This window comes from Monodelphis domestica, chromosome 4, assembly GCF_027887165.1.
Source record: "Monodelphis domestica isolate mMonDom1 chromosome 4, mMonDom1.pri, whole genome shotgun sequence".
Lineage (NCBI taxonomy): Eukaryota > Metazoa > Chordata > Mammalia > Didelphimorphia > Didelphidae > Monodelphis > Monodelphis domestica.
In genome coordinates, this window is record NC_077230.1 from 209,986,611 (window position 1) to 210,563,326 (window position 576,716).

Sequence of the window (576,716 nt, forward strand, 5' to 3'; positions counted from 1 at the left end):
CTGATTTGTTTCAGAAGGAATTTCCATACTTAGACTCCCTCAATAATGAAATTACAAGTCTATGTTGTGCCTAACTCCCCAAATGTTAACCAGATATGTGAAAATGAAAAGATATCCCCCCCACTATCTCTGTCCTCAAGGAGTCTATTATCTGCTGTTTAGTTTCCTTTTAAATGTTTATAACTTTTTCTAGCCTTTTTTTACTTTTGTCTTTGTACGCACAACACTTGGCCCAGTGCCTTGTACAAAGCAGTTGCTTAATAATTGTTCATTAAATTAAATTGAGGCTTGTAGAGAGGATGACATCATTGACTAGGATCTTACTTAACCCTTAGAAAGCTGACTATGAAATTAATAAGGCACAAATACAGCATACACTGGTTATTGCTGAGTCATCTATCTTTTTGAGAATTTAAATTTCATCACATTTTGGTGCTGCCATTCAATTATTTTTAAGGTTATTAAGTGTTCTGTTTCATTAAAAACAATCATTTTAATTTTATAAAACCCAAACCCTATTGAATCCTTTTAATAATAATATCAACAATAAAAGCTAGTAATATTTCCAAAGATTTGCAAAATGATTTACACATTATCTCATTTGATTCCTGAAACAATCCTAGGAGACAGGTGCTATTATTATTCTCAGCCTTATTTTACAGATGAGAAACTGAAGCAAGAGAGGTTGAGTGATTTGCTCAAGACCACCCAACTAGCAAGTATTTGGGGCTGTATTTGAACTCTTGAAGTCTTTCTGACACTAAATCTTTTATTTTCTGAATTGTGTCACCTATTCCAAGTAGAAAAAAGAAATAATAATAACAACTAGCATTTTACACTTGATGAAACTGAGGCAAACAGAGGTTACATGACTGTGTGTCACACAGCCAGTAATTATGTGAGACTATATTTGAACAAAGATTTACCTGTCTACAAGCCTTCTATTTAGCTGCCTCAGTCTCCAGAATGAGGCATTAGACCGTTTTGTCTTTATTTGACAATTCAAGTGTGCTTTTGATTACAAATAAATTTAATTCCTTCAAGTCTCAAATTTTTTTCTGCTCCTAGTTTTCTTATGTAAATAGTTTCACCCATTAGGAGCTTAGATGAATGACAGGGTGGTTCTGGAAGAGTTTCTAAGGTCACTTCCAACACCAACATCCTATGCCTCTTTGATCTACACATAACATCTTTCCCCACCCCAACCCCTGAGACAACTAGGTAAAAATCAAAGATTAACTCCTGCAGCAACCTAACAATTGATGTTATGTTCATGAAAGAACCAAGGGCAGCCAGGTGGTACAGAGGGCAGAGTGCCAGGTCTGGAGGTCAGAAGACTCATCTTCCTGAGTTCAAATCCCACCTCAGACTCTGACTATGATCCTGGGCAAGTCATTTAACCTTGTTTGCCTCAGTTTACTCATCTATAAATTGAGCTGGAGAAGGAAATGGCAAATGACTTCAGAATATTTGCTAACAAAACCCCAAATAGGGTCATGAAGAGTATAACACAACTGAAAAATGACTGAACAATAACCAACTCTACAGAATGTAAAACTCATTGAAGACAATTATTCGTTTGCACAGTTTAAATTTATATAGCCTGCAAAAACAAAGGACTGATATTAATTTTAAAAGGTTGCCTCCAAGTTTCCTTTATATGAGAGAATTTAATAGTACTTTCTGGGATGTATCAACCATAATCAGTTACTCACTTAAAAAGCCATAGGCCACTGTTGACATTCAGTAAATGTAAATAATAACAATGAGAAATAGGGTTTGGTTGAGCTTAGAAATGAAAAGAGCATCCAGCATTTTCAGGCTCAAAAATCCTATTATGCAGATGTTGATCAAAGAGAGAATGAGCAAGATTGAGGCATACATACTAAGGTGTTTACTGTGATTTTTTTTTCTCTTTCAACTAATGTGCTAGGGTAAGAGTTTTAGATGTCACTTGGATAGACAGATTACAATAAAAAATCTTCTAAAAGATCTAGAGTCCAAAGTTTCACAGTTTATAGTAATTTCCTCAAAATTCAATCTTACATACTGAAACGAAATGATGACCATTTAAAGGCTTTTAAGAGAGGGAATATTTGTTAGGTTCTCAATTTCTCTATAATGTTCCCATCACAAAAAAAAATTATCTTTTTTCTCAATGTCATAATTTTGTGAATATGCAAGTTTAAGTTGTATGTTAATTATCTAGTTTTCTCTCCTGTATTTAAAAACATTTAAAGTTTGCTTTTTTTAAAGAATCATTTCCATAATTATAATTCAAAAGTTTTGACTGATCCCTCTAATAAAAATGAAATATTTCCATCCTAGAGAGTATAAACAGTCTTGCCTAGAAATGTACCTTGCATCTATTTTCTAGAAGGAAAACTGTTCAGAATGATCAGTTTTGGTCTCTCATCAGCATTTGAATCTTAGTTATCAATTTAGAGATGGTAGTGATTTTAAATGTCATCTAATTCAACTACTTTATTTTACAAGCAAGGAAACTGAGGACTTGATAGATTAGGTGGCTTGTCCAAAGTCACATAGGTAGTAAGCTACAGAAATGAGATTCAAACCAAGGTCCTTTGATTCTAAATCCAATGTTCTTTCCATTGCATCATGCTACCTACTCCCTGTTAGATATGTACTTATATAAATACAGATGCATGTATATATATATATATGTACATATATATATACATACATCAGAAAAATTGTGGGCTATTCTTAAGAAAGGGGAACAGTACCCAATTTTAACTAGGTTTTTAAACATAATTTTATTGCTTAAGGCTGAATTGGGTCTTTTAAGAAACATACAAGTATGATTTCTTAGAATAAAAAAAAAAGTCTCTTACAAATGTATTTTGGAAGGAATGTGTGCTTTCAGTGAAGTTTCTGAGTTTAAGGAATCATAGTAGGACTTCACAAATGGTAAATTTAAAGCTTTGCTGATCCTGAATATATTCAACAGAGTTGATATTTTTTTCTTTTGTCTCAGTTATTTTATAGTATATTAAGTTCTTTTCTTATACCAGAAAACTGGGGGTTCAGAATGGGGGAGGGAAAGGATGGATCAGGAGGAAATAGAACATGAAGTTTGAGGACTTTGAACATTGCAAAAATTACAAACAAAGTTAAAAATGCAAGGCTATATTTTATGCATGAAGCCTTTTAAAATAAATACATTTTGGCTTTTCGTTTTTGTAGCAATAACATGCCCCCCTACAAGTTCTATCCAGAGCCCTTTTCTCTGCTGGGAAATATACTTTTACTTTTGGGGACCTCATTAATACTTTTGGATTTGATTGTCTTTATACAGAGGACTCCCTAATGTGTAAATCAAATGATAATTTCTCTCCTGAGCTTCATTTCTTCATCATAGATTACCTGCTCACTGATTGCCTCTTAGACAGTTTCACCTGGATATCCTAAAGACATCTGAACCTCAACATGTTTCAAATGCAACTCATTATCTTCTCTAACTCATTCGCCTCCCCACTACCCCTTTCCAAACTCCCCTATTTCTTTTGAGAGCATCCTTGTTCTATCCTTTCAGGTTTGCAGTTCTGTTGTCATTCCTGACTCTTCTCTCTCCCTCAGCCTCCATATTCAATCCTTTGTCATATCTCAAGAACTCATGCTCAGAACATTTCTCATATATGTCCCCTTTTCATTCATATAGTCATTACCCTTTAGATCAGGTCTCTTTTACTTCTTGCCTCAACTCATTCTGAGAGGCCTCTAATTAGTGTTCTTGCCTAAAGCTTGTCCCTTTGTGTCTTCTACACAGGTGTCAAAATAACCTCCATAAAACAGAGATGTGCATATATATATATATATATCTTTCTTGACCAAGAATCTTCAAGGTCTCACGCCTCTATCCTATCCTATCCTATCCTTCATTGCCTCTAGGACAAATACAAATTCTTCCCAATGTGACTCCGACCTACCTTTCCAGATTTATTTTGCACTACTGAACTTGTTCTTTGTCATGTATCCAAACTGACTCAGTTGCTGTTTCTTGAACGGGACATTTTATTTCTTGTCTACTCTGTGTCTTGTACAGCCCAGCATGCCTAGGATATACTCTCTCATCAGCTCTGACTCTTAGTATCTAGTTCTTCCTTCACCTGTCATAGTCCACCAAAAGTCTTTCCTGAGGGTCCTCCCTGGCCCCCCAAGAGTTTAGTGCTATCTCTTGCCTTTAATTATCTTCTATTTATCTGTGTTTGTGCTGTCCCCTAGTAGAATGGAAGCTTTTTAAGGTCAGGATCTATTTTATTTTTATCATTGTATTTCTAGCACCTGGCATGGTGTTTGTATGTAGTCAGAACTTAGTCAATGTGTATTGCCTTGAACTGTATGTCTCAGAAACAAGTAGAGATTCAACTGCCCCATGCCATGCTTTGAATATTTCATTGGAGGAGGTGGCCCCAGAAATTTCCAGCAATTGGGTACATGTAGATCATCTTGACAGATGCTAATTCCAGAGGGTAACATGAGTACAAAGCACGGCATGGCCTTGGGAGGGGGTAAAAAAGCCCAAACCAAATAAGAAACACCCCATAAGAATGGATATTTGAAGATCTTGGGTAGGGTGTGTTCAACCCTTCGCTTAAGGACCTTATTGTTGACAATGTGACGGGCAGCTAGGATTTCTGGGTGGAAAAAGCTCAGGCCCACTGAATTTCCCACAACTTTAAGCCTAGTTCTTGCTCCAGGACCCCTATATTGAAGAGGACACACACACACAGAGGAAACCTGGGGTTTTGTGTCAGAAAACCTGGATTCCCATCTCATCTCTGCAGTTAACCATGTGAAATTCTGGGCAAGTCACTCATTCTTTCAGGCCTTAGCTATCAGACATGAAGGTTATTCAAGGAGATGTCTAATGCTGAAGCTTCTGAGAGGAAGGATCCCTTTCCCCCGGAGAGCTGTTCCTAATTAGCAGCAAGGCATCTGGGGAGACTTTCTTGTTCAGCAATTCTGAAACAGTCCATTTAGTTGAAAGTCATAAACTATGCAAAGGGGTGGCATTCTGTCTCTCTCCCCTTTGAAGTACCTTTGCTATGGATTTCAGCATGGGTGCCAGGGGGAAAGAGGAGGGTTTTTTCTCTTGTGGCAGCCAAGTACCTGGATTTGGAATGCTTAGCAGGCCCTGGGTCCCTTTAACTTCGGCCATAGGCCCAAGAGTCCCAACGTAGTTCCTGCTCACAATGCAAAGCATTCCAACCACTTTAGACGGCTATTTCACAGCTGCCACTCTAATGTGACAAGTGCCAGGAGACAGTGCCAGAGCTGGAGCAACACCCAAACCTGTTTTAGGCAGTCCAGTTATTTCCCTTTCATGGTATCTTTGTAATTCTCCTGTGCTGTTACTGATCCTGGTTCCTTGGAAGCCTTCTCACATTGGGAGTGATTTATATAGTTCAGGGAAATGTGACTTTTCTGCTAAGTAAATGCATTGTGTTTTCCCAGTTGAGAGATGGGATGGAAGGTAATCTCTTCTTCACACTACCAAGAAGGGAATTTCCTTGGGTTACTCAAGATTCAAATGGGTCTGTGCATGTTTGGCTTTGTTTAGAGATCGAGATTTAATTTCAGAAATGCCACGAGAGCCGAGATTTCCAATATCTTTGGGCGGTAATAAAGAAAGGATTTCACATGGCTTAAGAAGAGACCAGTTAACTGTATCTGTTTCAATTCATCAGATACATGAAGAGTTATTTCATTTGCATTAAAAGCTGAAAAGTTTCTGGACTGAAAAAAGCCTGGAAGGCACAGGAAGATATCTCCTGCCCAGTGCTTTTCCTAAACTGCAATTTGGGGAGGACAATGAGCACCGAGATGGAGTCTTTCCTTTTATGGAGGGAAGAAGAATTGGGTCCCTATCTGGCAGAGCTCGCTCATTTAGATGAAGAAGGCTCCCTCGCTTTAAATCCAATTTTCAATGTCTCTCTCCAGTGATGAAGGCTCTCCCTGTGTGCATTTCACAATCAAACTGTTATAGCCTCCCCCTAGGACAGTTTTGAAATCCTTCCTTATTCACATGGTCACAACTAGACAGCCCCGAGGCTCTGGTGGCATTGACTCTAGTTGGCTGTGTTTAGTTAGGCGGAAGAACTTCCAGCACTGGGCAGGGCAGCAACCCCTGGATCATGAGTGCCCAATTCTTGTCCACTAAATATCACATGCCCAAGCTCCCCCTCCCCGAAGGGCCACTTGCCCAGATAATTGAATCATTCACGAAGGTACTAACTGCATTTTGTGTTGTATTTTTTTTTACCCAAGTGGAGTTTTTTCTCAAAGGCATTGCTTTGAAGGGCCCTATATTTCAAAAGGATGACTATTATGTGAGAGGACTTGGCTTGTGTTTTAAATTGTTGTCTGGATGGTCCAACCAAAGAAATGGACTTTCGCGTGTTCACAAAGAGTTGTGCCATTTGTTGTCAGCAGGTCATTTATTAATAAGGGAAACAATGTCAGTGGTCCAGGCTATTTACATGGCTCAAAGGAAAAGGAACAGTTTGGGGTGGGAGTATGCAGGAGGGAACTGAGTTTCCATATTTGTTTTGAAGAAACCAGGTATTTTAATGGGAACACAGTCCTTGAGAGTGTGGGCTCCTACCTCAAACCTCCTGTCACCATCAGCGTGTTCTAAATGAACAGTAGAACAATTGTAGGAATTTGTCTCTTGATAAAAATTCCCTGGGTATCTCCCAGAGTCAAGGCTCTCTCCCCTTCCCATGCCCTTTTTACAGAAGCAACAGGAAATGCTAACAACAACAACTGAATTTCTCTTGGTCAGTTTATACAGGCACAAAATGTATGAGATCCTTACAGGTTTTTTTTTCTTTTAGACTCAAACTCCCTAATTGCCGACTGGATTGGCCCAGAGCTAGGCAGTAATGTCTATGAGCACAGACCTGGGAAAATCAGGTTCCTGTATACAGATTTCACATTAGGCTACTGAAGGACAACAAAGGACAATGGAGTGTGTGTGCGTGTGTGTGTGTGTGTGTGTGCGTGTGTGTGTGCATGTGTGTGTGATGAGAGTCAGAAAAAAAGACCAAGGGACATACATTACTGATAGGTTGGGTTAATATAAAAAAGACATACATATGTAAAATGGATTACAGAAGAAATGATTGGCACCATAGAAAGAACATGAAATTTCAAGCCAGAGAAAGTGGGTTCAAATTCCAACTGCCTGTGATACTACCTGCAAGGCAATGGTTAAGTCACTTAAGTTTTCTGAGCCTCTGACTCCCCATGGAAAATGGTGGGAGGAGGATGACTTGGACTATCTGTAAAGCTATTTGCAGACCTAAAAATCTATGGTACCCTGGAAAGGCTTCTCAATGGTTTGTCCAAGTATAGCACTTGGGCATATATGCATGGCGTGTGTGAATATGTGTCAGCATATGTGGGAATGAGCATGGGGAGCACTGACCTGGAAGATGAGCACTTTAAAGTGGTTTCTCTTCAGGAGTTGGGCATGGTTGTTCTCCAGCCTCTTCACCTGTGCACACTGGCGTTCCATGCGCTCCTTGACCTCTCGGGTGTGGGCACTGACTTTGCGGGATTTCTCCAAGAGCTTGCTGACTGTGTTGCTCGTTGAGGTCTGGTACTTGGATAGCTTGGTGAGGTCATTCTGGATGCCCTTGACGGAGCCTTCCAGGTTGATCTGCCGCTGTTCCATCTTGTGCTGATTCTCCTGCACAGTGTCCAGCATATTCACCAGCTTGTCCAGGAGGGTAAGCACCGTGACAGCGTTCACCTGGGAGGTCTCCCGGATGGACTCATCTGTGGTCATACAGTTCAGGCTGGGACTTGGAGTGGATGATGGCACTGGGCTGGCATTTGATGCCTTCTCCTGATGTAGCAGTGCCTCTGGGCCAGGGTTATCTCTAGCCTGGAACTTCTGAGCCTGCACAGCATCTTCTCCCATGATAGGAACAGTGAAATGCTTCTTCCTTGCAGATGGGGCTCCTTGCTCAGCTGGGCAGCACTTCCCTGAGAGGTAGGTGCAAAGGAAGTACCAGCTGGTTGGGCTAAGCTGCTTCTCGGAGCACTACCCTTTCAGGACTGGCAGAAGTACAAGCAGGCAACAGTTGGCTCAACTCTGATCATGGAAACTACATTCCAGCTGCTCTTAAAGCCCCTACTCCACCCAGTGGGAGGTGAAAGTTAGAGCACTCCAAAAGCTACTCAGTTTTTCAGATACACACAAACACTTCCCATCCCCTTCCTCTTTTGCACAAGTGACTTTGCCTGCTGGATTAGCTTTGATTTCCTCCCCCCGCCCCCACTCCCTCATTTATTAAGCAGAATGCCATATTTCAATCGTGACTTCATTTAAAGGCGGAGAAAAACATTTTGACTTGGCTTTGCTCCATGGGCTGCAATTGGTTGAAACCAGTAAACTTTTCACTGGCTGCTATGCTACAGATGCAACACAGAGTCTGTGTTTTTTTTTTTCCTGGATACAAATTATTGTAACGGAAAGTATTGTTTGCATTATCCCTAGAATGGACTAATGAACTTCTGGAGGGATGTTTCCTACTTAGGTGGGGGAAGAGTTTCAGGCTACTTTGAAGTTCATTTGGTTCAGGAATGTTTTCTTTGGGAACTTCCTATCTCTACGAATGACAGAGGTAACCCTGTTGAAGAGAAGACAAATAGCTCCATTCTTTTTCTTCTTCTTACAGCTAGAAGGCAAGCTGAGCTGGGGAGAGTTCAGACTTCAGTGATCTTAAAAATCAATAAGGCTGCTGTTGTGGAAATTTGCCAGTTATTATTTTGCAAAGAATAACAGTAGACTCTTGGATCATTGTGCCTTTGTGTAGGTTTATTCAGGGAAAAGACAGGTGTATTAGAAAAGGGAATAGAGGAGAAAGCATAAGACACAGAGCTAGGAAGATGGATTTGAATCTTACTTTGGGAACCCACAAGTTCCTTGACTCTGGGCCAGTCACAATTCATTGACCTTCCAGTTTCTCTCAGTCAATGGTTTGACATACGAGGGATCACTCTGTTAGTACACAAAGCATTTTGCAAATCTTAAAGCTATATGCAAATACTAGTTGATGATTCCCACACAGAATATCAGAGTGGGAAGGGATGTCAAAGACCACGTCTGACCCATACCCGAGCTAATCTCTTCCCACTACAAAATCTCACAGCATATTTTCAACTTTTGCTTGGGCATTTCCAGTGAGGGTGGCAATCTCTACCTTCCAAAGAATTCTGTTACTCTGATTGATGGCTGTAATGAGAAGTTTTCCCTTACCTCAAGCATAAATCTGCTACCTTGTACCTTCTACCCATTACTTCAAGTGTTGTCTTCTGGGACCCAATAGAACCCATCTATCCTCTCTTCCATGTGAGTGACAGCTTGTCATACATTTGAAGACAATTATCATGTTTCCCCCTAAGGCTTTTCTTCTCTAGGCTATTATATCTTCAGTTCCTTCAACAAATTTTCATATGGCATGAATGTCATGTTGCTTGATCTTTGAGGTTCTTTGTCATATTGACTGCCCTCCCCCAGATTATCAATGTCCTCTAAAAAGTATAGAACTCAGAAACAAGCATAAATCTACAGATGTGATCTGATCAGAGTTCAGAGCACAGTGGGCTTATCTGCTGATTTCTGAGCTCCCATGAGCCTTCTTGGTTGTCCTACTGCTCTGCTGATTCTCCCTGAATTTGTAGCCCTCCCAAAACCCCCATGTAATTTCAAACTCTGCCCTCCTGCCTTATATTAACTAAATCACCACTTTTATCCTCAGTGACATTTGTATAAGTACCAAACACTAAAAATAACTTATAGGCACCATTATCTTGCCTAGACACATCGCCATAAGGCATGTTTACTTTTTTTTTTTTAAGATTTGTGAGATGTCACATTATCTGAGATTCCCAGCTGCCTATCAAGTGACACACATTCTGAAATAATAATGATAGGCAATATTTACATAATGTTTCAAGGTTGACAAAGCATTTCACATTTGATGTTCACAACTCTGTTAGCTCCCATTATTATAATCCTCATAACTGAGGATCTGAGGAAACCGGGGCAGTGAAATGCTAAATGACTTGACCAAGATATTTGTAAACATCTGAGTCAAAATTCAAGCTCAAGCCTTCCTGATTCCAAGTCTATTCCTCTAGCCATTATGTCACCTAGGAATTCTTGCAACTAAACCCTGAGACTTATTTCTCCCAAACAATTGTCTCTACTTTTAAATACTTCTAAAACTCTTTGATACTTATGTTTGCTATTAATACTATTCAATATGATTCTGGCAACATTATTGACATATCACTTTCCTCATCTGTGAAAAGAGGAGTTTAGATTAAATCAGTGTTTCTTCACTTAAATTAGACTTCGCTCTCTCTTATAGGAATTTGCAACCTAGTAGAGAACTCTTAAATATTTTGTAGCCTTGAAGTCCCAAAGGAATTAATACCAAATGAAAGTGCTAATGGGTGGCAGGCGAGTGGGAGAGGTTTTTTTTGGAGGTTTTAGTGTCTTTTTCACATTCTCTCAAATCAATCCACACAGGCAGTTACCTATTTGGCCTCCACATAAAGCCAGCTCTCGGGAAATCAAATGGATGGTTAGGACAGAAATGGGGGTGAAGTCGTCTAAGTCCAATTTCTAGGCCCTTTCTCTAGATTAGTGTCTTATAAAATGTCACTGGTGAAAGGACTAAGAAAGGATAACTAGTCCCTGCTTCCCAGAAGTATCATAGTTACTTCAGTTTTTCCACTTCTTATGTATGTTTCTCTTCACCAGACCTCATATTTTGAAGAGAAAATATCAACTTCTTTGAGTTTCAGTGTCCTCATATATAAAATAAGGAGAAAGGACTAGATGTGTTCTAAGGTCCTTGCAAACTCTGAATGTATTTTCCATCTTTGTTCCTTCTTCATATGTTTTCCAATAGTAGAAAATGTACTTGTCCAATCCTAGAAAAACATTTTTTTTTTCTGATGACTTGGAAATTCCATTCAATTCATTTCAGTTCAATTCAAGAAGTATTTTATTAAACACCTTCCATGTGCTTGATAATGAGTTAAATGTTGGAGATACAAAAATGAAAATGTTCTTAAGGAGACTATTTTACTGGAAAGAAGCTTTGATGATAGGCAAATTATTCTCTTTGATGAAAGTAAAATTAAAACAAAGACAAAACCTTAAGCACCATTCATACTAAGAGGCCAGGCAGATCCTGTATTACAATATATTTTTTCATCTTCCTCAGTATCTACCATATTGCATATACTAGGCATTTAATATTTGATCAATGAATGAAAATGCTGTTTTATCATCTTATGACTAAAATTTTCCCCCCATCTGCTGTCCTAGTAACTACATCAGATCACAAAAGGAAATAAAGTCAGTTTAGTATTACTTTCTCATAATGGATTCATGCTCACACCTAGTGACCATAGCTTTCTGTTCTAAGTGAATACAGTTCATATGTTTGATATTCCAGTCAAGAATTATTGTCAGGGGTCAACATCAAGTTCACTAATTGTTTCTGAAATCCATTTTTTCCTTTTTTTTAAAATTGGGCCATTTACCCATTTCCAGTCTTCCAGTACTTCTCCAATTCTCTAATATGCATAAGATATTTCTGGAAATGGTTTAGTGAAGACATCTAGAAATTCATAACTCTGAGATACAGTCACTTGAAGAGCTGAACTTATCTCAGATAGCTTGATGTTCTCTTGCTCTCTCTTCATGTTATCTTGGGCAACCAATTGCCTCTTAACCCTATTTGTGTTATCCTTTCCCATCTGAAAATCATTCTTTCTGACACAGAAGACAGTAGTAAAACAGAAATTGACTAGCTCTGATTTTTCACTGTCATCTGTCAACATTACACCCATTTGTAAAGCTGGAAGACTTTCCTGTCTTTGTTTTTCTTATTATTCCCAATCAATCTGAGAAAGTTTTTTTCCCCCCTTTTCACAGGAGTTGTCTTATTGTGGGCTTTAGCTTTATACTAGTCTTAGAATTCTCTGCAAGTCTTCTGTATTTTTCACTAGCCATATATGTACCCTTCTAATCCTCTCTTCTATATGACCATTTAAAGTTCATTCATATGTTCAAGAATTGAAACATTCCATATTTATCCAATCGAGTTTCTTGATATGCCTCTCCTTTTAATTTCTCCAACTCATCTGCAATTTTGTGGTTTTTGAGAGTCTCCCATCACTTGAGAGCCATGTCCCATTTAATGTTTCTGGCTAAAGAATCATACTTGAAATTCTCTAAACTTTTTTGAAATTTGATTTCCTAAAATCTATCTGATCATCTTCAATATATTTCTTTGAATACTATAAAAGTTTCAAAGTTTCAAGATCATTTTCTCCTATGTCCCTGTCACTTCAACTTTATCGGAGAGTTCTTTCTTATTGGTCAGAATTAAATTCAGAGTAACAGTTTTGCCCCATGCTTTCTCTACCACCATTTCTAACTCCCAAATCAACTTATTATCTTTACTCTTTTAATGTTCCAACACATCTCATTTATCTAGAACTTTCCACCTTATCTTTATTTGTTCTTTTCCCTTATTAGAATGTAAGCTCCTTGAAGATGTGGATGATTCTGTTTGCTTCTACTTGTATCCAAGCACTGAGCATTGTACCTAAATGGAATGCATTTAATAGTCTAATAAATCTATTTTTAAATTATCTATGTAGGATAAAATTATTAGTAAATTAAGTGAAGGATTTGCAAATATTCAAATAGTGCATGTGTGTGTGCATGATACATGTATGTTTATATATTATATATATATGTAGAAGTTGATTGGAAGTACAATAATAATAAATCAATTTCTTTACCTCCAACTGCCTACCCTCCCTCTAACCCAAAAAGATGAAATTACAAAAGAGATAAGCCACAGAAATAATGTGCTAAGTAAAGTGCAAATTCATAAATACTCTAAGATACTCTTTACAATTTGGGAAGACTTTTTATTTGATGGATCTAAATTAGGATTTGTTTATCAGATAGGTTGTCAATTTATTAGATAGGTCAAAGATTAAGTGTATGCTTGTAGCTTTTAAAAAGTTAGCTTTCCACAGATTTTTTTCATGTGTTTTCATGTAACTATATATTTCCATGTATAGAGATTACAAAATGAGAATTAGATGATAGAACACAAATATATAAAATCAAAAAATTTTTTTGAATGAATAGTCAAAGGATATGAGTGGCCAATTCTCAAAAGAATTGTAAAGTACTAACAATGACATGGAATTTTCCTTCAAAACACAAATAAGAAATAAAAACTTAGATAAGAATAACTCTGAGGCTTTACTTAAAGCCTATTAGGTTAGCAAAGATGACAAAATGTAGGAATAAATGTTTGTTGGGTTGTAAAAAGACAGATTGAAAACTCTCAAGATAGAAAACAGCCCCAAGAAATAGACCAATGGAATTCTAGAGGAGATCTAAAGGAAGTGTCTAGAAGAGACCAGTGGCATTCTAGCTACAGAGGAAGAATCTTCCTTTTGAAAGGGGCTCACTCTTTGTCTTTCCTTTTATTTTGGGGGATGGGGAGTGGCTGCTATTTCCCCCTTTTCCACTTCATCACTGGTCATGGAATTTTATACTATAGTTAATCATTCAGTAGGGGACTCTGCATCCAACAAGAGGCACATGTCTAGTCAATTAAGGCAGTTCCAAGTAGTGTGACTCCTGGCAGTAGAGAAGAGAGTCATCTATGAGTCGAAGAAAGAATTAGCCTTGGTAGCTGGGAGTTAAGCTATGGGGAGGAATAGGTATAGGGAGTCTAGCTAAATTATTCCAGTAATAATATATACTAATGTGTTATTTTGTCCTTATATGTGTGCTTCATGAATTATATTCTCTAAATTTCTATCCACTATTCTATTGGCTCTTTATGGGAAATGCACTCCTGGGTATTGGAGGAATATTTTGTAGCTACTACTTTTACAGTGCCATCATAATAAATGTCTTTATTTCAAGTTAATTGTTTCTACTGGTTTTCTTTATCTACCCTTGGTGATCCCACTAGGTTCAAATATCATCTCTTTGCAGATGAATCTCAAATCTCTAAATATCCAAACTTATGTTTCCCTAGAAATCCTGTCCTGTTTCACCAACTATGAGACATTCACACCTAAATGTCCTGTTAGCATTTCAAACTCAATATATCTAAAACATGTTCCTCTCCTAAATCTATCCAATAGGAGATAGAAAATGATTCAGCAAAGAAGATTAAGAAGTAATGGGCATACAGGTGGGAGAAGAACTAAGAAAAAATTGTGTTATGGAAGTCAAGGGAGGAAAGAGTGGCTCAGGAAAAGTAAAGGGGGGAGAGGGAAGTGGTCAGAAATGTTAAAACTGCTCCGAAGGTCTAGGTGGAAAAACCATCAAAAGAAAAATATCAATTGATTTAGTAGTTTTGAGGGCCTATTAGAGAGAAACATTAGTAAAATGCTAGGATCAGATAGTCATCTAGAGAGATGAATGGGTAGTGTGCAGGTGGAAAATTTGCCACACCTGAGCTACAAATCTTCTACCTGTACAGTAGTGAGGAAATAGACTGAGTGCAAATCATTCTTTCTAGGAATTTGGTAGTGAAAGGAAGAAGAGATACAAGAATATACCTAGACTGAGTGGAAAAAGCAAATTTAAAAAAATGAAGGTGAGAGAGACATGGGCACATTGGAAGGTGAAGACAGGGATGTGTGATGTAAGAAGCAAGAGAGTGAATGATTGATGAGTCAAACTTGCAGGGAAGATGATAGGATCAAGAGTACAAGTAGAAAAATTAACCTTGAGGGGATCAAGAGTACAAGTAGAAAAATTAACCTTGAGGGAAAAAACACACACACCTTATCTTCAGTGACTAGAGCAAAGGAGAGAAGAGGTGAAGATAGAATGAGGTTTTGAGGAGTGGAGTAAGGATATGAAGGAACTCATAAGAAATGGATTCTATTTTCTTGTTAGTAGGAGGTGAGATCATCTGCTGAGAGATAGGACTGTGGGGAGTGGCATAGAACTTGAAGAGAGAGGATGAGGCTTGGAACAGCTGCTGGGGAAACATAATAGAGTCAGTCAGGGAAGAACAAAAGGATTGCTGTATGGCTGTGAAGGCCCAGATGAGATTAGATAACATGAATTTGTAGTCTACCCAGTTGGCACAGTTGGCATAACTTCCTCTGCCAGTGTTTAGCAGCATAAGAATAAGAGCTAATAAGGCAGATGGCGAGGGTGACTTAGGGATGAGAACTAGAGGGGAATGAATGGTGCTAGGGTGCCAGGGATTCAAGGTCAGAGGACAGCGAGTAGCTGAACTGACTGGGTTAAGACGGTGAAATAATAAAAATGAAGTTAAAAAAAAAACCCAGATTGGAAGATTGGAAGAATAGCAAAAGGATAAAAATTGAAGATCTCAGTGAAGGGGAAGAATAGGCATAGAATGAATGGATAAGACAGAAAGATAGAAGGCTAGGAGACGATGTTCAAAAGGTAAAATAAACTAATCAATTAGTATTTATTAAACACTTATCATTGGTCAGAAACTGTGCCAGACTAGGAACACAAAGACAAAATGAAGCAATTCCTGCCTTGAGGCAGCAACATGTACGTATGAGACAGTTAGATGGCACACGAGATAAGAGTGTTGGCCCTGGAGTCAGGAAGACTTTAGTTCAAATCTGGATTTAGACAGTTACTAGCTGTGTGACTCTGGGCAAGTCATTTAACCTTATTTGCTTCAATTTCCTCATCTATAAAATGAGCTGGAGAAGAAAATGGCAAATCACTCCAGTTTCTTTGCAAAGAAAACCTCAAGTGGGGACCTGAAGAGTTGGGCACACCTGAAGTGACTGAACAACAATAACAAAATAATATTTATGTACAAAATAAATTGTATTTTAAATAAAACATAATTTTTGAAACATATCACGAGAAGCTAGAGAGATCAGGGAAGATTTTATGTAGAAGTTGGTATTTGTTTTTGATTTTGAAAGAAACAAGGAATTATAAGAGGTGAAGGCGAGATGAAAATTTATTCTGTTTTATTCTAGACATAAGGGAAAGCCAGATTGAGGTGGCACAATTTTGAGAGATGGTGAGTTTTAGGGCATGATCACTCCTTTATATGATTCATGTGGAATACAAATATTGCTCATTAGAACTAAGGAAGCTGGTAAATTGGGATGTCAGAGGGTATAAGCATTTGAGGGCATATCAATAAATATGTTGAAGTTTCCAATTGGAATTGCATTGGGATAGAGAAAAAAAATACTGAGCCAAGTACTGAACTCCCTGGAAAAGGAAAGGAGGAGGGACATTGATGCCACTATATAATATCAGCAAAGATCTGAGTACTTGGTGAGTGGAACCCCAGGGTCAAGATTAGACTCAACTGCCACACCATCCCATGTTCTCTTTATGGCTATGTAGGGAGGAAAAGCATAGCAATAGGTGATTCTCTGCTTTAGAAAAAGTTAATGAGGATCCATAGGACACAAAGACCTCTTCTAACAGCAAATTATGGGCATGGGTGCTTCTATCTTCCAACAGGAGTGAGCCTTAGTTTCATGATTTCGTAGATAGGGAGTTTGAAGGTTAGAAAGTCAACAAAGTCTTTATAGATGTTAGTGATTATCTTCCAGCTGTTTTCCAAAAAACGATATAGTTTTATTTTGCCCCAGACTTTTTCTTGAGTAGGATCATTAAAATTGGTTAGTTGATCTATCTTTTAGGCAAGTTTCATTTGCTTCCTAGGAGGCATGAGTTTCCACAGCACATTGACATAGAAAGGAAGGATGTCAAAGAATTCCAAAAAGAATGAAACTTCTTTGATTCTGGGAATAGTTGTTTAGAGATACCTGGTTTCTGTTTTGGGGTCTTTGGTACATTTGCAAATAAGATTGTTGGGGGTGAGTACTTAGTGAGGAACTTCTCATATTAAACCCCAGAAATCTCTCCAGACTTTTCATACTCTTGAGAGGCTCCCCACTCCCCTAAAAAACCAAAGTGCCATCTACTTTCTAGGGACCCAGCTGGACTCCCAGTGGCCTGTCAGATGCTTGAGAATTTTCTTTTCCCTCTCTGACAAACTGATGCTTTTCTAACATATAGAAGAAATATTTGCCAAAAAAAGGCCAGGACTTGGTTGATTAATTGGATATGATGCTCGAGATCTTAAGAGTAGATTAAGATGTTTTTTCTCCTAATAGATCACCCTACTGTGATCCTACGATTATTAGGAGACAAAATTTATGAAATGTTAGAACACAGCAGGAGGATTATGGATCATACCGTCCAAAGTGGACTTGGAAGGCCTTCTTTCATTCATCATCCTTATTGATGTGTATTTAGATGTATATTCTACAATCACCTTGTTTGGTTCAGTAGGTTGGGAATAAGGAAGAGTATAAAACAATCTCTGATGGTGATGGTGTCAAATGCCTGATAATCAAAGCAAAACTGCAGAGTAGGCAGGAAAAAAAGGAAGAAAAGGAAAGAGAATAAAAAGGAAGGAGGAAGGGAAGCATTTATTAATCCTATGATGAGTCAAGCATTATGCTAAATGCCTTAGAAATATTATCCCATTTAATCATAACAACAATCCTGGGAAGTAGATGCTATTGTTATTTCCATTTTATAATTATAGAAACTGAGGCAGACAGAAGCTAAATGACATTCCCACAGTTACATAGCCAGTAAGTGCCTAAGGCCATATTTGAACTCAGTTCTTCCTGACTCTAGGCCTGGCACTCTGTATACGTAATTGTCATTTTCCTTTGTAACCAACCATACTGGTGTTCTGAAAAAAAAGGAGGGGAGGCAGAACAAAGGGGGGAAAGGGCAGCCAGATGGAGTCCTCTTTGATATTTGTGTTCATGAGTCCCCTTTCAAGTTTATCTGGTTTCCTATACCCGGTCTTTTGGGATATAGACATTATATATCTAAATATTAATTCCAGTCTTCTCTAATATTTTCTCTTGTGAATTATTAATGGGTTCATCTGCTACTGTTATTCTTTATGTGCTAACCTTCTATATTGTCTGGGGTTTGGGGTCTCAGGCCTGAGGAGGATAGAGTGTAGCCTCAAAGTATAGGGGCCCCAAACCTAGATTAATCAACTGATTGTGAATATAGTGGTTGATATTGAATATCCACTTCAGTTGGGAAAAAGCCACCATGGTATTTACAGTATTTGTCCAGAAGGACAGAGTTGGAGGCATACAGGTGCATGGAGAGCTCTCTGGTACAGTCGAAGATAGTCAGAAGAATTAAATGTTAGCTACTTCAATTGCCAAAATATGGAATCATACAGGATCAGAAAAAGCTTCCCAGGAATGACTGTAAACAAGAATGAGAAAATGACTTAGTAGGGAAGGGTTGTAAGTGAGGAGGCCAGTCTAGAGATATTAGCTCTAAGTTATTTCTGCTATCACAGAAGTGGCCAAGGGCTGTACAGAGACATTTTCTTCCTGGCCTGTGGTGTAAAAAGTGATAAATTTACTGGAGGTCCTGAATTACACTAGGGTCCAATGGAGCATCTAGTGGTTAGGAAATTCTAAAACAAAAGGCAAATATAGTTGACTGTTTGATTGTACCTCTAAGTAATAGAGGCTGAATCCCATCTATGGTCTCATGATTGAGGAACTTCCCTATTCCCCAAACTGTGATCAGAGTGAGCAGGAATGATACGAACAAACCAGAGAGGGGCAATAGGAGTTTGAATTGCTGGGGATGGACAGAAACAGGGTGGGTAAGTCATGGAGACTTAGGCAAGTGACATCAGAACAGAAAGCTGGTGTATGAAATGGATGGATTCAGCTGATCCTCTGAACAGCTGTGAATTCTGCAGTTTTGTGAGTCAGTTGGCTTCGATCCTTTTGCAAGGACATGAGTGTGCAACTTAATGCAAGGCTGCACCGAACTATACTTCCATCCTCAGGTTTGGGGATTTCTGTGCACATATCTTTTTGACCTACAGTGCTATGTGCTTTGCCCCTTTCATCAGATCTATTTCTTTTAAACAAGATATACTCTTCATTGCTATGTTCCAGCCATGAGTCCTATCCAATCAAATCTTGATGATACCTTTGAGATTGTATTTACCTTCTTGTGTTAACATCTCAAGTTCACTTTACTTCTTATATCCTGTGCCTTGGTATATAGAAATCTTGGGCCTGAACATTGTTTCCTACTCTATTCCTTATTATTTTCTCCTGTGAATTACTGGGCACCTCTGCTCTTGTTATTTTTTTTTTCTGGGCCATACTTCTTGTTCCCTGCATTATCTAGTTTTAAAGTTTTATCTGAGCATTTTTCTTGCTCCCTCTCAATTTTCAGTATAAAGCTCTCTTGAGAAGGTTGGCTGGTCTCCAGCCAAACAAATTCTTCCCACAGTTCTTGTGAGATATGCTCTGTGCTTATCCAAGAACCCATCATTCTGTTGTCTCAAGCCATCCTCCAGTAAACCAAATCTTGTGCTTTGACACTGTATGCATAGCAGGCTGTTCTTTCTCTTCCCATATCTCTTCTGAAGAACCAATGTTCACCTTGGAGAAGAGACAGTGTTTAGACACTGTCTTTTATCATTTTTCCTTCTGGGGCTAAGGGAGAATGCTCACATGTTACAAACCACAAATATAAAAATCAGCCCCCCCCCCCTTAAAAAAAAACAAAAGAAAACAACAACTAGAAATTCTATTTTCAAACAAAGCTATAGAATTTAATTCATCTCAGAGCATACCAATGCTAATTGTTGAGCCTAATATGTCCATATGCCAGTGCACCGAGTATAAGAAACCAAGTGGCCAAATCAAGTGAATCATGAACACTAACATCAGATAGGATCTTATCTGGCTGTTCTCATTCCTTTTGTCCTGTAGACTTTTCCTCCACAGGAAGGACCTAGGTCAAGGCAAACTTTAAAAACCACTATAATTAGAACTTATGCTAGTGGATTTTTTAAAAGTCAGTACACAACATTCAACCTATGATTCCTAGGCATTAGTGTTTTAAAGAAACTTTTATAACAATACTTTCAACATATTACGAATGTTCTTCCAGTTTTAGCTTAAATGCCATCTTCTTTTTTTTCTGCACAAAGCCTTTTATGATCTTTCTCTTTTGAAACCTATTTTAGAATTGACACCAAGTATTGCTTCCAAGGCAGAAGAACAGTATGGGCTAGACAATTGGGGTTATGTGACTTGCCCAGGGTCACACAGCTAAGTGTCTGAGACTAAATTTGAATCTAGGACCTCCTGTCTTTAGACCTGGTGCTCCGTCTACTGAGCCACTCAGCTATCAGATCCCTGTGAATCTATTTTGCCTTTCTTTGCATTTATTCTCTATATACTCATTCTGCATTTGCTTACATATGTCTTTGTTGTCACTTGCATTAGAATGTAAGCAACTTGAGGAGAGGAAAAGATTCATTCTTTGTATTCTCAAAACTCAGTACTAAGGCTGGATTAAAGAAAAGATGGATCACAGATAGCTGATAGATAGGTTGGTCGAGCATTTATTGAGTCCTTGCTATGCACAAGTCATAGAATGGAGAGAGAGATCTTAGAGGTCTCATCAATTCCAACCCCCTCATGGAACAGATAGGGATAAAAAGGCATAGCATGATGAAAAGATTGCCCTAGGATGCAGAGTCAGTGGCAGAATTGGTGCCAGAAACTCATTTTCTTTATACCTAGTCCAGGTCTTATCCTACTGTATTCCTCAGATTTCCAGTTACAATTTCTTTCTTTCTTTCTTTCTTTCTTTCTTTCTTTCTTTCTTTCTTTCTTTCTTTCTTTCTTTCTTTCTTTCTTTCTTTCTTTCTTTCTTTCTTTCTTTCTTTCTTTCTTTCTTTCTTTCTTTCTTTCTTTCTTTCTTTCTTTCTTTCTTTCTTTCTTTCTTTCTTTCTTTCTTTCTTTCTTTCTTTCTTTCTTTCTTTCTTTCTTTCTTTCTTTCTTTCTTTCTTTCTTTCTTTCTTTCTTTCTTTCTTTCTTTCTTTCTTTCTTTCTTTCTTTCTTTCTTTCTTTCTTTCTTTCTTTCTTGTTAAATATCAGTTCCAAGGCAAATGAGCAATAAGGATTTAGGCAATTGGAATAAAGTGACTTGCCCAGGATCACACAGCTAGGAAATATCCAAAACCAGATCTGAACTCAGGACCTTCTATCTCTAAGTCTGACTTTCTATCCACTGAGCCTCCTAGCTGTCCTCATTTATAGTTTTCTCAAAGTCTTTTTTTAATTTCAAAATACTGTCACTTTCTTCCTGAGATTTAGTAAGCAGGAAGAGCATGCTATGAGAGAGATAAATGAAAGGTTTTTAACTTTATTTCCTTTTCATTTCCAAACTGCTGAAATCTGGCATATGAAGAGCAAAAGAAAAAGCTCTTTTTAAGTTGAGGCATATTTGTAATTGGCAAGCTTAGTCCTGATAGCTGTTTGGTATGAAGCTAAGGACTGAAATGCTTACACACTATCCCTTTTCAGGGTCTCTGGGGGTGTGGGGGATGATCCCATCAGCCTCGCAGATGCAGGCTCTTTCTGTGACATTAGAACATTTTCCTGGGAAAGGTCTGAGAGGTCAGTCCCCATTGGCTTAATCTTCCCTTTGGAAATACACACTGGATGACAGAAATTGGCCCTTTCTGTTTGTTCTGCCTGTTCAACATATGTGAGAATATTTCCTTGGGTGGGGTTTCCACTGATGGTTCAGAGTTGGCAGAACTCTCTGCTTCCCAGTCAGGCCTTGAGTGTTTTGGGAGCATGTACAATGCTGAGACCAACATACCTGTGCATTTTTCTCTTATGATGCATGGCACACATATTTCAGCTTGTTAGTCAAGGTCAGACATCCTAACTATGCCTGCTTTTAGACCCAGAGGTCTTAGCATCTAAGATTAGCTTATTGTGATGAATAAACAACCCTTGCCTTGAAACAATAAACTCCTTTGGCAATAGCATCTGGGTCAAAAAATGCGGCCTTGTAGTAAATACTTTCCCTATCTCTCACATTTTATAGTATGTGACACAATTATATGATTCTTTGCAACTCCCAAACCAACTGTATCTAGTGCAAAGATTTAATATGATGTAGAAATGTGGGGGGTGGGAGTTCTGCAGCTGTGACTTCTTCTACTGGCTCAGCTGCTGACTTCGGGTAACTGTAGGCAAGTCATTTAACCTCTAAGTGCCCTAGATTTCCCAGCCAGAAAATGAAATTTTGGAGGCGCCTTGATGAAACATTCTGCTCAAATACAGGGAGATTTTATTATTGGATCTTCTAGAAATAGAGTTGCTAAAATTTGAAGACTAGGAAACCAAAAGTTTTTTTTTAACCCATTTTAAAGAATGTTTTGAGGAGTAAGTTGTTCTTAGAAAGGAAGTAAAAATATAAACAATAAAAATAAAAAATTTTAAGAAACATAGTAATGGCATATGGCTTTTCTCTGTTCAAGTCTGGGTTTCACCTTCTTTCTTTAGTTGCTCAAAAATAGAGAGGTTCTGCTGTTTCATTTGTAAAGTTGTTTCTTCTTTCTCACATTTTTTGCTCTGCTTCCCATTCTCCCTGACTTAAAATGAGTGATAATCAATTTATGAATTAGCTTGTATCTATCTGTCGCCCAGTGCTTTGGTCCAGGAAGGTACTTAAAGTTTGATGAACACCTGAATAAATGGATGAATGGATAGACGGATGGATGGATGAATTTCACATATTTCTTCCAGTCTTTCTTTTACCAGCATGTCAAAATCTGCTGTACTGGCATATAGAGTAATAACTACCATCTTATAATAGAGATATATACTTTGAAAGATTTGTGATTTTAAAAACACAGGTACAAAATCAGAGAGGCATGGTAGCATCGTGGGTATAGGACTCCTCTCAGAGTCAAGTTGACCAGGCTTTAAGTCTTTTTCCTTTCATTTTTCCCTCTCCTTCCATGTTTTGCTTTTAGTCATCCTCCCTACCTTCCCCCTCCCTTACATTACTCCCCCTCCCATCACCTCCCTTCTCATTCCTCTCTTATTAGAGGGCTTTTGGATCATCCCCCAACCTCTCTCCCTCCCTTGTATTACCCCCTTCCCTACCACCTCATTTCTTATTCCCTTTCAACTTCTTCATGGGCTAAGATACAATTATATATCCCAATGAATCTGGATGTTCTTCCCTCTCTGAGCCAATTCCAATGAGAGTAAGATTTAAGTGCTATTTATCACCAACTCTTCCTCCCTTCCATTGTATTGGTCTCCTCCTCCTCCCACTCTTCTTTATGTGATATATTTTATCCCATTTTACTTCTCTTTTCGCATTTCTCTTGGTATTATCCTCTTTTCACACACACACACACACACACACACACACACACACACACACACACATATATACAAAACATCCTAAATGGCTTACTATCATACCCTCTATGTATACTTCCTCTATCTACTATGATAATGATAACAGTTTTTGGGTTACAGCTATCTTTCCATAGAGGAATATAAGCCATTTGACTTTATTGAAGCTCTAAAACTTTTTTCTCTTTCTTATTTACCTTTTCATGTTTCTCTTGAATTTTGCATTTGGGGATCAAATTTTCTGTTTTAAGTCTGGTCTGTTCTTCAGGAATGATAGGAAATCTTCTATTTTGTTAAATGATCATACTTTCCCCTGAAAGAATATAGTCAGTTTTTCTGGGTAGTTGATTCTTGGTTTTAAACCCAGTTCCCTTGCCTTCCAGAATATCATATTCCAAGAATATTCATTTAATTGAATTCCTTCAACATAGAGGCTGCCAGATACTGTGTGATCCTGATTGGGTGTCTATGATATTTGAATTGATTTTTTCTTGCTGTTTGTAGTATTTTTCTTCTTGGCCAGGGAGCTTGTAAACTTGACTGTAACATTCCTGGGAATTGTCATTTGGAGATTTAGTGTAGGACATGGTCTATGCATTCTTTTAATCTCTATTTTACCTTCTTGTTCAAGAATATCAGGGTAGTTTTCTTGGGTAATTTCCTGTAGTGTGATGTTTAAGCATTTGGGGGGGCGGGGTCATGGCCTTAAATTGTCTCTCTTGGATCTATTTTTCAGGTCAGTTGTTTCTTCAATAAGGTATTTCATATTTTCTTTTATTCCCATTCTTTTGATTTTGTTTTATTGTTTTTTGACATCTCATGAAGTCATTAGTTTCTAATTGCCTAATTCTAATTTTTAAAGACTGAGTTTCTTCCATGACTTTTGGAGCCTCCTTTCCCAATTGACCCATTCTTCTTTTCAAGTCATCCTTTGATTTTTTTGCCTCATTTTCCAGTTGGTCAATTCTGGGCTTATAAAACACTTTTCTTGTTTTAATTCATGTGCCTCTGTTTCCAGATGACCCATTTTGCTTTTTTAAAGCTATTGTTTTCCTTTTCCCATTTTCCTTCAAACTGTAATATTTGATTTTTTAATTCCTTTTTGAGCTCTTCCAGAGCCTGAGTCTAATCCTTGGATTTTTTGAAGTTTTTCTTGAAGTTCTTTAAATTCCTTTGACATCTATTGGTTCTGTTCTATGTTTTTTATCCCCATAGAAGCTTTCATTTGTTGCCTTCTTTTTTAACTCATTCCTCCCCTCTACCCCCCACCCCCAGACTTTAAACTGTTGGTTTACTGGACCAGGGTGTTTGAACTGCTTTGCCCTTGAGAGAATCTTCTATCTTCTCTCTCCTTTGCTGGTATACTGGATTAGATCATTTGAGTTGATCTGCTGTGCTAATCTGCCCTGAGGCCAATTCTTCATAGTAGCCTGCTGCCTCAGAGGCTAAGGTTGCCCAATCAGATGCACCCTTCCCAAGTTCTTCCCTGCCAGCCAATGTCAGAGCTTTGGACCTCATGTGATGAATATGAGATGCTCTGTTGAAGTTGCAGCTCCTGCCCAGGATTTCCACAGTTAGCCCATGTCCAATCATCTGATCACAGTTCTCAGCATAGTAGGGTGAGATATACCATGATAATCGACTCTCTCTTTCTACCTTTTAAGTTATGTTCAGCAGGAGGCTCCTGTGGCTATGTCTTGTTGTTGGATTTGAATTTATGTCTTTTTTGAAGCACTTTTTAAAGATTGGTATGGAAGGATAATTAGAGAGGTTTCACCTTTTGCTACTCCTAAGCTGCCATCTTGACTCCACCATAAACTTCAAGTTTTGACTCATAGTGGTTGTGTGACCCCAGGAAAGTTTCTTTACTACTTAGTAATTTGGGCAATTCTGTATGATTAAAACTGTAGGACTTTTCATATCTGGGTGGTTAGAAGTTATAATTCTAGGAACATCAGTACACAGGTGCAAAGTCACAGCATCAGAATTGCAAAGGACCCCAGAGACCATTTGGTATAACTGATACCTGAACAAGCATCCTTTCTTCAACATCACTACTAATTTCCCATTGAAGATTTCTAATGAATGGAAATCTACTTGAGATAGCTTGTTTTATTTCTGGATAGTTCTGATCATTAGAAAGTTTTTTTCTCACATAAAGATGAAATCTGTTCTTTGCACCTTTTGCCCATTTTTCCTAGTTCTACCCTTTAGTGAAAGGGAAAGGGAAAGTACATTTACTTTGTAAAAGGTATGATTACCTTGTTCAGGGAGCATAAGGTATATTTGGTAAATAGCTGTATTATCCTACTGAAATATTTCCAAAGGAATAGTGTTAATTTTTTAAAAAGCAAGCCAGAGAAAAAGTAGGGAAGATATAGTTAAAGGCAAGAATATTATATTGAAGGTGAAAAATTTGGTTGGCATGTGTTGAAAGAATAATTCCTACTGACCAACACCATGTAAATGAGTTTTGGATATAATAATCTTTTAATCCTGAGCTTCTTTTCTCTTTCCTCTTTCCCTCCATTATTAGGATAAAAAGTTCCTTAAAACCCAAGATTAACTTCCTTCTTCTCTTCCTCCCTTTCTTCCTTCCTCCTTCCTTTCTCCTTCCTTCCTTCCTTCCTTCTTTCCTTCCTTTTTTCTTTCCTTCCTTTTTTCCTTCCTTCCTTCCTTCCTTCCTTAATTCTTCCTTCCTTCTTCCTGTCTTCCTTCCTTCTTCCTTCTTCCTTCCTTCCTTCCTTCCTTCCTTCCTTCCTTCCTTCCTTCCTTCCTTCCTTCCTTCCTTCCTTCCTTCCTTCCTTCCTTCCTTCCTTCCTTCCTTCCTTCCTTCCTTCCTTCCTTCCTATCATTCTTTTTTCTCCCTTTCGCTTCCTTTTCTCTCCTTTTCTCCCTTTATATTCTCAAACAGTTAAATTAGATTAAGAACACCTTTTTGTTTCATATTAATTATGGGAAGAATACCACTAGAAGTTCTAGTCTTGGCGTGGGCCCTAGATAGAATGTGAAGTCATTTTTTTTTTGCTTCTTGGGTTTCAAAGTAAAAAAAAATGGAACTAAAATTCAAGGGAGACTTTTAGGACTATAATACATATATGTTTCAGAACTAGAGGAAACCAGGTGGATGAGTGTAATGTATCCCCTGGTTTATGTATTAGGAATCTCTTCAATACTGTTAGAAAAATGCATGTAATATTCTCCAGGCTGGAGGTTTGAATCTATGAATTAGCTGAAGCAGATGTAAAATCATTCGAAGTAAGACAAGTTACTATTGACTGCAACCAGAAGAGCCTCCAATGTTGTTTGTTCTAGCAGGTGTATGGGATTCATTCAGTATGTGAAATGTACTTTTGATTTCCAATTTTAGAGGTTAAAAAAAAAAGATGTACCAGGGATTATAACCTCCTGCTTTCTTTCAGTGAGCTCCTGAATTCCATCCTCATTCCTTTTGTTGGGAGAGGTCTGAAATATTTCAGGGCACAAAAATTCAGAGGGGATGTTGATATGGAAACTATTCCAGGTCCTCATATCATATGTGGGAAGACTGATTCACCATTGTAGGTTTAGAGCTGGAAGAAATCCCAATCCCAATTACCAGTCATTTTACAGATGAAGAAAGTGAGACCCACAGAGGCTAACTGTGGTCACACAAATGACAAAGTCAGGATGATGTGGATAAGGTGTGGATGTTATGTACTTGGTTCTAACGACTCCAATGACTATCAGAGAGAAAAACTAGAATCCAATGAATGGATGTTACAAAAGAGGCAACCTTGAGTCCAGACATGCTGCAATATTTTTCTTTGCAACCCATGTCTCTTTTTCTAATCTAACCTAGGGGAATTTATTTTCCTAGGAGGTATGATGTGGTTTGGAAATCTGAGTCGAATGTTATTAATGTTGTAAGACCTGGAAGAATTTTTAGGAAACTTGTATTATATCTGTGACTTTTCCTTTTGGGGGAAAAGTGGGTGGAGGGTGAAGAAGAATTCTACACAGAGATGAGATGGAATGCAAGAGAAGCAGGGTGACAGACAGGGGCAGTTGGAATGTTTTGCTGGGAGACCAATGAACTCTGAGTTCAGTTCAGTTCTGAACTCTGCCATGAAGCAGCTCCCACTTTAGGACTGGAAAACCACCATTTCCTGAGGATTTCCCTGCCTTATCCGATGCCCACAGTGACTGTTTACTGATCCTGTCTCTGTGAATTCCAGACCTGTGTGGACTGATCAGATATTCAGCTGCCTGAAGGGCAGGCTGGGTCAGTCCCGAATCCAGAACTGCTTCATCTATGCCAGCTACACCTAAAGACACTTGCTGTTTCTTTAATTTAGCTTAGGTTAACTAGCATAGGAGAATCAAGGAGTCAGAGAGGGCTTCCTTGCCAGTCTGGGTGGTCAGCTGAGGGCTGAAAGGACCTGCCATCAGTCTGTGTTTTTAGCCTGGAGAACTCCTGTTTGACCCTCTTCCCTAACATCACCCTTGTTATCCTGGCCCAAATAAAAAGCTGTTGTTCATCATAAGCAGCCAGATCTTGAAAAGGAAGAAGAAGGAAGGCTGATGGATGGAGGTTTTATATCTGAAGGGAGAGCTTTCTCAGATCCAGGTTAAGCCCAAACTCCTGGATTGTCTGTTACTGCTCTCTTCTCAGGCAGCTTTTCTGTGCAGAAAGGGACGTTTTGGGGAGAGGCTAGACCCAGCAAACTTCCTAGCCGACTGTACCCTTCTCCCAAGGGGTTTCTATCAGTACAGGGGCAGCAATAGGTTACCCTCCAATGTGCTCTGCTCTCTGTCTCTGGGGGGATAGCCTGACAGGTCAGGTTGATCAAGTGACCTAATCACCCATCTGTATCATTGACCTCGGCTCTCCCTGCCTTCTTTCAAAGGGAAGTGGCATAGGGATGAAGAACTTTGATTTCTTTGGTATAAGGAGCTCTTTATGCAGCAGAAACTCAATCAAACAAGTCAACTTGTCTCTAACTTAACGTCTTAGAGAGTTGCCTGAGGATGCTCGTGAGTTAATTTTACTGTCCATGATCATATATAAACCTGCTTGATTCCAAGGTCCCCTTCTATACACTATATCAGTATCAATTATTATATCTATCTATCCATTGTACCAATATCACTTCTATCCACTGTAGAAATGTCAAATATTATATCAATAACCAACAAAAAGTTCATTAAGCACCTACTATGTTCCAAGCACTGTGCTAACCATTTTACAAACATTTCATTCTAAGAGGCAGATGCTATTATCTTCCCCATTTTATGGTTGAGTAAATTGAGGCAGACAGCAATTTAAGTGACTTGCCCAAGGCCATCCAGCTAATAAATGTCTGAATCTGGATTTGAATTCAGGTAATCCTAACTCCAGGGATGTATTTTATCCACTGAACCACTTAGTTTCCCCAAGGAAGATGTATTTAACACTGAATGATAAGAGAATAGAATCCAGATCTGTGTCCTGACTCCCATGTTGTGCCTGAACTACTTCCTTTTCCAGAATCACAGATCCTGTTGCAGTCACGTGTGGCCGGATTATTTGCAAAGGGCAAAGGATTCCCTGTAATTGCTTTCAGATTCTCATGTGTTGTGCTCAGTTCTGAATGTCACATTTTAGAAGGGACATTGATAACCTGGAGCTCCTCCAGCACAGGATGACTGGGACGGGAAAGGGTCTGGAAAGCACGTTATAGGAGGAACAATTGAAGGAACTGGGAATGTTAGCCTGTGTGGAAACAGCCCTCCATTTGGAGTTAGAGGACCTTTGTCTGATCCTGGCCTCTGCATTTACTACCTGAGTCAGCTGAAGGAAGTCACTTGATGTCTCTGGATCTCTTTCCTCACCTATAAAAGTGAAAGGGTCAGACTAAATATCTTTTTCCAGATTTAAAAACCTACGATCCTGGGAAAGGGGAAAAAGTAAGGAAACGAGCAAGACAGTTGTCCAGTGGAAAAGACATTAGGTTTCTTCTGCTTTCAGAGGGAAAAACTAGAATCCAATGAATGGATGTTACAAAAGAGGCTGCCTCATGTAGTATTGGAGTATGGGACCAAAAGTCAGGAAAATCCATTTCAAATTCAGTCTCTGATACTTGCTGGATGTGGGACTGCAGGTAAAATCCCTTAGCCACCCAAAGCCTCAATTTTTCCTCTCTATGAAATTGGCAAAGTGATAATGATAGTGATTATCTCATAGGTTTTTTTAAAGCATAAAATGAAATAACATATAAAGTATTTTTCAAATTTAAGGTACAATGTAAATAAATAGTTATTAGAAGGGGAGAGATTTCATTTCAAGATAGGGGAAAACTTAATAATTAGAACTGTCTCCAAAATGTATAGTTTGCCTTGTGAGGTAGTAAATAATTTGGTCACTGAAGGTGTTCAAGGAGGTGCAAGAAAATTGCCAGTCAGGGATGTCATTAAGTGGACTTACATTGAGTGTGAGACTGAGTCACCATAAACTAGAGAGTATGCAGAGGAAGAAAACCAAAAAAGTGAAGGGTCGGAAAAATAAGGAACTGTTGAAGGAACTGGGTGTGTTTAGTTTGGAAAAAAGATGGTTCAGGGCAAGGAGGAGGGGCATGCTGTTGTCCTTTAGTTGTTTTTCAGTCATTTCTGACTCTTTGGGACCCCACTTGGGGTTTTCTTGGTAAAGGTACTGAAATGGTTTCTCATTTCCTTCTTCAGCTCTTTTTATAGATGAGGAAACTGAGGCAAACAGAGTTCAGTGACTTGCCCAAGGTTGCACAGCTAGCAAGTGTCAGAGGCTGCATTTGAACTTAGGTCTTCCTCATCCAGACCTGGCAACCTATCCATTGCACTACCTGGCTCCTCTGATAGTTGTCCTCAAACCTTAAGGCACTATCATGTGGAGGAGGGATCAGACTTGTCCTGTTTGAACAGCAAAGGGCTGAACCTAGAACAATGGGGCCAAAATTAGGTTTGTTGTAAAGAAAAGCTTGTTACCAATTAGAGGGAAGTAAAAGTAGAATGGATTGCTTCAAGAGGCAATGGGATCCCCCTCCTTGGAGATTGCAAGCAGAGACAGGACAACCTTTTGTTGGCTATGTTATAATGGGGACTTCTTTTGTGTAAAGGTTTTGTCGAGATAGCCACTGAGGACCCTTCCAACTCTAAAATTCTCTAATACTGTAGTTTCATTAGAAAAAAAAATTGTTTTCATTTTTTATTGTCACTCAAAACATACTTCCATATTGGTCATATTGTAAGAGAGCACTCAGACATAACCAAAACCCCAAAATAAAACCAAAAATACATTAATGTGAAAGACAATTCAATGTTGTTGTTTTTTCCCCTCAAAGTGGATAGCATTCCCTGTCATAATTCTTTTAGGATTATCCCAGATCATTGAGTTTGCTGAGAATAACCAAGTTTTCACAGATAATCATCATCCAATATTGCTGTTATGGTGTAAAATGTTCCCCCAGTTCTGATTATTTACCTCTGCAACAGTTCCTATAGATCTTCCCAGCTTTTTCTGAAATCATCTTCCTTAGCCTCTCTTAGAGCCCAATTAATACTGTAATTTCAAAAGTAACTTCTTAGTCTTAAGATTCTATGAACCTGTCACATGGAGTGCTATGTAGGCTACTCAGCAAACACATTTGTAATATGATTGGTTGAACTAAAACGACTCTAGTTCCACATTTATGATCTGATGAATATGGGGCAAGTAAGGTAGAAATGAGAGGTTCATCAAAGGTCTTTATTTCTTTTTGCAATATAGTCGAATAAATCTAGACATCTGACCTGCCTAACTGTTCTATTTCAGGGATCTAATTAAGTTGACCACTCGTCCAGAGTCCTCTAGGACTTAGTTAATTTTGGAACAACGAATCACATAATGAGGAAACTTAAAACATCTTATAAATATCACTAGTCCCTACCATGACATTCACCAGCCTCCCTCCTGAAAAACATTTAGATTTTCTATTTAAGAAGATTAATTCATTTAGAAATGCTTCTTGATCATCTTAATATTATTTTTCTCCTCAAAAGATAATTTCCCTCTATTTCATATCCAAAATCTTCTATCTTGTATTTGAAGGCTCCATAGTTTGTTCTCTATCTACCCATCTAACTTTATTTCTCACTCCTCTCTAATACACTCACCTTACAGTATATAGCATGTGGAATTTGGAGTAAGGAAGATCCAGGTTCAGATTTTACCTTTGACGCTAGTTGGGTGCCAAATCAATGAACCTCTCTGATCTTTGGTTCTTTCATCTGTAAATAAGGATGACAGCCTTCGTAGTATCAACTTTGCAGGGTTGTTGTGAATTCAAATTAGACAATATGCATAAAGATCTTTCCCAACTTTGAAATGCTTTATAAATATATAAACTATTTTTATTACTATGATTATCTGGATAGCTTCTTTATTATTTAATAACAACAATAGTTTATGTTTTTTTTTAATATGGACAGATAAATAAATAGATGGATAGATTTTGATCTTTCTAGCCTTATAGCTAGTAAATTCTAATATAAGATTCAAACTATCTGTTTATCTATCTGTCTGTCTGTCTGTCTGTGTGTCTGCCTGTCTAACCATCCATATATCCATCTATTCATCCATCAATCTATCCCTGTATCTATCTATAGATACAGATTAAGACTTATGAAGCACTTGACATTTATTCTCTCATTTGACCCATGAACTTGTTATGATCCTTCCTCATCTGTGCTTTCACTTAGCTTACACTCATATTTCCTTCATCTAGATTATTCTTCCCTCTGCCTCCTGCTATCCAATTCCCATCCATCAAAACTTGTACTCAATTCCTACCTCCTCTCTGAAGCATTCTCGAAACTCTCCTGACCTCACTAATCCCTTTTTTTTCTGAACTTTGACAGCAATTATAGTCTATATAACACAAAGCAATGTTTAATCATATACCGTCTCTTAGCTATTCATTGTTTTGAATCCGCAGAGCTTGTTTCTCCAACTACATAATACTTTTTTAAAGGGCAGGGATCATATCTATCTAATTCGCCTCTGCACTTATGCTTTATAGAGAGAGTACATTTATTACAATGCACTCATTTTAAAGTCATGTCTGATTCTTCGTGATCCCATTTGGGGTTTTCTTGGCAAAGATACTGGAGTGGTTTACCATTTCCTTCTCTGGATCATTTTACAGAGTAGAAAACTGAAAGTGACAAGATTAAGTGACTTGCCCAGGGTCACACAGCGAGTCAATATCTGAGGCCAGATTTGAACAGAGGGAGATGAATCCTCCTTACTTCAGGCCTGATGCCCTATCTACTATGTTATCTACCTGACCCAGTGGGTATATACTAATGAATGAATAAATGAAGGAGTTGGTGAAAATAATTTATTAAGCATTTACTGCGTGCATTAGTACATTGTACTAAGCACTAGAGTTGCAAATCCAAGAGAGGAAGGGAGTCCCTGCCTCAAGAAGCTTACTTTTAGAAGATAAAGACAATGTAAAAATGGAAGCAGTAGCCGAGGAGGTGTGTTTTGTAGAGGGAAGTCAGAGGGAATGGCGATTGGGTGATTGCCACTAGTGAGTGTAAATTCTGTTAGTTTAATAAATAGTAGGTTCTCCATAAATGCTTGTTGACTGATTGAGGAGTATGTCTCAACTCAGAAAGTTCAGAATTTCTTTGCCTTTCTGTGTTCAGGTCAGACTCTGTTGAACACAAAGGGCAGTGACAAGAGTAAAAGATATAGATCTGTTAATCTGGCTGGGGCTGGTGAAGGATGTGCCCTTATTTGTACATGTAAACCCTTTCTCTGGTATGTGAGCATAAGAGCGGGTCACAGTCAGATATGGGATTGGATCCCACTTCGGGTTTGATCTCTTGCCATGTTGCTTTGCAGCCGTGTGAGAAATTTCTCCACAGGTCCCAAAGGTGTGATCTTGTGTGTTTGGATGCAAAAAAATCTCTATCTTTTCAGAGAAAAGGGGAAAATGATATTTAAGAAATGTCTACAATGGGTTGAAGTGTCTAGTTGGAAGTTATTTCCATGTTTTCATTCGAGAAACAGCCTTAGGGTGTGAGAATCCATGCTTCCTGAAGTGCTGGAAAATTAAGGTCAAATGCTGGATGTGTTTCAAAACCTGAAACAATAGCAGCAGATTTCAAAGCTGGTGTTTGTGTGTGCGTGCATATGTGTGTGTACAGAAACAGGGAGGAAAGGCAGCCTCAGAGACTTTGCTTTGAAGGATTCCAGAACGCTGAACCACAGATTGGTGCGGGAGAGAGAGATCTGTGTGTTTGGATGCAACCTGCCTTCTCAGTAAATATGAGAAGAGGAGATGCCTGCTTTGTCTTGCCCTGCATTTGAACTTGGGTGTTTTTCGGAGACTTCCCCTACCTTGGCTGTTGAACTTCCCTCTGCAGTGTGGGTTGGAAGGAAAATGATGGAAAGCAAAGAGATTTTTTTTTAAAGGGTGTGTTGGACTAGATTACATTTTTCCTGAACACTCTGAAATATCAGGATGTATGGAACATGAGTCATCAGTTTCAGCTGGAAACTTCTGTGACCTTTGCCGAGCAGGTTACATTCCTCCTGTGGGGTTTTTCTTCACACGGTGATGCATGTTACTAAGAGAAGAAATCTGAGTGAGGAGAAAACCTGGACATACCATTTTCTCTTATCATCTCTTGCATAGTTAAGATCCTGTCTTCAAGCCATACTCCAATGCAAGGATGCGACTGAGAGCTTCTTGTAGGTCTTGGAAGGCTTTGATTACAGATTTGGCAATGCCTAGCCAGTCCTTAGAACAGCACCTTGCAAATAGTAGGTGCTTAATAAATAAATGCTTATTGAGTAATTGTCCTTGGAGGACCAGTCTAGCTAAGTGTGGTGAAACTCATTATCAGAAAGCTGGCCATCAAGGGATGAAATTTTTTCAACCATAGGAATTCAGAAGAAACATTTACTTTAAAAATATTTAATTAATTATTTAAAACCTTACTTTAGAATTGATACTAAGCATCAGTTCCAAGGTAGAAGAGAGGGAAGTACTAGGCAACTTGGAATTAAGTAATGGCTAGGAAGCATCTGAGATCATTTTGAACCCAGGACCTCCTGCCTTCAGATCTGGCTCTCTGTCCACTGAACCACCTCATTGAGCCGAGAACAATTTACTTTTAATGCATAGAGTGACCATACTGATGAAATTATGGCTCCTTCAATTACTGAAGTGCCTTCTGAATCATCTCCCTTCACATGACAGATCCTGATGATGGCAATTAAGCACAGACGTGATGTACAACTCTGACCTGATGCATTTTTCCTAACCTTCTTACCATGATAGTCCTTAGAGGAGGTTCATAGTATTGTAGACTTGGAGTTAGAAGAGACATTGGCAGTGACCTGGTCCATCTGACTCATTTTAATAGAAGTGACTAACTGGTATACAGGATGAAGAAAGGCAGACTGACACTCACTAGTAGTGTGACCTTGGACAAATCATTAGACCTTCTTCAGTCCTAACTTCCTATAAGTAAAATACGGATAACAGAAACTTTCTTAGAAGGTTCTTGTAAGACTCAATCGAGTTAATATATGAAAATCAATTTGTGAACCATGAATCCTATACAAATGTTGATTATTATTACTGTGTTGTTATTTTAGATGTAGATCTGGATGGTACCTCAGAGGTTGGTTAGTCCAAAAACACTCTAATTTTATAGGTGAGGAATATATAGAGAGATTAAGTGACTTTTCTCAAGATGAAAGGTAATAAGTGGCAGATTCAGGATTTGAATTTTGATTCCAATTCTAGCACTCTTTCACTGTATCATTGGATTCATGGTGCAGAGGTCATTTAGTCATTGTATGAAAAAGTGGGTTTGGAGAAACCACTGAGAAATTAATTTTTCCTTCCTACATTCCTTCCTTTCTTTCTCCCTCCATCCCTTTCTTCCTCCACCTCTTTCTTCCTCCCTTCCTCCCTCTCTCCCTTCCTATCTTTCTTTGTTTCTCTTTCTTTGTATCTCTTTTTCCCTCTCTCTGTCTCTGTCTCTGTCTCTCTCTTTCTTGGAGGTAAACTAGTACCGAGGATGGAATGCTCGACTTGAAGTCAGGGGGACTTGGGTTTGAATCTTACCTCAGACAGGCTTTGTGACTCTAAGCCAGTTATCCTCACTGTGCCTCAATTTCCTCATCTCTAAAATGTGGATAATAATAACTATCTAACAGGACTATGGGAAATCAAAATGAAACACACAGAATGAAAAACTCAGAAATGAAACCTTAAAATACTATATGACTGAATCATCCTTTTTGATAATAGCCAGTGTTACCTCATTTATCTGACTTCACTAAGGTGCTCTACAGTAAAATTGCCAGATTGATTGCTGGTATTTGCGACTTTAGACTTCAAAACTACTCTTTTGTTTTGTTTTAAAATTTTCAGTCATTTTAGAAGGAATTCACTTGATATTTTCTTGCTTTGTAAATAAGGGGATTGAGCTAAATTTAACCTTTTCTTGATGATTTGTGGTCATCATTATAAACATCAGTGATTGCACTATTGGCTGGTTCCATAGCGATGCCCTTAAAGACAATTGATATATGTGAAAGTACATGAGTTGGCCATAGATCTTATATTTTTGAGTTATTTTTTTTCCATCTCCTTTCTTGCTGTCACCTTGTCAACTCTCATTTCTTACTCTTCTCAATGTGCCTATCTACTGAAGCCCTCCTGTCCTTTTCTGATTTGTTGTGATGTGAGAAACCAGAAAATCCAGCTTGTTGAGCCACTCCTCAGTGTCCTTTGCTAGATTATCATCTCTGTCATGCCTCTTAACTATTGATGTACTCCAGTGCTCTGTTCAGAGTCTCTTATCTTTTTTCTCTACAGTTTCCTATGATGATCTCATCAGCTCCGTTGGGTTCAGTTTTCATTTCTATGCAGATGACTGCCATAACTTCTACCTACCTACCTACCTACCTACCTACCTACCTACCTACCTACCTACCTACCTACCTACCTATCTACCTGCCTGCCTGTCTGTGTGTCTGTGTATCTATGTATCTATGTATCTATCCATCCAGCAATCCATCTACCCATCTCTGTCTCTGTCTTTGTTTCTCTCTCTCTGTGTCCCTTTCCACCTCTCCCTCTCTATCTTGTCTGCCCATCTGTCTGTCTATCTATCTATCTATCTATCTATCTATCTATCTATCTATCTATCTGTCTGTCTGTCTGTCTGTCTGTCTGTCTTCTAGACAGTTTAGGATATTTAGGTTGCTATGTGAGTTTTGAAATGATGCTATGTGGACTTAAAGAATATAATACATCCACTGCTTGACTAAGAATTCAAGTTGACTGCACTCAGTGAATCTTTTATTTACAATCATGGTCCACATTTCCATGCTATTTTCCTAGTACAAGTATAGAAAATTAGATGATAAAAGTAGTCATACAAATAGGAGAAATGGCTAATAATTCTTAAAAATACAGCTAGTAGAGAAAGATAGAAAATGGAACTTTTGTCTTTAATAGTCAAATGCGTAGGTGTTTTCCTTAAAGGGTCAATGATGAGATTTATGATCTTCACTCTGTTGGGGAGCTTCTGTGCTACTTATTGTCCATCTATAAGAAGGTGTAGAATCTAAATATCTCATCTAAGAAATTTACAGAGCTGAAATTTATCCAGAACTTAAATTGTCTGGAAGGATCATAGATTTTTTAACTGGAAGAGACATTAGAGATTATGTAGTGTATCTTTCTCTTGTTATATACAGAAAAGGAAACTGAGGCCCAAGGGGAGGACCTGATTTGCCCAACTCTATATACTTCAGAAATGTAAAGAGAATCAAGAATTTTGGTCCCCAGGAGTGTTATTCTTTTTTGACTACTAGGTCACCAGACTATACTCTCTCTCTCTCTCTCTCTCTCTCTCTCTCTCTCTCTCTCTCTCTCTCTCTCTCTCTCTCTCTCTCTCACACACACACACACACACACACACACACACACACACACACACACCACACACACTTGGAGAAGTTATAAAATTAAGCTTTTTCAAAAGTTATCATCATTTTTAACCACTTTTACTTCATGAATCACATTTTCTGCTGGATTAGAATTGGCAGAAGGGCCATAATTAGGGTAGGTTGACTGGGGATTTGTCCCAAGGTGCTGAATATAGACTGTCTAATTTAGAGAAGGCCATAACAATTGGAGTCCTTCAACAGGAATTAGCATCTCATTAAAAAGGATAATTAGTTAAAATAGGAAGCTGTGAGATAGTGATCTAGGGTGAATTTCTCTTCCTATTGCTCTCCCTCTCCAGGACCCTTCCCCAGAAGGGGAGATGTGTTCCCTGGATAATCTCTATTCCTCTTCATAATGTGTATGAGCATAATTCAGTTTGCTTTTTTCCTTTTGCTCTAAGAGTGGAATCTGTGGTACTTCCCCTCCATGAAAACACCTGCTGCTGTCTCTGAGCAGCAGAACTGGGACTAGAACCCATATCTCTGAGTACTGAATCAAGGTGCCTTCAACCACACCACATTGCCTCTCATTATGAAATATGAGGCACATAGAAACTCTCCCAGGTTTTTTCACTAAAGGCAGTAAATTAGGGGCTGGTTATGTGGAAATCTCAATTTTCTACATCATTTACTACATTGAAACAAGCAAGAAAGGGAGGCAACCATTACACAATGGAAAGGTGATTTAAAGTCAGAGAACTTGGATTCATATGAAAATAGATTTTACACATTATGATAAGGTCCTTAGTGACTGTTAAAACCAATCCCCTCATTTTTCAGATGGGGAAACTGAGGCAAAGAGAAGTTAAGTAGATTTTTTCATATTAGAGGAAAATGTTGCACCTATATCTTCCTAATTCTAAATTGAGTACTTTTTTCTACTCTACCATCTATCACAGGTTCAAATCCTAGCTTATTCTTTTGTTACTTGTGTGAACTTTGACAAAAGCATTTAACCTCATCAGGCCTCAGTTTCCTTATTTATAAAATGAGGGAATTGGACTAGTTGATGACTGAATAGTTTCCTTATTTGTAAAATGAGGGGGTTGGACTAGCTGATCACTAAATTTGAGACCCTATTAAAGCATAACTATTGATGACTCTGGTATAGAATTTCCAAATAATGTTGGGAAAAAAATCCATTTTTTTGTCTTTTTCAAGTATCAGTAGATGGCAGGAGATTCCACCAAATGCAGATAGAAGAGGCAGTGAATGATGGAATTCTCCTTAGTCCCTGGAAAATGTGATACCCTGGGTAGCACAAACTCATGTCGTTGCTTGGGGAGAAGGCATTTCTGAGTATAGGTTTGTGTTTAATTCTGAGGCTCCTGATTAACCTGGGGAGGTAACAGTTGGTATTAAAACAATAGTCAAATGTTGGAATAAATTTACTGTCTTCTGATGAGACACCTGGAGAAATGATTCATCATTCATGTTGCTAAGATTAATTGGGCATTATAATTGTGTTAAGTGGATTCACACACCATGTAGAAAACTGTAGGCTTTTCCTCCCCCCTTCTTTGAGCAAAAATAGGGAGAACGGTGATGACTTCAGGCCTGGCTAGAGAGAGGCAGCATTAGTGAGCTTTATCCAAGATTATGCAGATAAGTGCTACTGTTAGAATGATACTAATTAAACACAGCCTTGTTTTCTAGCCAGCCTGTAATAGACTCCTGGTCCCGTGAGCTGACATCGCTCAACCCAGATGTAAGGCATTTTCATTCCAGACTATTTAAACCTTCCTTATAAATTGTGGTGATTTAGACTTTCCAGCTTAGTGCTGAGTATGTGGGTCATGCATTCACAGTATAGAGATATGTAAGGATATCTCTATTATTTCCTCCTTGGAAATTTTCAAGTTGATTCAGAATTTGGGGGCCCCGAGAGTCTTATTCTTTTTTGCTTGCTTGGTCACTGGAAAGTAACATTGCTAAATATATATCGGTGTATGTGTATGGATATGGATGTGTAAATAACTATATCTATATATGTGTGTGTGTGTGAGTTTGTACCCTACACACACACACACACACACACACACACACACACACACACACACACACACACATCTAACTTGGAGAAGCAAAGAAAATGTTCAACCTTTTAAATAATATTTTTTAACCTCTCCAACTTGAAGAATCTCATTTCCTATAGGATTTCTAAGAACAAAAAGGCAATTGATATATTGATCTGCTTTGACATCCCAGGCAACAGTCTAACTAGCAAACTTCCTGTATATCTGAGTAATGACAAATCTTGAGAGCATTTACATGAGGCCCAAATCTTAAAGCTACCACTGGCAAGAGTTACTGCTGAGCTAGGAATCAGGGGGGATTTTGCCTGTAAAGCATCTTGGGTTGGTGTACTATGCCTTAGGGAGCACTTAAGACTTGGAAACGAAAATGAAAGTGGGCTTGTTTTAAAGTGAATTATCTTATTTCTTCTTTGTAGCTTCCTCACCTAGAATGTATCCCTGATGCAAAAACACATTTCTATTGTTTGTGGTCCTTCTTTTACTAGCAGTCCTCTAGGGAATGATGCAGGAGATAGTGAAAGGCTTGCTCAACTAAAAATATCTTACCAATCAGGTTGTTGTGATACTTGAGTTCCTCCCCATCAATATCAAACAATTATTGAATATTCACTAAGTTTCTACTGTGTGTCCAGGGCTGGATGACCCTGTAAGGCCCTAGGGGGACTAGGGTCTTTTGGGGGTAAATAAATATAACCTGTTAAAATGTACTATCATTGTGTGTGGGGACTTTAAGCTATTAGAACCATGACTTGAAAAGCTGGAAAGATCTTTGGGAATTATAGCAGAGTGAAATAAACAGAACTGGGAGAACATTGTACACAATAATAGCAATATTGGACAGTGATTATCTGGAAAAGCTTGGCTCCTCTCAGCAAGGCAATGCTCTGGGACAATTCTGAAAGACTTATGACAGAATGATATCTACCTCCAGAGAAAGAACTGTTGGAGTCATCTTTCACATCAGTGTATTTATGGTTTTATTCTGGGGTTTTACTTATATATGAGTGTGCTCAATGACCAATATGGAAGTGTGTTTTGCATGACAATAAAATAAAATTTAAAAAATGACTTAATAGAATTTTAGAGATTAGTTTATTAGACTAAGGAAAAGTTGGAATTATGTATCCTTTCCTAGTGGCCTAGGAATGGTCTAGATCCATGTTGGCAAACCTCTGGCATACATGCCAGAGTGTGCTGTGGGGGGCTGCTCTTCTCTCCCTCTCCACTGTGCTTAAGGATATTCCTTACTTCATCCATCCCTCTGTCCATCAGCCCAGTGGGAGCACTTCTTCCCTCCCCCTGTCTGGGGTAAAGAAGTGGTTCACATGCAGTGTAAGGGCTGCAGTTTGGGCATTCAGTCTCTAAAAGGTTTGCCATCACTGGTTTAGATGATGATAATTCCCTAGAGTGAACATCTCTAGGCAATGCAAGGGTGCTAGGACGTGATTGATTATGGGAGGAGAGGAGGAACAAGGGAGGAAAAAGAAGAAGGAAGAAAGAATGTGCACAGGTTGAAATAGGGGAGAGGAAAACTAGACACTTAGTTTGCTTAGAAATGATCCTGGCTATGACAAATTATTCCTTATTTTTCTCTCCTTTTTTGTTAACTCCATTATCATATGGGCCAACTCATTTTGGCTTTTTTTTTTCATCCATGGCTCTGCTTTGTTCTTGTAAAGCTTTATATTTAAAATAATAATTATCATAGCAAGCATTTCTATAGAACTTACTATATGCCAGGTACTATGCTAAGAGCTTTAAAAAATATTATTTTATTTGGTTTTCACAATATATCCTTGGGAGGTAGGTGCTTTTATCATTCCCATTTGACAGATAAGGAAACTGAAGCAAATCATGTTATTTAAACAACAGAGATAGCGATGATAATAGCAATGACTTGCCCAAGGTCTTAGAGCTGGTTTTAATGAAGCTGGATTTAAATCCAAGTCTTCTTCACTCCAGGCCTAGTTCTTCATCTATCACCATCACCTAGCTGCCTCTTCCATACTTGTGACTGTCTTGTTTCCTTAGTAAAATTGTAAGCTGCTTGAAAACAAAAATGGTTTCTTATCTTTCTTTTAGCTCCCTCACAGTGCCTAGCATAGTGACATAGCTACTTAATAAATGCTTCTGGAACAGAAAATTAATACTTATATAGAGTTTATTTTTCTGATTTCTTAACTTAGTTTTTTGGAAGCTTTATAGGTGGTTGAAAGCATTTCTTTGCCCTGGTTTTATGTTTTGTTTTACTTTGTTTTCTAGAAAAGTTTGTTTTTCAAAGGTGTAGTCTAATCAACATTCTGTAGAACATTAAAATAATCACTCTGGACTCCTGGCTCATTCTAGTCTCTTTTTAGATGGGATTGTTTTTTTGTTTTGTTTTGTTTTGTTTTTTCTCCATCCAGCCAGAGCCTTATACTGAGAGAGTAGCTTTTATGGTTTTGTAAGCTTTCATTCTCTGATTCCACCCCCTTGGTTTTTTCTGCTGCTCATTTTGAGTGTAGTATATTATCTCATAACTTGTAACTCTGCAATTACCCAGGACATCTGACAATTATTGCCTCTTTATTCTCCACTAATTCACCTAAGAGGGAGATATCTTGAATACCTATGTGGTGATACACACACTTTTGTGATTTATGAGAGCATAAAATTTTACTAAGTACTAAGAATTCTAATCATGACTATTTTCAAAGTGATAAAGCCTATTGGCCAGTCCTAACCTTTTTTTTTTCCCTTCAGTTTTCAGATAAGTAGAATATGAATATGTAAGGTACCAGGTTTTTACATCCTAAAATCTGATTTAGGGAATGGTGAATAAAACCGATGTTGATTTTGCTTCATTTAGAGAACAGGGACATAGATTTACTGTCCTTTTAACTTTTACTGGGTGTACAATTTTTTTTTTCAGAAGATTCCAGACTCCTAGACTCAAGGAGGGTCTCAGAGACCATCTAATTCAACTCATTTCTGAATAAGGAGCCCCACTAGTTACTCAATTTTTGATTGAATTATCTCCTCCCCTCGGTGAAGGAAACCATTAGCTTCCTAGGCAACCTTAGAATAGCTCTAATTACTAAAAAGTTTCCCCTTATATCAAAGACCAAATTTTCTTTTTGCATACTCTTTGAGGACAGATCTCTCTCTCTCTCTCTCTCTCTCTCTCTCTCTCTCTCTCTCTCTCTCTCTCTCTCTCTCTCTCTCTCTCTCTCTCTTCTCTCTCTCTCTCTCTCTCTCTTTCTCTCCCTCCCTATCCAACCATTTTTCTATTTGCATTTCTTTGTTTCCCCACTGCTTAGCACAGTAACTGTAATAGGCATTTAATAAATGCTTATTGACTTGATTTGACTTTGCAATTTTCACTTACTGTTTCTAGTTCTGCCCTCCCTCTTTTTGAGCTCAGGCCAGGGCTCTGAAGCTAGGAATGAGTGTTGGTGAGCAAGTCAAAGAAATAATGGATGGTGAACCAATTGTTGTAGGTCCTCCATTTCTCTTCTCTTACTCTGTTCCTAGAAAGAGATCAACAATCAAGGGGCTGTTTTTCTGCCTGAGCCTTCTGGCCTTTGGACTTATGAGATAGGCCAAGCAGAATAAGATCTTTTATCTCATAACTTGTAACTGCAATTACCCAGGACCTCTGACAATTATTGCCTCTTGGTTCTCTACTAATTCACCTGAAAGGGAGCTATGTTGGCCTTTCAGGGATTCCCTGTTAAGATGTGTGCTAAAAACAAAACCGTAAATATCTTTTTCATATCTATACACTTTTCTCCTTTAATTCTCATTTTTAATATTATTTGAATCTCCCAAATTTACTTACACTTTCATTTTGATTTCCAGGCAAGTGGGTTGGATGTTAAAGACTTGTGTGTGTGTGTGTGTGTGTCGTTGAGAGAGAAATCAGGAAGGGAATAGCAAGAAGCAGGAGAACATGGGATATCAATAGGTTCTTCATTTTTAGCTGCCTTTATTTCTCTTTGGTTTACAAAATATTTTAGTACATTGCATTGTTTTTCTGCCATGTGATTTCTTTAGGCAAATACTATACCCTCATCAATCTGTCTTTACTTGTGGAAATTCTGTTCATATTTGGAAGACAACATGGTGGCCCTTGAGTGAGAGGACATAGGTTAAAAACTCATATCTGGGGACAGCTGGGTAGCTCAGTGGATTGAGAGCTAGGCCTAGAGTTGGGAGATCCTAAGTTCAAATCTGGCCTTAGATACTTCCTAGCTGTGTGACCCTGGGCAAGTCACTTCACCCCCATTGCCTAGCTCTTACCACTCTTCTGTCCTGTAACCAATACATAGTATTGATTCTAAAGTAGAAGGTAAGGGTTTAAAAAAACAACAACTCATCTTTGACTTCTATTTCCTTTGAAACATTGTACAATTCATTAAAACTCCCTAAGTCTCAAATTTCTTATATTCAAAATGAAAGTGTTGGATTAGATGACTTTAGGGAGTCACTTTCACCTCTATATCTATAATTCTAGGATTTTAAGATCCATTTAAAATGCTATCTTCTCCAGGAAGACTTTCCTGATTTCCCTTTAGCCAGAAGTGTTCTCTCCTTTTTGCTTCTCTTCAGGAGTATGTGATGATCATCTGTAATCACCTAAAGAGAGTCATTTGCTAAGTTAAGTGACTTACTCAGGGCCACACAGCCAGGAAGTGTCTGAGTTCAGATTTGAACCCAAGACCTCCTGTCTCCAGGCCTGTCACTCTATCCACTGTGCTACCTAGCTCCCCTAAATTTTCAATGTAGGCATCTATACTGCAGAAATTGGCAAATGCTATGCCAGTTCTAGATTTATTGTTTTGTTGGTCTACACATAAAGTGCTAGTCAAAATGTTAATAATGCAGGTTAAATTGAAATTATGCCATGTATACAACTTTTTTTCCCCACAGAGAGCCAGTTGCTAAAGAGTTGCCAATGTGAGTCTCATTCTGAGATGTCCTATGGTATTAAAATTATGTATGTATTTTATTTTCTCTAAGAGACTGTGAACTCCTTGGGGGCAGAGATAAGGTCTTCGAGGTCTTTGTGTCTCCTCAACTCTTAGTCTGGTGTGTGCCAATAATTAAATGTTAATGCAATGAACATTTATTGATCATATAATGAGAACAAAGGTAAAGAAGGGGAGAAAGGAGGATATTTGAGGCATAGGGAATAGCTATTACAAGGATAAGAATTATTATGTACTCTTCACATATGAACAGCTCACATTTCTAGAGTCTTATAAAGTTTACAGAGTGTTTTCTTCATAAGAATGAGTTTGCTATCATAAGTACTAACTTAGTAGGGGCTTTATTATTTGTAGAATTGAACTAAATTGAGTTAAACCCTTTGCAAATTGATCAATTCAGGTGTTTAGAAGCTGAGGAAATGGGACAACTAGATGGCTCAGTGGATAGAGTGTCAGACCGGGGTTCAAATTTGGTCTCACTTTCTAGGCAAGTCACTTAATTCCCTTTGCCTAGTCTTTCCTGCCTTTGTGCCTTGGAACTAATACCTCTAAGATGTTTGCCTAGGCTTTACTGCCTTTCTGCCTTGGAACAATACTTCTAAGATAGAAGGTAAGGGTTTAAAAACAAGAGAAGCTAAAGGAATGACTCTGTAACACTTCTGACTCATCATGGAGCCATCATTAGACAATATGCCTTCCCTGATAAACGCAGTAATAGTCGTTTAATAAATGTTCATTCAATTGGATTTGACTGGATTAAACTAAATTTGTTGAAATTAATCTCTATTATGTACCTACTTCTTTTTTTCCCCCCAGACCCTTCCTTCCTTCACTTCTGAATACCTTACCAATGTTTTCATGTCCTTTCCCATGAAGCAGGCAGGGAGTCAATTAACATTTATTAAGTATCTACTATGTGCTCAACACTGCTAAGCACTGGGGATACAAGTGAAATCAATCCTCCTCCCAAGGAGCTCACAGCCTGATGGGTGAAACAACATGAAAACAACTATGTACAAATAAATACACACACACACACACACACACACACACACATGGGGGGGCTGAGAGGGAGGGAGAAGAGAGAGAGAGAGAAAGAGAGGGAGAGAGGAGAGAGAAAAAAGAGAGAGGGGGAGAGGAGAGAGAAAGAGAGAGAGAGAGAAGAAAGAGGAAAAAGAAAAAGAGAAAGAGAGGGAGAGAGGAGAGAGAGAAAAGAGAGGAAGAGAGGAGAGAAAGAGGGAGAGAGAGAATGAATTTGATTTGTAGTTTTTCTCCTTCCTCAAATTATAATAACCTTGGGCAAAAGTAATGTTTTGAGTTATTTTAGTCATTTAAAACTTGACTATGGATGAATTAATCTGATCCTATACTTTAACCCAAGCTATCATCACCTCATTAGAATTAAAAGGGATGGGCAAGTGTTGCCTATAGAAGTTATGATTTTAGCTGTTACTCAAAGGAAGTCAGGAAGCAGAGATAAGGAGGGAGAGAATTCCAGGAATAGGAGACAAACAGGGAAAAGACCTGTAGTTAGAGTGTCTAGATTCAGGAGAAGAGTTTTGTATGAAGAATAGCAGGAAGGTCAATATCATTGGATTGTAGAGTATGTGGTGGTGTAAGGTGGGTACAAGGCATTAGAAGCCTGGAAAGTTGGGGAAGGGGAGGTTATAAAGGGCTTTGAATGCCAAAGAGAAAATTCTACATTTGATACTGGAGCTAATAAAATGGATGCCATTTATTGAATAGGAGGTGACAGGATCAGAGCTGTACTTTAAGAAAATCAGTTTGACAACTGAATAAAGAATGAACTTTGATTGGGGAGAGACTTATGGCAGGGTGAGCACCAGGAGACTACTGCAATAGTTGAGGAATGAGGTGATGATAGCTTGGGTTAAAGTATAGGATCAGATTAATTCATCCATAGTCAAGTTTTAAATGACTAAAATAACTCAAAACATTACTTTTCCCCAAGGTTATTATAATTTGAGGAAGGAGAAAAACTACAAATCAAATGAATGAATCCCTAATAGAGGACTTTCAGTCAACACATCAAGAAACACTTGTTAAAAGTTTCCAGGTACTATACTAAGCCCTAGGATATCAGTATCAAAACCATGGAGACCTTCCTAAAGACTTCTCAAATCATACCTTGGTGGTAAACATCTACTTTGCCTGATTGGAAGCGAATTCCTGATTCTTCTTGCCTTTTCTAATTCTACCAGTCACTAGTGGGCTGGGATCTATCTAAATTTTAAAAGATTTTTTTTTTCTGATTAAGTAAAGGTACTCAACTTTCTTATTGAATGAGATTTTTTTCTTTGGATCCAGCAGTATCTTTTTTGACTTTCATTACAGAATCATAGATCTTGAAGATGTCAGTCTCACTTCCTCATATTATAGTTGAGGAACCTGAGACTGAAGGTGGGGGTGGGGGGGTCAAGTAACTATCCAAAATCTCACAGGTCTTTAAGGGGCAGAACTAGGCTTCCAATTCAGGTGCTTTAACTCCAAATCCACCAAAATTTCCACTACAGCTTGATACATCATTTATGTTTTCATAGGTTTGGGGAAAGTTTTTTTTTTTAATCCAAAGAGAAGAAGCAAGTCAAGCCTTTTATGGCCCCAGCACATACTTCAAAAACCTCATAAATATTTCTCAAAAGTTGAGCAAATGTGCAAATGGATAAATGTAAAGTTGCCACAGATAGCTTTTCATCCAATGCTCCCCCTCTTTTTTTTTTTAAACTCATTACAGGTTTTGAAAGTGAGAATTTTTCAGGGTAGGTGTCAATGTTAACCCCATTTATCTAGTGTGAAGTAACCTTTCTTCATTCTAAACTAACTTGAAGAAAATAATCTGTCCTCAAAGGGAAAAACATTTTTCTTTTTTGGTAAAGGAATATTTTCCTTGAGAAATATTTTATATTATTTTTTTTTTTGGTGGGGAGGGAAGATAAAATGTTGGTTTTTGTCAGGGTCAGATAACAAAAGGCAAAAGCTTCTTTCATGCAAAATCAATGTGGATGAATTATTCTGACAGGGATTTGCAGTCCTTCACTGGTCACATGATGCTCAGGATAATAAATGTTTTAAGCTTGTAGTTGCTGGTAATTTATTAGGCAGTGGGAAATAAGGGAAAAGATATGAAAAACTTAAGAGGAAAGACCTTAGAATGGTTAAGGGAAAGGCCTGGGGTTTCTTATATCCTAAAGCTTCACTATGATAAAATAGTTGGGAGAGAGGCCTATTAACATGCAAAACAGTGAATTTTCATCTATATTTAAAGTGTGTTTTCAATATTCAAAGGCTTATTCTTTTCCTTAAAAGAAACTCTAAAACCACTTTCTTTATTATGAGTGTAGCATGTGTTTTTATTTTTATTTTTAATCTCTATTTTCCTCCAAATTTAGACAATTACATTCAATATCTAGGTTTTTGTTATTTGCAGAGACCAATGTATATATATTTTTTCCAAATCTAGTAAACACTAAAGTTCATGAAAATTACTTTCTATAAATTTAAGATTTTATTCTTTTAGGTCAATGAATCACAGAATTTTAGAATTAAAATAGATCTCAGTGACTATTTAGTACAACCAGGCACTGAATAAGAATTCCCTCCACATAATACCTGACAAGTTACCATCCAACCAGGGTTGTAAGATGTCCAGTGATGTCCTATGTTTCCCTATATGATTATAAGTTCCTCAAAACACAATTTTAAAGGGAGTTCAGGGCCAAGAACCCTTCTGAGATGAAAAGTGTTGAACTTATTTGCTATGACATATAGTAATTATATAATTATTAGACATACATATACAGAAATGAGAACCCCCGTACTTATGAAACCATAGGTTCAGAAAAAAAAAACCAAAGATAGAAATAATCCATAACAATGTAGAATTATTAAAAAATGAGGGGGAAGATTGACTTCCAGATTTTTCCATCAGGTTAAAAAATGAATGAAATAAATCAGAAATTCTACCTGAAGATGGTAGACTATAAAGTGTAATTTAAAGAAAGATATATGATTCAGGGCAGAAGCAGGTTTGGGACAACTTAGGTTAAGGTACATGGATAGAGATAGACAAGTAGGTATCATTTTCAGACCTCTGAAGAAGTCACTATAGCAGGATGGTCATAGCCAGTGGAAATGTTGGAAGTAAATAGAAGCTTATATTAGATTCAGGACAATACAAATTTAGAGAAGAGGTTGGAGGATCATAGAAAGTAGCAAATATTCCTATGTTTCCATAGTTTGGGGTCTATTTTTTTTTTGTTTGGGGAGAGAATTTTTTAATGGGAATAAAGAAAAAATAGGTTTGAGTGGTGTTGAGAAAGGTATTTTTACTTGTCTTGCAACTGGATGAATGAAGGAGGGGTGAGAGACATATCAAAGATTATGCTAAGGGGCTGAGGTCAGGGAGAGATGGGATAATGGCTCTGCATATGATAGAAAGAATATTGGAGAGCATTTGAGGTAGTTTTAGGGAGGAGAAAAATATTTCTGCCTGGGCTCAATTAAATTTAAGGTAGCACTAGTACTACCAATTGAAAATGTCCCAAAATGGTAGAAGAGCTGAGATTGGTTATAAGAACTGAAATCAGACATAGAAAGAACAAGAAATTTTAATTGGCAAATAGCCTTAAAAGAAATGAATATAAAGAGTATCACTATAACCTAAAGGCATCCCTTTGAAACTTGCATTTTTTGTTTCCGATAAACTATTCATGAAATTTTTTTAGTTATAGTGACAACTATTATGAGCAGATTAAGTTACTTTAAAATAAAATTTAAAGTCAAATATCCTCTTGTATCTGTTTCTTCAGCATGGATTCCCTTGATTCCTAAATGTCATGTGCTGTCAATTTTTTTTTTAAAGAAGTATTTGAGGAGAAAGAATTTCCTTGGGAAGAAGATGGAGAAATGTGAGATAGATGATAATGAGGTTAGGCTTATTAATAGCTGGTTGAACAACTCTACCTAAAGAGTGTTGATTATTGGATCAATGCCAGCTCAAAAAGTTATATTTGGAGGTATGACACAAGTCTCTATCCTTAACTCTGTCACATTGAGAAATTTTATCAAAACGTGGATGAAGATGTGAAGTACGTGAATATCCAATTTGTGAAAAGTACAAGTCGGGGAGAGATGGCAGAATCAGATTTTATAAATCTGATGAGCTGAAAAATATTTCAATGCTAAAAATATATAATTTAATAGGCACAATACATGAAATTCATATTTAGGATTCAAAACTTAATTACACGCACATGAAAAATTTGGAAAACTTGGTTTAGATAGTAATCATGTTAAACAAAATGCTGTGGACAGCTAGGCAGACCCTGGAGGTCCTGGGTTGAACTGTGACCTCAGACATTTCCTAACTGTGTGATCCTGGGCAAATCATTTAATTCCAATTGCCTAGCTTTTACCATTCTTCTGTCTTGGAACCAATACTAGTATCTATTCTAAGACAGAGGGTAAGAGTTGAAAAAAATACCTAGGGGATTAGTTGACAAACTTAATGTGATCCAAGAAAGAGTATGAAATGAATGTTTTTGCAAAAATTTCAACCTTAGGCTACAGTAATGCAAGCATATTTATAGGGCAAGGGAGGGAATAGTCCAACTATATATACAGGCTGTGTCAAAGGAACTGTTGTGGTGATTGATTTACGGAGAACAAAGGAAAAAATCCTAGAAGGTACAAAGAATTTTGATGAGAATGATGAAGAGTCTAGAAAATATTTCATATGAGTTAATTATTGAGGGAACTGAAGGTATGAAGTCTAGAGAAGGGAAAATTCAGGGAAGGACTTAGACTCCTAGAATCATAGCTCTAATCATCTAGAACAGAGCATGGAGTACAACTATTTCAACCCCTCTTATAATATAATGGAGAGAGTGCTAGACAGGAATTTAGAAAGATCTGAAGTCAACTATAGCCTATATATATATATATAACAATTAAATTTGTCTTTGAAAACTCAAGTAGAGACTAAATAAATCATGTGTCAGGAGTGTTAGAGAAGAACTTTATTTATTGTGTATATATATATATATATATATATATATATAATCTAGACTATAGCTAAAGTAACATCAAATTCTAAGATTCTATGATTTGGAGGTAAAATGAAGTTGCTATGGTAAATATTCAACAAGAGTTCGGGTACATGTAAAGGTTTTTTTTTATTTTTTCCTATTGCCACTTTAGAATGATATAATTAATGCCAAATAATCTAGCTGAGGGCCTTGGGACTCTTGTGCTATTTAACATGATGTGAAATAGGGACCTTCAGACAGGTGTGTGCTGGAACCAGCTCAAACCAGCTTTTGAAGAACTGTGGTTGTTAAATTTTCAGTGTATTTCTACCTTGGTAGTTGACAAACTACAGAACTGGGCTTGTTTTATTGTTTTGTTGATTGTCCAGAACTCCACACTTGAGAAATGGTGAAGAGAATGTTGATAATGAAAATTAAATTTAAAAATGTGTCCTGTGTGCTTGTGTGTGTATGTGAAAAGCTGGTTGTTAAACATTTTCCAGCTCACTCCTGCAGCACTGTGGATGTGATAGGGGTCCATTGATATGGGATCAAAAAAAAATTTTTTTAATTTTAGAATCATAGATTTTGAGCTGGAAGTAATATTGGAGGCCATGTTGCCTTTCTTCAAGTCCTGGGAGCAAAAAGTTAAAAAAAATTGTTAGGAAAGAAAGATTCTTGGGAGATATTCTAAACTGATTGTTAAACTATTGAGCTACCTTGGAATTCTCAACTTTGCAGTATAGACTTCTTAAAAGGAGAGAGGGCAACCAGGGTACAACTCCAGACTTACATTCTAGTCTTTGATTCTAAATGCCAGACAACATTTCCTCCTGCATAAAATACATCCTGATTGTCATTATATCTTTCCATAAAACTTTCAACAATTTGAAAATGGTCAAATACATTCTCTCTCATGCAGACATTTAATCTATGTTAAATAACAATTGAGCAGTATATCTACCTGCATACCAAAATACATCTCCAATCCAAAAATTGAAAATAAATTAAAACAGTCCTGAAATGGGCTTAGGTTGGAAAGGAATTCAGTTTGTTTTGTTAGCTACAGACCAGAGTGAATATTTACCTACACTATGAAATATTGGACATGATTTGGCACGATCAACAATCAGAACTTAGGAAAGGCCATAGACAGAAACCACACATTTGCTGCAAATTAGAATTGAGGTCATTTGTATGGGAAATTGCCTTAGCTTTGGTTTATGTGTGTGTGCACGCTCATGTGTGTGTGTGTGTGTATATGTGTGTGTGTGTGTGTAGAGACAGAATGCTCAATCTCACTTTCAGAATTACTTGAGTCACAAAAATGTAAAGGTGTTAGTTTTGTTTCACACCAAAAAAGTCAGAAGCTATTCTGATTTCTACTGATTGGCCCTGTGTGATGTTAAGTAGGATGCTGGAAAATATTGAGATTAATCTATTTCCAAAAGCTTTCTTTGAGGTTGTACTCTTTGAGCCCCTAAGCACTCTGAAAAAACTGTTCTCAGCTCCCTATCCTCCCCACCCCAGTTGCATAATTTTCTCTGCCAAGAAGCAAGACTCCAATATTTTTCCACTCAGGAAGAAAGTAATTCTTTCACAGTGGCACAGTGGATAGGACACTGGGCCTGCAGTCAGCAAGCCCTTGCATTCAAATCAAGCCTCAGACAACTTACTAAGTCTATGACCTTGGGCAAGTAATAACCTCCACCTACCTTAGCTTCCTCAGCTGTCATTGGGGACAATGATAGCTCCCACTTCTCAAGACTGGTGTGAGAATCAAATGAGAGAATATTTGTAAAGCACTTAGCACAGTGTCTGGCACACAATATGCTTGTTTCCTTCCTCAAAGAAATTCATCCTTCCTCCTACAGTTTTATTACTAATGATAGAACTATATAGGATATAAAAAATTGTTACGGATTAAGAGGGATCCCCTCCCCACAAACACACTTTACCTCTTGTTCATCGGGTAGCTTATGTTTCTCCAATAAAAGATGGGGGCAAGGATCATAGCTAAAGATTCTTCCTAGTACTATGAAGAGTCATTCACATACCCCAAACTTGCTACTCTAAAAGGAGGTCTAGGACACTCTAACTGAAGGACATCTATGCCTTGAGATAACAACTCCTCTTTATCATCTTTTCCAGGCAGCAAGAACTGGTCATTGTATTTAAAACAAAGGTAATACAAGAGAAATTTAAAAAAAAAATACATAATGGCTCAGTGGATAGAGAGCCAGACCTGGAGACAGGAGGGCCTGGGTTCAAATTTGGGGCCAGACACTTCCTAGCTGTGTGACTCTGGACAAGTCACTAAATTCCTATTGCGTAGCCCTTATTAATCTTTTGCCTTAGATTTGATAATATGGATTCTAAGAGAGAAATAAGAGTTTAATTCTGGTGACATTTTCTTTCAAAATGTTTTTTGGGAAATGAAAGATGACTCATTGTTATTATTATCTTTCTAAATGTCACTTGCTGAGATGATAATAATCTTGTATATAACCCTTTGTAGTCCCAAACCATTGGTATTTCTTCTAATAAAAAATGAATTTTTCTTCATTTTTACAAGGCAGTTTCCTTGAAATTAGCTGATGGTGGGAAACTTCCTTTTTTTTATTGGCCCAGAAAGATACAAATACTCATAGAAACTTACTTTCCCTAGAGAAGCAAAAGCAGCAAAACGGAAAGGAATATTTATTTCCTCTTCACTTTCACCAATAATAGAATGCCAGCTTGGCCTCCATTGTTGTTTCAAGTGCGTCTTCCACATTTTACAAAGGCAGATTCCTTTATTCCTTTTTTTATTGCTCTTGATGGAGGATGAAGTTGACTCGATGGTTGCCTCATACTTTTGAAAGTATGTCACCATTGCTCTGTGATGCTCAGCCTGAAGTATATATATATGATAGAAATCCTTGCCTAGGTGACTTTAAGGACCATCCCAGCTTGGGTTAATGAATATCTATGTTAGCTGAAGGATTACAGTTAGTTTTGTTACTGTGGAATGCATATGGTTTGGAGCTGGGGAACTGGTGACTATCTGGGGGATAAGAAAGGTAATGGAGGCAGAGATATTAACACCTGGAAAGATAATGGCCTTTTCAGGGTCAATCAGGTGGCAATTGTTCTTCCCTTTGTGGGGGACATTTTCCAGATGCTCTTAACTCCAAAGTTTGTGGGTCGTTATGTGTGTATAGATCAAAATTCATCACCAGCTGCATAGGTCAAACAATGATAAAAACATTGGATGGTGGTATCAAATTACGGTAAGTATAAATGCTCTCTAATATCTGCATCAGGTCAAGGACTATCTGGGCTCATTTATCTAAAAGAGCTGTCGGCATTTAGCCTCAACCTCATTTTGCATAGGCTATTTCTGAAGTTGGGGAGCGTGGGTGAAAAATGGGTGCTATAATCTCAGTTCTGTAGCAGCTGTTTGTGGAGCTAAAAAAACAACAACCATGTTTTACCGATTCTTTTCTGTTTTTTTTTTTTAGTCCACATATACTTCCCCCTCATTTGCTTCTAGACCACCTAATCCAATAAGCATTTCCTTGCAACCAAGAAAAACAGTCAAGACAATTTTAATAAATTATTATGTACCCCTCTCAGAGTATACAACATTCCTTACCCATAGTCTCTCCACTTTTTTAGGGAAATGAGTTTTTGCACTTCTTTATTTTTTCTCTAGGGCCAAAATTGGTCTTTACCATCATACAATATTTAGTTTTGTTACAATTGTTCTCATTATTTGCATTAATGTTGTGGATTCTGTTTCCCTGGATGTGCTAACTAGATAGTAGTTCATACAAATGTTCCTTATTTCTCTGAATTCCTCATTTCTTTGTTTTTTATTTTATCCTACTCATATTCTTTGCTTTTATATCTTCTTTATTTCTAAACATATTCCTATTCTGTCTCCTACCTGTGAACCATCTTCTGTAACAAAGATTTGAAAACAAATCACAACAAAGAAAAGGAGAAGTTCAGCAAAATCAGGCAACACAAAACCATGCTGGGCAATAAATGTTTCACATCTAATGGATGTGGAAGTCCCCTGCTTTTGCAAAGAGGGGAAGAAGGGGCTGGCTAAGTCTAGTTATTAGAATTACATGGCATTCAATTTTTTTGTTCTTTTTGCTCACATTGTAATAGTCATTGAATACATTTTCTCTTTTTCTTACTTTATATTGTTTCAGTTCATATTAGCCTTTCTGAGTTTCCCTGAATTCTTCATTTCTTATGGCATGGTAGTATCTCCTTACATTCATGTGCCATGATTTGTCTAGTCATGCCCCAATCAATAGAAAGGTGCTTTGTTGCCAGTACTGTGGGAACACAAAAATTCACTTCTTATGAAAGAATATAAGAATAATATTCTGTTATATGCATATTCTAGACATAATCCAGTTAATGAGGACCCACGTTATTTCTAGTTTTTTTCTATAATTCAAAAGTACTATTCACACTATTCTGACATATATTTTATATAAAACCTCTCCGTCTTTGACTTCTTTGAGTTTCGTGTCTCACAGTGAGATTTCTAGGTCAAAGGGCATAAACAGCTTAAGGATTTCTCTCTGTTAATTCCAAATTATTCCCAAAATTACTTTACTGAGTCCTAGGTCTACCCACACTATATTAGTATGCCTCTCTTCTCATTCCTCCTCAATTACTATTTCAATTTTTGGCTGAGGTAGCAAGGTGGTTCAGTTTATAGTGTGCTGTTCTTAGATTCAGGAAGACCTGACTTAATTTCCTCTCTTAAACATTTACTAACTGGGTGACCACTAGGCAAGTCACTTAACTTGTCTGTGCCTCAGTTCTCTCATCTTTAAAATAGGAACAATAATAGATTTTCCTATCTGAGGGTTGTTGAGAGATACAAATAAGGTGACGTGTGTAAATTATTATGCAAACTACAAAGCTCTTTAAGATGCTAGTTATTATTAATTTTTAATGTTTTTAAGTCTGCTGGGGGTAAAATGTTTTAATATACATTTTTCCTATTATCAAATAGCATAGTATAGTGCTGTATTGGTGAACGTATGGAATGTGTACCAGAAGGGGTTGCTCCCCTCCCTCTCACTACTGTACTTGAGGACATTTTTCAGTTCACCCACCCTTCTGCCCCAAATCCCAATTATAGCACTTCCTCCTTACCCAGTCTGGGTAAGGGGATGGCTCACATGCTGCACAAGGATGCAGTTTGGGCACTTGGTCTCTAAAAGGTTTGCCATCACTGGTATAGTGGATAGAGAGCTAGAAACACCCAAGTTCAAGTCCCACCACTCCCACATATTGGCCTTGTGATCCTGAGCATGTCAATTAAGCTCTCAAGACTTTAGTCAACTCTAACCCTATAACTTATAGGGCAGGCACTGAACTGCATTGATAAAGTTAAGTATCTGATGCTAATGTGATAAAAAAAAAAAGCCATACCTTGAACATTTTTATATGATTAATTTGCAGTTATTTTTAAAAGTCTGCCTGTGCTGACTGTTTGGTTAGGTTGTTGTATCTCCTCCCCCTCCCCCAACCCCCCCCCCCCTCTGTGAGTGTGTTATAATGAAAAAGATGAGTTTGGGGATGAAACATATTTGATTGTGGTAATTTTGCATTATTTTACTAAATGCAGAAAGGGGAGCCAGTCACACAGAAGACTGACTCCAAGTCAAAATGTATAAAGTTCAAGAAAAAATGCATCTTTCTTTTTTAGGAGCCTTATCTTGACTGCTCTGCTTTCAAGCTGGGCATAGTGATCATTCAAAGATGGTTGCTATAGAGGATGCTGCTGCTAGTATCTCCCATTGCCTGGACTGCTTGTTGTGATGGGCTTTGGCCAGACCCTGCTGCAAACCCCAGCTAAAACCAGATCTAGCTAAGTGCCTTGAGGGTATAGGGCTGAGAAAGAATTTAACTAGAGGGCAGCAAGGGGAAGCCAAGAAAAAAAGACAAGGTTATAAAAGTTAAAATAGACATGTCTTAAGCCATGTAGGACCTATCTTGGTAACCCCCCAGGCCAATAGGGTATCCAGTATTTGGAGATAAAAGCAATTGCAAGGAGAAGGGTCTTTGTTCCTCTAACCTAGTAAGACCCCTTAGCTGCTGTGCTTGCAAGATTTGCTCTGGGGAAACAGAGAAACTTAGCAGTCTGTCTACTGACTAAAATTTTTATTGGATCTGATCATGCATTATGTATTATTGCCCTGTGTTTGACAACTAAGAATACTCCAACCAAGTATCTCCTTTAAAAATATGTATATACACACATATATATTGATAGACTTATATGTGCAACATGCATAATACACGCACACACACACATATACCCCTTTTAACATCTTGATATACCAATATTAAAGTAGATTCTTTAGCATTCTAGAATGTGTCCTTATGCTTTTCTCTCTAAACTTTTCTCTGTTTCTGAGTACAGAAAATGCAAAGAAAGACCCTGGCTAAAGGACTATTTCTTTCAGATAGTCAGTCAGTCAATACATGTTTAATAAGCAATTATTCTGTACCAGGCACTGTCCTAGGTGCTGGGAATACAAATACAATATTGAGAATGTCTTTGTCCTCAAAGAGCCAACATTCTATTGGAGACTATAACATGTGCACACATAAGTAAATGGAAGATATATCAAGAATAAATACAAAATAATTGAAGATGGGACATTGCCAACCGGTGGAATCAGGAAAGAATTCATGAAGGAGGAAATATTCATGTTGAACTATGAAGAGAGTTTAAGCATTCTAAGAGGTGAAGGTGAGGAAGGGAAGTATTCTAGGCATGGAAGAGCACGTGTTCAAAGGTGGGAGATAGATTGTCATGCCCAGGGTACAGCTTAAATGAGAAATATAGATTAGTATTGCACCTAATGAAATAATGAACTTCAGTGTTACCTTACTAGTGACAAAGGCAGGAACTTAAATCCATTGTAGGGATCTTTGTTTAATCAATAAAGAAACGAGAGACACAGAAGATTTATTTCTTCTGTTGTAACAAACACCATCATTTTTCTTAATTATCCTTGTATCCTGACTTTCCCTGCTCAAAGTTTCCTTAGAAATAAAATAAAAAAATCTCTTCTACATTATAAATAGGACAAAAGGTTTCTTATTCTATATAGACCTTTTCTAGCTTTGTTTCTTTTTCTTTATTTCTGTTACACATACACACACATAAACACATGCCATGCTCTCATGTGTCCCCCCACAACAGCAATACTTTTCTTCTATTATAATCACTTATTATCTTAATCTACCATAATCACAATATCTTAATTGAAAACTAATGAAGTCAAAGATTTCACCAGGTTTTGTAGGCTACGTTAGTGGGTAGAGGTTTCCAAATGGAGTCATCAAAGATCAAAACAACTGTTGGAAAGTAAACAAATAGATTGAACTCTTGCTCCATGGATGGTTTGCTTGCCAACTGTTATGAGCCAGTGAATATCTGGCCTATCATTTGTCATATTTATGGCAGTACATAATGCTGTAATTTCTGATGACATGGCTATTTATCTCTTGATGGTTTCTGAGCACCTGAACCTACATCTATGTTGGTACATCTGTAGGTGTCTTCTAGGTCTCATTGCTTTTCTATAGCCATGCAAATTGATAAAAGTCAAGGTTCTAATAATATATAGAACTTAAAAGACACCAATTTTTTTCATTAATTCATTCCTTTATGCATCCAACAAGCATTTAGCAAGTGTATAATAAAATGATATATGTAAAACTCATTGTATATCTTGAAACATGAGTATAATTTTATAGATGAGAAGACTAAAGCAAACAGGGTTAAGTAAGTGGCTCACTCAGGATCAACATCCAATATATGTTTGAGGTCTGATTTGAACTCAGGGAGATGAGTCTTCCCAACTATTGGCCTGAGTTTTTATTTGTGAAGATAGGATTAACTCTCCCTTTGTCTATTTTTAGCTAATCAAATAAAAAAAACTTAAAGTACCCCTACTTACTATTAAGTAAGAGAGTTCATGAGTCTCTTACTAGAGTAAGCTCCCACCTCCAAAGGCAACTGTCCCCCTACCCCTTTGGGCAGTGCTGAAGGACTGCCATTGCTTTCTGTGAAGAAGGGGGAATGACAGAAAGTGATGAAAGAATGACAGAAAGTGATGTGAAAAAAAGGAGCATAAAAAGAAGAGACCAGCATTGTCTAGAGGGATTCCTTTCCTGGTTTCTGGAAAGGTTGGTTCCAGAGATTCCTTCCTTCCTGGCCTTTGGTGGAAGTGGCTGAGATCCCTGCCTTGGCTTGGAAGAGACCTTTTCCCTGGATCCTGTGTAGGCTTACAAGGTGAATGGCTGATATTCCTGCTTTGGCTTTGGACAAGGCTGTATTGGTAGAACTCTGGCTGAATACAGCACCAGGTCCTCTGGCTGAGGATTGCTGGGAAATTCACATGGAGACAAGGGATTTAGGAAAGTCCCTGCTGAGCCTGGCTTCTCAGAAGAAAGACTGCTAGGGTTAGTATAATCTGTCTCTTTATCTACGTTTTTTCATTTTCACTCTTTCCACTTCTTTGTAAATAAAGCTGCTAAAAGTAACTTTGATTTAAGCTATATTTTTACATCAGCAACCATGATATTACTTTAGAATTCTCATATTTAGTATAAACCCTAAATTTAAAAACGTACATATTCACTATGCCACCTATCTGCCCCATAGAGGCCAAATACTGCCTCTTTATCTGTTTCTTTATTTGTTTGTTTTTTTTTTAAATTTTTGCTCATGACTCCAGCTAATTGACTGACTACCTATGATTTAAAAAAAAATTATATACCTTGCTATTTATCCCTTTAGCTTTCATCTCCTTTATCCTCCTAGAATTATGGGTTTGAGAAGGGAAATGACCAATGTTGCTCCTATTTTATATTACTGATCCATGTTCTGTTCTATCCTTTAAATGTATTCTCTCTTCTCTTTAGTGCACTCCGCTTTTAATCTTACCCCTGTATAATTCTTTCTCCCTAAAGTGGAAGCATTACATGAATTTCAGTTATAATGAATGTAAAGAGTAAAGTTTCAATACTATCCCAACTCATTTAACAATATTTCTATATCTGGATATATTTATCCTGTGAGATTTTTGTCTTTTAACAAGATATATAAATAAGAGCAATCAATCTGTAAATATTAAGTGCCTGCTATCTGCCAGCCATTAAGGATAAAATATAAATAATATAGATATATAGGGCAACGAGGTGGTTCTATTAGGATTAATTATGCCATAGGGCTAATGAGGACCATTTGGAGTCACTGGGATCTTAGCAGCTAAGGGCAGGGTAAAGAATAGTGTATACGATTTCTTTCAGGCCAGACATAATCTTTGGAAGGTTACCTGTTGGAATTCTGAGTATCCTGAGTCAGTTGGTTTTCCAACTGTTGACCTGCCCAGCAGAGGATCTCCTGGAGGTTTTTTTTTCTTAGGAGAAGGCTGGTGCTTTCTGTTCCCTGGAACACTGAAAAACCCAGTGGCAGGTGAAGGAGGAGAACAGGTTAGAGTTTCTGGAATGAGTTTGTGGGGGAAATCAACAGAAAAGAGAAAGAGAGAGGCAGTTTTTTTCTCTGTATGGTGGCTGAGAGGGCCAAGCCATTTTGAGGCCTGCTTAGGCTGAAAAGCCTAGCTAGGCCCGGAAGGGCTGGCAGTTGGCAGAGAGAGTGAATAACCAAACTGATTTAAAGCTGAAAGAGATCTAAGGAAACAGAAAGAGACTGTGTTTTTCCTCTGTGTGGCTAGAGATATTGGTAGCTAATTTTGAGGCCTGTGTAGGCCCAAAAGCCTGCTTAGACCGGAAAACCTAGCTAGGCCTGGAAGGCCTGGCAGTTAGCAGAGAAACTGATTCAAAGCTGAGAGAAATTAACAGAGATAGTGAACTTTATTATAAATAGGAGGATTATAATTTAGCATAGTGTATGAAGAATAGATCTGGGAATTAGTATAGATTAAAGAGTGATAAGAAGACTCCTGGTAACCTGAGTAAGAGCAAGTTCTTGAGAACTAGAGGGAAGTGGGTAAAAGCTTAGCCCTTGTTAGATTTAGGGATGTTAATCCTCAACCTGCGTTACCTTTTCTTACCTTTCCTCAAACTTTTTCCAATATTTATGAATTAGAGGGGTTTTTTTGTATCTGTCTTCAGAAGTTATCCATTGTGAAGGCCCAAACAGTTACATGGAGTTCCTAACACTTAACTTTCCTATATTAACATTCCTGGCTGTTCTCATTTGCAGCATTCTTGTAGATAAATAACAATGAACAGTTCAGTAGATTGAGAACCAGGCCTAGAGATGAGAGATCCTGAGTTTGAATCTGACATCAGACACTTCTCAGCTGTGTGACCCTGGGGAAACCACTTAACCTCCTTTGCCTAGTCCTTACTGCCCTTCTGCCTTGGAGCCAATACATAGTACTGATTCTAAGACAGAAGGTAAGAGTGTTGTTGCTGTTTTTTAAATAATCCCTCTGGGTTTATAAAGAGGGAGGTTACAAAAACATGTATAATATATGTAAAATAAATATAAAGAGTATAAATATAAACATACAAAGTGGTTAATATAGGAGGGCCTTCTTTTATAGGAACTCAACACATGGAAATATGTGGTGGCAATCAGAAAAAAAAAGAAAGGCTAGAAAAATACAAAATTTTAAACACATACTATTTTCTGGAGCATATAAAGTCTTGTAGCAGTTCACCAAATAACATTCATTTTTTCTATGAGAAGCATTAGTGTGAATCACTACATTGTTTTGCACCAAACATTATCTTCTGTGTCACTTTGTCAAGACTCTTGTAAGAAGTCACGTGTGTCTTTGTTTCATTAGTGCTATTTAGTTATTAATAATGGCCCCCAAATACATGAGCAGTGATGCTAGTAGCTCTGATATGCCCAAGAAAAGCCATAAAATGTCTAGATATGTTCATATCAGTAATAGTTTTTAAATAATGGGACTCACTATTTGTATGACTTTCAACTTATGCAAAGGGTCTTGGAATGTATTAGTTGTGTAAAATAAGGTCCCACTGTACAAGATAATTTGAGAGAGGTCCCTAACAGCTGGAAATCAGGAATAATTCACATAGGAGTAAGTGCTTAAGATATGTCTTAAGAGAGAGATTTTGTGAGGGAGAGACACAAGGAGTGGAGTCAATGCAAAGGCACAGAGATGGGGAATGTCATATTTGAGGAGCAGAGAGAAAGTCCGTTTGCCTAGATCACAGAGTAAAGGAGGATGATAATGGAAAATGAAAATGGAGAGAGAGGACAGAACAAGGTTTGCAAAGATCTTTAAAAAACCAAATGGGGTATTATATTTAATCCAAAGCAATGGAAAGTCACTGGAAGTGATTGAGTAGAGGATTGATAAGGTCAGATATGCTTAAGGAAAATTTGTCAGCAGTATAGAGGATAGATTGAAGTGGCAAGGGATTTGAGGCAAGGAAACCAATTAGAAGGCTGTGATGATAGCCCATGAGAGAGGTGCTACAGTCATGAACTCAAGTGGTCACTATGTAAATAGAGAGAAGAGGCCAGATATGAGAAATACTGTGCAGAAAGAAATGGTGACATTTGCCAACTGATAAAAAATGTGAAGGAAAGTGAGGGGTTAAGAGAAGAAAAAGGGAAAATTAGAAGAGGTGTTTTTTTTTTTCCTGAGCATCAACAGGTCCAGAAGAGTAATACCATCAGACCAAGCCAGCTCAGACCCCCAGGTCCCTCAAGTCACCCTTTTTCTAGGGAGGGAGGATACCTTCACAGGGGTGAGAGTGACTAAAGCCTATACTCCTAGTCCTTCCCCAACAATAACACTCCTTGTATACAATGAGCATTTTTAAAAAATCTACCACCCACTATTACTCCTATGACTAACAATTTCTCACCACCTGTTCTCCCTGTTCCTGAATTAGTCAATCACCAGCCAGCCATAAGAGAAAAGTGTCTCCTAGCTCTCCCCACTTCCTGTTTTCTCATCTCCATTCTCAACCCTTCCCTGCCCTGTTCTACCCATGCCCCTCCCCAATACTGACCACCCCTTCTATTGTACCCTCTGCTTCCCATTCTATAGTGAACGTTTCCTTTCATCCTGCATCTCTTTCTTTCATACTCCTTCCATCTACTAGCCCTCACAAGAGACCTGGCTCCCCACTGACAACATTAAATCTTTGGCCCTTCTCTCTGCTACTGGTTTATGCCTTTACCCACATCTACCTAACCCCACAAACTGGTTCTGGAAGAGAATTCAGAATATTCCTTTCTCTGCACTGCCAATTCCAAACTCTCTTTATCACCAGCACTCAATAACCTTTATTCCTTTGTGATTTATGTGATAAAAACCCCCAGGGTAAATCTATTATCAACTGGCCCCAAAATCATTCTCCTTCTTTTCTCAAGGAATTCAACATCTGAATCACTGTCTTCCTCTCTCTTCCCATTTCTTCCTTTTATACTAGAAGACACCAATATCTATACCATTGTTACCTTTTCCCTAACCTCCAAGATTCTTAGTCTCTTTAAATCCTGTGACAGACTCCTTCACTCCATCTGTTCCATTCATAGGAATGGTGACAAACTGAATCTCACCTTTACCCAGAAATGTTCCATTTCTATAATTAAAAAACTCTGGTATTCTTTTCTCTGGCTATAACCATGTATAATTCCATTTCACTCTATGCCTCATTCCTCATAAATCTTTTTTTAATCCTCCATGAGACTAATTCATGCACTCCTACCCTAGGACTTTCTCAGGACATTATTCCTGTTATGACTTAATTTCTCTCCCTTTGCAATCTTGATCATACTGTTAGGGTCAATTCTCTACCTTCAATTCCTTTGCTTCATTGTCCCACCATCATGCATCGACATGCCTTAGCCCAGGATTATTACTGTCAACGTGGAAATCTAAAGATCCCCAGTTTATTTAGTTGGAAGGTAGAAATCACAGGTTTTGACCTTGTCACAGGAGAGTTTCCGCCTCAGGGAAGGTCCCACTTCATAGGACTGGGAAAGGCTTCTGGAGACAAAAGAGCTACTTGACTTCGGATGGGGTCTACCTCTCATCTGAATGATGATGTCTATTGTCTGGTGAAGTGGGACCTTTCCTCAGGGGGAAACTCTCCTGTGACAAGGTCAAAACCTGGGGTTTCTACCTCCCAACTAAATAAACTGGGGATCTCTAGATTTCCACGTTGATAGTACCATCATCCTATTTGCCTATTGCTAAATCATTATGCCCACATGTCCACCTTCTACCCTTGCCCCCTCATCTTAGGACCTCACCTCTCCCTTAGCTGATAATATTGAAGCTATTCAATGTGAGCTCCCTCTTTTTCTCTTCTTTCATCTTGACATCATCTCCCATTCTTTCCACGTCTCTGATAATGAGGTCATTCTTCTTGTCAAGGCTAATCTTTCTACTCATCCTATCCCCTTCTATTTCTCTAGTTGATTATAACCTCAATTATCATCCTTCCTCAAATCTTCTACCTCTCTATATTTACTGATTTACTTATTATTTTCAAATATGCCCAGATATATCCCACTTTTTTTTAATGCGTTTACTGGACCCTATCAACCTCTCAGGCTATCACCTTATATCTCTCCTTCCTTTCTCAATGAAAGTCTTATAAAAAGCTTTTTAAATTCATCATTTCTACTTCATCTCATTTCCTTCTTACGTCAATTCATTCTCTTGGCACCTCTACCTCCTCAACTACCTTTCCAACCTGGTAAAACCTCTCCTCTGAGGATCATCTCTCCTCCGTGATAATTCCTTTGTTCAATCTGCCATTTCAGGCAGGACATCTACCATGCTTACACCTCCTCACTTGATTCACTCACTGAACTTCTCCATTTCCTTGTCAGCTGTTGTATCTTACTTTGGAACTAGTACCTTTTATCCCTCTACTCTCTATTTTCCAACTTCCTTTTATGTATTCTCTTCACATTAGAATGTAAGATCCTTGAGGGTAGTCAGTCATTTAGTCAATAAACATTTATTAAGCATCTACTATACACCAGGCTCTATGATAAACATCTATTACATATCAGGAACCATGCTGAGCACAAACAATATAAAGAATGTCAAAACAGTCCCTGTCCTTAGGCATCTCCTAGTCTAATTGGGGTGTGGGGGTAGAGGAGGACAAAACACAAATGGAAGCTGAAAATCTCTAGGGGAAGGAATTGTTACTGGCATAGGGGAGAGGATAAAGTCCAGAGGTGTATAAAAATCAAGAAACAGCTGATCTGAGTATAGATTGTATTATTTATATTACAAGCATTTAGCACAGCGCCTGGCACATTGTAGGTATTTAATAAATGTTCTTTCTTTCCTTTCTCTCACTCCTCATCATTTACAATCTGGCTTCTGACCTCCCTAAAATGCTTCTCTTCAAAGACACCAATGATATCTTAATTACCTAATCAGATGGTCCCATTCTTCAACCTTCTTAACCTACTTGCTATATTTGATACAGTTGATTTTCCTCTCTTTTCAGATTCTCTCGTCTCTCTAAGTTTTCATGGCAATATTTTCTCTTGGCTCTCCTTCTATATTTCTAACTTCTCCTTTGAAATTTCCTTTGCTTGTTTATCATCAATATAATTACCCTAAATAAGGATGTTACTCAAAGCTCTTTCCTAATCCTCCTCTTTACTTTCTCTCTTGGTAAATTCATCAGTCCTATCATATATATCAATAACTTTTAGATCCATATATCCTTCTCCTCAGATTCAGTCCCATGGAGCTTATGTTTCTTCCCAATCCAAGTTATTTATACTTTGAGTTGGGAATCACTTTGAATCAAGAAGGTAAAAAGCAAAACAAAATTAACCTTGCCTCTAGTAGTTTTACATCACAGAGGAATTTGAGGAGTTCTACAGTTTAGAGGGGTCTAGCAAAGTGGAATATTTCAGTTTGGCTTGGAGAATTCAAGTTTGTCAACTTCATGAGAGAGACACTTCTCCAGACTTCTTAGTGTGAGACAGAGTTTCTCTCCCTCTTTCCCCCGTCTTTCTATGTCCCATCTTCATCTCCTCCCCTTCTTTTTCTCCATCTTCCTCTTCTACTAGCCTTCTCTCTGTCTCTCTGTCTCTGTCTCTCTCTGTCTCTGTCTCCACCCCCACCCCCCACTTCTACTGACATTTCCAGAGAGAAGAGACTAGTAGAGTACAGTTCATTCAACCTGAAGGGGAGAGAGAGAGAGAGAGAGAGAGAGAGAGAGAGAGAGAGAGAGAGAGAGAGAGAAACACAAGCAAATATAGATGTTATAAGTATTAACTTGTAAGAAGCCCAGAACTATTAGATAGTCAGAAAAGCCCAAGTATTTAATCAGGATAGGAACAGGTCCAATATTCAGCTGCCACACAGAGCCAGTGCCAAATTAAAGGCACTCAATCAACATTGGGACTATGTCCACAGATCCCACCCACACTAGGGTCCCCAAACAGTTTAAGGTCTATAGTTCAATCCAAAACAGGTAGGTATGCCTGGTACTGGGGTTTCTCAAAGGGCAGGGAAGAGTAAAATTGAGGTGTCCAGATTTCATGTTCACATAAGCATGTCTCTAAAGCCAGGTTCAATATTAGGAGGAAATAAGATACTGAAAAGTCCCTAACCATTTAACAAAGGAGGAAGTTTACTGTCCCCTAATTCAGCAAGGATTTGCAACAAGGATATGGTGGCACTAAGTTTCTCTGGATTCAACTCCCCTTTTCACCACCTGGCAATGAGTCTAGTCAGTCACTGAAATACGGTGTCTAGTCACCCACTAAGTCCAAGAGGTGATAATTACAGGTGATTATACCTCTAATGTAGTCATTGATTTCTTCTTTTTCTACTGTTATCAACTCAGTATTCTCTGTCTTATCTGCCAAAATCTCCCCCTTTCTGAGAGCTACATCAAAGGAATGATCCAAAATCATTGCTTTCTTAGAGGCCTCTGTGGAAGAGCTTTTCTTCCACTGTAGCTAAATGAGAATTATTCCTAATCTTTATTCAGTGCTTTAAAATTTCCATTATGTCATCTGAGAGATCTCCTTTCTTCCACTTTCCTTCTGCTTTTGGAAAACCCTATAATAGTGAACTTCTATTGAAAGTTATGCTGACTCAGTGACCCCCATTATTCCCAGTTCTGCTTGTCAATCAGTGTTAAGGGAAACATCACCCATTCTGTAGATTTTGTACTATTTGCTATGTATGATGTACCAAGTTACCTCCTAACTGTTGACCAGCATAGACCAGCAACTGGAGAGGAACTGATATGCAATGTCCTATCCCCTTTTGCTGATACTGACCTATCCAATTGTCTTTACCTCATTATGAAAGTTATAAATAATAGCAGGCTCCATCTTGAATCCCTTGATGATCTCTAGTGATCAGCCTTTCAATGTGTTGCTACCTTGATGTATTTTTTAATAAACTCTTTTCAAATTCTCTTTTTACTGAATTTTGCCTCATTAATCAGGGTGAAAGCCCGAACAAAGAATTTTCCTTTTAACTCACCAGTGCCCTCAGGAAGGGAAGCATCTTTCAGGTCTCTGCCTACTATAATGTGACAGTATGAAGTAAAGTTCAGGTAGCCTTGGGGAAGGATAGTGAAGGAATATTGGCCTCTTTCCCAGATGAAAACAAATTGTTCTTGACTCAATCACAGCAACAGAGTAAGATGTATTGGCAAGTTTGATAGCTCCATACCACTCACCTTGGACTAGGACTACTTGGTCTGTAGCATTGAGATTTGGAGCAGCTATAGAAATAGGTGTGATGACTTTGTTCAGCTTCCTAGAGTCCATTCTAGGTACCACCTGCCTTCCTCATAGTTAACACAGGGTTTCAGTAAAGAGATCTGGTATAATAAAGTGCTCTAGCTTCCTTCATCTTCATCACTAGAGAAACTAGGGACCCAATGTTCACTACATGAAGTGGTTCAAGTAACTTCAAGTTTTCTATTTGGCCCTATTCACAGTAAAATGACTAGAGGTTGCTGAAAGGACTCACATAAGTATGGGGCCCAAAGCATCCCTACTCTCCTTTTATGTTGTGGTTTAGTTGTTTTTCAGTCATTTCCAAATCTTTGTAATCCCATTTGGGGTTTACTTAACAAACATCCTGGAGTAGTTTGCCATTTCCTTCTCCAGCTCATTTTATAGATGAGGAAACTGAGGCAAACAGGGTTTAGTGACTTGCCCATAGTTACATGCCTAGTATGTTCATTCAACCCCACCCAAGTTCCTGACTCCAGGTTCCATGCTAGATCCACTGCATCACTTCACTGCCCTTAACTTTCTAGAACCTCCAGCAATGATCCAAATGGATCAGGAACTTGGGTGGGGTTGAAGAGCACCTAGTACCCAGGTGCTTATTTTCCTGGTACACTTTTATAAGCATACATGATCTGGCCATCAATTGCTTTCTTAGTAACCCCAAGGTTCAGGAGCCACACCCAGAGCTTTCTCTTAGGGGTAGTGCCATCCTCCTCTGCCCACCTAACAGGGTCTTTCCTGGCAGATTCTGTGACCCCGTTCCTAGAGTGTCTATTTGCATCAATAGATGTATTTGCTGAAGGCACAGCTGTCCCAAAATCCTGCTTAAATTTCATCAATTGATGAGCTCACACCTATTTAGGTATGTGTTGGGCAAAGATTTGAAGCCATTCTTCACCCCAAAGGTAGGATCTAATTTGTCCCTGAGATAGACTGGGCATAAGAAGTGGTAATCCAGAGAGGAAAAACATATAAATCTAACCTATCAAACCCATTTGCTTTTGGAGATTCATCCCCTCTGTTGGAGATTCCCACGTGACAGTTGGTTGCAAGGGGAATTCATTTTTACAAGTCTAAGAGTAAATAATTACCCATGTCAGCTACCTAAAAATGGACAAAGAGCACATCCCTTATGGAGGCTTTAACAAATTTAGTTGTCTTGCTAAAAGGAGAGTCTTACAGAGCTTCCCAAGGCTATGAAAGTCTAAAGCAGGGTGCCTTTTGGCAATGGCTCCATTACCCACACCCTTGGGAGCCATTGCTCCAGGGAGTTCTGCAGTTTTTATTTGAAATTGGCCACCACTTCCTCTCAGAAGCAGAGTCTGCTTATTGTTTGTCCCCTCAGGACAGGGAAGAATGATGAGATTAGCCCAAGGCTGTCTAATCCCAGGTAGGAGTTCTGGATTTCTAGGTCCCTTGTCTTCTTTTCTTCAGTCTTGTGATTCTGAAAACTTTTGGAAATATAGTGTCAAAGGTTTTGTAAAATGGTTTAGGTTTTCTGCTCTTAGTTGTCTAGTCAGGACTACTTTCTATGTTGCCTAAAGCAAAGTTTTCTTAAATAAAAATTTCTCTTTTATCCATGGTCTTTTCAAATCATCTATTTCCTCATTCTTACAGTACAACAGTACTCTATCCCATCCTTATGCCACAATTTAGCTAGCTATTCCTCAACTGATAGGAATTATCCTCTCTTTTTTCCAGTTTTTTGTCACCTTTAAAAAAGCTGTTGGTGACCCAGGGCATAGAGTCCAGGGCCTGAAGTCAGGAAGACTCACCTTTCTGAATTCAAATCTGGCCTCAGACACTTACCCTGTAATCCTCTACATGTCACCTTTTTACCTCAGTTTTGCCTTCTGGAAAATGAGTTAGAAAAGGAAATGGCAAACCACATTTTTAAGAAAATCCCAAATACAGTCATGAAGAGCTCAGAGCTGGGCATGATGAAACAAGAAAACAACAAAAAATATTTTTTCTTATTTCTTCTATCTCTTTTGGAGATAGGTCTAGATGTGTCAAAAGTATTAGGGGGCAGCTGGGTAGCTTCGCAGATTGAGAGCCAGGTGTGACCGTGAAACTGTGGGTTCAATGACTGTGAATTGCCAGAACTGTAAAAATAATTTTAGTGTCTTGGTTTTATATCAAAAATAAGTGGTTGCCATGGAAAATATTCCCAAATATGAAATACCCAAGTCAGCTGGGTTTTATGGAGATTTTAATTAATACGAATGAAGGAATTAAGGGAAGGGAGAGAGACAGAGTAAGAGGAAATAGGAAAAGGCTAGGGCCTAGGACAAATGGCCTAGGCCTTTCTCTTTAAGAGAGAAAACTAAGTCAGTCTTTTATCCACTCACCACAAGATTTTGTCCTAAGCAAAACACCAACTAAGTTCAGAGGCCCAGCTACTCCAACTAGTCCGAGATCCAACTCACCCTAAGTTGAGAGATCCAGTTCCTTTTAAAGAGAAATTTCTCTTATGTTACCTCCCCTAAATTTTCACATCTACCAATGACAGTAGACGTTTTTCACAGGACTGAACATTCTTAATTCACATCTTCTTTTGTTAATCACCTTCCCTGAGTAGACTAAAATTTCAAACCTCTTGCTAAGCTTGCCCTTTGTAAGTTGCTTGACCTTTTAGTGATTAATTTAACCTTTATAGGTACTTAGTACCCTTTTTGTATTAGGTCTAAAAATAGACCACCTAGCTTAAGGTTTTGGCCTCACTATAAGTATGAGTTAGGGACTTTTTCATTGTTCAGTAAGGAGTTTTACAGCTTTATCTTCCCCTAAAGTATACCTAAGTATGGGTGGAGTAATGTTAAAATTCCCAATACATTCCTGATCAAGTACCTCCATTGTTTACATGGGGAATAGCCTTAACCAAATGTTCTAAGGTAGAGTCTAAGCAGTTTTAAGATTCACACAGGCCTAGAGATGGGAAGTCTTGCTTTCAAATATGACCTCAGACACTTATCTGTGTGACCCTGGGTAATTCATTTAACTCCCAACGCCTACCTAGCCCTTAGCACTTTCCTGCCTTGGAACCACTACATAGTATTGAGTCCAAGGTTTAAGGTAAGGTTTTAAAAAAAGAAGTAATATACTATTTAGTAACTTTTTGTTTATAATGCCAAATTGCTTTCCAGAATAGTTGTATCCATTCCCAAGTCCACTAAAGTTCCTTAATGTGCCCTTTTCTCTGTAGCACCTACAATATTTATAATTTCCTTTTTTGGGTCATCTTTGGTAATGTGATGTAGAATCTCATAATTTACATTTCTCTAATTAGTTGTGATTTGTAGCATTTTTCTGATACAAAGTGAAGGGAGAAGAACCAGAAGAATAATTTATACTATAGCATCTATACTAGAAAACCAAACAGCATTGAGTACTTTTATAAAATTATGATAAGCGAAATGAGTAGAATGAGGATTTATTAATTACAAATTTACAAAAAAAATTATAATAGAAAACACCTTTGAATGTTGCGAAAACTTATAACTAGTTTAATGATTAATACAATGACCATACTTGATTCTAGAGGACCAATGATGATATAGAGTAGTGATAGACTTATGATGCAGAATGAAACTATACATATATCTATATATGTGAATATCTGTCTCAATTAATACACACAAATATGTATATGTAGATATCTCATTGAATACATATGGAAATGAGTATATACACAAACATACATGCATATTTATTTATTGCTATTGTTATTGTTCAATCCTTTGACTTGTCAACTCTTTGTGACCCAATTTTTGAGATATTCTTAGCAAAGATACTGGAGTGGTTTGCCACTTCCTTCTCCATCTCATTTTCCAGATGAAGAAACTGAGGAAGGAAGAAGTTAAGTGACTTGGCTAGGGTCATGCAGCTAGTAAGAGTGTGAGGCCAGATTTGAATTCTTTTTCCTAATTCCATGTCCAGTGCTTTATCCACTGTGTAATATAGCTGCCCTACATAAACATATGTTCACTTATATTTCTATGCAGCTATTAAGTAATTTATTTTTTGCTTGATCATGCATATTTGCTTCAAAAAATTAAAATTTTCTTTATTTTTTTTCCCAGTAGACTTGGAGTGTGTGAAGATGTTAAAGTAGATTGCTCTTCATTCTTGCTTTTTTTTTTTTTAAGAGAGGTAAAAGTGATATTTACATATTATGTGCACTTTACAGGTGAGGTGACTTTATTATTAGTTTTACTTAACTTTTAATTTGTTGCAAAAGACCACTCTTAAAATGTAAATAAAGTGCAAATGTAATGTAAAACTAAAACATATCAGTAAAACTTACTGAGACAATTACAAGTCTCTTTTCTATGCTAATGAAATCATGACATAACTTGGATCACTACAACCTACTGTGATATTTTGAATGTCTTTCTCTGTCTCTCTCTCTCTCTCTTCATCCTCTATCTATCTCTTTTCCAATTACACAGAGTCAAAGGAATTTCAAATTGTAAGGGACCTCAATAGCCATTGCAATCAATCTATATTTGAAAAAAAAATTCTCTACAAAATATCTGTCACATGGCCATCCATCCTTTAAAAGTTCAGTGAGGGGGAACCCATGGCCTCTTGAGGCATCTGGTTCCACTTTGTACAGTACTAATGGTTAGAAAGTTTTTCTTTATATTGAATCTACACTTTTTTCTTTGAAACCTATACCCACTGCTGGAATTCTGATCTTTGAAGTCAAGCAGAACAAATTGAATACCATTTTTGTCTGATAACACCTCAGATTTTGAAGACAGCCATCATATTTCTCCTGAAATCTATTTTTTTATAAAATTTTTATTTAGAATATTTTTCAATGATTACATGATTCATAATCTCCCCCTTTCCTGCTTTCTCCTCCCCCTTCCCAAAGCCGACAAACAATTCCACTAGGTTGTACATGTATCATTGTTCAAAACATATTTCTATGTTATTCATATTTGCAGTAGAGTGATCTTTTAACATCTAAGTCATAATCATATCCCTATTACACTACATAATTGAGCATATATTTTTCTAATGCATTTCTGGTTTCACAGTTCTTCCTCTGGATGTGGATAGTGTTCTTTCTCACAGGTTCCTCTGGATTGTCCTGGGTCATTGCATTGCTGCTGGTAGAAAAGTCCATTATATTTGATTGTGCCATAATGTATATATCATTCTCTGTGTACAATATTCTTCTGTTCTGCTCCTTTTGCTCTGCATCAATTCCTGGAGGTTGTTGCAATTCACACGGGATTCCTCAAGTTATTATTCCTTTTAGCATAATAATATTCCATCACCAACAGATACAATTTATTCAGTCATTCCCCAATTGATGGACACCCCTTCATTTTCCAATTTTTTGCTCCACAAAGAGCACTACTATGAATATTTTTGCACAAATCTTTTTCCTTATTATCTCTTTGGGGTATCAACCCACCAGTGGTATGGCTGGATCATCGGGCAGACAGTCTTTTATTTGGAAAATTTTATTTTATTAATTAATTTAGAATATTTTTCTATGGTTACAAAATTCATGTTCTTTCCCTCCCTTCCCCCCATTCCATCCCATAGACAACACACAATTCCACTGGGTTTTACATGTGTCATTGATCAACACCGATTTCCATATTATTGATATTGCATTGGGGTGATCATTTAGAATCTATATCCCCAATCATATCCCCATCAACCCATGTGATCAAGCACTTGTTTTTCTTCTGTGTTTCTACTCCCACAGTTCTTCCTCTGAATGTGGATAGTGTTCTTTCTCATAAGTTTCTTAGAATTGTCCTGGATCATTGCATTGCTGCTAGTAGAGAAGTCCATTATATTTGATTGTACCACAGTGTATTAGTCTCTGTGTACAATGTTCTCCTGGTTCTCCTCCTTTTACTGTGCATCAATTCCTGGAGGTCATTCCAGTTCGCATGGAATTCCTCCAGTTCATTATTCCTTTGAGCACAATAGTATTCCATCACCAACAGGTACCACAATTTGTTCAGCCATTCCCCAATCAAAGGGTATCCCCTCATTTTCCAATTTTTTGCAGGCAGTCTTTTAAAGCCCTTTGGGAATAGTTCCAAATTTCTTTCCGGAGTGTGAAGAATAAATTTAACTCTCCCCTGATTGGGAAAATGAAAATAATTAAGCCTCTCCAGTTGTGAAGATTAAATTGTAACCCTTGACTATTTTCAGATTTAATCACCAAAAGTGTAAAAACCCTATATAAAGTTGAGTGGGAAGATCTGCCCATTTTTAGATTTAATCACCAAAGGTGTAAACACCCCATTCACAGTTGAGTGGGGGAGATCTGTCACCCATGTGTGCAATAGTGGGTGACAAATCAGAATTGACTGACTGCCTCCTGGGCATTCCTAAAGCAGGACTTCAACTGTGATTGGTAGACATAGAATTAGGAGAAGGCACAGGAAGTGACACAAGAGAAAGTGTCTTTAAAAGGGAGTGACAAGTTCCTGAGTGTAGTTCTATTGACGGTTCTTTCTTTCATTGGAGTGGAAGCTAGTAGAGAATCACTGACTGGACCCAAGGCATGGTGAGTGAAAAGCTAACTCCTTTAATATTGTATTTTCTGAAGATACTAGCCTCAGGAGAGACTTCTCCAGGTCCTTGGCTTTGCTGAGGCTTAAGGACTAATTCTCCCTGACCAGGTTGAGTCAGGGACTGGGAGTAAATTACTTAGTGCTTAGGCTATATATCTTACCCTATCCTCACTCTGATTTTCTTACTTTACTCTTCTTATATTTTGTAAATAAATTGTTAATAAATCTCTTTTGAATTGATGTAATTTCCTGGTGACCCTATTTTAAATAAAACCCAGTTCAACCTTTTTAAATAAATAACCTCTTTCCCCCTTTACAAATAGTTGGACCAGTTTACAACTCCACCAGCAGTGCATTAGTGTCCCAATTTTGTCACATCCCCTCCAACATTTATCACTTTCCTTTGCTTTCATATTAGCCAATATGCGGGGTGTGAAGTGATGCCTCATTTGTTTCAATTTGCATTTCTCTAATTATAAGAGATTTAGTACACTTTTTCATGTGATCATTGATAGTTTTGATTTCTTTATCTAAAAATTGCCTATTCATGTCCCTTGCCCATCAACTAGGGAATGGCTTGAATTTTATGTAAATTTGATTTAGTTCCTTATATATTTGGGAAATTAAAACTTTGTCATATAATTTTTCCTATAAAAATGTTCTCTCAGTTTGTTGCTTTCCTTCTAATTTTGGTTGCATTGGTTTTATTTGAACAAAAACTTTTAAATTTTATATAATTAAAAGTCTTTCATTTTACATTTTGCAATGTTCTCTATCTCTTCCTTCATCTTAAATTCCTTCCTTTCCCACAAGTCATTTACCCATTTTGAATTTATTTTGGTATAGTGTTTAAGATGTTGATTGAAACCTAATTCCTCCTATACTGTTTTCCAATTTTCCCAGCAGTTTTTGTCAAATAGTGAGTTCTTGTCCCAAAGTTGGGGTCTTTGGCTTTATTGAACTTATTTGAGCTTACTGAGGTCATTTACCCCTAGTCTATTCCATTGATCCACCCTTCTATCTCTTAGCCAGTACCATATTGTTTTGATGCCCACTGTTTTATAGTACAATTTAAGATCTGGTACTGCTAGGCCTCCATAATTCAATTTTTTCCCATTATTTCCCTTGATATTCTTGATCTTTTCCTGAAATCTCTTCTGCATATTATAGAATCCCATTTGTTTTAATTACTCATCATAGAGCATGAATTTTAGGTTTTTCACTATCTTGCTAACCCTTATCTTGCTTCAGTCTTTTGGCTCACAGTATCTTTAGTTGTAAGTGAATAGTTTTCATTGTGAAGAGATTTAAGTTTTCCATCTTTTCCTTTGTCCCAGGGCCATCACTTGGTAAAGATGTGAGAAGAATCAAAATAACCCAAGGTGGGTCAGCTAAAGGAAGAAAGCAAGGACCAAAATAAATTCATTAAATAGCTAGTTTCAAGGAGAGCATATAAAGCAGTCAGTTAGAAAATCTGGTTTTTCCCTTCTTGTAAATCTGCCATGCATTGTGGTTTGGGGAGTTTCTTTTGTTTTAATTTCACGATAACAAATGTGTAAAGCACTCACTTTGATATTCTTGGATGGAAAGTTGTATATCTGCTTAATCCAAAGGACTAAGGAAAAGTGATGAGACATATGGTCTTTGACCCCAGAGGATAGAACTAAGAGAAATGGGTAATACAAAGAAGTAAATTTGGGCTTGAAATAAGGAAAACCTTCCTTAAAATTATATCTATCTAGAAGTGAAGTAGACTGCCTTGAAAGATGTTTCTTCTTACTAGAGGTCTTTGAATTAAAACTGGATGGTCACAAGTATATTACAGTATATTCATATATTATTAGTATATTAGACTAACTAGTTTCTGAAGTCTCTTCCAACTCCTAAATTCCATGTTAATTTTTAATATTAATCATGTTATTCCTACTAACAAATTTATTAGACTATATCATTGCTTTAGTTCTCTCTTAGTTTTCTTTTAGTTTATAGGCAGGATAAAGTGCTGATATATAAATACTTCATTAAAATTACCATCAAATTTAGGAAATACTAAGATGTCTCATAGGATATCTAATTTACTTGCTTTGATTCTTTCTTTTCTCTCAAATAATCCAGTCCCTTCCCAGATTTGTCCTGTTCTTCACAAGCAATTTCCCATTGTTTTCTGCTTTTTATCATAGAAGCACTGAATTTTACATCCATCTTCAAATGTTTCTAATTATCTTTGAGACTTTCTTTGAATGAATGATTCTATGACTCAACAATATGACATTTTAAAAAAGGAATTAGATCATTTTGATATCAAATCAAGTAAACATAAAGAAAGCTCAGTCATCTTCACCACTTGATTAAGTTTAGATTATCAACAAAACAATAAATCAAGTCATGATTTATAGCATTTGCCGCTTTCTGAGTTATAAATGCTTACAGTGAAAATTTAACAATCAGTTGCCTGGTACTGGTTAGAACCAGTTCTAATACACCTCTCTCTCTCTAGTGCTCAACTTCCTTGTCTATAAAATGAGGAAATTGGACTATGTGATCTCTAAGGCCTTTTCCACACTTGTCCAGCCCACTCATTTTGAGTTTAAGGAATTTAAGGCCCAAAGCAGTTAAGAAAAGTAATGAGCATCAGAGGCAGGATTTGAATACAAACCCTTTGATCTCAGATAGCATTCCTGCTATTATACAGTGTAGACTGATGCTCTATATAGAGTGTAAGTTCTTTGTGGGGAGAGGTATTTTTTTTCCTCTCTAGTGCCTAGCACAATGCTTAGAACAAACAGTAGCTACTATTTAATAAATTCTGGTAGAATTTATTGGAATGCAAATTGTCCATTTCAGATGCCATTAGTACACCCTGAAATAATGACCTTTGCCTTTTGATACAAGAACTAGCACTTCAACCAAAATTTTTAATATATTCAATGGCCTAGTAGTGTGTATAAATGCTCATTGATTAGGGAAATGGCCCAGGCTTTTCCCCTCAAATTGGTTTTTCCTAGAATCAATGATGAAGTAAGAATATAAAGAAGAGAAGGGGATATACATTCAGTACATGCAATTCAGGGCAGCCTAATGCACTTTAGTCAACAGATCCTGAAGATAACTCACCATTCTTCGCTCTTACATTTTTCTTAATGGCTGAGATAAAATGGATACTGAGGCTGAATAGTGGCTTTCATTCAATTTTTAACTCATCCTGTCATGTTGTGTAATGCTGCTTTTGCTGCTAGCTGACACTGTGGGACACTGCACAATGCCATGTAAAGTGAAGAGTTAGAAATGTGACATAGCATGTCCAAAACAATACTGGCTTTTAGTAGATCGGTTATCCTTCAAAGACTGATATTTAGAATTGTCCTTTGATAATTCAATAGCTCCACATCTCTGGTAGGGATGCTGTCAATCTGAGTTACTGTTTTGTACTTATCAGCTACAATGGGACAAGATGGCATTCAAATGACTTAAGGGAAACCATCTGAGATGCATATCTGAAATTATAGTTTTTTTTTTTTCCAGAAAACCCTCGAGGAGTTTAAGAATGGCCACAGAGATGCAGTGTAACCATAGAACTCAAAAGGCAAATGACATTTGCAGATCCAGCATAATTTGGACTCTACCAATTGCCATTCTTGACTTTATTTGTATAATTAGGGACTCCTTATTTCTATTTTGATGACCTCTATTTAGAAAAAGAGTCCCTTAAATGATTAACATTTATTATTTTTTCCCCTATACTAGGTTCAGTTCTATTCAACAAGTTCAATACGTTTTAAAATAATTTCATAAGTTTCTGCTACATTTAAGGCATGAGGGTAGGTAAAGGCAAAATAAAAACTAAAGACATCGGTACTGTCTTCAGGTTCTTTATTTCAAGTAGAGGAAAAACAAATATTTTTTGAGTACATACTAGCTTACCATGCAAGGCTCTTTTGGATTCTTCTTTTCTTCCTAGAAGAACAATTTTTCTTTGGAAATTTGTTTAGAATGGAGAAAATAGCAGCTATTTTTTCTCACACTGAACAATGAAGTAATTTTCAAATAATTCCAAATCAGTGCAGGTGAAATGGTACCTTATTATATGGGTTCATGACTGAGGAGAGAGGCAGAGACAGAGGGAAAAGTATAGAAGCTGCAGTCCATGAACCAAGCATGTTTAACTCTGAAACTTCCTGCCTTTTTGATTTGGGCAAGTCACTTAAACTCCCTAGGCCTCAGTTTCCTCATCTGCAAAATAGAAGGGTGGTTCCTGAGGGCCTTTCCAGCTCTGGAATCCTATGAGTATAAAGGTGTTGTGCAGAAGCTTACTTTTAATTGGCTGATCTAAATGGCAAAGAATGGAAATAACTAGAGAAATTGAAAAGGTCTTTAAATAAACACTTATGCAGGTGCACAAAACTCCCAAGTCAATGACTGATAATTTGCCATCTAATCTTCCTGACTACCTGAACAGATGGATGCATGCATCATTTTACTGGGAGGAGTTGCTTTTATATTTTGTTTATCTTTTTCATAGAATTTGAAAATTCTATCTAGATAGTTCCTTCCTCCCCCACCTTTTCCTACCTTCCTTGTCTTTCTGGTACCAGTTTTCCCTTTGTTTTTGTTGTGATCTTGAGGATGAGATACTCAAAAGCTACTTTCCTCATACCAGATAATCATTTGCTTATTTGTAAGAATGGGAGTCTTGATTCATACTCATTTGTGTGGTCAGGTTTACCTAAATATAAGGAAAGAATTGCTTATTTAGATTTACTCAAACAAGCAGACTGCCATTCATTGTCAATCACTCAGTGATATTTATTAAGCACTTACTATGTGCCAGGCATTGTGCTAAGAACTGTAGATACAAAAAAAAAAAACAAACTACAGAGGAGCTCACTTTTTAATGGAAGAGGCAACATAGAAATCTCTCTTTTTTTTCTCTCTCTCCTTATATACATATATATGCACATAAACATACATATATGTAGCATATGAATGGTAATCTGGGGAGAGATTCACTAGGAGGTAGGAAGATGGGAAAGGCCTTATGAAGAAAGTAGGATCTAAGATGAGTCTTGAATAAGTTAGAGAACCCAAGAGATAGAGGTGAAGTGAGCCACCAAAGCTCATTGATTGAAGGGGTTGAAGGTGACATACAGAACTCTATTTTAGAAAAATCACCATAGTAGATAAGTGGAGAATGAATTCAAGTTGAAAGATACTTGAGGCAAGGAGAGCATTTAAGAAGCTATCAGAATAGTCTAGGCAAGAGGCAATGAGAACCTAAGCAAGGGACATAGTTGTGTGAATGGAGAAAAAGTGTTATAGACAAGAGATATTTGTAGGTAGAAACATGATTTAGGAACATAGTAAATAGTTGCAATTATTGAGAATTAGGAGTCAGGGGCTATACTGAAGTCGTGGATGATTGGGAAGATGGTGGTACCCTAGATAATAACAGGAAAGTTTAGAAGAGATGATTTGAGGAAAAAGACAATGAGTTCTTTTTTAGTTATACCAAATAGGAGATATCTATGATACAACTAGTTGGAGAGATCCAAAAGGCAGGTGATGATGTGTATTTATAGTTCAGATGAGACTAGAGCTCATTAACATAGAGAAAAATAAGATTGCCAACTGAGACTGTATAGAGGGAAAAGAGAAAATGGCAAGGATAGAGTCTTGGAGAATACTCACTATTATATGTATGAAAGACTAGCAAAATACTAAAATGGTATGGTCTGAGAGATGAGAGGAGGACCAATGTCATGAAAACCTAGAGAGGAGAGAGTATATGGGAGGAGTAAAATGATGGAGAGATGCCAAGAAGGTTGGTGACTGAGAATAGACAATTAGAATTGGCAGTTAAAAGATCATTGGTTGTTGAAGAGCAAGATGGTAGATTATAGGTAACCCAGCTGAACTCTCAACATTCCCTACCAACCAACTTTAGAATAACACCTCAAATTAAATTTTGGAGTATCAGAGCCAACAGAAAATTAAGTTGAGACACTTTTCCAGTCTAAGAAAATTTAGGAGGTTGGCAGGAAAAGTTTATGACATGGGGTGATAACCTGTCCAGAGACCACACATGAGGCAGCAGTAAGAATGGCTGCATCAGAAGAAGCAGCTTTGGGTGCTTTCAACCCAGAGACAGGAAGGGTTTCAAATAACTGGTTAGAAAGAGATTATAGGAGATCCTTTGCTAACACTGTATACAACTAATACTGATTGCAAACTTTATTGCACATAAGTAGTTCTAGGTCACAGTTCTGGAGAGGGATTCTGGGTGTCAGTCACAAGGGAGGAGGGACCTTTGTCTCCTTCTCAAAGCAAAGAGAAGTACTAGAAACAACAAAAATCATATTTCCAGAAGTAGCTCTGAAAATAGAAGTACAAAAATGTTTGAAGCTTGGGATGGTACCTCTCCAACTAAAGTTGAGTCAAATCGAACTTTATAAAAAAATTCAAACTCAAAGAATAGGCCTGGAAAGAAGAGGAAACAACAACAACAACAAAACATTTCACCACAAAAATACAATAGTGGCAGGAAGGACCAAGACATAAACTCAGAAGAAGACTACAATGTAAAAACAACTACAAATAAAGTCTCAAAGAAAATTGCTAATTGGACCCAAATCCAACAAGATTTCCTGTCAAAGAAAGAAATTAAATTTGATAGAGGAAAAATTAGGAAAAGAAATAGAGGGATGCAAAAAATGGTATGAAAGGAGAATTAACAACCTGGCAAAAGATATACAAAAATTACTGAAAAAACCCATCACCTTAAAAAAAAATAGCTTAAAGGTAAAAGAGGCCCAAAAATTGACTAAAAGAACTTCCTAAAAAGCAGAATAGGTCAAATGTAAAAAGAAGTACAACAATTCACTGAAGAAAATAATTTTGTAAAAATTAGAATATGGCAAGTGGAAGCTAATGACTCTGTGAGATATTAAGAAATAATAAAATAAAATCAGGAAAATTAAGAAAATGGAAAAAAAATTAAATATTATGAGAAAAATGACTGAACTGGAAAATAGATTGAGGAGAGATAATTTAAGAATTATTGGACTATCTGAAAGCTGTATTCAGTGAAATAATCTAGACATCAGACTTCAAGAAATTAACAAGGACAACTGCCCTGATATCTTAGATTTGGAGGGCAAAATAGAAATTGAAAGAATTCACAAATCATCTCCTAAAAAAGATCCCAAAATGAAAATTCTCAAGGATATTATAGCAAAATTTCAAAGCTCCCATGTCAAAGAGAAAATACTTCAAAGAGCCAAAAAGAAATAATGCAAATGTTGTCAGAATCCCATAAAATTTACTGTTTTTCAAATTAAAGGACTATCCAGAAGGCAAACAACTACAAATCATCTACTCAGAAAACTGAGTATAATCCTTCATGGGAAAAAAAATGGAAAGTTAATGAGAGTACTTTCAAGAATACCTGATGAAAATGCCAAAGCTGATTAGAAAATTTAATGTTTACATAGGACTCAAGAGAAGCATAAAAAGGTAAACAAGAAAGAGCAATCATAAGGGTCTCAATAAACTATTTATATTTCTGCATTAGATAATTAAACATATTACTCCTTGGGATAGCTGGATGGCTCAGTGGATAGAGAACCAGGCCTGGAGATGGGAGGTTCTAGGTTCATATCTGGCCTCAGACACTTCCTAGCTGAGTGACCCAAGGCAAGTCACTTAATCCCCATTGCCTAGCCCTTACCATTCTTCTGTTTTGGAACCAATACACAGTATTGACTCTAAGATGGAAGGTAAGGGTTTTAAATTTAAAAAAAGACAAAAAATCCTATATAACTCCTAAGAATCTTATTCTTATCAGGCCATTTAAAAGGAGTTTATGTAGAGAAAGAACATATCTAAATCAATAATATTGGAATAATCTCCAAAAATAATGAAGGAAGAAGAAAGAGAGATGCACTAGGAGAAAGGAGAGAGGAAAAGAAGAATAGGAAAAATTCTCATATTAGAGATGCAAAAGGAAGTGTTTTTACAGTGGAAGGAAAAATGGAAGTGGGATGGTAAGAAATATTTGAACCTCACTCTTATCAGAATTGGCTCAAAGAGGGAAGAATATATCTACATATTCAGTTGTGTATGAAAATGCACCTTACCAATAGGGAAATAGGAGGGGAAAGCAATAAGATAAATGGGAAGGGCTGGTAAAAAGAAGAACAGATCAAGGGAAATAATGGTTAGAAACAAAATAAACTGTTAAGGAGGGACAAAATAAAGAGAGAATTATAATAAGAAGTAGAATAAAAAAAGCTGGAGGGAAAAAACTCAATAATATAACTAGAAATGTGAGTGGGATAATCTCATCCATAAAATGGAAGCAAATAGCAGAATGTATTAGAATCCAAAATCCAACAATATATTGTTTATAAAAGACACACTTGAAATGGAAAGACACACTCAGAGATAAAATAAGGACTTTAGCAGAATTTAATATGCTTTGGCTGAACTGAAAAAAAAGGCAGCGGTAGCAATCATGATCTCTGACAAAGCAAAAGAAAAAAATAAACCTAATTAAAAAGGGATAATCATCAAAAATACATTTTATTTGGGGACACTAGTGCCTTGCTGGTGGAGTTGTGAATTGATCCAACCATTCTGGGTGACAATTTGGAATTATGCTCAAAAGGCTTTAAATTACTATCTGCCCTTTGATCCAGCCATACGACTGCTGGGTCTGTACCCCAAAGAGATAATAAGGAAAGACTTGTATAAAAATATTTATAGTCATGCTCTTTGTGGTGACAAAAATTGGAAAATGAGGGGGTGCCCATCAATTAGGGAATGGCTGAACAAATTGTGGTATATGTTGGTGATGGAATACTATTGCGCTAAAAGGAATAATAAAGTGGAGGAATTCCATGTGAACTGGAACGACCTCCAGGAATTGATGCAGAGTGAAAGGAACAGAACCACCAGGAGAACATTATACACAGAGACTGATACACTGTGGTACAATTGAATGTAATGGACTTCTCTACTAGCTGCAATGAATTGATCCAGGATAATTCTGAGGGACCTATGAGAAAGAATGATATCCACATTCAGAGGAAGATTTTTGGGAATAGAAACACAGAAGAAAAACATTTCCTTGATCACATGGTTCTACTATCACTCTACTGCAAATAATAATAATATGGAAATAGGTCTTGATCAATGATGCATGTAAAACCCAGTTGAATTGCTCATTGGTTATGGGAGGAGGGTGAGAGGAGGGGAGGAAAAGAATATGAATCATGTAACCATGGGAAAATATTCTAAATCAATCAAATAAATAAAAATACATTTTGCTAAATGGTGCCGCAGACAATGAAGTAATATGAAAAAAATTACAGCATTTCTCTTGATAAAGCCTCATTTAGCATATAGCACCAAGTCAAATTTATAAAAATAGGATCCATCCCTAATTTATAGATGGCAAATACATAAAAATATATATAAAACAAGCAGTTTTTAGAGGAAGAAATAAAATTTTTTCTAGTCTTCTGAAAAAAGTGTTCTAAATTGCTATTAGTTACAGAAAGGGTACCACCTCATATCTATCAGAAATGACAAACTCTAGAGGGAAAAATTGGTACACTAATGAATAGTTGGTAGAGTAGTATACTGGTCTAGCCATTTTGGGGAACAGTTTGAGATTATGGCCAGAATTTTACAAAATTGTACATATCCTTTCACCCAAAAATACTATTACCGAGTCTGTATCCCAGAAATCAAAGAAAAATGAAAAGCACCGGTATGTACGAAAACACTCGCAGCAGGTCTTTTTGGGGTAACAAATAATTGGAATTTAAGGGATATTCATCAATTGAAGAATTTCTGATCAAGTTGTGGCATGTGAATGTGAATGGCGTATTATTCTACTATGGAAAATGCTGAAAGGGTGGTTTCAGGGAAAAAACCAACCAAACAAACATGGCAAGACCTACATGAATGGATACAAAATGAAGTGAGAAGAACTGAGAGAATATTTTGCCCAGGAATAGCAGTGTTGTAATGTGAAAGTCTTGGCTACTCTGATTAATACAATAACTGTAGACAAAATTGAAGCATTCAGTATAAAAAAAAATTATGTATCTCCAGAAAGAGAACTGATGAATTATAAGTACAAATTGAGGCATAATTTTGTCACTTTGTTCTTCTTGCTTTTAAAAAATATGGTTCATATGGAAATATGTTTTGCATGATTCACACATGTATTTGAGATTATATTGTCTTTTTGGTGGCTGAGGGAGGAATAGGAAAGAGATAAAAATTTGAAACTCAAAATTTAAAAAAAAAGGAATATTCATCATACATTTAAAATATTTTTTAAAAAGAGATCATTGGCAGCTTTGGGGAGATCAATTTCAGTTGAAACATGAAGTCAGAAGAAACACTCTAGTGTGTTTAGAAAGGAGAAAAGAGAAGTAAAGGAATCTAGAATAGATGACTTCCTTAAGGACATTAGCCATGAAAAAGAGAAAAGATATATAGGACAATAGCTAGTGATGATGGTAGAATCAAGTGACATTTTTTTAAAGATGAAGGAGACCCTCATCTAGTGTGACATTAGGGAATGAGCTAGTAGTTGAGGGAGAGATTGAAGATTAAAGAATGAGGTGATAGTAGGGGCAAACTGATGGAGAAGGCAAGAGCTAAACTGAATGGGGTAATGAGAAAGGGGGTGTCTGTGGTAAATGATGTCAATATTGTTTTGGAGAACTATAATTTAAGGTACTTACCTGAGAATATGAAGAAAGAGGACTCTAAAGGAGATTTGAGGTGAAACGAAAAGGTTCAGAATAGCCGTGAGAGAGTTAGTGAATGGATGGTTATAATAGCACTCACTGTTTTATTGTTGTTTTTATTTTATTTTATATCAATTGAAAAGTATTTATTTTCTCTCTCCTATCTCCCTCTCATATACAAACAATAAAAAAGTAAAAGTAAAAAACATGAATAGGAAACCAAAATAAATTCCTGTATTATATGACTCATTGTTCTGGGGCCATTAGGTTCATCTGATAGTTGCTGTCATATTGATATTTCTTTTCCAAGTCATTGATAAAAATGTTAAATTAATCAGTTCAGTGCATATCCCTGGAGACTCCCTTCCAAGTTGACATTAATGAATCTTCTGGGACCAGCCATTCAATTAGTCCCAAACCCACTTAATTTTACTAACATATATTCTACTATTCTTCAGCTAATTCAACAAGTATTTTTAAGGGCTTAACTTGTGCAAAGCACCATGTCTGATATTATGAATATAAAGACAAAAAAAGAAAACAGCATCTGCTCACAAGGAGATTAGATTCTGATGGAGAGGTAGAGATATAGTGTGTGCACTACTAATAATACTACTAATTATAGCTAGCATTTATGAAGTGTCTACTAGGTGCCAGACAATGTGCTAATCATTTTACAAATCCTGGGAGAAAGGTGTTATTTTATCTATTTTATAGTTAAGGAAACTGAGGCAAACGGAAATTAAATGATTTGCCTGAGGCTAATGAGTGTCTGTGGCTGAATTTGAGTTCAGATCTTCCTGACTCCAGACCTGGTGTTGTATCCATTGTCATACAATTGCTAATTATAAATAACATATACAATCAATAGGAAATACTTGGTGTATGGAAAATCACTATCAAGGCAGCATGTTTTAGTGATTAGAGTGCCAGCTATGGAGTTAGGAAAACCTATATTTGAATACTGCCTGATACTTACTAGCTGTGTGACCAGAGGCAAGTCACTAAACCTCACTGAGTTTCAAGATCCTCATCTGTGAAACGAGGGTGAAGGTGAACTATATTACCTCTGATGTCCCTTCCAGCTCTAACTCAATGCCATTTTGAGCTAAAGAAGTTAGAAAAGGCCTGGTCTAGGAAGTAGTCACTGAGCTAGCTGCCCCTTAAAATTGTACTTCCAGCAGACAGATGTAGAGTAAGAATATTTCAGGAGTGGAAGACGATTTCTGCTAAGGCACAGAGTCAAGAGATGGAATGTTATCTATAAGAAGCAATGAATAGCCAATTTGCTTGAAAAATACAAGGAAAGGGGAAAGTGAAAGAAAATGTCTGGAAAAATAGGTTGAAGTTGAATTGTGAAGGGGTTTAAGTGTCAAATAGAAACTTATTTCTAGAAACAATGAAAAGGTACTAAAGCTTTTGAGCAAATGAATGATGTGGTCAAATATGTTTTATGGTAATATCAGAATAATAGAATATGGGTTGGCAAAGAAGAACTATTAGGAAAACTAGAAACTAATTAAGAAATTCATGCTATAGTCCAGGTTAAAGGAGATGGTAGCCTGGACTAGGGTCAGGACCACATGAGAGGAGACAGAAATACGAATGTAAGAGATTTAATAGAAGTAGAACCAACAAGATTTAGTGATTGATTTGGTATAATGGGGTAAGGGAAGAGTTGAGTGTGAGTGGATAAGAGGGTCAAATAAAGGGTTTTTTTTAAGCATACAGAAGATCTGGGCACAGTTGAAGGCAAAAGAGAAGGACTTAGCTAGAAAGACTTATATGAAGCGATCCAAAGTAAAGCGAAGAGAGTAGAACCAGGACAAGGTTAACTATATGTAGCAACAACAATAATGTATAGTGATCAGCTGTGAAAGACAACTATTATTAGCAATGCAAGAATATAGAACAATTCCAAGGGACCTATGACACAAAAGGCTATACACTGCCATAGAAGGAACTCCTGGAGTCTGAATGCAGATGGAAAAATATTATTCTTCATTTTATTTCCTTCATGAATTTTTCTCTAGTGTAATCCATGTGTCTTCTTTTATAACATGAGGAACATGGAACTATGTACTGCACGATAGCTCATGGACAACCTACCTCATATTACTTGCTATCTCTGGGAGAGTAGAGGAGGGATGGAGAGAGAGGGGGGTAGGGGGAGAACCCAGACCACAAAATGTCAGAAATAGTTATTAAAATTGTATCTACATGTAATCTGGAAAAAACCAAACAAACAAAAAATAAGGAACTAATAGAGAAATTAGATTCCAGAAAAGGAGAGATGATCAAAGGGAGGAGCTCATGGAGAAAACAGAAGTGGGAAGGATCAAGTATAGAAGCAGGGGAATAGGAGTGTTGGAAGGCTCAGGTAAGATAATAGTTGTAAAGTTTTTAATAAACATTAAAGTGCTATATAAAGCTGCTGCTGCTGCACAGCCTAAATAAAGTCACTAAGTGGCAGCAGTCCATTTCTAGCCCTAACTTCATTCTCCAAGCCCCCTTCCATTGCACTTTTGCTGAATTTAAGCAATATAACAGAGAAATACAAGAATATGCTAGTAAATGTTTAGTTCTGGCTCTCATAAATAAAAATAGATACAGATAACATATAGAGACATATATCTATGTGTATCTACTTAATACACACACTTTTGTTTGATATGCAGTTTAACACCAGTTTAGCCAATCAACAAAAATAATTAATCAAGCACAGTCTGTGGCTATTATAGATTGATTAATTGGCTCTTAATTGGCTCCAGGATGCCCCTGGTTGTGAGATTTAGTAATGGAAAGGAAAAGAATCATCTTTCCTTCAGAAACTGGAGCAAAGAAGAGAAAATGGGGGATAATGGCAAAAGATTTGAGTTGTAGAACTGAAGAGAAAAGGGAGCTCTTGTCAGTTAGTCTAACATCTGACATTTGAGATAAAAAAAAAACAAGGAAAGAAATGGAACTCTACATAAGTTTTTGATGGATAGAATGCTGGATCTGGAGTTAGCAAACTGTTCAAATCTAACTTCAGATACTTACTGACTGTAAACCTGGGCAAGTCACCTTATGTCTGTCTCAGTTTCTTTATTATAAAATGAGGATAATAATAGCAATTTCTTCCAAAATTATAGTAATACATGATTTTAATTGATTTGCATATTTATAATTGTTATTTTAAATTAAAAACCTTAAAAGTTTTCCTTTTAGTTTTTATTATTACTATTTTAAATGTTTACAAAACCAAATAAAACAAGCATTTACATAAAACATTACAAAACTAAACTCACAAATTGCCTATATGTTTAGCTTACTTTTCTTCATATTTACATAATAATCCTACCCATATATGTCCCAATCTCTTCCTTCCCCTTACCCCTGTGTCACATAGAATATTTTCAGGGAGGCCAACATATTCATATAAATTGTCTTTCATATTTTATCTTTCTATTCATTTTCTGGAGGCAACATTCAGTTTATTCTTCTAGCTTTAGTTCTGTGACTATGTATAATGTTTTCTTGGTTTTACTCATTTCACTGTTCATTATCTCATATAGTTCTTTTCAAAGAATTTTTTTAATAGTTTGTTCATCATTTCTTATGATACAGTAGTGTGACAAGGAAATCACTTTAAAAGACTGATATATATTAATTTAAGGTCGCCAAGGAATTCAGCTATGTAATTCCTTAATGAAAACTCAAGTCAGCAGTCAACCTTTTATGGAGTTTAATTACAAACAGGAGGAAGAAAGGTATGAGAGAGAGAGAGAGAGAGAGAGAAAGAAAGAAGGGAATAGGGCTTAAATACCCCCTCTGTTTAGGCTGGGCCAAAAGGCCCAAGCCCTTAGATAGCTGAGGCAAAGAAAAGAGATCAGTCCCTATCACCCACATGACCAAAATGGAGAAACAGTCTCAGGGGCCTCCACCTCCAGCTTCCTTCAGAGCAAGCTTCTCAGAGCACAACCTCTCAGAGCAAAACCTCTCCAACTCCCCTCAGTCTTCATACCCCTCTCTCTTTAAGGAAACCATCTAAGTTCCCTCCCCTCAGTTCTCACATCTACCAATCACTGTCCATGTCTTCCCTGTGCCAATGGTGGCTCTAACTTAACCAAAGACCGCCTAGAGGTCTGTGGCTTTGCACATGTCTGTTGAAGGTCATATTCTCAAATAATTAAACCTTGATCCTTTTGCTGCAGCCCTTCCTAAATCCTGTTACCCTGAGTAGGATGGAGATTGGAAGTTCCAAGACCTGGTTCTGTCATTCCAAGTATCTCTATTGTATCAATTCTAAAATCAATCATGACTCAAAGAACTTCCTGTTCTATGCTTAAGCATAGGTCAAAACCCTTTCCATTGTTTAGCAAAAGGTTTCTGTCCTAAAGTAGTCTTAAATAGGGAGGAGAAGGACCCTCCCATGCCAAGGGAGGGGGGGGTTCACATTCCAATAGACTATCAGTAGGAAATTTTTCAAGTATGAAATTTCCCAATGGTGAAATTTCCAACATTTATAAGTCTAAGAAATTTTAAGGTTTACAGTAGTATTCCATCAAAATCATGTACCACAGTTTGTTCAGCCATTCCCCTTTGATGGGCATCCCCTCCATTTCCAATTCTTTGGCTTTTATTTCTCTAATCAGTAGTGAATTGGAGCATTTCTTCATATACTTACATATGACTTTGATTTTGTCTCATGAAAATTGCCCATTCATATCTTTTACCCAATTATCATTTGGGGGATGGCTCTTATTCTGATAAAATTGAAATAATTCGCTATGTACTTTTGTTTGATATGAGACCTCTATCTGAGGGTGGTCATAAAATGTTTTCCCCAATTTTCTACTTTCTTTCTAACATTGGCAGCACTTATTTTATTTGTATAAAGCCTTTACATTTAAAACATTAAAAATTATCCATTTTATATTATACAATGCTCTCCATCTCTTGCTGATTCATACATTCCTCCCCTATCCATAAATCTGACTATTAGTATGTTCTGTAAATCTTGAAATTTCTCAGACTTGTGAGTGTTAAAAATTTCCCCATTGGGGAGTTCTCAGTTGGAATAGTTCCCTGCTGGGAACATTCCCCATTTTGACTGTGAGAACTCGCCAGGATCAGAAATGGGAGGACCTCTACTCCACCCGTACTTATGACTTACTGAGGGGATTAGTCGACTCAGCTGTGTTTTCTCTGGTTCAGACTTACTAAGAGGTTTTCTACTAAAGGGATTAGTTGACCCAGCAGTGTTTTTAGAATGGGTTGTCTTTTGAAAAACATCTGTAGTGATTGGTAGATGGAGGAACTTGGGGGAGGTGACATAGGAGAAAACCCCCTATATAAGAAAAAGCAGAATCTCTTGAAGAAAATCCTTTTGGAGAAAGCTCTTATGAGGATCGCTTGAAAGGAATCTTTTGAGAGAGGCTCTGGAGAAGGGAAGCTCTTTGAGGACAATCTCTAAGAAGGTCTCGCTGGAGCTCCTCTGAGGAGACTCTGTCCCTCTGGAGGCTCTGGAGAGAGGCCCTTTAAAACAGTCTCTGGCTGGATCTCTCTTTGAGGAGGACTCTGGCTGGAACTCTCTCTGGTGAAGTCAGCTGAGATGGAGCTGGCCTGGTGTCACTAGAATCCTTGCTTAGGCAGACCTTGTGGTGAGTGATAAAAGACTGACTGACTGATCTCTCTCTCTTAAGACTCAGGTCTAGACCATGTTGGCTTAAGGCCCTTCATACTTATTCCTTTCTTATTCTTTCTCTCTTTCTTTGATTACTCATTGTATTATTAATTAAATTCTCTATAAAACCCAGTTGACTTGGGCATATTCATGATTGGGAATATATTCCCTGGCAACCATTTTATATTTGATTTAAAACCCAAGACACTGTAGTGAAACATATTTTCTGTGGTCACAATTTTACTCACCCACTTTTATATCTACAACAATTTATATCTTCAACTATTTTAACTCTTACATTTTATGACCCCTACTCTTTTAACTGCCACAGTTTATGGCAGACAACTATTTTAAATATAACAGTTTATGGCATCCACCCTTTTAATTATAACAGTTCCTTGTTCTTCTAACTTTATTTATGGTATCTCCTTTTATGACTAGATCAGGCATCCATTTTGATCTTCTGAGTGAATGGTGTAAGATATTGATATATACCTAGTTTCTGCCAAACTGGTTTCTAGTAATCCCAGCAATTTCTACCAAATAGTGGTTTTTTATCCCCAAATCCTAGGTCTATGATTTTGTCAAATACCAGATTACTATAATCTTTTACTACTGTTTGTTGTATGTGTGTTCTGCTCCACTGGTCTTCCTTTCTATTTTTTCCTCTCTAAAAACAATCATTTGTTATATGGGTTGCCTTTCTAAGGTGAGATGGAAAAAAATAACACAACTTATAGATATTTTGAAAAATCCAAAAATATTACATTGTGGATTTTCTACCTCTATGAAGGGGTAGGTTGGGAAGGCCTTCTCATTTTGAGTTTTGATTTTACTTTGTAATTTTGTCATATTTACTTAGGATTTTTTTTCTGTGTAGTTGCTCTTTCTTGTGTGGAGAAGAAGTATTGGTAGGTGAGGTCCAGGGATTTAAAGCTATCAATAGGTATCTGGGTCTCAGTGAGGGCTAACAGATGGAAGGAACATGAAAGAAAATAATCCAAGCTTAAAGGAAATTTGTTCACTACTGAATGGGAAACAGCATACAATTGAAGGAGTGTTTAACATTGTAGGATAGGGCAGGGAAGAGTTGAGGATGAAAATGAGTAAATGGAAAATCAGGACATCTAGGGAACAATTTTCTCTTGTGGGGCTAGTGATTGACTAATTCAGGAATAGGGAGAACAGGTGGTGAGAAAATGTTAATTATAGGAAAAACTGGGGATGGTAGATTTTTAAAATTGCTCGTTGTCTCCAGTGATTTCTAACATTCTATTTTGTCTATAAATAGGTTAAGTGATCTTATCCTCACCCCAAACTATTTCACTTCCAGAACACAAAATTATAATTCTGTTCAGATCACAATTCTTATACTTTTTTGCCAACCTCTTGCTCATCACTCTCAGTGCCCCATCTCCCCAAACCCAAACCCATATGCCCAGTTTAACAATTCAGTTCTGGCTTCATTCCTTTTCCTTTATAATCTTGACCCTTTGAATTTCACAAAGAACAGTCCTTTCCCAAACTCTGCTCCCTTATCTCCTGCTTTTCCTACCTGTTCCATTTCAATTGAAGGTCTCTCCCATCACTTTCATCTGATGGTCCTATTCACCAAGCTTCTGACTTGAGCACTGCTGGAGGATGTCATACAACTGAGTTGGCTTGATTCACTTTAAATACTTTGTAATCTTAATTGGGTTCTCACTGTTTCAAGCCAATCCTTTATTTAACTTCTTTCCAAATCTCTAAGCAACTATTCCAAAAGTTCTCTCTCTTCAAGTTCCTAACTTTAATCCCTCGTTCATATTTGGAAACCAAAACAGAGTATAGTGTGACTCCTTCCCAAGACTAATCCTTCTACTTACGCCACTGGTTCCCTCACTTTCATTCTACTTTTAGACCTGCTTTATAGATATTTCATATTTTCTTTCATCATCAGTTTCTCCCCCTTTACTCTTTGCTTTCCCTCTGGCTACAAACATGCTCAGGGCTTTAAATAAAAATATTGTAAATTCTTCTCTACTATCCTACTATCTACTAAAATCCTGCTATTGATTGATCCTACTATCTTCTAAAAAAATTCTTTCTTACCCCTCCTCTTTCCTTCTAAAAAATAGCATTGTATACTGGCTGGCTGATTCATCATCTTCAATCTGTTTTTTTTTTTTCATTTAACTCTCCTGAAACTATTTCAAGACTTTATTTCAAGTGATCTCTTAATTCTGAAGTTCAGTGGCTTTTCTCAGGGTTTTCTTATTTGAACTTTTTATAGCATTTGACTCTGTTGACCAATCTCTCTTTTGGATTGGATTCCTCTGGTCTTTCCTTTTTTTCTCTTTCTATTGTGATATTGTTTGTAAAAGAAACATTCTGTCCTAATTATGTATGTATGTCTGACCATTTTTCCTTCAGAATCATATGTAGGTTTATATTTTAGAGCTAGCAGTGATAGGGAGCTTTAAAATTTATAGTGTTTTACAAGCCTTATTATTTTTAATTTATTTATGATTATTTTACATACAAAGGTATTATTTTTCTTGTATTTTCTATTATTATTTACAAAAATTATCTCATTTAATTCTCACAACAGAATTGGAAGGTAGTGCTATCATTATCTATATTTTACAGACAAGGAAATTGAGGCAGATAGAAGTTAAGATTTGCCCAGTGTCAAAGCTAGTAAGTATCTGAGGAGGAATTTGAACTGAAGTTTTCTGGATTCCAAACCTAGCATCCTCTCTACAAGGCAATGTCCTTCCATCAACAAGTGCTGTATTTGTCTTCCCCAAAGTTCTTTCCTTTGCCCTCCTTTCTTTTATCTTTATGTTCCCTTTCCTTAGGAGATCTATTCATTTCTTCCCTATCCGCTCAGCCCCAGTCCATTTTGTATGTGTATGTACATAGAGTAGTAGTAGTCTCTCATTAACCGAGGATGACGATTGTCTTTGTGCGCTTTCATCTGTGATGTAGATAAGTGGGCACAAAAACACTTGTGCGTGAAGGAGATTTAAGTGGAAAAGTCGGTGCACAGAGACAGTCCCACTCTCTCGGCATCGGAAGCCTGGGTCCAGTGGCACGAAAAGTCATTACACCTGGAGACTTCCTCAGCTGCATTGGATGGCCGTGTTGTCCTTTGTGCTCCAACACGCCCTAAGCTCTCCACAGTGCTTTGCTGTGTCGCCCTCTCAGCCATTGAACCTTCATATTGGTTTCTTCCCTCTGTTTGGCTGAAGCAGTCTTCACATGCTGGATGAGCAAAGCCTTAGTTCACCAGGGGTCTACTACCCGATGGCTACTTTCACAAGGTTTAGCCAGCCTGTCGAAGCCATTGCCTGGGGTGTGGCCGTCAGAGGACCTAGTTATTCTAAAATCTACATTCTGATGACCTCTTTGGGTCAAAATGTTCTCATCTGTGAAATGAGGGCACTGGGCTAGACCGGGGCATTATACTTGCTGCCCCCAAAACTGCACAGTGCAACAGGAACCAGATGAAAATGTAACTGAGAAAATTTTAACAACAATAAAAAAAAGACAAGATAGGTAATGTTAATTTGTGGTTTTCTAAGTTAATGCTACCCATAAGGATCCGTTTCATCTTGTTTGGCACCACTAGGCTAGCCTATGATTTATTGAATTTAGTACAGGGCATACTTTCTGTCTTTCTTAAAGTCTGTACTACACCATTCAAGGCTCATTGACTGTCCTGCATATCCCCAGGGGAGAGGGGAAGATAGAATGTCTCTCCTCAATGTACCAGAGTCTCACTGCTCAATATGTGTACATATATATAAACATGTAAGTATAATAAATAACATTTTATACACACATTTTAATTAGCTGGGGGCATATTGTTTTTGTACAACAAACATGGTTTTTGAAGGCAGGATTATTCTAATTTTTTTCTTTATGTTTCCATTCTCTAAAATAGTGCCTAGTATATTAAATACTTCGTAAATGTTTCTTAAATGGATTAAATTATTAAAAAAAGATCTATTTTCTTTCTAAACCTAGCTCTCATCTTGACTTTTCTAGTCTCATCAGTTGTACTCATGTTCAAGTTATTTAGGAATAATACTTCAGACAGCTTTAGTTTCCCTCTCCAATAACCCACCCCTAATATCCAGTTAATTGATACATTTTGTCAGGTCTACTGCAACAATATCAATTGTATCTATCCTCTCAACTAGACCATTTCTCCAGTCCTTCCAGAACAAAAAGAGTAGGGTGGGTAAGAAAGGAGCAGGTCAGTATTTTCTAGTTCTAAAAGTGTGTTCTTTTTGGTCAACACCTGCCTCGACATCTTTCTGGCTCTCAAAAAGAGACAGTTGCTACCTCTGTGCAGTTGTCTGCTCCCTCCTTCCTTCCAGCAGTTTCTTCTTCCTTATCTCTCTCTGGCATCATCTTAAGAGAATTTACTTTTCATATACTGTATTAATTCCTATATATTTGGGAAAATCACTGTGTATTCTTATATCTGGGATCTAGGACAGAGATTCTATCCAGCCTGATGTTTTTTTGCATTTTCTTTGTTTTTGGAAATCTCAAGGAATGTCTTTTTTTTTTTAATTTGTAAAATTGTATTTAATTAATTAATGTAGAATATGTTTCCATAGTTACATGATTACTGTTTTTCCCTCTCCTCCTCCTAACCCCCCTTCCCCACGTAGCCAACTAGCAAATCCACTGGGTTTTACATGTGTCATTGATCAAGATTTATTTCCATATTATTGATATTTGCACTAGAGTGATTGATTATAGTCTACATCCCCAATCATATCCCCATTGACCCATGTGATCAAGCAGTTGTTTTTCTTCTGTATTTCTACTCCCACAGTTCTCTCTCTGGATGTGAATGGAGTTCTTTCTCATAAATCCCTCAGAATTGTCCTGGATTGCTGCTAGTAGAGAAGTCCATTCCGTTTCATTGTACCACAGTGTATAAGTCTCTGTGTATAATGTTCTCTTGGTTCTGCTCCTTTCATTCTGCATCAATTCCTGGAGGTCATTCCAGTTTGCATGGAATTCCTTCAGTTGATTATTCCTTTGAGCACAATAGTATTCCATCACCAACAGATACTGCAATTTGTTCAGCCATTTCCCAATTGAAGGGCATCCCCTCATTTTCCAATTTTTTTTTGCCACCATAAAGAGTGTGGCTTTAAATCTTTTTGTACAAGTCTTTTTTCTAATTGTATCTTTGGGATACAAACCCAGCAGTGGCATGGCTGGATCAAAAGGTAGACAGTCTTTTAAAGCCCTTTGGGCAAAGTTCCAAATTGCCATTCAAAATGGTTGGATCAATTCACAACTCCACCAGCAATGTATTAATGTCCCAATTTTGCCACATCCCCTCCAACATTTATTACTTTCCTTTGCTGTCATTTTAGCCAATCTGCTAGGTGTGAGGTGATACCTCAGAGTAGTTTTGATTTTCATTTCTCTAATTATATGAGATTTAAAACACTTTTTCATGTGCTTATCAATAGTTTTGATTTCTTCATCTGAAAATTGCCTATTCATGTCCCTTGCCCATTTATCAATAGGAGAATGGCTTGCTTTTTTGTACAATTGATTTACCTCCTTATAAATTTGAGTAATTAGACTTTTGTTAGAGATTTTTGTTATAAAGATTTTTTCCAAATTTGTTACTTCCCTTCTAATTTTGGTTGCATTGGTTTTGTTTATACAAAACCTTTTTAATTTAATGTATTCAAAATTATTTATTTTACACCCTACACCAAGATAAATTCAGAATGGGTAAATTACTTGAATATAAAGAAAGAAACTATAAGTAAATTAGGTGAACATAGAATAGTTTACCTATCAGATCTATGAGAAAGGAAAGATTTTAAGACCAAGCAAGAGTTACAGAATGTCTTCCTTTTTTTTTTTAACAGAATTGGTTAATAGATGGAAGGGAGAAGAGTTCTTTTCCTACCTATATGATCTGTCCACCTGTGGCAATGGGGAGAGGTAGATAAGTTGATGGGTCAACTCTTAAATATATCACCAATTAAAGATGTCTTGGGATCTTCAAGGGAGGACCTGAATAATGAGCTCCTAAAAATCTACTTATTAAGCTGCCTAACCCAGCTCTGGTGATCCTTGGTTTTAAGAGAGCCATGGAGACCCATATCACTTTATCAGGTATGATGTTGGCCTAACCAAGAAATCTGATATAATCAATAAATTATATTCTTACCCAAAATCAGTCACTTTAAATAATTTAAATTATAACAATCTTGAGAAAGTGCTTAGAAATAGTCTCTTCTTTACCTTCTCCCCTCATTGACCCTATCCTTTTTTTGTTGTTGTTTTTTAGTTTCTTTGTTAAGTCTGTGTGGTAAGATTCTCCAAAAACCTTTCTCAATTTTTACCTTTTCTTGGGAAGGCCCTCATTTTTACCCATCCTTCTCCAGACAGTTTTCTGTTGTTGTTCCTAACTCAGAAGGGAGCTTCCTAGATCTTTTTTTTTTTTAATTTAGAATATTTTTCCATAGTTACATGAACCAGATCTTCTTTCTCAGCTTTCCAGAGATGGTTTGTTTGTTTTTTTAATATCTAGTGCTCAATGGGCCCTATCAACCTTCTTCTCTTGGGTGGAAATCTCACCTGGTAGAGTTTTTTATAAATATCTCATTTCATTTAGACTTATCACTCTTCTCTAGGACTATTGTTAATGGCCTTCAACTTGTCTCCCTGCTTCTAGGCTTTCCTTTCACCATTTATCTTTCATACAACTACCCAAATCATTATCCTCACTGGTTATACAAACTACCCTCAGTGGCTCCCTGTTTACAGGATAAATTACAAAGCTCTCATTTCATTATTTCTAGCTTTATATATAACCTAGCTCTAATCTACCTCTCCTGCCTTAATTGACATTGCTTCCTTTCAATTACTACATACTACATACATAGTCGAATGGACTAAACCTACCACATACTGTTCCCTATGTCATTCATAAAGTTTATTGCTCCAAGTCTAAAATGGACTCTGCATTTTTGCCTTCTGAAATGCTTCTCTTCCTTTAAGGGTAATCTTAGGTGTCAACTCCATTGTGAAACCTAAATTATGCCAGCTGAAAGTGAAAACTTCTTCAAGTCTTCCTGGAGCACTTTGGAACTCCTTTGATTTTACTTGAATTCTGCTTTATTTCATTCTTATTTGGGCCAGTTCTTGGTATAGAGTTGATGCTTAATAGATATTATTGGATTAGTTAAATTAAATTGTTTTTCTTTCAGTTATATTGTTCTTGAGTACTCTGGAGAAAAAAGTGTTAGAGATTTCCTTACAGACAAATCATAAGTATGAGGAAATGCTACCTTAATTCATGCAATCCGAAATTTAGCACTACAAGGAAATAGAGAAGTCATTTATTTCAAGCCTCACTTTATAGTTGGGAAAATTGAGGATCAGAAAAGCTTACTGACTTTCCCAGGTCACTTAACTACTAAGTGAAAAAGCTGGGATTTGAACCTTTGCTCAGAGTACCTTCCACCTTATTGTGCTTTCTCTTCTCAGTCCACACAGAACTTACTTTAAGGGACCAAGTACCCTAATGATTCCAAAGTACTGAAATGTTTGCCTAAATAGCCTAATTTAAAAGAAATAGCCTTATGTACTAGAAGAATCTGTTTTAACATATTACCCATTATAAAGTTGTTCGGTTGTTTCAGTCATATCAGACTCTGTTGCCTCATTTAGGGATTTCCTATAAAAGATATTGGAGTGGTATGTCATTTCTTTCTCCAGCTCATTTCATAGATGAGGAAACTGAGGCTGAGTTAAATGGCTTGCTCAGGGTCATACAACTAGTAAATATCAGAGGCTGTATTTTAACTCAGGTCTCCCTGATTCCTGATTGGGCACCACCTACTATCCACTCAGAATAATAGAGCCCTCAATAAAACAAAAAACATTAGCTGACATTCATATGCTGTTTTCAAATTTGTGAAGTCCCTTGCACTTTTGAATCTCACAAAAATATATTAAGTTTCTGCTATTTTTATCCTCATTTTATGGATATGGAAACTGAGGCTGAAAGTTAAATGACTTTCTCAGAATCCCACAATTATTAAACTTCTGAGACAGGATTGAGAGCCAGATCTTCCTGTGTCCAAGTTGAATATTCTTTCCACTAAATAAGGTTTTCTTTAAAAGGTTGGAATATTATTAAGTCACTAGAAAATACTACCTACTATTTTATTGATTTATGGATATTACAAGTTATTTGCAAAAAAAACCATGAAAAAATAAAGCAGAAAAAAAATTTTTCCTATTCATATCATAAAAGCCCTGCTTAGAGCTTTTAAGATATTTAGAGTTATATAAATGGCAGTAAAGTGATGTTAGTGACATCCCAAAACACCTTTCTCCTGATAAGTTGCTATTGTTTATGAGCAATTAGAACATCAGAATCTGAAGACAGATTTCCAGCTCCCTTTGAGTCTGCTCGACCTGATAAACATTTCCATGAATTTAGGGCTGTGAGAGTTTTTAATCTGACAGCTCAGTGACTGAGGTCCTCTATCCACTGAAATACAGTGAGCATTTCCTCACCCTGCCTTCCAAATATAACTTAGCCAGGATGTGGAGAGATTCTGTATTCTTCCAGAAAGTAATTCAACCTCTTCTGAGAGCCATCAGCTACTGCTGATGGTGATGTGTAGATCTGTCTCTGAGTATCTCCACTGCTGCTCTATAGACAGCCAGTAATATCCAGGGCTGAATTTTTATCTTAGAGCTTAAGAGCTCTCTAAGCCACCCCAGTTTCCTAAACCATCCCATATTTTTCAAGTTATGCTTCAATACCGTCTTTCACCGTGACTTCCTGATATGCCTCATTGCCATTTAGGTGAGTGATGTTGCAAACATCCCACAAATGTAGTTTGGGGTCTTGATAGTTGTCTAGCATTATTTCTGGTGGTATTAACTACAGAGCAGCCTCACCATATTCCCTCCATTTCTGTCTACAAATAATAAATTCTTGTCAGCCTTCTTCATTTATAGAGCCCTATTCTGACCCAGGTTAGGATGTTCACTGGTCCATGGAGAGAGGCACCATGATGTAGTTGGAGGGCTGGCTAGCTTTGGCTGAGAAAGATTTAAGTTTAAGACCAGCTTTTAATTTATCAAGCATGTGACCAAAGTGGAAGTAAGAAACTCTTAGTGTCCTTAGGTGACTCTGTAAAACTTACAGATTAATTGTCCATCTATAAGGTAAAAGGAATTTAGAATCTGCACATTTCTTACAAGGATGAATTCACAGATGAGGGTAAGACAAGGAAAAAGTTGATCCACAAACAATACAAAATGCAACTTCTGATTTAAGTCAAGTTTTACTTTAAGCTTGAAGTTATACTACACGAGAGAGATATGCCATTGAAAGTTTTAATACATATCAGATAAATGCCATATACCTGGGGGAAACTAACCAGGTCAAACACAAATATTTCCTTCGGTAATAAGCAGCTTGAGAATAATAAAAAGAATGATGAGAATAAGTAGTTGTAAATAAGTGCTTTAGGATATACAGTATTCTATGTTATCTTATTTGATCCTAACAACAACCTTGGGAGGTAGGTGTTATTATTATCCCTACTTTACAGATGAAAGAACTGTGGCAGAGGGACATTAAATGACTTGATTTGGGCCCAAACAGGTCAGAAGAATCTAAATGAGGATTTGAGAATATTTCATAATCTTATGCTAAATGGAGGAGAGCTATGAAATATCTGTAAAATAATTTTTAAAAAACTTTTTAAAAGCTTTGCACATTGTGGGCCCTGGACTTAAGCTCTCTCTGTGTTATTTTTGCTGTTAATATTTCATTAGCTCTCAGGAATTTTTAGGGAAGAAGTATGGATTAGACAGAGCACAGAAATTTGTTCATTTCTGGCCAGGAATTCTTCTTCTGGACTTGCTACTTCATTGTGTAACTTGTCTAATATAGCAATTTCATCTATTTCCTGGATTAAGCCAGAATAGAAAATTCTAATGGATCAGGGCTGTGTGGATGAACTAATTAAAGGTTTTAAAGACATTTGATTCAGAACACAGTATAAATGCGAAATAGTGTGCATTGCAAACCAAAATGCTAATTATTGAAGGCAATGCAGATGCTCTGTTTGAAGGCACCAGATGTGCAAAAGCTCAAAGTACAGTGAAACAGTTCCTCGAGACAGAGTATGAAGCTTGTGAATTGGTGGAAACTGAGTAAATGGAATCATTTCCAAAGGGTAAAAAAAATCCCTAAGTGAGTAGAGTGACAATTAGCCTCAGAAAAATGAGATTGTCAGATTCTGGAAGTTGGCCAATTGACTGAAAAGGCTAAAACAAATCTGGTTAAATAGTGAGTCCAAAATAATATTTTTTAGAGTACTGATGAGTTATATTTTTACCTATTTTTCTTATCTGTGACATTTTATGGTTCAGTACGAGCCTAGAATTCCATTCAGTACATTTGGACTTTATTCAAGGAAACACAAGCTCAAGTATGGGAACATTTTAAGAACTTTTTTTTTCCCCCAGAGTCGGCACATAATGTTAGAGCAGAAAGTGGGCAGCCAGCTTGTTCATGTTTATTCTGAGATATGAAGACTGGGCAACACGTAAGTGTTCACGGAGAAACTGAGTTGTTTTTGAGTACACTTTATCAGTGTTTGTAAGACAAACTTGGCTATGCTTCTAAATTCTCCAGCATTCTGTCATGGAAAATGGGGCATAATCAAGAAACTTCACAGATATTCATTGTTGGAAATTGTCCAAAGGCCTTTTTCTTCTTCAGGAAAAAAAAATTGCCAGTACATGGATGCATAGAGCTTAGATTATAAAGTCTGATTTCAAAGCAGAAATAATAGAAAATGAAGTTTTTTGGATGACAGCATGGTACATCCTCCACAAGTTTTTTTCCTTGCAAATATTTTGCCATTTCTTTTTTAAAGTTTCTTTATATAACATGAATACCTAGCAGATTTTCTCATATTATTTTCCTAACTCCATTCTGCCCAATCCAATTACATTCATAGTATTTTAGTATGAAGATGGCACTATTGGACTGATTTGCTTAAAAAGAGAAGACAGATCTGAAGAATGTCTGTAGACCTACAAGCACAATTCATTGTGAACTTCTTTGTTAAGATTAGTCAGCTAAGAAGAAACATAAGGAACAATGATCAAGTGCTTTTAACTTCTCTTCTCATTGTTACCTCAATATTAAAGTGGCCAGTGGAGGCTATTGAAAAGGGTGAGACGATGCTGAGTCCATGGCCAGTCATCTCCTGTCTTCAGACTTTGGTGTGTGAGGAGATGGATGCTCCACTGCAAATCTAAACCCTTTCTAGTTGAATTGCCCTGGCTTTGTATATCTTATATTTTCTAAAGAATGACTACTTACTGATTGGTTATTTTTCAAAATAGTGAACCAGTAAGTCAGAAAGGACTAAAAGAGAAAAGGCTACCTGCCATTTTCCATGAAGACTAGAACTTTTTTGTTTAAGTCTTTAGAAGTTTTGTTATAGCTGAGGAAAAAGGGGTCTCTTAGGGGAACATGCTAACCATGCCATACTATTTACTGGTACTTGAAGTTATTTCCTTCATAACTTTAGCTGACCCTTCCATGCAGATGCATTCCCCTTTGCCATCCTTCATGTTTTGTGCTAGGCATTAGAGGATGGAGAGCGGAAGGAGCAGCAGTAAAAGCAGAACAATATAAAGTTCTTGGCCTCCAGAAGCTTATCTCTAGGGGGAGACTGGTATATTTAACAACTGACTCTCTGGAAATTTAATGTGCATTATCAAAAATTTTTCTTGATTCCTTTAAGTCCAGGCAATCTCAAAAAAAAATTCCTTTGATTCATATAACATTTGCTTACTGAAAACTATCTAACTTACTAAACAATCAGCTCTCTCTAACCAGTATAAGCTGACTCCAGGAATACCTCTAATTATAACAATAAAGAAATCTAAAGGAAGTTTTTTAATTTTAGTGGGATCTTGTTTCTAGGTCAGGAAGATCTTATTTCCAGTCCTGTCTCTGAGGCTTTGTGTGACTGAGCAAATCCCATTCTGACCCTTGTCCCTTGCTACACAGGGAAATTTGGGCAAGTCATCTTCTCTTGGCCTTAGTTTTTCATCTGAAAAATGAGGAGGTTTGATTTGATCTCCTGAAGGGTATTTCTTAATTCTGGATCTATGATCCCTTGATCCTTCATGTTCCACACAGTACTGTGAACATTGTGAGTTCTTTATAAATTATTTCTAAAATGGAGTTGAATTTCCCAAAATATATTCCTGTTCTTGTTTCAACAGCACTGTTATCCTCTCATTCTAGTCCTGCTCCTATCGCAGTACCAGAAAAGTAACCATTTTCTTATCCATTTAAACATATCCACAGTCCTTTGGTTTAAAAATCTTTTCGCTATTTTTCTCACTGACTTCTGGGGGCAAAGCCAGTGAGGGTCCAATAGTTCTCAGCACCTGGCAAAGTGCAGTAAAACATTTCAACCTTCAACACCATGGCACCGAGTTTCTTTCCTCCCCAGGTGCAACTACTGCCAGCACTGCTGAGATGAAAACACACTGAGCACTACCCCATGCTCGGTGCAAAGATGCACGCTGTGCCCCTCAGAAGCAAAGGGCATTGATGGACTTGCGATTAATTTGCTTTTTGCTGGCTTCTGTTGGTGTCTCCACATAGAAATGCCTTCATTTGCATCAGCAGGGAGAGAGTCTGTGCCAGGAGACACAAGGGTCAGCTGAAGGCCAGGAATTGTTTTGAATATGCCATCTAGTTTTCTTAAGAACATGGCAATATGAATGAATATCTGACAGAAGTGCTTTCTTTGAAAATAGTCCCAGACATCACTGCCTCCAGGGGCAATATTTTGGTTGTTTTTTAAACTGGATGGCCCAGAATGGAATCCCCCCCCCAAAAAAAAAAATCTCTTGAATAGCCTGTGTGTTTCCTCAGGTGAAACCATGTAACAAAAGTATTTTGACTTTGTGAAATGACTATTACTTTGGGCCACAGATTTTCACATTTGATTAGGGCATTTGCTTCCATTTTTGTCAATCTTTGAAATGAAATATTCATTGACCTTCATATGATGTATACTTTCTTACCAGCAACTATTTATTAAGCACCGACTATGTGGAAAAGATGGTGTAAGGTACTGGGGTTACATAGCCCCCAAATGAAACCGTTTATATGTCATCACCTTTTATTGGAGGGATTCATGTAAACAGATAAGGAAAATCACAGGATATAAAAAAGTTACACAAAGATTTATGAACAAGAAAGTACATCCAACTGGAGTATTCTGAAGGAGTAAGTCAGCCCAGGGCCTCTGTAGAAGGTGTTTTGATTTGTGCTCCACGACCTAGTCTGAGCTTTTCTATGAAGAGAGCTAGGACTAAGTGATATAATTACTCTAGCCCTTTTGTGTCATTAGTAGCTATGTCTTACCCCAAAAATGGTCAAGGTTTTTAGCTCCTCAGTGACACAGGTTTTCTTACCACCAGTATCTGAAAACCAGAACCCAAAAGCTGATAGTGATATTTGAGCAGAATTTTTTTTCATTTTTTCTTTTTTTTTATTTCCAAAACTCTAAAAATTGCTATCAGTTAAAAAAAAAAAACTCAGCAAAACTTCATCTTCATGCTTGTGTTGTGACTCCAGCAGTGAGCACTGCAGTATACTCTGGAGGAAGCTGTTAGAAGCTTCCGTAATTTCTTCCTGACCCCAGCTGTTGCTCAGTTTATGTCCTGAAGCTTGAGGATGAATAGTCCTTAAAATTTCCATCCTAGTGTGGGTGCATTTTAGTTCTTCCCCACCAGGAAAAAGAGAATCGGAAAGGTGGCTATTTTGAAATGTTATTTCTCTGTAGGCAGAGAGGAACCCTTCAGATTAATAGACTGGCTAAAAGCTAAGGGGAGAAATCATTTAAAATGGTACATTAGAATGCTGTTCAACATCTCAGAAAGCCATTAAAATTTTATAGAGCTTTAAAAATTTTGTTTCCCCCTCTTTTTTTTCTTTAACATCTTGCTTCATTCATTCTACAAATATTTATTGAGTGTCTATAACGAACCAGTCACTGTTCTAAATGCTGCCTGGGGATAAAAAGATGTACATGACATGGCCTCCACTCTCAAGGAACTTTCAGGTCATTGAATCATGGACTTGGAGCTGTAAGGGACCTTTGAGATTTCAGCTGGTTTACTCCCCTAATTTTTACGGATGAGAAAAATAAGACACACTGAGGTTGTGACTTTCCCAGGATAACAAAACTGATCTCAAGGTCTTCTGACTTCAAGTCATCTTTCCACTGAAATGGTTTAGTATGTCAAATATAAAAAATTAACCATTTTCTTCAATTGAAGATAAACAGAATCATCTTAGGCTTATGAAAACTCCCTAATTTTCAAGGTTCTTGAATATTGATATATACATACTCTTATTTGATCCATACAATGACCCTGTGAGATAATTATCACCCTCCTCCCCACCCCCACCCCATGTTGTCACTGAGGCTGTGACTTTCCCAGGATAACATAGCTGATCTCAAGTTTTCTGCCACACCTCAAATAGATTGTGTTCTCTTGGTCACAGAGCCCATATAGGATGGAGCTGGGACTAGTAACAAGGTTTTCTCACTCCTAGTCTAGTGCCCTTTAGACTACCTAATGTCAGTGCCAAACATTTAATTTGAGCATTAAAATAATATTTTAAGTAGGCATTTGTTTTTCATAAGGTTATCAGTGTTTTGGGTGTAGTGGGAACAGGACATTTCCCCCTATAATGATCTTTTCTCCATTGCTTGTCAAAAATGATCACTGTGGGGTGTGGTTATACTTTGTGAGAAGAGCTCTGGAGTTAGAAGGCTTGGGCTCAAGGCATATTTCTGACACCTTCTATCTACTCCATCTCTACTTTGTAGGTGCATAGTTGTCTTCACATTGGTTTCTCCCATTAGAATGTGAGCTTTTTGTGGGAAGGGACTATTTTTTATGTTCTTATTGTTAGTGCTCAGCACAGTGTCTCATTTATAGTAAGCACTTCTTAAACATTTATTGACTGACTTAAAAAGATTTATTTCCCTGAGTCTCAGTTTCCTCATCTGTAAAATGAGGGACTTGTACTAATGAGCTTCCTGAGATCCTATCCATATTCCTATTTTTTTCAGGCTAAGGCCACTGAATTGAAGTAAAGGGGAACGGACTAGACATTCTTCTCTAAAAGGTAAAAAATTAAAATGAAAAAGGAAGCATTAAGAATAAAATTGGGAGAAGAAAGTTACTCTTTTTAAAACTCTTATCTTACATTTTAGAATAGATGTTAAGTATTGGTTCCAAGGCAGAAAAATGGTAAGGGCTAGGAATTTGGGGGTAAGTGACTTGCTTAGGGTCACATAACTAGGAAGTGTCTGAGATCATATTTGACCCCAGGACCTTCTGTCTCTAGGTCAAGTTCTCTAGCCACTGAGCCATCCCTTTGGGGAAGTTTTGAGAGAGTAGGAGATGGCATTTCCATTGGTGATAACATCAGAAAACATTTTCAAAGTTACTAATAACCACCCTTTAAAATATATACAAGAAAGACAAAGATCTTTACAGAATTTAAGGACTATTTTTGATCTTTGTGTTCTTAATATTTAGCATTGTATCTGCTACCTAATAGGACTTAATAAAGCTTATTAAAAATGAATTGAAGAGTCAATTAGGTGACTCAGTGGATAGTGCAGAAGGTCTGGGAGACAGATGATCCTATGTTTAAATATGGCTTCAGAAACTTCCTAGCTATGCGATTCTGAACAAGTTACTTAACCCTAATTGCCTAGACCTTACCACTCTTCTGCCTTGGAATTGATACTTAATGTCTATTCTAAATTGTAAGGAAAGAGTTTTTAAAAAGTGAATTAGTGGGGGCAGCTGGGTAGCTCAGTGAATTGAGAGTCAGACCTAGAGACCGGAGGTCCTAGGTTCAAATTTGGCCTCAGACACTTCCCAGCTGGGTGACCCTGGGCAAGTCACTTAACCCCCATTGCCTAGCCCTTACCACTCTTCTGCCTTGGAGCCAATACAGAGTATTGACTCCAAGACGGAAGGTAAGAGTTATAAAACAAAACAAAACAAAAGAAAAGTGAATTAGAGAGAATTTGCATGAAAGATAAAATACTGGTAATTTAAGGAAGATCAGAAAAATCTGAATCAAATTGTGTGGCTATTTTACCCCAAGAATGGAGAAAAATAGTCTGATCCTCCAAATACTCATGTGTTAGAGGCAGTTTGAAGTATTGGATGGAGAGATAGCCTTGGAGTCAAGAAGATAAGATCCAAGTCCTGCCTGAAGTATAAGCATCTCCTATCCCACCTCCTCCAAGTAATTTTTTTCTCTGGATCCACTGGAGAAGGAGATGCCAAACTACTCCAGTATTCTTACCAAGAAAACCCCATGGCTAGCTATTGGTCCATTGGGCCACAAAGAGTTGGACATACTAAACAACTAAACAACAACAAGAAGTCACTTCTAGGTATTCCCAGAGAACTTCTAACATTTTAAGCTATAGCCTAGTTATAGTGCCGCATTGATAGAGGCAGTTTTCACATTTAGTTCTCCACACTGATGAAATCAATAGTCTGGGAAAAAATACCTAAATTTTATATTTATTATCTCTTTGGTCCCCTTTATCTTGAAAGTTCTATGACTGTAATCTTAATTATTCTCTCTATAAATTCATGGATCCATGACTTAATCAAAAAAGACCTTGAGGCTGAGTTTTATGCAATACAAAGTGAAGTGGAGACATGGGAATTATCCATTAATTTGATTGTTACAGATAGCCAAACCCAATAACTCAGTCCCCCAGGTCAATCTCCTTGGCTTGCTCCCACTCCTTTTGTAAACATAGTCCAAGAGAAAAGTCATCCACCTGGTGTATAGATACTTTAAGAAGCATAGAAGGGGTGAGGGGAGAGAAAACAAACTAATCTAGAGGGTAAGAGACCTGGGGTCTGGGAACACCATTATTACAGACTATATTTAATCTTAGGAAAGTCACTTTATCAGCCTAAAATTCAGTTTCCTACTCATAAAATGAGGGTATGGGACTATACCCAAGGGGAGAAGAGATCAACAACAATCTTGTGAACTAACCTTGGCTGTACAAACAGGTATATAGAGAATCCTAATAATTCACATTAATAGAGGGCTTTATTTCTTGCTTATGGTCATGCTGAAATGCTATGGTCATTGCCAAGTAAGACCCAACCAGGTGGGCTAAAAGGAAAGATATTTATTCAATTAACTCTCTATGACAATAGTCTTCTAATGATAATGCTCCTTTGGAACACATGGAAACAAATTAACTACACAAGTAATTTCTTTGAGTTGATTCAATTTGTCTCCAAATCTAACACCAGCCTTTATAAAGTTTCCATTGGAATGTGGCACCATTTATAAAGTGGAATTAAATAGATACTAATCTTGCATCTACAAGCTTACATTCTAAGAAAGACAATGGGGATATTCTCCTTAAAAAAAAAAAGAACAAAAATTTCCACTTCCAAAAATGTTACTTTCCAAAAGATAATTTTTAAAATAATATTTTATTTTACCCCCAATTGCATGTAAAACCAAAATTTTTAACATTCATTTTAAAAAAATGTTTTGAGTTCGAAATTCTCTCCTTCCTTCCTGCCCTCTTTTCCTTCCTTCTTCCCTCCCACTTATTTCCCCTCCCCATGATGGTAGGCAATCCAATATAGATTTTAATATACAATCATGTAATACATTTTTTTCATATTAATCATTTTGTGTAAGAGATTTCATATTTTTTAAAAAAAGAGAAGTAGAAAGGAAAGTGAAATATAGTATGTTTTAGTCTGTGTTCAGACTCCATCAATTCCTTCTTGGAGGGCAAGTGGTACTTTTCATCATGAGTCTCTGGGATTGTCCTGGATCACTGAATTGCTAATAATAAGGTCATTCACCGTTGTTTGTCAAAATATATTGCTGTAACTGTGTGCACTGTTCTTGATCTACTCATTTCACTTTGCATCAGTTCATGCATTTCTTTCCAGATTTATCTGAAATCATCCTGCTTGTTATTTCTTATCCACGATTTGTTCAGCCATTCCCAATTGATGGAAAACTCCTCAATTTCTAATTCTTTGCTATTACCAAATAAGCTGCAATGAATATTTTTTGTACAAATAGGTCCTTTTCCCTTCTTTTGTATGCTCTCCCAGGAATCATTTGTAACTTAGTTACTTGGAATTCAGAATGTATTTTCCCATAGCAACTATGTAAAACAATGTTATCTGGGTTCCCAGGTCAACCCTCAAAAGCCTATTTAGCCCATAACTTTCCTCAAATATAGTACTAATATTATAATTTTAACATCTGTCTACTTTGTATGATGATGTGGAATGAGCACTTGACTAGGAATTAGAAGACATATTCTGGTCTAGATTTTGCCACTTTACTTTTCTAACCAACCTTAAACAAGTAATTTTATTTTTCTGATCTTATTTTTTCTTCTATAAAACTAGAAGATTTTTTCAAGGAACCTCTAAGGTCCCTTACATGTATAAAATTTTAAACATCTAGGACATGGATATTAGGGACATATCTCTCCCTTTAGGTGTGACAATAGACTCTGCTGGCTATTAGGAACTAATGGAGTCTCTCCATCTGCATAAAATATCTCTAGGGTAGGGTTCTTAGCCTTGTTTACGCTATGGACCCTTTTGCCAGTGTGGTGAAGCCTATGGACTCTGATAGTATTTTTACAAGCATAACATTTTAAAAATCATATATTTGCAAAGGAAACCAATTATATTAAAATACTATTACCAAAATATTTTGAAAAACAAATTCATGGAACAGAGGGTAATAACCTTTGCTCTAGTTTAATTATTCCCCAAATACTCTGAATTGGGAAATGAAATACAAAGACCCCCATTCAGGTAAGGGCAACAACTACCCCCTGTTCCCTGTTCTCATGTATGGGTTAATCCAAACAAGTATTTATAAGTCCAAGATGATCTAATGATGGAGAGATATGTTAAGGATATACATTAAGGGAATGTATAAATAAAATATATTTTTTCTGTAAATAGAGGCAGCCAAATATGTTAGATAGAGAGGTATGGATTCTGGAAGGCACTTCATCCTTATTTCTGCCTCTTATTACTCCTAACTTCAGATCAAATACTCTGTCCTCTATTAGGCTTTTCTTGGAGTTGTTAGTTCTATTTCCCTCTTAAGTTCACTTTGTACAACTTTGATCATGTGTGATTATTTCCTTGTGTACATTTTGTTGTATCTTCTCAGCAGAATATGTGACTTAAGGGATGGGATCTTTTTTTTTTTTTTTGGATCCTCAGGTTCTCACCTTGTGTATTATACATTGGGCATCTGAGCAGCACAGTGTATAGACTATTGGGCCTAGAGTCAAGAAGACTCATCTTCCCAAGTTTAAATCTGGCCTCAGATACTAGCTGTGTGACCCTGAATAAGTCACTTAATTGGTAAAATGAACTGGAAAAGGAAATAGCAAACTACTAGTCTTTTTGCCAAAAAAAAAACCCTAAGTGGTGTCACAAAGAGTTAAATATGACTGATCAACAGCAAAACTTTTAATAAATGTTAGTTATTGCCCTTGGGGTGTCTTTATCCTAGAACATCCAACTATTGGTTGGGCTTTTGAAACTGAAATAGACTAGTAAGAGCCATGCCGTCTTCCTCTTCAGATGAATTCTTCCTGGAGTCTCACTTTTTTGGAGGAGCTTGTTCAGTCTCCATTTTCCTGCTTCCAGATTTCAAAACCATGCCTCTCCATAGATACTCTCCCTTTCCCTGCACATGTTTAGCTCCTTTTGTATATTGTCTTTCCTTCTTAAAATGTAATTCTCCTTCCCTCAACACAGTGCCTAGCACATAATACATACTTAATGAATGCTTGTTTCCTTCCTTCCTTGCTGAATTGGTGAATTTCCTTCATTCTTTATAATGTTGGATTAGCACCTTCATTTGGGAGTCCATTAAGGGGTCTCTGTAGGAACATACAGGCGAAGAGCCCAATATAGAATATTCTTAATATTTAACACTCTTTGATAAATTTGGCTATCAGATTTTGATCAATTCCCACTGGAAATATGCATCTTCTCTGGGATCATCTCCACTCTCCAGAGGAAAGAAGAAAGAAAGGGAAATCATGATTAACTCACTGCCCTAGATTTCCCTGGAGGTATATTAAGAATCTTTCCTGATTCTAGCCACTTTAAAATGAGTGCCAAGTCCACTTGTGATTCCTGCCTGTACTCCCATTGTCAGGCCTAGGATATAGTTTATTTCAGCTAAGGGATATTTTCTTTTATAAAGATCAAAAGATTAACAGCAGAAAGCTAAAGACTCAGCTTTGCCTTCAGGGAACAACACTGTGGGTTTCCAATACACATGCATGTTCCCCCACCTTGCCTGGCCAGTCACCTCCAACTTGATTCAGAAATATTACTCAGCACCAGAGAGAAATGATTCATTTCTGATTCAACTTTAGCCTTGGGCCCCTTCTAAGCTAAGATTCTTAGGTGGGCCTGCTTATGTGTGAAGGATCTGTGATGTGAACTGTGAGTTGAAAATGTTCTTCAATCATTTTATTTAAGGTTCTTAAATTTAGAGAAATTCCAGTCCTGTAGGAGTCAAAGGAGCCAAAAGTAGATCCTTTTTGTCAGTCGTGTCCTAAGGGGTTTTCTGTCTTTTGAGGCTACTGTAGCAAAATGATAATAATAACAACAGTGACTGTCTATAATAAGAATAATAACATGAGACCTCTATAGAATTTTAAGGTTTGTAAAGTGATTTAAAGACTCTCTGATTTCTTATTTGTAATCTGATTTGTTCCCACTGGATGTTGTTACCTTGTGTTTCATCCTTCCCCTTGTGGGTAGAATGAAGATTATTTTATAAGTGAAAGTTAAATATCTATCGCCCTTTCTGATCATGAGCTTGGGTAATAAATACCATTAATGCTATTTAATTAATTTCAATTTAATATGCAATTATTAAATATACTGTGCTAAGTGCCAAGGATGCTGAGAAAAATAATGAAACCATCCCTGCCTTCAAGGAGCTCACATTCTATTCTAGTAAATGGCATGCACAAAGATAAGAAAAGACAGTGTATAAATGAAAAAATTTCAGGGAGAAGGGAAGGATTTATTAAGCACCTCTGTGCCAAGTATGGTGCCAAACACTTCACAAAAATTCCCTCACTAGCCACTGGGTGTTTCACAAAGGATCTAGGGGAGGAGGTGATCCTGAGAGCCAGACATTCTTATTTCTCTCACTTGCCACATTTTGGCAGCCTCTCCATCTTGCTTATATATTTTTCTAACTTTATTTTCCTTCCCAGACTCTCTCCCATTTATTCATTCCCTTTTGACAGACTGTTTAGTTCTCTGCACACCTGAGTCAAGGGAATGTTGCTAGGCATGGTGGAATTCTGAGATGCAAATTGGGTCCCAGGTGTGCCCACTGTCTTACTTGTCCCTGCAAACCTTTTCATCTTGTCCCTTGTTACCCTGGAGGATAATTACTTCAAAGACCAGTCCCAGTGCCTGGTATTTCAGTTTATCTCATTACTGCTGTCTTTGCCAAGCCAGTTGAGTGGTGCCAGAAATCAAATCAAGGTTGCTGGCAATGTTGCCTGCTTAGCATGTCCAACCTCTCTACTACCCGAGACTCTAATGTCCCCCATTGCAAACCCTGTCATCAACTTCTTTGAATTAGCTGTGCCTCCTGAAACAGCATAATGGCCATGCAACGCTGGCCTGAGAATGCGCTGTCCTGTTTTAACTGTCTGTCAAAGCTGGGGCTAATGAATTCTATTAGCATACTAGCTTACCAGCTTTGGGAACCCAGAAGGATCTAGGCAGCCAAACAGAGTTGGCAAAGCCCAGCAACAGCGCTTTGAGAGCTCCTTGGCAATTGTGGCAAGAGGGACTCCAGTAATGCAAATGTACAGACATGGGAATGTATGCAGGACTAAAAAGGTTATTTGTAACAATAGACTGCAGTAGGAGAAAATGAGATGAGAGATGACATTTTTTGGCTATGGGGCCTACCTCAGGCATTCTAAAGAATAGGACGGACTTGGGAATGCCCTACGGCACACCTGATATAATCTTATATTCTATTTTGGAAATTAGAATGTGTGGGAGGTATGTTTTTTCATTTGAATTTTTAAAGCATGATGGAATGAGATACTAATGTGCTGTTGATTCTGTTTTAGCCATGCTGGTAGAAAGAGGCAGTATGGGTTGATGGATAGAGAATTGGTCTCAAAGTCTTAAGATTTAGGTTCAGATCCTGCATCTGATGTGTTGGCTGTGTGATCTTGGGCAAGTCTCCCAACTCCTTGATGTCCTAGTCCACTTTCTAAGACTATCCATTACAGGGAAAATGCTGATCTAAGTGAGTAGAGGAAATCTCCTTATCTAGGATTCCCAATATCAAATGAAATCACAGGTGCAATCCCTTCCCCATCTTTATGGTTTAAGGAATTAATTTCTATTATTAGTAGAATTAGTAGATTAGGACTACTACTAGTAGATTACTACTAGGCTACTCATTAATACTACTAATAGTAGGTTATTACTAGTAGTAGATTAGTACTAATTAGCACTTCTAAATAGTAGTAGATTAGTACTAATCCACTAATTCTACCAATAAGCTCCTTAAACCATAAGGAAAGGGGGAGGAATTGCACCTGTGATTTCATTGATATTGGGAATCCTAGATGAGATTTCCTTTACTTATTTAGATCAGCATCTTTTCTGTAGAACAGTATAGTCTACTAATATGGGTAGCTAGTTGGTGCAGTGGATAGAGTACTGGGTCTGGAGTCAGGAAGATGCATCTTCCTGAGTTTAAATCTCAGATACTTATTAAATCTATGACCATAGGAAAGTCACTTAACTAGGCAAGTTTACCTCAGTTTTCTCATCTATAAAATAAACTGGAGAAGGAAATGGCAAACCACTCTACCATCTTTGCCAAGAAAACCCCAAATGGGTTTACAAAGAATCAGATGCAACTGAACAAGAAAATCTACAAATATTTTTTCTACTAATAGAATAGAATGCAATACAATATAATACAATACAATACAATACAATAGTAGAAAACTACTCTTTTCCTAGATAACTAAAGGCCGGATACAAAAATTACAGCATTATTTAGGGCAGACCACTAATGACTGGAGTCATTAGGAAAGAACTCTTAAAGGAAATGGTCCTTGAGTTGAGCCTTGAGGGAAACACACTGCATTTACTATGTGAAAATATGGAGGAAAGAAGTGGGATGTTATATACAGTGTGGAGCAAGTAGGCCAGTCTGACTAGAAGGTATTATAGGGAAGGATATGCAATTAATTTTGAAAGATAGTTTGAAGTCAGATTGTGAAGAGTTTTTATGCTAGAAGTAACAGGGACACGCTGAAGCTTCTTGAGCTAAGGAGTGACAAAAGCAGGATTGTACTTTAGGAATATAAATTTGGCAACTGTATATAGGATGTTTTGGAAAGGTGAATCAGAATTGTGTTAGAGCCAGCTCATAACAGCTTTCAGTTTCTTTACTATAAAAATAAGGACATTGTTATGAGAGTTAAGTCCTTAAAAATAAGGAAGGAGTCCATTGTTAAATTTTCAGTGTGAGCATGCATTCCACAGAAATTGGCAAATATTACTGATCAGGCCTCAATTTATTGTTTTGTTGATTGTCTAGAATTAAAGTGATAGAGAAAATCAGATAAAAAACTTAAAAAGTAATTCACATTCACTGTTTTTTTTCCCTTTCTGGAGGACTAATTGTTAACATTTACTAGTATACCTGTAAAAAATAGACTCAAATACAGGACTACAATCCCCACAAGCCTTTTCTCCACTTCCCCAGAATGCCTTGTAATCTCACCTGGGCCGAGATCAAGAAGGTATTTAAGCTGATTCAAAGGCTTTTGAGGGCTCTCTCTCTCTTGGTTTTTTTTGGACTTCCGTTTTGGAGCAGGCGCTACTCTTGCGTGATGTGAGGTTATTTTGTCTAGGCCTCTGGCCTAGGCACATGTTTCTTACTTGTATATTCTTTAATCTTTAACCTTTAATAAACCTCTAAAAAATATAATACTTCTTGCAGAGAGAAACTAATTTCTACCTGCCTCAGTCTCCCCATCTCCCCTAAATTTTAATTGTTACATACCCCTGGATAACAGGCTGGGGGCAGATAGACCAATAGGAAATGATTATAAATATCTAGTCAAGATATCATAAAGGCCTTGATAGGGGGTAGTTATGTGTCTAGAGAGAAGGGGAAGGATGCAAGACAGAATCTACAAGCAGTCATGAATTTCATGATAAGCATTCTACCAGGATTTCCCTTCCCCTCAAATATTCATAGAAATTGGGCACCACAGGATAACAAAATGGACCACCATTAATCACAGTCTGTGGGCACTTCTTTAGTAAAGGGACACATGGAAGAGATGTATTTATCACTGGCTCTACACTAGTGTCTAGAATCAATCCGACAGAAAGTGGTGGAGGAACTGTTGCTAGGCAACCAGGGATGATTGTTATACCCAATATTCAGTTCTTCAAGGTATGCTTAATGTGTGTAATCTTCAATTTAGTTTGAGATTAATTAAAAAATGTATGGCTTGAAATTCTTTAAGGTTAATAAACTTTTAAAGATTGCAGCATGTTATTAGCACTGAACGTGTCACAGCCACTGAGTACCAGAAAGGTTTTCTGAAATCTGTATTAACTTATGTTTGGAGCTAAAATATTCTGCCCACCAAAATAACTTCTGAATAAATTAACAAATTAAATAGCATTACTCTCGAATAAGACTTTGTGAAGAGATGAATATTTCTAAGTCGGGGATGGCAGGCACTGCGAATGTAATTATAAGGTCCATAGAGAGAAGAGTCTCTTGGTATTATTCATAGGATCAAAGATTTAGAGCTAGAAGGGACCTTAGAGGTCATAAAATCCAACATTGTTATTTTAAAGACAAAGAGACTGAGGCCAGAGATGTTATATTTTACTTGTCTAAGGTCACATGAATAGTAGGTTGCAATGTTAGAAATCGAATCTAGATCCTCATCTCTCCAAACTCAACTTATATTCCACTCTACCAAAGTCTTCCCTATTTTTCCTGCCCCTCTTCTCCCCTTCCTCTATCAGACAGTTGCCCATGGTAATGGGAATAAGATTGCTTTTTCACCCTTACTGTCAACAAATAAAATGCTGGTGACAGTTTGTTGGGCCATTGCATCCTGATATACCAAGGAAAATTGGGTTAGTTGTTACTATTATTTTGTGAAGTTTATTCCTAGAAGTAGAAAATAACGTTTCTCAAAAGAGCTAAGAAACATTTCCTAGGCTCTTTATTTTCTTTTGCTTTCTTTCTCAGTATCCTGTTATTCATCTGTTCCTTCTTTCTTAGAATTCATAATACACTATAGCTGAGTATAACTTTGCTTGTTTGGGCAGAAAGCACAATAGGTCTTTTGTTAGACCTATCTTTTAGTAGCTGAGTAAATAGTAAAGAAATTTAGAAATAGATTGGTAACTGACCATATTCCAATTTTATTCCTATGTAGAATTTAAATAAATAATGAGGATATCCTCATTTTCTTGTGTCTTATTATCACAGCTGACATTTGGATAATACTTTATGGTTTACAATGTGCTGTTCATACCGTAAGTTCATTTGATCCAAATTAGTGGGATTAGTACTATTATGTCCATCTAACAGATGAAGAAACTGAGGCTATGGGAGGTTAAATGACTTTTCTGGGTCACATAGCAAGTTATTATCTATGGCAGAAGCCTATATTTTCCTGATTTCAAGGCTGAAAAAGCTCTAGCCATTATACCAAGCAGCACTGACACAAATGGCCTAGTCAGAATATTTGTTTCATCTTTTTTTAAAAGTGAGTAAATGACAGGTTTTCCTTGTATAGATTCTGATTCTGTATGACATGTTGCTGCTGTGCTTGCCCTTAGTTCAGTAATCAGCTTTCAATCAGGCAGACTTCCAATCAGTTCAGATATTGTATCTTACTCTCTAGCCAGGTACCTTTCTTGAAAAATATAGATAAAGTGAGAGAAAGTAAGAAATTCATCTTTGACTGGCATTACAGGAATGGAAGAACAGGAGGAAGAATTCAGGTCTCTCTGTCTCTCTGTCTCTCTGTCTCTCTCTCTCTAACAAGATGGAATAGTCAGTCATTGAGCTGCCTTAAAATGCAATGGACTCCAAAGCTTTCCTTTGACATGTGAGAAAGTCGTCTGATCAGGACAAAATGGGGCACACCATGAAGCAGTAAAATATGGTTGCTGATGGTTAGAAAGTGACAGATGGGGTATAACAATCAGCCTTGATTTCAGCTAAAACTCTGAACAGCCCAGGAGGCAAATTGTAGCACCCTTTGTAAATGGTCCTAAGCCAGAAGATGAACTGCACATATTCTTAGTAGAGAAAGGGCTAAAAGTCACATATTGATCTTTTCAGTCTGGGCTGTGCTCAGTTAGAAGCAGTAATGAAAAAGAAATAAGACATATAAGCATCCTTGTCAGATGGTATGTCAACATATAGAAAGAAGTATAATGGCACTGTGGATAAAGCATTCAAATCCCATCACCATCACTTTTTAGATGTGTGATCACACAGACAAGTCATTTAACTGTTCCTAGGTTGATTCATCAAATGGAGATGATAATACATGTTGGATTTAGCAGTGCTTGGCACATAGTAAGTGCTTAATAAACATTGATTGCCTTATCTTGTGGCATTACTGTATTTAAGTGAGATGATTATGTCAATTGTTTTGCAAACTTAAAAAAAAAGGCTTATGTAAGGGGTTTATATATGAAAAGTGCACTTTGATATCCTTTGCAACTTTCCCTCTAATTATGACAACCAATTTTCTCAGTGATGGTTGTTCCTAGTCCCTAGTTCTCTACCTAACATTTTTTTAAACCTTTACTTTCCATCTTAGAATCAATACTACGTATTGGCTCCAAGGCAGAAGAGCAATAAAGGCTAGGCAATGGGGATTAAGTGACTTGCTCAGGGTCACAAAGCTGGGAAGTGTCTGAGGTCAAATTTGAACCCAGGACCTCCTGTCTCTACTTCTGGATCTCAAGCCACTGAGTTATCTTGCTGCCCTTCTACTGAACCTTTCTGTATTTCCTCTCTTGCTAAGTATCTAAAAGGTATTCTGCTACTTAGTTATTCTGTTATTAAGAGTGAAAAGTGGAGAGGTGAACAAAGAGTCTTTACTTTTATTGGTTGTGGCAGAAGAGGTTAGATTTAATGGCTTAAATGAGAATTTTGGTTTATCTCTGAATTTTATTTATCCAATTTTCCTATCTTTCATATTTTAGATCATTGACTTGTTATGGATTTATACATATGATTGATTAGGTATAAAGGAAGATGAATTTATTTGTAATTAACAAATGATCAAACTTTCAATTTTATTAGGACCTTAATGATAAGACCCTAACTTATTTAGAAGGAAACATTAGCCCAAAGACATAAAGTGATTTTATTTAAAGTCATGTGATAGTTTCAGTGGCAGAGCCAGGGTTAGAGCATCCTTCTCTAGATTCTTGGAGCAGTGTGTAATATGGATGCATGGGGAACTCACCCAATTTAGATTTTAAAAAAGAAATATATGGAAGACAGAAGCAAGTAGGGAACGCAGAGAGTGAATAAAGAGTAACATGGTCCTTTAATAAAAAGTGATTTCAGGAATGCTATAGATCAGAATGACCTGAAACTGACAAGGGAAGCTAAGGAAAACAAGAGAAAAAGAATGGTGATATTGATGATATCCATTATTTATGTAATAAATTAAGATTTATAAACACTTGATACATGCTTTCTCATACAATCTTCACAACACGTTGAGACAGGTGTTATAATTATCTCCATTTTATAGATGAGGAAACTGAGGCTGAGAAGGTCAGAGTCCCAGAACTAGTAAGTGTCCAAGGCAGGATTTCAACTCATATCTCCCTTATTCCAAGTCCAATACTGCATCCACTTCACTATCTATCTGCCACTTGAATCGAATAAGAGATAAGACCTTTGTTTAAGGTAGATAGGACAATAATACCTCACAACAGAGAGAAGTCAGAGTTATTCATTTCATATTTTGTTTCTTTTTCCACTCCAAAAGAAAATGAACTTTACCCTGAAATGACAGAAGAAAAATGATCATCAGGAAAATGGTAGCCAAGATTTATTAGGAGTTAAAAAAAAAAAAAAAAGGGAGCTCCTGGCTGTTCATGATAATTTAAGTCCCTTGGTTCAGATAAACTACATCTTTGGGTTATGAAAGACCTGGTCAATGTCATTTCCAAGCTACTGTCAGAGATATTTGAAAGGAGAAAGATCACAAGTTTTGTAAAAGGTAAATTTCCTGATTTAAAGAGAGAGAGAGAGAGAGAGAGAGAGAGAGAGAGAGAGAGAGAGAGAGAAGGAAAAGAACAGACCAAGTATTATAGGCCAACGGACTTGACTTTGACTGATTTTTTTCCTCTTGAAATCCAAAGTGTTTCATTATCTCCCCTCCCTTTTATCCTCTAACATTCATTTTCTGACTTGTTCCACTTTGAGGATGGGTATACTCCAGAGCTTGAAAATAAAACTACCTCATCCTCTTCTCAAGATGGAAGATTTGCCTTTCAACAACCTTGGTTCTGACCCTTTGTGATTTCCTAAGGACATTAGTTCCAACTGGGTTCTAATATTCTTGTTTAGACTTAGTGTAGTAATTTATGCTGGTCTCTTGGCCCACTTCTTTCCATGGATCACGTTCTTTCCTTCTTCAGCTAGGGTGAATCAGTGTCTGCTACTTTTTAAAGAGTGAAGGATGGATATTTTGGAAAGTGTCTCTGCAGTCTTAGAAATCTCTAAACTAGAGGCTCTGAGCACAAGGTACAACCATCCCCTTCCTCTTCCTCTTCACATAGTTGGACAAAATCTGTGTCTGCCTTGCAGGGCAAGTAATAATCAGAGAGTAGGTCTTCAGGCAGACCACAAAAATGAGGAGAATCTCTATTTGAGTCTAAGGTACAAGTTTATGGATTAATTTGTACCTCTCTGACAGATAGTGGAGACTGTTGGCAGCATAGTGGTACTGAGTGAGAACTTTAAAGATTAACTTCCTACACTTTTTGATCCTGATAAACTGGCCTCCTCTATGCTTCTCACACACATCTCATCTCCTCATCTGTCATCTCCATGCCTTTGTTCTGGCTGTCTTTCATGCCTGGAATTCACTCTTTCCTCACCTCCATCTCAGAATCCTCCTTTTCTCTTTTCAGTCAAGATGCAGCTCAAGTACTGCATTGTTTTTCCTCATATTTTCAACTACTAGTATTCTCCTGCTCAAATTTCTTTGTATTTAATAATTTGAACTATATTTTATATCTATTTGTATTTATTCTCATTGTATTTATTCTATACAGCCTTATAGATGTGAATATCTGCAATTCTATATAGAAATATCACAATGATTCACATTATGTCAAATATGATATTAGTTTTATTCTTGGTGTCATTTTCCTTTCCCAGTTTTTGGAAGTCTTATAAAAGGTTCTGTAAACCTTGAGGTGCTATGTAAACAGGAATCTATTATTATGATGTCCTAACATTGTTAGGCTTATCAGAATTATTAGGTTTCTAAGAGCAGCAAAGTTAATATGGGAATATTGATGTTCCACTATTTAATTGCCTCTTGAATCCATGATAAATTTTGTGATGATTAAAAACCCCGAATAAACAACATCTTTATTGATTTCTATAATTCATTTATTTGGAAATTTCTATTATCAACCACATTCGAATGATGGTTTTGACAAATAGCTATGAATTCAACCTCTCCTAGCACTGTACTATCACCTCACTCATCTGGCAAACCATTGGTGACATCCAGTCTTTTTTGTCTCTATTCTTTGCTGAATCCTTAGTTTTCTGTCTACATAACCAACTGAGTCCCCTTAGTTCTAGGGTTCTTAACCTTAGTTGCGCTCTTTGGCAGTCTGGTGAAGCCTATGGATATTTTCTCAGAATAATGTTTTTAAATACATAATAAATAGATAAAATACATGGAATTACAAATAATACTAATCATTTTGAAATGAAGGTATCATTTTTTCCCCATCCAAATTCATGGATTCCCTAAAATCATTTATAGACTAATTGAAGGTCTGTGGACCCTGGCAAAGTAAGGACCCATACTCTAGAGCATGAATGAAATAAAAACCTTCTTTTAATTCTTCTAGCAATAAGAAAGGTATTTATAAATAGACTCTGTACCTCTCATGTGGTTTATCTTGTGGAACTTCTAAATCATGAGTCCAGGTCTTACGACTATATCATCTTACTTCACCTAGTAAAATACCTTCTCAATACTTGGCTCATGGCAGAGTTATTTGGATGAAGATATAGTAGAATTCTGTTATTGTACCAACTATATTATTACTGTGGCCAGCCTATTTATTTAACTCTAAATTCAGTGTCTTCCCTGCCATCATATTGTACTGGAAAGCACGCTGGAATTTGGAGTAAGTCCAAGGTTCTGGTTCTGAGTCTTGTCTCTGCTATTTACTCTATGTGTAACCTTAAGCAAGTTTCTTCCCTCTTTGGGCTGTGGTGTCTTTATTTTTTAAATTAGAAATTTGAGGGGCAGCTGGGTAGCTCAGTGGATTGAGAGCCAGGCCTAGAGACAGGAGGTCCTAGGTTCAAATCTGACCTCAGACACTTTCCAGCTCTGTGACCCTGGGCAAGTCACTTGACCCCCTTGGCCTAGTTCTTACCACTCTTCTGCCTTGGAACCAATACACAGTATTGACTCCAAGATGGAAGGTAAGGGTTTAAAAATAAATAAATAAATAAATTAGAAATTTGACTTAGTCAGAGAATCCTATAATTATAGATTTAGAGCTAGAAGGGACCTCAGAGGTCATCTAATTCAACTTATTTTACAGATGAGGAAATATAAAGTTCCTTCCAACTCTAAATCCCATAATGCTTGTCAGGCCATTCTCCATTCACTAGAAGAGTGGGAACATGAAAATTGTTTTGAAGTATATTGGATAAAATGAAGTAGAATGAAATAAATGTCTTTTAAAATTGTTTTCTTATAAAGGATTTTGGCATATAACTTGCACAATAATTGATAAACATAAAACCTGAATAAGGGTAGAGAATATATCTTGGGGGACTAGGACCAAAATTATAGAGCAATCCAGACCTTGGAACTTCTTATTTTTTCTTTTTTTGTTTTTGTTCAAAATTTCACAGTTGGAAAGGACCACAATGACCTTCAACTCTATACTACTCCTGAACATGAATCTACTCTACAACATATACATTAAGTGTTCACCCAGCTTTGAATACTTTCACTCCAGTGAAAGAAGAGTCCCAGCCTTCTGGGGAAGACCATTCTACTTTGGTGTAGATCTCACAGTTAGGAAGTTTTTTCTAATTCTTTGCAGTTGGTACCCATAGCTTCTAATTTGCTCCTCTGGGGTCAAGCAGAATAAGCCTAATACTTCTCCCTTGTGATAGCCTTTCCAATGCTTGAAGACATCCATCATTTCTCTCATGCATCTTACCTTCTCCAGAGTAACTTGATCACCATGAAAGTATGACTAACTTTGTGGTGGTTGGTCATTTGGTATATTCTTAGTTGACCCTTATCTTCCTTAGTACTTGGGGCTGGTGATGATTACTATTGGTGCTAAGAGTTGAACTTGCCTTTCTGGACTATTTAGGAAAGATTTTAGCCTCATAATTAAATAAGAGGAAGCAGAGTCTAGGAACTCAGTTGAGAGCCAAAAATACAGGCCAAGTGTGTGGTTGTACCAGGATGCCAGACTTCCTTTGCGCATTGTGAAGCATGAAACGAAAGCCTGAACAACCATCTGCCATGAGAAAACCATGGGAAGTCTGCCTTTAACCTCACTTTTTGGTTTTGGAACTTAAAAACATGAGACCAAAAGACCCTGCAACTAATAAGAACCATATGAACAAGTTGTACCTGATGAGATTAAACGTTTGTGTGGTGTTTTAAAGATTTTTCCCAAAGAAATATTTCCAATTCACATGTGATTCCTTCCCTGTCTCTCTCCACAACTGTGCATGATTACATTTTGCAGCATAGAGAATGACAGGGGCAAAAGTGATGATGATGGAGTTAGAAAGGGAGAAAATAGGCAAGATGCTCTGATATGGACCATCCTTGTGAATTAAGTGGAGTGAGACAATGATCCATTTCACGCATCACACAGTTCTTATGGGGTCTTCACAGATAGTATTTACAGCAAAATCTTTTGAAATCATCTAGTCTAGCCCCTCATTTTACAGAGGAATAAATGGAGGCCAAGAGAGGCATCTGATCTACTCAAAACAAGGTCACAGAGCTAGTTAAGGATGCATCTCAGCCTAGAACACAATTGTTTTGCTCCATATTTTTCTCTTTCCAGAGCACCATTCTACCTCTTCTATATTTACATTATTTTTCTCCAGTGTAAAATGGAGAGAGGAACTGCCTACACTGCTTGAATCAGGAATAGATAACTAGGTTAATAGCTACTTTAGCTATTCAACTAAAGGCAATTCTTATTGCAATGATTATTATTAGTTCGGTGTGCACATAGAAGAAACAACAAATAGTTTTTGAATTGAATTTATTAGAATTTGGAGTAAATTCCATGATAAATACATACTAGAATTAATATAATCAAGATACTATAAGAAATCAATAAATGCTTCTAAAAATAAAAAAGAAAAAGATAAAACTAAAGAGACACACTAGTATTATTATATATAATGCATATTATCATGTATAACATCAATATATCAGTACTGATTATTTTCCAGCATTCATTTAATTGGAACAACAGTATTAAAGAGAATGAGTCAGAAGAAGTGGATTTGAAACTAAGTCATGCTTCTTGGGTGAGTAGTAGACTTGGAATTCCAAAGTCACTTATATGTTTTTATCCTCAGTTTCTCTTTTGTAAATGGTCTCTAAGGGTCTCAATTGGCCAATGATTTGATAACCATTAAAATGTTAATAATATTAATAGCAAGTTGGGAAGTTACTTCTCACATTTCCATCCATTTTCACATTTATGGAAACTTAGGATATAGGTTATACTATACTAGCTTTTTAATGGTAAAGATTTTGAATTTATTTATTTTACTATATTAATTGAAATAAAGCTATCGGTTCAGGTATGTGGGCATGACTCTGCAGCTTAAAATTTTTTTTAGAAAAAAATCTTCTGTCCTAGAATTTATACTAAATATTGGTTCCAAAGTAGAAGAGTGGTAAGGGTTAGACCATAGGGGTTAAGTGACTTGCCCAGGATCACACAGCTAGAAAATGTCTGAGGTCACATTTGAGCTCAGATCCTTCTGATTTCAGACTTGGCTCTCAACCATTGACCCTCCTAGCTGCTGCAGCTTAAATTCTTAGTAAATTACCTTGGATATTGAGAAGTCAACATGACTTGCCCAGAGTTAAACCCTGAGTATATATTGGAGGCAAGACTTGAACCCACTTCCTGACTCCGTGACTTATTCCCTATCTACTGTACTGAGACCCCTTGGTATCCTGCTAATGTCCATGAAGGGATATGGAAAATCCAAAACTGAATAATCCTAAGAAAACTTCCAAGTGCTGTATTGAAAAGGACCAAAGGTTCATGTAACTCATTATTTTACTTCTGTCTTAGCTAAACTTTGTTTTAATAACTTGGTAGGTTCTTAATAAATATTTCCTGAACTAATAAATCTCTGATAGCAGCACCAGGATATAGTTAATGGCAGAAAATGTTTTCCCTCTCTAACATAAAACTCAAAATGTTAGGTGTTTCCTCCAAAAGTTTTTAGGTTTCCTTTGTGATGCATTGTGAATCTGTAATCCATTATTTTGGGCAACTAGGTAGTGCAGAGGATAGAATACTGAGCCTGGAGTCAGAAAGTCTCATTTTCTTGGGTTCAAGTCTAGCCTCAGACACTTAATACTTGTGTGAACCTGGACAAGTTGTCTAACCTTGTCTTCCTCTGTTTCCACAGCTTGGAGAAGGAAATAGCAAACCACTCCAGTCTCTCTATCAAGAAAACCCCAAATAGAGTCATGAAGAGTCATACCTGACTGAAACATCTTAACAACAACACATCTATATCCATGAATTTATTTATATTTTTCTTCAGTCTCTTTTATTTCCTGACTATATCCCTTCTTAGAATTACAACTATCAAAAGTTTCCCTCTCATAATTCAAGGGGAGACCTCTTACTTTATAGTCTTGTCCATGCTTATCTCATTACATCTTTTTTGGTTTTATGCTTTAAACAAAACCTTTTTTCCATCTTCATATTTCCAGACAAAATAACTTTCTAAATCTATCCTAAAAAAAGAATTTTTTACTACTTAATATCTTAGTATAGAGGATAGATGACTGGTTTAAGAAGAAAAAAGTTTAGATTGAGGTCTTACCCCTGACACCTACTAGCTGAAGACCTAGGGTCTTTTGGGATCAAGTCTCTTGACCTTTTGTGGGCAACTCTAAGACAACTAGGTACCGAGTAGTTGTAGATCTACATTGGTGAATGGAATTCCACACCAGGAATTCCATGCTTTCTGGAAACAATAGCTCTAGAATAAGTCACAAAGCTCTTAACACTATATGACTATTCAAACTTGCTTTGCAGTTACTTTCAAGTCAATTAATTTCAATGTATAAAATATAAAAAAAGGAGCAGCTAGATAGCTCAGTGGATTGAGAGGCAGGTCTAGAGATGGCAGATTCTGGTTTCAGATTTGATCTCAGACACTTCCTAGCTGTGTGACCCTGGGCAAGTCACTTAACCCCAATTGCCTAGGCCTTACTGCTCTTCTCTAATAAGACAGAAGGCAAGAGTTTTTAAACATTACAAATTTAAATGATAAAATACTATAAAAATTTTCAGTCTTTTTTATTTCCATAAATATTTCCATTTCATTTATTTTCACTTATATTATCATAGTTATCATACTCTCTGTTTCCCTGTTTTTTTCCCACTCTGCATGATTATATAGAGTTCTTTCCAGATTTCTTTATTTACCTCATATTTATCAATCTTAATTAACTTAGAGTATTCAATTTTACTTTGGGACAGCCAGATGATATAGTAAATAGAGTGCCAATTGTGGAGACAGTAAGATCTGAGTTCAAATCTGTCCTTAGATAATTATTAGTTATCTGACCTTAGACAAGTCATTTTTTTTTTGCCTTAGTTTTCTCACCTGTAATATGAGCTGAAGAAAGAAATGGTAAATCACTCCAGTGTCTTTGTCAAGAAAACCCCAAATGCAGTCCTGAAGAGTTGGACATACCTGAAATGGCTGAACAACAACAAAATTCTACTTTATCAGAATTCTATTCTATTGTTGGATATTTGGGTTACTTCTAGGTTCATTTGCAATTATAAGTGATACAGCTACAGAATCACTGATCAACTAATTTATTTTTCATGGCATATTCCAAAAAATGAAATTATTGTCTCAGTTTCAAGTCTATCTTCTTATGAAATGTACTTCAAATGATCATCATAGTAGATAAAATGGTAATAGATAAACATAATGTCCTTTGGATTTTGATCAGTTCAGGTATGTTTTTCTTTAGATACAGTGCTCAGACCTACATGAAATAAATCCTTCTTTAAATATGCATAGAATGATGCCTTTGGCTTTATTTCCATTTGCCTTCCCAATAATGTCTATCATTTTATAGGTCTCTTTGGTCTCAGTGATATAATGGGGAACATCTTTAGATAATAATCCACGTAACTCATCCTTGCCTTTTTATTATAATAAATAACTACCATGTTACTTTATAGGTATAGTTCAGAATAAATGTTGATAGCCTTTTAATATTTCACCGACCCCTTTGACATGGTCAAGTTATCCTTCTTAGAATAATGGTTTTTAATACATAAAATAAATTACATAAGAAACCAATTATATTGAAATATTATCAAAATATTTTTAAAAGCATGGTCATGGATCCTGGGTTAAAAACTCCTGGTTTAGAATGATCATATTCCTTTATACTTACTGAAGCTCATCTACCATTTTTCTCTCCACTCAGACAGTCTTGTGCAACTCTCTCAGCAGTTTATTCTTTTCAGCTTGGCTTTCCACTTCTGAGAGGAGCTTAGTGTCATCTACAAACTTGGAGATTTCACTGTGTAGTCTTTCTTCCAGATCATGTGTAAAAATGTTAAATAATATGGGCCTGTGAAGGATGATATAGTGCCTTTAACACTTCATTGTCAAGAGATGTCCCCATCTAGCCTTACATTTTGTGATGGTATGTATCCCATTCCTATCCACAATAAAATTCCCAAGTTTTACAATGGATTTTGGTATTGAACTCTGTTAAAAGATTTTTTGAAAATTAACCACTCTAGATTTATTAAAGACCTGCTAAGTGCTATTTACTGGGTATTCAAAGTAAAAACTGAGTCTCTGTTCTCAAGAAGTTTGCATTTTATTGAGGGAGACAACACAAAGAAGGGATCAGTAGAAAGATCATTGGTTCTGGAGTGAGAGGACATGTATTCTAATCCCAGATGTCACTTATTACCTATGCATTTAGGAGCAACTTAGCCTCTTTGAACTTCAGTTTCTTTATCTGAAAAATGAGAAAAGTGAACCATATGACCTCTATGGTCCCTTCTAGCTCTCATTTATGATCCTATGTATAAACATATACAAAATGCATAGGAAATAATTTTAAGATATATTTGTGGTAGGTGGGTGCTCACAGTTGGAAGTACAGGGAAGGCTTCCCATTATAGTTTTCACTTATATAGTTTTCTGGAAAATAAAGGCTTTTAAGAGACAGAGAGGCAATGAGGGAATAAATTTCAGTATGTGGACAGTCAGCCAGTAAGCCAATCAGTTAATATTTATTAAACATTTACTCTATGCCAGGTACTCTATTAAGAGTTGGAAAATAGAGAAAGAAACCTAACTCTCTTGTGTCCTTAAAAAAATAATAAGAGAATAATAATAATAAATAATAATAAAGCCATTTTGGCTGTATTGTAGAGTGGGATAATGGGAGCAACACATAATAGGATTGGATAGGCAGGTTGAGATCAAGTTCTGAAGCACCTTAAAAGTCAAGTGGAGGAGTTTATATTTAATCATAGAAGTAATAAGAAGCCCTTATGTTTTCTGAGTAATTTTATTTTGTTTTTGAAAGTTTAAATAAATATAATAAAAAGTTCAAAACTGTTCATACCTTTTGACCAATGCTAGGATTTTATCCCTAAAACACTATAAAAAGAGAGAAAAGGCCTTTTATGCAAAATACAAAGAGCTTTTTCATCCGAAATAACAAGAGATTAGAAATAACTTTTATACAATAGAATTCCCCAACCATTTATGGAGTGCTCACTATGTATGAATCATTGTGCTAAGGATACACAGACAAAAAGAAAAAACAGCCCCTGCCTTCAATGAACTTATATTCTTCTGGTATGTTGTGTTATATTAATGTTGTCAAAATATAGCTCCATAAAAGTGATGAATATCAAGTAAATAAAAAGTAAATGTGGGAAGATATAGATCATTAATTTGGAACTAGAAGGAATCTTTGAGGTCATTGAGTCTAATGACTTCATTTCGCAGATAAGTTACCTGAGATGAGATGATGCAGAGCAAAATAAGCAGAACCAGAGCTTCTGATAAATTGACATAGATTATATATACAAGAAACAACATATACAAGAAAAGACACATTTACTTTATTTTTTCTCCTTTCAAACAAATTTTTTTTGTTAAATTCTAAATTTAATTAATTAATTTTGCATATTTGTCCATTGTTACATGATTGATATTATTTCCCTTCCCACTCCCATAGCCAACGAGCAATTCAACTGAGTTTTACCAAGACCCATTTCCATATTTTTTTAAAATTTGGTCAATTTCAAACATTATTCCTTCGATACAAAAATCATATTCTATTCCTCTCTCCCCTCCCTCCACTCTTCCCATAGCTGATGCACAATTCCACTGTGTCCTTGATCAGAACCTATTTCCATGCTGTTGATGTTTGCACTAGGATGTTCATTTTGGGTCAATATCCCCAATCATATCCCCTTCGACCCATGTAATCAAGCAGTTGTTTTTCTTCAATGTTTTCACTCCCACAGTTTTTCCCCTGAATGTGGATAGTGTTCTTTCTCATAGATCCCTCCAGGTTGTTCATGATCACTTCATTGCCACTAACGGAGAAATCCATTACATTCAGTTGTACCACAGTATATCAGTCCCTGTGTAAAATGTTCTCCTGGTTCTGCTCCTTTCACTCTGCATCAATTCCTGGAGGCCATTCCTGTTCCCATGGAATTCCTCCAGTTTATTGTTCCTTTGAGCACAATAGTATTCCATCACCAACATATACCACAATTTGTTCAGTCTTTCCCCAATTGAAGGACATGCTCTCATTTTTCATTTTTTTTGCCACCACAAAGAGCGCAGCTATGAATATTCTTGTACATGTATTTTTCCTTATTATCTCTTTGGGGTACAAACCCAGCAGTGCTATGGCTGGATCAAAGGGCAGACAGTCTTTTAGCTCCCTTTGGGCATAGTTTCAAATTGCCTTACTGAATGGTTGGATCAGTTCACAACTCCACCAGCAATGAATTAATGTCCTAACTTTGCCACATTCCCTCTAGCATTCATTACTTTCCCTTGCTGTCATGTTAGCCAATCTGCTAGGTGTGAGGTGATACCTCAGAGTTGTTTTGATTTGCATCTCTCTGATTATAAGAGATGTAGAGCACTTTTTCATGTGCTTATTAATAGTTTTGCTTTCTTTATCTGAAAATTGCCTATTCATGTCCCTTGCCCATTTATCAATTGGGGAATGGCTCGATTTTTTGTACAATTGATTTAACTCTTTGTAAATTTGAGTAATTAGACCTCTGTCAGAGGTTTTTGTTATGAAGATTATTTCCCAATTTGCTACTTCCCTTCTAATTTTGGTTGTATTGGTTTTGTTTGTACAAAACCTTTTTAATTTGATGTAATCAAAATTATTTTATATTTTGTGACTTTTTCTTAGTCTTGCTTGGTTTTAAAATCTTTCCCTTCCCAAAGGTCTTTCATGTATACTGTTCTGTGTTCACATAATTTACTTATAGTTTCCTTCTTTATGTTCAAGTCATTCACCCATTCTGAGTTTATCTTGGTGTAGGGTGTGAGGTGCTGATCCAAACCTAATCTCTCCCACACTGTCTTCCAATTTTCCCAGCAGTTTTTATCAAATATTGGATTTTTGTCCCAAATGCTGGGATCTTTGGGCTTGTTATAGACTCTTGCTGAGGTCACTTTCCCCAAGTCTATTCCACTGATCCTCCTTTCTGTGTCTTAGACAGTACCATATTTTGATGACCACTGCTTGGTACTGCAAGGCCACCTTCCTTCAAAACTTTTTTTTCATTATTTCCCTAGATATCCTTGATCTTTTGTTCTTCCAAATGAACTCTGTTATGTTTTTTTTTAATTCAGTAAAAATGTTTTTTGGTAGTTCGATGGGTATGGCACTAAATAAGAAAATAAGTTTGGGTAGGATGTTCCTTTTTACTATGGTTGCTTGTCCTACCCACGAGCAGTTAATGTTTTGCCAATTGCTCAACTTTAGTTTTAGTTGTGTGGAAAGTGTTTTGTAGTTGTGTTCATATACTTCCTGTGTTTGTCTTGGCAGATAGATTCCTAAGTATTTTATATTGTCTAGGGTGATTTTAAATGGGATTTCTCTTTCTAATTCTTGCTGCTGAGAAGTGTTGGAGATATATAGAAATGCTGATGACTTATGTGGGTTTATTTTGTATCCTGCCACTTTGCTAAAGTTGTTTATTATTTCCACTAGCTTTTTAGTTGATTCTCTAGGATTCTTTAAGTAGACCATCATATCATTCACAAAGAGTGATAGCTTGGTCTCCTCATTGCCTGTTTTAATACCTTCAATTTCTTTTTTCTTCTCTAATTGCTACTGCTAGTGTTTCTAGTACAGTGTTAAATAATAGAGGTGATAATGGGCATCCTTGTTTCACTCCTGATCTTATTGGGAATGCATCTAGTTTATCCCCATTGCAAATGATATTAGCTGATGGTTTTAGATATATACTGTTTATTATTTTTAGGAACGACCCTTCTATTCCTATGCTTTCTAGTGTTTTTAATAGGAATGGGTGTTGTATTTTATTAAAGGCTTTTTCTGCATCTATTGAGATAATTATGTGGTTCTTGTTGGTTTGCTTGTTGATGTGGTCAATTATGTGGATGGTTTTCCTAATATTGGACCATCCTTGCATTCCTGGTATAAATCCCACTTGGTCATAGTTAATAACCCTTGTGATGAGTTGCCGGAGTCTTTTTGCTAGTATCCTATTTAAGATGTTTGCATCTATGTTCTTTAAGGAGATTGGTCTATAGTTTTCTTCATAGATTATTTTTTTTTTTTAAAGAAAAGAAAAGAATGAAAGAGGAAAACAGTCAAAAGCAAAGGACTGTTGGCAGGCCTAGAAGAAAAAAACAAGAAAAACATTTTCTTTCTTGGCTGTTTGTTGATTAGTTTGTTTCAGCTTTGATACCAAGCTAAAAGTCTGATGTAATATTTCACGTCTTGTTTTGCCTTTTTTTAAAATTATTGTTTTTATTGACAGTTATAGAATTATAATAAAATTTTTTAGAGAAAGACTAAATAAATTTTATTCACCAAGTTCCCCTTGATTAAACATTTTTTTTACCTCCTTAAGAAAACTAGTAGATTATTCACATATGATTTAATCTCATACAAACCATAATTCAAAGAGTAGGCATTTACTTAACAACTATAATCTCTACTGTGTGTTGCATCAGTTTCCAAACTATGGAAGTTAGACTTACCCACTATAGTTCCCAGCATATCTGGAGCCCTTCTTATGCATGAGTCACATTGGCAATAAGCCAGTCCTTTGACACAGTGGCCGTCTATAACGACAGCTTACACATTTTGGCCAACAGTTCCATATTTCACCCTTGAGTTCCTTCAAAACTCTTGGGTGGCTGCCATCTGGGCCTGGTGATTTATTTATATTTAGTTTGTCAATTAGGTCTAGAGAAGCCTGTATATTTACCACTATTTGTTCTAATACCCCTGACCTGTCTCTCTGAAAAGAACTTGGAAGTGAGACTCTCCCTTAAGCCTTCCTCAGTCAAGACTGCAGCAAATAATCCATTGATTCGCTCTACTATTGCTTTTTCTTTTCTCAGCACATCTTTTGATTTTCTAGCTGGCTTCCTTCTTTTGTTGAATTAAATGAACCTTTTATTGTTGACCTTGCAGTCTCTCGAAAGATATCTTTTATCTTCTTTTTGGGGCTTACTTACTCCTGGTTTGCACCTGATTTACCCCATTGTAGATGTCTCAGGTTTTTATTTTCTCCTGGGTAAGCAATCCATTTTTCAAAAAAGATCTCCCCCACCTTTTTTTGAGGGCTTTGTTTATTTTACCAGTTAGAAATAAATACTTTCTTTTCTAGTGCAGGGATTTATTTAGTTATTTGGGGCTAGTATGTGGCATGAGGTTTTTGGGGACTTGCAAATTAAAAAAAATTATTTGTTTCCTTATTTTAAGCTTTTCCTACCCAAATGATTTTTTTCATAATTCTTTTTTATAAAATGGATTAAATATGGGATGGGCATTTTAAGTTTTTGTGTCTTAGAACCTGTAGCTTAATTGTGGCATATTGACTATCCTACAGTGAGTTTTCTCATGGTTATTTTTTCCCAAACAATTTTCTTTCTTTTAAAAAAAGCTTTTACCCCTTTACTGAGTATTGGAGTGAGCTCCCCTCCTCAAAGTGAAATTGTAGTTATTTGCCTTACAGAATAGTTGTGAGAATAAATCAGTTCATTCATTTACATTTGAAAAAGGGAAGCTTTAATGATGCTCTCTTTTTCACATTATTGGTAACCCACTCAATGCTTCTTGGTCTGCCCCCAATAGATTGTTGTGTTTTTTTTTGTTGTTGTTGTTTTTTTTTTGTGATAAATCGGTAAAGTCAAGCAGAACAAACCAGCACATCATCCAAGTCTAAAAATGAACGAGTGTGTCCTTTTATTCCCCCAAACCCCAGTTCTCTGCCAAGAGGCAGGAGACATCCAGGAACATTTTCCAGTTCACTAGTCAGGACCAAGTCACTTATACTTGGCTTCCGAATACATTATGTGATTTTGGTTAGCTACACTTTTACCTTCCTAATTAGACAATGCCCAGGCTGATATTAAGAACGATGTTTATTCTCAACACATTCTACTAAAGCCGTGGGGGCAGGCGGTTGGACTGGCAAATAGAGAGGATGCTTTATGCTTCCTGTGGCAAAGTATGGATAGCAGGTCAAGAAGATCTGGGCTTTAATCTACTTGTTGTGTGACCCTGGACAAGGCCCTTTATCCTCTCTGATTCCTTCTCTGTGATACGGAAATAATAATAATTCCTACCTCACAGACTTGCTGTGATGCTCAATGACACCAATAATGATATTTATTTATATATTTTGATTTTCCAGCTGGCTTCCTTATTTTGTTGAATTAAATGAACTTTTTATTGTTCTTTTGTTGATATATAGATACCTATATCTATGCATAGAGAGATATAAATTGCTTAGAGTTAGCTAGGTGATACAGTGGATGGAGCTAGACCTGGGGTCATGAAGACCTGACTCATACACTTCCTAGCTATTTGACCCTGATCCAGGCACTTAACTTCTACCTGCCTCAGGTTCCTAATCTATAAAAGGGGATAATAATTGTGCCTACCTCCCAGGGAGGTTGTGATAATAAAATGAGATTTATAAAGTGCTTTGCAAATCTTAAAGTATTATATAGAAATGATTATTATTTTCATTGTTGTTATTAAAGCATTGTGTGGTATTATCTAATATTATTAATGATAATATTGATGATAATTTATGTGCAAAAGATATCATTATAATATGTGCCACTGGAAAAAAGGTGGGCCAATTATGCAGTGAAAGTGATGTATAACAGATTTTCAATCTGAAGGCTATATTCAAAAGCATGAAATACTAAAGATCTTTGGAGTTTTTAAACTTGTGATCTAAAAACTTTTTAAATAGATAACTGTATTTTAATAGAAATGATTTTCTGCCAAAGGAATCTGTGACTCCAAAAAGGTTCTGAACTCTTGAGGAAGGCTTCTTGCAAATTGAATAGATTCTATGTGGAAGAATATATTTTTAATTTTAATAACAAATTTCCACACTAGTTTTCTGAAGTCATATGATCCAAATTGTTTCTCTCCCTTCTTCCCTCCCCCTTCCTGTAGTTGGTAAGCACAATTCAGTCTGGGTTGTATATGTGATAATTCATGCCAAACATGTTTCCATATATTAATTTTTAAGTGAATAATCATAAAACCCAAATTCCAAAACATATACTCAAATAAACAAGAGAAAAATCAGATATTTTCATATGTATTCCTACTCCAACAGTTCTTTCTCTGGAGGTGGAAAGCATTCTTTTTTATAAGTCCCTCATAATTGTTCTTGATCATTGTATTGTTATTAGTAACAAAGTCTATCACATTTAAAAATTTTTATTTTTTATAAAACCCTTACCTTCCATCTTAGAATCAGTACCATGGATTGGTTCCAAGGCAGAAGAGTGGTAAGGGCTAGGCAATGGGAGTTAAGTGACTTGCCCAGGGTCACACAGCTGGGAAGTGTCTGAGGTCAAATTTGAACCCAGGACTTCCCATCTCTAGGTCTGGCTCTCAATCCACTTAGCTACTCAGCTTCCTCCAGTCTATTACATTTGATCACTGTATGGAGGATTTATTGAACAGCATGAACACAGGATGAGAAGACACTGATGAGATGTACTAGTAGAGGTTCATGTACTAATGACATCATGGGTTCATAGAATATTGAAAGAAGAGTAGGTAATTTACACACAAACACACATAAAATAATAGACTTTTGATATAAAACTGTAAGGTGGTAATAATAATAATAGTAATAGTAGTATTTATATAGCACATTAAGGTTTACACGTATTATCTTTTTTTATCATTATGACAACCCTGAGAAGTAGATGTTATTATTATTCCCCATTTTACAGATGAGAAAATTGAGACTAAGAGAGAAGTTAAGTGGTTTTCCCAGAGCCACAAAGTCAATAAGGTTCTGAATCCAGATTGGAACTCAGGTCTTCCTTGTACCAGTGCTCTTTTCACAGTTTTACCCAGCTATCGCCAAGTATATGACATTACAGAGGGTTTTTATTAGGGGATGCATGTTTCATGCTGAAAGTATACATACCCATAAGCCCACAACTGGTTTTATGTGCCTGTGATCGTGTCTCAGCATAGCAGAATCCGAGGGAGAATTTTCTTGACAAGGAAAAAAAAAGCTGATGAATGCATTTAACTGTATTACTTTAATGTGCTCGGTCTATCTCCTCTAATTAAAATAAAATCATCTTACAACTTATGAAATGAAGATCTGGCATAATAGACTCAGAATGTGATGAAAATGTTTTCATTAAATGCAAAGATATCCTGCAAGGCATGGCATTTTATCTCAAGTCTCTAATAACATTAATATACCCTTTTAAACCCTGCAACATTTGTGACTTAATAGGAACTCCTTAAAGAATGACAGACTTGTAAAAACTGCAAGGTTACTTTAACCTGAAAGGAGTCATAGTCCTCCAGTGGTTTTGAGTAAGACGAAAACCTTCTTCCTTCATTTATGGAAGGTATAAATATACCCTTGTTTACTCCAGCTCAGGAGAGAAGGAAATTGTTTCCCCTATATTTTAGATTGCTAAATTCTAAAAACACCCCTGTGGGGGCAAAGGAAGACAAGGCTTAATGCTGTCTCCCAGGCCCTTTTGTCTCTATCGCCAATAATAGCAGCTTGGTTTACCAGCTGGCTTCCCTTCTGACCCTCAGAATATTAGAGCATCAATCAACAAACATTTATAAAATGTTCCAGGCATTGTACTAGGTATTGGGTATATGAAGACAAGAATGAACCAATCTCTGTTCCTGCCTTTGAAGCAATTATAGTCTATCTGGAAAAGATAATATGTACCCTTAGAGTTTTATTTTTAAAAAGATTCAAAATAGAAACAAGGTAATTTCGTGTGGAAGACACTAGCAATGGGGTTCTGGAAAGTGTATGTCTTGAATATAACCCCTTCTCTCCTCTGACCCTACTACAGCCTTGGTGCAGGCTTTCATCACCTCATATCTGGGTTTAATAGCCTGCTGCTGGGTCCGCTGGCCTCAAGTTTCTCTCCACTATGATCTACCTTAACTTAGTTTTTAGTGGTCTTTCTAAAGTGCCAGTTTATCAATGTCAACTCTAACCTCTGTAAACTTGAATGGCTCACTATTGCCTCCAGAATAAAAAATAAAAACCTCCATTTAGTTTTTTTTTAAACCTTTCCCTTCTGTCTTAGAATAGATACTATTGATGCCAAGGCAGAAGAGCAGTAGGGGCTAGGCAGTTAGGGTTAAATGACTTGCCCAGGGTCACACAGGATTTGAACCTAGGTCCTCCCATTTCCAGGCCTGACTCTACCCACTGAGCAACACACTGAGCCAGCTAGCTACCCCTCTGTTTATCTTTTAAAGGCCTTCAAAATCTGACCCATTCCTTTCTTTCTAGTCTTATTCTTCACTTTCCTCCACCTCCTCTGTGACCCAGTGACACTGGCTTCCTTACTTCCTCACACCTGATAATCCATTTTCCAACTCTGTGCCCAGCTGTTCCCCATTTCAAGAATTATCTTCCACTTTATCTCTCTGTCCTGGATCCCTTCCATCTCAGTTAAAATCTCCCCTTTTGCAAAAAGCCTTTTCTAGTCCACCCTAAAGCTAGGGCTTTTTATTTCAGATTACCTCCAAGTTTGTGCAGTTATTTGCATATTGTCTTTCCTGTTGGAAACTCACAAGAGTTCTTTAAAGGCAGGAGGTTTTTTTGTTTTTGTTTTTTTGTCTTTTTATCCCCAGAGCTTAGAACTGTACCTGGCACATTGTATGTGCTTAATAAATGTTTATTGAATTGGCTAGTAAAAGTTGACTTTTGATTTGAGTCTTGAAGGCAATAAGGGATTTAAAGAGATGGAGGTAAGAAGCAGTACCTTCGAGGCAAAGTGAAGCATCTAAGAGATAAAACAAGAGAATATATATATTTGTGGTGCCAGAGACTTGGAAACTAAAGAGGTGTTCATCAGCTGGGAAATGACTGAACAAATTATGATATATGAACAAAATGGAATACTTTTGTGTTGCAAGAAAAGCTGAAAGAGGAAGTTTCAGAGAAACCTGGGAAATGTATAAATAATGCCGAATGAACAAGAGCATAGTACTATAACAACAACCTTGTAGAAGCAATTTGTACAGTGATCAGCTATGATTCCAGAGGACCAATGATTAAGAATGCTAGGGAAGCTGATAGATTAAATATGCAAAATGAGCTAAACATTTTTAAAATATGACCAATGTGGGAATTTGTTTTGAAAAAAAAAGTTTCCTCTCCCTCTTTTCTCTTTCCTTTTCTTATTCCCCTTTCCATTTTCCTCTCCTTTTTTTAAATGGAGGATGAGAATTGGAAGGAGAAAATAAATGCTTATTAACTGGAAAAAATTGTAATAAGGCTAGCTTACCTATATCATATGTGAAGTATGTATTAATATAAAGTACAAATATATAATAAGATATTATAAAAGTACTAATGTATAATAAGGATAGAAAGGTATATTAGAGTCAAGATATAAGAAAATTTAAATGCCAAACATAGTAGTTTATCCTTCATCCTAGAGGTAATAGGGAGCCTCTGGAGTTTAATAAGTAAAGAAGGTATGAGGTAAGGCTTGAATATTAAGGAGATTGATCACTTTAGAAGCTGTGTAGAGGATAGTTTATAAATAAGAGACTAATACAACTGCTGGTTTTATATCCCAATGAGATGATCAGGAAAAAGACTTGTACAAGACTATTCATAACTGCACTCTTTGTGGTGTCAAAAATTGGAAAACGAGGGGATGCCCTTCAATTGGGGAATGACTGAACAAATTGGGTATGTGTTGGTGATGGAATACTATTGTGCTCAAAGGAATAATGAAGTGGAGGAATTCCATGGAGACTCGAACAACCTCCAGGAAGTGATGCAGAGTGAAAAGAGCAGAACCAGAACATTGTACACAGAGACTGATACACTATGGTACAATGGAATGTAATGGACTTCTCTACTAGCTGCAATGCAATGATCCAGAACAATTCTGAGGGACTATGAGAAAGAACGCTATCTACATTCAGAGGAAGAACTGTGGAAGTAGAAACACAGAAGAAAAACAACTGCTTAATCACATGGGTTGATGGGAATATGTTTGGGGATGTAGACTCTAGTCTAAATGATCACCCTAGTACAAATATTAATAATATAGAAATAGGTCTTGATAAATGACATATGTAAAACCCAGTGGAACTGCTCATTGGCTATGGGAGGGGAGTGAGAAGAGGGGAGGGAAAGAACATGAATCATGTAACCATGGAAAAATAGTCCAAATTAAATTAAATAAATAAACTTAAATTCTTTTTTTTTTTAAATCCTTACCTTCCATCTTGGAGTCAATACTGTGTATTGGTTCCAAGGCAGAAGAGTGGCAAGGGCTAGGCAATGGGGGTCAAGTTGACATGGGCATTGTACCCCCAGAAACCCAGGCGAACTATTATCAGGGAAACTCCCTTGCTCCCTCCTGACTCTGAACCTAGAAACATCCCATGACCCCCCTAGGGTCCTGAGATGTTTATCCTCTTTGATTGTCCTCTAGATTTAAGATGGACAAAGAGATGAATCTTTATGCCTCCAGGCAGACTCTAGTCAGATGACCACCTCACCCCACCAAATGCCTGAGGGCTTACCACCCACTCTAAGTCAGGTCTACACCAGGGCATAGCATCTGTTGCATAGTATAAAATCCGGAGAACTGACGTCTTCTGGGGGACAGCTTTTCCATCCATGCTGTCCTCATGGGGAACAGCCTTTCCATTCATGCTGTCCTCCCAGGAACTTCTCCCCCTCTTGATTACTTTCTAAATTAATAAAATTCTCTTTTTGTTTTTAAACTATGTTTTGGAGTCTTGCATTCTTGCAAAAGGTATCCTTCCCAAACCCCAGGAATACACATCTGAACCCCATAAGAAAGTGACTTGCCCAGGGTCATACAACTGGGAAGTGTCTGAGGTCACATTTGAACCCAGGACCTGCCGTCTCTAGGCCTGGCTCTCAGTCCACTGAGCTACCCAACTGTCCCCAATAAACTTAAATTCTTTAGAAAAAATAGAGGTTATTTTGACTCTAGATATGTATGTGATCCAGAGCAAGTTCATATGGGATTTTCTATCCACTTTCTTAAGGTAATATTAGGGAAAATAGAAGTTACTCCTTTATTTCTATATTTCAAACATATACAGTTTACATATCTACATTTTCCTATAGATTTTCCAGCAAAGTTAAAAAAATAATTTAACAAACTGATTTAGTGACTATTATAGGTTGGATCTAGGTGTAGGTGTAGTATGATATAATGGCAAGTGTTGGACATCCATTCAGGAATATCCTGATGTGAGTTCCCCCTCAGACATTAGCTCAGTGAGCTTGGACAAACCACTTAAGCTCTGTGTGCTTCAAGCAACTTTCCAGAACTCATCTCTGTTGATTTTTGTTGATTTATACAAAATAAATCTCAGCTCTACTCTATGTATGGGCTAGATTTCTGGGGATATAAGGACAGCAAATGTTCTTTCTTTATTCCAATTTGTCATGAATCCCAGTTTCCATTCCATTGTAGAAGACAATAATCTTTGACAGGGAATCAACTCTTTTATTTTATCTCCCTATACATTTAAAAAGTATTTGGGGAATTTACTGATCCTTTCCCCAGAAAATACAATGAAGTTGACATAGCTCTAATTCAGAAACCAAGCAGAAATCAGACTGGTACCCATTATCAGTTTCAGTGAGGTCTTATTTGCCATTTTGGACAATTTCTCTTTGACGACATTTATTGATTAATTAATGCCATTACTGTAATATATGAGAATAACACTAATAATCAGATATTTTGGGAAGGTGGGGGGAAAAGACCAGCTCTGGGCAGGTTTCTTTCATGAAAGTGTTCTGACTGGACCATGTGAAGGAAGAGAGTTGTCCCTGTATTTGCTTGTATATGAATTGACACCATCCATTGATTATTAGTGTAGGCTATTGTATAGAGCGCTGTGGGACTTATAATATTAGCTCAGTAAACATTGATGCATACCCCAAGCATTTATTAACTGCCTTCTATGTATCAAGATGAGTATGAAGTATACAAAAACAAATATGAAATGGCTTCTGGCTTTGAGGAACTTATGTTATTTGGGGACAAAATTATATGAAATAAAAGTGAATGGAAGGGTGTTTTAGGTAGATAGGAAGAATGGGACTGTGTACTAAGGACAGCTAAAAGGACTTTTTATACAGGCATTCCTCAGAGATATTGTGGGTTTGATTTGCAAGAAAGCAAATGTTGCAACAAAGTGAGTCACAACTCACAACTTTATTATGTTTGCACTATACTGTTGTTTTTTAAGGTGCGTGCAATAGTATTACATCTTAAAAAAACATTCTACCTACCTTAATTAAAAATATCTTCTTGCTTAAAAGTACTAAATATCATCTGAACCTTCAGTGAGTCAGAATCGTTTTGCTGGTGGAGGGTCTTGCCTTGATGCTTAATGGCTGCTATCCTATCAGGATAGTGACTGCTGAAAGCTGTGGCAGCTGTGGAAATTTCTTAAAATAAGACAACAATGAAGTTTGCCACATGGATGACTGTTCTTTTCACTTAAACACTTAGAGGCCATTGCTGGGTTGGTAGTTAGTCTAATTTCAATATGGGGTCTCAGGGAATAGGGAAGTCCAGTGAGAAGGAGAGCGACTGAGAAGGAGAGGTCAGGACACCTAAAATATTTAGGGATTAAGTTCACTGTCTTATGTGGGTGCTGCCAATGGTGCTCAACAATCACCATAATAGACATAATAATAATGAAAAAGTTTGAAATATTCCTGATATTATTAAGATGTGACACACACAAGATGTGAGTATGTACTGTTGGCAAAAAAAAAAAAGACTTGCAAGTCACAGGATTACCCCAAACCTTCAATTTCTAAAAACAAATCCCCCTAAAAAACAGTATGTGTGAAGTACAGTAAAGCAAAGTGAAATAAAATAAGAATCGCCTATAATTATGTTTGGTGCAAAAAATTATTTAAAGAGGGATAGGAATCCCATTTGCACAGTAGAAGAGATACCAATAGCATGACTGAGAAGATATTACTATTTAGCTTAATTTGTTTCTGTTTTATCTTTCAGCGAGATTTAGATTAGAAAATATATAACTTAAATGGTTAACAGATTGTTTAAACTCCAAATAAGAGAATATGAAAGTAAGTGACCATCTAATTACCCTCAACTAGGTTATGTTTCTATGGCTAGAAGAACTATAGTGCTCTGCAGAAAATGGCAAAATAGGAGATTCCGCAGCATTGGAGGCAAGGGGCAGTTCTGAGTTTGGAGCAAAAAGATGTGGATTCAAATCCCACCTCTGTTGCTTATTAGCTATGATCATGAGCAAGTCACAAGCTCCTTGAGCCTGAGTTTCTTCATTTATCAAATGAGGATGGGGGTTGGCCTAGATGATTTTTAAAGTCACTAAATGTTCTAATTCTATGATCTATGACTAGGGAAGAGTGAATATTATCCTAATTTTCATGAGTAGAGACAGAAAAGACAGAATTCAATGGCCCCCGGCATGGATTCCTTGTAAAGAATCACCATGTAAAGGAAAGATTTTGAGTTTTAAAGGAAAATAGTGATTACTTCAGCAAGAAGCCATGAGAGAATAATATAATTTCCCTTTTATTCACAGGGTTACTAGACTGGAATAACTGAGGAATGCTACAGATATAGTTTACTTAGATTTGAGGATAACATTTGGTACAGTCTCTCATACTATCTTTGTGGATATGATATAGATATGTGACTCCCAGAGAATAGTGAGGTCAATTGGGAATCGGTAAAAGTGGGCAGATTTAGAGTGGATGTGAAGAGTCATTTGGTTTCTCCATAAAAATGCATTAATTACTTATATGGTAGGCACTGTACTAAGCCCTGGGGATACAAAGAAAGACAGATGAAAGTCCCTCCCCATAAGGAGCTTTCAATTTACAAAAGGCCACAGAAAAGCAGTGTGGGTGTGTATGGAAAGGAGAGAAAGAAGGTATCTGCCTCAGAGCTATTGTGGAAATGTCAAAAGGAATATAGCCCAGTGGGATATGAAGAGAAGTCAGATCTCAGTTCTCTTCTGAAATGAAGGTTCTGGGAGGAGAACAGATAGATTTTTGAGTCAGAGGGAAATTTCTAGCAAAATACCTATAGACCTGTGATTGACCTGATGGTATTTAACATTTTTATCAATGATTTGGCTAAAGGCATAATTGTCAGGCTTGAAGAATTTTCTGATGGCATGGCAAGAAACAGATAATAGAATGGATTCAGAATCAAGATCCAAATAGATCTTAACAAACTAGAAAGATGACCTCAATTTGAATAGATGAAATTACACAAAGATAAATGTAAAGTTTGATCCTTGGGTTTAAACACTCAGTTTTGCAAGGAAAGGAGAGATACTATTAGAAGATGGCACATATATATAATATATGAAAAATAACTGGAGGTTTTACTGGACAACTAGCTTAGAATGAATTAACTATGTGACATGTCAGGCTGAATTAAGAGTCATAATATCCAGAACAAAGGAGGCGATAATCTTGTTTTCTTCTACCCTAACCAGAAAACATCTGGGATACTGTGCTCAGTTCTAGGTGATACATTTTTGGCAGTACATTAAGACACTGAAGTGCATCCAGATGATAAAATGCATAGAGGACCAAAGACAAATATTGATCAAAGCAACTGAAAATGCTCAATTTGGTGAAGTAAAGACTTACAGGGAGACATAATGACTATTTTTGAGCATTGGAAGGGTTGTCACATAAGATAGATTGAATTCACTTCAGTGTCTCAGAGGGCAGAAACAATTTCAATGGGTAAAAATAGTGATGAGGTAGATTTCAAATTGATATAATGAAAAAATTCCTTAGTATTATAGCTGTTCCCTCAGTTTCCCCTAGCCACACAAACCATCTTTCAAGACCCAACTCAAGTTATACCTTCATCATCTCCCAAATACTCTGGCCTGTCTTTATCTCTCCCTGTTCTGATTTTTTATGTTATTTATTTCTCTTTATTAAGATTATAGAATCACAGAATGATAGAATGAGAGTTGAAAATAGAGCTGTGTTGGAGCCAGTTTGAATGGGCTCATTAGAGCCAATTGTTAAAATTTCGATGTGAGCATTTACTAGAAATTGACAAACACTACAAATTGGGGCTTGATGTTTTTATTGATAGTCTAGACTTAATAAAACAATGGAGAAAAATATTAATAATTCAGATTAAACTTAAAAATGTCATGAGTACATCTTATTTTTAGAGAGCCAGTTGTTAAACATTTACTCGTATACTGCTGGTTAGAAGCAACTTCAGACACTGCCTAGTCCAACACAGACCAAAAAAGGAATTCCCACTGTCATATATCCATTGGGCATCATTAGCTTCTGCTTGAAGACCTTCAAAGAGGGGCAATCCACCACCCCTCCAGACAGGTTATTCAACTTTTGGAAAGCTCTAATTGTTAGGAACATTATCCTGACATCAAGCCTAAATGAGCTTTTTGCATAATGACCAGCTGCTCCTGGTTTTGCCTTTTGGGGCCAAACAGAACAATTATGATCTTTTTTCAACATGACAACCTTTCAAATACTTGACATTTATTTTCCGGTTTTATCTTCTTTGCACCAAATGAAACAGGCCCAATATCTTCAAATGATCTTTCCATAACATAATCTCAAGGACCTTCATCATTCTTGATGCCCTCACATAGACATATTTTTTCAATGTCTTTCTTAAACTGTGATGGCCAAACTAAACCCAGTGCTCCAAATCAAATCTGATGATGGTAGAGCACAGTGGCATTAGCACCTTCCTATTCTGTGGTGTGTCACACCTCTTAATACAGCTCTAGATCATATTAGCTTTGTTGGCTCCTATATCAGACTGCTAACTCACATAAAGTTTGCAGATCTTTTGTAAAACAACTGTGGTTTCACCATGCCTTGGTCACTTTATTCTTGTGAATTTGGTTTTTTATGGCCAAGTGCAAGGCTTGATATTTATTCCTACTGAATTTCATCTTATTATTTCATCTTATTATTCAACCTAATTCTCTAACCTGTCAACATCCTTTTGGATCCTGGCTGTCATCCAGTGTGTTAGTTATCCCTCTAAGCTTTGTGCAAATTTGATGAGCATACTGTCTGCGCCTTTATCCATGTCATTGAAAAATTGCTAAATGGCATAGTGCCACAGAGTCATGAGGTATACTACTGAAGACCTCCTGCCAGATGTGAACAGACTATTTGACTTCCAAACATTTCAAACACCCCAAAACACAAGGCAGATAAATAAATATGATTTCCATAAAAAGAATAAATAATGGAATAAATTGCCCCATGTCTAGAAGTTATTAAAAAAACAACACAAAAATAAGGTTAAATAGCACAGTGCCAAATATAGATATCTGAGGCACTCTATAGTAGACCTCCTGCGACCTAAATATATTGAACCATTAATAACTACAGTCTGAGTTCAGCTAGCCACTAAATTGTTAATTCATATGACTGAATTCTCATCGAATCCCTGTCTCTTCGTCTTTTCCAACTACATAACAGTATGTGAAACCTCATGAAAAACTTCGCAAAAATCTAGGTAAACTGCCACAACATAATACTTTCAGATGAGGAAATGAATGTTATGGCCTAGTTATGATGAAGTCATTCATCATTGTAATCCTCACTTCCTTATCAAGATGCTGGCCAACTACCACTTTGACAATCCATTCCAGAATTTTCCCAGAAATCAATATCAAGCCCACTGGTCTATAGTTTTTTGTTTCTCTTCTTTCCCCTGATTTGAAAATAGGACATTTACCTTTCTCTAAACATGTGTTCCCTCTCCTGTTTTCTATGGTCTTTCAAATATCACTGACAATGGCTTGGAAATCACATCAATCAGTAATTTCTAGGACAAGGATGTAGTTCACCTGGGACAGGTAATTTCAATTATTGCAAAAGCAGCCAGAAGCCCTCTCTTTTTATCTCATCATGTATTTTGGATAGTACTTCTCTGTAACATTTTTGTTCTAACATTTCTAGGGTAAAACTCATTCTCCTTTAAGAAAAAAGAAACAATATAAAAATTAGTAGCCCTGCCTCCTCTCTTTTGACTCTTATCACCTTCCATCGAACCTAAATGAATTCCCTTACCCTCCTTTGAGTCTCAATTTCTCACAATATAGCTTTAAAAAAGTCATAATTTTTTATTCTTTTTAGATGCTTTTGCATTCTTGATGTCATTTTACAACACTACACTATGCTACTATATTAATAATCTGACTTTTACCCTTATTTTCATGGTCTCTATATTTCTTTTTCATGTCTAATTTGGTTGTTGAGTTCCCTGTGTAGCCACATTGTTGTATTCAAACAAAATCCATGTTTTTTCATCCACACTAGAATTGTTTTCCTTTTTAAAAAGAAAATGTTACAAAGCACTTGTTTTTTAAATCAAATAGTTTTTTTCCCCTTCAAGATCTGCAATCTCTTCCCTACACCTACCTCTCCCACTGTGAAAGTAAGAAAAACAAAACTTGTTCCAACTGTGTATAGTCAAAAAAACCAAATTTCCACATTGGGAAGGTCTATGACTTGACCATGCATGCAGACACAAACACACACACATTTATATATACATACACATATATGTGTATGTATTAGAGTTTACCTGACCATACACATAGGTGTACACATATATGCATGTATGTATGTATAGAGCTGACCAGTATGAAAATTTGGTTTTTTTTTTACTATACATGTACAACAGGTTTTGTTTTTCTTACTTTCTCAGTGGCTAAGGTAGATGAGGGAAGAGAGTATAGATCTATCTAGCTCTTTTTGTCTCAAATTAGTTCTCTGAGTTTTCCCTGTATGCCTTCATAATGTTATTCTTGATGTCTGTCATTCTTCCTGAGCTGATTTCTCCTAAATTATTTTACTCCTTGGAATCCTATCTATCCTTTATCTGTGTCCTTTAATATCTGATTTTCTCAAAATCTAGGATGCATCTCAGATGATGTCTGGATTTTCTTTCCTTCTCTATCACAAATCCCAGGTCATAAGCCAATAATGACAAACCTATGGCACAGGTGCCAAGATGGTATGCAGAGCACTTTCTGTGGGCACATGGCCTCCCTCCTTCCCCCAAAGTTCATTACTAGAAGGGCAATGGGACTCTTGAGGAACTGCTCCCCTCCCTCTCTCGTCTACACCTCCCCACCCTTTTGCCTAGCTGCCCAATGGGAGGACTTCCTCACTCCCATGTGGGGCAAGGGAGGGGGGCTAGGTTTACCCAGCATGTGGTAGGGGGACGGGCACAGCACTCAGTCTGGGGGATGGGATAGGAGTGGGGAACAGTACTCTGTCTCTGAAAGGTTCACCATCACTGGCATAGGCTTTACTTTTCCTCCAAACTTAACCATAATTTTCAATCCAGAAACCAGTTTTTCCTCTGTTATTTACTTTATCACCATATTGCCTGAAATTTTGCCAGTTAGAGATTCTTTGCATCTCATATCCCATATTCTACCCAAACATATGTGTGTGATATGTAGGTGAGCTCTAAGGCAGGGTAGATTGTACTAATTTAGTTGCTTTTATATCATCTAGAAAATAGAACTTTTGATCTCAGGGTGAAAGAGAAAGTTTGAAGGGTAATTTTGAAATTTGGTGAAGGAAGATAATCTAAGTAGGCTACCACAGTGGAGGGTTTTGTATAATCAGAGGTTAACATAAAAAACACTGTTTTTTGAAGAGTTATATATAGAAACAGAAGTGAGAGAAAGAGTGATATAGGAGGACTCTAACAGCATACTATTTTGAAGGATCATAGACAGGGCTAGAAGACAGCTTTAAAACTATGGAGTCCAATTCCGACATTTTATAGATGAGAACAATGAGCAGAGAGAAGTTTAATGACAAGACATTAAATGTCTGAGGTAAGATTTGAACTTAGTCCTTCTTGACTTCAAGTCCAGTGCCCTCTCCAATATGTCATATTGCTTTTTGCTACATAAATAAGGAGATTGAGTTGGATAATCTCTAAGATCTCTTCCATCTCTAATGATTTACAAACTTTTTTTTAACTAATGCCCACAACAATACTGATCACCTAGAAAGTTGCTTAACTACTTGATGATTATGAAGAATCCTGTAAAGCACCCAGGTCAAAGAAATCTATACATTTATGTAGCTTAATGACATTTCTCAAATACTTTTATGGCTCCTTCAGCAAATTAGCCTGAATTTCATTATGCTTTCATTGTTTATCTCCTTTTAACGAAGATTTTATAAGTTCTTTGTAGTCACAAGGCCTGATTCTGAGGTGCAGTATTGTCTCCTCACCCTGTTGTTCTGAGCATGTCATGTAATCTTTCTGTGTCTCCTTTTTCTCATCTGTAAAGAATTGCATAAGCTTCTTCAAAAGAATATTGTTTGGAGAAACAATAAAGCATGATGTGAAGGTTAGTTGTTATTGCTTAAAAGAGTTTGCAAATTAAACATCAGTGTTGTCACCAATGGTCAAAAATGAATATAATGTAACAGTGTTAACTAATTATTCCTTAGCTATTGCCTGAAATGCTGTCAAACACTTCCTTTTCATAACTATAAACTTTTAACATTGCCTTTGGAGAAGTATTTGGATTTCACTAAAAGCTAAAAGTTACAAAATGGTGGTGATTGAAGATATATTCCTTAAGACTATATGCCTTAAATGGATTTGCTCCATTGATTTTATTGATGAACTCGAGGTATAAAAGTGAACACAAAGATAAATCAGAAAGTCCTTACTCTTAAGGAATCTATACCCCTATAGTTAGTCTGGAGCATAAATTAATATAAATTTAAATAAGCATGTATTAGAAGAATTTAAAATATTTCAATATTAGATTTTGTCCCTCAGTGAATACTCACTGAACTGAATATATGTGCTTTCAAAAGAGTGTGTATGAGTATATGGGTTGGATATCAGTTTTACTAAATTTTGCTGAATTGCTAAATTGTTGTTGATTCAATGAATCAACTAAGCATTTATTAAGAATGTTTCAGTACTAGGCAGGCATCGTGCTAAGTCCTAGGTAAACTGAGAAACAAAATGAGGAGTCCCTGTTCTCACAAAGTTTATGTTTTGTCAGAGAAAACATGTTTTTTTTTTTTTGTCATATGAACTATACATTGCTGGATTGTGGAAGAATAAAATGTTGACTCACAACATTGTCAAAGACTAAGTCCTCTCAGAAATGAATGGCAGGACTTTTAGGTAGAATTTTTTATTATACTTTGGGTCTAATTTTCTCTGTAAGATTACTAATCCAGAAAGAGGAAACATGATGAAGAGAATTTGGATGAAAGACAATAGAGGATGAAACATGTACGATATTGTCATTTGGAACATCCTGTAGATCACTTGGGGAGAAAGATGAAATAGATATTGTGAGGGATTAGATCATTGGAAAGGACCAGAGGCATGTTCAAGTAATGATGACAGAGTTGAATTATCAAGACACTTGCTAGGATATAGCTTTGCCAAAAGAAGAGAAACTAATAAATTATTGGACAATCTTACCAATAATTTCTTCATTCAAAAGATGGAGAACCAAACTAAAGGAACTGCAATTCTGAACCTTATTCTCACCAAAAAGAATTGCTGAAGCAGAAACGATGGGAACAATGCAGGGAAATAACCACTCCATCTTAGAATTTGTGATAAAGCCAAGGAGAGTCTAGGATTGATGGGCATAAACATTAAACTTAGAAGAGCAGGTTTCATAGGATAGGTAGGAGCACAGAGCCTAAATTTCTGTAGAAGTCAGTCCAGGAAGAATAGGAGACACTTAAGAATGAAATCTTGAAATATGGTAGAGAAATCATTATAGTGAGTAGGAAAAGGATGAAGTACCCTTATTTCCCTTGATCCTCCTAATAATTCTGGGAGGTAGGTGATATTAGTATACCAATTTTACAATTAAGGAAAATGAGAATACTCAATTCTATAGAATTTGGAAGCAGGGCTGATCATGGAGAATGGATACACAATGTAATGGTTTTGTAAGAATAGTTTCAGCATCACTAAGAAAATCAAAGTAAGTTGTAGCAGACAAGTTTTTCCATGGACAACAAAAATGGGTGTAATGGAAATGATAGAATGTACTGGACAATGGTAAAGGTTTTATAAGATGTATTTGATGGCAGAGAGAAGGCAGAATCAGTCCATTATATTTTAGTTTCCTCTGCCAATGAGAATTTGAACTAGAAAGAGCAGAACAATGATTTAAAAGAAAGAAAACTTTAAGGTAAATAGAGAGATAGTAAGAAATCACTTAGTTGTCATTGATGAGATTTTATTTCTAGTTCATTTCCTCCATGGAACTAAATCCCTGGGTGCCAAAATTATCCAGAAGATATGGCTGATAAGTCACAGTGATCCTTTAAGGATTAGGGAGAACAGGGAAGGAATTACAAGAGTGGAAAAAAGAAAAATTTGCTCCCAATTTTCAAAAAGGAGAAGAGTAAAATCTGACAAATAGAGGCCGGTGAATTTGACTTTTATTCCTAGCAAAATTCTGAAATAAAGAAATAGCTAAGAAACACTTATAAAAGGGAATAGTGATCTCAAAGTCAACATAGCAATATAAAAAATAGTTCATGCCACACTAACCTAATTTCCTTGATTGTATAGACTGATTAGGCTGATTGCTGAGAAGACATTGTTTCTGATATGGCTTACCTATATTTTTAGATGGCCCAGCGTGGCAACCTCATCATTTCCCACCCAGCTGATTTCCTGACTTCACCATTGTCTCCAGTAACTTATCCTCCTACAAGAATTCTTCATCTCTGAAACTCATACCCCTTCAGTACCTCTTGAGTTCATACCCTCTCCCTGACTGGAAGGTGGACATCAAAGTCCTTTCAGATCCTCCATTTAAGGAAAGGTCCCAGTGCAGCTATCTCATCATTTCCCACCCAGCTGTTGGTCTTCATTATGCCCAGAAGGTATTCTTCTCCCACTCACAATTTTCAGATGCTTTTTTATAGGTTATCTTTCTCCATTAAACTGTGAGATCCTTGAGGAAAAGGACTGATTTTTTTTAAATTCCCAGTACTTAATATAGTAGGCACATAGTAATATTATATGAATCCTTATTCTATTCTCTTCCCTCATCCTATCACCTAACATGGTTATTGACAATTATTGTTCACCTTAATTATAGTGAAGCACTTTACAAACTATCTCATACTTTTTCTATGCATAAGTTGGAAAAGAATATGATAGTAGGCCATATGTAACAGTAGAGGTAATATTTCTCTGTGATAGCAGGAAGATTCAAAATTGATTGCAGAGCAAGACCCAAAGAAGAGTCATTAATAGTTCAATGTCAACTTGGAAGTTATTTCCAATGGAATGCCTAGGGATTAGCAGTTTGGCTTTTGCCATTTAAGCTTTATCATTGCCTTCAATAAAGGTACAGATGGCATGCTTATCACAAATGTGTGAATGATACAAAAGTAGGAAGGATAGTAATTGGGTGACAGAATAAAAATCCAAGAAAACCCTCAATGGGCCAAAACACTTGTATGAATCCAAATGAAAATGAAATGAAATGAAATGTGAGAGGAACAAATATTAAGTCATTCACCTGGACTCAAAAATTTAACTTCATAAGTACAAGATGGGAGAGCTGTGTTGAATAACAGAAATGGAAAGGGATGACTAGAATATTGGAAGTTCTGAAGATAATTTCTTATCAGGATGGGATACAAAACTTGATGATATTTCAGCTGAAGAGGGAAACTGTAGGTGGAACATAACTATCTTCAAATTATTTGCTGGATTGTCGTATAGAAGAAGGCTTACACTTGCTCTTCTTGGTTCTGTAGATCAGAACTGGGATCAAGAAGTGACTGTTACAAAGCGGCAGATTTTGCCTTATATATAGGAGAAGAAATGTTTCTCAAGAGATGGAGCTATTACTAGAGAAACTTAAGAATTCCTTCTAACTCTTGGATTCTGTGATTTGGAAATTCCAATATCCATAGTTCTACATTCATAGTCTTAACTACGAAATTATATTGGAGGGGATAGTTGGCTTGGTGGATAGAGAGCCAAGCCCAGGTCTTACATTCAAATGGAGACTTAGATGCTTTCAAGCTATGTGATACTGGGCGAGTCACTTAATTCCTATTGCCAAGTCCTTTTTGCTCTTCTGCCTTATTGTTTCCAAGATGGAAATGAAAGGTTTTTAGAAAACAAAAACTATATTATAACTCAATGGAAAATATTATTCAGTATAATCTCATATTATATACATCTTTTCATCAGTATACCTAATATATGAAGCACGTGAGATCTTTGCATGCTCTTATTAGGAACTAAGCCTTTAAGTCATCTTCCAAGTTTCTTCCAAAGGATATTTAGTCTCTCAAATAATTTGCTTTAAAAATATCCCTCTGGATGAATGGGGAGGTACTTAGAGAAGAATTCCCACAGAGCAAAAATAATTAACTTGCTAAACATAATGCAGCTGTCAGTGGTGAAGTTAGGAGTTAAATCTTATTTGGACCAAGTCTATCCACTGGACTGTGGATGAATGCTCTTGTTCTCACTTTCTTTATGATCAAATTCATCTCCTGGAAACATGCTTCCTAGGGGATCTCTGACATTCTTTTGCCTTATGGCATTTAACAACTCCAGTGATATGTACCTTCTACTGAACCCCTGAGATTGTCTTCTCTAGAAGGAGCATGTAATGATGGCCAGGTTCTTTCATCCAGCTTTCCTCCCTCCCAGCTGCTTTCTCGTCTTAGTTCAAATCTCTATGAAGAGCACCACTCCCACATCATTCAGCGCAGAGTATTCTGGGGTTTCCTAAGCAGCAGGTTGGCAACCAGCAACAGATGGAGAAGCTGTGTAATCCTGATTACAGACTGGAAGAAGAGGTAGGCGCTGGGGCACATGGCCAAGTGGGCAGTCTAGAAGATGGCAGGCCAAAAGGCAGTGAGAGCTATATCTGCCAAAATGGAAAGGTTCCCTAAGATGCTGCCAGATTCTGCACCCCCAATTTCCAAATTCAACAAAACATGTTTGCCTATTCTTCTAAGGCAGGCATAGCCCTGTTCTCCCCTCAAGCCTGATTTTGCTTCTCAGGCTGAACTTCAACAAGTCTATTGTGCCTACAAGAAAGAAATCAACATAGTACAGATGGTATTTCAAATGGGTTTATTTCTGTGTCATATGCTTTGGACATAAATATCAACTCAATAACTTCCCTGTTGTAAGTGATAAGCTAAAGCAACATCAGTGGTTTTTGTTTTTTAGTCAAAGGACAGTAACAAAAATTTTAAATCCCCGTCAAAAAGCCTATATTCACTTTTTTTTTTTATCAGAAAGGCAATGCTTTTGGAGCATAATTGTTTAAAAAAGAAAAGAAAAATTACAGTTTAAAAAAAACAATGGTTATCAAAACAAAATGAAGACAAATTTCATTTTGAAAAAGGAGGATTTTCTTCATTGGTGGTATATAAAGGGAGCTTTCTGGTGGCATTTTTAAAAATAGCACATGAATACAGAATGACTTTATAATTTTTGCAGAACTAGTGATTCCCTCCACATAAACACCAAATGAATTCCAAATGATCAGCATTACCATAATGAACACAAAATGAATTAATAATGCCTGAATAGTTAAAATAAGACATCACTTTCTTGAATAAATTGTCTTTTTGTGAAGCTTTTAATTAATTCATATTGAACTCTTGTCCTGCTTGGTACTCTTACCTTTGCTTATTATTTTAATTCCCCCTCCCTCCCAGTATCTCTGGGCAATTCTTTGATTTTTAGAGTGATTCTCTTTTGGATTTGCCTTCAAAGCGCATTTTTAAACTCTTAACTCACATATTTATTTTTAAATATCAAATTGGAATACATTGAAGATGTACAACACCAGTAAAAAAGCAATGGATTAGTCATATAACAAGATATCAAATGGACATCCCATGTACTACTTTGGAAACATATTAAAAAGAACATTTGAAGTCCTCTCAGATGATGAAGATATAGATAACTCTTTAATGGATGAGGAAGTCATAAGGAGGTGTACTCTTATCTCCCCTAAAAAAAGTGAGTTCCTTGAGCCCAGGGGTGACTTCCTCTTTGCATCTGTATTCCCTGCTCTTAGCACTGAATCTGTTCACCTAAGATATTTATTAAATGTTTGTCGAATTGAATAAAAATTAATTGGTGAAGGAACTACCTACATTGAGGAAACAATGGAATCATCAAAGTAAGGGGGAGCCTTGTATTTTAAACTATTAATCTCCTCAGTAATTATCATGTTGTATTGCCACACTTCAATCATGAAGTTAACTATCAGGACAACTCACTGAATCCCAAGAGATCTTGAGTGAAATGGAATACTCATTGCACAGTGCCTCAGATTCTGATAATAGGCAATTCTTCTCTAAGCATGACACCACTAAAATGGGGCAAGTTTTCATTTCCACCTTGAAAATGACTAGAAATATGCTATAAAAGACCAAGACCAATTCCATGGAGAAAAGCTTCTCCCCTTCTGCCTTTTCAAGTGTGTGTCTCAGAATGGTCAGCAAGTCTAATCCTGCTGATTTTAGGGACTTTAATGAGCCACTGGGCAGCAGGCTGATCCTTAGATATAACATGTCGGTACTATTTAGGGCTTCATAGACTAAAACCCAAGCCTGGAAAAGCAGTATCTAATGCATGAGCATCCAGCTCCATTCACTGTGTGCACCTCAACAATTCTCCTGGGCAATGTAAACACTATCACTATTTCTGGACAATATTAAATATACCATTGCTTTGTCCCACCATTGCCCTCACTCAGCAAGCTTCTGCTATCATTGTATATGCCTGTTGAAGCTATTTCCCTGGAATAGATCACACCTTAGAAAGTGATTAGGACATGTAAGTGACTCTGAAACACGTCATAAAACAGGACAGATTGGGCTTCACACAGGATGTTTCCTTCAGTGCCAGGATCTCCTGCTGCCAAAGTGCCACATGGCATATTCTCTGGCTACAGTCACTATGTACCATTGCACTGCCTCCCTGGGACCTTTGTAAGGCTTAGAAAATCAACCATTTTGTGATCACTTTCCACCCTCAAAGAAATTTGGGTGTCCTTCCTCCTTCCCTTTTCCCACTGCATCTTGGCCAAGAGAGTACAAATGTCATGCAAACTAGGAACAAATAATCCGGGGACTAAAATTCCCTACAATGAGGAGACCACAGGGCAGCTATAGGTATGTAAAAGAGTAAGCAGTTATTCGTCAATACCCTGCCCTTATAGTTTTTCTGCAATTTCTGTTGAGAGCACTCTCTACCTAATTCTACAAAGTCTACCCCAGATATGAAAAGTATGCTGTTAATGTTCTGCTTCGGCTCCAATATGTTCAAAGTAGAGATGATTACAGTTGGCTAATCCCTTTATAGTTAGCTAAGCCTGCCCTTGCACTGATTTTGTGGGGCCTAATATAGTACTGCCGCCATGGTCTTTTTCTGGAATTGTTCATTGGACCTGGTACAGGTTTGTGTTGGACCCAATTCAGATAACAAATATAGCCCAATTAAATCTCACTAGACCTTACTTTTCTTATACCAAAGAGGCAAAGAGTAACCAAGTTTTAATAATAAATGTGCAAAGAACAAAATATAGAGATGTATACAATTAAAAACAGTTTAATCACCTGTGGTATCTTATAGGTTTTCTGCTGGAGCACAGTTTGTATCTGACAGTTCAGTGCCTTTTAACTACTAATCATTTTTATTAACCATTAAATCAGAGGGTTCCTTTTATTTGAAAATTTAAAATGGGCAGGGACTGCAATATAGAACCTCTAATTCCAGTCATTTATAGCTTCCTTTACTCACCTGACCTCTCTTATTTTTCCAGAGTAAGCTTTGCTGGTGAAATCTGAGGTCACCTATCTTTCACATTAGGAGGTCATGCTCTGGAATGGATGTTTGCATTTCCTTGCAATAATCATTTCCAATCACTATGTTTCATTTGGAAGCCACATGGCACAGTGGGTAGAGGACAAGCCTTGAAGTCAATAAGAGCAAATGAAGCTCAAGCCTCAGACTAATATACGCTGACACACATTTGACCTTGGGCAAGTCTCATTGGCCCTTACCAGTCTCTTGGATGATAAATTATGGACAAGTTGCTGATCAGCTTCACTGGAGGGCATTTCTACGTTAGGAGTTCCCTTTACTTATGAAACCGCAGGTGCAAAGCCAAAAAACTTAGCTTCATTTACAAATGACCTCTAATAAAGCAAAGCTCATTTTAAACTTGAGTTTTAGGTTTAATTTTTGCTATATTCCCCTCAAAAGGTAAAGAGTGAAAGAGAGGTAAACTGACTTTGAATAAGGAACTCAGACAGGATACTCCTCATTTCTTTTCCTTCCTAGATTTGTTGATAGGTTAGATATTTCCGTTGATACTATTAAAGACCGGAAGCTCCCTATCCAGGAATGACTCCGTCATCATCTGTTTGTGTGTTTTTATTTGGCAAAGTCACTTCTGGCAAAGATCATATATAGAACTAGGAGGGTCCTTAAACCTAGTCCAACCTTTTCAATTTACAGATGAAGAAACTGAGGCTCAAAAATGTTGTGATTTCCCAAGGTCATTCAAGAAGTAGCAGAATCAAAAATAGAACCTAAGTCTCCTGACTAAACCCAGTTCTCTTTCCACCATATCACATTGCCTTTTCTACTAGGCTGCTATGTTGCCTTGTACTCAATATAAAAAGAATCATTCAAAAATAGATCTTTGATTATGGGTGTCTTTCAAATTTAACACAACTTTGTTATGACAGGATTTTAGGAGGGTACATAGGGAAAACACATAAGGGAGAACATTTAAAAAGTAATATTTTATTGGAGGTTGAGGAAAGGGTTTTGGGGAGGAAAATAAAGGATAAGGATACCTTATCTCTTAAAAACCTTAATATTATAACTAATAATTAACAAAACTATCTGACTACAATACTATTCTAAAGGCCAGTCCATCAAAGACCCAGAAATCTTACATAAACAAGTCCTGACAGGAGGTTGTTGAGGTTCAGAGTATGACTGAGGTCTTCCTCTATATTCTCTTTAGTCCATCTAAAGGAAGTGGGAAGACTTCTTCTTTCTCTTGATAGTATATCTGCTTGTCCAAAGTCCAATGGAGTCCAGGGGAGAGAGATATGGTTTGCCTGTTACTCCAACATCAGCTGGGGTTAACTTTCTCTCTGTGTAACAGTTCCAGAACCTTCACCCTTTCAGCTCAGAAAAGATTCTCTGGGGATCTGTGTCTCATGGTCACATGAACATGCCTGTCATTCTTATTTTCTTGCATTAATTCCCATTGCAACAGTCCCTCCTTTGCACAAAGCCTAAATTGTGTTGAAAATACTATTTTGGCATTTGTGCAGAATTAATTTACTTATAGAGTACCTATACTATCTACCCAAAATAACAAACAACCTACACTCAACTATCTTAATCTAACTAATACTAGCCTATTCTAGGGATTTTAACAAGGAAAGGAAAAAGGAATTAGATAATGAACAAGTACAAATTTCAAACAAAAATAAAAGAACAACAATGTCAAAAGCAAAAGATGAAAATAACTTCCATGTAAACATCAAACTCAAATACCACTCTTATCAGCTAATACAGAACATTCTAATACTATTGTAATATATTAACATCAAACTTAGAGAAAAAATTTTGAAAATTACAATAAACACAACATTGCACAAGTTTTACACAGAAATTAAACCAAAACATTAAACTCACTTATGCAAACTACATGTAGCAATAGATGTAAGTGAGCTATGTACATAATTTACATATACGTATATAGTACACACATATAATACATACATGTATGCTGTACATATACACATATATGTCATATTTATACATGTGTTACATATATGCATGTGCTTATGTTATAATACAGTTCATTTATAATCCTATTATGCATACTATTTACATATGTTTACATATGTATTTATAATTTTGTTTGATATGTGATATCATGTTATTTGTGTTATGTAATGTATGATGTTATGTATGTTGTAATGCAAGTCAGTATCTAATTTTATCTTATCTACTTAATTTTACTTAATTCCTTATCTTCAAAATTCTTCTGTTTAAATATCTATACTAAAACTAAATATCTAAGTAGCTAAGTTTTATTAATAACTAACTAATCTATAGCTAATTATAACATTGTTAGTACTCTAACTATACATTGTTTCACTCATTTAAGTGGTAATTCAATGTAACCTAACCATGTTTATGTCTTGTTATGTTGTTACTTTTACTACGATATGTTGCTTTGCTAGTGTAATATCAATGTTACTGTTATGTTAGTGTTATGTTACTGTTGCACACAATATACTCACAACTACTTCAGATCTTTCCTTCTTTTCTCATATCATCTTGCTTGAATAATTCTTCTCCAACTCCATGGTAGTAAATATATTTATGTTCATTTGTGTGAATAAGTTATGTTGTTTTGTGTTATAATATATTACCCCACAATTTTAATCAATCATTTCATTAATCCTGTGATCTTCATTGCAAATTTTCAAAGCCTTTAAATTTATAATTTTTCAGTCTTTTAACAATGTCCATTAATTTCCTGAACTCTTCTCTTCATCTGCATTGTCCTCTTCTACCTTCTTCTGCAGGAATGGTCCCCTCCTTACTGATCTTTTTGACAACAGACTCAATTTGCCTGATGATTCTAACTTTCTACGATCTCTTCTTCATTTTCGTCTTCAATGATTTGTACATTTTCATTATTTGTACCATGTGTAATTTTATATGTGAACAATGATACCATGCTTATGTTTTGTTACTTTTACAATGGATCACCACTAGCTGTTTTGGCTTCTGGATAGCATCCAACAACTCAGTTATTATTTCTGCACGAGCAATTAGTTTTCCTGAAGCAGTAATAAAACCTCATTGTTTCCAGATCTGTCCTGTAGCATGACAAACTGAAAAAAGTATGTCTCTCATTAGACCTCTAGGTGTTATTCCTTGGTTGCATAGATCTTAAAGCAGCTACTGCTTTCGCCTCTTTATTTCCCTTCCCTAGCCTTATTCTCTGCTTCCCTAAGTTTACTTTTCAAATCCTCCACTATAGAATCTTTCTCCTCATTCCTTTATTCTGTGTCATTTGTTTAATATGTAGCTTTGCACTTAAGGTGATCCAGATCTAGCTCTTCCCAGTCTGGGTAATTGCTTTTAAAAAACTGTCTAATTTTGAGAACTGCATTTTTTACAAAAATTCGTTTGATATGAGCAATGATCCCTTCCTCCAGAGCATCCATACCAAGAAGTGTTTCTGCAGCCTCAGTTATTCTCTCAGGGAATGCTGCAGGTTCTTCTGTGTCTTTTTGTTTTATTGCCTCAAATTTGGATGAGGCATTAGGTCTTTTGGGGTCTTTCTGCTCATAACAGCTCATAACTTCAAGAATTGCCTCCCTTGCTCCTATTAATTCCTTATAAACTTGATTATCACTCATATCCACATTACAATTCTCCAGCCATGATACTAACAGAGGATCTGATTTTGTTTCCTCAATAAATTTGTTATGCTCCCTTTTTGTTAGGACCTCTTTCATCAAAAAAACAAAATCATTGTAGTCTGGGTCAAAAAGGACAATTGCCCATCTAATTTCTTTTATGAATCGATTTGGTTAGTCAATGAAGGCTGGGGTTTATTTTTTAATAGATTTGAGGTTTTCAGGGAGAAATCTTTTATGGGTCTTTACCTTATATATCTCATTTTTGGAAACCACAGATAGATCCCTGAGTGGACAGAGGGTAGCCTTCCCTGTAGCTTCTTCTTGTTGTAACCTGATTAGTTGTTTCATGTCCTCAGTTTTTGTATTATCTCCATAATAAGGTTTGTCTGTTAACTTCAACATCAGCTGGGGTTAACTCTCCATGTAACAGCTTCAGAACCTTCACGTTGTTAGCTCAGAAAAAATTCTCTGGGGTTCTGTGTCTCATGGCCACATGGGCATGCCTGTCACTCTTATTCCCTTGTGTTAATTCCCATTGCAACAACCTTATGTCATTTAAATTGATCATGAGCTGAGTCTTCTAGATCTTTATTATTAAATGGATACTCATGAAGCACACAGGCTGTCTTGTGAATCCTTGCTCCTTCTTCTTGACTGGTCCACATTCTTTTTTAATTCATACATCTCTCTGATGATGCCTTTTTTAAAAAAAAGTTATTTTTTTACATATCAATATAATTTTTAATAACCATTTTTTGATATTTTGGGATTCATGTTATCTTCTTCCCTCCCTCTCCTTTACCTTCCCCTAGACAGCAGGTAATATGCATGATATATGTTATAAATGTGTTATCATATAATACATATTTCCATGTTTGTCATGTTGTGAAAGAAAACATGCATCACACTAGAGAAAAATTCGTGAAGGAAACAAAATGGAGAATGGTATGCTTTAATTTGCATTCAGACTGTTGGTTCCTTCTATGGCCTTTTAAAAATCATTAAACCCTTGGAGTTGTCCTGGATCCTTGCACTACTCATAATGGGTAAGTCATTCACAGTTGATCATCATTCATTATTGCTATTATGGTGTGCAAATATTCTCCTGGTTCTGCAGACTTCACTTTGTATCACTTCATATGAGTCTTTTGTGATCATCTTTTCTCATAGCACAATAGTATTCCATTACATAGACCACAACTTGCTCAGCCATTCCCCAATTAGTGGACATCCCTTTAGTTTCCAGTTCTTTGCCACCACAAAAACAACTGCTATAAATATATATATATATATATATATATATTTTTGGGGGGGGTACAAGTAGGTTCTTTCCCTGTTTGGGATAAAGATCTAGAAGTGGCATTGCTGGTCATAGTTGTATGACCTTTTGGGTGTGGTTCCAGATTGCTCTCCAGAATGGTTGTGTCAGTTCATATCATAATCATCTTCCACCAATGGTATATTAGTGTCCCAATCTTTTCTATATCCCCTCCAACATTTGTAATTTTCTTTTTTTTTTCACATAGCCAGTCTGATAGTGATGAAGTGATAATGGACCTTTGCACTTGTCTTACATAATTCCTTCTTGTTAATGTGTTGTAACTTATTTCCATCATCTGCCTCTCAATTGCTCTTTGGGTAGGTTTCAGTTTGAATTCTTTTAAGACGATGAAATTCTACAAAGATCGATACAGTTTCCTCTTAAGTTTATCATTCCTAAAAATGTGGACTTTTATTGTTAGAAAAACCCAGGGTAATTAGTAGTAATGTCCAATTTCCCAAAGCTAATCTAACTAGCCTACTCTCTTGTCTGAACATTTCTGGGTCCCATTTCTTGGCCATGTAGAGTTTCTGTCAAAGATAAATGTAATGAAGGACCAGTCTGTAAGTTGTCCACCAAATTGTCTGACCAACAGTCATTTTTCATTCCCTTTTTTTCTATGCAGAAAGATAGGTCAAATTATTTTGAGTGACCCCAAATATCATTTAGAAGGCTCTGCTATATTCTGAGGTTTGTCAAAATCAGCACAATGTGACTAGAAAATCAAAATATTTGGAGAGCCTTCCCACCTCTAGAGAATATCCTTTTCATTTGGACACTGCACTGGACACCCTCCACAGTCCTCTATGACTTTTATGTCTTGCAGATTTAGGCATTATTAAAGATTAATAACCATAATGTTGATTTCAAGGAATTGGGTATGATTTTTAGATCTGCACAGGACACCACCTTATTGATGGAGAACTTAAAGGTAGCATTTTAATATAATAATAGCTTCCGTTTGTATAGGCCTTTAGGGTTAACAAAGTGCTTTACAAATATATCATTTGATCCTCACAAAAGCTCTATGAGTTAGGTGTTATTATTATAATACTCATTTTAGAGAAGAGGAAACTGAGGTAGGATGAGTTTTAACTTGCCCAGGGACTCTCCACTCTGACATGTGTCTGAGGCAAAATTTGAACTCACATCTTCCTGACTAAATCTAACACTCTTATCTACTGAGTCACCCTGCCTTACAATGCTTTTTTATAGTCGGCAAACAATAAATTCTGTAGAATCTTGTATTCCCTGAACCTTTTAGTTTAAGTATCAAAGTGAAATAAATTACCTACAAGTGTCATAGTGACATTAATTGACAGCCTTGGGGGTTGAAAAGGTGTTGACTCTCCTAAAACAGTCCTGTATGAGCAAGCCTTGAAAGACATTAAAATGAGCTGAAAGTGCCAGTTTGATAAATGACCCAGCATAATGGCAATAATTTATATCTGATCAGTTCCATGCTCCTCTATAACCCTGGGGAAGTATACTGAAAATTTTGCCTCTGACCTACTGCTTAAGCCTAATTAGAGAAAGTTATGGAGGGATGATACTTGACCACTTTTAGCAGCCTCTATTCTCAGCATAGCTTTTGGGGTTTTTTTTTTTTTTGGTTCCTTTTAGAAATAAACTACATTCAGTCCTCAAATATCTGCAATTTAAGTGGCATTTAGTCAATTATATCCATATCATCAATTTAACCACATGTAACAAGAAACACAAAAATGACCTAGTTTTGAAGAATTATAGAATCTCAGAATTAGAAAAGATGTCTGAGGCCATCTAGTCCAACCAATATCACACTAAAAATCCTTTCTATAGCATACCTGACAAATGAACATCTAAACTTTGCTCATGAGGAGGAATTCATTACTTCCCAAGGCAATCTTTTCCAGCTTTAACTATTAGGAATGTCTTTTTACATCAAGCCAATATCTGACCCTTTGCCATTTCTACTCATTCCTCCTAGTTTGTTGAGTGGGGCTAAGCAATATAAATCTAATGCCTCCTGCAGAGAACAACCCTTCAAACATTTGTAGACAGTTTTCATGTGTTCTCCCTCCTCCACATCTTCTCTTATCCTTGGTAAACTTGTCTAGTCCCTTCAACCAATCCTCCCATGGCATATCCTTTGGTGTCTTTACCATCTTGGTTTTCCTTTAATGGACACTCTTCAGGATATTAATGTCCTTCCTTCTTATAATATAGTAATAATTAAAACTAATGACAGATCTCTATCATCTCCTAGCAAATCAAGAGGCTCCCAGCCTGTCTGTACCCACAGCTCCTCACTCCTGAGCCACCTCATATATGTTTTGTCAGCAGCAGAACACTGGGTCTTTCAAGTAGTTGGATTTAGCTCATAATCATAATAGATTACAGTTATACAGTGCTTTACATTTTGCAAATTACTTTCCTGACAATAATCTTGTAAGGTAAGCTATATTATTCTCTTTTTATCGGTGAGGCAAAATGCTCATAGAGGTTTAGTAACTCCCTCTTATACACAAAAATGATTGTGCAAAGTCAGATCTCAAAATTCACATCATCCGATTTCTTGGTGCTCCTCACATGAGATCATACCACCTCTGTAGTAATGGTTCACGATTTAGAAAAGCAGGTAGTACAACTATTATTGACCTCTATTACAGGTGTGGAAATTGAAGCTTAGAAAGAGTAAGTGGTTTATTCAAACTAGTCAGTTATGCACCAAGGAGGAGAATCCATTTATCTTTAATCCCAATCCAGTAGCCCTCTGCTATGCCTGACAGCAAAGAAGGAAGGAATGGGCTGCTCTTAGATTGATCAGAACAGAGGGAGAGAATAGAGGGGTTAAGGGAGGAAGCTGAAAAAAGGGTTAAGGAAGGGAAACTATAGAATCAAGAAACTAATTTTCTTGTGTGGAGAATAAACTGTCTTTGAAGGCAATCCAAAAAAAGGACTTCCTAATGTATTTTGAAATGATGAAGCATTATTTAAATAAATATATAGTTTTTCTTTATTTTGTATTCTTTCCTTTCCTTACTCTACCTTCCAGTTAAATAAACCTTCTAGCCCTTTCCTTTAGTCATTGTTCCATCCCCTATATTTGTGCTTTTACATAAGTGGCCTACCATTATTGTTATGAACTCCGTTCTCTCCTCCTTTGAAGCACAGGTACAAACTTTTTCAGAAAGCCTTTCTTGATTCCTCTAGTTGTTAATGCTTTTTACCTCCTGGAATTCCTGTGTGTGTGTGTGTGTGTGTGTGTGTGTGTGTGTGTGTACATATATAATATGTAATTATTTACATTTACATTATATCTCCATAGTAGAATATGATCACAATACCTTGCAAATAGGAGGAGTTTAAAAAATGGTTGTTGGATTCCCAGTTCATTGAGCTGGTACATCAATGCATCTGTCTTGAACAAATACTGCAGAGGGACAATGAGCTGGGCCAGAATTGGAAAAAAAAAGGAAGAAAGTGGGCTAGATTGCATTTGGGAAATCTCAATGACCTGGAGCCTTTTTGTGAAATAAAATCCTATCTTCTTAACACTACTATTCTGCTAGTCATGTTATATGGCTGCAAATCATGTAATACCAGTCTCAGGAAAACTAGAATTGCAAGTCACCTAAAGAGCAAGGGAGAGATACATAGTGGGTATAAATAGGCTTCAGCATATGATCAACAATGAATTATCCAGGAAAAGTAGTATAAAAGATGCCATCAGAGATATGTACTACCAGAAATTGAAGTGGGCTGGTCATGTAGTATGAACTAAGGTAATAATAAATGAATTGTCTGTGTGCTCCATGGTCCCCTTATAATGTTAAAATGCCCAGAGAAAAGTATTCAGTCCACTGGGAGGACTCCTGTATAAGGAAGATTCATGGGAAGAAAGGTACAACATCACACAGGATTGAAAGGTGTGTTTTGGTGGTGATCTAGCACATTAAAGGGAGCGCCCACTACAATGAGACCAATTCTTTGAAGGCTTCAAGCCCAACTTCCCAGGTTAGCTAATATAGCTATACAAGTTTTGGTACATTTGTTAAACACAAAGTTTGTTCCAATATTTTAGAGTAACACATTGTATTTGATCTTTAAAAACGTCTGATAAGAGGAAAAACAGATTGTCACAATATTGTGGAATATTTGCAATTGCTACATTCAATACACACTGCTACATGCAATGAATTTTCTTCTGGTCAATTTTCTTTTCCTTATCGTATAATGGATCTTGCCTAAAGATTTGTACTTGGCTCTCTTTTCTTCCCATTTTCACTCTCTTCTTTAGCATTTTCTTTTAGTACCAATGCTTCAGCTCCTGTCTTTATGTAGATGACATCCAAATCCACGTCTCTAGTCCTGAACTCTCTTCTGAGGTCCAGAACTAATACTTCCATTGTAAGCAGGACATCTCCAATTATGTCTCAGTGATACCTCAAACTCACCTTATTGAAAACTAAGTTCATTAATGAATCTTTTGCCCTGAATCTATTCCTTCTTCTGACTTTACTATCTCTTTCTTAGCATTACCATTTATTGGACTTCTCATAATTATAAGCTTGATTCTTCCCATTTCCTATAATAAATAATTAGTTACCTGGTCTTCTTGATTCAACTTCCATAGTGCCTAGTACATAATAAGTAAGGGAGAAAAGGAAAGAATAAGCATTCATTAAATATGTATTCTTGCGTGCCCATTACTATTAAGTACCAGAGTAGATACTGCTATATGTGGTATATGGGTGTTCATAGAGGATTAGCATCTCTAGTGTGAGGCCTTGCTTCCCATTCACCTTTGATGTCTATCTAGAACTCAACTTTCACTTGTGGCTCCCAGTGGCTACACTTCAGCAAACATTCTTTGAAGATGAACTAAACTAGGCTGAGGGTAACTGATGACTCACAAACCCATCAGTGAATTAGGAGAGTGTCTATCCCAAGCATATAAAGACTTTCTCCAGTGGAATGGGTAGATGAAAACAATTTGGTCCAAATAACCATGAATGTGGCTGAAGACGGTGCTGTAGAATGCTTGGAGCTTGATCAAACATTGAAGATGCCAAGGTCATCCACTGCATCCAGGACCATCACTAGTCATCCTTTTGTCACTGGATTTTGGTTACTCTGGTTTACTCTCGGTTACTCTGGAAGAGAGAATGAGTCTGATAGCTTCATGTAACTCTGACTTACTTAAATTCAATTCATGGGCAAGTTAAGATGTCACTTGGTGAAGTCATTGGTCATCTTCAAAAGAAGAGGATAAACAACTATGTGCCAGGCACTGATCTAAACTAAAGAAAGACAAAAGATGGTCCTAATCTCTCATTCTGGTAACATGAATTCAAAGCAAATGGACATTTAATTAGAATAATAACATAAATAATGAATAATCATTCCTTCATATGCTATTTGGCACTATTTCCCACAGAATGCTGCGCTTTAATTGGGAAAGGGAACATTCTTCCCCAGACACCTTCGGAAATCAGCTCTGTCTCACTGCTATGTCATTCTGCTCCCAAACTTTCCCTGAAGAGTTGCTGTTCTAATGGAGGACCTCTTTCTTAACAAGATGGATACTTTTGTTCTTTTAGGCTTCCAATGTGTAAGGTTATTTCCGCTCCTTTGTTACTTGGGCTCATGTTTGCCACAGAAATGTATTCATCAGATCAAATTCTATCTTGTCCAATCATTTTGTTCCTCCTTAACAATTTTTTTTTTTGTGACTCAGGTACATTTCTTTGGCACTTAATGATAAAAGCATATATACTACCTTATAGGCATTTAGCTACACTAGAGCTGAGTACTTTACCCTTTTATTCCTTACTCTAGATTTTTGTTATCTTCCTTACAAAACTGATTATATCATTCCTTTGTTCATAAATTATCAACATTGCCTAAAGGATTAAATATAAACTCTTTAATTGATCATTTAGGACCTTCTTAGCTCTGGAGTCTATCTTATACTCTAGTTGTAGTTAAATTTATTCCTCTTCTCGTGCACTGAACTCTAAGTTGTTTTTCAATCTTAACATTCTCTTTTCTACCTCTGAACATTTGCAAATTTCTGAGCAGTCATTTATCCATTCTCCATTTCTGAAATGGATTCTCTCTCTGAAACCCTGGTGAAATAATTCCTTTTGTTTAAGGTAAAGCTTAAGGATCTTCACATTATGAAACCTTCCCTAGTTCTCTCAGTAAATAAAAAATCTCCTATTCCACCTCTCAATCTCATTTTTTTTTTACCATTCATTTACATTTATCTTTTAACATTTTATACTTATTTATTTCTTTATATATCACCACATTGGACAGAAATCTCTATAAGGGCAATTATTTTGTCATTAGTCATATTTGTATCCGCTTTCCCCTTTCATACAGGTACTTAATAAATAATCCCTTACAGTTCAATTAGTAATTATTTTTATTCATGGCTTGCCTATCTCCTTCACTTCAACCTTCCCTCTTCCCCAAGATTAGGGGTGCTCCTAGAAAGCAGAGATTCTATTATAGTTAAATTTTTGATCTCCAACTTCTATCATAATTCCTTTGATGTATGCACTTAAAAACATGTATTAAACTGAATTGAAGTTAATGTATAAAGACCTATTAATTGGGGTGGGATGGGAATTTTTGATTTTGTAGATTTGGGATCAAATTTAGGGCAGTGTGATTTTGAGTTGGACTTCTATTCAAAGCAAAGCTTTGATGCCTTTTTTTGACACTATGAAGCATCAGGCAACAGGAGAGCAAAGGCTAAAAAATTCAGTGCAAATAAAGGATAGGTAATGAATTTTAAAGTTATACCTTATGTAACATCAGGGTGCAAGATGAAGCTATGATTGTTGATGAGAAGACTGAACAAGAGAGCTGAAAGATTCTCTGTTTCAGAGGCAGCAGAATGTTCAACAACTTGATCTTTTTAATGACAACATTTGCTAGAGGGAAGTTTGCAATGAGAAAAGGAAGGCAGCAATTTCTGGATCAATTTTTCAAAAAGACATCGAGTGACCCTAAGTCTTCTCAAAATTATCCTGAAAGATGTTTGTGAAAACTCCGGAGAAGGCCTCCTGAAATTCCATGATCCTGATGAATATGTGCTTTCATTTCCTGATTCATAGAAGTAAAAACAAACAAAGCAAACAAAAAGCAGTCAAGAATCAACACACACACACACACACACACACACACACACACACACACACACACACACACACACACACATAATTCAAGATGTCCCAAAAACCTCTTTGCAGTTTTAAGCTATTACTTATAACTTTGTATAACATGCACTTTGCTATTATACTATATTTGTAGAACATCCCTCTGGGCAGTTACTCCCTTTACTCTCCTCTCCTTTATACATTAAGTATACTTTTGTAATAATAATACATTTTTATAATACTGTGCTATACTCTAACCATACCATGCAACTTTATGTCAACAAAGTTACTTTGTATTTATGATCACAATCCTTATGACTATTTAGAGACAAGTTTCCTTCTAGGACCAGCACTCAACTATGTGTTTTATCTTCCCAGGAGAATGTAAGTTTTCTAAGGTAGGGGCTATGTCACTTTATTCTCTGTATCCTCAATGTCTAGAACAGTGATGGTGAACCTTTTAGAGATGGAGTGACAGGCCCCTTCCCCACCCCACCCCCAGACGAAGTGCCATACCTCCTTTTCCCCACTGAGTGCTGAGTGTACCCTGCCTCCCCTTACCCCACACAGGTGAGGAAGGAAGCACTCCCATTGGGCTGCTGGGAAGAGGGGTGGGTGTTTTGAAAAAATGTCATTAGGTTTGGTGGAGATGGGTAGGGGAGTAGCTCTGCCAGAGTCCCTCTGCCTTTCTAGTAATTAACCCTGGGGGATGGAGGGTGGGGAGGGTGGGCAGCTGAATGTCAATGAGAGTGCTTGGCATACCATTTTTGGCATCCATGCCATAAGTTAGCTATTACTGTTCTAGAACATTGGTTGTTATATAGTAGATACTTAGTGTATGCTGATTAACTCATTTTATCTCCAGAACTGTCTTGTGAAGTAAGTGGTAAACACCTTATCATCATTATAAAGATAAAGAACTGAATTCCAGAGAAAGAAAGCCAATTGACCAAATAATTAGTAAATGATAGGTACATAGATGATTTGAACTGTGGTTTTCTGATTCTAAGTCCATTTTTCTCTATTATACAACACAGTTTCTCATATTATCATTTAATGAATTAACTTGTTTAATTCATGAAAGTTATAGAACATTTTCCACTCTATAGACATATAATGTAAATGATTTTAAGTGGTGTTTGTGGTTATTTCTATTAAAGCAAATGTCAGGGCTTGGATCAGGAACACAATGTTTTATTATCCCATTTTTCTTGTATGAAAATAGCTTAAATGTACATTTTGGCTTGTTAAGGTCTAGGAAGCTAGACATTAACCCTGGATTCCATCATCCATTGGCTGCTAGGAAGGTAGGACTCAGAATGTGTAGCTGATAGAGGATGAGATTCCACTTCTCTGGACTTCAGATCCCTTGAGAACTTCCTGATTCAGATCATTCTGTTGGAGCTCAAAGAACTGCTCAACATCTGTGGGAATTTCCTTGATCAGTACTATGAATTTGGGGACAATCCAGGTCAGATTATTTGAATATTGGAGCTTCTTCTCCTTGAAATCACAATCTCTTTTTCAGGGAAGAGGAAGGAATATATGGACTGAGACCTTGGAGACCATCTCTTTGGCACTAGCTTGGGATCAAGTAAAGTTAAAAATTTCTTTATATTTCAGGGCAACCATGAGTTGCCAGAGTGAGGGCAAAGATCACTACAACATCAAGCAATGGAAAGCCTTTTGCGGTAGCTTTGTAGGATTGTATATTTAGAGCTGGAAAGGACCTTAGAAGCAACTGAATATAACCCTCTTATTTTATAGATGATGTACTGAGACCCAGAGGACTTAAGGGACTTGCCCAAGGTCTCACAGCTGGTAAATGTTTAAGCAGGATTTGACATTTGGACTCCAAGTCCAGGGCTCTATCCATTGTTCCACCTTGCTGCCTGAGTGGCATAATGAAGTCACAATCTCATATTTATATACCAAAGCATCCTGAGGCCCAGAGCAACTATGTGTTCTTTGCCAAGTAGCAGTCAGAATCACTTTTCTTCACCCATTTTTGCATGTTTGACCTCAGCCAACTAACACTTATTAAGCACTTACTATGTGCGGAGATTATATTATATAATATATTATATTATACTACATTCCTGGGATTCCAAATACTAACTGTGTAACCCCTGGCAGGTTACTTAATCTCTGTGTCTACCTCAGTTTCTTGAATTATAAAATTGAGATGATAATAGCATCTGACTCCCAGGATTGTTATGAGGACCAAATGATGTAATTTTTTTAAAGGGCTTAGTACAGTACCTGGCACATAGTAGGAGCATAATAAAATGCTTGTTGTTTTGTTAAACAACTGTTCTTCCTGTGAAGGTATGAAGCAGTTGGATCATGCTGTACAAGGAGATATCTGTCTTTATGGTGTGCTGGCAATACCAAGTAGTCCCCTTGGGGTGTTTTAGGCCAGACTTGCAGGAGAAGCATTCTCCCATTGCCACTGAACTGAAAATGATGGAATACAGATGCTAGGCCTTATTGCCTTCAATCACTTTCTTTCTATGCCAGCCCTGTGAATCCTCTTCAGTTCCGGTTCTGGCACCCTGTCTGACAAAGGTGGGAAAAAATCCTTTGGTGTGGGTTGTGGTGGACTTTACTTTTAATTCCAAGTTAACATGCAATCTGAAGTGATGCTCAGAGAAAAATCGTCTTCCTGTATGGTAGTGAAAGGCAGGGGTGCCGAAATGTGTCTGATGTAGGATGAGAGAAGAGGCAGCCTTTAATCATTTTGTTTTCAAAGCAGCTTTGGCTAGTCCTTTGAAGACAAAATTTTCTTAGCTGCTTCTGGAAAACAGGAGCCCTAGATATCACTTCACCCTCTGCCTGTTTCCTTACTGGAGGGTTAAACTTTGCCTTGTATGCAAAGCTTCTGAAACCTGGATCTTTGCTACAAAGCCAGCCAGTTTATCCCCATCCAAATTTCAGAAGAATCAGTTTCCTTTTGCCTGGACTAGATAAAGACATTGACGATTCAGATAACACATAATCCTAGCAGAAGCAAAGAAAATGTATTGCGAAATCCAGGGACTGTGAAGTATATTTTTATGTGAGCTTGCACCAGTTATCTTTCAGGGAGAGGCATTCAGTTAAGCAAAGTAATGTGGGAAAGAAGATGCCCTTTCCTCCTTATTTCTGAGATGACTATAATTAAGCGGGGGAAGCTAATTTTATGGAAATCATGCATTACCGTAATTGGGTGCAAGTGAACATTCATGTACATCTTATTTAAAGAAGAAAAATAATGTTATTGTGTGGATGCTGCTGTAGTGAAGTCTCAATCCCGTGGGGAAAAGTCAGCTGCCTCCATTCCTGCTTAGAAGATTCACAGTCTACTCTCTGGGTTTAATTACAAATCACCCTGCTTTTCATTTCCCCATCCCCCACCGACACCCTGGCATGGATAAACTAAGCACAGTGCTCCTTGGTCTTGCCTTCCTCGGTGACATCCTCTGCCAGGAGAGTCGTTTTTCTCTCCCTACTAGACATTTCAAACCTAAACAATACTTTCCAACAGGCTCTCTCTGGTTGGCAGTTTTGACTCATATATCTTCAGGTAATCCACTAGTGGATTTGTCTTCCATAAGCAGAAGTCAAGCCCAGGGCCTTTTTTAGTAATGCATTTCACGCCTAGTCTAAGCCTTGCCCTTTATCACATTCAAGGCTGACTGAAGGCCTTTGCACCTCATCTTCTAAGCAGAACCAGATCAAATCTTATTCCCCTACCCCTTTGGTGATGGCGACCTTTTCCCAAAGGCCTGCTGCTCTAGCAAGGGGAGAAAGGAGATATGGGTGGAGCCAATGATCTGCTCCACTTTATCTGGAGAGATCTATGGGTTTTTTTTTTTAAGTTTGAATTACAGAATATCAAAGACCTAATCTACATATTTCCAGGTCAAGACTGGGTTTCACAGTCAGCTAGCTGTGCTGAATAAATTTATGCACAGGCAGAAAACCTTATTTAAGCACAGACCCAGTGTTCCCCACCCTGAACCCCTCCCACTTCCCCAAATAGCTTTGAGCTGAGCCCTGTGCCTGAGACCTGCCTGCTCTGCCCTGCCTGCTGCAGAATCAGTACACACTGCTGAAAAAACTTCAAAGCTTCCAGGGGCAAGAGGCCTCTGTGTTCTAATTGCAGCATGCTTCAGCCTCCACTCCTCCACATTCTGGTCACCTCTTCCCCTTCCATTGTTTTAGGCATAGGATGAACTAAATGCTTTCTTTTGTCATTTTTTTCCTTTTCTTTGAAATTTTATTGATGCTTCTTTGATTTTACATGGACTAATTGGCCAGTGGAGGTGAGTCCTTGAAGCCTGGGTATCAGATATTCCCTGTCTGTGTTCAGTCCAATAGACCACAGAGAAGTTTGGGATGAGCCTGTTTCTGGTCATGCCTGAACGAGGGGGTTGTATGGTGATAGGTGGCCTATGGTTGTATTCATAGTTTCAGAGCTGGGATTTAAGACCCTCTCCCAATCCTACAAACGGTTTTCTTTCTATAACCCAGCGTTATAAAATGATCTGATAAACTAGTCAACCAATTTTAAGGTATTGATGGTTTTCTGAGGTATATTCTAATTGACTTCAAAGCTGGGGAAATTGATGACTCAAGGATCACTTAGAATGAGCACAGTTCATATGAAGGGAATGAAAGCTGTAAGGCTTTCTCTTTATGGCTTTGAGTCAGACAGGAATATTTGAGCTACTTCCTTAAGAGCTGAATTGGAACAAGGTGACTTTGAGTTTATACCTGCCTCCAATTTTTTTCTTGTTGTTCTGGTTGTTGATCTGTATAGCTCCTATGCCACTAAGTATTCTAGAATGGGTGTGTTCAGGTAACTAAGTAAGTTTGAGAGAACTGGAGGTTCCATCCCAGGTCCTATTGATGGTCAAAGATGAATGACAACAGAAGCAATGGTTCCTGGAAGCAATGATTGTCAATAGCTGTGGCAGCACCACAGGAAGGCAGTCAACCAAGGACTGTGGCAGCTTCAGGCACACTGTGACTCTGGTAGAGAGAAGCAGCCTCAGTTTTTTCATCTCTAAAATGGAGATAATAATAATATTTAGATTAAGTATTTTACAGGATTGTTGTAAGGAAAGTGTTTTGCAAGTCTTAAATTGCTCAACAAACATAGAATAAAGACAAAGATTTTTACTAGATAAATGTTTAAGATTCATTTAAATTCTGTGGTTTAATGATTAACAAGACAATTTGATAAGAGTGGAGAGAGAATGGATAGGGAATAGAGTTGGAGCAAGGGATTTTCTTATTTAGAAAAGGCAGGTCATGTGATATGAAAAGGAAGTAAAGGGGAATGTTGTCTTTTAGAGGTAATAGTGAGGATACTGAATTCTTCCTTGAATAAAGGAAGGGCATATTGGAAATGAGAAGAATTGCACAGAAACTGAAGGTAAGGTAGTTAGAAATTTTTCCCTATTTGATGGTTTCATATTCCTTTAATTTCTCCCTTACCCTCATTTCTTTCTCACTTTCCCTTTCTCTTTCCTTCTATTTTTCTAAGCAAATTTTGTTATTATTTTTGTGGAGTATCCCTTCCAGAAGCTATCTCACCATCTTGGCACTCACAATTTTTCAGGTTGAATCACTAGAGGGGCAACCACTTCCAGGTTCAAAAATACCTTCTGAATACCTACTCCAGAAATGAACCCTGAATAGTATTCTTTTTTTTACATGTCAATGCAATTTTAATAACCATTTTTGTGTGTTCATCTAATTTGTCATTTCTTATGGTACCATGGTTTTTCATTACCATATAGCATAACTTGTTAAGCCATTCTCCAATTGTCTCCAATTCCCCTTCAGTTTCCAGTATTTTGCCACCACAAAAAGAACTGAAATAATGTGGGCAAGTAGATAATTTCTCCCTATCTTTGATCTCTGGGATATAATCTAGTTGTGGTATTACTGGATCAAAGTGTATGAATAGTTTTATACCCCTTTGGGCTGTCAACTAGAAAAAACACAGAACTGTTAAATAGTAAAAAATCACTCATTAATCAAGGGAAAAGGGGTTAGGGCTACTAATACGACAACAGAGCTGCTTTCCAAGACTGCACAGAGTCAAGACCCCCTGGTCACCAGCCCCTGGGAGTGCCACCGACTCAGGATGAACTCAGAGGAACAAAAGAATTTGGGGAACCTATATGCCACTCTAGATGACCTGGGGGGGTTTTAGGATTAGAGGGACAGTTGATTGACTTTACAATGGTAAGAAAGGAAAATGAAAGAGTTCCAGACAGGAATAATAGTGAGGGGCCCTACAATGGACACAAAAGGGAAAGACTCAGCCCAGGGCCAGGTCACCTTGGTCATGGACCTTAGCCTAGGGGGAAGAAACCATTGGGACAAAAGGGATGTTCAGTATTGGATGGGATTAGCTGTTCCCACCCAAACTACCAGGAAGTTCACTGTCTGGTGAAGAGGGACCTTCCCTCAGGGGAAAACCTCTCCTGTGACAAGGTCAAAACCTGGGGTCTCTACCTACACTCAAACTAAATAGACTGGGGATCTCTATATTTCCATGTTGACAGGGCATAGTTTCAAATTCATTCCAGAATGCTTGGATCAGGTCACAACTACACCAACAGTTCTTTAGTGTCCCAATTTTCCGACATCCTCTCCAAAATTTGTAATTTTGCTTTTTTTTTTTGTCAGATTGGCCAATCTGATAGGTGTGAAATGATATGTCAGAGTTGTTTTATTTTTCATTTCTTTTATTAATAGTGATTTGGAGCATTTTTCATATGACTAAGATAGTATTAATTTTTTCATCTGAGAATTGCCTTTAACTGTCAATCGGTACATGCTTTGTATTCTTATAAATCTGACTCGATTTTTTAATATATTTTAGTCCTAATAGTATTCTTACATTACATAGTCAGCCAGAAGAGGCCATTAGAGCAAGGCAAAGGCTTTTTTTCTAAGATGGTAGTAAGAACAGACATTTCCCTTATCAATCTGAAGCATACTACTTCCAAAATATACCAAGTACCAGCTTAAACATAACTTCCAGTATGCACATTGTTATGGGTGTGGAAGGATACCCTTGGGGTTCAGGAAGGATACCTTTGCATGTATGCAATGATTCCAAAACTTAGCTTAAAAACAAAAAGAGATTTATTAATTCAAAGAGTAATGTTGAGAGTGGCCAGGAGGATAGCAAGGTAGAACAGCAAGATGGGGAGCAGTTCCTTGGGAGGACAGCATGAAAGGAAAGGCTGTTTCCTATGGGGACAGCATGGGAGTAAAGGCTGTTCCTCCCCCCCACCCCAAACGAAGGACATCAGTTCTGAGGTTTTTATACCTTTTTACAACAGAACCTATGCCTTGGTGGGGACATGACTTAGAGTAGTAAGCCCTCAGGCATTTTGGTGGGGTGAGGTGGTTATCAGGCTGGGTTCTGCCTGGAGGCATGAAGGTTCATCTCTTTGTCCATCTTAAGTCTCCAGGATGTTCAAGGGTAGATGGTCATCTCAAGACCCTGGGTGGGGTCATTGGGTGTTTCCAGGTTCAGAGTCAGGGGGATGCAAAGCAGGGGTGTTTCCCAGATGACAGTCTGGGTTTCTGGGGGTACAGTGCCCATGTCACACATCAGTAGTGAAGCTTTCAGATAGAGAATAAATTTGGCTGAGGGAACTCCAGTCTCCTGGATTAGAGAGCTTTCTATTTTCTTTTCCCAAGGAGATCTCATGTTGCTTCCCTCTCAGTAAAGCATCTGTGCTGGGCAAGTTGCTCTGCTGGGATGTCTGGGCTTTTTTCCTCTCTTTAGCTCACTTACAGCTGCCAAGACTAATGTTCTCTTGAATCTACAATTGGCTCTCTTCTCTTCTGCCAAGGTCATGGTGTTTAAAGTTGCTTCCTGGTCCCCATTAGGTGACTCTGTTTCTTTCTCCACTCTCTGTTTAATGAAGTATCTCCTACTGGTTCGGTAGATCTATTGTGAACTTCCATGGCTCATAGGGGAGGGGAAGAAAGAGAAAATCCTCTTCTCACTTACTGCTCTCTGATAAAAGTTGATGGGTCACCCTGAAGAAAACTGCTTCTTCTTTTGATCCTTAACTGTGTCTAGGCCTAGCAGGCTCAGCTTTGTAAAGGGAGATATGTGTAGTAGAAGATAGAATACTGAGTCTAGAGTCAGGAAAACATGAATTCAAATCCAGCTTCAGACACTTATTAGCTATGCTGTGACTGAATAAGTCACTTAACCCTATTTTCTTACCTGCAAAATGGAAATAATAATAGCATCTGTCTCTATCTCTTAAAAATGTTGTGAGGGCATAATGAGATGATATTTGTTAAGCATTTTGTTTTACAAACCTTAGAGCACAATGTAAATGGGATTATTCTTGTTATTATTGTTATTGGCTATGAGGTATGTGGCAAATCTTTGACCTGATAACATCAATATTTCATCCTGTTTCCAATCTATTCCGTTCTAATAACACATTGCTTCATTAGCATACTAATATCATATTTTGTGTTATATGTCTGTTACTTTCTATAATTATATAAACTGAGGTGGGATAAGGGAAATAGACCTCCATCACTCTACTTACTTTGCTATAGTTTTAGTATATTATTCTTTAATTTGAATAATTTATTTTCTGGACTAGTAGCAAAAACCCCCATCAAAACCCCCAAACTCAATATCTTGGCTTCCAGACACTGACAAGGAGATCAGGATGCTAAAGATGTATATTTATTGCCTTCTGGCAAAAATCTTTCTCTATCCCACCACCCTGGTTTTCCTGGCCTGAAAATTGGTAGAAATGTTGATTCACATTAATGTTAGCATTCTGAATCCCTTGGGATTCTGGGATATAAAAAAGCAGAAGCCAAAAGAAATGCAAGAGGAAGAAGTCATGATTGGATGGTAGCCATGGATGCTGCAGAGAGGGTGCAGCAATGAGGTCTCAAGTTTAAGATTCCATATCCAAGGTGATGTTGAGAACTCATTCACAAATGGTTTCTTGTTTGGATCCTAAGGTTGCTGCAACTGATCCAGATTATCCACCTAAACCAATTTTTCATTTATTTTCATTCCTTTTTTCTAACTCTCTCTTGAGATCCTTTGAGCTTTTTATCTCTCTCCACTTTTCCCTCTTGGAATGTTTATTCTTTTTCTCAATATTTTATTTACTCTTGGGTAATAATAGTTTGCTTTGTCTTTTTAGCAAATAAAAGTCAAAGATTTTGTAAAGTAATTATTCAAAGCAGACGTTGAGAAGGAATCTTTTACTTCTCAGAAGGATTGCCTAGAAAAGTGAGGAATAATTGAGCCCCTCTAAAAGATGGGTAAAGAGAGAATAAGAGTGATTGACACCTTTATGCCTGCTCACCATCATCAGAAGAGCAACCCCACTCCTACACCTGTTAAGTTTTACAATATGCATGATAATTGCCGGAAACATGATTCAGCCTTTCCCCCTGAGAATTTCTTTTTTTTTTAATGTTATTGGCACAGGGAGTTACAAGTAAAGAACAGGGATGTAAAACTAGATTGTAACTGAATATTTTTACAAGTTATTCAGAGGTTTCACATCATTTTCTCCCTATCCTCGCTGTTCAGTCAACTTTCTCTATGGCTTTTTGAAAAGTTGTGTTCTATTTTTTTCAATCATCAAAATATTCCTTCTCACCCTTCCCCCAAGCACTGCTCCTCCATGTATATGAGAATTAAAGAAAAATAAATCATTGCAAACATGTTTGTATAGACAATCAAAACAAATTTCCTTATTGGCCATATTTTTTAAGTCTCATTTTGTATTCTTGTACTTTACCTATCAGGAAATGAGTAGCATAATTCATCATTAGACTTCTCAAATCATGGTTAGTCCTTGCACTGATAATCCTTTCAAAGCTGTTTGCCTTTTCTATATTATTGTCATTATATAAATTGTCCTGGTTCTCTTAACTTGACTCTGCATAAGTTCATACAAGTTTTGCTGAGTTTCTCTAAAACTATCTCTTTTTTTATTTCTTATGACATAACAGTATTCCATCACATTTAAATACTATAACTTGCCTATTCGCTCCTCAATTTATGGGAATCCCTTTACATTGCCATTCTTCACCATATCCAAAGAGTTATCAGTATTTTTATTCCTACTTATGAGTCTCTTATGTGTAAGACTAGTTCCTCATTCATTTTACCATCCTTCTAATTTTCCCTTTCTCCTTTTCTCTCCTATTTCCCTCTTGAGTGAAATGTATTTCTGTACCAACTCTGTGTGCACATATGTGCATGTATTCTTCCTTCCTTTTATCAGTTTAGATGATAGTGAAGTTAAAGTGTCAGCTGCTCTCTTTATCCCCTCCTCCTTTTTTTGTATGTCTTCTTGTACACCCTAATTATGTGAGATAATTTTCCCTAACCTTCCTTTCCCTCCCTGCCAGAACCCATCAAAGATAAACATCACTGGCCAGACTAGATAGCTGGCATTTTTCTGGATCTCTAATGATCAGTACTACATTAAATAAGAACTGCAATAGCTAACTTGTGTCAAATGCCCAGGAACCTCTATTCCTCCTAATTTTAAAATTATGTTTTCATTTTTAATTATCTTGTTTTATTTTATATTTAATTTTTAAAGCCCTTTTGGGAAATTGGTGGATTGAAGTCCTAAATAAGCCAACTCCCTAGTGTGATTCCTACTCCTTACCCATTGTCTTACTCCTTTGCCAGTCAAATCTAGGCCTTGCTATTAGGTTTAAGAATAAAGTGCTTAGGAGATTTTTCTATTATAGTCAACAATACCATAGAAATACATTGGTGTAGCAAGTCTATATGTCCAAGAAGTGTCACTATCAAAATATATACACTATTTTTTTAATGTATTAGTTCAGTTAAGTATGATTATTCATTGTAATAACCTTTAGGCAACTCACTTATTTTATCATTACTGAAAATATTCTTATAGATTCTCTTCTAGAATTATGATCAGAATTTGTGGGATATTTTTTGGGGGGTAAATTTTAGAGACTCATAATCTAAGAATATGAAGGAACCTTATATAATCTAAGAAAGCTCTTATCAGGTACAACTTTCTTGACAAATGATCATTCAGCTTAACAGTTTCCATTGATGAGGAATTTATTATCTCCCAAAGCACCTCATTTAATATTCAGGAAACTCTAGTTTTCAAGAGTTTTTTTCATTACACAGAATACAACTTCCACTTATTCTAGTTCTCTCCTCTGAGAAAAAACGAAACAAATCAAATCTCTCTCTTCTAAGACAATCTTTAATATGATTGAAGATTGCTTTTATGTTGCCTCTAAGAGAAAGAATTTCCTCAATTTGGTTTTAATCTTTCCAGAAATATTTTCCATTATTTGCTTGCATGTGTTTCCATCCAAACTGGTCTACTTGGGGTTCCCCAGCTGTGTCTCCTCTTTGTGCTTTGTCTAGATTGACCTTCTTGCCTGGAAGGCATTCCTTCTTCACTTTTAATTCTAGAATCTTGAGTTTACATCATGCATCAAGAGGATACCACCCATTCCAGGCCTTTCTGGAGTCCACTCTTCCCAGTTGTTAATATTTTCTCATTCTGAAGTGAACAGTAAACATTTATTATTCATTTGATATGTACCAGGCACTGTTCTAAGGGCTTGGGATTGAAAGGAAGACAAAAGCAGTCCCTAACCTCATTGAGCTAATAATCTAAGGGTGAGGGGGGCACAATGTGCAAATAATTATGTATAAACAAGCTTCCATAATTTAAAATTCACTTTTGCATGCATGCGTGTGTGTGTGTGTGTGTGTGTGTGTGTGTGTGTGTGTGTGTGTGTGTGTGTGTGTATGGACATAGCACATTCCCCAAATGCATATAAGCTCCTTAGGAGCAGGAAAGTCTATTTTTCATTTTTATCTTTATGTCTCTGTTGCTTTGCATACAACAGTTATTTTTAAAATACTATATATCCTTTAACTTGTCAATCTCTACTTTTAAATGAAATAACTAGAGCTTAACATAGTGCAGATGTGTTCGATTTAGGTCAAAGTATGGTGGGGCCATAATCTTTAACATTCTGGACAACATACTAGTAATTTATCTTAAGATCACATTAGCATTTTTTATTGTTTCCCCCCAAATCTTTAGCCTCTGAGTACTGGAGTTGATTTCTGGAAACAGACAGAAATCATTTATAGTCAAGTCAGTTGAATAAAAAAGTGATTACCTGGATAATGGTACTTTTGGCTTCAAACAATATATGATTAGATTATAAGAAGATATATACATGTGTGTGTGTGTGTGTGTGTGTGTGTGTGTGTGTGTGTGTGTGTGTGGTATGCAGTTTGTACTGTGTTCTTTAAAGAAATTTCAAAAGAGAATTTCAGGAAACATTTTGGCCAATGACAGTACTTCCTGATCATATCCAAACCATGCTATCTATATTCCAGTCTTTTCTTCATGTTGCTCTCACCATAAATTAGACCTCTATTCCAGGGACTATGGTAAGTTTTTGGTTTGACTTATGCAGTCTCTGATCCAACATGTCATTTCCCAATCATCTTCAAGCCTGTACTCTAGTGTCCTTTCACCAAAATTTGAACTCCTTTCCTTGAGAATTTGGGCTCTGAATGGTAAACTTTTTTCTCATATAGTCCCACACCCCCTGCACCATTTCATACTGACTGTACTCTAGTCTCGTCTTTGTTCTTTTCCCAGAGGAATGAAGATTTTTGTCCTGGAACCCAGACCTCTAACTAGTGAGCTTTCAACTTATCTTACAAAGTTATGAGCCTACAATACCACTTCCTGGCCATTTCCACTACATGTATTATCTTCCTTTATTAGAATAAAAGTTCCTTAAAGACCAAGACTGACTTGTTTACTTGTATTTGTATCTCCAGTGAAAAATAATCAAACCTTGCCTTAATAAATGATTTTCCTTTATTTTTCTCCCCCCTCCTTCCTTCCTTCCTCCCTTCCTCTCTCTCTCTCTCAGTTGTCAGAAACTAAAAAGGGGGAAATAGGATGGAGAGTAGTACACAGTAATTCTAATGGTGCAAACATGAAGTCTCTCTAATAAAGGCCCCATTTCTCAAATATATAGAAAAATGAGTTGAATATGTAGGAATATGCCATTCCCCAATTAACAAAGGGTCAAAAGATATGAACAGGAAGTTCTGAGACCCACTAATTGAAGCTCTCTATAGTCATGAAAAAATGCTCTAAATCACTATTGATTAGAGAAATGCAAATTAAAACAGCTAGATACCACCCCACACCTATCAAATTAGTTACTATGACAAAAAAGGAAAATGACAAAACTTGGATGGGATCTCAGAAAATGGAAATGCCATTGTACTATTGTGGAAGTTGTGAACTGATTCAACTATTGTGGAGGGTAATTTGGACCTAGGTCCAAAGGGTTATAAAACAGTGCATACCCTTTCACTCAGAAATACTATTATTAGGTTTGTATACCAAAGAGGTTAAAAATAAAAACCAAAAAGGGGAAGGACCTGTATGTATAAAAATATTTAAAGTAGCTCTTTTTGTGAAGGCAAAGAATGGGAAAGTGAGAGGATACTCATCAATTGGGAAATGTTTGAGTAAGTTGTAAGATATCATTGTAATGGAATACTATTGGGCTCTAAGAAATGATGAGCAGGAGGAGCTCAGAAAAACATGGAAAAACTTACACCAAACTAAAGCAGAGTGAAGTAAGGAGAACCAGGAGAATATTGTACACAGTGACAGGAATACTGTACAATGAACAACTATGAATAACTTAGTTATTCTCAGCAATAAGATCCGGAAGAACTCCTGATAAAAATTGCCATCTGCTTCTAGAGAAAGAACTGATGAAGCCTGAATCCAGACCAAATCAAACTTTTTTCACTTTCTTTTTAAATGTTGTTTTTTTAGTTTCCTTCCACAAAAGGATTAATATGGAAAAATGTTTTACATGATTGCACATGTAAAATCTACATCAGATTGATTACCATCTGGGGGCGGAGAGAGGAAGAGGGTTGAGAGGGAGAGAATTCAGAACTCAAAATTCTTTTAAAAATGTTTGAAACTTTTTATATGTAATTGGGGAAAGAAAAAAAATTTAAAAAATATTTTTGCCTATATGATTCATACTGTAACTTTTTGGTGCATCTTGGCAACAACAAATTGTGGTACAGGAAACATAGGAATATAATTGATAGAAAACTGGACTCTAAATCAGAAAAATCTGGATTTGAGTCCAACCTACTGGCAGAATGACCCATTGCAAATCACTTAAACTTTTTGTACTCCAAGCCAGATAGGTGTGAAACACATGAACCTTCTGTCCAAAACAGATTAAAGTGTAATTGGGAAATATTTAACATTATTTTAATTTATTTATAAAGACATGATTGAACATAGATAATGTTAATATGTGATTTTCTATTTGCCAGGATTATGAATCTCAAGTGGTAAATGCCTTAAGTGAACCTTTAAAAAATTCCACCCCACTCTCTGCTTTCAAAAAAAAAAAAAAAGCAAATATAACAACAACACAGCCAATAGTTGACTCTGGTAATGAGTATAATTTGGAGAAACTCATTGTCATTAGAAGATTAATACTATATTGATTGGAATAGAATTTTTGAAAAATCTCTGTCCACAAATGGAGTATATTTGAATAGATATGGTATCCAGCTTTCTTGAGTAGGTACCACTAGTGGATGCTTCTGGCACAATTTCACTATTGCATGTGATGGGGTTAAACATCTGAGTTAGCACAAATCTGAGCAATAATTCGTAGTAATTAGAAGCACTAGGAATAAATAATGGGTAGTAGGAAGACCAAAATGGGGGGAGAGGTGAATGACTCTTTTGACAAAGAGTAAAACCCCATTGGGTAGTCATGGTAGCTTTAACATCATGCCTCATCAACCTTAGCATCTGTCATTATCAGGAATGGAATAATATCAATAATTATATCACTTTGAGAAGTGATATAGGACCATGTTCATATGTGTTCTGTGAAACCTATTCCTGTTTTCCCTTCAAATTTCTCTTTTCTGTTGAGACACACTTCTAACTGATTATAAGGAACTTGAGGTCACAAACCCCTTTTTCCTTCTTTTTTGTATCTCCAGTGCCTAGCATGGTGCCTGGCACAAAGTAGATGCTTAACAAATGTTTATTGATTAATTATTTTTTGATTGATTGATTGATTAATATCATATTTCTGTGATCTCTATTAACTTCTCAGGGATTCATATCTTCAAGCTCTGGACTCAAATCTCATGCTATAATATCACCAGTTGTTGTTTAGTAGGTTTTTAGTCACTTCTGACAATTTGTGATCCATTTTGGGATTTTCCTGCCAAAGTTACTAGAGTGATTTGCCACATTCCTCTTTAGCTCATTTTTCAGATAAGGAAATGGAGGCAAATTGTGTTAAATGACTTGCTCAAGGTTACATAGCTAGGATGTATCTGAGGACACATTTGAACCCAGGCTCTCCTGACTCCAGGCTTGGTGTTCTATCCACTGCACCACCTAGCTGCCCATAATGCAGTTAGAATACTGACAATCATTATGTGCTTAGAGACACATGACACATTTTAAATACTTTATTGCAATAGAGGTCTTTGAAATGAGATCCCCTCCCCCTTTCATCTTTGAAGAGAATTCCTTTGAAGCACTGTTACTGAATTCTGAGTAGAAATATTCCTCATTAATTCTCAGTGTTATTTTCCTAAACACAAAACTGTCACTCCTTCCCAACTTAAAGGATAAAGACAACTTGCTAGCTATAAACTTGAGAAAGCACAAAATGACCGCTGTGTGGTTGGTTATATGATTGTTGGCTCCTAATGGACATTATTTGCCCCCTATTATTTTGTTGGGTTTTCTGAACTAAGGGTCATTCCGGGTAATAATTCAGGAGCCCAGGACACTTGTATAATACTGTGTCTTGTAGAACTTAAGAACAGATATAATCAGAATACCTTAGGTTTATTCAGTGTTTTACAGTTACACACTGCTATTTCTGCAAACAGGATCATTTTTGGTCTCCAAAACAATATTGTGCAGTGAGTGAGGCAGCAATGACTATCCTCATTTTTATAGATGAGGAAACTCAGGCTCAGAGACATCAAATGAGTTGCCAGGGTGGCATAGCTGAAATGTGGTGGAATAAGGATGTAAAGTGAGTTGTTCTAATTTGAAGTCTAGTGATCTTGCTGCTATAACAGGCTGTTCTGAGCACTGAAACTATTAAGCAAATTTAATGAAGTATGTAACGAAGTAATGAAGTGGTTCAATGGATAGAACTCCTGGCTGGGAGTCAGGAAGACCCAAGTTTAAATCCATGTGACCTTGGGCAAATAATCTAACCTTTATCTCATTTTCTTCAACTCTAAAATGGGTATAATAATAGCATCAACCCCTCAGTGCTGTTGTAAAGATACCATGCTTGGCACATAATAAGTATTTTATAATTGTTTCTTTCTTTCATGATAATAAAAGTAAATGGATTGTTTTTTTGAGATTTCCCAATTTTGTTTTCAAAATAAATATCTTGGGAGAAAGAATTTTAGTTCTGTGTTTAGTATAGCTCTTAATTTTGTGCCTAACAGGTAAATGAAATTTAAAAATCCACATCTCATGTTCTGTATCTTCATAATTAATTGTATATTATTATGTTAATTATATATATTTATTAATATATGTGAAAAGATATTTCTTGACCAAAGTGCCAGATTTTTTAAAACTCCCTAAACATAAAGGAGTGGGTAAAACCAACAGCAAAAATTTTTGGCTGTGATAACAACCTTTTTAAATGGTTCATTTTGAATGACAATCTTTAAGAGGAACTTGATTTTTCAAAAATACTTTGATTTTACTTTCATTATTAAAATAATATCCATTTCCAATTCTATGGGAGAAAATTACATTATATTCCTATTCAAAACTTTCGTGCATCTAACAACTAAAATGTCCTTTAACTATGGGAACACTTAAGAGGTGAAATGTTTTAAACCTGAGGAATATTATAATGAGAGAGGGAGACAATGAAAATCAAATATGAGATCTCTGAACTTGGGAATTAATCTGACAAAACTTGGTGAACAGTAGAATTAGCTAATGAATCTCTGAAGAGTTCTGGAGACTAAAATCAGTATTTCAGTTTTTTTCCAATGGATTAATCTGACAAATATAGATAACATGTTTAATTAGAGTATGATAAGGAATTACAGCAATTTCACAAAGTTTTCTTTACTCACAGGGTACAAATACCATGGAGACCATTTCTTTGAAAAAAAAAACAGGGAAAATAAAAAGAAGTGATTGTGCCACCCCATCAGAGGATAGAGATGATATCCTAATATAAATCATAAAACTTGCACAGAAGCAAAATAGGATTGTGTTATGGTATTTCAATTTTGGGTTTGTTGGGTGATGTATAAATCTGATAAAAATGGAATTCCTGATACATTTTTTACTTTCTTTGCCGATAATTTAATCTTTTTGAAGGTAAAAGAAGCACAAAGAGTAAATACTACTCCAAGTTTATTTCTGACCAACAAAGAAGAATTTGTTGTTGCTGTGGGGGTGGCAGAAAACTTGGAAACCCATATTATTCTTAAATTTTTAATATTGAAGGAAATGACATCATTGGGCATGTAGCATATGCTGTGAAAAAGCTGATTTCAAAAAGTTCATGAAAATGATGGGTTTTATCCTGTAGCTGGAGATTTTTGGTTAAAAAGTTATATGTGGCTTAAAAATACAATTAAGGATGATATTAAAATTTTAAAGTGGGGTGGAATGGGAACCTCTAAGGATCTAATATTTCTGTCTCAGCAACTCTCTGATAAGCTGAGATTTCGAAAGAACAGCTACAAAAGGTGAAAGGAAGGGCACATCACTAAGACAAATACAAAAAGGTAGCATGGCCCTGTAAAAATAATGCCAAGAAGGTTAAAGCCCAGAGTGATTTGAAGCATGCAGAAATGCTAAAGACCAAAAAGTAAAATAAATAAATAAATAAAGATTTAGCGTTGTTCCTACTAAGAATGGCCTCATGGAGAAAGATGAGAGAATGCTTTTTCTCTCTTCTTCCTACTCCCAAGAGAAAAGCTTTTCTATTGCTCCTTCCATCATTAATTCTAAATTTAAAGTGATCCAATACAACAGTGTGATGTAAGATATCAAGCAGATAATGAAATATTTATTATGCTTTAAATAAAGTGTAGTGGATAGATCTGTGACAAAACTGTCCAGCTTTGCTCTGTATCAGTTAGACCACATTTGGAATATCGTATCCAATTTCCAGCACTATAAGAAAGATATTGACATATTCAATCTATTTACTGAAAGGTCTTCAGGATGGATGACAGATATGGAAACCATGTAGGGGTAAAGGAAATTGGAGAGTTTTAGCTTGAAGACAAGAGGAATTAGGGGTGACATAATTGTCTTCAAATATCCGAAGGCCTGTCATATGGAAGAAGGAGTTCTGTGTTTATTTAGAGGGCTGATCTAAAAAAATATATATGTAGGAGTGTAGCTAAATTTTGGGTCAGTGTAAGAAAGAAATTTCCAACAATAAAAGTGGCTGAAAATGTAATATGCTACCTCATAAAGTGGTGAACTTCCTATCATTGAAAACGTCCAAGTAGGGTTTTATAATTATGATTAATCTTAGCTCTGGAGAGCATTCAAAAACACACTTCTTATCTTTCATTAAAAAAATGGTGGACTATGGGAGTAGAATGTCACATATACAGTTGGGTATGATCAATGTACTGATTACTTTTGCTGAATTTTTTTTTCTTTCTTTTTTAATCTTTGTTACAAGAAATGACTTCATAGGTAGTGGAGATAGGAGGGATAGATTCTCAAATGCAGATGGTCTAAATGGAAAAAAAAGAAAAAATGCAAATTGGATCTTTTTTTTTTTTTTAGAATATTCAGGTATAATTGTGGAAGAGACTTCTCAATTGAGTAGGAAGAAGCTAGAACACATATAGACATTTTCCTCTCAATTAGTCCATTATTCCCAGGTAAAATATCATTTTGAAGTGGTTCATCAATTGTTTTTGATACAAGTAATTTTCCATTCTTAAAGAAAACATTAGGGCATGGTTCTTTTGAACCCTTGGCTGCCCAGCCAACATGCATTCAGCTCTGCCTTTGGAGTGAAAACAAATAATCAAATAGTTTAATGTTCTGTTGAGGAAATAGTTTGTAGACTTAGAAAAAGAGATATCTTGCTGCACAGAAAAATAAAACTTTTCCTCACCATACTAATAAAGGATCAAGGCATGGGCACACACAATGCAATGGCAGTGACAATAGTCACATTTCTCTAAAGTGACTTGGAAGGGGGAGTGAGGGGTTAGGGAGCCAGGTGTGGGAGACAGGACATTCTGGGTTCAGATCTTGCCTCAGACACTTCCTAGCTGTGTGACCTTGGGCAATTCACTTGACCCCATTGCCTAGCCCCTACCCCTCTTCTGCCTTGGAACCAATACATAGTATTGATTCTAAGAAGGAAGATGAGGTTAAAAAAAAAGTAATTTTTGGAATTGCAGGACTTTGAGGGAGGCCTAAGTAATGCTATCTGGATTATCATCTTTATTTATATTTTAACAAATAGCTTAAACATCACTCTACACAACACATTTTTCATTGAAGTTGTTTGTATTCAAAAGATGTTGAATTAAGTACTGCTTTCTATGACTGTTCCTTGAGGAAGTGGCTATTAAGTACATGAGAATGATATTTTTCTGGACTGAGGAGAGGTCATTTGTAGGAGACAAACAAAAGAAATATTATTTGGAAGTTCCCATTAGCTTCAATTATTGAGCCCCAGGCTAAATAACAATAAAGTAAACTATCTGATCTTTTATTTACATTTTATTCCTCAAGAACTCCTACTAATATTGAAAAATAAAGCAGGAATGCCTAGTCATTTCTTCAAAACAATACTCAAACGCCAAACCCCAGTCCTCCTTCCCACTAAGACCATTCAGATGCTGATATTAAATTCTCATCCATCAGATAGAATAAGCTCAAAATATTCCCCCATTTTCATGAAGTATAACCAAAGTCTTGATTCCATTACAAATAATGGTGCAGTCTCATTCACAACGATTTTTATGAAATATTTATTTGTGAGTTTAGCTTCTATCCCCTCCACCCACCCAATGTTTCAGCTTAGATAACATTATTACCTTTTTTTTTTCTAGCTGGCAATTTGGCTCATCTAAAAGTTCTTATTTTTGCTGTCTTAAGTACCCTTGAGATCTAACTTGCTGAGGTCACCCACCCACAATGAGTTTTCTTCAGTTTCTCCTTGGCTGGGGGTTACTAAATTCTCTCTCCCAAATGAAAGCTACTCTCTCCCTCCAGTCTCCTCTTGGGTTATCAACATTTCTTCTTCCAATTTTTCTTTGATTTAATTTATATACCAGAGTGTTCCCTGCTCTAGGCATGAAACTGGAAGGCCAGAAGGGGGAAAATGATGAAAGAGAGATGCTTCAAAGATCTGAAATATTTTATCTGCACTTGATATAAAGTAAATTATTTTTCTCTTCTCCAATAACCAGAGTTTTCCTTGATCTTGGAATCATTCAAAACCTAGTCCCTGAGTCCTATAGAAACTCAAACTCTGCCACAAGAATTACAGTACAATAAAACACTAGTAATTGTACAAATTGTACTATCCCACCTCTACACAGTTATGAGATACAGCAAATTTAAGAATGCCATTTTTTCTCATCACTGAGTATTTATTATATATAACAAATACATGAAAAAGAAAAAACTATATTGTGTGATATAAATAGTTTATTTACATTACAGAAAAAACATCAAGACAATGTATACTATTTCAAATATATCCATACATAATCAAATATAGCTGTAATACATGTTTTCATTGGTGTCGATTACCACAAATGCAAGGCAACATGTGTAGATCTCTTGTCTTCATCTTTTGTCTATAATACTGAATTGTGTAGTCCGAGCTCTCTGTAGTCTGGCCATTGCGGAAACATGCGCTCTTTAAATTAACCTTGTGGACGCTCTTGTGGTGTTGTCTGAACTGTAGTGCCCCGTGTTTTGCTTCTGTCTATGGATCCTGTTGCTTCTGGGACATTTCCTGGAAAGGGAGAAAAGAGTTCATAGACACATGGTGGTTACTGTGAGCAGAAAAATCCCGACAGACCCTGAATATTTCAAGAGAAATCAGGCTGGAACCCTCTGGTCCATTGCCTCTCTTCTTTTTGCCTGTGGAGGCAGGAAATTTTTAATGGTAGATTAGGAAGAAGCCGAGGGGGCATTGAGATGATCTCCTACACTAAGCAGCATCTGGACTGCTTATTTACCAGGCGGAAAGAAGGGCTCAGCATGATCATCCCATCTTTTGAGCCTTTTTACTGATGGGCAAGATCTCTGATGACTGCCTATTTGAATATTTTACAATTTCAGCATTCTATTCTTGCTATGATGATGTTACATAAAGCCATTTAGAGGGAACCTAATCAAAATAGAGAGACATGCGCTTTGTTCATTTCACAGGCTCAAGGAAAAGTGGGATTCCTGGATATTTTTTGAGTTCTAAGGTTTCTTGGGTTTCCCGTCTGGGGACAATTATTTTATTTTATTTTTTTTTAAGTTTTGTAAATTTTTATTTAATTAATTAATTTAGAATATTTTCCCTTAGTTATAAGATTCTTGTTCTTTCCCTCCTCTTCCCTCACCTCCCTTCCCTAGCCCACGGATAATTCCACTGGGTTTACATGTGTCATTGATCAAGACTTATTTCAATATTATTGATATTTGCACTAGCGTGATAGTTTAGAGTCTACATCCCTAATCATATCCTCATCAACCCATTTGATCAAGGAGTTGTTTTTCTTCTGTGTTTTTCTTTGGGACCAGTTATTACACGTATCCACACTTTCTTAATGAAGTTAATAGTCAGTGGGATAGACTCAGAATGTCAGACCCACTATGTCTTTGCCTCCAGGTCCAACCAGAAGGCATTAGTGTAATGGGTAAATAGAATAACAATGCAAAATACAGACAAAATCATATTATAAAAAGCTCCTTTGTTGTTGTTGTTCTTGAGCTGGAATTTTCTTGTCAAAGATTCTGGAGTTGTTTGCCATTTCCTTCTCCAGGTCATTCTACAGATGGGGAAACTGAGGCAAATAGGGTTGAGTGACTTGTTCAAGTTCACATGGCTAGTAAGTGCCTGGGGACATATTTGAACTCTGGTCTTTCAGACTGAATTGTTATTAACCTACTTCCAGATCCCAGGCCTCAGTTTCCTAATTTTTATAATGAAAGTGTTTGAACAGATAACCACTAATGTCTTATCCATCTTGAAACTTCTAGGTCCCCAAGTTAAATAGGAAAATAGGCATGGGGAAAAGACCAGAGAGAAAGAAATTAAGGCAGAAGAGGAAAAAAAAATGATAAAAAGGGAAGGGAACAGTTATTATGGACCTACTATGAGCCAGGCACTACACTAAATATTTTATAAATATTAACTCATTTTATCCTCATGACAACCCTTGGAGATAGGAGATATTATTATTATTATTATTATTATTATTCACATTTTGCCATTGAGGAAACTGAGGCAAAGAGAGATTAAGTGACTTGCCCAGGGTCATAGAGCTAATAAATGTCTGTGAGGGTAGATTTGAACAAGATGGAGAAACTGATGCAAAAACAAGAGAGGAAACATGTCAGAGGAGTGTCAGAAGACTTTAGATAGTGCACTATTGATTCACAAATAAGATGTTCACAAGCCTAAAGCAGTTCTATATTCAGGTGCCACAACAGGCCAATGGACATTTCTCAGGAACAAGAGTTTCCAATTGCAGTTCTGTTTTTTCTTAATTTCTCAAGTTAAGCTTTGTCTCTCCACCCAAGAACTGGAGTGTGGTGGGGGGAAGAATGAGTAGACCTAAAATTTTAAATTACATCTTTGTTTGATTACATGAAAAAAATTATGTTTTTGAAAAGAAAAAAAGTCTTGTAGGACTTTAAACTGGAATTAGAGAAAATTTAGTTTAGAGGCTCCCAAACTTTAGGCCTAGGAATGCTGGAGTTCTAGGGAGTTATTGCAAGGGTTCAGGCACCCTTATATACATATATATGAATATATATATATCACCATATAGATCATTATACATATATATAACCTTAATATAAATCCAAGCATTGAAATCATGAATTTTACTTAATTTCAAGAAAACTGCTAACATGACCTCATGAGAAATAATCAATTCTATGTTCTCAGAACTGAAAAAAAATTACGTCTTGCCTTTGTGCTTATATGTGTCATATTATATATGTACAAATACATTTATAACATACATGCATGCCATTTTAACCAATACATTACTGAATTTATAGTAGCTGTACACCTCCAGTGAAGTAGAATGGTCATTTGTCATAAATTATCTAGATAAAGCAAAAAGTTAGTTATTATTGTTTGGAAGTGAATACTAGCTTTCATTTGTCCAAATTAATAAAGGAGAGTGGATACATCAACCACAGATGAAAATAATAATAATAATAATAATAATAATATAGATTAGGTTTTAGTTAAATTTTAAGTGAACATGAGTACTTCTCATTTTCTGGAAATTCAGGCCACTTTCCTTTTGGAAATGTAGCACCACACATAAGTAGCCTGGGAAAAACAATTAAAGTGACAAACATCCATTTCACTCCTCTGCTCAGTTTTTCCCTATTTTCTATCTCCCTCCTAAGGGTGTGAACAGCATCATTTCTTAGATTCTCAGAGTTCTTGATTATTCTAAATTAATTGTCTGATCCACATTTTCCCTAGAGGAAGGGGTTAGACAAATATAGAAATTACATTCCTTAAATGTCCTTTCCTTCTGTCTATTCCAGACTCTTGGGAACCAGAGGACAATTCATGCTTCTGTCTTAAGGAATAGAATCCAATGTTTGGCCCTAAATGTTTGGTTCCAAAGCCCAGTGGGACTCTAGGATGCCTACAGAATAAGTTGATGATGTTTAAAAACTCCCTGAAAATAAATTGTAAGTGGTCTGTAATTGCCTCAATTATCCAATTTTCCTCTGTGTATATTAACACAAATGTAATCTACGTTGTCTCTTAAAATAATTGAAATCATTCAGGGGAAAAATCATGGCTGGGTTAGACTATCAGTTCAAGATATAGCTCAGGTGCCACCTTGCTTTTGAGAACTTTTCATTCCCCAAATTTCTCCCTCTTGAAATATTCACATTGTTTTGTATTTAGTCTGTAAGTATTTACCCTATATAAACATTGTGTGGCCCCATCAGAATGTAAGTTCCTTGTCTTTTTATCCTCTTCCTTTATAGAAATTACATAGTCAAACTCCTTTATTTTGAAGTTAAACATATAATCATTTTGGTTAACACTAGCTTATTTTAATAATAATTCTCTTGTTCCATTTTGGGAAGAATGCATTTTGATTTTGATTTTCACATTTTCTTGATTTCAGGAATAGAAAAGTAACCCTTCTAGGTTATTTTGAAACAATTATTTTTATACAATCAGAGGATTTTAGTGCTGGAAGGGGCCTTAAAGATAAGCTAGTACAATATCCTAATTTTAAGCACAAGGAAATTTTATTCCCAAGAGATCAAGCAACTTGTACAAGGTCACAAGATCAGTGAAATGGCAGGACCAGGGTTAAAGCCATCCAGATCTCTTGATTCTCAAATCACTTTCCATTATACCATTATCATATGGACAATTTATATCACTAGAAGCTACTAGATTTAAAAGTCTTAGGTATCGGTAGAAAGATCATTTACATTAATGTTGAATTAAGCCTTAAATTGCTTTCTCTCTTTCAAAGTAGCAAGGAAAATGATACATATTTACAATACAAAATGAAGAAAAGTCTATTTATATGTTTCTGGAATCTCACTAGAGATCAGGTAATCTCGAATATCAGACTGTGAATTTATGTAAAAGTGATTGTAATATTGGTACTAGGCTTAGAAATATTTACTCAGATACATTTTAGGAGGATTAATATGTAAACTAAACACAATGGAGATCACCTTGTAGGACCATATCTATCAAGAAACAATAGTAATTCATTTGAATAAATATCATTATCATTTATGGATAAAAACACTAGAATGTCTTGAAGAAAGTCAGGTTTTATAGTTTTCTAACAGCTTCTTTCCCATTTTCCCTTTATTTCTTTTAATACTCAGTAGTTTTTGGTTTCTTGAGTTATCTCTACATTCTCTGCAACCCACTTTAGTATAATCCATTGACTTATTTGGCATCTAATAGTGAGAGTACAGTTGATGAAATCAACTTGGCTAGAGAGCAGCTGAAAGTTCTAGCTGATGATTTTGCTTTTAAGCCTTTAGGCCAGGGGAGGATTTATGAACCATTTTTTGTCTTTTTCAAGAGCAAATGTCACACTTGTCCTCAAACCAGATAGTACAACACAGATACTGAGATATATTATGGCTCTTATTTCTCAGAGATATGATGCTTTCTTTTATTTTCTTGTTCTTTGAAAAGAATTTTTTTGGGGAAATCTTCTGATTTATCTTTAGAACCTTACAAACTCAGTGACAGTTTAAATGAGTTTTATTTCATGAATTTGATAAAAAAAAGAAAGAAAGAAAGAAGGAAAAGAAAGAAAGAAAGAAAGGAGAGAGAGAGAGAGAAAAGATAAAAAAAAGCCTTGGCAAAAATTTGCTTGAAACTTTGCTCTGTGGCAAATAGGCTAATAGAACCCAACCAAACTTTTGCAACCGTACGTCCAAGCCTATGTTTTACAAATTAGAAAACTGAGTTGTATTATGATGACTAAGGTCTTTTAGCTAGTTAAGAAAAAGACAGGACTAGAACTCAAGCCTTTTGACAATTCAGTGTTTCAAGTAAGATAGTTGTCCTCATGTATTTGAAGAGTTCTCATAAGAAAGATTGATTTTTTTGATTCCAGAAAGCAGAACTAAGAGAAATTTAAAAAAAAAGAGCAATTTTGGATTTAATATCATGAAAAACTGACTAACAATTAGGATGACCCATAAATAGAATGGACCACCGAAAGAGAGGTTTGCCTCCATTGGAGGCCTTCCAGTAAAGGCTAGATGACCACTTTTGGGGTAAATCATAGAAGAGATTTTTATTCAGGAATGTATTCAAGTAGCCAGTTGTTGAGTTACTTCCAACTTGGATATTCTGCAATTCTGTGAAGTAGGCAGAGAAAACAATGGTACAAATAGAACTATTGTTGGGTAGCATAATGGTACCTGTTATATTCTGAATGCGAAAGTACAAATAAGTAGGGCACCTCTACTCCTAAGATGCTAAAATAACAAAGGAAGTTTTCAGGTTTGTAGGATAAATTGTCCTTGGAGGAATTGTGGGTAAATATGGACAAACACTGAATAGGTTGAAGTTTGGAAAGATTACATTCTCATTATTGGAGAATATATTTATATTGATGAAATTCAGAATTTACCAGGGTATAAAATATGTCAGAGAGAAAGCTCCTAACTGCTTGGAAAAGAAATAAAAGTAATAACTGATAAGTTTCATTTTAAATTTTATTTTAGAATACATAATAAAAGCATTATATTATTTTGTAATATATATTATACATGAAGTATAATATATTAATATATTATTTTAAATTTAAAAGGTCTCTTCATTAGTGGAGATCAATTCAAGTTCTAAGTCTTGCCCAGGAGTTAGGTATCCAAGGCCTTATTTTATAGCAAAGAAACTACAAGCCATTGGAGGACTGATATTGAAACACTAGGCAAATGAGTTGTAGCATCCAAAAAAGGACTCAAGTAATAAAGGCTATTATGACTAATGTAGAGAGAAATTTTAAGAAACGTCTATTCATTTTCTACTGTCAAAGAAAACAGTTACTGACCTTGTAATGCAGAGGACTACAACACAAATGATGGCAATCTGGATGGTTCCAATCACAGCTGCTATTAAGACATATTGAAATCGTACAGGACCAGGAACAACGTATAAAACACTGTAGTCCTTTTTTTCACAGTGTTGTCCAGTATAGCCCGCATCACACCTAGAATGAGATATATTGCCCAGTTAGCTATGGCATGAGCCAGGGTTGCTTTTGTTTTGAAATTGGGTATCCCTAACTTTCCTGGCCTGGAAGTGCAGAGACCACTCATGGGCCCCATCCCATCACTTCCTAGAAGCTTTGACTCCATTTTTCCAACCTCAGTCAGTTCACTCCTCTTTAGGCAGTCTGGTGGCCCGTTGCTCCTAGGGACTCACCATAATGGTGAAGGACACCAGAGTATATTAACCTTGTTTAGTTCAGAATGCCTGAGCTCAAAAGAATCACTCGTCTTGGCCTCCTCAGCTGGAAAAACTATCAGCAAGTGCCACCAGCATAAATACAAGGTCTCACGACACTATACAAAAGTACTTGGTAAACATGGCACTTGGTGTTTATTGTGCAGATGATTTAAACAAAATAAATGTTTGTTTCTGGAAGCATGAGGTCAATTTTTTATATCCACAGGATTGATTTCCTTAGAGAGGAGACCAGACAAAAAAATTTGTCCTTGAAGACAATATTGAAAGCCAATGGGTGCCTGGGGATGGTCGTTCTTTCCATATTTCTGTAAGTAAGCCATGAGTTTTATTTAACTAGAATTTTAATCAACCTATGTCAACATGATTGCTTGGGAAAAGGTTTGTTTCTGATGACACTAGGATATAACAAATGGGATACTTTCCTTTGTTCTTTGGATAATAAATTTCCAGTTCTATGCCCAGAATAAATGCTGAAAATACACTGAGTAGAAGAACATGAAAGGTAACTTATGTGCTTTACTGGTCATAAAGTAGTCTGCTTATTCAAAATTACTAATGCTGTGGGAGAGTTGAATATAGTATATTTTTTAAAAGGTAATGATGATACAGGCCATAAGAGTTCTGAAGAACAAACTAGGAAAATGAATGCTGATCACCTAATATAGCCTCTCACTTGGGAGCACAAGGATGACAACCCATACATTAGAAGCGGGCGGTCTGGCAACAGTATAAGGAACCTGTGTACATCAAAGCAGAATTCACTGAGGTGAACTTGCCATTGATTTTGCACCTCCTTTTTAGTGCTTCACTCTTTGAATTCTTTATAAACATAGACTAAGACCTTTCCCCTTTCTGCAATAGACATAGTTCAATAATGGCAGCTCTCCTGAAGAGTAACATAACAACCTGAATAACCTCTCAGTTATGTTCCTTTTGCCTGACTTCACTAAAAGGCAAGGGTTAGTGCATTCATTGAAGGGAAGCATGAAGGGAAGATGCTACTTGACAAGGGGTGGGGTGTGAAGGAACCCAACCAAAATTGAGAATGGCTTTCACTGGGTAGCAATCAGGAGTCTATTTCATTAAATGCCATCTGTGTCACCATTTAAATCTCAGTACATCTGATTTTCCTTTTGGTTTTTGCCATCTCCACATTGCAGACAGAGGAAGCTACCCTCAGAAATCACTAACTAGCTCCACACCAGCAGCCTCACTACTAGATTGGAAATAATAGGCATATGGCTAATTTTATACTAGAAGAATCTCAATACTTGAAAAATGATTGGACATCATTTGATTCATTTAGTTCCAGGAGGGCAACAAATACCCTTAAAAAGATAAGGAACAGAAGAAAAAAAAATACAACTTTTGTACAAAGTCATGTACAGTAAAATCTTAGGGACAAATACATCCCAGGAAGTAAGGGGTGTACATTACGATTTCTGCTTGTATTAGTAGGATTCATGTGGCTTCACCTCTGTATGTTATCTTTGAAGGATAAGTAACCTGTGTTTTGGAATATTCTAGTTGGAGGGAGGACATGATATTTGTCAGAGATTACCTATTAAAAGCAGAGTGCTGGCCCTGCATCCAAGATACTTGAAATTAATCCCCTTTTTATCTTTGGTTTACTCATTTTTAAAAGTTCAAGAGAAAAGTGTTACCTGCAAGATGGCTCTAGCATATTAATTGAATGTTCACACTTCCCATGTAGGCAGAAGCCATTGTAATGTTCAGGACAAGGAATGTAGAGTCCTCTGGCACTTTCTTCTAATTTGTTTGCATTCTCTGTGAACACAGATAACAAAACAACACCCTATAAATATGTTCTTAACATAAGATAGATAGAAAGATAGAGCAAAGAACACTAAGAAGCAAAGCTACTGGTGAGACTATTTAAAAGGACAAAAACAAAACAAAACAGGCCATTTCTAAGAAAAGGTGTGTGTGTGTGTGTGTGTGAGAGAGAGAGAGAGAGAGAGAGGAAGAGAGAGAGAGAGAGAGAGAGAAGGGAGTGGATTGAAAAAATGTTGGTTCTCCCAATTGTGTTTGGTGATGAAGCTGTGAAATTATTCAGTACTTTTCATGCTTTTATGTAATCTCCTACATCTTTAACAGCCAGTGATGTATCTATAAGTTGTCAGACAGCTTTAATTTGGCTTAAAGAGACTGTACATTGATCATAAAATAACCCATGAAAAGAGCCCATTTTTCTGCCTCTCAAAATCCCAACATAATGTCCCTAAGATTAAATTGCTTGTGATGCCTTGATACTTTCTAACTATGGGAGCTTGAAAGGCAAAGTGGGGAAGGGAGGTTACTCAATTGTTATAAATAAATGTTTCTCAAACCAAACGAAAATTTAAAATAGATGCTTTCTCTTCAGCTTATGAATTAACTGAGTGCTTTAAGGATTACTAGAATCCCTGCCCCCCATTTTTTTTAAAAAAATAAAGATGAGTCAGCAAGATTTATATAAATACACTCACATTGATATTTACATGGTATGTGGTGAAGATTAATATTGAGTTCATTTTAATGTTTGTAGTTTAGCACATATATAAATTTCTATGTAGAATTTATACTGGTGAGAAAGAAAAAAAATGTTCTGACCTAAAATGAATGATCTAAGGTATAGGCTAACTCTTTTTTAAAAAATTAAAAACATTTAAATAACTATGAAATAGATGCAATGGAGCAATTATAAGTTTTGTTTAGTCATTCATGCTTTTGTAGAGACTTGAAATTATAATTACTTTTTTCCTTCAAGTATTTAACAACAGAGTTTCACCTTTATTTCTATTACCAAATACCTTACAGAATGAGAGCAAAGTATAATAACTCTGGGATATTACATTTGTGAAGACCAAGCCCAACACAGAAGAGAATTGTATCTTTCCTCTATCTCAACAAAAAATCACTGTCCTATATCACAGTTGACAAACTGGCCAGCAGTGATTAGGTAGGTAGTGGAATAAATTAGCGTATTTCTAAAATTTCCACATATGAGGTTATAATTTTTCTATAGTGTCTACATGTAATTTCCATTAGTGTTAATGAGAGATAAGCACATTCATCAAAGGAAAGATGCCTTCCTCAGTCAGCAATTCAGGCGAATCAAGCATTGCTTGTGCTTAAGAGGATGTATGCGACATCTACACATTTAATGTCTAAGCACCATCTGCAATATTTTTATGCTCATTTTGTAAAGCATTAAGCTGTTAATTATACTTGGTAAATATATTCAATACTTTCTTGTACAGGGACTTTTGTGTACACATGGTAGCGAGTAAATTTCTAACACTCAGACCTGAATATGTGCCTTTATTGGATTTAATACAGATATATTTCCCCTGGAAATGCTATTCAATGTATGTGCGTGTGTGCACATTTGTGTGTGTGTGTGTGTGTGTGTGTGTGTGTGTGTGGTAAAGGATAGCCTGTTATCAGTGAAATATTGGATTCATCAGTGTATAAAATGCCAACTGTATAGAAAACAGGCAATACTAATAATGTAATGAAAAAAGAATGTCGAGCTAATGGGGAACAACAGCAATATAATGTAAAGTTCCAAGTCATTCCCAATAGGCATGTATCCAAACTTCTGTTTTACAGTGAAGAGCCTAGAAGCCTCTGGAGATTAGATACTGGGACATTTGGCAAATTAGTGGGACTCAAGCAAAAAAAAAAAACAATTAAGTATAAATATACACACACGCAAACATATATGCTTCCCACCCTCACATACTTGCAATGAGTACAAGCTGGAAGAACACAGTATTCTATCTCCTGGAGAAAATTTTTATTTGAAATGAAAGTTACAGAGAGGAAAAAAAAATCTGTTTTCCTGCCCTGTTATCTCCCTTTGGGATGGACGCAAATGTTTCTTCATTGGTTTCTTTTGCTTTTCAGTCTTTTTTGTGAACTCTACAACATTACAGCTGTCACTGGTAAACTGAAGCAATACACAGCAACCTAATTAACCTAGGGCACACAAACTTAATTTTTTTTGACAATCAGAATATTTTAAATAACATTTTGACAATTGTCATTTGTAATCTTACGAATATTATTTCATATGTTTTAAAGTATTACTCAGAGAAAGGGCCCATAGGCTTCACTGGATTGCTAAAGGGCCACATGACACAAAACAAGTTAAGAACCCAGACCCATGTAGTGCCAAGACCACCCTGGAAGGGCTCATGCCCATGAAACCTCCTAAGGAGCAGGCTGAAGTTGGCTGTCAGCTTATTGCTGTGCAGTCAGTGGTTACAATGGTCAAACTGTGCACAAGCTGTGGAAGGAAAGCTTTAGCAGTGGGGCCAGGTCTGCCCCATGGTTGAAGTAATGAACCAGCAATGATTGCTACTTGGATCTTCTCCTATAAGACTTCATTCACCATTTCCATTCAAAGTGAGGGTAACCATTCAGTGCTTTCACACACCTGCAGATATAGAATTTTTTAAAATAACATTTCAAGTCTTACAATATGATTTCAGTCTTCATATTTTTCAAACATATATAATTTAGTACTTTTTTCCCCCTCCTTGCCTTTGGCACTTGCCAAAAAATTCAGATTCTTTTTTTTTAGCACAAAGATATATAGCTGAAAAGCCAATTTTCAGGCTATTTTCAGCTTTAACTCTTTTCCCACACCATGGTTTTTCAGGGTGTTTTCCATTTCTTATCCTTTCCCTACATCAGAAACTGAATAGAAGCATATTATGAAAGAGAATGTCATAGTGTGGCCATAGCTGAAAACTTTTATGGAGTCCAGCATCCCTCCTGATTCACCACATGGAAGAAGAAAATCTCTTCAGAGCAGCTGTTAATCAATTGAGCCCAGGCACATGGACTTGGTAGCACTCTGAAATGTAAACTGTAGGGTAATGTACAACAACAAAATATAAATGAGTATAAAAATGGCTGGTTAAACAATGAAGTATGCCTGGGTCATTGAGAGTCAAGTCAACCAAACAACTCTATTGGTTGAAACCTTAAATATTACCACTTTAGAGGTTTTTAAGAAAAATGTTTTAGAAAAAATACTTTGTAAGAGTTATAATGCTAACTTACAAACATGATAAGTGCATGTGATCTAGTAAACATTTTATAGCATTATGATTTTTATAGAAATATACTTAAATAGGTAATATTTAATATAATTCCATTTTAATATACTTTTTTACATTTTTCATAATCAAAGTAAGTACAAGTTATAATTGCTTGAGCATCTGAGATAGGAGGGCTAAAGAGTACAAGACATATAGAGAGGGAATGTATCATGTATGAGCGAAAGCACAAAGGCTAGTTTGTATATAGTGGTAAATGAATAATAAAGGTGGAAATGAAGGAAGGGATCTTGTGAAGTGAAATAGAGAAAGTAAAGTGAGGAAAACTATTTCTTATTGAAATAGAGTATGTAAACTGAGGAATTTTACTTTGATCCCATAGGAAATAGACAACCAATGGAACTTTGAGGAGATAGTATTATAGTCAGACTTGTGATTCATGGAAATCACTTTGATGACTATGAGGAGGATGAATGATGAATAATGTGAGGAGAGTCTTCAGACAAGGAGAACAATTAGCAGCCTATGTGAAGATATGGAGGTGTATTCAAGAGGTAGAAATGATATATCACTCAAATGGAAAAGAGAGTAGGAAGGGGCGAATCTCCTAGAATAGGCAAAAGACTTGTCCTTGATGTTGTTGTTCTTATTTTTGTTCTAATTATATTAACATTTCAAGTTTCTTCTGTTTCTTGTTTCCCATGAAAAGAAAGCCAAGTTGTCTAGTTTTAAGTGATATTTAGGTAAGATGGACATGCCTCACATTTAAAAAAGGTATAGGAAAATTTCATTATTGAACCAAATTTAACTTCTTGGTTAAATGTCCACTAGAATATACACACAGATGTTCGCCAATCTGTGAGTACTGAACTTGGGCCCTCCTGTTCTTGCCAGAGATTGGGGTCTGAAAAGATTGCAGTGTAATATATTTGTAGAGTGGGGGGTGGGTAATTAGGATGGGGAAGTTTTGTATCAAGTACATACAAAAGTTAGGAAGGTGACAAGTCTTCATTTTTGTTCCTATACATTTACTATCTCATTACTTTGCACAGGAGACAAAAAACAATCTGGCAGTGTGCAGAATTTGTTTTTAAGGAATTTGATTCTTTCTTGCTACCTACTCCTTGCTACCTGTAGGACCAGTTTTCATTTATAAAAGAGAGGGGTTAGACTAGATAACCTCTGAAGAACTCAGTCTATAGTCTAAATGAATGAAATTGGGGGGATCAGAGCTCTGACCCAGAGAGAACTTGTTAGTTTGGGGAAGGATAATAAATAAACAGACACTGATTAGATGCAGTTAAAAAAATAAGTCAATGAGGTAGAATTATAAGAACTTTCTAACTCTTTATCAGATAGATTCTAAATAAGCTCCGACACCTCTCCTTATGACAATGTCTCCTTATTAGAGGAAAATTATCAAGGGTTATGTGGTGTGGGGACTGTGCCCTTCAAAGTGAGTTGTAGTATAAACCTCCTGGCTTTAAGTTAAAAGAGAGATGACAGATTCTACTTCCCTTCTGAGAGAAAAAGGTGGCACTGTAGATAAGAATTTTACCCCAGGCTAGAAGTTCTACAATCTAATTTTCCATAGTTATGGTTGGCAGTAGACATCATGAGAATAGGGGAGCATTGTGGAGCAGCAGCCCTATGAGACCATCTGGGAGTAATGTCCAGTAGAGACTACTCACCACACTTACATGCTTGGCAGAGATTGCATGCCTGGCAGAAGCTATCATGCCTGGCAAAGACTGAATGCTACATGAAACCAGTGGGAGCAACATGATGACATTCTCAGAAGAAATGAGTGGCCCTGTATCAATGGAGTTATGAGTTAATCCTCCCCACATGTGTCTTGGTCACATTTGTTCCCAATGTGGGTTCTGTCAACTGTTGGGGTCCCCCCAGATTACAAGTTGACAGTTCCTTAGGTTTATCCTCTCTTTCCAATGCTGGTTTTGTTAGGGAGGGAATGTCTATGGTTTTTCATTTCATTAAAAATCTTTGTTTTGAATTGTGTACCCTCTGAATAACTAGGAACAACGAACATATCATTGGTAGCTTATGATCTGTGGTTTTAAGCAGATGTAGAAACCCAGAGAACCTTGAATCTATGGTAGTTGTCAATAAGGATCTATATGTGTCTGAGAGAGGTGTTCTCAGGATGCCACACTATTATGTGTGAGATTTTTTTTTTAAACCCTTACCTTCAATCTTCGAATCAATACCATGTATTGGTTCCAAGGCAGAAAGGTGGTAAGGGCTAGGCAATGGGGGTCAAGTGACTTGCCCAGGATCACACAGCTAAGAAGTGTCTGAGGCCAAATTTGAACCTAGGACCTCCTGCCTGGCTCTCAATCCAGTGTAAAATTAGAAAAAGACAAGGCATCTTGCTTCCTATTATATTTTTACATCAGGATCTGGATAGAAATTAATCTTGAAATTTTGAGGCCAAAATGGGACTATTCTATGCATTGATTAGAGTTGTTTCTAAGGAAGCTATTGATTTCTAATATTTTATTTCCTTATCTTACCAGGAAAAAAAAACACACCTATTTTGTGCCAGGAACAAAACAAAACAAAACCTGAAAAGCATTTCTAAAAGAATCAGTTCAGCCTGGAATTTAGTCTGAATTCATGCTATTTAGCAAATGTCATACTCTCCTCCCCTGTTGTCATAGTTTCTTCATGGCAGAAATGAGAACATGAGATGTCTCTAGGTCTTCTCTCTCTCTCTCTCTCTCTCTCTCTCTCTCTCTGGTTTAATAGCCACTGGGACAGAGGCTGATTTGGAGGAATGTTAAGGACATGTTCCATATCCAAATTCAGTAGAACATGATGACCCAGTTAAACATTTCTAGCTACTTTAATCTATGTTAAACTGACCAAAGCTTTGATTTCAGAAAATAATATTTCAAATAGGAGGCCAAGCCCATCAAATTTGGCATTTTGTTGGGATAACTGGAAGCTTTGGATTTTTCTAAAGGACAAAGTAGCCACTGCATCTTGAGTTTTGCTAATTAAACTAGGGAAGGGAAAGGGGATGGAAAGAATTCTTCCTTATCTCACTAGCTATCAGCTCCAGCCATAAAATGTGAGATTTGATTACCCTTATCCCTGCTTGCATGACTATAAATGTTATTATTAGTCATAAAATTAAAATAAAGTGAAAGAAATCTAATTCTCATGTTTCTACACTCCCTGAGAAGCCTTTAATGGCATTATTCAAGAATTGTTTCAGTTTAAATTGGAAAAAGCACTAGCATCTGAAATATACATAATAATTTCAGTACTAGAATGATTGTAATGGAACAATACTGGCTGATTATTTGCATGGGTTTTTATTATCTCAGTTTCTAGTGGTAATATATTTGCATAGATAAGAGCTAATGCATCAGTAAAATCTTGATACAGAAAAAACTTATTCATAACATTTTAACTTATATTCACAAATAAAGATACTCTAATGAGATGTGACCCAAGGTAGACATATTAGATTCAGTTAGAAATTTTGGACCACCAAGCACACATTTCAATAGTGTCTCCTCACCTGTTCTTAGTTGGAAAATAACCCCTCTACCAAGAACAAACCTAATAATAGGAGAAGTACGGAATAAACAGCTGGGTACAGAAAGAAAGAAGAGGCAGGTTACAGTGGCCCTATCTTTCCAGAGAAGCTAGCAGCCTTTTTATGCCTTTTACATTTTCCCCTGGAGCCTAAAGACTAATTCAAGAAAGTAATTCTTGAAAACTGACTGAATTCAGCTTTAAAAGATTTTCTATGGAAATGATGTTTCCTGGAACATTAGATGTCTCAAATGACAGTCCATAAATATTCTGGTTGAATTAGCAGAATTTTGAATTGGTTCTACTTACTGATGACCTCTGGGAACCCAAGCCCTGTTCCATTGGCACTTGCTACATAGGCCACTAATTAAATTTTTTACCTCCTTCCTTTCCTACTCCCTCCCATTTTCAAACTGCTCCACAAATATGCAGTCTGGCATGAAATGGTGACAAGAAACCATTTTGTGCCAGAGAGACTTCATCTCCATTTTCTTGCATTGAATGAGATCTACCTTCTATGTGTTGCCCTGTGGGGGAAAGAGATTTCCTGCCAACATGTTTACATAGTGGTTAATCTAGATGCCCTTCCTTAGTGGGTGTTTGTTCTTCATTCATGCAGCAAACATTTATTGAGTCCTATATCAATGACAACCAAAATGCCTTAAGAAAGAAGGAAAGGAACCAGGCCCTTGATTGTTTCTGTTGCCTCTTCAGTAGTAAAAGCTGTTTGATTCAAAAATATATTTTTACTCTATTTCTTACATTCATAGAAGGAGATAACATGTTAAAAGGTTAATGAGTGGTATATTTGGAGCTGGAAGGGACTCAGAAAGTCACTTATTCTGCAACCTTTATTCTCCAGATGAGGATTTCAGAGGAGTGAAGTTATATGCCCCAAGGTAGTAAGTATAGGAGCCAGGTTTTAAAACTGGGTCCTGTAACTGTAAATCCAGTACTCTCAGTTCTATGTCATGTGTCCAGAGATAGCTGGGGAATTCTAGCTTGGATCATTTTAGTTTGAGAAGAGCGGCTAGTTTTTTATTTTTTTCTTAGGTCTCTAGGATCTGGCCCAATGCCTTACTCACACAAAGTATTTAATAAGTACCTTCTTGAATTGAATCATACTTTACTCTAAATATAGGAAAAACAAAGATTGAAAACAAAGTTGAAAGGCAAAAAGAGCTTCTACCTGCTAATGGGGAAGAGTACTCATTATTTCCAATCCAGATGTTTGCTTGCCAACCAAGGAGAAGTTTTCTTATGGCAGTCTATTTGATCTCCAAAATTTGATTATGCTTGTGGTTTACTGCTTCCTATGTATTCTTCATTTTATACTAGTTCTAGAAAAAAGTTATTTGTCATTATTTCCTCCAATGTTACTGTCATCCATACAGTGGAGGGCCTCTGAAAGCTATTTGGACTTCCCAACAGGAAGAGTCAGAGCTGCTTCTTATGAGGTGGGAAGCCTCCTAATTAATCAATAAACATTCATTAATTTTTGTGCTAGGTGCTGGGGATGCCAAAATAAATAATAGTCCCTATTGTCATGAATTTTACATTGTATTGATTATTTTCATATGATGCTCTGGGAAAGGTAGAAAGGAGAAAGACTAGGGACAGAGAGTATGATGAGGAGATACTTAGAGATGAATGGCAGCAAGTCTCAGAGTAATGGGGAGAATGGGGTGCCAAAAGTACAGAGGGAGATGAGACTCTGGCCTACAATCAGGGAGACTTGATTATAAAAACAGACTTAGACCTTTACTAACTGTGTGATGCTGGGCAAGTAGCTTGACCATTATTTGCCTTAGTTTCTCCAACTATAAAATGGGGATCAAAATAGCACCTGTATCCAGAGATGTTGTTAGAAACAAATGAGATAATATTTGTAAAGCACTTAGAGCAGGCCCTGGCATGTAGTAGGCACTATAAAAATCTCATTTTCTTTCTTTCTCCTTGTTTAAGGAAAGTGCTGACATACACCTTACAACACCCTTAAATATTAAGGGATTCTTAACCTGGAGTCCATGCACTTGGTTTAAAAAAAAAAAGTTTCAATAAATATATTTCAATGTAATTGGTTTCCTTCCATAAATCTATATTCTTCTTTTTATATACTTAAACACAATATTTGGAGAAGAATTCCTTAGGCTTCACCAGATTGCCAAGGGGACCCATGACACCAAAAAAAAAACAAACTAAACTAAACCACTGCCCTAACTAAATTTCATATTTAAAAAATTGTGGCATGGTTACTGATAACTTCACTTGCCTTCCCCTTTATAGCTCTAGTAAGTTCACCAGTTTTAGTATGACAAATTAACCCAGGGAAAACTTGCTACATACCGGGTAAGCTGCCATTTTCACTGTCTTTTGCCTTTATCACCTTTATCACCCTACTAAGCAGAATGTAAATGTTGTAACAGTAGTTTAGGTAGCAATGACAACTTGCTAACCTGAGAAGAGGGAGTGATCTATTTCATTCTATTTTTCTAGAGGTTAATGAAGAAAGCAATAGGTTGTCTGTTTTTAAAGGAATATGCTTTCCATTAACCACATGTTCATGTGTGGAAACCACATGTACACATATATGTGACCTAAAAATATGCACAGAGTAAATTCAAAGCAAAATCAGTGGGGGCAGAATTCTACTAACAACTATGAGGACTGCGAAAAGTTTTCTAGAAGAGGTGCTACCCAAGCTCTGTTTTTAAGGAAACTAGGGGTTTTGAAGAGGAAAAGGAGAGAACAGACATTTTAGGCACTGGGGATTACCTGTGCAAAGACACCCAGGTGGGAGATGAAATGGTGTACATAGAGAATAGTAATGGTAATGTGGTTAGAACATAAAGTGTGGGAAGGGAAGAGATATGTTATTATCAGCTTTGAAAGACAGGATGGAGTGAGAATGTGAAGTGCTGTGAATACCAGGCAGCAGAAAAGTTTTTATTTTGTACAGAGTTAATATAGAGCCATTAGACCTTCTTGAGTAAGAAACTTCTGGGCAGTGAGGTGGCACAATGGATGAGTGCTGCACCTTGAATCAGAAAGATTCGGTTTTGTGAGTTATAATTTGGCCTCAGACACTTATTAGCTGTATAATCCTCAGCAACCATTTGCCTCAGTTTCCTCATTTGTAAAATGAGAGGGAGAAGGAAATGGCAACACACTACAAAAGGGCCTTTGCTAAAAAATTGAGCAAGAAGAGCAAGAAACAACAACAAAATATTTTCATTTTCTGAATATCAAACTGACTGCTAGGTGGTGGAGAGATCAGCAAGGAAAACCTGAAGGGAAAGAGACCAATTAAGAAGCTATTTTAATAGTCCAGGAGAAAGGTGATATAAGCCTGAACTGGGAGAGTCCTTGGTTTGGGGGAAATAGTGAGTGAGTAGAGATAAAGCAATGAAAATAACAGATGCTGTGGAGGTAGAATTGAATGAATTTTGCAAGTGAATTGAATATAAAGGGTGAATCTGAGGAATAACAGGATGACTTAAGGGTTGTGAACCTGGTTGATTAAAAGGATACCTGCCTTTATCAGAAATAGGAAAGTTAGAAAGGAAGGTGTGCTTTGAGGTTTAGTGGTTTTGAATTGTGTCTGACTCCTCGTAACCCATTTTGGAGTTTTCTTGGTAAAGATATTATGCTGCTGGAGTAATTTGCCATTTCCTTTTCCACCCCATTTTACAGAAGAGGAAACTGAGGTTAATGTGTCCAGTTAAGTAACTTGCCCAGGGTCAGACAGGTAATAAGTGTCTGAAGTTACATTTGAACTCATGTGACTCCAAACACAGCACCCTATCTGCTGTGCTATCTAGCTTTCCAGATGGGCAGGCGGCACAGTGGATATAGTGCTGGGCCTGGAGTCAGGAAGACTAATTTTCCCAAGTTTAAATTCGGTTTCAGACACTATGTGATTCTGTGTAATTTATTTGATCCTGTTTGCCTCAGTTTCCTTATCTGTAAAATGAGGTAGAGAAGGAAGTAACAAACTACTCCAACAGAATCTTTGCCAAGAAAACCTCAACTGGAGTGATGAAGAGTTAGGCATAATGAAAAAACAACTGAACAACAATCATTTGATCCAAAATGAGTGACTGTTGTCTCTACATGGAAACTGTTGCAATTTCCTTTTTTGAAAATGAGAATGTAAAGGACTTGAATCTGGATATCCTTTGGCGCTACTGACATTTATAATGCAGAAACCTAGGTGTGTGTGTGTGTGTGTGTGTGTGTGTGTGTGTGTGTGTGTGTGTGTGTTATACCTCTGCCAATGATTCCTGACCTAATTTGGCTATAGATCACTTTTGGACTGTTCTGATATGAGAGGGTTGAAGGTATTGATACTACTGGGACAAAGAAAATATAGGGACTCTGATGCAAGTTAAGCCTATTTTAATAGCCCAAAGTGATTGTAATATTTTTATGTACTTTACCATTCATAAAGCAAAAAAATTTCAGCACTGACACTGTTTTTCATAAACCCTGTCTACATTGGGGTGACCAGAAAGAGTCTACAAAAAATAGGAAAATGCTATTGTATAATGAATACAGAAAAAGAACTTCCGCCTCCTCCGAGTACATGGTTTATACTCTAATCAGACAGCCCAGATTATAGCATCATAAGCTTTATAAAGCATGTGCTGTAGCTGACCAAATATAAGTGTGGCTCAGCTCCTGGGAGGCATTGATAGATGTCTGATCTGAATTCTGAACTGTTCTCTAAGGGAGACTACAATTTCCAGCACTGTGGGGGGCATAAGAAGGACGAGGTCTCGGTGATTACTTCTTTCCTTGCTTTCCTCCAAGAGGGAAAGATGGGTTAGAATTATATCCCAAACCCCAAATATTGGTATTCTAGGGGTGGAATATTTTGGGTCCTAGATTAAACATTCCATGATGTAGGAGGGGTGGGCTAGTATTTAACCAGCTAGTCTTCTTCTTGGTCACACAAACAGCCATCATTAATAGGTAATAATCTCTTTACCAAAGTAGCCAGTAAATAGTCAAAGTTATACAGATTGGAATAAACCAAACACATTCAAGAGAAAATGAGCTCAGTTGGGAACAAGACAATATTTTAGCTCTAGTAAGCAGAATGATATAAGTAGAAGTGGAGTTAATGAGAATCTACTCAGTCTTTAGGATTTCAAGTGCTCAAAGTCAAGGGTCAAATTGAGGGACCAACTTTTTTATATCTGTTCCTGGTAGCCATTAAAAATCCATGCTAGTCACTCTTCAGTCAGTCTTGAAGTCCTCTGAGTAACTGAAGAAATCGTCCCTTCCCTTCTTATGCAGGTAGAGCATAATGGCTCAGTGTTCTCTTTGCCAAGTAGAAGTCACATTTACCACATAAGTAGTGATATCCTTCAGAAAACTACCTTTCTCTTGGGCAGAAGTGAAGTTACATTATCAGAGAATTCTCAGCTGAAAGGGACCATATTAATCCTCTAGTCCAATCCATTGATTTTAGAGAAGAATAGAGGCCCAAGGTCATATAGGGACTAACAGAAAGAGACTCAAACTCATATTCTCTGACTCCAAAAACTAATGCCATTTCTATTTTACTAAATTCTTTCTTTCCCAACTTGTTTATATAGAAAAGCCTGGAATTTTTTATTTCTTTTTAGCACAAAAAAAAGGAAGATTGAAATTTTTTCTTTTATCTTTTTATTGGGAGCAAGGTAAATCCATTTGAAACTCGGCACATAAGATTTCCAATAAGAAAAAATTCTCCTCACAAATCTGCCTCTTAACATATTGTTGAATTTGTTCTCACGTAAAAAAAAGTCAGTCAGTAAACATTTATTAAGCACCTGTTATGTGCCAGATACTGTGCAAAGAAAAGTAAAAGATAGTCCCTGCTCTCAATGAGATTGGTATATTAATTAAAATAATAGAGAAAGGTAGCAGGGTCAACCTTTGAGTCAGGAAATCAACCTATCCTTGATATATTCTAGTCATTGGACCCATGTTAAATTACTTAATTTTTAAGTGTTCTAAGAAAAAAAAACCTCTAAGTTATAGATAAATTATTGATCTGTACTTCTGGAGAGGATGCCCTTTACCTGCCATAGGTCTGGATAGCCAGAAAAAGCTAAAATTTATTTGGCACTTTGACATTTGCAAAGTGCTCCTATTATCTCACTTGGCTCATTTGAAAACCTATTCATAGGTAGGTGCTGTAAGTAAACATTTCCATGTGTGTATGCATGTATATATGTGTGTGTAATAGGGGGTGGCAAATGAATTTTCAGTCTTTAAAGCATTCTCATATTTGTCCTTTCTGATTGGTTATTCAGAGCGTGTACAGATGTCATCTGAATAATAGTTCTAATCTAAGATGTGGAATTTGGAAATTGACTTGCAACCATGAGTGACTAAGGGTCTGGTGCTCTTCTGGTTGTCTGAGGTGCTGGAGGGACTGATGAGTCAGGAGTTGCCATGCTAGAATTGGGTGTGTATATAAAAGGAGTGATCTGATTCTCTATTCTGATCCTTGCTTCTTTTCATTCCTGGTGGCAGATGATGCAGAACTGGCGTGAGATATTGGTTTAAGTGAAGGGTGACTGCTCTTTCTCCATGAACCTTAGTTTCTCTTGCTTTTATTCTTCTTTTGAAAGCCCTTACCTTCCATTTTTTAGAATCAATAATGTGTGTACTGGTCACAGCTAGGCAATAGGGGTTAAGTGAGTTGCCCAAGGTTACATAGCTAGGAAGTATCTGAGGCCAGATTGGAGCCCAGGACCTCCTGTCTTCAGGTGTGGCTCAATCCACTGAGCCACCTAGGTTACCCCAGCATTTATTCTTTCCTGAGCTCAAGTGAATAAGTATTCTGTTATGGAAGAGCCAGGGTGACCAAGGAATATACCAAACCCCCCAGAAGTACCACTGAAAACCAGATCAATAGCAGATTCTGCTGGAACATGGTGACCAATGACAGGGGATTTATCAGTGGATGAATTTTGAAACGTGTTCACCCAAGCATGGTGGCAGCTTCAGTTATAATGATCCTCATGAAAAAAGAGAAATGTGATCTATGGACTAAAAACACCTTTATCTTTTAAACCAACAGAGACCTACAATCAAAGGGAAGAGATAAGGAAAAAAGGACTTCTGGGGGCAGGGCTTGGGAGGTAGCCCTCAATCATAGGTGTTCCCTAAAAAATGAGCTTCCCTATCATTTCACTTGAAGTCTGAAGTCACTTCTCCCCAGGGGCATTGCTTGACAAGGAGAACTGAGCCCCTGATCTTTGGGGTGTGGTGTGATGATTTGTAATGATCCTTCCAGCTATCCCTTATAAATACAGTTTTTTTTTTCCTAAAGACTAATAGAATTCAGTTGGTTGAATAATCATGAGTATATACCACATGGGACTTGTGAGTGGCAGAACTATCAACTAGCTTTTTGGAGTTATTCTCTTTACTCTAAAGGGAGTAGTGGTCACTTTCTGACCAGTACACATAGTATATATATATATATATATACACACACCTTCATACACATATGCACACAGGTGTACACACATTTGCATGTGTTTGTGGGCATTTGTTTAAGTATATATGTCTATAATTATGCATATATACTAATGTGTATGTTTTCAACATTTTGATTTTTTTTAATAAAGGGGGCATTCCAACATACTACCCTCATCAACATTTTCCACCCTGCCTAGCTCCAACCTCCAAAGTGCATCACCCCAAGGCCATGCTCGGGACAAGCTAAACCTGGTTTTGCACGCTGGCCCTGTGTAACCTCATCTTCATTTTTGTGAAAAATCACCCATTTTTTTTTTTACTTCTGATGTTCTGTTACCTCCCTACCCAACCTGCACTTTCTGTTCTAAGAACTATAGTCCTATCTACATTAAGTCTGCTGTTGGTTCCTCTTAGGGCCTGCAGTTTCCTGCTTTCACCACCTTCCCCTTTATGTGCGCTTCCATCTCCCTTAGAATGCAGGCACCTAGAGGGCAGGTAGTGTCTTTCTTGTGTATTTGTATCCTCATAATTTAGTAAAGCATATGCAATGTTGTGAATCTACTTCTCTTTACTTCTCTAATAAAAGGAGGGAGTTGTATTCATCTCCTCTAGTACCAAGATTCCTCATTACAATTACATAGGCTTCATTTTAGTTTTCTTTTTATTTACATTATTGTAGGCACTGCTATACTGTTTTCCTGGCTCTTTTTACTATAGCATTCAAGAGTTTGTATTTTTTCCCATTTTCTCTGAAATCTGCCTATTTTTTGTTTTGAACAGTATAATTATATTCCATTTGTATACTGTGGTTTTGTCCGGTCATTCCTGTTCCCAAACCACTTTGCTTCTAGATTTTTTCTTTTTTTTTTTTGTATCACAAAAAGTGCTGCTAGGAATATTTTGAACCTTTCTTTCTGCCGTTAGCCTCCTTGGGGTATAAGCCTAACAAAGGGATCATTAATGTGTTAGCCCTGTGGTAAAAAGCACAGTGTTTTGTTTGTGTCATTTGGAAGTTTTGTAAAAAATTAAGGGCCTGCTCCTGAAACTCCTTCAACTAAGGCAATGATAGAGCTCTCACTTTCATGAGAAGTTTCTATCAAACAAAAGGAAGATTTGTCAGGATTGTCTGAGTAAAACTACTATAAGTAATGCAAGAATCTCTGTAGGGATAGAATGAGAATTGACTTTCTTCTCAGCTGGACAAAATGAGAAGAAATAATTGAATCTCATGAAAATGACTAGTAAGAGCATTCCTAAAATTAAAAGTTTATAAGGTACTATTTAAGTGGAAATCAATATGAGATTTAAATATTAATGAACTGTGTATCTTAGAAAACTTGATCCATTGGAATCTAATGTATCACATAATATTAGCTACATGGAATGCAGTTATAGGTTTTAGATTGCCAAATATGGATTTTATAGATTCTTAGAAAACAGACTCCAGCTTGGCCAAAGTTCCAGCAAACCTCCCAGGTCTGAAACAAGTGTATTAGTTGCCTACAAATTACATTTTAGAATCTATACTGTGAATTGGTTCCAAGGCAGAACAATGGTAAGGGCTAGATAATGGGTCTTTAGTGACTTGTCCCTATACAGTTAGGAAGTGTCTGGGGCAAGATTTGATCTTAAGACTTCCCATCTCTAAGCCTAGCTCTCAATCTACTGAGCCAACTAGCTGCCACACTTCAAATTTTATGCTTACCCAGAGGTCAAAAAGTAATTTGAAAAGAAACTCAAATAAAGGTCTGACTACCCAACCTCTTATCTATCCTTATATCTGTGAATGTGTCCATATTGGGAAGGGTCCATGAGGGAAAGAGGAGAAACCATTTAGTTTTTTCTGGACTAGGTAAGAGTCTTTCTGAGAAAGGCACAATTATGACCAAGATCATTTTACAATGAAACTGCAATTATTGATTGATGAACAGGGGTAGGTAGGATAGATGAAGATTCAAAGAAGGCATAAGGATCTCTTTCTTGTAGGGGGTAGGTTTACCTTTACTGTTTATGAAGATGAGGTTGATGAATTAATTAATAGTATAAATGAGATGTTTTATTTATGTCTAACAACTGGATGCAATTTAATAGTTTTCTATTTTAATCAAATACGTGTGTGTGTATGTGTGTGAAGAAAAGGGCAGTATTGTCTCTTATCTTGTTGGAGAAAAGGAAGGTAATCTGGCTCTCCCCTCTTCTTCTCTGACTCCCCCTATCTCCATGAAAATATTGAAAGAATGTTTTTAGGCAACCTTCAGTGTTATCTAGTTCACTTTGCAAATGAATAAACTTAGACCCAGAAACATAATTTGTTTCAAGTCAAATAGCTGTATGAGCTTCAGTTAGAACCCAAAGATCCTGACCATCAAAGTTCTTTCTTTTATTCCAAATTGTTTTATGTTTTTCTTGCTCTTAATCATTCTTTAATAAATATCCATTTAAAAATATTTCTTTTTGACAATATTTTATTCAATATGTTACTATTTTATGTTTGTTTACCAGAGAGAAAAAATAACTAAGTGTTATCACAGTGTTGTAAGGCTCAATGATTGGTCAATCAACCTGCTATAGTACTATTAGAGTATCAACATTGGTATTTCAACATACATTTAAAGCTAATGTCCCTGTTTTGAAAAGGGCATTTAATAGATATCATGTAAGCTAGTTACCCTACTGGATAGAGCCAGGACCTGGAGTCATCAAGTTGTTATTGTTCTTCAGTCATTTTATTTGTGTATGACTCTTCATGACCTCATTTGAGATTTTTGTGGCAAAGATACTGGGGTGGTTTTGACATTTCCTTCTTTAGATCATTTTAGAGATGAGGAAACTGAGGCAAACAGGGTTAAATGACTTGTTCAGGGTCACATAGCTAATAAAGTGTTTGAGGTCACATTTGAACTCAGATTTTCCTGACTCTAGAGTCTGGCATTCTATCCAGTAAAGTACTGAGCTGTCCCACAGTCAGCAATATCTGTGCTCAAATCCAACTTTGGACACAATAGCTTTAGCAATTTATTAAACCTCCATGTACTTCAGTTTCTTCATCTGTAAAATGAGGATAATAATGGTCCTACCTATCAGATTATTGTGAGAGGAAAAAGGAGATCATATTTTGTATCTTTTGTAAGGAGACCATTTGTAAAGAGCTTTGTAAATCTTAAGTTACTTTATAAATATCATAACAGTAATTATAATTAATCTACTTGGCAACTTATTTTTGTAAAATGGTGGAATTTGGCTTATTCCCATTATTTTCATGTGATGGGGTGATTTGTGTTTCTAACATTTTCTTGTTATTCATGTTTGAGCCTTCAAGAAGTAAAATTTTCTCAATAGATATTTAAGAGACATAGATTAAACTGAACTGAGAGTGACAAAAAATAAGACACGTTCTATATGTATGGGAAATAAGCTTATGTTACTGCTAATTTCATCTTGGTAAAGGAGCTATATGTACTTTAATGAAAGCAAAAATTTTCACTGCTGAAAAGGTAGAAATTTCCATTTGATTGGTGAAAAAAAAGTATCAATTGATACAAAATGTACCTTGGAGTACTAAAGTCAAGTAAACAAACATTTATTAAGTGCTTACTATGTACTAGACATTCTGCTATGTGTGGGATGCAAATACAAACATAATGAAATTTGTCCAACAGTCAAGAAAAACCTGGCACTTAGTTAGGTACCTGATGCCTAGAGCTCTGCTCTCAATCAAACTGAGTCAACCTTGAATTGCAATACATTTTTTCCATTTATTGAATTCAAAAAGAGTTGAATACAAAGTTTTGGAAAGACGACATTTAAGGAGCATGGCTTGGCAAGTATATTTCCTTTAAAATTTTTTCTACCTCTTTTAAGACTACGGCCTCTCACATAGTTGACAAGGTTCTTGTGACATATACTAACATTTATGTGAGAGACTTCTAAATAACAGTAAAAATCATTCTAAACTTCTAAAAAAGCTTAAAAAAATCTGGAAACTAACTTTCTAAACCATCAAGCTTCTGTAATGTTTGTGGCCCTCCAAATAGTGTAAATCTACCCCCAACCTCACCAACTCCTCTTTTGGAATTAGTTTCTGGAAACTGAGTCACAAATGAGTATAGCTACAAAAGAGCCAAAGACTTCAAGATTGCACTTGACACTCATTATAGAAAAGGAATAATTTTATCTGTGATTTTTTTTTTAGTGAAAGACTATCATTTTTGTACAAAAGTAAAAAAAAAAGCCAGAAATTGAGACAGGAAAAAAAAAACAACAAACAAGAAAAGAAATGGGAAGAATGTTAAGGGTGGAGCGGCTTCTCCAGCAGTGACAATGATAAAAAGTAGGGAGTGATAAAAACAGGGAGATGGAGAAATGGAATGGGCAGTGAAGAAACTGTTCTGAATTCTTGATGGGAGGAGCAAAGAGCCACTAGTAGTTCTTCAACATTGAATTTCCTTAAGACAAAGGATATTTTGAGGGTTGGGGGGAAGAAGGGAGGCAAATGTTCACTTTCACATAAAAAATATTGAAGTATGTTTAATAAACTCTGCCTAAAAAAAGCAGAAAATTACAAACTGCCCTCTATAAAGATCTCCAACAAAACAGAGTTAAAAATAAAATCCTATCACACAGTTAAACTTCAGCTAACTGGAAAATGGTTTTATAGAATGGTTCATTCTTATAAGATTCCAAATAGCAGAGAATATTCTGTGCTTTGAATCTGGATGATTGACTTGCTTCTGATGCTTCCTGAATTCCTAATCAGTACAAAAAGAATGCTATGGAAACAGTTAAGGGTGCATGTGGTACATTAACAATTTCGTTCCATTAAGGAACCATTTAGTGACATGAAATAAGGTATTTACTAAATGGCATACTAAATGGTATCCTGTGGTCTGAAAGTGCTAGTTTACCTTCTAACAGACCTAACTTACTCTCAGGGTGTAATTTACGCTCTGGAAGGATATGGTTAGTTACTCAAGAAATCAATAGGAGTTAGAACATGTATACAAATTAGAATCTGGTGCAAGTCAGACAGCTATTTTGTCCATTAGAAATAGAACTACTGATATGTAGAATTGAATCTTCCAAACACTTGCTTATTTTGAAATAGAAAAAGCACATAATGGCTATGTATAGTGGAGAATAAGACAATTAGATGGATAATTCAAACCAACCCCCCAACTCCTGATTTAATGAACTGTTTAGCTTTCAACCTATCTGCTCTCTCTTGGCTCTGGAGAACATGGACACTTTTTTCTTAAGCCAGAGAAGTTTCTTTTAATATGCTACCCCCTCTCCCTTACCCTTTTACCATTTTAGAACCTCAGATACAACTGGGTCCATATCCTTTATAAATTTGTTGCTATGTCTACAAGTAACATACAGAATGTATGAAAGAAGTCTCTCTCTCTCTCTCTCTCTCTCTCTCTCTCTCTGTCTGTCTGTCTGTCTGTCTCTCTCTCTCTCTGTCTCTCTCTTTTGGAGAGTATAATGAAAATCCTACATCCAAGTCTGTATTCTTCTATAACATAAAGAGGTGTGGCTGTTGGAAAGAATTCAAAGAATAGCAACAAAAATGATTAGGGGGAGGAATGTCTGTCTTGTAAAGAAAAATTAAAAGTATTAAATGGGAACATTCTGGCTATATGATATCTGAAGTAGGAGGGGCAACATTTGTACTTGTCTGCTAGTATTTTCAAGGCACACATGCTAAAAGGTTATAAAAATACTATTTAGCATAGTACAATGAAAGGGGAAATTTTAGACTCTATATGAGAAAAAAACATTAATGGTGAATCCTTTTAGAGAAGCACTTTCTCTTTATAGGGCAAATAAATCACAAGAAAATAACAACATTTTAATGACAAGGAATGGATTCTATAGATTGTCATCTTCAATTTCCATGATGTATTAAAGGCCTCTCTTCCTGGTACCAGATTTATTAAGGGTAATTTACATTTGTTTAATGCTTTAAATTTTTTCAAAATGCTTTCTGCATACCTTATCTCATTTTTATCTTCATGATAATTTTAAAAGGGTGGGTATGACAGATGATATTACTCTCAGTTGACTGAGAAAGAAGCTGAGGCTGAGGAAGATTAAATGAGTTTCATAATAACCAATAATAGGGGACCAATAAAGCTAAGCCTATAATTTGGATCTCCTGACTCTTCATCTAACTTTCCACTACACCACACTATCAAAATTATAGCCCACACAACAGTAATGTCAATGGAAAGGAAAGTAGAAAAAGGAAACAACAATAATTCAGAAAAAGAAAAGTTTTGTTTGAAAGATCTAATATAACTAAAACAAAAACAGTTTCTCCTTTTTCTATAATTTTTGGTATTGTTTTCTTCCTCCCCTCCACTTCTAGAGGATACTAAAACTCCAAATTTTTTTTCCAGTATCCAAAAACTAGTTTTCCATGTAACTTTCTTACATTTTTATCTTCAGGTTATATTGAAATGCCTCAAAGAGGAACATAGTCACATTGTTCAGTGTGGCTATCATGTTTAAGATTTTAGTTTCTTTGGATGCAAAAGAGATTAAAAGAAGTTGTAGCAACCTTGATGGAACATTGGTCTATTCATATCTTTGTATTAGAAATATTATGTTCATTATGCCCTAAGATATCATTTAAATGTCCTCTTCTAGAAATGACCTTAAAAAAGTCTGTTGGCTTTATAAATATACCATTATTACCCATCTCTTTGTCTACATTTTTTTAGGGGTTGATAGTTTGGGAGAGATTTTTTACCTGCTCAGAAAATTAAAATCTTGGAATGTTGCCTGGGGAATCAAGATATTAAGTGACTTACCCAGGGTCACATAACTAGTATATAGGAGTCAGAACTTGAACCAAGTTTTCCTGGCTAAGGATAATTCTCTATTATACTATTATATATGTTATATATATATAATATAGATAATGTCAAATTACATACTCCTCATATGTTAAAAAAGTTGATTTTCTTTCCTGGAATGTCACAGGATCTCAAAAATCTTTTATGTCAGTTACTTGGATCACAAGTGGGATAATAACTCCTTCTAACTTCTTTGTCTAGGGCCATTTGTGACCACAACTCATGCTCCTGGATAAAGACAAGAAGATTGGCCTTCTAGGGCCTTTCAGGCCCAGTAGTATTAAATGTAGAGAGACTTGGCAAAGACTCTTGGACAATGGCATCCCAAATCAATTAGAACAGCTTTGTTTGGGCAGCTAAGAAGAAGTCACCAACTTTGAATGCTCTTAGGATATAGGTTAGCTACTGTGTATAAGGAAGTTGGGCCAATATAATTGAAGAGATTTAGGAGTGGAAATGGCTATTTTACACAGGAGATAACTAAGGTCTGGAGAAGCTAAGAAATTATCTGAAAGTCACACAGGTGGTCAATAGTAGGGTTTAGAGCCCGGTTTCAAACCCTGGTCCCATTACACTGTGTTCAATTTTGTGATTTTCTTCAGAGTAGAGAATTCCAACAAACATTAAGAATGATAGTCATGGGAAAGTTAAGGCTATTAATAGCTTTTCCCCACTGTATTGTTTTAGTTTAAAATCCTGATTAGAATAGATGTTTACATGTAGTTAGTAACTTACATTATGCAACTTGTTGGCATTTGGGAATGGATACCAAAGTTTATAGGGTGCCTTCTTTATCCACCTCCTAAATGTTGATTAAATATCTTAAGAGCAATTAGGATGAACCCAATGAGAATCAGGCAATAGGACTAAAAGAAAGACAACAATTTCTTTATGAATTTGTATTTGTGGCAATTCTCATTTTTTGAGAATCTCTGCAGCTATATTCTGATATGACAATTAAATAGAATTTTGGAAAGATTGAGTGGTGAATTTAGGTATCATTATTTTGTTCCTGATGTGGAACTTGGCTCTGACTTCACCATGAATTTTTCAAATATTTGTTAGAATTAATTGTTGACTTTGTGCCACAAGTTGAGATCATTTTTATAGAAAGCATATAGTTACAAAAAGTATCTTACCCATCTATAAGAGAACTTCAAACAGTTTTTAAACATGGAACTATGAAAGAGCCAAAAGCAATAGGTGAAAAAGAATTGTGTTATTATAAAGTTCCCATGGACAAGTTAAAAAAGTCTCTGCAACAAAATCTTCATCTCTTCCATATGGTCTTTTAAAAGAGAAAAAATGAAATTGTAAAAACAAAAAATGCTATTTTGTCTAATTTATGGATTAAAATCAATGCTAATAATACCAAACATCTTTAATAAGAAAGGTCTTATAAATTGAAATGCAGTCACGTGTTCTTGGTCACAAAAGATGCTTACTCAACATAGTCTTTTTACTTTTAAATTTTCTGATGCAAATGAATTTCTTGGAACAAGATAACACACTTGAATCTTTTTAAAAATAGCTTAGTATATTTTATGTTAGATAGAATGATCAGATGCTGTAATAGACCAGAAAAAATCCTGTAAGATATTCGCTCATTATGGCAATGGATCATAATTACTCAGCTTTCCCTTGTCATTAATAATATAAAATTCTGAACAAAATAGAGACTGTTCCCCAGATGTTCATGTAAAGTATATATATTCATTTATGTCAGCACATTTTAATCAATAGATAACAAAAATCTCCTTTTTTAACTGTTAGCTTCCCTTAAATATATTCCTTCTTAGGTCCTTTCTCAATATTTTGATGTTTTTATTTCTAATGGTTTTAGTTTTTACCTTTAGTTTTTACATTCACCAACTGGATCTTGCTATCCTAATAATTCCTTTGTGCTAATAGACTTTTTTTTGTTGTTGTTAGTTTTTTTTTTTACTGGAAAAAGTGTTGTACTTGAGGAACATACCAAAATCCTTTGCTTTCTCTGGCATTTGGGTTTTTTTTTTTTGGGAAGGAAAAAAGTAAAGACAGAAATCACTATTTATTAAGAGTCCACAAAGTGCCAGAAACCGTGCTGAGTGCTTTATAAATATTATCTCATTTGACCCTCATAAAAATCTTGGGAGGTAGGTGCTATAGTATTCCCATTTTTAAGCTGAATAATCTGACATATAGCAAGTGACTTGTTCATGGTCATAGAGCTAGTAAGTGCTAGAAGACAGATTTGAAGACAGATTTTCATGGCTCCAAGCTCAGCTCTCTATCTGCTGTGCCACCTAGCTGTGGACCTTGCTGATGCCTTCAATCTTGTAGAATTTATTTTATGAAATTTCTAATAGTAATAATAATAATGATATACAGTTTACAAAGTGTTTTGTCTTTATGTCATAGGGTTGGAGAAGGGAAAGAAAATAAGTATTTATATAGTGTCTAATATTTACAGGTACGGTGCTATATATTTTTATAAATATATTATAAATATTTATATATATAATATAAATTTATATATATAATAAAAATATAAATATAAAAATCTCATTTGATCCTTACAACAATCTTGTGAGGTAATTGCTTTTATTATCCCCTTTTTACAGCTGAGGAGACAGGTAAGTGGAGGTTAAGTAACTTGGTTAGGGTCACATGGCTAGTATCTGAGATGAGATTGACCATCTGGTCCTCTTCTATGTCCCTTGCTGCCTGATCTGCCTCTCTAAGCACTTCCCTATCTGAAAAGTGGACCTATGATATTTGTTCATGACTTTCATGTTCTGTTGCTATCAGATCCACCTCTAACAGGAAGTGACAGCTAATACTGTAGCTATAAATCCCTCTCTTGCAGGATAGGTAGAAAAGAAAGCAAGCTGATGCTATTGTTCTGCTCTCTTAGCTGTTTTATTTGTTCCCCATGTGTCCACCCACATTACATATGGAAGTAGAATGAAGGTATATGGACTCCAAGATAGATAGCTCCTAGTAAGCTATAACTTGTGAGGGAACTTGACTCCGACATGAAATTCTCGATGCTGCCAGTAAAGATTGTATAAAATCATATCATTTCCTTCTTTTCTTTTTCCTGTGGTGAATTGTTTAGTCTCACTTTTGATAGGGCAAATGGCCTATTGGAAAAAATAATACCTGATCCTGAGGTTGGTAATCTAGTTTCTGGGAGTGAGTCGCTGGTGAGACAAAATAACTCTTTTAGCTACCCAAGAGCTCTATAATAGTGTGCTGGAAAGGGTAATTTATTGAATGCCACCCCACTGCACTGGAAGGGTAATTCAGGTAATATAGTTCAACAATTTATTTAAATAGGGCCTTTTACAGTGAGGTTTTCTTATCAAAGTAGTTTCCTCATAGCATAAATGCCTACTAACTAGTCTTCCTATCTTCAACATTTTATTTCCCTTTCCAAATTATACTTCATATAATCTTACTGTACCATCCTAATTGGAATACTCTCCCACTACATAATATAACTTTCAATGGCTCTCCATGGCCTACTGAAAATAAATCCCTCAACCTTGCATTTAAGGCCTCCTGCAATCAGGATTTAACTTATGTTTCCAGCCTATTTCAAATGCTCCTTTTCATGGATTCTATACTCTAAACAAATGATCAGTCTTCTCTTCTCAGTTCTCATCTCTTCCTCTGCCATCCTCCATCCCTCAATCTTTACTCATTTTGATTCATATTCTTGGAATAGAACTCTATAACCTCTCACCCTTTGTCTTCAATTGAGGTTCTTTCCTTCAAGGATCAATTAAAATACCATCTCCTTAATATTTTTATCAGTGAGCAGATGAACATAGACCAAGGCTTATCCAGTCTTCAGATGATTCAAAGCTAGTGGTCTTATATCAAAAGCAAGATTCCAGAAGATTTTGACAGGCTATAGTACTGGGTTCAATTTAAGAAGCTAACATTTAATAGTGATATATGTAAAAAAGAATTCAAAAATCAATTTCATAAGCCAAGATTAGGAAAGTGTAGCTAGACAATTCATTTCAAGATGATTTGAGGATCTGGAGGGACTTCAGATTGAAGAGGCATCAATACAATGAAAGAGCAACCCTAAAATCTAATACAATCCCTCTTAAATGAAGGAGATGATCATCCTGCTGTGACCAAATCTGTTTAGAGTATCACATATCAAAGATTCTGATAAGGTAGACAGTGACAGAGCAGGACAACCAGAAAGGTGAAAGAACAGAAAAGCATATAATGTGAGGGTTGGTTGAAGGAAATGGGGACATTTATCTTATAGAAGAACAGACTTGGGGGTGGGAAAAGTGACAGTTGTTTTCAATTATTTGAAGGGCTACTATTTAGAGAAGGAATTAGACTTGGTTTGCTTGGCACAGTGGATAGAGTTGCAAGGAGGTAGATTTACACTTGAAATAAGGGAAAAACAAAAGCAGCAACAACAACAAGAGAAAAAAAAAAACTTCCCAACAATTTTATTGTTGTTAAGTCATTTCAGTTGTATTTGATTCAAGGGTTAATTGCCTTATATAGATATGTGGTAGAGAAAGCATTCATATTAAATTTAGACAAGAGGGCTTCAGAAGTCTCTTCCAATTTCCTCAGAGATTCTGTAATTTCCTGACTTTCTCCCCTACTTCCTCCTCCTCCCTATTAGCATGGTTCTGTTGCTGCTATTGTGCTTAGTTGATGGATATGCATGACCTGAGTCCTTTGCACTGTCCTATGTATCATCCTATCATCACCTTCTCCCTAGCATCATAGATTAACAACTGCTTCAGATCAGAGTTGGTTAAGTATCTATGATTCTTAAGCACCAATTAAAATGAGACTGCAGGGGCGGAGTCAAGATGGCAGCTTAGCAAGCAATAAAAGTTCAGACCTCTTGGAAGACCCTTCCTTACAGATACAGACTGAATGCTCCTAGGGCACCAAAATTCAAGCTGAACAGCAGGACTGAAGCAAGGAACCCTCCTTCTGGACTCAAATCAAAAGGTACTCCCCACCCAAAAGCCTGAATCCAAGAATACTCAGAGCTAAGGGGAAGGCAGAGGGAAGGTCCCAGGACCCCTCCCCCACAACCCAGAAGGCTGAGCCCCCAGCAGCAGCAGGAACCTTTGAGCCGGCAAAGGTGCTGGTTTGCAGTGTCTACCTTGTGAGCAGCTGGGCGCTGGGCTCAGAGCATCCAGCTTGGACAGCGGGGAGGAAGCCAGGGAGAAACGGTGGTGGCTGGGTCCCTCCATTGGGCTCCAGTCTCACCCTTGCCTCGGGCACATCCAGACCAATCCAGTTCTACCTAATTCCATCAGAACTCCTCAGAGTTTAGGGAGGCTGACAAAGGCACTTGCAGACAGCAGAGAAGCAGCTGGAGAGAACTGGAGAGAGCCTGGGCGGCCCAGCCTTCCAGGAGTCTTCAGAGCCTCAGAGCTTCATACCACATACAGCCCAGCCCACTTGAACTCAATCCAATCAAAAGCCTCCAGAGGACAGGGAAGCTAACATTCCTCCCCTAGAGACTGTACCAAGAGATCTGACAAAGCTCCAAGAGGGGAGACAGCCCCCAAACCAAAAGAATTATTGGCCTACCAGAAGACCATGACAAAAGAAAAAGCCTGGACATTATATTACAGGAAATTATTAAAGAAAACTGGCCTGAAATCCTTGAACAAGAGGGAAAAGTGGAGATTGATAGAATCCATAGATCACCTCCTGTACTTAATCCCCAACTGACAACACCCAGGAATGTTATAGCCAAATTCAAGAACTATCAGACCAAGGAAAAGATATTACAAGCTGCCAAGAAGAAGTCATTCAGATACCAAGGAACCACAGTGAGGATAACTCAGGATCTGGCTGTATCCACACTGAAAAAAAAAAGGCAGGAATACGATATTCCGGAAAGCAAGGGAACTAGGTCTACAACCAAGAATCAACTACCCAGCAAAACTGATTATATTCTTACAGGGGAAAGTATGGTCATTCAACAAAATAGAAGAATTTCAAGAATTCGTAAAGAAAAGACCAGACCTGAACAGAAAATTTGATGTCCAAGCACAGAACTCAAGAGAATCATCAAAAGGTAATTTAAAAAGAGGGGAAAAAAACAAAAACAAAATTTTTTAAGAGACTCAATAAGTTAAAATGATAGATATCCCTATAAGAAAAGAGGTCATTGGTAACTCTTAAAAACTATTGTTATTAGCTGGGAAGCAAAAAGAAGTATACTTAGAGGGAACAGCAACAAACTGTATAGGATGAAAGGACAAGACATAAATAGGTATATAGATATATGCATGCAAAAATACATACTCATGAGTATGCATATATATATATATATATATAAAACTAGAGCTTAAAAATAGGTTAATATTAAAAGAAATTGGAAAAGAAACAAATGGGGGTAAATTTATATGTCATAAAGAAGCTCATGGTGGGAGGGGGGAGAACATCAATACACTGGAAGGGTAAAGAGGTCAGAGACAGGAAATACTCAACTTTTATGTGCTTTGAAAGTGACTCAAAGAGGGAAAAACAATCCAATCCATTGGGGGCAGAGAATAGATTTGCACCCCATAGGAGAGTAGAAGGGTAACAAATGGTCTGGTGGGGAGGGAAGCAGTAAAGAGAGGGAGGGAGCAGGGGGTTAATTTTAGAAAGACTACAGGGAAAATAATGGGAGTGATAAATAGGGAGCAGGGTAGAAAGGGAAGTAAAATAAGGGTGGGAACAAGGGGGACTGTTCAAAAGCAAACATTGGTGTAGAAGAAAATAGTGAAAGAAGAAAAGGCAGGAAAAGGAGCAGAAATCAAAATGCTGGGAAATACACAGTTAGTAATCATAACTCTGAATGTGAATGGAATGAACTCAACCATAAAACGCAAGCGAATAGCAGAGTGGATTAGAGTCCAAAACCCTACCATATGCTGTCTACAAGAAACACATATGAGAAAGGTAGATACACATAGGGTGAAAGTAAGAGGGTGGAGCCAAATCTATTGGGCATCAACTGACAAAAAGAAGGCAGGAGTAGCAATCATGATATCCAACAAAGCCAAAGTAAAAATAAATCTAGTTAAAAGAGATAGGGAAGGTAATTACATCCTGATAAAAGGCAGTATAGACAGTGAGGAAATATCTGTACTCAACATGTATGCACCAAATGGCATAGCATCCAAATTTCTAAAGGAGCAACTAGAGGAACTCAAGGACGAAATAGATAGAAAAACTATACTAGTGGGAGCCCTGAACCTTCCTCTACCCGAACTAGATAAATCAAACCAAAAAATAAATAAGAAAGAGGTAAGAGAAGTGAATGAAATCTTAGAAAAATTAGAGTTAGTAGACATGTAGACATCTTTAGCAAAGTTGCAGGATACAAAATAAACCCGCATAAGTCATCATCATTTCCATATATCTCTAACCCATTTCAGCAGCAAGAATTAGAAAGAGAAATTCCATTCAAAATCACCCTAGACAATATAAAATACTTAGGAGTCTATCTGCCGAGACAAACACAGGAACTATATGAACAGAACTACAAAACACTTTCCACACAGCTAAAACTAGATCTAAACAATTGGAAAAACATTGATTGCTTATGGGTGGGACAAGCTAACATAATAAAAATGACAATCCTACCCAAATTAATTTACTTATTTAGTGCCATACCCATTGAACTACCAAAAAACTTCTTTACTGAGTTAGAAAAAAACATAACTAAGTTCATTTGGAAGAAGAAAAGATCAAGGATATCCAGGGAAATCATGAAAAAAAAATGCAAAGGAAGGAGGACTTGCAGTCCTAGATCTCTAACTCTACTATAAAGCAGTGGTTATCAAAACAATTTGGTACTGGCTAAGAGACAGAAAGGAGGATCAGTGGAATAGACTTGGCGTAAATGATCTCAGTAAGACAGTTTATGACAAACCCAAAGACCCCAGCTTTTGGGAAAAAAATCCATTATTTGATAAAAACTGCTGGGAAAACTGGAAGACAGTGTGAGAGAGATTAGGTTTGGATCAACACCTCACACCCTACACCAAGATAAATTAAGAATGGGTGAACGACTTGAACATAAAGAAGGAAACTATAAGTAAATTAGGTGAACACAGAATAGTATACATTTCAGACCTTTGGGAAGAGAAAGATTTTAAAACCAAGCAAGACTTAGAAAGAGTCACAAAATGTAAAATAAATAATTTTGACTACATCAAATTAAAAAGTTTTTGTACAAACAAAACCAATGTAACTAAAATCAGAAGGGTAGCAACAAATTGGGAAACAATCTTCATAAAAACCTCTGACAAAGGTTTAATTACTCAAATTTACAAAGAGCTAAATCAATTGTACAAAAAATCAAGCCATTCTCCAATTGATAAATGGGCAAGGGACATGAACAGGCAGTTCTCAGCCAAAGAAATCAAAACTATTAATAAGCACATGAAAAAGTGTTCTACATCTGTTATAATCAGAGAGATGCAAATGATAACAACTCTGAGGTACCATCTCACACCTAGCAGATTGGCTAACATAACAGCTATGGAAAGTAATGAATGTTGGAGGGGATGTGGCAAAGTAGGGACACTAATTCATTGCTGGTGGAGTTGTGAATTGATCCAAGCATTCTGGAGGGCAATTTGGAACTATGCCCAAAGGGCGATAAAAGTGCAGGGCGAAAGGAGCAGAACCAGGAAAACATTGTACACAGAGACTGATATATTGTGGTACAATCGAAGGTGATGGACTTCTCCATTAGTATCAATGCAATGCCCCTGAACAATCTGCCGGGATCTAAAAAACACTATCCACAAGCAGAGGATAAACTGTGGGAGTAAAAACACTGATGAAAAGCAACTGCTTGACTACAGGGGTGGAGGGGATATGACTGAGGAGAGACTCTAAATGAACACTCTAATGCAAATTCCAACAACCTTGAAATGGGTTTGATACATGTGATACCCAGTGGAATTGCTAGTTGGCTGTGGGAGAGGTGGTGGGATGGGGGGAGGGAAGAAAAGAAAATGATCTTTGTTTCCAATGAATAATGTTTGGAAATGACCAAATAAAAATTAAAAAAAAAGTACACTAATATAAAAAAAATAAAATGATACTGCACTTAGCTCAGTGCTAGTAGGTAAAGTGTCAGCTCCTTGAGGGCAAGGTCTGTTTTTATTTTATCTTTGTATTGCCTAGCCCAGAACTTTCAGGTATCAGGCACTTAACCCTTGTTGAATGGATGAATAAGTGAATCAGAGATGACTATCCTCTTTAGAAGGGAAGCTTCCTAAGAGGCAAGAGGGTTTCATTTTTTGTATTTGTATCCCCATAGCAGCCTGACTGCTTAGTAAACATTGCTTTATTTATCAGAAAGGTAAGGAAAAATTGATCGACATCAGACACAGAATCTCTGCTTTCTTTTTCTGCTCTGCTTTTCCCTACATAAAAGACCAGCCCAATTCTTCACTTAGCATTGGATAAAGGGAGCAGAAATGTTTAAGCCTGACATAGCTCCATATCAGTATTTCTGAGGGAAGCTGTTTCCTGGTAGGAAAAGAAAAACATCCTGACATGAATTCTCTTCCTTTTAGCTTCATTATATCTGTCTTAAAAAAATAACAACACAAATCCTGATTTCAGAAACACATCTTTGAAATGAGTTGCAGTGTCAGACAGATTAGTTAACTGACCACTAAGAAGTAACTTTCCATATAGTGACCCAGGGATGCTCTATCAGTTTTACTCTTTTTTGATACAGAAGGTAGATAATGGTACATTCAGAAAGCAGCTTATTTATATGTTGATGTAGGTATATGACATTTTCAAATGCCATAAATTTGCATATGAAGGTCTCCTTTTCCCCCTTTCTGTAAACAGACTGCTGTGACTTCCAAAGTTATGTTTAGAACCATGTTTTCCATATATTCTTTCCTAAATTAATTTTTTTCCATGTGCTAAGTGGAGCATAGAAAGCTAACTCCTCATCGTTGGAGTGCCAGATGAAAGCTTTGAGAGTGGATTATGATCCATAATCTATGATCAATGGCCTTAGTATTTATTGATTGTATATTTAACAGTATAAACTGTCTGAATAAAGTAGATTTTTTTTCCCATTTGCAGATTAGAAAGCATTTTTACAAATACCAGCTTTAAATATGCCTCGAAGTTCTCTGAGTTGGTCAGAGAGCTATTGTCATCCCCATTTCACAGATGAGGAAACCGAGGCTCAGAAAGATTAGGCTAACTGAAAGAAGTAGCTAGAAAATGGCAGGAAAAAAAGGGCTAAAATCTAGGTCAGAGAAATTTAGAACCAGAAGGGGCCTTGAAGATGATATTCAATCCTTTCATTATGGAAATGAAGAATCTGCAGCTTAAAGGGACCAAGTAACTTCCTTAAGGTGATGAAGAAAATAAACAGCAGAAATGGAACTCAAACACCATAACGTCATTGCAATTTTACCTTAATATGCCAAACTGTACAATTATTACTGAGAGGATACCAGGATATTCAGTGAAGGTAAGAGGGGGAAAATAAAATAAATAACAAAATATAAACTATTAGATTGCACATTACAGTGAAAGTACTAACATAGATGAAAGCTATTGGGTCTTAAAGCAAATTGTTAAAATTTTAAGATTTACTTCTTTTATTGTGAAAATAATTTATAAGAAATGCAGTAATACTTATATGGGAAAATTTACTCTAGAATTTTGAAATTTTTTTATTTCAGAATGATTTGCAAATACCACAATATTTTCAGTAGTAGTTTTTGAAAGTGAGTAAACTATATTCATGACTTTCTGTTTTCTTTTTTGAATTAAAAATAATTTCATGACTTTTCTTGGTGGAAAAGAAAATTACCTGGTGGCTAACTGGGTAGATTATTTTGTCCTTGGTTTGTATCTATAATGCTTAAAATGGTTCCTGGAACATAGCAAACACTTAACAAATACTCGTTTGTGAGCTGATGGTGAGCTTTTCTAAACTTGGTCCAATTGGTCTTTGGCTAACAGTGTATTGCCTATCAACCCAATTTCATAGCCTTGGTAGCTTGCTAAGGCCCACCACAGCATATATTCCATTGGCATAAGCCCCCTCATGTTCAACAGTGTCAAAAACATCTTAAACTTTTATTTTTTTAAAAAAGAGAGAAAATTAAGAAATGCAAGAATAGTGTGTCCAGTATAGATATTCGTCGATCATGTTAATGTGACAAACTGGATGAGCTGACAGATAGTTGATGAATAATTTTGACATGACCCTAAAAATAGTGAAAGGATGTTTTCCCACTGACACTTCTCTCATAGCAGATGGATATGCATGACCTGAGTTTTAAGACAGGTGTCAAGAATATTGATGTGTGGTGTAAGAATGATCATTTTCTTGGCACTGTTGCAGGAGACAGTTTGCATGATTAATGATGCATCTTAGTCTTTTTTCTCCCAAGGGCAGAAAGAGATGAACCTTTGGCCCCCTGAGGAATATAAGAATTCTGCCTAAAGGAGTAAGGGAGAGAAGCTTTGTTCACCTGAAAAAAATGCCCTTTTTTTTCTTTGGGGTGAAGAAGTGGTAGTAAAAAATACAAGTGATCTTGACATACGAGATGACTGTGCCTGGTTGAATGATTACAACATGCTTCTTATTAAGAGAGGTTGCACTGCAGAGAAGGGAATTCTGTTCAGCTCAGGAGCCAAGTGCATGGCAAGCCTGGGTGCTGACAGAAATGAAAGTGAAATGTGGTTCAGAAGGCTTCAAGCACATGTGGTGTCACTGAATACAAAGCACCCATCAAAAGAGAAGCTAAAATCCAAGGTAACAAACAAGAGCTGATAGCATCTATTCACAGAGCCCATTGTTTATATTCATTTCAGGTTTGGGGAGACAATTTTCTGATTCAGATCAATAAAATATTGTTTCTAAATGCTGAATCTTGTGAGAAAAGCTTTTTCTTTTCCAAGAATAATATTGTTTGCTCAGGTTTTTAAAATGTCAGGTAGGGCGTGAATGAACTATGCTATTTCAATGGTTCAAAATGAGGCACAGCACTCATAAGTTAATAATAGATGGAGTCCCCAATAAGTAGAGCTTTCTGTCCCCTGGAAATAATATGGAAAGCAGAGAAAGGGAAATTACACATCTTAGGGCATCATTGAGAATTAAATATAAGTAGGTTAACTTTTCTTTATAAGAGTCACCATACAAGAATGTATGGAATCATCAGCACAGATAGCAGATTGTCTTAGGGTAAGCATCTCAGAATTTTTTTGAAGGTGAGCAGTTATTGGTTACTCAATCATAAGGGACAATTAAAATTCTTTAAAAAAATAATTCTTTTAAATTTTAAAAATGAAACAGAAACATCTAAAATTAATTTTTAAAAAAGAACTGTTTTACATAAAGAAACAAAGTACCAAATTTTGGACATACATTTTAATCACATCTATGAATGAATATTACTGTGTCATAAGAAATGATAAAAATAAAGAATAGAAAGAAGCATGGACGATTTATAAAAATATACAAAATGAAGTAAGCTGAACTAGGAAAACAACATCCATAGTGACAATGATATAAATGGGAAGAAGAACAATGAAAGAAAGTGAACACTATATAATTGTAATGAACCAGCCTGGTTCCAAAGAAGAGATTTAAAAACACATGTCCCTGCTTCCTTTGCATAAGTGGGAGACTGAGTTTTGAATATTACCTATACTCTCCTGTCATACTCAGTTGACTTAAAAAATAAATTGAATTGCTTTGTATTTTTTTTTTTTAATCCTTGTTACTCTAGTTAGTTCTCTGGGGACATGAGAAGAGAAGGATATGTTTAGAAATGAAGTTGAAGTAAAAAAGCTATCAATAGGATTTAAAAAAATAAAGGTTCAATATACCATAATGGGTAGAGTGTTGGACTTGAAGTCACGAAGACTTGGATTTGATGCTCATCTCAATCATTTACTAGCTCTGTTCCTGTCTAAATCACTTGTCATCTTTAGCCTAGCTCACTCAGCTGTAGAGTATTGATAATGATAGCATCTATCTTGACACAGTTTTGTGAGGATCAAATAGGGTAATATATTTAAAGCATTTTGGAAATCTTAGAGCACTATTTGAAAAAAAAGTTATGATTTAACTGTACTATTCTGACATAATTGGTTGTGAAGCTCATTCTTAAATGGTCAAAAGGGAAGAAATTCTTGAGGCAAATTGCAAGTTCCCAAATGGTGGAATGCTGGATGAAGAAGAGTTGCCCCAACTCTTATTCCATGTGTTTGCAAATCAGTGTGGATTCTCATGGGTGTAAAGATTAAAATTTAGGGGAGAGGGGGAGACTGAGGCATCTGAAATTAGTTTCTCTCTGCAAGGAGTATTATATTTTTTAGAGGTTTATTAAAGGTTAAAGATTAAGAATATACAAGTAAGAAACATGTGCCTAGGCCAGAGGCCTAGACAAAATAACCTCACATCATGGAAGAGACGCCTCTGCTCCAAAACGGAAGTCCAAAAGCCCCAGAGCCTTCAAAAGCCTTTGCTTAAATATCTTCTCGATCTCGGCCCAGGTGAGATTACAAGGCATTCTGGGGAAGTGGAGCAAAGGCTCATGGGGATTGTAGTCCTGTATTCGAGTCTATTTTTCACATGGGCCTGAGATGATTGCCTGAGTATAATATATATGTCTTTTCAAACTTTCATTTGCTTTTAGTAGGACACCAAAATGGCACTTTCCAAAGGAGAAGAGCTGTTGCAACCTTTTTCAATCTCCTCCATGTTTGGTTTAATTTAGACTGACTATTAAAATGTCTCAGTATCCCTTGCTGAGGGAATAGTATATTTCCAAAGTATGTTCCATGGAGTATGCTTTTGAATATAATTTAACTGTTATAGTTTTCATTGGCACTTTAAGATTAGTTTAAAAATTTTTGAGGCCAAGAGATAGACAGACAGACAGATAGATCTGAACTTAAAAAACTTTTATATAACTATAAATACATGGGCATATTTGATATATATGGGCAGGTGTATATACACATATGTCTCTCTAATATTTTACCTTAGCTTCCTGAATTAATAATACTTACTATATGATGGATTCAGAACTTGGAGCTATGAAGGTGTGGGATCAAATTCTACCTCAATCACCTACTACTAGCTATGTGATCCTGGGCAAGACACTCTGAACCTCCATTTCCTCATTTATTAAAGGAGTATAATAATTTTTGTAGCATTTAACATAGAAGGTCATTGTGAGACTTTCATTAGAAAATGTACATAAACTTCTTTGTACTCTTTAATGGATTAAATAAGTAGTCATTGTTTTAATGATTACTATTATTTAGTAGTACATGTAGAAAAGAAGTAATTCAAAAGATGCTAATAATAGTCAATAATGCGCCACTTAGAAAAGATGACAGTGATTCCCAAGGTTGTGATTTGGTAAGAACGGTACTATGGGGGCATAAATCTGATGTTTTCTGTAGAGCAGGAGAAAACTAACCTTATTATCATCCTCACAGCAGATCTACGATCATTCCTAACTTCAGAGAAATAGGGAGATAGAATTGCAAAATTTTCCAGTTCTTGCTTTGCTTAAAGTTTTATCTAAGTTCAGAATTCGCTTTAAAGAATTAATTGAATCTCTCCAATTTGGCACATCAACAAAAACTTTGGCGTTTGTGTTGTCAGATATTTCCACGATGCACAAATGTCAAGTACCCTCAAGCATATAAACTGACAGAAGCTATATTAAATTAGAATGCACGCAATTCAGGCTTCATTTTGAAAGCTTTATATGTCTACATTAGAATGATTCTTTCCAAATATATTACTTCTATCCTAAAGAAACCAAAAACCCAAACCAAAAAAAAAAAATAACTTCCATGGCATATTGTTTTTTGAGTTTTCAGGTGTATGACTTTCATTTTGTATACTAAACATTTCAGAAACATTCCTCAAATACAACTAAAAATGTTATTATATTTCTCCACTTCTGGGATTTTTTAATAGCAAAAAGAAAACAGTATGTATACAATATGAATATATACTTGTATAACCAAAGACAGAAGATAATGTTGCTGTGAAGTTGCTCATTTGTTTCAATACTAAAGTAATTACTGTAGCAAAGTCTAGCTCATTTATCATTTCCCAGCTTACATGTTGTCTTTACTCATTTTTTCAAGCTGTCTTTTAAAGCGGAATTTTCTTAGTAGAAATCCTTGTTACAGATCCAATGACTTTTTCTCCAGGAAATAATAATAGTAATGAAAGTTAGCATTTATAGAACGCTTTAAGGTTTGAAAAGTGCTTTAAGTATGTTATCTCATTTGCTCCTCAAAACACTGGAAGGTATTTTTATCTTCATTTTACAATGAGGGAATTGAGGCAGATGGGAAGCTAAGTAACTTGCCTAAGAACCTGGTCCATAGAAGTGTCTGAGATGGGATTTGAACTTGAGTGTTTCTAATTGTCAGTTCAGTAGTCCATTAACTGGGCCACTAAACTGCACACCAACTTGCCTCTCCTCCCCTTGTCTTCATAAAGCCTATCCCTGGATACTTTGGAAAAGAATGACACAATGATATCTAGCATTTACTTTGCTCTATAAAGAATGGGGTTCATTTTAGTTGAATGTTATTTTCTCAGTTAAAGTTAGGTTTCCCATTTCACCTCAGACTTATAGTTTTTTTTTTTCTTTAAATCCTTGGATTCTGAAGCTAAAGCATGCATGGAAAGATTCATTTTTTTTTTATCCTTAAAAGCGACTGTATTTAGATTGCCATAGAAACTCTAAAACAATTTAACAAATTGTTCTTTGAATATACTTCCATCAACTAGATTTTTCAAAGTAAGTACCCAAACAAAAGAGAATAACACTGAAATGCTTTTTTCAGCTCTCTGTACTCAATGCTACCACATATATTGGGATATGTATGTGGGTATGTGTGCATATGTATGGACACCATGAAAATATTTTATACAGGCAGTATTTTATTGAACAATTTGCACCAAATTTACAACTAGCAGCAAATATGAATTTAAAAAACTGTCAAATAACTTTGAACAGGAACAAATCAAGAACATAAGTTAGGCGAAATGCATGGTAGAAATATAAAATAAGTACCATGATATTACTTTGGCTAACAGCATTCTCCAATTCATTAAATTGCCTGAAGATATCCAAATCAAAACACTAACTTGATTTTGAGAATTCTATATATTTTAGCCCTTAGCTCAATTTTCTCATTGATTATACCACATGCTTTTATGTAAAGCCCTCAATGGAACCTCTTCCCTAAAGGGACAGTCATCCATGGTATTATAGGTTAGAGATAGTGGGTTTGGAAAGATAACTCTCCTCTAGAAAACTGGCTTATGCCAAAACTTATCAGTTTGAGGCTTCTTCCCCCTACTTGACCATAGAAGGAATTTGAGAAGGTTCTGTAGTACTGTATTTCTGAGTGTGATCTATTCCAATGTCGTCTTAGAATACCACACTCCACTTTGAGGTAGTGATAGTAAAGATTTTAGTCCCCCTTTCTAAATGAGACTATCTTTAATTAAATCAAGTTCATCAGTCATTTACTAGGCACCTGCTATGGGCATCATTTGTGGTATCAGGGATAGAAAGATTAAAAAAATGACAATTTCTTGCTCTGAAGGAGCTTCCAATATTATAAAGTCCCACAATTTTAGTCCTAGAAGAGACTTTAGGAGATCATTTAGTACAATCTTCTGATTTTATAAATGAGGAAACTTAGGCCCAGTGAAGCTAAAAAAACTTGCTTGGCATAGCCCAGATGAAGATTAGGACAAACATATTCTCATTTTTATTCCATCATGTTCTTTGTATCATACCTTAATGACTCCTAATTTAGATGTTATTTTATACTGAGTATGTTTATTCCCAATAATCCAAGAAATTTTAGTGTTGTTGTAAATCTTAAAAACTGCTCAGACTGTACCTTAGAAGATTTGGTTAAGCTATTCCCCTATTGTAACAATGAAGGTACTTGATCAGGAATGTATTGAGAACTTTTAAAATTACTCCACCCTACTCAGACAGTGCCTTAGGGGAAGATAAAGTTGAAAACTCCTGATTGAACAATGAAAGTCCCCAACTCATACCTTATAGTAAAGCTAGAACCTTAAGGTGGGTCTATTTTTAGATCTAATACAAAAGGTTGCTAAGTACCTATAAAGGTTAAATTAATCACTAAAAGGTCAAGCAACTTACAAAAGGCAAGCTTAACAAAAGAGGGGTGAAGTACTCAGAGGATTTAATCTAACCAGAGAAGGTGAAAACAAAAGAAAATGTGAACTAAGAATGGGCAGTCCTGGGGAAAAGTGTCTACTGTGATTGGTAGATGTGAAAATTTAGGGGAGGTGACACAAGAGAAAATTTCTTTAAAAGGAAGGGGATTTCAAAATTGAGGAGTTGGAGTTCATAGTTTTTGGATTAGAAGTTAGTTGGAGTTGGAGTTCAGAGGTTTGGAGCTTCCTTGAAGATGATCTTGTGGTGAGTGATAAAGACTGACTTGCTCTCCCTTAGGCTCAGGCCTAGGCCAAATTAGTCCCTTTCTACTATTTTCTCTTTCTCTCTCTCTCTTTCCCTTAACTCCTTCATTTGTATTAATTAAAATCTCCATAAAACCCAGCTGACTTGGGTATTTTCATATTTGGAAATTTTCCCATGGTGACCACTTAATTTTAGATTTTAAATCAAGACACTAAAAATTATCTTTACAGTTTGGCCAAAACCTTTACAGTTTTGGCAATTCACAGTCTTGGCAAACCACATTTTCATGGTTACATTGTAGATCAGTGTGGTCAAACTCAACCTGAAAAGGGAACCTCTAATCCATGAATAAGGATCTTAACTGGCCAAATACTGATTTAGTTTAAAAAATGTAATATTATCAGGGTTTTATTGTATTTTTATTTATTTTGTTAAATATTTCTCAATTACATTTAATTTGGTTCAGGTGCATTCAAAAATTATAGCAGGATGCAGCTGGTAAATTGTGTGTTTTATACTTCTGTTGTGGATAACCCCAAAACATGGAAGAGCAAAAATATTTCAATTGGCTTTGAAATGGAAAATTTAAGTTATTCTTTTCCCCAATTGGTTTACTTTACCACTGTTTTGAATAAGAAAATATAAAATTTAGTTTTAGTCCTCAAGTATACATCAATTAACAAATAAAGCAAGATAATGGGTGGCAGGAATTAATGTGCTGTAGCAACTTCTAATGTATAACAGAACTGACTTTATGATGAAGTCTGTGTTTATATTAACATCCTGTTACTGTTAATACTGATTCTAATGATGCTATTGCTTTTTTGGAGGTGAGAGGAAGGAGTTTATTTGAACCTATGATTTTATTTCTGTGGAGGAATCTTAGGATGGAAACAACTTTCATTGAATGGCAACTTGTCTGAAATTTTAAATTTGAGATTGCTGCTTGGGACATTGAGAGGCTGTGACTTGCCTAGTGTCACAAAGCCAGCAAGTAGTTGAACTCGGGTCTTCCTAATGATGAGGCCAATCTCCTATTCACTATGGAGGTGTCTCCTATTGCCCTGGTTTTACACTAAAAAATCATAAACTTGTAGGCTCTGTCACGGTTAAGGATAATTGTCTTTAACTTCCCTCGTGCTGATAGGGGGAAAATCAGTGCTGAAAGATTTGTTAAATGATTGTTGAAGTACATACATAATCTCTGTAAGTTACTTCTGAATGTTTGCTTGTCTAAAAATGCAAATTCTTTAAATAAAGATTATTAACCAATAATATTTCCTAAATATTTAATCTTTGGAGGAATCATGCTTTTTTACTCATTTAAAAAAAATTACTTTAATGTAATCATTGCCCTAGCTAAACGGACATTTGTTGCCACTATTAAATGAATGTTTACATGAAAAACTCTTGGGAGGGGGAATAGTAGTAAAGCTCACAAAATGTGAAGGGGGGAGAGAGAGATTAAAAGCAATAGGAATGTTTTTATCAGTCTGAAATGTATTTTAAAGTAATTTTGTGTAACACTATCAAAAATTGATAATGCTTGTCATAACAATTCTCCACAGGATCCCCCATTCCAAGGCTGTGTTAGTATAATTAAGAAACCCATTCGGTTTATATTTCTATCTTAGAGATTTTAACATTAACAATGATAGGACTTGGGGTGGAGTCAAGATGGTGGCTTAGCAAGCAACAAAAGTTCAGACCTCATGGAAGACCCTTCCTTACCTATACAGACTGAATGCTCCTAGGGCACCGAAATTCAATCTGAAGAACAGGACAGAAGCAGGGAACCCTCCTTCTGGACTCAAATCAAAAGGTACGCCCCCCAAAAGCCGGAATCTGAGAATACTCAGGGCTAAGGGTAAGGCAGAGGGAAGGTCCCAGGACTCCTCCCCCACAATCCAGAGGGCTGAGCCCCCAGCAGCAGCGGGAACCTCTGAGTGGGCAAAGGTGCTGGTTTGCAGGGTCTACCTTGTGAGCAGCTGGGCGCTGGGCTCCCAGCATCCAGCTTGGACAGCAGGGAGGAAGCCAGGGAGAGACAGGGCCATGGCTGGGTCTCTCCATTGGGCTCTAGTCTCACCCTTGCCTCGGGTCATACCCAGACCAATCCAGTTCTACCTAATTCCATCAGAACTCCTCAGAGTTTAGGGAGGCTGACAAAGGCACTTGCAGACAGCAGAGAAGCAGCTGGAGAGAACTGGAGAGAGCCTGGGTGGCCCAGCCTTCCAGGAGTCTTCAGAGCCTCAGAGCTTCATACCACATACAGCCCAACCCACTTGAACTCAATCCAATCAAAAGCCTCCAGAGGACAGGGAAGCTAACATTCCTCCCCTAGAGACTGTACCAAGAGATCTGACAAAGCTCCAAGAGGGGAGACTGACAGCCCCAAAACCAAAACAAAATGAGAGGAGCAAGAGCACAGCCAAATACGGAGAGCAAAGAAGGGATAAACTCGAGCAAACAACAGAAAAAGAAGAAAGAAATTACAATAGACAGCTTCTGCACAGGTAATGAGCAAAGAGCGAATAAAACAGAGGGGGAGGACCCAGCAAAGGAAAAATCAGAAATCCCAGCGAATTGGATACAGGCTTTGGAAGAACTCAAAACACAATTCAAAACACAATTAAGAGAGACTGAAGACAATTGGGAAAAGAACTTAAAAACTAAGATAAGTCATCTGGAAACAGAAAATAGTGTCTTGAAAGCCAAACTCAACCAGCTGGAAAATGAGGCAAAGGAGATGAAAGATGAGGTGAAGAAGATGAAAGATGACCTCCAAAGAAAATGTGACCAAAAGGAAAAGGACTACAAAAAACTAAGGATGAAATCCAGTCTTTAAGAACCAGAATACAACAACAAGAATCGAGAGACCTCACAAGACAGCAAGACACTATAAAACAAAACCGAAAGAATGAAAAAATTGAGGGAAATATGAAGCCTCTCATTCACAAAACAGAGGATTTAGAAAATTGTTCAAGGAGACACAATTTAAGAATTATTGGCCTACCAGAAGACTATGACAAAAGAAAAAGCCTGGACATTATATTACAGGAAATTATTAAAGAAAACTGCCCTGAAATCCTTGAACAAGAGGGAAAAGTGGAGATTGATAGAATCCACAGATCACCTCCTGTACTTAATCCCCAACTGACAACACCCAGGAATGTTATAGCCAAATTCAAGAACTATCAGACCAAGGAAAAGATATTACAAGCTGCCAAGAAGAAGTCATTCAGATACCAAGGAACCACAGTGAGGATAACTCAGGATCTGGCTGCATCCACACTGAAAAAAAAAAGGCATGGAATATGATATTCTGGAAAGCAAGGGAACTAGGTCTACAACCAAGAATCAACTACCCAGCAAAATTGACTATATTTTTACAGGGGAAAGTATGGTCATTCAACAAAATAGAAGAATTTCAAGAATTCATAAAGAAAAGACCAGACCTGAACAGAAAACTTGATTTCCAAGTACAGAACTCAAGAGAATCATCAAAAGGTAATTAAAAAAGAGGGGGAAAAAGAAAAAAAACAAAAAAAATTTTAAAAGACTCAATAAGTTAAAATGATAGATATCCCTATAAGAAAAGAGGTCATTGGTAACTCTTAAAAACTATTGTTATTAGCTGGGAAGCAAAAAGAAGTATACTTAGAGGGAACAGCAACAAACTGTATAGGATGAAAGGACAAGATATAAATAGGTATATAGATATATGCATGCAAAAATACATACTCATGAGTATGTATATATATATATATATGTATATATATATATATAACTAGAGCTTAAAAATAGGTTAATATTAAAAGAAATTTGAAAAGAAACAAATGGGGATAAATTTATATGTCATAAAGAAGCTCATGGTGGGAGGGGGGAGAACATCAATACACTGGGAGGGTAAAGAGGTCAGAGACAGGAAATACTCAACTTTTATGTGCTTTGAAAGTGACTCAAAGAGGGAAAAACAATCCAATCCATTGGGGGCAGAGAATAGATTTGCACCCTATAGGAGAGTAGAAGGGTAACAAATGGTCTGGTGGGGAGGCAAGCAGTAAAGAGAGGGAGGGAGCGGGGGGTTAATTTTAGAAAGACTACAGGGAAAATAAGGGGGGGATAAATAGGGAGGGGGGTAGAAAGGGAAGTAAAATAAGAGTGGGAACAAGGGGGACTGTTCAAAAGCAAACATTGGTGTAGAAGGAAATAGTGAAAGAAAAAAAGGCAGGAAAAGAAGCAGAAATCAAAATGCTGGGAAATACACAGCTAGTAATCATAACTCTGAATGTGAATGGAATGAACTCAACCATAAAGCGCAAGCGAATAGCAGAGTGGATTAGAGTCCAAAACCCTACCATATGCTGTCTACAAGAAACACATATGAGAAAGGTAGATACACATAGGGTGAAAGTAAGAGGGTGGAGCCAAATCTATTGGGCATCAACTGACAAAAAGAAGGCAGGAGTTGCAATCATGATATCCGACAAAGCCAAAGTAAAAATAAATCTAGTTAAAAGAGATAGGGAAGGTAATTATATCCTGATAAAAGGCAGTATAGACAGTGAGGAAATATCTGTACTCAACATGTATGCACCAAATGGCATAGCATCCAAATTTCTAAAGGAGCAACTAGAGGAACTCAAGGACGAAATAGATAGAAAAACTATACTAGTGGGAGCCCTGAACCTTCCTCTACCCGAACTAGATAAATCAAACCAAAAAATAAATAAGAAAGAGGTAAGAGAAGTGAATGAAATCTTAGAAAAATTAGAGTTAGTAGACATGTAGACATCTTTAGCAAAGTTGCAGGATACAAAATAAACCCGCATAAGTCATCATCATTTCCATATATCTCTAACCCATTTCAGCAGCAAGAATTAGAAAGAGAAATTCCATTCAAAATCACCCTAGACAATATAAAATACTTAGGAGTCTATCTGCCGAGACAAACACAGGAACTATATGAACAGAACTACAAAACACTTTCCACACAGCTAAAACTAGATCTAAACAATTGGAAAAACATTGATTGCTTATGGGTGGGACAAGCTAACATAATAAAAATGACAATCCTACCCAAATTAATTTACTTATTTAGTGCCATACCCATTGAACTACCAAAAAACTTCTTTACTGTATTAGAAAAAATCATAACTAAGTTCATTTGGAAGAACAAAAGATCAAGGATATCCAGGGAAATCATGAAAATAAAATGCAAAGGAAGGAGGACTTGCAGTATTAGATCTCAAACTCTACTATAAAGGAGTGGTTATCAAAACAATTTGGTACTGGTTAAGAGACAGAAAGGAGGATCAGTGGAATAGACTTGGCGTAAATGATCTCAGTAAGACAGTTTATGACAAACCCAAAGACCCCAGCTTTTGGGAAAAAAATCCATTATTTGATAAAAACTGCTGGGAAAACTGGAAGACAGTGTGGGAGAGATTAGGTTTGGATCAACACCTCACACCCTACACCAAGATAAATTAAGAATGGGTGAACGACTTGAACATAAAGAAGGAAACTCTAAGTAAATTAGGTGAACACAGAATAGTATACATTTCAGACCTTTGGGAAGAGAAAGATTTTAAAACCAAGCAAGACTTAGAAAGAGTCACAAAATGTAAAATAAATAATTTTGACTACATCAAATTAAAAAGTTTTTGTACAAACAAAACCAATGTAACTAAAATCAGAAGGGTAGCAACAAATTGGGAAACAATCTTCATAAAAACCTCTGACAAAGGTTTAATTACTCAAATTTACAAAGAGCTAAATCAATTGTACAAAAAATCAAGCCATTCTCCAATTGATAAATGGGCAAGGGACATGAACAGGCAGTTCTCAGCCAAAGAAATCAAAACTATTAATAAGCACATGAAAAAGTGTTCTACATCTGTTATAATCAGAGAGATGCAAATGATAACAACTCTGAGGTACCATCTCACACCTAGCAGATTGGCTAACATAACAGCTATGGAAAGTAATGAATGTTGGAGGGGATGTGGCAAAGTAGGGACACTAATTCATTGCTGGTGGAGTTGTGAATTGATCCAAGCATTCTGGAGGGCAATTTGGAACTATGCCCAAAGGGCGATAAAAGACTGTCTGCCCTTTGATCCAGCCAAAGCACTGCTGGGCTTGTACCCCAAAGAGATAATAAAGAAAAAGACTTGTACAAGAATATTCATAGCTGCACTCTTTGTGGTAGCCAAAAATTGGAAAATGAGGGGATGCCCTTCATTTGGGGAATGACTGAACAAACTGTGGTTTATGTTGGTGATGGAATACTATTGTGCTAAAAGGAATAATAAAGTGGAGGAGTTCCATGGAGACTGGAACAACCTCCAGGAAGTGATGCAGAGCGAAAGGAGCAGAACCAGGAAAATATTGTACACAGAGACTGATATATTGTGGTACAATCGAAGGTAATGGACTTCTCCATTAGTGGCAATGCAATGTCCCTAAACAATCTGCAGGTATCTAAAAAACACTATCCACAAACAGAAGATAGACTGTGGGAGTAAAAACACTGATAATAAGCAACTGCTTTACTACAGGGGTTGAGGGGATATGACTGAGGAGAGACTCTAAATGAACACCCTAATGCAAATACCAACAACATGGAAATGGGTTTGAATAAAGAACACATGTGATACCCAGTGAAATTGGGCGTGGGCTATGGGAGAGGTGGTGGGATGGGGGGAGGGAAGAAAAGAAAATGATCTTTGTTTCCAATGAATAATGTTTGAAATGACCAAATAAAAATTAAAAATAAATAAAACAAAAAGAAAAACAATGATAGGACTTGTGGCATAGGTGGGGAGAATTATTAAATTATTGCAGGGAACCAGGTGAAACTTATTTGCCAAAATTATATAATGTTTGTATACCTCTACACAGGGAAGTTAATGGTTAAGATTCTTTGTAACATTTGTTAACGGATGGAGAAAGACTTAAAAAAGTGTGTGATAGCTTATATACACACGTATGTAGTGTAAACCTCAAAATTCCTTAGACTTATAAATGTTGGAAATTTCACCATTGGGATATTTCATACTTGGAAAATTTCTTACTGATAGTCTATTGGAATGGGAACTCCATTGGCATGGGAGGTTCCTTCTCTTCCCTTCTTAAGATTACTTTAGGACAGAAACCCTTTGCTGAACAATGGAAAGGACTTTGACCTATGCTTGAGCATAGAACAGGAATTTCTTTGAGTCTTGATTGATTTTAGAATTGATACAATGGAGATACTCCACCCTATTCAGTCCTAATAAGATTGAGTAAGGGCTGCAGCCTAGATCAAAATTTAATTATTCCAATCTCTACCATACTCAAGTTAACAGGATTTAGAAAGGGCTGGAACAAAGGAGTAAAGATTTAATCATTTGAAAAATATGACCTTCAACAGACATGTGCAAAAGCCAGAAACCTCTGGGCGGTCCTGGGTTAAGCGAGAGCCTCCATTGACAGGGAAATTGATGAAGAGTGATTGGTAGATGTGAGGACTGAGGGGAGGCAACTTGGATGGTGTCCTTAAAGATAGGAGGGTCTGGAGACTCGGGGGGGAGGATTGAGTTTTGGTCGGTGTGGTTCCTGGGCTCTGAGGAAGCTTGCTCTGAAGGAAGCTGAAGGTGGGGGCCTCTGAGACTGTTTCTCCATTTTGGACACGTGAGTGAAAGGGACTGATCTCTTTTCTTTGCCCCAGCTATCTAAGGGCTTGGGCCTTTTGGCCCAGCCTAAACAGAAGGGGTATTGAAGCCCTATTCCCTTCTCTCCCCTTTCTCTCTCTATATATATCTCTAATTCCTTTCTTGCTCCTATTGTAATTAAACTCCAAAAAAGGCTGACGGCTGACTTGAGTTTTTCATTTAGGAATTACATAGCTGATTCCTTGGCGACCTTAAATTAATATATATCAGTCTTTTAAAGTGATTCCCTTGTAACAGTAGATAAGCATATTCATACACATATAGATATATTATGTGAAAAAGTTATATATGTATGTATATGGGTTTTCACACATTTATCTTTTACATATATATATTTTATATATGTATGTAGGTAAACACACACACACACACACACACACACACACACACACCAGGTTTCATAATACAAAGGATACAACAGTCCAGAGCAGAATGAATGTTGCTGGCTTTAGAGGCATTCAACTTTTAATTTTATTATCACGTACCTAACTTGAGATTGAGAAAACTGACAATATCAAAAAGAATATTGAACATTTCTCTTTAAAAATCTGACTACATTCTAGTGGACAATACTAAATTACAAACCGACTTCCATCAGTTTCTACTGAGTCTTTTCCTTAGCCAAGAGAAATACCTTTTCCACTTTCAATCACAGTGAATATATCTATGATTTGCAAATCTGAGTTCAAAGCTGTATCAGTGAGTATTTTCATGGGTGGTGGTTCTTATAAGCTACCATGTCTAAATTTTGATTCACAATTTAGATTTCTTCCAGATTATCCTTGATATCAGACTCAAAGTTCAAGAGTCTTCTGAATGAGTAAGCAGAAGGGAGACAAGGTACAACTAATGAAGAAAAATGGATGCCATTTTTCCGGGAGATTTAGTTTTATATAAAAAAAAAAATAGATTGCAAGCAAAGTCTTAGGATATCATCAGCTTAGTACATTTTTTCCTACGTCTCAAACAGCCAAGTAGATGTGATAGTTGAAATTTTAATGCACCTAATAATATGGGTTCATATAGTTGGGGCATGTCTTCATTAGCAAATGGAGCAATATCACAATACTGTGAAAATGTGATACTTTTTAAAGTGCAGGACTTATGCTCACTGGTTCAATGGGAAACAGTATAGGAAAACTGACACAGCAGCAAACATCAAGGTGGCTCCTATTGAAATTAAAGGAAAAGCAACATGCTTATAGTGGTGAAAAGCTCTGATTTCTAGAAATGAAATAGGTATGGAAAAGATAATATGGGTTCAAATTTCATGTATGATGCTTATGAATCTTTGTGATCTGAGAGTGACTCAGTGACCTTTTCTTGGGCTTTGGATCCTTTATCTGTCAAATGAAGGCATTGAACTAGAGGGTCTTTGGGATCCCTTCTAGATTTATAATGGAATTTCAGTAGGCATATCCAGATGTGTACAACTAAAGGACTTTTTCATCACTGATTTCCTTTGGGTTATAGACATATACTTCGAATCTCTTTGATTTTAGGGATTATTATTCTGACTTTGCTATCATAGCTAGAAGAAATATGTTATATGTGTGTGTTGACGCAATAATATCTGAAAACCAAAACTTATGATTGGAATTATGATAGAATAGTCACAGGGTGGAACTAGAAGAGTCTGTAAAGTTCAATATCTAGTCTTTCTTCTTTGTTTTTCATATGAGGGACCTGGGACTCAGAGAGGGAAAGTAATTTATCCAAAGTTCAACTGCTAGGTTAGAGCAAGGTCTAGTAGGCAAATTTTAACTTGGTCCAGAGCTCTTTTCACTGCTCCATCAGACCCTTACATAAAATGAATCAAATGGCTTCATATCACATGTGTTATATTTGTTTTACCCCAAAACTATTTTAAAAAATGCATTTAAAAATATTGTTAACTTGTTACTTCTTTATGTTCACATCAGGCCATAAATAAACACAATTTGAAAGATCAAGCAAAAAATGTAATTTGATCATAATGAGGGATCTTTGCTGAGTGACAAGCATTTCTATTAAATTACTGAAATTCTATTATTATTAATAAAATATGTAACATTTACATAAATACTTCTTTCATCAATTTATATTGTTAGGGGGAAAACTGGATACACTGTATAGTGGGGTAGGTTACTAATTCAAGACTTGCACATATTTCTTAAAAGTTGGATCAATGCCTTATTTTTTAAAGAATTGATTATATAGTTTCTGGAAAATAATATAATTCCTTTTCCCCCAAGTATAATAACATATATATCCATCTTAAAAAGTTTCTCTAGAAAAAAGGAGAATATAAACCTAGTAAATACAATTCTAATATCAACAACATTTATATATAGTTAAATGTCCTTTGGCTTCAACTCCATTTTAGCTTTAAAGCCAAGAAGGTAACAACATCCTTTGCCATAAACTTATAGAATGGGAAAGTGGAAAATGGATAAATGACTATTAAAGGGCCCTAATTTACTTCAGAGAATGACATTTCAAATACATAAATGATGCATGATGAATTCAGGAATTGGGGCAATAAATGGCAATAGTGTTTTGTTTTGTTCCTGGACTGTCTACATGAGCCCAAGGCAAGTTCTTTTCTACAAAACCTTCATCTGTATTATGTAATATTTATTGGGAAAGGAAATGGGGGGATTGGAAAAAATGGGAGATAATGGTAGGTTTGTATGGGGTATGGAGGAGTTGAGGGGAGAGAGGGAATATTGCTCGATGAAGCAAAGGAGAGAGATGCCCCCTGCTGAGAGGAAGCAGCAGGGGTCCAATAAGGACTGTTTGTCCTGGAATGACTGAACTGAATTTCAGCTCCGTCTATGACCAGAAAAAATAGTCCACTTATCTGACTGTGAATTCAAATAATATAAAGTTTAATAGCCAGTTGTGATTGGAGTTTTTTCCTCAGCTTCAGAGTTTAGGCCAGGCCCAGAGGCTGGCGGAGGGTTCTCCCACTCCTGTCTACTTTATATTAGTCTTGCTTTGTCTAATTCAGAATCTTAGCAGTAGACAGAAAGCTAACAAGAACAGTTCTAACCTACAGAAGCCTGTGTCTTAGGGCTGAACCAAGAAGAGCATGTCACTCCAGACTGGGCTGAACAAGCTCCTCTCTCTTCCCACACCAGGAAAGAAGTCCCAACCCGGCAGGAAGGAAGTGCTAGTCACAAGACATAACTGCCACTCCCAGTTGCCCCTTCCCCCACAAACTGTCAGTCTTATTTCCTTTCCACAATTATAAGATACCATCCTTGTCTTTATCTCCAGCCACTAATGTAAAATGATATTACAAATGACTAGTTACATGATATTATGGGGGAAATAAGGAATGTGTAGACATTTAAGAGAGCTGGGGCAATGGTGATATAGGCCCTGTAGCTAGCTTTATGAATTTTATGAAGTTCTAACATAAAGTCCAGAAGAGAAAAATATTTGAATGAAGACATCACCCATCCCTCAAAATCCTGAAGAAACATGACATATTAATTTACTGTCAGTAGGGTTATTTAAAATAAGTCTTAGTGACCATTTTAAAATCTAGGCTATACTATTTATTTGTTAATCCACTTGATTATTTATTTTAATGTAGATGTTGACTCTCATTTCATAAGCTATTATCTGTTTTGTCAACTATTTCTTTTCCAACAGATCCAACTATTAGACTTAATATTCCTTTCAGTAAGTTGGTTTTCATGTTTATGGGTCAATTAAAGAGCTTCTATTTCAAATGTTGTACATGATTGTGGCATAAAACTATTCTATGATTTTATCTCCATCTGAAAAACTAAATAGACAAATATTCGGCTGTCCTTCATTCTTCTACAAACTGATAACACATTCAAATATCTTATTATTTCAAGTAAAAAGTATGATAATGAAATTCTTAACTTCAATACTGAGAGTCAGTATGATAATGTCTATTGAAAGATTCTGGAATCTTTGGTATTTAGAACATTTCCTTTCTCTGTTTGTCTTATGTAGAAATATTAAAAGAACAGGAAATATGTTTGGTCAAATGATATGAAGTCTCCATAGGAAGCTTGGAAAAGACAAACACTAGTTGAAATGGAAAGGTATCTCCTATCTCCTAGTGATGTTGTAGTCATGGTCATAATGATTTCCAAGGAGGTGCATATATGGGATCTAGAGTAACAGCCAAAGATTAAGACCTTGTATTATGGGTATATATCCCTTCCCATTGCAGGTCATATAGCTAAGGGGATTATGATAAAACAGCATAAGCAGCAGCTGATTTTCAATATCTACCTGACATGTGAAAATATTTTGAAAGGCAGCCTCTCTTCAATATGGTGGAACAGATTGATGAAATGTTTAGTGAAATGAATAAAATTTAGTTTTAGACTCTAGATCTGTTTCCTTCTTCCATGCTTTGTTCCTTGGCACAAACATGAGTTAGTGTCTATTTTTATTACTGAAGGATAACAGGTAAGTTTCTAAGGGGAAAATTTATTTAAGAAATATTTTTTTCTATATTCTATAGAACTTGGTGAAATTACATTTCCCTAAAACCACATTGTAATACTAATTTTGTAATCAGCTGACCTGTAAATGTCTCATTATTTGAAGAAGACTGTGGCTTTACAATGTCATAAAATTTTCAATGTTGAAATAAATCAGAGTGACCCCTAGCTAAACTATACCTGAAAAGAGTACACATTTTCAGAAAGTAGTCACCCAGGCCCAGGCCCAATTCTTATCCAATGATCCAATGATCTTATCATAATTCCCACTACTTTACAAGACAACAGATTATACTCTTGTATGGCACTAATTGTAAGGAAGTTTTTCATTAAACCTAAATCTCTCTCTTTTTCTCTTCTCTTCCCTCCTCTGTCATCTTCCTCTTCTCTCATTGTTTTGCCTTCTGGGGAACAAGCAAGTGAAACAAATTTAATCCATCCCATCCATTTGAAGGATTTTTAACAAGGAAAATGGGAAAAAAAACCCTATTATATCCTCCTTAAATCTTCTCTTTTCTAGGTGATATGCAATGAAGTCACAACCTTAACATCAGCATGAGTTTTTGTGTGTTTTACAAAATCATATACCTTCAATATTAAAAACCAAGCAAATAAAAATTCTTCCTAATTTTATACAAAAGTGAAATAATGAGATTGCTGAATATTTAGCTTTTTCTGAATGTTTTTTTTTCTTTTTCCTAGGAGAAAGACTGTTGCTAATTATTGTTAAAATGTACTTGGCTGCCGAAATAGTAAAAAAAAAATTGAACATATCTTTTGAATTATATGTATTTATCTTAAATCTGCCTCTTCTTCTATCCCCTTTTGGACAATATTTCTCATCACACCACTGTGTATTTGCCTGTTCAACTGCCTGGTGTCAGACGCCTCCTCCACTCTGTTCTGATCTTTTACTAAAATCAAGTACTGATAGGGAACTTCTCTTGGAAGTATTTTTCAAGCACCTCCAGGGTTCATAAGATTATATTAAAATTTTAATAATGAGGAGAAATGTCCTTGATTAGTGGAAAGAGTAATATTGGTATTTAGATTCAGAAGACTTGGGTTCAAATCCAGGTTCTTCTGTTGACCCTGTGCAATTTAACAAGACTTATTAAAATAATATAAACATGCTGGTTCTTAGAACCTGATGTATAAAATGAGGGGACTGGATTTCAGAGATTCTTAATCTGAGTTCAATGAATCCCCAAGGAGTCTGTGGATATATTTCAGTGGTCTATGAATTTGGATGGGAAAACTCATCTTTTTTCACTATAATTTATTTCCTTTGTATTCCATTTTTGAGTTTTATTTAATGTGCTTAAACGAATCCATTTGTTTTTATCAGACTAACAAAGGAGTATCAATCAGAAAAATGGTTAGGAGCTCCTGGACTAGATTATTTCTCTGGTCTATAACAACTCTAAAATCGGTAATCTTAACTGAGCAAATACTTATTTACTAATATCCCTTACTTATACCACTGCATGTCTATTCCTTTCCTTTTCTCCCTTCTACATCTGAATAAAGTAAATAGGCAAAACTGTGAAGCAGATGAAGCTACTTTAAAATATACTGTCTTCTCTTTCTTTGATATCTCTTCTTTCTAATCAGGTTTTAAGTACTCTCAAGGGCTACTTTATGCTCCCCCAACTGAAAGGACAGATATCTAAGCCTGTTGGCTTATGGATGACTGCTGGAGCCCCAATTCTAGAAACTCTTAGAAGGAGAGTTTCAAATCACAATCACTGTCTTCTTCTTATATACACTATTTATTTGGTCAAGATTGGAGCTTTGCCACGTACATGCCCATCTGATCAGTAATTTCCACCCTATCCCTATCCTCCTTCCCACCAAAGGGCTATTCTCTTCTATTAAGCACACGTTGATTACATCTCTTTGTCCTTGTTCCATTACTCTAATCCTCACACCACACCACACTCTCCCTAAAAATCCTAGGTGCTTGGGACCAGAGACTATTCTCATTACAATGTCTCCCCAACCATTGCTGCAACCCTGGCTCAGTTCTCTCTTTTGTCAACAGAAATGTGTCACTAGTTAGGTTTTATTCCTGAGTTTCCATTGCTTGAGCCCTTTGGCATATGGAACACCTCAGTTGTGTGTGTGTGTGTGTGTGTGTGTGTGTGAGTGGGGTGGGAATTGAAGGGCCTTCAGCCCTTAAACTCTGCTTAAGTATTGTTTAAACCTGTAAGATTATAGTTGAAATAGGAATTGCAAAGATTCATGGATACTTAAGAGTCTCAGGGCCTTTTGCACTTGCTATTGGTTGAATTAAGAGACTTGGGGGCAGGGGGAGACCTATTCCATAGCATAATTCATGCCCATGCTTTTCTTGGCCTTTCTTTTGGAGGATGAAAGAAAAAATAATAAGTAATAATAAAAATAGCAATAGTACATTAGGGTTTGCAAAGGGCTTTGCAGTTGTTACCACACTGTGCAGATGGTGCTATTACTAACCTATTTCAATAAAGAAGAAATTGAGGCTGAAAGAGGTTAACTAACTTGCCCAGCGCCACATAGTTAGTAAATGTCTGAGAAGGGATTTGGGTTGAAGTCTTCTTGAACCAGTGGTTTAGCTACTATGAGCCTGTGGAATGGGACCCAGAAATTCAATGAAGGGCAGTTCCAAAAATGTATCAGTGTGCTGCTCTACATTTGCCATATCTACTTGAAATCATAGGATCATAGAATCTAGGCTGCAATGGACCTTGAGAGCCATCAGGTTTAATCTCCATAACTTTTACTTATCTCCATGGTAAGGTAGGTTTAAAGGATGCATAGATGACCTCTCTAAAGTCAGGTACAGCCAATTTAAGTGGTTTGCCCAGGGCTACACAGCTGGTAAGTATGTGAAGTAGGATTTTAACTCAGATCTTAGTAACTGACTTCATCTTCAATACTGTCTATAGTAGCAGCTAGTTGATATAGAGAAAAATCTGAAATTATTTTCAGAGTATCTTATGAGTGCAATTCATCATAAAATCCTAACGGATGTTAAATAGTTTTAATATTGAGACTTTTTGTGCTTATTATTTCCATAAGATTTTATCTCAGGAATTCATTATCCAATCTACAAATATTTATTTAGTGTCTATTACGTTCATAGTTGTCGGAGTGGCTAGGAGAGATAATATTTGCCCTCAAGATAGTCAGCATCTTTATTTTTTTTTAATTCTTACCTTCTATCTTAGAATCAATACTGGGTATTGGCTCCAAGGCAGAAGAGTGGAAAGGGCTAGGCAATGGGGGTTAAGTGAATTGCCCAGGATCACCCAGCTGGGAAGTGTCTGAGGCCAGATTTGACCCCAGAACCTTCCATCTCTAGGCCTGGATCTCAATCCACTGAGCCACCCAGCTGCCCCCCAGAGAAAACTTTTGAAAAATATCTGTGTCAACCATAAAGTCTTATAAATATTTCTTTAATCCTCACAATAGCGATATGAGATAGATGTAGATAAAACAAAAAGTGGGTAATGATGACCGGGCAAATTCTTGGGCCTCTTGTTTCTAATAGCAATGATTCTATATATACACACAGGCATGTGTGGGGTGGAAATTGACACATATATTGGCTTCCTTCCCTCCCCAAGATGGACATACACACAGCCCAGAAAAAATCTTAAGCTATTATTACATAGCTTTAATATCACCTGTCTGTCACTCACATACTTTTTCTCATACTAGGGAAAGGAGAGTTGGAGTTTAATGATGATTTGTACATTCATTATACCTCTTTCATTTTTTTTATGTGAAAAGGATCACCACTTCCTAAAATTTCATTTCCCTTCTGCATTTCCAAATTTCCAATCGCTCTTCCCATTTGTCCGAAGTGGGGGGCATGGATGTTTGAAGGACTAAAAGTCACCCTAAAAGCTCCCATTTTTTCCAAAAGATTCTGAAGTACTTTGTTCCAATCAATCAAGTGGAATAGGTGCTGTGCTCATTGTTATTTCCATTTTATAGTTGAGAAATGGGCGATCCAAGAGCTTGTGACTCCCCCATAGTCCTATCACGAGTCAGCATCCAAGCCAGGATCCCTCCCCATATTACCAGCACCAATGTTCCACGCGTGCTCTTTTCAGCACGGGAATTGCATGCTCCACTTTTTCCTTTCAGGCAGACCTGGGGAATGGAGAAGTGCCCTCGGAGAGTCAGGGGAAGCATGAGCAAATGCCAAGAGCTGGGGAAAGTGAGAGAAGTTCAATAACTCATGAGTGTGGGCAACAACATGGAGCACGTGGAGGGCAGTGGCAGAAGGGAAGCCTCAAAAGGGACAAGGTGGGAAGCTGAGGAGACAGTGACTGGGATTGCAGGTGAAGTCCCTAACTGACCCAGGAGTCAAGGTTTTTGAGCAGATAAGGAGACAGACTAGACATGTGAGTTCATTGGTATAAGGTACCAGGGAGCTCACAGCTGAGGGAGCTCCCTCTGTTTACCAAGTCTGCAAATTCAATATAAACTTTTCTGGATTTTATATTCCTAGAGAATTTCCCAGAGCACAGTGAAGTTAAGAGACCTATCTAGGGTCACTTGTTCAGTATTTGTCAGGTGGGACTTGAACCCAGGTCTTCCTGGCTCCAAGATCAATTCTTTTTTTCTCCCTGCAAAGCCGCTCTGAATGCTTAAAATAACAAACAAAAAACAGGAATCCTGGTAAGACCTTAACATTTTTGGAAGCACTTTAGAGAGTTTGTTTTAATTTGTTATTCTAGTCACAGGAGATAGAGTACTGGACTTGGCATCAGAAATACTCCAGTTGGAATCCTGCCTCAGATACTCACCAACTGTGTGACTGGGCAAATCACTGAACCCCTCACAGCCTCAGTTTCCTCAGTAGGGGAAAATAATGGAGCTACTTCATTGTGGTGTTGTGATACATGTAGACCTGAAAATATTATATAAATGCTACCTTTTAAATACTACTACTACTACTACTACTACTACTACCACTACTACTACTACTACTACCACCACCACCACCACTACCACTACTACTACTACTACTACTACTACTACTACTACTACCAGTACAACTACAGCTACTACTACTACCATCACCACTACTACCACCACTACCACTACTACTATCAGTACTACTATTACTATTACCACTCTTCCACTACTGCCATTTCTACTGACACAACTACTACCACTACCATTACCACTATCACCACTACCACTACCACTATCATTGCCACCGCCACTGCCACTACTACTACCACTACTATTACTATTACTTCAACTACTGTTGTTATTTAAAACATTGATAATATATGCTCTTCCACCTCAAAGTCCATTTGTTTCCTGATAGTTTTTTAATACTGTATTAAATCCTATTGTCATTTCCTCCATGTTCTTTAAAATTCCTTAATTTTTTATCAATACATATTTCTGATGATAAAAATCAAAATAGCTTGAAACACATTCTTAGAATGTATATGCTAATTAGTATGGCAGAGTGAGTGCTAGATCTGGAGTCAGGAAAATCTGAGTTCAAATCTTGTCTCAGACACATATGATATTGAGCAAGTTACTTAACCTCTGTTTGCCTCAGTTTCCTCATCTGTAAAATGGGGATCATAAAAGCACCTACCATATCAGGATTGTTATAAGAATCAAATAAGATGACTGTTAAGTCCTTAGCATGGTGCCTGGTACAAAGTGAGTGCCACAGAAGTGTTAGTTATTATTTTTAGTTATTACAAAAGAAAAGGCAATGGTAAGAATTTAATGATCTGTAGCCATAGGTCAAAAGAGACCTAGAACTTCTAAAGAAGGGCACAGTTACATGTTGTTTCTCTCAAAACAGTGACAATATTGCTCTCTCTAGTGACTTTACTTCTCTTGGTTTTGGATTCCTCATCAATATAATGGGGATCATTATTCTTGTCCTACCTACCTAACTCATATGGAATCAAAGGACCACAGGGCTTGAATTTCAGCTGATATCATCTTAGAACCTTTTGGCAAATTACTTCAACAGTCTAATTTAATTCCAAGTTCACTTATTAAGTATCCATGATCTGGAAGGAATCCTGCTAAGTGTGGCGGATACAAAAACCAAAGTCCTGAAATATAAAGTCTATTGGCAATATGGGCAGAAGGACACTCATCTCTCCTTTTGTATAAGATGAAGCCATTTGTGGCAGATGACAACAGAGTTAAATGGACTCTAAAGGTGTTGAATGTCCAGACCCAGAAGTTGATGCCAACTTGGAAGGAGATATCTAGTGGAGAACACCGGGCTTTCTTCTGAAGGAAGGTCTGAAATCAGGAAGACTTATTTTTGCTGTCCTCAGACATTTACTAGTTGTGTGACCCTGCCCAAATCACTTCACTCTGTTTGCCTCAGTTTCCTCCTCTGTAAAGAGACAGTCTTCCTGACTCCAGAATGCCACTCTATTGACTGTGTCCCATAATATCACTGACTTAAGAGCAAATAATAAATTAAACAAAATATAATCTTTTTTCTTGAGAATATAACACAAGCATGATCAGTCCAAGTTTCTTCATCTGGAAGATGAAGTAGATTGTGCTAGATGATCTCTGTATCATTCATTTTGGCACTAACCCTTAGGATGTTAGGATCAATTGAGACAAGTATGTAAAGTATGTAGAACCTTTTGTAAAACTCTTAAGGTACTCTCTAAATGTCAGCTACCATTTCATAATTGCTAGCCAAACTTCTCCCAGAGATGCCTTCCTAGGCAGCAGAAAAGAGGACGAGGCCAGTGTTTCCCAGATATGGCATCATAAAGGTTCCAAGCTTTAGGTTAGGATATTCTTCCCTCCAGCTAGAAATACCTAAATAGACTGAGTATGCATGGAATAGATGACGTAGTATGGATGAAGACCTCCATTTAGATCTAAAATTAAAGAACTGGATTTGGAAAACCATTTGGAGTGTCACTTTCAGTTATGTCAATTAAAGTAATCCACGGACTCTGAGTGAATAAGAAACATTCTGTCTAAAGTCAAGTATTCCTCATGTAGGTAGGTTGTATTGACTGGTGAGATGGAAAATTGTTGCTGATAGAGGATGCAATTGACCTAATCAGCCTGGTTCTGGGCATGTAAACAGAGCCTTGTGCCCATTGGAGGATAGAAGTTTTACAGAATCACATTTGTTTCATTATTAGATGTATAGCTTCAATTTCCCTTCCTCATTACCCTCCGTGTTCTCAAATTAGAATGTTTAAGAATAGCAAATGCTTAAACATAGTTTTAAGCTTTGCTTTTTTACCTTATGAGTATTCCATTGAGATTTGTTAGATAAACAGGGTTTGGAACTTGAAGCATATGTACAGATAGGGACAATCTTGCCAGCTTTCTTTCACTTTTACTGTGCTTAGTAACATAAGCACAGATAAAAAAAAAAGACTGTAAAAAATGTAGTTGAAGTAAAAACAGACATCAAAATGCAGAGACCCTGTTTTTGAAACCTGTATATTATTTCCTTTTGGAATCAAAATCAATTGCAGAACCTATCTAAAATGGACTAAATGTTGTTATGCAATCAGTTGCAGCCCTGAGATAATAACAGGCTCTGCTGCTGGTGCAGCATTATTAACTGGCACAGATATTTGCATTTTAAAATAGATCCATTGAAAGAGTTCTTCATCTTAGTGTTGAGACTTAAAGCTGAAATCAGAGTTTTCTCGTTTGGTGTGCTTCATACATTGACCATATTATGGAGGGTTTTGTGACCGTCATATTGTACAAAGGAAGCCTGGAAATATTCCTTCAGATATGTCACAGTAAATTATGCATAGGAAAAAAAAAAGTGATGCAGGGTATTTTTTGAGCTGGATGAGTAAGTTACTCCCTGGGTAAAAGTAGGGCACTATGAGCAGATCCACATTTACATTTCTAGAATAATTCCCAAAATGTTTCAGGAAGTGGTTTATCCACTTAATCAGATGTCATATTTATGTTAAAATTCTTGAATTTACTGCAGGGATAGCCTCATGGCTTATATTTGTATTTAGCTTAGTGTGTATATACTGTAGAAGCCACAGCCTTTTTATATGGCTCTTCATGATAACCTTAAGTCCCTAATACATTACAGGATGCCATCTAAAAGATGACAAGCAGGCCAAATGAAAATTGAAAAATTCAATCACTTGGGTATTTCCCATATTGGGAGGTTGGTGATGTAGATAAAACATAAGTGATTGGCTGAATTTTTCACTTTTGTTGCAGCTAACTTTTTCTTTTTTGAGAGTGGGGGAGGGTATCTTATATATATGTACCTATATATATATATATATATGAGGTTTTTAAAGAAGATAGACCTTCCGACAAGAAAGATTGGTTACAACTATCCTGAAGGATAAGATGCACTTCATCTTTTGGGTGTTGGCTATAAATTCAGTTGTAAATGCTTTATAACTGAATAGGAACCCATTCTATAGCACATACAACATAACTCATACAAAAAAGAAACATTTATGTCATTTTCCTATTTTCTATACAAAAATAATGAAGGCAAGCACACACATAGGCACACACGCACACACACAAACTTTGACATAGTTTTATAAAACTCTGTGAAATTGGAACATTCCAATAAATTCCCACTCATCTAGATTATTCATAAATGAATTTGGGTATTAAGCAAAGTGGGTTAGAGAAAGATACTGCTTGAAACAAAATCCAATAGTCTCTAAATAACATCTACATTTTTTATTTAAAGTGCTTTATAAGCTTATATGACTTAGAAGCTATATTTTAGCTTGTAAATAAATTAAAGACATTTATCATTTTAAAAAATTGATTATACATTCCTTATTAGTTTTGCAGCTTAATAGAGGTAAGCTATATACTATTTATAGCATTTTCTCAGGACACAATTCTATTCTAGCCCTTTTATTCCATGGTACAGAAAAACTATATTTTACAGCTGATTTTATGAAAAAGTAAAATAAAAACATAATGGAACATTTGCATTTATTCCAAAGAGCTGACAAAACCTGCATTAATTTCCATTGGTGCCCATTAATTTGATAAATGTTTTGTCATTTGCAACATTCCTACTGTCAAAACAAGTTAATTATATCTTTCTGACATTTTTGACAATCATTTTACCTTGGGGGGGTTAGGTTTCATTTGTTTCCATAAAAAATTAGCTATTTGTTATTAACAACTTGAAGGATACAAAATATGAATAGTAAGCTTCTGACTACATGATGTTCTCCATGTAGGAACACTGGTGAGATTTATTTCCCAGAAACTTTCTATAGAAGGAATCACAAGTGAATAGCTGAAACTGTACTTACCTGCATAATCTGTTCTTGCATAATGCCCATCTTCAGATTTAGTAGTTGTGGTGGTATTATCTATGATAAAGAACATATGTAAACATGAGGATTGGTTGATTATGTTGGATGCTCATCTAATTTCAAAAATTACTTTTGTTATGGCAATTTCTTTTCTAAAATTTAGGTGTTTTGTGACTATGATACCAAACAGACTTTGAGTGTCTATCACTACTGAGACATGACTAAAAGGATTCAAAGAATTTTCTAGGATGATGACTTTAAATGATTTTTCAGGTCTATGAGTCTGAAGAAGATATAAACGATGTGTGAAAGTAATTGTGCTATTTTTATAAGCCAAACATGAAGAAACAACTGGATTCTAAGGAAAAAAAAAGAATGAAACTCTGATTCCTTATTCGTGACAGTTGTATTTGAAATTATTTTAGTGAATCAATCCATGGAAAATGATGTGACAATTTTGTCTTAATTTGAATGCCATAAAATGAAATAATTTTATAATGAATCCATAATTTTCCCCTGAAATAACTGATTAGACTTTCCCCAGTTTCATTGTATATGAAATTTAGCTCATAAATGTTTATTTGAATTGAATTGAACTGAATTTCTCAGGAAATATGTCTTCCATATTGAAAAGATTAACATATGTTCACAATATCATGGAAATCCAGTGCACAACACATAAGAAAAGATGCCCATTCCTATAAAAAGTCCGAAATCTCAATCATTGAGATAATCTTCACTAGTCTAGGTTGTATTTTAAACTTTAAATGAGAAGTATCTTTTGGAAACATAAGAATTGCTAAAATAAACTTTCTCTTCTTATTTCTGCTCAGAGATGGAAAATTTCTTCAAAATGAATTTTGCTAGAAGTATTTGTTACCTTGACATCGACCCAAAGACATGACTTCAATTTTCTCTTGTTTCTGGCATGATGCTTCTTTGATTTGACATGCGTTATCATAAGATTTCCCATCAGAAGCACAAAGGGGATTGAAGTTGGTTTGAGAACAGTCAATGTTACACACACACCTAAAAGAAGGCAAAAATATTGTTACCATATTATAAATAAAACACAAAGTAAAAGACACATTTGCCACATTGCTAAAATAAATATTGGGAAAAGGAACAATTGCAATATTACATGGGTTGGAGCAATTAGATGGCTCAGTGGGTCCAGAGGAGTCCTAGGTTCAAATATGACCTCAGAACACCCCCTAACTGTGTGACTCTGGGTAAGTCACTTAACTCCATTTGCCTAGCCATTGCCCTTCTGTCTTAGATTTTTTACTAAGACAGAAAGTAAGGATTACACATTTAAAAAATACATTGATTTTATTCTGGCTATATATATATATATATATATATATATATATATATGACTTTTCTATTTGACATTAAAAGAAACAAGGGACCAAAGTAAAGGGATTGAAAGGACCAAATAAAGACTTTTACAAAGAGAAGGAAAAGGAAAGAAAGCCATTAAAATATTAACATTGCAAAGTTTTAATCTCTATACATAAAGACCTCATCATGACAACTGCAGAATTTGATGAGCATAAGGTAGAAGTGAAGCCCTCTGTCTGAATTCTTTAAGTAAAACCATGCTGTTTTCAACCCTTCTTTAATCAGAGACAATTGGGCATATTAAAATTTCAAACATATCTAAATATTTATAGGGAAAATAAAAAAAATAAAGTAGCTTCTACAGAATGACATTCAATATTCTTATACAAAGCACAGAAGAAATATATTATCAGGAATATAACAGAATGAGTGCTACTCTTTTTTTAAAGGACAAACGAAAGACTATTTGATAGTCTTTATAAGTCTTTTTTTTTTTGCTAGATATATTGCTACTCAGCTCTTACATCTGCCCATACTACTATGTCCGTCTTTGAATGTAAATTCTACAAGAATAAGGAAAAGAGGCCTCCTCACACATTAAAGTCAGTTAGTTTTGTCTCTCCAATGATATCGTAAGTTGCTTTCGGCAAGAGCAGTATACATATTTCTCTTTGACACCCATCAGCACATGCTTGGAACAACATAGAAGGAGAATCAGTAAACAGAGCTATATGTACACTTGGCCTGGAGTCAGGAAGACCTGATTCAACTATGGCCTCAGTCACTGGCTAGCCATGTGACTCTGAGAATGTCTGCCTGACGTAGAAATCATGTAAGCACCCATTTTGCTGGGTTGTTGTGAAGATCAAATGTTTGAAATATTTGTAGCAAAGTTTCTGGTGCATAGAAGCTGCCTAATAAATGCTTTCATTATTCTTTCTACCTTGATTCAATTTAGCAAACATTTATTAAACATAGTCTGGTGGATAGGGCTCCATTTTTTTTTCTTCAGAAAGCCTTGGGTTCAAATCTTCTCTTTAATACATATTAACAGTTGACCATGGACAAAGTCTCTTAGTTTCTCAGTGCCTGAGGCAAATCTCTAATAGGATAAATTACAGATGAGCTAGAGAACTGCAGAGATGAAATGAATTTCCATATCTGGAGTTACTTATATATATATATATATATGTAAAAAACTGTTCCTCTCTCCTCTGCCCTCCCTACTTTTGGCCCAAAATATGACACTATCCTAGTTTCCAGAAGATACAAAGACAAATACAGCATAGCATAGTGGTTTATGTTAAACAGTTTTGATTCCAGGGGAGATGGCATGGTACATAATTAACTGCAACAGAAAAAGAAATGCTAAATATTGAGAAGCTTTAACAAAACAGCACTATCAGAAATTTGAGGAGAAATTATTTTCCATTGGTTGGATCAAAAGAGGTTTCAGGGGAGGAAGGTGGGTAGCATTTGAGTTAAGTTTTGAAGGGTAGATAGGATTTCATTAAATGGAAATGGAGAATCCAGAAAGGTTAGTACCTTGAAGGCATGGGGGACAGAGTGAACAAATACAAGGAAGTGACTAGGGGTGGCATAGATTAAGGGAGCCATGAGTTTGGCAGGAACATGAAGCATGTGGTGGCAGTAGCAGTCTCAAAAATTATAAAGTTGGATCCAGGTGATGGAGTACCTTGAATTCCATGTGAAGGAGATTATGGCTCTTTCAGTAGGAATAAAAGAATTATTGAAGGTTTTTGTGTGGATAAAGATAGAACCTTTGAGCATTCTGATATAGGGGAAAAAGGAACTCCCAGGTGAGTGACTACCTCCTTTTGTCTCTCCACCTCTACCAAGACAAAATGGCCCCTTCTCTGCAGTTTATCATCTTAGAGTGCCTAGAGCACAAAGACATTAAGAAACTTGCCCATTATAACTCAACTAATACATGTTAGAGGTAGGACTTGAACCAAAGTCTTTCCCATTCTAAGACTAGGTCCTTTAGGTCTTATTGTCTCTATTTTGAGCCCATCACTAACATAATTAAAGCTGTGCACTAGAGGACTAATTATATGGAAACCAGATAAGAGAAATTACAGGCAGAGAATCCAGTAGAAAACTAGGAGATTGGAAGATACTTTTGCAAGAGCAATGGACTTTTTCTTAGAATAATGCCTGGCTTATAGCAGGCAATGAATAACTGTTTAGAACATGAATTGAAATTAGGCTATAACCCAGGTGAAATGTAATGAGTCTCTAATTTTGACTGGTTGCATTGGAACTGGAAATGAAAATGTATACTCAAAAGAAATTGTAAAGACTGAACCAACTTGATCTTGATACCTGATTAACTGGGGGTGGGCTGGGAGAACAGGCTAAGGAAAGGGAAGAGTCAAAAAAGACAGGTCTTTTTGGGGTGACTTGGGTGACTTTGAGAAATATACCCAATTCTAAGGTACCATTAACAAAAAGAAGAATCTGGAGATGACTGGATTTGAGAGGAAGTTTAGTTGATTGAAGAGTTTAGAAAGCAAATTAGAGAACTGAAACAATTATCTAGATTAGTAAAGTAAAAGAAAAAAAAAGTTTTACCCAAATCATATGGTGTAAAGTGATAGGTCAAGTAGAAAGAGAACTAGATTCAAAATTGTAGGAGAATTCAAATGTGTAGCTACTTACTATACCAGTATTGGTGAAGGTTTTCAAGTTCATATGCCCAGACTGTAATTTCAAGCTGCCTGTGAGCGTGGAAGAATTATCACAAAGAGGGGAGAGAAGAAGTGCTCACTTTGGGCAGCTGGTCAGAGGAGTAAGTCATGCAAAAATATCCCTGGGTGCTGGGAAGAGGGGGAATGGAGCAGCTCCCCAAATACCAGTACTGCACATATGCAAATACTTGGCCAAGTCTATACTATAATATGCTCTTCAATAAACTGCTCCATCTCACTGAGTTTCACTTGTTAAAGAAGGACAGTGGGACCAATGATCTCTAAAGATCAATTCACATTTAATCTTTGTGATTTTATTATTTTCAACTAATTCATGAGATTAATTGGATTCACTACTCCCTTTTTTTTTTGCCAGGAGCAAATCAGTTGAAAACTTATCTTCACTTGTTTCTCTATCCAAAGAGGGAATGAGATAAAATAGAGGGAGGATTCTTCCAAAACAGTGAGGAAATAAAACAGATTTGGAACAAAAGATAAAATGACTGTGTGTGTGTGTGTGTGTGTGTGTGTGTGTGTGTGTGTGTGGGTGTGTGTGTGTGGTACAATTGGATGGTATAAACAAAAGGGAGAGAGAGACAGAGATAAAAGGACAGATAGAAGGACAGAGAGAGGCAGATGGAGAGAGAGAGAGAGAGAGAATTTAGTTGAATCAACAGAATCAACAAGTCATCTCCAGGTTCTTCTTTTTGTTAATGGCACCTTAGAATTGGGTACACTTCTCTACAACTTCTCAATCAACAAAAAGAAATCACTGAAATTACATAAGTTAAAAAGGTTAAGGGGCATGATTGAAAGAGAAAGGGAACAGTTGATGCTATATGGTAGTATGGGAAATATTTCTCAACTGAATCAACCAGAGGTATTGATTATTTCACACTAAGTGTGAATAAAGCCTAGACATCTCAATTTAATCATTACTCTACCACACTTAAAATAGCCAGATGAAAATACCTCCTTAGAATCAATCAAACAATGAAGGTTGCTTTCATTATAATGTGAAATGACTGCATTTCTGCCTTTACTAGTATCTCCAGGGCTTAGCACTATGCTTGAAAAATACTGTGTTTAATAAATGTTTGTTGATTGACGGATTGATTGGACTAAAGGTGAAAAGGATTTGACAATTTTGAAAAAGAAGGCCATTGGATGGAATGGAGAGATATTGACAAAAGGAATAATCAGGTTGGTTGAAGACATCCAGCCATAATCTGTGCAATTTATATAAAACCATCAAGCTGGTTTACATTCACATGTCTGACAGTATAGAGGAAAGCATTTTTCCAGCTTAGCTGTAGAGAAAGACTAACCCTAGAGGTGAAAGGGCATAGGAAGAGATAGTTTCAGCCTCCCCAAGATGATTTTGTGAATGTGGATGGTTCAGAAAATGTTTGACTTGCCACGGGATGCCAGTAGTATCTAGGCACATAGCTGACAAGCATTTATATGGAGAGTCAAGGACAAACTAGATATACTCAGGAAATACAGCTTCCTGGCTCAAAAAGTAGCTTAACAGAAAGTTACCGCAAGTCCAAGAGAAATATTTTTAAATACTCCAAAAAGGAGGAAAAAAGTACTTTCAACAAGTAGGAGCTGGGAGCTACTCCTTCACCATCTGTGCTCCAAGTGTGAGCCCACTTTTCCCCAGACTCTGTATAATACTTTGCGGGAGTGTATGTCATAGACTTCGGGGTAGGGGTGTTTTCTTACTACATATGCTTACTAAATACCCTTTTCTAAAATCGAATTAAAGTCTGACTGATTTATATGTTGATAATCAAAAGAAGGAAGCATAGGAATGGGGACTTGCAAACTATAATACTAGAAAAGCTTTCTTGAACTGCTAAGGGGTAGCTACCTCTAGAATCTTTACTGAAGATGTTATAATTTCCTTCTAAGGATTCAACTAGCCAGTGTGAGTGACAGGGTGGAAGAGTGGCGCCCAGAGCATGTGCTACTTGCATATTTATTTAGACTCTACTTAATCATTTGGTTCACCTGAGTTTGTTAGTCTTTTTCAGACATGGACATTCCCTCTGGGGCTTTGCAAAAGAAACAATGAATTTGCTTCCCTTTCTCTTCTCTGTCTTGGAGCCAGGATTCCTTGGTGGCCATGCTACTTGCTCTTTAGTGTCTTAGTATACTGATTAGGCTCGTGAATTCTTGGTAATTAAGTCCCTTTCCTTATAGTTCACAGAGGAACAATGGAATCATTGTGTTGAAGAGCATATGTGGGTAATTATTAAACGCTGTTTCAATGATGGTTATGAGATGGTGCAATGAGTAGTAAAGGAATATTGGACTTTTCTCATGTGGAAATTTTTAAGAAAAGTCAAAATAGCTATCTAGCTGGAATGGCTTGAGTATTATTCTACTCCAGGATAGGGAAATGGGGTATAGAGTTTATACTTCTATTACCTTCCACTCCTCAGCTTCTATGTGAAAAATGAGGCCTAATGACTTAAGATGCTGTCACAAAGATGTATAAGTGATGATTAACAATAAAGGGGAATTACTGCCAGGTGACAAATGTGATCTCTGGGTATGTGGGATGTGATTTCTTATAGGGACATGGCTCTGGAAGGCATTATGATATTTAGAAGGAAGATAATATCTAAAAAAGTTGAATGTTTAGCTTCATAGATTTAGAAATGAAAAGTACCAAATGGTCATCAAATCTAACATCTTCATTTTCAGGATGAGGGAACTGAATTACAGGAAAATAAATGATTTCCTCAAAGTCTTGCAGGTAGTAAATTATAGAGAAAGGATTTGATCGCAGATCCTTTTAACTCCAAATAGAATGTTCCTTCTCCTCAACTATACCATGGCTTGGAAAAACTAGCATGATATTTCAAGAAGATGTATTCAGGAGGGAAAACAGGAACCAAAAGGGAGAATCATGGTATAAAGCATCTGAATGAAGATCAACATAGGCAGAAGAAAAAGTGTATTGTTATTAGAAAATATTATGGGCCACTTGGACAAAGTGAGGAAGTAGATAAGGATATTAGAATATAGATTATGATACAGCTATAGCTAGGATGGGAGTTTATATTTATCCAAATATATGCTGGACTTCTCTCTCTTCTACTTATAGAGCATCTAATAATTTCCTGGATTGTTCTGTTGAAAATTTTGTGCTTCAAAAGGTAGAAAAATAAACTATTCTGGATCTTATTTTTACCCACCAGGAGGAACTGCTTGCTTAAGGAGAAATAAGGGGAACCTTGATGGGTACTTACTGAAGGAGTAGAAAGCTGAGCATAGTTTAGATTTGGCTATAGACATCAAAAGGTAAAAGGAAAAGATAGGTAGAACCCCTCATCTGAAGTAGGAATTTTTGAAGAATTAAATTCTGAAGATGCAAGGGAAAAAAAAATCAATGACAAGGAAAAATAAATTTCTTGAAGAGATCATTGTTGATCCATAGGAAACTCACTAAGCAAGTTCAATTTTAAAGAAGATGGTAGCAAGGATAAGTGAGAAAATGAGCACAAAGTCATAACAGAATTAAAAGTATCAGGAATGCTAAAGGTCAGAATGAGTTGATATTTAGAAAAAAAGATAAAGATGACAAAAGACAATAAGAGGAGAGGTAGGGCCACTGTTTGGACTGGGTAGGATGTTTGCAGAGAGAAGGCAAAGCTACTCATGTCTTATTTTCCTTCTGTGTTCTCTGCCAAGAAGAATTATCTTTGAACTTTGAAAGTATAGAACAAAAGGCAGCAAAGAGGGAATTAAATTTCAGATAAATATAGGGGTAGAGTAAGATGAATTCCATTCACTTGGCTGAGGGTGAGAAAATGACTAAGGGATAAGAATACTGAGCCACAGAACTCAAGAAGATAAAGTCAAAAAAGTGACTAAGATAGAGCTGTTATCTATAGGCTAAGGAGGTTAATTTTGCTTTCTGGCTACTTTATGAAAAATATTACTAAAGGGATGCATAGGAAACATCTAGAAAAGGAAGCAGAAATAACAAATAGTCAGTGCGACTTCATTAGTAACAAGAGATACCAAGTTAATGTCATTTCTTTTAATGACAGTTACTAGACTATTAGATGAGAGGAAAATTGTAATTATGTCAACCAAATTTTAGCTAGGCATTTGAAAAGCTTTCCTAGTATTTTTGTGGAGAAATGTGAGTTAGACAATAGCAAAATTAGGTATATTTGGAATTGGTAATTGCTAGACTCAAACCATTAATAGTTCAAAGGTCTATATTGGGGTGTCTTAAGAATCTGACTTTGGCTCTGTCCTATTCAACAATTTCTTTCAATGACTAGAATGATACAGACCTATACTTATCAATTTCACAGATTATATAAAACTTCAAGATAGATAACATATTTGATAATATTCAACAAAGACCCTGATGGTCAAAATAATGGACTAAATTTGAAATTTAATTTCAATAAGTTAAAGGTCCTACACTTGAGTTAAAAAAAGTCAACTCCACAAATACAAGATGATGAATGGGTAGACAGCAGTTGTATGAAAACATACTGGAAATTCAATATGAGTCAAAAAGTGTCTGCTTTGATTTATCTCATTATGAAAGTAAAAATCCAGGGAGATTTGGGGAGATGACAACTCCCATGGAAGTAGGCTGTGGTCAGATCACCTTGTATACTCTGAGCATCACATATTAGGTAGGACTTTGATTAGATGGACAATATGTAGAGGAAGACAACCAGGATGGTAAAAGACTTCTGGATTATTTTATTCAATTCGAGAAGCATTTATTAAGCACTTACTATGTGCTAGGCATTATAGGAGCTACTACTAATAATACAGGAAAAAATGGTAGCAGTCCCTGCAGGAACTAGGGATATTTCAATTGGAAAAGACAAGAGACTTGGCAGAGGCATATATCTTCATGACAGGAGAACCATCATGTGGAAGAGGGATTCAATTTGTTCTGCTTGGCCCAGAGGGCAGAACCTAAAGCAACAAATAGAAGCTGCAGAAAAGTAGATTTGTTGTTATTTTTCAGGCTTTTTTTCAGTCATGCTCAACTTTTCATGATCCTGTTTGGTGTTTTCCAGGCAAAGATACTGCAGTACTTTGCCATTTCATTCTCCAGCTCATTTTACAAAGGAGGAAATTGAGGCAAACAAGATTAAGTGACTTGCCTGTCTGTAAGTGTCTGAGGTCAAATTTGAACTAAGGAATATGAGTTTTCCTGATTCCAAGCCATCTATCCCCTGCACCACCTAGATGCCTGAGAAAGGGAGAATTAGTCAATTCCTAATAATGACATATGTCCCAAAGTAGAATGGACTGCTTCAGGAGGGAGTGAGGTTCCCATCTGTCAATCTTCTACTTGTTTCAATTTTGAGGTTATGTTATTGTTAACTTTCATATACTTCATATTTTAGTGATGGAAGATGATGAGGTAGACTTTTTAAAGTATTTTTCCATAGTTATATGATTCATGTTCTTTCCCTCCTCTTTTCCATCCCTGCCTCCCTGAGCAAACAAGCAATTCCACTGGGTTATATATGTATTATCACTCACTACCTATTTCCATATTATTCATTTTTATAATAGAGTAATCTTTTAAAACCCAAACCCATATCCTATACCATATAAACAAGTGATAATTCATGAGTTTTCCCTCTGCGTTTTTGCTCCCATAGTTCTTTCTCTCCATGTGGATAGCGTTCTTTCTCATAAGTCATCAGGTAGACTTTTTTGTTGATGAAGTTTGTTGAATGAGTTCCTCAGACTAGACTTTGTAATGTAAGTTATGTCTCTGTATTCATGCAAACTTTCCCCTATTGCTGGTCTATATTCCTTCTCCTCTCTGCCTTTTAAGAGCTTCATTTTCTTTTAAAGTTTAGCTGAGATGCTACCTTCTCCAAAAAGGCTTCCTAGTTGTTTCTGCTCTTTAATCTGCCAATTACTTTGTATCTACTTACTTACATATATGTAATATTAGAACTAAAACTAAAAATTCTTTTGGTGGGAGGTAGGGCATAGATTAATGGGGACGATTAACAGTGAACAATCAGGGATGGAAGTAGTGAGCTGATGATGGAATATGCTTCCCTATTTCTGAGGTAAGAGGGCAGTCCAACTACATTGTATCCTTATATGGAGAAAGGTTATTACCTATTCCCTAGATAATCCTATCTGTGCTCCTATGGAGAGCTGAGGGAGGGGGAGGTGGTGCTGGGAGAGGAGCTAAATGGAAATAAGGTTCTATAGAAGTGAGACCAAGAGAGAAATCAGAGGTTTGCAGAACAAAAGGGAAACCTCACAGTGGGATTATTTAAGGAAATGGTGTATTGCTGTGTAGCACAAGAAGATAGAGGACTATGAAATGTTAAGATTCCATAAGGTACAAGTGATAGTGTTGGCTAGATTTTCATGGCTGGGTTTGGGGTTGGAAAGTTTGCTTATCCTATGCTAGTGTCCTGGGAGAAACCTGGGGTGGCTCTACTCAAGTTATGGATCTCTATTGAAGCTTCCAGTAGAATGTCAGTTCCTTGAAATCATAGTTTATTTTTTGCCTTTATCCCTAAAAAATAGCATGTAGAAGTGAAATGGGGCTTAAACATAGTAGGCATATACTAAATGCTTGTTGAATGTAATGGCATTTTCCTTTAGCTTCTTTATTACTAGATCAAAGAACCTTTATTTAAAAAAAATGTCTAGTCAAGAGGGTTCATGGGTCAACCCAGAGTGGATGAAAAAATACACTTTGCATTTAATGACAAGCAGCTAGATGGAGAACCCATTAATCCATCAACATATATCTTGGACAGGCATTGCAAATGGACTCTGAACTGGTCTCAGAATTAAATAGGAAGAGTAGAGCAAGATGAATTTCATCTGAGGAATTAAGTGGCACTTCTCAATGAGCTCAAGCTTCTTCCTATAGCAAATGCCCATCATTTTAATATCAATATTACTTTTCTAATGCTATATGACTGTGCATAAGTAAAGACCAAAATCTCAGAAGATTCAAAGTTGTAAGTGACCTGAAGAAAATCAGAAAGACATATAGTGGAAGTAAAAAGAATGTGATTGGTAACCAGGTATGACTTACTCTTGAGAAATAGCATAAAAGACACACATGTTACTGAAAAAGAGGTCAAACCAAGAGAGTGAAGCATAAGTGATAGATAGCCCAAATGCTACATGGCAAAAGAAGGTATCCAGCATGTTGAATATGGAATTTATGCAACAACATGGGCAAGAATTGCATAGGAGAAAAGGATGTGATTTGGTTGTACTCTGCTCTGATGGAAAGAGTACTCATAGAATCACAAATAATTATAATTAGACATAATCTTGAAGATTATTTATTTAATACATACCTAAAGATGAATAGTCTCTATAATTTCCACTGGATAATCATCCAAAATTCACATGAAGGCCTCTAGTGATGAGGAAACTATGTCTTCTAAAGTAGCCTGTGACACTTTTAGGTCAATAAAAATTGAATGCTCTGCAATTTCTATTCATTATTTCTTGGTCTACTTTTTAAGACCAAGAACAAAGCTAATTTCTGGTTTATAAGCAATATTTTAAATGTTTGAAGTTGGCTATCTTGTCTTCCTTAACTCTTCTCTTTTCCAGGTTAAGATTCCCCAGTTCTTTCAACTGATTCTACATGGCACATTTCCAAGGTCTTTCACCATCAGAGTTACCCTCCCCTTGACAGTTTAGGTTGTCATTATCCTTAAAAGGTGGTACCTAGAACTGAAAATAATACTCCAGATGTGGCCCGATGAGGACAGAGCACACTGAGAATGTAATCCCCCATATTCTGGTCACTCCGCCTCTTTTAATGCAGCCTAAGGTCACATGAAATTTTAGGCCTCATCGGTCTTATTAATAATAACTTGCCTTTATATAGTACTTTAAGGTTTGCAAAAGTTATACATATTTTATTACACTTGCCTCACTATTAACTTATATTGCACTTATGTTTGACTAACCTCCTGAATCTTTTTTTCAGCTAAATTGGGGTTGAGGCATAAACTTCATTTTGAATTTTTGAAGTTGATTTTTAAAAAACCTAGATAAAGGGTTTTGCCTTTATTCTCATTAAGTTGTCTCCTGTTATAATTCTCATCGTTCTAGTTTATCAAGATCTTTTAAGATCTTGTCTAATATTTTAGCTGCCTATCTTAGTTTTGTGTCATCTACAAACTCAATAAGCATGTCATTCATGCCTTCATCCAAATCATTGATTAAAAAATATTATGTAAGGGCTAAGGAGAGGTGTCTGGAACAATTCACTGGAAGCATCTTTCCAAGGTGACATTAAGCCATTAAGGATGTCCAATCAATCAATCCACACTGAAAAGATAATGGATCCATTGAAACATCAAATAAATTGTTGAGTATTAGTTTTACACTTATTATTATAATTTCATTCTATTTGTTATATTTGTATTCCAGTTATTCCTGGGCCTTATACTATCTGGTAATGAATTGGTGCCAATTGTCTAGAATAGAGATACAAAGATTATTCTAATTGTTCAAGTTTTGCTAGTTTTAAAAATATATTTTCAATAAAGAATATTTTTCTCATGATTTGAAATAGATTTGGAGACTTATTAAACTATATTATGAATGGGATGTGTACTGGTTTTTCTACTTCCATCCTCTTTCTTCTACTTCAATTTTGCAACTGAATTTCAGTTTAATAATTTTCAATCTCTCTTTTAAATTTTTGAAAATCTAGCTTCACTGAGTATGGTGTGTGTGTGTGTGTGTGTGTGTGTGTGTGTGTGTGTGGTGACTCTTAAAAGGGTTATAGGAATGGCTATTATAGTAGATGAGTGAATGATAGGAAGTCAAAGTGGGGATGAAGAAGATTCTCTTCTGAAAAAGCAAAGGAGAATATGTTGTCTATTGAATGACTTCCTCATTTCATTATGGCTCCCATTTATATGTCCTGCAGTATAGAAATTGGGACAAGAAGTTATCTGCTTCAGGCAGCATTTCCCTGTTGGCAGTCTCAATAGCATTCCAGGCTAGTTAGAAAATATTAAATTAGACTAGTCAGGAAAGTATGTAGGTTCGAAGATATTCACAGGTAGAGTTTTAGATACAAACATAATTTGGGCACAATAATGACAGTTTGCTGCTATCAGCTATTAAAAATGTTAATAGGATTCTGAGAAAAGGGTGATAAAATAATTGTACAGTGTAATACTGGAATTGTTGGTCACACTGCACTTTGGCAATTTATGCAGATTACTTGTTTTTTTTAACCCTTTTATTTGAATGAAAAGCAGTCTTTCTTTTTAAATGGAAAATATCTCATCCTGACTGCTTTTGTCAAATAATTATATTATTATTCATTTTGATAGGAATAACTTGTTAATTATAGTATGTCACCAGTATTTTATATGAACTGAGAGTTTTAATGCTTAGGACTATGTGTTTGACTTTAAGGTGTTTTTTTTTTTAAATAACTATTTAAATCTTTTGACATTTTGACATGGCAATTACATAGATCTTATTTCTTTTAAGTTGTAAAAGAGAAAGAACCAGGTCCACTTGAAAATAATAATTTCTAGGGATCCATATGTGAAAACACTACAATCAGGAAACTCTTCAAAGAAAATTAACATTGAATGAAAACTTTAGTCATTTGAATTGAGAGGTGGGAAAAAAAGAGATATAGCTGATGATTTTTAAGAGCCCTCTTGATGAAATAAAAGATAATAATAACGGGCACAAAATGTAACATTCAGGACACCTCTTCTGCTTCTAATTCTTTCTCATATTTCTGGTGTGCTATTTGCCTTGTGCTATACTTATTTTGCCTGTGATGAGTTAAGTCCATAGGTGAGAGGCTCTCCTGAATGGCCCAGAATCCCTCCTGCTTTTCTGGAGTGTTAGGATGCTAACCCTGTCAGGTAGCTAATTACTAATTCATATGTCTGGTTTGTGGTTGTCCTCTAATTTCATTAGATTTCACTTCATTCATTAAACATAGCTGTCATTTATTCCTCTCCCAAGGTCCTTGATTTTGTGTCTCTTCAGTATTTTGACCATGTGACAAGACCTAATCATTTAAAGAACTCCCAGCACTGCAGTAGTCAGGCAGCTCTTATAGTTTGTTTTGGAATTCGATTGTGGTGTCCCTTGAGCCTGTCTATCTCTGGGGTGATTATGCAGGCATACTCTTGCCTGGCCAGTAAATGAGGTCAAAACTGCTGTCGGTCCTCTCAGCCAGGACTATAATGGATGGGCTGGATTATATTAATAACAGTAAAAACTGCATATGCCTCTCATTCAGAACACTCCAAACATTAAAGTACAGTAAGGATCCTTTACTCATTAACCCTCATATCATTCCTCAGAAAATAGATTAAAATAAATGTTTTCTTCTGTAAAGAAACTCAGATGCCAACATAGACTGTCCTACTTTCTAAAGAACTGTTGTGCATAAAGATAAAACCTAAAATCAGATGCAAAAGTGCTTTGAAGAGTTAAACATACTGTACAAATAACACAAAAGTCATAATTAAGTGCCACAGTTAGAAAAGTGGTATTTATTCAGTATAAAATACAATGAGCTTGAGGAGTATTCCAGCAAGGAAGAATTTGACTATACTCTCCCTGATTATACTCTCCCTAGTAGCTGAAGTGGCAATATCTTCCATCACTTCTTTTCTGGAAAGATTCTCTAAGGTTATCCAGATTTGTGAAAAACATGTATTTTTTACTTTAGTCATTGCCATAACTGGGGTAGAGCCTTTTCATTCATTCATTCATTCATTCATTCATTCATTCATTCATTCATTCATTCATTGTTTTATTCAACAAGTAATTGCTGAGTATCTTCTATGTGCAAAGTACTGCCCAAGGTACAGAGTAGAAGAATAATAGTTCCTTCCTTTGAGAAACTTATGATCTATTTGGTAAGGTGCAATATACTTATGTTCATAGTATTCAATAATGAAAAATTTAAGTGATAGAATTTACTGTTACATGGCAATCTACTCCAGTATCTGCCAAGAAAACCCCATATAGGTCACAAAGAGTAGGGCACAACTTAAGATTTTTATTTTTATTATATTTTTATTATATATTACTTTCAATTTTACTTTTAATAATATATATTATATATTACATTTATTATATAACACTTTCTGGTTACAAAGTACTTTATAAAAATTAGCTTAGTTGACCCTCTGAACAACCTATAAGGCAGGCAGTACAAGTATTATCCCTATTTTATAGGTAAGGAAACTGAATTTTAGAGAAAAGCCAGAATTAGGTCCTAGTTCCGTCAATTAATCAGTGAGCATTTATTAAGTATTTTCTGGGTGTTGAGCACTATGCTAGAAGCTAGGGTTACAAAGAGAAAATGTGAGACAGTCCCTGCTTTCAAGGGGCTAACTTTCTATTCATTCTGAGTCTATTGCTCCTTCTATCACATGTCTCTGAATAGCTATAAAATGAGAATATAGTATGGTTGTCACAAGATATCACATGATAAGTCAATGGTAAGAACAATAAGTACTCTGAAGTCAAAAGAAGGAAAGAAAGTCCAATGGGTTCAAATGGTTCTAGAAGATTTCACAGAGAGGGAGGCTTTGAAAAGTGAGAGAGATCTGGATATTTGGCAAATGGTGAGTGGACATGTTTGGATGAGTTGGAAGGGTTGTGTAGAAAAGCAATGGAAATAAAAGTTTAAACATTTCACTGCCATTAAAAATAAAGGACCTCAAATTTCAGGATAAGGAGCTGGAACTTTATCTTGTGGACAATGATGCTTTATCCATGGTAGTTGGTCAAGGTAATGATATAATAAAAGTAATGTCTTAGGCAAATGAATCAGTTGGTAGCATATTGGTGAAATTTAAAGGAAATTATATTTAATGGCAACTAGATGAGTCAATGGTTAAATCACTGGACCTGGAGTCAGAAAAATCTTTGTTCAAACCCAGCCTCAGACACTGTCTAGCTGCATGACCTTGGGAAAGTTATTTAATTTCTGTATGCCTAGGATGATGATGGCTAGCTCAGTGGATAGAGTCCTGGACCCAGACTCAGGAAGACTTGAATTAAAAGCTGATTTCATACACTTTCCAGCTATGTGGCCCTGAGTAAGTCATTTAGATTTCCTGACAAAAGGATCTACTAGAGAAAGAAGAGGCAAACTACTCCAGTATCTTGGCAAAAACAAAAAACAAACAAACAAACAAAACAACCCACAAATAGTTATAGTCCAGGAGGTCATGGAATCAGACACAGCTAAATGACTGAACAACCAAAAAAGGGGAAAGAACAGAAAGAAGTAAAGACATTATTATTTTTCATAGTGAGGACCTGTACTAGGGTGGTGCCACTGGGAATAGAAAGGAGTAGTAACTTAATAAATGTGGGGAAAATGAGTACCAGAGAGATGAAGTGATTTGTCTCAATTCAAATAGGTTGTTAGTGACAGAGGGAGGCTTTTGTCCCAGGATCTTTTGATGGTGAGTACCTTTTCTCCTCCTAAGGAAAACAATTTCATTAAGAGAAGACTATCTACATAGTGATTAAATAATCAGGTACTTTTAAAAAAAATCATAGCAATGATTTGGCTCTTTTGTGAAATACATTTATATTTTAATATTACCCAGGAAAACAACTGTTCTTATTCAAAGATATTTTAAGTATTTCAAAGCAAATTCATTTTAAACAGAATATATTCTCTTGTCCATAAAATTTAAAACAAAATAAAATCTTTAATCCTACTGAGCAGTACTTAATAAACACTAACATTTTAAAAAAGCTTAAAAACCCATATAACATGTTGGAAAGAAAATAAATATAATAAAATTTAAAGGAGCTTTTCAAATATAAAAAAGTTCAAATATGAATTTTATGTGAGATTTGATTGAAGTCTTCCATTATATTTTCCTTGCCTTGTATGTGGTGCTTAAGTCTTAAGAGTGTTTCAATGTTTTCCTTGCAAGGGTTTATTCTTCTCTGGATCTGTACAGTTCCTATTGACTTTCCTAAGCCTTTGATAGGTTTTTGATGCACAGGTGAAGGAAATCAAAGCTCTAAGCAATAAAGGAAGCTTATTTGGTTCATCATTTCAACAGAAACTGTTGACAGATGACAAAATGAAAACAACTAATTTCAGATGATTTGCTGACCTTTAATGTAAAGCAGTTCTCAAACTTTTTAGTCTCAGAACTCTTTTAAACCTATGAAAATTTTTTGAGGACTCTAGAGTGTTTTTGTTTATGTGGGTTATATTTATTCATATTTACTCTATTAGAAATTAAAACTGATAAAATTAAAAAATCATCTATTAATTTTTATTTTATATGTTTATATTATATGTTAACATAAATAACATTTTACAGAAAATAATTCTATTTTCCAGAAGAAAAAATTAGTGATAAGCAGCATTGTTTTACAAGTTTTTACATTTCTCTTTAATATCTGACTCAATAGAAGAAAGCTGGATTCTCACATCTCCTTCTGCAATCTTCCTTTGCAATCTGTTATTCTGGTTTAAATATGTGAATAAAGTCCTGGTCACACAGATATGTAGTTGGAAAAGGGAGGAGAATTTTAATAGATGAATAATGTCTTAATATTATTGTGAAAATAGTAATGACCTTGCAGATCCCCTGAAAGGATGTTGGAGGCCCTCAGGATTCTGTTGAGAACTACTGAAGTAAAGGAATGAACATGAGACTCTTAGGTTAGTTTCTTTTCTTTTCTTTTTTAGCATTTCTTGATTAAAGTTTATGTATTATATTGAGTTTATACTTGGAGACTTTCTAAGTTATATTATTTCCCCACTGGTGCACATAAAATTTTATGACATAATAATTTGGTATGAAAAATAAAGTATTGTGTAAATTATGTTGGCAATGAAATATCTCCATTCATAAATCATTTCCTGTACCAAATTACCTCCCTCTTCATGATTAGATGATCATTTATCTCTCACATGCTCATATTAAATGAATATGCAAATTCTTAGAAGATATTTAATTTAAAGTTGGTTTTTAAATCACACTACAATATATGCTATTACAATAACCTTATATTTCAACTACCGCATAATTTTTAAAAATGAATTACTTAAGTATTTGTTAAATCTCTGAGCTTCTTTAGGTGAACCCTTAAAAAATTTTTTTTTCCCACATGATGCTAACTTTTTATACTAACTTTAATACTATTGTTAAAGCCAAATCTTACAACTGAAAAATATCTCAGAAGCTCTTGAGGTCAACTTCAATGTCCATTTGGGTCACTATAAAATCCAGTGACAGGAAGCATATTACTTCTCAATTCACATGATTTTGCCTTTCTGGTGGCTGAAATTTTGATGATATTTTGCCTTATATTGAGGTGAAATCTACCTTTCTTCAATTTCTATGCATTTCATCATATATTTCTTTTTGGGATCAAGAAAAAATATTACAAATTTCTTTTCTGCATCATAGCTTTGACTGCTATCATGTTCCCCCAAGTCCTCTCTTTTTTCCTGGCTAAATATCCTGGATTCTGTCAATTTCACCTTGTATAGCAAGTTGTTTAACCCTTTCTTGGTACAGATTGCCCTTTACCGGATGCCCTCCAGCTCATCTATTTCTTTCCTAACATGTGGTGTACAGAAGTTAACACAGCAGTCTAGAAGTAATTTGACCTGTGTGGAATACAAGAATACTCTTAGCTCTCTCCTTTTAGACATGATATTCTTTAATTCAATGTGGGACTGCACTAACTTTTGGGGCTGCTATATGGCATGCTTGATTTATATTGAGCTTGCAATCCATGAGAACATCCACATCCTTTTCCAGAATGATTACCTTGTCTCCTCTGCCCTCTTGCCCACTAATTGTGAATCTAGCCTTTTGAATTTGTGTCAGATTTTATATTTATCACTCCTTAAATTTTAATTCCTTAGCATCAACCCATAGTTCTATACTAAGTGAATTTTAAAAATACTTTTGCTCATTTGGTGGATAGGTAAAGAGAAAAGAATGTTTCATGTCCTTAAAATATTGTCAAATATTTGTATATACATGAGGTAAGAATTTTCAAGCCAATTTCATGAGTCAGAAACCATCTGGTTTTTTTTTCCCTTTTGCTCTTGTTTTACTCTTCAAATTAAAATGTTATTGGCTGAAATGTCTGATTGTAGGACATATTTGTTCTAGTTATTCATTGTGTACATGCATTCTCATAAAAGAGCTTAATTTACTGATTTGGAAGAGTATATGGCAATAGTGTAAGCCATCATGAAATCTCTGGGATCACAGAATTTAAGCAGCAAAGTCTCTTGACCCTTATATTGAAACAGGAATGTGAGTATCTTAAAAACTTTCAGCCTGATGTATTTTAATTGGAAAAAAAGTGAAATGGTAAGAGGGAGAAAGGAATGAATGGCATAACTGATGGCCTTAGAGATGAGACTGATTAAATATTTCCATTTAATACCCTCTCAGCATTTTTGAGATGTTTGTAGTCATTCCATTGGTTTCACTCATTCAAGTCCCTCTTCCTTAGATCATTGCTCATTGACTAGCATATATTCTCAAAATATAACTGACCTTATCAAATCTTTGATTACATCATTCTTTTGTTTAAAAAAACAAAACAAAAACTTCAGTGCCTCCCCTCTGCCTACTGAATGAAGTCCATACTTGTTGATGTTATTCAAAGCTATTCAGAATTAGACACTAATTTACTTTATATACTTATTTCTCATGACTCTATCCAGACATCCTAACACTTTCGTCAAACTGGACCATTTGCTTTTTCTTGATCAAGTCATACTTCAAGATACAAGACATATCAAGATAATACTTCTCCAATTGTACCTTTTGGTGATCTTTATTTGGAATGCCCTTTAGGCAATTATTCCAGTTAATTCTTACCCATCTTTCAAGAAAACTTTCAAAATCCATAGCCATGAAGTCTTAACAGTTCTTTACAACTAGATTTCCCCCCAACCATCCTTTTTTGAACTCTCAGAAGACTTTGACTATACTCTCATCATACTGGCATACCCTATCTTTTTTTATAGAAATGGCATGAGATTCTGGTTTCCTTTTACACCCAAATTCTGTTAAATAGGACACTCCTTTCCTTCCTGTATTCTCATTAATGCTGAGGAAAAGTTGACCCTACGCATCAAAGATTCATGATAAGGAAAGACCCCTGAGAGAAATATTCTCCTTGGATTCTCTCCTAGCTTCCAAGATGGACACTGATAACATTGTTGTATCTAGGACATCCCCACTCCTGCCCAACCTCATTCCATTATCTCATACTTGGTCACATAGACCCCTATTATTATAAGACTATTAAAAAGCCAGAACACTTCCCCTCTAGGAGGCAATGTCCCATCTATGCTGTCTTCCCAGCCACTTCAAAATGACTTCTAAACTAATTAATTTCTCTTTTTATTTCTAAGCTAAATTATGGAGTCTTGTACTCTTGAAAAGGGAATTCATCCTGAATGCCAGGGGTTCACCTCAAGCCCCCCCACAACAGTTATATATATAGCTTCCTTCCTTCTTTTGTTCCTTCCTTCATTCCTTCGTTCCTTCCTTCCATCCTTCCTTCGTTCCTTCGTTCCTTCGTTCCTTCGTTCCTTCGTTCCTTCGTTCCTTCCTTCCTTCCTTCCTTCCTTCCTTCCTTCCTTCCTTCCTTCCTTCCTTCCTTTGTCATCGTTATTTCTTTCTGGGACTCAGTAACTCCCATCTCCAGGGCTGGTTGTCTGTCTGTTCACTGAGCCACCTATTTTCCCCTGCTTCAGGTTCTCTGAGTATTAAGAGGTTGGAATAGATCTGTAAACTTCCCTCTCCTTTTAAGACTCTGTTATCTCATTTTTTTTTTAACTATTTGATGTTATTGTTGATTTTTTCTTTTCTTGAATAGATAGTTGGGGAAGTACAAAAAGAAATGATTTAAGCCTCAGTTCCCTCATCTATAAAATAGACATAATTCTTTCATAATCTGGGTCATGGATTTTTGTGAGAAACCACTTTGGATGCCTTCAAGAACTACTTACACATGAGTTATCATTAACATTACTCATATCCACCTTTCTTTCAGAACAAACTGCTACCCCTCCACATTATGAGAGGACAACATATTTTAACCATAACATTCTATGGAATGATTTGCCTGGTTTTGGCATGATTTATAAATTACTGTCCATGCATTGTTCTGATCCTCTTTGACATAGAGTAATTTACATACACACACACACAAATAAACATACACATACAAGTTACAAAATGTAGATAAATGTTTAAAATATGAAAGTATGCACATTCAAATAGAACTTTTAGATTAATGTCACTTAGGACCTCAGAGACTCAAAATATCATTCTGAGGAAAAATTAGGTTCTAATTACAAATTGGGAAATGAGGTTAAGGGGGAAAATGGTTAAATTCCTTGTCCATGGTCATGAAGAAAATTAAAGAATGAAACTGAATTTAGGACAGGAGGTTCATTAGACTCTTTTGTAAACTGTTTAGCCAGATTTGTAGATTCTGTTCTATTAAATTCTACAATCACTTATTCCATACCTACAATGTGCAAAAAAACACAGAAAAACAAAAAACAACTCAAAACTTACTTTCAGTTATACTTCGTGATAATTGAATGATAATGAGCTCCTCTAAGTTACTGGAAAATTTCCATTATTTTGCTGCAGCTATTATTGCTCCAAAATGATCCTGTATTTTCTATATATTTTGTATTTACTCATCCCTCCAGTGGAATGTAATCTCTTTGAGGACAGGGAATATTTTGCTTTTGTACTATCTTTTGTACCCCAGTACCTAGCATAGCCCCCCTAGGATTGCCTAATGCATGTTGAATTAAATTGAATTGTTTGTTGTTTGTTGTCCCATCAAAGAATGATATGACAGATATTTTCTTTTTCAATGTGTTATTTTAGCATTGCATAGACAATCTAAATAATGATCCTTCATTTGCAATTGGGTGGTGAACTGCAGAGACACTCCTTATAAAGAGCTAATCTTTTGTCAAGTCATTCAGATAATAAAGAAAAAGACATTTCCTTTTTGAATTACCAAGATAATTGCTTCAATTCCCTACATAATTTGATTGTTTAGACACAGCCTTTGGCCAGCTTTGGGAGGATGAAAGGAAATAGGTCATTTCAGGATCAACTGTATCTTTGTGTTTGAATAAACTTGAGAAAACTATGTTCTCTTAAAAAAAATCTAAAAATTAGTTTATGTTCTTAGAACTACAGCCTGAAACTGAGTCTTGAGCAAGAAAATATTAATGCTGGTAAAAATGCATTAAGGAAGTATTTTGATTAAAGAGCACAATATTTTAAGGTGCTTTTGGGAAGAAGAGAGAAAATCATTAAATGCTTACTTATACAATGTGTCTTCCAGGTAAGTGAGTCTATTTTAAACATGATGATGTGCTCAGTCTTCCATGGGACACTCTTCTGTAATTAGTATGAATGTCTAGAGCCCCCATTGCTTCAGAGCCCTAGGCTAAAAGCATATACAATTAGCTCCTTCATTATCCTGTTCTTATATAGCATTGAAAACCATATGATTCCCATTTCGCTCAGTTCTCTGCTGTGATCTTCATATGTCAGAGTTGCCCTCTCCAGGGTGAAAACTCAACTAACCCATTCTTTTTTAATAGCTACTTAAACCGTATTCTCCTCAGTGATGGGACTACTCATTATTTTCCATCTTTTGGAATGAAAAGTATGAGTCAGTGTTTACTACAGTGGTAGCAAATGATTGAAGGTTTGTGTCTGTTTTCAGATCCTGCCAATAGAGCAGTTGCTCTATCTAATTTTAAGTAATTTGATCATTTGAGCATCATGATGCTGACTTCCAAATATATCAACAAATCTATTTCATTTCCATAATAGAAAAGCATCTAGCAAAGGTACAACTGGGTAAATTAGGCAATTGTGCTCATTGGTTTAAAGTTATACCTTATTTTATTGAGCTTCTCTTTTCTGGGCTTCACAGAAGTTGAATTTTTCTACAAGTTGAAGGTTTATGGCAACTTTGCATCAAGCAAATTTGTCAGCACCATTTTTCCAACAGTACATGCTCACATCATGTCTGTGGATCATATTTTGGTAATTCTGGTAATATTTCAAACTTTGTCATTATTATTATGTCCATTATAGTGATCTGTGGTCTTTGATGTAACTATTGTAATTATTTTGGAATGCTAAGAACCATGACCTTAAAAAGATGGTGAACTTAAATGATAAAAATTGTGTGAACTCTGACTGCTCCAATCAGGGACCATTCCTTCTTTTCTTTTCCTCTCTTGGGCTTCCCTATTGCCTGAAACATGACATTAAACTTAGATCAAGTAATAGTCCAACAATAGCCCCTCAATGAAAGGGAGAGTCAATTGGGATAGCAAACTTCATCGTTATCTAATTTTAAGAAATTGCCACAGCCACCCCAACCTTCAGCAACCATCAACTTGGTCAGTTAGTAGCTATCAACACTATGGCAGAACTCTACACCAGCAAAAACATTATAACTCACAGAAGGCTCAGATGATGGTTGGTATTGTTTTTTGTATGAAAGTATTTTTAATTAGTGTACGTGCATTGTTTCTTTAGATATAATATTATTGCCCATTTAATAGAGTACAGTATAGTGTGAACAGAACTTTTATATGAACAGGAAAACCAAGAGATTTGTGTGACTTGTTTTATTGCAGCATTTGCTTTATTGTGGTGATATTGAACTGAACCCACAGTAACTCTGAGGCATACCTATATTTGCCTTTTTCAGAGGCTGGGCTGTTTCTTAGGCTATAGGCTGTCTGAGTTAAAACCATTAGGGAAAATAGTTATCAATTTATTGTTTTGATGTCACATTTGCCTGTTTATGAAGTAGAAACAAAATATGATCAATTCTACAAACATATTTTGACTCCAGTTACATTGTTGTTTCCAGTTATATGAAAACTTTTTAGAATTCTAGACATTGGGTATACCCCTAGATAAACATGGCTAAGAAGAAAAGACTTTCCTTTGATCTAGCAGTATTCCTATATTTCTCTCTATCTAATACTTTGCATGAAATTGGACAGTGAGTGCATTTTGGGGATTTATTATAATATACTCTGATTTAAAGAGTAATCAATCAATAAGTATTTATCAAGAGTTTGCTATAATACAATGGCTAAAATGAAGCACTTTCATTCTAACTGGGGAGACAAATTATGTACATGTATGTATAAAAAATAAATATAAGGTATTTTTAGGAGACAAATATTAGCAATTTAAGAGATTAGGAAGAGCTTTATATAAGAGGTGATGCATAAATTGAGATTGGAAGGGAGATAGGGATCCATAGAAGCAGAAGTAAAGAGGTAAAGTATGTTTTAGGTATAGGGAACAGCTTCTACAAAGTCACAAATAGAAAAAATAAGATGTTTTGTATAAGAGGCAGCAAGAAGAGCAGTATGGTTAGAGAGTGGGAAGGAGAATAATGTCTAATTCTAGAAAGGAAGCTTTGAGATAAATTTGTGAAGGGCTTTAATGAGTCTCTATAGAGATGGTTCTAGAGATGATTTGGAACTAAACCAAACCAAAAAAAAATTTTTTTTTTAATATAAAACCCTTACCTTCTGTCTTGGAGTCAATACTGTGTATTGGCTCCAAGGCAGAAGAGTGGTAAGGGTTAGGCAATGGGGGTCAAGTGACTTGCCCAGGGTCACACAACTGGGAAGTGTCTGAGGTCAGATTTGAACCTAGGACCTCCCGTCTCTAGGCCTAGCTCTCAACACACTGAGCTACCCAGTTGCCCCCTCCAAACCAAAATTTTTGAAAAAATATTTTTAAAAAATCATTAAAGAATAGGAAAGAGTATTGGTTTTAGTATTTCAGGAACTGTGGTCCCAACACAAAACTCTGCTACATATGACCTGTGTGACCTTGGGAAAGTCACTTAACCCTTGAGAGGCAGAGTTTCCTTATGGAAAGGCTGAAGTAGATGACCTCTAAGGTCCCTTCTACTTTTAAATCTATGATTATAGAATCTTAAAATATGTATGAAAAGGTTCCCCTGACTTCATAGGAATCATTTTTGCTGACTGAAGAACCATGACAATGCCCCATGGTGGTCTGGATTGCATTATCTCAGCATTTTGTTCAAGCTATCCAAGGGCTACAAGGGCTATAGGGATGCTGAGAGTAATTTTGACCTCTGTCTACTTTGCTGCATATTCAGCAAAACATTTCCCTCTCTTGAATAGTGCATGGAATAAAGAACCTTTATTCTGAAACTGTGGCAAGGATGGAAATTTAATCTGTGCAGTTCATGATTACTTTGATGCTGTTTCTAATAGTTTGGACTCATTGTTATCTCTTTTAAAATACAACATTCTATGTAATCCTTGTATATAAATGTTACGTGTTCAAAGCAAGTCTGTTTAAGATAATACTTTCTTTTCTTTCTTAAATGTTGTCCCTGAATTAGTCATTCTAGACTAGAAGATACCATGATTTTCCAAGAGACAATATTTTAAAAAGAATACACTATTATACAGGGGTATAGGGTATTCAGGGAGGACTAGTACATCTGGTGTGGTCTTGCTGATCCCTTTTCAGGGCTGCTTTTCTCATTTGATATATACCTACCACCCAGCTTTCACTTGTAGCTCCAAGAAGCTGTAGGGATGCACAGAACCCACAACCTAGTAAATCATCTCATCAGGTAGGCTAAACCAGGATGAGGGTTGCCAACAAGGCTCAAACTCATTGGTGAGTTAGGGAAATGTGTACTCCAAGTATGTGAAGACCTCCTGGTAGAAGGGGCAGAGAAGAACAATTTATTCCTATAGTCATGAAGTCAGTGAAGAATGATTAGAGATTGGTTAGACATTAAAGCCAAGATCATCCACAGCATCCTTAGCTTTCACCAGTCATCGTGTCTTTTGTCTTGCCACTATACTTCAGTGATTAGAAGAGAGAGTGAAGCCAAGAACTTTGTACAATTCAGCCCTTCTTAAATTTAATTTATGCACAAGTCAAAAGGCCAGTAATCAACAGTAATGTTATTTGGATCCTCTTTGAGTAGGAAGGACAACAACCAGCTACTACTTATTACCATATCTCTATGTATTCTCATCTAGCCTTATCTAGATCTTTATGGTTTAAAAAAGGGCTTTGAACACTTCATTCCTTACGATAAATTATTTCATCTACCCTAAAAGGTAGGTAGTCAAGTAAAATTAAGAAAATCAAACATATCTCTTAAGCATTTACTATACATCAGTCCACTTCCACTATAAATAGCCCAGCTGACCACTTGTACCAGATCTATGGTGGTGCCTTCTAAACTCATATTGATCTGATCAGCCATTGCAAAACACATTATACCCTGACTCCAACTCTTTGATGTCATTGTTCTTCAAAAATGAAGGATTGAGCAACAACATATCAGGCACTATGCTAAGTGATAGATAGACAAATAAAGACAATTCCCCCACCCCACCCCCAAAAAGTCCCTGTCTTCAAGAAGCTCACAGTCTAATGGAGGGTACAACATGTTAATAATTGAATTTGTTTAACATATATACAAAGGAAATGGGAAATATCAGAGGGAAGGCTTCAACATTCAGGAGAATGGGAAAGCTTTATAAAAGGCAAAATTGTAGGTGAGACTTCAAGGAATCTGGGGAAACAGGACTATTATTATCCTGATGAAGAAACAGACTGAGGAGTTCAGTAAGTGCCAAGACTTTCTTGTTTGATTTAAAGAGAGGACAATAAAGGTGCCAGTTTGATAGCACAGGCATCATTACTTGAGTAATTTCCCACCTAAAATTTAAAGGGAACAAATTTTTTTTTTCTTATGGCAGATACAAAATTGACCAGATTTTCTTTCCTATCTTGCTAGGTAAAGGCATATTTCTCAGTTCTTTCTCTCTCTACTCACTCATTAGTGACATTAGACCTGCAGTATTCTGAGATCCTGGCTAAATTGGGCTTTCTTTTTTGTTGAAATTTGAACTCAAATTCATCTTATTAAAAGATCAGTGCATTACTGTCTAAAAATATAGTACAATATACCCAGCAGCATAGTAGGAAACTTAAAAACCCTACCACAATACATTTCCGTGATATGTATTTATCTTTCCTTACAAGAAGTGCATTTCTAAGAGGCAATGAAAAATTCCTGGTGTGGCTATCACTAAGCATTTAAAATATATAGCACTGACTAAAATGTGATTACTGGCTCAAAAAAGATTTTGTTTTTCCTTAGAAAAGTATCTCCAGTACTTAAAATGATTCTTAACACTCTAGTTGGGTGCATGGATGAGGATAATATTAAGGAAGTTTATTATACTGAGCATACATTTGCCCACAGAGAACCTAAGAGGGCAATATTCATAGTGGTTCAACACATTATAATTAGTTAGTGAATACATGCATGCCACTTTTGTTTATTAACAATTCATAATTAGACTAGAATGGTCAAGGGTCATTTGCTCTTGGAATCTTATTTAATACCACACTTTGACCAGAGCAAGGTAAAACTTCACTGAAGCAACTGGCAAAAGATACTTAACAAAATGACTAATGCACATTTAACTTCATGCCTCATCAACTCTAATCCAAACTACAAAACAATAATATACCTGGCCTGAGGAGCCACTGCTGTCAGTCAGGAAAATGTAACTAGAATGGTTGAAAATCATTTTCTTTTTCACAAATGTACGCCTTCTGTAATCATTATTTTTAGTTTTATGTCAAATTTGGTATTTAACCACTTCAGTTCAGGAAAGAAATCCAATACAAATGATGTTCATCTTTTGTCAAGTGTTTCTTAGAGTACTTTTTTTCCCTTAGAAAAAGTCAGTAAGGCTCTATCTACATGTATAAACAGTTTAATTGGTCATCTCAGATTCTGTCAAGATGCAAGTTTAGTTTGAACACTCTGTGTCTTCATGTCCTCATCAGAAAAAAAAAAAGCATTTAACAAAAAACAAAACAAAACAAAGAACCCCTAAATTATTACTATCCAGCACAATACATTTCAATTTACTTTAACACACATTTGTTAACTACTTAATATACACCACTACTGGAAAGGCAAAAATGAAGAATGACAAATTTTAAAATCTAGTAAGATAATAAGATGTATAAAAATGTCTATAGCACAGGTGAGAAAAAGATAAAGTTCATAGGAGAGACCCAAGTGGCCTGAAACAGTAAAGGAAAATGGAATCATTTCCTCTAAACTGGTGTCAGGGTAGAGTTCATGTAGGAAGAGGATCCAAAGAGGGACAATATCAAGGGATGGGGATAAAGGGAAAAGGGCAACATTTCAGGAATGGAGAGTGCTATGCACAAAGATATGGATGGTGGTGAGGGCAAGTGGAGGATACAAGGAATAGTTGGGCCAGAGCATAGAGTGTGATGTAAAAATCAGTCTGGAAGGGTACGTTGGGGTTACAGTACAGGGACCTCCAAATGTCAAGCTAAGGTGTTTATATTTTGTTTGGTAAGCAATGGGGAAGCACTAAAGGAATTTCATTAGACAACTAACACAAGTATACATACTTGCTAACAGAGGAATACTGAATTGGCAGCTGGATGATGATGGAACTGGAAGAAGGAGTGAAAGGAGGCAGGGTGGCCACACCGGAAAGTATTACAATGGAATGAACAATAAGTGCCAGAGAGGCAGAACTGGTGATAGTAGACTATATGAGAGATATTTTGAAGGTTGAATGAATAGAATGTGCCAGCCGACTGAATTTGGCATGTGAGATCAGGAAAGAATCAAGAATGCCTCAAAGGACAATGGAGATGCCATTGAGAAAAGTGAAGTTTAGAGTAGTTCTCAGAGATATCTAGATAAGTGATAATGGAACTTCTAAATAATGTTATCACATATTTTGCTTGACAATGAATGACCATGAGCTAACTTTTCTTTTATATTTATTTCATTTCATTTATATTCCAATTTATATTCATTTATATTTCTAATATTTTCTTATTTTATTAAATTTTTGCTTGCCACTATACTCTTTTGAATAACCATAACTACAAACATAAGATGAAAGGATTATAGATTTAGAAATGGAAGGGACCTTGGAGATGACCCAACCTGTTCAATTTACAGATGGGGAAATTGAGTCCCAAAGGGGGTAAGTGCTATGACTGGGATCACACAACAAGTACGTGCCTATATATTTGCTCATTAGAATTCGGCATAATTTATGGGATCATTAGGCTAAAAGGAAAAATATTTATGTTGTGGAAATAAGAACAATTGACCTACTCTTCCAATCTCATCTCCAAATCCAATTTTAGCTCTGGTTGTGTTGTTTTGGTTAACTACATATTTAGATTTAGGATTTATTTCTTTATTTGAAAATTATGAAAGGACTGAAAGAAAAAGTGGCAAAATATTTGTTTCTTCTAAAATTAGAAAATTCTTATTCTTTTCTATGTCCCCTTTATCTCTTACATCCCAAAGTTACTGTAAATGCAATATAGTCTTCAAACAGACATGTAGTATTATTTGAGAAAGGCTGAGACCTGCCTCTTACTTCACTGTAGCTGTTTTATTAAAATGATTTAATAATACTTCCAAATACAAGCCCCCTTGAAATACTAAGTGACCTTTCTATGTATATAGCCATTATGATAACAGTATTATTGGGCTAGCCAAAAAGAAGGATTACTGTAACCATGTTTAGACTTTTTTTTTCTCATAACCTAGTTTGGGGAATTTTTTTGGGGGGTGGGGGGAAATGAAGCTAATTGAAAAATTCTGCTAAAAACTAAAATGAACTTACATTCTGAATAAAAGTAAATAAATATACAAACCAAGCAGATTGATAACTCTTTCCTTAATGACTAACATAATTAGATGTTTCTACTAATAGCATAGAATTAACATAGAACTTTAAGAATTGCAAAGTGCTTTACAGATATTATCTCATTTAAATCTTACAACCCACAACCTTGCCTGGTGGGAGAAAATTATTGGCCCCATTTTATAGATGAGAAAACCCAAGGCTGAAAGTTTAATTTAGATCCTGAGGCCCATACAGCTAATAAGAATCTGAGGCAGACACTGAATGCAACTCTTCTTGACTTCACTTTTTGTACTCCATCCATTAAATCACCCACCATTTCCCGATACTGCCAAATGCTATAAGGATTAAGTAGTCTTTTATATTGTCACCTGACAAATACAGAATTCCACTAAAAAAGAGACAGCTAGGAAAGGAATTATTGTTCTTTTGCCTTTTAATTATAGAACTCTTAAAATATAAAACAACTACAACATTACTAAGCTTATCTTCATTAGGATCATTTTGGGAAACTGGAAATTCTTCACTTAGATGAGTTACTCAGAAATTGCCCCTTCATATTACAGATGGTACCACCCAACATTTAAATGCTATTAGAATGTCCTGAAGTGAAGCCAAGCTGGCAAATCCATCAACAAGAAAGTCTGTGCTGATTTTAGCTAAACAATTTAAATAATAAAAATTACAGGCACATTGTATACCAGGAAATGAACTTTGATTTAAGTTCCGGGCTTAAGGAAGGAAAAAGATAACTCCAGCATAACGAATGAACATTTTTTTTTATAGTGTTCATGTAAAAATAGCTTTGCAAATTTGTTTTCAGAGTTGCTTCCTTCCTTTGAGATGATGATTATAACATATGAAATATATTCACTTTTATTTATTTATTTTTTAAAATTACTCTTTAGATGCTTTGGTATTTTCACAGAAGCACAGAATGCTGGAACTAGAAGGCACGTAACAGATGATCTTTTCCAACCTTGCCCCACTCAACCTGTACCCCTATTTTGTTAGTGAAGAAAGGTCATCCTAGTAAGTGACTTAGGGACTAGAATATGGATCTCTTATTTTAACATTCAACACTGTCCATTATACCAAATGTACCACATGTTGTGCCACTATCAAGTGGATTTTGCCATGGCTCTTTCAGGGCAGAGTGATGAAGTATTATGCTTATACTTCATATACATATACTGCCTTATGGAATTGAATAAATATTTCTCAGACTGAGTTGAAATGGCATTAAATCTGGATCAGAAGTGCTAAATTATTCTTACTATTATGTGAACTGGGATGAGTAACATTGTTTCCATGCCTCAGTTTTGTAGACTCTAAAGTGGGGTCAATTATCTTTATAGTCCCTTCCTGTTTCAATGTGGTCCTATATATTACTTATCTGTTATTATCATTGTTGTCATTGTTCATTTGTACTGTCCAACTTTTTCTGACTTTTTGGGGGTTTCTTGGCAGATCCTGGTGTGCCTTGCCATTTCCTTCTCCAGCTCATTTTTACAGATGAGGAAACTGAGACAAATAGGATTAAATGACTTATCCAGAGTCACATAGTTACTAAGTGTAAGTGTTTGAGGCCAGGTTGGAATTCAGGAAGATGAGTGCTCTTGATTTCCAGACTAGCAATCTATCTACTGAGCTACCTAGTTACCCATCTTACCTATCTAGCTATGTCTTAATTTAATGCAAAAAGAAAAAAAAAAAACAGGACATTTTCTCAGGGTACTTCCATATGGATGAATGACTTTTCAAAGGATTCTGTTAATCAAAAGTTAGAAATAACATAATTTCATCCCTGGGATCATCAGAACAGCATGTGGAAATATATTCATTATTAGTACATATTGAAATGCTCTGAAAGACTCTCAGGCCTTTTACTGTGCAGAAGATGAACAACTGGGTTATTCTTTGACCCATATAGAGGAAAAAGTTGTTTATGGGAGGAATGTTCTAGCAAAAAATGCACTGAAGTACCCAATGTCTTTGTTTGCATCCTTCCTTATAAACAAATTGCAACCAGGGGACCATTGGCTCTATGGCAGGGTCAGGTTCAAGGATAATAAGGATATAGTAACACTTTTTCCTATTGTTTTGTACCCTAAAATTACCTTCAACATTCAAAGGCAGTAAAGTTATTTTTGAAAATGTATTTGCCCATGTCTATGCTGGTGAAGCTATTTACCTACCGCTTCATGGTAAGTAATGCTAATGGACCTGCCTGTCTAATCTACCACAAAAGACCCTGAAAGTTGATCTCTAATTCTCATTCCATTTTTCAAAACCTTCTTTATTAAGTTTTCAACAAAAATATCATAAAAACAGCATTAAAATTTCACCTTTGCTTCCCCTTTACAATTCAAAGTACCAATTATAATTTAACCTTCATCTGGATTTCAACTGTCCCCAGTGCCCTCAACAGCATATTGTGTAGTATGCTAACACCTTAAGGGCAAAATAAATGTCTCATTTTATTTTTTAAAATATTGTTCAACTTTAAAGGAAGCTGACAATATTGTGGGAGAAAAAATCATTGCTATTCCTTTCACATAAAGTAGCTATTTAAAAAACACTTCTTAAGAGATGTCTTCCAGGTTTTTAATGGTTTAAAACAACATTTTATATTGTTTATGTCACATTTAAAAAAAAAAAACAATGTACATAGTTAAGAGAGTATATGGGGGGTTTTATTCCTTAAAAATATAAAGATATTGTCTTGTTCTTTTCCAGGTTTAGAAAACTGACTCATGTGAATCTTCACTCTTTAACCTTACAAGGAAAACTTAGGGTGCACTTTCTGAAAATACAGAGTAGGAAAAAGGAAGGGATAAACATTTATATAGTACCCACTATATGCCAAGCATTGTGCTAAGCAGATTTACAAATATTATTTCACATGAGTCTCACACCAACTCTGGAAGGTAAGTGATACTATTAGCCCCATTTTACTCATCAGAAAACTGAGGCAAACCAAAGTTGTGACTTGTCCAGGGTCACACAACTAGTAAATATCTGTAGATTGAACTGCAGAGTCTTCCTGAGTCTAGACCTGGAGCTCTCTCCCTTATGCAATCAAGTCTGATTTTTAAAAGGCTGTTTTGAAGAGAGAAATAGTTCACATTGCAAACATTTATATAGCACTTTAAGTTTGTTATCTCATTTGATCCTCATTTTATAGATAAGAAAACTGAAGTATATAGAGGTTAAGTGGCTTGCCCAAGATCATACAGCTAAGTAATTGCCTAAGTATTCAAAATCTGGTCTTCTTGACTCCTAGGCTAGCCCTCTGTCCACTATACCATTTAACTGCTTTAATATAAGTCTGATGAGAACCTCTAGGACAATGTTGTGAAGAATGAGTAATAGAATAGAAAGAAATAGAATGAAGAGTCCTAAACAAAGCAACTTGATTGAAATGATCAAAGGATTAATGAACATCAGGGATCAAAGAAGTTGAGAATGCAAATCTTCTTTCCAGATCCAAAGAGGGTCACCAGAAGATCAATAGGGGGCAAGAGGGAAAGGAACAAAGTTAATCAAACCATATTATTCACATTACTACCCTTCATACACACCATATTCTAACCAAAGTGGATTAATAGGTATTTCCTGAGCTCACATGTCATCTCCCACCCTGTATCTGCTTATATCTCAATGCTGGCTTTCTTGCCTTACTGAAATGCAATCACTTTTCATCCCTCTGTTTCTGTCTCCCTCAGTCTCTCTCTTCTACTTTCCTCTTCTCCCTCCTCCTCTCTCCCTGTCTCTGTCTCTCAATCTCTTTCTGTTTCTGTCTCTTCTCTCTATCCTGTCTCTTTCTCTCTCTAGATCACTTGAAAATGTCCTCAGTCTTTTGTATTATATTTTACTAGAATGCCTTGTCTGGATTCTTCTTTTATCCAGATCCCTCCACACTTTGTACTATGCTTATCTGTGACTATGCTCTATTTGCCTCAGTAGAATGTAAATCCATGCTGGGATTATGTTTTTAAGGTCCCTTCAATATTCATGATCTTATGAACCAAAGTTGAAATCAGAGGGAAGGTTAAGGAAAAAATAAAAGCAAAAATAAGATAGAAGGGCAACAAGGTAGATCAAAATGAAAGATAAAGTGAGAATGGGTGGGCCCAGACCTTTCTAGTGTGACTCAAAATAAAGGATAGAAGATAGTACATATGCAAGATATAGTGATATAAACAAAAGAGAGTAGGGAAAAATAACATTCTCTTGAGGCCAGGATCAGAAATGTAAGTCTTCAGAGAGACTACAATTTGATTCCATAGAATCAGAGTTTCAAATTTGGGAGGGATCTTAGATGCAATTAAACTGATACTGAAACCAAAATTTACAACTTATTCAACAAGGAGTTATGCAAACTTTGTATGAAAACCTCTGGTAGGAGTTTACTTCTTCTTGGGACATTCCATTCTGCTTTTATGTAGTTATGATTTGTCAGGAAGATTTCTCCTAAATTATGACTAATATTCTCTTCACAACTTCCACCCAGGCTCCTGATTCTTCACATTGATACCCAAGCAGAATAAGCATATTTTCTCTTCCCCATATCAGGCGTTCAAATACTTGAAAGACAGCTATTGTGCTTTCATCCAGGCTAACCATCCATGGTTCCTTCATCCAATTTTAATATAATATAATTTTGAGGCATTTTCTCATTCTGTTATTTTCCTCCAGAGAATCTCCAGCTTATCCACATTCTTCCCAAGATGTGCCGCCCAGAATTGAACAGAATAATCCAGAGGAAGTCTGTCTAGGTCAGAAAAGAATCCAACAAACACATCTCTTGTCCTGGACATAATGTCTCATTTAATGGAACCTAAGATCACATTAGTCAGTTAATTGGACAGGATAGAGAGCCAGACCTGAAGTCAGGAAGAATTATCTTTCTGAGTTCAAATCCAGCCTCAGATACTTCCTAGGTGTATGATCTTTGGGCAAATCACAACCCTGTTTGCCTCAATTTCCTCATATGTAGCATGAGCTAGAGAAGGAAAGAAATAGCAAAGTACTCTAGGTATCTTTGCCAAGAGAACTCCAAATGGGGTCACGAAGAGTTAGATACAACTGAAAAAAACAATAAACAAACAAGCAACTGATTGAAAAATCACATTAGTGTTTTTTTAATCCCTATTGCATTGCCTCATGTTGAGCTGACAGTCTTTGAAAGCCCTTAGATATTTTTCAGGCAAACTCTTTATAGCCATAGTTTGTTCTCTTATGCTTGAGAACATGAATTCCTGAACATAAATGTACAATTTTACATTCATCCTTGTGTGGTTTCTTATTAGATTTAGCACAGCATTCTAGCATATTGATATATTTTTTTCCAGAGTTTGTCATTTATTGTGTTAACTATCATGTCATCTTGAGTGGCTTGAGTCACAGTATAAAATGTGGAAACAATAGGTATAGTCCTCACATTCAAGGAGTTTACATAGAGTAAAGAAAAATATGGAGCAGTGTTCAAAAGAGTAGGATCGAGGCAAGATATAAGCTTTGTTTATATATTTATACCCAAAATAGCTTCTGCTACTGCTTTTTTTTTTTTGCAGATCAGATCTAGTGTTATGATTAAAATTTAGTTTCTCTGCTAAAAGTATTATATTTTATGAGGTTTATTAAAGATTAAGAAATAAATAAAATACAAAATAAGAAAGCACGTGCAACCTACATTTTTCCGGCTAGGTAGAGAGCCACCTGTCCGAAGCTAAGGGAGAGAGCCAAAGTAGGCAGAGAGTCAGCTTAAATACAATTTCTGTTCTCAGCCCAGGTGAGGACCTCACCTGGGATTATGGGGAACTCTGGGAGCTACTAAGGACTTCTGGGAATTGAAGTCCGGGGTTCAAATCTCCATTTTTATACTAGGTCAGTTAATCAAATAGGCATTTACTAAGTGTCTACTATGTCCTAGACACTGTGCTAGGATACAAAGAAAAAGTAATGCAGTCACTGCCTTCAAGATGCTCACATTCTAGTAGAGGAGATAACATGAATGTATGTAAGGAAAACCTAAATATATACAAAAACCAATAACAACAACAAGAGAAGGTGATTGGGAGGAGGGCATTGACAACTGGGAGAATCAGGAAAGACTTAACCTTCAATGAGATTTTGGAGATAAAATTTGAAGGAAGGATGGATTCTAAGAGAAAGAAGTATTCCCTTAGGAGATAGCCAGAATAAAGGCATTGAGATGAGAGATAGTTTAGCAAACTGAAATAGCAAGAAGAACAAACAAAACAAAACAAAAAGCCTAAATTAAAATATATTTTGCATTCAAATATTAAAGTAAACATAATAACTGGAATTTACATATCACTTTAACATTGACAAAATATTTTATACTTTGAGTAATGTGTTTTATACACTATTGCCTTGGAGACTCAGAACAATTCTGGGAGGATGTTGTTTGTCCTTTTTTGAAGAAGACCAATGACATCTCATGGGTGATACCTTGATTAGTCCATGAACTGGATTTAAGTGAGGCAGAGTAGCACAAAGCTGTCAGCCTCATCCTCTCTTCCAAAGTCATCAAAGTCCAATGGTAAGACAAAAGTCAGGACAACTGGAGATGGCCCAAGTGGTATCTTTGATTTCTGACCAAGTTTTAATTGTTCCAAAGTGCTTACTTCAGCTGCCTTCATAGCTACCTGGAAAGAATTGTTCTCATCTGTCCCTTTCACCAGGGGAAGTCTTCACATGATTAGAGTAGACATCTCTCTAATTCACCAGTGTGTTTATGACCCATCAGTTGCCTTCAACTTGGTTTAATTCATCTGCTGAGATAGTTTTTATCAGGGTGTGGCAGCTGTGTGTGCTCCACTTTCTTGGAGCCACAGGTGAGAGTTGAGTGCCAGATGGAGGTCAAAGGTAGTTGAGCAGCCTACAAAATGGCTTGGCAAGCCTTCATTTCAGAGGTGGTAGTCCTCCTTAAACATCCAATGTTAGTACAATAGATATTATTAACCCTTTGTTGGGATTAGGAAATTAAATTTTAAGATTTTGAGTTGGGAAGATCCAAGGTATGCATTGCCAATTATAAAAATTAAAATTAATATATAATAACTTCAAATATTATATTTTATAAGATTTACTAATAATCACTAGAAGTCACAAAATAAAAAAAATGTACCCATGGCTAATCTACCTGTTCAAACAGCCCACTCCACCAAAGTCATGACCCAGGAAGTCAGTGGGCTCCTGGGAAATGTAGTTCAAAGACACAAGATTTCCAGTTACACAAAATCCACAATAATTTTCTATCCCTCCTTGTTGCTGAGGACGTGCCAGTCTATTATCCCAAAGCCTTTTGATGAATGTTCTTTTTGCTGGTAAATATACAGAACAATGACATTTTCTTCTTATTTAAAGTGAAAATAGCATTTCATTGGAGATAACCAGAAACTGTCATTGAAGAGCAATATTAAAGATGAATTTGAACCTAAAAATTTACCTCCTTCTGATGAGCTGAGTAATTGGGTAGGGTAAGGGGAAGCTTTTGAGAGAATCATGAGCAACTGTTTAAATTACCTTGTATCAGAAAAAAAGTCTACTTTTGTGCTGAAGCTTTATTATTGGTACAATGTGGCATTTTTAGATTCCCTCATTTATTGGGTTAATTAATTAATGAGTTTCTTTTATACTCTCTTAAAATGGGCTATCGTATAGTTGTTTCAGAAGAAGAGGTAAAATGGAAAGATTTGAATACATTACCACATTTGTACATGCTCCCCAAGTCTGTACATGTTCCTGACCTTCTTATGGAACTATATTTTACCAGCAAAATATTTCAGTTTTAATATGCTACAAAATTTGAACTATGGGCAAAATTCAGGCCTCCCCTTCAATAGTCTTTCTTTTATAATTTCTGATAGATTTGATGTGTCTATCACCTGTAAGTCTGTACTCAGAGAAAATCTATGAAAGATTTCCATCAAATGGCATACTATATGGGCAGATCATATACCACTCTTCACATGGGAATATAGCAGGTATTGAATAAATAATTCTCAAACTGAATTTTTAAAAAACAATCAGCATGTAGGTTCAATTTTTTTCAACAGAATGGAAAATTTTACAGATATAAATCAGCTAAAGAGGAACACAATTAAGGAGGAATGGTCAAAAAGTAATATGACATTACAATGAAGAATGGATAGTATGTCAAATGCTTTCTTCTATGTCAGGGGTCTTTGGATATCAATGGGTCTTTAAACTACTCAATTTTATTTATACTCTTATTGGTAATTTCACCCCCCCCCCAAACATCTTATTTAGTAGAGATTCACTAAGATTCTGCCCATTAATTCTAAGAAAATGTTTTAAGATCAGTACATTTTGTTACCATTTAAATGTTGGTGACCAAGGTCAGGGGCAACTTGAAACCAAACAAACACCGGCTATCTTGGCAGAATATTGTTGCCAGCCCTGCATACAGCTGAATTTGCTAAATTATATTCATTGCATGGTTAATTTCCTATAACCACAGGGGGCAGAAGCTGACTAGCTGAACTGGAGACATATATGAGATTAAAAAAAAATTGAACAAATAAGGAATAGATGAGGGACATGACTGCCTAGTGTAACACAAATAGGCTAATGCCTAGACAAAGAGAGGTGACCAGAAGTTTACTCATTCAGGACTAAATAATTGATCTAGAGGAAATGCTTTAGTAGTTAAAAAGGAGTCTAGCCTTTAAGCTATATTGGATGATATGCTGGTGACCAAGTGCCTACTGTTCTGTTTGAATGATGTCTACTTTTCTGGGACTGTTAATGGTGTGTTCAATTGCAGTTTCAAGAATCTTATTCAGCTCTTGAATTATTAATCAGGGGATGTGGAGAGAGGGGCATATCACCAACACTAAAGTTACTGGTTAAGTCTATGGTGGATAGAAAAGGCCCCATGTGGGGAAGGAAATCTATCATACTGTAGGGTTCTAAGAGGAAAGTTTGGACACATGTTGTGTCTCACCTTCGAAATCAGTAGATTAAATGTAGACTTGTGACTCAGAAATTTATGGTAGAAATGCATCTCTTGTGAGCCTACAATTTCTTTCTGCCTTAGGACGTTATTATTTATGGAGAGAAAGGTCAATATTTGTGTCTTCTACAGAAAGAAGCTCTAGCCATTGAAAACTATCAGCGGGAAAGGTGGGCATTTGTTCTTAACACACATTGATTTTTGACCTCGGTTTCTAAAGATTTATTTTTAAATTGAGTTGACTTTGAATTGTATAAACAAAGCTGTAGCCTTTCCTTCCCGTGTAGGTGTGGTGCTCGTCGGATGTTATGCAGCATATGGGATGGATGTTGATGGTGGTGAGGAAGAATGTACTAATGCAAAGCTCAATAAAGGACAAACTGCATTTGCAGCTCTGTAGCCAGGACAAAATGCAGTCCCTGCTGATCTATTTAGCCAGTACATTTACCTCTAGATTACAAAACTGCATTCTTGCTTGCTTATACATGCTTACATAAAAACCTAGTAACAATACAATTTGTCGTATTGTAACCATTTGTTGCTAAAATGCTAGTAGGAAATTGGAAAAGATATAAATTCGATTCATCGCTGGCGATCTTCTGCCCCCTGAAGCCACTGCATAGCTTCCAATCTGCTCAGCTCACAGCGTCATAAAAAGAAAACAATAAATGTCACTCCTTTCTTGATTGCACATTAAGCCAATCAGCTTTTTATTGCAGCTAAATAGCCCCTTGTCAGGGCACCAGTCACTTCGCTGCCAGAGCATGACTTCAGCTGGCCATGAGAGAAGAGGGCAGGCAGTGCCTCCTTTTGGGCTGGCTTTGGAGGGAAGAAGAAAGGGTCATAAGGAAAACAAAGGGGCAAGAAAGCCTAACCCAGTGATCTCTGGGCTGCGGTGCCGCTCTGACGTGCCCAGAAGCGGATGTGTCAGTGTACATCAATATTTGATGCGCATTATCGCGTTATACCGTGTGGGCACTTTCACAATCTTGTGAGGCAGCGTCGTTCTGAGAGTGGAGTTACACGACCAAGTGTGTTGGGATAGCTTTACCTTTCTTTGTGAAACGAGCACACTGCCTGCTTTCCAAAGCCAAAATGGACGCTTCTGTTTATATTCAATAAACAGGCAGATGCTGGGTGCAGTCTTTTGATCACACTGCATTATCCTGAGTGCATAAACCAGACTGCCAAGATAATTTTTTTTTTTTACTAAAGGGCAAACTGATCCATTTTGAACTTGGAAACAAAGGCTTGGTTTCTCTCGTTAAGAGACACTTAAAACAGATCTGTAAGGGAAGGCCTGTTCATTGTGGGGCCAGACTGATGAAGAAAACTGAAGAAGTGCTTAGATCTACAAAGGCTCCTATTCAGTTGTTTCTCCAACCCCTCCAACCCTTCCTCTTCAGAAAAACTGAATGCAAGCCCTAGGAAGCATTATTTCCTTGTACAATGCCTGACCACATGTGCAAACCATTAAAAGGGTGTAGCTTCCTTGCCATTTTGTCTTGGTTCAAAATCAAAATGTAAATGCCAACATAACAGTCACTCCAGACATGCTCCAGCTGTCCCCATGTATCAGTAGTTCTTTTCCTAATGACAATAATTCACACTTTACAAAAACCTCAAGAGGGTTAAAAAATCTTTTCTAACAGTACAGGAAGAACCCGTGCTTAGCAGAAGGCAAGCTCATGACACATAGACACACAGAGATACACACAGAATTCCCAACAAACAGAAATCTGTACTCAGGGCTTTTGGCAAGTAAAAGAACAGCCATGTAGCAGACAGGCAGTCTGTAAGTTCCTAGTGATATTTAAAGAGATGATTAACTTGACTGTCTCAAATTTAATGATTTGGATTTTGTTGTACAAACAAAAATTATTTACCACTATTTATATCCAACCATCGTTACATATTAAGCTTTCCTTGTGTCCAAATAACCAGTTATTTTTTTCACTATATTTATTGGCATTTGGGCCATATGGACATAGGCAACTGTATAGAATGGAATTAATTCTAGTAATTATAATTATTGTTATTGACATTAATATAACATTCCAAAACATGCAAAAAATATACTTTTTTTGTATCCCTAGCTATCACTTAATGTAATGGGACTAACACGTTAACTCCTAATAATTCTGCAGGTATTTTTATTTTGCCTATGGTCATCAGACCTGTGATTTCACTGGTAAAGACATTTTTTTTCTACCAAAGCAAAGTGGCCCCTCATTTGTACTTATTGCCTGTCTTAGCAAAGGATCATAGAGCCTGCCCAAGAACCCAAGTTTTTCTGACTCAGAACAGATCACCACCTACTATACCATGCTGCCTCTAACCACTAGTATTATTTTCTTTCTCTCTGTCTCTCTCCATCTCCATGACTGTCTCTATGGGCCTCACTATCTGTTTCTGATTCTCAATGAGAAAAATGAGACCTGACAACAGATTAAGGCAGCTAGGTGGCACTGTGGATAGAGCGTTGGACTTGGAATCAAGAAGAGTTGACTTCCCACCCGTCTCAGATACTTATTAATGCAATGGCCCTGCTTAAGTCACTTAACTTCTCTTAGCCTCAGACTCTGCATCCGTAAAATGAGGATGACTAGCACATTTCTCACAGGGTTCTTACGAGGATCATATGAAATAACATATGTAAAGTGTTTTCTAAATGCTAGTGTTTTTGTTGTTATTAATGACTATTTGCAATATTAATAATTATTATGCAGTATCAAAGATAGGATTTGACTCTAGGTGACATTATAACTATGTTCACATCTTCAAAGGAAAACAATTTAAAATAGGAACTATGTATTCTATCCCCCAACACTCATTTTTTATGGGATTGCTGTACTGGCAGAATAAGATATTTTTTTGTTTTTCATTTAAAAAAATAAATGGAACAGAATACAAACTCTGAGTCTATTCAATACCAATTTGCTTAGAGACAGGAAGTAGCTGGAAGTGGTAGGGAATCACTATTATGGAATTTTCAAATGAAAGGGAAGAGAGGGAAGGAGGGAAGAAAGTAAGTATGTATCTAGCTCTTGGTATGGTGTTAATTATGCACGTTATAAATATTATCTAATTTGATCCACAGGAAGACCCTGTAGAGTAGATACTATTATAATCCCCAATTTACAATTGAGCAAACTGAGGCAGGTGAAGGCAGGTGAAGTGTCTGAAGTCAGGTCTTCCTAATTCCAGGCTCAACATTCTGTTCTCTGGATCACCTAACTGCCTGGGGGGATTCAGGGTTGGCAGCCACAGATTTAAGAGAGGCAGCACAGAAGTGACAATGCAATGCAATTATCTGTCCCCAATACAGCCACCATGTACCTAAATAGAAAGCCCTCAGGATGGCAAGTACCAGAGACAGCATGGGACAGTGGACAGAATCATAGGATCACAAAGCCAGGGCTGAAATGGAAATTAGAGGTCATCCGGTCCAAGGGTACTCCATCTGCCTTCATCTAACTAGAAGGGTCTGGCTGATGCAGTAGATAGAATTCTGGGCCTGGGATTAGGAAGAACTGAACTCAAATCTAATTTCAAATGCTTTCTAACTGTGTGACCCTAAGAAAGTAATTTAATCTCTATGGGCCTCATTTTTCTCAACCATCAAATGGGGATAGTCATAAAACCTACCTCCCACGTTTGTTTGTTTTGAGGATCTGAGCTACCAGTTGTAGAACATTATGCTTAGTTCCTGGCACATAACAGGTGCTTAATAAATACTTGGTTTCTTCCTCCCTCCCTTCCTTTCTTCTTTCTTTTCTTGTGCAAAATCATATAAGTCATGAGCAGCAAACTGGGCTATGAACCTAAATCTTTTGATTCCTAATGCAGAATTTTTTTACAATATGCCATGAAGTAGACTTGGGTTTGAGTTCCATTATCTTATAACTACTATTTATATAACACTTTAAAGCTTTCAAATCAGTTTATAATTATTATAGTGTCTTGGGAAATAGGTATAATTATAATCCTCATTTTACAGATGAGGAAACTTAGGAAAAGACTTGCCCAGGGCCACACAGCTAGTAACTATCTGAGGCAAAATTTAAGCTCCTGCCTTCCTGACTCTAAGACAGATGACCTGCCTATTGCACCATTTAAGAGAAGCTCATAACACTGTTGGATTAATCTCTTTAAGCCCTAATTTTCTCTCTTGTAAAATGGTAAAAAAAAATAATTGTAATACTTGTACTGCATCCACTTCACAAAGGTGTGAAGATCAAGCCACACATGGAAGCAAGTGCCATACAAATGTCAGCTATTATTGTAAGTTGTTATTCCATTCACTTAAATGGGATTCCTTTCTTTTCACAATTTAAAGATGAAACCATTTCAAGGAACATAATCCTCAAATTTGTAAGGCAGGAAAGAGTTCAGATAAATATCGATGCTTGTAAATATACCCTTTAAGCATGGAACAAGAGTGAAAGATTAAATGATTTCTTTAAATTGAAATCCTTAGGAGTTAAAAATAAAATTAATTAATCTATTTTAAAAGATATACTTCAAGCCCCACAGGTTTTTTATCTGCAGCTGTGGAGTACTTAACTGGCAGAGGTTATCAAAAATAGCCCAGTAGCAACATAAGAAAAATCCTGCTTTTCTTCAAGACTGACATTTGATTTTCTTTAAGTCAAGAGTTACAAAACCTACAAGGCCAAACATGCCATACTTTCTGTTATTGACTAAGAGGTGCTTTTTCAAGGAGGTGTGTGTGTGGGAGGGGGAAAAACCTCCAAATATTTTCTTCTGAAGGAAACTCACAAATTGATGATTTGACTGGAACTGTGAAGCAAAAGATGGTTAAAGAGAAATAAAGGGGAATTTTTGCATCCCATTTTTTTGTGAATAAAATTTTATTTCATCTCTAAACATATTACACAATCTTTTATGCTGTCATTATACTTACCTACCTCCTTATAGATTTTTTGCAAATATTATCGCATTTGTTCTATATACCATCACTTTCAGTTAGAGAGGGCAGCTATTCTTATTCCCATTTTACAAAAGGGGAACCAGAGGCTGAGAATTTTAGTGGATTGCCCAAGGGGTAATGAGAGTTAAAGTTGGTAATAGAAGCTAGGTACCCTAACTCTAAATCCAACTCTCCATTATTCCATTCTATGCACACACATATATGAATTGAAAAAATATATTTTTCTCATTGGTCACTCAACTAAAAAAATATCCTATCAGTTTCATTAGGAATTTTATAAACAAACCCAAATTTTTTCAACATTAAAGCCAATGGAAAGATTAATAGGCTTGGAGATAGGAGACCTGGATTCTAGTCTTAGCTACAAAACTAATTGTATTAACTCCAGAAAGTTATATCAATGACAACAACTAATATTTATTAGATAACCTTTTCTGAACCTTACTTTCCTCATTTGTTAAGTTAGGGGTTTGGTTAGATTGGGTATCTTTAACCTGGGATGTGAATCTGTTCATTTTTAGTATTGTAACAACTATATTTCAGATAATTAATGTTCTTTGTAACCCCTGAGTATTTTATTTTATGTATCTAAAAATATTATTTTGAGAATGAATCTAAAGGTTTCACAAAACTTAAAAAAGGGTCCATTGCACAAAAAGTAAAACCCCCTGAACTCAATGATCTATAGCACTCTGATTCTAGGAAATTCTCTTCTAAATGAATATGGTCATAAGTTATGTTTGGAAAGAATCTTTGACATCAGCTAGTCAAAATTCTCATTTTATAGATGAAGAAAATGATGCTGAGAAACAAATGATTTCTCCAAGGTTACAGTTAGCAAGTAGCATATTCAGAATGTGACCTGTGATTTTGTAAATCCAAAGCAAGTGCCCTTCTAATCTATCCCACTTCTTGGAATAACAAGAATTCAGCCTACCATTTTTCTTTTTTCTTTCCATGTTCTCTCCTTTTCTCTCTTCCCCACTTCCTGAGATGGCAGGTAGTATGATATAGGTTATACATTTGTAATCATGCTATACATAGTTCTATATTTATCCTATTATGAAAGAACATGTCACTCATTCAAGGAAAAAAAACTCATAAGAGAGATAAGAGAAAAATGATATGTTTCAATCTGCATTCAGACGACATTGGTTTTTCCTATGGTACTGAAGATAGCTTTTTTCTTCATGCCTGACATTTTTCTTTCTGTAGGACTGGGAGATTACCTTTCTTTTATTGGTGGTAGGAATTATGTGTTACTCTTACTGTACGTTAAAAGCAATTTTGACTTTGTGAAGCTAGCGTCCAGTCAGGGGAGTAATGAAACTAGAAGATTCAGACATTGTTAGGCTGTACGAAGTAAGTACTGAACAATTACTACTACAAGGGAATCTGATTGAACTTAAAAGGGTAGAGGAGTGATTTGATTTAATGAGCTGCTCAATGTAATTTTTTTCAAAGGAAAAGGTGATTTAAAAAAAAAAGAGTTTTGTAACAGAGAAAATCACTTTCCAAAATGTATGACATGTACAGGTCACAGATGCTATGCCAGAGGTAAATTCTAGTTGATCAGATTTGAAGACAAAAGCTCAGGGAAAGACTGAGAAACAGAAAGTGATCAGAATTACTCCCTGTAGAAATGTAAGAAGTAACAGAGGCTTGATGCAAAAACAGTACCAGCACAACATAGCTAAAGAGGAAGATGTATTTTCTGTCACTCTGTGGCCTAGACAAATATGCATACAGTATTGACTTGAGGAATGAATAAGTAAATTAGATGATCAGTCAGCTAGCATTTAATAAGTGCATACTTGAACACATATGCATATATAAACACAGGGTATACAAAGAAAGATAAAAGATATTCCCTGCTTTCAAGCAGTTTACAATTTAATTGGAGACAGAACATCCAAAGAACTATGCACAAACAAGCTATATACAAGACAAATTGGAGATAATCACAGAGGGATGGCGCTAGCATTAAAAAAGGCCAAGGAAAGGCTTCCTATAGAAGGTAAGACTTTGACTGAGACTTGAGGGAGCTAGAAAAGCCAGGAGGTGAAGATGAGGAAGGAGACAGTTTCAAGCATGAAGACAGCCCATGGAAATGTTAAGAATCTCAAGATGGATTGTCATGTTTACAGAACAGCAAAGCAGCTAGTACCACTCAATCATTCTGGGCTTAAGTACATGGTAGAGCATAAGTTATAAGAAGACAGGAAAGGTCCAGGTTATAGAGTGTCTTAAAAATCAAACAGAGGACTTTCTATTTGTTCCTCGAAGTAATAGGGAACCACTAGAGTTTAATGAATGGGGAGTAGTCTGGTCCAATCTATAATTTAGGAAGATCAATTTGACAGCTGAGTAAAGGATGGATAGGAGAAGAGAGATATGAGGCAAGGAAACCAACCAGCAGGCTACTGTAATAATCCAAGCATGAGGTAATGAGGGCCTCTAACAGTTTGAGTACAGTGCCAGAAAAGAGAAGGGGATATATACAAGACATGTTATAAAGGTAGAAGGCATATCCATTGCTGGGAAATGGCCATTTGGTCAAGAATAGCCAGATCCTCATCAGTAACCATGCCAAGTCCTTTACATCTAAGCTCATAAGATCTAAAAAACAAAACAAAACAAAACAAAAAGGGTAGTAAAAATTAAAGACAGCACCCTGCTGTCCTAGCTGCTATATATTAAATGATTGTATTCCAGTATTTTTAGATAGAGTTAGATGTCATCAATGTAATGTTTTTCTGTGGATAGTCTGTCTCTTCCTCTCTTTCCTTTTTTATTTTTATTACAGGGGAAGGTGCATTGGTTGGGGAAGGTCAAGTGGTTCATTTGGAAATGAATGTGATGTTTAAAACAAATAACATTAATACTTTAAAAGAAAACAAAACAAACCAATTTTAAAACCCTCTGATACCAATACAGAAGTTTGAAAGAATAAAAATTTCAAGTTTAAAAAAACTGTGAAAAGTATTTTAATTTTGTTAACTCTACAGAATCTGAAGGATGAAATAACTGTTTGAGGAAGAAACCAGTTGTCAGAGTTGGTGTTATCAATGAGGCAACACAAAATCTATTCCCATCCTCTTTGAGAAGTATCTCAAAAGAACATCCTATTAGAGATAGAAGATCTCAGGATTCAGCTGAGGCAATAGGACTAAGAAATCAAATACTCAAAGACTAAAAGCATGAATTTAGCAGGAAAGTTCTTCTATAGGTTTAATGCCATTAAATCATCTAAGATGGTAAAGACAGCTTCTAAATGATCCATGCTCATACCATGATCTCTACTGGTAGAATACTTAGAGAACAGATATGGATGGATTTTTCTTATTTTAGGGAACCAAGGGTAAGGTCAGACATCATCAAAAAGCCTTCAGAGAAGGGAATAAAGGGGACTAATTTCCTTGTCTCTTGCTGGCACAAGAACTCTTTTTTTTTTTTATTAAGGAGTTGAAAGTATCTTAGGCAAGACTAGAAAGAGGATTCTAGAAAGGATGAAATGCAGCCAAGCAAAATTTATCTTAGCTTACAACTACTTTGAATTAGCATTTGATTTAGAGAGAATTTCAACTGACTGATCAGGAGAGGCTCAAGAAAGAGCTCAGATAATGCAGTAGTATTCAATTCTTTTAAATCTTGCACTTCTATTAATTAAAATATTTTAGCAGACCCCTAATATGTGCATATGTATTTATTTATAAATTATACATACATACTACTGTACAAATAATTAAGTACATTCTAGAACTTATACAAAAATAGACTTTATTATGACAAAGATGAAATAACATCTGATCCTAAAGTAAATATGGAGTCGGAGTTTACTGAGTGAGTAGGTAGCATGGTCAGATCTACATTTTAAGAAAATTACTGTAGCAGTTGTGTGGAGGATGAATATTACAGAGAAGAGAGACATAAGGCCCTAGGAGACAGTCTAAACTCTAAGGGCTGCCTACCTAAGTCACAGGGAAAGGGATAATAAGTATCTTGAGAGGTTGTTTAGTAGTGGTTTGCCATTACCTTCTCTAATTCATTTCACAAATGAGGAACTGTGGCAAGCTGGGTTAAGTGACTTGTCTGGCCACACAGTATCTGAGTATCTGAGACTGGATTTGAACTCAAGAAGATGTATTCCTATTCTAAGCTCAGCACTCTGTCCACTGTGATACCTAGCTGCCCACCATCTTGAGAGGAGGGGTTAGTTTTCCTGGTGGCATCAGTATAGCTACTTCTGGGATAGTCAGGGCTGAAGTTAGATATCAACTTCTCTGAGGAATTGGAGTGAGGATTGAGATTGGAAGTTTGCCTGATGGAGGAGAGAGGAAACAGAACATGGGGATTTTGCCATATAAGGGTAGGAATGATTGTTGGAGACAAGCCCAACTATTTTATTACTGTAAGAAATGCAGATGCCACTGATTCACTGATTTTCTCACTCTTATTAGTGTACTATAACCCACACAGCCTTCATTTCTCCCTGCTGCCAGGCAATTGGTAGCCCCCATATTGGAGGGCTACCAATTGGGCAATTTGGAGAATTAAGAAAGATATAGGACCAACCCTTCATATGTTTGTATGGAAGAGCAGACTTGGCTTTTAAGGTTTCAGTAACTTTGTAACTTTCCTATTATATTTATTATTCTAAACCCCACACGCATCTTTGAGGTTTTCAGTAAAATAAATTAAAAACCCTTTTAAAAACCCTTTAAGAGGATTTTATGCTATTTAAAAAAAAATTAGAACTGGGAATCTGCATGTTTTCCTGCATAAATGTGAGGAAGAGAAGATTCCATTCTGCTATGGGCTTAGTCATTACATCCATATAGATGATTCTCTGTCTCAGTCTCTGTCTCTCTGTCTCTGTTTCTGTCTATCTTCCTCTGTCTCTGCCTCTCAGTCCTAATATCTTTTCTGAATTCCAGCCCTTCATATTCAACCACCTGGTACACATTTTGATCCAGATATCTCAGCAACTCAAGCATGATAGATATGATCTATTTTGAAAGGGGAGATAACACTGAAACATTAGCTTCCCAATCTTCCAGGTGTGAAACCTGAGAGGCTATCTTTGATTCCTCCACCTGCCTCTTCCTCTGAATCCCTTAAGTTCTGAAGTATCATTGATTCTTCCTCTAGAACAGCTTGCACATCTGTCCCTTTCTCTGCTTACCTTTAGGTCTTCATCATCTCTCACCTGTACTATTTCAGTAGCTTCCTAATTGGTCTCCTTGCTTCCTCTATCTCCCTCTCCTTAGTATGGCTGTCAAAATAATATTCCAGTGGCACAGATCTGATCATGACCCTTCTCTCCCCCAAAACATTCAGTGGTTCCTTGTTGCCTCTAACATAAGATGTACTCTCCTTAGTCTGGCATTTATGACCCCATGGAATCTGGCTCTATTCTAGCTTTACAGTTTTATTTCACATTATTGACAAATCGTGCCATCAGCTGAACTTACCAAGTTCTGAAAGCTCTTCCTCCTCATCCTTGGCTTTTGAAATCCCTCTTTAAGGTCCAGCTCAAGTGCTCTTTTCTCTATATAGTTTCATCTTGAGCTTCCCAGGTAAAAGTGATTGCTCCCTCCTCAAATGTTCCTAGAGTATCTTAGTTATAGCTCTTTTGTTGTAGCAAATTCTTCTTGTATCATGCTAATTTGGTTATTTTTTTTCACACAGTATCAAAAAAACTAATAAACTTCCTAAGGATAGGGAATGTGTCTTTTTTCAACCTTATGTAACTTCAACATTTGCATAGTTTTTTGCAAACAGATGCTTAATAAATTTTGTGAAATGAAACTTACCATAAGCATTTTGATAGTTTTATTAAATATATTTACCCAAGATGTTTAGATTTTTTAAAAAACACCGATAACATTTATAAGTATATGAAGTAATAAAGATTAGTACTTAAAGTATAGATTTTAAATGTTGAAAATGAGGTCACCTCAAATAGTCAGGGACAGAGAACAAAAGATACCTGTTTTCCCCCAGCTATAAGGGCAGAATCCATGTATTGATGTTTTGCATATTGTTGAGGGCAAAAGATATGCTTTTCACTGTTTCCTAGTATTATAGTCCCAATAAGTTCCAATAAGAAAACAATTTACGCTTTATTCTTACTGGTTCAGTTTTATTTCCTTAAATGCATCCCTCTCATCAGAATCTGATTTTGCTTTTTGTTCTCTCCTATTTCTAAACTGCTGTCCTACTTTATGCTTTCAGTTCTGATTGTTTGTCCTTTTCTCTTTTGTTATATTAAAAGATGATCTGGATTTTGCCTCCCAGGACTCACTCTCTCCCTCACTAGGAACTGGAAGGTTCATGTAACTGTGGGGTACCTCCACTAAGGCCTTCAGTTTTTTACATGCTACAACCAAGTGTGTCTCTTTCTTTCTCTGATAGCACTGAATTTTGAACAAAGATAGAGAAGAAACATGGCAACAAATGGGGGCCAAACTGTTCACTTTGGGAAATACACAATCCTCTCTTCCACAGAAGAAAAAATGAAAAGATAACTGTATCCTCTAACAGTTATATATAGATTGTGGAATTTATTTAATAAATTCTTGCTGGAGAGACAAGTTACAAATTTGAATCAAGTAAGCTATCTCTCATTAAATGCCACTATAATTCTGCAGTAATTCAAAGATCTATATAAACCAGAATTGTCAGGGAAGATGTCAGAGACAAGACAAACTTACTTCTACTATCCAAATCTACAATTTCATAATCTTAGGACTGAGTTACTATAATATAGTTTCTTAACTAACAGGGTTAAGTGTCTTGTCTGGGGTCACATAGCTAGAAAATGTTTGAGATCAGATATGAACTCAGCAAGAGAAGTCATGATTTTGTCTTCCAAGATTTAGCCTCTCTCTCACCAGAAACGTGAAGGTACACACAAGTTCATTCTCTAATTCTGAGTGGTTTGTTCTCTAATTGAAGGTTTTTTTCCTTCTCTCCATTACAGACATTACAACATTAGCAGGTTTTGGTTTTCTTTTGGATCTCTAGAAAATCTTCCCTACAAATGGGGAGAAGCTAGTATTGATATTTATTTTGTTATATTTTTTCTTTCCAACTACATCATTACTCTCTTATTATAGTGACCTCCAAATGGATTATAAACATCAACTAAGTTATGTCTCATACCCAGGATAAGGAAGTCAAATATTTGTGGAATGGCTTATATATTTTATGTACCATTTGCTATTATTCTGCGTATATTATTATTGTTTATATAGTGAAACTTTATGTTTCTTGAGGGTAGGAACTATGTCTTATCTTCTATAGGTATTAGAAATAGGCTTAGAGAAAATGCATCACACGCATGTTATTCTTATTTTTAGAGCAATAATGGGTATATTAGGGACAGCTAGGTGGCACAATGGATAGAGTGCTGGGTCTGGAGTTAGGAAGATTAGTCCTCCTGAGTTCAAATCTGGCCTCAGACAGTTACTATCTATGTGGCTCTGGGCAAGTCACTTAACTCTGTTTGCCTCAGTTTCTTCACCTGGAAAAGGATATGGCAAGGGACTCAAGTATCTTTGCCAAGAAAATCTCAAATGGTGTCATAAAGAGTTGGACATGACTGAAAAATGACTAAGCAACAGGCCAATAATGACAGGTAGTTAATTCCTAGGAGAAAGTAATAGGAAACTATCTTACTTAGAATCTTCTTTATTTTTTTCCTTTCCCTTAAGAGAATAAAAGGAATTTGTACACTGTTTACAAAAGAGGAATTTGTTCAGTGATAAAACACAGATATTCTGCAAAGAAGTGAGATGCAGGTTAGCTAAGGGTATCCTTCAGGCTGTAAGACTTTGAAGGTTCAAGTGATGACCATATCAAAATCCTGGTTTCAGAAAAATAGGGAAAGCATTTCAATTTCCCCTAGGAACAGTTGGTATTTGGTCTTCTCAATGTTACACATTTATCAGGAGACTTATTCTTATCAAATGAAAGCATTCAAAACATATTAAATGAAAACATTAAGATGGCTCCCAAGGGTAAGCAAAGGAGAATGATATTTTAGTGTGAAACTACTTCGTAGTAAAAAAAGGAGTTAAAAAACAATGGGTTTCCTAGAGAGAAGGTGTTAAAAGCATGAGCATCGGCTGTGTATTGATGTCTTACTAACTAATCTCATATAAGGGCAGTGGAAATCAAGTTTAAATATTTCTAGGAAACTACTGGTTTTATTTTCTGTTAGTGGAATAGAAAAGATTACATCACCTGTACTTGATTAGTAAAAAAAAGAAAAACATATTAAAGGTGCACTATTTTCTTATTTTCTTTTTTCCCTTTTTTGGGTAATTTTCAAAACAATTAATGGAATTGCTCAGCACCCTTTTTTGTTAATAACATCACTATTAATGTGCATATATGAATGCATATATCTATATATCTCTTTTATTTCTTTCTCTTATTGATTTTTCTAATTTAAATAATAATATAAAACAGCTACTCATGAATTAATGAGAAAATAATCTGTGCTAATACTTCCCTCTCTTCCAGTTTACAATGGGATATTTTATTGGATAGATGGCTAGATCTGGAATAAGAAAAAAATAACTAGGTTTTAATTCTACCGACCTTCTAGCTGTGTGGCCATGAATAAGTTATAAGCTCTCTGAAGTTTAGGGCAACTCCCTTAAACTGAGGGTTAAGGCTAGTTCTACTCTTCCTGTTGAAGTAGTTTCATTGCCATCAAAATCACAAACACAAAAGATCGGTATGTAAAATAAATAAAAATATTTTAAAAATTAAAATGGGAATACTCTACACATCCTAACCAGCATCTGGTCAATTCTCAAATATTCTAAACAAACCACTTTAACCAAAATCTAATGTTATATTCTTATATGCTAAATTGTCAAACTTAAGAAAATCATAAAGATGCAAATTATTTGCTACTGCAAAGCTTAAATGAGATGGGCTCATCTCCAGGAAACAGAACAAAGTCAATTCTCAGAATCATTTGGCTTTCTTTCTTTTACCATTTGAGCAAATTAGTTAACTCATGCATATCTTTTTAGCCTCTCTGTCTCTTTCTGTTTGTCTTTTCTCTTTCTTAATTATATCCCCCTTGCTTAGCACCATCCCTGGCACAAAGTCATGTTAATTGGACTGGATTGGCATGAAAACTGTAAGAACTGTAAATTTATTAGATTTTGAAAAAAATAATAAAATATCTTTAAACCAAGAGTTAAAAAGCACTTTTAATAATGATAATTTCTTCAAGGTATACTTGCAATAAATAGCAAACAAAAACAAAAATAAAAATAAAAACAAAACCAAACAAAAAACTATGTTTCCTGAGTAGGAAAAAGGGAAAATCAGAGAACTTCCTAATGTAGCAATGCTAAGACATAATATCTTATGCCAAATTTAACTGATTATTACTGCATCTACAACAATAACACAATAAGCTATTGCACATATTGTTGATGATAAAATTATTATCCAAGTCCCATACAGCACACATGAAATGTATCATTAATACTCTTGTGGCATCTCTATACAAACAAGACAAAGTAGCTGAAGCGACAGAATTTTTATACCTTGTTCCTTTCCCTCAACTACCATACACACCGAGGTTTTGACTCTAAAGGCATATAGTCGGTGTGAAAACTCTCTTCACTGATACCAATAGATGCTAGATTTACACTATATAGTCATAGAGAGTTGCTGGAGGCAGTGAGAAGTTAAGTGACTTAACACAGTCACATGGTCATATAATCAGTAAGTTTCAGACTCATAGTCTGAAACTCAGGATTTTCTGTCTCAAAGACCAGCTCCCTGTCTACTTCTGCCATGATGCTTCTCAGAGATTATGTTAAAAGTCATATATTTTGTGGGTTGTTTTGTGACTGGACTAGGTATGTTAGAATGAAAATGGAATGAGAAGAAAGGAACAAAGTAAGAAAGAGTTGGCTTGAGATTCATAAAGAAGAGAATTAAATGACAAAGGAAAGCTCCACCCTAGAAATGGAGAAAAAAATACTTATATATGATGTAATAAATATGTTGGGAGTCAGTAGAAAAGTTTGAGAATGAAAGAAATACTAAGAAAAAAGGATACCTTTGAGTATTTGTGGTGATGAAGGGGAAAGGGACTGAAAATGGGAAAATCACTGAGGAGGAAATTAATTCAGGTGTGACTTGTTTAGATGTAAGACTTAGTGGATACATCATATATTTGGAGGATGTAAGCCACTAAGATTGCATTTCTCACACAATCTGGACAGTCTGTTATCTACATCTGGATAACATCAGTTATCCAGTTATGACATGCCTGAACTATTGATAGCAGCTCTTGTAGTCTCTTCAAAGACCCCCTCCCCACCTCACCTCCACTTATTTCAGTTGGTGCTGCTGTGGTTCTCCTGGAGGGTCTTAGAATAAAACCTGAATATTCTCCTAGTAAACCCCTCCAAAATGGGGCACAAAGTGTCATGTGGGACTGAAATGGCTGAACAACAATAGTTCCTGAGGCTATCACAGAAGCAAGACAATATTCTGTAGGAGTAAAAATGAATAAATACTCCTAGTATTTAAAAATACATAGGATTTTAATACTAAATCAAAAGAGAGGGGAAAGAAAAAAGGTTCTTTCAGTCAAGTGAGCAGAGCAATGAGAGGCAGAAACTCACACCTGCAGCACTTTACCAAAAGTACAAGCTCCCCCAAAAAAGTCCTGCAACATGGGTCTCAGCCAAATTTATCTCCCAATCCTCCATAAGTAAAATGAGGATGCAACTTAAAAGGATGCAGGGAATGTAGCTCAGGTGTGGCAAATTTTCCATCTGCACACTTCACAATGAGCAATGTCTTCACACCAACAGTGCCAGAGTAAATAATCATAGCTGAAGTGATCATTTTCTAGATGTACATAAACTCTGTTCTCACTTGCCTTATTTATAAGTTAGACACATGGCACAGGATAGACTGCTAGATCTGAGTCAGGGAAATCTGTTCAAATCCTACCACAGAATGTCAGCCAAGTTACCTCAGTTTACTCATCAGTGACTAAAAAGAAGAGAGGAAAATGTTTAGGAAATAAGGAAACTAATAATATTAGTAGTTATAAATTTAAAGATCCTTTTAGGATCATCTAGTTTTTTTCCCAAACCCTTTAACAGAATTGCTTTCCCCACTTAATTGTGGAATTACCAATTCATTCCATGGAGCTAGTGGGGATTGATGATATCTTAAAGTTGATTGAGGAGTCAGTTAGACAAAAGAGTTCTGGACTTTACTTCTTGACATGTATAGCTTGAGTTGACGAAGAGCAATTGAAGCAGGTATTCTAGACAGATGGTATGGGCTAGAGTTCAAAGGGCTGATATAATATCAAAAGAAGTCTAGGTGAACTGAAGGGAAAAAGATGGAGATAAAAATTGAGTATTTAGTGGGGAAAATCAGAGAAAGTAGACAAGACGTTGTAGGGAAGGAGTAGAATAATGGTAGATATTCCTGGTTAATTCAGTTTGTAGGAGATGATTTAGTAATTACGTGGTATAATAGAAAGAGCACTAAATTAGACTCAAAAAACATGGATTTGAATCCTGGCTCTGGCTTTTATTCCCTGTGTGACAGGGTGATAGTTAAGCTCTCTGTGTCTCCCTTTAATCATCTGTCAAATGAGAAAGTTGAACTAGAAGACCCATAAAATATTTTCTAACGCCAAACTATAATGCTGTTTGACTGCTAAATAGTCTTAAGAATTATCACACTATTTAGAACTACCTACATTAACCTCTCTGCTTTTCTGGAAAACAGAAATTTTGGCAGTCATCTTCTGGAAACAATGCTCTGCCTTTAAAAAAATTAAGACATGAGAGTTGTAGGACAGTTAGGAGAAAAGGACAGCGTCATATAAGAATGATTTCTGGGCAGACAAAGCCTTGCACTCTTCAAATTGCACTATGTAGGTCAAAGCCTATATTATTGCATTCCAAGGCTAGTCCTCTTTGTGAAGCCTCTGTTCTTTAAAAAAAAAAATCCTAGTCTTTTGATATCCCTGACATGTGGTGCTTTGTGATTCTTCAAGTCTCTTCTGTTTCTTTCAGAACCATTTTACCAGTATGAATGCTATGACTTTAGGCATTGGATTTAACCTCTCTGTACCTCTGTTTCTTCATCTGTTAAATGGGGATAATAATATCTGCCCTACCTATCTACCTACCTCACAGACTTATTGTGATGATCAAACATGAGGACAGATATAAAATAAATTTAAAAGATTAAAGTTCTGTAAAATATAGTTGTATTATTAATTCACACTGTCCCTATGAACTCGTTTAAAAGCACCATTTCCCTCTGCTTACTTCAAAAGAGGGGAACGACTTCCCTAAAATCTATCAAAGAATAAAAAAATTAAAAAAGAATGCAAGTGGATTCAATTCTAACATGATTGTTTGTTTCGATGATTCAGATATGACACTAGCCATATTTTTCTTTTCCAATCATTGTAATTCGATATAGGAAAAAAATGATGCAACATATTTGAATTAAGATAGATTTTTAATCCTGTCTCTGAGCATCAATGTCATTAATAAAAAAGTTCCCTTTAATCTGTTTTAATTGGAATTCAAATCAATATGCATCATCATTGTGACATGGCAACCAAAAAGTGGCTATAGGCTAAAAGACACCAATTAGTCAACTAACTACACTAACAAAAATACCCAGACCCCCACAAAAACTCAGTCTTAAAAAAGACAAAGTGGCACCCTCTTGGTCAGATCATAATTGTCTTGCCACATTTTAGGAACAGAATGGATAATGGGCTTTAACATTTATTATGCACTTACATGATCCTTTGCTGTAGGAGTCATGCATATAAGTATCTCCTGATTGTGGGAGATTGATTATCCAAATGCTATAAGCCTGCATGAGGATCAGTGAGTGAGAAAGAATTAGAGGGAAGTTATTCTGGCTTCCAGCTTTGAGAGAGAAGACACTGGGCCTCTTTTCAGGCCTCTAAATGGAGGAAAACACACTAGTAATAAGCTAACATGATGGAGATTGTTGATTCTTCTACATGTTAGATTCTTCCTAATCTTTTTCTTCCTTCAGAAACTGAAGAGAAATGGAATCCCATCTTCTGTCTTTAAGTTGAAAAATGTGAAGATCAGCTCTTACCAACTCCATCCCTCACAAAATCATGGAGCATTGAATAATCATTCTTTACCAATGAGGAAAGACTTACTCAATTGGCCCTTTGAATGAATGAATGTCCCTCCTTCCTTCCTTCCTTCCTTCCTTCCTTCCTTCCTTCCTTCCTTCCTTCCTTCCTTCCTTCCTTCCTTCCTTCCTTCCTTCCTTCCTTCCTTCCTTCCTTCCTTCCCTCCTTTCCTTCTTTCCCTCCCTTTTTCCTTCCTTCCTCCTTTATTTCCTTCCTTCCTTCCTTAATTTTTTTCTTTCCTTCCTTCTTTCCTTCCTTCCTTCATAACCCTCCCTCCTTCATTCCTTCCAATAAAAACTTTTTAAAAAACATAACAAAACAAAACCTAAGGCCAGTTATGTCTCATTCCTTTTCAGGCCACATTTGGAAGTTCATCCTGAAGGTCATTGGATCCCTGCAATTCAGATACTGGATGTAATTTTCCCCAATGCTTTCTCTCTTGGTTCCTCCCAGAAGTTTCATTTAAAGAGGATGCCTAGGACTACCATTTGTAGTTCCTTTTCAGGGGATACTAAGAGCTCTTTCTATCATAACCCCATGCTCAATACCATTGTCTTCTCCTGTTACAGTTTCTTTTGACATGTTGTCTTCCCTAGTTAGAATGTAAGCTCTTTGAGGGCAAGGGCTATCTTTATTTCTATCCATATCTGTATTTCCAGAATATATCATAGTGTTTAGCACACAGTAATATTTAATGAATTAGAGTTGACTGACTACTAAGTTATTTTGGGTCACATATTTGAAAGCACTAAATTATTCTCAATGTAAATTGTAGAAGGATATTACAAATGTCTATATTAGTAATATGTCTCCTATTTTGTCTATTAATAAAACTGCTGGCTGTGCCCCAAGAGTCTTTATAGAGAAGTTACAAATGTTTTATAACTTTCTGAATTATTGCCTCTCATCTATCCTTTAATATCTGTGATTTATAAGTAGTTTTATTCTTTTTGTGTCCTCAGTACCTCAAAAGCAGGGAGGGATCATTTTTCACATCTAGTCTTCATATCCCTAGAATGTAGCACAGGACTTGGCACAAAGCAGGTATTTAACAATTGTTGGAGGGGATTACCTAATCTGTGTCTGGGATTTCCTTCATCACTCTGGATAACCAAAAACCAACTGGAGAAAGTCCAGGCTTTGAATATGGAGTGTCAAATCAAGTAAAGACTTTATAAAATATACAGAGAAAAAAGAAAGAACACTCATATCCTCCTTTGGGATCATCCCAAGTTAATCATCTTGTTTATCGATATTCTACATGAGAGTTATTGATGAATAAATGAATAGGCTCAATCCTGATTAATTTTCATTTTATTTTATATCAAAACCTAGAAATATCAGATATTAGCTTCCATTCAAGACCATTTTCTTTTTCCCCCTTCATATAGCAATATTCCATTTTCCTTTTTTTCATAATAAACATTTTATAAAATCAACAGTATTGATTTTAGAGGTAGTTACTGAACACATTTCTAAGATTTGTCCCAACATTTATTCTATAATACATATTTTATTTGTTTAAGAATGCATTTGGATCATGTTGCTATACTGTGCTGGAATTACATTCATTTGCCATTTAGAAGAACCTGCATTTATGGTTTATTCAAGTTTCAAATGACTTTGTAATGTCAAGTAAATGACTAAAAAAAAGACTAAAAAAAAGACAAGTAAATGACTAAAACTCCCAAACAGTTTCCACTCAATGTTTTTAAAATTATGAGACTAATTTCTCTACAAATACTCCTTATAATTGAGAAAGTTTTGAAATTCTTAATTGCTTTTGACAGACAATTTAAATGTGCCCACCTATTATTTTGACCCTTACTTAGATTTGAATGGATATATGCCCTTATTAATGTTGGTATTTGCTCCAAAAGTTTAAAATCTGACCCATCCACTCTTTCTCCTCTTATATAACCTCTTTACCTGCCCTTTCATAAATTTTCAAAAAGATTGACTCAATCAAAAATGCTTACTATGTACAAGGTATTACAATAGATGATAGACATGTAAAGCCAACAAAAAAAAATCTCTTCTCTCAAGGTACTCACTTTCTATTGGGAGGGAAAAGATTTATAATTATAAGTAAATACAAAATAAATATGAAGTAAATATCTTTTGGGGCAATTGGGGGCCAAAGTGGATAGAATGCTAGGTCTAAAGTCAGGAAGATAAAAAAAAAGTCAGGAAGACTTGCGTTTAAACCTGAATTCTGGCATGATTGACCCTGGGCAAGTCATTTAACCCTCTTTGCCTCAATTTCCATATGTATAAAATAAGCAGGAAAAGGAAATGTCAAACTACTTCAGTATCTCTGCCAAAAAACAACCTCAAAAAACCCAAAATGGATCCCAAGCATTGGACACAACTGAAACAACTCAACAACAAGAAATATACATTTGAGTGGGTAGAACTAGAAGTCCCATGGGTGCGTGGGAGATCAGAGAGGGCTTCATATAAGAAATTCTGGGGAAAAAAGGGAAAAAAAAAGAAATTCTCTTTTCTCTGAGTTTGAAGAAAGCTAGAGATTCCAGAACATAGGTGATGGGCACAACAGACAAGGGAGTCAAGAAGTACAGGCTGGGCAAAGGCATAGAGATGGAAAATGTTATATATATATATACAAAGAACAGTAAGTCAATTTGTCTTTAATGTAGGTATATATGAAGGGGAGTGATTATAAGCCTCATGGGATAGGAAAGAACTTGAGAGTAAGAATGGCTTAATGTCAAATGTGGACTTTTATATTTTATCCTAGAAGCAACTGAAAGTCAGTGGCCCTTTCTCAGCAGGTTAGTAGCGTGATCAGGCCTGTGCTTTAGAAATATCATAAAAGTATATGGAGGATGAATTATAGAGAGTAAAGATGTGAGGCAGCTTTAATTTTTGGAAATAGTAGAATTTTAGCAATGGAATCATAGTAGTCCTCTCATTTCTCTGTGTGTTTTCTAGACTTTTTTTCCCTTCCATGTTCTCACAGTCTTTTTAATGTGGTGGAGGGGACCTCTTTTACCCTGTAGCTTTCTTACTCTGAAAGATCCATATGCCCCTAGGGTCTCTCCTTGATTGGTCATTTCCTCTTAAGACTTCCATTTTAGGAAGGGTGCAGACCAGTTAGATTGACTCTTTTAGGTCTTATTCTTGACTCTCTAGACTTCTTTCTCCAACAGGCCCCAATCTGGGTACCTTTTCCCAGCCTCCATCTTTTCAGCTTTCTTTTAAGCGTTGTTTTCCCCCATCAGAATGTCATCTCCTTCAGAGCAAGAATTACCTTTCTTTTCTTTCTATTTGAGTTGGTACAATGTACAGCACATAGTAAGTGCTTCAAGCTTCAAGCTAGCTTGTTTCTGACTTGTAGGATGAGCAGTTAGGAGATTAGGGCAACAAATCTGTCCACCATGCTAGGTTCTTTATTCTAAATCTCTTGGGATTGCTTAGGTTTCAATGGAGCACTCAGGCTGTCTACTTGTTATCCTTTGCTTTTATCACAAATGGCCTACTTTCTTTTCTGTTCAAACATCTCTTTGATAAACTCTTCTATGTTACTTTGTGCTTGGATATTCATCATTTGTAATATTCTGTAGACTGCTGGCAGTCCTGGCAAGAAAATTTTTCCACTTCCTGAGGACTAGACTAGCTAAATATGGAGAGGCTCATCACTGCTAGGCTGCCCAGTAGGTGATAAAGACTTCAGGTACCACAAACCTGCCTTTTGAATCTAACATTAAGAACAATACTGCAGTCTAACTTGGAGAGCATTTGGATTGGTGTTAACTTTTGAAATAAGAGGGTATTTTTTCCAGACTTAACATTAAATTGACCACAATGAGGAGTACTAACAGTTTTGAAGTAGTAATTTATATATATATATATATATATATATATATATATATATATATATATATATATATATATATATATATATATATGTAACCCTTACCTTCCAATACAGTGTTTTGGTTCCAAGCAGAAGAGCGATAAGGGCTAGACAATCTGGGTTAAGTTATTTGCCCAGGGTCACCCAGCTGGAAAGTGTCTGAGACCAAATTTGAACTTGGGACCTCCATCTTCAGGCCTGGGTCCCAGTCCACTAAGCCACCTAGCTGCCCCCTGAGTAAGTAGTATTTTGATTTTTTGAGATCTCTTCATTGAGTTTAAACACAGATTCAATGAAATTTTTCTTGAATTTGTTTGCCATTCAAAATAATCACTAAGTCTAGATTGGCTAAAGGGTAAGTTAATTATCCAAGAAACAAATATCCATTCATATAAATCTAAAGATTATGATAAAATGAGAAATGGGCAAACATCATTTGAAACCAGATCTCTTATTGCTACTGTAAAATGGAGATTTGAACCCTAGACTTCAATCCCCAGAAGTCCTTGGTATTTCCCAGAATTCCCTAGAATCTGACCTGAGTCTCCACCTGGGCGAGATCACAATGAATATTTAACTGGCTCTCTTCCTCACATGCGGTCTCTCTGCCATTGCAATGATGTAATAAGTAAGCTAAGTGTGGGCACTCTGAATGAGTGAATCAGCCCTAGGCAAGTGAGTGGTTTTCTTAATTTGTATTTTCTTTATTCCTTGATTTCTAATGATCCTTAATAAACCTCATAAAATATAATACTTTTGTTCCTAGGGACTAAATTTAATTTTTACACTACTTAGGAGATGTAGCAGGGCAGTATCTTTTCAGTGTAGAAGTTACCAAGCATTTTGGTCTCAGGGCCCCTTTACATTTTTAAAAATTATGGAGGACTCCCAAAAAGCTCTTTCTTGTGAGTCATACCTATCAATATTAATTCTATTAAAAATGAAAATATCTTAGTTATTATTATGAAAACCATGTTGATTTTGTAGACACCTTAAAAGGTGTCTACACTTTGAGAATTGGTGCTCTACAGTATAAATTGAAAATCCTTGACACATGGGTCAACTTCCTTTGACACATAAACTGGTTACTACCACCGTGTTCCTATCCATACAACTCGTATCAAGACATGGCACATGGCACAGGCTCATGGGATTATTGATTTAGAATTGATAGAATTTGGAGCCCTGTTAATCCAATCCTTTTATTTTATAGATGAAGAAACTGGATCCCAAAGAGGCTAAAAAAGATGTCCAAAGTCACTTAGGTAGTAAGAAATGGAGGCAGAATTTGAACTCAGGACCTCATTATAATCCATTGCTCTTTCCACTGTACTATGCTGCTACCTTTGTTGGGGAGTTGGTCAGAGAGAGGAATACAAGGGTAAGAATAGTTCTCATGAGAGATATGGTGAACCTAACTCCCAGCAGCCCCCATACATGCCATTTCATTAATGGCATACACATCACTTTTTACTCACTAGTGCCACACATTTGTTATAACCCTCTTCAAAAAATTGCCAGCATGCACTAGATCCTAAGAGGATGTTGTAACACTCAACTTTTAGGAATAAAATAGACAAATTTTAAGAGTTGTTTAATGTGGTACTTTACCAGTTGGGGAGACCTAAAACTTGAAATAAAAAAAAAAAAACTTTTTGTAAAATAAAAACAAAAGGACAGCATCTGAGAATTGGAAAGGACCTTGGAGGTCATTTAGTCTCACCTTTACCTGATGAGGAATCCCCTCCTAAATATCTCCAACAAAAAGTGAGCTAAGCCTTTGTTTAGCTTGTCTTAAAAGACCCCCAGGAAAGGGGTTATTCACCACCTCCTGAGAGAGACTTTTCACTTTTGGAAAGCTCTACTTTTTGGAAATAATAGAATCACAGGAACTAAGAAATGAAAGATACCTCAAAGGTTATCTGGAGTAACCTGTCTTTGACTTAAGAATCTTTTCTACCCTCCTACCAGTCACTGAAGTTCTAACTTCGGAATCCTTGACTCTTACCATTACTTCATCCCCCTCCTTCAATGAGTTGCCAAGTCTTATAGATTGTAAATCTGTAATAGATCTCACATCCATGCCATTCTTTCCACTTACATAAATACTGCCCTAGTTTGGGCCCTCTTTACCTTTCCCCAGGATTATTGTAAGTCTAATTTCGTTCTCCCTGCTGTTCTCTCTCTTTCTATTCCATCCTTCCTACCATTGCAAATAATCATCTTAAGGTATAGGTCTGACCATGCTCTGAAGGTTCTTCTCTACTTAAAAGTATTCAGTGATTCCATATTGCCTCCAGGATAAAGCAAAGATCTCCTTTTGTAGCATTTTAAGCACTTTACATTTGGGTTTCCATTTGCCTTTCAAAGTCTTATTTCATAAAAATCCTATAAGCTTCGTATTCCAGTCAAACCAAACCTCTATATATTCCTTAAACAAAGAGTTTTCTGTCCAAACTCCATACATTTTTATAAACTGAACCACACACTTGGAATATATTCTTTTGGCTTTCAAAATGGAAATACTATTACTACTACGACTACTACTAATAACTAAAATTATATAACATTTTAAAGTTTGCAAGGCACCTTACATACATTATCTCCTTTGTTCTTCACAACAGTCCTGTGAAAATTGGTGTTATTAACATCTCAATTTGACAGATAAGGAATATGAGGTCATCTGAGTTTAGGTTAATTTGAGTTTATCAGTTAAGTGATTAATGTCTGAGGTGGAATCAGAACTCAGGTATTCCTGAATTCCAGCCCAACAGGATTCCATCTAGAATTGAATTGCTGAATTAAGGAAAGAGAATAAGGATCGCAGGTGAATAGATTCAAACCTGAAAGAGATTGCATTTAGTATAAACTCTTCATTTTATAGAGGAGGAGATTGAGACCAGAGACATTAAATAATTGCCAAGGTCTCAGGTGTGGTAGAGCCAGTATTTGAATTACAAATCCAGGATTCTTACTAGAACAAAAAAAAGCAAAACAAAAACAAACAAAAAATTCTATTGTATGATACATATATCTATGATACTATTGATAGTAATTACTTTCTAATTTTCCTGCCTTGGATATTACACAAATATCTCGCCAAACTCCTTCTTCTAAAGAAGTTAAACAATATAAATCTTCAATATGGGAACTAGGACCAGAACCCAAACTACTCAGAATTAATGTTAGCTTCTTGTCTTAAGTTTATCTATTTTCTGGCTAATCTTGTCATGGGCAGTTAGGTGTTGCAGTGAATAGAGTAATGAGTCTGGATTCAGTAAGGCCCTTTTTTGAGTCAAATCTGACCTCAGATGCTTACTAGCTGAGTAACACTGGACAAGACATTTAACCCTGTTGGCCTCAGTTTGCTCATCTATAAAATGAGCTACAGAAGGAAATGGCAAATCACTACAGTATATTTGTTAAGAAAACCCCAAATGGAGTCACAAACAATTGGACACAACTGAAACAACTCAGTAACAACCTTGCCCTATTTCCAGTTAGAAACTCTTTGTCTTTGGATTAGGAAAAAGACTTGTAACAAGAATATTCATACCTGCCCTCTTTGTTGTGGCAAAAAAATTAGAAAATGAGGGGATGCCCTCCAATTGGGGAATGGCTGAACAAATTGTGGTATCTGAGGGTGATGGAATACTATTGTGCTCAAAGGAATATAAACTGGAGGAATTCCATGTGAACTGGAATGACCTCAAGGAATTGATGTAGAGTGAATGGAGCAGACCCAGGAGAACATTATATACAGAGACAGATACATTGTGGCACAATAGAACATAATGGACTTCTCTACTAGCAGCAATGCAATGATCCAGGACAATTCTGAGGGACTTATGAGAAAGAATGCTATCCACATTCAGAGGAAGAACTGTGGGAATAGAAACACAGAAGAAAAACAACTGCTTAATCACAAGGGTGGATGGGGATATGATTGGGGATGGAGACTCTAAATGATTACCCTAGTGCAAATATCAATAATATGGAAATAGGTCTTGATAAATGACACATGTAAAACCCAGTGGAATTGCGTGTCAGCTATGGGAGTGGGGGGGGGGGTTGGTGAAAGGATTCTTGTAACCATGGAAAAATATTCTAAGTTAACTAATTAAATAAAATCCACCCCCCCCCAAAAAAAAAGAAAGAAAGTCTTTGTCTTTGGTTAATCCTAGATTTTGATTTTTGTAGTGTTTAAAAAGATGGAGTATTACATAGTGGATTGAGAGCAGACATGGAAGCCACAATGACCTGGGTTAAAGTCCTACCTCTAACAATTATTACCTATGTAAATCCCCTAAAGCTCTAAACCAATGATGGCAAATCTTTTAGAGACCATGTGCCATGCCCTGCCTATTCCCAGAGACCAAGTACCCCCTACCTTATCCCAGAGAGGAGAGGCAGAAAGGGAAGGGAGTGGCCTGAGTGTTCTGCTCAGGAGAGGGAGTAAGTAAGTACAGAGGGCTGGGAGGCACAGTGCAGAGTAGGGAAGGAGCAGCTCCACCAGAGTCCCTCTGCCTTTTCAGTAATTAACTCTGCTGGGGATGGCACACATGCCCACAGAGAAGTCTCTGTGTGTTGTCTTTGGCATGTGTGCCATAGTCACCATCTGGGCAAATCAATGGCTGATGGTTATAAATTGCAAAGAAGTTGACAACTTGCTCTAGTGGGGAGTTTCTTTACTTGCTATTTCTCTGTATTAAGGAAATCAAAGAACCAGTCTGAATCTCAATGCTTTAAAAAGAAGATGCCAAATTCTTTAAGAACCAAGTTGTAAAACTGAGTCATTAGTCCTCAAGATACAAGCACAAATTTGAAATGGCTGTAAATTCATGAATTTACTTTAATATATGAATAGCTAGTAAAAGCCATTTTAATAGAAGTAGATTCAGTAGCAAAAGACACCACAGAGTTGAATGAATTGGCATTTTGAGGAAACAAATTATATTTGGGGGGTGGATTTCAAGGTCAGTTCAATCTTGCTAGCATGCCATCTTGCTAGGAGTAAAAAGCATTAGTGTCAGCTAAGCATGGTTTGGAAAAAATATAAATAACACTTTATTAGTGACATGGAAACTAGTAACACTGAAGTTGGCCATAAAATGCCTTATCCCTCTAATTGCAGTATTTCATTACTTATCTAGAGAGTGAAGGACTTATTTATTTAGGTCTAAACAGACACTTGTAAAATGATTAAAACAGCTTTTACTAATAACTCACATTGTTATAGTGCTTTTTAAGATTTGCAAAACACCTTACAAATATCTCATTTTATCCTCACAAAAACCCTGAGTGGTAGGTGCTATTGTTGTTCCTTTTTGACCAATAAGGAAATTAAGTCAAAGGGATTAAATGCCTTTCCGAGGGTTATTTACATCTGAAGAATGATATAAACTTGTTTTCTTGACTCCAGTTTCACTGCTTTATCAAATGGACTACTTAACTTCCTGAATTTCTATCCTTGTTTTTCTTAGTTTCCTGTATCTGAAGGAAGTGTAAGCATTTCACATAAAACTCATTTCTACCTACAAGAAGTCCTTGGCATATTAGTTTAAAAAAATGCTTGTCCTAAAGAAAATACACATAGTTTGAAATGACTTGTGAACCAGTGCTAGCTCTTAGTGATTACCACTTCTAAGGATTTTCAATGACCTTACTCATCTGCTCCAGAATTTTATCTATCAGAATCATTTGTAATTTGTGAAATCCCAATTTGCCTCTCTCCTGTCCTCTATTCTCCATAAATCCCTGGAGATTACCAAGCAGTACTTTGGGAGTCAACTTTGTGGTTCTTCAATTTTTAGGGAATTGTTTATCTGTGTTTGGAGTCTTGAACTAATTTAAACCACACTTTTGTTCTTTTTTTAATCTCCTTGAATTCCTTAGAATTCAATTCCTTTTTAACTACGTGCATTCTACCATTTCCCTTGTATAAATCATTTTTCCTGAAGAAGAGATGGAAGGAAAGGAGAATTTGTACAATTCTGCTTTTTGATGATATCTGTTAACATTACAGAGTAGTTGGTTTATAAGCTATCTAAAAATAACAGCAACAAAAAAAACCCAACCTTTTATTTTCTTTATCATTTGTTATTTCAGTTATTCTGGTTTTTAGCCTTCATTACAATGTTCAAAGCACTTCCTTTCAATGTTGAAATTTTTTCATTTAGTTTGGTTATGTGCTACTCTTCCTATCTTTTGCACAAGCCGCTTTAAAAATCTTAGTTTATTAGGGATTCCCATTATGATCATACTTTTTTCTTTCTCTTCCTTCCTATAAGGATTATTTGCATTTGTGTTGTTAGAGTTTTCTTTTATGAATTTCTCATGTTTCTTAGGATTTTACCAATCATTTGAGCTATCTGAAATATATTTTCATGAATTCTGGGGCATGATCTGAGTAAGCCCAGCATTTATTTTCTTGGCTATTGTGAATCTCAAATCAGCAGACCCAGTTCCTTGTATGTAGGATCAAATTCAGTATCAAAGGTTATGTATGGTCCCTGCCACACAGCAGGTATTCATGAACTCCATAACCCCAAATGTATTAGAGGTAGGACTAGATGCCATCTCTGTAGGGGCAAAATAATTTCACAAACTAAGATGGTAAGATGTTAAAGACTTAAAACTGAATGGTATTTATAAAGTCTGTTCATGTAAATTGATACCAAATCACATTAAAAAAGTATTAGACTGTTAATGGACTGGGAAAATAAAATAAAATAAAAATCTACATTCATATCCCCTTCCAAACTATTTTTTGGTTGCAAAAAAGTCCATTAGTTTCATTTTCCCAAACAGCCATAAATAAGAATACTGTAGCTTAAAACTGGAAAAGATGATTGTCAATGCTTTAAAAATAAACCCAAGTATTACTGAGAAATTAATAACAGCCAAGGATGATATGATTTTGCTAATGGATTCTGAGTGGCATTTGAAAAAGAATAACAAAGAAGAATTAAAATAGGCACAAGAAGAGGTAAAATTAAAGTCTAAAGCAAAGCAGAATTGTTTTAATTGTCCTTTATGTCATTAGTAGCCCAGTCACATCTGCTCCCACACCTGTGCTCCCTTCCTTGATCTACTCTGACACTCTGGAAGGGTTGGGCTGGCAGCCAACTTCATAGCCACTCCTCCCCATCATCAGCCTCTGCTACCAGTTCCCTTTTTTCTCTTACTTATAGTGAACCAAGTATCCACCCTAGGGCTCTGAACTACTCCTGATTGATAGGACAAACTGAAAGTTCTAGGCTAATTACCTCATAATAACAGTTCCCAGTACAGGGAGTAACCATTGACCTACTTTGGACTCTACCAACCTAATCCATCAGGGAAGATAATTAAGGCAATATAGTGCTGTTTCTAAAACCAACCAAATAGCAGAAGCATTGCTTAAATCAGAAGCAGATACAAAATTACTCATTTTATAAGACCAGAATGGTATTATTTGGATGTTAATCTATGCTCGATTTTGATATGATTGATACTTCTCCATCTTAAGAAATTTTGATCTGACAAGTCACAGTTGCACAAACTATAACTTTCTTCCTTCTAGAAAAAAAAAATCTATCTTCCCACCAGCCAGAGTAAATAAATATACTTTTTGAAAAAGGGAAAAAAAAGTTGAAATAAATTTATCCCCAAATAATCTGGTGAGGGGGGAAGTGGGTAGGAATCTCAACAGGATTTTAATTATAAAATAGAATGAACACCACATCCTGTCTTTAAATCCATCATTTTGGAAGCTTAATTCTACTATTATCATACTAAGCTTTGGGGATAGACATCTACACTTGCTGCATATTAACACTTTCTCCTGGGACAACCTTTCTAGCAATTGTTCTTCCTTCCTTCCTAACAAAGTCCCCTCTGTCTTTATACAGAAAGGCTGCTTCTATTGATAAAGGCTGTCCACTTCCTGATTTCTACAGTTCTGGTGCTTTCTAAAGAAGAGAATGAGTCCCATGAGAAAAGCTAGCCCAGCCCAGTGAGATGATATACTATGAATGAGGGACTTGTATGAGCCTATTTCATTAGTCATCTGTTCTCCCCCAAATCAAAAGGTGCTAAAAATGTTACACATTGAGTATCATGATTATTAATGTAGTCTCCTTGCCAATTATTCCTTTTCTGATTTCCTACCTCCTGTTTCCCTCCTTCTGCTTTCCCCTTCTCCAGGCTGACTTACACCCTACTTCTAAGGCTCATTTAATTATGAAAACAGGATCAATGGATTGTGAATTGATATTTTAATTCTTAAAAAGGATTTATCTTTATCTAAGAAGTGACTCAATATCTGAGTAACTTGGCACAGATCTTACTGTGAAACAGGAGCTGTTATTAATTTCTTAGCCAGGATAAAATTTTGGCAATTAATTTCACCCTTATTTCATGACTGGAGATTCATAATCACCTTGTAACTTGGTAGAGGTTATTCCCTTGGTTGTTCCCTCTTGATAGTAAGTAAACTGATAAAATTTCTATGTATAGGAGTGTAGTTTGATCAATAACATATGAAGAAATATGATTTGCTTTCTGACCTCACTATATAAAATGGTATTTCATATCTGGAAAAGAATTAGCCATGGATTTACATAAAATTAATTTTATATCAAAATCCTTTTGATTCAATGAATGTTTTATTGCTCATTATTGCTCATCAGTATAAAATTACTCCCATATTTGCTTTTCTTCTACTTTGTTACAACTTTTTCCATGGTTATAAAATTTTCTTTATTACTTTTTTTCTTTTGCCTTCTACTATGATCCATCTGCCTTCCCGGGTGATATTTGGGTACAATGAGGTAATAAAAACATGGTTGTACCATTTTCTAAACTTTTTCTTATTACTTATATTTAACTATATAAATATTTTAACTATATTCTATTTGAAATATTACAACTTTGCAGTTTTGTCTTGGAAGCCCAGTGGTCTGGAAAGCTCTCTATAGTTTTAGCCTTCTAAGCCTTCTATTCTTCACAAATGGGACCCTCTTAAACTCCATCTGTCATTTCAAGCCATTCTAGAGTTGGAGACCTATCTTGTCCCCAGGCAGCCAAGAACCTGAGGAGCTCCAGTAACTCACCAACTCCCTATTAAGTTAACTTTGCTGCTGCTCAGGTTCTTATGGCTTAGTTCTTTTTACTGGGTTCCGGTTTGTATCGCCATAACAATAGCTCCCAACTGTTAACCCTTCAATACCTCTGTTCCCTACATGCTCAAATACTTATCTTGATCCCCTGCTTAGGATCAGTTTTCTTTTTTTGTCCTTAGGAACAGTGTCTGGTCAAGTCCTTTCCCAGATGAGATTTTTATGTCTTATATCCTGTTGATCCCCTGTAAGTTTCCAATTAATCTCCTGATTGTCAATTGCTTGTTTGCCTGGACACTGGCCCAATACCTGCTCTTACCATTCTCCTGCTACTTACCCTCTTCCTGACTAATAGGACATTTATCTATTGCCCACTGCAGAACCTCTCCAAATTGACTACCCTGTCCTATAAGGCTCTCTAAAGTGAAATATATCAGGTGGTAATCTGCTTCTTTGTCATTCAATTTGGAATTCTCAAAAGTACAAAACATAATTAAGTCCCTCAAACAAGACATTAAGAAGATAATAAGAGAACTAAAGGAAGGGCAGTATTATTCAAAAATTCTAGGAATCCATGTTCAAAACCAATATTATTATAGGTGTCACAGTAAATAGAGACCAGGGCCTGGAATAAGGAAGACCTGAGTTCCAAAATTGCCTCAAGACACTTATTAGCTGTGTGACCCTGGGAAAATTACTTTACTCTTCTTGCCTCAGTTTACTCATCTAGGTAACTAAGCAAGTTATTAGATGTCTTAGTCTTAGTTTCCTCATCCAACTGTCAACAGTGTCAGCCGATATAGTCATACACTCAAGATATAAAAATACAAATTGGAAGAACTAGAGGGCATTGGCTAAATCCTTTTCTGAATAAATTTTTAAGGCAGGGTGAGAAAGAGTAGAGGGAGAACCCACACAATGAAAGATGAAAAGAAGGATTTTTATCTATTGAAGAATTTTATTTCCTGGGAAAGTAAGACTATCTAGTTTAGGCAGAGAATAATCTTGTGGGCTGGGGAAAACAAACATATAAACAAAAACAAAAAACAAAATGAAACAACAACAACAACAAAAAAGACTATGGATAGTCCAGTTTAGCTAATCCATATATAAATAAGATCATGTGTGAAGTAGAGCTGTAAGTGTAGATTGAAGGCAATTGGAGATCTTAAAAAAAAGAGTTTGCATAAATAATAACAAAAACATCCTTAAGTAGCTTGTCATTTATATGGTGCTCTAAATATAGCAAGTGCTTAACATATATATGAACAAAGACAGATGAAGAACCTGGGCCAGAAAGAGGTTAAGCATTATTTCTATGGTCATTAGCAAGTGTCAAGAGGCGAGATTTTAATTCAGCACCCTCCTGATTTCAGACTTCTGGAAGACTTCAAGGCCAGAGCCTTTTCTGCTATCATTGCTTTTATTTACATGTTTTAAAGTTTACAAAGCACACATACACATATATATTTTCATAGTTAATCATTCAAAAACTTTGATCTGATACATTCTTTTAGAAATATATAATACACATTTTAGATACATCTGTAGATATGCATAAATGTAAACATATATGTGTATATATATAAATATATATCTAGATATAGACAATGAATAATCATTATCTCATTTTATTCTTACTACAGTCATGGAAGGTAGGTATGAATATTATTTGATTGTTATCCCTACTTTATAGGTGAAGAAACTAAGGCTGAGACAGACCTAATAACTTACGCAGGATCATACAACTAGTAAATTTTTATTGGAAGATTTGAATTCAAGTCGACCACTCTATAACACATGATGCTATCTATTTGCCTCTATCATGCTGACCCAAGTGCTCCTGGCTCTTCCTTCATAGCTTTCTTGGAACTTAAAAGAAATAGAATCCTTGATTGGACTATTTTTAGTGTAGATATGGGAAAGATAGCATTGGCAGATATATTTATACCCTCAATATATAAAAAGAAGAATCAGAAATCCTATATGGCATTGGATAAATAATTTGTTTAAAGATTTTTTTTTTTTGTGACAGGAGGAGAAATAGTGGAGGGAGTTCTCACAGAATGAAATAATAGATTATACTAAGTATTTGAAATAAAAATTGTTAGCTGGGAAAAGGTAGTCTTCCCCTTGAAAATATTTTTTCCTCTGATGTCACATATCTCTAAAAGAACACCTAATCAAAATATTTATGTTAGTGATTGTGCAAAAAGAGTCTGTATGTTGAAGAAGATAAAGTAAAAAGATACTTCTAAAGTTATTTTTCCTTATGTGTATAAAATATATTATTGTCACTTTTAATTTATTATACTTGTTATTTATACTTATTTTAATTCTATATACACATTGACTTCATTTATTTATACCTTTTGTCAAAAATATATACATAAAGGATCTGGTTGGAACTTGATCTGTTATTTCACTGTATACAAGACTTTTTAAAACCCTTACTTTATGTCTTAGATTCAATAGTAAATATCAATTCTAAGGCAGAAGACCTGGGCTAGACAATTGGGGTTAAGTGACTTACCTAGGGTCATAGTACTAGGAAGTATCTGAGATAAGATTTGAACCCAGATTCTCTTATCTCTTCACCTGGCTCTCTATTTACCAAGCCACATAACTTCTCCTGATATGGAAAACTCTTAATGGACCCACTTACCAACCAATGCAGATCAGCACCTTCTCTGTGACTTATAGTATTATAAAGTCATTTCAGACACTAAGAAGTTAAGTGACCTGCCCAGGCCCATGTAGCAAATAAGTGGAGGCACAAGACTTGATCCCAAATCTTCTCGATTCTGAGGCCAATTCTCTTTTAAATGTTTTTTTTTTTTGCATATTTTTGCATGTATGTGTATTTTTGGGGAGTAAGTAACTTTATTACTGTGTCACTTATATAGAGCCCTTAGTTATATGGCACTTTGGTTTCCTTGTTCTGAGGTACAACAAATTACTTAGGATGTAGTTCTCATTTTTCACCTGGGCAGGGACCAAATAAGTTATTTTGAAAACTTCTAACATGAGTGGTTAAGCTAAATAATTTATTATCAGCACTGTCTAATCACATACTATTAATTTTTTAAGTGCAAAAATATTACCAGACATCTTCTGCATCTTCATCACATTCGGCACCAAACTGACAAATGTCACAGGTGGATGTCTCCTTTTGGCTGGTTTCTCCGGATCCTTCATTGACTAGAGGAAACAAACCAGAAAGAATGCAGATGAGTACATACTGTGAAGAAGAACTTTTTCTTAGTAGTTTAGACTATTTTTCTATTGAAGTTGTTGGAATTTGCTCTTTAGAAAGAGAATGATAGTTTTTATATTCAGTGATAACCTTTTTTGAATTCAAGGACAGTCAGAAAACTAACATTACCCAAAGAAAGATGTGTGAGGACTGTATAGTCTTTATGAACAAAAAGTGTTGTATTGGATCTATCAAAAGTGACTGATACCAAGTGTTCTCTTTGTAATGGACAATAAAGACCTATTTTAAATGCTTATCTCTTTTAAAGGAAATATTATGGCTTTAATGAAAAATGAAAAAAAATTCTGTTTACTCAGGATGCTCAGGATGTTTCTGAATTATAATCTTATTCTCAAGAGGCACAAGGAAAAAGGAATATGTGTACAATTTTTTTTAGAAAACAGTTATTACTTGGCAGCAATTTATTAATCTTAATTTCTTGAATGAGATAACTAATGAATAACATGATGAATCCTTTACAGAAGTCTCCTAGAAGTACATCTGTACACAATTTAAATGAAAATTTAAATAACTGTGGATCAAAAATGCTCTTTTAAAAAGTTTACATCAAGGTGGTTTGAAAGAGATAATTTGGTTATGGACCTCATTTAACCTTTCAAAACCATTATTTTGTGAGGATGGGTGATCCAGTTAAGAAATTAATGAGATGTCCTATTCAATCTAATAAATATTTTTGTATTATTATAACATTTCTATGTACTAGGAATATCTAAATATCCACAACATAGGGAATAGAGAAAGGGGATGTATTTGGAAATGAAGTTGATGTAAAAATAAAATATATCAATAAAAAATCTGAAAATTTTCCTTAGAAGAAACATTTTACCAATTCATGTAGCCCTTAGTCACTCTTTGTTAACTAAGACCATACTTTAAACGAGTAAGTTCTTTCAAAAATTCATGCCAGGGAAAACTAAAGTGTTTTCAATAGGAGTGACTGTTTTAGAAACTAGGCATTGGAGAAACTATGCATTAATTTCCATTGAAACTAATAGATAACACTTTAACAATAGAAAGAGAAAATGCATTCACATTCACACTGAGCCTACCAAACTCAACACTTTCAGTATTAAAGTAGCATTTTCTTATCACTTCCTGTTTTAAATGTCTACTGAAAGATTTTTAAACTTTTTTTAAAAGCAGACTATTCTCTCTTTTCTTATTCCATGCTGTGCAGATAAGTGTCTTGATTTTTTAAAAAAGACATTTGATTTATTTTCTCAATGCTGAGGCAAGGTAGTTATTCATTTTTCAAGGTGACTACTATTTCTTTTTATTCCCCTCTAACTGTCCTAGTCCCCCTTTGTTTTCTTCTGTGCACGCTTCATCTTTTGTATCTTGTATGTGTCTGGAAAAATTACAAGTTAAACAAATTAGAATGCAGTAAAGTTTGCATTTATGATAGTTGTAGTTACTTTGATGTAAACTTGAGATATTTTAATAGAAACTTATTTTTGCAGAAAAAAGAAAAAAAAGAACTTTAGGCTCTGATGAAATACAGAGTACTTATCTTATTAGCTACCCTATTACCTTAATATAGGCAAAATGATTACAGTGGACCATGGGGAAAACAGTGCGTTAGGGCACATGTCTCAGGGGAGACTTAACAGCTGAAGTCAGTCTCTTTATGGTTTTCTTATTATTAATGCAATATAGTAGCTGCTAATGTGAAAGTTCCTTTTAGTGTCAGTGAGACTAGTAGCTTCTCAGCTATAAGTTCCTATCAGTCAGGAAATGTACTATCATAGTAGGAAGGTTATCCAAATGAACTGAGCCAATTCTAGGATAATGTTTGTTTCTGCAGCAAAAGAAGGTTTTATTTTGGAATTTATTGAAGATAAAACAGATAATCAGGGAATTTTGTAAGCAGAATAGAATCCATTTTTAATAACTTGTCTTCTTTGAAAACTTTGACTATATTTCTAAAGAGAGGTCATTGTTAGTAGCTTCTAAGTCATTAGATCTAAGAAGAAACAAAATTCATAAAGAATGATTTCCTCAATTAGCAAATCTCTTGGGTTCTTTTGAAGCCAAGCTAAGAGACTAACATGGAATTATATGAAGCAGAGATGGTTCTGCCTATAGATGCATGACAAAAATCACACTTCTAAACAATAACCACTCAGAAGCCTAGACATTTGTTTTTTGTCTTGTTTCTTCTTTCTCTTTATGGTCACCCCTCCTCTCCTTCCCAATTCTACCTTCATCTCTTCACTTGATTTCCTCAGTCAAAACAGGAATGTTTCCATCTGTCAAAATGTCAGATTCTTCAGTGACCTAAAACTGTCCTTGTCTGAGCATGTACCTTTTAGAAAAATGCCTCCCTCTATTAGATCTCCATTTCTATTGAGCACAAACTAACCTCCCATAATGTGAATTTGGGGTGTAGGATTTTATCACTTTAATTTAAACCCAAACCCTATTCTCTTCTTCCCCTGCCTGAAAGAATCTTAGAGACATTTTTACGTGTAGAATGAATTCATATGTGATCATTTCTCATACCATAATATCTCTCAAATGTTGTTCTGGGATTCATCAGATAATTCTCCCTCTGGCTAACAAATTTCTTACACATAAGTGGGGTATTGGAATGAGTTTATCATCTTTCTCAACTTTAGTAATAGACTCGGAGTATTTATAGCTGGAAGGAATTCAAGAGATCATATAGTTCAACTACATGATTATACATATATGGTGTATGGTCCCATGCTACTTAACATGCTACTTAGTGATCAGTATAGCTAATTTATTGAATGATAGAGCCAGAAAACAAAAAGAATCTTAACAGAATAGAATGTTAGACTGATTCTAATCCAATGAAAATAAAAATAATCAGTGCAATGTCTTACTTGTAACCTCAAAAAATTAAAATTCACAAGATGGGAGAAATAAGAAAAACATTCATCAATCTGAAAAAAGAGATCATGGGTTTCAAGTATGCTGAAACTTTAATATGGATCAATTGGGTGATATGGCTGAGAAAATACTAATGTGACACAGGGTATGTAAAATGAGACATCAAATTTAGGACCAGGGAAATGATCATCTATCCCTCTTTATTCTGCTCTCATCAAACCATAACTGTTACCTTTTGTTTAGTTCAAGGACCCACATTTTGGGAAGGTTATTAATAAGCTGAAGAACATCAAAGAACAGTGATAAGGATGATAAGAGAGACATGACATAATGCCAAAGGAGGATTGATTGGAGAAATTGAGAATGATTAGACTGGATAAGAGTCATGATCATTGACTTTAAGTATCTGAAAAGCTATCATATGGACCATAGTTTAACTTTATTCTGCTTGGACCCAGAAGAAATAACTATGTATAATGGGTGAGAGTTGCAAAGAAGTTGACTTAATCTTGATGGAAATTCTTTTTTACCAATTAAATCTATTCCCAAAAGACCTAGGCTGAAAGAGATAGAAGAATCTTCTCTTTTGACATCTTTGAGCAAAAGCTGGATGAAACTTTCAAGATATTTTATAGAAATGATGATTGTTTACCTACAAGTTGGATTAAATGGCCTGTGAGGTCTTTTCAGACTTCAAGAGTCTGATTATGTAAATCCGACAAACAGAAAGTTTAAGCAATTTGGTCAAGGTTATAAATGTATAAAGTTATGCAGCTAGTATATGAACCATGGACCTATTATTATGTTGAAATTAATGTCAAGGAAATAGCTTCAGAACCAAATTGACTTGATATGATTTAATTATCTTCTAATTTATATAAAATAACTTTTTTTTTTTCATTCTTGGCTTTAGATGAGCTACCTATTCACTCAGATTCATTCTCCATTTCTTCTGAAAGATACTTCCAGACCTATAAGGATTTTATGATTGTTACTCTATTCTCTTATTATTTATTTCCTTTCCTATCACCTTAGTGTTCTAGTTCTCTAACAATTCTTTGCATCCTTTTTGATGTTTCCATTTATTATCCATGTAGCTCTTTTAGGAAAAGTAAATGTTCTCTTTGACAGAACCTGTAGAAAAGAATCAGTTTATTGTGCATACTGGTCATGAAAATTGGGATATCCTGAATGAAATTAGACTTATGAGAAATAAATGGGATTGTATGGACAAAGAATGAGACCATTAATAGAATCTGAAATGTGGTTCACTTGCCAGATACTTATTAAGGCTTCTGATATGGTTAGCTGATATATCATCAATGTGAATTTGCCTAATACAAAGGTGAGTATAAAAAATTTGCTTAAACATTCTAGTCAATGTCAGCAGCTAGCATAGTGCCATGAATATATTAAGCACTCAATAAATGTTGAATGAGTGTAGGAACTTAATTATAGTATAGATATGAATGGACATCTCATTAATGTTTTAGAGTTCTTCACATGATGGTGAAAAATGCTTCATTTCTTCAGCTTATATGACCTAAAAGGAGGCTCTAAAAGACCAATTTTATAATATCTCCTCCCCTGCAAGTTTTCTGTTTTAATAGGTGTGCTCAATGATACTTTTAAAGATTCTTATTGCAAATAGAATAATTTTGATACATAAACAATCTGAAAAAAATTAATCACTTTGTTAAACAATATGCATAAATTATTACATAATATCTAAATAACAGAACATTAAATGCTACTTCCACTGATTGACAGATTCTTCTATGCAGAAAATGGATTTGATTGAATTAAATAGTCATTTATTAAGCAAGATATTGTGCTAGACTTTAGGAATATTAACAAAATAATAAAACAAGACTACCCTTAAGGTACTCATGAGGGATATTACATGTACACAAGTTTGTAACTACCAATTATATATATGATGATTTCAGGGGAGAAAGAATAAATTCGAGTGGGAGTGGTGGGAGAATCAAGGAAAGCTTCATATGTGGGGTGTCTCATAAGTTGGATTGTGAAAGAAGCTGGAGATCCTTCTGTGAGGGAGAAATAGAAATGAAGTGGGGGCTGGTTCTAGACATAGGAAACCACTAGTGCAAAGACACTGACTAGAGCAGAAATCATGTATAGGATAGTGATAGAGAAGGTACAAGTACCAGATTGTGGAGGGCTTTAAACACTCAGTTGAGGAGTTTATATTTTATCCTATCGGCAATTGAAGAATAATATTTTAAATGAGACCTTCAATCCTAACCTTTCCTTTGCTGTTCTTGTCTGTTTTCATGCTCTATTTTCCTCTCTTCCACCTGCACAACTAAGATAGACTTGACTAATGGACACTGTTTGCAGTTCATCCAAAGGCTAAAGCACTCTTAAGCTATCATTTTCAAGCTATATTCATATTTTTGATAACATGCCCAATTTTATTGTTAAAAAATCCCCATTGCAACTCAGAAGAAAACACTGGTTGATAAGCATGAAAAACAATTTCTTTAACCTACATAATACAATCTGTGCAAAGAGAGGTCCTATGAATAATAAGCATACAGTTTTATTCTATTACTACAATGTTTAAAACAAGAAAAGTGGCATTTTGGTTTGATATTTGTAGAACGAAGAGAGCTTAATATCACAATATACTTGCCATGATGAGAAAGGTCTGTCTTGCATTTTGTGGGATGAAATTTTTTGAGGAATGAAAAAAGCCAGTTACAAACAAAAAAATGGCACTATTGATAATTCTCCATTTTAGACTTCTTGAAATATCAAGAAGAGAATTAATTCCAAAACCATTACCACTCTTTCATATTGTGTTTTAAAAAAACCTAAAAAAATTTTAAACCTACTTTAAAACCTAAGAGCCATGCCCATGATTGATCAAAAGTAATTTCAAATTAAATACTTTTCAAACAGAGGATTATTTTACAAAAGTTAATTTTTCACAATTAAGCTGGCTTGCTAGAGCTTGACAAAGTCCCTTTAGAAATCACACATAATTTGTCGGCTGCTCGACAACTAAAAAATAATTTAACATATTAATACAGAGCTACTATGTTGAGGCACAGTTCTATTGTTATCACTCAAACCTGATTGATTTCATTCAGTTCAGCCTAAATTAGAACTGAAGACACTTGGTTGCTTAAAAAAAAAATCTCATTTAGATTGACATCATGCATGACAGAATTCATTCATAATGGGTGAAGTTGCCAGTCTACTTGAAACCCTATAGATATTAGTAATCTGCTAATGTTAAACACAAAAGGTCTCTGTAGTCATTAACAAATGTAAACTTTTGTTTATTTGTTTAAGATATTACGTTGTTTCTTCATTTTACTGATGGATAAAAATTTGGCAGTTTTTTATTTAAAAATTTTTAGATTGTTATTGGAAAAATGAAAATTGAAAAATTGTCCCAAGAGAAGGGGAAGTATTTCAGATAGGTTATCACTGAGAGTTTTAGTATTTTAAATAGACATTACCCATAGTAAATTATGGAGAAATGTTACAATTTCAGTTATCTCTGGCAGAAAAGTAGCAACTCATCAATATAGATCAGGGTAGCATCTAACAAAGCAACATCATCCAGTGAAAAGAAGACTGCATTTGACAATAGTAGCTGTTCCTGATCATTTATTTCAGATATGTCTGGCTCTTTGTGACACAATTTGGGGTTTTCTTTGCAAAGATACTAGAGTGATTTGCCATTTCCTTTTCCAGCTCATTTTACAAATGAGGAAACTGAGGCAAACAGGGCTAAGTAACTTGCTTAGTGTCACAGAGTTACTAAGTTTCTGAGGTCAGATTTGAACTCAGATGTTCTTGCCTCCAGACCTAGAACTCTATTCACTAATAATTTTAAAAAGTAGCAAATATGTTTTTTTTGTTTATAGTCATCCCCTCCCCTTTTGTGATTAGTAGTTAGCCAATAACTATTTATTAAGCACCTACTATTTTCTGGGCACTCCCACTAAACATTGGGGATACAAAGAAATTAAAAGATAGTTCCTGCCCTCAAAGAGCCCATAATCTACTGAGGAAGACAATCTATAAAAAGAAGCTGGAAAACAGTGGGGCATGATGAAATTGTACATGACAAAGTGGGAATTATGAGCTGGTTACCTATAGTGACCACTTTAACTGGAGAATCTCAGATGAGTTCTCCCATATCCATTTTCCACTATCTCCAATCAGAGGTAGAGGTACCCTGGGTAATCCAATCCAATCCAATCAATCAACATTTATTAATGTATTAATGCTAGGCATTGTACTTAGCCTACTTTAAGGTGGAAAAGAAAACTATGTAACAAATGAGAACAAAATGTAAACATTTTGCAGTCAAGCACTTTTCTGCAAAGGTGTCACTTGTTCCTGAGTACAGACTATGGTAGACTCTAAGGGATTCCTTAATCATGAGCTAATCTGGGAAGGGGCAGAAAGTAATTATATTGAAAGGATGAGAATTTTCCTAATGGAAACTAAGTGGCCATTACTGTGGGTGTCGGGTCCCCATTTGGTTACAACTAGAATGAGGGTCTCATATCTGGTGAAGAAGGAAGAAGGAAGGAGTTTGGACAGCAGTGGTAGGAGGCATAGTGGAAGATTTATGGTCAATCATTGGTGGGAGTCTGGTGGTGTGTTAGAAAAAAAAGTTCCATAACCTGATATCACTAGGAAGATTGGAAGAGAACTATCTTTCCATTCTTCAACTAGTTGATCATTTATGTTTCTAGTCATGTCATGATAATGCCATGGCACCCAATGGGTCCAGGCCCTCCCACTTTGGAGACCATTGACTCAGAGAATAAAGTACTTATATTAATAGTACTCTGTTCTGAAATTTGAGACTCTCTACAATCTGACTCCAGTTTACTTTCCTTGAAAGCTGGTCAAGCATTGCCATCTACCTTGACCTTTCCCATCTGTTTGCCTTATTCCTAGTGCTACAGTACAGCTAGGTCCTGATTAATGTGACATGGTTGATTTCCCATTACATATTTCCATTGAGCTAGGGACAATTATTACATTTTACATTATTATAACTTCAAACAATGAAAATGCCAATGTATTTACAATATAACATATTTATTAAGTACATATGATTCATAGAGCAATGCAATAAAGGTCCAAGAAAACAGAATTCTTCCTAAATATATATTACAATTGGGCATATGACACAAAGATGACTTAGGTACACAACTGTGGTAAGACCTGTTTTCTTGACTCAGTGTCCCTGAGGCCCCGGCTTCTTTGGCTTTCTCTCCATGCAACCTAGTCGACCTCATAAGGCTTCCTGGCCTGGAGGTATAAAACATCCCAAACACTGTGTTGTTGAAGCCTCTCAGATGTAATGGGTGCCTGAAGTCAGAGTCAAGATGGCAATGTGAATGCCTGACCCAACATTCCTCTCCAAACTATAAAATAATATCTCAAAGAGCCAACAGAAGTTCAGAATAAGACATTTTCCCTTCCTAAGACAACTTTGGAGGCTGGCAGGAGAGGTCTGTAACACCAGGGTGGGAGATAGTCTGGAGGCCAGCAATAGCTGTAACACCAGCAGTGAGCACTGGAGATGGTCCCAACAGTTGACAGCAGAACCTTCTGGAGCTCTCAGCCCAGAGATGTAAAAGGGTCGAACAACTTGTCAGAAAGAAATGACAGGTCACCCTTTGCTGGCACTGGATGCCAGTTGATTGGCAACTCCATCACCCATCTGAAATTCTGGATTTCACTTCCATGGCAAAGAGAAACACTTGTAGACAGCAACAAGGGTCCATGCAGTCACCCTGATCCCAGTTCCAAGTCAAATAGTACCTCTGGCTTCAGGACAACTGAGGACCTGGAACAAGAGGAGTGCAAGGTCTTATGGTTGCAGGACAGCAGGGCGTCTTTCCTGGGTAAAGAGCAGAGCATAGACCAGGAGACTGTACTTCTCCTTGATTCATCTCACCTTGGAAGCACTAAAAACTTGTACACCCCCAGAATTAGCTCTGAAAGCAGCATACACACACATACACACACACACACACACACACACACACACACAATATGTGTATATATATATATCCATATCTAAAAAGCATATATATGAAACATGATTATATGTATAATAGATGTATATATACATATATATATATGTATATATATATATATATATATATAATAGTGTTCTTTAAAGTTTGCAAAGATGGCATAATGGATAGAGTGCCAGGTCTGGAATCAGGAAGACTCCTCTTCCTGAGTTCAAATTTGACCTCAGATACTTACTAGCTGTGTGACCCTGGGCAAGTCGTTTAATTCTGTTTACCTTGGTTTCCTCATCTGAAAAAATGAGGCAGAGAGGGAAATGGCAAACTACTCTAATATCTTTGTCAAGAAAACTCCAGATTGGGACATGAAAGAGTTGGGCAGACCTGAAACAAATGAACAATAACAAAACTTGCAAAACTTTAAGGTTTGCCTAATTCCATGTCCAGTGCATATCTATTGTAACTTCATTAAACTCACCCCCAAAACAAACTTTGATTGTACTGCTACAATGATTATTAAATAATTTAACTTACTTTCTTATTTAATTTTATTTATTTAATCATTTGATTTTTTTTATATATGTATGTCTCATCTGTTGACCTATATTATGAACATTTTGAGGCATAGCCTGACTATGTCTTATACTTTGATTTAAGTGTGGAATTTTTGATAGTTCCTTGCATATAACATGATTAACAAATATTTATTAATTAGATAATATATAATAATGAAGGGGTATACTGGAGTCAGTTTGAAATGAGTTGATTGTTAAATTTTCAGTGTGAACCTTTATACTCTAGAACTGAGCAACTTTCTACTATGAATTACAAATCAAAGTTTACTTTGCTGTGTTAATTGTCTAGACTCTAGAGTAAGAAAGTAATGGAGAAAATGTTAATAATGGTTATTAAATATAAAAAGTGTATTGTGTATACACTTCTTCCTCTTTCTCTGGAACCTATTATTAAAGATTTATCAGCATACTTTTTCTTTATTTTTGGTGTTGTTATAAATCCTTAAAAAATGTTTATTCCTATATATGATATATGTTTATCTCTCTTTATAGAAACTATTTGTCAGTCTTCAGTAATGCTAAGTAATAGGGTTTGTATTAAATGTTTACCTTACAAGGGTTCTTAAAGTATACTGAAAACTCACTATAATCTTGCACATGCCATGAGACTATGTGAAAGAGAAAATAAGTCTCTTCTGGTACTTTTAGTAAGTAGTATATATGTATACTCTCACTGGAGTCTCACTGGAGAAGGTTCAAGTCTAACAAGTTTTATAGAGAATTTCATGCTCTAGAAAGTAGTATTCTAATGAAGATCAAACACACCTTAACAAGAAAGTCACTTTCCCATCAGCTGCCTTGCTTTCCTCCAGAAGACTTTGTCCTGATGCCAGCTTACCTATAGATATGCCAGCCATGTTGCTTGCTTTACTCTTGGCTCAGCTTAGCCTCTCGATTGTTCTAGCTCTCCACCAGCTACCTTGTCATCTTCAGGATGAGGTCTACTCATTGATCAATGAGTCCTTTCCTAGGATTGCCATTTTTAGGAGCCCTAGACATACTATTTGCTTAATTCCCACTTCAACTTATTTTTAGCAATATTCCATCAGCTGCCTTGGTCTCACAGGAAGACTTTCCCACTCTTTTAGCTCTCCTTTATGTTTTTTTTTCCCCTATTAGAATTTAAGGTCTTTGAGGGTAGGGTCCATTTTGTTTTCTTGTACTTGTATTCTCTATACTCTACACTTAGTATTTCATATGTGTCACACAATAGGCACTTAATAAATGCTTGATCATCTAGCTATCATCTGTGATTTTATCTAACCATCTCTATTATTAAGCTAGCATTTATCTTTCTAGCTTTCATCTGTCTGCCTGCCTGCCTGCCTATCTATCTATCTATCTATCCATCCATCCATTTATCCCTTTCTCTCCCTCCCTCCCCCAAACTACTTAAATATCTACCTATCCTTGAGACTTGGTATGGCTATATGTATGTATACATATATACTTGTACAATGCACATGTACATATATAAATGTGTATATATGTAGATATACATTATACAGGCACACACCACAATACACACATCACACATTCATGCATACAGACACACATATATGCATATACATACATATATGGGTATATGCATGCATATTATACCTGTATACACACACATATATATAAAATCTTGCAGAAAAGTTGGTGATAGGTCTCTTTAAACTTAGCCAGATGTCCTTGGACAACAAAGTCCATCATCATGCTATAAGCACAAATTCTTTGTTCTCTGTTGGCATCATCTAAGAATCCAAGTTCACTTAGAAACAGCAACAGAGTACCAGAACATGACTCAATTTATAAACTGGTAAATTTCAGATCATTATTTCCATAAATTTGTAGTACCAATACATTCTTTGTTATAGTAGATCAAAAATTCAAAGAGATTCTATGATTCTATGAGAAATGATGTAATATGGTAAAGTAGGAAGAGCAACGGATTGGTGGATTGGCTGAAAGAAGACTTGGGTTCAAATCCTGAATCTCCCACTTGCAAACTTAGAGTAGTTACTGAACTTTTCTGGAACTCAGTTTCATTATTTGTAAAATGAAGAGGTAGGATAATATCTTTGGCCTTAAGGAAACTACATTTTTCCTGCTTATGAAAAATACATTTTATTAGGAATTTAATTTTTCTAAACTATATATATATATATATTGAGCTTACTATATCTAAGGCATTGCTCTACTTGTCCCCAAAAGTCTGAAAAAATATATGCACATATTTCTTATTGCAAAGACCAAGGAAGGAGGATTAAGAATTAGAAATAAGATATAGAGGTTGCCTGACTAACATGTTACCTGGTTAAAGGATTGAAAAAAGCAAAACAAAATGATCTTGAGAAAAATTGTAGAGGTTGAAACATTTTTTTTAGAATTAAAATAAGAAACGATGCGTTATAGAGAAGAGAGGAATAAAACATAGCATTTTCCAAAGAATAAGAGGCCAGTACATCTGGCCAGTGGTGTGAGACAAATATTATGAACACCTTCCATAAAATAACATTTAAAAACACAAACACACAAAACACATCATAAAAGGGACCTGAAAAGCTGAAGTTCTGGGATAAGTCAGAAATTGACTTCAAACTAATCAGTGTGTCTACTTATTGAAAACATTAACTCAGTCTAAAACTGTGAAGTGGAAAGAATGAATAATTGCGGAAAAGAGGCCTTTTAGAAAGAAACTAGGATTAAAAACAGACAGGTCTTCCTATCAATGAATGACCAAAGTTACCTAGAGAAATATAAGAAAAATTTTCTGCATTTTAAAAATAAAGAAGAAATTACCTTCAATTTTAAAAATATTTAGATCATGATTATCATAATGAAACCAAATTTCAAATTTCAAAATGCACTTTGCTATTTCTCCCCTCCCCTGCAGCCACATTTCTAATAAATGCCATGGATAATCATGTTTACTTAGTGGGTTATAGGATGTTGTAAATGAAGGCATTTTGCTGATTTTGGGGGGGTTAAAATGCAGAAAGATTTTTTTAAAAAAGTGTTTAATATACATATGATTATTTTCTAATAATCTCATTCACTCTAAACTCAATTTAATCAGGAAATCTCAACAGCTCTATGCTTTTCAATGTCATTTTCTCTATTTTTTATCTGTTTATTTTTAATATTTGACTTCTAAATGACAAATCAAATCACCTATATAGTAATAAAGTTTATATGCAGGGAGGGGAAGTGAGGATCCTTATCTTTCTGACATCTTGGGGCCAATTATAAACAAATAATTTCTCTTATTTCATCATCAACAAAAGGATGGCCATATTATAAACCTATTGATTTAAAAACTGTGCTCAAATGTTTTAAATATACATAATTCTTTTACACAAAGCATAATTATAAGGATTAAGTAATTTTGTGTGCTTTTAGATATATTTTCTCTCTGGGATAAAGAAATCTAATGTCAATTGTTTTGTAAAATATACCAAATATAATTAATCAGGACCAAGAAATTCAGCATTCTTCTTGGTTTGAATACCTTTAAGTAATATAAGATTAGGATTAGTGATGGGAAAATGGATCCATTATTTTTAAAATTTCTTCTTATAGTTATGATTTTTCACATATTAATCATAATACTTTTTTCCTCACTGAACTAATGTTTCAAGGAGTTACAGAATCAAAATGAACTCTGATGTCACCTGCCTTTCCACCTGTCCATGTTTCTTTACTTCTATCATAATTATAATCCCTTCTCTGTAGGGCCTGTAATGGTGATGTACTTTATCTTACCTAAGTGGATTTTACTTTCCACCTTCTTCATCTTTGGCTCCATTGGTCAATAACATATGCAGCACTATCCTAAAATTCCTTTTTCCTTCCATCTTCTGTTGTTCTCATCCTCTTAATTATTAATTCTAGGAAACCACCACCATTAGCTTTTTTCGCCTCTCACAGTTATTGGACCTGCTAAAAATTCATCCTAGGTGATTTTAGCTGGGCCATCGATACTGTTCTGTAATCCTGTTATTCCTTCATTTCATTTTGAATCTGTCACATTTTACAGAGAGGCTATTCCAAACATTTTTTAAAAAGTTGTTCTTAAGGCTTTAGCTCCATCCCACTTTTCCCATTTTTAGAAGATGTTATCTTGTTACTTTAATGAGAAGACTGAAACCTCCAGACCAACATCTTCAACTCTTTTCTTCAATAATCAAATATTTTCTCTGTCTTTTCCTTCACCCATATTTTATTGTTTCATCCTGTCTGAAAGAAAGAGAAACCTCTCTTTCTTTTAAAGGCAACAAAAGCTTAGATTCCTACAGTGTTTTAAGGTATGTAAAGTGCTCCATATACCATAGCTCGTTGAACTTAACAGCATCACTGTGGGGAGCCTATTGCAGGTATGATCATCCCAATTTTCCTGATGAGGAAATTGTATCTTTGAGAAGTGGAATATCTTCCTGGCAAATGTCAGAAGAAGGATCAAGACCCAGGCTTTTATAACTACTAATCAAGCACTTTATCTCCTATACCAAAATGCTATCTCCTCATCTTTTATGAACATGCTCAAGTCTCCCTTCTCACAATAGTCTTTCTTGGACCTTCCTACAGCTAGTTCCCTCTCTTGTCTCTTTCCTTCCAGTATTCTAGAAAGAATAGTTTATAAATGAAGCTTCTACTTTCTCATCACCCATTCATTCTTTAATTCCTTGTAATCAAGTTCAATTTCACACTACTCTACTAAAACTTCTCTGTAATAACACCAATGTCTTCTCAGTTGTTAAATCAATGATCTTTACTCAGAGCCTGTATTGTTTGAATTCTCTTTTGTATCTGATTATACTAGTCACTTCCTCCTTCTTGATAATATCTTCCCTTTATATTTCTATGATATTGAATAATAACAGTTTTCCTCCTACACTGATTTGACCTTTCCTGTCTCCTCTAGTTTTTCCTCTCTGAGAAGCAGTGACATGCATAATGGACCCCGTATATTTTCAGTTGACCATTATTAGATTTTTACCTGAATATTCTAGTGAATTCTATTAACATTGCCTACAATACTATCTGTGTTGTTAAGTCATTTTAGTTGTGTTTGATTCTTCATAAATTCCATATGTTGTTTTGTTGGCAAAGATACTGTTGTGGTTTGCCGTTTCCTTTTCTAGCTCATTTCACACATGAGGAAACTGAGACAAATAAGTTAAGCAACTTGCCCAGAGTCATACAGCTAGTAAATGTCTGAGGTTGAATTTGAACCTAGGTCTTCCTAACTCACTCTATGCACTGTGCCGCCTAGCCATCTCCATACCATCCATAGGGAGCAGAATCACAATCCAAAGATCACTATTGAGGTAAATGAAATGTGGGAGACCAGTGAGCTGGGTAACCTTCTGCCTTTGGTCTCCCATGTAAAAGAATCTATCAATAATTTTTTTTAACCAACTTTGCTATCTAAATGATCACCCTCATTCCCAAGACTGAACACATTAATTTTCTACTCACGAATCTTCAGTCTCTCTCCTGTATATCATATAACATATATTAAACTCTGTAGCTGAACATATAAAGTCATCCATAATACAGTTCTAACTCATCTTTACCTCATCTCATATTATTGTCCTTCACAACCCTTGTGCTCCAGCCAAACAGGACTACCAATTATTTCCTGTACTAGTACTTCATTATTGCATCTCTGTGTCTTTGTTCACACCATTCCTTCTACCTGGGAAGAACTACTTCCCTTTCCCCCATCTCTTTTTTGGTGAAATCTTATCATTGGAGACCCTTTTCAAATATGGCTTACTTGGTGAAACCATTCTTTATACTCTAGTCAGAAATGATCTTTACCTCTTGAATTCTTAAAGCACTTAGTATTTTTCTTGTGCATTTATCATCTATGTACATATTTTATCTCCCCTTCTATTTGGGAAGCTAAATAATTCCATTTGCTCTCACTCTGCCTGGCCCCCTGCAACATTCTCATTCTTTGTTCCAGGAAAATTTTTAGGCAGTCATTGACATTGGGAGTTCTTTATTGCACACGCAGACTTCTAATACAAGGCTCTATCCTGAGTCCTTTTTTCATCTCCTGCTATATTATTTCACTGGGTGATCTCATTAGCTCCCACAGATTCAATTATTACCTTTATTCAGATGTTTCACAGGTCTATTTATCTATCCCTACATTCTTTCCTGACCTGCAGTTTCACATCTCCAACTACCTTTTGTACAGCTCAAACTGAATGTCTCACAGACATATAAATAAAATATGCCCCAAAGAGAACCCGTTATCTTTACCCTCCTCCCCCTAAATCTGCCTACTTTCTAAATTCCTATTTTTGTTAAAGATACCACCATCTTTCCAATTATTCAGACTTGAAACCTACACATAATCCTTGATTCCATTCTTGTACTCATTCTAACACTCTAGATAGGTGATCTATTGCCAAGTCATGTATTCTCTACCTTCACAACATCTCCATTTTTGCTTTATGTTCAGTCCTTCCTGCCTCTCTCCCCACTCTACTCCACTCTACATTTAGCTCTCAAAGTGATCTTCCTTCCATAAAGGTTTAACCATGTCAATCTCCCATTCAGTAAGCTTCAGGGACTCTCTTTTACATGTAGGACCAAAAATATAATCTTCTGTTTGACTTTTAAAGTCCTTCATAATCTAGCCACTTTCCAACTTTCTGGTCTTACACTTCCCTTCCCTTCACATTCTCTAAGATCTATTGACACTGAACACCTTTCTGTTCCTTGAGCAAGATGTTTCTCTCCCACCTTTCTGTACTTTCATTGACTATACCTGATTGCTAGAATATATTTCCTCTTTGTCTCTACTCCTGTTTTTCCTGACTTCTCTCAAGCCTCAGCTAAAATGCTAACTCCTGTAAGAAGACTTTCCCAATCTCCCTTAATTCCTTCCCTATATTTCCTATAGTTTATCTGGTATATATCTTTTATGTCCCCATTAGAATGTGAGCTCACTGAGGACATAGGCATTTTTTTCCTTTCTTTTCTCCTTTCTAGCACAATGCCTGGCACCTAGTCAGTCCTTAATAAATGTTTATTACTGATTTATAGTATTTTCAAAAGGCATAGAGGCCAGAGACAGACTTAAATTTTTAGTACTCCAAAAGGAGAGTATATTTTCCATACTTTACAGATTTTTTGTTTTTCTGTTCAACAACTTAAACTCAAGTAACATTCTTTCCCTTTAATTCTCTTTCCCCATTGTTACATGGCTTTTCCCCCTGCACATTTCTATTTTAAAATCAGATAAAATGAATAGAGGACTTTCTTCAGAAAAAGCCAATAATGTGATTCAAAGGAAACAATAATGAAATAAGGCACTATGCCTTAGGTAGCTTTTGCAGGACACTGCCAGTCACATGATATGATTATCAGTTTGCAACACATCTCTGTGCCTTTAACTAACTGTGAATCTGTTTTGTGTATGAGGAAACAGTAACCCATTAGATTCATGTAGGTATTCACAATTGCCATGGCTCTGGCAGCACGTGCCAATGTAAGAAGGAAGAGGATTTAGGTCTTGCAAAAGTGCTCACTCCTAACACATCCCTAAGCCAAAGTCAGGCAGCACATGGAGACAAATTTACTGCATTAAATTTATTTTTGAGAAAAAATAATAACTTGAGAATGGAAATGCTTTCCAGAATCACAGGCAAGCTATTCAAGATGAAGAGAGGACCTTGTAAAGGTTGCAGAATATCATTTGACCACAAAGTCAGCCTGCTTTTTTATACTGACCCCATACACTACATTTGGGCTCTGATGCTCTGACCTCACCCCTAGTCACAGACAAACAAAAATAGGAGAGAGATTTTTACAACATCCTTGAACCGGTAAGGGAATCCAAAGAGCCCAAATGCCAAAGCTTTACTGCCAGAGAGGTTGCATGGCTGAGGAAAGGATTTGCTTGCATAACAGAACTCCTATCCAGAGGAAAGGAGACATTATTCAAGAGAAGAATTTTTAAAAAGAGAAATGGTGTTTTAGGGACAGCTTATATTTTTACACCTGCCATACCTGGCAGCATCCCAGGACTGGATGAATGCACTACAAAGAGGGAAGCCTCCCTCTGCAAAAAAGAGAAAAAAATGTATATTAAATGGAACCTATTGGTAGAATGTAATAACTAGAAAGAAGATCACACTCAGGGCCAGTCAGGGTCCTAATGATCTGAGATGTAGCTCAGGGCATCATGTCTTAGGAAGTGCCCAAAATGGTATGGCTTAAGGAAAGATTATATCTTACAGGAACAAATGTTCCCTTTGGCCCTGGACACCAACAACCCTAAGGCAACCATCAAGACAGAATTGGTCACACATATTTTTAAAAAAGAAATACTTCACTAGTCATGAATATAGCTAGGGAAAGATTTAATATTCCTTCTTAACAAATTACCTGGATCAAAGTCCTTTTGCAAAATCCAGAGGTATGTGGTTCTTTGGCCATATTGTGAGCTGAACTTATTCTAGAAATAGGACCTAATCAGCTATCTTAAGAAAAATGGACTTGACAGTTGTTTTCCTAAAAGATAAAATTTTACCTCAATGCCTTGAGAGTATCTGATAAACTCTGAAATGTCTGTGGTTACTACAGGGACCAAATGAAGCACATCCTTCGTGGGTCGGTACCCATGGGAAAACAAAGGCTGTGTTCTTTACCTGATCAAAGGAGTAATTCCAAATTTCAACTTAGAATCTATTAGCCCCTCAACTATTAGAAAGCAGAACAAGAAAGAAAAAAAAATCTGGCATGTACTTGGTAAATATTGCAGCGTCCTAAGGTCTTTGTCTGTGCTATTGATTTAAGTGTGTGTATCTTTTTGAATATTGGTGTGGCTAGCAAGATAGAAACATCATACATAAAAACGTTCTTTCTTCCTGAACAGATGAAGCTCCCAGTGGTAAAAGAAGATTTAGGTATCTCTGAAGATTTCTTATCACTGTGCAGCATAACTCTCTAATGGTTCAGTGCCTTGGAGGGTCATCTGAGATCACTTATCATATAAATCAAATAGGCAGCAGACTCAGAGAAAGGAAGCCTATAGCAATTTCATGTCTTTGCTCACAGACATCATATCTATCTTCTAAGAAGACTATAGAGTAGATACCATGCCACTAGGTTTACACCATCTAAATCTGGGCATGAACAAGTCTTAAGATACTGCCACTAAGTTTAGATTACTTTAGGATTCACTTGGGAAATAACTATTTTTAGTTTAAGACTTAGAATACAGATTCTAGATATTTGATGGATTGGGAAAATAAAAGGGAGGGGGTAGTTTATTAGGAGATGCTGAAGCTCTTGAATGAATTCTTCTGATTCATGGATGATCTAGGCCAGTGATGGAAAACCTATGGCATGGGTACCAAAGATGGCATGCAAAGTGCTCTCTGTGGGCACACAGCCATTTCCCCCCCTGACACCCAGAGTTTGTTACTAGAAAGGCAGAGGGACTTGTGCAGAGCTGCTCCCCTCCCCCTCTCCACTGTGCCTGATGACATTTTTTAACATTCCTCATCTCTCTGCCCAGCAGCCCAATGGGAGCACTTTCTCTCTCTCATGTTTGGGCTAAGGGGGGCAGGGTGCATTGGACACTAGGTGGGGGGAGGGCACAACACACAGTTTCTGAGGGGGTGGGCATGGCACTTGATCTGGGGTGTGAGTGTGGGGTGGGGCCCGGCACTCCATCTCTAAAAGGTTCACCATTACTGATCTAGGGCAAAGTGAAAATCTTGGGGCATTCATCAAGTGTTCAATTGATGAATTCTTATTAAAATAAGGTGACTTAATAAAATAATAGATCTTATATGTTTTAGACTGAAATAATCCTCATAAAGCAAGCTTCACAAAAATTCAAAATTCAGTATTCCAAAGAGCCCAAACATAGAATTCAATGGAACCAATTGCTTTGGACCTAAGGTCCCTTACTCAAAGACTTTTGTCTCTGAAGTTTCCGTCTTATTTTTATGAATAGATGGTGTGTTTTTAGTTTGGAACTTCTCAAACAGCAAAAAGTATGGACAGGGGAATAAATGCACCAATGGTACCTATAAAATAACATGCTGTTACTGCTAAAAATGGATAGGCTAGAGTTTTATGAGTTTACTTCATTGAATGACAGAAGCTTTTAGGTACCAAGGCTATATTCATATCAATGAAACCATAGACATTTTTAAACCCTTGAATATATGAATTGGGCCTTCATCTCACATCTTCAAAATGGTGTATATTTCCAAGGAATTCATCCTTAAAACATCCTAATAATGGGCATTAAAACATTGCAATTAGATAAGTGAAGTTGAAATATAAACCAAGTTAAATTGAACTTTAGGGCTTTCCCTACTGAATGCTCTGCCCACTATACAAAGTGGCAATTATATTTATTGATTGGATTTACACGCAGATTTCATGGGTTGAGACCAATTATTGTGTATAGAATACATTATTTCCTGCATCCTGTGCCTACCCTAGCAGAAGCTTCCCTTTACAGCAGGGGCTTTATTTTTTTTTCCTCAGCTATATGAGCCTAAATGGAAATCGGAAGTGTGAAGAAGCCTTGAACTATACATTATCAGGAATAGGTCAAAATTTGGTCTTTTTTTTGAGATCAAATAATAAACATATATAAAGATATTTTTTAATTTGGGATTTACTTTAAATTTTATAGCTTTTTTTTGTTTGTTTTGTTTAAATATTAGCAAATTCCACACATTATTTCAGTCCTTTAAACGTTGTTCCTTTTCATGAAGAAGACAATGAGTTTGTAAAAAGTTTATTATGGATAAATATTGATATTATGGTGGCAGTGTCATTGGAGAGTCACATCAGGCCTGAAAAAAGTAGTGTGCCTATGAAAGGAATGGCATGGATGTTATTCTCTCCCAGTGATCCAGTTGTCTGTTTTGAGAGATGTGGTAGCAGAAGTGGCAGTTTAATTGTTAGCTAATTGCGTGCTGAAAATGGAAGTGGGAAATCAAGAGAACACTGAAGCTCAGTTTCATGTCCATACAACATCACACTGTAGATTTCCAAATTGGTAAATTAGAGGATCATTTTGACCCCTTGTCTCTAGATTTTTCATTTCATTTTCTATTTAGAAAATGTTGGCAGACACTGAATGATATACAAATATGGTGTCATTGGACTGTTGGGTAGGGACACATCGTCTGAGACAGATAAATTGAAAAGAAAATGCAGTTGCAAAGGCAGTTCCTAACTAGGAGGTAGACTATAGCAGTTGGGAGTTTTAACAAACCCACTTAAGAATCTAAATGAGCTTTTTCAGTCATTTATTACAAACTAATCCAAGTCCTCAGGGCTGTGTGAAATTTTGTAGAAAGCACCTTTTAACTGTCCAACTGTCAATTAGCAAAGGAGAAAATGCCTGAAATGTTCTATTATGGTGATGATCAAATAAACCAGCTTTGATAACTGTAATAATGGTAATGTAATTTATAAAAACTGCCCTGGTTTTAGATATGAAAATAATTCATAACCAGTGGTCATCTGTAAAAATCCACTATGGAAATCTACAAATGTAACTGCCAAATGAAGTCAGGTTATTTTTTTCTTTCTCAAACTTTTTAGGTGATCTAATATAATGAGAAACAATAATCATTAAGGTTTGCTCATGCTAATCTAATTTTCTGGATGGCTTATTCACCTTTGAAGGCATATCTATATTCTATATCCCTGCTCATTAGAACTGGCAATAATTAGGTCAGGGCTGATGAACGAAAGTTGATCAGATGATGATACCTTAGAGATTGAAGAATGTATGACCTGCTTTATGTTTTTAAGTCTGGCCTATTGTTATATATTAGGTTATAAATATTTTCTCTGTTTGATAGATTTTTTTCAATAAAAGTTGGATATTTTAGAAGAAATATGCTTCCCACCCCCATTACCAAATCGCAATACTTTTTTTTTCTTTGTGTCAATTTCACAAAATGAACAGATACAGGAAAGAGGCAGTCTGTCTCAAATAGCTATATATAAAGTGTCTTATCCTTATCTTGGTATTGACTTCTAATTCCCTTCGAAAAGCAGTAACTCCCAAATACAGGCAGCTATAAGTATTCATTATGAAGAAGGAAAATAAATAGTTATTCCTTTTTTATTTAGTCAATTTAGAACATTATTCCTTGGTTACAAGAATCATATTCTTTCCTTATCTCCCCTACCTCAACCCTTTAGCTGATGCACAATTCCACTGGGTATCACATGTGTCCTTGATCAGATCCTATTTCCATATTGTTGATGTTTGCACTAGGATGTTCGTTTGGAGTCTATATCACCAATCATATCCCCTCAACCCATGTAATCAAGCAGTTGTTTTTCTTCTGTGTTTCTGCTCCCACAGTTTTCCCCCTGAATGTTGATCGCATTCCCTCTCATAGATCCCTCCAGGTTGTTCAGGATCACTAGATTGCCACTAATGGAGAAGTCCATTACATTCGATTATACCACAGTATATCGGTCTCTGTGTACAAAGTTCAACTGGTTCTGCTCCTTTTGCTCTGCATCAATTACTGGGGGTCGTTCCAGTTCACATGGAATTCCTCCAGTTTATTATTTCTTTGAGCACAATAATATTCCATCAGCAGCAGATACCACAATTTGTTCAGCCATTCCCCAATTGAGGGGCATCCCCTCATTTTCTAATTTTTTGCAATAGTTATTCTTTATGCCTCTCAATGGTGAATTACTTCTTTATTAATAATTTCTTAAATTTGAAATAACAGCTTAAGTCATTTAGCCAGAGTCTCTATTTCTTTCAGTAAAATCCATTTTTGCTTTGAATTCTAGCATCGGTATAGAGAATTAATATATTATCATGCAAATGGAATATGAATCATAGAATCTCTCTGGTCTTCAGTTTCCTTACCTGCAAAATGAGTTTGAACTAGATCTCATACATTTGATAATGATGACGATAACTAGCATTTATATGACTATACAGGGCTTTAATATTTGTAAAGCAATTTGCATATATTATTTGATTTGATTTTTAATCCTAGAAGGCAGGTGTTATTATTATCATTCTTATTTTCTATATGAGCAAACTGAGGCTAAGAAAAGTTAGGTGATTTACTCAGGAACACTTATTTAATAAGTGTCTGTGGCATGTCTTCTTGAATCAGCACTTGGCTAAATGTCTGGAACATATTGGGCGCTTAACAAATGTGTTGCTGTTATTGTTGTTCTTGTTGTTGTTGTTTGATTTTGATTGATCGATTGACTCCATTCTATCTACTATGCCACCAAGTTGTCTTTTATAATCATATGAAATTCTCAGGAATATGAAACACAATTAGGTAAAAGCATAAGTGATAGTACTGATGAACATGTTTTTTTCTATCACACTCTATCTCCAGCACCCATCTAGCTTAATTCCAAAGAGATTTTAGAGTTTGCTATTCCCTAAGTACCTCTTCAATAAAGAACTAAGCAATTTTCTGGCGAAAAAAATGGTGATAAAAATGAGTCATCAGAGCTTCATCCAGAGCAGGTTGGGATATGGGATATGGGATAACTAAATTGGTATATTCTAACATAATATTTCACAAAGTCTCTCATGTAATCATTGTGGAAAATATAGAGTTTTGACTGAGATGATAATACAGTTTAATGGATTCAAAACTAGTTGAATGACTAGGCCTAAAAAGAAGTCATTGATTGTTCAATGTCAACTTGGAAAAGGAAGACTAGAGTGAAATACCCCAGATATCTGTCCTAACATCTTTATCAATAATTTGGATAAAGCCTTAGATGGCACGCTTATCAAATCTGCAGATGATGCAAATCTTGGAGGGATAGCTAACTCACTAGATGACAAGAAGGATTCAGAAAGATTTTGAAAGGCTTGAACAATAGATTGAATCGGATAACATGAAATAAATGGGATCAATAAGTAGGATAAAAGTAAAAATCTTACATTTATGCTAGAAAAATCAACTTCACACACAGTTTGCCTGAGAAGGATCTGAGGGCTGTTGGAGCCTATATTCTCAGTGAGTTAATAAGGCAGTCAAGAAAGCTAATGGAAGTTTAAGCTACTAAGAGAGGCATAACATCTAGGAATATGGAGATAATTATGCTGCTATAGTTGGCCCCAATCAGATAATAATTAGAGCTCTACATACACTTTGGGTAAGTCTGAGAAAGAACAATGATAAAATGGATCCAATGATAAAATGGATAAAATGGACAACCAGGATGCTGAAGGGTCTCAATTTCATGATAGATGAAGATAAGATGAATTTAAAATTTAGGCTAATATATTAAAAAATTATTCAATCATTAAAACTATCAAAAAAGTAAAATGGGATGCCTTGGGATTGCTTCGTCGGAAGTCTTTGAATAAAGGTGACATGATCACTTGCAGGGCATGCTGTAGAGGTGATTCTTGCCCATGTATGGCTTTAAATAGCCTCTGAGGTTTTCTCTCTCCTTTGAAATTCTGTTGTAAAAGAAAATTGGCCAAGAAGCACCGACGTTAGGTGTCTATGATGTACTTGGATGATACAATATCCAAGTGGAATTTGGAACCTGAGTAGACCTTCTGTACTTGACTCTGGTCCATGAACCACATAATAAAGAGGAATATCTTTGATTAGTTACTTAGATAGAACTAGAAGGAGGGGCATTCAAAAGAATCCCTCCTTCTTTTATGTCTGTCTTCTTTCTGCCTGATGACATTCCGATGAGAGAAGAGAAATGATGCTATAAATGGGGACTCCTTAGGTCTTCTCCATTTAAGGTCAACCTGTGGCCTGTGAATATCTTGTCTATTATCATAATTATGATTACTAGCTTCAGTTAATTCCTTCAGCATTTGAACTATCATTTCAGAAGAAAGAGATTGAAGGCTACAACACTATTAGTTTTGAAAGATTAGGAGAGTCAGCTACCAGGGGAACTGGTATATGCCAGGATTTGTAGACAGTTACTTCAGTATTGTGTTCCCCAGGATGAAGGGAAAGGATGGGAAAGGGAAGGGAACATTTATTAAGTGCCTACTATATGCCACACACTTTACAAAGCACTTATCAAGTATCTCATTTGATTCTCACAACTCTGGGAGGGATTCTCACAACTCTGCCCAGGAGCCCACATCTAGTAGGTATCTGAGGTGAAAGTAGAAAAACAAATACTGGAAAGCAATTATCTGAGTCAAATATATTTTTATTGTTAGATAAGTACATCTTAATGCTAGGGTCTAGACACACCAGTAATAAAGTCTAAAAGTATAAAAAAACCCCAAATCATCTGCCAGCTGAGATATAGTCAAATTACAGAACCCACCAAGGGGTGGTCTTCTGAAGACTTCTTTTTTCAGAAAGGGAGACCAGAATTTTCACCTTTTAGAAGGCTTCCTTCATCAAGAAGTTCAGGTCTTTTTCTTATCTCTATTCTATGAAGTAATTATCTGTTCCATATGTGGTAAAAATAAAGATGGACAATGTCATTAAGTAGCTTCAAAGCCAACTGAGATACCATAACATCTGGACACATTTCAGGATGCTGGAAACATGCAAAACTCCCCTTGGCAAAGATGCTTTTACAAGACATTTCAAAGGATTTTCTTTGTTATTTAACTCACAATATGATAATTAATTAATAATTCTCATACACAAGGTTTCAATAAATTACTAATTGGGATTATTCCTTATAACATATCATTAAAATACTGATTATCTAATGGGAGTATATACAAAGAATATACAGATAGATAGTCATAAAATAGTGACAATAAACTGAAGCTGCTTATTTAGATGATTATAGAAGCCAGGTGAGAACTCATCTTTTCTGGACCCCAGGCCTAGCAATCTATCCACAGTGACTCTAGGCATAAAATGAGAGAACCATTTAGTTAGGTCTCTTCAAGTTGTTTTACTTGATGTCTCTGAATATACCGTAGCCTCATAGATTACTGAAAAATTGGGATGAATTTTTAAAGTCTAAAAAAATGACTAATTCATGTGCCACTGAGGTCTAGTTGTTTTTATTTTATTTTATTTTTGTTCCTGCATTACAGACCTGAGCTGTATCTGGGAAGCCTACCTTTAAATAGCAAAATCCAAAGTTATGATCATTTCAAACACTGTTTAATAAGCCTAACGGTGTCTTTACTTGTCAAGCTCTTCATCATTTACATATTATAACTGCAGATGAATTTGGTTAAGGTGTTTCAAATTAAAACTTACAAGAAAATCTTTCAAAAAGCCTGCTATAGTCTTATTTGTGCTAGTTGACAAGAATGAAGTGAAAAAAAATCTTTGGCATGTCATTAGATTATATTTAGGAAGATGTTATGGAATGTTATAATGAAAAGGTTTTCTCAATTCAGGAGATAAAGATGGATAGAAGAAAGAGCACTGTATGATAGGTGTTTTTGTGTGCTATTCTGGGGGTTCCAAAAGACAAACACAAAATACTTGTCAAACACAAAGTAATATCTTTCTCCTGTGCCTTAGATATGTCTTATTTGGGTGCTGAAAAGATCTTCAATTATCAAATTACCAGGAGGAAGGAAGGCTTTGGGTGTGTTACAAGCCATGATTTCTTTGCAATAAGCTTTGCCTCTAATAATATAATGCAATAAAAGAACATTAAAGGAGTTTTCACTTCTAAGTTGTGTTTAATAAGAGAATTTTACTACTAACTAATAATAATTTTGAATATTTACCTACTAATTTAGGTCTAACAGGTGTTTTATATGTATTATCTAATTTGACTCATTCCATAAAGATAAAATAAAAGTGAGATGGGCATTATTAACACCATTTTACTGCATCGGTAACTGAGAATAAGTGGTTTGTCCAAGGCTACATGGTAAACAAATGAATTAGGTAGGAATCAAACACAGATTTTCCAAACTCTAGGTCTACAACTTTATCCATTACATCATGCTGCCTCTTTGTAAAAAGTGTAAAGAATAAGATGTTAGATTAATACTATGACTTCATTTACTATGTATGAGTTCAAGAGGATGGAAGGAACCAAAGTTAATGGTAAAAACTAGATAGATAGGTATAAAATATTAATTATACCTTTTTGTACAAAATTAATACAATAATAATGACACATCAGATTTACTTTACCAAGAAAGCAGACTTAAAATAATTGTTCTTTAGAAAGGCCAGTAAGCACTGTGACTATGGTTGTTGACACTGTCTTCGCAATTTAGGAAATTTTAGAGAGTTTCTTAAGAGCATAGGGAGGCTGTGATCTGCCCAGGGGATATATCAGAGGGAAGACTTGAAGTCAGGTCATCATTTTAAACTCTTTGCCAATCCTCTATCCACAAAGTCATGCTGTATTTCATATCAAATGAATTGACATATAAAAAGTGCCTTGTAAAACTTTAAGTGCTATGTATGAATGCTAGTTATTATTATTAATTATAATTCATTGTTAAAGCAGAAAATGAAGTCTTATTAAAAACTGATGTCTTTGTCAACATAATGTATGTAAGAAATTTTAAATGTCTTGAGTGGATATTGGGGGGCTATTTTTTATTTGGGGGGGATTTAAGTTGATTTTTTTAATACCTAAAAGGACTACACTGTAGTTCTGCCACTGAACATCAGGAAATTTTTAATATTCTTGTTTTACCTATTGTTGTAAGATGATCTCTTGGTTACTTTGTGAATTAATGATACTTAGTTTACCTTTGAATACTTTAACAATGAGTAATGGGAGAAATAATCCTTTCTCACCAAGCCATCTTTTAACACAACGGAAAGTTCAACTTTCTTTCTGGTCTGCTTCTCAGAAATGAAATCTGTATTCAGTATGTAACTTTCCTCCTGAAGTGCTTGGAGAATCAGAGAAAATGGTCCATTTTCATTTTAATGAATCATGCTGTAGAATAAATTTACATGATGTTAATACTGAGAACTGGAAGATGGCATGGTATAATGCTCATAATAAAGGATTTAGGAACCATGACAGTTCTGGGGTACAAATTCTGGTAAGCCATTCATGTGTGACTTGGGATAAGTTACTCGAGCTCCTAGTTTCTCAGTCAATTGAGATGGAATGCTAGAAAGAGGCAGGGTGTGCATCATTGAAAATCAGATCCATGAAGTTGAAATGAAGGTAAACACTGTAGCAGGGCCTTGCTTTCCCTCAAACACCACAGAAAACAGAGAATGGTTCCAGAAATTAAGCTGTAATTTAATGTAGGTTCTTATGAGAAAATAACTTAAACTTTTTGATAAAAACAACATTTCTTAACATTAACATGATCTTTAAAAAATCTGACTGGACTCATGATTTCTTTCTATTTAAAAAAATAAAGTTTATTGTTTTTAATTAAAAAAATAAATCCTTATTTTCTTTCTTAGTATAAATTCTAAGACAAAAGAATAGCAAAAGCTAGGAAATTGGGTTAAGTGACTTTCCCTGGACACAACTAGGAAATATTTGAGGGCACATTTGAACCCAGGTCTTCCCAACTCCAGGTCTGGCACTCTTTATCCTCTGTGCTACCTAACTTCCCCTATTTTCAATTAACCAGCATTTATTTTCTCTCTCCCCAGAGAACTGATGATGAAGGCCATTTTGTACATTTTCTCAGTCATTGGGCTTAACATGAAGAGTAAGATATTGGAAATGGGCAATGTGAGAATTTTTTTTTTTTACTTAACTATGAACTTATTGGTATAGGGATGATGAGAAAATTACCTCTATCAAAGCAGAACAAAACGTACTCTTTAATATATAGTCTTAGAATACTTAGGATCAATACATATGTGTATTGATAAATTAGACAGTGGGTAAGATATTACCAACATTATAATAATAATAATAACAACATACATTGTACATTATTATCTAGTACTATACAGTACTGTGTTCTCTCTCCCCATTTCTGCGCCTACTTCTGCTCTGCACTCTTTGGCTTCCCATCACTCCCCCCAAAACCCTAAAAAAAATCCTCTACATGAAAGCAGAAGAACTGGCATGTAGAGAGAGCACCACTGAGGGCAGACTTCCAATGAAGAGAGAGGAGATCCCTGCTTCACTCCACTCACAGCTGCCAGGCTGCTGGTTTGGCTGTCTGTCTTCCATCTGTCAGCTCTGGGTTTGGTGGTTTGACCACTGCGTAACTGAAACTCTGGAAAGCAAAGCCTTGATGGTGGGGAGGAGTATTGTATTTACAAAACACACAAGGAAGGAGATATGGAGGCTTTTGTATCCTTAGAGTCCTATGTATCTGATGTGAATTCCCTCTTTCATCATTGGCTTATTGGAGTGTCCACCATCTAAATAAACTCCACTTTCTGGGAAGACTTAAAAAGGAAGTTCCCCTTGGTTTTCTATTTGGACTTGGAGTTTAGGTGTTAGGGAGAGGTGTTGAGAGATAGGAAGCAGGATGCTAATGAGCTTGACACACTAATTAGCACATAGTGGGTGCTTAATAAATTTCTGCTCATTATTTCATTTTTCAGGAGCTAATAGGAGCAACAGTCCAAGTCAAGGGAATTTTGACTTTTGCCTCTTCAGCATGGAGCTTTAGGGCAAAATGACTTGGTGAAAAAGACATAGTGATTACATTTTCCTGTCATAGAATCAGTATGCTGAAAAGTCACCTTGACTTTGAAGGGATTATTCAAATGGACAATGATATGCCCTTTCCACAAATAGAATTTTCATATATGAATAAGATGAAAAGAACAGTTAGTTACTCAGTGGATAGTGAAAAGAGCCCTTGATTTCTTTCAGACTTAAACTCATCTGTGACCTTATCAGTTGCTGGTCAGAGCTCATGCACACCTTCTTATCATGTGTGCTTTCTTGTCTGAGTACTTTCAATGAATCCTTTAAGGATAATTTGAGGCATATTCAGGAAGAAATTTCAGGGGAATCATCTTGTCTTGGCCTCTGTTTTAGAGAAGAAGAAACTAAGGCCTAGATAATTCATATGACTTGTGCAATTATTATACTTTACTCTTGATAGATTACTAATCTGACTCATTTTCTTATCCTACATTTGAATCTGGGCTGTGCTATATAATACTAATAATTATACTGCTAATAGCTTTTATATAGCTCTGTAAAGTTTGTGAGGCACTTTCAAAGATTGTTCTATTTTTTCCTTGCAAAAAGCCTGGAAGACAGGTGATTTTATTATCCCTGTTTTAGAGATGAAGAAACTGAGGCAAACAGAGATTAAGTAATTTGCCCAGGATCATGCAACTAGTAAGTGTTGGAGGGTGGATTTAACACCATATCTTCCTGTCTGCAAGATTTAGCACTTAATCCATTGTGTCATTTAGTTGGATATCTTTATTAACTATATGACTTTGGTCAAGTAACTTTGCATTTCTGGGCTTTGTTTCCTTATCTTTAAAATCAGATGATGTCATGCCAAACATTCTGGTCAATCTCTAATAAAACCATGAAGCAGAACTCTGAGTTAATAACTATTTATTAAAGGGACCTTGGTCCTTTTAATGAATAGGACCTTTGATCTTCCTCATGTTCTGAGATGGCCCCTTGCTCCCCAGTGCAGATTTTATGATCCTGGAGTCTCAGACATTCCAGATGGTGCACCATAGAACATAAATTCTCACTGGTAGTTCAATGGTCACATTGGTGGCCTTGAGGCATAGGCAAGTCTACCAGAGCCCTAGCAAGGTGTGGGCAATTATCCAGCAAGTGGAATTCTACCTAATGTTGACAGTCAAAGTCATGGGGCTCCATGGGGAGCTCATTTGGGGACTTTCTGCAGGTTGTCACAAGACAAGGTAAGGATCATCTCCACTCACAGAACGGGTGAGATTATTTGGAGTTGTTTAGAGATGTTCCATCATTGGGATAATATTAATTTTCAAATATATGTATGTGTGTGTGAGAGAGAAACAATCAGACAGAAAAACAGGCAGATAGAAAGACAGCACTGAATGCATATAGATTCCTATGACATTGAGGAAAATACAAAGATAAATCCATATTCTCAGAATTTATAATCTAGCAAATATCACCTATTCTTTAGAACTGACATGATGGATAGAGCTCTGCTTCATGTCAAGAAGACCTCAGTTCAAAACTGGCTTCAGATACTTACTAGCTGTGTGATCCCTGGTAAGTGACTTCACTTTTTTCTGCCTCGGTTTCCTCATTTGTAAAGTAGGAACAATAATAGCACCTACTTCCCAGGACTGTTATGAAGGACTAAGGAGACAATATTTGTATAAGTGCTTTATGAACCTTAAAACATTAAATAAATGCTAATTATTATTATAGTTGTTGTTATGATTATTGTCTTTATCATCTTGTATAAAGGGTTTGTGCTTTAGCTTATCAGTAAAGCTCCACAGAAGTTGTATGAAAAAATATTATTATTTTCTCCATACATTAATAAGTGAGACTCCATTGCATTGACCACTTCTCACGGTTACTTTTTCCAAAGTAGATTGAAAAACTAGTAGTGTATCTAGGGCTTATAGAGACTGATTTCAAATCAGTGAGTAAAGTCACTGCTCTAAGGACCACAAGACCATAGCTTTAAAGCTGTAAGGGACCTTACAGATTATCTAGTTCATAGCCCCTCATTTTACAGATGAGAAATTTGGGCCCAAAGGCTCAGCAGCTTGCTCAAGGTCACAAAAGTAGTTAGGAGCATAGCCAGGATTTAATCCTGAGTCCTTTGACATAAAACCCAGCACACACTGCTCTACACCTGGCTGGCTCCCCAAATTACTCAAAAAGGAGTTGCCCAATAAATACACATGCATTATTTCTGACATTATATAGTCCCTTTCTTAGCAATATCACCTTGGTAACAAACACTCCAGAGAAATAGAAGGAATGTTAGCTGACAGATGAGATAGTGGCCATAGGTTATGAGTCAGAGTCATAAAAAAAATTACTTGTATAATGACAGTTATGAACTGACACTGGGGTATCTGCCAAACAGACTATTGAATTCAAGAGCATCTCCACTCAGGTGACTTGGAACCTAAAGTTTGCAGTTCTTTGTACCCTAGGAAAGTCTACAATTCTACTGACTTATGTCAATAGGCTACTCTTGGACATGCTTGCCTTGAAGTATTTTCAATTTGTTACCACATGGGAATGCATTTCAGTCATTACATGTACTCTAGGGCACATAATGTCTGTTATACATTTTGTCATTTCTAGTAACACATATACAGAATTTAAAATTGGATATTATTTGGTGGACTGAAAAATATGTATCAATGGGACCACTTGAGGAGGAAGAAAATTAGAATGTAATTCAAAATATCCCCAAAACTAATATTTTATATATTACACCAAGATTCAGTATGTAACTTTGAGAAATCAGTTTAACCCTTTAGCACTTTGTTTAGTCAACAGAGCAAATCTCATCAATGAACTGTAATCAAGACTTTTTTCCTATTCACTGGAGAAATCAACATTCCCTTACATTCATTCATTTGGACATTTGTTCACTTTTTATAGTTATTCAACTCTCCAATTTCTATAGCCTCTTGGACTATTTTACTGGGAGATCAAATAGACCATCAATAGGACCAGTGTTGAGGAAATGGGTGGTGCAAAGGAGGAGAAAATGCCCATGGCAGAGCATAAGCAAGAAGGAAGAAACAGGATTAAACAAAGTCCTGAAGGGGACACTGAGTTCCTCTTTATAAAGGGTCATTTAATAGAGTCATCATAATTAATGAATGATTATTAATAATAATTGATTATGAACTAAGAAAATAATAATTATTAGTATTATTGCAATTATATATCCTGAGACTTGGTAGACCAGATGGTAATAGCTCTGGACAGCAGTTTCATCTGGTTCTATTTGGACCTCCACAATCATTTGCCAGCTTCAAGCTCAAAATGTAGGTCCTAGATGATACAGCAGTAAAGATTATCTATGGGAACCTCCCGATATACAGATAACATATCCAATCTCCATTTGTTTAATAAAGGCAAGAGTTAATGTCATATTTGTTAGACGCATAATGCCTGGGTGCACTGTGTCTCAACACAGTTAAATTATAGAGGAAACTGTTTTCTAGGACAGAAGATTACAGAATTGTATTTTATGAATGTTATTCTGTGCATATTAAGGTATAAGAAACTGGCCAAAAATTTATCAATGTTCTTCTTTTGAAAATATCTGACATGTAACTGGAATAGTTAAGAAAGCTATTCTTGCAATTTTGCACTTGAAATCACTGAGGGACTTTGTCCCTTATCTCTTCTCCTTGTCCCCTCCCATGGTGACTAACTTTGTCAATGCTCTATCTGATGAGATGGGTGATATTTAAAAGAAATAAGCCATCACATCTGTAAAAATGGAGACCATATTGAACTGAGAATGTGCAACTTTAGTCAGAGGCTCTTAATCTGGCATCTATAAATTAAAAAAAATGTTAACTATATTTCAATAGAATTGGCTTTCTTTGTAATTCTTTGTACGTTATTTTATATATTTTAAAACATTCTGAGAAAGGATCCTTAGATTTTAGGATACTGACAAAGGGGTCCTTAACACACACAAAAAAACCATTAAAAGCTCTTCTTCTAGATTCTTAAACACACCAAAACAAGGGCTCCCAATTGAGCAGCATGAATGCAGCACTTGTTAGGAAACTTCCACTGAATTGTCTGTCTAGGGCTTCAAAGGGCTTTCTTTTAGATTTAGAGATTTATGGCTGCTCTGGCAGTTTTGAGCACTTTTAAATACCAAATTAAAAAGGGGAAATCTCACAGGACTCAAGGTCACACTTGACTTGTCAAGATAATTTCATACCTGAATTAATAAAAGATTGCTTTTTTAAAAACTCCATTTCTTCATATATTTCAACATTCCACATTTCAGGTGTGGATTTAAATCTATAGAAAGAAATTCTATGTTTATTGAATCCAAAATTAATCTACTTCTGAAGTGATGGGGATAATGTTTAAATTCTTTTCTCTTCTCCATATTCCATGATCAAGATAGAAAAAAGAAATTTTTGTCCTATATATTAGTTCCACTCACAAATTGTCAGGCAAGAGCAAGTGATGTCAATATACCACTTTGCACACTATTGCTCAGGCATGACATCATGTCTTTTTTTTTTCCTTGCAGATGCTCTGAGACAGCAATTTATGATAGGACTTCATTAGCATTATTTCTAAGAAACTGACATCATTTCACATCAAATATTCAATTCAATTGAACCTAATTCAAAAAGTTATTAAGAATTATACAGTGATGTCCAAATCACTGTGCTGTAGTTACTGGTAGAAAAGAATGAAACAATACAGGACCTGTCCTATCCTTCCAAAGCTAGCAATCAGGCAAAGGGAGAGGATGTCACACAAATATATGCCAAAACTGTAATGCAGGTTAGAATATAGTAAGTGCTCTGAAGAAGTCAAACAAAAGGTCACAGGAAAAAGGAAGATCACTTCCAGCTGAAGAAGCAAGAAGACTTTATGGAACCTGACCTAGAACTTGATGGAAATGAGGCATTCAACAGGCAAAGCAATTTGCAAAGAATCCATAGGGATAGGAAATATAGTAGTGAGTGAAGGCATGGGGTTGGGAGAAGATAGGAGAATGAGGAATTGTGCATGGTCTGATTTAAGACTGAATGAATGTGGAATAGTTGGATAAATTGAGTAGATGTAGAATGTTGGAACTGAAGTCAGAAAGACTTGAGTTCAAATATCACCTCAGAAACTAACTCTGGGACCCTGGGCCAGTCACTTAACTTGTTTGTCTCATTTTCTCCATCTGTAAAATGGATTGGAGAAGGAAATGGAAAATTATTCCATTATTTTAGCCAAGAAAATCCTAAATGGAGCCACAAAGAATAGGACATGACTGAATAGCAACAGTAAGTACCTAGAGAGAGGAACACTGACCAAATTATAGAGAACTTTGAATGCCAGGCTAAGGAAGGTGTTGGTATTGTTTTTCAGTAGGGATCTATTATAAGTTTCAAGTTCATATATGAAATGGTTAGAGCTGTGCATGAGGAAGACTGTTTTGGCAGTAGCATAAAGAATGGGTTGTCTCCCTTTTACAACATGAAGAACAGGGAAATATGTATTGTATTATAATACATGTGCAACATATATCATATTATTTGCCATCTTGGGGAGACCTGGGAGAGAAGGAGAGAGCATGGATTGCAAAATGTCAATAAATAATTATTAAAGACTACATTGACATTAAAAAAATAAATAAAAGAATGGGCTGCCTCCTGGTAGGTCCAGGATTGACAACAATTCAATTCAGCTCAATTCCACAAACTTACACTTACAAATATGGCAAGTGAAGAATGTGAGCAATGGAGTTTTCATTGTTATTGGTTATAGCTTCTGCCTAGGCCACATTGACTACAGAATTTTCCAATGGAGAAGCTCAGAATTCGACATAATTCTTTTGGGGAAGGGCACTAGAGGCAGCTAGGTGACTCAGTGGATAGAGTGCTGAGCAGGGAGTCATGAAGACCTATGTTTAAATCTGACTTCAGATACTTACTAGCTGTGTGACCCTGGGCAAGTTACTCAACCCTGTTTGCCTTAATCCACTGGAGAAGGAAATGGGCAAATCACTCTAGTGTCTTTGCCAAGAAAACCCCATGGACAGCTTTGGCATGCTATGGTCCACTGGATCACAAAGAGTCAGACACAACTGAATGATTGAACAACAACAAGGGAGGGGAATAAGAATTTATAAGTACTTCACAGATATTCCATTTGATCCTTCTGCATGACAAAGTGGTATTGTTGAAAGACAGGAAACAAAACAAAGTCAGAAAGCCTGCATTCCGGTCCCAGCAATGTTATAATGCCTACTATGTGACACTGAGAAAGTCACCTAACCTTGAGGATCCTCTTTTTCTCTCTTCTATATCATGAGTCTATTCGGTTTAGTTGATTTTTAAGATCCCTTCAACCTCAGTGATTTTATGGTTCCCTAAAGAATCCACCAATCAACATTTATTAAGCACTATTATGTGATAGGCACTATGCTGAGTGTGTGGGATACAAAAAGGGGCAAAAAATAGTTCCTGCCCTCAAGCATCTCACAATCTAATGGAAGAGACAATATTAAAAACTTATATACAAATGAGCTATTTAAAGGGTATATTAGAAATAATTAAGAGGGGAAGCACAGAAATTAAGAAGATTCAGGAAAAGCTTCCTATAGAAGATGGGATTTTAGCTGGCACTTGAAGGAAAGTCAGGGAAGCCAGTAGGCAGAGAAGGAGACCACCACTGGCCTGGGGTACAATCAGAGAAACTGCCCAGGGATGAGAGATATAGTCTCTTTTTTGGGGAAACAGAAAGGAAGCCATTGGCAGTGGACTGAAGAGTACATTTATAAAAAAACTGGAAAGTTAAGAGACATCTAAGTTATGAAGGGTTTTGAATTTCAAACAGGAAAGTTTGTATTTGATCCCAAGGGCCATAGAAAGCTATTAGAGTCTGTCAAATGGGGTTAGAGGAGGGGGTGACATGAATGGGTCTCTTTTTTAGGGAAATCACTTTAGTGGGTAAGTGGAAGATAGATTGAACAGGAAAAGAAAGACATCACTTCTGTTTTGAACATGTTCAGTTTAAGTTGGTATTGCATATCTGAACTGAGATGTGTAAAAAGCTATTGACAGTGAGAAAATAGAGATCAGCAGAAATGTTGGGACAAGATAGGTAGATTTGAAAATCATCAGCATCGAGATGGTCATTAAATCCTTGGGACCTGATGAGATACCCAAGGGAAGCAGTGGGGAGAGAGAAGAGAAGGGCTGTCCTCTGAGATGCCTACAGAGTGTGATCTGTGTAATCTAGATGAAGACCCAGCAAAGGAAACTGAGGAGTGGTCTGAGAGGAGGATAAGAATCAGAAGAGAGTTACCAAAGTTAATGGAGCCACTAATCACCAAGAAGGTAGCAGGGCCAGCATCAAATGTAATAATAATACAAGCTGTTAGTTAAATGTCAAAGTGATAAAGTACTGGGCCTGGCATCAGGAAGGTGAGAGCTGAATTAAAACCTTGCATACTGAATTATTGTGTTATCCTAGATCAGTCATTTAACCTCTATCTAACTCAATTTTTTTTTTTACTGTAAAATGGGGATGATAATGACACAAACTCCCAGATTGGTTAAGAAGATATTATGAAATAATATTTGCAATATGTTGTACCCACAGTGGGCCCTTAGTAAAGGCTTATTCCCCTTTATTTTGACAACAACAGGTTATGTTATGACTGATTACACCCTCACTATTGCTAGGCAATCTTTTTGTAATCTGGTCTTATTGATTCCTTTTCCTATCTCATTCTCCATGATGGTTGTTCCCTTATCAATTTTTTAAATTCAGACTTTCAACTTCCACCAAATCCTTTCTGTCACACACACACACACACACACACACACACACACACACACACACACACACACACACACACACAACAGATAATCTGACACCTTTTATTTTTTTTTATTGAAAAGATCTCAACAATATCTTGTGAGTTTCTTTGATCTGCCACTGCCACATTTCTAGGTTTCTTACTCATTCAAATGTTTTGTCCTCCTTCCTGACTCATTCACAGGAAGAAGTATCCATATACAGTCAAGGCTAATTCTGCTTGTGACTTGGTCCTTTCCACTGCCTTTTAGAGCTTGCTCTTGTAATCATCACTTCTCCCTCATTCAGTTTCAATTCTTTCCATTTTTCCCAGTTAGCTTCTTTAAATTTGCCTACAAATGTTGAGAGGATTTTCAAATGCTAAAAACACCATTTTCTATCTATACTCAGAGACATAACTGGTATAAGTACCACCAACCATTCATGGGTTATGAGTAACTGGAGGAAGGAAGCAGAGACTCTGAGATCCCATTGTAGGGTGGCAACCTCACTACAGCCCAACATCTGACATCTTCCTAATTTATTATTTTTGTTAACTAGGCACCATGTTCTATTCCTTCTAAACTACTTTGAAGGAAAACAAGTACTATTAGTGTCCTTTAAAATTGCTATTCTCTAAAAGTATTTTCTTTTTTAAACATTTTCCAATTTTGTGTAAATTTTTTAAAATTAATGAAAAAAAATTAGAATTCCAAATTCTGTCCCTCTCACATCTCCCCCTTCCACTGGGAAGGCAAGAAACATATTGATTATGCATGTGAAGTCACACAAAACTTATTTCCATATTAGCTATGTTGCAAAAGAAAACACACACACACAAAACACAAGAAAAATAAAGGTTTTTTTTTTTTTTAAAGATGCTTTGTCCCACACTTGGTGTCCATTAGTTCTCTCTCTGGAAGTGGATAACATTTTTTGTTATGGGTCCTTTGGAATTATCTAGGATCATTGATTTGATCAAAGTAGATAAGTCTTTGACAGTTGATCATCTTTACAATATTGTTGTTACTATTTACAATGCTCTCCTGGTTCTGCCCACTTCACTTTTTCTTCTGCTGAAATCCCTTAATAGTCTTCCAGGACCTTTATTGACTTTGCATTAGTTTATTAGTCTTCCCAGTCTTTTTTCTGAAACCATCCTGTTTGTCATTTCTTAGAGCAGAATAGTAATCCATCAAAAGCATATATTATTTGTTTAACCATTCCCCAGCCATTAGGCATCTTCTCCATTATCAATTCTTTGCTATCACAAAAAAAAAAATGCTGCTCTAAAGGTTTTTGTACAAATAGATCCTTTCCTACTTCATTTAATCTCTTTGAGATATAGATCCAGTAGTAGCATTGCTTAGGTCAAAAGATATGCAGTTCTATAATACTTTGTGTATAGTTCCAAAATTTTCTCCATAATGATTCTATCAGTTCACAACTCCACTAACAGTGCATTTAATGTCACTGACACCCTTTATGTTTATTCTACATATTTTGACACCCTGAAGACAAAACCCCATTTTTCTGTCCTAGTTATCCCTCTGCCTAGGCTCTTCTCTCTCATAAAGCAACTGTTCTATGTTTCTCTTTCCCTTTTTACTGCTAATCTTCCTAAAAAAGTAATCTATAACAAATACCCCCACTTCCTCACCAGTTACTCACTCCTCTATTTTCTTTCCTATTCCTTGTAGAGAAACTACTCCCTCAAATATCATCAAAGCCACACTCATAGTCAATTCTAATTTGGCTATTTCCCCCCACTTCTAAATCTCCTAATGTCTCTGTAGCATTTAACATTATTGACCTTTACTTTCTTGATGCTTTTTTCCTACTAGGTGGCACAGTTTATAGAGCACTACTCCTGGGGTCAGGAAGACCTGAGTTCAAAGTCAGGTCTTCACTAGCTCTGTGAGCCTGTGCAATTAAATCTGCCTCAGTTTCCTCTACTGAAAAATCATAATAGATAATAATAGTACCTTTCTTCTAGGGTTGTTGTGAGGATCAGATGTGGAAATATTTGTAAAACACATTGTGTGACACATTAATATGCTTAATATGCTCTTGTTTCCTTTCTTCCTCCTTTGACTTCCCTGCTCTTGTTTTCTTTACATTTTCTCTTCTACTTCTTTGTTCTTCTGCCTCTTTTACTTATTTTTCCTCTTCCATGATTAAGGTTGGTTTTCTCTAACATTTTCCTCTTGGGTCTCATTCCTTTATATTCTTTCTCTCAGTAATCTCATTCACTCCTACAGCTTCAATGATTACATTTAGGAGAGTGTGTCTCCCACATCTCTCTCTCTCCATCTGACTCCTCTCCTCAACTTCAGGCTCTCATTTTAAATTGTTCACCATACATTTCTGCCAGCAAGTTCCAGTATACTTCAAAATTCTCATTGTCTAAAACAGAATTTATCATTTTCCTCTCAAACTAACTCCTTCTAAGTTCTATGAGAGCAGACATAAACACTTTGGTTAATATCGTAGGTCCCCTAGCATCTAGTAAGTTTCTTTGTCCATAATGGACAAAGAATAAATTGCTTTTAATGGACTTCACATTCACTAAAAGTCTATGGTTGACTTAATAAATTGCTACTGAATGAATGACCATGGATCAGGGAACTGATGATTTTTGTGTGTGTATGTGTATGTGCTTTTATATGCAGAGTTCAGTGGAGAATTGAAGCAATTATCAAGGAAATTCATTTGAATCATCTTGGTATTTGATGCTTTAAGCAACTTGATAATGACTTCAATTTTCCCTCAACTTCTTTTTTTGTTTAGTTACTACATTATTGACATAGAATAATAGTAATCATCTCCATTTTTCATCTCATTTTTGCTTTACACTATTTCTTCTGCTGAAGTCCATTTAAATTCATCCAGGACCTTCATTGACTTTCTTTGTCCTCCAAATCCTCACTCTTCTTCCTCCTCCTTGACCTAATTACTTTTGAAAGAAGTAACTAGGTCAGTAACCTGGGGACCAGATTTATTTTTCTAATTTTTCAGAAACAAGTAGGACTGAATATAGCCTGAAACATTTTACTACATGCAGAAAACTCTAACCACAGAGATTTATATTAACTCTAAAGAAGATTAAATTGTGGGATCTCTGGTATCCTAGAAAGCATGAGGTCTCCCTTCCAACTTCCTCATCTCTGTTAGTGGCTTAACTGTCCTACCTAACACTATCTCAGATTGGCATCAACTCTAACTCTTTCCTTTTCATCTTCTATATCAGTTTAGATGTGTCATTCCCCATCAAAGGGATCATTCCTGAATTCATTATTCGTTAGTATAAAACAAAAACACCAGGAAGCAAATCTGAGATCTTGGCGATTTCAGGGTACATTTAAACAAAGCAAAACAAAATAAAACAAAATAATAGGTCTACCAGGACCTGAGTGCTCCCAGGGGATAGATGAGTAGAGGCATTATCCCTGCCCATTACTTTAGGATATGACCTTATTACCTCATGTCTAGATTCCTCCAAGAGCCTCATTGATTCTGCTTTCTTTTTCTGCTTCCAAACTTTGCTCCTTCTAATTAGCCTTGCACACTACCATTGCTATACTGACCTTTCTTAAATATCATTTTCAGCACATACCATTTTACTACTGTTTAAAATGTATAACTGCTGCCCCACAGTAGGACCAATGCATTTTAGGAAGAAGGAGATTGAACCAGCATGTCATTGCCATAAAAGATCATCTTTTCAGGCAGTTATTACATGAGGCAAAATGTCAATCATACAATGCCTTATGTGCTCACTCTGTAGTGTAACCTGTGCAAAGCCTTCTGCCTTACCAGTTTTGACCCTTATTTTGTTCTCTACATCACAACTTCCCATAGCCTTGGTCAATGGAAATAAACTCCTTGGGATGAATTTTGCATGATATTTAGGTTTGAGTTATCTTTAGATTTAGGCTTGGTTGAGCCTTTCCCCCTTAGGTATAGTTTCCCTTTTTAGGATTATTAATTGCATTGGCAGGGCTGAAAAACATCAGTGCCTTCCTATTTTTGACCCATAACAATTCAATTCAACGAACACATAAAGGACTTACCAGATAGAGGACAGTGATGTCCTCAAGCAATCTGGCTCTAGACTAAGAGTCAATTTAATTCAATTCAAAAAATATTTATTGAATGCCTATTCTGTGTAGTTGTTGTCTTTCAGTCCTTTTTTTCAGTGTTCTCTGACTCCTGACACCATTTGGCAGTTTCTTGGCAAAGATAACTAGAGTGGTATTTTTTTTACAGATAAGGAAATTGAGGCAAATGGGGTTAAATGACTTGTCCAGGATCATATAGCTGGGAAGGAAGTGTTTGAGGCCAGATTTGAAGTGAGGGAGAGGAGTCTTCCTGACTCTAGGCCTGGCATTCTATCTTCTACACCAGCTAGCTGCCCCCATTGAGTGTAGAGCACAGGGCAAACTCCTGAGAAGGTTTAAGTTTAGAGCTTCTCATTCTACATTCTCTACAGATGAAATTCAAGGAACTTAAAAATAGAGTCTGTTTTAACTTCATCTTTGTATCTCTAGCACTAGCATGAAACCTGCCACAGAGGAAGGGGTTAATAAATGCTTGTTGATAGACCCATTAGTACAGTTGACTTGTAAAGAAGAGGGACCAGGTCAGTCCCTATTCAAACTACTAAAATTGAAAACTTTTTTTTGCAGACAATTATGGAAAACAAGCCACAGCTAATGACAGGGAAACTGAAGTTATGCTCTGTGATTTCATCCTTGCAGGGAAATTCTAGTGAAAAGAATGCTTCCCTGGATGCAGACTGATGACTATTCTACATATAGTTCTTAGTGAATTGCCAAGGGCTGGGCACTCACAGTCAAAGGTCCCCCTAGAGTGTGTGTCAGAGGTACAACTTGAACACAGGTCCTCCTGAATCTGAGGCTGGCTCTCTATCTCACTATTCCTCACTGCCTCTCAGAAGAATATGATAAAGGGCAGTTAGATGGCACAATGTATAGAGCTCCAAGTCTGGAAGATTTGGGTTCAAATTTGACTTCAGATACTTCCTAGCTGTGGGGTTTGGGGCAAGTCATTTAACTCCCTTGGCCACTTGCCTTTCTGTTTTGGAGTTGTAATTAAGAGAAGTATTTAAAAAAAAAAACAAGCCAAAAACATTTATGCTTTTTTGAAGAGTTCTATGACATCTTGAAATTTCTTGAATTTTCTTTTGTCAAATATGATTACAGCTAACTCTGTTTGCACAGTAAAAAAGTGATTTATTATTACAATGAATCACCAGAAGTACAATCAATTAACACAGCATTTTTCTTCACTCAGCCATTCTCAGGGTCAACCTTTACAATGCCTATAACTAAGTTAAATGTTTTTATACAAAGAAGAATGGAGAGGGACCTGTGATGGATAGAAAAGCCCTGGTGATAATAGCCTTGGGATCTCTTCACACAAAACCTCTTAGTTAGACTTTCATGCATCTTCTTTAGACTCATGTTGGGGTATATCCGTCTTTTATAGTATTCCAAAGAGTTATATTTCCAGTTCTCTTCCCTAAGTACTACAGATGGCTGAATAGCCAAACAAGTGCAAGAAATTAAACAGAACAGGTATGACGATGACCCGAGAGTCTCATTAGTTATAGACCGATTTGTTACAGGACTGGAAAGACTTCATTCCCTCAACAATAAGTTATCAATCTGCATTTTAAAACGAGCAAGACTTGGCCAATTTCATGGTTCTATTCTAGTCAGTTAGCGTGCAACCAACTCTAAGGCACTGTTAATGTATTGGAAATATTGCATGTTGGGGATAGTAAAAAGAGTGAGAAACAGCCATCTTCCTCACTTACTCCCAGCTTGTTGCTTTCCCCCAAAGCTCTCTGGACATTGTTGTCATCTTTCAACTCCCAGGACCCCACGCCTGAGTGGCATCGCACCTGCCATATGTCTTAAGAGACTGCTCCGTTGCCAGATCCTGACGGTACTTGTGATGGGTTCCCCTGAGTGTAGCTGTCTAATGGTTTAATGACTGTTTAATTGTTGCTCTCAAACACCTATTCCTAAATGACAAAGTGGTGTTTCGTACTTCTGAACAGTGCCTCAAGTCGCACTGAGACTAAAATTCCAGTGAATCAGTGGATACTGTCAGAGGGAGGATGTCCTTGCCTCAAGTTTTATGGGTTTTGCTTTCCCCTCTAGTATACTTAATGCAGTGTCATTGTGGGCATTGAAAGTCTTTTCTTTGCATTTACTAAAAGTAGTGGAGCAGCTAAGTGATACAGTGGATAGAGAGCTAGGCTTGGAGATGGGAAGTCCTGGGTACAAAAGTGACCTCAGACACTTCCTAGCCTTGTGTTCCTGGGCAAGTCCCTTAACCCAAATTGCCTACCCCTTACTATTCTTCTGCTTTGGAACTGATATTTGGTATTGATTCTAAGACAAAAAGAAGATAATGGTTTAAAAAAATAAAAAGATCTAAGTTAAAATCTGAATTCAAACATTTGCTAGCTATGTGAACCTGGGCAAGTCCTTTAACTCCAATTGCTTCACCCTTACTGCTCTTCTGTCTTGGAAATGATACTTAAGGATTGATTCTAAGATAGATGATAAGGGTTAAAAAAAGATCTGAGTTCAAATACAGCTTAAGACCAGTAATAGTTGTGTGACCTTGGGCAAGTTACTTAACCTCTGTTTGCCTCAATTCCTTATCTGTAAAATGAGGACACGTTGGAGAAAGAAATGGCAAACCAATCCAGTATCTTTGGCAAGAATACCCCAAAGACAAAGGTTCATTGGGTCACATAGAGTCAGACATGGCTGAACAACAACAATAACTAAAGGCAGTAGTTCTTCTCTGCTTAAGTTTGAGGCTTAATTATGCCATTTAAATTAAACTCATTCAAATAATAGCACACACACACACACACACACACACACACACACAAGCTATGGGTTTGTCCTATTGGCTAGTTGGAGATTCAGTCTCTCACATATATTTGGTCCTCTGGCCTTGTTCTGTTGTTTTGTTGGCACTTGGATTTGAATATTTGAAGGTTTAACCTATTTGAAAGAAAATATTAAATTGGAAGATGCTGTTCCTGAGTTCTAATATAAGTCTCCAGGCTATTGAGTGCTGCTAGCTCTCTGCATATAGATGAATAGACGGAGCACTGTGATCTGAGAAATGAATAAAACCTTGGGGGGGAGTGAGGTGAGACTCCCAAACAGTCACTAATCTTAAAGCTACAGGAACATCGAACTCATAAAGTCACAGATTTATGATATCGATGATGTGAATATATCACCGGTCCTGTCATGAGCTAGCAGGAAGTATGCACTGAGCCATATGGCAAGAGCAGAGCTGCTCAGACCATGGGCATGGAGACTGAAAGTTGACAAAAATGTCCAGAGGGCTCCGTGTAGTCATCCTGATGCCTGAGTTTTTGAGGCCAAATGTTACCAAAATAGAAATTTAAAATTAAAAAACAAACAAAAATTCTATAATATTAAATTATTAGTTTATAATAATGTTTACTAAAATTAGTTTCTATAATATTATACACTAGTTTCTATGCTTATCAAAATGATAAAATATTAGTTTATATAATATTTATAAAATATTAGCTTCTATGATATTTATAAAAAATAATTCTGTCTAATAAATAAGTCAAATGATCAGCATGGTATACAGAAAAATGCATTGTTTTAAGCTGAAGGACCTGGGTTCAAATCCCAGTTCTGATGCTTGCTGCCAGGTGGGGCAAATCATTTAATCTATCTTGGCCACAGATTCCTCATCTCTAAATGAGACAGTTGGCCCAAATGATGACAACCCCATGCCAAGAAGACACATCCAAATTTACATTTAATATATTTATGTGTGAATATTATATTCAAAGTAAACCAAACTGTATCAAGGAGAGTAGGGTTTTTTTTTTTTTAATATTCTTTCTCATGTTTATTAGGCAGTAACTAAAAAAAGAGGAAGCAAATGTCATACTTCCATTAAAGTGGTATTATTGATAGTTGCTATCAATGGCATCTAATATAGTTAATTGATTTCCCCCCATCTATTCCTACTTATCTGAGCCAGGAAATTAAGCTGAACCTTAATAATCAACTTTTATTTTGGTAATGAAGATTTCTTAAAGCTATCTTAAAGATGTAGCCTCTGCTTCATTCTCAGCAGTATTAAAGTCCAGGGATATTTCATTGATAGATGTTTTGTGCCTTACTAGCCTTGGGCTGCTTTGTACTGTTTTTGTATATGTTTCTATTACCAAAAAAAAAAAAAAATTAGTGTTTCAAATGATTGCTGAGATATCTTGAATATATAATATAAATTCCAGGAAGCCTAGAAGCTTCTGGGCAGCCTGTGAATTGAAGAGAATTCTCTATCTTCCAGGAAACTCTTCTTTATATGAAGCTGATCCTTTTTAATGTGACATTAGCTGACCTTAAAGAAATCAAGCCATAGTGTTGGCACCTGAACAGAGGTGACTGAGCTATTAGGTGTCCAAGGCCTTTGCCACTGACTATGTGCTCAGGTCAGCACTGGCCAAAGTTAGATTATCCAAGATGACAGAACAGAAATTCTTAAGCTTTGGGTAATCAGTTGGAGACAGACAAAACACAAATTCCCTAGAGCGCCTTACACTTTGTTCTCCCAACCTTTTTGAATTTCTCTTGGTTCTAAATTCTGAATTTTGCAATGTATTTACCCATTTGTTTCAATTTTTGACATCCCAGGGCTTTGAAAGTAATAGACCCGACTTGGCTTTCCTGAGTAAGCTGATTTTTCTAAGTATTTCTGGCCCAGGGATAATAACCTTTCCCTTGGTTTGGGTATATTCTTACATTCTTACATTGGTCCCTGTGTGGTCTCTGTTTCAGGCTGGGCATGATTGCCATCATTTTTGGAATAAGTGAGGATAGTTTAGACAAGATCCTTTGCCTTTTCTCTTAGATTCTTTAGAACAGCAGCCTCTTCTGGTATGCTTTCTCTCATTTTTTCTAGTTGAATTTTCATTAGGAAAAGGACAACATTGTCTGCATTTTTAGGGCATTCTTCTCCAACTACATGCTTTGCATAAACAAACTTTCTTCTGGCACTCTTTATCAACTGTTTGAGTTAAATTTTAAATTAAGATGGAACCTCAGTAAGAACTCTGTGGCAACTGGGATTGTTTTTGATGTTTCCATATTCTAAATATTTTAGCTTTAGACTTGAACTTCATAATCTACAGTGCTTGAGTTTAAGATAGAAACAAAGACAAACCAGTTTATTTGGCAAGTCCTTATTCAATTGTCACAAATATGCTCTTGTGAATTTCCTGACACACTTCTTTTACAATGAAACTAAGAAATAACTTAATAATTGCTAGAATATCTAGATTCTTAATGAAGACATTTCAGGAAGTTTGTTGCTTCTGGGCAGCATATGTGAACTGAAAGAAAGAAATGTTCTATTTCAAGATCTTTAAATAGGTTACAATAAATTAATTTAAACATTGTCACTCTTTTCACATATCTTCACTGGGTCTAACAAAGATCGGGTCAGGGAAGAGTCTCTGTTGCTTTCCTCAGAGCCCCTAGGTGGGACTCTGGTTATTTTCTCATGCCCTCTCTTTAATAGCTCATCTCCCTGGCATGGGGCCAGATACAACCTTCTATCAGCACCTGAACTGGTTCGGGCAACAACCCTTCCCTATTTGTTACTGTGTAAAATCAGTCACCAGTGCAAAGTTTCTCTGAAAGTGACCTCATGCTTTAATCTTCTTTGACTCTGGCTGTGTACAGCCAACCTGCATGAGAGGGTGGTCTGAATGTGTCCTAATTCCACGTTCTCATAAGGAGTGAGTGGTAGCCAGTCTGCTGCACATGATTACTTAGCCCATCTTTTTATAAGAAACATGTCCCAATCAGAAGAGTTAGGGAGGATCTGAGAGGGCATTAACCTATCTCCCAAATGAATTTTAATGAATCAGGGTTATCTTTCCCTTATGTGGGAATAGTTTACTCCTAACTCTAAAAAAACAGTACTGGGGATTCAAACCAGGGCCAGCCTACTCAACACTTACTGCTTTGGCCTATTGAATAAAATCCTTTTTCATTTCTGAGTTTGCCTCATTAATCAGAAAGAAAGGCAGGACAAATATTTCTTCTTAACATTGCCTAAAGATGGAAGAAAATACCTTAATAAAATCTGTGGTCAGTGTCTTTATTTCATTCAATTCTTTACATGTTTGGCTTTTTCTTCCTCTGGCCTCTCTCTGTCCATTTATTTACTTAGTTATTCTTTTGTCCTTAAAATAATATTTTTAACCTTGGTTAACTAGTTACATAGAATTAAAGAGCTTGTTCTTTTTATTTGCTAACTGTTGAGAGGGTCTGGATTTGGAAATATGCTTTCAGTCAATAAATAAGGATGAATCTGATTACTCTGAAATAGATGTTGTCCTATTTTCCAACTAAACTTCTTAGTTCTATGAAGAAACCAGAAAGCTGGATAACTCTATTATTCTACTTGGGCTACCTTGACAACTCCAACCTGTCAGAATCAAGAGCCTAGAATGCAGTGGGCTGAGATGGGAAGAGGGAGAAAGTGTCAAAGCAGATCTGCTTTGTGGAGGATTTCTGCTTCATCACCATGGTGGGTGTGTGGCTATAAAAAGAACTACAAATTCCTCTAATTTCATAAGGGGTCTGAGTAGTTTCAGAAAATGGATTTAAGCCTAGGATGTGCTGGTTAGTGGGTGAATGCCTAACTTGATATCAGTGAATGGAGTAGAATGGAAGTCCTTGGGAATCCTCCTGAGACAATATGAGAGAGTAGTGTGTTCTAGTAGTGAGCTCTTAAAAATTAGAGACAGCGAATAAATGTGGAGTAATTCTAGAGTGGTTAATTTGGGAGTCAGAGGTTGTTGTTATTTGGTGAAGGATGAAAGATTGTAAAAATCTGTAATTCTAGTTAAGAATCTTCCACTTATCTATACAAAGTTAGAGCATAAAGCCACTAGGAAATTCCATTTATAATGAATATTATCCTAATATGAATTAAATGATATGTCTGTGAGACCATATATTATCAAAGAAATTAAATCTATTATGATTTTTCATTTCTTCTCTACTCAAGGTTAGGGAAGATTCCACTTTTTTCTCTTTTTTGAGTCTAGGTCTCCTTATTTCACCCAGGCTGGAAGAGCAACTACTCCCAGGCCAGTGCCACTGCTGATTTGAACAGAACATTTGATCATCTCCATTTTGGATCTGAGCTGGTTTCTCTCTTCCTTAAGCAACTGGTGGCATACTCTACCCTTATCATTCTTGGAAATTCACCATGTTGATGCAGATAGTGCGGTCTCTGGATTCACTTTAACCCCACTGGTTTTCAAACCACCCAGATTCAATCTGTTCACTAATCATAGCCTTTTCTAATAACAGGGATTATGGACATTTGCTGATACCAAGATGATTCACTTTTAGAAAATGAAAACTAAAAAGTCTCCAAATTGACCAAGATAGCATTATTGTTTAGAATAAATTTGACTTCAAATCATGGACAAACATATATGAATTGTGAGATTTTACATAAGCCATATTTATATGATTTAAATGAATCTGGTGATATATAAGTACATATGTGTGTGTTTATATATATATATACACACATTATATATGGCCAAACATATGTATGTATACAAACTCTTCTTTTGTTCTTATGACAAAGTGATCCATAATAATTATTTATGCTTTATTTCTTTGTCTTGATTTACAAAATAATAAATAATAACTTTTCAAAAATTTGATGTTTCTTCTTTTTGGCATACTCATAACTTGTGTTGAAATCAGTGGGAGTTACTTAATGCATCTACTGGAAGATGAACATCAGTCTGACTATAATTAACTCTTGCTTTTGTTCCTATTAATAGTTACTTGCTTTCAATAAAGGGTAATATATTTTAGAAATATCATGCATTAGCATCCTACCAGCAAATGAAATGACTATATTTCTTATTTATGAAGGTTTTCACCATCACAATGTACTCACTTAAAAAAATGAGATGAGAAGAGACACACATCGTATTATATTTTACTAGATTGAATGTTTCATGCTGAAAGATTCCAGAACAGAGACTGTCCAGTGAATATTAAAATTGTGGAAGCTCAGCTAGAAAATACCAATAGAAATTTCCTATTGTGTGCAAGAAACTTGGGAAAGGAATTAAATATTATAACCAGAAAAATCCATGTTCTTGAAATGACAGCCACTGTTCTCTATTTTTCTATTCCTCACTAACAGAGAAGCGACCTTTAATATCTCTCCTTTCTTTCTGTCCAGCTATCCTGACATCTGTGACTATACAAGAAAGTTTTGGGAAAGTTATAAAGCACTATTAAAAATGGAGTATGAGTATTATTATGGGCTTTTATATACAGCAAGAAAGGATGCAGATTCATAGTCAATTACAAAAAAATAAAGGTATATGACCAATGATGGCAGAAGTTCTTGCCCAATTCTTCCAGTGACCAGGGTCTTTCCTCTAGAAATTAGCTTTCATCTGTACTTTAGATGCATCTTATATATATGTAGTTAGTTACATGTTCTCTCTCTTATTACAATGTGAGTTCCTTGAAGGCAGTTAGCTTTATCTTTCTGTCTTAGTATAGGCCTGTTGTTGTTCAGTCACTTCAGTTGTCTCTCACTCTTCGTGACTCCATTTGGTCCTTTTTTGGCAGAGATACCAGAGTGGTTTACCATTTCCTTCACCAGCTCAATTTGCAGATGAGGAAATTGAGACAAAGAAGGTTAATGACTTGGCCAGGGTCACACAGCTAGGAAGTATTTGATAGCATATTTGAACTCAAGTCCTCCCTCCTCTAAGCTAGTTAGTCCACCCACTACGACACATAGTTGTCCCTACTTGTTCACTTTTTAGGGCCAGTCAAAATGTTTTGGCCAGTGTACAGGCATTCTTAGCCCTTACTCTATACATACTTACAAATGCTTTCATCAGTAGACTATCATACACCCTAGAATGAAGAACCCCTTAGAGACTTCCCTAAATATAAAATAAATAAGATAAAGCCAACTGTCAAAAAAATTCTAAAAACATTGTACAGGGGGAAAGAAATATTAGTTATGCTTAACTTCTTGACACAATTCCTTATTTTAGGAAAACAAGATAAACAAAGGTTAACCAATTCATAAGTAAGAGCTATGAATTCATTACACTTTGTCCCTAACCTTCCATAAGTGCTTATATTTTATTTTTGTATTCAAGTTATTTGTGTCTGAATTAGACTGTAAGCTTCTTGAGGTCAAGGATCCTGTCTTATTTTTCTTTGTGTCTCTCTTGGCACCTACAACTGTTCTTTGCATAGGTCAGGGCTCAATAAATGTTTGTTGAAAGAATGGATACAATGTTTTCTTGTTTTCTGTTATCACCTTGTAACATGCTGAGATTTTCAATAATGCTGCTCAGTGATGATACTATTATAATACTGGAAAGAACAGCTAGATGAGCAAAAATCATTTATAACAGAGAATTTGAACAGGTTGTTTTACTGCTGATAGAAAAGAGGATGCAATTGGATTTTACTTAATTTCTTCCACTGTTCTTGCTATGATTCTGTCAGATATTAGTGTTATAATGAAATCCACAAAATGCTAACAGACACCTTTTATATGAAAGAATCCTGAACAGATGCTAAAGCATAACTATATATAAAGGTACTATACATAAAAGAAAATCAGGAATTAATATGAAGCATAGACAGCTGGGTGATGATGGCCAGAGCTTCGTGCTGGGAGTCAAGAAGGTTTGAGTTCTAATTTAGACATTTACTAATTGTATGACCTTGGATAAATAACTTAATCTTTCTTTGCCTCAGTTTCCTCATCTATAAGATGGAGATAATGATATATACCACACAAGGTTTCTAAGAAGATCAATGAGATCATATTTGGAAAGCACTTAGGATAGTGGATAGCACATAGTAGGGACTATATAAAATGCTAGCTATTATTATTATTATTTTAAAGAACAAAATATTAAAACACTTATAAAAACTTATTATTATTAAATTATTTTAATGATTTAGATTAAATTTAATTATTTTAATGCTAATATGTGATGAATTCTCCTTTTTATTTCATTCATATATTAAATGTCCATTTTAGATGTGAAATAATGTTCCTTGCATAGTATGTTTCTTCCTATTTAATTTTTTTTAAAACATTTTTAACCCCTTACCTTCCATCTTGGAATCAATACTGTGTATTAGTTCCAAGGTAGAAGAGTATTAAGGGCTAGGCAATTGGGATTAAGTGACTTGTCTAGGGTAACACAGCTAGGGAGTGTCTGAGGTCACATTTGAACCCAGGACTTCCCATCTCTGGGCTTGAATTAATGTTTTTATTCTTGAAAAACTCAATTTCAATTTTTAAAAACATTAGATACTTTCAAATAAAAGCTAACAAGAAAACATGTGCTTCTTTATATATGTAAGGACATTTTAAGCAGCATTAAGTTGAATTCAAATCTGAATACTTGAAAAAAAATAATTGTACTCCTTAATATTGTTCCTCAGTATCTGCATTTGTTGTGTATGATATTTACCTTAAAGTGAATACTTGGAATTGTTGATATATGGAGATTTGCAGAAAAAAACTGTTAAAAGCATATTTTTGAAAAATCTTAGAAGACAGTTTTGACTACATATGTATATACACATATGTGTATTTATTCAAGTGATGAAATTGCTCGAACATTTCTTCCATGTCAGATGCTTCCTTAATTATTTATGATAATCATATTTCCCATACTTGCAAAGCAAGTCTTGAAAAATACTTCAGGTAAAGATATTTCACAACAGTAATGTGGATTAAGCTATGATTCCAGGTTTATTCCTTTCATAATCCATGTATCATATAATCAGATTGACTGAAGAAACTCAAAATATACATATATGCCTTAATACATTCATTTATGAGCTAGGTTAACCAAATATATATATATATATATATATATATATATATATTTTTTTTTTAGGAAACAATCACATATCAAATTATCCAACAATTAACTGATGCATTTCTCAATAGTTTTTAATAATACATATTAAATATAATGGGGGCAGATTGATGGCTCAGTGGATTGAGAACCAGGCTTAGATCTGGGAGGTCTTGGATTCAAATCTGTTCCTCTGACACGTCTGAGTTGGGTGACCCTGGGTAAGTCACTTAATACTCATTTCCTAGCCTTTATCTTTTGGAAGCAATACATAATATTGATTCTAAGATAGAAGGGAAGGGTTAAAAAATAAATATAATGAGGGAATGGCAAATAGGGACCCAATCCTTCAATCTTGAGCAATATCCTCTTCCCAGTGTGGGACTTCCTAATTAGAAGCCTATTGAATCATCAGGAAATATGTGATGACAATAATGTAGGGATCCTTTTCCTGATTCAGGGCTTTTGTAGATACTCATGATTTGTTAGTGTTGTGCATCCAGTCATGTCTGCCTCTTCCTGATCTTATGGATTAGAGCCATCCATGGGATTCTCTTGGTAAGGATTCTGGTGTGGTTCGACTTTTCCTTCTTCAATAGATCCAATGGGTTTCTGCTTACTCCATGGGAAAGCAAAACCTTAAATTGCCTCCTGAGATAGAACTGTTGTGCATACAAAAGACTATTGGAGGAATAAAACTTTTCTCTCTCTCCCTGGTAACTTTCAGTGAGGAAAAATAACTGCTATGAACTGTCAGGTGGGAGAATGGTCTTGGCTTTCTTACTCCAATCAACATGAGGCCCATGAATTCACATCTTTGCTCTCATTATGTTTATTCTTTCTTGATTCTATTTGAATAATTTTAGGGGACAAAACAGTCTAAACTATTACTTTTGACCTTCAGAAATCAGAAGAGCCACTAGAGTACAAAAACTAGAGGCCAGAAAAGAGTTTTGACAATAGATGATTACCATGAGCTAGGATTGTCTGGAGAAGAAATCTGCTAGAATGAGCTCATTAGAGTATCAACCTGGGAACCAAGACATTAATGACTTACAAGCAAGGGAATGACTTCTCTATTGGCTATACTATACTCAGAAGTGGATTTGGTGGAAGGAATGTGAAAGCTACTTACCTGGGGATTTAGCAAGAAGGGAAGAATGTCCCTGGTATAGTCTAGAATTCTGAGGACAGATAGAGCCTTGCCCTAAGAATCCATCCCTAGAGTTCTAATTGGGAATTGGGAGAGGAATCCTGATGTTTGTAAGTAATATTAATCAATCATGCCTATTTTCTTAAAGGAAAAAAATGCTTTTAAGAACAAAGTTTAAATACTAATAAATGTAAGAGATGCTTTCTTAGGGTCTTGTGTAGTTTTATGAAGTGAAGCAATAGGAACACAATTATAAGTTAGTGACTTAAAACTGCCTCTTATTGTATTTAATGACCTTTGTTATCAATTTCTCCTGAAGGCTAATTTTTTTTCTTTATGAAATTATGCAAATCCTTTATTGAAAATATGCTTTCAGAATACTTGTTAACTTACATATACACTAAATGAAGGGGGGGTAGTGATGGAAAACCAAGTAACATTGAATTAGTAGCTACTAGACCTAGGAATCAATTTTAATAAGTATTGAAGTCCATAGAGCCCTGTGGCCACCATTATCCAGTACAAGGCATCATCCTGTGAGCATGTAAGCCAAGAAATAAATGAAGGTGGGAAACTTCAACTCATTGGCAAGATAATAAGTTCAGGGAGGATGAATAGGAGAAAAATACCTAAATCTGAACTAATCTAGGAAAAATATGTGTGGGGGCAGCTAGGTGGCACAGTAGATAGACTCGTCTTCCTAAATTCAAGGATGATCTCAGACACTTACTGGCTGTGTGACCCTGGGCTAATCAGTTAAACTATTTTGCCTCAGTTCCTCAGCTGTAAAATGAGCTGGAGAAGTAGATGGCAAACCACTTCAGTATCTGCCACAGAAACCCCAAATGGAGTCACAAAGAGTTGGACCTGACTGAAATGGTTGAACAACAACTAATATGTATGTGGTGAAAACATCTTTATTGATAATTTTTAAAAAAAGAATAAAAACTGGCAAAAATTGCTTTTAATTACATTTGGTAAACATGATTTGATCTAAAGTTGAAATCAGGTTGGCAAATTATGGAGCTTGTTTTTGCACCAGGCTTTTGTACTTACCGTTTTTAAATTCTAAAATGAAATCTTACTATATTTAAAATGTAAAAACCATTCTTTTCTTGAGGATCATACAAAAATAGGTTTGGGGCCCAGATTTGGTCCTAGAGATATAGTTTGCTAATCCCTGTTCTAAATCCATATTAAAAAGGAATAGAGGTGATATGGGTACTTACTGGTAAGTGTTTAACAACTGGCTTCTCAGGGACTGGTTACACTTATAAGTTTAATCTGCATTATTAACACAGTCTCCATAACTTTCTGAACTTCAGATATCAACAAAAGAACAGATCAATCTTGGATCTGAAGTCTTTGTCAATTTTCAAGGTATAAATGCTCACACTGAAAAAAATTAACAATCAGCTGTCTTGATATGGTTAGAGCTGCCTCTAGCTATCTCTGGACCCAAAGCTATATCTTATAAAAGCATAACTAAGTCAACCCAAGAGATCCACTTGTGAAATTAAATTTACATTATTATTCATTCAGCTCTGTACCTATAATCCTTCAAGTGAAAATTTCAGTGCTTTGAAGAAAAAAAAATAGGGCAGATCATCAAATTTGTAGTCAGAAAACGTGGGTTTAACTCTGCTACTTTCTGCCTCCCTGACTTTGGGCAAACCATTTCACTTCTGTGGTTTTCAGGTTCTTCATCCAAAGGTGAAGTGATTGGCTAGGTGATCTGTTAAGTTGCCTTCCAGCTTAAAAACTTATTCTTTTATAAAACAATATGTTTAGCCTATAGCAAATCTATAGCTTTCCTGGAAGTAACCATATTGCCCAGCAGCAGCAGCTTTATGGAATTTAGAACAAGTGGAACTTGAGAAATCATCTGGTTGTAAGATCAGAATAGTACAGATTTTTAATTGGAAGGGCTCCACCTACTACAAACTCTCCCTCCCCCTTTTGCAGATGAGAGGTTAGATGATTTGACCAAGGTTACAGAGCTAGTTAATCTCTTTCATTTTACTGATGAGAAACCAATGTGCAGACAGGTATAGTGACTTGTCAAAGGATAAACATAAAAGGGGGAAATCAGATTAGAAAAAAGTAATGTCTAGAGACTGAATTTGATATCATATGGAATGTTCCATAATACAAATTCTCCACTTCAACAAAGAAGAGAGGGAGGGGCACTTTTCCTCCTTCCTTTGGATACATCTTGGTCATTATGATTACATAGTGTTTAAGCTCGATTTTGTTGTTGGTACCTGTGATTGTATATTGTATTCCCATGCTTCTCTAAATTCTCTATATTGATTATTTCTTATGTCATAGTAATGTTGCATTACTTTTTCATACCATAATTTGTTTAGTCACTCCCCAATTGATGAGCATATTGTTTTTAAAATTCTTTGCAACTGTAAAAAGTGCTGCTATGAATATTCTGTTATATATAGTATCTTTATTTCTGGCTCTGACCTCCTTAGGATATATGCCTAATAGAGGGAAATGTGGGTCAATGGGCACAGGTATTTTACTCACTTTCTTATCTTAATGCCAAAATGTTTTATAGAATTATTAGAATAACATGTAATTCCACCATAGTGCAAACAGTATTCAGCTTTTCTTTAATCTTTCACCATTGATTTCTTTCTTGTCAATTATAAACATACCCATGTTTCCTCTATCCTTAAAAAACAACTCTTAATTGACCTACCATCCCTGCAAGGTATTTTCCAATGTCCTCTCTTACTTTGCTAAATTCTTTGAGAAAGATCTTTATAGTGGATCCCTCTAATTCCGCTCTTTCAAACCTTCTGCAATCTGGCTTCAAAATTCATCATTCAACTGATCCTGATCGTTTAAAGATAGTAATGCAACACTTAACTGTCATATCTAATTACATTTTTCAATCCCTATACTTGAATTTTCTGTTCCATTTGACACTATTGACCATCTCCTTTTGAATTTCATGATACTGCTTTTGCCTTGTTCTCCCCTTACTTTTCTAACCATTCATTTTCTGTCTATTTTGCTGCTTAATGCATGCTATATCCATTATCCAAGGTGTTCCCTGAGGCTCTCTCCTGGGCCCTCTTCTCTTTTCTATCCTAATTATTACTTGGTGATAACATCAACTCCTTACTTTTTCTTACACCATACAACCTGCTGGTTTCCAGATATTTCCTTTTGTGCCATCTCAATCTATACTAAATATCTCTTCTTTCTACTCACACAACCACCACCTTAGTTCAGTTGCTTAAACTATTACAATAACTTTTAATTATTCATCCTGCTTCAAAACTCTTAACAATCTAATCCATCTTCCATTCAGCTTCCAAAGTGATTTTTATTAAAGCTTAGGTCTTACAACATTACCCCCTATTTGGTAAACTTTCGTGGCTACCTATTATCTCCAGGATCCAAAATGAAGTTGTATGTTTGCTTAATATACCTATTAATAAATTTCAGTTTTTTTGGAGAATGATTTGTTTCTAATTTTGACCATTTGTGCAACTGGGGAATGGCTCTTGGTCTTATATATTTGTGCTGGAATATATCTTGGAAATCATACTTATATCATTTGCATCATTTCATACAAATTTTTTCTCTTCAACTTCTAGTTTTCCTTCTCTTATTCTAATTACATTGGTTTTGTTTGTGCAAAAGCCTGTCAATTTAATAAAAAATTATCTCCTTTATTTTAACTCTTACTTTTTGATAAATAGAACAATTAAATCAAGCTCAGATAGAACCCTAGAGAATCATATCTGTGATGAATGGACTGGTTCTCACTTCTAAAATACTTACTGGACAAGAAAATCAGTGGACATAAAGGGCCCAAGTAGCTATCATGCTGAATATGTCAGTTTATCATTTTAGCAGAAGCACTAAGAAGATAGAGGCAATCTGCTTCTCTTCTCTGAATGGGGTGGCAACCATCCAATTTGAAGAACAGGCACCAATTAGCTAAATCAGAAACTCAATCAAGCTGTGACTCCTCCAGAGGTTAGTTTCAGAATAAACTCTATCACATGCAGAAAAATGATCTGCAAATCTAAGTAATAGGAACTCTTGTAAATTATATATACCCCAACGAATGGAAATCAGAGGGATTGTTTAGCAGGAGCAATAACAAAGAGGCTTCTGTTGAGCATTAAGACGTTTATTTTCAAAGAAATGGCTCTGAGTGGTGTCTCATGATTAGATTTCTTGTTAGTTATAGATTGTTCTTAACTAATAGTTAATTTGTTAAAGTGGTAATTTGTTAAAGAGGCTACTGAGTCAAAAGCCACCAGAGACACACAAGTGCCATCTAGTGGTAAAACAAACAAGCCTTTAGTACATAGGGATTTCTCTGAAATTCAATATTTTTCAGAGCTCAACAAATTCTTTTCTCCAGGTTGCTTGGTATAGGGGAAACTGCCAGAGATTTGTGATCCATTCCCATTTTCCTAGGAAGGTGACTTGAGGGTGAGGAGAGATGAGAATGGGATAGTGGAAAGAGCTGTAGTCTCAGTATCTTCATCTATATAATGGGAGTAAAAACACTTTCAGGCTTATTGTGAGGATTGGATTAGATATATATTTAAAGCACTTCGCAAAACTTAAAGCATCACATAAATGCTGTTACTATTATTGATGATGATGATGATTATACTATGCCTGGTGGAATGAGAGAGGCAATCGGTGTAAAATGGGAAGTTGATAATCTGGCTCTGATACTGCTTTTAAGGCCTTGGGCATGTAACCTCTTTCAAGGTATCAGTTGGTCATTTACACTCTGGTTGCCTAAATAGATGTTGCTGATTTGTTCCTGACCAAAAACTAAGAAACTGTAGATAGTAACCAGAACTGAGAAAAGTAAGATTGGGCAGGATTATTTAGGGTGGTATTCATTTTTAAATTAATGGCTACAAGTATCTAATCTACAAGGTTTTTGCATGGCTAGAAGAGCCTCTGGAAGAAAGTACAAAAGTTATTTTGTATAGGGTTCAGGTAGTCATTTCTTTCTTTGCTACTTATTTAACCACATCTTTCACTAGAGACATCAGAGGTATTTTGCCTTACTTGGTTTGGTTTTGTTCTTTTGGATGTGGTCAAAATATAAAGCAATGAAAGCTAAGAATTTCACCTCTTTCTGTCTCAGGAACTATATATACAATTTTTTACAATTCTTTATTAAGTGATGCATCTGTGAGGAACAGATGTTTCTATTGCTCAATGGGTCTGATCAGTTTGATGCTTGACTAATACCACAGTAGGCACCAACATGTCAGCCAGGCAAGTTTATTCCATTGGGTGTTTCTTTCATGTTCTGCTTCAAAGTTCTTCTCTGTTTATCTAGGCTTACTTCTCCGTAGCAATTATAATATCCATCACTTCCAGCTTCAGGCTTAGCTGAAGTTTTCAGAAAAATAGTGTTGTTTCTTTTTGAAGAAAGCAATAGCCTTTACTGTAATGTTGGCAAAAATTTCTTTAACTCTGCTCTTTGCAGAAGTTTTCTCCATGTCTACCTCTTGGCAACAAAGGGTGGTGATGTAGAGAATTATCTTTTATTGTCTCTTTCATCCAAGAAGCAAACCATTATAGATGTTAGCATGTATTATCTCTATTGCTTCAAGAAAAAATAGTTTGAGTCATAGTCAGCGAAGAAGAAATAATTTGAGAATAGGAAGAAGCTTTAGTAGCCAAGTCCAACTCAGACATGAAAAGAATCCTCATTATCAGACACCTTACAAGTGTACCTTACAAGACACCTACAATCTGATCTCTTCTTAAAGACTTTCAAGCAGAAAAGGACCCACTACCTTTTACCTATTCCACTTTTGGAAAGCTCTAATTAGTAGGATGTCCCCTACCCCAAATATCAAATCTAAATATATAATAATAATAATGCAAATTCTCCCCAGTTTTTCTTGGTTCTGTTCTCTTGAGTTCAAACAGAACTCAAGTCCTGCTGACACAAGACAGACCTTCAAATAGTTGAAGATAGCAATTATACTTCCCTCTCCTCCCCCAAATCTTCTCTTCTTACTCTTCTTTTAAGAAGCAAGTCATAATAAAGACCAGAGTATATTTGCTTTATTTTTCTAATCACCAGTTGACAGCAAAGAGTACTCAAGCCTCTTTTTGAACAACCGATCTGCCCAATAAAAAGTGTCAGTGAAAATAGTTATGGTTTCTCTGCCTTTTCAACTTTCTCTTCTTCATTTCTTGATTTATCATCAATGATCCCTTTGTGAATGACTTTATCTTAGCTTATGATTAAATGATCAAATTTTCACTTTACTATATTCAGATGAACAACATTTGCCTAATAATTATAAAACAGTTCTTATATTCATATCTACCCAAGTTTTTAATCTACATTTTCTCTAGTCCTTTAACTTTTCATATTCAAATCAATGGGGAAGAATATATTTTCCATTTTCTCCCAGATTCCACAGCCTCTCAAATGTAAATGATCAACTTCTATTTCAAAGCAGAATTCCAAAACAGACTCAACTCAGTGACTGTTTTTGCTGATAATCCATTAATCAGACGTATTCTCCAGAAAAATGCTCCCTTACAGTTGGATTTTTCCCATAAAAGATTTCTAGTTACTATGGCATTTCAAATGTATTTCTGGGATTATAATGAGCACCACAATCTAAAGCCAAAATTCATTTCTTTTGGTAAAATTGTTGCAAAAATACTTTCACTGTTTCTAATTATCTAATGTCTCTCATTGTCTAACCTATCTAGGACCACAAGACTTTTTAAAGCTCCTATCTTAAATCAACTGACCAAAGATATATTTTTTAGTGGATATATTTTATATTAGATATATTTTAGTGGAAAGGGCGCAAGTGGATTTTAATCCTTGCTTTGCACCTTTTCCCTTGTGGCCTATGGAAGTTAACCTCACTATTCTAGTTGTGTGAAATCTTTTCAATTTAATGTACTCAAAATTATTCATTTTACATCTCACAATGTTCTCCATTTCTTCTTTACTAATACATTTCTCTCCTATCCATAAATCTGATATGTTCCCTGTTTCTTCTAATTTACTTATATTCTCTTTTTATGTCTAGATCAAATATTTATTTTGAGCTTTTATTAGTGAATGGTATAAGATATTACTGTATGCTGACTTCTGCCAATTTCTTTATAGTTGTTTCAGCAATTTTTACCAAATAGTGATTTTTTATCCCAATACCTTGGATCTATGTATTTGTCAAATACAAGGTTACAATAATCTTTTACTACTGTTTATTATGCATTTGTTCTTTTCTACTGATCTACCTTTGTATTTCTTAGTCAGCACCAAATAATTTTGATTAAACTCCTTTATAATACAGCTTAAAATTTGGTACTGCTAGACCTCCTTCCTTTATTTTTTAAAATTCTTTTGCTACTTTCGATCTTTCGTTCTTCCAAATGAATTTTATTATTTTTTCTAACTCAATACAATGATTTTTTTGGCAATTTGATTGGAATGGCATTGAATAAGTAGATTGGTTTAGGCAGGCTTATCATTTTAATTATATTGGCTCTGCCCATCCATCAACAATTAATATTTCTTCAATTATATGAGCTGATTTTATTTGTATGAAGAATGTTTTATAATTATGTTCATGCAGTTCCTAGGTTTGTTTTGGCAGGTATATTCTTGGGTATTTTATTCTATCTGTGGCTATTTGAAATGGAATATTTGTTTCTATCTCTTCTTGCAGGATTTTAATACTGATGATTTATGTGGGTTTATTTTATATCCTGCTACTTTGCTAAAATAATTGACTAGTTTAATCTCTAGAACATTCCTCATATACCATTTTATCAAAAATAAGTTGTTTTTATTAACTATTTGTGCATTCTGATTCCTTCAATTTCTTTTTCTTTTCATTGCTATTGTTAGCATTTCTATTACTGTGCTAAATAAAACTGTTGATAATCGGCATTCATCTTTCACTCAGTATTTTATTGGAGACTTTTCTAGCTTATTCCCATCACAAATAATACTTGCTGATGGTTTTAGGTAGATGCTTTGTATCATTTTAGATAAGAAACTACATTTATATCTATGTTTTCCAGTGTCTTTAACAGAAATATGTTTTGTATTTTGTCAAAGGTCTTTTCTCCATCTGTTAATATAATCATATGATTTTTATTACTTTTGTTATTAATATGATCAATTATATTGATGGCTTTCCTCATATTACACCATCCCTTTATTCCTGGTATAGATCTTGTTTGGTCCCAATGTATAATTTTTGTGATGTATTATTTTAGTCTTTTACATAGCATTTTATTTAGGATTTTTGTATTTAAATTAATTAATGGAATTGACCTATAATTTTCTTTTTCTGTTTTTCTTCTTCCTGATTTAGGTATCAGTGCCATTTGCCTAACTTTCAGATAATTTAATATTGGAATTGATTTGTCTTTCAATGTTAGTTAGAATTCACTTGTGAGTCCATCTGCTCCTGATGTTTTTTGTTTGTTTGTTTTAAGGAAGTTTATTTGTCACCTGTTCAATTTCTTTTTCTATAAAAGGTTTACTTAGATATTCAATTTTCTTCTCTGATAATTTTGGCAGTTTATATTTTTGTAAGTATCGTGACATCTCATTTACATTGTTAATTCATTGGCATATAATTGAGCAAACTAACTCCTAATAATTTCTTCCATTCCATCTTTATTGGTGGCATATTCACCATTTTCATCTTTAATTTAAGAGATTTGGTTTTCTTCTCTCTTTTAAAAAAAATGGGTTAACCAATGGCTTATCTATTTTGTGGACATTTTCCCTTAAAACCAACTCCTACTTTTATTTATTAATGCAATGATTTTTTTTTACAATTCAATTTTATTGATTTCACCTTTAATTTTTAGGATTTCTAATTTGGTGCTTAGGTGAGGATTTTTAATTTTTTTAAGTTTTTTTAAATATATTCCTAATTCACTGATCTTTTCTTTTCTTTCTCTATTTTAATAAGGAAAGTATTTAGAGATATGTTTCCTTGTAATTATTGTTTTTGTTAAATCTCATAGGTTTTACATGTTTCATTATTATCATTCTTTTTGATGAAATTACTTGTTTGGATTTCTTGTCCTTTAACCCACCCATTCTTTAAAATTAAGTCCTTTAGTCTCCAATTAATTTCTACTTTGTTGCCATGGTCCCTTATTACATATAATTTTTATTGCATTAAGGTCTGAAAAGCACAAGTTTAATTTTTCTGCTTTTTTAAATGAACAATAATGCTTTTGTGCCCTAATATATGGTCAGATTTTGTAATGATAACATGTACTGCTGCTCACTTCTTTCTAGATGTCTATCATATTTAATTTATGTAATATTCCATTCATTTCCTTGAATTCTTACTCATTTTTTGTTAGATTTATCTATCTGAGAGAGAAAATTAAAGTCTCTCACAACCATTGTTTTATTATCTATTTCCATCTGTCTCTCATTTAACTTTTCCTTTAAAAATCTGGATGCTATAACACTCAGTACATATAGGTTTAATATTGATAATGCTTCATTATTGATAGTACCTTTTAACAGAATATAGTTTCCCTATTAAACTCTTTTTATTATATCTATTTTAGCTTTAACTTTATTAGAGATCATGATCACAACTCATGATTTTTTTTTTTTTGTATCAACTGAGATGTAGTATATTCGGCTCTAGCCCTCTAGTTTTATTCTATGTGTGTTCCTCATTTTAAAATGTGTTTCTTATAAAGAGCATATTGTTGGTGTTTTGTTTTTTTTATCTATTCTGCTATCCTTTTTTCCATTTTGTTGGTGAATTCATGTTGTTCATGCTCAAAATTATAATGACTAGTTCATGTATTTCCTTACATTTTAATTGTCCTTGCTGTTTGTCTTCTTCTCCTTCTCCTTCATCCTTTCTGGGATGTCCAATTTCTTCTTTCTACTACTTCTCTATTTTAGACTCCTTAAAACCTTGCCCTTATCTTTTCCTTTTGATCTCTTGGCTGTAAATCAACCCTCTTTCATAAGGGTCCCTCCTCTGTCTTATCCTTACCATTTTTTCCATTCCCTTATCACCTAGTTTGTATTCTATCCCCCTTCCAAAAGTCCTTCCTTTTCCCTACCTCTGCCTTTTTATTTCTCTATAAAAAGTACATTCTAAAAATTCCTCCCTTATTCTATTCTGAGAAACCCTCCCTTATCTTATCCTTTTACTTTGCTCTACTATTTCTTGATATATACTACCTTCTTCAAATCCCTCCCATTTCTTATACCCTTGCCCTCATTTCTCTTAATCTACACTCCTTTTCTTAGTCTCTCAGTCCATTAAGAGGGTTCCTAGTTCCTCCCTTATCCTATCCTCTCACCCTCCTATTTCTTTGGACCTTAAGATGACTTTTACGTTTCTAGTTGGATATGTTGTTCCCTCTTTAACCCAGATCTGACAAGGACAGTGTTCTTATACTATCAGTCCTCCCCATTTCCTTTCCTTCTCTGTGACAGTTCTTCTCATCCATCTTTTATATGATATAATTGTTCCACTTGACCTCTTCCTACCCTATTGTTTTAGGTCATGCCATTGTATTTAGCTTGACTTCAACTTTTCTAGTTATATATGTTCTTTCAAACTACCCAAGCAATGATGTCATTTTTTAGGGTTATAGATAATATAGATTTGTGTTATTCTGATAGTAGCAATACGATATTTAAACTGTTTTTTCCTTGTTGCATTTATTATTTTCTCCTAAACCTGGCAGTTACACAACTTAGCAATAATGTTCCTGTGCGTTTTCCTCCTGTAGTAATTTCACTCTTATAAATCTTACTTTCTTCATATGTAAAGTGAAAGTTTAGCCTAAGTGAATTTCAAGGTTTCCTTTACTTCAAAATCATAAGAGAATACATGCTTATTAAGTATCTACTATGAGCCAGGTTCTATGGTAAGTACTGTACAAAAATAATTCCATTTGATCTAATCAAAGCATATGATCCAATTTTAGCATCAAATTTGGTTTGAGAAAAGTGTCTGGATTTCTCATTCTGACAGAAACAAAAGACTTCTCTAGACTATTCTGTAGAGGCCACATAGCAGAGAGTATGTATACATATATACACATATATATGTATGTAAACATGTATGTGTTCATATGCATATATGTGTGCTCCTAGTTTTATCAGTGGATACCAAGCAAAACTAGTCTGATTCCTTGCTTGACCTAAAAGTCCTCCAAATATTTGAAGATTGATATCATGTTTCCTCCATGACTCCATGCTCATTCCACAACCTTCAATTTTCTGGATCTAATTTTCCCAGGTCTTAAAAATTAGCCTTTTGTGGTATAGTTTCCAGTCTTTTCAAAATCTTAGTAATTCTCCTTTAGAATGTTTTTTTCCACATTAGAGTGTTAAGAATTGAATATAGTATTTCCGATATGGTCTGAGAAAAGCAGAGTAACATGGGGGTATCCTGTCCCTTGTTTTGAAAGTAATTTAACATAGCTATATACCCTAAGATAGCAATAATTAACTGATTAGCATTTCTTAAAACATACAGAATTTTTTTTTCAAACAAACTTTACTGATCTCATGTTTGATAAGCTTTGGAGAGCCCAAGTGCAAAACTTTATATTTATCCTAATTACATTTCATTGTATTGGATGTGACTCAGTATTTTAACTAGTTGTGATCTTTTTGGATCCTGAGCTATCCTTTTTAGACTCTTTTCATCTGCAAATTTGATGAAAAGACCTTTTATGCCTTCTTCTATGGTACTAATAAAAACCTAAATAGCTGAAGGCCAAAGATAGAGCTCTGGCATATTCTAGTATTTGAGTACCAATTTGCAATTCATTTATTGACTACTCTTTGGGTACAATTATTCAAATAGTTGCCAATCCACTTAGCTATACTATTTCAGAATTAGTACTGGTCCATAGTAGAGCTGTATTCAATCAAATAATTTTCTGACATCCCAAAGTGAAACCTGTCATAAACATTTGTAACAAAGGAAGGGGATTTCACTTAAATACTATATTTATGAACCTGCTCTGAGATACAAGCAATCTAATTATACTGTCAAAAAAGTAAATGGGGTTAATCTGGGCATGACCTATTCTTTTTTTTTTTATGACCTATTCTTAATAAAAGTCATGTTGGCTTTTAGTGATCTTTGTTTTTATTTTTTAATGCTCTTTTAATCCCTTTAATAGTGTGTTACTATTTTTTCAGGGATAAAAGTTAGGCTCAATAGCTTAAAGTATGCAAAGAGCTCAAAAGGACCTTAAAATATTTATTACAACATCCTAAAATATTTTACATGTGGGTTGTTTTCAATTGGGATATTGAGCCACAAAGAAGGGGAGTGACTTTTTCAAGTTATATGGATGATTAGTGATGAAGCACAAACTAGAATCCTACTCTCCCAGTTGTTCAGAAAGTTTACTGTTCATTGTGCCACAGCACAATTCAAAGTCTTCTAATTTTTTGCAGGTATCTAGGCATTTCTAGTTTGCTAATCAAGCATATTCTTCTATTCTAGGTGGACTATTTCTAAGGAAACATAATAGGAAAAAAAACAAAAGGGAAAAAAAACAAAACACTTTCCCTCCAATGCAAGTACAGAATCTACCTACTTTATTTTGTAAATACATCTGGATAATTAGGTCAAATATTTGGAAGTGCCTATATTTGCTAACCTCATCTCACTTCGCACTGTGTGTTTTGGCTTACTTTTCATAATTACCAAGGAAGCTATATGTGACCATTTAAAAAGGATCACCAAAAACTCTTGTAAGTGGTTTATTGTCAAACATTTTAATGTAGAATTCTGATAATTCTAAACATCTTCTATTCACACTGTATTCATCATGGATAATTTAACTAGATGGATTAAGGAGAGCATAAATTATTCAAGTGTAAATGATTTAAAAGCAAACAGCACAGTCATTTCATCATTTTTCTTAAAGCCTTTCATTAAAATTCAGCCGTTCTTCAATTACTTGTCACTATTTTCTGGCCAACACACACATTTTCTATCATATTCAAAAGCAAATTATTTAAATTTTAAAACCTTATTCTAAGTGTAGTTTATTGAAAATTTCAAGTCTTGACAGTTTAATACCATATTTATGTTATGAAAAATGGTTCTTTTCTTTTTACCTGTCATATTTCTTTAAGTTAGTTATAGGTGAAATTGCAGCCCTGACTTTTATCTCAAGTTAACTGAAGATAAGAAATATATACAAATATCTATCAAGAGATTTGACCTGGAAACTTTTCATTTGTTGAGAAAACTGCTATCAATGTTAACACATGAATAAGTACTAGGCCTTTTTAAAGGATTCATGATGATGTCTAGTAGCCTACCTGTTTGATTTCAGCTATCTAGAAGTGATTCTTTTTTGGGTGGAGGTGGTAGGGGTTGGTATACCCACCTCACCTACATTTTGATCATCTACAGATATAGATGTATCTACATAAGTAGCTTGTAAAATATGGCCTGGATCAGTGGGGCATATAGAATTTTGCTTATGCTTTTAAACAAGCAAATTGGAAAGAGAATGGGCTCTGGAGTTAGAGGACTTGGCTTCAGTTTCTAGCTTTACCACTTACTACTTGAACAAGTTACTTAATCTCTTTATAGTAATAATGGCGAGAGGTACTAAAGGCCTGAACTAGGAGGTGAATAGAGAAAAGGGCACATGTTATTTAGGCACAAATGACAAGATTTGGCAACTGATTGAATACAAGAGCTGAAGGAAAAAAATAAAATATTGATTATAATGTTATATTTGTGAATCAGGAAGGAAGGAGATGGTTTTGAGAGGGACTCAGACAAAACAAATGGATTAAAAACCAGATAAGTGTCCACCTTTGTTAAGATTGTTAACAATCTTATTGATAAAAGGAATGAATCTGGGAAAAGTGGTTTGTGTAGGAAAGAAATTAAGGAAGTAAAGAAAAAAGAGCCCTGTGAAGAAAAGTTACCAATCATTCCTTTTAAATATATAAATTTATTGGTGGTTCCAAAGATTTTGCTAATGCTATAGCTTACCTTAATGACAGCTCTCATCCCCTAGAAATAGACCATAATATCCCTTCTCTCTTGTATTTGAGAATCTGAAAATATATTTAACTGTTCTAAAAAGAATCTTTTGTAATCCATACCCAATGTGGTTTTAATAATAAAAAGAGTTCATGGATAACACTAATCCTTAATGAAACCAGAATCAAGCGAATGCTTATTCAACCAAGTAGCAGCTGGATCCTTGATTAGCAAGCTTTGGAAAGGACATCATGATTGAAACAGAAGCTCAATTGTTTATAACAAAAATGGAAAAAAGACAAAATGAGAAAATGTGGAGCATCCTTTGACTCATAAATACAAAGGATCTTCTCTAGTCTTATTTTACCTGAAGAAACTTAAATGTAGCTAAAATAATGCTCAGAGCATTCAAATCTTACTTTAAGTATAAGTATAAACACATGTTGAGTAATGTTATGGAAAATTTAAAAGTTATTACCAGGACAAAAAACTCTTAAGTGCTGAGCTTTCCAATTTGTGCAAAATCATCATCTTGGAAAGTATTTTCAGCATGAGGAGTAGGACTATTGGTCATGGAAAAACATGCACATATTTCTATGATATATTTGTTTATACAGTAAGGACCAATATTTTGAGGTTTCTATTCATTTTCCAAACATATTAACTCAGGTAACCTGACCTACATGTGAGTACCCATGCTGCCATAAGATTTAACATTAGAGTACCCTGATAAGATTATTTCAGTAAATCAGTGTCTTTGGGGGTATTCAAGAGTCACAGGGCTGAAAGGAACCTTCAGTGATAATCTATTTAGATTAGTCTCTTTTCTCCCAGTGGGGCTTTACCTAACTTCTTCCAAACTAAAAGGATTATTTGAACTCCCTCTAAAAGATAATTAAAATATGAGCATCTCTCTCTGGATCCAGTTCTTTATCCCCAAACCTTCCCAGCAGGATGATTTACCTTTTGTTTGGTATTGCATGTGAATGAGAAAATAACTGTTTAATCCACTGCTGTGGAGGAGTATACAATGTGCACAGCTAATAGGAACAAGGTCAGAGGTGCGATTTCTGTGCCAGACCCTTTCCTGTGGCTTGGTTCCATAACCGTAGACTGCCCCATTAATGCAGCGCACTACCTCATGGGTGTTTGGTGCCAAAGGGTCATGAGGGCTTACACAATTTGAAATGTAGGCCCTACTCTGCAAAATCGAATAGAATGACTTTGATGTTCCTATGTAATTTATGCCTGTTGATGAATCTCAGAATAATAGTTCTTCTTTTAAAAATCAATAGAAGTATATTGTTGATGCACATCCTCTCTACTATCAACTAAAACCCTCTTAGTCCTTTTCTGCTGTATTGACACATATCTAGATTTTCATCCCCTGAGGTACTGGCCTGTTGTGGAGATTGATCCTCAGTCTGCTTGCTTTTGACCTCTCCAACTTGTAGAAACCACATTAAAATCTAACCTTGATAAGCTAGAGAAATGGTCACTTTGAATTTAAGGAATCCTTTCCTTATTCTGGCGTTAAGATTAATGAAATAAGCCCTAGGTTCTTTAGCTATTTAATATATGGGATAATTAAAAATAGCTTAAAAAAAGATATATATTGAGAAATAAGAAGTGTTTCCCCCCCTTGGGCTATGACTGTCATATGTTACAAACTCATTTTGTCACTTTCTGCCACCAAATTCTATTATGTAGTTGCTAGAATACTGGACACAGAGTCAGAAATATCTGAGTTCAAATCTCACTTCAGACAAAAGCTTTATGACTTTAGACTATCATTTAACCTATCTGAGTCTCAGTTTCCTACTTTGCAAAATGGGGATTATTTTAACTACATTTCTCATTTCAAAGGCTTTTTAGGAGGCTTCAGTGAATTGATGTTTATAAAGCACTTTACCAAATCTAAAGCTTTCTATAAGTTTCTGTTATTATCAGGTGAATATTAGCTCAATCAGGCCCAGTTTTGTTTTTGGATTTTTATTCCCCAGATCCTGGCATTGTACATCAGTCACAGAAGGTACGAAATAAATGTTTGCTAAATTTACTTTACCAAAGTGCACTCAACAAATGGGCAGTTCTTTGGTTCTAGCCTATAGTAACAACTATGTTAAAGGTATGATGCTAAGGTTTACTGACTTTAAAATATTTCATGTAGAGAAGTGACTTTCTCTACCTTAAGATGCAATAAAATTGTAGTACTTTCTTTCCACTTTGAGCCTTTGTTCAACTTCTTGCACTGCTAGGCAACTAGGGACTTAGGAAACAGTTAGTTCCAAGACCTTAGTTGCAAAGTTAAACTGTAATGATAGCACTTACTAGATGAGTGCCTGGGGGAAGGAAGAGTATTTTGGATTCTACCTTCTTTAGAATTCTCTTGCCCTTCTCAAATCTGCCGAGTTGGCAGTAGGATATACTTCAGTGAACCACAACTTTCTCCCTGAAAAAAAAAATGATGGCCTAGATAAACACTGCCTGATGAGTGCCACTAGAAATGCAATAATGGGAGGATAGAAGAGGAAATTATGTTTTCATTTTAAGAAGTTATTTCAAATATGAATAAGTATTTTTTCAATAAATTAATGCTCCAAGTCTAGTTCAATAATGCAGTTGTCTGAGCTTTTAAAGGCTAAATAAGAGGAAATATTTCATATTTTATAAAATATTTTTAAGATATTAACCAAGTGATACTATATTTGTTCTAAATCACTTTAGCCTTAACCTTCTTAAATTAAATAATGTACAAATTTCCATAACATTTACTGGGAATCAGGCTTCTAAATTGACCATTATAGAACTCTTGATCTCTTTTACAAAAAAATTAAATAAATAAAATAAAAATAAAAGGATATTTCTTCAAATATAGTTTTCTACATCAAAATAATTTTCTAATTCTAAGACACATCTCTGTGAAAGCTCCAAAACTATTTGAAAAGAAAAAGTAGATTTGTTTCGTTTGTAATTAATCAATTTATTTTAAGTGAAAACAGAGAATAGTCAACTCAAAACAGCTAAAGCCATGCAACCACAGTCTATTTCCTCCCCTCGTTAGGTCTAGCTTTCCTGTAATTCAGTTGGAAAATGAATTATGCCATAAGTGTCATGCTAATAGGTTCAAGAGTAGCCTTTATTATACCTCATAATGTAGTAACCTTATTCATCCTCTCAGTCAATGACTACTGCTGGAGAAAGTCACATAACCTTGTTGACTAGGTCCTCTACACATTTTTTTGCTGAATTTAACTGAGCCCTTATATTATGCAATCTTTTTAATTATTCCTTGCTGACTTCTTATTCTGACAACAGAACCCCAAACCTTTTCCTAACTCCTTAACCTGTCTCATTTATTTGGTACTTTCCCTATGCTGTTCTCTCCTGTTTTTCACTTCTTTATGTCATTTACCTCAAAGTTCATTACAACCTCCTCAAGGGCAGGGGCCACATGTTTTTATTCCCAGTGCCTAGACAATAACTATGCTTTTTTTTTTTTTGCTGGTAGTGTACAATGACAATGGAGATTTAAGAATCTAACCAACAAGGAGATTGAGAACTATGCCAGTATCTACCTTTTGTCAAGTCCTCAAGTTTAAGCATTAAGTATTTAAGTTACCTAGGGCTGTTATGTAGGTTCCACAGTTACTCCCAGCTTAGAAAGAAGAAATCCTTGTCAGACATTTTCAGCTGATGGAAAGATGTTTTTCAAAGGTCTACTGATAAAAATATCATTTGGCCTATAGAAATGGGCCTTAACAACCTCATATATGAAATGAGAAAATTGTACAAGATTTCCTTAAAGGTCCTTTCTAGCTCTACATCTTTATTTCTTTGAACCCATGAATGCTTAGGTTGCCATACTTTCAAAAGAGACAAAAAGAATCCCTCTATTTGATTAAGCAATTTTAGGCAATGTCTCAGTGTAGATGTAGCCTTTATCATTCACAAACTCTAGAGATTTAAACCCACTAATTTTATGTTTCTTTTATCTGCTTTTGCCAACTGTTGAAGACTGTATAAAAGCACTTAAAATTGATATTCTTATTTAATAAAGATATTGACTGATTTAAAAAGATTTAGACTTATGCACTGTTGAAAATATTGTTGGCACAGATACAATGAAGAGGAAAGAGAAATCTCAGTTCAGATTAAAATTCATTCCAAATTAGTCTAAATGTGTAAAAGATACAGCATTATGGGAAGAACAAAGAAACCTGAGGGTGAACATTTTTAGGTAAAATAATATTCATTTCATTTCTACTAAGACCAATCTATTGGGGGTACATTTAAAAAGTCTTCTGATTATGCCATATGATATGAATCAAGGTACCATTTAACATAAACCTAATGGCTTCAGGATGAAGCAAAAGGATTTGCAAGTTAGCCCATGATTATAAACAACAAAGCTTATTCTGAGATTGGAGCACCTTTTCTGGGAGGGGGTGTTATTTCTTCATGTATGATTTTTGTGTCATCTTGAATAGCTCTCTAAGGAGGGGTATTTAATCATGATACCTCAGATTCAGCACTTCATTCAGATTTTAATATTGTGGTTGATATGTATGATGGGTATTATTAGAGCAGAGGAAAAAGGGGTGTTTTTAGCCACATACTGGATCTTATTATCTTTTAATACTTTTTCTGAAGCAATTATACTGTAGACACCTGCTCATTAATAGCAGTTAGCAATCCCCATAGCCATCATAGACTTACAGAACTAAAAAAGAGACTTGAGAAGTCTTTTAGTTCACACCCATGTTTCCCACTAGAGCTACACTTTACCTTTTCCAGAAAGGTATCTATCTAATTTACAGTCCTGTGTGCTATCACACTGCAACTAACAAGGGATGTCATTAACAAACAAGAGCTATCACATGGTGTTCTTGGTACTCTTCAGATAAAATCTTATTTCCTTAATAGATAACATGGTATGTTTTTCTACAAAGAGGGTTACTACAGTGAAAAGCTATTGAGTATTACTACAAGAAAAAATATAATAATACAGGCATTTTTTGGTGTTTTTTTTTTTTCCCACAAATCTGAGGACTGACAAAAACCCTACACATCATTGTTAAAGTTGTGAGGATAAAACTTCTTTACATTATCTGGAGACCTTTAATATCAGGCTGTACTACCAGGGCTGTGATGACAAAAACAAATGGAATATGTTTACCTAAAGGGCAGAATGAACAAATGTTAAATTTCAGGGCAATATGTTACATAATAATATCAGTGATAAAAGTGTAGAAATGTTTTAAAAAAGAATTTGAACATCCACAATTTTGGAGTTACTACATCTGGTCTGATTTTATTTCTGTTGCTTCCTACAGAGTCGTTTTTCTTTGTAATTAAGTGTTAACAATAGAACCAATGTTATAAGATCAAGCATGAAATATTTGCTTTAGTCATTTATTTTTAATCCTTTCCTAATGAATGCTTTCCTTTGAAAGACAATTCTCTTTCCTACCTAATCTTTTTGATAGTTCCCACACCTTTTTTCAGTAGACATAAAAAATGAAGAAGGAATAACTGCATAGTATCAGAGAATGTTTGTTGCCAGGAATGAGTAAAGTGATTAAATTTATTGACTTTAGAGAGTTGATGACCATTCCACTGCTCAAGACAACTTATTAAAACTTACAGAAGCATTTTAGTTTAAAATCTTTTTTATAAATTATGCTTCAGAATAAAGATCATCACAGAGGCCTAAAACTGACAGACATATATTTTAAGTTATTTGTTTAAATTTGCTTGTGCTTTGCTACCCATATTAGAATCATGTAAATACATCTTCACAAAAAATCCTACAAAAATAGAGACATTAGAAGAAATCAAATCAGACATGAAAAGGAAAGAATAGAAAGGCATCCAGAGTTGGGGTAGGAAAGATAAAAAATATGTTAAGGGAAAAATTCAAATAAGAGCAAGAAACTCTACACCATTATTTAAAAATGAAAATAAGTTGACATAGAAAAAAGGAAAAATTGAGAATAACTGTAAGATTCTCTGAAATAACCAGAAAGGGTCTTTCTCCATAAGTACTGCTATATCTACACTCTGAGGATTTTAGGCACATAATAATGTCTTAAACCTCAACTACTTATTAGGTGGACTGGAGTCCCCCTCCTTCATTCAAAGTCGAACCCATCAAGCTTCTGAGGCTTTTGTTCAGTATGAGCTTTTCTAGTTTCCAGCCATGTTTTAACTAAAGTGAGGTGACGGAGGTTTTTGTGCTAAGTATTTTAGGTTAGAGAGTGGGTTTCAAAACAGATGTGTGTGCCAACAGATGCACTTATCCTTCTCAATGGTCTTTGGAGAGAGTCTGCTGGTTTTTATTGAAGTCCTCTGAGGGTTCTGTTTCTGGCAAGAAATTGCTTGATGATGGAGATTTTTTGAACAATGTAAATACTAGGAAACAATAGATAAACGAAGACAAGTTTAGTCATGGAAAAGGGTGTCATCTTCCTCAACAGGTCACAATGAAACAATCTTGACCAATTCCTCATTATGTAGAGGACCTGAGATGAGTTGAAAAATGCTTAGGTATGGAGAAGGGATATAATAGGCACTCAATAAACACTTATTGATTTGAATTATGTAAGTAGTTCAGTTACTGACAGCTATTCCACATACCTGAGAAACAGGAAAGCTGTTCCTCAGCTTTCATAGAATTAGAACATTTTATTGACTAAAAGTGATACATTCCCTTTGAAGACAAGAGTTCTTTATGTCGTAGACCCAAATGGTTTACAGAGTTAAAGTAAATTTAGGTCTATATTTGACTAAACTAGGCACAGTCATTTTTTCCCTAGTTCTCTTACCCTTTTCTTTCTGCTTTTTCTTTGTAAATACAGAAATGAGCTCTAATACACATCTTTTTTTCCCCTGAGTATCACATTTTATTTCTCCCATTCTTTTAACCACCATACACTATATAGTCACATATCTGTTCCCTTCCTTTCTATTCCTATTGCCCCTACGTTACTCCAAGTTCTCCTAATTTTTGTTACTTTAGAATATTTTTCCATGGTTACATGATTCATGTTCCCCCACCCCCTTTCCTCCCCTGTCCTGGAGCTGACAATCAGTTCCACTGGGTTATACACATATCATTGTTCAAAAACTACTTCCATGTTATCCATATCTAATATACTTCTTATGAAGAGAATTCAAGTTCGAAATTCTGCATTCTACTGGGGAAATCTTTAATCATGCACACTAAATACACCTAATTCATGAAAGAATGTGATATGTTGCAGAGGAGAGGTCCAGATGGAGTGAATTAGGAAAATACAAAGAAGAAGAGATAGCCTAATTTAGCTGGAGGCATCAAGGAAAGTTGAATAAAGCTATACTTTGAAGGGGAAAAGTGAGGGGATGGTAAAGTTTGATACTTGAAAAAAACAAACATTTAAAAAGTATAGTGAATGATTTTTCTTCCTTTCTGACAAGGCTAAATGAGAAAGAATGCACTAGAACTGAAGTCATTCCCAAAGAAAAGCTTTCTGGTTGTATTTTGAGGTAATAGAAATATTTTGAAGGAAAGTTTTGTTTTGGTGGAATGAATCTTTTCTTCAGAATAGTGTATGCAACTTCAAAATGGAATTGGTTGGGGATGAATTGTATAATCACAGAATACTCCCCTTTCCTCTTCCCACTGCCCCGTGATCAGTATTGTATAACATGAATTTTGTAATGCTCAAACAGACAAATTAATAGATTGAAACATGATATCTGGTTTGCTTGTGAAATCATCTGTATATATCTATATATCTAGTGGGCCCAGAGACTAATTTAGTTGTGAAATAATGAGGTCAGCTACTTTCTTTGACAGAATAAATACATACATAACCACTATATATAAGAAAGAACACTTGTTATTCTATACACATCTCTCCATTCCAATAGAGTAGATGTTCCAAAGGTTCATTAACTGCCCAATTTTCCCTATGAATATATTATAATAGATTCTCCTCTATAGAATATGCCCAGAAGGGGGAAATATGATAAAGGCCACCAAATCTCTGTTATTTCAAAACAAAGAAAGAGGGAGAAAATTACTTCTAAACCATTGGCAAGTTGCTGGTAGCTTATCCTTGATGTGTTAATGGCTGCTGTTCTGTACTTACTTTGAAGTGCTTTTTACTGTTTATTGCACATTGGGAGGTAATATTTATTATGTGTGGAAGCTTTAGTATGTCACATTTATTGATCCTCCACTGAACTTTTGATATGATGTGCTAATTTGATTTTCTCTCATTTGTTTTGGTAAATAAAGTGACATTTGTTTTATTGGAGTCAGAGAATTGAGATCATGTGTTTAGATAAAAAAACATTAAAATAAAGTGAAGCATTTAAAGTCAATATAACTTATTTATTTTACATTAAAATGGTTTCTACCTCCACTCAAGTCCTATTTCAATGTTGCATCAAGGCACGAGGGTTACTATGGGTTGTAAAAGCTGTGCTAGTGGAGTGTATACTTTGATAGACCTTATTAAACCATAAATCAGCATGACATAGTATATATAAAACTGGGTTTGCAACTAGGAAAATGTAGATTCCAAGTCCACATTTGACACCAGCTTTGAAATTCTGGTCATGTTACTTAAGCTCTTGGTTCCTTAGTAAGCTTTTAAATCCTATAGATTGCATAGATGATGCCTACCTATATTGGTCAAAGGTGTTTTGTCACCTAGAATTTACATATACCAGCAAAATCATAGGTCCAGACCCTATCCCTGGCCATTTGTAAATGCTTCAAAAATGTTGTCTTAGTGACTGATTTTGTATAGAGTGCAAGCCTAACTTCCCTGCAGCTTGGCAATATTTATCACTAGACTGGCCAATTTGTAATGAATTTTTTGTTAGCCACAGCAACTCAAGGAGACTCTCTTCTAAGGAGCAGGAGGGTTGCAATCTGCCTCGGAGAAGCAAATGCATGATTTAAGTCTGTGACTGCTGAATTGGCCTCTTCACAATCTAAAGTGTGTGTTGCTTAAACAAGGCATCTAAGGAAAATAAATTTCCAGTTAATGGTTTCCAGTGAAAAGAGTGCAGGCTTCAAATTGCATAGTTACTACTTGTATGACCTTGAACAGATTCATTTATTTTAGGGGGTCTCCAGTTAAAAATGTAAGACCTTTCAGTAGAGAAGGGTGGAGATACTATAGATGTGGAAGGTGGTATACACTGTTAGATGTGTTTGTTCAGTATTTGTTGCTATTATTTAAATAGAAAAATACTTGGGTATGTTGTTCAGTTGCTTTCAGGAATGTCTTACTGTCTGTGGCCCCATTTAGGTTTTTTGGAAAAGAAAATTGTTTGTCATCCCCTTCTCCAGTTCATTTTACAGATGATAAAATTGAGACAAACAGGGATAAGTGAGATAGGCTCATATAGTTAGTGTCTAAAGCCAGATTTGAACTCAGGAAAAAGAGTCTTCTTCACCCCAGGCCACTGCAGCAGTTTATATATGTATGAATGTGTTTCTATCTTTACAAAGATCTGTTTAATCATAGATCAAAAGGGCTAAATGGGAAAAGACCATGAAATAGAAGCAAAAGAAAACAACACAATTTCAAAACAAAATTTTAAAATGTAATAAGGAAGTTTAACTAGGTGATCTCTTTTGCACATCTGAATTCATGATGTATCTTCCTGCTTTTCAGACAATGACAATTTCAATCATGTTTTCAGAGACCTTAGCTATGGCACTTTCATGCTTATATTTTTGCAAGATCAGAGGTAATTCAGTGGCTTCCACCATTTCCAATGTGAGTCTGTATCCAGTGCTTAGCTTTTTACTCAACTCTGCCCATGCTTCTAAATCAATATTCTTGATTACAAACCATTTCTTTGAGATATTACACATCATAATGGTTTTGTGCAAAAGCTCATGATTAAAGTCATTCTAACCAGTTTTCCTACTTGACAAAGCAGTGCCGCTTCAGACAATTGGTCCAATATTGAGTTGGTTAATTTGTAGGCTGATATCATTCTGATTCAGTAGGCTGATAAGAAGTAAGAAAACGATTCAAGCCTTCAGCCTCCTCTTTTCATCCTCGGGATTTTATTATTTCATTTTACTCTATCATTGTCACTCTGTCATTGTCAACTGGTACTGAAAAGAATGTAAAAACTACTGTAAATTGTTACTTCAGCAGTACTCCATCTTCCTGGGAATGATCAGCTGCTCTTCTTGTTGCAGCTTTCATTCTCTCCCAGCTGAAGTAGACTGAGCAGGAAGTGTTGCTGTGTAATAAATCCCACCCAGAAACATTTGAATTTAATCACCCAGGCTCCCTCATTTTAAAGTAAACATGCATGAATGTAATCATTATGAAAATGAGTGAGGCCACCACTCCAACTGAAGGGAGTGCATCTCCTGACAGTGCTAGAATAGGGAATAGTGGAGGGTGGGGGCCACATGCATGGTCTTTTCTATTTATGGCCTCATTTGAACTAATTTATCTATCTCCTTCTCATCTCTTCTGTCTCAGCAGTTATAAACTGCATCACCTTTCCTTAACCAAAGAAAGCAGTCAAGCTTTTCCCAGTGGAAACTGTACTAATGGTGCTCTGTGGATCAGCTGACAGAAGGTGCTGAAAAGTGATGAATGCTTTACCCTTCCTCCTGAGGCTCAACGATGCTTTGCACCTTCCCTGAATCAGATAGGGGCTCTGGAGAGCACCCTGAGATTTGGAAATCCTAAAGTGTTGTGCAATTGCTGGCATCTTCTGCATGGATAATATCAGCAACCATTCTGAATTTATGGAGCCAACCTCAGGGAACCTGACTGCAAACTTGTCAAATTTTTCAGATGACAGAAAACACAAATAAGCAACTAGAAAATGGTTTTCCTGGCTGACACCGAGCAAATGGAGTTTAAACACATAAGGACAGCAAAGTATTTCATGTTGATGGCAAAACTAAGAGTGGGGGAAGAACCCAAAAGTTCCCTCTGTATTTCTGGTCTGAAGTTAAAATCTACCATCCCCTTTCCTATCTCCCAACTTACACTGACTTTCCTCTTTCAGATCTCTGCCCCCCAACTTCCACTCCCTCAGGTCTGTCCCTTTTAAAGGCTGGCCCTGGGCCAAGTGCTGGAACTCTTTTAAATCTTTCAGTGGCTGCTTCCTCTAATTTCTCATCAGTGGCCGATTCAGAATCGACTCTTGCTGGCTTCCATTAGTTAGATGGGGGCTATATTCTGTGAAGAACGGTCCCATGAGCGTCTGCCTCAGCTGTTAAGGTTGGGGCTGCTTATTAAAGTGACACTAATCTGGAAAGATTAAGAGGTCTGTGACTGTTTCTGCTCACAAACCTCATCACTAGTGTGAAATTGTGGAGTGCTGAAAACAAATCGGCTTTTCTCCCCCCATGTGGAAGGTGAGGCATCTGGAAGCCAGAGTGGCCACAACAGTCAGAGCAGCGTTGCATTGTGTGTTCAGGGGCTGTGAAATGTTTCATCACCTCTGAGTTTCATTTAATAGGATATCACTTTACACAGGAATGAGTCTTTGATACACTGTGTTAATGACAGGTGATGGGCATGCAAGGAAATTCAATATGGCAACTCTACAACTAATGTAAAATCAAAAGCTCCAAAATGTCATTAAGCTGTTATTTTAAGTATATTCATGGGATAATAGAATGTGAACTGTCAGGAGTCCTAGAGGCCAATTACTCCAGTCCCTTTATTTTACATTTGGGAAAAATCAACTGAGTTCATCATTTTTTTGTTGTTCAGTTGTTTCAGTTATGTCTGACTCTTCACAGCTCCACTTGTCATTTTCTTGTCAAAGATAGTGGAGTGGTTTGCTGTTTCCTTCTTCAGCTCATTTTACAGATGAGGAAACTGAGGCAAACAGAGTTAAGTGATTTGCCCAGTCACATAGTATGTGAGGTCAGGTTTGAACTCACAAAGATGAGTCTTCCTATCAAACAGATAAATATATGACAAGTATAACTTGAATCTAGATCCTTTGACTCTAGACTTTATGACTTTTCCAACCAATAAATAAATAAATTAGCATTTATTAGGCACCACATCTTTGACAGGCACTGTGGTAAGCACCGAGGAATACCAAGGCAAACACCAGTCTCTGCTTTCAGGGAGCTCAAATGTGAAGTTTTGTATTTCTTTAACAAATCTCTACATATTTATGTTTTAATAGAAAAAATAAATCTATTAAAATAATTTCATATTTTATGAATAGCTCCTGTATGAATACTATTTAACATAAAATTTGAAAAGATTCATAAGAATTTTGAGGAGCTTAAGATACTGGTAATTTTTAGCTTAATTTAATGCCAGGAATAATGTTTAGAAAAAGCAAGGCCAAGGAAGGATTGAAAAGTTAGTTATTCTTCCTGCTCCCATTCCCCCATCCTAATCCCTCCTTCATTCCAATTCACACAGGCATACCTCAGAGGGAGGCTGGGCAAAAAATAGCATTCTGTAGCAATAACATCTCATGGCACTTTGTAAAAAGGTACTCTTCCTCCCCTTATGAGTTGTACAATTTTCCCCCCTTTTATAAATGAGGAAACCGAAGAGTCAGAAAAATGAAATGACTTGTCCACATAGTTTCAGAGCAAGGAGCTAAACTCAGTTCTTCTGGATCCAAGTCCCACACTTTTTATATAATGGTGCATTTCCTCAGAAACAACTTTCTATAAACTCTAAAAGAACATCTAAAGATGAACAATTAGCATGAATAACAATGATAATTATTACTATTTGGATTTTGAATTGAGCTATAGTGGCTTGGGTACTGCCCCTTTCCCCATACTTTAAGATGAGAAAATAAAGAATTGGGAACTACAGAGAAACAGTTGTTTTAGATGCTTTTAAATATGGTTTCCCATTACCCTATGCCTCCAATGGATTTATTTTTGTATTTTTTAAAAGCAAGACATACTAACTCAGAAATGATGTAGGATCCTTCAGAACTATGCAAGAAAAAAAAAACCTCATGAATTTTCATGAAGTGTTTGAATGTAAGAGAATTTTCTTATACTTGTTCTGATATTTTGAAATTTTACAAAACACTATTAGCTCAGCTACAAATGTTCGGCTTCCTTTGTCTGAGAAATTCCTTGAATTGACTGTTAGGATACAGATTATATGAATCAGCTCATTAGAAATAAGACAACCTTTCTTCTCCTTTGGTTTTCAAACTATGCTTGATACATGTGATCCTGTATTTCTCCTATACACTCTCACCAAATATACCAGGGAATTGAGACTACTAATGACATTTAGATTACCCAGGGACCATTTCCAATAGTTTTGCTATCAGCAGGGGAAAAAAAAGTAAAAAAAAAGCAATCTTTGCCAGTCTTATCGTCTTTCTAGGTATAATCTCTTAAATGTTTACTGAAGGCTATTTTTTGGTCTAATCATACATCAGATTGTATAGACTTCATTAAAGAACATAGACTTTTACATTTGTGGCTGTTATCTATGAGAATTCTTAATGCTTCTGCAATTGTTTTCTCTCTGAATTTACATTCAGGACTTCTTTCTTTTTCTCTTACCAAAGCCCAAATGTAAATGACTCCAGAAGGAAGGAAACATTTGAGAAATAAACAGTGAAAATCTATTTTCCTACAACTAGATTTAAAATCCCTGCATGGTTTTAGGAAATGTTAAGAACCAATTACTCTGGTCTGGTGATTTCAGGGCTAAGAACAGGATTCACTATGCTTGGAGTTAGCAATTAGGCAGTATACAGTTTTTTCAGAGCAATATTTTCAATGTATTACTTCAAAAAGTCAATCATTTCCCTTTGAACTTAATTTTCAAGGTAATTTCTTTTCATAAAATGTAGTCTCAAATGCTCAAATTTTTAGACAAAGATGCTCAAATGACTGTTTGAAAGGTTAAGTTTTATTAATAATAATTTATTTTAAAAACAAAGTTCAGAGACAAGTTTGGTGTCTTTAAATAATGAGCTCAATATTCTCTAATATGATATCACTCTTCTCTTTACCAGTGTCTTCTCTATGATTTTCAAGACCTAGAAGAAACTTTTAGAGTCCTGCAATATTTTTTTCTCTCTAATTCACATTACCTCTTCTATTTGTAATTCACCTTACTTTAATTTTTACTTGAGTGTGATATAAATGTTGCACATATATATATTTGACAAGTAATCTCAAGTTTTTAAAGATATCAAAAGCTATAGAAATCCTTGAGACACTCATGTCAAATTCAAGAGGGTTAAAAATAGTGAAATGATTTTAATTTAGATTCTTGATGCCCAGATTCCAGACTAGAACATTTTCAATCTTTTAAGTTTAATTTTTCACTGATTAAACCTATGCTCAATAAGTTGCAGGTAACATCTGTCATTACAGTTTCTTTAATTTGTTTTTTATGGTTAATGTCAATTTCTAAAGCTAGAAAAATGTCATTTATTATTCATTTAGCATTTTTCAATTCCTAAAATTCATTTTCCATTGTTCCCTCATCCCACCCTTCCCCTACCCTGATGTCCATTTTGAGAGCCTTTAGGAATAGACAGATGACATAATGATAAAACTCTTATTATTTTGACATAGACTAATGTCAAAATTTTTAATGTGAAATCTCATATAATCTTCAAATATACTTTCTGTGTCAAACACACATAAAAATATACAAGAATTTACTTGTATATTTACTTGTATATATAAAGATAGTATATTTAAAAGTTAGCCAACAATAACAAAAGTGGTTGTATTACAAGTAAATATAAAAGGGGGCTCAGTGGATTGAGATATAGGTCTAGAAAAAGGAGGTCTTAGGTTCAAATTTGACTTTCAAAACTTCCTAACAGGATGACCCTGGGCAATTCACTTAACCCTCATTACCTAATCCGTGCCACTCTTCTGCCTTGGAACCAATGCACAGTATTGATTCTAAGATGGAAAGTAAGGTTTTTAAGTTAATATAAGAATTTCAAGGCAGAAATTAGCTTCAAGATAATTTATCTGTTACCACCTCATCATAAAGGGAGAAGCAGAGAGAATGCACTATATTTATTCCAAGTACAACTGGCTTTTAATGAGAGAAGATGTTCCAGAAGAGTCAGCTTTAGCAGGTCGGCAAATTTTAAAATGTGCCAGAAGCTTATCAGCTACAATATGTTAATTTTTCTAATGGTATAATGAAGTCTAAAGCTTTCTGAGAGATGTGACTATGATAATGGGCCTGTTTAAAACAACATTAAGAGAACCTTGATTATGGGTTGCTCAGGAGCTTCTGACTGCTGAAGGAAAGTACAATTTCTGCATCCCATTTGTTGCTTAGAGAAAACTCATTTTCATATCAAGTGCTGCAGTGGTATGTTTCAGTACCCTCTGATCCCACCCCAATTAGAATATTGAAGAGTATGCCCAGCCAGTGTGCCTGGAATTATCTGTGTACTGGCGTGAGATAGGCCAGCAGCAGTCTATTTTTCTGTGGACATACACCAAATGACTGTATGGTCTCTCCATGTAGTCCTGACTACATAAATCCCAACAATTCAGAGCCAGGGATGCCTAAGTAGGTATTACAGATTTGGGGCCAAAACTAGAATTCCTCATGTCCAGAGGTCCTTAGAGTAAACAGAGACATCCTAGGGACTTGTTAAGCTTCATAGCATTGGACCAAGTAGGAGTCTTTAAGTAAATATCTGTCTTTGGAGTCATGAATTGCCATGATATTACTCAAATGTACTGGATAGATAGATCCCTTGTGGAGTATTTATGAAAGGAAATGTATAAGAATGAGGGAAGAGAATAGAGGGAGTCATATTTTGACCTCCTCCAATTGATAAATAGTTATAACATAATTAAACTTTGACCTGTCATTGGGATAGGCATCCCATGTTGATAAGACTGAAGAGACCTCAACATTTTCAGGCAAATCTATGGTTCTAGTCCCAAGTACCACTTTTCATTCATTCAACATTTATTAAGTACTTAGTATTATTGCTAAGCATCATGAAAATAAAACAACTAAAAAAATAATGAAATAGTCCCTACCCTCAAGGAGTATGCACCATTTACATGGACAAGTATTTGTCTATTTGATGCCACTCTGAAATCCTCATAATGCTGCCAGGAGATTTTTCCATGCAGAGAATAATTAACAAGGGGAAGAGTGATGGCAACAAAATGTCCTGGCACTTTTGGCTAGAGCACTGAAAAAGTAAATTCTACAAATATGTTGGAATTTCACATAATTATGCGTTTCAAATCAAGGACTATAGGAGCTGATTATTGACATTTATAGACCATCAAATCTTAATTAAGAGATATAAGCTAAATTCAGGAGCAACTGATATTCAGATTAATATGAAGTCTGCTATGTAATTTTTTAAAGAAAGGAAAACTTTGAATTTTGCTATAGTTAGGTCTATTAGTTCCATAATTATCTTACTTGAAAATGCATTCATCCCTTGTCATCAACAAAGGCAATGGTTATAAAATTAGTTTAATAAAGGCTATGAGTAGCCTCAAAAATGAGAAGATAATGAAATTTCTATTAAAAAGTAGTCTTAGTACCTGTGATTTTAAAAATCTTAAAAAAATAGTTGATTTTTTTTTCAGTACATGTAGTGACAACTTTAATTCTTAATTTCTCTGGGGGATTATATAAAAACTGGGTTAAAGGATTTATCACCATTCTCCTTTTCAAGATTAAAAGCAGAGAATATTGATTTAGACTCAAAAATAAAACATTTCTATTTCTTTATATCTGTGCCATACCTTCATTGATTTTTAAAATAAATTGTATGGTAACCTCCTAAACCATTTTTTTCAGAATGAGATGTCTAAACCAACTTGTCTTTATAGTTATAATATTTTCCTTCCCCCTTCCATCAAAATAAACAGAAATCTGCTAATTAAATCCAATATTTCATGACCTATTAATTCAACAGTTATTATAATCTATCTTTAATTGGATTAGCTATAATTACAATTAAATGGTTCTCAGAATCATAAAAGGTTAAATACAAGTGGATTTTTTTTCATTTAAAGACTTAAATATGAGTTGAACATGTTAAGAAAAGACATATATTTCATTATGAGGTTAATTGCAAACTCCACTTTCCATTTTCATTAAAATGGAATTCTTACTTTTTATTTTTTTTTTAATTTTATATAATGGGGGAATGTGATTGGCCACAGAGAATAAAGTCCATTAATACTCAAACAAAAAAACTTACCCCCTGACCTATGTATTTCATAAAATTGGAGTGTTGTTTAGACAATTACTAAAATTAGCCATGCTAACAGAGAGATATCAGTGTGATAAAACTAATACTTCTGAACAAGTTTCATGTATCAATAGGGGAAAATTCTCTAGCATAATGAAAGTGTAATTCCTAGTCTCTTATAATCAGTATACTGAGCCACACAACATCATCAAAACATGTTGCGCATAATTATATTTTAATTCTCAACCTATTAAACTAGAATTTCCCACTTGTTCATTTGGCCTCAGATCATGTACCCAGTGGATGCTTTCTAGATATCTTATGTAATATGTAGACATTGCTGCCTCCTGTTCTTCCAGAGCTACCATTTCTTCTTGAGCTTCATATTCCCTATCTCTCTCCCTTTTAAAAAATGTTTGGTGACAAAGAGTTTAGCAGATGCTCTGTATAATTCTAGTGGTTTATGCTTTCAGCATATCATTGTTTTATACTTCAGATTAAGTGAATTTCCTAACCTTTTTTGTGTTTGTTTGTTTCTCATCATCTGGACACATGATTAGCCAGCTCCAGTTCCCTAAACTAGCCCTGAACAAACACAGAAAGTAAGTAATAGATATCAGGTGGTTGGCAAAAAGTCCTAACCTGCTAGTAATGGACACTGGAAGGGTTGAGGGTATTGAACTTACATTTTGGCTGAATGCTAAAAATTCAGAGATAAGTAAACAAAAGACAAGCTAAACAAGATTATGAAAGGTCATGATGGGTTTTAAATATATATATATAAGCACAGACAACTGTGCTTCAGAGGTAGTTAAAAAACAACCCATCTCTGTAAACGATGAATTAGAAGAAACCTCAAAATCACTTCTAGCTCTATGACTGATATTCCAAATATTTAGCTATAATGAATAAAGAAAAGGAGGAGGAAAGGCACATATGTCATAAGATATTCTGGCATATGTTTTATTCTGTGATGATTCATTTCATTATGACTCAGAGTTGTCATTATGGCGGAGTAACGGTGTCCTCCAAGGCACCAAAATTTAGCCGATGGGTCTTTGTCCTCATTATGTAGAAACACTGAGCCTTGGTTATCAAGAATTCTTAGTTCAGATGGAAAGCTAAGTGATGGTTTTATCACATCTGAGTTCTTCAATGGCTCAAACTTGATCTATTTTCTCTCTCATAAGTATCCTCCTAAACAGTCAATCATTTATACACATTATTCACCAATAGTGGCCAATGTCTCAAGATCTCCATCTCTTCCACCACAGTGATGAGTCCCATAGTTTCTCCTCATCTTGCCATTAAAAAGTGTTAAAATATTTATTTGAGAGATCCTTTTGTTCTCATGCCCCAGGTGGGAAAACTGCTAGTTAGAGCTGTGTTATTATCTTATTATTCCAATTATTTAGAAGACAAGTAATTTCAGGTTCATGGACTTTGGAAAATAAAAGATGTCAGCCTTAAATATAAAGTTGTAAGAATGATTTTATGACATTTCTCTAAGTTATTTAGCTTAAGTCTATAAATTAAGATCATGGTACTTGCATTACCAGCTTCACGCAGCTATTGAGAAGAAAATGTTACTGAGCACATTGTAAAGTTTTATGTCTGTGTGAGTTATTATTATTGCCATTATTATACTTCCACTAAAGTCATACTCTGATGCTCTGTGCTGGGAGGAAGGTGACCCTTGTTTCCTATGCCAACTGTACCAGCTATGCCAACAAAACACAAGCACAGGATAGTTGATAGGATATTAGACTAGGAGTCAGGAAAATCTAGTTTCAAATCTTAGTTCAAATATTTACTGGATGTGTGCTCATGGAGAAGTCATTTACAATCTCTATAGCCTAATGTCCTCATCTATGAAATGAGGAGGTTGAACTCAAGAGACTCTGAAGACCTTTCAGTTCTAAATTTATGATTCTATTACCATACAAATCTGAAAAGGCATAAAAAAAAATGGGCTTGGAATCATCCTAGAAGCTTCCAGGAAAGAGGGTGAAAAGTAGATTTTAAAATAGCTCAAATAGGTAGGAAAGGCAAAGGATCATATTTGGGGGTTAGGGAACACCTGAGTACATCTGTAGGCAGAGGATTCAATAGTGCTTGAATAATGCAAATATCTTAAATACTATTTAACCTGAAGAAAAATAAAATGGTAGGTTAAATGACTTATCCAATAATCAATTTAAATAAGATAGATGCTCTCATTTCACCTTCTCTTAGTATCCCATCCTTCTGAGTTAATGGAAAAAGGACTGTGTTGCTGGCAGTGCTGAGCTGAACATTCCTGCTTACCTTCCTAAATATCATTCTGATTAGATTTATCATTTCTAGTTTGTCTTCTTTTAGTTTATGACTGTTTTAATGAAATGATTAATATATAAAACTTTACTTACGTTGTAAAGTCCCAACCCCATTTCTTCTTCCTTTAATTTATCTTATCACCAGGTCCATTCGTACAGAAGATACTTAGATTCAATATCTTAGTATCTTAGATTCAGAGATGAAGATGATTTTGAATAACAATGATAGTAACTAACTTTTATAAAGTGGTTTGAAGTTTACAAAGCACTTTGCAAATGCTATCTCTTGAATATCACCTTTAAGATAATTTAGTCCAATTTTTTTGATTTTATAGATGAAGAAATTGAGATCCAAAGATATCGTGAAATTTTCAGGGTCTCATAGGTGGTATAGCAGTAGAGCTATCATTCAAACTCAAGTCTTCTGATACCAAATCCAAGGTTCTTTTTCTACTATACAATAGTTTCCAGATGGAGAACCATTTAGATGCTAAGAAGTTGTTTTTTCAGTAGTGACTTTTCATGTAGTCGACATTTATGCTAATTTTGCTACCATCCATGGCTTCATAATACTACCCATATTGCCTCTGCAATTTGCTAATGACTCCCATTAAATGAAAATGTCTACAAAAATTTTTACTCCTCAAAGGTAAAAATATGAAACACTTAAAATTTATAAACTACTTATGACAGTTGTACTGGTATCTGAGTTAGGAAGAGCTGATTTTAAGTCCTGCCTTGGATATGTATCAGCTATGAGACTTTGGCCAAGTCATTTAAATTCCCATTGCCATCAGACAACTCTATGAATTGCAAAGAAGTTAAGTTGAGTTAACAAAAATGTGCTTAGCACATACTTTGCACTGAGGATACAAATATAAGCAAAAAAGAAAAGGAAGGTATCAACCTGCATTGGTAGAGGGAGTTCCTGACCAGAAGCTTCCCACACCAATGAAACCCTAGGTCCATTGGGGAAAAAAATGAAAACATATCAGTCATCTAAATTCATTCTGCTCCATGGATTTTGTTTTGCTGGTCAGTACCTATGTCTTTATCAGTGTAAGAAAATAATAATAAATTATCAATACCAGTGTCTATTGTCTTTGCAAATTTTAGTTCTAGAGAATTGAGTAAATACTAATATATTAATTGCTCATAATGACACAATTAATGTGCCAAAGGCAATACTTGCTTTCAGAGCTTCTTGATTCCAAGAGTAGCCTTCTATTTACTCTAAAATATTACCTTTGACCTCTCTGAGGCAGTATGATCCATAAGCACTTGGATTAAAAAACAGTTCAAGGTCAAAATAGATCCAACTATGTTCCAACAACAATGATGAAAACAAATGATGAAAAAAATTTCTCTGAAAAGTGAGAAAATAAAGGAAAACATTTACTTGGAATCAAGCAACAATGTATGTAAGTTACAAAGAAGTATATGTAGGCTGAACATCATGTGAAGAAAAGAAAGAAATAAGGTTCTCATTGATTAAAAGCATAAACATAACTAACTGCATGAAGAATGAAGTGGTGAATTTTCTGTCATTAGAAGTCTTAAAGTAGAAGGTGGATGACTACTTCTTGTTTTTTTTTTTTTAAACCAAAGACCCTTTGACACATGGAGAGGATGGTAGCTCTTTTCAACTATAAAATTCCTGTGATTCTGTGAATCAATCCCATTCTAGCTAGCACACTGCTAAAGATTTCCACTACTATCCAAAACATCCAGAGACTGTAAATTAACTACTATGCAAAGGTCTGGAGAAAATTCTAAATACTGGCATTAAAAATAATGTGGGCTGAGAAAAATTTTAAGCCAACTAACTGGACTAATTTAGGTTTCTTTTAAACTTTTCTTTTTAAGAGAAAACACAAAGCTAATTCTTTTAGGTTCTTGGAGACTAATACCATCTCTTCCCTGAAGTGGGATTAACAAACTCTTCTTTATTTTGCTTAGTCATAAATTTGGTCATTTGAATTCTTGGATCTGTGATTCATCTAGATAACATGGAGAGTCATTTTACAAATGATGAGCTGCACATTATATTAAAGGGGAAATGACAGAATTAAATAAAAGAATGTGTTCTTTCTTAAAATAGTGACATTAAATTTAAAGACACTCCTTGTACATGTCCTAAATTAATTCTTTTAGGTCCAGCAATTATAGATTTGTAGAATAATTACAATAAAAATTTGTAGAATCAGAATTTTGAATTAAGAGTATGCCTTACTCTCTGAATATGTTTGAGGGGTAATGAGTCACTTTTCTGCTCTAGGGGCTTTTGGAACTAAAAGATATCAGAACTGTGTCAGGATTTTAACCACATGTTGGTTTCCTGATTGATCAATTCAAAGGTCAAAATGATATTATAATAAAATAAAGATGAGAATTATGATTTTAGGAAGAGGAAAGTAGTGAATTTTTTAGAACCTAATATATACTGGTTGAACATGACAAATATCATAGTTCATATAAATGATGAAGAATCATATTTATAGGGGAAATTTATGTTTGTAGAAAGGTCAAAAACATGTTGATTTGTATCTAATAATTTTTGCTAGAACCCTAAATTATCCCTTCATACAATGTCTCTCCAATATATACTCCCTGGACAAACTGCATTATGCTTTGCATTATATAATCAAAGAAATCAGTAAAAACTTTTGAAGATACTTTGAAAAAAAAGAGATAGTTCCTAATATTTAAGACCTTTAGTCATTCTTTAAGTAAGGAATAGTAAGGATACACAACCAGTGTTATATAGGTACCCATGAAGCATAAAAAGTCCTACAGACAGACCATCAGCAGGTAGTAGATATTCTCTAAAGAGAATCTTTGGGAAAACATAGCATAGAATCCAACAGGTTCAGAAAGTATAGATAGGTTGCAAAGTATAGTGATAGAAGGAAACACTAATTCAATGAAGAAGAATTAGAAGATACTTGTGTGTATGTATAGGAATATATACATATATACATATGTATATATATAAACATATACACAAAATGGAACTGTTGCATGTTTCTCTGTATATGAAAGCAAAGCCAAATAGCAATTTGGTGCATTAGAAAAAGAGCTGGCTCTGGAGTCACAAGGAGGAGCTAGATTCAAATGTCACCTTTGACACTTATTCCCTGAGTATCTTTGAGCAAATCATGTTAACTCCTTTAGCCAAAGTCTCCTCCTTTGTAAAATAAAAGCATTGGCTTAGATGGCCTCTGAAGTCCCAGCCTGCTCAAGAACTATGATCCCATATAGGGAAATTTAAACAGTTCTGTAATGGCTAAAATGATTTCAGTTATCTGACATTTCACTTCTAGCAAGTTGTTAGAAGAAAAAATTACTTGATTGTTTTACAACTTGGTTCAATTCCAGTCAAGCTTTGTTGTCTAATGATCACCCTTAGTGATTTGGTTGGAATCCAATCATTGTCATTTCTGTAACTTCTAGTATTGCAACATTAAGTAGTTGGATTGTTATGGCTTGTAGACAGTAAATAATTTGGTTTTTGTTTGAAATCTCATATATATATACATATATATATATATATTAAAGCGGGTACTGGGCTTGTTTTTACAAAACTGCTTTAGTTGTGATATACATTTTTAATATAACATAATGACTGCATTATGATGAAAATTCCACTATCAATAAACTCATAAACATTCATTGGTAAAACCTGTTTCTCAATTAAGGGAAGTCTATGACTGTGGAGCTTGAAAATTATCTGTAATGAGCGGAAGACTCAATCAAATTCCTCACAATCACAGGAGCTATACTTACTATTTGGGCTTCAGAGACTATCAATTTAGCTTCTTTCTCAAGGACAAACTTCACTGACCTTTCTGTTCTTTTCATCAGCAATGATATTTTGATTCTCTCAAAGACACAAAGCCTGATTTTTAAGACCCTATTACTATTCCAAGTGTAAAAGCAGGGGTGTTGTTTGGCCAAATACAACATGCATTCTGAGCAGAAGGTGCTAGATCTGAAATGTTTCACAGCTTCCAGTATGATATGAATGTCAGAGAGGGGGAAGAAGAGGTTATCAGAAATTATAATCATACGCTTGATAGACAGTCCATGAAGAAACTCTGGATTTTGATTCCTCCAGGTTTCTATTTTTTTGTTTTGTCCTCTCTCCAACATTTGACATGTTCCACTATTCAGACAATTGAAGAACATCTCTAGAGTACTGAATATTATGTATGTGATCTTGACAGAATGAAACTGTATGGATTACAGAAGAGCATTTAACTAGCCAGTGTATTCCTCATTGGAATTGGAGAATGCTAAGGAATAATCAAGAGAAATGTAAGTGGCAAAAAGAATAATTTAAAATATTTTTTTCTTTCCAAGGCCTTTCAAAGCAAAAGCATGCGACAAAATTAATTTGACCGCAAAAGAGTCATGAAGCATCTGTAGCCTGCCTCTGGTAAAAACCCCACATTTGTTTAGACTTTATTTATGTTCTGCTTTTGGCATAACTAGTTGCTACCCCTGAGAGCCAAATTATAACAGCCTTGTGTAACAGATTATCTTAGAGAAAGATGGGTTCTATAGTAGGCAGATTTGTCAAAAAATGTATTTTAAAAATCCTTTTTTGTGTCCAGGAGATCCCTATGCTCTAGAGCCTTTTGGAATAATTAGTAGACAAAAGGAAGAAGAAAGAAGGGAGAAGGCTCTTTTTATCCATTCTTTCCCATCCTCTAGTCCCCAAACCACTTTGAGATTCTGAGGCCTCCTTTTAGTCTATTAAGTTCTGATCTTCCCCATTCTTTATCATAGGCTGTGTTCCTGTGGGAACTGACATACTCCAGCAGTGCATGCTCTCATCCCCCCAAAGGAAGGAGAGTTACAACCCTAAAGCATTCACACACAGGCAAAATAGGTTATTCTGGATGTCTTCCAACCTCACATAAAGTAAAAAACCTATTCTTTTTGCCAGTATAATTTATTAAAAAAATCAAGGAGTGCTCTTCTGCTTTCAAAAATATGTGTGTGTGTGTGTGTGTTTGTGAGAGAGAGAGAGAGAGAGAGAGAGAGAGAGAGAGAGAGAGACAGAGAGAGAGAGAGAGGGGGAGGGTGGCAAGCACAGGGAGGGGCAGAGAAGGAGGAATTGAAGAAAAAGGTTCAAATTATGCTTGGTACATCAATAGAGCTTTTATATTAGAGAGTAGAGCTTATTAGATGCCATGATGGGATATTTTAAATGTAGATGAAAATGGAGGTTGGAAGTAATAAGATTATTAGAAGGAAATTCAGAACATACTCTAAAATGCATCCTAGATTAAAAGGTCTGCACTAGGAACAATGTTTATGGATTTTTTTTAGTTCAGAATATGTAAAGCAACATGCAATTCAGACTTTTAGTTGAAGGTGATGGTCACAATTATAAAAATATCTTATCAAACATGGCTACCTGTGGGAGGAGAATCCATAATTTCATTTCATACAAAGAGAAGTGGTAATGGGTACATCTTATACTTTCCACCCACACATTTTCAAATAATTGGCTTATAAACATAATAACATATAAGTTTAATTTATGATACACTCTCCCTAACTATAATTGCCTTCCAACTGTAGTAAGATGGAATTTGGTTATCTTTAATTTTTGCACCTACAATTTACTTCATTCTAGAAAGGAAGTGGTCCTCAGCTCTCAAATACCATGCTAGCGAAACATATTCTCACAGGTGCTACAGAGAAGGAGAGCCTTTAGGAACATGCCCAGGGTTCAATGTGTCCTTCATTACAGAAAAAAGCCTAGCTAAGTTTGAAGAGTCTCATTATCAAAAGGTTGATCACCAGGTGGTGATTTTCTTGGTCAAGAGATTTACAAATGTGGAGGCATGGACGGTTTGTCACCTACATCTCCAGAAGGAGCATTCTCATTGGTGAACTAAGGAGAAATTCTGAAATACTGAATGACTGAAGTCAGTACAATCTTGGAAAATGCAAGTAGGATAATACAATTATGTGATACCTAACATTATATCAACTGGTTCATAAAAACACAAGGTTAGACAAATGCCTAATATTATGGACAGTTTTTATATGATTATAATGTGGTCTTCTTCAGCCTTAAATGTCTAGTAGATCCCTCAAACCATCACCCTAGATCAATTCTCTGTTTCTCATACAAACCCATAGATAAATGTCTTGATATTTTTTGCTTCTGCTTTCTCTTTTCTCACTCACTTCCCAACTTTTTGCAAACAGATTTCAGACTTTATTATTCAACTTATGATGTTCCATCCAAAATTATTAATGACTTCTTAATTACCAAATCAAAAGGTTTTTTTTTCTGCCTTTATAATTTTTAACCTGTCTACTGCATTTGGCATTACTGACCAGTGTCCATTGAATAGTCTCTCCTTTCTGTATTTTGATGACACTTCTTTCTCTTAATTCTTCTATATCTGTCTGACTCTACAATTTTGGTCTCTTTTGCTGAATTATCATTCACAACAGAAGGACCTCTACTGTGGGTGTTCTATAACATTCTGTCCTGTGACCTTTTCTCTACCTAAATTTCTTCTCAGTGGCCTCATTAGCTCCCAGAGGTTTAATTATCATCTTTTAAAAGGTAAATTATTGATCCACATGTCCAACTTCAGCCTTTCCCCTGAGATTCAGTCTTGAATCATTAACTGCTCATTAGACATTTCAAAACTTGTATCAAACACAGATATAGCAAATACAAAATATTCAAAACAAAACTTGTTATCTTTTCTTCCCAAACCATCCCCCTTCCAAACTGTCCTGTTTCTATCAAATGTGCCATTGTTCCAGTTTCCAAGGTTTGTAATCTTGGCTCTATCCCTTATTCCTTCTTCTCTCTACATAACTAATCAATTGTCAAATATCACTGCATCTAACTCCACAATATTTCTCCCATCTACATTTTCTCTCAATGACCCCATTAGCACTATTCTACCTTGGGTCAAGTCCTAAACACTTCCTAGATCATTATAATGGTCTGCTAATCAGCCTCCCTGTCTCAAACCTCTCTTCATTCTAGCCCATCCTCCACACAGCTGTCAAAGTCATTTTGCTAAGCACAGATCTATTCTTTTCATTTTCTTACTCTATAAACTCCAGTTGATCCTGACTGCATCTAGAACCCTCTGTTTAGTTCTTAAGGCCCTTCAATGACTTGGCCTCAAACTCTTTTTCTGACATATATTCAAAGAGAAACTAGCTTTCTCTGTGTTCCTCACATATATACATTTTCCACATCCATGCCTTTGTGATGGACATTTCTGTTTCTTGGAATATACCCATTCCTAATTTCTGACTCACAGAATTTTTCTCATTTTTCAATATGCAGCTCAAATATTATCTTCCTCACAAATCATTTCTAGATCTCTGAAACTATGAATGTTCTCCATCTCTTCTAATTACATGTATTTTTTATATTTCTTTTTTTTTGGTATATTTATTCTTGTTTCCCCCATTCTTTTTTTTTAAACCCTTCCCTTCAGTCTTTGGATAGATACTAAGTATAGGTTCTAAGGCAGAAGAGTGATAAGGATTAGACAATTGGGGTTAAGTGACTCGGCCAGGGTCACATAGCTAGGAAGTGTTGGAGTTCAGATTTGAATTCAGAATATCCCATCTCCAGATGTGGCTCTCTATCCACTGAAGTACATAACTACCCTTATTTCCCCCATTAGTATGTAAGCCCCTTGATGTGGAAAAATTGAGACACTAATATACTGCTAGTGGAGGTGTGAATTGGTCCAACCGTTCTGGAGGGCAATTTGGAACTATGCCCAAAGGATGATAAAAGACTGCCTACCCTTTGACCCAGCTATACCACTGCTGAGTTTGTACCAAAAAGAGATAATGGACAAAAAGACTTGTACAAAAATATTCATAGCTGCGCTTTTTGTGGTGGCAAAAAATTGGAAAACGAGGGGATGCCCTTCAATTGGGGAATGGCTGAACAAATTGTGGTATCTGTTGGTGATGGAATACTATTGTGCTCAAAGGAATAATAAAGTGGAGGAATTCCATGGAGACTGGAACGACCTCCAGGAAGTGATGCAGAGTAAAGGAAGCAGAACCAGGAGAACATTGTACACAGAGACTGATATATTATGGCACAATCGAATGCAATAGACTTTTCTACTAGTAGCAATGCAATGACCCAGGACAATCCAGAGGAAGAATGCTATCCACATCGAGAAAGAACTGTGGAACCTGAAATGCATTAGAAAAATATATGTTTGACCATGTATTGTGATAGGGATATGATTAGGGTTTTGATGTTAAAGAATTGCTCTGTTACAAATATGAATAACATGGAAATAGGTTTTGAACAATGATACATATATAATTCAGTCAAACTGCTTGTTGACTTTGGGAGGGGGGGGTGGAAAAAGCAGGAGGGGAGGATCATGAATAATGTAACCCTGGAAAAATAATCTAAATAATTTTTTTTTAAAAGAATGTAAGCCCCTTGAGAGTAGGGCTCTTTTAAAAATATATTTAGCTTTATAGTGTCTGCCATGTAGTAGGAGTACAATAACTATTTATTGATTGATTAAATAAGTTCAGTTGGTCAAAATTATGCTGGGCATTTCTGTATTAATAATCATAAACAGGACTAAAATAATTTAATTTATATTGATATAGAAAGACCTCTTGGAGAAACTCTTTATTAACTATTGATATTTGTCTTTCTCCCATTATCGCCTTATTAATAAGTGATTTATTAGAATTTTACCTTCTTTACAAATCTTGGTTATTACCCTTTCATTGGAGTTCTGATGAGAAAAAAAAAACTATGGAAAAGTGACAGACAACTCACTGTATTCTCATCTTCACCATCACTAATGTACATTATTCAGGAAGAAATTTGTCTAATTGTGAATCAGGATGAAAAGCTGCCCTCTGATTCTCTAAGTAGCAAATTTAAGATTTGTACAAAGATAAAGAATTATCTATAAACCATTTTTATCTCCATTGCTTACAATGATTTGAAAAGTCTAAACAGAGTGTAATGGTTGGGGAATTCATGCCTATTTTTAAAAATAAATAGGTACTACTATGTAAGTATTTTCTACTGTTTGATTATGAATATACCAGCACATCCTGGACTTGAAACATGTGAGCTAAATGTTTAAATAACATCATGGAAATGTGCAACAAAAATCTGATAGTATTTTTTAAACTTTTACCTTCTTAGAATCAATACTGTGTATTGTTTCCAAGGCAGAAGAGTGGTAAGGGTTAGGCAGTTGGAGTTAAGTGACTTGCCCAGGGTCACATAGCTAGAAAGTGTCTGAGGCCAGATTTGAACCCAGGACCTCCTGATTCTAGGCCTGGCTTTCAATCCACTGAGCCACCTAGCTGCCCTCAAAATCTAATATTATTATAGAAGTAGAGAAGTGGATGGATGGGAAGGACTTGTAATTGGCCTCTTATACTATTTATTATTAGTCAGAAGAAAGGAGAGTCTTAGATCTACATTTATAATTCAAGTTACTGGCCCATTGACTTAAGGAAACAAGAGATGCTGAAGAGAAACTTACATTGCTAATATTGATTGTTAAAATCTATTTTCAGAATAGAGTTAATCAAGGCCTTCTTTTAATGGATTCATTAAAATCCACTACATGAATGAACCATTCATATATCAATCCCCAGTTCAGATTTCAGACACAGAGGCACTATTCAATTTGATGCTTCAGACAAAGTGATTGTTAGAAAAAAATTCAGTGAATCTTACCCATATTCTACATGGCATATTAAAAACATCTAAATATCTCTTTTAAAAATATATTTTTAAAAATGTCATTTTACTTTTAAATATTTTATAGTCTTAAGATTTTTCTTTTTCTCACGGGATATATAATAATAATGGTTAGTATTTATAAAGTGCTTACTATGTGCAAAGCAAGTTATTATCTCATTTGATCCTCAAAACAACTCTGGGAGGTAAGTATTATTACTATCTGTTTTACAGTTGAGGAAACTGAGGCAAATAGGTTAAGTGACTTACTCAAGATCACATGCTAGTAAATATCTGAAGCTGAATTTTAACTCAGATCTTCTTAACTTCAACCCCAGCATTATTAACTGTACAACTTAAATCAGAAACTAAGCTTTTGTACAAGTGATTGAATCATTATTAAAGAAAGAAAGAATAACAATGTTACACTAAATTCAATTATATCTTTGGAAAGAAATTATTTAATTTCAGAATTTTGGGGTTATAAATTATCTACACTAAGTGATATTTCATGTCATTAAAGACCAGATATAAAGATATAACTCCAAAAGATGCAAGGTTTAGATCTCAGAAACAGAGGTACCATTTAATTTGATGCTTTAGACAAAGTTCTATATAGACCATATAGATAGATAGACAGATAGAGATAGATATTGAGTTAGATAGATAGATAGATACATACATAGATACATAGATACATAGATAGATGGATAGATAGATAGATGGATAGATGGATAGATAGATAGATATAGAAAAAGATGGCTAGTATTAGATAGATAGATAGATAGATAGATAGATAGATAGATAGATAGATAAACAGATAGAGAGATAGACAAAAGGATGTATGGGCAGACATGTAGACAGAAATAGAGAGACAGACAGAGATAGACAGAGACAGATAGACACAGATAGATAGACAGACAGATAGATAGATATAGAAATAGATGGCTAGAGATAGATTAGATAGATAGATAGATAGATAGATAGATAGATAGATAGATAGATAGATAGACAAAAGGATGTATGGACAGACATGTAGATGGACAGACAGACAGACAGACATATAGACAGACACAGACAGATAGATAGATAGATAGATAAACAGACAGATTGAAAGATGGATAGATAGACAGGCTGGCAGATAGACAGATAGATAAATAGACTCATATCTTCTATATAGACTATTTTCTATCAGGTTCTCTGTCTTGTTCTTTTTTCCAGGTACGTATATCCATTTTATCCCCACTAATTTACTGAGGCAGAGTTAATTCATCTCTGCACATTTGCCAATGCATCACCAGCTCTGTGCACATTTGCTGATGTATAAGCTAGTTTCTGGGCACTAGCAGTTTAAACCCTACCCAGAGCACATCAACAACTATTGTGTAGTTTGACCATTATCTTCTTTGACAAGCATATGACATCCTGATTAGGCGAATTGTTTCACATCTACACTCAGAAGACAGACCATAACACATGGTAGTTAATAACTTTTGATTTATCATGTGCATATTTCCAGGGGGAAAAATCCACACCTGCAGTATGAAAAATACACAGTTGACTCTCTTCTGTGTTTGCAGTCTGTTATAAAAGAAGCTGATCTACCCCAGATGCTGATGAACATTCTAATGCTGCAAGTACTGTATTCTCAAGCAGGGGTGAAAGTGCTGATGCCTACTCAAATATGCATGAGATGGCTGATGCATACTCAGGAATGCGCCAGAAATGCTGGCACATGCTCAAACAGTAAATAAACATTAAATAGCCTTTTTCATTTAAAGTTAAAATTTCACCAAAACCGGTTTATAGGTTCTTGTAGGAAGGATGGGCAAATTAGAGATGGTTCCCAGATCTAAGAATGAAGCCAGTAAAAGGAAAATATAATGCCAATTACAAAGGCCATTTTTTTTTATTAGACAATGTGATGATGGGAAGCTTTTTTCTTTACTCTCAGCATTTCCTTTAGGTGTCTGTGCTCAGAGAATTCAAAGATGATAAAAAAAAATGACTGAACTTGATAGCTTTTTGGCTTCCACTTTGGTCTTGAGGCTTCTGAATTTTCTGTCTCAGCTTCTGTGAAGGTAGGACTTGGCAAAATGAGAAAGAAAGTAGAAAATATCTGCCACAATAGTAAAGGGGTCACTGGAAACTTTCCTAATAGGTAGCTTTGAATAAAGGCATAGAGCCTTAGGGGACAGAAAATATCCCTTTTGACTGGTGATGGCCATGCAAGTTAGTTTCTACACTAATGCTATCATTTGTACTACTACTCTTTATATAAAGATGGCAAGCAAGAGAATTAGTGGCATTCCCTAATTAGAGACCAATTTTGTGGCTGCCCTCAAGATCTGGCCACAAAACAGTAGCAACAAAATAGCCACTAGATGGAGATGTTGCATAATGTTTTGGCTTTGATGATTTCAAAGTCTTTCTACCATCATCCTTATGGATAAAATATTTAGCATCTCTGAACTTCATAAATGGAAGATGGTTTGGAGTCTGTCTTACCATTAAGTTATATCTCATATAAAAAGCCTTCATTTGCCCATTTTTTGTCATGATTCTATCCATTTGTAAGGTTTTCAGTTGTAAGAAGCCAATGGAATTTAACCATGACATGGAAAAATTGGTTTATGTACCAAGGTCCCATAATTTTTAACCAATAAGCACAAATAGCAAAAGATGTGTTTACATGTTAAATTAATGTAAATTTCTAAATAGTCAAAATAGCCATTTGAATTTCCAGGGGTTAAATCCTATCTACCTACCTACCTACCTACCTACCTACCTACCTACCTACCTATCTATCTATCTATCTATCTATCTATCTATCTATCTATCTATCATTACATCTCTTGATATTCTTGAATTTTGTTCCTTTAAATTAATTTTATTATTTTTCCAGTTACATAAAATAATTCTTTGGTGGTTTGTTTTGTACAGAGCTGAAAAAATAAAATAATCTAGGCTTTGTTTCCATCTTATTTGTATAGTCTACCTGTTTGCAGTTAATATTTCTCCAGTTATTTAGGTTTACTTTTACTTAGGTAAAGGGCAGTTTGTAGTTGTAGTCCTTATATTTCCTGTTATATAGATTCTTGTTAGATAGATTCTTCTTGCTGGGATTTCTGGTAATATACAAAAAATTGATGATTTATATGGATTTTGCTTCATATCATGCCTCTTTGTGGAAATTATTTCAATTAATTTTTAATTTTGAGCTTTCTTTATCATATCATATGCAAAAGCGACACTTTTGTTCATGCTTTTCCTACACTTTGTTCCTTACTATTATTTTTCTTGTCTTAGTGCTATATGACTACTTTGCTAGAATTTTATCAAATAACAGCACTGATAGTAGACATCGTTGCTTTACCTTAATCTTATTGGAAAAGTCTCTAGCCTTTTTCAGTTATATAAAATGTTGGCTTTGGGGTTTTGAAAGGTACTACTTAGCATATTAACAAAAATTAAAACACGACTAATATGGAGATATATTTTGCATGATTGCAAATATATAACTAATATCAAATTGCTTATTATCTAAGAGAGAAAAGAGAAGAGGGACACAGAGAGAATTTGGAAATTTAAAAAATAAGTTTTAAATTGTTTTTATATGTAATTGGGAAAAATAAAACATTACTTAGAAAAGGAAAAGTGCATTTATTCCTATTTTTTCCAGTGATTTTAACCTAAATGGGTGCTGTATTTTTAAAAAAGCCTTTTCAGTATCTTCTGATATCATGTGATTTTCATTATTTTTGTTATTGATACAATCTTTACGTTGCCCTGTTATTTATATTGAACCAAATCTACTTTCCTAGTATAAATCCAACCTAATCATGACATATACTTTTAAAAATATCCTATTGTAACCTCATTGTTAATAATTTATTTAACAATTTTTCATTGAGGTTCATTAAGATATTGGTCTATAATTCTCTTTCTCTATTTTATCTTTTGCTCCTAAGTTATTTTTTCATCCTGGCTGCTAGCTTCTGTGCCTATTTTTTGTTCAACTGCCATAGTCAACTGCCTCTTTATTGGTCTCATTAACTACACTGGAAGCTCTTGAGTACACGATTTCATGTATCTTTGTTGGGTTTTCTTTCTTTTTTTCTTTCTTTCCCTTCATTTTTTCACAGCATGACTATTTGTCCCTTTACTCAGCTGTGTTGGAGTTAAAAATGATTATTATTGGCACCATAGACCAAATGCAAAAAGAAATCACTTTAAACTGTTTGCCAGATCATATGTAGGAATCTCTTTGAAACGTGTCTTGCTTTTCTTTCTCTTCCCTGCTCTCTGCTGATCTGAGAACTTCTGATCATCATTTTACATTTTTTCTCTCATCATTTTTAATGTTTCTTCAAAAATTTTTATTGCTCATACATGATCTTTTAAATTTTATATCCTCAATTAAAACCAATTATTGTACTCCCAAAAGTCATATAGCAATAAACAGAGTATTCATTATTAGTATTCACAAGTATGGCTTTTTATTTATTTTAAAAGTAAAATATGGTAACTTTAAGGATAAGTTTTCAATTTATAAATTGGGTACATTATAAGTAATGAATCTTAGCAGATGACAGAAATATGCTGAGTAGGAGCTTTTTTAAATAAGCACAAAAATTAAGGTTCTCAAAACTGAGTCTAAACTTGCAGTTATAATGACACTTAAAATGTTCCCTCACCTCTATGATGCACAATAATTCACTTCTACAGAGTGAAATGGCTTTCCTTTCTAAGCATTTCAAATAATTTCTTAGAGCTACATAGATCTTTTAGAATCAGAATTTTAGAGCTGAAGGGAATTTAGAAATAGTCTAATCCGGTCTCATCAAATTACATATGAGGAAACTGAATCACAGAAATGAGGAAAAAATCTGCCCATCATCCAATTTGGAAGCTGTTTCAGTGATGGTCCTTCGGTTATTTATATTGAGGCTATTCTCCTGGTTTGGGAACTCCAAGCTACAGCTTATATGATAGGCTCAAACTGAGATGGTCTTGATATTTTCCTAAACAATCAATGAGGACTTCCATATGGTAGTTATTGTATTATGGAAATTTTCCTGGTGTCTAACATCCTAGTCTTAATGTATGACACTGACTTCTATTATTTATCTGAAACTTGAATGGTTAAGGGAAGAAATTTTATTTTCTTCAAAGTAGAAGGTAGTTGATACCAGGTACTGTTAAAGTTCAACCCTTAACTTCCATCTTAGAATCAACACCATGTATTGGTTTCAAAGTAGATGACTGGTAAGGGGCTAGGCAATGGTGGGGCAAGTCCCAGCCAGGAAGTATCTGAAGTCATATTTGAACCCAATATCTCCTAATTCTGAGTCTGGCTCCCTATACATCCTCATCTTAAAGTTTTAAAGGAAATATATTAATGTTTTGGGGACTCAATGATTCTTTCAGATGACAAACAAATTATTCTCATGAAAGGATACCTGAGGTGGCTTTTACTCTGTGAGTAACCCAATTGAAATAAGAAGACCCACAATTTTCTGACTCTTTGCTCAGGAAAATGATCAAAGGAGCTCAGATGGCCTTAGAACATCAGTGAAAACAATATTTCTAAATCAAATTAAGCAAGAGTGACAAAGATGACTGAGACAAGAGCAAATAGGGAATAGAGTAGATATTGGCAATTGGAGGTGGTATAGGAAGTGGTTTATGATGACAGTGTTCAAAAAAAGGCATCTTTATATTTCCTCCAGATGCAGAGCCTGAGGAAGTTTGTTCAGTGGCTGAATACATAATCCTCAGCACACACAAGTCTTCTGTGTTTTTTTCCTTTGTGTTGTGCAACTGATGATAACTCAAACTTAGTTGGAAAAACTTCTGTTATTTTAAGAAGTTCTTGCAAGAACCTCACAGATGGAGTAAAGGGTGCAACAATTAAAGAGTAATGAATAGGTTTCATAAAGAAAGATGGGGTCAGACTTCAGCTGGGTACTCTAAATTATTATTCACAAAAGGGAACTTCTTTAGAGTCATGCATTGTGATTATTTTGTAGCTTAGAACAAACATTATGCATGCTGTTAAATAAATTTTTACAATGTACACATTTCTCTCAGTGCCCTAGAGAAAGATGATCAAATCCCACATCTTAAAAGAATCACTAAAAACAACAGTAAAACCTTTGCTCTTTGGATCCCAGTCTTTCAGAACAGCTCTTCACCTGAAAGTACCAAAATAAAACGAAATAAAGTAAAACCCATAAACAACTGTCCCACATCACCTTAGATCCAAAGAGGCAATTCTTTAGCACCCAAAACAAAAATGACAGAATTTTAAATACTACAAAAACATAAAGATCACACAATATTATAGACTATCTTCCTTCCTTCCTTCCTTCCTTCCTTCCTTCCTTCCTGCCTGTCTTCCTTCCTTCCTGCCTGCCTTCCTTCCTTCCTTCCTTCCCTCCTTCCCTCCTTCTTTCCTTCCTTCTTTCCTTCCTTCCTTCCTTCCTTCCTTCCTTCCTTCCTTCCTTCCTTCCTTCCTTCCTTCCTTCCTTCCTTCCTTCCTTCCTTCCTTCCTTCCTTCCTTCCTTCCTTCCTTCCTTCCTTCCTTCCTTCCTTCCTTCCCTCCCTCCTTCCTTCCTCCTTCCTCCCTCCCTTCCTTCCTTCCTTCCTTCCTTCCTTCCTTCCTTCCTTCCTTCCTTCCTTCCTTCCTTCCTTCCTTCCTTCCTCCCTCCCTTCCTCCCTTCCTCCCTCCCTTCCTTCCTCCCTTCCTTCCTTCCTTCCTTCCTTCCTTCCTTCCTTCCTGCCTTCCTGCCTTCCTTCCTTCCTCTTCCTCTTTCTTTTTTCATTCAATAAACATGTACAAACCAATATATTAGGTATGGGGGGATGATAAAGATAATTACTGATCAAGCTCAGTTCCAGGCTGCCATATGAAAGTGAAGGAATACTCTCAAAAAGCTTCCTCTCTTTGTATGCAAGTAGGGGAGGAGTGACAGGAGATGAAAGGCACAAAAGAAAAGTTGAGGGATAGGGATGACAGATCAGTGATTAGTCTGAACATCAAAAACTAAATTGGTGAGCAGCAGTCCCTCTGATGGCAGAAAGAGGACAAGCAATCACATTTAAATTAAGAAGCCATCTTCTTCATTTTACCGATGAGCAACTGAGTCTTAGAGAAATTAAGTCACTTGCCAAAGGTCAGTTAATATTTGATATGCAATTCGACCCATATTTTTCTGACTCCTTTATCATTCACCATATTACTTTTTTCCCCACCACATTACTTTTAAAACAAAAATGTACCAGGACTAGAGTTGGGAGGACTTGGCTTCCAATCCAGGCTTTGATACTTCCTGGATGTGTGATCCTGGACAAGTCACTTAACCCCAATTGCCTAGCCCTTACTGCTTTTCTGTCTTAGATTTGGTATTAAGACAGAAAGTAAGAGGTTTGTTGTTGTTTTTTAAAGCAGAAGGATTGTGCCGCATGCATATGCATGTATGTGTTTGCACTGTGAGCATGCACCTGTGTATGAATGTTGGGGGTGACAGTGGAGTTGGGAAAAGGCACTGCTAGGTGGGACAGTAAAGATTTTTAGATCTCAGAAGTCTTAGTGTACAGTTGGATAACACACAGGTTTTACCAGCTTTTGAACCATTATTAATCATGGTAATATTTTTAGGCAATTATAATTATAAGTTTTAGGAGATTTTAGGAGAGAGCAAGAGGAGTATATAGTAAAGATTTATTGCATTTCTGTCTGCCAATCCTGGTAAGAGTATCATTCAGAATAGGATTGGTTAGTTTAGTAGAAACTTCATGAAAAAAGATGATCCCTCATATTGTCACTGCGCAGACTTTTCAAATGCAAAATAACATTAAATATTCAGGTTAAATTTTGCTTAGGTCTGGAATTCTGTTCAAATTTGAAAACATGAGGAAAATTCAAGTCAGTTATCAATGTTTCCAGGTGTGTTCTTTTGTCTTCTGGTAAAGTCAAAGAATTTGGAGACTTTGTGGTAAATCTTTTCTTCATACACCATAGAGAAAATTCTAAGAAAGTGAGGGATGCTGTTCTTTCCAACCTAATTTAGAACCGGTAATATTGAAAGAAATGTGAGCTGGCAATTCAATCTAACTAATATTTATTTAAACATCTATTATACTGAAGGCATGTGAGGCATCATGGTATAATGGATAGAGAGTTGCCTTCAAAGCAAGGGAGACCCAGGTTCAAATTCTGGCTATAGGACATTTATTGACTATGTGACTAGATAAAATTTAGGGCTATAGGCAACTCTCTGGGGCTAGAGGCTACCAGAAAGGTGCCAACCTGCATTGATAGGAATCTCCTATGCCAATGAATTTACAGGTCTAGTCCTTATCTTCATGTTCAAGGTCCTATGTTCATAGCTAGGAAGACAAAATAGTGCTTGTCCTTGAGGAGCTTATATTCTATGGAGTTTGGGGAAAATAGTTTGCACACAAATAAACAGTTCAAAAAACGGAAAGCGAAAGCATTATGGAGCATCAAGGAAGTCTTCATGGAGGAAGGGGGACTTGCAAGTTGAAGCTTGAAGGAGGAGTACTTCCCACTCATAAAGAGCAGTTTAGGAAAATGGAGAGGTGGGAGATGAAATATTAGGAGATGAAGAAATCAGAGATGATTCGACAAATGTAACCAAAACTGGGTTACCATGAGATGGAATTATTGAAATAGGATCAAATAATGGAATCAAAAGACTCTCAAAAGGTGACATATAGATGAACTCAGCCATCAGTGTCAAAAAGAAGAACAGAAACAGGAGTCTTGTTGGGGGAAATGGAGGGATTTTAAAAATCAATTCAGGACTAGATCACACCTGCCGGATATTACAGAAAGGTTATCTTTAAAAGGCCTACACTTTGTGATCAATGAAGATTATGTAAGGAAATGAAAGAAACTGTGGAATATATCACTTCATGCTATAAAAATCTAGTCTACTTAGCAAATATGTCCTGGTTGCTTTAGAAAGATGCATAAGAAATTTGATATTTCTCGTAGACTAGAAGACTATAAAAATTATAAACATACCTCAAAATATCTTCAAAAAATTTAATCAATAAACTTTACTGAAAATTGACCATTATCACAAGCTAAATAAATATTTGCCAATAATAATCAGGATATAACATTCATCCTTAAAATTTTAAGAAAAAATTTAATAGATATTGATATACCAAATATTCATAATCTCCAGCCTACATGGATGAGAATCTTTTAAAATATATAGATTTAGCAGGACATCACCCTATTGTCCTGTTTTTGACTAGACATGTACCAACAGATGCTTTCAGGGAGCCTAAAGAGAATGACCTCACAAGCTAAAAATTTTATTCGATCTCAAAAATAATGTTTATTATATCCACTTGTACAATAATTCATAAAACTTCAGATATAGTAGAATAAAAGCAGGATAGCAATATCTCAGGATCATTTCTATCTGAGCTCAATCAAAATGATGAGAACAAGATATTGATAATAAAAGTTCATATTTAAAGCTTGCAAAGTACTTGACATAAATTAACTTATCTGATCTTTACAATAACCCTGTGAGATAGCTGTTATTATTAATATCAATATTTTAAATGAGGAAATGAAGCATCAAAAATCTTGTCATTTGCTCCAGTTCACAAAATCTGCAAGTAATGGAAGTGGGCAGGTCTTCCTGATCCCAAACCTAGAACTTTATTCACTGTAGCCATGTTGCTATATCATTTTCAGAATTGGTGCCCAGAGCTGAAGATGGTACTTCTGATATGATCTAACTAGAAGAAAATATAATAGGAATTGTCCTCAATGCCATATCTCTGAATTCAGCCTGAGTAACACTGGACTTGCAGTTTCCCTTCCCCTCAAAAATTTTCACAGATGTGATTTTCTAGCCAAGATTTTTCTCTCTAGTAAGTCTGGTGATTTTTTTTTTTATAAGCCAAGTACATAATTTAACATTTATCTTTATTCTTCCTCTTATTATGCTTAGTCCAGCATTCTAATCTATTGAGATATTTTTAGATCCTAACTCTGTCATCCAAGGTACAAACTATTCCTCTATATTCCTTGAAATTTTATGAAGAATCTCATCTACATATTTTCTAGGATCACTGAATTTTTTTTAATTAAGCTCTATATACATTGATAACTTCTTCTCTATGACCTAGGGAGCTCATTAATGAGATAATCTCAGAATGCTATAAGATCTCATCAGCCTTGGGGCTCTACTTCATCATTACCCTCTAGATCTATGATTGGAGAGTGAGGCTATGAACTCTAAATCTCCATTTAAGGAGCAAACTCAGCTCATATCTCCTTATTTTTCATGTGGTTGCACTATTTTGATCCTTATTGGACTGATCTCCTTCCCGTTCTTCATCCCTGATTTTCATCTTCCTTCTGTATGTTCTCTTCCCACCTTGGAGTATAAGCTCCTTGAATACTGGAGCTCTCTCTTTTTTTTACATTTTTATCTTCAGGCCTTAGTGCAGGGCCTGGACCATTGTAGGCTCTTAATAAATGTTTATTGACTATTAAGTATATGCTTTAGAACAACACAATGATTGTTATATATAATGATGATCCTGAATCATTAGGCAGAAAAATAAAATTAACTCATATTCAGTGAATTTTATTTAAAACAGAGAAGTATACACTGTATTTTGCAAAGATTTCCATTGAACAAAAAAGATAAAATTTTAAAAACCTGGCATAATAAAGTATTACTACTTAGTAAATTTTTAAACTCTAAACTCTAAAATTGTAAACCTAATCACTCAAGATTCTGGCTTTCCAAGGTGCTGAGGCTAAGTGAGAATCGAGACAAAAATTTTCTTTATACTTGTCAGTGGATGGAAATAGCACCTATATTCCTAATGTCCATCCTTCTTTGCCTTAATGTTCAGAAATTTCTGCCACTACATAGCAATACTCCACAGTTATGAACATCTTTGTGGGACAAACAAAATATACATTATCTGAGCTCCCTCTACTGGCATGACAATATTCCCTCGTTGTGATTCTTCTATGAGCATTGAGTTTTTGTAGCAACAGGTAAAAGAGAACTGGGATCTTTGTGCAAAACACACCACCACAAAACATAATCAAATGATATCTCAGGATACTCAAAGTGGTGATCACTGAGAAAAGAAAAAATACAAAAATGTTTTGGAAAGTGTTTGGCAGTGCCCTTATAGACATACACACCCATGACCAGAAAGCATGTTAATTGTTGTCACTCTAAAGATGCTCATGTTTTCTTTTCCTGGCTTAGAGCACTGGTGCAGCAACAAGGACAGATTAATTGTAGAGAAGCTTACATATTGAGAGCAGATTTTTCCAATGGCACTGTAGGAAAAGCCACAGGCTTGGGAGAAATAAAGGAAAATGAGAAGCTACAGCATGGAGGCTGAACCAAGTCTATTCTGGGATGTTCGATTTGAAAGCATTTGAAAGTGACTTCTCTGAACTATCAGCTGAGCTGGGAATTTAAAAAAAAATCCTAGAATTTACAGAAGTAGGTTTTATTTCTCAAGTCATTCAAATTAGTTATCTCTGGAGAGAAAAATCCAATGTTAGGAAATCAATGGCAAACACAGGTTTAAAAAAAAGCTACGTTTTTGTATAGATATTCACATTGACAAAGACACAGAATTGTTACAAAGTTGTTGCCATTAAGAGAATGGATAAACTGTCACAGGAAACATAAAGAAGGAAATAGGACTCCCACTCTTGAGTCAGCAAAAGAGAACTGTTGGTTCATGATAGTTGCTATATTTATAAGATGGCAACTTGATTATATCTGATTCTGTTATCACAATCTGTTACATATTTTGCATAGTATATAAATATGGAAAGTCATTTGGGGCCCAAATTACAGAATTGCCTATTTCTGTATTTTACCTTTTACTGCCTCACCAATGATTAAATTTAATGCAAATACATCTTAAGCTAATTCATGCAGGTTAATTGAAAACCTATACATACAAGACTGTTGAAAAGCTGTTAATCTTAAAAACCAGAACTCTATTAATCTGCCTAATCATTCATATAAAACAAACAAATCCAATAACAAATGATCTCATTGATAAGGGTATTCCTTTGATTTACATAAAACCAGCTCTGTGTGACTTGTCAACAATCTTCTATGAATTCACTAGGGAGGGTCCACCCGACATGCTGGTACTCCCCTTCAGTCTCTAGAGACTATGAAGGTACCAATAAAGGACCACCCACCAATTATCTTTTGCTTTTTTGCAACATCCTTCAATTATCATTTATTTTTGCTTCATGATCTGCTTGTCTTTTTTTCCTTTTTGTCAAACATTTTTCTGATGAGTTTTTATATAGATTATCCTAAATAATTCTACATTTGTAATCTGATGTGACCTACTCACAACCACCATGCATATCTCCATTACCCTTTGAGTGAGCTTAGGCTTCATCATTAAAAGCCAGAGAAAAAACTTAAGCTAGACGTAGTATTTCTAATATGTGCACTCTGATTTAAAGAAGGAAAAATGTTCCTTATGCACTGCTGTAGATCATACCTTTCTTCCCAGTAAACCTGTATTCATGTTGTCTTACAGGTTCAAGATAAAATCACTACTTACCTCAAAACTGTTTTAGTTTTAATAAAATCCATAACTATTAATTTTATGCTAAAATGTCAGAAACAAATTTTATTTTTATTTTAAAATTCTTACATTGGAACTAGATTTTATTGACTAACTCCAGAGAAATCATACATTATTTTCAAGAGTCTTGTGTAGATTTATTTACTTTCTTGGGAAATGCTATATGAATATTAGGGTCTCCTATTACATGCTATCTTTTCATTAATAATGATAAGCCTTTAACAACTTATCTGCAGTTGAAATTTTCAATTCCATATGCCAAAAGAAAAATCCTGAGTATTTTTCCATCTATTCTTTTTTCTTCTGGGGCCTCAAAGCCTTAGGGAACATCATACAACTAATGCATTTTTCTGCCTCGTGCCTTTGTCCCATAGGTACAATAACTGGCACCTTTGACAGAAGGAGTGCCCCCTTAGCACTGCTGATAAATACTTTGTGCTAGACTTGTCAGAACAATCACTTTTTAATTCTCAGATATCTATTTACAGAGTTGAAAATCTAGTTAGGAGCAAAAACTCTGAACCTAGTGAGTTTTAAATCTCACTGGAAACTGCTAAGGGGTTGTTTAAAAAAAGATTGCTATGGGAATAACTAATTGATTCTGAATTTGAGTCTTACTTTCCATGACAGTCATTTACAAGTCATTTACCTGCCTGCTCTATTTGCCATTTTTACTTCCAAAGTTTTCTGTCCCACTCCCAACCTTCAACACCACTTTTGATAATGGTATTCTTCACAAGATGACTTGGTAGTTAATTATGCAAATATCTTGTTTCTGCTATTAAAGAATAATTTTAAGGTTTTGTTCTATCTTCCCAATTTACTTTAAAAAATGACCCACATAGAGTTATATCGCCAGTATAGTACAGAGGAAGACCAATGGCTTTGGAGTGAGAGTACAACGATTCAAATTCCATCATATATATACATATGTATATATATGTACATATGTATACATGTATAAATACATGTATTGAGGTCCCTTTTAGATATGTCTATGTTCATAAAATTAATTGAAATCCCTGTTTCCTAACATTTCCCCCATAATTTGTCTTCCTGAAAAGTCTTCCAGAAGATTCTTCTGAGATATACATTATTTATGAAGAAGATGAGAAAAAAGAGATAATCTAACTTTTTTCTCTACTTCAAGAAGTCATGCTTTCTCTGAAGGTGATTTCTTTCTTGGGTGATTCTCAATCTATATCCATATCTGTCTGGAGTAGATCAAGCCATCTACTTAATTCTACATCTCCAATGGTTCTTTCAAAATTTGTTCTCTTGCTTTTATTGCTCAGTTGTGCCTAATTCTTTGTGATCCATTTATGATTTTCTTAGCAAAGATCCTGGAATGGTTAATCATTTCCTTCTACATTTCATTTTATAGATGAGAAAACTGAGACAAAGGACAAGTGATTTACCCAAGGTCACATAGCAGTAAATGTCTGTGGCCAAATTTGAACTCATGTCTTCCTTCCTCCAGGCCCAGGGCTCTATCCATTGTGCCACCTAGATATCCTTCAAAATTACTCCCCTTTAAATCCCCATGGCCAATCTGCAGGAGGAAAGAAGAGGAGAAAAAAGATCCCTCCTAACCTCCAGAAGACGACAGGTACTTGGAATCTCTTACCCTATATTTTCTTGGCAAATAATAACCTATGTCCTTGCTGTCCATTAAGATATCAGATATGATGTTTGAATTCAAGTCAGAGTACCGAAAATGGTTAGGCTTCCTCAAAAGAACAGCAAATGAACATGGATGATGTTTCATAATAGCCTTTGAGTGAATTTGTAGGCACTAATATTCCAGGGCTATATGATCCATATTGCTCATATTGGCTACAAAAGTCATTATAGGAATAGTAATATAACATATATCATCATATAAATATTCAGATAAGCAAAAGTTGATTCAAAAAATTTGGTCTAACAAGTAATGGAAACAAACCAGAAAAGTAAATGTTCAGTTAGTCTGAAATAGGAGGAGGAATAAAAAGAACATTAATTTTTCTGCAGTGGATCTACAGAGTACTAAGTCATCCAATAAAAGAGAGTCCTGGATAGGGAATTTCTCCAGTGGCTACTTGTTAAAGTTTAAGGAACAAAAAATATCCTAGAAGATGTTCCCAAGGTATAGCATCCTCTCTAGACTACTCCCTCAAGTTGCATATACATGGGTTGGTCCCTAAAAGGGGAGCTGTTTATTATTCTCAGATTCTAGGGTAGACACTCTATGAAGATCTACTTATAAAGCTATAGCTAATGATTACACAACAACCCTAGTTTAGGCCCCTAATATCTCTTGCCTGGGCTTCTTCAATTGCAACCTAAGTAGGCTCCCTACTCCAATCCATCCTATACACCTCTCCTTTCCTCGATGAGTTCCAGAGTCAACCTATTTCTCCAAGATCAAATACAAATTCCTTTGACATTTAAAGCTTGTCATAATCTCACACCTTCTTACCTTTACAGTTTATTTTTTTATACTTTAACACCTACAAAACATTATGGACACAATATTTGTAGCAACTACAAGATAGTTTCCCCCTAAAATCTGGATATGCTCTGCCCCAAATATGACAGGATCCATATGAAAAGTGGGTTAAAAATGGTAGGAATACAAATGTAATACATGAGAAAGGTAAAAGCAACTCAACTCCAAGTATTGAAGAGCTTAGAAGTTCTTTCTCTTAAATTCCTCACACTGCTCCTCATTAGAAGCATCTTTTCTGCTTAAGTTACTCAACTGGGTTCCCAGAATCTATTTTTATCCAAATTTTAACTTTCTTCTGTGCTATTAAAGTTCAATCTTCTTAAAGCTGCTTCCTCGTTAGGTCAAATATCTCTATGTCTGTCTGGAGTATATGCTTCTGTTTCTGGCTGGATGAAGTGTCTCCTACTGGCTCACTTTCCAAATTATGTGGCTGATGTAGAGGCTTGATTATGGGAAGTTCCCTCTTTTCTCCCAACCTTCTTTCCCACAAACAGCTTCTGGCTTTCTTCTTTTTGAGATTTAAACTGCTTAAATTAATTTAAACTATTACAAGCTTATAAGAATACAGCTACTTTGTATGATCATTTTAGTTTGCTCTCTTTAAATTCACTGGAGAAAACTGTTCACATATTATAAAACAAAGTTTTTTAACCTGGGAGAATTTTTAAGAAAAAATAAAATTTCCAATACATATAATAACAATTTTTAATCTTCATTTTTTATATTTCTGAGTTCCAAATTCTCTCTCACACTTTCCTCACTGCCTTGGTGAGAAGGCAAGCAATTTGATAAAGGTTTTGCATGTGTAGTCACGCAAAAAATATTTTCATATAAGTCCTGTTGTGAAAGAAAACACAAAAAAGAGAAAAATATAGAAAATAAAAATAAACAAACAAGAACAAAAACAGTATGCTTCAATCTACATTTCAATTCTATCTCTATGTAATTCAATTCAATTCTCTAATGGTGGTTAGTATTTTTCACACTAGGTCCTTCAAAATTGTCTTGGATCTTGATATTGCTGAGAACAGATTAGTCATTCACATTTGATCATTGTTCAATATTGCTGTTACTATGTACAATGTTCTCCTGGTTCTTCTCACTTCACTTTCTATCAGTTTATGTAAGTCTTCTCAGGATTTTCTGAAAACATTCTGCTCATTATTTCATATAACAAAATAAGATTCCATCACAATCATAGAGCATAACTTGCTCAGCTATTACCTTAATGGATGGGTATCCTCTCAATTTCCAATTCTTTGCCACCACAAAAATAGATGACATGAGTATTTTTATACATTTAGATCCCTTTTTTATTGATCTATTTGGGATAAAGACCTTGTAGTGATATAGCTGGAACAAAAAGTATTCCTTTTAGGCATAGTTCCAAATTGCTCTCCATAATGAATGGATCAGTTCACAATTCCACCAAAAGTGTACGTGTCCCAATTTTCTTGCATCCTCTCCAACATTTGTCATTTTCCTTTTCTGTCAAATTTGCCAACCTGAGAGGTATGAAATGGTACTTCAGAGTTGTTTTAATTCATGTTTTTCCAATCAATAGTGATTTAGAGAATTTTATATAAATATAGATAACTTCTATTTTTTCCTCTGAAAGCTGCTTGTTTATATCCTTTGACTATTCATCCTTAGTTTCTATGACATCAACTCTGTGTGTGTGTGTGTGTGTGTGTGTGTGTGTGTGTGTGTGTGTGTGTGTGTGTAAGATTGTATCACCCCATCTCTGGATTCTAACCTAGCCAAGAGGTGATATATAACAAAAATTGATCAGGAGACAGGAGACCAAGGAATAACCATTAACATCATATTGACTAGATCTCTCAAACTTTCTAATGACAAACAGTCTAGTCTCAATTTAATTTTTATCTATTATGGGAGAAAAAAATTATACTCAGTAAAATCCATAATATCAGTTGCTATTCCAAAGCAGAAAAAATCCCAAAACAAATGAGGTTCAATTGTAGGAATTGTATTAAAGAGGAATCACTCAGAGGAAGCATTTCCCTTCATGTTTTTTGTCTTGAAAAGAGCTTGGGATTTAAGCATAATATCTAACTGTTCGTTAATTCTGCTGTGATCATGAATATGTTGTTTACCCTCTCTGGCTTGTATTTGTTAATCTTTAAAATGAAGAAGTAATGTCATATTATCTTTAAGGTCCTTCCTAACTCTAAATCCTTCATACCTACATATTGTTAATTTGTATATGTGTGCATAAATGTGTATAATATCTACATGAGGGAGCCAATATGATCAAATATGGTATCATTAATATTTAAAATAATATCAATAATTCTAATCCATAGTGCTCCACATGGTCTATAACCCAAGCCAAAAAGTTCATAGCTATTTTTAAACCCCTTACTGTTACATATTCCACATATTTAATACTTTGGTATTTAAATTCAATACAATGATTATTTAGTACTTGTTATATGATGCATTTTATATTGGGTACTCAGTGATGAGTCAGACATGATATATACCTTTAAGACCTTACAATTTAGAAGAGATAAGAATAGTAGATGAATAATTATGGTAAAAACAGAATATGATTAGTACAAAAAAGTATTACAAAAGATCAGAGGAAGAATAGATGATTATCATTTGGGGGTATTAGGGAAAGCTCCATGAAAGATTTAGCCTTTGAGGATTTGGATTTGGAAGATTTAGCTCTATGAACCTATGATTTCAGAAGGAAGAAATATAACAGTGGTGACATTCTAGGTGTAAAGCAAAGGAACAGAGGTGGGCTAAATTTGAAAACCTGCAAATGGTCCCATTTGGCATTTGCCTATCTCTAGTATATAATTTTTGTTTATTGCCACCTTCCTTCAAAAGGCCCTGATCATCATCACCTCTATCATATCTTTCCTTCCCAGGCTTCTCTTTTCAAAAAAAATTCATAAAGGATAAGCTTTTATGTCCCTAATCCTGACCAGAATCAAAGCAAACACAATGACTAACCTCAGAGTGCTGAGCTCTCTATAGTAATGTTTGAAGAACACAAGGGAAATCAATGAGACTGAGCACAGGGAGGAGGGATCAGGTCAGCAGGAATTCACATAAGGTCAATGGGGAGGAGAGTAGGGATGGCTCCGTTCCCTTGAATTTCACTTGGGGAATCCTTAGACTTCACTGATGATTACTTTGTTGGGGGAAGCCCTGGTGGCATCCCTAGTGTCATTCCTTTCCCTCCTGGGATCCCCGAGTATTGATTCAAAACCATGGCAGCTAACAATGGGAAAAGAGAGTTCCTTTTTCTGTCCTCATCTGCTTCTATAATTTGAACTGTGTTATCAGTCACTATTGTTGTACTGTCAGCAGCTACTTTGCTCTCAGTCTCTTGGCAATCATATGACCTCCTCTAGTAGTGGGTTTCTTCTAAGAGTCCTCATGAGTCTAAACTATTCATATGATACAGTGGGAAGCAAATCACTTCCCCAAATTCATAATCTCCCACTTTTTTTCAATGAAATTTAAATTCATGGCCCTGATAAATCCAAATGATGCCTTCTCTCTCTCTCTCTCTCTGTCTCCCCCCCCCCCTCCAACCTTTGTGTTGATAAAAACACCTGTACTTTTTTGTGGATATGTTTTTATTGTCTTCAGTGATATTTTCTCAATAGTATGTATTAACTACATATATAAACTTCAAAAAAATAAACTTTGTAAAAGCCATGTTCTCTCAACATAACAATTTCTAGGTTGATGAAGATATTAAATGTAATTCTGTGGTTATTGTTCAAACTTCAATTGTGTCTGACTCTTCATGACCCCATGTGGGGTTTTCTTGGTGAAGATAATGGAGTGGATTGCCATTTCCTTCACCAGTTCATTTTACAAATAAAGAACTAAGACAAAGAGGATTAAACATCTTGCTGAGATTCACACAGCTATGTCTAAAGTCAGATTTGAACTCAGGAAGATGAGTTTTCCTGACTTCAAGCCCAGCACACTATTCACTGTGTTACTTGGATTTTGTGGTAAGATTAAAATAACTTTGTAATTTGGTAAAATATTTTGGGCTACAGAATGGAATATTCCTAAAATATAAAATCTCAATGAGCAAAAAAACAAACAAAACTATCTGGCATAACTGGCATTATTCCCTTTTCACTCTCCTTTTAGGAGTATAAAAAGGAATTCTTTATTCCTTTTTTTAAATTTAATGGGGGACCAGGAGGTCCTCTTACCATAGAGATATGTAGGGATTAACCAGCCCACAGTGACAGGAAGTAGAAACCATAGAGAGAGAAAGGAGGAACCACAGAGACAGGAAGTGAGAGAAAAAGGGATAAAAGAGATGAGTTGCTAACAGTTAGTGCTGGCAGTTGTGGGGAAGTTGACTGCTGGGTGTGAGTTGGGTTGGTAGTTGGCATTAATTTGCTGGAATATAAAGGTGGGCCTGAGCTTACTGAGAGGGCTGTTTGGCTTTAGCCTTTAGAGGACTTTTTGACCTTTTCTGGGTTGGAAGTTGGCTGGTCTTCATTGACAGACCTAATTGGGGGTGGATTAAACACTGATTGGGTTGGATTGGGTTGGAACTTTGTGGGATGGTTGTTATTAACAGGAGATATAGATCGTTTTAGGTAGTAATTATAGCTAGTTATAGGTAATTATAGGATAACTAGTATAGACCGTAGGAAATTTTCTTTTTCTACCTCTTTCTTTATTTTTCTCCTTTTACTATATTCATTTTACTATATTCTTTCTATCTCTATTTTAATTAAACTAAATTGTTAATTGTCAAAAGCTGCTAGAAGTTTTCTTTTCTCTGGCTTAAAGGAATAATATTAATTTATAACTCTACTCTATTTTCATTAAACCTAAGTTATTAAAAGCTGCTCTCTTATTCTGTCAAAACCCCTATTTTAAGCCTTACTGGAGAAAGAGAAGGCACACAAATAAATGAAGTAACATCAGAGATTTTTTCATAAAAACATGCCACAAATCGTGGGATGTACAGAATCTCTTCCCCATTATACTTTAGGAGAGAAAGTGTTGTGCAGTAGCAAAAAGTTCAGTGAACCAGAAATAAGATCTATGTTTTAGTTGAAGACTTCCACAAACTATTTTAAGGAAATGATTTTATCTTTCTGGACCTCAGTATCATCAACTTTACAAAGAGGGGATTTAAGTAGATGATCTCAAGAGACACATTCAGTGTTAATATTCTATGATATATCTAGTACTAGATTTAGTAATACTTTGTGGTAAGAAACTTTAAAATTATGATCCTGAGGATAAAATCTATAATTTCTTCTTGAAGTACACTATAATAGGGTTTACTAAGATTAAAAATATTTTAAAATGATTTAAAACAGAAAGTTGAGACACAAAATAAAATTAACCAGAATACCACACATAGTTAAAATTTTACTGTTTCAGGTTACAAATGATACCAAACTCCCATGGATTGCCTATGTCTTGGGATGCAGGATAAGGATCTGAAATGGTTTTAGATTAATTGGAGCAATGGCCTGACCTAAGTGAAATTTAATACCTTCGTGGCTAAATGCAAGATATTAAACTCAGGCAAGAATCCAACAAACCAAAATAGAACAGGTCAAGCGAAGTGGGAGAGTAAGGAAAACAATTTGAGGCAATCATAGTGGAGGATAAACAACATAAATCAACATGACTATAAGTAGGCTTATAAAACAGGGATATTATGGTATGGGAAAACTCATTACTCACTAATCACTGATTAAATGTTAATTAAAATATTAGCAAATGCTTGGTTATCCATGGACATGAGGGACAAACATAAATAAATAAAATGTAGAAGTTAACAAAAATATTTTAATAGTTCCTATGTGCTGTTCTACTGGAACTGTTATTAGAGTTACCAGTGGTTTCATGATTTTAATTCACATTTCAGCTTTTCAGGGAACAATGAAACATATCAAATGCCAATGAAATGTCTCAAACATCTCCCTACAATCAGAAGTGAGAGAACTGACTGTCAACCAATTTATGAATACTAGAATCAGTAAGTATGGCAAGGACTATCTATTTGCCTGGTATTGTGCAAATCCCAGCAATAACACGCACTGCACCTGAGACCTTAATGTAGTAAATAGTTTTTGATGATGATGGCATCCATTTTCAAAACACATCATTGGAAAAACATACATAGTGGTAGAGGGAAGAGCAAAGAAGAATAAATGAGATATAATGTGATCTATGGAGGCAAATAGAGGAGCTAGAGTTATTTAGTCTAAGAAAGGGGCCTTCTTATGGGTATAAAGTACATAAAAAGGTGATTGTGAGGCTACTCAAGGCCAAGGAATGACTCATTTGGAAAGAAGCTTGGATGAGTTCAATAAAACATTAGGAACAGTATACTTGGGGAGGCTGCAACAAGAAGATTTTAGGGGTTTAAAAAATTAGAACAGAGAGTCATTTGGATGATTGGTTTAGTTCATTTCGTGCCCCTCACCCAAATTCACGAGTGCTACTTTTTCTTTTTCATATACTTTGTATTTACTTATTAGAGTTTGTACCATTTAAATCCCCTGAAAACGTTAGCTCCTTAAGAGGAGGAAAAAAGTTCCATTTGTGTCTTTTTTATCCCCAGTGCCTATAACAGTGGGATAGGGTTTGGTATAAGGAATTCGCAGATGAGGAAACTTATTCTACCAATGTAAGCAGATACTTTTTCTGAAATTTATAATCTTAGAGAGTTTCCTGGGGTATAGATTTACATAGGGTCACACAACCAGTATGTGACAGAGGAATAGATCTTTCTGCCTCAGTGGCCAGCACTCTATTTTCTACTATGCCACATCTTTGTCCTCAGATTCTTAATGCATACTGAATAAATGAATAAGAAAAATATTGTTTGTTTCATATTTCAATAGGTTAATAGGGTGAGAGTATGCACCTATAACAAATTCACAAAGTCCAATACTGATTCTTTTCAAATCCAAATGAATAGTGCATTGAAAGTAAAGGTTCTTTTCCATAAGCCTGATATTTTATTGGTTTTAATTGGGTTTTAATTTTATGACCTTCTTGTTTTGGGGGATAGTTTAGATCACTTGAAGCTATTCTAGCTATGATAGATCCTAGCAAACTGGAAAGACTTTCAGAATGGAACCAACCACATTAAGTTCAAAGAGGTTTACTGCCATATCATCCTTAGGGTGACAAATTTGCTAGCCAAAGAGCTCTTGAAAATAATTTACCAAGATAAAGAGGTACTACTGTGATCTGTGTTGACGAAGGAAGTACCCCATCCCCTACACATGCAAACACATATATGTATATTAACAATCACAGGTCTATAATGTTTTGAAGAATATTTATTGGTGAAATAATTTTCTTCTAAAATATTTCATGTGCATCTCTGTATGCAAAGGTTTATCAATAATTATATAAATTTTGAGTAAAGGCATTTCTTCATGGACTGTGTACAATGACATATATTCATGACGTGAATATTGTATATAGACAAATGGATGAGCAAAATGTGAATGAGAATCAAGCAGGATGTTCTGACATTTGTAGAATTTGAATTCTACACTAGTAGAGATAAAACCAAATCAATGAAATCATAAATCTACCCAAACTGGAAGAGTATAAGTCTCACCATTACAAAGATGTGATTTGGAATTTACCATCTATAATTTACGGATAAAATTCAGGATAAGACAGATCTGTCAGCATATGAATAGTGAATTTTACTTTGCTACAAATGGTTTAGATTCCAAGGACAGTAAAAGTATGAGTCCAGGTAATAATATTTTTAACTTCTTTCTCAGTGTTTCATGTGTATGTATGTATTATAAATAAATAAATAAATATAGATAGATAGATAGATAGATAGATAGATAGATAGATAGATAGATTCACACAGTTTTTTGACTCCCATCCATTTTCTCTTTCAATGGGCTCAATAATTTTTTTTTAAAACCTGTCACTTCCATCTTAGAATCAATCATATTCTAAGGCAAAAGAGTGATAAGGGTGAGGAAACTGGGGGCAAGTGACTTGTCCAGGCTCATACTGCTAGGAAGTGCCTGAGTCCACATTTGAACCCAGGACCCACATCTCCAGGCATGGCTCTTTAGCCACTGAACCAATTAGCTGCCTCAACAATAACTTTTAGATAGCTTTTATACCATATGTTAGATGCTCACATCTTTTGTAGTTCATATCTAGGACAGCTAGTTGATACAATGGATAGAGGGCTGGGTTTAGAGTCAGGAACATCTGAATTCAAATCCTGCCTCAGACACTTACTAACTGTGAGATCCTGAAAAACTTATGTAATCTTTGTTTGTCTCAGTTTCCTTACCTGTAAAATGGGGATAATAATAATAACCTCCTTCCTCTTAGTATTGTGAGGATCAAATGAAATAATATTTGTGAAGTGCTTTGTACCATTCTTGGCACATAGTAAATACTATATAAATGTTAATTATCATTATTATTCCATTAGCTTCCATGACCTAACAGAATCTATTTAATTTATAGAAACTATAAGATATCCAATATGCCCCAAACCAATGATATGACATTGCAATTTGTCTTGATTTTACTTATAATTAGAGAGAGAGAGAGACAGAGAGAGACAGAGACAGAGAGAGACAGAGACAGAGAGAGAATATATATTTCCATGTTCATCATGTTGTGCTAGTTAGTCCCAACTGATTTTTCCAGTTTAATTATATATGACCACCTCTCCCTCCCAGGGTGGTCAGTAGATTAGCCAAATTATCTCTGTATTTGAACTTCATTGTACTCCACATCCCATCTCTAAGCCACTGTATTGACCATCCCCAATCCCTGGAATGTTCTTCTTCTCTCATAACCACCTCCAGAATGTTTCTCTTCCTTTAAGATGTAGTTTAAACAATTGCATCTATATTAAATCATTCCTGATCCCCCAATTTCTAATGATCTCCCTTAGTAACTATTTTATTTATTTCTGTTTATTCTGTATTATTCTTATGAGTCATTATTTTCTATCTCCCACTCTCCATTAGAATAATTCTATATAATAATAATAATAATAATTTTTTGTAGTGGCAATTGTTTCTTTTTTTTGGTATAGATATCACCAGTACCAAGCACAACAGCTGGTGCATACTAGGGTCTTAATACATGCTCATTGATTGATTCACTGTAATTCTTATTAATATTCGAAGTTTCTCATAGCATTTGTTTGCACCTCTTATACACATGCATACTTTGTATTATATTTATGCATGTGTGTACTGTGAATATGTGTATATCTGGAGGGTGTTTCAAAAGACTCAATGTAGGTTTAATCTATTATATATATATATATGTATATATATATATATATATATATGCACACACACAGTCATATACACACATATATGTGGTGGGGGGACTGGCCATTGAGGGTCCATTCATTTGGGTATACTCAGGTTTGTCCTTATTGGTGGATTTATATGGAATCTATGTAGATATTTCCCAGAAATAAGCCTGTTTAAGTTATGAGGGGTAGAGGGATATGATGTTTTCTGGTGGTGGTTATAGAGAAAGGTTCTTGTTGGCTGTGGGGGGAGGGCGTAGATGACTTTCACCCACTGGGTAGCTCATAGCAGTCTTCCCTTTTACATAGTCAAAAAGAAAAAGGTGCAAAAAGTCAGGAATGGACAAGCATTAGTTCCCCAGTCACTCTTAGCTAAAAGTAGGCTCGCCAAACCTCTACATATGGTTGGATTAGATGGGAAATTTGGATATGCCTTGTATAACTCACCAGGAAAAAATATTCTAGCATGCTCTAAGGAATGAATGGTCCTCTTTGGCCAGTCTTCCCATTTCATTTCTCTATTAGAGTATAAGCCCTTTGATGGAGAATTAGCTTTGAATATCTGAGTCTTATACACACACACACAAATATAATGTAGAGTAAACATGTGCGCAGAAGGTGCAAACAAGTTTTATGGGAGGCTTTGAATATTCAGTTAAAAATCCATTGATAAAGATCCAATCGAATGAAAGGCAACTATTTTATATTTCTGCCTGCAAATTGGCATTAGGATGGAATAATCAAAATAATCAAAACCATCACATTCATAGGATACTTTTGCATGTGAGCTGTAACAAAGGGACAACAGTGACAGGATGAAATAGATACCATCTAGACAAGATTACTATAAGGGGAAGGAAAGAAAGAGGCAGATGGAAAAAATGTGAGATGGAAGGGGAAAAGATCAAGCTTAGAAAGTCTGTTTCATTAGTAATGGAACCAGCAATGAGAATAATGTGCCTATAGAAAAAGTACCTGAGATCAGGGAGACTATTTTTTAACATTTGATTGTTTTCCTATATTAGCCTTCAAAACCATGCAGTAAAAAATAAGAAGCGCAGATTTTTTAGAACCCCTCCAATAACTGACAATGAAGCTATACTTTTGGTTTGACTCACTGAGCCATAACTCTAACATTAATGATGAATCTTCTTTTATTTTTTTTTCCTGCATTTTAATTGATGAATTAATCCAAAGAATATAATAAGAACACACTAGAAACCAAATGTCACTAAAGACAGCATACACTCAGGACATTAGGAAAATAAAACACATTTTGCATCTATTTTTTTAAAAATAACTAAATTTGGCAATGAGAACATACAAGACTGCAGATCTATGCTTATGCACAAAAATAACTTCCAACTAGAGAAATGTCAACTCATCATGTCCAAAAGTCATTAAATATATATATGACTATACACACCTTTATTACTTGAAATCAAATTGATAATTATAAAGCAGGAAATGATGCTATGATACCTATATGGCAGATTATTTAAAGTCTTTTTTACTTTGAAAGAGCCTTCTTTAATCTCTTCACATAATGTTATCATGTTTAAAACCCATCACTGGGCAGGAAGTTATTTATTCCCTGTATCTAACATCCCTCAGGCTGCAATTTCTTCCTATTTCTTCACATGTGGCCTACTGGTCACTATCCCCTGAAAAAAATTATTCAATTTTAAGGTTATTAAATTGACTGTCAGGTTTCCCTTTGCCAGGCTAAACAATTGTGATTTCTTAGACTTGTCTCAAAGGTTTTACCTTCTGAACCTTTGAACTTCTTTTTGGTTTTCCTTTGAATTTACTTCAAGTATTCCATGTCTTTCAATTTATGGAACTCAACTTGAATCAACTATACTAATGAAGAGAAAATAAATAATAAGAGCAAAGAGAAAAACCTTACAGTTGCTACATGCTTTCTTGCCTGTCTTCCTTCCTTTTTCTTTCTCTCTCTTTTTCTTTGTTTGTTTGTTTGTCTTTCTTCCTTCCAACAAAGCATATGTTTGTTTTGATAAAGTTTCCTTACATTTAGATGTTAGTAACATTTCTAATATTTTTGAATAAGGATAACACTTTTTTAATATCATGGGATGATATCACTAGAGGTGACAAAGTTGAAAACAACATTGAACTATATTTCTTTCTATTTCCAACTTCACTTGTTTAAAAATAGTAGTAAATTCAATTCAAATAACTTCTTAGGTTCTCAAGGGCCTTCACATTAGATGATTATATTTGTTGTAATACTAGCATTATTATTCCCTCTTTCCTAAAGAAAAAAAAATAAACCACTGAAGAAATCACTGAGTCCAGCGACCTCTCAGCAAGCAAGAGACAAAAAATATAAAGCCAACGACTCATAGGATTATAGATGTAAAAGTCAAAGAGACCTCAGAGGCCATATAGTTCAGCCCCTTCATTTTACATATGAGAAAACTGAGACATGGGGAAGTTAAACAATTTACCCAACGTCACATCCATAAAAAAATGTGAACTCATGACTTCTGAATCTACAGTTAGTGAGTGTTCTTTCTACTAATGCTAAGAATCGGTGTAGTTTTATGTATATATTTTTGTTTTGCCAAATGATGCCTTCTCTAGAGCAGGGAAGGAAAGCAAGAAGAGAAACAGCTAAAAACTTTAATGTAACAAACAAACAAATTTTAAATTCCACTTTACTAAGCAGAGTTCTCTGTGTTACCCAGAATCAACTAGTCAGTCAGTAAGTATTTACTAAGTGAATGCTATGTGCCTGCCACTCTGTTAAGTGTGGGGGACACAAAAGACTACAAAGTAAAATTTCTGCTTAAGGAGCTCTGTGCATTGTGGGGAGGCAGCTTGCAAATAACTAGGTACAGACAAACTACATAGAGAATAAATTGGAGATATTCTCAGAGGGAAAGAACTAACATTAGAGGGATCAGGAAAGCTTCTTGTAGAAAATGAGAAATTATCTGGGACTTAAAGGAAGTTAAGGCAGCAAAGAAGTGTAGATGAGGAAGGAGAGAATTCCAGACAAGGGGGACAGCAGAGGGAAATTTCCAAGGTCAGGATATGGCATGCAGAACAGCAAGAAGGCCAGTGTCACTACACTGCAGAATATGTAGGAATAAGATATAAAAAGACTGGGAAGTTAGGTAGGGGCTAGGTTATGAAGGGCTTTGAACACCAATTAGAAGATTTTGTATTTGATTCTGGAGGTGATAAAGAGCCAATACTGTGTGTGTAGGGGTTGGGGGTAGGGGTATGTGTTTAAAAAGGTCAGAGCTGTACTGTAGGTAAATCAATTTGGCAGCTGAGTGAAGGATGGAATGGAGCAGGGAGAGACTTGGAGACCAGCTAGCAAAGAGGCTGTTATATACGTCTAGGAGTCAGATGATTAGGACTTGTATTAGGGTAGTGTCAGAAGTGAGAAGAGCACTAGAAATACATAGAAGTAGCTATTAATGTATCCTCAGCCAAGCCAAGGAAAGTACTTCTAATTTTTGGTAATAGTAATTACTGAACAACAACAACAAAAAAAAACTAGTCATATTAGAAAGAAACATTTTCTTCTTTTGTTTATCATCATTCCCATTTAATTTTTTTCTCGTCCAAATTTCTTTGATCTCTCTCACTTTCTTCATTCCATTCGTGCCTCATTCTTCCTTCAGATATCTTCCTTCCTCCACATACTGTTTCTCTCTGTTGTAGAAAAGGTGAGATGAATTCTAACTTGTAAAATGCTAGATCAGCTTTCAGCTGACTTTCAGAACTCTGTAAGGTCATCTTGAGCAAAGCAGCAAATCTCAGCAATGGGAGTGCAGAAGACAAAGCATATACATAAACCCTTGGAGTATCTCAAATCTTGCACGCTTGGTAGGATTTCTCTATTGAATCAGCATTATAGCTGAATCTACTTGCAGTTGATGAGTTACTTGTCAATTGCAGGCCTCTTGAGCAGTACTGCTGACCCAATAGGGAAAAACATGGTTAGGCACATTTTTTTTTTAATTTCTGCTTGAGAGCACCTACATTTTATTTAAGTTTGCCAGAATCTTACTCTAATACTAGGAGGGCAGGGCACTAATTTGTCTGAGGTTGAATAAAAATAGAAACTATGGAGAAAATAAAAATATGAAAATGAATTGTTATGCCTTATTTTAGAACATTTGTGGAATAAATATTAATTTTTTGTTTTTGAAATATTTAAGGTCTTGAGGTACTTTACTTTTCTAGGTAATGATTAGATTTTTAATAATTTTCATTTTATGGTGGACAGTTTAAAAGCTCTCATTGGTTTCTCTGTTTTTAGGTCAGATTTCTTCAAGATTACTATGGAGAGATACCCTTATTTGTTTGTTGATTTTTGTTAATGTCTAAATTTTAAACATTTACTGAACAATATTATAATGCATGACATCTAGCTTCTGTTACAGTCTAAAGCAGTTCTCCTTATTACGGTTTTAACAAAGATGGAGTAGAACTTTAAAATTATAGCATTTCAAAAGCCATTAAATAAACAAAAAACATAACACATAATGCAGCTGTATATTTTAAAGCACTGTATAGTGACTAGTTTTCTCTGGAAAAATAATTTCAATTGCCTGGAAAGTTTAGTTCTCCCCTTCTTAAATACTATTCTTCATTTGCTTAAATAAATTTACTTCCCTTTTATTTTGAACTATATGCATATATCAAAAGTATGAACATCATAACTTTATCTTTTTGAAAACTCCCCAATCCCTGTTATTTTCTCTTTATGTAAACTGTGCTAAATCTACTAAATGAATATCATATCAAATATTAAAATGTAAATACCTTTTGTTATTTACTACTTTTTTTTGCTTTTACTACTAATTTACTACTATTTATTACTACAATAATTCAATGCACATAATAGATAATCCAGACATTTCATGAGAATGATTATTAAAAGGTTAAAGTACTGATTTCCTTTCATTTTACTTATTTAATTATTGGGGCATGCAATAATGCTTTAGGCCAGTGGTTCTCAACCTTTCTAATGCTGTGACCCCACAATACAGTTCCTCATGTTGCAGTGACCCCAAACCAAAAAATTATTTTGGTGGCTACTTCAAAACTGTAACTTTGCTACAGTTATGATTCAGAATGTAAATACCTGATATGCATTATGTATTCTCATTGCTACAAATTGAGAGGTTGAGAACCGCTGCTTTAGGTGATCCAGGAGCTTTAAAATACAAGACATTGTGGAAGATATTCAAAGCATTGTTCTTTTTTAGAACAATTTTGAGAAATGGGGAGAGAAAAGGGGTGGAGTTATCCTTCAGCCACCCACATAACCCTGGTTTTCAACAGTAATACTACTTTAATACTAATTTCTACTGCAGTATCTGATGCCTAAGAAAGCCTGTGGGTGGATAAGATGTTATTATTCTTCCTACACACACATAGAGAACCCCCCCATTCTTATTTACAACATTAAATATCTAATCATACATGTACTTGAAATACAACTCCTATTCTTTGAAATATCTTCCAAATTTGTTTGAAATTTGCTACCCTGTTCTATCACATTTCATCTGGGTAAAAATAAATAAACTTCATAATTGACAATTAATTATGTGTTCATTCTGAATGTTTTCAGTCAGCACATAAGAGGTTATTTGATGTGAAATATTTGAAACAAACAATTTCCATTTAAAAATGGCATAAACAGTGGGGTATATTATTTTCTAAATGAACAGTATGTGTCATTTGTGCTAATGAAATTCTATTTTCCTCCAAAGAAAGGAGCTAACACATTCAGAAGCATCAATCCATGAGTTTTACCTGAAACATCTACAACACATTATTGCTTCATGCAAATTCCATTCATGTCTGAATATATTAAGGTTATGTTACATGTATTATACATATTATATTGTACATAATGCTATTGTATGCAAACACAGATTCATAATTTTAATATTTCCCACACAATTTTGTACTTTAAAATTCCCTATAGAATGTGTACATATATATTTATATACATTTATAAAGTTTTCACTTCCTTTTCTATGACAGTAAAGACTCCCTTTCAGATTCACAGAACTGCAAAAATATGTTCTTATCAGGGATGGTTTTAACAATTAAGCAAATCACCTGATCCAGTCTAAAATGGTAGGAACTGATTAAATAAAGCCAAAATTGTGTTTAAATTAAAGTATTTACCACAGGTTGACCAAACAAATATATACTTGTTTCTTAAGGGAATTTATTAACTTGATCACTTAGACAAATGCTACATAGATGCAACTATTTTAGCTTTGTATTAAAACAAATAAAGTGCTTAAAATAGTATTAGTTAGCTGCATCTCTAGCTAAGTACACAGATACCCCTAATTTTGCCAAAACCCTGTAGGGAAGGGGCTTCTTTTGGTTCAATCAGAGTATCTAATTTATGGGGCAACAGAAATAACTCAACAGCCTCAACTAATTTCATTATGCTCAATTAACTGAAAGGAACACAATAATAACACCCAACTATTTCAATGTCCTAGAAACATGGACCCAAATAAAAGGCAAATAAAAACCTACTGTCTCAGCAGTGGATAAGGCAGCCCGAAGTATTCAATAAAGTAAGTTTCATGCTACATGAGATTGGATTTTTTAAAAGTTTATTCCACTCTAGGTTATAATATTCTTCATGGTCTACTTAAGACTATTTTGTAAGAAAATAGGTTAAAAAACAAAGTTTTTCATACAAAAATAGCACTGACAAATTCACATAAATTCATACACATTACACAGGTATATGTACATATACTCTACCATGCTTTTCAAATGAAATAATAGCCTCTTTAAATATGCCTCTGAAACTATTTATGTTATCCATATTTGTTCTGTATCAAGTATTTGAAAATATTGTTTTGATTCATTTATTCTTCAACTAAGAAGATAAGTGTGGAATGGAAGAGAATCTAAAAATAAGACAATAAGAAAAAGGAGTAAAGAATGTGGTTTATCATTGAAATTTCATAAGTCTTATAAACTCCAAATTTTTTAAGTTAATATGCAAAATGTTTATGAAAAAGTCACATGTTGTTTAGACAAAAGCACAAAATTCTTAAACCAATGAAAGTTGAAACTGACAAGAAACAGTAACTGAATTCACATTTTCCTGCATGTAGTAATATCACTGAATTAAAACCATAAGCCACCTGCCTCTAATGAGAAAAGAAATGAAAAGGAAAAAAAAAGAAGAAAAGCATGGCTTGAAATATAAGCAAATTGAGGAATGAAGAAATGGATAAATGACAAGTGAAGTTCCTATTCAAAAGATAGCAACAAAATTCTGAGGTCATCAGTGACATGTTTCACAAGTCTCTTATTACAAGGATCTTAGAAAATGATCAGATTTTGCAGCAGAAATGGTAGAACAAAGCCAACACAATGTACTTTCATTTGAGTTGTCTATACAAGAATCAAACAGCTGGAAAACATACAGAATTTTGCATATAAACAACTTCCACAGGGAACATTTTCTAAATTGATCAATTTCTTAACATTTTAATGGTGAAACACCTATGAGAGGAATGTACTTTTTATGACTTCATTTATTCTTCCAGCTCTGATTTTCAAAACCTCAAGGGAAACTTTCTAAGGAGTGGCATATTAATCAGGGAGCAAAAATCTTTATCTTCTCAGAGGTATTGAAAGATTGTGTCCTATAGCATTTCATTTGATGCTGAAAGTACATTTCATGCTCTAGTGACACTCACTTTTGAGTAGAGTACTGTAGTATAGCTTTCACAGAAAAACTGTGCACTGACTTTGGTTTCACATGATATGTTGCTCTATTGAGGCTACTGCTCAGGTTGCCAATTAAGCCTTAGATTATTTAAGGCAGTTCTGTAGACCTTTCAAGTACAATGCATCAATTAGATCTTATTTACTTCACAGATACACTTTCTAAGTAGTTGTCTAGACTCCCCATGGTGCTCATCTACTTGTCTTTTGTCAAACTTAAATTCGACTTTTAACTTTAAATTATTTGGTAATCATACTTTTTGTTGCTCCGAAACAGGGTCAAAAAATAAAATCTATATACAACAACTAGTATATCAAATTGATTTTTAAGCCTTTTTAGCTTAACTTGGCTTTATTTTGAATGTTTCCTAAATGCAGAATGAATTTAGAAAATTTAGAATTTAGAAAATAATTCAAATTTTGATAATCAATTAAAATATATTTTTAAAATTTGGAAAAGAAAATTTATATTTTTCACACCATTTTTCTCATGTATCTTTAGTTTCAGATTGTGAGTGAAAATATTTTTAGTGAAACATGTTAAATTCATAAATGTTTACTTCATTGGTACCCATCAAGAATAGATTGTATTATTTTTATATGATATTTCAAGAACTTCCTTCAGAATTATCTGGGGTACTGCCAATCACTTTTTAGAAATGTCAGAAAACTTATCAGTACTGAAAAATCTGTCCAGTGGTTGCCAAAAAGAAAATGTATATACACTCTAAAGCATTTGAATGAATTAGAAACAGTAGATGGAGATAGAATTCTTAGCAAGTAATACAAAAGGGGTTGTATGAGATATAAATTTACTTAAGTAATGACATATAATATCCATCCTTTCCAAACATTCAGATTGTCATTTCAGAAATTATAAACAAGAAAGACATAATACATCCATTTAATAAATATGTTGCATTATTTTCAACACTTATTATAAAACAGTTCCTACCTCCATCTCCAGATCCTGATCCCGCATCTGAAAAACAAGAGCACAATAAGTAAATATATAAAATGCACATTCTGTTTATTTTATATCTATCCTAAGAGCTAAGGATATTATATCACTTAGGTAAAGTATATATGTCTACTATGACCACTTATCTATTTTTTTACATTTTGATGCTTCATTTTAAATACCTTAGGAAAACAAATATTTTCTTTCTTACTCTTATCAAATTTAATGTCTCAAAAGTAAGTGTATATCCAGATATCAGATTCAACTTGTACATTTGCTAGGTAAAATCTCCCATATCTTACCTTTAATCAAGTTAAATTCAGCTTTAAACAGAAAATAAAAATTACAGTGAAAAGAGATGCTTATAACAATCAGTGAGTTTCACAGATGCAGCACTCCAAGGAATATAGTAGCATAAACACTTAATTGGTATTCCTATCCTTGCAAATTGGATGCATACAAAGAAAGGAACATTCAAAAAATGAATATCTTCATATTAAATTGCTAATACTTTTCACAAAAAAATGTAAGTAATTATAGATGATATCTACTGAAGGAACTGAAATCACTTTCTTCTTTTATGAAGTCAATATAATGCTAAGCTCAGTTCTCCCCTTTGTACAAAGAATTGTGTTTTCCTGGTTCATCAGGGAGAAGCAGTGTCTCTCTCTACTCCTCTTTTCTTTCATCATATTATACCTGAGCAAAGCTGTTTATTCTTAGGAACTGTGTTTCCAGCTGCATTCACCAGATAACCAAACCCCACTCTCTGTCCCGTCAGTCCCCCAAGTCCCTGTGCTGAAGATTTGGGTCCTGGAGAGGAATGGAGACTTTCACTATAGTTCATGTTTTTACCTCTGATATCGTATTTGAGTTAAATATGCCCGAGGCTACAAAGTTGTCCCTGCAAAGAGTCTGTCTGTTCCTATGTGGTAAGAAATGAGACATACTTTCCTGCTCTGCCTCTTAGCTCTTTTTGTGCCTCCTTTTTCATTATAAAAATGTCCTTTGGTCATCATTCCATTTTGCTAGTTATAGTTTAAGGCAACTATTTTGATGTAAGAAAACCACTTTGTCAGTGGCGCCCCTTAAAAGTTTGTCACTAGGGAACAGCATGCCTCACAAGGTTATCTTTGTTAATGTTTGCTTTAAGTTCTTTCAAAGAACATGACTCATGGCCTTGGAAATTAATGACCCACAGTTTATTTGCAAGTTCTGTAATAATAAGGAGGCCATATTATAATGGTTTTGCATATTACTACTAGAATGGTATTCTATCATATTTTATTTAAAGTAAATAAGAATATTTATATTACTACATTTTTAAAACTACTAGTATGTTAAAATAATACACCAAGAGAATTTCTAAAAATCACTTATGTTAAGTGAAAGAAGAATGAAAAAAAAATCATGATTTTATGGAAGATAGATGGATTAGAAATCAACTAACAAAGTATTCTCATTTTATAGATAAGGAAACTAAAACTAAACTAAAAGAAACTAAAAGTCACAGGGATTAAATGACTTTTCTAAGGCTATCAAAGTGTTAATTAATGGGATTTCAAAACCAGATTCTCTGACCCTCATATCCAGTGTTCTTTCTTATTTCTTTTTATCAGTAGTGTATCTTTCTAGAAATAAAAGACTTCAAGAATGTCCTTCATTTCTAGACTGACACAAAACAAACATGTAAAAGGAATGAATGAGTGAGAATCCCTATGAGATAATTTTGGGTGGCTAATATCACTTAACCATGATAGTTCTTCATTGCTTGAAGATAGCTACCTTGCTTCACATAATTCTCTTCTCCATGCCAATTTTTTTTCAGTTTTCTTAATCTTCATATAAAAGAATTTCAAGTCCCTCCATCCTCTTGGTTACTCTCTTCTAGACATGCCATTGATTACTGAAGCTTTTCCTAAACTTGTCCACTCAAAATTGCTCATAATACTCTACATGCAGTCTGGCAAATGAAAAAGAATGGTGGGACTTTCACCTCCTTAGTTCTGGACACTCATCAGTTTCAGATTGTATTATCTAGCCTTTTGGCCTACCATATCACCCTGCTGCTTCTCACTGCTCTGGCAGTCCACTAAGACTAAGATCTTTTTTTTTTTATTTCCACTCAAATTGTTCTCTAGCCATATTCAATCAATAGGCAGTTATGAAATTGTTCTATGTGTCAGGCTTTGTGCTAAGTGTTAGGGATGCAAAGAAATGCAAAAAAAATCTATCTTCAGGGAGCTCACATTCCAAAAGGGGATGGTAACATGTAAATAATTAGCTGCAACTGTGGCCCCCATATGTTGCCTTTACATTAGAGTAATAAATGTGAGACATCAAGCAGGTTTTTCTAATCAAAAACTTTTCCCAATCCAAAGTCAGATTTCTGTGTAGATTCAATATTATAAAATAAATAAAAAGTTCCATCTTCTAGTGCTATATATTTCACAGGATCACAACTTGCAGCCTCCTTCCAGTGTCAAAGAAAATTAGAAAATAAATAGCAAGTTTACAGAGTTGAGATTGGGATTCCATTTGGATATCAAAAGTCAGAACCTCAATTTATTTACAGTCAGACCTAGTTAATCTAAGTCACTTTTGTATCTCCATCATTATTCAGATCAAAAACTCTTCAGATTTACAAGTCAATGGAAGATGCACTCTGCAAGACTGTTTTACTAATTAAATCTTGTAGAAGTCTAGATGTGTAGATGAGCCAAGGATGGATTGCTCAATTGTGATTAAATTTTCTACCTGACTAAGTGTTTATTTTCATAGTATTATCAATACATCAGGGAACAAGGTATTAAGGCTTGAAGAAAGTATGGGAATGAAAATGCATATGTTAATGACAGCTTCAAATTTAGCAAACTGGGAAGTGACACTTGACTGGTCACATATACAACCCCAGGACTTGTCTGCCTGCTCTGTCCCCATTTCATATGCCCCTTTCAATGTCTCTTACTTTGCTATTTTTGTCTGGAAGCAGTCAGAAGAGGTCCCCTCTTTTCTCCCTCTTTTTCTAATCCTACTGAATTATTTACCGACTAATTTTATTTTTAGATAGCTTGATTTCTTATTATTCTTTCTCTCAGTATGTCCAGTAAAGTCATCCAACCTTCTGGATGATTGTTTCAACTTTACAGCCTTTTACTTACAGATCACTGTGATCCTTTTTCTATCCCTCTAATTGAGGAAGGCTACCTAATGCTGCTCAGACTTCGCTCCTAAATTGGTTTATTACATTAAGTCTCCACGATGACTCACTATCTACAATTACTAACTAACTTTATTAAATGAACACCTAGTGGAGTCAGCTTGTTTCACTACAAACCTTGCCTCTAACACATTATAGAACAAGAATTAGAAGAACTTAAGAAGCCATCTAGCCTACTTGATAGCCTGACTAAAATCCATTTTATAACATATTAGAAAAATGGTCATCCAGTCATGGCTTAAAATTTCTAGTGATGGGGTACTCATCATCTCTTGAGGAAGCTGGATAGTTTTACTTATTATTCTTTATGAAGATCCAAAATTTGTGGGCAAACCTTAGGGCTCAGTCCTGGGTCCTCCTCTATTGCCTCTCTACACTACTTCTCCTTTGTTTTACTCTTATTTCTATAAATATGGTTCCTAAATATTTATTTCTTACCTCCATCTTATTTATGAACTCTAGTATTATATTTCTAATTCTCTGCTAAACATCTTCATTAGAGTGTACCATAGGCATTTAAAACTTGGTATGACCAAAACATAATTTGATCATCATTTCCTGTAATCTTCCTTCATTTCTTATTTCTATTGAGGATACCAGCAGTCTTCCAGTGACTCAATTTTACAACCTAACAGTCATCCTCCATTCTTGACATTTACTTACCCCTCCTCCCAAAGCTAAATCATATGTCAAATCTTTATTCTACCTTGGCAGTATTTCTCACATCCATCCCATTTTCTCAACTTACACCACTACCATGCTAATGCAGGTCCTTATCACTTCTCACTTAGATTACTGAAATAGCCTCCTAACTGGTTTCCTTACATCTACCCTCTCATTTCTTCAAGTTCTCCATGCTGCTACTAAATTGATAAGCCTAAAAAATAGGTTCCATCATGTCATGCCCCTGCTTAGAAGTTTCAGTGGTTCCCTGGTGCCTCTAGGATAAAATATATTTATATCCTAAATGTCCCTATAAAAATTATCTTTCCAAATTGGTTACATGTTATTCCACTTCACTTATTCTTTGATTTGGATGAATGGCCTATTTATTGATTTCTGTACATGACATTCCATTTTATGTCTGTTTTTCCCCAAGCTGTACTCAATGTCCAGAATGTTCTCCCTCTTTACTTTCTCTCCTGGAACCACCCACTCCTATTAAGACTCAACTCAACAGTTTCCTCCTACAAGAAATATTTTCTGGTTTTCCCAGTTATTAGTCCTATCCCTGAAATTACTTTGTGTTTATCTTGTATATATTAAATATTTACTTCTCTGTGTTTATGTTGTTTCTTTCCATAGAATGTAGGCTCCTTTGTTCCTGCATTAAGTCAATGTTCTATTTATCTTTAAAGGACAAGGGCTACTTCATTTTTGTATATGTATCCCTAGTTCCTGGCACAGGGTCTAGAACATAAGTAGGTGTTTACTAAATGCATGTTCAATTGAATTTTCTGTGACATTGTTGACTCATATCGAGTTTTTAATATGCCCAAAATACCAAATCTTCTTTTAAAGGGAAACTGGTATCTAGTCATGCCTTTTCAAACTTGTTTCTGTTTGAAAAAAGTGGCTTTGAAAGTTTGAAACAAAAAAAGTGGCTTCTTTTTTGTATTCAAATGTAAGAATTGGCATTCAGTCCTATTAAAGGGCATGCCAATATCTTTTCAAATCATCACTTTTGTCCAGTGTATTGACTCTTTCCTTCTATTTCACCTGCTAATTTGATAACCAAATTTCCTGATTTTATCAATAAAAGTGTTAAATAACAAAAGACTCATACAGGGATCTCTCCATTGGAAAAGTCCCTTCAGGGTGACATTTAATCTTTCATAAATATGCTTTGGATTTTCAGAAAAAATAAATGAATTTTTTTTTATTTTTTATTTTGATTTTTGAAATAGAACATTTCTAATAAACATCCAAATAAAGACTTATGAGATACAAAAAAGGGAGGAGTACATTCTTTAATTTTGACAATATGGTACTAATATTGTTCTTCATATGTTAGAGTTAAATAACTTTCCATCTTGATTTTATGTACATTTTTTCTTGTCATTATACACACACACACACACACATATATATGTTCTTTTGGCTTCACTGTGCATCATTTTATAGAAGTTTTCTTTAACTGATCAATACACTTTGCCTTCCTTCATGCAGTTCTGAATCTACCTAACTGCATTAATATCTAGCTTACATTTCTCAATTTTGTACACAAGGATTGAGGATTTAGTCAAATACTTTGCATAACAGCTACTGCATTCTTCTGGGATTCTTTATCAAGAAAGGAAGTGAAGTTGCCTTTTACAACCTTTTCTTGATGAAGTTCTCTTGATTTTTAGCTCTTCCAGATGATCACTAGTCACTCTTAATAAAATGCTGCAAAAACTTGCCTAAAACTGAAACCAACAATATTGGCTCAGAGTTTGAAGAATCCCCTTTTTTCTCTTCTTTTTTTTTTAACCATCAGAGGTTGAATTATTTATGAGATGAGATCAATCATATTTATTCATATCAATTTCACTTTGATGATATTTTTTTCTGCCATTCCATGGTATCATAGCATCAATGAGAGCTACAAATGATGAGAAGCTTAAGAAACAGCATAATAAACAAGAAAATTTTCTACCTTCCCTCCCTTCTTTGCCACTATAACCACTTTCCACCTTAAACAAACAAACATGTTCTTTGTTGTAGAAGTACCTGCTATTCTAGATGAGTTTTTCTATAGCAAAAGATTTTTTCCTAACAATACTTTTAACTTTTGATTCTTAGACTAAAAAGCCTGTTTTCATAGCATTATTATTTTTCTTTGAAAATGACCAAATCACTCACTATCTCAGAAAGTAGCACAGTTCTCCTGAAAGACATTCATGTCCTATTAGCTGAAACTATCACACAACACTGTCATATCATTTATCAAGATTTTTTCTAATGTACTTTTTATTGACTCCATCTTAACTAAAAAAAAATGCTTCTCTCTAAAAGACTTCCTTCAGCAACTAAGGCTTTCTCATTCTTTTTTGCAAGTTAACTTTTCCACCTGTACTAGTGAGAACACACAAAAGGACAACAGGAAGAACTCTGGTACATATCAAGTTGATTTTGCTGCTCATTTTCTTTTCTATAAGCCAGGGATAGTATAAATAAAATGGTTTGTAGCCTCCAAGGTTAACTATTTCAGGAAAGACAGATGACTTTAGAAATAATGTCCATCACCAGCATATCCTTCAACAGATTCTGCCAAAAAGTGACTCACATTGTATAAGCTTGACAAGTAAGTCACACCTTCAATTCAGAGCCCATAGCTAAGAAGCTGCTACAATATGCAAATGCTTGTATTTCATTTCCTCTAGTAGACATAATGCTATTATTGTTCTAAACAAAAACAATAAAAGATCTGTAGCAATCCGTTTCTGTATAGCTGGCTCCAGGCCAGTCCATCCAGGTTTCCAATTACATGTAATTTCTACTCATCTGTATGAAGTGCATTAAATGCTGTATAACATATGTATTAAAAATCCAGCGACAACTTTATAGCAGATTTCTTGTTTCTGCCAGATTTTTCAAAAAGTAACACATACACAAGAATTAAAGATATATAAATCAGTCTCCACAAAACAAATACAAAATTATTTACTTGTAGTTAACATAACCAAAAACCAAGAAGTATCCTCATGACACATAGTTTCAATCCAACTTTTGGTTATACATACCTGTGGCACATGACCCTTCTGACACCACAAGTATTTCACTCTGCTGTTTGCAAGCCGCCTGTCTCAAGTAGCACTCATTCTGATAGGTATCCCCATTGGAACCACACACAGGCACGTAGTCACTATTACACTGAAGAATTAAAAAAAAAATAAAGTTTGAAATTAGTGAGTATTGAAATTGACATAATTTTATAACTGTTAAGAAGAAAAGATACCCTACACTTTTTTTTCCAAGTCAGATGTACTTTTTGGATGATTTTGTTGACATCAAATAGTTGTTTAGTGTTTTAAGAAGCAAAATTCCCAGTTACACAAAGAATATTCATTGATTCAACAATTAATTATTAAGCAACTTCAAGTTTCATGTATTAATTGATAAGAGAGATATGAAGAAAAAATGAAATATGGTCCCCTCTTCACAAATTAAGCTTAGAATATAGTAGGGGAAACAAAACATGTAGACAAATAATTATCATATAAAATATAGCAAGTGCTATTAGAGAGTTACAAATACAATTTTATAAAAATGTGGGTGAGAGAGAGAACAATTTTAGGGGGATATTAAGACTTTGGATTTAAAACTGGAAAAGACTTTAATCAAATAAAAATAGATATTACTTTATATTTTGGATAACTGAGGCATAGGTAGATTAAGTGATTTGCTAAAAATCACATTGAGTATTTGGAGCAGAACTAAAACCTATGTATCTCTGACTCCAAGTCCAATATTGGCTCAATGCATTGTAGTCATATTTCCTTATTTAAGGCTTCTTAGAGGTAATGTTATTATTTCAGACAGATCTTAAAATATAAGTGGCATTCCAACAGTTGGAGATGAGTTAAATATGGAGATCATCATTGGGAAATAAGATGGCATGACTATATACACATTATTTCATCATCAAACCAAAACCACTTAGTGATAACAGTTGATTGAGTTAAACTTAATTCAAAGGGGAAACAAAAATAACATTTAAATTGACCAATTCAGGCAAGGTGAATGAACAGGCAGCCCAAAGTGGAAAAATAATTAGGTTCATCTTCTATTCAGTTAACAAGCATTTATTAAGTGCTTTCTATATGCCAGGTACTGTGCTAAGCACTGGGAATGCAAGGAAAGGCAAATATATATATATTCACTTGGTGAAAAGAACACTACACCAGCTATCAGAAGAACTTTGTTTGTATTCCAGTTTTAAAAGGGAGAGAATTACATTTAAGACAGGAATTCTGGGGGCAGCTATATGACTCTGTGGATTGAGAGTCAGAGCTAGAAATGAGAGGTTCTAGGATCAAAACTGTCCTTAGACACTTCATAGCTGTATGACCCTGGGCAAGTCACTAAACCTCCATTGCCTAACCCTTACCACTCTTCTGCCTTGGAACCAATACATAGAATTGATTCTAAGATGGATAATTAGGGTTTTAATTAGAAAAAAAAAGAAGACATGAATTCAAATTCAACTTCTGATATTTATGAGCTGTTACTATAAGTGAGTTACTAAACCCAAGTGTTAGTTTCCTTTTTTCTAAAATTTCCCTCTTTCTAAAATATTTCCTTGAAATACTCATCTCACATGATTGTCATGATGGTGAAATTAAATCAATTAAATACGTATTATTCATAATTATTATAAATGTATGTCCCTTGGATGGTCATTTCAACTCTCTGGCCCCCACTGTCCTCAACCACAAAGTGAAAGGGTTAGACTCAATCAGAAGTTCTTAAAATTTTTATGCCATGAATCACTTTGGCAGTCTGGTGAGGTCTAGGGACAAAATGAACCCTTCTTGGGATTATTTTAAGTGTAAAAATCTGGAATTCTCTTTCTAGTGCTAGGGTGTTGCCTTGTTTACTGTTCACAATGCTAAGAACCATGCTAATGCATTTTATCACCCTGGCTCTCTCAATGCACTATTTATTCTCTAACCAGATCGTTTCTTCAGTTTGTATGCCTGAGCACATGCTGCTATTTTCATCACAGTAAATGGTTCTCAATTTTTTTGTTTTAAATGCATAAAATAATAGTGGGATTACAAAGGAATGCAATTATGTTGAAATATAATTTTAGAAAAAAATTAAGAAGTTCATAGAATCCATGTTAAGACACTAGTTAGATGATCTTTATGGTCTCTTTCTTTTCTTTTTTTTTTTTTTAAACTCTTACCTTCTGTCTTGAAGTCACTACTGTGTATTGGCTCCAAGGCAGAAGAGTGGTAAGGGCTAGGCAATGGGGGTCAAGTGACTTGCCCAGGGTCACACAGCTGGGATTTAAGGTCTCTTTCAGTTCTAATCATATAATTCATTTTTTCTCCTACAATGCCTAGAGCTAGATACTTGGTGATGGTGGTATTTAGTTGATTCAGTTGTGTCTGAGTCTTCATGACACCATAAAGTTTTCTTGGGAAAGATATAGGAATGGTTTGTCATTTCTGTCTCCAGATTATTGTACAGATGAGGAAACTGAGGCAAATATGGTTAGGTGATTTGTCTGGGGTCACCCAAATAGAAAATGTCTCAGGTCACATTTGGACTCAGAACTTCCTCACTCCAGACCCAGTACCCTCTCCACTGTGCCACCTAGCTGACTAGTAAGTCCTTGGAGGATAACATATATGTGTGCACATGCATATGTGCATGTTTATGTGTATTATATCTTTCCAAGTTTAAAGTGAAAAATGTTTAGTGAAAATCTGAAAGGTTCATTTAAATTTGTTAAAAAATAATAAGCATTAAAAAAATTTCTTATTGTGAACTTAATCAACAAACATTTTAATATTCAAAGAAGGAAGTAAGGAGATAGTATATGAAACTGAACTTTTGTAATTTACCATTTTGTAAAAATGAATTTATGTATATTTAATTTAACAAGATAATAACAAAATTCAAGCTGTCAACAACAAAATACTTTCCAAATATCTGAATATATACAACTGGTGAGGTAAAATTTCTGATAATTAATTAAAATTTCTATATTTCTTTGGTAAGTCACTGTATTGACATGATGTAATCAGTATACTGCATGATATGGTGAAAAAAATATTGAATGTGAGGTGATTTGGCTTAAAGTACTTGGGTGAGTTCATTATTTGCTATTTGAGAATGACCATATAATCTAACCTCTCAAGCCTCAGTTTCTTCATCAATAAAATAGAAAAAATGAGTCTTACACTGCATATCTCAAAACATTAAGAATTAAGAATTTGATTTATAACAGTAAGGTGTGGCATTTTAAAGAACACAAGAAAATAATGTGGAATCAGTTAAATATTCCAAGCTCTTAAATGTATACATATATTCCTTGATAAAAGGATAGGCTTTCTATTTGCTTACTTAAAAATGTAAAAAAAATTACCCCCCAAATCTTTTGATAATGGAAATTAGGCAACCTACAGGGCATTGTTATCATAAGATAATCACACTCTGAGGTATTAGAAATACTTGGCCGAGTCCTGTACCTGCTAATTATGCCAAGGATGTGATTATCCCATGATTACAACACTACTTATATGCCTCATTGTTTAATTATAACAAATATAATGATCAAGATGATTATTTACACATGATCACCTCATTAAAATAAGAAAAAAAATTAAAATAAATGTCAAAATATTCCAGTTTATTTTATGTTTCAAGCTATCTGAAAGTTTGTTGCAATATCAGTATATATTTCATAAATCAAAAATATGCTGATTTGGGTTTGTGATCTACCCACATAAACGATTATAAAATGAAATTAATATGTAATTATAACATATTTCAATTTACGGAACTTTAACACAAAATTGTGGAATGTAAACATACACAATAACTGGGCACAGGAATTATTTCTATAAACCAAAACAAAGATATTTCTTCTTCAAGTATATTTCTTTACAAATACTGGGTTCATAAAGAAAACTTTGCCATGATCACTCTCATTCAGTGTTATAAGGAAAGTAGATGTCTCAGAAGATAGAACCCTGAGTCTGAAGTCAGGAAGATTTGTGTTCATGTCTGTGTGTGTGTGTGTGTGTGTGTGTGTGTGTGTGTGTGTGTGTGTGTGTGTGTGTGTGTGTGAAAGAGGGAGAGAGAGATCCTGGGCAAGTCACTTTAGCATTGTCTCCATTTATTCATCTATAAAGTAGGGATAGCAACAGCATCTACCTCCCAAGGTTGTTGTGAGGATCAAATGAAGGATCTGCAACGTATTTAGCAACAAATGCCTAGTGAATAGAAGGTACATAAAAAAGTCTGTCCTCCTCCCTCCTTTCCTTCTTCCTATCTTCCTTCCCTCCCTCCTTCTTTCCCACCTTCCTTTCTTTCCTCCTTCCCTCCTTCCTTCCTTCTTCCCTCCTACCTTCCTGTCTTCCTGCCTTCATTTCTTCTTGCCTTGCCTACCTGCCTTCCTGCCTTCCCTCCCTGACTCCTTTCTTTCTTTCATCTTCAGAATGCACTACTCTGCAGTACAGAATTTCAGAGTGATTCAGAAGAGATTCATAGGAAAGGTTTAACTGCTATAATAACTAATTTAATATACTAACAAACCTTTCTCCCATAATGCCTAGCAAAGCATATTAATATGCAATATTTCATTTCTCTTTATGTTACGACCTCCATAATACATTCTCTAACAGGGCTCTTCTTTCGCACACCAATGATTAGAATTTGTCTGGTCTTGAATTTAGGTTTATATATATTGGAGGAAGAGTCTAAATGGTAAAATTAGTGGTTGTATAGCACTACCATTAATATGTTTATTTCAGATCTGATATACTTAAGCCTTTATGTAGCACAAAGCAATGTGATGAACTGGTCTTCCTATTCTAAGGTGATTCTCACCCCTCTGAAGGATTAAGAATGTTACACAGAGAAACTCTTCTATACTGTCATGGTTTTTACTCTTTCTTTTTTTATTTGGAAAAAGAATAAATTTTATATTATAAAGTCACATCACCAGAGGAGATGAAGTAGTTCACATTTGAAATATTGTTCCATCCTGAATGCCCCCTTCTACAAAGGATATTGCTAATCTGGAGATCATGAAGAGGATGGTGATGAAGAGAAGACTTTTGGGGGAAATGGGAAAGGTGATAGCAGTTGTCAAGTATGTGAATGGTTGTGATATAAAAAAGGAAATAGATTTGGTCTACTTGGACACAAAGGGCAGAACAAGATTTCAAATTAAAGTCAATTAAAATTGAATATAAAGCAAAAAATTAATAATTTAATTTTTAAAAGGTAGATGAATTGCTTCTGGACATAATAGATCCTTACTTAGGTCTTTAAGAAGAGTCTGGATGACTATCAGGGATGGTATAGAGAAGACTCTTATTTGGTCAGGTGCAAGTTGGATATTATAGATGCTAATGTCCCTTCAAATTCCCATATTATGTGATTCAATGAGAAAGCCAGACATGTGAAGATTCAGTTTTCTGAACCCAGAGCTAGGGGGAAACTCAAGGAAGAGAGACAATAGAAGGTAGGCAGGAATTAAACAGGACCTTATAAATCTTAAAATGAAGATGAATTTGTGGTGGGGGAGATGGGGAGGAGACATGGACAGGGAAGATGGGAATGCCCTTGCTCTTATTAAATTCTTTACCTCCAACTCCGAATGCAATATTTTGTTGAAGAGATGTTGATACAAGATTTTAGTTATACATGACCTATAATTCCACCTTGATCTTTCCTATCAACTTCAACAGATTGAAATAAAGTAGATTTTTATGGGAGGGGTACAATTATTTGTTATCTTTCACTATGTTCTAGAACATAATTCTAGTAAGCACTTTAAAACATCTATGTAAACAGATAAAATGTCGTATGCCATTTTTGAGGAATACAAGCCAAATATGAATAGTGCTAAAAACCCAAGCTGCCAAGTTCTTTGTGAAGCCAAAAAAGAGATTTGTAAGGAATAGAAAAAAAATTAGAGTGGATTATCATTACAATAATTTTGGCACCTAATAACTCATTCTACTCATACCCATTAATATGAGTAACAGAGAGAAGGATCATGATTCAGATATTAAGATCCAGAGGTGGGATATTGGGTAGACTGTATTTTTAAAAATTGGTTAAGTCTAGCATTTAGAATTGTAGAGTTTTCAATGCCTGAAAGGAGGGGGTTATTAACCTGGGGTTAATAATAAACTTTCAGAGTCAATCAATATATTTCTAGTATCAACTTGGAATTTTTAATATTTTGATAACTATTTCAATATGACTGGTATCCTTTCTAAATCTTAGTTATTTTATTTTGATACATTTAAAACATTATGTTGAGAAGGGCAACAAACTGCCAAAAGGGTCCATGACACACACAAAAACAATTAAGAACACAAAGACTAAAGAAATCTTAAAAGCCATATAGCAAATAGTATAATTTTTTTTTTACAGATAAGGAAACTGATACCAAGAGAACTACAATCAAAGTTGAGGGGGTAGTAAAGTTGGACCTAGAATCCTAATTTCCTAATTCTTATTTCAGTGTGTTTCCAATATTATGCTATCCTGAAAATATGTGTCCTCGAATAAATCACTCAACAATTAAGTATTTCACAACTTTGTGGCTTCAGTTTCTCCATTTTATAAAAAGACTCCTACTTGCAAATTTCTCAGGGAAATTTTAGAAGCTAATGAAGGTATGTTTTTCCAAGCAATTTGAAATCCTTAAGTGAATAGGTCCCTCTTTCATGGAATTTACTTTAAATAGCACAATTGCATTTAATATGATTTCTTTTGAAACAGAATTCTTTAAAAGGATACCCTAAAAAGGCAGAAAAAGGTTGGTTTAAATCTCTCTTGCTTGTAAACAGGACAGCTGTTGTGGTTAAATATGCCAAAATTACTTGAAGAGTCTGTTTTCTTATGCTGGTGAATTTACTTAGTAACTCGATGTCTTTCATAATCAAATACAATTTTCTTAGAATATTTTCCATCATTTATCTGCTGAATTTTTTCCTCATTTCACTTCCCTAGTTATTATCTTAATAGGTGAAAGTAAAGGAAGCAAAGTCAAGAATGGAAGAATCAATTAGATGACCCATAAACATATGGTGGCATTCATTTTTTAAATAAAAACATAATTTGTGTGGGAGAGAGACATTTCAAGTGGCTTATTGTTCATATGGTTAGAAAAGGATTCTTTCTATTTGTATTTCCAAAATGTTTACATTCTTTATAATTGACTAATTAGATAAAGTGCTCACAGAATTTTACATATTCAAGGGTCTTCTATGTGAGCTCTCAAAAATTCAGTTTAATGACTTTGTGTGTTTCTATTCCAGTGTAGGGAGAAGTGGTAGTGGGTGTGAATGGGGAAAGCCTAGCCATTGTATCTTGTCACCACACATTTTGAATTTATTAGTTCCTTGAGGATATGTAAAAGAAAAAAGGCATAACTGCCATAATTATCAGAAAAGTTCACTCCTTTAATGTGAAAGAATTTACATGGAGCTCAAACATACCTTATTGAATGAAAATATTTAGCATTGTGAGTTGAGTTGTGAAAATGTTTAAATTAACTTCAAATCAAATGACAGCTGAAAGGATAATTTATCCTGTGACAGTATCAGGGAAGGATACAACTATATGCTTAGTGACATTTGGGGATAAACAAGATTTGTGGGTAATTGATGATGATTTTTTACATACAATGTGTTTTCTAATAAGAAATTGGCTAGTGTACGACATAAGGAAGTATATAATAGTATATAATAATATTCAAAACCTCTACATTTTCATTAATATCCTGGAAAATAAATAGCTTTAAAATATAAGGTTAGCTTTGGTAAATAGAGATGGGAGAAAATGAAAATACTTAAGGTTATATCTTCTCATTAAAAATAAATCATATTGTTTTTATTTTGTCCAGACCTGTGATATAACTGGTGAAGGAATTCTTTGTTAAAGAACCTTCTTCTCCAAATTCAGGTCAGCAACTTATAGTCTTAGAGAGTTTCCTGGAAGCACTGAGACTTTAAGTAGTTTATCTAGACGCACCCATTCAGTATGTGTTAGAGAAAGAACTTGAACCCAGATCACTTTCATTTTGAGAAAACTCTATTTACTACCCCATGCAGCTTCTCTTTGAATTACTTTAGTTGTTAAAATCATTCTTGAGTGAAATTCTTATGATTGGGAATCTTTAGTTTGTTTTGAAAATGGAATGGAATACGTCTTTATTAAGTCCTTACTATGTGCCAAGCACTGATAAGCTATATGTGAGCTGCATATGGAAAATGTCTACATTAATGTTTTGAGCGAGACATTCTCTTTGTACTTATTCACAGCATTTTCTTTGAAATCTTTCTTTTGGCTAGTCACATTATAGTGTTCACCCTAATAGAAAGGGAACAATTTGTTAAAAAATGTAGGAGAAAAACAATTAGGTTTCAGAGGAATGAAGAAAGGATACAAGCATTTATTAAAGGCCTACTATATGCCAAGCACTGTATTAAGTCCTTAACAAGTATTATCTCATTTGTTTATCTCAACAGTCATAGAAATGGGTCTTATTATTATCCTCATTTTACAACTGAATAAATTGAGGTAGAAAGAAATTAAATCACTTGCTCAGCATCACACAGCTAATGTTTCAGAAGTGGCCAGCCAGAAGTATACTTTTGTATATTTTAAAGTATATTTTAAGTAGCATACAGAAAAATAAATTTTCATTCCTTTCCTCTTGGATGGTGATAGGAGGAAGAATCAAATGTAAATTAATTACATTCAGGAAAAGTCTTGAGACAGTAAAGATGAGCAGAAATCAGCCAAATTTAGAATAATGCAACTGTAGTTTAAAATGTCTCTTTTCTTAACTGCAACAAATACTTTAACTTTGATCACTATGTTACTTTTTCCATTCTTTAAAACTGGTTTAAGACTGGACCTATAGTTTTCAACTCCAGAGCTGTTTATTCTTGTCAGACTGACCTCTGTATATAAAAAGTTTCATATAACATAGAGAATTTGAAATAATTCAAGAACCAAAATGGGTCAAATTACATATTGATCACAAATTAAAAGATTTTTATCAATCAAAAGAGGTCCTTTCTTCCTACTTATGTTCAATTAGATGCAAATGCAATGGAATGATCAATAGTTATAAAACAATGCAAAAATGGACTTGTCTCTGTTTTTCTTAAATTTATTAATTAATATTTATAAAAGCTCATCATAAATTATTCCCAGAATTGGAGTTTGTATTTTATACAACCTCCCTAAAATGAAGAACTAGTCTACATTGTATTTTACTAAACCTTATCCTTTTTCAATTCCTTAGACTACCTCATCTTATGGATAAAGAACTCTGACCATAAAGCATATTAGTCCTGGTTCATTTTTTACAGTTGATTGGTATCCTCTTAATTTTAATTACCTGTGGCTGCCACAGGATAGAAATATGAGTACCCCAACTGAAAGGTGGGAAAAAAAGAACACAAAGCCCTTCTTTACCCATTGACTTTTCCAAGGCTTTTCAGATAAATTAACTAATTCTATAGCATTAGAAAATGGAGACTTCTGTCTCTCTCATCTCATGTAAATTATTAAAAAGAAGCCAAGTATATAGTCTTTAGTGGTATGATATTTCAGAAACACATGCTATATCTATGCCCACATTTATTGATGACCAATATTGCTGTTGGTTTCCCTTCTACTGTGATATTTTCTAAATGCCAGTGGTCTGGCCTCACCAATATTTGCCCACCAGGAGGTGGAGCACTTTACAAATGTCACTAGCTATATGGTGCATTCTTGGGGGAGGAAGGATCGCTTAATGTTTTTTAAGTGGAAATGGAAATAAATTCCAAAACACTTTGCTTCAACAATCCTAATCCTAATACTGCCTAATACTAGGCAGATTGAATAGTGGAATTAGAAGAGCTAGACTAAATCTTTGTTTTGATATTGTCTAGCTGTGTGACCTAGGGCAAGTGAGTTAATCTCTCTGGGACTCAGTTTTCTCATCTATAAAATGAAAACATTGAACTAAATCATGGTCTGGGTTCCCTCAAAAATGTTAAGATAGTTTATGAATTGGCACTTTGTCATTTTTTTCTATATTTTCTCTATTCAAATTCATTTATTTTTCAATTATTTTTGCTGACTTGAAAGTGTTTCTTTTTTAAAAATTAACTTTCATTTATCTATTTGTTTTTATGTCATGGCAAGTTTGATGATAGATAGCCCAGAAGTAAGTTAAAATATCATAGTTACCTGAGGGAGGGTGTAGAGAAAGATTGTTTGACAGCTATATATATATAATTTGAGCTTGTGTGTGTATGTACACATATGTATATAAACATACAAATATAAACATTTTAAAAGCAAAATTAGATGGTATCATTTGTATATGAACACAAAAATGGAAAATGACTACAAAAGTCACTAAGAATTTAGTGTATCTGACCTTTCAACATTTTGACTTGGAGCATTAAGTAAAGTGCAGCTCTTTTCTCTTGGGGAAATCTGTGCCCTTTTGGATTCTCTGTAGTTAGCACTAACTGAATGAAAACCTACCTAACAAAAACTTAAAGCATTTTAGAAAATTTCTGATAAAGGAAAATGCATTATGTTTATAAGTTCAGAATAAGATACCTACTAAATTGTCAAAGACACTTTTTAAGGAACATTGAAAATTTGACTCCCACCAAATAAAAAGTCTGGGGCAATAAAAACTGGGACCACTAAGCTATTTTGATATCACCTAAAAGCAGGTAAAAAGGTTCAGAAGCTTAATTTTGTTTTAATATCACAGAAGCACAAGCTGAATCATTGTATCTAAAATGACATTTATAGGTGCAACAACTGCATTTTTCTCCCCAGGAGATTTATGTCTTCTTCAAATGAGCTGGCTGTCCTGCTAGCTATTTTCCTTGGTGCCACATTTCCTCCTAATATGTAGAATTATAATTTGCCAAGTGATGGGTTGTAAAGGAAGATCTCTACTTTGAATTATCATTGATAATCTAAAGAATGAAAATACCAGATTTCTTACCTTGAACTGACAGACACAAGTCACACTGTCTCCAATTCTTAAACATTCCCCATCAAATTTACAGGTATTGGTGTCACAAAGAAAGAGATCATTTTCTCTGTCATCATAACCTTGAATTCAAAAAGAACAACATTCAAATTCATTCATAAGAAAAATAATGCAACAGTTTTCTTTAATAACAAAAAATATCATTTTAAAGGCTTTGAGAAAGTTCTCCCCTCCCCCACTTCTACTAATGATCACTGATATATAACACAAAGGATATTTGTTATACAAAAATTTGACTTAAATTACTAATACTATTTCCTGGTTTTCAATTAATCTGTGTCTCTTTATATATCTACTTTAGTGTCTGATTTTATTGGGGATCAAAAAGGAAGAGGAGGATAGAAAATTGTACTCATTCCACTGCTCTATCTTTCCTAAATTAAGTAGACTTAATTTCTCCCAAAGTCCATAGTTTCAGTGAAGGTTAGTCTTTTGATTCAAGGTCTTAAACAACTCCTTCTTTGGAATTCCTCCAGACAATGAGGAAACAAAGCCCCAATAATAAAGATAAACAGGCACAGTGTTTTCTGTGATGGTCTGTCTCATTCAAATGAAGATTGATTACCTCTAAGTTAACAGGAGAGGTGCCAGGTTCTTCACAAGCTACTGAGAGAACCAGCTCCTTCCCTTTAGTTCCTATAGACATACTAACAGATCTGGCTAAAGATGTAGGTCTTGATTGCCAACACCAATTCCATATTTCAGCTAGTTGTTATTCCATCTCAACGTTATAGTTAGATATTAAACAAAACAACTATATTAGACTTCAGACCCATTAAGACTGAATCATATTGATTTTTTTAGGTTGTTTATAGGTACTATAATGCTGTATATTAAAAGTGAAAAGGGAAATGCATAAGGGAACTTATTCTTTGCAGAATCACAATTAGACATATCTAATACAAAGAGAAGTTAAAGGGAATACTTCCAATGTTTGTTCAAATGCCTTGTTTAGACATTGATAAAACAGCCCAAGGGCATGGCTTGCTAACCCTAATGTCAGACCTCAGTAAAGGTCAAATTTACTTTATGAATGATAAATTACCATATAAATCTTTATTTTTTATATCTTAGTTTTTACATTAGTTATGAGCAACTATCCTCAATTCTTTCAGACTCTAGGTTTCAGTTACTAATCTTATCTCCACAGTTGATATACTGACTACTAAAGTCAATATCCATGCAGGAGGGGAAAAGACTTTACTAAGAGTTAGAGACTTAGGTACACTTAATAATGTTTACAAGAAGAGTAAAATCTGCATTTATTAAAATAAAGTGCTATTAAGCATACAGGAAAATATATTAATATGTACTAAAGCAGGGTTTACAATGCCTTTGAAATAACATAAGATACTCCTATAATAATATTGGGATTTTGAAAATACAAAAAAAGGTTTATGAGTGTAGTGATTTCTAATTTCAACCTTTTCCTTCTTTAATTGGTAGATGTCATTAGGAATTTAGTGTAAAAGAGGGAGGAGGGGACCTGATAATATCCCAATAGAACCTAAGCAACTGAGATACCAACACCATCATGTTTCTTTTGGGACTTGCCTTCTGTCTTTCTTGATGATATCTTTGCACTTGTGTGTGTGTGTGTGTGTGTGTGTGTGTGCCAAACTCCAGCCTGTGAAACAAACTGTGTATTTATTCTAACTTCCCTTTGGCAACTACAGGTTTCAGTGTGAAAAAATAGATCCATCTTATGACTAGAAAACTAAGTCTTCTCAAGCCTAGGCAAAAGGGTAGGGGGGAGGGGTGATGAGGAAATTATTCCCTCAAAATCTTTTCTGATCATCAGATACTGGATCCTGGACCATAGATAGACAAGCACATCTTCCTTGCACTTTTGCAAGGGATCAGCGGTTTTCAAACAGTCACTGTATGATTTATTAGTCTCACTACCAAAGTTATTTGACTCGTCTTCTAGCCTTACTTTTTTTCATGATGGAAAAGGGACCGGGTGAATATGAAATAATGAAATTGTGTTGGTCTCTGTGAATACACAAAATTATCCGGTAAACTTCTTTGAAATGACCAGTTCAAATTGAAGTATTGGGCTAAAAGAACTCATTCATAAACCGGCCACTTTCTGTCCTCCTTATCTAATATTCCTTTATGTACCCAAAGAAATTTAACAAAAGCTAGATGTGCTATTGAAGGTGGGAAACAGCGAGCTACAGGGATTTGAGAAGGAGGAAGGAAAGAGTGGAGGGATGGTTCAGAGGGGACATGGATACTGAGAATGATGCTCCCCCTGTTCTTCTCCCCCACCCCCAGCCCCCAGCACCTTCTCTAGAAAAGGGTTTGGGGGCATTTGGTTTGTAGCTTACCAGAACAGTTCCAGCCGGTAGGCGTTTGACAGTCACTTAAGGAGGTAGGGAAAGCTGCAAGTTTCACGGGCCGGGCAATGATGAGTAACATCACCGGTAGCAGCAGCAGCCAGCAAAAGCCATCGCAAAGTGTCCAGCTGCTACACTGCCGCGGGGATTCCCAAAGCACCATGACTAGTTCACTCAACTCTGCAGCTGCAAAAAGGCTCTTCTCAAAACCAAAGGATCGCTGGGACCGGGGACAGAGCTACTGAGCATCCCGGGGCCCCCGGCAACAGCAGAGGCTGGAGTAGCGGTAGCGGCAGCAGCAGCACCCGGCGTGAAAGCAGCCAAGTCCTTGCATGATCCTGAGAGTTTCAGCAACATCCAGTGACCCAGCTCTGCCCAAGGCGCGAGAGGGTCGTCCGGGGAGGTGCAGCAAAGATGCAGTCAGCCACTGCCATAGGGCAAGCCTCTCCGGGAAGGAGAGGAGGGGAGAAGGGAGGCGGGATATAGGAAAAGGGGAAGGAGGAGGGAGACAGCAAGACTGGAGAAGAGGAGAGCAAGAGCTAGAAGGAGCAAAAGGAGAGTCAGTCACTGCGCTCCGCAGCCCAGCAGCCTCCTCTACCGCTCTGCTGCCCGCATCCCTCTGGCGTGGGGGAAGCAGCAGGTCCTTAGCCCGCCTGGGATCACGTGGGAGGAAGCAACCGGCCCCTGATTGGCGAAGCGGGATGCAGGTCCCAGGAGGGAGGGGTCGGCTGGGAGGTGGAGGGAAGGAGGAGGAGGAGGAGGAGAAGGAGGAGGCGGCGGCGGCGGCGGCGGCGGCGGCGGCGGTGGCGGCCGCGGCAGATGCCACAGACTGACTCGTGCGGTGCTGGCCCGCAGGTTGCGCAGCCTAGGACTTTGCTCAGGCAAGGACTCGCTGTGCTTAGAGGACCGTGGTGCAGCTGTGTTTCTCTCTCATTTCCATGGCTGACTCCCTACTCGAAACCTTCCCACGCGCAAGCCCCAATCAGCTCCCAATGCAGCACCCTACTAGCCTTTCTGGTGACCCCGGCCAGCCTGCGCCCTGCACCGCCGGGTGGTGTCTCTCTGAGTCAGCTATAGTCAGGACGTAGGTGGTTGATGGTGACCACCGCAATGGGAAGAGTGAATGGAAAGGAGCGGAGCTATCCTGCTGAAGCCTTGTACTCAAGTGTTCTGACTGATGGGGTTTTGGAACTGGGTGGAGGATTGGAATGGAACAGTGTGATGCTGCCTCTTCGTGGGCGCTGAAGAGGGACAGTGGCTCTCTAGGATCGGTGGAGGAAGATAGGAGAACAAATCTGTCCCGACTGAGGCAGTGATTTCCTCTTAAGTCTGCAATGCTGCGGATGCTTCCAAGGCTAGCAGGACCATACTGTTTGTTCTTTCCCTCCCTCCTTCTTTATATCTTCCTCTTCCTTCCTTCTTTCTTGTCTTCCTTCTATCCCTCCCCCTCCATCCCTACTCCCATCCCTACCTCACTCCCCCAGCCAACCCAGACCGAGCCCGGGCGAAGCAAAGATTCCCCACCCACATACGCTTTTCTCAAGTCAGGAAAAGCTACAGGAAACTGATTTATCTGTCCATCTGTAAGGTGGTGGCAAACAGTTAGAAGGTCAGATTTGGCCCGAACAAGTAGTCAGGGAAATGAAAGAGAAGGAAATCAGGAGGGATCGAGGCCCCTCCAGAAAAGCAACGGGTGGTAGTGCACAGTGCCGCAACAGTGAAACGGTGACCGAGAAATATGCAGGTTCACTGTGGCATGCAGGGCGGGTTTTACCCTCAAACGTTTAACGCGGATCTGGTACTTGGATCATGCCAGTTACCTGAGGGATGTGAGAATGTAAAACTCTGCAGGAGCCTCTTTCTGAATTTGCCTCTTTCTTTCGCTCCAGCAGGCGCCTTGCAAACGGGGTTGCCAGGATCCGCCTTTCGCCTTCTGCATTCTTCACACAGTTATACACTTTTGTGCCTAATGGCATTTTAGTTCATAGTAACTGGACTGAGTAGTTACTGGAGAGCTTTCCGGGACATGAGCCCCTTTCCATTTTGACCTCTGGTCTTTATAGCTTTTACAGTATTTGACGCATCAGACCAGGCAAAGTTGGTACTTATCCCCCACCCCACCCTCCCGCTTCATAATGGGTTCAGTGGTTATTCAGACAAAGCTCCCTTCACTTCTATCCCAAGCTCTGTATTTAGAAGGGGATTGTTTTTATGGCATGCCAGGTAATTAGCTTCCATTCCTAGTCACAAAAAGGAGACATCAACACACTTACTCTGCGAAAGGTAACTATCCCTCGCACACAAACAAATTGTGCTAGAGTTCTCCTTTTAAGTACCTTAACCTCCAACCTCCTCCCATTCCTTTGCTTTTTAACTTCTCCTTTGAGAGACTCGACTGGGCCACACCTTGGTGTCTCAAAGGAATCCAAAATTTTCCCATTATGCGAAATCTATCCCATTAGCCTACAGCCCCGCCCCTACCCCAACACAGATATGCCGCTCCCCCCACCCCCAACCACCCTTATCCGCTCTCTTGATCTGCACCCCTCCCAAAGGATTTCAGAATTACACAGTGACTCTCAATCCTGGCAATTAAGCTGCCAATCCTCACATTCTGGTCTGTGGCATCTCTCTCCTTACCGAAAAAGACTCCATTAAAACAAATCAATCTGACCAGACGTTTGAGGCATCAGAAAATCGGCTTCTAGATGTAGCAGCTAAATCCTTTAAGGAGGAGGAATGCCCATTAGGTAGAACTGCCATCGGATATTGCAAAAGCCCGGAATCAGAGATCTTGCCTCCTGCTGCAGCCTTTTAACAGAAGCCATAGCATAAATATAAGTTTAATGTATATAGAGATTTAGTAACTCAACAGTAAGCAGGCAAGCATGTTTCATTTTCCGTAGCAGACCTAGCGTGGCAACTTATCAAGCTTATGAAAATAAACCATGCATTAAACTAAAGGGAAAGTCCTTAAAAGTGTTTATGCAGCAATTATGATAATATAACCAAACCTGGTAGGATTTCAGTGCTGGGCTATACAAACAGGATCTTCATTCAACCTCTTAGCAAATTGAAAGTAAAATTGCTATTGAATTTTATGCTAAGTAAATTCTGGCATGCTTACTAAGCATATGTACTCCTAATACATCTTCCTCCCTGCTTTCCCCCTCCCCATGTAACTTAAAACTCCCATATAATTAATTAGTGGTTGTGAATGGTTAGCAAATATAGTTACATCCATTGAGTTCTTTTTAAAAATCTAAATAATTAAGCAGTTTAAGCAAAACCATGTTAATTGGAATGCTCTGGTTTTATGCTGCCTGTTCGGTATTGACTGTTATGATGCCACCAGGAAAAAATCTAAAACTGGCAAGCACCACCATGTGGCAGGAGAACATCAGTCACTAAATACAGCCTCCTTGAATTGTTGAATAAGTAAACAGAAATGCACATTATTCACATCAGTCCTATCCTTGGGTACTAAGTAGATAGGTATTAAAATGTATAGAAATGAGAAAGCTATGAAAATATCTTTTGCATTTTCAGGGATGTGGTCTTGTCATTGTTTTGAAGGTACAGTTTATAAATTAGACCAGAGATTCTGCATTCTATGTTTTTTATGTATATATGAAGAGGTAATAATATAAAAAAAATAGGAAAAACTATTCTTTTCATTAGACTGTAAACAAATCCTTCTAAGCTTAAAGGGTGTTCTTTGACATCCTGAACTGGCTTTATTATGATAGTATATTTAAAACCTAGTATTTTAAAATAGCAGTCACTTAAAAAGCTTCTCCAATTTTTTTTTATTTCCTTTTCCTCGTTTTCTCCTTGTACATACCAGGACATCTCAGATAGGTGTAAGAACATAAGAAAATGCTTGGCTTCAAGAACAACCAAGGGTTCATAAACTCATTTGGAAAAGGTGAGAATAACTGGTCAATCAAATCTGTACTTCTGCCTCTTTCTTTTATGACATTTCTGGTGCTTATTTGTCCACTTAGGCCCCTTAGCAGGAAGATGTAAGTCAGTTAAATCAAGGACTATGCTGAATTTTGTATTTTCTAAGGAACTAGCAGGCCTTAGTCACATTTCTGAAAAAATCTCTGCAAAAATTATGGGGACAGAACTGGGTTTCCTAGAAATGGCTCCCTTCAGAGACACCCATAAAGTAATCTGCAACCAAATGCTGGGTGTATAGAAATTCTATCACACAAAGGTTTATCCTTCACCTCAAAGGAATTCTTCCAATTTCTCTACTTCTTAACCAATAGCCTATCCTACTAAAGAAATGCTTCCACCCCACTGAGTCCCAATCTCCTGATTGGTGAATTACTGACCACATCACTACACATTAGAAACCCCAACCATACTCATGTAACTCTTAGATCAACTTACCCCCTGGACTGTTCCACTACCTCCCCCAAAATTTCCTATTGAAAGAACTTCCCTCCCATACTTACCAGTTCTTCTTTATGTTATGACTTCCCTCATTAGAATGCAAGCTCATCAAAAGTAGTTCCCAGCATTTAGCAAAAAGACTGGCATAAAGTAAGTACTTAATACATTCATTAACTATTTATTTATTTAGCACAAAGTAATCTATGCATCCAAATTACCAGAATTTAAATCTTTTCTTTTAAGAATAGAGCTTTTGTCCTTCATATTTCAAGAGGACCAAAAAGAGAAAGGGGGGGGGGAACTTATATAATCCCTTGTGAGTGCCAGGTACTGTGCTAAGCCTCTTCAAAGTAGGTGCTATTATAACCATTTTATAGTTAGGAAATAGAGGCACATTGAGATTAAATGACTTGTCTGAGATCATGCAACTAGTTAGTTTCTGAGACTTATTTTGAATTCAGGCTCTTTATCCACCAAACCACCTAGCTGCCCTATATTTTTAAGATGCTAATGGATTGTAATTTTCCTTATGTTAATTGAAGTGATATTGCCTTAAAATATTCTAGCTGTGATATCTTTTGAAATTCCATCTGACTTAAGCCCAAAGGACTACAATTGGTTATTATTTGGAAAACAATAAATTAGTTATTTCTAAAAATAACCCCACCTCAAACACAAATGAGGAAAATTCAACTAGATAATTTCTAAGGTCCCATACATCTCTAAATCTACAATCTTAAAATTTCTAGGGCAGAAATTGATTATATAAAAGAATGGTATCTCATTCAAGTGAGAAAGTATCAGATGCTCCACTTACTGAACCTTCTCTTTCTTTTGCTGATTTGGTAAAATGTCAGAGATCAGCAAAGGCTGGACTTTAAACCTAAGTACAACAGGATTTCACTGGATCTCAGGAGGTCATTAGAATTACAAAATATTTGAACCTTCTCAGAGGAACTTCAAAAGTCTATGTAGTATAAGCCCTACATAAACAAACATCCCTTTTGCCACCCCCACCCCCTATATATACATAAGGTCACAGCCTAGGTGATATAATGGATAAAGCACTGGACTTGGAGTCAGAAAGATCTGATTTCATATCTGGCTTCAGACATTTAGTTGTTGTATGACTTGGATAAATTACTTTTTCTGTCTCAGTTTTCTCAACCATAAGATGGAGATAATAATAACAGAACTCTGATGGTTGTTATGAGGATCAAATGTGATAATACTTGTAAAGTGCTTAGCACACAGTGGGTGATATATGGTAGGTGCCTTATAAATTCATGTTCCTTTGCCTTCCCTTAGCTAAAAGGCTTCCTGTGATTGGGGAACGGTATGGTAGCTCATTCTATTTTTCTTACAATTCTAATTGTTAGAAAGTTTTTTCTTATGTTAAGTCTAAATATACTTCTCTGAAATATTTTAAATTTGCTCTTAGCTTAGTCTTCTGGTGCCATGTAGAAAGACAGTAATCCTTCTTCCACATGACATCTTTAAATAAATGAAGACAAGTTTAATCCACCACTTTCCTAACTACCCTTCCACCCTCTCCAAGTTCTTCTGAAGGGTAAACATGCCTATTTCCTTCAACGAATCCTTGTATGGTATATCTTTTCAATTCCCCATCACTTTCTTCTGGACATTCTCTCACTTGGTCATATCCTTCCTAAAGTATGCATTCTAGAGTTGAACATAATAATCCAGGTTTGTTCTGGTCAGTAGAGGTCTCATTCTGTGTGCTATTCTCCTTTAATTACATGTGAAGGTCCTTAGCTTTTTGACTACTATGTCATATTCCTGATTCATATTGGAATTGAAATCCACTAAAATAACTTTGGCCTTCTTTCACAAACTATTGTTTAGTAAAGCCTCCCTTCCTGCTACTTATGCAACTGATTCTTTGAATTCAAGTGAAAAACACTTTACATTTATCCCCATTAAATTTTGTCTTAAGTCCTGTACTCTGGACTGTTGAAATCTTTTGGATCAGCATAATGGTAAAATCTGTTTTCTCTGTGTAATTTTCATGTAAATATAAAATTGTAATTTAATTATAAAAGTCTAGGTTCCAGAGATCACAGTGGGATCAAGAGATGTTAGTGCCTTTTTTGTCCATTTCCCCCATAATTCCTTGTGAATTACTGACACCATATTAAAATATTAGTTTAGCAGAACAAAGCCATGAGATAAAAATCATCATTGTTTTGTTATGCTTGACCCATCCCAAACACATATGATAGCACATCTTTGTATAACATACTTTACTAACCCTAGGATAGCAGTCAAAAGAACTGGGTTCTCATCCCAAATCTGACACTTTCTAACTAAACGACCTTCAGAAATGATCCAGACTCTTAGGGCTACATTTTCCTCATCTGTAAAATATGGTGAATAACAGCTTCCCTGCTTCACTTGCTGTAAAATTCAAATGAGTAAATCACATAATGTATGCACAAATACCTAGAAAACTAAAGCCATGGGTCAAGCTCAATTAAGAAGGCTGCAAAGCTGTGATTTACTTAATGACAAGTGAGTGCTGAAAGTAGAGAACATGAGCCTGAGCTGTTAGCCATGGTATTCTCCCTCTAAAATGGTTAAGTCTCAGCTGAAGAAAGGTTCACTGGGTTTCTGAAAGTCCAGAGACTATTTGAACAGTATAACAAATTATGTTGGTTATCCTTCTCAAGATTTCAGTTAGATATTTAAAGGAAAACCTCCCCTGATAATATTTCAGTATTTCTTAGAGGGATTCATTCTCTAGTTGATGTGGATACTTCCTCTAGGAAGTACAGCAATAACCTATTAACACCTTCCTATTCAGATCCATGTCTTCCCTCTTCCCAGGGTAGCTGCAGTGGATTCTCCCTTACTAAATCCCCAGCCACCTTCCTTTTATAAGCATCCGGCAAGTAGAATGTATTATTATTATATTACTCACTCATAATCCCGTTAATATAATAATGCTGTATAGCTTTGAGTTTGGATAATTATCAGGTTTGGCATTTGAGAGAAAAGACAATCTTGCAAATACCCTTCTACCTATCAGCTTTACAACATCTTTAAGACACAAAAACACTATGGATTCATACCCATTAACTGACCAATAATTTCATACATCAGAACCCCTTCTAACTTTTCTTTAATTGGTTAAACATAATACATTAAGAAGTAAGTAGGACTTACCCTACTTGCATATCTTATTTTTTTTTTAGTTTAGTTTAGTTTGTTTAGTACCTCACTAAGGTGTGGCAGAAAAGGGTTCTATTGAACAGGCACATTGAATGTCTTTGAGTATTAAGAGTATCTTATTTACTACACATCTATAAGAAAATGAATTTAGGTTTTCCTAGTACATTCAAACATGAATCAGATATGGAATAGACAGTTTTATTCCCACACGAGTAATAGAATGATTACTATCAGTCCAGAGACTAGTATACAAATGTCTATCTGACATTTGTAGCAGGGTTGCTTAGTACCCATTAACCATTTTACTGCTACTGATTATAGTTAGATCAGTGCCAAGTGGGCTCTTTCTTCCCTAAAGTCTCTCTCTGTCTGTCTCTGTCTCTGTCTTCTCTCTCTCTCTCTCTCTCTCTCTCTCTCTATCTCTCTCTCTCTCTCTGCCACTGTCTGTCTCTGTCTTTCTCACTCATTTATTTCCCCAGACAATGTATTGCTTTTTCTATTTTAAATTCAGTGACACTGGCCTCATGACAGTTCCATGAACACATCACTCTACCTCTTAGTACTAGACATTTTCTCTGGTTGTCTTGCTATGACTGCAACATTCTCTCTTCCACTCCACTGACTAACCTCTCTACATTTCTTTACATCCTTATTAAAATGCCTTCTTTTATTGGGAACCTTCATCAACCCCTCTTAAATCTGGTAATTCTCTTAATTACTTCCTACTTATCCTGTATATATGTACACACATGTAGTTTGTATGTTATCTCCATGAAATTATAAGGGACTTACCTATGTGAAGGTGGGCACTATTTTTTGTATCCGCAGTGCTTAGCACAGTGTCCTGGCATATAGAAGGAGCTTAATGTTTATTGATGATTGATATTGATTGACTGATTTTTGTTATAGCTCCTCTGGAAGTAAATACTCCTATGTTCAAGAACCAGGTAGGGGAAGATACTTATAGTCCTATACTAAAGGAAAGAAGACAAACAAGAAGGGGTCCCATCTAAGAAACAGGCTTGCTTAGGAGATTTTGAGGGCAGAGCTTGCAGCCTATGTGTCTACCTTGTTCAGGGTCCTATATCAAGGATTCCCTCACTCCATCCTCTACCTCTTAATCACTATTGGGATTTAATGAAGTAGGATATAGCCTACTTGTTCTAGTTTATTTGTTTATATTTCATTTGTCTATTGTCCTTATGACATTTTTAGATAGAGTTTTTCAAACATTAAAACATTTACCTTCTGTCTTAGAATCAATCTTGCATATTGGTTCCAAGGCAGAAGTGTGGTAAGGGCTGTGCAATGGGTAATGGGTGTTAAGTGACTTGAATCTAGGACTCATAGTCTGTAGGCCTGGCTCTTGAGGCACTAAGCAACCCAACTCTCTCTCTCTCTCTCTCTCTCTCTCTCTCTCTCTCTCTCTCTCTCTCTCTCTCTCACTGGATGTCTCCTCTTAATTTAAAGATAATTTCTTCCTTCCTCCCTAAAGAAAACAGGACAGCCATTTCTTCATCCTTCTCCACAATACATTTTAGACTTACTCTACAATGCTTCTTGTGTAACCACCCCCATCAATTTTAGGTTTCCTTCTATATATTTGCTTCCCTTTTTAGAATGTAACTTACTCAAGGGAAGGGATTCTTTTTTAAAAAATTAATTTTAATTTTAAAATGTTTTCTATGTATTCATGATTCATTTTCTTTCCCTCCCTTCTTCACTCCCCTTCCCAGAGCCAACAAACAATTCTACTGGGTTTTACAAATGTTATCACTTGATATGTATTTCCATATTATTCATTTTTAGTATAGAACAATTTTTTGAAGCCTAAACCCCAAATCTCATACCCATATATATATGTGATAATGATGTCACATGTTTTTCTTTTGCCTTTCTACTCCCATAATTCTTTCTCTCACATGGTTAGTATTCTTTCCTGAAAGTCCTTCAAAAATGTTCTGGCTTGTTGCATTGCTACTAGTAGCAGAGTGGGAAGGGATTCTTTCTGCTGATACTTTTATTCCCAGCACTTAGCCTAGTGCCTGGAAAATAGTAAAAGCTTAATAATGTTATTTTTTTCTTTTTACTATTTCATTTTTATCATAAAATTTTTTACACACTAATTTAATCAAGCACATCCATTTTATCCACAATAATTCCACCCATTTATTGAATCAAAAAATGTAATCATCCTATCACAATTAAGATAAATGCTTTATTCCTCTTATTCCATGTTCTCTATATTAAATAACAAATTAATTCTCATTTAGCTGGAGTTATCTGGGAATTTTGCATGAGTCAAAATCCCTTTCACAACAAAATTCTCAAAGTTCTACAAGTGTATTTTTTACATAAATAATTTCTGCATGTCTTTTAAAATGTTTTAAAATAATTTTTCCAGAATATATGTAAATATAACATTTTTGTTGTTTGTTTTCTGATATTTTGCAATTCATGTTCTCTCTCTCCCTCCTACCTCTCTCTCATCCACAAGAAGGTAGGTAATATGATATAGGTTCTTACATAGATTTTTATATAATATATATTTCTATGTCATGTTTCGAAAGAAAGCAAATATTGGTTACACTAGAGAAAAATTCATGGAGGAAATTAAGAATAGTATTCAATGTACATTACAATACAATAGTATTTCAATGTACATTCAAACCCTGTCTATTCCTTCTATGGGGGTGGAGATTTTACATTTTTTTTTTTGTCAAGAGTCTCTCAAAATTGTCCTAGAGCCATGATGGTGATCTTATGGCATATGTGCCAAAGATGGCATGCAGAGACTTCTCTGTGGGCATGCATGCCATTGCCCACCAGAGTTAGTCACTAGGAAGGCAGAGGGACTCGGGTAAAGCTGCTCCCTTACCACTTCCATCACACCTCCCCACCCCTATGCCCAGCAGCCCAATGGAAACACTTACTTCTTCCACTGAGTGGAGTGACTGGGCCACTCCCTCCTTTTCTCTTACCCCTGTCTGGGGTAAGGGGGGGGGGAAGCACTTGGTGTCTTGGAGGGTAGGGAATGGCATGCAGGATCTAAAAGATTCACCATCACTGTCCTAGATCATTGTGGATAAAGTTGTCATTCACAGATGACATCATATGTTATTGTTGTTAATGTATACAATGTTCTCCTGGTTCTGCTCACTTTACTTTGCAATGCTTCATGTAAGTTCAGATTTTTTGGTGATCTTGTTTATTATTTCTTATGGAACAATAGTTTTCCAATATAAGCATATACCACAAATTGTTCAGCTATTTCCCATTTGATAGACATTCCTTCAGTTTCTAGTTTTTTGCCACTACAAAAAAAAAAAAAAACAGCTACTATACTCTTAAATAGTTAAGTTCTTTTCCCCTATCGTTAATCTCTTTGGGATAAAGACCTGGTAGTGGTATTGATGGGTCAAAGGGCATACATAATTTGATTGCTTCTTTGGACATGGTTCCAGATTGCTCTCCAGCAATGACTGTATCAGTTCATAGCTCCACCAGCTATGTATCAGCATCCTGATTTTTCCACATCCCCTCCAACATTTATCATTTTCCTTTTCTGACATGTTAGCCAGTCTGACAGGTGTGAGGTAGTAACTCAGAGTTGTTTAAATTTGCATTTCTCTTATCATTAGTGATTTGGGGCATTTTTTCATATGACTACAGATAGATTTAATTTTTTCATTTGAGAACTATCTACTCAAATCCTTTGACCATTTGTAAATTGAGAAATCATTTGTATCTCATAAAATTGACTCAATTCTCTCTCTATATTGGGGAAATTGTGCCTTTTTTTTTTAGAGACTTGCTATAAAGATTTTTCCTCATGTTTTATTTTTTAAAGGGTTCTTAAACATTATGTTTGGTGTACATTTGGTTATGTATGGATAGTGTATTGAAACTAAACTTCTGATCTATTTAACTATATTTTTTCCCAGTAAGGAATAGTTTTTATGACAGCTAATTTAATATGTCTTAAAATTTTGGAGTACCAGACCCCATTGATGGATACTTTTCTCTTTCCTAATTGTTTCCTATAGGAATTTAATTTTTTATTTTGCCTATACTTGTTAAGAAGATCCTTTTTTTTTAATGACTTTGAATTATTTTGGAATATATTTTCAATTTAATATAGTAACTGGAATCATTTTAACATTGTCTCTTGAGTTGTTTAGGCACTTCTTTGGACAATGTAGCCCTATAATTCTCCTTTAAAATGTTCATATGTTATTAGGTCTATTATTTTCCAAATATTTTGTGGCTGACCTTCCAGGTTCTAAAAGATTAAGTACTTTCCCCTAAACTTTCCTCCACTATACTTCCTCTACCAATTATTATAGAAGTGGAAGGTTCTACTATGCTTATTTTTCTCCTTTATAATAATGTCAGTAGAAAATAAGAATATGTCACCTTGTGCAACATATGTGCTCCTGATATGTATAAATGAAAATGTTGTAAATGAAATCTTATTTACTCATTGACTTCCATGAGATTTTTAAAGGATCTTTGATGCTATTCCAAGATGATTTTCAACAGAGGGTACTTTAAACAAATTCATTTAATTTCTTTTTAGTTACACTTCTGTAAATATTATCTCCCTCAAGTAATAATGGCAGCTAACATTTTTAATTAGTGCTTTAATGTTTTCAAAACATGGGACTTTCATTATCTTAGTTGAACTCCACAATAACCTTAAGGTGACCATAACAGGTGAAATTATTCCCATTTCACAATGAGGAAACTTGGGATCAGAGAGATGGACTGACTTCTGATAGTCATGCATTTTGTTAAATCTGAGAGGGGGAAGTTGCAATCAAGTCCCTTTTGATACCAAATCTAACAGTCTTTTCTATTACATCATGCTTCCCTCAGTAGTCAGTGATAAAGAAAATAAATAAAAAGAGCAACTACAATTTTGATGAACCATTTTTTAGAATGAAGAATTCTTTTATTTAATGAATGACTTCCTTCTTTCTCAGATCTGAAATTATGGATATGTTTGTTATTCTGTTGTCAGTAATTAATTGGATTTTCAAGTTCAATATGAATAAAATCTCTTAGACTAATAATAACTTAAATGTGTTATAGCATTGTACAAGTCCTTTCACATTCTTTCCTCATAGTATAAAAATTAAAATTAATGTCTCAATAATAAAAATGTTATAGTTTATATTTCTTAATGATCATTAGAAATCAAGTAATAAAGAGGATACAAAATAAAGACCACATGCCCATAATGATTAGCCATTTCAAAATCCCCACTCACCACCATCACCACACTTGCTACATGCCTGAGAGAGTGAGCAGGACCACTGTATTCAATATTTATCCCCTTCTACAGGAAGTACTGTAATATTTATTGGGAGAGATGGGGAGGATTGGAAAAACTGGAGGATAAAGTGAGGTTTGTATGGGGGTATGGAGGAGTTAAGGGGAGAGAGGGAATATTGCTTGGTAAGGCAAAGGAGAGAGATGCCTCCTGCCGAGAGAAAGCAGCAGGGGTCCAATAAGGTCTGTTTGTCTTTTACTGACTGAACTGATGTTCAACTCCCTCTATGACCACAAAAGATAGTCCACTTATCTGACTGCGAATTCAAATAATATAAAGTTTAATAACTAGTTGGATTGGAGTTTTTCCTCAGCTTCAGAGTTGAGGCCGGGTCCAGAGGGTGGCGGAGGGTTCTCCCATTCCCTTCTACTCTATATCAGTCTTGTTTAGTCTAATTCAGAATCTTAGCAGTAGACAGAAAGCAAACAAGAACATTTCTGACCTTCAGAAGTGATTGGGCCAAAATCTTCAGACTGAACCAAGAAGAGACACACCACTCCAGACTGGGCTGAACCAGCTCCTTTCTCCTCCCATACCAGGAAGCAAGTTCCAACCCAGTAGGAAGGAAGTGCTAGTCAGAAGACCCAACTGTCACTCTCAGTTGCCCCTTCCTTCACAAACTGTCAGTCATTTCCTTTCCACAGTACATAATGACAGGAATTCAGTGGGCTCCCAAAAAATTTAGTTGGTTTTTTTTAGGGTAACAGATTTTTAATTATGCATTCCCCCTGATGATTGATTTGGGGACTAGTCTCCCCAATTTGATTATTTAACATGATCAACTTTTAAATTACAGTAATTTGAAGATAAAATGGAAAAGAACAAAACCAGTGATTTCTAGGCTCATTGACAAAAAGCCAGTTTGGTTTTTTTTGCCCCCAGTTAGGGGGCAGTATCCTTCAACATAAGACTATACATATAAAACAACTGCATTCAACTCCACACAGTTCAAATCACATCTCAAAGTTCACTCTGGATCTTCTGGTGCAGTGTGTGGTCTGTGGAGGCATTTTCATGGTGCCTTCTCTAAACAGTTCACTTTCTGGATTCAGAGAAGTAGCATGTTTCTTATCCTAAAATTACTCTTAAAAATAATTTAAACTTTGCATTTAAGAATAATAATACATCCCCCCAAAGAGGGTGTTGAAAAACACAGGGATCACTTAGGAATGCATGGCTGAGTTATGAGGTATATAAATCAATTATCAAAAGAAATAAAAGACATCAAAATAAATCAAAATAAAAGAGAAAAGATAACTTCTGGATGAAATAAAGACTATCAAAGTCTTATGTGTAAAAATTATGAGTAAAAGAAAAATAAATTCATAACTGGTCCTTGAATCAGGGCCCATTTAAAGTGATTTATATTCCACAAGTCTATAGGACAAAATGCAGTAATATTTCACATCCATTTGCAGCCAAGACTACGGGAAGTGGCTATACTATCAGAGAGAAAAGGAACTAGATTATAGGAATAAATGGGAGCCAGGATGGAGCCATTATAATTGATGCCATGTATTTTATATAGATTGTGTGGTACAAGGAAGACCTGCATTTAACAAATGTTAAACAGCTGCAACCTTGAGTCTCACACATGTTTAAGTCCTTGCACTCTTTGCACAGAATGTCATCAATCCGTGTAGCATTGGTTTGATCTCTTTTGATCTTATGCTCGACTGGCACTATATAAGTAGCTTTGTGCTTCTTTGGCACTGTGCAATGTCTCTTTTATGTTTCCTTCTCCTGGAATCAGACAGAATCATAATTGAAAATCTGTTACCTTAAAAAAGAACTACATTTCCATGGAGCCCACTGTCATTACATACTTCCTATAGACAGGGATAAATATTGAGTGGGTGGTCCTGCTTGCTCTCTCGGACATGCACAAGTGTGGTGACGGTGGTGAGTGGGAATTTTGAAATAGCTAATCAGTCATGTGCATGTGGTCTTTATTTTGTATCCTCTTTATTACTTGATTTCTAATGATCTTTAATAAATCTCCTAAAATATAACGTTTTATTATTGAAACATTAATTTAAGTTTGGCAAATGTAAAACTTTGAGAAAAACTCTCAAATTTATTTTTTAAGATAGCCTAGATACATTTTTAAGCCATGTTTCTCCTGCCAAGGCTTTTCAACCCCCCCCCCCCCCTTCCCCACCACAAATTCTGAGAGGGCTCCAAACTCTCTACCTGAGCTGCTGCCCTGCTCCTGCTGATTTGTTTATTGGGGTTTTTTTCTTTCCTTAATTTTTGCCTGGTTGCCCTCCCTATGGGCCTGGCTGTTTTCAGTTTGAGGACTCTTGCCTATCTGCTTGAGCCTGTGTTTGTGATCCTCATTCCTCGTTGCTGCCATTGGATGTTGCTGCCTATCCTGCTTGCTCCTAGTCTTGCTCCTACTCTGGCTTTGGCCCCAGCCCCAACTTCATTCTGCTGATTGCTGCTCCTGAGAAGTCAGGAGTTTATGGAGCCCCTTTCTGGGCAGATGGTAAAAAAAAATGAGCTGTCTTTTTCCTTAGGTAATGATTAGCCTCTTAACTCCCTCTGGGGGCAACTAGCGTTTTACCTCAGGGTGGATGGGGAGAAGCTTTTACTTCTCCAAAACAGGAAGTTGATATAAGCATGGTGTACTCTATGAAAGAGTAGTACCTTGCCTATTTCAAACAGTTTCTACCATTAATGCCATTAATGAGTGCACTGATCCTTTTACTTATCTTGCCTGAGATTCAGGGGAGAAATTTCATCTCCCTGCAACTCTTTGCCATTCCTAAAACCCATGTTCTCCCTCACTATGGGAGATCCAAGAGCACTGACAATAGGAATCTCAATGTATGGAGAAAGGAACTTTAAACAGTCTGGAAGTGGAAATTTTAAGCTTTTTCAAACTCCTTTTTTTTTTAATGAAAGTCTCTGTATCTTTTTGAATTTTGCTGATTGTTTTGTTTGTTTTAATTTTGTTCTTATAAGTTCATATATAAATGCATTCAATAATATTCTGTTACACTGGATCATTTTAACCTCCTGTGTTTTAACTACTCATATTCTGTTTCTTTTCCCCTATGACTGCTGAACAAAATATTGTAAAATATTTTGAAAGCCCATAAACACCTTTTTTTTTTCTATTTTGGCTTTGTAAATTGTCACATAGATGATGGATGGACTTCATCAAAACTGATTACAATTATATAACAACCTTTGGAAAATTTAATGAGCTGAATATCTCAAATTGATTTTAAGGGGCCTTTAGACTTGATTTTTAGATTCTTTCCAACAACTCTGACTGATCATTTGGCCTGCCTCTGAGTTATTTGGAACAAGAGATAATGAGTCCTTTTTAGTAGCTGAAGTGAAGCACTATTATAATCCCCACCTCCCACATTTGTAAAAAATGTGAATGCATGGGATATAACAGTCTCATACCAAAAGAGCTGGGAAGCTGATCCCAGTGCATGGTAGCCCTGGATGGCTCCCAAGAGGGGCATCTCTCATTTATAACTCCTCATTTTCCTATACCCTTCCAACAGGATGATCTCTAGATTCTTGGTGACATTTTTTTAGACCCAATATCAACAGTAGAGAGTTTGGGTTTTTCTAAACTCTTCTGCCACATTTTTGTAATGATGGCAGTAATAGATTTTAAAAAAAAATCTCTCAGTCAAGGTTGAAACATTGCTACACCTGAAAAACTGGTGACAAGTATCCATTAACTTTAAATGTCACATAGCAGAATCATTTAAAATATGATAGTGGGTTTGTTTGATATTGTCATTAAATGAGCTATTATAATTTAGGGATATTGCTACTTTTAGAATATGCATTACATGTTGGACTATTGTTCTTTATAAAAATCTATTACTTTGTGAAAATCATTTGCTTTGCACTCACAGTGGATCATGGCCAGGTCTGAAAAAAGGAAACTCATTTTGGGGTGAGAGTCCTTTGTGCTCCAAATTTTCTTAGCTGACACAGTGTGTCAATGATTATAAGCTATATATCTTTTATTTTAAAAACTTTTTTATTATTGTTTTTGCTTCCATGTGCAATATAGCATTTCAGTTTTATTTTTTCTCTCCTTTTTGTATTTGAAGCACATATCACCAGTATTAAGAAGATTTTCTTTAACTTTTTTTTTGATTTTGCAGTAAGATGTTTAAGATACATTTGCCCTAATGTCAAAACATACCCCAAAAGCATTAGACTATAAAAATGATGCCATTGATTATTTAATTATAGGACTTTGTTTAATGATTCTGTCTGATTCTAGGAAAAGAGGATACAAAAAGAGCCATTGCACAGTGCCAAAGAAACACAAAGCTAAACTGCATAGTGCCAATTGAGCACAAGGTCAAAGAGACCAACCAATCCAAATGGGATTAATGAAATTTGAAGCCAAGACAAGAGGACTTGAACTTGTTTGGGGTTCGAAGTTGGGACTGTTTTGTGTAAGAGTAATATATTGTAAGAGAATAAGACTGCAGGAAACCTGGAGAAAAGATGCAATGGATGGAAGCTTGGAGATCTGCCCATCAAGGAAAAATTCCAGGGAGAATGTGACCTGGAGAAGGCAGTTAAAACAGGAACACACAAAGTGCTTGGGGCTGACTCTTTCCTGAGACCTTTGGAAGAAAGAGCTGAGGATTTTTTCTCTGCCTTGTGGTCACCAATTTCCTCTCTGAAATATTGGAGTTTGACTTTGAAGACCCTTTCAAAGCTGTCAAGCACATCCCTCTTGTAAGACTATATAATTTTAGTTATTCATTTTAAGATTTATTCTAGATTAAGGAAATCCTAACCCCTCTTTCCTATCCAACCTCCTTTTCTCTTCCTTCTTTAAATTAAATACCGTTTCTAACAAATTTAGAGAGTGAGTTATCTGTCAGATTTTCAGTCAACTTAGTCTGAATCCCAGCTTCAAGGAAAAAGAACAAAGGAAGTTGGTGGGAGGGGAGGAGGGAGATGGGGTCTGACTCCTCACTACCATATTGCTCAGTGTGCTTGCTCAGCATCCCCCTATTACCATAAAGCACCTAACAAAATTACCACCTAATGCATTTGACATATGTCAGAGGCAGGTCTTCCTTGTCCCACATTCTACCAAGTATCTCAAATTCAGCTCCCAACTGGCTCCTATAATCTAGTCCCTATTCTGTCTTTCATCGTGTGGCAACTTCCTATAGTCTTGGCTGCAAATGGGTAAGTGAAATATTATTGCATTTTGTCCTATAGAATTATGGTATAGAAATTACTTTAATTGATCCCTGATTCAAGAACCTGATATAAATTTGTTTTTATTTACTTAGAATTTTTACACATAAGACTTTGATAGTCTATATTTCATCCAGAAATTATCTTTTCTCTTTTATTTGGAATTTTTTTGATGTTTTTGATTTCTCTTGCCAATTAATTCATACACCTCATAAATCAGCCATGTATTCCTAAGTGATCCCTGTGTTTTTCAATACCCCTTCAGGAGGAAATGTATAATTATTCTAAGTGAAAAAGTTTAAATTTGTTCTGAGTGTAATTTTAGCTTAAGAAACATGCTACCTTTCCAAATCCAGAAAGTGAACTGTTTGGAGAAGACACCATGAAGATGACTACACAGACCACACACTATACCAGAAGATCCAGAGTGAACTTTGGGATGTGGTGATGTGAACTGTGTGGGGTTGGATGCAGTTGTTTTGTATGTATACTCTTATGCTGAAGGGGACTTCCCTTTAACTGGCTTTTTTCCAATGAGCCTAGCAATCATTGCTTTTGTTCTCTTTCCCATTTATCCCCAAATTATTGTAATTTAAAAGTTGGTTATATTAACAAGATCCATTGGAGAGACTAGTCTTCCTCGGATCTCAGGGAATTATAATTGAAAATCTGTTACCTTAAAAAAGAAATACATTTCCCGGGAGCCCACTGACTTGCTGTCATTATGTACTTCTTATAGAAAGAGGATAAAGTCAGTGGGCATTGAGGCTCTCCCTCTCTTTGGCATGGTGATGGTGGTGAGTAGGGATTTTAAAATTGGCTAATCAGCCATGGGCACATGATCTTTATTTTTAATCTTCTTTATTTCTTGATTTCTAACGATCATTAATAAATCTCCTAAAATATAATATTTTTACTATTAAGATTTAGTTTTTATTTTTATAATAGTAAGCATGTGAGGTAGATAGTTAAAATATTTAATCTCATTTTTTTTAGATATGGAAACTGAGGCCCCAGAGATCTAACTCATTTGCTTATGGATTCACAGCTAGTAAATGTCTGAGCCAGGAACTGAAGTCTTTGGAATTTCAAATAATTTCAAATAATGATTACACTTTATTGAAAGAATAATCATGATATAATATTAGGCAAAATTAACTGACAGAAATTAACAAGTTTTTCCATCCTCAAAATTTTTTTTTAAATGTACTCACTGCAATATCTAAACATAGCAATATTAAGAAGCTCATGGCAACAGAGAGAAGTGTGTCAGAGTAGATAAAGAGTGGGTTTTGGAGTCACGACAGTCCTAATTAAATACTTGCCTCAGCCTTATATTGTCTCTAGGACCTTCTCTAAAACCACATGTTGTAGAATCACTTCCCATCTGTGTTGGTAGAGAGAGTTTTCTGATTAGGGAATTCTCTTGTGCTGACAAAAATCAGCAAAAAGATCCTAGAAAAAAAACACACACAAAAAAGTCATGGCAACCTGTTTTAAAAAAATATATTATTTATTTCTCTTTATAAATGAGGCACTTCAAGAGGAAGATTTAAAGAAATAAACAGCTCAATGCCATGTCATCTCATCACATCCTTAACTAATTTTTTTTTAGAACTAAAACATATTTATTATTTTTAAGGGAAAAAGGTTAACAAAGTGATACTAAAATTTTATAAATACAATTTGGAATTTCAAGAATTAAGTTCTTAAAAACCCCAAATTGTAAGTCAGATTTCTTTTAGGTAAGAAAATGTTTTCAAAAAAAAATCATGTACTTAAAATTATATAATACCTAAACTTATCATGTATAGTTTTAGTAAGTTAAAACAATAATTACATATTATAACATACAGAATTTACACTTCTTTAAGTGTTTTTCCTCATTGCTCTGCTTTGTCACCTTTGGACTTATTTAGAAATTTCTTTTTAATTCATCTGGATTCCTTATTTTGGACTCCTCCTGAAATGGCTCTAGAACTTTAGAGCAGCTTGTTGTCAAAATCGTTCTGGTCATTTGTCTTCAGCTTTCCAGCTACTAATGAACTTTTTTAGTACCTTAGTCACAGGCTGAAAGTCACCAAATGAAATGAAAAAGTTAATTTTTTTAATCCTTATATATTACCTTATTATTCTGCTATTATATTGGGTTCAACTCTGCATTTTGACATTTTTCCTAATGTATGACATTGGCCAAATCACTTAACCCCTCTGGCTTATTTTCTTCAGCTATATAAAATAATGATGAGAGGTGGTATGGTATAATGGATAGAGAGCTGGCTTCAGTCACTAAGACGTGGTTTCAAGTCCTACCTCTTCCATATACTGCCTATATTCAGGGGCAAGTCACTTAACTTCTCATTGTCTAAGGAAACTCTCTAAGACCCTAAATCCCAGGCAAGGTAAGAATGTGCCTTCCTGGGAACTTCTTGAACCAGTGAAATCACTACTCCAATTAAAACAACAAAACATTAATAAGGCATGTAATATCTACTTCCCTTGACTGCTGTTATTGGGGAGCTATATACATTTGTGCTATGATTAAGACTATAGTTTCTGAATAAGAAGTTTCCTTACAGTTTATCTTTTAAGTAGGAGGGGAGAAATAGTCTCCTTCGCCTTACTCAGTTCCCCTTTAACTATCTTTGCTTTCTTATTTGGATCTTTTATGAATCCAAATGTGAGTTCAAGGTTCTTTTTTCCAGTGTAACTAACATGTTAGATTTGATACAAATTTACTTTCTTAAAGAAAAAAAAAAGCCAATGTACTCTACTAAAGAATATTGAATTTTTAATTTTAAAGTGTATTTTTGAAGTTCCAAATTTTATAAAACAAAATAAAACAAGCATTTCCACATAAAAGAAAAAGAAGATTGCACATGAGTGACAGCACTTTTAACTTAAAAGTAAGCTTAATTTACTTTTCTTCATATCTACATGACTAATCCCATTCACAAATGTCCCCATCCCTTCTCACCCTTCTGGCATCCCAGAAGATATCTGGGAGACTGACATGTTCATAGAAATTAAATCTTTCATGTTTTCACCTTTCAGTTCACAAGAATATTAACATTTTAAGATGATATTTAAACAGAAGATTTATAAAAATAGTTGAAAAGTTATATTGTGTTCACTAGATGTGTATTCTTATATTTGCTATACTTGTGTCATGATGGGGTAGGGTGCTTTAGCGGGTGAGAGAGGAGTCTTGGGAACAGAAGTTCTAAGTTTGGATCCCTACTCTTTCACTTACTAATTGTATGACCCTGGAAAAAGCAACTTCATCTGTCTGTCCCTCTGTTTCCTCATGTGAAAAATGGGGATGCTAACATTTGCATTATCAACCTCACAGGAAAGCACTTCATAAATCTTTAATGCAAACATTCTTGGGAGTAGCTGAGTGACTCAGTGAATTGAGAGCCAGTCTTAGAGATGGAAAGTCCTGGATTCATACTTGGCCTCAGATTTCCAATGGTATGACCCTGAGCAAGTCACTTAACCTCCATTGTCTTGCCATTACCATTCTAATGCCTTGGAACCAATATATAGTATTGATTCTAAGATGGAAGGTAAGAATTTTTAAAAATGTAAGGATTCTTAATCTGGGATCTGCTTAATCCAAGGGTTCCATGAATAAATTTTTATAGGTCTATGAACTTTTGCAAATATACTTTTCTAACTATATTTCAATATGATCAGTTTCATTTGTTTAAATATTTATAATTATTATTCTAAGAATGTACATAGAGCTCTATAGAGTATCTTTGGGATTTATTGCACAAACCTCCCTCCCTCCCCCCCCCCCCCACACTTTAAGAAATCTATGAGTATCAACAATTATAATTATTTCTCTTTTCCATACTACACATGAATGACTTCTTCATAACATCAGTTTTTATAAAAATGAATTTCAGGGAATATATTGACTATAAAAAACTAGCACCTCTTTTCCTCCTTAAATCTTAGCTTTTAATGAATTTTTATGTGAACTAAGTAACTACCTTGGTTAGAATAATAATTGCATACTTCTCCACTTAAATCTCAGAAATAACCTTTAAGATGAAAGAGAATTAAGGCTTAAGCAAACATTAAGCTTGTGAATTGCTGTGAAAAGTTTAAAAAAGACAAAGGAAAATGGGTAGATTAGTTTACAAGTCTTACTTCTTTAATCTACGGCTATATTCTGAACAGTAAACTGGCCTAGGCAGTGCATAGTTATCACACTAGCAGTACAAAAGCTTCTTGTTTCATTTTTGTCTCTATATCCCCAGTACCTGGAATTAGATGTGTCCTTTTCAATATTCTTGGAATCTTATGTTCAGTCATTTTTCATTCATGTCCAACTTTTTGTGACCCCATTTAGGGATTTCTTGGCTATGGTACTGGAGTAGTTTGCCATTTACTTCTTTTGCCCTTTTGATGAGGGAACTGAGGCAAACAAGGTTAAGTGACTTTTCCAGGATCACACAGATAGCAAGTGCCTGAGGCCAGATTTGAACTCATGAAAATGAGTTTTTCTGACTCCAATTCTGGTGTGCTATCCACTGTGCTACCCAATTGCTGGTCCATTGAGTCATTCTTAACATATGCCCTTCCCTTGAAGGAAAGCCTCCAGTAAGAGGTTGAGGGAAGGGCATATTGAATCTTTAGCCAGTCCATTCCAACTTAACAGCACTTATATTTAGGAAGTTATCCTTGTATCTAACTGAAAATGGTCTCAGTGTAATTTCCACTTAGTACTGACCTCTAAGGCCAAGAAGAACAAGTCATGTAAATTAGAGCCAGAAAGAATCTTGGAAATAATCTCAAATGAGATAAAAGATGTAATACACTTGGAGTATCTTAAAATTCTATGTGTGTTAGTTATTTTTATTGATATCATTGTCATTATTCAAATCATACAAATTTTATTTTCACAAATTACTCATCTGAAGTCTAGAAAGATTAAGTCATCTGCCAAAAATTACACAGGGAGTGAAAGACAGAGTTTAAACATGATTTCATATCTCATGTTCCATACATACTTATTTTTCTGCCACAAAGTAGCCCTTCAAATGTGTGAAGGTCACTCTTACATGATCCTTAAAAATTTTTCCTTTTTATCCAATCTAAACTTACTCTTTTTTAAAATTGAAAATAATATAATATGGTTTCACGTCCATTGTCCATTCCAATGATTCTCTCCTTTTTATAATGAAGGTTGTCAATGCCATTGCTAAAACATAGTAAGTAGAGCAAAAAAAAAATGTGACTGGGGATGATCTTGCCATGAGGAAATTGAGGGACAATTATACAAGCTATTTAAAGGGGGGGAATACTAAAGACAGCAAAAAAAACAAACAAACCCTCAGAACTTTTAATACAAACAAATAAAGGTGACTAAGAGCACATCAATAACATAAAATATAGGCTACTCTCTTGCCCACATAAAATCACATATACATAAACCAAGGGCATCCTCAGTGAGGATGTTAGTAGGAAACCTTCATGCTTTTAAAACTGATATTCAACTGTGGAGCACATCTATCCCATCTATCAATTAGCAAAGATAAAATCCTATCATGCTTATTGTTTACTGAGTATGAAAAAGAAATTGATTCAGTAGGCTAAAATACTATCTTATAAACACTTTTATATCAAGATGTTACTCAATTATGCATCATTCTGCATGGCTTGGAAGATACAAGACAAATAACTATGTTCAGTTCTGATAATAAATATCGGGCTTGGCATACAACAAGGAGATGCATGCTCTCTAAAAGTATTCATCATTGTGATGGCCAAGGCCACCTTAGAGTCCAGGTGAAAGAGGGATTGCCCAGGACTAGTGAAGTTCTCTAGATTTGTTGTGGATGGCTCTGCTGATTACACCAAGCCTCAGGACATGCAGAGTCTCATGGGAAAGATTTGTAATCACTGGAAGGAATTTATCTATCTATACAGGAAAGACTGAGGGGGAGATTTCAACATGAATTTGAATAGACTCTCACTAGAGCCTGTCCCACAGCTTGGTATTTCTTTCAGAGAGAAAGTGCAGATAGACAGTAGCTGGGCCCAGATTTGAAAGGGAGGAGAAGAGAAGTCTGGATTGTTTGAGAGAAATTGTAAAGTTCTTTTACTGACTCTGACTTTCCCATAAATCAAAGTTTCGTCTTTTCAATATTAATATTTTATCAATAATCTTAAATGTCAATGAATCGTGGAACTCACTGCTTTCAAAGACTATTGATGAGTATCAAAAGTCAATGAAGATGTCTATGGAGGATATGAACAAGATATAGCATATAATCAATGAGAAATGTCAAAGAAGAACTGGAATAAAGATTTCATTAAGGAACTAAATGACAGAAAGAATAGATGAGCTGACCATATACTAGAATGAAGAATAGTAGATGTACAGTCAACCAGAGTAGTCCAGTGGAACATCTTAAGGCACACTGAATAGACTTCCTTTAGTAAACTTCTGAGAGAATGTAAATAAGAATCACAGAGTACAAGAAGGAGTAGATAGGCCAAAATCTAGGAGAGAACACTAAGGTCAAGTAGATCTCAGATCCATTTAGCATATTTCTATTCTACAATAAGGAATGTTGACTGATTTACATTCTCTAGAAGGAAGGTGGCACTTTCATTTATAAAATTTTAAGAAGCAAACATATTTTTATACATATTATAAAAGGAGTCATAGAAACCACAAGTCAGACACAAAGATATGATTCATGGCAATCATTGCTTAGCAAACTCTGCAAGTCTCTCTTTTTATTATACGTCTAGTAATTCCATCTATGATCACAATAGCTTTTGTGGCTGACATTATGTCCTTGACTTATCTTGAGCTTTCAGTACACTATTGTGCTTAGGTCTCTTTTCTGTGAATTGTTATCTGTCCAAATCTTCCCTATTCTGTAGCAGTTTTATTGATTTTTAAAAATCAGCCTTAGGACTTCATATTTATCCTTATTAGGTTTTATCTTGTTATATTCAATCTTTCAGTATATCTTTTCAAGATCATTTGGATTCCTGATTCCATCTTCTACTATGTTAGCTATCCCAAAGCTCCCTACTTTATGTGAACTGCAAAATTTATAAGCATACTATCTCTCCCCTCTTTCAAATCAGTGATAACATTTAGATAGAGTCAGTGTAAATAAAAGGTCCCTTGATACTCCACTGGAATTTTACCTTCAGAATGACATCATCTCAATCACTACTATCTTTAAATCTCTTTATCTTACTGATCCCAATTAGAATACCAAATTTTGCTTTTATCCTATCTACATCTTTCAGTCTGCACTATAAGAACATCATGAGAAATTTTGTTAAATGACTTACTAAAATCAAGCCATACTGTATCTTGAATGTTGTAAGACTCAGAATGTCTTCCCAAGTACATAGCAAAGGTCTTTCTTGAGGACTATGGTGGAGTAAGTTTATTTTTTTAATGGGCTTATATCATAAAATCAAATAAAAACCATCAAAGTAGTCTGTTCCAAACCTTCCTATTCTAGGTGAAGAAATGGAGATCCAAAGATGCAGAGTCCCTTGTCTATGGTTTCATAGCTAGTTAGTTGTCTCCTCACCTCTAGTACTCTAGTATTTACATTATTTCACACTGTAGATATACACATGTGCATGTACAAACATACACACAGACACAAAGGAACAGATATGTAAAAGGAATATAAGATTATTTGTCTTCATCTGGTTTTAGCAAATAAATTTTAGATCTGAAACTTCTCATGCATACATAATATCTAATAGCTAATGAAAAATAAAGAGCTCAGTCTGTTGATTCTGAAGGTAGAAATTACTTTGTACCATTCATGAGTCAAAAAAAAAAAAGAGATTTCTGTGGCAAATTCAGAGACAGTAGGTTGTAAAATGGATTGAACCATTAGAAAGTTTTATTGATTTTGAAGCAAAGAATTCCAAATATTGGCTTTGAAAATCCAGAAATTCTGATGTTACTTTAGGTGAGTACAACTTTCAAAACCAAACATAGTGAAAATGTAGCATTAGTTGATGAAAAATTAAGTACAAGTATATTACATTCAAAGCAAATTTGTTATTTGTTAATCTGAATTTATAAAATAAATAACTTAGAGGTTGAATATTTCCTCAAAGAATTTCTCATTTTGCAAAAATAACCCGTCACACAACTCATTTTCTACAAAGATCAAATACTTAATATATGAATTAATCTAGAAAATTCTATTTACATACAATTTTTCAAGTATACACATATTACCTAAAAGGAGATTAAAATCTGATATCATTTGGAGCAATTTATAAATTCTTATCTGAGTCAAATGTGTAAAGATGGCTTTTTATAGATACCCACACACTTGCAGAAACAAAACAAAACAAAACAAAATAATGTACTTGTGCCTCCAACTACAAAAAGGAATAGTTCAGTTTTTTTTTCTCTATCTTCAATGTCTGAAACAAAGCAGTAATGTTGTGTTGGAGTATAAAACATGTTTCTTTGGAATCTAGCAAAATTTACTTTTCTAATTTTCTTGAAGTAACCCTGGAGAATTGATTTTCTCATAATTCAAGAGATCTAACAATGTGTTTTTTCACTGTCATCTTCAACTGCCAAATCCTAGCTATTGTTTTTAGTTCCTTACTTAAAGCTATGATCTCTTATATGGGCATTCTGTATTCCAGAGGTGCATTACAGGGATCCTTGAAATATTTTTTAATTAAAAAACTGGATTTTTATATATTTGAATCATATTGTAATACTACATAACTTATTAATTTATTTTATGTATTTTAAAACATTCTGAGTAGATAATGGTGCTTTACTTATGCAAAGGGGTCCACAACACCCCCAAAGGTTTAAGAACTACTACCTTATTCTTTCCCTTAAAAAAAAAAAGAGGAACATCACCATAAACATGGCTAATATCGAACAAATAAAAGAAGACAAACTCATGGAGTGACTCGTTCTCAGATAACCAATTAAACTACTATTATTTTTAAATTTGTCTGTAGGATTTAAAGCCTAAAAAATACTAAAAGGATGAACAAAAATCTTTATAATGTGCAAACCACACTTGTAAAGTCTCATTCAGTTTTCCTTGTTTGAACCTACAAGCTCAAGGTTTACTTTAGAGCTCATTATTCCAAACTGTTCATTTTATTGATAAGGGAATTGAGGCCAAAAAGCAAAAAGGGCTGGCCTTAGATGATACAAGTAGTAAAAAGCATAGTTGAGGTTCAAGCCCTGGTCCTTTCACTCCAAATCCTACATTCTTTCCATTTTGATTCTGCTTGCTTTATAGATCACCCTACTTGTTAACACTCTTAGACTTAACTTCTGGTTCACTTTTTTTCTCTTCCAATTTCTTTGTTTCCTTTCTTAGTCTTTTGGGGGTCTTCTTTTTCCTCTACCTTTGAGTTTTCCCAAAGGCTTAATTTGGCCCCGCTTCCCTTCTGTCTGTCCAAGCACTCCCTCAGGTGACATGCCAGGAAATGAAAGCAAGTGAGTGTGCTCTGATGACTTTATTAGGGAGCATTTCTTCACCTCTAGAGGGCAACAAGGCTGGTTCATTGATTCTCCACATTCAGGCAGGCAGGCACACATTAAACCTCTTTTTACAACTAGACTAGGTTGTGTGGGTTTCTTCTGGGCAAGAACTCTGTAGTAATTTAAGAGAAGCAACATTTCTGATCTCACACTTCACATAGTCCTTTTCACTTTGGGGTCATCTTGTTATTTTATATTTTGACCATTTGTGTAGCATATCCTGTTCCTGGATTCTGGCTTATCTAGTACCAAGCATAGTTTCCTGAATACAGTAGGCATCTAAGATACTTTGATTGTCACGTTAAAGAGGATTAACTGTATAAATAGTTGATCATTTGACTGTTCATCGTGGTCTGCCTTTGTCCTACTTCCACTACACACATAGTGAGATGGTACAGTGGATAAGAGCTGGACCTGGAGTTCAGAGACAGCAGAGTTCAAATATGGCCTTAGATACTTACTGTGTGATCATAGGCAAGGTACTTAGTCTCTTTGTGCCTCAATTTCCTCAACTATAAAGTGGGGATTATTATAGCACCTACCATGTAGTGTTATTTTGAGTTTCAAATGAGATAATATTTGTAAAGCACTTTTCACAATGTCTAATATATATATGTATATATACATATATGTCTAGACCAATTCTTTCATTTTACAGATAAGAAAACTAAGGACCATGGAGGTCAAGTGACCAAGGTCACACAGGTAGTAAATAGTAGAGTTGTGGGATATCAACCCAGGTGTTTTGATTCCAAATCTACTGTCTATCCCTCTATACCAAGTAGAAGAATATGAGGAAAGTGACATGTCTTTCAACCTACTGTCTTCCTGGAATCTGGTTTCTTCTATTTCCTTCTCCTCAGACCTTATAGGTAAATGGAGCTAAATGGAGCAAAATATCCCTGATATTCTTTTTTTTTTTAAACATAATTTTATTTGGTCATTTTCAAACATTATTCATTGGAAACCAAGATCATTTCCTTTTCCTCCCTCCCCCCCATAGCCAAAGCGCGATTCCACTGGGTATCACATGTGTCCTTGATTCAAATCCATTTCCATGTTGTTGGTATTTGTATTAAGGTATTCATTTAGAGTTTCTCCTCAAGCATGTTCCCTCAACCTCTGTAGTCAAGCAGTTGCTTTTCCTCAGTGTTTTTACTCCCAGTTTGTCCTCTGCTTGTGGATAGTGATTTTTCTCCTAGATCCCTGCAGATTGTTCAGGGACATTGCATTGACACTAATGGAGAAGTCCATTACGTTTGATTGTACCACAGTGTATCAGTCTCTGTGTACGATGTTCTCCTGGTTCTGCTCCTTTCACTATGCATCACTTCCTGGAGGTTGTTCCATCCCTGATATTCTTAAGGAGCTAGGTATGTTAGAAAATAACATTTAATTTCATCCATGTATATTTCTCTTTTAAAAATTCCAAGGGACACCTGATCATTTTAATCAGATAGTGATTTCTGCAAAAAATAGGAAATTCTAGATGGCTCTCAAAAGGTTAGAGGCCAAAAATTATATATGGCATTATAGTTAGAGTCTCAAAGCCTATATTTTCATACACTTTGAAGCACATAAGGAAAATAACGTTACTGTGGAAGGGCCATGTATATTCAGATATAATATGTCATGATTAGAGGTCATGCAGGAGAATTGTTTAGATATAATTCTGGAAAAGTAACCATTTTATACTCTTATTGGGTTTTCTGAAAGAAGTATCTCAAGTTTGCCAAGAACACCATTGTTCAAAACCTTTTTAGCAGCAGGCTTATTTCAAATTACAGAAAGTAATAAATGCTATTATGTGAACTAGTCAATATATTTTTCTTCTTAGAATATGGTAAGTAAGCACCAACAATGCCTACATTTTTATTAAACCTTCCTAATTTTCTATCAGTTCTAGGAGCAATTGAATTTATCCAGATCTGGCTTTACCTCAAAATGATAATGGGGAGAATTCCATTAACTCACTCAGAAAAACCAAAGAACAATTCATTCTTTATATATTCAATTAATACCTGATTTAAAATGTCAGAGTTGGGGTATAAGCACAATGTTTCTCAAATCAATTAGCTGAGAGTAGCTATTATTTAGGAATGAGGTGAAGGGTTTAAAACTGAATATTAATATGAAGTACATTTTTATATTTATTTATCAAATGTGGACTTGGAAAGTTTAAAAATGGGGAAAGAAACTACTTACTGGATTATAATTCATGTTTTCTTTAGAGTAATGATTAAAGATCATAATGTAAATTTTGAAACCATAACAGTATAAAAATGAATATTGTGAACTATCAATTGTACAATTTGACTATTCACTTACTTTGCTGTTGTTCAGTTTAGTCATGACTGACTCTTTATGATCTCTTGGGGCATAGCATGTGATCCCCTTCTTTCCTCCACTATATCCTGAAGTCTGTCCAAACTCAAGTTCATTGTGTCCATGACATTATTTATATATCTTATCCTCTGCCATCCCTTTTTCCTTATGCCTTCATTCTTTCCCAACATCAAGGTCTTTTCCAATGAGTCTCTGCCATCTCATTATATAGCCAAAATACTTACATTTTAGCTACACTATTTGATCTACTAGTGAATACTATGAATTAAATTAATTATTGGCTGATTTGATCTCCTTGTGATCCACGGGACCCTCAAAAGTCTTTTTCAGTACCACTATTCAAAAATGTCAATTTTATAGTGCTCAACTTTCTTATAATTCAGTTCTCATAGTCATCCATACATTACTATTTGAAAAAAAAAAAAAACATATCTTTGACTATGTGGCTTTTGAGCAAAGTGATATCTCTGCTTTTTCCTAGGCAATGATGAGGAGTTGCAATGATTCTAGTGGTTTTTTTTTTTAATATTAAACTTCAACCCAAATTTTATACTCTCCTCTTTTACCCTTATTAATAGCTTCTGAAGTTTTTTCACTTTATGCCCTTAGAGAGGTATCATTGGCATATATGAGACTGTTTATATTTCTCGCAGCAATATTAATTCTGGCTACTAATTCATCCAGTCTGGCATTTCCAATGATGTATTTTGCATATAAGTTAAAAATGACAACACATATCCTTTCCCAACATTAAATAAATTATGTTTGGTTCTGTTGCTCTTGATCCACAAATGACTTCTTTGGGAGACAAGATGATTCTGGTAATTCCATCTCTTTGAGGATTTGCCACATTTTGTTGTGATTTACATTGTCAAAAATTTTAGTGGAGTCAATGAAACAGAAGTAGAGTTTCTCCATAATTCAGTGAATACTGGCAATTTTAGTCTCTAGTTCTATTGTCTCTTAAAAAATCCAGCTAATATTTCTGGTAATTCTTAGTTTATGTATTGCTGGAGCCTAGCTTTCAGAATCTTAAGCATAATCTTGTTGGTATGTGAAATTAATGCAATTGTTCCATTGTTTGAACATTTTTTTACTTTGTCATTCTTTAGGAATTGGATGTAAACTGATCTTTTCCAATATAGTAGCCACTGCTGAGTTTAAAAATTTGCTGGTATATTGAGTACAGTACTTTAACAGTATCATCTTTGAGAGTTTTAAATAGCTCAGCTGGAATTCTATTACCTCCACTGGTATTATTGTTAGTAATGCTTCCTAAGGTCCACTTGACTTCATTTTACAGAATGTGTGACTAGACCAGTAACCATACTATTGTGGTTATCAGTGATGTTAAGATTGTTCTTGTATACCTTTTTGCCACATCTTCTTAGTCTTTTCTACTTTTGTTAAGTTCCTACTATTTTTATCTTTTATCATGTCCATTTTTCCATGTGAGGTTCCCTTGATATCTCTAATTTTCTTGATGATATCCTTTTCTTCCATTTCTTTGCATTGCTCATTTAAGAAAATCTTATCTCCACTTCTTATCTTCCTATTATTCTTTGGAATTCTGCATTGAGTTGTGTATGCCTCTCTCTTTCCTTCTTGTCTTAGTTACTTGTAGTCTCATCAGACAGCAATTTTGTCTTCTTGCTCTTCTTTTTCTTTGGAACATTTTTGTTACTTCCTCCTGTACAATATTTCAAACCTCATCCATAGTTCTTCAGACACACTATCTACCAGATGTCATACTTTACATTTATTTGTCATCCATTCATATTCATAAGGGATGCTATTTAGGCCATACCTTTATGATCTTATGGTTTCCCCAACTATCTTCAGCTTAATTCTGAATTTTGCAATAAGAAATTCATGATCTGAGCCAGTCAGGACCAGTTGTTGCTCCACCTTCTGCTGCAAAGTTTATAGTCAACCTGATCTTAATATTGGACACCAGGTAAGGTTGATATGTAGAGCTGCCTTTTGGGGTGCTGAAAAAGTGTTTGTTATGGTCAGTGAATTACTGGACAAAACTCCATTAGTCCTTATTCTGCTTCATTTTGTACTCCAAGGACAAACTTGATTATTATCCCAATTATCTTTGGATTTCTCACTTTAACATTTCAATCTTCTATGATCAATGTAATATCTTTTTTCTGTCATTTATAGATGTTGTAGGTCTTCATAGAACTGATGAACTTTGACCTCTTCAGCATTAGTGGCTGGCACTCACACTTGTGTTAGCTATTGTTGAATGATTTGCCTTGGATTCAAACAGATATCATTCCATCATTTTTGAGATTATGCCCCAATACTGCTTTTCTCACTCTTTGATTGACTATGAGGGCTACTCCATTTCTTCTAAAGGATCCTTGCCCATAGTAGTACATGTAATGATTCCTGAATTAAATTCCCCCTTTCCCATTCATTTAACTTTACTAACACTCAATGTGTTGATGTTTAATCTTTTCATCTCCTCTTGATCATATCCAGATTACCTTAGCACATAGATCTTCTATTCCAGATTCCTATATGATATTGATTTTTACAGCAGCAGATTTTCCTTTTGTCACCAAACACATTTCCTTTTGGCTTCGGTCTAGTCACTTCATTCTTTCTAAGCTACTTGTAGTTGCCCTCTACTCCTCTCTTCTTATAAGAACACTTTATAGTATTCCAGAAAAATAAACAACTTTCATATATTTATAAACTATGTTCATTAATACCGATTGAACCTTGACAACTTATGGTCTATATGGTGGCCTAGAATCTTGAGGAGTGAAGTGACCTGGAGAAGATCACACATTTAGTATGTCAGATTTGAAGTCAGATTTTTCCATGGTCATAGCCAGCCTTCTATCTTCTGTTACATTACCTCTCAATATATCAAATTAAACATAAAACTAGACTTTCTTCTATCAATCACCTCATAAGTATATATTAGTGGAATCTCTGGGTTCAAAGATTTAAACATTTTATTTCCTTTAGTATATAATTAAAAATGCTTTTCAAAGTGATTTATAGATTCCTCATTCCCCTATTAATGTACTTGTGTGCCCATCTTCTCTCAAATCCTCCAGAAATGATTTTTCTAATCTTTTCTCACTTTTGCCAACTTCTTGGGTATATGTGTCAGGTGAAATCTTGTTGTTTTGATTTGCATTGCTCCTATTACTGATTTGGATCATTATTTCAGAGAGTTATAAAGATCTTGCTTCTCTTTTTCAAGAGATGGAATGCTGAGTCCCTCCCCCATCCACGCCAAAGGCCAAGTGCTGTGCCCACTCCCTTACCAAGTGCTAGGCATGCAATGTACCCCGAACCCTGTACAGGGCGGGGAGAAAGTGCTCCCACTGAGCTGCTGGGTGGAGGGGCAGGTGGATTGAAGAATGTCCTCAGAATGTAGGAAGGGGGAGGGGAGTGGCCCTAGTGCTCCACACCCCTCCAGCTTTGCTACCTGTCAGCCCACTGTGAGCTCCCATTAGCTGCTGGGCAGAGGGGTGAGGTATGTGAAAAAATGTCCTCAGGGAAGGTGGAAAGGGGGAGGGAAGCAGTCCCATCTGAGTCCCTCTGCCTTTCTAGCAACAAACTCTGGGGGGTGACTGCGTGCCCACAGAGAGTTCTCTGCATGTCATCTTTGGCACCTGCGCCATAGGTTTGCCATCACTATACTAATGCTTTCATGCAATATGTATATTTATATTCCCCGTTTTATGACTCAAGACAGATAACACAAATACAATACAAATCTCATGAAATAAATAAAGTGAAGGATGGTGTGCTTTGATATGCAATCAGATTCCAACAGTTCTTTGTTTGGCTGTGGATAGTGATTTAAAAAAAAATCTCTTAGGGTTATCTAGGAATCTTGTTTTGCTGATAAAAGTTTAGTCTGTCACAGTTGATCATTGTACAATATTTCCGATATTGTTAATACTGTTCTTTTGGTTCTTCTCACTTCACTTTGCATCAGTTGATATGTCTTTCCAAGTTTTTCTGAATTCATCCTAATCATCATTTCTTATGGTGTAATAGTTTTCCATTACAACCATGTAACACAACTTGTTCAGCTATTCCAATTGATGGACACCCCCTCAGTTTCCAAAGTTTTGTGACCACAAAAAGAGCTGCTAAAAATATTTTTTTGTACAAGTAGGCCCTTCCCCCCTCTCTCTGATTCCTTTGAGATACAGATCAAGTATAGGCATAGCTGGGTTCAAAGGGTCTATATAGTTTTATGGCCCATTAGGCATAGTTCCATATTGCTCTCCAGAATGCGTATATTAATACACACTTCCACCAACAGTGCATTAGTGTCTTAATTTTCCTACATACCCTGCAACATTTATTTTTGGTCATATTTTTGGTAATATTAGCCACTCTGACAGGTGTGAGGTGGTATCTCAGAATTGTTTTAATTTGCATTTCTCTAATCAATATGATTTGGAGTATTTCCTTATATGACTATAGTTTTAATTTCACCTGCGAACTGTTTGTTCATAAAATTTGGCCATTTTACAACTGGGGAATGCTCTGTATTCTTATAAATTTGACTCAGTTCTCTAAATATTTGAGAAATAAAGCCTTTGACAGACACATTTGCTTTATGTAGTTTCCCTTTTAATCTTGATTGCACTGATTTTATTCACACAAATACTTTTTAATTTAATGTAATAAAATACCCCATTTCATTTTTCTATATCTTGTTTAGTCATAAATTCTTCCTTTATCCATAAGTTTGACAGGTAAACTTTCTGTGTTCCCCTAATCATCCTTTATTTCTAAATTATGTATCTATTTTAACTTTTTCTTTGTGTATGGTTTGAGATGCCTAGTTTCCTATCATAATGTTTTCCAGTTTTCCCAGCAGTTTTTATCAAATTATAAATTCCTTCCCCAATAGCTTTGATCTTTGGGTTTATCAAGCACTAGGTTACTATGGCCATTAACTACTGTGTGTGTTGATTTACTAAATTATTCTATTGATCCACTACTGTATTTCTTAGCCAGTACCAGACTTTTGCAGAGTATCATTTTATAGTAAAAATGTGAGATCTAGGATGGGTTGGCCTTCTTTCTTCAAATATAGTGTGTATTAACATAAGCATTCTGGAGAGCAATATGGAACTATGCCTAATATGCCTTGATATTCTTGACATTTATTCTTTTTGAGTAATTGTTCTTATTCTAAATGGGTTAATTAATTTAAGTAGAATTATTTTTATTATATTCTCTCAGTCTTTCCATGAACAATTAATATTTTCCCAAGTTTTTAGTCATTTTAATTATTTTTTTGTGTCTATAAAAAGTGTTTTGTAAGTATGTTCATATAGTTATATATGGTTGCTGGGTTTGTTTTGGAAAATACACTCCTAGATATTTTATATTGTCTACAGTTATTTCAAATAGAATTTCCTTTTCTCTTTCTTACTGTTAAACTTTGTGGGTGGCAAATAAAATTGCTGATGATTAATGTGGCTTTGTTTTGTATCCTATAATGCTTGCTAAAGTTGTTAATTGTTTCTACTAGTTTTTGTGTTTATTCTCTGGGATTCCCTATGTATGCCATCATATAATTTGGAAAAAGTGGTAATTTTCTTTGCTCATTACCTATTCTAATTCCTTTATTTTTTTCTGCTTTATCATTGCTCTAGCTTGTGTTTCTAGTATAATATTAAACAGTAGTGGTCATAATAGGCATCACTGCTTCATTCTTGATTTTATTGGGAAGAATTCAAGTTTATGCCCATTACAGATATTGCTTACTGAGAGTTTTAGTTAGATGTCCTTTATTGCTTTAAGGGAAACTCCTTTTATTCCACTGTTTTTATTATTTATTTATTTGTTCATTTATTTATTTGTTTGTTTGTTTGTTTATTTATTTATTTTTAAAACCCTTACCTTCCATCTTGAAGTCAATACTCTGTATTGGCTCCAAGGCAGAAAGCAATGGGGATCAAGTGACTTGCCCAGGGTCACACATCTGGGAAGTGTCTGAGGCCAGATTTGAACCTAGGACTTCTTATCTCTAGGTCTGGCTCTCAATCCACTGGGAGGTAGTCTCTTGTTCTGAATTTGGATCAAATTCAAATCAAAGTTCACAACAATAACATAGTCCCCCCTGAGGAAAATAATAATACATTCCCCCCTGGTGAGGAAACAGAGATGCATGTAGGAATTACACAGGGATACATGGTCAAGTCATAGGGTATATGAATCAAGTATCAATAAACATCAAGGAATCAAAGAAATTAAAATTAAAAAAATAACTTCTGAGTCAGTTAAAAATATAAAAAGAAAACTTGAAAAAAATTCTGGGAAGAAGGAAAAAAATCACAACTAACAACAGGTTCTTGTAGTGATCTATGTCCCATAAGTGTACAAAAAAAGTTATTAATCCAGTTTAGCAGTCTGGACTACAGTAAGTTGTTACATCATGAGAGACAATAGAAAAAGAGAATAGATCTTGAGACAAATGGGAAATAGAGTTTCCTGGTTTAACCCTTTTCTTCATTTTTTCAGGATAATGGAGCCAGAGAAAACAATGTCATATGCTTGATATAGAATATAGTACAAGGAAGTCCTGCATTTAACACATGTTAAACAACTGCATCCTTGAGTCTCACACATGATCAAGTCATTATGCTTTTTGTGTAGAACGTAATCAATCTCCACCGGATTGGTTTGGTTTCCTTCACTTTTTGTGTGCTCATTTGGCACTTTGCAAGTCAAGTTCTGTGCTCCTTTGTAGTCCGTTTGTCCTTGGATTAGACATAGTCATTGAGCAAAAGTTTCATAATAGTTAAATAACTAGTGGCAGGCTGCCATAGTTCAAAGCTTTTTGGGTGTCGTTATTCTTTTTTTTTACATGATAGGTAAACAAATATCTTAGCTTATGCTATTGCAAAAAGTAAAAATAGTTAAAAAATTTATTTTCAATCCTAGTGACATGTGTGTCAAAAGCAAAAAAATTGAGAAACAAAGGAAAAAATCAAATACTGTATGACACATGTAGGAAGAAAATAAAATATTAAAATTGTGTATATTTCACAATTACAAAGGTAAAGTACAGGGACTAGTTTAAAAAAAAAAAGATTCATTTCCTCTTTGACTTACCACGATCCACAGTGCGAGGGCAAATGAGGTAGACAAAGCAATAATACATTTAGGAAAATACAAAAACAAACAGTAAAGGCACAAAATGTTACAAAAGGCACATCAGGTCAATATAGGTCACTAATACAGATTATCTTCTATGAGGAGGTACATGTGTTGCCCTACAAGGCAATTTGTACAAATACAAGGTTCAACAAAATAAAGTCTAACAATATAGTATAAATCCAGCAATAAAGAAGTTCAATCATAATCAATAGTCGAATACAATCAGTGCAAGCAATTATTCACCATTAACAGAATGTACTTATTTTACATGGCTACAATGAATCCATGAGTCCCTCTCTCCAATTTTTGTGGCTGTTGGTGTAGTTAATAGAATCTGGAATGGTCCATCATAAGCAGGTTCAGTTGATCCAGTATGTTTGAAATTCTTTATGTACACACTACCACCTGGCTTTAAATCATGAAGTGAGAAATCAATGGGGCCTGCTTGAACCACAGCTCCAGAGTTGTGGAGTTCTTTCAATTTTGTTTGTAATTGTCTGATATATGTAGCAATTTGTGTGTGTGTGTGTGTGTGTGTGTGTGTGTATATACACACACACACACACATATATATCAACATGTAGCAGGGGCAAATGGTTGTGCCTGAATACATGGATGTCCAAATAACACCTCAAATAGTATTTGGTTAAATGTGTAAATCACCTCTGGGTCTGCTTCTGAGATAAAATAGGGCCAGAGGTAGAATTTCAGGTCACTTTAAATTAGTCTCTGTGCAGAATTTGCCTATCACAGTTTTAAGTTCTTTATTCATTCATTCAACTTGGCCAGAGCTCTGGAGATGATATGGTATATGAAATTTAGGAGTTATCCCCAGACATGAATAAATTTGAGATAACACCGAATCGGTAAAATAAGTTCCTTTATCTGAATCAATACATGCTGGCAGGCCAAAACAAAGAATAATTTCTTTCAAAAGGATCTTAGCAAAAAAATCTGCTGTGGCATGAGCAGTAGGAAATACCTCAGGCTACCTGATCAGTTGATCAACTATGACCAGACAAAAGTCATACTGTCTAGCTTTTTGCATAGAGATAAAGTCAATTTGTAGGTGCTCAAATGGTGTGTAAGCAAGAGGATGTCCATCAAAGGCTTTTCCTTGAAAGACATGTTGATTAAAGGCCTGACAGGCAGGACAAGCTGTACATACTTTGGAGGCAATTGTAGTTATTCCAGGTGCTATCCATACTCTCTTAACAGAGTCTACAATACCTTGGGTGCCAAAATGACCATGTTTATGAATAGAGTGACAAATCTGGTTATAGAAAGCTCTAGGGAATAAGGGTTTGCCAACTGATGATATCCATACTCCATTTATCTGTTTTGCTTTAAATTTCTTCTTCCATTTTTTCACTTCCTTGTCATTATAAGAAAGAGATAGATCCAAATCATCAGTAATTGTTAGTGGCATAATTAATTCAGGGCCTTCTAAGGCAGCTAGTTTGCTGTGATATCTTCTTGGTTATTTCCCCTGGAGACAGGGTCAGTACCACCTGTATTTGCCGAGCAGTAAATGACAGCTATAGCTTTGGGGAACTGGATGGCAGAAAGAAGTTCAGTAATAAGGTTTGCATTGGCAATACATTTTCCAGCTGATGTTAAGAATCCCCTCTGAATCATAGCATACCAACAGCATGACATATGCCAAAGGCATAGTGGGAGTCTATGTAAATTGTGACTCTTTTATCCTTTGCAATAATACATGTCTGTTTAAAAGCTATGAGTTATGCACCCCGTGAGCTTACATTTGAGGGCAAGGAAGCTGATCACATAGTATCAAATTCATTAACTACCTCAGCTCCTGTATCTCCTGTATAGCACACACCATCCCTCATAAATGAAGAACCATCTGTAAATAATATTAAATCTGAATCATCCAAAGGAATGTCTAATAAATTATTACAAGGTTTATCAACAGTGGACACTAAAGGCATACAGTCGTGTAAAGGTTCTCTGGAAATTGCCAAATCAGAGAGCAAGGTTGCAGGATTAAGAACTCCACAGCATTTTAGTGTGATATGTTCATTATTTAATAGGGTTATCTCAACCTAGTAATCATTGGTTTTGCTCTCTTTTCCTTTTATCCACAAATTATTGCAATCTTTACGTTGATTATGTTTACATGATTCTTTTGGGGAAACTGGTTTCCCAATAGGATCACAGCAGGATATATGTATAAATGGAGATTTTGAGCCTTTGGACTTCATCTCCCAGAAATCCCTCAGTTTTTTCCAGGGTTCCATTTTCCTGAGTCCCCACATTTTGTGTGATTGTATTTAAGTGGCTGTAACCCCTCCTGTGCTCTTTTGAACCTGGGACCAGGCTGAAGTCAGGCAGTTCTTGTGCTTTAGTTATTATTAATAACATTTTATAAAATATAATACTTAATTATTGATTATTAACTTTAAAACCCACAGTTTGGCTTACCATGAAGGAATTACAAATTCTCAAAAAAATTTTTTGAGCAGATAGCCTTTCAGTAAAGATTGTAAATTTGCCTGGTCACTGCCCACTACAAGAACTCATGGCAGGGTGTGCCTATGCTGCCCTGCTGCCTGCTGCCTGCTGCTTCCTGCTGTTTCTCCTGTCAATCTGCTTGACCAGCATTCCTCAATGCTTTCCACCCAGCTTGGAGCCTCTTCTTGCCAAGACCAGACCTGCCACAAGAGCCTGCCAAACCCAGCCATTATTTTTCCGCAGAGGGTGACCTACAATAATCTTTCCACCCCAATCCTTTTCCATACTCCACATGTATGTTTCCAACCTGCCATAGCCATTTTTCAGCATAGGGAAAAGAACCGCACACCTAATTTTCAAGCAGATTTTTTTAAGCTGATCCTGGATCTTTACATGGTTGCCAAAAATGTAAAGATTAAAATTAATATTCAGCACTCCAAGTAATATATTTAATAATATTTATTAAATAATCATCTTGAAATATAAGGAAGCAAGGCTAGCAAAAACTCAGAGCTGCTCCTCCCTCCTCCACCATGGAACCATAGAGCATGTGGGCAGAAAACAGAAACTGCAAGCTCCCTCCACATACTGAGATGCACAAACAGGAAAAAGAAAAGGGGATTGTGGGAAATGTAGTCTCCAGCATTCAAGATTCTAAATCAACACAGTCCCTTCCTGACTTTAACACTATGTACTTTTATTTATTTATGAAGTATGGTAAATCATTACTAAAATTGAATAGTTATACTAGATTACCAACTTTTTTATAAAATTATAGCAATAATATAGATAGCTGGTCCTCACACTTGGCTGAACCTTGGAATTCTAAGTTCTGGTCACTCAGTTTTGTGGATCTAGAACTTTGACATTTCACCTGACATGATGGTAATTAACTTTTGGAAAACAGATTCATTATTTAAACTTATAAGAGAGAGTAATTTTTTCACTTTTAAGGAGAGATAAAGCTGGCTAAGAGCTGGGTATGGGTCATTTTTTTTTTTACTAGAAAAGATTGATTTACATAAGAGAAAGTTGCTTTATGAGGGGAATCAGCCCTGGACAAAATTGGGAAGGAGATAAAGCTTGTCCTCACTGTTTTTTTTCCTTCTTTTGTGAAATTTTTCTTTTATCTTAAGCCATCAATGTCTTTATTCTTGCATTTGCTTTCTCTATTTCCAAAATCAAAACCTGCTTCCAGGAAGTTATCTAATTAATTCATATAAATAAAGGTGAGTTATGAGTTTTAGGATATTACTCTCACCAGAGATATTTTTTATTTTACTAGGGAACAAATCACCTTAAGGCAAATTAATTTCATTCTAATTGTGGAATTTCAGGACTAAGTATGCTGGTGAAAATTATTGTTCTGCCCTGCTGAAGTCATTGCTGTGGATAACTGCCTCTTCTAAATAAGCATAAGCCCAGTCCTTGGACTATAGCCCTGATTCTTCCACTAACCATTTATGTGACTTTAGGAGAAGCTTTTCATCTCACTGACTCAATTTCCTTATCTTTTCAATGATCTGGAATAGCTTGGTGAAACAGCTTTCTTTACTTCACAATTGCTCCTTAAAAATACGTAATGAAGGGTACAACATCCCTGGTCTAGTGGTAAAAGTGCCCCATATAGAGTCAGTGGACCTGTGGTCCAATCTTGCCTCAATTATTTCCAAATTTGTGAAAGTTACTTTAACTTTCTTAAGTCTCAGTTTCTTCCATTGCAAAATGAATGTGTTGGGCTTAGATATCCTGAAAGGCAATGATGTGCTGGAGCTAGCTTGTATTAGTTAAGGAGATCTAATTGTTAAATATTCAGTGTAAGCATGTACAATTTAATAATCTGCAAATGCTACAAATCAGGGTTTGGTTTAATGTTTTCTTGATTGTCTAGACATTAAAGTGATGGAGAAAATATTAATAATGCAGATTGAACTTTTGAGAGTGCATTGTTAAATATTTGCAGCTGACCCCTGCTTCAAGGTCACCTCCATCTTAAAGCTATGATACTATGATTCTTGCAAGATGGTGCCATTATCTGCTACTTCATGAGGATTTTAGAGGCCTACTTTAGCAGAAGTTTTTAGTGACTACATTTTCTCTAAGAATATTGATTGCCATATCTTTTAAAGTCTTTTTTGGCTTCTATAATATCTACCACTAAAAATGTTGAGAATAACTATTCTCAGAGAGAGATCAGGTCTTATCTTTCTAGAGGTTTGTCCTAGCCAAATGGTGTTGTAGCTTTTACCTCATACAGTAACTTAAAAGAGCCTTTTATATGTAATTATACACATTTCAGTAATTCTAAACATACAATGTCTGCCAAATTTCTAGTTCAGGTATTTCTACTGCCCATATAGAGTTTAAAAATTATATTCCGTTGTGGTTGAAAAATCTGAAAATTCCTGTAGAGTTTCTTACTGTCCACTATGGGCTTTAAGCATGCAGTATAACTGATATGATTAACCATGAAATAAGAGACATTTAAAATATATGTATTTATAAAAATATGAAAAAAATTATCTACCAATGCACCCTTTCCTTCATCTTAGGACCAAAACAACTATCTGTCTTGTCAACTTGCCAATCCTGGCACTGTTCTTCTACACCTTGGCAAACCTTTTATGCCACCTTTCTATTACAGGCTTTGAGCATTGTAATTCTCAGGAGCACTCACTGATACTAGCTATTCATTGGAAATTTACAATATCCTATAAATAGTGCTTACTCAAATTTTAGAGTTGAGAGGAACGATGGTGATTACAAAACCCAACAGGACTCCAATAGGAAGCTCAAAAAGTATCATTGGGAATGTTAAACAAGGATACAGCTACTTCATAGAATGAGGCTGATTCTCTGAATAATATTAGGAGAGGTCAGTACTACAGCTGCACATTTGATGAGCAGCTGTGTGAACTACTGTGAACAATGGACAGTCTGATTGGCACTGGACCCAGCAGTGCCAACGATCAGCAAAGCAGGATTTTTTTTTTTCAAAGAATGGGACAGTGTTGTGGACACACTATCATTTGGGGAGCTGAAAGAGGGTAAGAAGAGATAGTAGAATCTCAAGCTCATATAGAGATTCGGAGATGAAATTAGAACAGAAAATGCTGAAGACCACAATGATGGTAACCTAGGAAAATAATCTCTTCATGGACACTGAAAGAAGACCAATCTTTTCGTATTAAAACTCTGAATATGAGCTTTCTCTAGAAGAAAGATGAAGGAATGTATAAAGTTCCTTTCCTTTAGGCAGGAATATACTTGAATATTTTCTGCCTTAGGATGCACTCTGGACTGTCACAAGCCTTCATGACATGATGAAATTATACATTGGGGAAGGAAGGTAGTAAAGAGGTGATTTGTTATACATAATATTAGGAAAAAGTGAATCAAGGCATTGACAAAGGCATGTCTGTTTTCTTATTGCTTAAGTGTTATATAGTAATTCATTTATTTGGGTTGAAAATTTTTATCTGGATGAAAAAAAAAAACCCTCCATGGCCCAAATCATCAATCGATTTTATTATTATAAAACTCAGTGGGGACATGATTTGTAGTTGTTGCTCAGTCATTTAATCAGTCACCAAATATCTCTGAATCCCTTGCCTATGCACTAGGATCTGAGGCACTGATGAGAAATTAAAATAGTCCCCATGTTCAAGAAACTTATATTCTAATGAAATATCCAAAAGTGACATTTGTTGTAAGGGTTTACTTTATAATAATTTAGTGAGTTTAGTTTTGCATTGCTATGACTGCCACTTCGAGTTACATCACTACTGCCATAATTTTCTCTCTCCATTCTTAAGGCATTGACAACTTATACAAAATAATTTAAAATATTTTCCCAAAGGCATTCCGTCTGGAACAAGAGTCAAGCTGTAAAGTAGCTCTCCAGAAAAGCTTGTACATTTCTTTAGAAATTAAAGTACAGACATCATTTCTTTGTGTCTGGGTTAGAAGAATGTAAACTCCTTGAAGACAGGAGCTATTTTGCATTCATGTGTTTAACCTAGAAAAGTGACCTGTACAAAGAAAAGAAGGGGACTGTAATTTCATTGGTATGAGGAATTCCTAAAAAGGAAACTCCCTCTATTGCTCCTGGAGAACTGCATAGAAAAAAGGAGGGTTTAATCATAATTTTTAAAAATCTCATATTTAAATAGAATTTGAAGGCTTGCAAAACACTGTACATATTTTGCCTTATGGTAAGCCTGGAAGGTAGGTATTTTTTTTTATCTCAGTTTTAAAGATAAAGAATCTAGGGCTCCAAGATGTAGCTTGCCTTAGGTCACATAGTCAGTATGTGGAAGGGACAATAAGTGAACATAGGTCTTCCTGACTCTGGGGGCACTTCCTCTCTTAAATACTTAATATATCTGTAAATATTTAATATATGTTTGCCAAGTGTGGCAAAGACAAACATGTAAAGACTTTCCATGGCAGAATGGGCACATGGAAATAATTAATTCCAACAGCCATGAAGACAGCTGAAGCAGGCACTATGGAGGGTGGTCTAACATAGTGATGACGAACCTATGTCATGGGTGCCTAAGATGGCACACAGAACACTCTTTGTGAGCACACTGGTCACTATCCTCCCCAACCCCCTGCCCCCAGAGTTTGTTACTAGAAAGGCAGAGGGATTCTGGTGGAGCTGTTCCCCTCCCCCTCTCCTTTATGCCTGACACCATTTTTCCTTTGCCCAGCAGCCCAATGGGAGTGCACAGTGGGTAAGGTGGAGACTCACAGGGAGCAAAGATGGAGGGAAGCAGAGTGCTCTGGACACTCTCTTCCCCCTCTCCATGTACCTCTCATCATCTGCAGCCCAATGAAAATGCTTCTTCCCTCCCTTGTCTGGGGTAAATGTGGGGTAGTGTATGGCACTCAGTCTCTGGGGAGGGGGCTGGCATGGCACTCAGTCCAGGGGGTGGGGCCTGACACTCCATCTCTGAAAGGTTCAGCATCACTGGTCTAACAGCTAAGATGCTAAAACATCTGCTGCATCTCATGACATCACCAGTCATCCTAACTTCTGTACTGCTACTGACTTTGTTGACTCTAGAAGAAAGGGCATGACTGACAACCTTGTGCAACTCTGCCTCACTTAAATTCAATTAATCCAATTAATGCACCCAGTGATGTCATTGGGCCTCTGAAATTGAAGGACAAACACCACCAACACCAACTGGATAATTGTACAGATGAATTGAATTAAATTCATCTTCATGAATCTAACAACAGTCTTAACTGTCAACTAAAAGAGCCATTTTGCAGATTTTCCAAGTGTGGCAAAAAAAAAAAGAAAGGTCATATGTAGCTGAGGATGTGCTGATATATGTTTAGTAACAAGTTCTCTGGAGGAAGAATGATTATATGACACACTTGAATAGCAAAATTTTGTTATTAATATTTTATTTATAATTTTATTAAGTCTAGAAATTAACAGTACAATAAATTAAGCCCTTAGCATTTTTCTAACAAGGTCTGAATGTTTATACTGAAATTTTAACAATTGGCTTTTGTGAGTTGGTACATGCCAGCTCCAGCACACACTTGTGTATGAACAGCTACATGAACTGTTGGCACATACTAGCTTTACTAGCTTCACTAAGATTTGCTTCGTTTTTCAATAGACAATATCAATCCATCCTCTCTCTCTGTCTCTTAGTCTCTGTCTCGGTCTTGATCTCTCTCTCTCTCTCTGTCTCTGTCTCTGTCTCTCCCCCTCCCCTGACTTCCTTTACCCTATTAAAACTGATCCACTTTCCCCAAACCTGAAAATGGTCATCAATTCACTAGGGGTAGCTAGAATTATGTATGTGTTGAGAATTAAAAAGTAAAATTCTATTTCAAGTTAGAAAATGTAACATAGTTACCTTTCTCTTTCAAATGATCTTTGAAAATATTTCTTGCATGAACAAAATTCATCTCTCTCTTTTCTCATATATCTTTTTCCACAGGGGAATTTTCTCAGCTCTGGATTACTATTTCTTCTTCTCTGGTGACAGTCTCCATCTCATTTCAATAGAACTTGAGGTAATGACTCTAGATAGTTCCTTGGTCCTTTAAACTTTTTTATTAACTTCCATCTAAATATGTAGTTTTCATGCCTTACAATATACTCTTAATAGTGTGCCTATGTTTAGGTAACAATCTTGTAATTATTATGTCTCCCATTGCAGTATGTATAAATATGCATTTAGGTGATTAAACCAATGAAATATTTCTTTTTATGTTTGTATTTGGGAGCAACATTTGATCCTATCCTTTACTATTGAAAATTTGCTCTATTTTTTTCTGTTGTTCCCAAGAGAAAGAATGGAAAGAATGGTAGAATTCAGATCAGAAAAGACTGAATTTGAGTCCTGTCTCAGGTATGAAGTATGTGTGGCCCTGGATAAGTAATTTAACTGCTCTCAGCCTCAGATTACAACTCTATAAAAATGGTGGGTTAGAACTGAAGTTGTCATAAAGAACAAATAAGGTGATAAGTAAACTGCTTTGCAAACCTTTTAGTCTTACACAAATTCTATCATCTCATCATCACCACTCTTTTCTTGATTCACAACAATGTACAGTGTAGTATATTATTTCATCTGTCTTTAAAGTATTCAGCTGAATAGTTGTGTATATTGATTTAGTGAAATTCTATTTGCAGCATTATAGGAAAGCATTCTCAAGTGTAGTTGCAACTGGGAATTATCTTGTTAGATGTCGAGGAATGGAAGGCTCCTGATACAAGATGAGAAACAGTAAAGCTAGTGTGGAGGATGCATATACTTGGACCTCAGACATATTTCTTTTTCCTACATGTAGTGGCTGGTGCTATCACACTAGATTGAGGGATTTAGAAATATAGTCCAATCTTAGGTAGCACTCTCAAGATTGTACTTTGGTTAGAGGGTGGTCATATAATATTAACAATAAAAGGGACCTTGACGATCATTGAGTCCAGGACCCTTATTTGACAAATGAGAAAACCAAAAGATAAAGAGATGAAGTGATTTCCCCAAAGCTGCACAGATAGCTAATGCTAAAATCCAAACTAGGACTCAGACATTTTAAATCCCCAGCTCATGGTCTTTTCATATTGCCAAATTGCCTTGATGCTGAATTTTTGGGAAAAAATGAGAAGAATGAGTCAGCCTTATAATTGAACCAGCACTTTGATTGAAAAGATTCAATATATTTTGAATTCTTTTGATAAAAGCAATAAACTGGCTCAACAAATGCAATAATCATGCACTAGGCAATATAAACGAATCAGTGAGCAAGGAGCTTACAATACAAAGATTAAAATAACATAGTCCCTAATCTCAAGGGACTTTGGTATTTGGCAGAAGAGATGGCTAAATTCTATTGATACTGATTGGTTTCAACAGTCAACTTTCAATGTTCTGTGTGTATTAAAAGTTTTAGATAAGTGAAATTCACAGACAGAGCAGTCCTCCAAAGCAGCCATCCCTGGTCTGGAAGGTCTTTTTTTTTTCTTTTCCTGTGACAATTATAAATTTATTTATACCGGAAAAAATTAACTAGATGATCTCTAGCATCTCTTCCATCTTGATATCTATGGGTGGTTAATTTCATAACAGTGATTATATTGGTATAAGAAGAGACAAAAATGAATAGTAAAAGTTGTCAATAGTCCATTATCAGAATGATAAAGCAAGCAAAAATATCAACAGTGAGGATGTCAGATGTAAAATGCTAATGTGATACACTATAATTAATAGCTATGTGAATAGAATTAGGGGAAAACCAAAAAAACTATAAAACTTTTCAATTAATTCTAGTGGGCAAAAAGACACAAAATTTGTTCATTATATTATATATATCCCAACAGGAAGAGAAATGAAAGATAATAAAGTCTAATCTCTATTTTGCTATTGAAGGATCTGAGTCCCAGAGAATGGCAAAGCTAAGATCTAAACATAGGTCTTCTGGCTCTACCTTCAGCTTCGACAACAGTGTATTCATTATATTATCTCCTGACATGTCATGAAGATATTCGATATATTCAAAATAGAAAAAAATTATATATGAGGCATTTTAAGGTGACAATGAAATAAAAGTTGAATTAAATTTCAGTAATGACCAGAAGTTATAAAACAACATTGAATGAAAAATAATCAACTGAACACTTATGGTGAAAAAAATAGACAATTATGGCATATTAAGAAAAGATAATGGCAAAAGTATTATTACATATGTATGTAAAAGTTGAATACCTGCCTACAAGGCATAGGGAAACTGGCAGCATAGTATAAAGAGCACTGGGACTAGAGTTAGGAAGATGAGTTTAAAGATAAAGTTTAAAGATGAGCCTCAGATACTACCGAGTTATGTGACCTTGGGAATATCACTGAACATTTGTTTTTCTTAACTGTAAAATGGCCATAATAATACTAGTTACCTTGCAGGGTTGTTATATGGCTTATATTTTAAAAAGCACCTAATGTAGAACCTGGCACATAAGAATTGCTATACAAATGCTGAACCCCTTCTCCTCCTGTAAATCTGACAACAAATTTATAGCTATAGTTTCAAAAGGTAATATTTAGTATCACAAAGTTCAAGTTTAATGCATTTATTTCCTTTATTTTTGTCATTTTGTTATTTTTCCAGCTTATTATTATTATTTTTTTACTTTGGACTTTATATTGGAGTTGGGCTTTACTCATCCCTGGGGCTTGGAAGAATATTTGACCAAGTCTTTTATGATCTTTTGCTGCTGTCACAGTGATAAGGGCCTCAAAATTTTCAGTGCCTTCAGTGTGGTGTTATCTAAGAATTGGTCTTCTCATTGACCTCTTGGTCTATGCTCCGGTCTTTACCCTGATAAGGTTCATTCATGACCATAGCTGCTCTTCTTTCTGCCTTGGAACTGTGATAAAGAACTGGGCAATGGGAGCCAGATGGCACCTGCTTTTGCCCTCTGGGATAGTGCAATGGTTGCCTGGGATTTCTATTTACACTTCCTTTACCATTGCTGGGCTCTGCGCCATTCTTTGTTGTTACTACTGCTACCACGACAGCCATGTTTCTGGTCAGCCTCTGCGCTAGTGTTCATAGACCTTTTTTTCAGTCTTCCTAAGCAGCCTTGAGCAGGAAAATTAACTTACTGTGAATTTTAATTGGCTTCCCTGACTACAATTTGGTGAGACACATTTTTTTTTTCAGAAGTGTTGGGGAGCTTGAAAATGCTACTTCCACTCTGTCATTTTGATTCAACCCTCTATACATAGTGCTTTAAGGTTCCAGAGCACCTTATAAATTTCATCTAGTTTCATCTTTACAATAATACTGGGAGATAGGTGCTGTTTTTATTTTCATTTTACAAATCAGGGATCTGAGACAGAAGTTGTGTCTGAGGCAGGGTTGGAACTCAAGTCTTCGGAGTGCTAGCTGAGTTAACACTCTATCCACTGTGCCATCTAACAATAGTCTAAAGAAACTTTTCTTTTTTTAAACAAAGTGATCATAAATTCAGAGCAGAATTATACAGAATAGATTGTAACAACTTCTCTTGACTGTAGAAAGAAAGCAAGTTATTTCTGATCTGTAATCATTTATCCAGGGCTCTGTTTTGCTGCCAATCTCTTGTCTTTTTCTTTAGCAATGGTGAGATGAATATCTATTCCTCAGGGCAGAGAGATATTCAAGATTTGTTAACTTCTCAATAAGAAAAAAATGTTTAAAAACCTTGTAGCAGAGCACTTCTCTTTGGTTTCTGATACATGGATGACATCAAAAGAGCTGTTATCTTTCACAGTTTGTGAGAATATCATTTTGACCCAAATTAGATCACTGTCACAGGTTATCAGTATAAAACTTGATGAAAACAGTTATATTTCTGGGCTTTAAATCACAATGAATGACATCATTCCTCCCTTTTAGAGAATAAAAGTATATGGCTGGTATGTTCATCATGGGTCACCGGATGAGGGAAGCCTTTTGTGCTCATGATCTTTCTTTGCATTATTTATACTTTTACTAATCAGCTGATGCAATATAAAGAAAATTTGTCATGCTATATAAAGCAAAATTCACTTGCTTCCTTGTCTTAATGCTGAAGACATCTGTAAAGCTGGAATGATATATAATGTCAAAATCTACCTTACCATCAATCTCTATGTATCTCCGCATGTAGATCTTTACCTCATCTCATGTCAGGGCACAGTTCAATCTGTTTCTATAGAAATGATGAATTGGAAAAACTTATTCAGCTTGTGGAGCCTATTTGTGGTCTGGGTACAAAATTCCCTACCAATCTTACTATCCACCAATACTTTGAAGCTGTTACATGTTTCAGTTTCTTCCTCAGACCAAGAGACATTTATCTGTTGAGGATTTAATCAATGGCATCACAGACAGCAACATCTATTAAATTCTTATGAATCTTCCAACACCAGAGGTCTCAGATTGGCCACTTTTAGAGACCAGCCCTGCTCTGCTGCCCGGACAGAAATAAGGCCTGGTTAATATAGAAAACCATGGAGGCAGGCATTCTGGAACTTAATATTGACATCCAAGAACTAGATCTCTGGTAGGGATTGAGATAGCAGAAGGAAGACAAAAGAGTCATTTGGAAATTCCCATGTGCTACTGGTGTGTAAGTGGATTTAAATAGTTCAATCATTTTGAAATTATGTGAGAAAAGTGAATGAATTTTCCATACTCTTTGACACTACTAAGAATATGTCCTTAGGAAATCAAGGACTGTTAATGGTAAATTTTAGGGTTGAGGCAGAATATATTATTTAGTGGTCTCCAGGGATTTAAATTCTAAACAAAAGTCCAACACATAGTAAAATATTCATAACAGCATTTTTTGTGATGAATGGCAAAGATATTTTTAGTACCAATTTTAAATAGATTTTATTCTCTAGGATAAGAATTGCATTTCTACTGTTTACACTACTGAGAAAGCCAATGTTTTCACTTCACTCCCTCTGTACATATTTAAGTATTCAGAATGCCCATTTTCACAGAGTAGCTTAAATGTTACTTTTAAACTGCTACTACCTTGGCTACAAATTTGAGTCCTTCAATTTTTGGAAAACTGTGTGGGATGCTCTTTATTTTGGTGTTTAGTTGACTTCTTCACTGTTGGTTTCAGAAGAAGCATTTCAGGATGGGGTTGCTCCATCCCCTGAGACCCACCAGGAATACCTCCTGGCATGTCCCCTAAACTCTTGTAAAGCTTAGTAACTATTAGACCTTATCCATTTCTTCATGTCAATGGTCAGTTTCTTTTTGGAAATTTGGTTTTATCCAACTGCATGGTTATTTTGTTATGTTTGTCAAGCATCTTCTGTTTCTCTCCATTACCAATGTCACCTTGAAGTTTCTCATCCTCTACAGTATCCTTTACGGTGAAAACATTTGACTCAAGAGAGTTGTTGGAAAATACCTTTTCTCTCTGCTTCTAATCTTCAGCCTTGTATTTCTTGGCCACCTCAGCCATATGCTTAATGTCTTTGGAATGTGCCTTTGCTTAGGCAGCCATTATCATTGGTGATGGTGATCTTATTCTCCTTGTCTGTGCTCTTATTCACAGAAGAAACACTGAGCAGACCATTTGAGTCATTGTCAAATGTTTCTTCAATTTAAGGAACCCACCTGGAGGTAAGGGGTATTCCTGTGAACTCAAACTTGCCAAGTAGGTCTTTGTCATTGTTATTCTTTGTCATTGCTCTCTCACTTTCATAAACCTGAAAAAGTACCCTAAGCTGGTTGTCCAAGTAGGTAGCACAGGTTTGCTTGGTGTGGGTGTTGATATTGTGGTTTCAATACAAAGAGAAAGAGGAAATATACCCACGAACAGCAAGTTCTGAGCATTCTTAGATTTATACTCAGGCAAGATGGAAGCATGGACAGCTGCATCATAAGGCAATAAATAACCTCATTAGAACTGTTGTTGAGATGGTGTTCAGCTCCTTGCCATTGGAGAAATTGTACAGAATTTTTTGCATTTCAAGGATCTGAGTGGAACTACCCACTAAAATGATATCATGAATCTGTGATTTATCTACTTTGGTATCTCTTAAGGTCTTTTCCTTTTTTAAAAAAAGGTAATTGATTAATTTGTTTATTTGTGGCATTTAATCTATTAAGATACTCAGTTAATTCCTGTCCTTCTCTTCTCTCCCCATTAGAGAAAGTATCATTTCTGCTGCCTTGGGGGGGCTCTTTATTTGAATGACTTCTGTCCCCTCGGAGTCCTGGGTTCAAGGCCTGCCACCCCACCTCCAGGCTGACAGGTCTGAGCCTTGGGGGTCCCGAGCTTTCGTCCTCTTGTTGGAACAGTGGGTGTGGGGGCCTTCGGCTTCCCTGTGATGAGGTCTTCAGGAAGTAAACAATAAAAAACAAACTAGAAAAAAAATGTATATATATATGTATTATATATAATGTATATATAACAACTATGCCTTAATTCTATTTATCAGTTCTTACTCTGAAAGAAGACATACACAAATAATTTTTCAAATTTCTGTTGCTGTATATAATATTCTCTTTGTTCTGCTTGTTTCACTCTTTATCATTTCATGTAGGTTTTTCCATTTTTTTCAAAATTAATCTGTTTGACATTTCTTATGGTGCAGTAGTATTCCATTACAATCATATGTCAAAACTTGTTTAGCAATTTCCCAGTAGATGAACATCCCTACAATTTCCAGTTCTTTGCTACCACAAAGAAAGCTTTTAAAAATATTTTAGAATATATAGGTTCTTTTCCTTTTTCCTTGAACACCTTAGGAAATAAATCTAATAGTGGTGTTGTTGGGTCAGGAGGTATTCGGAGTTTTATTCCTCTTTGAGTATGATTCCAGATTGCTTTCTAATATGGATGATTTAATTTATAATTTCACCAACAATGTATGTGCATCTATTTTTCCACATCCACTCCAATATTTGTCATTTTTGCCCTTTTAGCATTTTGGTCAATCTAATAGGTGTGAGGATATATCTCAGTTGTTTTATTTCACATTTCTTTAATCAATAATGATTTAGAGCTTTGATTTCTTTACCTCAAACCCATTTACATCTTTTTTAGGGTCATTTCTAAAGAGTCCAGTATGACAAGGAAGAGGTAAGCATTCAGTTCTTCAAAACAAGCATGAGTGAAAGAGGTATAGAACTTAATATCTTCAGAGAGGCAATCAGTCTTCATACTGGCTTGGGTACTGGAAGAGGGGATATGCTTTGCAAATTCACAAGAGGTACATAGATGGCCTACAGCCATCTTATTCTCACTGATGTCCTTCTTGAGTTTTCACTTGAACTCAACAATGAAATGGTTAAATATATGGCTGTCAAAGTCCTGGCCAAGTGAATATTCTCAGCTATGGATTTTATTTCAAAGATGGCATCTTCAGTGGTATGAATGGAGACATCAAAAGTGTTACTTCTAAAGTCAAAGTGCCGCCCATTTCTCAGCACCAACCTTTTTGTCCAAGTTATAAGGAACAACAGTAGCAGTCATCTCACTGATGATTTGGAGCACATTGAGACCAGCAATGATTCAAGCATGTTTGATCACCTGATGTTGTGAATTGTTAATGTAAGCTGGTGATGTGATGACAGCATTGGTGATAGTCTTCCCACAGTAAACTTCAGCAATCTCTTTCAGCTTGGTCAGGGCAATATAAATTTATGTGTTTATTTTTGTACTCCACTTTGATCTTGGACATGCCTGTGTCATTTCCCATCATGAAAGACTAAGGTTCCATGTTTGACTGTACAATGGTATCATCGAATCTGTGACCAATCAAATGTTTGGCATTAAAGACTGTTTTGCTGGGCTACATTGCACTTTAATTCTTTGCAGCATCATTGATGATTCCATGTCAGTGAAAGCAATTTTGCTTAGGGTGGTCCTGTTCCCTTGATCATTAACAATGATTTCCACTTTCCCATGTGGGAAGACTCCCACACAGGAGTAATATCAATGCCAACTATGGGTCATTTTGACATGGTTACTGAGATGTTGGGGGCTCATAGCTGACTGCTGTGGAGCAAGTAGGGCTGCTGCTGCACTAAGTAGATATGATATCAAAGATCTTGAAATGAATGAATGAAGCATTCATTAAAAACTTATCATGTGCACAGTAGTGTACTAAGCACTAGGAATACAAATGGAAAACTAGACAATCACTTACTTTCAAGGAGGTCACACTCTAATGGGGAGACAATATATATATATATATATATATGTATATATATATATATACATATATATATATATGTATGTATGTATGCACAGATTCAGCTGCAAGCCAGACGAGAAAGCCTCATGATATTTTGGGCACAGAAGCTAAGCAGACAGTAATGGCTTTTCTTTAAAGTTATTGCCCCTGATAAAACCATGTCAGTTTCTGATAGTGAATCACTCAGGACTTTTATAACAATAAATTCCTTTTCTAGGTCTTTACTAGCTGTGACTCTTGAACATGGATGAGTGGTTTCCAGAGTAAATGTCTGTAGGGATTTTTTTCTAGGAATGATGACTGGAAGAATAGCTATTCTAAGAACTCCTGGGTTCATGGTCCTGGGCTGTCTCCATTAAGAGCTGAAGGAATATGGTGATCAAGATGGTAATGGAGGTGGTGGTGATGGTTTGATTTGCTTTATACATGCTGCCTCTTATCTCTTCCCCAATATGCCTTGCTTCTTTAACTAGGCTTGTTTGCCTACCTTGTATGTGGTATTGCTAGGCAATTGGAGGGGGTAGGGTATATTAATGCTGACTAGGGAATAGCTAAAATAACCTGATATATGAGAAAAATATTTGTACAATTCTTAGAACAATGTCTGGCACATAGGATGTGTTTAATACATGCTTGATTTTTCTTTCCCATATGAAAAGATGTTGGAATATTATTCCAGTGAGAAATGATGAACATAAGGCATTCAGAGAAATATGTGAAGAATTGTGTCAACTTATGTTAATCAAAATAAGCTGAACCAAAACCACATTAGATAGATAATTTATTAAACATTTACTACATACCACTCACTGAACTAAATGTTTTGGATTAAAAAGCAACAAAATAAGACAGCTTATTCTCTAAAGAAACTTATATTTTAAAAGAAGTTGAGAAAATTTAAAAGTATATTGAAAGGGAGCATAGAATAAGGGGATAATGATTTCTGCATGGGGACAAAGCAAATGGTAAAGAGGTAAAACAGACTAGAAAGTGTCTTGGAACACAAATGAGCAGCATGACTGGAACTTCATGAGACAATGGCAATCCCAGACAGGGACTCATCAATCAGAGATCAGTCATCCTCTGAAGGAGAAGAGAACTGGTAGGGAAGTGTAGCCATAAAGGAGTTCACATGATGTACGATGACTACAGCAATAAGAAGGAAAAGAAGACTAAAAGAAAATCAAGCTTTGCATAAATGACAAGCCAGAAATGGCCCTAGAGAACATGTAATGAACCATAACATTATTCTTATGGTGGTAGAGTGGATGAGATGACTGGAACACAATGATCTTTTTCTCTATATTGGGTGTTTTCAATAAACTGTTTTCTCTGTCATGAGGAAGGATTTAATTTAGGTGGAGGAGAGTGGGAGAAGAGAGGGTTTTTTTATATAATAGAAAGGATAACAGTAATGTAGTAACAAAAGGCATTAAGAAAACTTTATTGATATAAAAAAAAGGAAGCTCCTCCATATCATCAGATTTGACAAAACTGAATTTATATATATATATGTATATATATATATATATATATATAAAATCATTTTTGTTCATATATGAAATCTGCCCACAAACAACTGAGAGGTTAATTTTCTTCTTTTTACTTCACATTTGAATGTTTGAATGTGATATAATGGAAGATTTTGAGGCTGAATTTGAACATGGGTCTTCCTGACTCAATGTCCAGGGATCCTGAGCAATAGCTGCCTCCAGCTATAAGTTGCAGTGCGTGTTTTCTGGAAAGTTGAGAAGGCTTGAAATGATAAAATAAAGCATATGCCTTCTAGTCCCTTTCTTAACCCTAGGCCTCTATATTTCTGAAGTGGCACTCATGTTAATCGCTAAGCCCTTTTCTCTCTCCAGAGTCAAGTGTATGCTCCACCAACATCCACTCTGCTGGTGGCTGGGAAAAAGGCCAGCAAAGCCATGGGTGACACACTTCCTTCCTCAATGCCAGTGATCACATTGATTAGTAGTTTCTCTGTGGGAGATGGGGGACAGATGCTTTGTTCTAATTACAGTTTTAGCACCTTCCACCACACATACTCTGCTGTATAGGGTTCCTTACAGCTTTGGCAGATGCTTATTGCTAGTTGCAGGCATTGAACTCCATATTGAAAGTAAAGTACTATAATCTCCCCGGAACCAAAAAGTGGAGATAGAAACTGGATGGTGTTGTCTGACACCTAGAGGGAGGGGAGACAAACAGTTATAATTCCCTTTTTCCAACAGAGAAACTAAAGCATTTCAATTCAATTTGTTTCTGATATTTTTATGGTCTGATGAGACTATTCTATTGTCCATGCAGATCACAACTCTTCCAGTCCCCCTCATGATGTGTATTTCTTAATCAGTCCTTTTACAAGTTCCCAACAATGGAGGGATTACCAGAGAGGAGCAAGTATGACTATGGTGTACCTTGATATTATACCATTAGAGACAATTAAAGGATCCAAGGATGTTTGACCTGAGGAAAAGAAGATTTAGAGGGTACTTAAATTTGAAGGGATATAATTTGAAAGAGAAATTAGTTCTGTTTTGATTGGCATAACAGAATAGAATTAGGATCTTTATATTAGGACAAGTTCAAAAGAAGAAAATCTAAACTTGTAAGAAAAAGCTCACCAACACTTAAAAATGTTCAAAAGTGGAATGGTTTATTTTGGAAGTGGGAGAGAGAATGAAAGACAGAGACAAAGACAGAAAGAGGCAGAAAGGCAGAGATAGCAACAGAGATTTAGAGGAAAGAGAGACAGAGACTTAGACAGAGAGACACAGAGACACGGAGAGAGAGAGGAGAATATTTAGTAAACACATGTGCCAGTCACTGTGGGTTTCTCAGAACTCAAGGTCTTAAAACAAGGACTAAATTACCATTTGCCATTTTTATTTAAGAAAGGATCCTTTTCACTTATGGATCCTTTCCAACTCTGTAATGCTATGATTCTGTGGATTTATGTGCATACTAGAAATCTTACTTCAGCTTTATTTATATCTCTTGAGTTCTAGACCATATGTAAAGACCACTTGTGTCTCATTCTCAGTGATCTGCCTCATGAAGTGGTCATTTAGGTCTTTAATTAGATATCTACATCACTCACTTATTCATTATTATTCATTGGTGACATGATGCATATTCTCCACACTCACAATTCGTCTTTTCATTGCATTCACCTTTAGAACTCAGCAGAGGGTCTGAGTTACCTTGATTGGTAAGTGAATAAGAGCAAACCCATGTAACTAACAATGTCCAGTTGGTTCCAAATGTTTTATATCCCATGAGGTTATAATCAGAGGGTAACTATATGAAAAGGTTTGGAAGTTTAAGATGAAAAGTAAAAGTGAGGCAGCTAGGTGCTCACTGGATAGAAGGCTAGATCTGGAGTTGGGAGAATTTTGGCCTTAATCTGGCCTAAGACACTTACTAGCTGTGTGAACATGGGCAAGTCACTTAACCACAATTGCCTAGCCTTTACCACTCCTGCCTTGGAAATGATATCTGTATATCATTTGGAAGTGGGAAAGAGAATGAAAGACAGAGACAAAGACTTCCTACTCCAGGAGGACAGAGAATGTCTTTAATTTTTGCATTTTTAGCCCCCTCACTGTGGCACAACAATGACTCAATTTTCCAAGAGGTATAGTAGTTCCAAGTCCTCTAAAGGATTCATTTATGGCTGTTCCTCAAAAACTTATAAATATTATCAACAGGATCAAAACCATAATATTATCTTTTAATCCTAGTTTAAACACTGTGTGTAACACTTTAGTTGTTGGCGTCATACAATACATTTCCCTTTATCCCCACACCTTTGCACAAATAATAGACTCGAATCAGAGATCCCTTCAATAGGAATCAGAACCTAGAAAAAGATTCAAGAAATAGAGAAATTTATACAGACTGTGCTTTCCAGTTTTGCATACCAGTAAACCTTCACTGCTTTTCATTGATGCCCAAGGATTGCCCACCATGAGCAACATCAGTTCCTTCTAGCTACCTCCCCTTCTATCCCATCAGAATCTTTGCTTTATGCAGTGCATCCCTCCCTGCTAGAGTCACCCTGTGATTCTGAGACTCTAGTGTTCTGAACTTCTAGCACAAAAAACCCACAGGGGCTTCTCTTTTACAAATCATCATATTGCTGCTGTTGTTGCTACTGCTACCTTTTAAAATTAGTTTCTCCACCTTAGTCCTTTCACTAAAGACTTACTCTAACGTATCATTATAATGATATTCTGGTTGGTCTTTTTTCCCCTTATTGGCCAATGTCTTATTTTGATAGATATGGTCCACCTTCTCTGTTCCTAAGCAGGCCAAAATTGACCCTCTAGGTTCTTGCTCTAGAAGGTAATGTCTACTTATGGTGACCTCTGACTTTATTGAGGAAGGCAAGTATAGAAGTATAGTAGGTCTATAAACCTTCAACTAATATGGCATTATCAGTATAGATTTGAGTTTCCACAGGTTCTGTGCCCCAGGAATCTTCATCAGTCAGATCCTCAGGGATAGTCCAAGCCTAGAAACCTAATCTTGAGTTTTTTTCTTCATTGAAGTTTTCTTTTTCACAAGTTGGAGGAGAGAAAAGAAAAAAAAAATTCCCCTCACACCAAAGGTTCTAATAACAGGGAGAAAATCAGGATGAACAGTGAATCCCATACTAAAAATACTTTGTACTTTGTTTGAACCTTTTTGTCCCTAAAAGCCTCAAAATGTTTTACAAATGCTGCATTTTCTTCTGTGGCTATTATTCCCAAGGGTATTACTCTTGTGGATAATATGCATTTCTAGGAAAATATGCCCACAAATTGCTTATGTGTGAATACCAACTGCAAGGGGGAAAAAGACCATGCTTTTGGCTCAGTGCTAGATAGTGTTCTTTTTTTGCTATAGTAATGAAGATGAGAACGATGCCAATCAGCATGAAGATTAATTAAGCTGGAACCTCTGGAACCTAGTCTTAAGATTCTATGCCTTAAAGATGAGAAGTGATCTCATTTATAATCAAGCAACATTGTTACTCCAGGAACTAAATGTCCTGTGGGAAGGCATAAATGCAAGACAGACAGACATATCTCATTCCATATTTTGTGGTATTGTCAGTGATTAAATAATAATATCCTACTGTGTTCCTAATAAACATAATCCTTTATATTTCCTCCAAAGAGTTGTAAAAGACAAAATGCCATTGCATGGCATCAACATATCAATAAAATATCATTAGAGATAGCCTCATTATTAGTTACAGGGTTGTGCTTGGATTTAGAAGAGCTGAGCTCAAACCCTATTTTAGATACATATTTACTAGACATGACCAAATATGGTTCTGAGTCCTCATTACTAATTTTTAATTAAGACTTTTTTTCTGGCCTTGATGGTATAGAACTGAAGTGTCAAACTCCTGGCCTACAAAACTGTTTAGTGTATCCCGAGTTGGATTAAAATATAATCTGGAAATAATTAACAAAATAAAAATAAGCTCCTAGGACAAGTCAATAGCTCCAGAGATTATAGACTCACTTGGGAGAGTCTAAATACAAATGAAAGTATAGTGACATTAAGAACTTTAGTTTTATAGGAAGATGGGACTCACAGGATAGGCAGGTTTTCAAACAGTTTTTCAGGTTTAATAAAACCTGTCCTGGATGTTTTTTCAACCTGGATGTTTATGTGGGTACAGAAGACCTTTTTTTTTTCTAGTTGTTATTGCTATTATTGTAGAGACCTACACATAAGCCATTTCTAATTTTTCTAGGGGAAACTCCTGGGATGGCATGAGCCAAAAAGAGTTTGCTTATTGAGAAGTCCCCAAGACTGAACCTAGCTCCAATAAATCTAGAGTTTCACTTCTGGACAATGGCTTACATTTATTAGTTACTCAACTATAGAAAAGTCACTTAGTATTTAACCCAATGCTTCATACACTTAAGAACTTTATGAACATTTATTGAGACCAACTTATTCAAATTGCTCCCTCCTAAATTACCAATTGTCCAATCTAATTCCCTTTTCTCAATCCTCCATCCTTTTTGATCTCTCTGAAGCCTTTGACAATGTCAACAATCACTCTCTTTTTGATATCCTTCTATGTTTCTGTGACACTGCTCTCTGCTGTTTTTTCTCCTGCCTCTCTAATGACTCCTCTATCTCCTTTGTTGGATCTTCATCCAGGTCATTCCTGCTAGGTGTAGGCATCCCCCAAGGTTCTATAGTAGACCTTGTTCTGTACAATTTGGTGATTTCATCAGCTGCCATGGATATAATTATCATCCTTATGTAGATAATTTTTAGATTTATCTATCTACCCCTACTACCTGCAGTCTTATATTTGTAGGTGCCTATTAAACATTTTGAAGTAGATGCTCCATAGACATCTATAACTCAACATATACAAAGCTGAACTCACTATCCTTCCTCCTTGTCCTTCCATTTTTTCTTCACTTCCTTATTTACTGTGAGGGTACCTATTTGTCATCTAAGATCATATCTTAGGTAGTATCCTTGACTCCCTACTCTCTCTCCCTCTCATATATAAATCAGTTGCCAACTCATATCTTTTCTACCTTCTTAATATCTCTATTTATCTCCCTAAAATATAGATCTGACCATGCCACCTCCTCCATACTCCAACCACTTGCCACAAATCCTATGACTACTTATTCCCTACATTAAAGCCCAATCTGGTCTTATCCTACTGTAAAAAGTGAATCATATTTTCTTTGTCTATCAATCAGCAATTTTAAGTTAATCACTCAAAAACTTAAGCACCCCTACTTAACTCTAAGTAAGAGTGTTTACAACTCACTTGCTAAAAAGTGGGTGACAACTCCAGAGGTGACTGGTAGGTGAACTATCCCTAGGTAGTTCAAAGCAAATTGAAAGACTGCAATTGGTTCCCTTAAAGTAGAGGAAGGGACAGGAAGTGATATGGAAAAAGGACTATAAAAAGTCATGAAATTCCTGTCCAGGGAACTTCGGTTGGTGATCTGCCTCTTGGAGATGACATTGGACTGGAACTTTGGCTTTGACTTGGGACCTTGGCTCTTAGACTGCTTATTGGAGGACTGCTCCTGGATCTTCACCTTTGGACTTTGGCATTGGAGGTCTTTGCCTTGGGACTTGGCTTTTGGTCTTCTCCTTTGGAGATCATCTTGGGTGAGTGAATAGCTGAAGATACCACCAGATGTGGGGAAGCCCCTGTGGGGCTGAGCCTCACTTCACTAGGGAAGGGCTAGTAGGCTTGTTAAAACTTGGCTCTTTCGCTACCTTTTTCCATTTTCACTCTTTCTACCTCTTTATAAATAAAGCTACTAAAGTCATTTTGACTTAAGTTATAATAGCTTTAAATCGGCAATCACAATATGACTTTAGAATTCTCATATTTAGTCAAATTCATAAATTTAATTTCTTACACTGCCTTTCCAGACTTCTTATTCTTCCATGTACTCTGTGATCCAGTGAGAGTAGCTTCTTTGCTGTTCCTTACACGCAATTTTATATCTCCAGACTGAGTTTTTTTTTTAAACTAATGACTCCCTTGCCTTTGTCTCCTTCTCCAAGCTTAACTAACTCTCTCTAAGTTTCAGCTAAAGTCTCATTTCCCACAAGGAACCATTCCTGGTCCTTCTTAATATTAGAGCCTTCTCCCTTAAATAATCTCAAAACTTTTTTAGTTTTTCATTTATGTCAGACTCTATGTGACCCCATTTAGGGTTTTCTTTGCAGAGATACTGGAAAAGTTTGCCAATTCTTACTCTACTTGTCCAGGGTCACATGGCTAATGTCTGAAGCTGGATTTGGAATCAGGTCTTCCTAACTCTGTTTCCCACTTTATTCACTTTACCACCTAGCTGCCCAACCTCAAAATTATCCTATTATATGTTTGTACATAATTGTCTACATATTATATCTCCCATTAGACTGTGAGCTCTTTTAGTGCAGGAACCATCTTTTATTTTTCTTTATATTCCCATGATTTAGCACAATGCTTGGCACATAGTACATTCATAATAAATGCTTATTGTCTTATTGAATGAAGCAGTTGAAAATGTGAAGTTTAGAGCCTACCAAGTGCAGGAAAAACTAAAGTTATGATTATCCACCCAAGAAAAGAATTCTTTCTATGGCAACTCTGACCCTGGGGCAACTTATGTTTATATACATCAAGTGTCAGGGTGTCCATTACTTAATGAGGCATCATTTTCCATCATTGGGAATTTCTCATTGGCAGGAATCATTTTCTTTTATTATGTTGAAATTGGCTTATCTGTAACATACCCATGACTCTGCTTTGCACTCTGAAGCAACACTGAATGTTTATCTCCAGTACCACATGATAACTTTTGAAATAACCTGACAGGGGACAGTAAGGTGGCTCAGTGGATTGAGATCCAAGAGTAGAGGTGGGAGGCTCTGGGTTCAAATATGGGCTCAGACACTTCCTAGCTATGTGACCCTGGTCAAGTCACTGATCCCCCAGTGCCTAGCCCTTACAACTTTTCTGACTTGGAACCAATACGCAGTATTGATGTTAAGGCTGAAGATAAAGGTTTAAATAAAAGAAATAAATTGACAATTATTGTGCCTTTATGATCTTAATGTATTGTATCTGATTCTTGCTACCTGTATGACCTTGGATAAATTTCTCCTCCCTGGCCCTCAGTTTCTTCATTTGTAAATATATAGAGACTGGATTAAATGACCTCTGAGATACCTTTCAGCTATAGATCTATGATCCTAAGAAACTTCACTTATATTTTAAAAAGCAAGATTTAAAAAAAGGTAATTGCTTTTTTCCCTAAAAGCATTTTTATGTTTGCACTTTTTGTTATATCATATATTGTAATCTATCATACTACATTACATTATTAAGTTGTTCTCCTAGTACACATTAATATGACATGAGGCTATACATATAGTATCTGCCTTTGAATTTTTCATATTTGGGAAATAGAATTTTCTAATTATTCTCATTTTAATGTCGTGCATGCCCTCAAAGAGGTTGTATTTTGGCTTTGTCTCGGTGTGCATAAGGTTAAAGTAGAGTCCTTGGAATGTCTGCCTCATGCTGAGCTTGGTTGGATATGTAATACAGATGACACAATGTGGTGTGAGAGATTCATTCCATTCACTTTGTTGTCCAGGGTGCAGAATAACATTTATATAGGCTTAGTAAAAAGCTGCCCATCTGTATTCCTTGTCAAATATAATGTATTGCAGCTTGAGGGTAGAAAAAGATATTCAGTATATAGAGTCAAAAAAATGGAGAATAATAGGAAGAGGTCAGGAGACAGCTTAGAGAAAACAGCATGCTTGGATTTTTAAGCACCTTGATGGCTCCGGACAGTAGGTTTTCTTGGCTGAACTCTTTGTTGGAAGAAGGGTAACAACATCCTATGCATTTGGAAGATGTTATCAACAAAAAGAGAAAAGTGATCAATTTTCTTCAGAATGGAAAATAGCTCCTATGCCATCATCTGGGAGTTTTCCATTGTCTGACAATGACTCATGTTCACATCCTACTGTATCTTTAGCATTTTCTCCAAAATCATGAAGATAGAGTATGACTCATTGGCAGACAATGAAAAACCTCCTCTCATAATAACAGAGGCCATCTGGAAGCAAAGTTGGGGGGATTTTGGGGGGTGAGTTGACACTGCTGTCCTTCTCCATTTTACCTTTGTATTCCTTGCCCAAATGTTCCTTTCTTGTATAGAAAATATCAACAGGGATCCAAAAGATTCAGGTAGGTTATATTGTATGATATTGCTCAGTGCTGTTTAACCAGGCTCACACATTGTTGCTCTTCATATGTTTTTGTTTCTTCTTTCCTTGCTAAATTCATTTGAGAATAATTTTCTTATATTCTGTCTATGCATAAAGCAAACTAAGAAACAAATCAGTTTCTCTGTCCCATTTGAACACTTCCTATTCTTTTATTAATATATGGGTAGAACTGGCTAGAGGCCTCCAAAAGGGTAAATGCATTACTAGCTTGATACACTGTAGAATTATAACATGAAATATTAAATATTAGAACTCAGATGTAAGTGCTTTATATTTCATATACTGTAGTTTCTGTCTTTATTAACAATTACCTTGTTTCTTTTGATGTCCTTGGTACTTATGAAAAATAGTTTTCCCTTTCTCCCTTATTCTAACCTTATTCTTTTTTGATAAGCCTTCTGCTTTGTTCTATATCACCCAAAAGGAAATTTTATCAAAAGAAATAAGCAACATTTTTCTCTAAAAGGATGCACTTTCATCCATGTAAGTCATGGGTCCAAATCCTGCCTCTGATACTTATTCTTTATATGACAATGGGCAAGTCATTTGGGGGTTCTATTTTCTACATCTATAAAAATACAATAACAATACCTGTAGTACCAATATACAATGATTATTGTGAGATTATACTTCCTGAATGAGAAAATTATTCGACTTCTTTTCAAATACTGAGTTCATTTTTGTCAGTTTTATTAGATGGAATATATCTTTTTCATATCATGATCAATTGATACATATTAAAATCAATCAATGAATCCATAAACATTTATCAAATGCCTACTGTGTGACAGACATTGTCCTAAGGGGTGAGATACAAAAAGAGGTAAAAGATAACCCTCTCCCTTAAGGAACATACAATTTAACAAGGGAGACAATATAGAAACAAATATATTCAAAGCAAGCTGCTTACAGATGAATAGGAAGTAATTAAAAGAAGGGAAAGCTCTAGAATTAAGAGGGGTTGGGACAAGCTTCCTATAGAAGGTGGGATTTTAGTTAGCACTTAAAGAAAAACAGAGATGTCAGTAGTTGGAGCAAAGGAGGAAGTACATTCCAGGCATGAGAAACAACCAGAGAAAATACCTGAAGCTGAGACTTGTTTAAGGAAGAGGCAGGAGGCCAATATCACTGAATTGGAGAGTACATGATGGGAAGTATGGCATAAAAAGACTGGAAAAATAGGTGGTGTGTAGGTTATAAAGGGTTTGGAATGCCAAATAGAACATTTTTCATTTCATAATAGAGACAATAGGGAGCCTGTGTTGTTTATTGAAGGTGTGAAGGAGTGTGTGTTTATGTGTGTGTGTGTGTGTGTGTCTGAAAGAGAGAGAGACAGACAGACAGACAGACAGACAGAGGGAGGGGAAGGAAAATGACTTTAGTGGCTGAATGGTGTATGGATTAGAGTGGAGAAACTTGAGGTAAGGCAAACTAACCAACTGGCTAGTGCAGTAAAGAAGGGAATGAAGACATGCACTAGAGTGGTGGCAATATCAGAGAAAAAAAGAGGCATTTAAGAGAAATGTTGCAAAGGTAAAATGAGCAGATACTGGCCACAGATTGGATATGGGGAATGGGAGTGAAGAGTCCAGGATGAGGACTGAGAAGGATCGTACTCTCCTCTAAATAATAGAGAAGTTGGTCACAGCTGCGTAGTTCAGTGGATTGAGAGTCAGGCCTAGAGACAGAAGATCTTAGGTTCAAATCTGGCCTCAGCCACTTCCCAGCTGTGTGACTCTGGGCAAGTTACTTAACCCCCATTGCCTAGCCCCTACCACTCCTCTCCCTTGCAGCCAATACACAGTATTGATTCCAAGACAGAAGGTAAAGGTTTAAAAAAATAAGGAAAATAATATAGAAGCTTAGGGATGGGGAAGGGTGAGGGGAAAATAATAATAATTATTATGTTAATAATTATTAATTATAATAATTTAAAAAAAGATAATTCCCATTTTGGACATATTGAGTTTAGAATGTCTCTTGAACATCCAGGTCATGATTTCTGAAAGGCAGTTGCAGATATGAGATTAGAGATGAGTAGAGAGTTTGGAACAGGAAAGAAAGATTTGAGAATCATCAATAATTAATTCCTTGGAAACTGATGAGATCATTAAGTGAAATAGTATAGAAGGAGAGGTTGTGAGACCAGGGCAGAACTCTGATTGACACTTACAGTTTGAGATTGTAACCTGGAAGAGAATTCAACAAAGGAGACAAAGAAGAAGTGGTCATATATGTAAGAGGAGAACCAGGAGAGAGCTGAGTCCTGAAAACCTAGAGAGGAGAGCACAAGGAGGAGAGAGTTATGAAATGTGTCAAAGTCTTCTGACAGGACAAGGGGAATGATGATTAAGAAAAGGTCATGGGATTTGGTTACGAAGATCATGAGTCACTTTAGAGAGAGAAGTTTAAGTGGAATGATCAGGTCAGAAGCCAGATTATAAAGGGTTAAAAAGAGAATGAGAGGGGAGAAAATGGAGGAATCTTTTGTAGGCCACTTTTATGTGGAATGACAGATTTATAGGATGATAGTGGGTAGAGAAAGATCAAGTGAGTGTTCTTTTGAAGAGGGAAACATGGGAATGTTTCTAGGCAATAGGAAATGAACCAGTAGACAGGGAGAGATTGAAAATAAGTAAGAGTGTAGATGATAAAGGGGCAATCTATTGGAGGAGACAGCATAGAATGGGATTGCTTGAACAAGGAGAAAAGATATCATGAGAGACAGAGTTGAAAGAGAAGGTAGTGGCAAATAGTGGTGTTTGGGTGATAGACTGTGATGAAGAGGGAAAAAGGAGGAGCTCATGGTGAATGGCTTCATTTTTTTCTGTAAAAATATGAGGAAAAGTTCTTAACTCAGAAGGTGAGAAGAGGGGAACCATATGGAATTTGAGGAGGAATGGAAAGGTTTGAAAAGGTTGCTGTGGAGAATGGATAGTGAGCTGATAAGGGATGTAAAGAATAATTACCTAGCAGTAGTGAGGGCCCATTAGAGATTGTATAACAAATTTGTAGTGCTCTCAAAATTGTGTGATTTTCTCCACCTTAATTCAATAGTATATATCTATGACAAAGAGAGTTGAATGATGGAAGGGATCCAAGGCTGAGGCTTGGCTAAGTATCATCACTGATATGATAAAGGGTCTAGGGATTCAAAAGAAAAGAACAGTGTAGAGTTGAATTATTTCATCATGAGGTCAAGATGAGGAATAGAATAGAGAATGGCTAATACACTGGAAATGATGTGGGATAAAAAGTGAAAGGTCAAGATTTTTGAAGACATGGTGCAGATAAAGACTAGGGTATTGTAAGAGAAAGGAGAGATGAAAAATCAATAGGTTATGGTCAGCAAAAGGTATTTCAAATTTATTGAAAATAGAGGTGATACATTTGTGGGTGATAGTAAGCTCAAGAGTATAATCATCTTTGTGTGTGACTGAGGTGGAGTGGAGGAATGACTCATGGAAAGTGAATAAGTTGAGGAACTGAGGGATTAGGTTATTTAAAGAGAGTCAATATATATGTTGAAATGCCCTAGTATGAAGGCAGAAGTTGGAGAAGAGAAAAAAAAATGTGAACTATGTATTGAACTCACTGAGGAAGGAAGGGAGTACCCTGGGATCATATAGAACATATAAGATATATAACATATAAGAACATATAGGTCTCATGATTATTGTTTGTTGATTACAAAAAGGAAAACAATAAATTAAAAAGATAGTTCTACTCAATAGGATAAATACTGCCATATAGAGTGCTCAGGGAGGGGTAGTATCTCTGGTATGGAGGGCCTGTTGTGCCCTCCTAGGGCAGCTCTCCAGTCTCTGACCCCCACCTGACACCCAGCTCTCACTTGTGGCTCCCAGTAGCTGCTAGCATGTGGCAGCGGCCACACTCTGGGCAACGGTTTCCACAGGCAGGCCAAACCTTGTGAGGGTAGCCATCGGGTTGTTGACCCCTGGTGAACCAGGGCTTTGCTCACCCAGCATGTGAAGACTGCTTCGGCGGAACAGGTGGAAGAAACCAACAAGAAGGTTCAAAGGCTGAGAGGGCAACGCAGCAAGGCACTGTGGAGTGCTTAGGGCGTGTTGGAGCACAAAGGACAACACAGCCATCCAATGCAGCTGAGGAAGTCTCCAGGTGTAATGACTTTTTGTGCCACTGGACCCAGGCTTCCAAAGCCGAGAGAGTGGGACTGTCTCTGTGTATCAACTTTTCCATTTAAATCTCCTTCATGCACAAGTGTCTTTGTGCACACTCATCTACATCACAGATGAAAGTGCACAAAGACAATCGTCATCCTCGGTTACCGAGAGACTACTACTACTATCCCATCAAGATAATTTAAAATTCCTTAGAAAACGTAATGACAAAACAATGTTATTTAATAATTCTCTGACAATAAACAAAAGATGAGGCATAAAATAGAGAGATGTATAATCATCAAAAACATTCATTATTGTGATAGAGGACATTTTGCAGAACAATGTCCAGATCAAGATGACTCTTAGATAGTGAGATTGTTCAGATGTTTTTGTTTGAGGAGGACATCTTGATTATCATATTGAAACCTCAAGTCACTAAAGAGCTTCCTAGAAGAGTTTTATAATAACCTCTCCAAAGAGTTTAGCCTGTCCATCCACAATAGAAAGTACAAATGGATGAAGAATATGCATTGCTCATATGCCCTTTCTTTTTCTATCCCATACCAGTAGCAAAGATTTGTCTTTTCATTTTATTGATGTTGCTGTATGGAAGCAAAACCTATAATCTGCTGTCTCTAAAGAACTAAAAATAAGCATCATATATATATATATATATGTATATGACAATGGAAGGGGACATAAATTGTCAAGTTAGTTGTAACATATTAACTATGAAAAACTCCAAAAACAGGTATGGGGAATACCATTAATTATGTCAGAAAAAAGATATGTGTGGTTCATATTATGAGATGAGGGATGAAAAGTAGATACCCAGATTGAGCCCCTAATAACTTTATGATGTTGGAAGAAAGTGATAATGATCTTCTTGCATGTTAAGTGAACCTCTTGTGGCAAACTGGAAAGCAAAGACAAGTCACAGAACACGGCTGGTATGAATAGGTTGTGATCTGAATCACCAGAGGGAACTCCTACATCAACAAGATCACAGATACCTTTGAATAATATTAGTTTATAACTTTTAATGAAAAAGGAAAATCAGTATATAGTACTTGAATGATAGAGTGTACCTGTGTAGTATGGGATTACTCCAATTTTTTTTCTATATTATATCACTGTTCTTTCTGTCTGCCACTGCCTGGCCTTCTAGCATGTTTGGGCATAGATTAAGTAGAAATTCTAAATCAAGGTTTGAATAGGTGATATGATACGGTTGTTGTGGAGCCTTGTCAAAATTTTTGGAGTAAGGAAGAACACAGAAGAGAAGAGATTATAAATAAGAGTTGGATTGTTCAAGTCTAAACAACAGAGTTTGCATGGAATCAGGGCATTTAGGGAGTACATAAGAAGAAGGCAAAGTGACTAAGAGGATCTTACCAAGAATGCCAACTATTTAAACAATTATGGATCTAGAAATATAGAAATTCCACAGGTTTGGTATGGATTTTATGGAACAAATTTCCAGCAGAATGATGTTTTATTTGCTTGGAAATTGTTGGCTTTTCAAGTCAACTTGAACATCCATACACACAGAGTTGAGTATCAACCTGCATTGACAGATATTGCCTAATAAGAATGTAAGCTTCCTTTCCCTCTGCCTTCACTTATTCATTCAATGAATTCTATCACCATATGAGCAGATAAAGGCAACAATGCATACACAGCCAGAATTTTGCCTTACAGCAGTCTGTTCTAAGACCTGGACTCCCTGAGCATGCTTCATCTAAGAGTAAGAATTGTTTGTAGTACAAAGAACATTTTTCTTTTGAAGAACATACCCTAGGGCCAACCTTCTTTTCTATGTTTCCCTCTATTGTTCTAAATAAACTTTGCTTCTTTGATGTTTCTGTATTGACAGAGTCACATATATTATAGAGGCTTTGGGGGATATTTTTTCCTTAGGAAACTCCCTCTGTTCAGTGTATCTCATCATTTTCAAACTATATTGGAAGGAAAGACATTAATGGGAAATCACAGATATCCCATCTAGAGTCTTATTTTTTTTCCCAAGAGTAGTAGGAGCATAGTCAGGTCAGAGGAAAATATTCCTTCATGGATCTTTTGATTCATACTTTACTTTATTAAAAAATCATGGTAATAGTAACTTTGTCAATACTATTTCCAACATACCTTAGTACACTCTATTGGCTTAATAAGTATTCATAACATGTGAGGTGTAATATTTTATTTTTTATCCTTTTCTGAGACATACTTCTATTTGATCATGTTGTTCAGAAATATAGTGCCTGGCCAGCTTGGCACCTCACCATGGTGCTAATAGTTTGAAACTTCAATATGATCTCAGTATCGTGAGTTCTTTCTCCAACAGGGCAGATCACAACATATATATAATTTCCCCCTTTGTAATTTGCTAAACCTTATTTATACCCACTGTGTCTTTCATTGCCTTTTGGGTGATCTGTAACTAGGATTTTTTCAGAGATTGTTGAATTTCATGATTTACAGACATAGAATAACTACAGAATTATATTGGTTGAAAAAGATGGGATTTTTCTCTCCACATAGGGGAAAAAAGGCTAATGAATGTCTGTTGTACATGTTGTAGTTACTAGAAAAAAGTGACCATTCTTTTTTTTTTTTTAAACCCTTACCTTCCGTCTTGGAGTCAAAACTGTGTATTGGCTCCAAGGCAGAAGAGTGGTAAGGGCAAGGCAATGGGGTTTAAGTGACTTGCCCAGGGTCCCACAGCTAGGAAGTGGCTGAGGCCAGATTTGAACCTAGGACCTCCCATCTGTAGTCCTGGCTCTCAATCTACTGAGCCATCCAGCTGCCCCCTAAAGTGACCATTCTTAATAGCCTTATGTTTTCCATTTCAATATATTCAGGTACAATAAAAGACATTTAATGTCAAAACTGTAATGAATAGCAATCTTTGATTCAGAAGGCACTTTACAATCATTTAGTGTCTTGAGCTCCTTGGCTATTTTCATGAGTATGTGTATATACATATATATGTATGTATATTCTCTCATATACCCATGTATGAACATAAATTCATATATTTATGCATGATGTTTTGCCATATAATGTATTTATTTTAATTCCTCAATTTAAACTTTCTTGAGCACTTTATTATGTCATATACAGGATCCTTATTATTGAAGACTATGCCAACAATGCACAGTAGCACACACTTTGGCAGGACTTACAGAGCAGGAATATCTCAGGTACTGGTTAGTCCTAGGACCTGACAGCTAAGTTCAGAGGAAGATACCAAATGCTTTGTCATTAGGCAAGTTGCTATTTTAGCCACAACTCAAGAAACAACTTTCTAAAATATGGAGTGTTTTGATATGTATCAGTTGGTGATGAATACCAATTAATTGTTAATACCAGTAACAAGGAGACAAAATGGGGCATGTTGAACAGTTTCTAATTGAACGTACTGATTTCTTTTAAAAGAAAAGCCAACAGTAGCAGATTTTAAATTGTATTATAATCTATAATTATCTAAGTTATCTGTTACTGGCTAAGGTAGATAAAAGGAACAGAACAGATACACGACAAACATCAGTAATAGATTACAGTAATTTAGTATTTGACAAAATCATAGGTCCAGGTTTTAGGGAACAGAAATGACTATTTGGCAAAAATTGCTGAGATAACTGGAAGTTAGTTTGGCATAAATTAAGTATTGCCCAATATTCTATGCCATTCACTAAGATAGGATCAAAATGGATGTGTCATCTAGACATAAAAGGAAATATAAGTAAATTAGAAGATCAGGGAACATATTACCTATCAGATCTGTGGATAAGAGGAATTTATGAGTCAACAAGTGATGAGGAACATTGTGAAATGTAAAATGGATACTTTTGAATACATTAAATTGAAAAGGTTTTATTCAAATAAAATAAAGCTGCTAAGATTAATAGGAAAACAAAAAAATTAAGGGGGATTTCATAGACAGCATCTCAGATAGATGTTGCATATCTAAAATATATAGAGAATTTTGTCAAATTTATGAGAATAAAAGTCATCCCCCAACTGATAAAAGAATGAAAGTTATGAACAGATAATTTTCAGATGAAGAAATCAAAGCCATATTTAAGTATATAAAACATTCTCCAAATCACTGCTGTTTAGAGAATTGCAAACAAAATAATTCTAAGACAGCACCTTGCACCCATCAATCAGAATGACTAAAATATCAAAAGTACAAAATGACAAGTGTTGGAAATGAAATGGAAAAATGAGGACCCTAATATACTTTTGGTGGAACTGTGAACTGATCCAACCATTTTGGAGAGCAATTTGGAATTATATCCAGAGAATTATAAAACTGTGTATATTGCTGGGCCTGTTTCCCAAAGAAACTGGGGAAAAAGGAAAAGAATCCATATGTTCCAAAATATTTATAGCAGCTCTCTTTGTGGTGGCAAAGAATTGGAAATTGAGATGATGCCCATCAATTGGGGAATGGCTAAACAAATTGTGGTATATGATTGTGATGGAATATTACTGCAACATAAGAAATAATGAGCAGACTTGTTAACTTTTTTTTTGGAAAGGAGTACTTGAAATAATGAACAGTGAATTGAGTAGAACCACGGCAATACTATATGCAGTCACAGAATTGAGTTGAGAAAAATAAACGTGAATCTTACCTCCAGAAAGTGACCAGAAAGGTGCAACATGAAAGACCTAATTTATATATACATGTTGGTCTTTGTGACATTATATTCTGCGATGTAGGGAGAGTAAGGAGGAACTGGGACATCTGTGGTCAGGATATATGGTTAAATATAGAAGAAATTTGTGATTTCATTTATGCACTATCTTATTTTTCTTTTTTATATGTAAATGCTTATTATGGTTGATTTTGTAAAATCTGGGAAAAATTAACTTAATTTAAAAAGGTAAAGCTAGTGGCACTGTGGTTAGAATGTTAGATTTGGGAAACAAGAAGACCTGAGTTCAAATTTTTATTCATTGTATGACCCTGGGCAATTCACTTAGTCTCTGTTTCTTCCTTTGTAAAATGGGAATATTAATAGTTTTCTCACAGGCCTGTTATATCAAACTAGATAGTATATACATGCTTTCCAAATGAAGTTTGTATAAAGTCTAATTGTTACTATTAATATGATTTTCATAAATTAAAAGGTAACATTTAAAATCTTGTTATTATACTAACTCAACTTGCAAACACTGGATGCTATGATTTTTCCTTAGGCAACTGTGTAGTGAGTGCATCAAATGACTCTTTAAGAATATAATTTTAATTAAATGTTATATAGGTGTTACATCAAAGTGTTGCATCAAAATGATTAATTTTTAACATGCTTTATTCTAGGATCTAAGCTAATCAAGTGTGACCTATTTTTTTTAGTCAATGACCCAAACTTATTATATATTTTTATTTTATGCCATTCTGGCATTTTTAGCCTATTTTATAGTTAGAAATATTTGAGTGACTGCTGACTATATAATTAGCCAAGAGCACTGTTGCTCTGTATGTATCTGTATTCATTAGGCCAATGTGAAAATGTAACTGTTAGTTTCATAGTCTCTTTCCCTATAGGCAGCTGACACTTTCTGGCAGAAAAAAAATAATTGTTAGATACATATGGACTCATCATTAAACTAATGGTACCGTTTTCTCTCAGTCTTTGCATGAGATGTCTGGGATAACAGAACTATGTAGTTACTGCTCAGAATTAAAAGTAAAGAAGAAATACAATGAAGATCATTGCTTTAAAAGATGAGTAAAATAATGTAGATTCTTAATTTTTTCTTTGTGTACAATGGCAAAGAATGGCATCTGTCCATAGACATGTTAGCACGCCTTCATATTCACACTATACTACTGATAGTTTCTGTTTTCTTTACTATGTATTTTTATATTTTATATATATTTTAACATGATTTTTAGTTTTTAAAAATTGTTCTTTAGCATCTGAGATTCCATTTTAGAATGATGCATATTGTAGGTATGATTATAACACAGTATCCCCCACTAGGTGGAGTAGTGGATAGAATGACAGATCTAAAATGAGAAGGACTCATCTTCCTGAGTTCAAATCTGGCTTCAAACATTTACTAGCTGTGGGTCTCTAGGCTAATCACTTAACCCTGTTTAATTCAGTTGCTCTGTAAAATTAACTGGAGAAGGAAACCACTTCAGTATCTTTGCCAAGGAAAACTCCATATGAGGTAAAAAAAGAGTCAGGCATTACTGAATGACAACAACAATGGCCCCACTCATTTGTTTCTTTTGTCATCCAATTGGAGGCTACACTGTGTCAAAGAAAAAGACATTTAATTATCCTCTTTAGTAAGATAAATAACAAGATTTTTCCCAGATAGACAGCAATATCATATTCTATTATTCCCCAAGTCTCTAAGGAAGGAGTGGCCAAATGCAGAGCATTCCAGCCAATAAGAAAATGCCTCATTTTCCTATAACTCTCAATTCCAAAATTTTAAAAAATTTCCATTTTCAAATTCATTGTTGAATGGTTTGGGTATAAACTTTGTGTAGCCAATAAGTCTTTTCCATTTCACTCCCAACCTGATTCTGATAGCTTATGCAGTTCAATTAATTTTAACAAAAATTTCTTAAGCATCATCTATGTACTATATACTATGGTAGAATCTGTGGAGATGAAAATAGAATGAAAAAAGATATTGTATTGGTATTCAATAAGCATACAAGTTTTTTCCCCCGGATTACTTATTTGAGATTATCTCAATTATCATTTTCTGATATTTTGTGATTCATGTTCTCTCCCACCCTCTTCCCCTTTCCCAAATACTGCAAGTCATAATACATGTTATATATGCATTATGTAAAATATATATTTCTATGTTTGTCATATTGTGAAAGAAAGCACATAAAGTTTCCCCTAGAGAAAAATTCATGGAAGAAAAAAATTGAAGAATAGTATACTTCAGTTTGCTTTCATACACTTTAAGTTTCTTTCTATAGGAGTGGATAACCTTTTTCATCAGGAGTACCATGGAGTCAACCTGGACCCTTGAACTGATGATAAGAATTTAGTCATTCACAGTAGATCATTGTACTTTACTGCTAATACTGTATGTAATGTTATCCTGGTTCTACTTTCTCCACTTTGTATTTCTTCATATAACTCTTTCCAGGTTTTGTGTGTGTGTGTGTGTGTGTGTGTGTGTGTGTGTGCGCGCGCGCATGCATGTGTGTGTGTATTTGTTAATTTAATTTGTCATTTCTTTTAGTACAATAGTATACAATAAAAAGCGCATAACATAATTTGCTCAGCTACTACCCAATTGATAAGCATTCCTTCAGTTTCCAATTCTTTGTTACCACAAAAAGAGCTCTAATAAATATTTTCTGTACAAATAGATATTTTCTCTCTTTCTGACTCTATGGGATACAGAATTAGTAGTGGTATTGCTATGTCAAAGGTATGCACAGTTTTATGACCCTTTGAACAAGGTTCCAAATTACTCTCCAGTATGGTTGTATCACTTCACAACAACTACAGATTATTAGTGTCCCAAATTTTTCACATCCCCTCCAACATTTTCATCATCCCTTTTTGTCATATTAGCCAGTCTAATACTTCAGAGTTGTTTTAATTTTTATTTGCTTAATTAGTAATGATTTGGAGCATTTTTTCATATGACACAAGATATTTTTCATTTCTTCACTTGAGAATTTCTTGTTCATGTCCTTTGACCACTTGTCAGTTGGGGAATGTTTTGCATTCTATAAATTTGACTCAGTTCTCTATATATTTAAGAAATGAGATTTTTCAGATACACTTAATATAACAATTATTTCCCCAGTTTTTTGTTTCCCTTCTAATCTTGGTTGCATTTATTTTGTTTGGATAAAACTTTTAAATTAAATATAGTCAAAGTTATCTATTTTGCATCTCATAGTATTCTCTGTTTCTTGTTTGGACACAAATTCTTCCCTCATTCATAGATCTGATAGATAACCTATTCCATGCTCCTCTAATTTGTTAATGTTTATACTTTTTTACTTCTAAATCTTGTATTTGTATGACCTTACAATTTAATGGTACCAGGATACATAGCATTTCTTCCCTTCCTTCCAGAACATGCTCATTCACCATTCCTTGTTCCATGAAATCATATGGAAATTTTCTGATGGTAGGTCATTCTTTTGGCCAAGCATGACTCCTCTCTGATGCCTTTGCAGTGGGAGATGATGAAAAATACCAAAGTTGGCTGTTGAGTTAGAATAGCTAATGATTAATGAGATGCACAAAAGAAAGTTACTGTTCTTTCTGCTCCCCTCTTCTTTTCTGTTTAAAAGTTTGTAGACAAGTATGAGCAGTGTCCAGAGTCAAATGGGAGAAAGGGAAGTTGTCCCTGTGAACCCTTTCCATGATTATTCAAAAGTTTCTGGTTGTTTGAGTTAGAAAAAAGGGTGGAGCTCTCCAAGTATCTTGATGGTTTCTCACCTAGCATTAAGTAGGATGTGAACTCACTAAGTGTTTTGCATGAGTTCCTCCCCCTAGTTTTAGCTTATGTTGATTCAATCAAAAGGTAGAAGGAGAGTCAATCCTGTCTTCACAATCTAGTGAGGTACTTAGGTTAGTGTTAACCCAAGTTTTAATTCCAACTAGGCAAAGAGAATAAAGGATTCCCTTTTCACAAGTGTAAACTCAGAATAGACAAAGAGAACCAAGAATTTCCTTTCACATCCTTATCTCTCATCTGGTCTTTTCTGAGTCTAAGACTACCTCTACCTTGTCTCATACCTGATTGATATTATGCTCCAAAGACCTCTTTTCTTTCTTCTTTGAGAGGCCTTAGATATGAACCATCACTTATAATTAGCATCATTCCTTCTGTGTTTATTCCTTCCTGATCTTGAGTGAGCAAGTATCTTATTGAGGACATGATCAGAACTGATGGTAACTTTAATGAATGTTAAAAGGTATGATGTTCCTTTGAACCTTGCCCATTAAGTAGTCCTGTTTTCCCTGAGATAGCAGTGGCTGCTGGCAAAGGAAGCTTCTATATTGGATAAGAAATCCACCAAAAAAAAGAAATGGACTAGTCTAACCTGTTTAATCAACAAATGTGTATCAGTAGAAGGAGGGCAGTGACATGCTGTGGTGTTATTATTTTGATAAGAGTTATTAATCTTCCAGCAGATTGTAACAGTAGTTATAAATTATTATTGAATTTTGTTCTAATTATCCTATTGATGTACACAGTGGCTTTTTCATGCTTAACATTCCTTTCTGTGAGTATGAATAGATTGTCTTATACCTGATTGGTACTATGCACTGAAGACCTCTTTTCTTTCTTCTTTGAGAGGCCTTAGATATGAACCATCACTTTACTTATAATTAGCATCATTCTTGAAGTTGTGTCTATTAACAATATTATGAATGAGAAAATGAGGAGCCCAATCCCCCTAAGAGGAGATCAGGTTTCTGTAAGTCTGAACCTGATCCATAAATTATAATGGCTGCATAAAGAGTAGAGGTGGGAAAATACTTCATTTAAAAGCTAATCTGAGCAAGATCTCTATACTGGAATGTGATAGGAATAATAAAGATGAGTAGACAAACTCCAGAAAATAAGGGAGAGATGATTTTCATCTGGGACTGGGGAAGGAGTAGGGAAAGACCATGTAGAGGACTCTGCACCTGAGATAAAGTATGAAGGAAGTCAAAGAAAGTAAGAAGTAGAAATGAGGTGGGAATGTAGACATGGGGAATTGCCTTTTCGATGTGTAGATGTTGGAGAAGACAAGATATTTTGGGAGCATTCCTAGTTTTCCAGTTGGACTATAACATAGAATATTTGAAAGGGAGTAATGTGAAAGATGTCCTACTAAGTTTTTATGCCAGATTGAGCACTAAGAATATGTCTCTTTTCTAGGATAGCAGAAAGTTTCTGTTTTCAAAGAAGTAGAATATCTATCAGTAAAGTTTTGTGACATTTAACCAAAAAGCAATAAATATTTATTTTGTACTTTAATCAGAACACTATTTTAAATATGGAAATACAGAATTTAAATAAAAAAAGATCTCTCATGAAATATACCATTCTTCCCATGCCACTATTTCAGTGGCTGATAATAGGAATAATAATAAAATAGCAGCCAGAGAGTGCTGTAAAATTCTGACATCAGGCCTCCAGATTCAGAAGGCCTGAAAAGGCAAAAGTATTTTGATAGTAATAACAAGGCACTTTAATTTTTAATAAAGTAAATATCTATTGATATAACCAACCTAAACAAAAACTCTTTAGAGTCTTCAATAATTTTAAGGGTATAAAGGATATTTAGGGTATTTAGAATAACAAAAAAAAATTGAAAACTGTTGCTTTGAGTTTTTGCAAAACATTTTACAAAAATCATTTCAAATGCAGGAATGGTAGGTAGATTGTGGAAAAGAAAACTGAAACTGAGGAACCATCTTTTAAAATGTTGCTGTGAGGGGGAGTGACAATTGGAGCAGCAGAAGGGGCTGGTGGGAGTGAGAGCTGAAAAGAGAAGTCTTTGCCCTGTGAACTCTGGAGAGACAGGAGCTAGGACCAAAGCTCGAGATCCCAACCTGTAGTGACAGAGCCTTGCCTTCATTTCCCTTGCCCTGAAGAATTCCTGACATCTTTAGATGATCAATACAAGAAAGCAAAAGAACAACAATTGCTGCTGAAGGGGATTGATCTCTTGAACTTCACGAGGTCACCCCAAAGACTCGGTCTATCTCTTAACCCTCCCAAGAAGGACACTTGACACCTGTTTAGATTAGGATAGTGACAGTGATTAGAGAGGAAGGAGAAAAGAGACTGAAGCCTGAGCCACTTGGCTCAGCTAAAGAAGAAAAAAACAACCTGTAGGGTCTCCTATTCCCACAACCCCATCCCCCCCCTTTTTACTACTTGTACTATTAAACAACCTTGTTTGAAGAAACTTGCAGTCAGATTCAAATGATAGCAGTTTAGAAGAAAGAGAGTGTTAGGCTAGGCTAGCCATTTAGCCTTGGCCAAACAGCAAAGAGTCAGCAGGGACAGTCAGCCTGCCTGACCAGTAAGGCTTCTTGGGACTCAGACACCAGCCAAGTCCTAAGGGCAAGTGAACTCCACAATTGCCCTGATGCCTACTTATTGAGACCTAGCCCCTGCTTATTTCCTGGCCATAACCTCAGCTCAGGGGTACCACTCTCTTGGGTTTGAAGGGTGAGGGAAAGAGAGAATTTCACAGACCATCTCTCAGACCCAGGGGTTATCTCTCCCATTGCCTCACTAGCCCTCCTTATTCCTCCTGTCCCTTCACCTCCTCCATTCCCCGTTATAGCCCATCCATCTTCCTTTTTACCCAATCCTTACTAGATGCAATTATTATCCTCAATTTATCATTGAGTAAACTAAGACAGAGGTTAAATGGCCTGTTGAGGAACACAATTAGTAAGTGCTTGATACAAATTTTGAACTCAAGTCTTCCTGATTTTAGGCTCACCCACCTAGCTGCCTCTTATAGCTTATGGAACCTGTGAACAGGTATGTACAGGTATATAGGTTATTTTATTAAATGCCTTACCTTCTATCTTAGAATCAATACTGTGAACCACTGTTCCAAACAGAAGAGTGAAGGGTTAAATGACTTATTCAGGGTCCTACAGCTAGGAAGTGTCTTGAATCCAGATTTGAATCCAAGACCTCTCATCTCTTTGCCTGGCTTTAAATCCACTGAGCCACCTAGCTGCTCTCTATATAGGTAATGTTTAACTAGAGGTCTTGGAACTTATTTTCAAAATGATTTTGATAATTTTGCTTTAATTCCTTTCTAATCATATATGTTTTATTTTATTCATTTAAAATCATAATTCTAGGGGGCAGCTGGGTAGCTCAGTGGATTGAGAGCCAGGCCTAGAGATGGGAGGTCCTAGATTCAAATCTGGCCTCAGACACTTCCTAGCTGTGTGACCCTGGGCAAGTCACTTGACCCCCATTGCCTAGCCCTTACCACTCTTCTGCCTTGGAACCAATACACAGTATTGACTCCAAGATGGAAGGTAAGGGTTTAAAAACAATAATAATAATAAAATAATAATTCTAGATTGCACCATAGATAGAGTGCTGAGCCTGAAGTCAGGAAGAATTATCTTTCTGAATTCTAATCTGTGAAAGTGTAATATTGAAAAATTAATATTATACCAAATATAATATGCTAAATGTAATATTTAGAAATTTGTTTGGAAATATAATATTAATTAAAAAGATTATTGTGGTCACCATTTATGAAAATAATTAATTCTTAGGTCACAAGGATGATAGTAGCTTTTAACAATTTAATTTTAATATAAATATAGTCTAAGAAAGAAATAAGGAGGGAAGGAAATAGAAAAGATATCTTTTAGTCTGCCACCCTAATCTTACCAGCCCATGAGAGTGTCTTCTGCCCAAACCATGTATGCTAGATCTTAGAAAGGCCCCCAGCCAAAGACCTACAAAGAAGAGCCCTGCCTCCTCTACGGTCTCATTTTTATAGTCCTCCTCCTCCACATCATGTCCTTTCCCTCTGCTCTCATCTACCACATCTTAGGAATCAATCAAAGTCTCTCTGACACAGACCCGTAACCCCTAGTTCTGGGTCACTAATGGGTTGGCTCAGATGAGCAGAAAGTTCATGATCCTGGGAGGAAGGGGTTCCCTTTACACACAAGTCACTTAACTCTGTTTGCCTCAGTTTCCTCATCTGTAAAAATAAAAATTGGACAAGAAAATGCCAAACCATTCAAATATCTTTTCTAAGGAAAAAATGTGGCAACGAGGTTGCTCAGGGGATAGAGCACCAGGCCTGGAGATGAGCAGTTCCTGGTTCAAATCTGGACTCAGATGTTTCCTAGCTGTGTGACCCTTGGCAAGTCATTTAAATCCCAAACACCTTACTGCTCTCTAGCAGTGTGTAAAGGTAAAAAAAAAAAACAAAAACAAAACATATTTCTTAGTACTCCATAGCTTTCACCAAACAATCAAAGACGTCAAGTCCATTATCCTCCCCCCAAATTTAAGAACCGTTTATTTAACAAGAGAAGTAGAAAAAAGGGAGATAATTTGGAAAAGAATTAAAATTTATATATATATATATATATATACACATATATATTTAATCTCATTTTTATCATTCTAATAAAGAATTCGTGTTTAAAATTCTCTTATTCTTTAGTTTGATAATTTATTGATTCTCAAAATAGACCTAGAATAATATGAATAAGCACTTATGTCTTTCTAAGAAAAATTATCTGAATGAAATCACTTCCATGTATTTAAAATGTGGCTTTTAAATCTTTCAAAAGTCACTTCACTCTAAAAAGATTAAGATCAAACAAATGCTTTTAAATATACATTTTTTATTAATACGAGAGAGGGAATAATTTTTAACAATTTAATGAAAAAAACGACATTTTTGAAAGTTAAAAAAGCATGTATTAAGAACCCACCATAGGGGGAGCTAGGTGTTTTAGTGGGTTGAGAGCTAGGACTTAGACACAGGACATCCTGGGTTCAAATATTGCCTCAGATTCTTCCTAGCTCTGTGTCACCCTGGTTAAGTCACTTAATCCCCATTTCCCTGTACTTAATACTTTTCCCCCTGAGAACCAATGCATAGTATTGATTCTAAGATGAGGGGTAAGTTTTAAAAAAATTATTTCTTTAAAAGAACCTACTATATTCCAATTATTTGACTAAATACTAGGGATACAGTGACCATTATTTATTTGGTAAACCTCCTCGAGGGCAGAGATGGTTTCATTTTTATCTTTCTTAGCCCCTAATATAGTGCCTGATACAAAATAGATACTTAAATAGATACTTAAAAAAACCAGTTCATTGACTGTAATGACAAAGGTTTCATATCCTATAGTTTCCTTTTTACCTTTATTTTCCTATTCCATTTCATTTTTAACTAAGAAAAAATAATTTCTATCTAGTCCCCTGCCTGTTCCCAGAAGAAAAAACAATAGTATTTTAACAAATATCCACATTCAAGCAAAGTCCATTTCGCTTCTTCTAGATGCTTTCCAGTTTGTAGGTATTCTTCCAACTTTTAAAACTGAAAGCAATATTCCAACTAAATACAGTAGAGCTGATTCAGAACACAATAGGTTAACATTTGTTTTGATCTATGTAGAAGAGATCTCTTATTGCAGCATGAGATATTCTGACAGTCACGCAACATTAATCTGTTGACACATCAAACTTTTTGTCAACTTGCACCTGTAGGACTTTCTCATATGATCTGTTAATATGGCTTTCAACCATACTATATTTGTGCAGTTGATTTTTGAATAAAAAGCCTTATGTGATTCCTATTCAATGTCATTAGTGTTAATTTTGTCTGATTTTTTCCTGCCCCTTTTGATGTGTTAAAATTCCATTGCAAGCCTGTATCTCACTCTGATTTTTGCCTTTCATTATCATGATAGATATACATTTTAATCTAAACCACTGATAAAAATTTTGAACAGAATAGGGCCAAAGAAGGAATCCTTTAGCAAATCACAAGAGGACTATCCCACTGTTGGTAATGATTAACATTTCATCATTTAAGTATGAAATTACCAACTCAAGAGCCTCTTCAATTCAAGAGCATTTGCTGAGTGCCTACTACATTCCAGACCCTATACACATTTATATTTTGAGAACATTTGTCTAATGTTTAAGTATAAATATAACATATTTATAATATTTCCCTATTTCCCAGTTTTGACTACGAGGAAAATGAGACATGATTGTTTGACTTATTTTTCATCAATCCATCTTGGGTTCCAGTGATTACCACTTCTGTTTAAAGAGTAGTTAAAAACAGTATGTCAGATAATTTTTGCCAGGTATTGATATGAAATTTATTAATCTAAAACTTTAAAAATGTATCTTTTCTTATTTTTAAAAATGTAGACATTAACTTCTACCTTTCTGGCAATTTTTCTTTGAAGAATCATACTTGTTATGTGTTTGGTTTTTTTAAAATAGAAACTAATTGTATGGATACATGAAAATTTCTCAGTACTCTAGCAAGTCATCCACATAGACCTCTAACCTTGAAATTTCCTAGTCTCATGACAGCTCTACAGGGCAGAGTATAAAGCACTGGAATTGGAGTTAGGAAAACCTCAATTCAAATTCTCCCTAAGAGATTTATTAGCTATGCAAATCTGGGAAAGGTAATTAACCTTGCTCTGTTTCCTCAACTGAAAAATCGGGAAAACTACAGCATCTACCATATCAAGTTGTTATGAAAAATCAAATAAAATGATATAATAAAGTACTTTGCAAAATATAAAGCAAATTATAAATGGGAGTTATTTTTATTATTAAAACCAATTCTTTCTGACAAGGACATAAAATAAAAAGTGAGAAGTTTCATGTTTTATTTTTTATTTGTTGAGTACTTCATTTGCTCTAGGTAGCAGATCTATCCTTACTTCATATTCTACTTCTTGATCCAGAGTTAGCTGTGAAAGTACATCTGTTTTATCACTTTTTTAAATAAATACTTTCCTAAATCTTATTCTATAAGCCTCAAACTATTTCCTATTTATGTCATGTCTGACTGCTCTATGGTTTGCATGTTGTATCATCCATTAGATAGATTCCTTGAGAGATGTGACTTTTTTTTGCTTCCTTTTTCTTTACACAGTGTCTGACAGAGATCAAGTGCTTAATAAATAATAACTGATTGTAGTTAATTTTTGTCACTATAAAATGTAACTGGATTGCAATTATTCTTATAGGTAGATACCACTTCCCCCCTTTTTAAAAATTCATCCTTGGTTACACTCACTTCCTTTATAACTGGAGCTTACCAGAGAGATCCTTGTGCAGCCATATTAACTTCTCTTGATGACTCCCCTTTTATTCCTCAGTGGTAAAATGTATAATTTTATTTTCTGAATTTTGGTTGTTTGTGGTTCTATCCTACATGGTTCATCTTCCTTTTAGTTAGAATCAGGATGTTGAGAATACACACACACGCACACACACACACACACACACACACACACACACACACATCCCTACACCATTTTTCTAATTTTTTTTGAAATTTGCTTCCCTAAAATATAGAGATATATGACTAATTATGTCCTATTTCTTTAGCTATTATGAATTTTAAGTGACACAGTTAGTTTCCTTAAAACCTTACCAATCTCCCTTATTCACTGATTCTATTTATTGGTTAGAAGAAAGTCCAGTGCAACAGTTCTCTGTGTTGCTAAGAGATGATTTTTTTAAGGGATTATGGAGAGATCCAATTGTTTTAAAGGATAACTAATTAAATTATTTGTGCATATTAGTAAGCCAAACAATACATTTAGAAACTTAAATGTATCTTTATATCATCTAGTTTTTATTAACCCATCATTTCTTTAAAGACAGATGACTACATTTTCAGAAAGCTTCTTTTTCACATAACTATGAAGGAAGCAATGTGTTCTGTCTCATAATTATTTCTATTTATTCCATCAGAGTTTGGCTTTCATAAGAGATGTAGGATTCAATGAGAGAGATATAAATTGAGGATTATTTTAGGTGTGGAACAAAGAGCAAGGACAAAATAAGAAAGATCTCATTTTTGTAAAAATGTTCTTAGTGATATAAGGAGAAAGAGGAAATGAATTGTGAAAAATGTGACATTCCACCTGATGTTCCATGTGTCCCATGTGTTTTAATGGAAGTATTAGCAAATCTTTGTTAAGATAATATAAAACACTCTAATATCTCACACTTACATTTTACTCTTGTTCAAGGAATATTTATTTTCCCTGTGTGCTTAAGTTTCCATGTTAGTGAAAATTATGTACATATATTAAGAGTATTACCTTAAATCTCGGGTATTCTAAATGGCTCTGTTGTTCCTTCCATCTGCATGCATAACTTCCATTAGCCTAAATCACTAATTTAAAATAAATACAAATCTTGTTACAAAAAATTTAATGTTATGAAGCAAATTGATGAGATAAAGGAAAAATTAAGTCAAATACTCCATCTTGAGAATATATTGTTCTACAAGCAGGACTACGAGCAGAAAAACATAATGGCAAAAGTCAAATGAAAGCCAATAGTCATATAACTGACATTTCCCAGAAAACCAATAATGCTCCTGAAAATGTATTTAGAGTTGCTGCAGTCACTCTTGACAGTAGAACTGAGTTTTAAGTTCGCATGAGGGAATGGGGTGGAAACATTCTTGTCGGTGGGCCCCACAGTGAGATTATGCATATAAATTTTTCTATTCTAGCTGTATACTCATATATCAAACACTGAAATCACTTTTTAGAAAAGGGAAATATTTGCAAGTCTCACAGAAGAAGGAAATTCTCAGGAGAATTTAAGGAGATGGGGAAGAGGTCAGCAGGAGAGAAAATGGATGATTCAAAGTAGAATAAAGGGGAATATAGTCAGGAAACTTTTACACACAAAAAAAAAGACAAGAGAAAAAACATTCTTTACTGCCACAGCCAGAACTCTGCAAAATTATTAAGTAACCAAAATTTGGTTTCAGTGTCCCATATATCCCATTTTACGTGACAGTTCATTCCCCGGGAACCTGGTAGCTCCTTGCTAAGTACACCACACTCCTTGATTACTCAGAACATTCTTGTGTGTCATTCCATCCAACTACAGCCTCTCCACATCATACTTCATGCTCCACTCCTTTTATAAGTTCTCTTCTCAAATTCATACCCCTCTCTACAAAACCAAAACTTTCTTACTACCCTTGATCAATTTCTTTAAAAAAATTCCATTTTCTGTGATAATTAATTATAAAATAATAAACTATAAGACTAATCTGTTAATGAGAGCAAAGAAAAAGACTTTAACTATGGGAATTTTAGATATTGTGGAAAAGTGGAGGAACTGATATTCTGAGAAAATAAGGATGATGTCTTATGGGGCCACTCCAAAAGAGAGGCAGACACTTCCCCCCCCACCCCCCCACATTCCTATGTCTGATCTTCTGGACTATACCATACCCTTTCCAGTCTATTCCCATATGGGTTGCTGTCTTCTCCTTCTAGACATAAGATTAGCCCTGTTCATTGTCAAGTTACATAAAATATGTCAGGGACCAGAAACAGCTGTTATCTTTGTTATCCTCCCTAAGAAAGCAAGCCAGCTAAAATTTTGGCAGATAGGCGTGTAGGAGGAATATCCATACTGAAGAAAAGAAATAAAAGTAAAAAGAGAATGTGTTTTCAATTAGTATCAGACTAGCTGACTACTGTATAAGAACTAATTCGTATTGTTTAGCCTGATATACTGGATACTGGATTATAATAGGTCAGTTGTACACTGACATTGAAGGAAAGAGATGGAGGATGGTAATAATCTCTCTCTCTCTCTCTCTCTCTTTCTCTCTCTCTCTCTCTCTCTCTCTCTCTCTCTCTCTCTCTCTCTCTCTCTCTCTCTCTCTCTCCCTCCTGTTTTCATGTGTCTGGTAACCATTTTATGGATCTCATTAGCACACAATTCCTGTATGCAGCTATGGTAGGTGTCACCTGATACTATATTTGACACTGTCTTTTATTTGGTTCTATATAATAGAACAAAGAAATTTAAGAATGGAAATAACGCAGCATATACAGTAAAGTTGATTAAAAAATCTAAGAGAGAGTCTGGAAAGAAAATACAACATAGGGTAGTAAAATGTTCTATGTTGGGGCAATTTAAATTAATTTAAAAATAGATTGGAGAGGAGAATAAATTAGGGGAAACAGAATAATGTAACATGGGGCAGAGAATTATGAAGGGAAAGAGAAAATGCTCTTCACTGAATGAAGTACTAAGGGTTTCTAAAGTACTCTAAGATTGATCTGAGATTTGTACTTCCCTTCTTAAAAGAAAATACATATGAATATATTGGACAGTAAGCACAAGATATAACATTTTTTTCCATTTTCAATCAATTTTTTTCCCCAATTAATGGATCTACAAATACTAGGAGCAGATAAACTTTTGAATGTTACCTGAAGCTATTCTTTTGCCACCTATGACCCTAATGGAAATAGTAAACAGGATTTTAAGACATAGGTATTTGACAGATGCTTCTCTGAACTGTCTCCTTTCCCTGGTGAAGAATGTTTTGGGGGGCTTTACTCTTTAGTTCTCTTCTCATTTCTATTAAGCTGGGTGTTGATTTTACTTCTTTTTTTTTTCCTTCCTGCAGTATGTAGCACCATGTCTCAGCTTGGCTCTCTTATATTGTTCTGCTGATTGCATATTCAAGGCCCCAGTAGGCCTAGGTTGGGTATTAACTGATCATCTATTTCCTTGTTCTTTTCAGAAAGGATGTATATCTTGCATCTCCAAAGGTGCTGTTAAGTATTAGCACATAGAAGTAATTTTGTTGAATTAGTATGTTACTACCAAGCTATGAATTTCTTGGCATACTCCATATATGTAAGAAAGTTTCAATTAAATTTTGAACTCTGAATCAATTTGACTTTATGTCTTTTTCTGTCTCTGTTTTCCTCTCAGTACCAAGTACTCTATTAGCCATTACTGAAAATAATCCTTAGGTGGAAATAGTATTGGCCTTTTACAGATTTGATATGCTGTAATTTATTAGCAGTTTCTGATGGAAAAAATGTGTGTATAAATATATATAAATATCTACTTTATTTTCTAGTCTTTGTGGCAGATTCTGGGTGGAAACAGGAAAGTAAAACCTCTCCCCCAAATCATTAGGTTCTACTGCTCACAATCTATAATTGTGGAAGAAATTGGAAAGTTTCATTAACAGCATGGATTTGACATGAATCAAATTTATGAAAATAATGTTTTGAAGAAAAATTTCATCTTTCGTGAAGCATTGTATTGGTTTTTACTGATTTTAAAGAATAAATTCTAGTACTTCTTTTAGGGACAACTAACACACATTTTTCATGTTTTAATTAGCAGGGCAGAAAAGAGGTTTGGATTTGGAGTTGGATTTATTCCTGATTTTAATATATACTAGCTACATGATATTGGAAAACCTGAGTCTGAATACGTTGACCTTTAGTATCCATATAAAAACACTTGTAATATTATCTTACAGGGTTGTTAAAAAGATCAACTAAGATCATTTATGCAAAAGTAGTTTGCTGATCATGAAAAACAAAAATGATGCCTGAGAAGAGGGAAGCCATTCAAATTCTGAACTTTATGGGGTTATTCATCTTCCTCTTTACCTTAGCTATCTCCTACTCTACTATCATATGGACATTCCCTCTCCCATTTCCCACTTCTTCAAAGAACTATGAATAAAACTGATACTATCACTGAGTCTGGAAAGGGAGTGTTAATGGATGTTCCTATTTTTCCACTTATGTCCCTTGTGATTTCCCATTACTCCCTTTCCTAACTCCATTTCACATGTATTATCTCTCATTAAAATGTAAGCTCCTTGAAGAGAAGGGCTAATTCTCTTTTATATTTCTATCCCTAATGCTTAGCAAAGTAATAATTTGTATAGGATGCAATTGATCTATCTTTTCATTCATTCATTCATCATTACCACTGATACAATACTTGAAGTCTGAAAAGTACATATTATACCTATATAAATGTCAGTTATAATTATCATTGCTAATATAGAATATGAAAACTGTATTCTCTAGGTACAAAGGAAATACAAAATACAATCATGTTGGGTTTTAATATCAGCATACTGCATGTTGATATCCTAAGCGATCCAATGTATCATATTTGGTAAAATAAACCATCTCATTGACACATAAGTAAATATGTTTAATTTATAAAAAGAAAATCAAAGTTATTATATAAGAAGCTACTAAATAATTTTATTTTATTAAAAAATTGCCATTGGATAAATCTTAACATAATTTGGACCCTGTGGATTATAAAGAGTAAAACAAAACACATTTCAGAATGTGGTACTTGTAACTTATTTAAAAACTATCAAAAGGGGGCAGGTAGGTTGTTCAGTAGTTGAGAGATTCAGGCTTAGAGATGGGAGGTCTAGGAATGAAATCTGGACTCCAATACTTCCTAGCTGTGTGAACCTGGGCAAGTCTCTTAACCTCCTTTATATAGCCCTTAGCAGTCTTCTGGCTTGGAACTGTGAATTTCAAAACTAGTCCACCTGAATCAGACCATTCTTTAGAAGATGTGACTTATCTATTTCCTGATCAGTAATAATGAAGATACTTGGAATAACAGAATCAGTTCTTTTCTTGGAAACTCTATATTCTTCACTCTACTCAGTTTAACAAGATTTTGAAGGTCTGCATCAAACTCAAGATTTAATTATCTGAGGAGATGGACTTCAACAGACATGTGCAAAAAAAAAGGACAGACCTCTGGGCTGTCCTAAGTCAAGTTAAGTCCTCATTGGTATAGATGAGATGCAGAAAAATGATATAAAAACAATATAAGGCACAGCACTTCCTGGCCCCTCATCTTTCCCTGGAGAGACAACTCTGGCTGGCAGCATGCTAAGTGTTCCTAAATCTTGGAGTGTTGGGTGGTGAGTTTTGCCCTGGAGCTGATTTCAGGTTGGGGCATCTTAGCTGAGCCCCTTTGGAGGTCAGGCTTATTCCTTCCTCCTTCCTCCTCCAAACCCTTACTCCCTTATCTCCTGATCTCCCACCGGATACTAATCAGGTGGGGGAAGAGGGAGAGAAAAAACCTACTCCTTCTTCTTCTTCCTTCTTCTTAATCTTCTCCATTATCAATCACCATAAAATTTGGCAGCTAACTTGGGTATTTTATTATTTGGGATTTCCCGTGGTGACCATTTAAATTAGATTTTTTCAGTCTCAACCATAATTTCACCCTTTCTAGAACCAATATATGGTATTGATTCTAAGACAGAAGGTAAGGGTTTATTTTTTTAAAAAATCAAATAAATATCAACAAGAACATCTTTTAAAAGTAATATGATCCAGGATTTTAAATATTCTTCTTTCACAAGTACTGATTGTAAAGTAAGTTCTCAGCAACAAAGAATTTTGCTTGACATCATTTACGACCTGGATAATACTTTTCTTTTTTTTAAGGTTGAATTTTTTTTAAATTTTATAATATTTTATTTGATCATTTCCAAGTATTATTCATTAAAGACAAAGATCATTTCCTTTTCCTCCCCCCACACTCCCTCCCCCCACCTCCTGTAGCTGACGCGTGATTCCACTGGGTATTACATGTGTTCTTGATTTGAACCCATTGCTATGTTGTTAATATTTGCTATAGGGTTTCCTTTAGAGTCTCTCCTCTGTCATGTCCCCTCAACCGCTATAGTCAGGCAGCTGCTGTTCCTTGGTGTTTCTACTCCCACAGTTTATCCTCTGCTTATGAATGGTGTTTTTTTTTTCTCCTAGATCCCTGCAAATTGTTCAGGGACATTACACTGCCACTAACGGAGAAGTCCATTACGTTCGCTTATACCACAGTGTATTAGTTTCTGTGTACAATGTTCTCCCGGTTCTGCTCCTCTCGCTCTGCATCACTTCCTGCAGGTTGTTCCAGTCTCCATGGAATTCCTCTACTTTATTATTCCTTTTAGCACAATAGTATTCCATCACCAACATATACCACAATTTGCTCAGCCATTCCCCAATTGAGGGGCATCCCCTCATTTTCCAGTTCTTGGCCACCACAAAGAGCTCAGCTATGAATATTCTTGTACATGTCTTTTTGTCCATTATCTCTTTGGGGTACAGACCCAGCAGTGCTATGGCTGGATCAAAGGGTATACATTCTTTTATTGCCCTTTGGGCATAGTTCCAAATTGCCCTCCAGAATGGTTGGATCAATTCACAACTCCACCAGCAATGAATGAATGTCCCTACTTTGCCACATCCCCTCCAACATTCATTACTTTCCTTTGCTCTCATGTTAGCCAATCTGCTTGGTGTGAGGTGATACCTCAGAGTTGTTTTGATTTGCATCTCTCTGATTATAAGAGATTTAGAACATTTCTTCATGTGCTTATTAATAGTTTTGATTTCTTTATCTGAGAACTGCCTATCCATGTCCCTTGCCCATTTATCAATTGGAGAATGGCTTGATTTTTTGTACAGTTGATTTAGCTCTTTATAAATTTGAGTAATTAAACCTTTGTCAGAGGTTTCTATGAAGATTTTTTCCCAGTTTGTTGTTTCCCTTCTGATTTTAGTCACATTGGTTTTGTTTGTGCAAAAGCTTTTTAATTTGATGTAGTCAAAATTATTTATTTTACATTTTGTGATTCTTTCTATGTTTTGCTTGGTTTTAAAGTCTTTGCCCTCCCAAAGGTCTGACATGTATACTATTCTGTGTTTACCCAATTTACTTATGGTTTCCTTCTTTATGTTTAAGTCATTCACCTATTTTGAATTTATCTTGGTGTAGAGTGTGAGGTGTTGATCAATTCCTAATCTCTCCCACGCTGTCTTCCAGTTTTCCCAGCAGTTTTTATCAAATAGTGGATTTTTGTCCCAAAAGCTGGGATCTTTGGGTTTATTGTATACTGTCTTGCTGAGGTCGCTTTCCCCCACTCTATTCCACTGATCTTCCTTTCTGTCTCTTAGCCAGTACCAAATTGTTTTTTTTTTTTAAATATATTTTATTTGATCATTTCCAAGCATTATTTGTTAAAGACATAGATCATTTTCTTTTCCTCCCCCCCACCCCCCATAGCCGACGCGTAAGTCCACTGGGCATTAGATGTTTTCTTGATTTGAACCCATTGCTTTGTTGATAGTATTTGCATTAGAGTGTTCATTTAAAGTCTATCCTCTGTCATGTCCCCTCAACCTCTGTATTCAGGCAGTTGCTTTTTCTCGGTGTTTCCACTCCCATAGTTTATCCTTTGCTTATGAATGGTGTTTTTTTTCTCCTGGATCCCTGAAAGTTGTTCAGGGACATTACACCGCCCCTAATGTAGAAGTCCATTACGTTCGATTATACCACAGTGTATTAGTCTCTGTGTACAATGTTCTCCTGGTTCTGCTCCTCTCGCTCTGCATCACTTCCTGGAGGTTGTTCCAGTCTCCATGGAACTTCTCCACTTTATTATTCCTTTGAGCACAATAGTATTCCATCACCAACATATACCACAGTTTGTTCAGCCATTCCCCAATTGATGGGCATCCCCTCGTTTTCCAGTTTTGGGCCACCACAAAGAGCGCAGCTATGAATATTTTTGTACAGGTCTTTGTGTCCATTATCTCTTTGGGGTACAGACCCAGCAGTGCTATGGCTGGGTCAAAGGGTAGATATTCTTTTGTCGCCCTTTGGGCATAGTTCCAAATTGCCCTCCAGAATGGTTGGATCCGTTCACAACTCCACCAGCAATGAATTAATGTCCCTACTTTGCCACATCCCCTCCAGCATTCATTACTTTCCTTTGCTGTTATGTTAGCCAATCTGCTAGGTGTGAGGTGATACCTCAGAGTTGTTTTGATTTGCATCTCTCTGATTATAAGAGATGTAGAACACTTCTTCATGTGCTTGTTAATAGTTTTGATTTCTTTATCTGAGAACTGCCTATCCATTTCCCTTGCCCATTTATCAATTGGAGAATGGCTTGATTTTTTGTACAATTGATTTAGCTCATTATAAATATGAGTAATTAAACCTTTGTCAGAGGTTTCTATGAAGATTTTTTCCCAATTTGTTGTTTCCCTTCTGATTTTAGTTATATTGGTTTTGTTTGTACAAAAGCTTTTTAGTTTGATGTAGTCAAAATTATTTATTTTACATTTTGTGATTCTTTCTATGTTTTGCTTGGTTTTAAAGCCTTTCCCCTCCCAAAGGTCTGACATGTATACTATTCTGTGTTTACCCAATTTACTTATGGTTTCCTTCTTTATGTTTAAGTCACTCACCCATTTTGAATTTATCTTGGTGTAGGGTGTGAGGTGTTGATCTATTCCTAGTCTCTCCCACACTGTCTTCCAATTTTCCCAGCAGTTTTTATCGAATAGTGGATTTTTGTCCCAAAAGCTGGGATCTTTGGGTTTATCGTATACTGTCTTGCTGAGGTTGTTTTCCCCCAATCTATTCCACTGATCTTCCTTTCTGTTTCTTAGCCAGTACCAAATTGTTTTGATGACTGCGGCTTTGTAATATAGTTTAAGGTAAGGGACTGCAAGGCCCCCATCATATGTGTTTTTTTTTTTATTTCCCTGGATATCCTTGATCTTTTGTTATTCCAGATGAATTTTGTTATGGTTTTTTCTAAATCAGTAAAGAAATATTTTGGGAGTTCAATGGGTATGGCACTAAATAGATAAATAAGTTTGGGTAGGATGGTCATTTTTATTATATTGGTTCTTCCTATCCATGAGCAGTTAATGTTTTTCCAATTGCTCAAGTCTAGTTTTAGTTGTGTGGAGAGTGTTTTGTAGTTGTGTTCATATAGTTCCTGTGTTTGTCTTGGCAGATAGATTCCTAGGTATTTTATTTTGTCTAAGGTGATTTTGAATGGGATTTCTCTTTCTAGTTTTTGCTGCTGAGTTCTGTTGGAGATATATAGAAATGCTGATGACTTATGTGGGTTTATTTTGTAACCTGCAACTTTGCTAAAGTTGTTGATTATTTCAATTAGCTTTTTGGTTGAATCTCTAGGATTCTTTAAGTAGACCATCATGTCATCTGCAAAGAGTGATCACTTGGTCTCCTCCTTGCCTATTTTGATGCCTTCAATTTCTTTTTCATCTCTAATTGCTACTCATCCTTGTTTCACTCCTGATCTTATTGGGAATGCATCTAGTTTATCCCCATTGCAGATGATATTAGCTGATGGTTTTAGATATATACTCTTTATTATTTTTAGGAATGACCCTTCTATTGCTATGCTTTCTAGTGTTTTCAATAGGAATGGGTGTTGTATTTTATCAAAGGCTTTTTCTGCATCTATTGAGATAATCATGTGATTCTTGTTGGTTTGTTTGTTGATGTGGTCAATTATGGGGATGGTTTTCCTAATATTGAACCAGCCCTGCATCCCTGGTATAAATCCTACTTGATCATGGTGGATGACCCTTCTGATCACTTGCTGGAGTCTTTTTGCTAGTATCCTATTTAAGATTTTTGCATCTATATTCATTAGGGAGATTGGTCTATAGTTTCTTTCTCTGTTTTTGACCTGCCTGGTTTTGGAATCAGTACCATGTTTGTGTCATAAAAGGAGTTTGGTAGAACTCCCTCTTTGCTTATTATGTCAAATAGTTTGTATAGTATTGGGATTAACTGTTCTCTGAATGTTTGATAGAATTCACTGGTGAATCCATCAGGCCCTGGGGATTTGTTCTTAGGAAGTTCTTTGATGGCTTGTTGGATTTCATTTTCTGATATGGGATTATTTAAGAATTCTATTTCCTCTTCTGTTAGTCTAGGCAGTTTGTATTTTTGTATATATTCATCCATATCACCTAAATTGGTGTATTTATTGCCATATAATTGGGCAAAGTAATTTTTAATGATTGCCTTAATTTCCTCTTCATTGGAGGTGATGTCCCCCTTTTCATCTTTGATGCTGTTAATTTGCTTTTCTTCCATCCTTTTTAAAATTAGATTGACCAGTACTTTGTCTATTTTTTTAAAAGTACCAGCTTCTTTTCTTATTTATTAAATCAATAGTTCTATCACTTTCGATTTTATTAATTTCTCCCTTAATTTTTAGGATTTCTAGTTTGGTTTTCTGCTGGGGGTTTTTAATTTGATCGTTTTTAAGTTTTTTTATTTACATTTCCAATTGATTGATCTCTGCTCTCCCTAGTTTTTTGATATATGCACTCAGGGATATGAATTTACCTCTGATTACCGCTTTGGCTGCATCCCAAAAGGTTTGAAAGGATGTCTCGCCATTGTCATTTTCCTCGATGAAATTGTTAATTGTTTCTATGATTTCTTCTCTAACTAAATGATTTTGGAGTATCATATGGTTTAATTTCCAATTAGTTTTTGATTTGGTTTTCCATGTACCATTACTGAACATTATTTTTATTGCCTTGTGATCTGAAAAGGCTGCATTTATTATTTCTGTTTTTCTGCATTTGTGTGCCATATTTCTGTGACCTAATGTATGGTCAATTTTTGTGAATGTGCCATGTGGTGCTGAGAAGATGGTGTATTCCTTTTTATCCCTATTTATTTTTCTCCATATGTCTATTAATTCTAATTTTTCTAAGATTTCATTCACTTCTTTTACCTCTTTCTTATTTACTTTTTGATTTGATTTATCTAAATTTGATAATGGTTGGTTTAAGTCTCCCACTAATATGATTTTACTGTCTATTTCTTCCTTCAATTCTCCTAGTTTCTCCATTAGAGATTTGGGTGCTATATTATTTGGTACATACATGTTGATTAGTGATATTTCCTCATTATCTAAAGTCCCTTTTAACAAAATATAATTACCTTCCCTATCCCTTTTGATCAGGTCTATTTTTGCTTTGGCTTTATCAGATATCATGATTGCAACTCCTGCCTTCTTTCTGTCAGTTGAGGCCCAGAAGGTCTTATTCCATCCTTTAATTCTGACCTTGTGGGTGTCAACCTGCCTCATGTGTGTTTCTTGAAGACAGCATATGGTAGAGTTTTGGATTCTAATCCATTCTGCTATTCGTCTACGTTTTATGGGTGAGTTCATCCCATTCACGTTCAAAGTTATGACTATCATTTGTGGATTCCCTGGCATTATGATATCCTTCCCTAATTCTAACCTTTTCTTCTTCAGCTCTACCTTTTAGTCCAGTGATTTACTTTAAATTAATCCCCCTTGTCCCCTCCCTTGATATGTTTCCTTTTTTAGTCCCTCCCTTTTTGTTCCCTCTCCCTCCCCCTCTCTTTCCCTCCCCTTTTGCTTTCCCTTCCCCCCTGCCCCCCTTGGTTTTCCCTTCTCCCTACCCTTGTTGGGTAAGATAGACTTCAAGATCCCAATGGATCTGGGTGTTTTTCCCTCTCAGAGTTGATTTTCCTGAGATTAAGGTTTAAGTAAAAATTCTCTTCCTCTCCTTCTTATAGGAGTTTTCTTCCCCTCCCCTTCCCATGTGAATCTTTGTGTGAGAAAGATTATTCTATTTGGTCTTTCTTTTCCCCCTATTTACACATTACATTTTCCCCACATGTTAGTACACATAGATTGATATAAATGTAGTCCTTATAGAAGAGAGTTTGAGTAAAAGAAGAAGATAACATTTTTCTCCTTTTCCCTTTCCTTCATATTTACCTTTTCAGGTATTCCATGCTCTTTGTTTTTTGGTGTCGAACTTTCCACAGAGCTCTGGTCTTTTCTTTGAAAAAACTTGGAAATCTTCTATTTTGTTGAATGCCCATACTTTCCCTTGGAAGTATATAGTCAGTTTTGCTGGATAGCTGATTCTTGGTTGAAGACCCAGCTCTCTTGCCTTTCTGAAGATCATGTTCCATGCCTTACGATCATTCAGAGTAGAAATTGCAAGGTCTTGTGTGACCCTGATTGGCATTCCTTTATATCTAAATTGTCTTTTTCTGGCTTCTTGTAGGATTTTTTTTCTTTTGTTTAAGAGCTTTGGAATTTGGCAATTACATTCTTGGGAGTTGTCTTTTGGGGGTTTAGTGTAGAGGGTGTTCTGTGAGCTCTGTCAGTGGCTGTATTGCCCCCTTGTTCTAGAATCTCTGGGCAATTTTCTTTGATTATATCTTGTATTATGATGTTGATTTTGCTGTTTATTTCTGGCTTTTCTGGAAGTCCAATTATTCTTAAATTAATTCTTCTCCCTCTATTTTCCAAATCTGTCACCTTGTCAGTGAGATATTTTATGTTCTCTTCTAATTTCTTGGTGTTTTGGCTTTGCTTTATTAGTTCTTGCTTTAAAGCCTGGTTTTCCTTTTCACTTTGGTCAAACTGGTTTTGTAGATGTGTGAATTTCTTTTGCATTATTTCCCATTTTTCCTCCCAGAAGGCTTCCATCTTTTTGATCATTTCTGATTCATATTCTTCATGGGCTTGTGGAGAGTTTCCATTTCCTTTGGAAGGTTTCGGAGCATTTTCTTGTGTATCGTATTCTATCTCTTCTGTGATTTGTATTTTTGCTCCATAAAATGTGTCCAAAGTCACCCCCTTCTTGTTTTTTTTTGGAATTTTGGTTTTTTTGTGCTTCTGTGGAGTTTGCCATTTCTATCTGAGTGGGGAGGATTAGCTTTTCTTATCTCTGTCCAGTGTTCAGAGGTTTTAGCCCTAGGCAGATTGTCATTTCTATGGCTTGGCCCTTGTTTCTGTGCCTCAGCCAGCACTCTGAGGGGGGAGGGGCCGCGGCTTCCTGGAACTCTGAGGGCTGGTGATAGGATTAACCTCAGACTGAGTATGCCCTCAGGCAGTGACCTTCAGTGAGACCCAGATGGGAGGTTCTGGTCAGGGGCTACAGGCTCCCCATGTCTCTCTCTGCCTCCCTGCTGTCTGGGTGCCCCTGTGACTGGCTCAGGTCATTTTCAGGGGGCGGCCCTCAGAACAGCAGGCTCCCGAGGTCCCCCTGCCTGACCTGAGTTTCCTGCTGCTGCCTCAGACTCAGCACTCTGGGTTGGGGGGGGGATGGGTCCTGGGACCCTCCCTTTGCCTTCCCCTTAGATCCGAGTGATCTCGGGCTCCGACTCTTGGAGGGCCATACCTTTTGATCCAGGTCTAGGAGGAGTGTTTCTGGGGTCTATTCTGCTGTTTGTTTTGAATTTCGATGCCCTAGGAGCATTTCGTTTGAGATCGGTAAGGAA

The 576,716-nt window shown here is 35.7% G+C and overlaps 2 protein-coding genes and 1 long non-coding RNA gene across 3 annotated transcripts in view; 1 reads left to right on the top strand and 2 right to left on the bottom strand.

Moving 5' to 3' along the window:
- The window catches only part of CAVIN2 (caveolae associated protein 2), a 17,421-nt gene extending 9,070 nt beyond the window's left edge, over nucleotides 1–8,351 (bottom strand). The window contains exon 1 of the mRNA XM_001369647.4: nucleotides 7,454–8,351. Within this exon, the coding sequence (XP_001369684.1) occupies nucleotides 7,454–7,951 (498 nt within the window). The 5' untranslated portion in view covers nucleotides 7,952–8,351. The remainder of the gene's footprint in view (nucleotides 1–7,453) is intronic.
- Nucleotides 8,352–187,590: 179,239 nt separating this feature from the next.
- TMEFF2 (transmembrane protein with EGF like and two follistatin like domains 2) lies at nucleotides 187,591–479,856 on the bottom strand. Its single transcript, XM_001369685.4, has 10 exons — nucleotides 479,202–479,856; nucleotides 476,821–476,930; nucleotides 465,836–465,965; nucleotides 458,885–458,911; nucleotides 329,251–329,347; nucleotides 256,986–257,134; nucleotides 256,103–256,162; nucleotides 195,793–195,916; nucleotides 193,710–193,868; nucleotides 187,591–187,921 (listed from the first exon to the last, which is right to left on the bottom strand). The coding sequence occupies exons 1-10, from the start codon at nucleotides 479,371–479,373 to the stop codon at nucleotides 187,825–187,827; spliced, it is 1,125 nt and encodes a 374-aa protein (XP_001369722.1). The 5' UTR covers nucleotides 479,374–479,856; the 3' UTR covers nucleotides 187,591–187,824.
- A 15,799-nt stretch (nucleotides 479,857–495,655) lies between these two features.
- LOC103106830 (uncharacterized) lies at nucleotides 495,656–532,676 on the top strand. Its single transcript, XR_467771.2, has 3 exons — nucleotides 495,656–496,872; nucleotides 524,833–524,908; nucleotides 531,933–532,676. It is a non-coding gene; the product is annotated as an uncharacterized LOC103106830 (long non-coding RNA).
- Nucleotides 532,677–576,716: the final 44,040 nt, after the last annotated feature.

Excerpts from the sequence above, each read along its gene's own strand:
- TMEFF2 (XM_001369685.4), bottom strand. The coding sequence starts at position 479,373 with ATGGTGCTTTGGGAATCCCCGCGGCAGTGTAGCAGCTGGACACTTTGC. Across the intron at positions 257,135-329,250 it reads GAAGATGCAGAAGATGTCTG|GTGTGTGTGTAACATTGACT; the intron begins GTAATATTTTTG and ends GCCTTCTTTTAG. Across the intron at positions 195,917-256,102 it reads TGCAAGAACAGATTATGCAG|AGAATGCAAACAAATTAGAA; the intron begins GTAAGTACAGTT and ends CTGTGTTCACAG.